The sequence below is a fragment of the Vicugna pacos genome, chromosome 2 (genome assembly GCF_048564905.1).
Source record: "Vicugna pacos chromosome 2, VicPac4, whole genome shotgun sequence".
Classification (NCBI taxonomy): Eukaryota; Metazoa; Chordata; class Mammalia; order Artiodactyla; family Camelidae; genus Vicugna; species Vicugna pacos.
This window is the reverse complement of record NC_132988.1, coordinates 86,396,582-86,880,108: the sequence shown is the minus strand read 5'-3', so window position 1 is coordinate 86,880,108 and position 483,527 is coordinate 86,396,582. Positions and strand designations below refer to the sequence as shown.

Below are 483,527 nucleotides of genomic sequence, written 5' to 3'. Positions count from 1 at the left end.
AAATCCAGATCCTCATATAACCCCTTAATAAAGTTTAAAATTAAGGGAAGAGAATGCCTTATATGGTCACTCAGTTCTCAAGAAAACGAGAGAGTACTGATCTGTAAGCAAAACATCTAGATCAACGTAACTCTTTATCAGTGATGATTGAGGTAGTTTCCACAGCGTTATACTGTTTCCTGAAGAAAGCATTTTTTACACTACCTATCAAGCAGTTTAAGTAGGTGGTTAACACCTGTATATCATCCCCAAAGCATTTGGAGAGAATTAACATTAGTTTTCAACAGAGTGTTGTTAGAAAGAGAGAGAATGTCAGAAAGAAAAGGAGACTGTCAGAGAGCTTCAGCTACACTGATGAAAGGTGTAAAACTGAACTCAGGATGTGGCAGGCTAAAAAAAAGTTTAATCTGTATTATTTCTTATGTGAAATGTACAATAGCTTTAATGGAAAACAGAATACACAATTTAGGCTTATGTAACTCAAACTTCAATGTTGGGCCTCTTCAAAAGAATGAATCTGGTGGTGGGCCTGGAAAGATTTCTCCCTCTTCCTCCAAGAAGATTTAAAGAATGTTATTACTCCCTTCATTTTACTAAAACTGAAGTACAGAAAAAAGGGCATTTATGACTTCTTTGAGACAGGAACTCCCTTCTTGCTAGATATCCACACAGCTTGTATAAGATATGTATGTTTAGGTGAGCAGTGTCAGGCTGACATAATTTTAGTTCCTTGAGAAAAGAAAATGTCTCTTTGTAACTTGCAAATAGATTCCACGTTGTGCAAAAGAAGACACACACAACGTGAAAAGTTTGTAAGTAAAGTGGTGTTTTGTATTTGGAGCATCTCCCATTCTTGTTTGTATATCTCTGGCTTCCTTTTGTAACACTCTTCCTACCCAGGGACCTGGCCCATTCTAAGTAAATAATAAATGTTCAATGAATGAATGATTGCAACAATGATGCTAATAAAGCAGACTTTATCAGTTTTGTACAGAAAGCCTATTCCTCTATGAAGATTGTTGTGGTGGTATGATATGTCTGCCTCTCCTTCTATCATGTACTGAAAGTAATTGCTTCTTCGGAGCTAAATAGAAAGAAGGAAAGAGTTTTAAATGTTGGACACAAAATCAGAAATTGTACTCCTGGGAACAGTTGTTAAATAAATCATTCAAAAGAAAGAGCATCGTATACAAAGTATGTGTACAGATCATCACTCATAATAATAAATCAAATGTCCAATAATAAGGAAATGTTTAAGCAAAATATATCAGTGGTATGGAATCACAGATTGTCATTAAAAATAGTATCTGTTAAAAAAATAGAAATGTGGAAGAAAATTTATGAATATTAAATGAAAAAAGTAGAGCACAGTGCTTTACATATCTTATGATTACAACTAAATAAAAATTATGTGGGAATAAAATTGATGGTTGAAAATAAGAATTATGACAGTTATTGAGGGGGTTCTTATGTGCCAGACTGTTTTAAGTACATTAGGTTAATTCATCTAATTCTCACAACAACTGCATAAGGTACAATAGCTTTGATAGAAAACTGCATGCAGTTCTTATTTTCATTTTACAGATGAGGGAACTGAGGCAGAGGTCTAAGTAATTTGCCCAGTGTCTCACAGCCAGGATGTGAATATAAAACCGTGTGACTCCAAAGTTTGCAATCTTAAGCATGCAGAGCTGCCAGAGAAAATAAAGTTTGAATCATGGATCATGGTTTAAAAAAAAAAACTTCCTTGTATAATGTTTTAATATTAATTTAAGACTAAGTAAAAATGTGTTAAATTACAGTTTAAAAAAAAGGCACAGAGATAAAATCAGATTATGCTCAGAAGAAGAGACAGATAAAAAAGTAAAATGAGGAGCATATTGAGTGAAGAAAAGAAACCATCTGGGTTTGACCAATTTATGTTTTGGATTAGGATCCAAATAGTGTTTCAAATGGGTTCAATATATCAACAAATTTATGGTTTATGAAGATTGAAATTAAATGAGCTATGTCACATAGAATGTTATATTCAGTATTACTAGTATGACTGAAAGTGTATTCTGGCCTGATGGCTTTTACTTGGGGCTATTTCTTCTACCGAATACTCTAGCCCAGAATTTTATGAAGCTGCCTCCTTCTCAACAGTGGCAATTGTGAAAACATGATTATCACTGCATTAGCAGGAAGCTGAGAAAATATTGGTAAACAATCCCAACAAGGGGGAGGGTACAGCTCAGAGGCAGAGCACACACTTACCATGCAGGAGGTCCTGGGTTCAGTCCCCAGTACCTCCATTAAATAAATAAATAAGCCTAATTACCTCCCCCTCCCCCAACAAAAATAGTCCCAGTAAGTCTCCCTCTTATGGTGGGACTTATGTTCTGGTGGGAATGTCAGTCATTTAAAAATGAATTTAGCTACAAATAATGATATGCCCTCATGGTAGGATGAATAAAGGCGCCTCAAAGATGTTCACATCTTAATCCCTGGAACTCTTAAATATTTTAATTTACATGGCAGATAGGACTTTGTAGATGTGATTAAGTGAAGAACCTTGAGATGAAGAGAGGATCCTGGACTATCCAGGTGAGCCCAGTATAATCATGAGCGTCTCATTAGGGAGGCAAAAGGATCAGAGTGAGAAAAAGAGATGTGAGAGAAGCAGATGACAGAGAGCAAGAGAGGGACTTGAAGATGCTACACTACTGGCTTTGTAGATGAAAGAAGGGATCACAAGCCAGAGAATACAGGCAGCTTCTAGAAGATGGCAAAGGTAAGGAAACATGATACCCCAAATGTCCTGGTTTCAATGGAAAATAACTCTCTATGCCAAGAAACAAGAAGATCTCAAACTGAGAAAAGATGATTAATAGATGCCAACACCAAGATGTCAGAGATGTTAGAATTATGTGAGAAAGATGTTAAAGTAGCCATCACAAAACTGAGTCAGTGAGCAATTACAAACATGCTTGAAACAAATTAAAAAGCAAAAGTCTTGAAAGAAATAGAAGATAGAAAAATGAACCAAATGGAAATATTTTAGAACTGAAAATGCAATAAGTAAAACTTTAAAACTCCATGGATAGGCTTCAAGCAGACAGGATAGGACAGATGAAAAAAATTTGTGAACTTGACAGCAATAGAAGTTACTCAGTCTGAACCACAAAAACAAAAGTAAAACAAAACACTATGAGCAGTCCTGTGGGACTATAACAAAAAATCTACCATTGTGTCATCAGCCTCAGGAGAGGAGAAAGAGGGCTGAGCTAAAAAAGTACTCCAAGAAATAATAGCAAAACATGCTCCACTGGCAAAATCTATAAACCTGCATATCAAAAACTTAAGCAAACTTCATAGAGGGTAAAGGCAAAGAAACCCACACTAAGACACATCATAGTCAAACTTCTTAAAACTAGAGACAAAGAAAAAATCTTTTAAAAATATGAGAAAACCATGATTCCTTACCTATTCAAATAACAGTGGGTTTATTATCAGGAACCATCCACAAGGAAGTGGCATGACAGTGCTGAAATAAATTGACTGTCAGCCAGCTCACAATCCTATACCCAGCAAAAATATCCTTCAAAAAATGAAGGGAAATCAAGATATTCTCAGATAAAGGAAAACTAAGATAATTTGTCATCAGCCATTCCAATCTAAAAGAATGGCTAGAGGAAGAACTCTAAACAGAAAAGAATCAGTAAAAGAAGAAATCGTGGTATGTCAAGAAAGAAGGTACACAGTAAGCGTGGTATATCAAGAAAGAAGAAAGTACACAGTAAGCAAGCAAGTAAATCCATTACTTTCCTTCTCCTAATGCTTTTTCAAATTATAATGGAGAGTTGATGCAAAAATTGTAACATTGTCCAAGTAGTTCTAAAAGTATGCAAAGAAAATATTTAGAACAATTATAAGTGGGGGGGGTAAAGATACGTAAAGGGAGGTAAAGTTTCTGTGCTTTCCTCAAACTGATAAAATGATGACACCAGTAGAAGTTATATTTATGTGATATAAAACCTAGAGCAACCACTAAAAAAGCTATGCAAAGAGTTATACACAAAAACACTGTCTTTAAACTGAAATAGAATTCTAAAAATATCCCTCAAGTGTTCATGGAACATACACCAAGATAATCATATCCTGGGCCCTAAAACAAACCATAACAAATTTAAAATAATTGAAATCATAGAGTGTGTTTTCAGAGCACTATGAAATCAAACCAAAAATCAGTAACAGAAAGATTTTCAGCAAAACTCCCAAATATTTGGAAAATAAACCACTTACTTGTAAATAAACCGTAGATCAAAGGGGAAGTCATAAGAGAACACAAAAAAATTCTGAATGGAATTTTTTAAAGGAACAGCATATCAAAATTTGTACACACAGCCAAATAGTGTTGAGAGAAAACTTTATGATGGTAAATGCATGTATTAGAAAAGAGGAAGTCTCAAATCAAAAATCTAAGCTCCCACTGCTCAGAACATAGAGGAGTAAAATAAATCCAAACAGATGGAAAGAAATAAAGATAAAAGCAGAAATCAATGTAATTCAAAACAGAAAAACAATACAGAAAATCAATAGAAGAGCTGGTTCTTTGAAAGATTAATAAAATTGTCAAACATTTAGCAAGATTATCAAAGATAAAAAAAAGACCCAAATTATCAGTGTCAGGAATAAACAGGGGAATATCATTAAAGACCATTTAGACATCAAAAAGGTAATAAAGGAATACTACAAACAACTCTGAACACATAAATTTGACAATTTAGATGAAACAGACCAATTCCTTAAAAAGAACTAATTATCACAATTCATCCAATATGAAATAAATAAATGAAAAAAGCCTTATTAGTATTAAGGAATTGAAAATGTAATTTTTTTTTAAAGTCTCCAAATAGAAATCTTCAGACCCAGATAGTTTCACTGGAGAATTCTAACAAATGTTTAAAGAATGAATCTTAATTCTTCACAATCTCCTATAGAAAATAAAAGAAGAAAGGACACTTTCCAATTCATTTTATGAAGCTAGTATTACCCTATGTTAAAGCCAGGAAAAGTACAAGAAAAACAAACTACAGACTAATATCCCTAGACACAAAGTTCTTAACAAAATATTAGCAAATAGAATTCAGTAATATAGAAAAAGAATTATACACTATGACTAAGTAAGATTTATTCCAGGAATGCATTAGTTCAATATCTGAAAAACAAAAACCAAGAATTTTTGCACTGTGGGAAATATTTTGCAGTTCCTCAAAAAGTTAAGCATAGAATTACCATATGATCCAGCAATTCCACTTCTGGGTATGTACCCAAAAGAACTAAGAACAAATACTCAAGCAAATACTTGTCCGCAAACGTTCATAGCACCTTTATTCAACCAGCTATAAAGTGGAAACCACCCAGATGTCCAACAGCTGGTGAATGGATAAACAAAATGTGTTACATCCATACAATGGAATATTATTATATCATTAAGGGAATGAATTACTGATATGTGCTACAACACAGGTAAACCTTGAAAACATTACACTAAGTGAAAGAAGCCAGACACAAGAGGCCACATGTTGTATTCATTTCATTTATATGAAATGTCCAGCATAGAAAAATCCATGGAAATGGAAAGTAAATTACTGGTTGCCAAGAACTGGCGATGGGGAGGAAATTTAGAACAAACTGCTAATATGTATGGGATTTCTTTTGGAAGAGATGGAAATGTTGTAGAATTAGATAGTAGTGATGGTTGTACAACATAGTGAATATAATTAAAAAAAACACTGAAGTATACACTTTACAATGAGGAATTTTATCTTCTGTAAATATATATATTTACATATATATAAAATATATATTAAAAGTTTTATTTTATGTATATATATATATATATATATATATATATATATATATATTCTTTTTGAAAGACCCTGTTATGAGGATGAAAAGACAAGCTACAGCCTGGAAATAAATATTTGCAAGCTGCATATCTGACAGAGACCAGCATTTAGACTGTATAAAGAGTTCTCACAACCAACAATAAACAAACAATCCAATTAGAAAATGAGCAAAAGACATGAAGAGACATTTTGCCAGAGTATGTACAAATAGAAAATAAGCACGTGAAAAGATCTTCAAGATGATTAATATTTAATAAATGCAGTTTAAGTCACAGTGAGGTATCACTATGCAACCATGAGAATGACTAAAAGAAGACAGTGACAGCATCAAATGCAGGTGAAGGTGTGGAGAAATTTGATCACTCTTACATTGCTGGTGGAAACATAAAATAGTACAGCTACTCAGGAAAATGGTTTGGCAGTTTCTTAAAAATTAAATCCCTAACTATCATATGACCCAGAAATTGCACTTAGGCATTTGTCCCAGAGAAATGAAAACAAGTTCACACAAAAACCTGTACCCAAAGTTTAGAGGAGCTTTCTTCATAATATTCAAAACCTGGAAAAACCCATTGTCCTTCAATGTGTGAGTAGTTAAACTGTAGCATATCATACCAAAGAATACTACTCAGCAATAAAAAATAAAAACTACTGGTACACTCAACAGCTGGACAAATCTCCAGAGAATTACACTGAGTGGGGAAAAAAAAGCCAATAAAAACGGTTACATACTATATGACTCCATTTATACAACATTCTTGAAACAAAATTATAGAATTGGAGAACCACCTCATGGTTACTAGGTATGAATAAGGAAGTGGGGCAGAACAAAGAGGGTATAGCTGTAAAAGGGCAACATGAGGGATCCTTATGGAGGTGGAAATGTTGCATGTCTTAACTGCTTCAGTATCAAGAGCCTGGCTGTGATATTGTACTATAGTTTGTTAGATGTTACCATTGGGGGAAACTAGGAAATATGAGATCTCTGTATTTTTTTCTTACAACTGCATTTGAATCTCTAATTATCTCAAAATTAAAAGTTTAATTAAAATTTTAATTAACAGCTGATAATGACAGTAGCCTACAATTTTTGAATACTTAATGCTAAGTATGGTTCTAAGCACATGATTCATTTAATCCCCCAACAATCCTGTGATACAGGTACAACCGTCATAGAATAGGTAAGTAACTTGCCCATGGTTACACAGTTAATAATTGGTGGAGCTGTGATTCAAATTCAGGAAACCTGCCTCCAGAGGCTGTGATTTTAACTACCATGCTGGTAACCAGGCAGTTTCACATACGCAGGCTTTTCAGCTTTCCTGAAAGTCTGTAGCAACCTTCCTATTCTGAGGCTCGTAGCTGCTGCCCCCTCTAGACAGAGCATTGTTGTACATTTGTCATAGTGTCCACCACTCTCTCTTCAATGATCTGTTTTATTGCTCCCAGTTCACTTCATCCATTGATGTTACCCACCAGGTCCTGTAGACATTAAAGTTTTTAGACCCTGGCATACAACATTACCTTGTGCCTGCGGAATGAAAACGTCATGGAGAGGAAAAAATATATATATTAAAACTACATTAATTTAAACTTGACAAAGAAGAACCATGAGAATTAATATAAAATTTGAATTGTGTGTTATTTTTAGAGTAACTACAATCAGGCAGATTCAGATAGGTACTGTTAATATCACAACATATTTATTGATTTTTTTAAAAAAAATAAAACTTCCTTTGGGCCAGTTCTGCTCATAGTATTAATTACTTAGTTCATCCCTCTTCCAAACTATGTGCTGTTACTCTCCTTTCCCCACCTCACCCCACTGTTGTAGCTATCAGTGTCCCACGTTAATCCCCCTGACATTTACCTCGTCATTAGATGCACAAGGCCATCCTCAGGGAATTTGTGCCTGAGAGCTTTCTCTTACAGGAAACAAGCAAAAAATGCCAGGAGAGTGAGGATCCCCAGGGAGCTGCCACCAGCCAATGATGGATGTGGGCTGGAGGATAAATACTCCAGATTCCTGCCCTTTAGTAAGACAACTCTGAGGCCTGTTCTAGTGCATTGAGGGCCTATTGCCTTCAGTGATAATCTGCTCACTAACACACCCTTCATTCACTTCTTTCCTTCATCTTTTTCCTAAGGAGTGCCTTTTGGAATCCCCTCCAAGCTAAACCATTTGCATTAAAATCCTTGTCTAGGTCTGATGAGCACCCAACCTAGCCTATCCCAGGAAAGAAAGACCAGCGTATTGTCTTTAAAAAACATAGCCTGGGGGTAGGGATATTGCTCAGTTGGTAGAACGCTTGCTGAGCATGCTTGAGGTACTTGGTTCAATTGCCTGTACCTCCACTTGAAGAAGAAAAAGGAAAAAAAAAAAAAAAACAGCCTCGGTAAAGGTTGGCTGTGTTTCTAACCTATTGAAAATTATTAACCTGGTTGGTTTTAGATGGAGAGATAAGGTCTAGTTTTGAATTGAGAAGGGAAAAAGTGAAAGCAGAAACATTTGAAATCCCAATTCATATTCCTTCCTTCTCACCTCTTAATTCGTCCAACTCTGAATTTCCAGTAACTTTCCACTAATGAATTTTCTCTCTACCCTGATGGTCCAGTTAACTCCTCCAAGGGCAACTGTTATGGACTGAATTGTAACACACACACACACACACACACACCCCTCATCTCTGCAAAATTCATAGTTTTAAGACCTAATCCCAATGTGATTGTATTTGAGTTAGGGCCTTTAAGGAAATAATGAAGATTAAATGAGGTCATAAGGGTGGGGCCCTAATCCAGTAGGACTAATGTCCATATAAAAAGAGTAAGAGACACCAGGAATACCTGTGCACAGAAAAAAGGCCAGGTGAGGACACAGCAAGAAGATGGCCTTGTGCAAGCCAACAAGAGAGAACTCGAGAGAAACCAGACCTGCCAACACCTTGATCTTAGACTTCCAGGCTCCAACACTCTGAGAAAATAAATTTCTGTTGTTTAAGCCTCCCAGTCTGTGAGATTTTTTATGAAAATCCAGGCAAACTAATGCAGCAACCCTGGACAAATGGTGGACAATATCTGATGTATATATTAATTTTTCCACCTCCAGTCTTTTGAGCAGACAATCCTGGAAAATGCTTACTATGCTGCTTAGAGGGTTTTGTCCAAATCAAAGCCCTGTTGCCCAAAGCGTAGACCTGCAAAACCCACCCTCATATTGGCTTTTCCTCCTCTGCTTTACTCTACCCATTGTCTGGGGTACCCCTGTTTCCGACAGTCACTCTCAATATACTGCTTACATAAAAATGCTGATCGCAGCTCTGTTTTGGTGGGAACCCAAGCTGAGACAGGGCCTGCCCCAGACTCAAATTAGATCTAGTTCTAGGAATGGCAGCTCTCAGGACCCCATTCGTGTGCTGCACTCAGGGTGGGCATTGGCAGCTCCTCCAAGAAAACTCAAGAGATGCATGAAGCAAAGATCTACTTTGTTCACCACTGTCTTGCCCACCAGAGTGCCAGCAATTAGCACCTACAGAAGAAACCACGGGAATGAAATCAACACCCATCCAAAGACCAAGTATGGGCCTCTTCCCAAAGCAGTTGGGACAGTGGAAGCCTGTGATTCTTGTATGATTCCATGGAGGGGAGAAAAAAAGATTGACTAGTAACTGAGATTTGATTTCCTGCCAGGCGAACAGATGAGGGCTCAATGCTGATAACATTTGGTTTAGAAAAATAAAGACTATGATGTATGTTACAACTTGGTGTTAGGGACTTATGAATAGCTGCAACTGGTTGTATAAGAAACTAAAATCAGGGGCCAAATAAAGATGGTGGGCTAGGAGGTCGTGGAGCTCACCTCCTCCCACAACTATATCAAAAATACATCAATGTGTAGAATAATTCTCACAGAATACCACATGAACACTGGCTGACGATCTCATAAAACCAAAATTGCATGAAAGATCACCATATAACCAGGTAGGACAAAAGAGAAAAAAAATAGGAATTGGGCAGTACCTGCACCCCTAGGAGGGAGCTGTGAAAATTGTGTGTCCCCTTACACTGGGAAGCCCTTCACTGGTGGGGAGCTCAGCCAGGACAGAAAGGGATCTTCAAAGGCTGAGAGGAGAGCGCAGCAGCCGGTTTGCCACAGGAAAGACAGTCACTTCATCAGGTGGTGTTGGGAAAGCTGGACAGCTGCATGTAAATCAATGAAATTAGAACACTCCCTCACGCCATACTCAAAAATAAACTCAATATGGCTTAAAGACTTAAATATAAGACATGACACCATAAAACTCCCAAAGAGAACCTAGGCAAAACATTCTCTGATATAAAGTTTAGCAATGTTCTCCTACAGCAGTCTAAGCAGGCAATAGAAATAAAAGCAAAAATAAACAAATGGGACCTAATTAAACTTACAAGCTTTTGCACAGCAAAGGAAACCATAAACAAAACAAAGAGACAACCTATGGAATGTGAGAAAATTTTTGTGAATGATGTGACCAATAAGGGCTTAATTTCCAAAATATATAAACTGTTCATACAACTCAATAACAAAATAACCCAAATAACTCAATCAAAAAATTGACAGAATAGTCTGGTCCTGATTCCCGTCTGGGTACCAGCTTCCTTCAACAGCGCAGACGGCGGGGCCCACGGCTAGGGGAAGGAGAAGGAATCAGTTTGCTGGAATTTTGCAGGTCTGCAGGTCTGTCGTTCATAGCAGTATGCAAGGCTAGAAAAGGCAAGGAAGAAAGTGACCGGATCAGTAAAGAAATAATTGTTTTCAAAGAGGAATAAGTGGAGACAAAGCAAGGAAGAGGGAAAGGAAGAAAGGAAGAGAGGCAGACAAGATGAAACCCTGTCAAAAAATGGAAGGAAAACCAGAAGATGAGAGTGAACCAAAGCTTGAGGAAGAGCCAAAGCCTGAGGAAAAGCCAGAGGAGGAGGGAAAAACAGAAGGAACTTTTAGAGAAAGGCTGATTCAGTCTCTACAGGAATTTAAAGAAGATATACACAACAGGCATTTAAGCAAGGAAGATAATGTTTAGAGAAGTGAATGAAATAGATGAGATAAGGAGAGTAAGAAACAAACTTATCGTGATGCGTTGGAAGGTTAATCGAAACCATCCTTACCCCTATTTAATGTAGTTTACTTTGATTTTTCTTTTTTCTGATGTTAACATTACTTTTGATTTGCATCCTCCTGATTTACCTTTGGCCATCTTTCTACTTTTAACTTGTTGCTATTAGTGGCTTTAGATGCGTCTCATTGTTTATTGTATTTCAAACCAATCCACAAATCTCTGCCTTTTCATAGTAGAAATCTACTCATTTGTACAAAAAGAGGTTCCTGAATAGATATAAAATGAAAAAAAGATTGCTAAGTAATATTTGAATATCATATTTTTGAAAGGGGAGAGTACATTTGTGTATTACATATATGCACAGAAGAACATGTGAAGGAGGAAAGACAAAAAGTACAATCAGTGGTAGGATTATGAGTGATTTTTTAATTCAGCTTATTTGTATTTTTCCTTATTCCTAGAATGTACACACGTTATTGTTAGAAATAATAAAAATTTTATAACAAAAAAAGAAAATTGACAGAAGATCTAAACAGGTATTACTCCAAAGAAGACATACAGGGGGGTGGAGGGTGGGAAGGGATAGACTGGGATTTCAAAATTGTAGAATAGATAAGCAAGATTACACTGCATAGCCCAGGGAAATATACACAAAATGTTATGATAACTCACAGAGAAAAAAATGTGACAATGAGTATGTATATGTCCATGAATGACTGAAAAATTGTGCTTTACACTGGAATTTGACACAACATTGTAAAATGATTATAAATCAATTAAAAAAGTTTAAAAAAATAAATAAATAAAGATGAACATAAAAAAAAAGAAGAAGAAGACATACAGATGGCCAATAGGCACATGAAAAGATGCTCAACATTGCTGATTATTAGAGAAATGCGAATCAAAACTACACGAAGGTACAAACTCACACTAGTTAGAGTGGCCATCATTTAAAAGTCTACAAATAACAAATGTGGAGAAAAGGGAACCCTCCTACGCTGTTGGTGGGAATGTATATTGGTGCAGCCACTATGGAAAACAGTATGGAGATTCCTTAAATAACTAAAACTAGACTTACCATATGATCCAGCAATCCCACTCTAGGGCATATATCCCAAAGAAAACTATAATCTGAAAAAAATACATGCACCCCAATGTTCATAGCAGCACTGTTACAATATCCGAGACATGAGAACAATCTAAATGTTCATCAACAGATGAACAGATAAAGAAGATTTGGTATATATACACAATGGAATACTACTGAGTTGTAAAAAAGAATGACATAATGCCATTTGCAGCAACATAGATGGATCTAGATATTATCGTACTAAGTAAGTCAGAAAGAGAAAAATAAATACCATATATCACTTATATATGAAATCTAAAATATGACACAAATGAACTAATTTACAGAACAGCAACAGATTCACAGACCAAGGGGAAAAAAGCTTATGGTTACCAAAGGGGAAAATGGGCTGGGGAGAGATAAATTAGGAGTTTGGGATTAAGAGATACAAACTGCTGTATATGAAACAGGTAAACAACAAGGCCCTACTGTATAGCCCAGGGAACTATATTCAATATCCTGTAATAAACCACAATGGAAAAGAATTAAACAAAAACAAAAACCCTGAGATCAAGGCATGTTCCACATCATCTCCCAGAGGTCACCACTCAGAGGTGCTCAGCCAAATTAGTCCCAAATTAAGGAGACTGTGTACTACATGTATTTGTAAAATGGAAGAAACACTTTTGCCTTTTCTGTTCCCTTTTCCCCCAGGAATAATTTAAATCAAAAGAAATAAAGATGTTATAAAGAACTCCCTTTTCCTGTGCTTGTTTTTCTAACATTGCATGTTATTTCATAACATTGAAAACACAATATGATGACCAAAAACAAGCTAGGCTTCTTTAATTCAACTTATTCTTGGCTTCTAAACAATGGTGGGAACAAGGCCCATTAGAAAATGTGACCTCCGGACACATTGTCATTAGGGAGTCTGCTAGGACTGATGGCAGTCCTTATGGTCTTTCAAGACGTAAAAATTAACATCTTTCTCTTTTTGAAAAGGAATTTCTTCCCCTTTTTCTAATGCTGAGTTTCTCCATTTTGAAGTTTTCAGATCTGTACTAGAAATTGCCCTCTGTGAGATTTCTTCTTAATTATCTGCAAGATTTCATGAAAATAGCACCTGCTATATACCTTCACCTTGCACCTAGCTGAGTGACTCATCAAATTGCCAAGTGGCTGTAAATAATAAATTTCTCTTTGTAGAAGAAGGTGGTTAATGAATTCAATTCTATTTGCAAAATTGCCTTCATTCTCAAGCTGTTTTTCTACTCGTTATAGTTTCCTGCATCGTTAACTTTAACAGGAAAAAAAAAGTGTAGAACTCTTGTATTCTATTTGAACAGAAAGTTCTCAAACATCCTTCTATAATAATGCAACTCTGGTCCTCAGGGGCTGATAGAAACTTTCAAAAGGACAGCTTAGTGTATTATATAAACTCTTTTTATGGGCACTTTGATTAAGTGTTGGTAGCAACGTAGAGACAGAGCACCTGCTGCAGGTGTAGATAGAGAAGGAATAGTGTGGGGCAGAAAAGTTAACTTCTATCCTTCCTTAAATGGCCTGAAGTTAGCTACCACCAGATGTGATGGAGAAAATGAACCCTGTGCTGTATTTACTATGAAACAGAAAAGTTGAGGATTCACAATAAAAGCCAGAAAATAATATTATAATATATACATACCAATGGTTTTATTCAAAGAATCTTAACTAAACAGTCACCTTGATGTATAACACAAACTTCAGTTGCCATATTTACATATCCACAGACCTATCTGTACTAATAGATTTTTAAATTTACTCACCACCACCCCCCACTTAAATAAATCTACTTAATAAGGAAACTTAAGGAAACCGAAAGTGCAAAGATCTGTTATTTCCTCCCTCTGCCTCATCCGCCCTCAGCCCCGGACTGAGCCCCAGCACCTAGCACGGAACTTCCAACACAGCCCCCTGCTGTTGGCCATCAGATAAATTCTCCTCACTCTCCTGAGGCAGAGCTCTCTCTAGTGGTCCCAGGTGTCACTCCCAGCATGCTCTGGGAGCGGAGTGTGGGGGATGGCAGGAGCTCTTTCAGGCAGTGTCTATCCAGGGCAGCACCCTCCAGTCAAAATATAATATGGTCCTCAAGTGCAGGCGACACATGTTGTCAAAAATGTTTTAATAGCCACGTTGAAAAAAGTAAAAAGAAACAGGCAAAATTAATGTCTTATTTTACCCGATTTATTCAAAATAGGACCTTTTCAACATGTGATCCATACAAAAAAATTATTAGTGAGACACTTTACAGTCTTCTTTTTTCCCTACTGTGCTTTGAAAATTGGATATGTGCTTTACACTTATAGCACATCTCAGTTTGGATTAGCCACCTTCAAGTATCTGATAGCTGTTTGTGCCCAGTGGCCCCATATTGTACAGCATGGATCCAGACATACTGTGGTAGTACATTCACAGAGGGGCAGGTAGGGAAAATGGCCCTGCTTTAAATGCCCCAGGTATCACACCTTGGGAAGCACTGCCAGTGGAGTTTCCACAGCCTGAGTTCATGATACTAAGAGATTCCTAGTTATCTTATACTGAATGCAATTCCTTAGTTAATGTCTCCTCAGAGATGTTTCAGGGACTTCTAGACTAGGGGTTGATCATCCCATCTTAAAATGACTCCTTCAGACTGAAACAGACCCATCAGGGTTCACTTTAGTCTGAACTGCTTCTCCTTTGGGCCATTGCTCAATCTATACAAATATTTTGGACCAGTGGCTAAGGAGCACCTGGTTAGATAGTAGGTTTTATTTTCCCCCTTTCTCTAGGCAATTTCTGTGCTTTTATAATTGAAGCTTTCAAAGCTGTTGTCAGTGAGCTGTCTCTGTAGTGCTTCTACTGCACTCGAATACTATTTTATTTCAGGCCATGGGCATAGTCAACATGGAGTGTGAAAAAGGCTGTATAAAGCACAGAGCCATTTTAAAAAATTATCCTCACTACATGTAAAAATAGCCTGCATTCTGTCATCTTGAGGGAGTGATGCTCTAGAGACTAGATAAGTGCTCTACTCTGTTTCCATTTGCAATACAGATCTGGCCTAAATATGCCAGTTCTATTTTTTTTTCTGGTGTTTTTTAAAATAATTGAAACAATATTTAAATATAAAAAATAACTAATTTTGAATTTTTGGCCACTGGCCAATGGATCATAAAGTTGTAGAATTACATACCTTTGTACAGGGTGAAAGGATTAGAGGCCCTCCAGGCAAAACCTCTCATATTGTAGATGAAGACGGTTTTTTTAAAAAATGTCTAAAAGTCTCGCTGGGTTTTAATCCAAAGACTTTCAAACATCAAGGTATTTTAAATCATTTATATTCTTAAGAAATAATCATAATTTTTTAAATAAAAATTTATGTAATAATCATATATTAGAATTTTCCCATATGCTAAGAAGTTTGGTAGATAAAAACAAATTATTGTATCTCGGCTTATATTTATCCTAGTATATTATGACACATTATGATAGAAGTTTCCTTAATTTGTAATGCTTTTAATGAACAACTAATAGTTTAGCTAACATATTATTGTTACTTATAATATATAAAGATACTTTTCCTCTGTGGTTAACCACAGTGATAACATTGGCTAAATAACAAACTAAAACTTTAGCCAGAGACATAAGAAATATTATAATAATATAGCAGAAGGTATTTAATGACAGAAGGAAGACTTCCTGAGCAAGAAAGTTATCGAAGCACTAGAATGGCTTACCGCAGGAGAGTGGGATCATTATATATAAATGTAGGTTATTTCTCCATTATTCAAGGTTTGTGGAAGGAAATGTACCTGCAAGCAATGAAAAACATTTCTCTTTGTTTTGGTAATTTCATTCTTTTTCTTATTTGTGAAAGTAATCACAAGCATTTTAGAAAACATGGAGATAAAATCTCACCCATGCAGAGAGGGATGTATTAGAAGGTGGGGATTAACATACACACATTACTATATATAAAATAGATAAGAAACAAGGACCTACTGTATAGCACAGGGAACTATATTCAGTTTCTTATAATAACATATAATGGAAAAGAATCTGAAAAGAAAAAATAAATATGTATGTATATGTATAACTGAATCACTTTGCTGTACCCCTGAAAGTAACATTGTAAATCAACTACACTTATATTAAAAGTTTTTTTTAAAGAACCTCACCCATAATCCCACTGCTCTAAATGTAACCCAGATTAGCAATTTAGTATTCCTCATCCCTGTGTTATTTTCTGTACAGACATTTTCATTTTACATAGCTTTAATCAGATATAAATATATTTTCCTATTACTTTAACTTATTATAACATAACCATTTTTCATATAAAACATAATATTCAAAAGACATGTGATGCGATAATTCTATGAGGTATTATTAGTCCATGTATTTTATTCCCTGAATTGATAACCATCTCTCCCCTTTGGGCTGCAAGACAAGAGGCCACCATCCGGTTAGGGTCAGGAAAGAGGTCAGTAATTGGTGTGGGAATAAAGACACTGACTTCTAGCCTTCTAAGTTCAAAAGGAATGTCCAGATATAAGGCCATTAAACGAAATTTTTTTAAAGCAAATGCATGCAGAGAAGCCATTTCCTTCCACATCACCAAAATCCAAGATAAAATACTCATCAAATCTGGGGAGGGTGGGGAAGAAGAAATGAAGGAGAACACATAGGGTTTAGAAGTTAGTCAGTGCTAATGGATCAGTATTCCACTGGATATTGATAAACATTATCAAGCTTGACATGTATTATCTATAGGGTAGGGCCAACAAATTAAAATCTTATCTGTAAGGAAGTTAAAAAAATTAAAATGCTTTTAAGCGTATAAATTATATAAACTTTATCAAGAGACATTTGCAGTAAATATCAAAGGCCCTAAAATTTTTTATACCATTTGATCCAGCAAGGACTATATGCCAAAGACATATTATGGACGTGTGTAAAAGTTAATGATTTTCATCAATGTTAAAATTCATAATATGAAGAATTAGGTTAGGTTAGGTTCATTTCTCTTTAAGTACACTATGACCCAACTTTGTGATAATATACATAAATATAAGTATATTTTAGCTATAATGATATTTTAGAAGACTATTTAGTACTATAGTAAAATGTTATGCCCAAAAAAATTCAGTGAAAAATAAACTTATAAAACAGATGGACTTTATGATTTCATCTTTGGTTAAAATGTATGGATATATGCCTAGAAAAATGACAAATTATATTCTAAAAAATAATTATTACTTCTGAGTTGTATACTTTTAGATTTTTATATTCTTTATTTTTCTATATTTTAAAATATTTTCTATGATTAGTATATATTCTATGATCAAGCTTTGAAGCTTATTATTTTTTTTAAAAAACTGTCCTTGTTAACAATTTTACTGAATTTAAAGTAATGATTTTTTTTGAAATCTATTTCCATATATAGTGGCCAACACTTTCAAATCTCCAACTCCCAAATTCATCCCTTCCCATCCCCTCTTCCCGGCAACCATGAGATTATTTACTATGTCTGTGAGTCTGTTTCTGTTTTGTAGATGAGCTCATAGTGTCCTTTTTTTTTTTTCAGATTCCACATATAAATGATATCATACGGTATTTTTGTTTCTCTTTCTGGCTTACTTAGAATGATGATCTCTGCAAATAGCATTATTTTATTCTTTTTTATGGCTGAGTAGTCTTCCATTGTATAAATATACCACATCTTCTTTATCTAGTCATCTGTCAATGGACACTTAGGTTGCTTCCATGTTTTGGCTATTGTATATAGTGCTGCTGTGAACATTGAGGTGCATGTATCTTTTCAAATTAGAGTTCCCTCCAGATATATACCCAGGAATGAGATTGCTGGATCATATCATAGGTCTATTTTTAGTTTTTTTAGGAATCTCCATACTGTTTTCCATAATGGCTGCATCAAACTACATTCCTACCAGCAGTATAGGAGGGTTCCCTTTTCTCCACACCCTCTCCAGCATTTATTGCAGACTTCTGAATGATGGCCATTCTGACTGATGTGAGGTGATACCTCATTGTAGTGTTGATTTGCGTTTCTCTGATAATTAGCGACATTAAGCATTTTCTTCATGTGCCTGTTGGCCATTTGTATGTCTTCACTGGAGAATTGCTTGTTTAACACTTCTGCCCATTTTTAGATTGGGTTGTTAGTAATGATTTTTAACAGAGATAAAGATTCAATAGCTTAAGGGAAAAAAAAAAACGGTCCTTAATACAGGCTTGAGAAATTGCCGTGAAAGATGAAGAAAGCCTTTTATGTAAACATAAAAGAAAGCATTAAAAGGAAGTGATCACTTGAAACAGTTTTCTCTCTGCCCCATCTCTCTGACAGATAAGCCCTCTATCTATGAGAATCCATGAAGTTGGGATGTAATTTTTAGTATTAGTAATGACTAATAAGTGGTTCTTTAATTTTGCTTTGGAAGAGTTTGCGCAATAAGGGAAATTCACCAAGGATTTTAAAGCTTGGATTGGTTCATCTAGTAGTCTTAGAGGGAAAGTAACTTTTCTAGTTCTCACAGTCATTAAAAAAAAGAAGCTGTGCTACCTTTTTTCTTCCTGGTGGAAGGACAGTAGGTATTATATCCACTTTGTGTGCATCCTAGTTTTCAGAGATTCAGCAAGGCAGAGTTGGGTGTGAGCTGTTTCATATGGGTGTGAAAAATAGCTACCCATCCAATCCTTCCTGGAAAGAAATATCTTAACAAATGGCACAGCATTAGGCATCAGGTGTTAAAAAACCCCAGCTATCATCCACAGAACCAGCAGGATGTTACGAGAAATATCCTGGCAGCTTCTATCCAGTAATGTGACTCAAGATTTAATATTTCTTTTCTACTTTTATTATATACCAGATTGTTAATATTTCCCATTAAGAATAATGTGGATGATGATAATTGCTAAGGAATTAGGCGATCTACCTGGTTTAGCCCCTGCCCTCCCCAAAACAAAACAAAACAAAAACTGGTATTCAAACTGTGAGCTGGTGAGAATCTCCGTCATAGCCCAAGGAACGCATTGCCTAAAGTGCAGCATCTTATGGGCAGTCTTAAGATTTCCAGCTATGTCCAAGCTCTAAGAATTTGTCTGTTTTGTCTGCTTCCATAGGCATAGTAGGGATATAGAACCAGGGAATGTTTAGCCCAGAGAACTAGGTCTCATCCAGGGATATAAATGCTAATGTACATTAATTCTAAGTAATGCTGATTCTCTGGTCTTCAAGACACCAAACAAATGAAACTATACTGTTAGTAAATTTTAGCTGCATTAGATCTAAAATGTGTATTCAGAGTACTATAAAGAAAGTGACCAAGTTACAGGTGGGAGAACAAGGAAGGATAGAACAAAGGATTGAAATACATAATAAATAAAGAACTCTTTCCAGTGAACAAGAAAATGATAAGCAATGAAATAAACATGGGCAAAAGATATAAACAGGCATATTACAGGGAAAGAAAACCCAACAGCAAAAACATGAAAATAATCTTTGCCTAATACTAATTAAGAAATTAAAATTTAAGCAATAAGAAGATAATAGTTCACATACTTCTAATTGGAAACGAAGTAGAAATGATACAGGAAAAAAATAGGGCATGAAGGATGGCCTTGTCCCAGGTCTCCGGTAAGTGCCTGGGACATGTCCTGCCGAGTGAGGGTCCTTGGCTTCACACAGGAAAGATTTCGAGAGTAAGCCATAGTACAGTAAAAGTAGACTTATTTGGAGACATGCACACTCCACTGAGAGAGTGTAGGCCATCTCAGAAGGCCAGAGAGGCCATGAGGCATGCGGATGGGTGTTTAAAGTAAAAGTAGACATACACTCCACAGATCAAGTGCGGTCTGTTTTACTCAGAAGGGAGCACAGTTATGAGGTATTGGGCATGTTAGTTTTTATGGGCCCAGAAACTTCATATGCTAACAACTGGGAGGATTATTCCAACTACTTTGGAGAAGAGGCTGGGATTTCCAGGAATTGGGCCACTGCCCACTTTTTGACCTTTTATGGTCCGCCTTGGGACTGCCACAGTGCCTGTGGGAGTGCCATTTACCATGCTAATATATTACACTGAGGGTATAATGAAGCTCAAGGTCTACTGGAAGTCTGTTGGGAGTTAACTTTTCATCTTGGTGCTAACTGCTGTGTCATTCCTTGAATGGCTGTGCCCTGCCCTCTTCCTTCCTGTCTCAGAAAGTCTGATGAAGCCAAATGCAAGAGAGGATGTGAGTTGTTGATAATAGTATAAATTGGTGCAATTTGGAAAACAGTTTGGCAATGCCTAGTAAAACTGAAGATGTGGTTACAACCATGACTCAGATTTTTTTTCTTACTCCAGAGAAACTTGACCACATAGAAAGGAAGAATATACAAGGATATTTATTACATCACTTTATTTGTTATTGTTAGTGGTGGTACTGGGGATTGAACCCAGGACTTTGTGCATGCTAAGCATGTGTTCTGCCACTGAGCATATTGTACCCCTACATCCCCCTTTGAGGCAGCAATAAAGTAATAACAGCCTAATTCTCTACCAGTTGAGAAATAAACAACATGTGATAATTCATACAGTGGATTTACATAAAGCAGTTAAAATGAGTAAATCATGTGTACATGTATCAAGGTGGATAATTTTTGAAATATTATATTAGGTAAAAATGGAAGTAAATGGTAATAAGATACATTCAAGATGGTACAATCTGTATCTAATATGATCTAATTTTATATGCACAATACTATATTACATAGATGTATAGAGAGACAAAGATAGGTAGATAGGTAGATGTATAACATAAACTCATGAATGGCAAAGGCACATTAATGATAGGAAATGGCTAATCCTGGGGAGGAAAAGGAAAGAGATGGAAGTTTGGTTTTAAGTGTATCCATAATTTTTTTTTTTTAGGTTTTTTTGGGGGGGGGTGTGGATAGGTAATTAGGTTTATTTATTTATTTCTAGAAGTGGTACTGGGGATTGAACCCAGGACCTTGTGCATGCTAAGTATGTACTCTACCACTTGAGCTATACCCTCCTCCCCCTAGGTGTATCCATAATATGTTATCTATATAGAGAAAATATAATCTGAAGCAAAGATAGCAAAATGTAAACATCATTTAAATTTAGATAGTAGGTAAATTACTGTAGTAGTATTTTCTGTATGTTTGAAATATTCAATAATTTAAATAATTTTTATTTTGTTTAAGTTATTTACTTTATTAATAAAAAAACACTTTTTTTGTATTTGGAGAAATACAAAGCAACACATAGAAATCTTAGAAGATTCAAGTTCATAAATAGAGTTAATTTCATCCCTAAGGTAAGTTCGTGATGTGATATTTCCAATTCATTCCACAAGAACATCTTTTTCAAGCTTATGTTGGATAGAGAATCCTTTTTATTTTTCCCCCAAGATATGTGTGAGAATTAAAACTTAAAGGGTTTCTCAAACTTTCTTTGAACTTACATTTATAGGTCAAAACATGATAACTATAGTTAACACTGTTTTTGGTATATTTGAAAGTTGCTAAGAAAGTAGATCTTAAAAGTTCTCATCACAAAGGAGAAAACATTTATTTTTCTTCTTCTTTTGTTTCTTTGGGGTTTTTGTATCTATATGACATGATGGATATTAGCTAAACTTACTAGGGTAACCATAATATGTAAGTCAAGCCATTTGCTGTACACCTTAAATGCATACAGTGTTGTACGTCAATTATATCTCAATAAAACTGGGGGGAAAAAAAGACAGGTTTAGGCAGTGAGAGACTTACTCATTTGTACTTTTAATCAGTGTTTGTTATTTATGCAAATTGTTTGACTTCTCCATCACACATCTTCTTTGGATTGCTGATTTAAGCTGTTTGATTTTCTCTGGCACTGTATACATTTTATGAACATGCTAACAAATATATTTTAAGGAAATCCAAACTAAAGAATATCTTTATGCCACCATTTGGTAACCATCACAATAATTATTGGCTCAGTTGAGAATCATCAATGGATGCTAAAACTGGTGGGTGAAAGTTTGATGAGAAACAGGATATGGTCTCAAATTATCTTGCCTGTAATTAAAAAATAAATTTGCTTTTTAATTATAAAGGGAAAAAATAGTGACTTTACAGTGTAGAAACCAAACAGGCCTCTCTTTAACACAAATAACCAAAGTACACATCATGGCCACTGGGACACATCAACACCGTGCAAACTGATGTATGTCAGACACAGTGCGCTGAGAATACAGCATCACTTCCATGTTAGTCCTGTACCAAATGCATAACTTGGGTCTAAACATGAGGGACCATCGGATGAACCCAAACTGACGGACATTCTGTAAGTAACTGGCCTGATGCTCCAAAAACATCAAAGTCATGAAAGATAAAGAAAGCCTGAAGAGTTATTCCAGATGAAAGAAGACTAAAGCAACATGGCAGCTAGATGCAGTATGTGATACTGGATTGGACTGGGTCCTGGACCAAAAAATTGTTTTTCTTTTACTATGGATGACACCACTGGATAATTGGTCATTTTGAATAATTTGTTCCAACTTGTTGCTTTTATTAAGAAGCCTCAGGATGCAAATTTAATATAAAATACTGTAAATGTTTGCACCTTTTAATGAGAAGAAAACCAAAAGACGTTGCAGTTTCATCTTCCTTCTCCATGTGAATGATCCAATTCAAAAAGATAGTTCGCCGTACTCTGCTCTCAAGAATTACGAACAATTCTGTCATAGTAAGACTGGCAGAGAATTTCTAATATACGTAGGCCTTGTCTACAGAGTCCATATCATAAATTTGGGAACTATTGGTGGAAGCCCATTAGCAGATCGACTATAAAGCTGAAAAAAGAAAAAAATGATTAATAAGGCTGTCAGAACCAAATGGCAGTAGGTTTCACAGCTCACTCCAGCTTCCAGGATTGTACTTAGACACAGCAACCGTTAGTTAGTCCAGTGCCTTGGTTTTGATGCAGTCCTTCAAATTTAAACCTAGTGGAATTTTTATGAAGATTAAGTATTACGCCTTCCAGTTTTTGGATAGCATTCTTCATAATTTTTATGTAGTGACTGCAGTGTTTTAGATTTAGGTTAAGCGAGCTTGTTTTTCATTAACCATGTGATTTGAAGTTAATTACTTGACTCTTTTGAGCCAAAGAGTTTTAATTTGTTAAATGATAAGATCAGACTTTCTTATCTTTGAGATTTTTTTCCAACTCTATCTAGATTGTTCTAGTTCTTTAATTAATAGTTAGATTATCAGTAAAAGTGATATATTTCTTCTGAGACCAAAATAGAAAACCTATCTTCTTTAAAAGCAATTCCTTGTTACCTTGTTTTATAAAATATTTTAGTTGCGTAAAAATGTATAGTTAAGAACCAAACAAACTTCTGTGTACCCATCATCCAGCTAAAATGTAGAAAGTACAGTTTTTCATCTATCATGTTGGCAAAAATCCTTCAGTTTGACAAAACATCTTATGGGCAAAGCTGCAGAGAAACAGGCATTTTCCTATATTGCCCGTGGGAATGCAGAAATGATATAAGGAGAATTTGCCAATTTCTAGCAAAATTACATATGCATTTAACCTTGGACACTATGACCACCTTTCTATAAAATGTATTCCAAAGATATTCAGACAGATGTACAAAATGATGTATGCACAAAGTTATTCATTGCTATTATTTGTAATAGCAAAAGATAAGGAACCATTCAAATGTCCATTAATAAGGGACTGCTTTAAGAAACAACAGTACATTCATGTGATGATTCCTATGCTGTGGTAAAAGATTCTCCATGAAATGCTATGGAATGTGCACAGTATGCTACTTTCTGTGTAAGAAAGGGGACTATAAATACAAGTGCATGTGTGTATTTTTTTCAAGTAACAATAGAAGGACAAACCAAAAACCAATAAAAAATGGTTACCTATAGTGGAAAGAAAAAACTAGAAGCAAGGAATGGCAAATAAGCGTATGAAAGGATGCTCAACCCAGTGTGTCATTAGGGAATTGCACATTAAAACAGCAATGAGATACCAATGCACACATATTATGATGGCTAAAATCTAAAACACTGACAACACCAAATGCTGGGGAGGATGTGGTGCAAACAGGAACTCATTTACTTCTAGTGGGAATGCAAAATGGTACAGCCACTTTGGAAAACAGTTTAGCATTTTTTTTTTTTTTACAAAACTAAGCATACTTTTACCATATGACCCAGCAATCACACCCTTTGGTGTTTACCTAAATGAGCTGAAAATGTATGTCCACATGAAAACCTGCACACAGGTATTTATAGCATTTTATTCATAAGCGCTAAAACTTAGAAACAACCAAGATGTCCCTCGGTAGGTGAGTGTATAAACAAACTGTGGTACATCCAGGCAGTGGAATATTATTCAGCAATAAAAAGAAATGAGCTATCAAGCCACAAAAAGACATGGAGGAAACTTAAATGCATTTTGTTAAATGCAAGAAGGAAAATATGAAAAGGCTACATACTGTATGATTCCAATTTTATGAAATTCTGGAAAAGGCAAAACTATGGAAACAGTGAAAAAAAAAAAAGATCAGTGATTACCAGAAGTTCTGGGGAAGGAGGAGGTAGGAATGAGTAAGTGACAAATAGAGAGTTATCTATGGTTGCTAAAACCGTTAGGTGAAAGGTTGGTGAGGGACCGTATAATTATGTGTATTGATAGGTCACGTTGACCACATTTGAACCTACTGATTGAAAACTAGCACTGTATTTTGATGTGATACAATAGAAAGTATACAGCATTGTGTATGAAATATCTTTGCGTTAAGTAAATAAACCTGAATCTAAACCATGCCTCTAAATTTAACCGCAAGTTTATAAAACCATTCCATACTTACCTAGATGATAAAACTTGAAAAGTCTGACTTTAGCTAGCTTGGAGAAGATGAGGAAGATGTGAAACTTTGCGAATGCTCACACTCTGCTGGTAGGCATGCAAATTGGCCCAAGCAGTTTGAGTCTGACAGTCCTTAATCTATGGGGAAAGTCACCTTCTTGCCACTAGATGGTGCCTGTTGGCTTTTGAGTAGTTTATTGTCTTCTATTACGTTGCTCCACTTCATTAATTTACTCCCCATCGTCATGGGAGGAACGGACTGAGAACAAGCACTGGAGTCTTACCGAGAACTTGTAATCCTGACCCAGGCAGCCGTATCTGCTTTCTGCCTGTCGCACCATGTTGGCACTGAGAGCACATTGCTGATGCTTTCTGTTTCCCCAAGCCACTTATTTTATTCAGTTGCTTAGCAATCTCTCTCTCTAATACTGTGTCAAGGGTATTTTTTCTGAAGAATATTTTTTCAATATTTAATAGCTTCATTCTCTATTCTAATTTGTTTTTAGTTTGAGATCAAAGTTATAGAAATGGTACAAAGAAATTCTATATACCTTTCACACCAGACCCAGATTTCCTGCTTATTAATATTTCACATTCTCTCTCCTTTTCACTCTCTCTTTCCCTCCCCTTCTCATTATCTCACATATGTAAATATATCAGATATAAATTATGCATAATTCTCTAAGCCGTTGAAGAGTAAGTAGCAGCCACATTGCCCCATTGGCCTTATAAACAAGGACACTATTCTACACAACTTCAGCATCCCTATCAAAATCAGGACGGTTTCTCAGGCTTTCCTTGTCTTTTGTAATCTTGGTATTTTTGAGGGCCAGGTACTTCGTATGGCCTTCAGTTTGATTAGATTCAAGTTGTGTTTGGATGACAGGAATATCACAAATGTGATGCTGTGTTCTCAGTGCATCATATCAGGAGACACACAACATCAGTGTGTCTTCTGGCTGCTAATACTAACCTTTCCCATTTTATTTCTCCACTCAGAGCGAATTAATACATATTTTGTGGTCATTAATTAACACATAATTTATAAGCAGTTTGTGGGGAGATACTTTAGGACTATATAAACCTCCTTTTTCTCATCAAACTTTCACCCACTATTTTACCTGAATCCATTATTTCTATGGTTATTACTAAATGTTGATCTGTTAATTCCATTATTCTTTCTGCATTAATTAGCTGGCATTCTACCATAAAGTGAAGCTTTCCATTTATTTATTCATTTCTTTTTTAAAAGTTTTTATTGTGTTTATTTATCGGATGGGGAGGTAAATAGGTTCCCCTATTTATTTATTTAATGGAAGCAGTAGGGGTTGAACCCAGGACCCTGTGCATGCCAGGCAAGCACTCTACCACTGAGCTATACCCTCCCCCCTTTATTTATTCATTTCTTTATACCAATATGGACTCATGTATCCCTTTTTTATTCAATGATTTATAATCCATTATTATTTATTTTGATGCTCCAATCGTGCTCTGTTTGTCCAGTGGGAGCCCTTTCAGGTTAAATCCTTTGTCCTCTAATATGTTTGTAATATACTTTGGGAGCTTCCTTATTTCCTGGAGCAAGAAGATGTTTCAGACTTATCTTTTCTTTCCTTGGCACAGCCCTAGAACTGGCAGCTTATCCAGTGAACTCTGGTTCCTTTTACTAAAGTATTTAGAGACCAAGATCTGGGTGTCATTGTTTGCAGGCCTCTTACCAAAAAGACCCAGGATTACTCCTTTATCTATACCTGTATCTATTCTAACATTCTCTCTCATTTGTATGTATAAACAACTCTGAGTTCACAGCAATACCTATAGTTCCAATCCAATACCCCAAAGCTTATTCTAGCCTTACCCCTTTCCATATTTGTACCCTCCTTCACTGACAAAATCATTGTCTCCCATCATCATTAATATATTTATTTTCTCTGTAAGTAACCAATATTCAAAGTAAGTGCTCCATCTCCTCCATCTCCTTGGCTGGCACTACCAAATCAAATCCACAGGTTATATCCTCAGCCCTGGCTCCCATACCTGCCAAGTATACCATTTTAGTCCCCTGGACCCCAAATGGTCCCCATTCATTTGTGATTCCTCCCTCCCCCTCACTGTGCACGTATGATAAACCACCAAGCTCTGACTATCCTGCCTCCTAAATACTTCTTGAATCTGTCTCCTCTATATTCTTTAAGTGTGATTGTCTGACTAGGAAAACTGTACCAAGTGCCTAGCAAATCATCATCAGTGTCATTGAGGGGGCGAGGATATTCTTTCTCCCTCTCCCTCTAATGTTTTTTGGATGATGACCAATTATTAAGGGTCTTAGTAACCATGGTTAAAGTGCAACATGTTCCCCAGGTCATGCTTGCTCTCATCTCAATAATTATTGAGAGCGCCCAAAAGTCGAATATGAGGAGTTAAGTCTTGGTCCTGGCCCACAAGGTGAAGTGATACTCATAGCAGAGATGTTTCGATGGATGGATGGAGGAAGTGGCAGAAAGTAAGAGGCAGACAGCTATCAGTTCAGCCTCACTGGTGGCTTGGTATCTTCTAGCTTCCTAATTCCATTCTGCAACCTGAGTTTCTGCAGGTAAGTGAGAACACCTCAGTCTGATGCAGTGCCCTCTTTTCTAGTAATTTGATCCAGAATTCCAGTTGACTGTACTTGTCTTTTAAATATTTTGCATTGTCAATGACCTTGCCTTATCACCTCAGAGTTGATCTAAGAGGTAGAGGTGCGGTAGGGTTGGGAAAAGCACCATTTCTTCTGATTATAAAAGAAATCATTGTGTTCTAGAACTTTTGGGAAAATGAAAGTAAAATGAAGAAAACAAAAATCACCCGTAATACCGCAATTCTCTGATAAAATTTCTTCCAATTTTTTTCTATGCTCTTATACAACAAACTTGATATTATAATAGGTATTTGCTTTTAGATCCTGTTTTTTTCTTAACATTACCATATAATCATTCTTCCATTTCATTTAAAAGTCTTTGAGAACATCATTAATGAAAACATAGATGTGTCCTAACATCCTAATTTTTACATTGAGATTGTTTCCTGTTTTTTTATAGTTGTAAGTAATTCTGGGATCAACATTTGTGTACATAAATCTCTGTGCTAATTGACAGTTATATTCCTAGGTTGAACTACCAGATGTAGGATATCTGGTCAAAGTCTATGAATACAATTAAGCTCCTGGAGCATATTGCCGAATTGCTTTCCAAGAAGCCTGCTGTGATTTACGCTTTTATCAGCCGTGTATAAGAGTGAGTGCCTTCCTCACTCTGACACTGCATCTTAAAGGAGAGGAAAAGAAGTAAGAACAGGATGATAGAAAAGGATAAAGGAGGTAAATGGAAAAGAGAGATCAAGTAGTCGCTTGAGGAAGAACATTCATTTCTAACTTCTGTCTTTTTACACTAGGATGTGATGGTGATATGTAGCCATTTTGATTTTCTTGGGAGCCTTTTGCCTTGTCCAATGTACACGTCTAGGGAAACAGAAGATCCTAAATTCTAAGATACATTGGTGATGTTGGACATTCAGTTTTATCACTTGGTTGGAAGGTGAAGGAAATTGAATTGGCCAGGCTGGACACTTTGGAGCATCCTCCCTGCCTCCTTTTCTCTAATCCTTTGCTTCTGACCAATCAACAAACCCAGCCATTCTGCCTTCTTCCTGTCTGTCACCGCCTCTTTGCTCCTATTGATACAGGAAAAAAAATAGGGCTTGGGAGGATGGCTGTGTCCCAGGCCCCCGACGAGTCCCCAGAACGCACCCCAGCAAGTGACAGTCCTTGGCTTTATGCAAGAAAGAATTCAAGAACGCGCCATAGTTGAGTAAAAGTAGATTTATTTAGAGAGATACATACTCCAGAGACAGCGTGCAGGGCGTCTCAGAAGGCAAGAGAAAGGCCTAGGAGATACACATTCCATAGGCAGAATGCAGGCCATCTTACTCGGAAGGGAAGAGCAGCAGACTCAGAGCATGGGGCTGCTTAGGAAAAAGGAGACCAGCCCGAGGTATGGGAGTTGTTAGTTTTTATAGGCTTGGTAACTTCATATGCTAACAAGTGGGAGGATTATTCCAACTTCTATAGGGATTTGCCTGGGATTCCCAGGAACTGGGCCAGTACCCACTTTTTGACCTTTTATGGTCGGCCTTGAAACTGTCATGGCACCCATGGGAGTACCATTTAGCATGCTGTTGTTCATTACAGTCGGTGTCTATTGAAGCTCCAGGTCTACTGGGAGTTGAATCTTCTACCATCTTGGTGCTAATTGCTGTGTCATTCTTTTAATGGCTGTGCCCTGCCCCCTTCCCTCCTGTCTCACTATTAGCTTCTCTAGTTCAGGCTGTCCTCCTTCACTTGAATAAGTGTAATAGTCTCCTAACAGATCTCTCTCAAATCATCCTTTACTTAGCTAGAATCGTCTGTCAAAAGCACAGATCTAGCCACGTCATATCCCTATTTAAGAACCCTCAAGGATGTCTCATTGCCTACAGAAAAAGGATCAAGCTCTTTATCCTGAAGACAATGGTCTGCTGACTTCTTTCCCACCTGTCACTCCTGCTTCATCTCTTACTTCTTCCTGCCCTGAGCCTTATACTCCATTAATAGCAAGCTATTTATAGCTACTGCCCCAGTACCAGTCTGTTTCTTGCCTCTAATATGCTCATTTCTACTACTTAGCATACCTTCCTCCCTCCCTAATAATGGCCTTAATTCTTTTCAAAAATAGTAATTGCCCCCTCCTTGGGGTAATATCATACTTCCCTGTCCCACAGCTATCAAACTTGGCCACATGATTTGTCTGGACTACGAATGAAACAGAGCAGGACCCTGTGGGGTCCTCCCTGGTACAAATCCTTTCTGTGTCCTCCATTTCTTATTAGTAGGACACAGGGTTCATTCAGCCTCCTTGACCTTCCCTTGAGTTCCAAAGGGCAGATTCAGACAGTTGCTAATCAGGGGAGGGAGGAGATGTAGAGTCTAGGGAGGAACACTCAAGAAGCAATAGTGCAGCCTTGGGGCAGGGTCCTGGTTCCTTCTCAAAGAATATACATAGCAATACCTTTGAGTTCTTCTGCAGAAACCAAGGCCCCCACCCAGGTGGGGGATGGCAGCTTCAGGCTCAACATGAGGTTCCTGGAACACTATTAACTCACTACCAACCAATCAGAAGAAGGCCACACAACCTGCAGCCCTCACCTCAAATTTTGTCTATAAGTACTTTCCCCAAAAAACCATCAGAGACTTGGGGGTTTTCAAGCGTGAGCCGCTGTCTTCTTTGCTTGGCCCAGCAATAAGCCTTTTTCTACTCCAAACTCTGATGTTTTATTTTGTGTGGCCTTACTGTGTATGAGGCACACAAACTTTTGTTCTGTAACAGTGGAGGCTGCTTCATCAGCCTGGATCCTGAAGTGAGGACAATGTGGACATTCTGCAATGGTTATGAATAAGAAATAGACCTTTGTTGCTGTAAGCCACTGGAGTTATTTGTTACTGCAGCATTAAGAATCCTGTCCTTGCTGATATACGGGCCATCTCCTAATCTTCCTTTCACCCAGGGTACTGCCTCCACCGTGGCTCTGTAGTAGATGTGTCCTAGACGTATGGCTGCCCAGTACTTGATGATACAAACTTCCTGTTTAAGGAGGCTGTCATTGCATGAGTTTTGGCAGGAGGCAATTTCTGCCTCCCACCAGGGGAGCCAGAAAGAGCTGATCCTTGTTCTCCCAGATTCCTCACAGGTGCAAAATAGGCATGCGACCTAAGGTCAGCCATTTGGAAGCTCTCCACAGGGGACTTTTGAGTCTTGATACAAGAAAGCAAGAACAGAATGTCATGGCACTATGTCTGTTGCTAGTGGCAGCAGCCAGTGTCCAGTGGAGTGTCAGCAGTGAGAGTGGAGTCAAGGGGTGTGGCCTTGAGCGCCCAGAAGTGACAAGATAAGCAGACTGTTCTGGTATGATCTGGCTGTCTTCCAGACTGCCAAGTCCCCTCGTTTCCTGCTCATTTTGTGAGCCTGCTTTTCTAGTTTTCCTAACGATTCTTTGAACCTAATATCCTCCAGTCAGTCTGTTTTCTTCTTAAATGACCCAGAGTTGTCTTCCATTGTCTGCAACCAAGAATCTTATTCCTACTAAATCCTGGGGCTCAAAATGACCTGATCTCCACATGGAGTCACATTTTTAAAGCCCAACCCTGCCTCCAAAAAACTTTAAAAGGAGTTCCCATCTTTAATTTCTCTGAAGAACATTAAAAGGGATCCCATTAATGAGCCATATTCCCCTACATTAATTCGTGCTCTTCCTCACCCACCTCCACCCGAAAAGGTTTCTCACTCAGAGCTTCTCTAGAGCATCACACTCACAACCTCCCTACCTCTCCACACCTGAACTGCTCAACTCTGGGAGCTCTTTCTCTCTTACCATCTCTCTCTCCTAATTCTTTGTTATCTGAGATCATCTTACCTTGTCTGTTAGATCCTTGTGTATTTTTATTTCACCAGACTTTGGTTCTCTCTACTCACTTTTTCAGTTCTGCATTATCAATTCTGCAAAAGGTCTGGGAATCAAGCCAGCCAAGGTAAAACTCTCCTTAAAATACAGATGGCAGAATGGCAGTGCACAAGCCACACTCAGCCCTCCCTCCAATTTAATTTAAATTGTAGTGTGTTGCTGTTGTCTTTACTGAGTTGGTTTCCAACATCTAACTGTGTGAGAATTGCACCTGAAAATCTGGATTTCCAGATCTTATGAAAAAATCAGAACACTAAGCACTGGCAACACTAAGACCCTTTTCCCTATGGGAAGAATGAACCAGAGCTTGGTAGCAGTGTGTCTTTTAATGGGGCATCACTTCAGTTCTCTATGACTCCTCCCCACTTTCCCTCACTTAAATTTCCTTTCTGGCTCCTGTAGGCATTTGAATTTGTCACCCCTGCTCTATGTCACACCAGGAAGGTTAGGAAGCATCTGTGAGATGAAAGGCCATGTCTTCTTAGAAGATGGGGCATCACATGAAAGCAAGGATATAAGAGGGGAACACTTAGATATTGCAAATCCTGTCCTGCCACAATAGGACAAAGGGGGAGAGACTGATGAAAGAAGAGCACAGAAGCAAGTAAGGCAGCTTCAGAGAGTGTGGTGGGTAGGGAAGCAAGACAAATAGATTAAGGTGCCTAGCTGGTGAGAAGAATTAAAGTGCAATGTTTATAGTCTTCCACGAACTTGTGTATTGGAGGCTCTCCCTCTCCTCCCACCCTCCAGTCTTGCTTGTCTTACTCCCTTCCTGTAACTGAAAAGCATCATCCTTGATGTCCCTCTGAAGCAGGAGACAAGGGGCAGGGCACAACTATTAAAAGAATGACACAGCAATTGAAGATAGGACAAAAACTGGTGAGAACCAAGATGGTGGGAAATTTAACTCTCATTAGACCTTGAGACACAAGATGGGGAAAGATTTGACTTCTGGTAGACCTTGAGCTTCATTATATGCTCATTGTAATATATTAGCATAATAAATGACACACTGACAAATGCCATGACTGTTCTGAAGCTAACCATAAAAGGTCAAAAAGCGGGTGGTGGCCCAGTTCCTGGGAATCTCAGCCCCTTTCCTAAAGTAGTTGAAATAATCCTCCCACTTGTTAGCATATGAAATTACTGAGCCCATAAAACCTAACCTAACGCCTCATGGCTGGATCTCACTTTCCTAGAGGATCCCATGCTTTGGGGCCACCCCCTCCCCTTTCGCCTCTCGCCTGTCTAGATGGCCTGCATTCTGCCTATGGAGTGTGCATCTCTCTGAAAAAAAATCTACCTTTACTCAACTATGGCTCACTCTTGCATTCTTTCCGACATGAAGCCCAGGACCCTCACTTGGAGGGGTGCATCCCAGGGACTCACCTGGGACCTGGGACATGACCATCGTCTTCTGCCCCATTTTCCTGTAACACCTCCAAGCAGCAGAGGAAGAGATATAGCCCTCATGATTTAGAAGCAAACTGCATGTAGTTCTACTTTAAATGTATGAGGGAGAAAGCTTTTGAAAGGAATCATAAACTATTTCAAAAAGAATACCTTCCAAAGTTGGCTTATATTTCTTTTAATCCCAATTTTTGTATGCCATGTTAGATATTTAAAGTTAGATGCATGTAAATTATCAAACAATTAGGCTAAAGTTTCTTGCACCAAACTTACTGTTTTCTTACAACTTTAAAGTTCTTCACTGAGAAAACTTACTTGAGGTCTATATCTCTATATTTTATATCTATAACTGTATGTGAAACAGAGTTTCAGCTCTTTAATACTCCACGATTGTGAGTGAAAATAAAATGGCAAGTTTCACACTGGTAGAGAAGAAACTTCTGGCAATAACTAAAGAAAAGAGGGAGTCAGTGAAACATTGGATTGTGAAGGCTCTCCACTTCAGCGAAATTCGCCCCTCTGGAAAGAGTTCAGAAATTTTCGTATTTATAGTATTATATCACCTTCAGGGAAGATCTAAGAGTTGACTATAGCTTAGAAGGAAAGGAGAAGGAGAGGAGAGTTGAGAGTGGAGAAATGCTATGTTTCACCTTTGTTGCATGCATTCAAAAGAGAGAATTGATAAATGGTAGATTTGGGTTACTTTATTATTCTGTTTAACTTCCATTTCCTGTGACCTTTCTTGGCATTTGACTCCCTTTTCTTGTAGTGCTTAGTTATTTTATATATTGTAACCATGGACAGCAAAATTTTTTACAAATTGATTTCTTGAAAGTAAAATGATATCACCATTGTGGAGATACTCAGTTAATTTGAAGATGTACATACCGTGTGACCCAGAAATTCCTCCTGTAGGCATAGATCCCATAGAAATTCTTGCATATGTGCACAGGAAGCCTGTACAAGAATGTACTTTCAGTATTGTTGGTCACAATCTCAATTAATAGTAGAATAGATAAATGAATCGTGGCCTATGCACACACAGAATACTGCACTGTAATGAAAAGGAATGAACTACGGCTTCATGTATCATTATGGGGGAATCTTGCAAATGTAATGTTGAGGGGAAAAGCAGATTGCAAAAGGAACAGTATTGGAGCATAACAGCATTTGAAACAGTGTGGCATCGTCATGCAGATAGTCTAGAGTCAGACTGCTGAATTCAAACCTACCTCTATTATTTATTAACCGACTTTGTGACATTGGCCATCACTTACCCTCTATGGGCCTCAATTTCCTTGTCTATAAAGTGGGGATAATAATTATTCCTACTTCACATGGTTGTTGTGAAAATAAAAATGAGTTAACACTAAAGTATTCAGAAGAATAAGTGGTACTATTATTTTTCATACAATGTACATTTCATACCTGCAAAAAACACTGTATATTTTGTAAGAATGATACATGTTAGTAAACATATATGGGAATGAAAATACAAATTCATGATACTGATTATCTCCTGGACAGAGGGATATTTCCTCAGCTGTGGTAGATGCATGATTTTTTTAAATTATAATTCTTATTATGCCTTTGTGTATGACTGAGCTATTTCAGAATAAATTTTTTTTTACCACTTTTTTTTCCCCTAATGGAGGTATTGGGGATTGAACACATGACCTCATTCATGCTAAGCATGTGCTCTCCCACTGAGCTATACTCTCCCCTCTCATGATAAATTTTAAATCAAATAAATAAAATTTACTTTTAAAACTGTACACACAGCATAACCAAATTTCCCTCAAAAAATGGAAAATAGAGAAAAATTCACTCCAAATTACATCTTTAACCCACAAGTTAAAAATTAAGTAATTCTCTCAACATCTGAGTGAGATTAGTGAGTAAGACTATTACTTTTGCAGCATTACTCATAATAGCCAAAATCAACCCAAATGACCATCAGCAAGCAAGTGGATAAACAAAATGTTGAATATCCATATAATGGAAGGAAATTCAGCAAGAAAAAAAGCAATGAAATGTTGATATATGCTACAACTTGGATGAAATTCAAAAACATTATGCTCAGTTAAAGGAGCCAGACACAAAAGACCACATGTTGTATGATTCCATTTATATGAAATGTCTACGAAAGGCCAAAAAATTGCCAAAAATAGATTAGTGGTTGCCTGGGGCCGTTGGGGAAGAAACAAAAAGTGGCTGCAAATTAGCAGAGAGGATTTTTAGGGGGTGTTGGAAATGTTCTAGGACTGCATGGTGATGATGGTTGCACAACTTTGTGTATTACTTTGTATATTACTAAAATTCATTGAATTGTATACCTAAAATGGGTATGTAATTTATATGTCCCCAAAAAACTGTTTTTAAAAACAGTCTTCAAAGAAGCAGCACTTATGCCCAGGGGAGGGGGAGGGAATTTTATTTTAGTTTACAAACTTGAACATGGTTGGATATAGATCTGAGAAAGGACCTCAAACTGTACCCCCATTAAACTATGTCAGTAGAAACTCTCCAGATAGGTTGAGGTGGAGGCTGAAAGCAAAGGCATCTTTCTGTCAGGGTCTCTGGGAGGAGGCCACCTGATAGGAAGCCCCCTACCAACCTTTTACAGACATAGTAGAAAAAAACAGTAATGGTGGCACCATCAGGAGAGAGCAATCTGGAGATGGTGCTCCTGGTTCTTTATGTTCTGTAGGTGGTTTGCAGGAAATTCAGAAGTTCTTGTATGCCTCAATTTGGGGAGGGCTGGCACCAAAGCCTGGGAAAGAGAATTAACTTAAAGAAGCCTGGAAATTGCAATCCTGGTATATCATACATCTGTTGATGACACTCAAGTTTATATCTAACTTAGATCTCACAGCTGCCTCTCGGTTCTGATCTTCAGTGGCCAACTTGATATCTTCTGTTGGCTATTTCACAGCAGTATCCAAATAAACATGGCCCCAAACCTCCCCAACCCCATCACTCTCCCAGGTTGCCACCCCTACCCACATTCACTGTCCCAGTCTCCTCAGTACATGGAATCCACTTTCTCTATCACCACTGCCATCGCTTATTCCTGGCCATCATGATTTCTCTCCTGGACAAAACAACAACCTCTTAACTGGTCTCTCTGCTTCCACTTTTGCTTTCCTCCAAACCACCTTCCACACAACAGCAAAACTTCTTTTCTTAAATGCAAATTGGGTCCTATCACTTAAGTGCTTAAGACTCTCCAGTAGCGCCCCATTGTAGGCAGAATAAATCCTAACTCCTTACTTTGGCGGATAAATCCCTGAATAATCAGGCTCCTGCCTAAATTCTCACCTGGCATTCTTCCTGTCTCTGCAATTGTTCACATTTGTTCTTCTCTCAGTTTTCACATTTCCTAAGCTCTTCCCATCTCAAGGTTTGGCGCTTACTATTTCTTCAATTTGTACCAACCTTCTGCCTTCTCATCTTTCACATTATAGCTTAAATATGCCTCTCCCAAAGTCACCTTATCCAGTCACATTGTGTAAGGCAGCCTCCATTAATGTTCTTTTCCTTCATCTCTTTGTTTTCTTCACAGCACTTCTCCCATTTTGCGAATGCTGTGTGTTGCTATATCTTTATTTTAGCCTGCTTCTCTTATGAGAATTGAAACTCTATGAACTGTGTGCTGTTTACTATTATAGTCCCAGCATCCAGCATAATACTTGAAATGGCTCAACAATTGAATGAAAGTGCTTAGAAAACCACTTGATTATTTTGACCTATTGTTGAATTTTCAGAAAGAAACAGATTTTCTTGGCCGTATCAGGACTATTTTGATTACATGTAGCGGAAGCCCATTTAAGCTTAAATAAAAGGGAGATTTATTATGTGGACACAGAGTTCTCTCAGGAAGCTAAAGGGCAAAGGTATAGATGTCTCTTAGGAAAGAATTTAGTGCAGGAACTGGAGTACTGTAGGGAACCCAGGGATTTTACCCTACTTCGAAGTTAACAAGTTCTGCCAAGGTTTCATTCTGGCAGAAGAAACGAGATTCCTGAGTCAGAGACCAAGAACAATGTATGATTCATACCTATAGTAGTAGGCAGAGTATCAGCATTTGCACTGATTCCGAGCTCCAGTTCCCACAGGGCAACGTGAAGAGAGCCAGGTGGTGCTTACTCACCCAATGGGTTGTGTTATAGGTAAGAAACCTCAAGTTTGGGGAACCCAAATCTTTTATAATGGGCAGTATGCATGCCTGGCCTTGGCCCTGGGGGGAAACTTTATCATATTGGATAGTAAACAAACCTTTGCTACACAGAGAGAGGCATTATCTTTATAGTCCAATGCTGTTTGCTGTATAAACATCCTTGAAAAGATAATCGAGACCAAGCATGTCCAGTGCCTCACTCATAACATATGGTGGGGGAAGGGGGAGGTGGGGGAATGGGAAGGGAGAGGGGAGAGGAGGTGGGGAGGTGGGGAGAGAATGAGCTAAGCAGAAAAAAACAACAGACATCCACCATATTTACTTCTCTGGAGCAAGGTAGCTTTTAGTATGGTTATGGGAATAAGTTATCACTTTTTACAAATGAATTCAGGAAACATTTAGAGATTTCTATCTTATAAAACCTTACCATTAGAACTTGTTTTTCTTTTTAAAAATGTTGACATCTCTTTCTAAAAGGTATAGAATATTTTGAAAACAATGCTAATGTGTGTTCACAACAGTTGGTATGGAGGAGAGCGATTTAAATTCCTGGCAATGATGTATTTGAAATAATTCTTTAAAAATAGTTTCTCTTAAAATTTTCTGTCTCTGTTTTTTTAACTGTAGACTGTGGCAGAGGGTCACATGGGGTATTGTTTTATGTTTTTCCTGCTTAAGGGAATCTGAACTATTTTGACTCCGTAGGGAAAAAACCAAAACTTGGAACATTTATAGCGGTCTTTAAAATAAATTCAAGGCAGTACTAAGGGACTTAAATGCCCTCACTTAATTTCCCCACAATCATTTCAGATTTTTAAAATTACATTTGTACATGAATTTGAAATTATGGTTACCCAGAATTCTGTGGATGAAGAAAGTCATATAGTCTTAGGAAATAAACCAGCAGTCAAGGCTTACCGCTACCAGAGTAACCTTATTCTATGATTTCTCTCCGATCAGTGATTATAGAATGACAGTTTGTAAACAAATCAATAATTTGTTTATTGTTTCTTTAGTTATACTTATTGATACATTTGCCTTAGATGATGAAATCATGAAATATTGGACTTTAATCAGCTTAGTTCACTTTATAGGGAACTTAGCATAACAATTAAGTGCTTAAATACTCGCTTAATTAAGAAAATGGTCCACAAATCAATTATAGAAGGAGGATTTTCAATCTTAGTGAAAGGTGGATATTTAGAAGCAACATTCCCTCTGACTCAGTGTTAGTAGTTTTTTGTTGTCTATCTCTTAAATTTAAGAAAAGAAATTTCCTTTTCCCCTTGTTTCTCTCAGTTTTAACCCAAGGAAAAGTAGAACCTACTTCAGCTATATTTAGCAGTAGAGTTATACTGTAATGGCAAATTTAAATTACACATTGTTTTTTGTGTAATTAAAAATGTTCTTAAGCTAGAGAAATATTTCAATCAACAAAGATTCATTGGAAACTACATGCAGGACACGAAGCTTATTTAATAAGAACGAGAAAAGTGAAAGCAACATCGAAGACACAATTCATATTCTTTAATGTGCTCACTCAGAACACGAAATGCCATTAATCTGCCATCATTATTGTAAAATTTAGCTACTACTTAAAGAAGTGATTTTTAGTACGGTGCTATTTAAAACATAGAACTTATTTGTAACTGGTGCATGGTGAGTACAGAAATTGAGATGAACCATTTAGAAACTTTTATGGCAGTTTGTGTAATTTTCTGCCATAAAAAATTTAAGCTTTTAAATTTGAGAACCACTGCTCTAATGTACCAGAAATGCTTATACACAATCAGAATTGTAATATAAAAATCAAAGCCCCTAATGAGAGATCAAAAAGTTTAGTTTTGTTGTAAAGCAGCCTGGAAGAAAGAGGAAATTGTATAGAGTGGATGTTGCACTTTCGTAAGTAAACGTTTGGGGAAAAAAATTTAGGCTTTACTTTTATATATCTTTTTAAATTTAATTTTTATAAGAATTCACTTTTACAAAAGTCTAATTCTCCTACAGATTGGAAATAAATAAAACTCATCCTTACCATAGTTAGTTTACTTTTTTATTTTTTGTGGGTGGGTATAGGTAATTAGGTTTATTTACTTTTTAGAGGAGGTACTGGGGGTTGAACCCAGGACCTTGTGCATGCTAAGCATGTGCTCTACCACTTGAGCTATACTCTCGCTGCCACAGTTAGTTTTAGAAGCTCTATTTTAGTATAAAGCATTATAAAGTCACCTCATTACTATTACTCTTAAGTGGTTACTGAACACTCTAGCAGTCTGATAGGATTATAGGTTGTTTACTGAATATGCTAGATTACTATTATGTATGTATTTAAAGCCCAAAATACTTGAGATACCTGATGAAGTTGATATGCTCACTGTTGCCTTCATGCCCATAATCTGGAAATATTACAGGACTGTGTTCATCTCTGTTCCCTCACCACTCTGCCCCCTCCCCCCCAGCCTCAGCCTGTTCTACCACAGTGGACTAATCTTAGTTAGCCTAATAACATGTGAGTCTAATATTATGTCACCCAAGAATCTGGAATTGAGACACTGAGAGACTGAGTGATTAGGTCACAGTAGCGCACAAACTGAAATGTCAACAGTTGTTACAACACCAAACAAAAGCCACATCTAAACTGATGTTATGAAGGGAACCCAGAAGCCGTGAGTAAGCAGAAATTTTGAGAGACAATAATGAGGAATGCAGCAACTGGCAAACGTGCAGGAAGCAGAGAAGAGAGGGCTCTTGTTAAAATGTAAATCAAGTCCCACCACCCTCCTGCTCAAAATCCTCCCTTTTCTTCTCATTTTACTTAGAGTAAAAGCCAAAGTCTTCACAAGCACCCAGTAGGCTCTACAGAATCTTTCCTGTATCCCTCTGACTTCTATCTCCCACGACTCTCCCCCCCACTCGCTCTAGTTTCGCCCCATAAACTTTGTTCCTCCGTGAAGCCAGGTACATTATTGCCTCAGGGCCTTTGCACTTGCTATTTTGTTGGTCTGCTCTTCCCAAGTTACCTGCATGTCTTGCTCTCTCAACTCCTTCAGACCTTTGCTCAAATGTCATCTTCTCTGTAATGCTTTCCTTAAGCACTGTATTTAAAATTGCAATCCCACCCCTACTCACACTCCTTATCCTCTTCTCTGATCCTCTTCCTTTACTTATATGATTATTGTCCGTCACCAATCACTAAAACGTAAGCTCCATGAAGTCAGGTCTTTTTCCTCCACTTGATTCTTTGCTATGTGCCCAATGCCTAGAACAATTCCTGGTGCATAATACATGCTCAATAAATATGTTAGATAAATAAATGAATGAATCATTTAAGGAAATGGAGGACATTGCTTTGGTTTCTTACTTTATAGTTCTATTCCTCAAGTGGCCTGGCCACACTGTATTAGCTATCATCAGGTTTTATAATATGACTTTTTAATAGCTCCCCTTTTTCACTTTTTGATTTTTGGTTTTTTTAAGCATGTCAATATTTACATGGTTCCAAAGTCAAAAACCATGTTACAAGAGAAACTCAAGATAAATTCTGTTTCATCAATGAAAAATTCATCAGTCAACCTAAGAAAGAAATGAAAATTTTTATTCAAGCCAAATTGAGGATTAGAACCTGGGGAATAGCCCCTTAGAAAGCTCTGAGAACTTTTCTACCCATTAGGAGTCAAAGCACAGTTACATAAATTTTTTGAGACCAAAGCACAGTTACATAAATTTTTTGAGACAGAGGGCTGTACGTTAGATGACATATTATTGACAGTTTACACAGTTCAGATCTGCAAGTACAAAGTGGTGGGTCACTGTGACCCCTTTACAAGGTCAAAAAGGAATGTTATCCTAAAGGAGTTGTCTTGTTGGTGCTAGGAGAATGTTATTCTTTATGGTTGAGCAGGTATTTCTGCTTCTAGGAAGGTTTGGTGGATGCATAATGCAGATATACAATGCACGGTAGAGGGGAGAGGAGGCCAAAGGACAGAGACAATTCTTTCATGTTTAAATTTTTCTTGTCTTACCATAAAATATGAATTTTATTTCACAATTGCAATGCCCTTCACTCTGTTTCTGCTCCCCATTAGGTAACCATTTTCTAATTGATTTTTGGTTTGACTTTTATTGATTCTTCCATTGTTTCTTCTTGCAAACATAAGCATGTATGTATATATTTTACATCCCTCCCCACTGTTAACACTGAGCTCCATTCTGAAACAGTTATCATGGAGACATACGGAGATCCTTTTCTTTTTTACTGAGGCATCGTCCTCCAATATGTGACTGCTTCATGGTTTTCTCAACTAGTCCCATGTTGATAACATTTGGGTTGCTCTCAGTCTTTTGCTGTTACAAATCATGGCATAATAAATAGTAAATTGCCTTGTGCATATTTCTGTTCATATTTTTTTCCAGCTTACTTTTGGTATAGATTCTCAGAAATGAGATGAGTAGATAACCTCCTTTTTAAATTGAGATAATTCAAGTGGTTTTCTGTTCATTACAATCAACAAGTCAAGATTAAGACAGCTACCTATCCCTGAAGGCCCATGTGAAATCACACTTCTTCTGAGAAAACTCTTATTATCTCAGGCAGAAGGAAATCTACTTCTATTCCTCTAATACTCTCTCAAAAAAAGAAAAAGAAAAAGAAAAAAATCAGAAAACAAGCATGAAAAAGTCCTTCTGTTCTCTCTTGTCCATATAGCTCACATGGCACTTTTCACGAGGTTCTTTGTATAGTTATCCTCGTTCATTTCATCTCCTTAATTGGACACTAAGCATCTGCAGAGCGAGGACCACAGTCCTTATGACCTTTATGGTCTCTGGCCCTTAACAGTGTACCTTGAATTAGTTAACAGTGATCGAATGCATATATAGAGAGAGTATATAATCCAGCATACAACAGTGCCCCATATAAAACTCCATTTAGAGTTATGCCACCAGAATAAATCCCATCTGAACTGAAGAGCTGAATGTAAAAATTCTAAGAAACTATAAGAAAACAAGAAATGATAGTTATCATTTGTTTGGAGGTCAGAAAAGGACTATCTGAACTTCGTGGCTTCAAGCTAGGCTCACCCAAGACAAATGAATCTGGAGTCCTTTAAGCACATCATTTGGATCTTCCAATAGCTTCTGCCCATTTTCTCTGCTCATGGTCCCAATCCTGGCTGGTTCACTGCTGGGCTGACCCTTCAAAGGACGACTGAATGTTCTGGCCAAATCTAAGGCTCCAGTGCCAAGCCCATTGCTACAGTCATGTGCAAGATCTGGCAACTGAATTATTGCAGTCAGGGAGCACATCAGCTTCTGTGGGAGGTGGTGGCCTTTATTAGCCTTTCGACTAACTGTAGGAGGAGTTGTTTTTTTCTGCTTGGACTCTAACAGGCTACACCTGCTCTTGGAGGGGAACTTGTGCAACATTATGATGTAGCTCTCAATGCGTCTGAGGCAGGGAGTAGAAAAACATCTCCTTTAACCTGTCTGTTCGAGAGGTTGGATAAATTCATTACCTTCTACGCAGCCTGCAATCTCATCTTTGAAAGCAGTACACACTCCCTTGCTATCCCACTGAATACATATCTTTTACCTGCCAGGATCATCACGGTCAACACCATGATCTGTCTAGCTGCCAGTGTACAACAGAATTTTGGTGATTTTCTCATAAGCTGTTTACAAAGATACCACATCATAATTTGGATCCAATGTTCAAGGACCCAGAGGTTGCTTAAACATAACTGCTAACTGACAGCTGTGCATGACTGAAGGTTGCCTAAATACCTAGCCACACCTTCTGATCAACTGATGGGGGCTGCAAAGCCAGGCAATAGCAAAAGCTCAAATAATATGGGAGAATGGTGATGATAGAAAAGAGAAAGCGAGTCTTCCAATAATGCTAGAGTAGACAGCAGAGCAGCTCGGTTTGAACTGAGAGCCACCTCTTCAAGTGCAGGTGCACTTTCTGATGTAAATCATGCCCAGTGACAACAGGAATCACCTGTGTCGTGCCCTACTGTTCATCTCTTCCCTGCCCAACACTCTACCCTCATTTCTCTAGACCAGAGTGCAGATGTGAGATGAGGGCTATCTGGTTTCCGGGATCTTTGGGGAGATGGAATCTGTTTACACATCAACACAACGGTGGACTCCTGTGCATCAGGGAGCTCTGCACAGTGGGCTTTAGTCCAGCGTATCTGGTTACTGATGTGTCCCAAGGCTAGAAACTCACAACCCAGCCAGGCAGCAGCATTACTGGCTGTTTGAATGCAACTGTTCCTTCCACACAACCTGCTACAAAGGCTGCAACCACTTAACTTTTAACATTTGCCAAGAATTACTCTCTCATCTACTGTTGAGACCACTGCTCCTTGTTCTTGTCTGTTTCCCTGGCTCTATGCTTTGTCTTTTGATATCTGCTTTTGTCTCTCTTATTTCAAGACCCATTCAAATTTTCTTTCTCTCATGTATGAGCCTAGGTCTCTTACTATTAAATTCTGGCTCTTACATCTTCAAGCTTTGTTGATTTTGGTGGTAGTGCTACTGCCGTAGAGACTCCCTCTGCTGACTTCTTCTCCATCAAACTACAGGCTGGACTAGTCTACCAGGCTTTCTGATAAGAAGCTCAGATGATGAAGCTTCATCTTAGCAAACTGCTGACTGAGGGCGGGAGGCGGGGTGTGTTTCAGGACTCCTCCACCCACCTCTCAAGTGTCTGGAATACTGTCTGAGTAAATAAATGGTCTACCAGGAAGCCTTCTGAGCAAGAGAGAGAGGAATTTTCTCTCTCCTTAAGGAATAGATTGTTTCAATGTATCAAGTCCCAGAGATGCTGAAACTTCAAAACTGGCAAACTTGCTCTTTAAACAAGAGGATTGAGTATTTGGGTGTCAGAAAAAGTAACCCTCCCTTCCAACCCCACCCCAGATGGCAGCTGACTGAGGTGTCAATATTCTTGTAAGGAAAACAATGGACAACTCGTCTTGGTCATGAACTATTGGAGATTATGAGTGCAGATTCTGAAGTCAGACCACCTGGGTTCAAAATGAACTTTATTACTTTCTGGTTAATTCTTTAACATTCCTGTCTCAGTATCCTCATTTGTAAAATGAAGATGGTGATACTAATAGCTGTTACCTCAAAGGACAATTGTGAGTTTCAAATGAATTATTACATATCATAAAAATAGTCAATAATTGTTAGCTACTCTTATTATTGGGCCAATTCAGAAAGACCTAGATATTTACAGAATTACACTTCCACAAAGATGAAGTCACTTTCTAGATGTGCTCGGGCAGTTTGAATAGTTTATGACGTCTTTCAGTCCGTGTAATATTCCAGACATACCCCAAAGACTCAGGAATGGAATTCTCTACAACTTCTTAGATAGAAGAGTAACTATATAAATATCTCAAGGACAGGTTAATTTATTTTAGCCTAATACAACCATCTATTCGTAGTCTATTATCTCTCTGGCATCTCTAGATCAATACTCAGAATAATAAATTTTAAATCCTAGATCAGGTTAGTGGGACTTGTCATATCAACTTGGAGATTTGGATAATTCTTAGTAAGTTTTCTTCTATTCTTGAATGATAGGTTCTCTTGAACATCATAGATATTCAGAAGTGGTTCATACTCTACATTTCCAACTTCACTGTCCTGCTGATATACTACTTAAAGAAAGGAGGAAATAATAAATGTTATATAACAATCATATCATCCCCTTTGCTACCACAAAAAGGGTGGTAGATAAGGCCTTGTTTCATCTGGGGCTAAGACAGCAGCCTGCTAAAAGTTTAAGAACCTGTTCACCTTTGCCCTGAAAGGGTCATGGACCTTCCCATCTTCACATCAATATGATACATGTCCCCAACAGTGTGATGGGGGCCGCCCTCTGGCCAGAGGACCTTAAGGAAGTGATGCCTGCCATTATGACAGCTTTTGAAGCAACCCATAATGGTAAGATCTGATCAATGCTGACTGGAGAAATTCTAGATCCAAACCCTGGCCCCTCTTCTTTTTGCCTCCAAGATTCTAATTCTGAATCTCTTATACACATAGCCTTGAAAGTTCCTGGGTTTCCTTCTTAAAGCTGCAAGTGCCAAGATAGTGGAGAAGAGGCCCCTTGATATCAAGACCAGAGGTGGGTAGATCTCGGTGGAGAACGCTGGTGAGGAATAGATGAGAGAAAACAAGCAGGAAATGACTAGCCCAGCATGTGCCTCTGAAGATAAATTGGTTTTACTGGATAGTAAAGGTTTCTTCAAAGAATTTGAAGGTTTTTTTGTTTGTTTGGTTGGTTTTTAACAAATGCAAATATTGCTGTAAGTGTCTTGCAATTTCTAAACCCCACTTGGGCACGTGCTCACACACACACACGTACATCTTGGTTTAGGATTTTAGGACTGCTAAATACCTTTAAGCCATTGAGTAATTGTTTTTCACTTAAATACTTTTAGTGGTTTGTAATATTTTCCACTTTGTCAGGAATATCGCCAAGAGCTAACATGCAAGTAGGAGCAAGTTATGGAAAGGGCCACACCTGCTTAGAACTCCTTCAGCTGGGAACAAAGCGTACTTATTATACAGGACAACACCTGAAAAGCTAGTTGGGCTAACTGTGATGCCTACTACAGACACCTCCCAGCTTTAGTCTTTGTATTTACATAAGAGTCACTTTTATAGTGACTTTTAAAAAACATGCTCTAATACTTCTGAGTCACCAGAGGAAACTGTATCGTAGTTAACCAGAAAGACAAGGATAGGTTTAGGATAGAATGGAAATATTTTTATCATCATAGTTCTCAGTAAGAACCTAAGACTTTCTCTCCTCAGTAATTGTTAGGCACTCAGGACGTGGAGAATGATCTCATTTTGAGGAGGACATATGTAGTGTGACATGTTGCTCTTTTGAAAGAGGAAAATATAAATAAGAAAAATCAACCAATCAACAGTATTAGGAATTTCCACTTTAATGATTTGAGACTTAACAAACACGTTTATCTGAAATTTTCTGTTAGGAGACTTCACTTGACCTAAATCCATCCATTCATTCAATATTTATTGAACACCTATCATCTAGTAGGCACTGTTCCTGGCATTGGAGATACAACAGTGAATCCTGTTTACACACAGTTCACATTCTACAGGGGAGAGACAGGCAGTAAGCAAAGGAAGAAATAGATGATGTGTCTGAGGAAAAATGAAACAGGTTAAGAGGATGGGGGATGACAGGGATGCTCTTTTATGAGGTCATCATAATGAGATTAGTGAACTTAGGTGGTGATATTTGAGCTGAGACCTGAATGAAGGGAGAGGGCTAGTCATGAGACAATGTGGAGGAAGAATAGATCCCAGAGGGAACAGCAAGTGTGAAGTTCCTAAAGGAGAAACATGCATGGCATGTTTGAAGAACATCCGAAAGGCCAGTGTGGCTGGAGCAGAGTGATGGAGGGGAATCATGGTATTTAATGGGATACCTGCAGAAGTTTCTCAGTATCCAGTCTTACAGGCCAAGGAAAGGACTTGGGATTTCAAGTATGTTGGGAAACAAGTGGAGGATTCCTAGCAAAGGAGCGACCTGATCTGAGTTATACAAAGATCATCTAGTTGCTGTGCACATCGCAGATTGTAAACAGCAAGTTGGAACAGCTCATTAAGAGATTACCATGGTAAGCTAGATAAGGAAAGATGGCAACTTGAACTAGAGTTGTACCAATGGAGGTGCTAGAACCATTCAGATATATTTTGAACAGAGCCAGCATATCTGTGTAAGGTTCAGAGATTAAGGTCCAGCACCGCATTTGTGGTATAGCTGGAATCTGCCATCCTGCCTTCTAATTCCCCATTCATTTCTCCACATTATATCAGCCTCTCCTTGCCCCATGAAATATTAGCATTTAACTTCATAATGTCATATGAACTACTTTTTCAAGGAATATATTTAAAGTAAATGTTCTTGTTACAGAACCTGGCTCGTTGGAATCTATTTCACAAAACATTAAATGCAAATGAAAAGTGCTATATGTGAAGCAGTCATGATGTTTAACCCTCTGGCGACTAGTTCAGATGTGTCAGAGACAGCAATGATATTTAGATGTAAATTATATAGATAATACTTATTACTTCACAATTATTGTCTGTTAACAGACATCTTTTGACTAGGAAAGGGAAAATACTTTATAGTTAGTCAGCAAACTTTGGAAATACTCAATGCTTTTTTTTTAGCCATGAACAAACATCTGGTCCTTGACTAATAAGAATTTACATTCTTCATAACTTTCAACAAACCAGATATTGAATGTCCACTGTGTCAGATACTATACTAGACATGCAAAACAAAAATGAATGGTCTCTTTTCATCAAGCATACAGACAAGAACAAACGAAAAAGACTTAGAAAAAGAAGCAGATTTTTTAGAAGTGCAAACACCTGTTGAAAATGATGGATCAGGTGATGCTAAACAGAAACAATTAGATCTTTGTGGAATTGTGGAAAAAGGTTTCCTGGATGGGTGAGCATGGGTTTTAAGAAAAGGAGTCGAATTTGGCAGGTAGAACATCTAGGCAGGGAAAATACAGCGCAGAAAGGCTCAAGGGTAGAAACAAACCACATTATATGAGTGCACACCCAGGTGTAATAGGACTGGATCATTATTAGCTAAGGGTGGAGGAGGCAATTAGAGGAAAACTGCAGATACAAGCCAAATAGTTCACAATTGACATCTGAAGAGCAATAAATGTGATCACAACAAAGAATTTAGGTGTTTTTGTTTTGTTTTGTTTTGCTGTCAATAGTACGAATTATAAACAGGTGCCACCGAAGGCAGGTTTTTTTTTACATTCATACATCTCCCAGCATTCATCAGTATTTGTCAAAGTTTATTAAAGTACTTTCAGTATACAACTTTTTAAAAATTCAACACACTATGAAAAGTTTTTCAGAAGAAAAACGAGCCAAAGAGCAGATTATGCATTAACAAAGATGAGAGAGGCATGGGTTTCTATCTCCCGCTTCCATGCCATTGTGCAGTAAACTTTAAGTCGGGAAAGTTTTTCTAATAAACGAGATGACGCCTTTAAAGTGCTTAGCACAGTGTCTGGTCCGTAGTAAGCACTCAACAATTTATGGTTATTATTTTGACCTTAGACCTCTCTTAACCATTTGGGATTCTGTTTTCTCATTTTCAGAGGAAGAAACGGGTCACAGATGGTCTGAGGCTCCTGCCAGCCCTGACAATCTCCTATTTCAAGGAGGCATCGAATAAATATTTGCTGAACAGACACAGTAAACGGGGCCCTGTTGAGCGCCTCATCCGAGAACCAGCCGGGAGTGTCGACAGGATCGGGGGGTGGGGGCACCCAGAAGCGAGTGTTTGGAGGTGGAGATAAAACTACAACGCCCCTCATCCAAGGCCAACAGGCCGGGTTGAGGAAAATCTCTGTTGGCGATCTTAGCCCCACCCGCCGCCAAGTCCACACTCCCCTCCGGCCCCGCCTGCGGCTGGAATCGCTCTTCCCAGACAGCGGGCAGCGCCCGCCCCTGCCGACGCCTTGGGCACGCCCCTTCCGGCTCAACTCCCGCCCACTCCGCCCCGCCCAGCGGCCTCGCCCAAGGCCCCGCCCCTCCACGAGACAGGCGCTTGGCCCTCTCAGCGCTAGCTCGCGGCCGCGTCCACCCCCGACGCTCTGAGGTCACCTACGGGGCCGGGCTGAGGGGGGCGGAGGGACGGAGGGAAGATGGCGGCCGAGGCCGGATATTGGCGCCGCCTCCCCCAATCCTGGAGCCGGCGCAGATGAGGCGCTCGGCTGGGGCCAGCGGCGCTTCGGAACCGGAGCAGGGGGGACCCTGGCGGTGGGGCTTGGCCCTGCTGTATGCCGGCGCCTCGGCTAGAGTGAGCGGCGGCGGCGCCCTTCCTCCGGCTCTTTCCCTGTGGCCGTGAGTTCGAGCGGGTGGTAGGCGGCAGAGGCGGCGGGGCCGGGATGGAGGACGTAAATTCCAATGTGAACGCGGACCAGGAGGTGCGGAAGCTGCAGGAGCTGGTGAAGAAGCTGGAGAAGCAGAACGAACAGCTGAGGAGCCGCTCCGGGGCCGTGCAGAGCGCTGGCTCCCTGGGGCCTGGCAGCCCTGTTCGGGTCGGCGGGTCCACTCCCTCTTCTGGCGCGGCGTCCCCTCGGGGCTTCCCCTTGGGCCTCAACGTCAAGTCGGGCAGCGGGGCCGGGTCGGGCCCAAGGCGGACGAGTAGCGAGGAGCTGCGGGACGCCACCTCCTTGCTGGCAGCGGGCGAGGGCGGCTTGCTGGACGAGGTGGAGCCGCTGCGGCCCGAGGAGCTGGAGCGCCTGTCAGGCTGGGAAGAGGAGGAGGAGAGCTGGTGAGCGCGGGGCCCTGGGCCGGGGCTGGGCGGGGACGGGCCTGGGGGCGGAGAGCGTCTTTCGAGGGTCCCCCGGTAAGACACCCGGCTTTGTGTAGCCGGATCCGCTCTCTGACGGGGACTCGTGGTTTTCTTGCTGTGCCTGCGGAAAGGTCAGCTAGAGTTGGCGGCTCGAGGCTAGCGAGAGGAACAGGGTTTGTAGCTAGTTCTTCTCTGGGCTGGGGGCCCTCTGGACTTTGGACCCCGTTGGGGTCTTTGGGCTGGTACAGCGTAGGAAGAGCTGCTCGCCGTGGGAGGAGTCGGAGATGGAAAACTGCTTTGTGTGAAATTCTGGCTTTCGGATGGTGGCCTGGGCATTTTGGATTTTGGGGAGGGGTCTGCTTGATGAGGTATCACCTGGTCGGGGAGCAGACCAGAGTGGTCTTAAGTCTGTGCAGTGGTCAGTGTTTTGGGCCAGTGGGAGATGGGTACGTTTCTGTCCGCAATGGGGAGACCATGTGAATCAGCACTCCCTCTCGGGTAGTGGGGTAAAGCTTGCTTTGTGTGAAGAGGGCAGAGGTTGGTGCTGCTTTGTGTACAGTCAAAGGTGGAACAAGAGCCCTGGCTCTCCTTTTTTAAACACGAATTGGGTCTGCCGTTTTTCGGAGCTGTGAAGTGACAGTTATCCTTTCAGTTCTGTATCCTAGGGGCAGAGAGCCCTATTTAAAAACCTAAACCGAACTGTATTGTCATAAGTCACTTCTTGATAAAGTTGTGATCCACACCATATCACTTCCATATATAGAAAGGACAAGGGAGGCAGTTTCCCTCATGGTTTATTATAACGGCAGAAAGATGTCAATGGGAAATTCTTAACTTATCCTTTTTTAAAAGTTTTAATTTTTAGCTGAGATACCTCTGCTCTTTGTTGACACTGAAACTTCTAACTTAGTGAAATTGAAATCCTTCATGGACTATGGTATTGCAGGGGTACAACTTTACAGAGGTGGTTAAGAGCTTTGCCTGGATTCAGTCCCTGGCTCTGCTGCTTACTAGCTGTACGACCTTGGGCAAGTTACTCTAAGCCTCGCCTTCTTCCTCTATTGGATGGAGAAAATAATAGTTCTTACCTCTTTAGAGTTGTGAACATTATGTGAGATAATCTGTATGCTTTTAAAAAATATTTTAATGAAGTGGTGTTGTTTATGCTTTTAGCATGAGTTTGACATATAAGCTCTCTGAGACTAGCTACAATTACTCTTAAGCCTGTTTGTTTAAATCTAGAAATATTGGGTGAGTGCTTTCAGGATCTTGTGGGAGATTCTTAAATGTTGATCCCTGCTCATTAAAGCAGTTATCGTAGTCAAGCTTTATGCAGGAATAAAATAAGAAATAGTCTAGGAAATACACAATGAATTGCTAAAAAGAGTGATAGGGACAAAAAGTACTGAGAGTGCTCAGAATTGGGAAGAAAATAATAGTCTAAAGTAGTTGGGGCAGACTTTGAGAGGTGGCTTTTATGCTCTGACAACTGCTAGAGGCAGAAATATTTGTAACTCCCAATTAGAAAGGTTTGAATTACGGCGATACTCTTGAATATATGATGTCAAGCCTTTATTTTATTGTCAAGTGATACTAAATATTATTAGAACTGATTATAGAAGTGACAGTTTTTCATATTAGTGTGAAATCATGTGCTCTCAAAGGAATCCTAGGTATGTAGACACTTTAAAAGAAACCAGAATCATCTAAATATCATCACATGCTTCTTACAAGTGATGATTATAATGATGCTCTTAATAATAACGAGGATTAGCTGCACTCATCAGCCCATTTTAGATTATGTATTCTTAGAACACGTTGACTCCACTTGGAGAAGCTGATTAAGTCTTTGCTGCTTTGGTTTCTGAACATAGGGTTTGTTCAGGTAAAACAAGTCTTCTTAAATACTATGACCAGATGGTACCTGCTTACTGCTTTGATCCTGGTTACTATATATCTTGATACTATAGATGTCCTGCACTTTTTCTGAAAAGATTTGTGTGAATTAAAAGTTTGATAAATCATATTTACAGTACTTTGGAGTATGTATTTGTAGTATAAGTTAAAAGGGGTGGTGGTAGGTGTTAGTGGTAGAGAAAGGAAGATTTAGAGAGTCAGTTTTTTTCTTAGCAAGCTAAAAATCTACTTTCTGTAACTTACACCATTTCTTTTTTCATCTAGAGGAATGTTTTCCCCCAAATGTAAACCACAAAATGCTAGTTCTGAAGATGGTTAGTAGATATTGTGGATCTGAGATCAAAATATATGGGAAAAACAGTTCAACAACAACAAAAATGTTTCTTTAATGCTGGATTTTTTTTGATACGATCGTATATATTTAGTATGGTAAATCTGTAAGTGGTATAGTTTGTTCACTAAATTTATTTGCACTCCCAAGGAACTAGTATCTGTAGAGCACACCTAGAAAATAGTGTTGTTCTTAGAGCAGTGGCTTTCACAGCTTCTTTTTCCTGAACCCAGCTTCATGATAAGAAATACATTTTATATCATAACCTTGTACACAAATATATATGAATAATTGAAACAAGAGTTTCACAAAACTGTACTTAGTACATGTGGTAAGCACTAATATTTTCTATTTTGTTCTGTTTCTTCAGGAAAAATAGCTGGTTACAACCTACTGAGCTGATTTGCTCACCCATTAATGGGTAATTCTCAGTTTGAAAAACGCTCTTCTAGTAACACCTCAGAAAAGTTTAGAGAAGAGAACTAACGTTATTGTGCATCACAATGTGTTAGGCTATGCCAGGCAACTTACAAACATTTTTACACTAAATTGCATTTAATTTTTATCCGTTTATGAAGTAAGTAGCATTTTCTAGGTGAGGAAACTTGACCTTTCTAAGCATCAAATAACATGGTAAATGATAGCCAGGATTTGAATCCAGCTGTTTATGACATCATAGCTTATGCTGTTCCCACTAAATTTTCTTTCTCCAAGTATAATTCCTTTTCCACGTGAACAGCCCCTTACAATATTTGAATACTGTTATTGTGACCCTGCTGACTCCTCTCTATCACACATTCTGAGCATTCTCATCTCTTCTTCAGAGTAAAACAGTCCCAATTTATTTAGTCATTCCTTAGCGAATGTAATTCTCTGATCCTTAATTGTGGTCATTTTTCTTTTAATGAATTTTAGTTGCTCTTCATCATTGACCATGATTCCCAGAATCATACTCAGCATTTTAGAATGCCATTTAGATGGTATTTGATCAGACAATGTATGGTTGGATATATCTTCTTGAGCTAAATGCTATTATTTTAAAACTAAATACTTCATTCACAATTTTAACTTCTGTTACTTATGCTTAGTATTAGCCAGTAGTGTCAGTCATACTCCATATCCTTCATACATAGATTAAATTAAGTCTTCCTAACCCTGGTTTTCTGTAACAAAATTTTTTTAGCCTAAATATTAGGCCTTTGTATTTCATTTTGTTAGTCTTGATTTAGGCATTTAATATTATCTATTCCTTCCAATTTTTTGGTAGGCATACCTACTGGGTCTTCATTCAAGTTGATAAAAATATTAAAATGACAGAATAAAGAGCTCTGAAGCATACAGCTTGATTAGACTCCCTCCAGATTAACATCGTTAATCAACACACTGGTTTCTCAGCAACTATTATTTCTATGTATTATTATCAAGCCCATATGCCGTTTTGCCTGGCTGGATATTATGAAAGATTTTACCAAATGGCTTGCTATAATTAAACTATATGATGCCTACAGAGTTCTTACCTGCAGTGAAGTTAACTTATCAAAATAGAAACTAGTTAATATGGCTTGACTTGTTCATGATGAATCTTCTGACTTTTTCCTTTTCTAACTTTACATTTTGTTTAAGCTAGTTTTGAATTTTGTAAGGAATCAGCCTGGTCTGGAATTTCTAGACATTGCTAATTTTTCTCTTTAGAAATTATCATATTTCCTCTTAACCAGGCTTTTGGCCCTGCCGTAAAACTTCAGATCAACAGATTTTGGGTCAGCAATAAGTTGGTGATTCATCATGTGGTGGTGAGGTAGGGGTCCAAAGTCATTCTTTTTGCATGTGGGTATCCAGTTGTCCCTATACCATTTATTGAGAAGACTTTTCTGTTCCCATTAAATTGTTTTAGCACCCTTGTCAAAAAAATCAGTTGCCCATAAATGTAAGGGTCTATTCACAGACTGTCAATTCTATTCCGTTGATCTATGACTACCCTTATACCGGTACTACACAGTTGTGATTACTGTAGCTTTTTGGTAAGTTTTGAAATTGAAAGATGTGAGTTCTCCAGTTCTGTTTTTGTTTGTTTCAAGATTGTTTTGGCTATTCAAGGACCCTTGTAATATGAATTTCAGAATCAGCTTGTAAATTTCAGCCAAAATTAAAAAAAAAAAGGCACCTGGAATTTTGATAGGGATTGTATTCACTCTGTAGATCAATGGGGGATCTTAACTATTGAGATCTTAAGAATATTGATTTTTTTCAGTCCATGAACACTGAATGTCTTTCCATTCACTTAGGTCTTCTTTAATTTCTTTCAGTTGTGTTTTGTAATTTTCAGTGTGTAAGTCTTACATTTCATTTGTTAATTTTATTTTTAGTCCTTTTGTTTTTTGATGGCACTATAAATAGAATTGTTATTCTTAATTTCATTTTTGGATTGTTCATTGCTGCTATATAAAAATACAGTTGATTTTTATATATTGATGTCATTGTCTCCTACAGTCTTACTTAAGTCATTTATCACCTGTAATAGTTTTTTTGGGGGGGGTGTGGATTCCTTAGGATTTTTTATAAATAAGATCAAGTCATCTGCTAACAGGGGATAATTTTACCTTTTTTTTTTTTTTCCGGTGGGGAGGTAAGTAGATTTATTTATTTACTTTTAGAGGAAGTACTGGGGATTGAACCCAGGACTTCCTGCATGCTGAGCATGTGCTCTACCACTTGAGCTATACCCTCCCCCAATTTTACTTTTTTTCCAATCTGGATGCCTTTTTTTATTTCATCTTCTTGCCTAATTACCCTGGCTAGAATATCCAGTATCATGTTGGGTATAAGTGGTGAAGATGGACATCCTTCAATGTGGATTTTATTGCTCTTTTATTTATTTAAAAAAATTTGGGGGGAGGAGGTAATTAGGTTTTTACATTTATTTGTTTGTTTGTTTGTTTGTTTATGTTGAGGTACTGAGGATTGAATCCAGGACCTCATGCATGCTAAGCTTACACTCTACCACTGAAATATACCCTCTCCCCCACTCTTTTATTTTTAATAATCACTAACAATTATTTATTGCATTAACATTTGACAGATACTATGCTAAACATCTTATACACAGTATTCCATCTTCTTAGTAACCCAATATAGTCAGACTATTGCCCTTATTTTAAAGATGAGGAAATTAAAGCTTAGGTTAAATAATTTGCTTATAGTCACACAAGTATATGGCCTAGCTAGGATTGGAACCCAGTTAGTCTGACTATATTGAAAGTTTTTCAACCCTTACCTAATTCTAATTAACTGTATTTTGTATATTATTCTTCATAGATTTACACTGTTATTCACCTTTGGCTATTAGATTCTGTCTTTTGATCATTTGTCTTTAACAGCTTGAGCCCTATGTGTATTTTTATTAATTTCTTTATCTGAGGGCCTTTTTTTGTACTCATTATTCATGTGCTCACTCGGCCTTTGGAGGCCCTGGAAGTCAGATTGTAGCTTAGAGCCATGACTCTGGAACTAGATAGCCTGAGTTGAAATCCCTGCTCTTACCCTTGTCAACTGTGCAACCTTGTCAACCACTTACTCTCTGTGCTTGAAACTCATTATCTGTAAAATAGCGTTAATTATTGTATCAACCATATAGAATTAAATGTAATATATTAAAGTGTTTTAGAACAGTTCCTGGTACAAATTGAATATATAAATGTTCATTTTCAACACTGTTATAGTCATCACCATTTTATTTTAGTTCTAGACTGGCCTATTTTTGCAGTGAACTTTAAAAAAGAAACTATTTGGAAAATTTCAAGCGTACAAAAGTAGAGTGAACAATAAAATGAACCTCCATTTATTACCCATGTTTAACACTTACCAACTCATGCCATTCTTGTTTCATCTATACCATTCATACCTCAACCCCCTGGGCTATTTTGAAGCAAATTCCATCTCAAGCATCATATCGTTTAATTACTAAATATTGTAGTAGAAGATAAGGACTCTTCAAATATAACTACAATACCAGTTTAGCCCTTTCTCATTAAAAATAATTCTTTAATATCATCAAATGTACTCTAAATGTTTTTAGATCAGATTTTCTTTTTTTAAACTTTTTTTTATTGAGTTATAGTCATTTTACAATGTTGTGTCAAATTCCAGTGTAGAGCAGAATTTTACAGTTATACATGAATGTACATACATTCATTGTTACATTCGCTTTTGCTGTGAGCCACCACAAGATCCTGTATATATTTCCCTGTGCTACACAGTACAATCTTGTTTATCTATTCTACATTTTGAAATCCCAGTCCCTTTCCACCCCCCAAAGAGTTTAAGTTTATGATCTTCTCATCATTTAATTAATTTTTTTTTTGGAGGGTGAGTAATTAGGTTTATCTTACTTATTTATTGTTAATGGCAGTACTGGGGATTGAACCCAGGACCTTGTGCGTGCTAGGCACACACTCTACCACTGAGCTATGCCCTCTCCCCCAGATTTTCTAGAAATTAGTTTGCACATCTATGTTTAGAATTTTCTTTTTATTTTGTTATAAACGCCAAGATGAAATGACCTCTTTCTTCTAGTATTTTGATTGTTTTGATATTCTCAGTTAATTTGTTGGTGATGGTTGGAACAGGTCCAGTTCCTATTTCTTTCCCAGCCTTTTGAGAAAATTAATTGTTGAGGCAAATCAGGAATTTCTTAGGTGTTCTGTATGCAGGGTGAGGTTTTGAGCAGATGTCGAAATACTTGAAGTGGTCCCATATCACTCTTTGTGCTAGAATTGAAATTTGTATTAGGTAAGTAACATCATTTATATCTTCCTTTGGCCTGTTGGACTGTAATCAGCTCAGTAATCAGTAATATCATCCTGATTTTTACATTTACAGTTACTTAACATTTTTAGTTTTAGTACTTGTACTTTCAGGCTCTCGTGTTTTTGTAAAAAAAAATTAAGTCTAATTTTCCGTAAGTCCACATTTTCTTCATTAAATTTACCTAAAACAAGTATACTTTTACTGAGGAAAGAAACAGTGTTGGGGTTGGGTCTCAAAGAAAGGACCCCTTTTTAATGGTTTTTATTAGACTTTCTCAAGAGCCTCATACAAAAGAATGAACAAGTGCATTTAATACATAAAAATCTTTATGTTACTATTTAAAATATTCATTGTTGAGGGGGAGGGGGAGGAACTGACTTAACCTTCTCCCTAAGTTTCCAGATTGTTTCCTTCATTCCTACTGTGAATTGTGCTAATTGAAAAGGAATTTACATGTGGGCAAAAGGGAGGCAAAAGTATGTGTGAAATACTTTCTAAATGAGTTTTAGACTGTTTATTCATCTACTGTGCTGCACTGTTGTAGATGAGAGTTTAGTATTGCATATATATGCATAAAGACTGTGTTATCTGATCAGTATTTGTTAGTGAAAATTGTTTGTCAGTATCCAGAAGTTTGTTGCTTTCTTATTTTTTCCCTTTTTCTTTGAGAGATTCATTATTGCTGACATAACCCCCGTATATCTGTAGAAGTGACAACAGATTGAGAATAAAGATGTTAAGAGAAAATAGGTATCAGCTGTTAGGCTCTCTGTGGGGCCCTTAGGAACTTTTGCAGAACTTAAAATCATAGCAAATAAAATTAGAAATGGTCTTTGAGATCATGTGATCATACCTTTTGTTTTTAAGCTGCTTAATATTCAAGCTGGCCAAGGCAAATGATTATTTCTTCTGTTTTTAAAATTTTTTGAGATTGGAAATCTGGTAAATTCCTCATATCCTGTTAAATCCATTCTACTTTAAATCAGTTTTCTTTCCAGTTTATGAAGACAGTTTAAACTCAGACTGACTTTTCATCTCTGAGTCAGATATAGGTATGTGGTTTTCACTTACTGTATTTTTTCATTCATAGCCCTCCATTTCTGAGAATGGACTTATTAGCTGACCTCTTTGTTTTATGCATGTTTTTTGTAGGGGGCCATTGGTACAATTTACCTGTAATTTAATATGATAAGCTTAGGTTAATAAAGCAATTTAATATGTATAATTATCACCACTTACAGTTTGGCAATCATTCACTGATTAACATCTCCTGAAGTTTTGTTTTCTAGGCTCTTCTGTACCAAGGAGATGTTACTTTAATGTGGTTTGTGTGTGTGTTTTAAATGAATCAGAAGTTGTACATATAGATGAGCGTTTTATTCCCTTCTTAGCAGTGGTTTTTCAGTGATTCTAACGTGGCTTTACATTTTTTTTCTTTAATAGAACAAATACTTAGAGCCCCTTTATGTGAGCAGTACAATGTTGTGAACATCTAGAGACATGATACTGCATTTTCTTGCTTTCTTAAAAAATGGAATTGAGCTAAAGAAGGCCACATGATTGATAAAATATATTAGTCATTCTCATTTGAGCATATTCTATATACCAAGTATTGCATAAGGCATTTTATGCATGTTAAATCATTTAATCTGCAGTTTTGAGTTGTAGTTATTGTTATCCCCATTTTTAAAAATTGGGGTAAAATATACAAAATAAAATTTACCATTGTAACCATTTTTAAATTTATGGTTCAGTGGCATATTAGGTACATTTATATTGTTGCTCAGTCATCACCACCATCCATCTCTAGAACCTTTTATCTTTACAAAGTGAAACGCTGTATAAACAGTAACTCCTCATTCCCCTCTTCTCTCTGCTCCCAGTGCCTGGTAACGACCATTTTACTTTCTGTGTCTGTGAATTTGACTCTTCTGGGTACCTCATATAAGTGGAATCATATAGTATTTGCCTTTAGTGTCTGGAGTATTTCATTTATTGTTGTGTCTTCAGAGTTCATCTGTGTTGTAGTAGGTGTCATGTTATCCCCATTTTACAGGTAAGGAAACTAAATGCAAAGTCACGTAGCTAATGTAATGCATTAAGATTCAGACCAAGCCTGATAAAAAAATTGATCTTGATTTATTTAACCTGTATATAGATTGATTTTTTTTTAGACTTACTCTGTATAACTCTGGAGATCATTACTAGGACAATAGGTATACACTGGAGGTAGGGAAATATTTAATATAAGGAAGAATTTTCCAATAGAGCTATTCCTAGATGGTATGGACTACCCCTTTAAAAAGTGTTGTAAGTAACCTTCAGCAGTAAAGACTACTGGATGGTCCTGTGGCAAGGGATGTTACAAAGACATAAAAAGTTGAATTGATTATTTCTATGTATTCTTTTAAACTCAGTGTTTTTCTGGTTAAAATATTATAATCTATTTGGGAACATAAGATACCTTCAAGACAAAGTGCCAAGCTTAAATGGGGGAGAGATCTTTAGCAATGTAAGCATCATGGATTTATTTTCACTAAATCTATGGCACATTTCTCTGAATATCCTCAGTAATGGCAGATTCGTTTCCTCTTGAGGGTTGGTTTGAGTTTTGAAAAACTGTTTAAAGTCATTATTATGCCTAGAGAGTAAAAATGGGTTAGCAGCAGTCCGACTCCAATTCACCTTTTTTTGTAGATTTACTTGCTATTGTCAGAATACTTCATGGACATTCATGCTTATTACTAACTTTTATTGTTCGTTCTGGATAGAGTACTTTTTTTCTCTCCATGAAATTCTTAATCTCCCACTGGGTTTAATTCCTCTTCAGTGTTACCTATCACTGTTTATGTATCTTTTTAGAGTATATGTAATACTACAAACCTTGCACTTTGGTCTGTCTAGTGTAGATTGTGAGCATTTTAAGCTGAGGGACAGTATCATATTCATCTTTATTGTCTGAACAGGCTTTCAGTATCTTGTGTGTAGTAGGAGTTAAGTTACATGAAATTAAATTGAATCAATCTGATTGTCAAAGATGTATGTTGAAATGAAGCTGTAAAATAATGAGACCAAATTTCTTGCATGACTTGTATGATCCATATACTAGTTATAAATGAGGAGTTTCACACATACTCTGCGTAATGGCAGTATTTAAACTATACTCTCCCATTAAAGAAGAAAATACTATCTGCAGTGTCTGATGTTAAAAATCAGTTTTAAAATTAAAATAGTGATATCTCTCTTTGATAGGTTAACAGTTGCACCTTTTTTTAAACTTTGTACTTTTTGTGATTTCTAAATTTTCTGTCATGAACACGTTGCTTTTGTAATTAAAAAAAAATCCTACTGATTTAAATCCGTTTTGTTACTCTGGTCGCATAGGGTAGGGGTCCTAATACAACATGATACGTTAAAAAGCATTGATGTTTTCCTTGTTACTTAGTAGTAGTAAGAATATGTATCACAGATGAAGAAATGTTGGTTCCAGTAAGTTTAGACATGTGTTTTTGGTAGAACCTGAGCCCAAGTCCGCTGATGTGCATGATCTTATCTATTATTCTTGTCTTTTAACTTTGCATCTTAAAAATGAAATTTCTCAAGTGTAAATATTAACAAGTTTGCCTAAACAAGTTTATCAGATTTACCTAAAATATGTAGTCTGTTTTTGTTAAGGGGAAGAAACCCAAGCTCTTTTGTTTTCTGGGAATATCAGATAAGGAACCCCAAAGCTTATATAGTTCACATTCCGTGAGCCTTCTGGGTCTCTGATGTTACTGCTCTCCTCAGTCCCATTTTTGGGATTACCCTGCATGCAAATCCCCACGCCAGACTTTCCTGGGTTCCTGGCTGGTGCTGATGCCTTGGTAAGCCAAAAGGGCTCCTTCCCTTCTTCACTTATACAGGTCGCTGCCTCCTTGCCCTTCTGCTAGGAACGTATCTATTACTATATCTGTAAATTAGTTTAATTTTGACATTATTTTTTAAAGAGACATTTTGAGTAGTAAATAGCACTAAGTAGTGTCTTAGTATAAATGGATTGAGTTACGATAATGTACCGTTCCTTTATAGTAATGACTTGCACTAGCCAAAGCACACTGCTTGTTGACTCCTGTTGAGATAGTTTAGTAGCAAAAATGAACATGTAAAGGTTTTAAGGCTTTCAGTAATGTACATTCTTATTTTGCATGTTCTGTTTACTCATAATCATGTCCTCTGGGATCTTTCTTTTGGGAATCTAAGTTATGGAGGAAATGGACACTTTTAGGAAAACACTAGCTTGTTTAAGAGGAAGACAAAAAATGCAAAACATACTGTTTGCTTTGATCTTGGAAAAGTTTCAAATTCTTCAATAAAATTGAAAGTTCTTAGATTGTTAAAGGACTATAGAGAGGAAAAGAAAAAGTGATTATATCTCCTTGAAATGTGAAAAATAATAGAAGCAAGATAATGTAATACCATAATATCCAATATGAAATTTATGAAAATATTTGGGAAGAAGAAGAGGGAGGTAGTGTTTAGTTAAAAATTAGAGGTTTAGAATTCATGAGGATGAATCAGACCATCTCCCACTTCTACAGTTTACTAGAAGGAAATACCTCCCACCCACAGCCCTCTACTACTCCACTCAAGAGCTTCTGCTCATCTGCCTGTGAGAGAGTCACAAAGTACCCAACCTTGTATGGCTGTTAAGGGTTGTTTTGTTTGAAAGTGTGAATAAGAAGCAGGGATGGGCCAGACTAAGTCTGCAAATGACCTGTGAGTCTGATAAACTTGAGGAATGGAATTTAATAGATGCTATCAATTTAGTGAGAAGGTTTTTAATTGTATGCATTTAGTGCCTAATTAGTAATGTATTTTATAATTATAGAGATTATGCTGTATGTCTATTAATAACTAGTAGATATAGAAAGAGTACTTTAATTTAGTAATTTTAGGATATTAGTATCTTTTGAGTAAGCTCTCTAATTTCCCCTCTAGGAGGGAGATAATGGGTTTTGTGTTGACTTGTCATAGTGAAACTCTTGTTTGCCATTGAGTTATTTTTAGCTAGGGCTGATCTGGAGAGGATTAAAAAACAAAATCCCAAAAACAGATGAGTCTAGAAACCTGAATCTAGAGGTTTGGAACTTGATGAGCAGGCAGTGTAGGTTTCAGTGATAGTACAGCCCGAGAGAACTGAGAGAGCTAACAACCAGCACTATGTAATGTATAATCATTTAGTTCTGTCTTAATTCGTCTTTGAATTCCTGTCTAGCACCATACCTGGCCAGTGATAGCTGCTACATAAATATTTGTTTAAATGACTGAATACAGCTTGATACTAAGCCTCCAGTGCTTTAGAGTTTAGCTTGGAGACAGAATGAACACAGAAATTGGTTCTCTCTGAAACCAGTAATGAGAGTTCATAGAAGAAAGATTTATATGGACTTGAATGTGAGAGCTGGGACTTAGGATTTAGGTACAGGTGGAAAGGTATTTCTTGCTGTTTTGTCACAATCAAAAAGTACAGGGAGAAGAATGAGTGCTTAATTTGACTAGGGTATAAAGAGGAGCCTGTGAAGATAAAAGTTTGTTGGGGAACAAGTGAGAAAGTTGAATCACTGGGTTCGAAGACTATACTGTGGGATGACTTATGAAATCTAGGAGGAGATTTTTGATTGCTGGAATATTCTTAACAAAATGGTGTTTTAGAAAGGTTGATGTGGCAGTAGTATGGAGGTGGGAACAGAAGGCATAGCTACCTTTGTGGCCTAGAAAACTGAGCCTCTGAGTTTTACCAGTCTCTTGTATCCAGAACACATAGCAAAACTGGAATTTGAACCCAAATTATTGAGTTCATAGTGATAGTCTTTCCATTTCATCCCAACCACTTTAATTGATTGCATGATAACCATCATATCTAGCCAAATGATTAAAAATCAGATTTGTTTAGTTCCTCTTATAAAACATCTACATTGTTTAAAAATATCCTTCTGATCTTATTAACTTTCTTATTTGAGGGTATTGACATTTTGGGCCAGATAATTCTTTGTTGTGGGGACTGTCCTGTGTATTGTAGGATGTCTAGCAACATCCCTGGCCAAATAAAAATGTCACATTGCCAGATGTTTCCTGGGGGACAAAATCACCCCAAGAATTGCCTTAAAGCATACTTACGGTATGGTGTCTACTTAACCAGAAATATTTAGTGCTGTATTTCAGGAATAAGTATCTTATTCTAGTAACATTGCTCCATTTGCATTTCTAAGTCATAAAATAGTAATATTTTGAAAATGAGAGAAAACTAAAGTGGTTGTATTTTTTTTTGTTTTTCTGTTTTTTGTTTTTTGTTTTATACAAACCCAGACACTGTTTGAGAGTCAAGGGAGTGCTGCAATGCCAAACAACAGGTTTAAATGAGAACTTCCCTGGGCAAACTGGGATGAACGGTCACCCTAGAAGTAATCATCAAATATTTATTGAATATCTGCTATGAGTAGAGCACTATGTTAAGATGATAAGGAGTAGCTGTAAGTACTGTGGCAATTGGAAAGCCTCATGAAAAAGGAAGGTCTTGAATTGGTCTTGAAGTATGGCTTGGGTTAGACAAGGAAAATGGAAAGGAAATTATTTTTCCCCCACGATAAAAAGAGCTATAATCAAAGGTGTCTGTAGTTTAACTGTCTATGCATGAAGTAAACATTTGTTTGGCTGGTTTGGCCCAACAAGAGGATTTTTGTTTTTACTGGAGTACTTGAGAGAGAAGATCAAAGGACGTGGTTTTGAATTGGATAACACAGGATCTTGAATATTAGGCTGGGAACTATATCCAGTGGGAAAGTTTTTGAGCTCTAAAACAATGTTTATTCTGACCTGTGTTTTAGAGAGTTTAAGTGGTAGAGGATAGAGGATAGACTGAAAGGTTGAAAATCAGGTAGGTATGGGGAAACCTGTTTAATGAATCAGTAGGTTGTGTTGATTGAATATATGAAGAGAGAAAACAGAGTTAGTATAAAATGTTTTCATTTGTTGACTGGAAAAAATAATGGTGCCATTTTAAGTTTGTTTGGGGATATTTGATTTTGAGAGGATGTCTATAGTAAGCACAGCTCCGTGACTGACACCCAAGAGAAAGACTAGGACTAAAACTATTAGAACATCTTGTATGTTCAAACAGTAATGGTTGGTTATGATGAAACAAAAAAAAAGACTTATTCAAATTTAAAAAATATGAATAAACTATGTAGTAGGAGCAAATACATAGTTGTATCTTGTGAGACAGCAGTTGATAAAATAGCAAAAATCATATGATATAGAAAGTATGTGAAGAGCTTATTTGTTCCACTTATAATGTGTATCTTCAGACCCTCATGTCATCACTTCTAGCTTTGGTAATGCAACTTTAGTAAGTGTTACGGAAAAAACTAATAGGAAAGAGAAGAAAGTTAAGGGACTGGAAAATAGATTAAATTAAGCCTCTTAAAGACACTTGATGATTTCATTACTGTCACTTGGGAGAGATCCTGGTTACTTGTCATGGGTATTTTGAAGAAACAAATAGAGTAGAAATGGATATGGATTAAAATAAGAAAAATTTAGTTCTTCTTGTCTTACAACTGGGGTAACCAAATGCTATAGTCAAGAATAACTTTAAAATTTCCGTGAGTATAATTTTTCAGGAAAAAGTACAGTGCTTTGTTGTGAATTCTTTATAGTTATTTTCTTCATTCATTCTGTGATATGGTGTTCCTTTTCTGTTATGTGCCAGGCAGTTTTCTTTGGGGGTGAGGATGGGGCATAAGACATGATATGAAATATTCTTGTTCCTGCCCCTGAGGTGCTTGGAGTTCTACATAAGAGAGAGTGAAATAATTACATATTAATTGTATACACACACAACAACTACAGATTCTAACAGTGGAGCCTAGATTGGTTTTCTCTCCAGGACAATACCGAATTGTCCAAATTATCTAAAAATACTTTCCCCCATGCCCCCAAATGTATTTTATACAGTCTAACTATCTCAGTATATAGTACACTTTAATAATAAGGAATTCACATACCTGTTCTTACGTTTCTTTCCATATAACTGAAAAGAAAAATAGAAGAGACTGTCTGGACTGGTCTTAATATTAACTTCAGTTCCATAAGCTGAGTATAGTGTATTATTCTCTCTTCCTACTCTGGCATGTAACACAAAGATAACACCAAATTTTCTTTAGCACTTCAATTACCTGATATTTTAGGTTAGCCTATTGTTGAGGTTAAATACCTGTATTGAGTATGGGTGTATTTAAATATAAGTGTTTAGATTTCTTCTGTTCTTACTGGGTTCATATTTTCACATAGTGGACAAAATATTTTAATTCTATAAAAATCCAGGAAACTAATTTCAGAACCTTTCAGAATACTGCAAATAGAAAATTCTCTGGGAGGACAGTTAATAATTAATTGATAAACCTTTGTTACCAGTGTTTAGTGGATTCTAACTTCATGCTTTCGCATCTTTTCTCAAGTATTTTTACAGAAATCTCAACACTAAGAAATATACATATTAATTTTAAAAACCTAAGCTTAGTTGAAAAAACATTAAGTCAGTATGCATTATTATTATTTGGGATTTGAAGGATATATTTGCTAAATGTTACGGCTTTTTTAGCCATAAGAACCATGGTTTCTATAGCTAAGATCCTTTTTAAGGCATTTCACAGATAAAGTTAGCCATTAACAAGCAAGATACTCTAAGAGAATTAGTATGGAATGCATACACATATTTCATATAATACATGTTTTTGTATGTGTATATACCTGTGTGTGTGTCTGAGATACAGATACAGAATGACGGATACAGAAATGAAAATGGGAAGCATAAAGTGAGATACACACACACGCACACACACACACACACACATATAAATCCATGTATTCTGTGGACTAAAAATTCTGCTATCAGTAGTATTTGCTATTGATGCAATTGTGGCTGGACAGATGAGTATTAGTATACATTAAGACTGTCTCCTGCTTTGTGGCTATTGCCACAATTTGCAGAGTCTGGTATAGTTTGAGTCTTCCAATTTTCCTGATGTCTTTTCTCAAAAAGAAACAACTGGTTTTCTGATTGATACGCTCCCAGTTGATCTCACTGTGACTATTGTTTTCCAGCAGTACATGGTTATGCCTCAACACTAGATGTTTGTCTTTTTAAAGAAGTCGTTTCCAGCCCCAGTTTTGTGGCGTCCAAGGAATATCAAAATTGTTTTGATTTTCTTAAAATTAAAAAATAATACATGCCTTATCAAAATGAGAATCAAAAGAGTTGTGAAATGAAAATGGAAGCATAAAGTGTCATTGTCTAAAAGTTTGGGATTTACTCCTGTTTTTTTAACTTTTTAATTGAGTTATAGTCAGTTTACAATGTTGTGTCAGTTTCTGGTGTACAGCAAAATTTTTCTATCATACTGGATTTACTACTTTAAAACTCTTCAGTCTATTCTGCTTTCTCTGTCCCGTTTTTTTTTTTTTTTTTTTTTTGGTTCACTATGTTGTGTTCTGCTGTTGTACCAGCAATTTATATCTGTATCCTATCCTGCAGCTAATGTCACTTCAGTGCTTGTAAACTGTTCTAAGACTTTATTAATGAATTTGCTTTGCTAAGGATTTACTACTATTATTTATTACTAAGATTTCAAAAAGACTTACTGTATATGAACTGAAGATATTTTTCTTCAATTGAGTTGTGATTTTTTGTTTGCAATAGTGGAATTGATTACAACTTTATATTTAATGGTTCATAGAGCTCGGGAGAGAGCAGGGAACAGCAGGAGGTCCTTAGAATGATTACTGTATTGAAGTCTTTAATTCCAGGATCTTTTGCATTCTTTTTAAACAATGGTATTAAGCAGCAAAGTATAGTAGTGAAGAGTTTAGGTTCTGGAGCAATCCTAATTTTGCCACTTAACAGCTGTGTCACCTTGGGCAAGTCATTTATCTCACTGTGCCTAAGTGACCTCATCTGTAAAACAGGGATTATGAAAGTACCTATGTATCTCATAAGATTATTGTGAAGATTGAAAGAGTTAGTATATTTAAAATACTGAAATCATGCTTGGCATGTAATAAGCACTTGATAAAATTGATAATATTATCATTTCACATTGACTAAGAAAGCTTGTTAAATCATTGTAAAGCAATGTATACTAATAGTTTAAAATTATTTAATTATATTTATACATGGATAAGACCGAAGATACTTCTATTAATGAAACTTTAAAAAATACAAAATTACAGGAATAAAATTACAATCTCAAAATGGCCACTTTGATCTTACTTTGTTATGTTTCCTTTATCTTTTTTCATATATATTTTTGAAAACATTGTAATCATGGTTGCTTTGTTCAGTGTTCATTCAGACACAAGTATTTAATAGTCTGTAAATGCCAATTACTGTGCCAGGGAATATATATTGAGGTTTGTGAAGACAAAGGCTCTATTCTTTTGCCTTGGATATGCCTTATTAAACAGAGAAAGGTGATTTTGAGATACTAAAATCTGATTTTCCTTGGCCTGTAAAAGATTTTAATAAATAAAGAAATTTATTTCAGTAACAATTTTAATATAACTTATTTTTACTTTAAATAAAGTTAAATCTTTACTGTTCTTAGCTTCCCTAGTTTACTTTTAGCTGACTGCAACATGAAAAGTGACTACTGTGGTTACCATAAATTCAGCAAATTATCTCCAGTCTCTCATCCTATCTCCATCTTTTAATGAATTGAACCAATTTTTAGAATTGGTAGGGGGAGGGAGGTTATTATCACTCCTTACATTTATACATTTCTATATTAATTACTAAAGTTACTTTTAAAGAATAGATTATATTTAGTTCTTTTTATTATTAGTCATAAGGTATGTGTGACCTATGGGACAAAATATGATTTGTTATGGTTCAGTTTCCTTTTAATATTCATACTCTTAATTACATCTTTACTAGTCCTCACAGTATTTAACAATATACATAAATTATATTTAATGTTTAATTCCTTTGTAATGACTGTTCTATGGGAAGAAGCAGTATCTTGAAAGGCCAATTATTTCTAATAGATTTTTTTTTTAAACAGCTTTATTGAGATAGAATTTACATTCATAAAATTCATCTGTTTTTAGTATTGAGTGATTTCTAGTATATCTGGACTAGTACAACCATGACCATAATCTTGGTTTAGAATATTATTTTCAGTATCCCCAAAAGAAACCTTGTGCCATCAACAGTCACTTCTCATTTCTCTTCTTCCCACCCCCTCTCCCATCCCTGGGCAACCACTAATCTACTTTCTGTCTCATATTTGCCTATTCTAGACATTCCATATGAATAGTATCATGCAGTATGTGGTCTTTTGTGGCTGATTTTTTTTTTTTACTTAGCTTCATGTTTTTGAGGTTCACCCATATTGTAGCATTTTTATTGCCCCTAATATATTTTTTAAATGTTTCTTTTCAACTTATAAATACCAACTTAAAAACTTCAAACAGGACAAAAAATGAATAAGGTGAGTTTCTTGTAATTAAAAGAGGGTTAGAGGTAGAATTTCCTTTTTGATGGGGCATATGTAAGTGGCTACAAGAATGCTTTATTAGAACACCTTGCTTTACCGTGTAGTACATAGTTGGGGCACCTAATATAGTCTTATGACAGGTACTTAAGAAAGGTTTCCCTAAAGAAGTGACATTGAAGCTGAGACTCAGTAGAAAGTAGAATGGGCTGGCTGAATTTGACAGGGGAGGCTAAGGTAAGCAAGAAGTGGAACTGAATTTGTTTAAGGCAAGGTGGGCAGCATGCACAAATGACCTAGAAGCAGAAGTGCTGGGTTTCCAGGAATAGAAATTAGTACCATATGGCTGTTATTTAGATTTGAGTGGTGAAGGAGGGTGAGAAATGTAGCTTAAAAAAAAAAGTACTGTAACAGTTAGATCATTGCTGTGTCTTAAGGGCCGTGGGGGCTGTGTTTTGGAAAAGACCATCCTAAGGGCAAAAGGCAACTGGCATATAATTTTTAGCAGAGGAATATTGTTAATAGATAACATATTTTAGAAAACAAATTGGCTGCAGTATATAGAATGGTTTGGAAGGGAGCAAGATCAGAGATTTTGAAATTTAAAAACAAAAGATTTTTTTTTCAAAATTGTTTTGGCAATTTTTTATCTTTACATTTTCATTTAACTTTTAGAATCAAATTGTCAGTTTCTATAAAAATGCCTTCTGAGATTTCTTAGGGATTGTATTAATTATGTTGATCAACTTGAAAGAATTGACATTTTAACAATATCAAGTCTTGAAATCTATGAGCAAGTTATCTCTCTCCATTTATTTAAATCTCCTTTAATTTCTCTCAGCGATGTTTCATCATTTTCAATATACAAATCTTGTATTTAATTTGTTATCTTGTACCTCATTTATTAAATTTATTCCTAAATTGATGCTATTGTGAATGGAATTGTTATATTTATTTCATATTTGAATTGTTCATTGATAATATATAGAAACACAGTTGGTTTTTTTTTTTTTTGGCATGTTGATTTTATATCCTGTGACCTTGCACTTAAGTCTAGTTGATTTTTGATAGATTCCTACAGAGGATTTCCTATGTACAGGGTCATTGTCTGTGAATAAAGACAATTTTACTTCTTTCTTTCTAATATGGATGCCTTTAATACATTTTTCTTGCCTTATTGTGCTGGCGTTGTACTGGCTGGACACTCCACTACTGCATGGCATAGAAGTGGTGAGAGTGTACATCCCTTAACGCTGTGCCCAGTCTTAGGAGAAGCATTCAGTCTTTCATCATTAGATCTATTTTTCTGAAGGAGTTTGTAAGATTGGCATTATTTTTCCTTAGTACTGATAAAATTAATAAGCAAAGGCATCTTCACCTGGGCTCTCCTTTGCAGGAAGATTTCTAATTACTAATTCAATTTTTTTTTAAATAAATCTCTTCAGAGGCTCTTTTCTTCTAGAGTCTCACTTGATAACTTGTATCTTTCTAGGAATTTGTCTATCCTATCTGTTGGGATAAAGTTGTTGATAATATTCCCTTACAATTCTTTTAATATTGGTAGTGTTTATAGCAACACTCACCCTTTCTTTCTGGTTTTGGTAATTCATGTGTTCTTTTTCTAGGTAAATCTGACTAAAGATTTACATTCTTTTTTTTTTTTTAATCTTTTCAAAGAACCAACTTTAGTTTCGTTTTTCTCTTTCTCTTTTTTAATTTCATTGATTTCTACCAATATTTTTCATTTCCTTCCTTCTGACTTCCTTGGGTTTAATTTGCTCTTCTTTTTTTTTTTTTTTAATTAATGCTTAGACTGTTGATTGAGATTTCTTTACTGATAGGAGGTTAAAATTATAAAATTTCCCCAAAGTTCTTCATTAGCTTCATCACATAGTTACCAGTACTATGCTATATTTTTGTTTTTCTCTAGTTCAGGATGTTTTCTTGTGATGTATTCTTTGACCTGTGGTTATTCATAAGTATGTTATTTAATTTCCAGATATTTGAGATTTACTTAATTCCTTTTTGTTGTTGATTTCTAATTTAACTCCACTGTGGTCAGAGAACAGACTTTGAAGATTTTCAATTTTTTTAAATTCAAAAAGATTTTTTAATGGTCTAGTTGATGGACTATCCTGGAGAATGTTCTATGTGCACTTAAGAATGTATTCTGTTGTTTTTGGGTGGATCATCCCATGAATGTCAGTTAACTAATGTTGATAATGTTGTTCAAGTCTTCTATATCCTTACTGATTTTCCCTGTAGTTCTTTTTTTAGTTATTCATGAGGAGCTGTTGAAAAAACTCCAAAATTTCTGTATTTTTTCCTTTGAATTCTATTACCGATACTAAATGTTTAATTGTTATATCTTCCTAATGATATGGTATATCTCTCTTCTGTAGTAGTAATATTTCATAAACTTTAGCTCTCTTACGGTTCCTATTTTCCCATTCTTTTACTTTCAACCTGTTTGTGACTTTGGATCTAAGTTGTTTCTTTTGTAGACGATATACATTTGGTCTTTTTTTTTTTTTTCCATTGAGTCTGACCATCTCTGTCTTTTGAGTTAGGGCCCTCAGTCTATTAACATTTAATGTAATTATTGGTATGGTTGGGTTTATGTCTGCCATTTTGCTGTTTGTTTTCAGTGTGACTCAATTGTTTCTGTTCTTTACCCCTCCTTTAACTGTATTCTTGGTATGATGATTTCCGTTCGTATCCTGGACATTATAGGTATTATGTTTGTGAGACTCATAAATCATTTCTTCTTTTTTCAGTTAATCACCTTGTTAAGGTGTAGTGCATGGACCTGAATAGGAGTGGATGTTCGGCTCCCTGCCAGGCCCTGCTGACACCACCTTGGCAAAAGTGGAGCACTGGCTCACACCGCTTCCTTTCAAATGGATGGGGTGCAAAAATCAGCTCCCTGTTGGGCCCTACTGACCCAGGGAGAGTGGGGAAAAGGGAGAGAAGGTGCTCCATTTCCCATTGCCTCCTTCTGTCGTGTTGGTGCTTGGTGTAGAGGTGGAGGTTCTGTTCCTCCAGTGGGCCTCTATGACTTAACTGGAAACATATTACCCTATTTCTGCTAAAATTTTCTTGACAAGTAAAAACTTGACAATCTCAACCTGTTTTTAAGTTACTAAACTGGCTGTTTCCATCAGAACTAAGTCTCTCTTGATTAAACCATAAATTATTTAAGAAATTCAAAAGTGTCAGTGAAAAACTGTGTAGGCAAATAGTTATTTTGAAGAAGTCTATGTGTTTGTAAGAGATGAGCAAAGGAGATAATATGCACGGTTATTGCAACTATTTTTGTTTGGGATTCTTTTGAGGGTTTTTTTTTTTTTTTTAATTCAGGGGCTGAAATCACCTTGGTTTTGCTAAAGGAGCATCTACTTACATGCTACAGTCCAGGTCATGTATTCTCTGGCAGATTTAGAAGTCTTGTAAAATGTCAACCAAAGAATCCCTGACTGATGAGTAGTTTGCTGCAAATATCATATGGGCCAGAGCCCTCCATTTTTAGTGATCATTTTTAGTGATCATTTTTAGTGATGGGGCACTGAAATAAGAGAATGGAGTAATAGAAGATAGTTGGCACATGCAAGGGTTATGAAATCAGTTTCCCCCTTTTCATCATTCTAGGAATGGACAGTTTGCTACTTTACCTTCTATCTGTTAATGGAAGGAAAGAACATTGTCTTTTGACAGTAAGGGAAGTAAATGTAGGATTTGTTGATCTACTTTTGCTTCGTATCCTTTTCATGTAGATGAATCATGCAATGTGTGTTTTTTTTGTGTGTCTGGGGAGGAACATAGTAGGTACATGTGAGTCGTATGGGCAAATTGTCTGAAACCAGTCAGTGTAGAGAAGAGTTACATATTGAAAGAGTGGTGATAATATCATAAAGTCATCTTATTGTTTGTTATTCATCTATAGAGGTTTTGTTTGCTAAATATTTACTAACAGAATATCAGTATATGATAGTTATCACAATTAAAGTGTGGGTGCTGAGGTAGAAATTTGTTATGGAACATTTGTGCTATTTAAGCTAGAAAGAGTATGAACTATGTTGGTTTCATTTTTATTTTGAATTGTTAATAAGATACTTCATTACTTTTTCCAAATGAATATAGATTGTGGACTAGAGAAATGATTGTTTACCTTATTAGTCTTTCTTGATTATATGATCAGAGCTAATCTATGTGAGTGACAGACCTAAGTTATAGATAGGGGAGATGAGAGAATGGATGGAAAATGTACATATTTCCACTAGAAAGTAGTTTTATCAATTCCAGTACTATAGAGATATATTTAAATATACACCGAAACATACTTCATTTTATTGCCCTAACTTGATTAACATAAAGTGTGAAGTAATTAACTCCTTGCCTTATTGAGACAATTAACTATGTAAATATATCAAAGCAAACTTTGGTCTGCTTCATAGAATTCCCTCAAAGTGTCTTAATTTGAAAACTACTCTGATTAGAATTCAAGTGACTTCACATTTTTCATGGGGAGTCACATTTGAAATAAGTTAATATCGATTGATATAATCTGAACTAATGTGAGGAAAAACAAATGAAGTAAGAAATTTAAGTATACCTCTCTCCTATCTTTTTACCTTTTTGTTTTTATGTACCTTCCCTAGGAGCTTATAAAATACTTTTCCTTTATTTTTTACTCAGACTGAAGTAATTTAGTAAATTGATTCATGTTGTTATTCAGGATTTTTTAAAGTACTGCTTTTCTCTGACATATTATTTGAAAAGGGCTGCAGAGTGAGTACTGATTAACTAAAAGGGATTAATTACTAATGGTATATTTTTGTGTGGTTTGTGGTAGGAAGGGAACTGGGGAGTTGGAAAGCAAGGTATTTATTGTCTGCATTCTGCTTCCTAGATGAGACTTGATATGGTTATATTGGGGAGTTAATCAAGATCTATTGAAAACAGAATAAACTATTTTAAAGACATGTTTTATCATAGTTTTTGGAAGAGAGTAAAAGAGAAAAATAAGACATTTTAGGACTGGACAGTTGGTCTCATTTGGGTTCATTTAATAGTTGAGATTTGGATTTATATTGATGATTATAGTATCATTTTCTTGTTGTGCAAAAAGTAAATGTGTGTGATTTTAAATATACTCCATCATTTTTACTCCCCACCTCCCAATTTGTATCTGTTCAACAGGATCCCTGTCTTATAACCTTGTGTTTGATAATTAATGCTACCTTTTTGTTTTTGTTTTCTTCTAGGCTGTATTCATCACCAAAGAAAAAACTTACACCAATGCAGAAATCAGTTAGTCCATTAGTTTGGTGCAGGCAAGTTTTGGATTACCCAAGTCCTGATGTTGAATGTGCTAAAAAGTCTCTTATCCACAAACTTGATCAAACTATGTCAGGTATGTCTATAATTTTACTTGTAAAATTTATCTTTTTACTTTCTTTAATCAAAAAAAAAACATAAATATTGAGTGTTATGTCTTTAGGAAGGCAGCTCTTTGCTTGGTAGTGTTTTTCAAATCATGTTGTGCGTGTCATCATCAGTTTTTGCCCTATAGACATAACCCTATTCTACTATTAATAGCTTTTTTCCCCCAGTTCTTTATTTTTATTTAGCTTCATCCTCAAAAATAATATCCATGAAATAATAGGTGTTTATGTGATAACTTTTTTGCTAATGCAAGCTAAAACAAATAACTATTAAAAAAAGTTTTCTATAGTATCATCTAAAATCATCTCACCAGCCCCAGGGAAATTTTGATGTGGTAGAAGGATACAGGTTGAGAAACAAAAAGACCTCATTCTCACTATATCACTTGGTTGCTGTGAGACACTCTGCAAATTATTTAACTCCTGTGAGCTTAGTTTTCTCATGCGAATGAGCACTGTAAGGTTATTTTAAGGATTAAACGATAATGTTTATGAAAGAGCCTAGCATGTTTTTCTGGCTCATGCAGTGCTTAGTAAATGTATTCATTTCCCCTTCTCGTTGTCTTTGTTGGTTTTTTTTTTTTTTAACTTGGCATTTTAGATTTAAATTGCTTTTGTGCTCTGTTTAATAGCATTCACAAACCTGACATAATGTATATGTCACTATTTATGGCATTGAATGTAGCATGCTAGTGTGTTAGAAATGTAGAAAAAATGTTGACTCTTTCTTGGAATTACTCTCAATGTTTTAAGAATATCAGTTTCCTAGAATAGTCATGTAGTAAAACATTAATGCATGATTTGTAATCCTAAATAGGTTTTTTGTTTTGTTTTATTTTTTGCTCTGTGTTTACTTGGCAGCTATATGCTTATAATTGTTTCTTTTGGCTTTATTATTGAAATACGTGCTCTCTTGTTAGAGAGTAAGCTGTAAATGGTCAGGAGAGTCAGGGGGAGCCTGCACAGTTAAACTGGCTGTAGTTTATAGTTAAAGTATAGTTCCTTTGGCTATAAGGAGAATGATTATTATAAGAATATAATACATGGGATGGGCATAGCTGAGAAAACCAAAGCTGTTGCACTTCAGAAATAGCAACTGGAGTGAGTAGCTTTTTGCTTTATTATAACAAAGGTATTGAAGATAGTAAGAGTGTGTTAAGAGAAGCTATTACTCTTGAACCAAAACTAGGTATAATTAAGTATTGGATCTGCTTAACAATGTTTTGATTTTACAGCTGTATGCACAGAGCGATAGTTATAATTGTAAATGTAATATATTTAAAGAAAAAAAATAATTTGGCTATTACAAGTTTGAACTTTGTAGTCCTAAATTTCCTTTTTCCCATATTGGAGGAGAGATTGTTGTTTTTTGCTTTGTTTTGTTTTTTAAATGGAGGTACTGGGGATTGAACCCAGGACCTTGTGCATGCTAAGCATGTGCTCTACCCAGCCCCAACACCATCCCCAGTTTGTTTTTCAAATGTATTTTATGATAAGGCAAAGCTTCCTAGGAACTTAGCTTTTGTATTCTAGCAGAACCATTCTGCTCCATCACATTCAGCTTCTCTGCAGTGTCCTGCCATGTGTTCCTAAGATGTTCTTCTCTTGTTTTATTATGATAGTGCATTATCTTTTTTACCCTGCCTTACTCTCACTGTGGTTTTCTTTTCACTCTTTCAAAGTTCTCCCTTCTCTGCCCTTTTTTTCTTTTTTTTTGGTGGTAGGATTTATATAACATAAAATTTCCCACTTTAACCATTTAAAAATATACAGTTTGGTGGCACATTAGATACATTTGCATTGGCATCCCCACTGTCTATCTCCAGAACTTGTTTGCCATTCCATGTACTAAAATTCTGTACTCATTAAACTTCCCATTCCTCCTGTCCCCCACCTAACCAGGTCTCTTTTGCCCTGTTTCTCTATGTTTTATTGATTTCATCCATTCATATGATGTCCATCTCTGTTCAAACGAATCTCCTTCATGCATTTATTCAGTTAATATTTAATAAGAGCCTGTTATGCTTCAAGAATTGGGGAAAGGGTCGCTGATACATGATGAAGAAAGACTGACATTGTACCTTCACTCATGGAGTTTATCATCTAGTAGGGAAAACATTAGTACAAATAATTTTTATAACTGGTGATATGTAATAAAAGAATGGTATACAGTGCTTTGAGCTTGGAGAAATAGGAATTTTGCCTCAGGGAGTAATGTTTGGGCTGAGTCATAAAGATTCAGGGAAATTTAAGTGGGCTAAAGGGCAAGGTGAAGGAGGGAATAGAGTATTTCAGGTGGAGAGAACAGCATGTGCAGAGGCTCTGTGGGAGCATGTGAGAAGGAGCCTGGCACACATGAGGAACTGGAACAAGCCAGGGTGGCTGGAGATTAGGGAAGGAGAGAGAGGAGATAAGGCCGAAAGGTATGTAGGAGCCGGACTCTGCAAGTCCTTAGAGACCATGTTAAAGGTCTTGGACTTTGTTCTAAAAGCATTGGGAAGATATTGAAGGGTTTTATTCTAGGGATAGTGTGTGGAGGCAGGAAGAAATGATAGGATTTGCATTTTGATAAGGTTTTATGCATAGCTGTAGATTGGAGAGGGCCAAAAGTGAATGCAGGATGCTTTCGAGAGGGATTGATGATGATAGTTAGGCTGTGTGTTGGGGGATAAGGGTCATAGTGGAGATGAGAAGATGTGAAAGGAAAAGGGAGTGAACCAAATATGAGGGAATGAGGGAGAAGAAAGAAGCAGCAGTGATTCCTAGATTTTGACTTGTGTGATAGGATGAATGTTGTTGTCATTCTGAGATGGAGACCCCAGAAAGAGAATTTGTTTTAGCAGGAAAATCATGAGTTTGGATTTGTTGGCTCTGGGTGCATTTGCCATACCCTCAGGGGAGACATTAAATGGGCAGCTTATATGGAACTGAAGCTCAGGAAAACTTAGACCTGTAGATAAAAGTAACAGGGATTTGGGGGAATATAGATAGTAGCTAATGTGGATATGAATGAGATTTCTCAGGAAAAAGAATATGGTTAGAGTGAGAAGATAAAAGGGTTGAGGACTTGAAGTGCTAATGATTAAATTAATAACCAAATAGAGACTATGCTTCAAAGGAGATCAGAGTAAAGAGATAGGAAGGACTGAACATCCCCGTTTCTGCTCAGGTTGATATATCTGAGATCATGCTACATACTGCATGGTATGTTTAATGGTGTCTTGTCTCATGGTGAATATGTATAAAACTATACATATTCCTGCACTATCTAGCTAAACAGAAAATCTGCCTTTCTCCTCCCCAAGCCAGCGCTCTGCCTGGAGGCAAACCAGAAACTTCAGAACCATCTTGTTTTTTTCCCCTTAGTAGTCCTTTCATTTTTAGTGTCTATCCTTTTCTTCTTCTTCTCCCTCTTCCTCCTCCTCCTCCTTTTCCCCCTCCCCCTCCCTCTCCTCCTTATTCTTTTTTGTTACTTTTTTTTGCCTAGTTCAGTTTGATCTATTTAACATCAGAATTTCCATCAGTCCCCGCCCCCCCCCCCCCCCCAGCTGACTGGATCATTATCACTCTTGCTCAAAAGTCCCTGGTGGTTGTATCATTACTACTGAACAAAGCTTAAGGCTCCTGAGCATGTAGTGTTCCAGTCTTCCTGTGACCTGGCCCCAGTTAGTTTTCCCTGATTCCCTCACCATGTGCTTTACCTTTCTTGATTACTCACTCTTATTTCCTGGACATACTATGTGTCTTCAAAATACTGCTTTTGTTTGTGTTATAAACACATATGAAAATACATACTTTTTCCACTTTCAGTGGGCTAACAAATTATTCCTCATCCTCTCAAGACTGCACCAGTGCCTCTCCTTCCAAAAAGCCTTACCTAGTTTCTCTCAGTTCTTATGAATTACTTCTGTCTCATCATTTCCACAACCCCTTTGCACCTTTATGATAGTATTCATTTTGTTTTGCCTTGAAATCGTCATTTTTTTGCCTATTCTACTTGGCTGTAAGCCTCTGGAGAAAAGGCACCATGTCACATTTGTGTATTTATTCTACATAGTATTTTGTTCATGGTCATAAATACTGAATAAGCTTTGAATTTTGGAATAGGGTGGAAGAAAAAAATATTTTTAAGTATCAAAATTTTCTGTATATAATTGCATTTGATATCTTGGCTTTACTTTTGTACTATTTTTATGATTTTATATGCATAGTGCAAATTTTTTTCCTTTTTTTGGCAAAAGTATTCTCCTTGGCCCAGAAAACTGGGGAGAAAAGGCTTTTTTTTTTTTTCTTAAAAAGAGAGTTCTCGTATGTTTGATCTTAACCTGGCCTAAATAGTCAATATTGCTTTATTTTTTTTCAAAAATCCAAACTTTGGAAAGGCTATTTTTAAAGCTTATTATTTCATAGTTTGTTGTTGTTGTTGTTAGCAATATGTATTTGTTATAAAAAATGAGAAAACATAAATATGCTTTTATATTTATTTTATTTTTAAAGGCTATTCAAGGTTGACACAATTGGAATAAACTTTCCAACAAGACACAAGTAACTTAATTTAGTGGCTAATAATTTATTGAGGAGATATTCTTCCTATGGTGTTATTTTTATCTGGTGTGGCTGCTGTTTTATTTGCATAACAAAATTTAAGATAATAGAAATATTTGGGATTATTGTGATATATTTTCCCCCACTACTATAGAAATGTTTCTGTATTTAAATTGAGACAGATAATGATTTAATGAACTTTCTAATAGGAAAAGTTTTTGAAATGTTAGGAAAAATTTTGAAACGTTAGTTTCTTAAATTTGATTTTCCCCCTTGTCATTAATGCAGCTCTCAAGAGGCAGAATTTATATAATAATCCTTTCAACTCCGTGAGTTACACAAGTCCTTACAGTCCAAATGCCAGTAGCCCATACAGCAGTGGTTTTAATTCTCCATCCTCAACCCCAGTGCGACCTCCTATAGTCAAACAGCTAATACTTCCTGGAAATTCAGGTAAGGAGACAATGAAATGGTGTACTTAAGAAATGCTTGTTTGGTACATGCACTCCAGTTTTCATAGCAACACTATACACAATAGCCAAGACATGGAAGCAACCTAATGTCCACCAACAGATGACTGGATAAAGAAATTCTGATATATTTATATAATGGAACACTGCTCAGCCATAAAAAAGAATAAAATAATGTCATTTGTAGCATCAGTGATGGACCTAGAGACCATCATTCTAAGTGAAGTAAGCCAGAAAGAGAAGGAAAAATACCGTATGGTATCACTTATATGTGGAATCTAAAAAAAGAAAAAAGAACTCTAATGAACTCATCTGCAAAACAGAAACAGACTCGGAGACATATTAAACAATCTTATGGTTACTGGGGGAAATGGGGTTAGAAGGAATAAATTTGGGAGTTTGAGATTTGCAAATGTTAGCCACTATATGTAAAAATAGATTTTAAAAAATTTCTTCTGTATAGTGCAGGAAACTATATTAAATGTCTTGTAAGAACCTTTAATGACAAAATATGAAAATGAATATATGTATGTATATGCATGACTGGGATGTTGTACTGTACACCAGAAATTGATACATTGTAACTGACTATAATTCAAAAAAATAAATAAATGCTTTTTAATTTACTGCCCTGCCTCAGAAAATAACTTACTCATCAGTAGTTTAAGTCTAATTTTGAAACCTCTAACTAGTTGGAGAAAGTACCATTGAGGAACTACTTAGCAAGCAGCAAGTAGTATTGTATTAAGCACCAGGGATACAGATAAGCCAGGTTACATCCGTAAAGTTTTCTTCAGCATGTATGTGAAAGTTTTTAAATCTGGCTTGATTAAATAGGTCACAAGCTTAATTCTCTTAACCAGTGAATGCTTATTGAGTAGCTTGCTTGGGTTATAAAAACTATAGGGCCAAAACTTTTTAAATAGAAATTTTAATAAGCTTTGATATTGCGCTTAAATGATAGTATATGGCTGTGTATGAATGTGCCAAGAGAGTGTTTCGAGCCCTGAATAATACAGGAGGGATAGAGTGCTCTAAATTGGGAGAATAGTGTTTCAACTTTTCACAGGTTTAGTTCTGTAACTAAGGTTATTACTCTGTAGTTCACTGTTCTTGAGAACTCACCCATCAGTTATTCTGATTGCTGCTATTGCTATGATTATTATAGCTTCCTTAAAAATTGTTAACTACATCAAACTTTAGACCTGTGTACTCCCTAGTCTAATCACTTTGTTGATCCTGCTGTTAGCTCTGTACATAGGTTGTTACTTACCACTTATTTCACCCATACAGTCATACTAAAAAGTTTGACCTGCCATGGTTGTTTAATATAAAGAATTTTAATCAGGCACTATTTGAGACTGACCTTGTAGTACTTATCCTATCATGTGCACTATCCTTTTCTTGATAATATAAATACTAACTGTTTTGTATTCTTCTTGCTCTTCTTACGTGCCTTTCATGTTGGAGCTGACTCTTATGGTGAAGAATTTTAGAAAAACAAGAGTTTCATATCTGTATTAGAAATATTAGTAGGGGAGGATATAGCTCAAGTGGTACAGTACATGCTTAGCATGCGTAGGGTCCTGGGTTCAATCCCCAGTACCTTCTCTAAAAATAAATAAATAAACCTAATTACTTCCTCTCACCAAAAATGAACGAATGAATGAATGAATAAATAAATATTCATGACAGCATTTGGATTTTCTTAATTCTTCACTAGAATGTGATCTAATGAAAACATTTCCTTAGAAACAAGTTAAACTCTTTTTGATATGTATATCCTCTGACCTGTCTTCTATCTCCTTTTGGTTTAGAGTGATAAAACGCATTTTTTTATCCAGTCATGTTCTTTATCCCATCTTTGTCCTTCACTACTAACCTTCAGGAACTACTTGGTTTTCCATTACCAATTTGGCAAAGGAATTTTGTAAACATGACATAATGTAGGAGAAGTAAGCTTAGTGTCCTTCTTTTGGTTTGTTTCTAAATCTCTAAGGAATCCTGGTTTTCCTCAAATTATAGTTTTCTTGTTTAGGAAAAGTAGATGCTTTTATTCAAGGGAAAAGATGATGGTGTTTCCTAATGAGTGAATTTGGGAGGAAAAAGCACATCATAAATTCATCTGTTTATAGAGCATTTTCATTGGCTACTTTTTAAAAAGTTGAAATCCTCTAGCATGTATTATTGAACATTAACTACTTGCCAGGTACTGTGTTGAAAACTTAATTGTTTTGTAAGGATATAGATAAGTTATAGCTATATGAAAATGTTTGTTTGTCATTGTATATGAAGGTGTCTCTATAGCCCTCTTTATTCTTAATCAGGTCAGTTTTTAATTTCAATGTTTGGAAATTTTATAAACAGAAAAGGCAATAACAATGAACTGAATCCAAAGACATAATATCAAGTTAATTGCAGCAGATGTTTATTCAATTTTTTTTTCACCAAAGTTTGAATCTTTTCTTTTTTTAAGGTAATTTGAAAAGTTCATCAGATAGAAATCCTCCACTCAGTCCTCAATCCTCTATAGACAGTGAGTTAAGTGCTTCAGAATTAGATGAAGATTCAATTGGATCCAATTATAAGCTAAATGATGTAACTGATGTGCAGATTCTAGCTCGGATGCAGGAAGAAAGTAAGTATTTTAATTGTTCAAAGTTGGGGTCTTTCATTACTGCATAATTTTTTGTGGTTATTAAATATGCCTTACAGTGTTGTGGATCAGTAAGGTAATAAGAGTAGAAATGTTCAAGTTTCAGAGGCTTATTCAACATATACGTGGTTTGTTCATTAACTTATTTTCAGAGTCCGTTTTATGTAGAGTAGTTTGCTGTGTGAGAAGCAAAGAAAAGCAGGCTGTGCTCTGCTTCTGTGACTGGTAATCACACCTTGCATGTTATTCTACACTGTAACTCACTAGTGTAGTTATTACTCTATTGCTCTGTGTTCTCTTAGTGTAGACCAGGATTTCTCAGCTGTTCTTTCATTATTACCCCTCTAAGGAGCCTATTTGGACACATTTTGTTTTCTTTTTACCCACCCCCACTCCCATTAAATGTTAATACTGCAGGTATACAATATATCTCTCTGAGTACTACAAAGGCCACAAACTACTATGATACCTAAGATTTTTCTACACCCTCAAAACTAATTTTTTATCCTTAGAGGCAAATATCATCTTTTTTAGAATGTATGGTGTAGTCTATAAAAAAGACCTTTATGAAAAAATCAGAATTGTGATATTAAATTACATGAAGTGTGTGATGTTGCTTTGCAGAGAGATCTCTGCAACTTTTTAGGTCACAGATGCCTTTGAGAATCTGATAAAAAAGGTTGTCCCTTGTCATTCGTAAAATATGCATATGTATAAAATTTTTCATAATATTTCAAGAACTCATCAATGCCTTGGCTCTCATCTGAATGTAAGATGATGGTGATAGTATTATTCTTGCCTGTGCATTTTATTGTAAAATGCCATTGGCTTAACTGTGAAGGAAACAGACTCTCTAAAGTAATCCCTTTAACCTTTACAATGAAAAGATCCTTGAAGCACAGATTTCAGAGTTTTGACAATTACCTGAAGTAATGGAGTCATGCTATAATTTAGTTGAAAAACTTCCTGTTTAGGCCCTTTCTTTTATGTAAATCTGTTGTAAGTTTTATCAAGCTGCAACATTTATTAAGAAACTGAAGAATGTTTCTTACTCTGCTAATTTATTTCCCATTTTCACACAGCTTTCCTTAGAAAGATAGAAGGGGTTGGTGCTTGTTTTATCTGTCTTTAGCCCTAGAAACTAATAACATACTACCCTTTCCTTCTATGACTTAATATATATATATCTCCTCTCTAGGAGTATGGTATTATCAGCTAGGGAGGGGCTAGTTATTGTCACGGATGTGAAAATAAAGAATGCTGCATAACTATAACTCAGAGTAATAAACTCACTCATTCCTTCTTTGAACCGTGACTTTTTAGACTACAGTATTTTGTTGGAAATTCAAACAGCTGTAGCTTTCATATTGTATGTTGGTAACAAATAGAAATTTTAGCTTTCCTTTAATAATCCTTTCTAAGCCATCCACGTGCACAAATATTTTTCTTGGTGAATTAAAAAAAAAAGGATGCTAAAAATGTTGTGTGATACCTCCTTAAACACTAGCTTTTTTTTTTAAGAATGATTTTCCTTTTTACAATATTTACCCAGTTTTTTGGTAGCAAAAATGTAGAGTAACAGATTTGGGTTGTTGCCTGTTTAAGCTCCCTCTTTTTTAAAGATGAGAAACCACTCACAGTAGTTGTGACTTCCTAAGATCCCTTCCTTGTTAGTGGAGAGGCTGCATCAGGATCTGGATTTTTCTTCTCTTAAACAGTGCTCTTCTCACTGGTTTATTATCTTTTGTTAGATGGCTGAGTGCCATGTTTTCTGTAACATGACACTAAGTAACTTTGTTGGTTATTGCAGTGGGCCCCAAACCTGACTGAAGATCTAGATGGGCTCCAGGAATCAGTAGGTTTACAGGTACCCTGGTGTGATTCTCATCTACTACTTTGGGGAACCATACTGATAGCACTTTCTGTGTATAGATATATAACCTTAAAGTTTGAATACTGCTGTAGAACAGATCTTCTAGACTAAACTGCCAGTAATTAACAGGACTTCCTCAAAATATTATCTAAATTTTATAATTTTTTTCAGTTGTAACTTTTTCCTTGTTAAATATGTATCAACATTTGTTTTTTAATCTACAAGTTTTTATACTATTTGAAGGGCTCCTCAGGTTGCTTGGGTGTTTCTGGAGGTATCAAGATAAATAAGGGACTCCTTTGAAAATTCTTACTTGATGGCTTAGAATTTAAACTTGTTTTATGGAAGTCTCTTAGGTTTTGAAGCAACTGACATTATATTTGTGTTCGAGTATAAAATTTCTAAGAGTGGGATAGAAGTTTTCTTCATCATCTTCATGAATAAGGTTAATCCAAGGGTTCGGTATTCAGGGAGTTTATTTACTCACTGATGTATTCTTTGCACTAGTTGGACAGTAATTGTTTTCCTTCAATATTCCTTTAGTGTTGATACCAAATTTGGATTACTGTTTTTTGGAGTAGAAATATTTTTAAGTTTATGGTTCTAGTTTTAATAATAGATTTCAGATTCAAGAAGAAATGTTGAAATTGGGTGAAGCTTTATAGAATTTCTTTCAAGTTAAAAATAGCCTTTTAGATGTGGTATTTGTATCCTTATATGTGGGGAGATCTAAGGTGATTAAGTGAAAAGAGAGCTTTCCTTTACACTTTATACCCTATTTGAATTTCTCAGTGGTAATCTTTTGCCTTTACACCTTGTTTGAATGTTTACAAATATAACTAAAGAAATAAAATAACACATTCGTTATTGTCAGGTCTCCGGCAAGAATATGCAGCCACCACATCTCGTCGCAGTTCTGGTTCATCTTGCAATTCTACAAGACGGGGTACTTTTAGTGATCAGGAACTTGATGCACAAAGTTTAGATGATGAAGATGACAATATGCATCATGCAGTATACCCCGCTGTTAACAGGTTTTCACCATCACCACGCAATTCTCCTCGACCATCTCCTAAGCAGTCACCCCGAAATTCACCTCGTTCTCGATCTCCTGCTCGGGGAATAGAATATAGTAGAGTGTCCCCACAGCCTATGATTAGCCGCTTACAGCAACCTCGCCTTTCACTTCAAGGCCATCCCACAGATTTACAAACAACCAATGTTAAAAATGAAGGTAACTATAATGTCTGGAAAAAATTTGCCCTTCATATTTCAGTTTGAAAGTAACATAGTTTTTTACCAAGGCTTTGTATTTCGGATAAGTAGATCAAGAATTTAGTCAGTTACTGTTTTATTAATACTGAGTCAGAACAAAAATAAAGGGAGGAAGTGAATTTAATTTTACTTGATTGCTTTGCTTTGTTATACTCATGAAGTGATCTGTGTACAGATCTTGATTTAAGTAATTTATGGTTCTTCTTAATATTTCTACCCATTTATAGAATCTGTATTGAGTGGTTTATTTTTATAAGATGTGTACTTTCTGTTAACTCTTCTGAAATATGTAGAATGCTTAAATAAAGAATTTGAGGGAGAGGGTATAGCTCAGTGGTGTGTGCTTACCATGCATGAGGTCCTGGGTTCAATTCCCAGTACCTCCATTAAATAATAAATAAATAAATAAACCTAACCCCCGCCCCCAGAGGTAAATAAGATAAATTGTACAAAAAATAAAATAAATATTCTTTTAAAAATTTAATTTTTGAATGTTAATATTTAATTCTTTCTCCATTTGAAAGAATGTTTTGATATTTTTGAAAATTGAAATTCTCTTGTCAGAAAAACTAAGGCGCAGTCTTCCAAACCTGTCCCGGACATCTAATACACAAGTTGACTCAGTGAAAAGCAGCAGAAGTGACTCAAATTTTCAAGTGCCAAATGGAGGAATACCTCGCATGCAACCTCAGGCTTCAGCCAGTAAGTATCTTTCATGTATCAGTTATTTAAAGAAAAATGAAAATTATGGATTTTAATTTTGTGCCAAATAGCTGTATTATTATAGTAAGCATGTAGTGATTATTAATTGCTATAAGGTAATCATAGCTATAATAAAATTGAAAATTTGTCCCTATGAAATACACAATTGTATCAATACTTCTATCTGTATAAAACTGTGTTCTGTCTAGAATTTTAAAATAAGCAAATTCTAGCTTTTTATATTAAATATATATACCTTGAAAACCTCATATTCTGCAGTACTGCACATTAAAAATGATAGGATTTTGAGGGGGAAAGTCCTGAAACAGTGCACTTAAGACCCAAGCAGCTTTCTTACTAGAACATTAATAAAAATGATAATGATCTTATAAAAATTCCAGCACAGTTAAAACATGTTAAAATACATACTTAAGCAAATGTAGAATTTCATTAAAAAGTTGAAGGTAACTTGATGGAAAGGAAGGGTTGAATTAAGGAGACATATGCAACATAAAACAGTGATCAAAGAGAATCATGCAGAAGGAGCTTCTAAGACAAAGTGGCCAGACTGAGCCGAAAAGTGATGTGGGAATAGATGGGCACTCGGACCTTACTGTACAAAGTGATTAAAAAAGAATTGAATGCTCCCCAAAAAGTATTGCTTATTAACTAGAATAGATAGGAGCATGCAGTCAAACCAATTTTAAACAAATTATCAGGGTTATTTATACAATTTTACAAATGCTTAATATGCATGCCTTCTGTCCCACAGTTCACATCAGCTTTGTAGTCTGATTAATTCAGTTCCTTCATAGCATGTTTACTGTCAGTGGTTGAAGTGGTCACTGTGATGTGTTCCTTTATTTCCTGAAAGCTGTGAAGAAGAAATGATACAAACATGAGGTTACTGACTGTCTATTCATTTATAACTTACTTATTGAGTAACACAACTTTGAAAGCATTCAATTAAAAAAAAATTCCTTTGCACTCTTCCTTGGCTCTGTTGTCTTTAGCTGACTTGTATCCTTTGTGTTAAGCTGCTGTTACTTGGTGGCTCAAAAATGAACAATCCAGGAAAAAACATATTTGAACCAAAATGCTTTTTTTGATAATATTGATAAATTTTCCTTATTTACCAATTGCATGTATTATTTATATTACAGAACTTGTATTGTACTGTACTATACATTCATAATCCTATTTTTTCCTCTGAACAATTCTGTGAAGTAAGTTCAGTTACTAGCACATTTTACAAATTATGAAGTGAAGCTTTCACAGTTTATATAACTTATCTGTGATAATACTGTACAGCTTATAAGTAGCAAGTTAGGATTCAAGCACTTGTTGATCCTGCTTGAAAGTGGAAATCCACCTAGAGAGATTTGTCACATCAGAGATTTAGTTCTAAGGCATAAAAATTATCGGGAAATATTTGTTTTTTCTAAGATAAACTAAAATTTTAGGCACTGTGAAAAATTATTACCCAGAGATTCGTGTACCTCATTTCTTTAGATGGATATATGCAAAAACATGTTTTTGCACCAAATTAAATTTTAAATTTAGTATTCCAGGTCTTGTGAACTGTGTGTTTAAGAACATCATTATGATACTCATATGGTGCTCATAAATGGTATAGAGAATAGGGATTCACAAAACTTTAAAAGTAAAGTAAAAATACAGTGTGAACTCTTGCGTTATCTCTGTAGTGGTGAGTGATAGGTTTTGTGCCTTTAAACTTGCAAATTAAGTTAATTTGATTTGAAAATATCCTGTTTCTGGGGATTTTCTTCACTTTGAGAAGAGCAGTCTAAATGTCACTACAAAAGGAAAGAGATCTTGTAAAATATGCACAAATAATCCAGAACACCATTTATACTTGACTTTCAGAGGTGCTTTAATTCTTAGTTTGAATTGTTAAATTCTGGGGGACTTTCTCAAAGCTTTACATGATATATCTCTAAATAGCATCCCAGCTCTTTGATGAAACCAGCCAAATCTATATCCTTTTTATCTCATTCCATTATTGTCAATACCAATTTACTTAGGGTTTTTCCTTCATGTCTTCATACATGCTCTTTATTTAAACTACTGTAGCATCTTAAAGCTGTATAGGAATGAAAAATAATTCTAACAAAAATAGAAGAAAAAAAGAAAAGGTTTGAGAACCTAGGATAAAAATGTTAGAAAAATATATTGACCACATCTTAAACTTTATGATAATTTCTCACCTCTAGTGGTAGAATTACCAATCTGTAATCACCTGCTGATCCCCTAGAATTTTTTTTTTCTGTAGGTGAATTATTTTTCCCTTTTCCCCAGAAGTTGATAATTAAGGTAAAAATATAAAGAAACATAATGAGATTCTAATCACTAATTTACTTTTAAGTGGAAAATATATGTAGTGGTATATTTCAATATTTGAATAGTGTATAGGCAGAAGAAAAAATCAATTACCATCCTTTTTTAAAAATTGCATATACATGTTTATTTTTATATTTGTAGCTTTAGTGAAGCTTACTTATGAAGAAAATGTCACAAACATTTATTTTAGTATAGAATCACACTATTCACAAAAATACGTTTGGAAAGTAGTAAATCCAGAATATTAGCAGGTTTATAATTTAATAAACTTTATCTTATAAAAATATCTTAAAACTTTAAAGTTAATACATTATGAAGCAAAATAAAATGTTAGCTGTTCTTAAAATTTTACATATATCTCTGATACATAATATATATGTGTTCTGTTAATTACTGTATATGTACTGTTTTCATAGTAGTCTTTATATTTTGATATATAATTATGTACAGATATTACTATGGCAAGTTTTATACATTTACACGTGAATTTGCATTTTTAGTATTTTACATAAACCAATTTATGTATTTGCTGCCTTTTGTTTTCTTTTAAGTATTTTTCCAGCTCTTAAGTGGTAAAGCTTTGGTTCTTACTTGCTGGTCTGCATGAACCTAACTTTGCAAGGTTGCTGTTATTTCCACCTAAGCGACCACTTCTTTTGCCTTGTTACTATGCCAGTCACTATTTTTATATGCTTACTTGCTACGGCTGCATTATTGTGGATGCTGACATTCAAATATGAATATTATATGAGTTCTAATGTATTTTCATTTTGATAGTTATTACCAGTTTTTGACTTTTATACTTGGAAAATGTGAATAACTTAAAAAGTTTAAGAAAACCAGAGCATTGCAGAGGTTATGGATACATATCATTTTCTCAGTTTCTCCAGTTAAAAGAAGGAATGTTTGCCAGGGACAGAGATTTTCAAAAGACTAGTACCTTGCTTTCTAAGACAACTAGAGCACAGGTTTAGTAGAAAGTTTAATTTTCAGGAAAATGTAGGAATTAGTGGTTCCGAAAAAAGGAAAGAGAAGGGAGAAAAACCCAAGATAGTATGCTGATTTAAAAACAGTAATAATCCTCAAACTTTCATTAGTATTTTTAAATGTTTACTTTCACAAGTATTATCTCATTTGAACCTCATAACATCCCATTTTTAATTTTTAAAGAAAGAGCAGAGACCCATATAGATTATAGGTACAATGTCATGTAACCAGAAAAGTGGCAAAAACCAAGCCAAATTACTCCCTCATCTCAACTCCTCCCTGAGTCTCCTGATTTCCTTCCAATCTCTGTTTGTATTACATCATGCTGACCTAACTGCAAATGAGTCAACATCTTGGAAAATATTCTTGGATGACTCTGTTGGAGCATGATTTGAGACTGAACTATAAATACTTTGTGAATTACCACAAAAGAGTAAAATAGGTCAGTGTAACATTTATCCATTTGCTAACATTTAACTAAATGGAAGTATATTTTTGCACAGTGTACAGAGTATACTCAGAGAAGAGATGTATAGAATCAGTGTTCTACTCTGGACCTCTCACTGAAGAGGGAGTATCCAGGATGGTTGTCAGTTTATGTGTAGCTAGACTGCACTTGGGCCCATGGGGAAGGAATTCTCATCCAGATTTCACTAGGAACCAAAACACCAGAAAGTTACACTCGAATTTCACATAATTCTGAAACGTGAATTGAAATAAGTCATGCTAAATCTGTGTAATATAGGCTAATATAAGAAGGAATGAAATACTTGTAGAACTTCTGTTTAAGGATAAGTAGTACAGTGATGTTGAGTCAATTATCACAAAGAGATTTTATAAATGTAGTTTTTCTGACTTTCTGGAAATTTTGATTGAATGTATGTGGGATGTGGACCCAGCATGTCTACTTTTAGAAGTGTGTCAGCTGACTCTGGGGCATGTTTAAGTTTGAGAACCACTGAATTAGACCTCACCTGTGGAGGATCTTGAATATTTAGTTTAAATCTCTGGACTTTATCCAGTAGTCAGTCACTTACATGTTTCTTAATTATTCAACAGATATTTATTGAGTGTATGTTATGTTCCAAGCACTGGGAATATAAATGTGAGTGAGACAGTAAATGTCCTTCAGTAGCAGGAACTGATAGACAGGAATTGATGTGGAAACAGGAGAGACATCAACCTTGGCAGTATGAGGAGGTTTTCAGGAAATTATTGGAAGATTTCTCTGTCAGCACAGGAGGAATTGTCACACGGGGAAAGGAAGTATAGGTTTTCCCAACAGTAGGATCAGTAATAAAATCTTAAGAATGGCACCCTGATTATAGTGGGGTTTTTTTGTTTGACTAAAGTGTAAGTCACAGTTACTGGTTAGTGGGTCCAGTGACCAAGGATGAGAGATGTAGACAGTATAGATTCCGATGGGAGTTTTTTAATATCATATTAAGGAGTTTAGATTTCATCCTGTAAGCACGAAGAGCCATCATAGGCTTCTAATCAGAGCTATTAAGAAATTCAGTCTTGTAGCAATGTGGAGAATGGGTCAAAGTTCTAGAAGGATTTGGAGACTTTCAGTTTAACAACTGCACTTTATCATTTAAAAATGATTTTATTGTTAGAAAAGCAATCAATTTAAGATTGATAATTCAGATAAAAATTTAGTTTTTGTTCTTATTTGGGTAACATTATTTGACTTTGTTGGTATCTTATGAAAATGATTCATTCTGTATCAAGCAAATTTTGAGTATACTGCCTGACCGTATTTGCAGTCTGATTCTTTGAATTAATGTTGGACAATTCTGTCTATAGATGCCATTTTTGTGACATCACCTATGAAACTTGAGGGATAAATAAGGTCCACTGGAGTCATTGTAGCTATTAATTTAAGATCTTTCCAGAACAATTGATTATAGATATTTTATATTAAACCCTTGTTTAAAAAATTTTTTAATGGTTAATAGATACTGTGGATTGACTATGTTTGTACCGTTGGTTAACATTTGCCCTCATTTACTCCACTCCAATCAAGGTGACCTACTTTCTGTTCTTCAGATATACCAGGCACACTCCTCCCTCAGGTCCTTACCACTGCTTTTCTTTCTGTCTAAAATGTGTCCCCCAGATAACTGTATGTCTCCTTCCTCTCTTCTTTTAGATCTTTGAGCAAATGTCATCTCTGGGAAATATTTCCTTATCACAATATTTATAATTGCAAATTAAATCCACTTCTTGCCCTCCTTTCCTACTTAATTTTCTCCTTAGCAGCTATCACCATCTGGCAGGCCATACATTTTACTCTCTATTTATTGTCTGTTTTCCCTTCCCTAGACTCTTAATTCCATGAAAGTAGGAATTTTGTTAATATAGTTGGCTACTGAATCCATTGTTCCTAAAACAGTACCTGGAATAAGGTGGATAATTAACTTTGAAATAATGAAAAAAAGCAGGAATGAATGAATGAGTGAATAAATGGAAATGTGAATGGCAGAAAGCATGTCTGAATAAATGTGTAAATGAAGAATACTCGACGATAACATCCTGTATTTCTGTGGGATAGATATGAGGTGTAATGCATTATAAAATTGATTTTTTTTAAAGTTTGGAGAATTTTTTTGCTAGTCTGGCAATATATTTAACTTAAATTGGCTTGTTATTTAGCTGCAGTAATGTGTTGAGTGCTGTAGAATTAGAAATTAGATACATTTGTTACTTTTAAAAAATGTTTACTATCAGACAGTGACAAAATTCTATCATCATTGATAGGGTTAAGCATCAGAGGGAAAGAGAAATTCTACTTAAACTCTGGCTAGATTTATGGTTGTGAGATCTCTTTTGGGAGATGGGGAACATGTAAATTCTAGAGGTATATGGAGTCCGACTTTCAAATCGGTAGAATGACATTTTAGAACCACTTAAGTAGGTGACTGCACTAGTAGGTGTGGGACTCATCAGTTCATTGGAGTCATAATGAGTTTTAACTCTCAATGGCTCTGAACTGCTCCTTAATTGCCAGTTTTGAGAGTTTCATTGCAGTTAATGGTGAAGAGTTTTGAAGAAAGCTTAGAAGTCCTCATTGATCACTGTAAAAAATACTCTGACTCATCCAAACCGCTCAACCCCACCAATACACCCTACCCACTCCATAGGCATATGTGCACAGCCCAAACATATTGCTACCCAAAGTCTGAAGTGCAATTAGTTGAATTCTACAGCAAGATAATGTTGAACATATTAAAGTCACTAGATTGTGACTCCCTTGCAGACCTGCCTAGTTCTGAGTTTTCTTCTCCTTTTTGAGTATGGGGATTGCTATTTCACGTTAGGGCAATTCATCTAACAATAACTGCTTTGCCAAAGCCTGCTTTTTTTGCACTGAACAAGTACTACATTTATTTTTTTCTGTACTGTGTGCTTGTGTTCATCACTTTTACTTACTAGCTTTGTATTCTTTGCATCCTGTAGCATGTTTGCTGGTGGTTTGTTTTTCTTTGATATTTTAATTGGTTTACATATTGTAGATTTTCTCATCTTTAAGAAGCGATTTCTGAAAGTATGCACTTTGCACTAAGATTTCCATTCCCTTTCTTTTCCAACTTAATGCACTAAGCATCACTTTAAGATTTCTCTGCTTCTAGGATTCTAACATATTTTCACCTTATCTGTTCCTTAATAAGTTTCCAAGTTTGTATTTAAATATTCAAGTGTACAGAAGCTATAGCCTTTATCTTGTCCTTGCAGGCAAATATTACAGTTCCTTATTTTTCAACAGCTTCGCAAAGGCTGAAAAATTTGCCTCGTACTTCTCTCAAAGCCAAACAGTTGCTTCAAACTTCATCTACAAAAAGAGGTAACTACAACCTCTTACTAAGTTTTAAGTTTCAGCAAATAGCTCAAATTAGTTAAATCCTTTACCTTTTGGCATACTGAGTCGGTGATGTCTATACATAGAGCACGTTTTAGTCTTTTTTTTTTTTTAATAATAAAATGTGGACTCATTCTCTGTTACTTGGATAAATCCAGAAGAAACTCATTTTCCACAGAGGTATGTATTGGGTTGCAATTCTGAAAGGAATAAGTGATATATAGCATTTAATGTTAAGAATTTATCATTTTTCTTACTAACCTAAAACTGAAGGTCATTGTTTTAACTTTGTTAGGTAAACTAATAAATGCTTTAAAATGAACCTAATGTCAGACATTCTGTATGTAATGTTTCTTCTTCTGACTTTGGTTTTGGATTACTTATCTGTAGGATGGAATGGGAATGTTTTCATACTAGAAATTGATTGATGTTAAATCAGAGTTGTGATTAACTTTATGGAGTGGCAGCTTTTGGAAGAAATCATAGCTGAATAAATACATGAAGGTTGACATCAAAGCTGTCATACTGGTTCCAAGAGATTGGATGTATGGACAGCTAGAAAGAAGTAGAATTGGGAGAAACAGTGGGGTTGAATAGACCGACAGTAATAAGGATGAATAGAAGCCTCCGAGGAAATGGGACAGTAAGGAAAAATATTTCCCTGATCCAGGACATGTAGATTTCCTGATAGCTTCAGAACTCAATAAATAACAAAGATATATAAGAAGGCTAAAGCACTAAAGGACATTATATGGAAAGAAGATGCTTGAGATTTGAGTTGTTGAAAAAAAAAGATTTGGTTAATATGGTTACAAAAGTACTGAAATAGATTTTTTAGCAAGTTTATTAATACACATGTTTTAGCAATGATTTGGTTAGTTAGGTATAATTTAAGGAAATAGTTTCAGATAATAGAATCCAAAGAAAAGAGAATAGTCAAATAGAAAAATAGAATGTGTGAGTGTTTGTGTTTTGGGTATCAGAAGTTGATTGTAGGCTTCCAATAGGGATGTCTTGGTGCCACTGTCAGAAATAATAGATTGGATAGATTATGCTCTTTTGATGGAGAAGATGACTTATTAAGGATTATTATAGAAAAGGGTTCTTAAATTATTTGAGGGCCTTAGGCCTCTTTTTTGAGACTTCCAGGTATTTTTGAGTACTTCTAGGAGTAAAAAGTAGGTGAAAACAGATGATCATAAAAGGATTATAGTATCTACAACAGGGCAAGAGATAATTTTTAAAAAGTCGAGAATTTTAAATTTATACTAGTTTTATTTTTTGTATGCCTCTGTAAGCTGCTTCATAATCCTTTTTTGGCAGTAGGTTGGCTTAAATAGCTATACTTTTTACTTAAAGATTTATGTTGCTATTTATTAGATTGAGAAAGTTATAACTGCTGGCTAATTTTTTTTTTTTAGAGGGAGGGTTGCAGCTGGGCATGAACCTGGGGAGGTTACATGTTTTGTGACTCTGAGCCACCTAACTGCCTACCTTCCATGATAAGATGACAGGAAAACCCCAGCCTATAATTCCTGGTACCTCTAGCTGTCCAGTTGACATGGTAAAGGGAGAGAAGTTTGTGCATGTGTGTGTTTGATTTTTGTTCTATTTTGTTTGTTTAATCTCTTACTTTTCTTAATCCAGACTCTCATATTTTCTGGTTGGTATTGTGGCTTGGTGATGATGATTTTACACTGTAAGCTCTGAACCAATTGAAAAATGGATAGTATATGATAGGATTTAAAATATTAGTTTAATTACTGGTCAAGCTGAATTGGAGAATTATCTCTTGGGTCCAAGGTCAAAATGGATTTTCTAATTTCCCCTCATAGCTAGAGAGAGAGGGATCTGGTCTGCATTGGACTGTAGGATTCTCTGCTCTTGTAGGGATGCAAAACAGGGTTCAGATGCCAGGTGTTCATAGGTACTTCTGCACATTAAACCTATCCAATAGAGAAACATGGACTAGATAGCAAATTGTTAGATAAATCTGTTGTTCCTCATCCTGGGGATAAGCCTGGAACATTTTCTAGAAAGCTGATGTATTTATTTTAAGGGCTCACAGGATCATGGGAAGAGAAAGAAGATGGATTCCTTAACTATTGGAAAAATGGTGCCTTTGATTTTAACTTAAGCATTTAGTAGTAGCTGATGTTTGAAGATGGGAAGGGAAGTAAAACTTGCCTCGCGCAAAGAAACACACCATAAACATTTGTTGAAAGAACACGAGGATGCCACTAACTGAAGAAAAGCCAGACACATCCATTTTTGCATTTTCTTCTTGCAGAGTTTTTGTGTTTCTTGAGCCCATTTTTCTCTTAGAGGAAAAGAATCCATTGTATGTTTTTAAGACTTCATAGAAGTGACTGATTAAACTGCTTTGATAGTTGAATTTTATTTATTCCCAGTTGTTGGGAACTCAGTGAAGAAGAGATAAAAAGGATAGAGAACTCGCCAAGTCAGGGGAAGAATATGAAGACTAATTAGAAAAGTGAATGCAGAGATCAGGATATATTTAAAGATGGAAACATTTTTATTTAGAAGGAAAGAAGCAACTAAGGAGGAGTTGTTGATGGTAGTTGTCTAATACTGCTTTAATTCATGGTATTTTGAGATATTTAAGGTGAGATAAGCAGTGTTAATAAGAGGCCTTATTGATAGGAACTGAAAATGCTATTTGATATCAGACTATCTGAAAATAGAGAGAATCCAGGGATTTTATCATTACCCCGGATCCAAAATTGAAAATTTCTTGTGTTCCCTCATCTATCAACTAACGAGTAGTTATTGAATCTGTATCATAAACAAGATTCATGCATTATATCCTTCTCTCTTTTTTTCCCCCTCTGTTCTAGCCCCTCTTTACTTTTTCTTCTATTACAGTTGTGATCAGAGGCGGCCTCTGCCATAAACTGTTAGATACAGTTAAAATGATGAGTTGCTCTCCCTCCCATGACTTTGCTATGTAAAATTGGAAAAATGGGAGAGAGGATGGAGGCTGTTCTTGGGGCTCCCTCCAAATACACAATTTCTGTTAGACCATTTCATGCTATTTTTGGAATGATAATTGAATAGATTTTATTTACATTTAGACTGGCTAAGGTGTTTATGATTTCTAAGATTCTTTTTCCCTCTTTAGTTAAATCTTAACTACATCTATCAGTTTCCTTTGCTGAGAAAATCCTAGATCAAAATTTTCTCCTCTCTGTAGTTTTTGCCTGTGTTAAGTATGAATTGCATAAAGACCTTAAACATTCTGTGGTCTTAAAAGATCACCTGATTTCATTTAACCTCATTTTTATTCCTCCGTAGCTTATAGATGAGGCAAATGCTGCTACCATTAGAGGAAACACTACAGCTTTTGCGCTTCTTCATGTGCTCTCTAGTTTTCCCTCAACATATATACATTAACTTTGTTAAATTATTTCTCTCCGTATCTTGAGATTGTAGAAGCTTTTGACTTGTCCTTTCATAAAGACTAGTGCATTTATCTAAGAACTTAAGGATTAGTAAATTTAAAAGGATTTCTAATTTATAAATCTGTTTTTAAATCTTTGTTATTTTAAAACATAACACAAATTCAGAATATCGTATTATACAGAGAGAGCTTAATGAATTCTTGTAAGACCACCCCCTTGTAACCACCATTCATATCAGGAAACTAGAATTACTACCTCAAGATGCTCCACACCTATCTGCTTCCAAACACAATTCTCCCTTGACCCCCCTCTCCCAACAGTAGTCATTCTTCTTAATTTTTGTGGTAATTACTTCCTTACTTCTCTTTATAATTTTATCATCCAAGTAATGGAACTGTAGTTTTGCCTCTTTAATATATGTCTTTTTAAGTTTCTCTTAATTTATAGTTTTCCTTCAGCTCTTTACTCCTTACTCCCCTTCGTTGTTTGAAGAAACCACCATGTCAGTTGTCCTGTAGATGTTCTCAACAGACTGAGCTTTCTGTGGTGTCATTTATCAAGTTCTTCTGTATTCTTTATAAATTGGTAGTTATCTTGATTCTTGATTAGATTCAGATTTGTTATTTTTGGCAAGACTGGTTCATAGGTGGTGCTACTTCCTCAGGCAAAGGTACGTAAAGTGGAGTTGAATCTTTCATGTGATGCTGGCAGGCAATGTCTATTTCCTTACTTTCTAGATACTGCAAGAATTGGGTTATTTCAATTCCTTTTCAATAATCTATCAAAATGCTTGCATAAAGAGAAACTTTCTCTTTGGTTACTCAGCAGTGAAATTTTATCTCAGTACTTGTATTTACCCTTTGTTTACCAGTTTTCAAAATAAAAAATTGACAATCCTCCACAGGTGACCAATAGTTTTCTTAGATATATATCATTATGAACTTTCAGATTTAAACATTTTTTAAGGTGTTATGATCTCTTCTGGGTATTTGCCCAACTTTGGTAGAACCTATTTTGAGTCTTTTTAACACAACCCTGGTAGTCTTTGATAATGTCTTGATAAGTGGTATGACAGGATAGGCTCATCTTGTACATTTCCTGCCACAGACCTGGATTTAATTATTTCTCAAAAAAAAATCCTGGTTTCTTTTGGTAGGAATTGGATTTTCAAAACCTAAGTCTGTATTTTTTCTGGATTTGTTGCCTACTTTTCAGTCCTTTCCATCTTTCTTCATTTCTTCTTGTTCTGTAAAAGTTTCTTCTCATTGTTTATGTCTCTTAAAGCATAATCTATTGTGTATGGTGACTTTTTTTTTAATGTCCAAACTCACCAAATTGTATACATTAAATATGTGTAGCTTTTTGTATATCAGTTATAACTCGATAAAGCTTTAAACAAAGCAAAAACATCTTGCATAGAACTTGAAACATAATAAGGATATAGTAACAATTTCCAGAAATGCCCAAGAAGCTGGTGAAAGAAAAACAGCATGATGACCTAAAATGAGGGCAAGTTTTGGAATAACATTATATACACTTCCAATTTAAACTGTTGTGCAGCATAGAAAAAGATCAGTTTCCCAGTTCATTTTAAGAAGCTTGCATAACCTTGCCTCTAAAACCTTCTAAGGCTGAATAAAAAGGAAACCAAAGGCCAATGTCATTTGTGTGTATTGTTGCCAGAATTAACAAAATGTTGGTATATTGAATACCAAAAAAAAAAGATTAAAAAATCATGCTCCAGTATGTGTTTTATTAAATTTGAACTTTTAAGGAAGATACATAAAATTTGAGAATTTCTCACTGAAATTTCTTGCTATTAAACTTTCAAAATATTTTTGCAGTTACTGTCAGAAATGAAACTCTCACTTTTGTTTTTATTCCTTCAATCCCCTTGTGTTTGGAGATTACTACAGAGAAATTTAAAATTACAATGAATCTTATTCCTTTGTCCTCTAAATAACACCTACATTTTGTATGCAAATATCTTCTTAACATGGTGAATTTTAAAACTTTTTTTTTACATTTTTTATTGAGTTATAATCATTTTACAGTGTTGTGTCAAATTCCAGTGTAGAGCACAATTTTTCAGTTATACATGAGCATATATATATTCATTGTCACATTTTTTCCTCTGTGAGCTACCATAAGATCTTGTATATATTTCCCTGTGCTATACAGTATAATCTTGTTTATCTATTCTACATTTTGAAATCCCAGTCTGTCCCTTCCCACCCTCCACTCTCTTGGCAACCACAAGTTTGTGTTCTATATCTATGAGTCTGTTTCTGTTTTGTTTTCGATTCCATATATGAGCGATCTCATATGGTATATTTCTTTCTCTTTCTGGCTTACTTCACTTAAAATGACATTCTCCATGAACATCCATGTTGCTGCAAATGGTGTTATGTTGTCGGTTTTTATGGCTGAATTATATTCCATTGTATAAATATACCACATCTTCTTTATCCAGTCATCTATTGATGGACATTTAGGCTGTTTCCATGTCTTGGCTATTGTAAATAGTGCTGCTATGAACTGTATGGTGACTCTTGTGTCCCTTCTATCTTAGACTTCATTTTGGAATGATTTATTTCATTTATTTAATTCTTGTCTGTGTTCCATCCCCTCACTTTTGAGTATTTTTCATTCTGCTTTATGTTCTTTCATATCTCATAATTTTCATCTTTTTTGATGTGTGTATAGTGGACATGATATTTGACAAGTTTTCACCATTGGTGGAAGTAGTATTCTATTCCTTACTCTCTCGTTTCTTATAGTAACTTTATGTGGAGTTTGTCCTCACTCTTTTTCTATTGCTCATTTTTCTGTGAAGTTGGTTTTTTATAAATATTTAGAAAGGGAGTTTTTAGATTTTCTAATTTATGGCCCTAGTGCTCCCTCTTCTGTTGTTTTAGGAAACTGCTCAAAAATATGGCTACTTATTTTCTGAGATTTCTTTCTTTTATTGCCCTCCTGTTTTAAAATTCATCCATTTAAAATGTACAAATCAGTGGGGTTTTTTTTTAGTACAATTGACCCTTGAACAACACAGGTTTGAACTGCATGAGTTCAATTACACATGAATTTTTTCACTAAATATATACTATAGTACTACTCAATCTGTAGTTGGTTGAATCCACAGATGCAGAACCATGCATATAGAGGACCAACTGCAAAGTTAAATGTGGATTTTTCCACTGTGCAGAGGGTCAGCACCTGTAACCCTTGCATTGCTCAAGGGTCAACTGTATATTCACAGAGCTGAGCAACTATTATCACTGTCTGATTTTAGAGTCTTTCATCACCTCATAAGAAACATCATACTTATTACCATTCCTCACTCCTTCCAGTCTCTGAGAACCACTAATCTTTCTGTCTCTGGATTTGCCTATGCTGGACATTTCATATAAACTGAATCATACAATATGTGATCATTGTCACTGACTTCTTTCACTTAGCATGATGTTACCAAAGTTCATCATATTGTAGCATTTATTAGTACTTTGTCCCTTTTTATTGTTAAATAATATTCCATTGTATGGACATAAGTGTATTTTGTTTATCCATTCATCAGTTGGTGGACGTTTGAGTTGTTTCCACTTTGTGCCTGTTGTGAATAATGCTGCAGATGTTTGCTGGTAACTTGTTTATTCTTATCTATCTTTTTGTATGTATTGAAGAAAAGCTAGTGAAGCGCAGTCCCAGGGGTTTCTTCTGCCTCTTATGTTTAACTTCTGCCTCTTACGTTTAACAAATCTTCTGTTGATAACATGCTTACAAAAATAATGGTAAGTAATGTACACTAGTGAAAGAAGAAATCAAAGGCTTCTATGCCTTGTTATTTTTCTTATGATTACTTACCAGCCAATACAAACTTAATATGTCTTGGTGTCATATTTATGAAACCTGCATAGGATAGTAGCCCCACAAATAAACTTTCTGAGTCTAGTTGAAAATTAAAATGGTAAAAATGACATTTTAATTTCTATTCCCGGAGGTGTTTCTCTTTTCGTTCTTGGTAAAGAACACCAATCTGGGAATCGGGAGACCTGGATTCAACCCCTGACTTTCCTGTTTACTCACTCAATTGCTCTCTGTGGTTGTGGCAATTTTCCTTCTCTGTAAACTGGAACGTTTGGAGTAGTTACTAGTAACTCCTTCAGGAAGGATTCTTTAACTCTGTAATGAGACTCATATTCACTTCATCTCTGTGGTCTTTAGTACCCAGAAATTATTTTTAAGTCTTATTATGTAGTACCCTATTACCATCATATATGGTACACAGACCACTGAACAACTGGGATGCTGTAACTATACAGTAACAGAGTGTTGACAAGGAAGTACTTTTGTCCTTAGTCTTTATTTGTTAAATAACTGAATGGCCTATATATTTTAATAAATATTTTGCTCTCCATTAGTCACGGTGGCCAGTGTTTGCAATGTGTGTATTTTTATTGCGAACTATATTTACACTTTTAAAAAATTACACAATTAATGTAACTTACAGTTTGGCTGACATATGACTGAAGACAAGCACTTGAAGTGTGTTTTTATATTGTAAGATGGTTTTTAATATTGGGATATATTATTTATAAGACATTTCATATTCAGTGAATATTTATCAAACTAAAAACAGTACACAGTTTACTCAGTCTCTTCAGTTTAGAGTTAATTGCCTGATGAATTATCTAAACCTTAATTTGAAAATAAATTTGTTGTTTTTATTAAATGCTTATTGAAAGACAAAAATGAATATTTTAAAATTATGAGTCTTCATATCACCCACCATTCCATTTGAGAGATGACTTAGACACCAAAGTTAACATTCTTAGTCACCTGTCGGTTTTATAAATAGAATTCTAATTCTTGCTTGGAGCAGGTGACATTCTTTCATTTTGTGCCTTGATTCAAGTGTAATTCTCAATAATCCAAAATGAGTAAAGAGAAATTATAGCATACTGTCATAATTAGTTTGGCAATAGAGCCTAATTTACTTAATCTCCCTATATTTTAGTTAATTTATAAAGACAGCTTAGGAGACTGCCTTGAGAGGCATGGTTGAATTTCTTTCCAGAGAAGTGAGCTGCAGCAGGCTGAAAGGCACCATATTCCTTAGATAAGGAAGGCATGAATATGATATGCCTTACAGTTCATATAATATTTTACATTTTACCAACAGTTTACCTACACATTACTCACTTGATGTTCACAGTTAACCTATGATATTTGCTGAGATTTGTTTTATTAGATTTACATCTACAAATTAATTTTTCTCTTTTTTGGGGGGCAGTAGTACAAACAGCAGTTGCATTTTTAAATCTTTATTTCCATGCATTTAATTGCTTGACATAGAGAAATACAATAGAGTTTTGTATGTTAATCTTCCATCTTGTGTCTTTCCTGAATTCACTTAATATTTCTAGAAGGTTTGTTTTGTATTGTTTTGTTTTGTTTTTTAAGATTCCTTGGGATTTTCTATGTTAACAATCATGGAGAGTTTCTTTCCAATCTCCATGCCTGTTATTTCCTTTTCTTGCTTAATGCACTGGCTGGAGCTTCTAGCACTATGAGAATGCTGAGAACATGTATCCTTGCCTTGTTCCCCATCTTAGAGGGGAAGCATTCAGTCTTTCATCATTGTGCTATCTACAGATTTTTTGTAGGTGCTCTTTATAAAGTTGAAGTTCTTATTTTATGTTTTCCTAAGAATTTTTATCATGAATATGTGTTGAATTTTGTCAGATGCTTTTTTGCATCAGTAGATACGCTGATGAGATTTTTTTTCTTCTTTAGCCTGTTATTGTGGTGGATTACATTGATTGATTTCCAAATATTGAGCCAACTTTGTGTCCTGGAATAAACCCCACTTGATCATGATAAGTAGTTTTTTTAAATATGTCACTGAGTTGTATTTGCTTACATTTGGTTAAGGAGTTTTACATCTGTATTCCTTGACGGTTATTGGTCTGCAGGGTTTTTTTTGACACTGTCTGTTTCTGATTTTGGTATCAGAGTGAGGCTGTCTTCATAAAATGAATTGTGATGTGTTCCTTCCTCTTCTGTTTTCTGGGAGAGAGTATATAGAATTGGTGTTAATTCTTTACACCTTTGGTAGAATTTCCCAGTGAAGCCATCTGGGCTTGGAGTTTCCTTTTTTGGAGGGTTTTTGAGTTATGAAATCAGTTTCCTTAATAACTATGTGGCCATTCAGTTTCTCTTTTAAATATGAGATGAGTCCTGGTAGTTTGTGCACTTTGAAGAATTGGTCCATTGCATCTAAATTGTTAAATTAATGTGTGTGAGAGTGTTCTTAGTATTTCCTTATGATCCTTTTGATGTCGTCAGGGTCTGCAGTGATGTCCCTCCCACTTTGTTACTCATGTTGGTAATTTGAGGTAGTGTTTTCTCCTTTTTATTTTGTCAGGCTTGTCAGTGTTACTTGTCCTTTTGAAAGAACTATTTCATTGATTTTTCTGTTTTCAATTTGATTGATTTCTGCTCTTTGTTATTTTCTTCTGCTTGCTTTGAGTTTATTTCACTCTACTTTTTCTAGATTTTTTTGAAGTAGGAACTTAGATGATTGGTTTAAGACTTTTCTTTTCAGTTATGGCCCACAAATTTTGATACCTTCTATTTTAAGTTTTATTTAGTTCTATGTATTTTAAAATTTCTATTAAGAAATATATTGTTGAGTTTCAGCTATCAAGTGATTTTTTTCATCTTTTTGTTGCCTTTTAGTTATTAACTTCTAGTTTGATTGTGTTATGATCAGAGAAATTTACTCTTTGTAATTTCAAATTTTTTTTAAACTGTTGAAGTTTGCTTTATGGACCAGGATAGTCTATCTCGGCTTATATTCTGTGGGCACTTGAATGTGCATTCTGCTCTTGTTGAGTGGACTGTTCTGTAAATGTCAGTTAGATCCTGTGGTTGGTGATGATACTGAGTTCTTATATCCCCTTGCTGATTTTCTGTCTAGTTCTGTCAGTTGTTGAGAGGGGGCTGGTGAAGTTCCAACTGTAATTGTGGATTTGTCTCTTTCTCCTTTCAGTTCTGTAAGTTTTTCCTTCACATTATTATAATTTTTTTGTTTAGTACATACACATTTAGGATTGTTAGGTTTTCTCGGTAGTTTGACCCTGTTTTCATTATGTATTATCCTTCTTTGTCCCTGGTAAGTTTCTTTTTAATTATCTGATACTAATATAGCCATCATGCTTTCTTTTTGTATTGTTAGCATATCTTTTCCATCCCTTAACTTCAACCTCCCTATATTTTTCTATTTGAAGTGAGTTTCTTATAGACAGCTCAAAGTTAGGTTATGTTTTAAATGCATTTCTACCAAATCTCTGTCTTATGATTGGTGTAGGTACACCATTTACATTCATGTAATTATTGATATGCTTAGGTTTGCCATTTTATTTGTTGTTTTCTGTTTGTTTTTTCTGTTTTTCATTTCTCTGTTTTCTTTTTCCTGCTGTCCTGTGGGTTACCTGCATATTCTTTAGAATTCCATTTTAATTTATATATAGTGTTTTTGAGTACATATATTTGCATAGTTATTATAGTGGTTGCTTTACATTATGTATACATAACATCATATGTGCTTATCACAGTCTGTTGGTGTTATCATTTTATCAGTTCAAGTCAAGTATGTAAACGTTACCTTTTTTCATGTTCCTTTACTTTGTTTCATTTATAATCGTTTTAAATGTTTCCTTTACATAATATATTTCTAGCTACAATAGTGTTAAAATTTTTTCTTCAACCTGCACATATAGCTTTGAAAACTCAGAAAGCCTATGTGTCTACCCGTATTTTTGCTTACCTGGTTCATGCTTCCTTTCTGATATTCCAAGGTTCCATCTTTTTATCATTTTCGTTTTGTTTAGAGAACTTGTTTAGCTGTTTTTTGTGGGGGTAGGTGTGCTGGCCACAAATTATCTTGGTTTTCTGTTGTCTGAGAATGTCTTGATTTTTCCCTTAATTCTTGTAGGATATTTTCTCTGGGTATAAGATGCTGGGTTGACATTTCTTTCAACTCTTGAAAAATACTGTGCCACTCCTTCTGGCCTCTATTGGTTTTGATGAGAAATCGGCTCTTGTTGGAATCCATTTCCCCCTATAGGTTAGGTGTTTTCTCTCTCTGATATCAAGGTTTTCTCTTCTGTTTAGTTTTTAGAAGTTTGACTATGATGTGTCCTGGCATGGATTGCTTTGGATTTATCTCGTTTGGTATTTTCTTAGTTTCTTGAATCTGTAGGTTTATGTCCTTTGCCAACTATGGGAAATGGAAATGTTCATATATGGAAGGTCATTATTTCTCACAGTACTTTTTGTCCTCTCTTTCTTCTTTCCTCCCTGTACTCCAGTGACATGCAAATATTAGGGCTTGTTAGGTCTTTTCAGGTCCCTGAAAGCTCTGTTCTTTTTTTTTTTTTCCAGTTTATTTCCTTTCTATTGTTTAGATTGGATAATTTCTTTTGTTCTATCAGTTCACTGATTTCTCCCCCCACTATCCTTTCCATTCTGCTATTGACCTCATTCACTGAGTTTTTTATTTTGGTTAGTGCAGTTTTCAGTTTTAAAATTTACATTTGATTCCCACTTCTGTGTATCTTCTGTTTATTTGCTGAGACTTTCTATTTCTGCTTCAAGTGTGTGGAATTACTCATTCAAGCAATTTTATGATAGCTACTTTAAAATCTTTGTTAGATAATTCTAGCGTCTCTGTCATCTTGTGTTGATATTTCTTGATTGTCTCTTTTATTTAGTTTAAATTCTTCCTGGTTCTTGGTATGATGATTGTTTCCCCCTCCCCCCCCCCAGTCAGTCCTCCCGACCTCAGGCAAATATCTGATTTGGTTTAGTTACCATAAGTTATATTTGCCTAATTTTTGAGAGTCATTCTTGTTTTATCAGCAATTTTCTCTTCTTTATTGCTGAATGGTATTCTGTAGTGTGGATATACAGTTTGTTTACCCGTTCACCTGCTGATGGACGTTGAATAGTGTCTGATTGAATGGAGTGTTCTGTAAATGTCAGCTCAACTTGATTGGTGGTGGTGTTCATGTCTTCTGTACCCTTTCTGTCTTTTCTGCCTATTTGTTTCATCTCTTACTGAAAAAGGAGTGTTGAAATACCTAATTAATTCTGTACTTTTTTTGTTCTTACTTTCAGTTATGTCAGTTTGTTCCATGTGTTTTGTGTATCTGTTTTGGAGTATATATAGTTAGGAGTCTTACGTCCTCTTGCTGAATTGACTCCTTTAACATTACGAACTCTGTCTCTGGTGGTAATTTTTTTCTGATACTGTGAACACCAGCTTTTTCATGATCAGTGTTCTGTGGGGTATCTTTTTTATCCTTTTGCTTTTAACCTATGTCTTTGTAACTGAAATGTGTTTCTTTTAGATAGCATGCTGTTCTTGCTTTTTGTCCATACTGGGAGTATTTACCCTTTACTTAGAGTAATTATTATTTACATTTAATACAGTTATCAGTATGGTTGGTTTAAAGTCTCTCTCACAACTTGTTTTCACCCCCTGAAAAAGCCAGGGTACCAATAGAGCTCATCACATTTATTTTCCTTTTTTCAGGGATTATAGTCCTGTATTGCCTGTTGTCCAATATTTGAAAACTGTTCCATGTATTTTATCCAGTTTTATAGGTATTTATTACAGGAGGGTAAGCCCCTCCCCATTTTTGTCAGCATGATTGGAAGCTCCTATGGTGGTTTTAAAATAAATATCTTGAGTTCCATTCCAGACTAGATTCCCTGGGGTTTATGCCTAGGCTTCCTTTCCCCACCTCACACCCCTTTTTCTTTTCTTTCTTTTTTTTAAAGTTCATTGAGATTCTGGCACACAGTCAAGTCTGAGAATCATAGCACTAGGGTTTTGGGATCAAGCAGAGATAATTTGAACACATCGAGTATTGGGTCTTAGTGTATCTTACGTGTGGAGGTGCTGACATTTTGGACTTTGATCAGACAAAATACAGAGAAGATCAGCTAGCAAGGAAGGAGGCTATGTACAAAAAACCTTATTGAAAGGAAGGTACAAAATACATTTTCGCTCTTTGGTAGTTTTGGAGCTAAGGTTTATCCTGTCTTCTTTCTCTTAGACACCAGATGAAAGATAGTTGCCAGGCTCATCCGTTCTTTGCTCTCCTGTCCGATACTGTGGTAGAACCTTACTGTTACTTAATCTTCAGACAGATTAGTAGATATGAGGAGAATGAAGCTGTGTGCGTAATAACCCATTTCTATGGTTTTAGGACCAAATCCCTTGCTCAAGCTTTCGCTCTACTCGTATTCTCAGCAAACTAATGGAAGTTGAGAGAGAATAGGGTGACTCTGATCCATTTCTTCCTCGCCCCCTACCCTGCCCTCTCCTGCCTTCTCTGCCCGACTCCATTCACTCTGAACTCCACCCCAGAGTTCTTTGTTAAGTAAAGGATGTTGAGGTAATATTTTTATTTACAGTGTATGTAGCATTTGGGTATTTGAAGAAACTAAAGCTGATATCCTTCTAGAAGTGATTTATCCAAATAGAATAAACAGAAAAGGATGAATATATCCCTCAGGAGATCTGAACTTGTAATGCTAAGGGACCACCAGAATAATAAAATTTATTTGAAGTCTTATTTTGGTTTAAAAATTAATGCAAACTGTACATTTAATTCTTTCATGTATCATTATTTGTTTTAATACAAGTGTTTTAACTAGCCACTTAGTAGAACTGACCTTCCAAAAGAATGTACCGTCTTTATCCTGTGACTTCATATGCCTTTTGATAAACCCCTAGATTTGTAACTTCCCTACTTGGTGAAGCACAACAATAGAAACAGGTTTAGTTTCTAAATACTAAGTTACACTGTGGATGATACAGGACTTGGAGGTACACCCACCAGATACTTGACACATGTTTACGTGAATGTTGCTTTGAGGAGAAGTGTGTTTCAAATTCTAGTGAACCATCTAGTAGTCAGCATTTTTTTTTCTCACCTGAAGAATGTGGCTCAGGTTGGTTGCCACAGGAAACAGAATGCTATGGTGCCTTTTCTGGACTTGTTGATTTCTAGCTGACCTAGTTAAAACACTGTTGTCAAGGATAGCTGGAGTCCTCTGAGTGAGGAGTTGGTTATTTAAGACCTACCAATGATCATCTAATCCCAGATATTTTCTTTATTCCTTGCATTCCTATAGGGTGAGTTGTCGTGAATACAGATGTACTGGTGCCCAGTCATCAAGTGTAATAGAAAGCAGTGGTTTCACTTATATTTGGGTTTCCACTGAAAACATTGATTTTTCTTTGCTATTCTACAGTACCTTCTCCAGGCAAATTCCGCTCCCCTGCAGCACCATCTCCTTTGGCTCTCCGGCAACCAGTAAAAGCATTTAGTAACCATGGCTCTGGTTCTCCTGGTAGCCAAGAAACAACACAACTTATGCAAACCACCTCCTCGCCTGGGCCTCCCATGGTTCAGAACACAGTCCCAGCAAATCCTCCCAGCAATATCAACAGCACTACTCTAACCAGACCTGCAGGGACAACCATGATGAGAAGTGGCTTGCCCAGACCTAGTGCCCCTTCTGCGGGGGGTATACCAGTGCCTCGCAGCAAACTTGCACAGCCTGTTCGCAGGTAAGTGGTAAATGCTCTGTTTCAACATCCTTGAGCATAGGAAAGTGGGTAGACTGGAATTACCCTCATCTCTGCATTTGAAAGAGTCCTAGTGGGTTTCCACTAGAGTCTTAATATAGTTTGAATAAAACATTGCTTTCTTGTTTTAAAAATATTCTGACTTGGGACATTAGGGTATATGTCACTTTGGTTCAGATTAAATTTGCCCACATGCCTAAAAATAACATGATTAAGCATCGTGGCAAAACCCTGAAAAAAAATTGTTGGAACCACTCCATTTGGTTGTGATATTTGTTCATTTTGAATATATATATTTAAATTTTTTAATTTGGGGGTAATTGGGTTTATTTGTTTGTTTTTTAATGGAGGTGCTGGGATTGAACCCAGGACCTTGTGCATACTAAGTACATGCTCTACCACTGAGTTAAACCCTCCCCCTCTTCATTTTTAATATAATAATATTCAATATATTAAATATATTGAGTAATATATAAATATATTAAAATATTTGTTTTATATATAATAAATAGTTATATTATATATGATATAAATGTATCAAACAAGTATATTACTATTATAAATATATTAAATAATATATAATAAATATATTAAATAATAAATAAATATGTTAAAAGCATATTAGAACCAATAAATATATTAAAAGCATATTAGAACCTAGAGTGAGATTTACATAAAACTTCTAGCTACCAAGCCTGAGTATATAATCCAAGAGGGTAGTTTTCAAGCTTTGCTACAATTCAGTATCTTCTATGGAATTTATGTAAATATAGAGGCCTAACTTTTATCCACAAAAAGCAGATCTGGTAGGAAACCCAAAATCTGTGGGTATGCTTTTTTATTTGTTTGTTTAATCTTCAGGTAATTCTGGGCCTAACCATGTTGGGAACCATGTATCTGTAATCTTCTGCCTTTTAGGAATGTGATTACCACCATCAGTAAACTTAGGTGTCAAATCTAACTAAACTTGAAGTATTTATTTGCATGGGGGGGAGAAAAAACTTTTGTGCCATAATTACCCATACTTCTTTTTTTCTAAGATGAACATACTGCATTGTAACATTAGTAGTAGAACACGACAGCTTTCTGCTGTGCACTGTGCTAGATAACATGCACCTCATTTTCACAATAGCACCAGATGTGTGGGTGCCGTTACAGTTCCCATGTTTAGAGGAGGATGTTAAAATTTAATGAGGTTAAGTAATTCGCCATGTACTTCAACTGTGTTCCAAGTGTGCCTTAATTCAGAGTCGTTTTAAGCACTGTCCCATGCTGCCTCTCTAGTGATGGTGACACTCCATCTCTAATATCACATTCCTCAACTACCCCTCAAATAAATAGGTAAGTAATAAGTTTGGTGATCTAGCTCATTTTTCCTCTTACTCTGGTAGCTATGTTCATAAAAAGAGGTGAATGAAGTCACCTGATGCCCAGTAAAACTTGAAAGTTGTGGAAATGCTGAGTGTGGGGTCTTTGTGCTAAAAGTGTTTGAGAGCTCTGATCCTAGTAGTCTCCTGGAACATTGGATCGTGGTGCCCTGCAAAGAAATTAATATATGGAAGATAGCATGGTAATGTTCCATAATGCCTTGCAAATCACTTTATAAAATTGCTTTATTTCAGATCCTTGCCAGCTCCTAAAACCTATGGTAGCATGAAAGATGACAGTTGGAAAGATGGCTGTTATTGACCAGCAAAGACAAGAATGCAGAGGTCCACAGCTTCATGGATACCCCTTCACCAGGCTAAAAGACAACTTTTATATGCAGACTGTTCAGATAAGACTCTCGGGATTTATAAAATCCCAGCTCTCTCTGTCTTAATTAGCACAAACTGACAGAGATGATCAAGCAGCACTTTAATGACATTTAACATCAGATGTGTTTGGTAATCATACAATCACTCCATGGAATCACTTTTAGTTTTGCTTAATAGAAACTAAGTTGATTTTTAAATATTTGACAAAGGCCAATATCTGGGCAAAAAACTAATGGATGCCAAAGAGAAATGCCCATTTGTAAATGAGAGAGTACCTTTGTGCACAAGAAAATGGTGAATTCAGGCTATCCAAAACTTCACATCCAACCTAATTTACTGTATAAATAGTATCAATAAATATTTGTGTTAATGAGAACTAATATTCTGACTAATTATCTAAAATGTTTCACTAGTGTTTCACTAGTCCTCCAAGAAACTAGATTGAGATGGAAGAGGGCAGGGTGGGGAGAAACCTGGGCTAGAGATTTAAAACATGCCTAAATTTGGGAGGATTCTATAAATTATTTTTGCAGATTCATTAGAAAAGTTGTCATTTTGTTTAATCTTAAGTTTTGGATGTAGCTCCCATATCACCACTGCCAGATAGTGTGACCGCGTGCATCCATCATGTTGCATTGACACATCAGACTTCTGTGTTTGTTTTGATTGCCAAAAGGGCTTAATATCAGTTGTACAATCTTTCTAAACTTTATAGCTCCTGGCTCAGGAAAGATAGCCTTTGCTGTTGAAGCCAACTTCTTCACATGCTGTTATCTGTTATAGAACTAAGAGATCTTGTTTTTATTAGCAGGTTTCCATGGTGGGAAAGAGCAGGTAGTATGTGTCTTTATTCTTGATACAAATAACACCACCTCAGTGCTTACTACAACCTGGAACAAAACCATGCAACAAGAAGCGGGTGGAATAAAATCTATGCACTTAATTTACAAAATCTCTGGTAATGACAGTTGTATTGTTACTGTTAACTGACACAACAGTCTGCCATGTGGTGGGAAATTATAGCCTGCTGAATCCTACTTAAGCTGATCCACTTTAGACTGAGTAACTGTGCAAAACATCCTTTGAAGATACTGTCCCTGCTGACATAGATTTTGTCTGACATCAATTTTTGCATTTTTGGTAACAAATGAAACCGCCTGCATACGAATCTAACTTGTTAAATACTTGCTCTGTGATGGCCCTTATGTATATCCTGGAAATCACTTATTTTGGTTTTATTCAACTATTAGCAGACTAAAACTTCCTTCTGCAGCAGGCTTCTTGTTTTTCATGGTAAGGTCTTTTTTTAAATATTTAATTTGAACAGCTCTGAAATATTGGCACTTGGGTCACTAAAGGATTTTAAGATTTGAATGTAAGTTCATTTCCTGTTGGTCAAAGACATATCTGTAAGTTGGCAAAAGAAATTGAGAAATGGGAAGCTTAATATTCAGGATAGCATTGAGGTTGATAGCTTGAGAGAATGGCAAAACTTTTAAAACCAAGTCCCCTGTTTTGCTGTGACTGACACCATGGTAGTCTTATTAGCTTGACCAGTAGGGAGTCATTCCTTTAGCACAAAGCAGCAGGAGATTTAAACTGCCAGTGCTAATGTATTTTGGTGTATACTACAAGGAAGAAATTATATCCTTGAATTTGAGGGTGATGGGGATGGATCAGGAAAGGATGGCGCCAGAATTCCACATGATGATGAACTAAAAGATGTTGCTTTTCAGAGGAAGGTAAAGCATCTGTTTCGGGTAGGGGGATATCTCATGTAAAAATCTAAGTGAGTCAAAGAACTAGCCACTGTCTCTTTTTAAAACCATGTATACGCAACAGAAAATAGGTCTGTTTTCAGTGCAACATTGCAAAAAAAAATGCTGCAATCTAATAATAAAAAGGAATTTTAACTCTTATTACGGAAGACTCATTACATTTTTAAGTTAGATTATCAGTTTTGAAAGGAATATTCAGGTTATTTCACTTTGTTTTTAAATGGCTGCATCAGAAAAAAAAAGTCTATTTTTTTTTTTATTAAAATATTTCATCACTTGTTAAAATGTGTTTGGACCTGAGTTGGGTAAAGTGTTATTTTCCCTGCTGTTGTACTACCACAGACTATTGGCTTTTGGTTTCCTAAAGAGAAAAATTGCCTTTTTACTAGAAAGCCTTTGTGTATTGCCAATTTTTCTGTTTGGGAAAATCTAAGGATTCACTGTGGTTAGTCTTGCAGATGAAACATGGGTTTGATAAACTAGTGCCTATGATTTTAACTTATGTTTGATATATAGTAGTAAGGGTTTTATGAATGTTGATTATTTTTTTGTGCCAACAGCCCAAAATTGTCACTTATATGTAAGCAGAAAGCTATGAGCTCTGCTTCCAAAGTTATTTAATTTTTTCAGTGTTTGAATGTTATTTTTTGTAAGTGTGTTAATAAAAGTGTAAAGAATTGGAAAAAATATAAATATTCTTAACTCAAGCATTTGCTGGATCATTTTTCTACAAAACTTGTTTGTATAATATAAAACACTCTCTGAAGGGTTGGCTTTTTTTTTTCTTTTTTCTTTTTTTTGATTTTCATACCCTGGAAATCACATTTTGTAATAGTGGGGACCATTCATAATTGCCAGATACTTTTTAAAATTATTATCTCAATACATCACTTTTATAAAAAAAAGTTTTTCTGAAAGGAAATTAGATACATGTGTCCCCAGATGTTTGTATAACTATAGAATGATCTCGACTGTGTATATTTAACTTTTATTGAATGTACAGGCGTCCATTTTTGACATTACGCATGGTCCTTTTAGATCACATGAAGTTTGATTTGCAAACATTTCTATAGCCGAACTTGTATGTGTGGTTGCCTCCTTAATAAACAACCTGACCATGATGTTTATTATTAAATTTATATTTGTTTTTTTCAAGTGTTTTTATTAATTTCTGGGTATGATAAGATCTGCCCCCCCCGCCAGTTGACTGTAATTGATTATAATAAATTCCCAGTTAATTTTTTTTTTAACACAAAGCCAAATCATATTGCCCTTTCAGACTTGATCTCCTTAAGGCTGGAATATATCATGTTGTACTCTCTCTGTCCTGATTATTTGGGATAAATTTATAGTTTACTCGGAATTGGCATGTTCTTGGGACTTTTTAACCTGTTGTGAATTAGTACCTAGTTAGAAAAAGCTAGCATATGTGAAACAAGCAAAAGCCTGTTCATAACTCATTATATGACTATCCAGGAGGAAAAATTAATACATTTTCAAACCAAATATTAATATTTATTTAGTTGATCGTGTGCATCTTTGATAAATCAAAAATCAAGAATTGCACACTGTTTAATTACTTCCCCACGTCCCTTTTGAAAGTGTTTTTGACTATCCTCCATGTTACAGTTAGTCTCACTAGCGAGTTACAGAGAAATGACCCTTTCATGCTTGAACTTTCTCCCAAGCCAACATAAAACCTTTTAAGAACCATTTAAAATTAAATGTCATTATATTTGTAAATTAATGAATGAAAAGTTTGCTTAAACTTGTCACATACCCATTGCAACAGGAAAACCTGTACGGTGGTTCTTGTGAATTATTTGCTATATCAAAGTTGAGCTTTGAGTTACTAAAGCAGAATAAATGATAGCGAAACTAACTTGGAGAGAGGTAGTGAACAGTGTCTTCACATGAGCATGAAGCCAGGGTTGCAACCACTAGCATATTTTGAATGGCCCAAATACAAGTCTGAGTAGACTAAAGGACCCTTTGGTTACTAGTATGAAAATGGAACAGATTTCCCTCATGGAGTTTACTTAAATACAACTTGGTTAAAACTGTTAACTGCATGCCAGTTTCAAACCAGTTCTTTACACTGGGTAACCGTAATGCCTTCTCTGTAAAAAGAAGAGGGGGAAAAGCTTGATTTCTTTTGATTTTGAAAATAATAGACTCATTACTTTTTTCAAAACTGAAAACAAGAAATATAAAAGGGAAAGTGATCCCACATTTCACCTTGGGATCTCACAATCCCACCATGTGGAAATATTTAAATGCTGACCTAAACATGGTTGTGAAATACAGGTATTTCCTGCATTTTGGAGGTTCACTGTATGCCACTTCACTTTTACGAAAGATCTATTAATACCTGTTTTTACTAACCAGAAGAAATCTGAGGAGGATTTTCGCTTTCATGAAAAAAGGCAAAGGCAGAAATTAGCATTCAGCGTTCGCTTTGCACAGAGCCGTTATAGAGGCAGTTCACACCTCCCTGTCGAGTCCGTCACTGGGAACTACTCAGCATCTTAGCATCTAGCCACCATAGCTTAGAACTATGTGAGCATCTGTGGTTTATCTTGGTTTTTTTTTTCTCTTTTACATCCAGCAAGGCGTGTCCTCAGATAATTGCTGCTTCACTTTATGCTATTTCAGCTTAGGAAGAGTTTCATAGGAATGCTCCTGCTTTCAGTAGTGAGGGAAGCCTGAATTATGTGGAAGGGTAAAAAGTCTTCTGTTTAAGATGAGAAAATACTTTTTCACTTATAATGCTGAAATGAGTTTGCTTTTGAACAGAGATGTACACTAACTGCTTATTGAAAGCTTGACACATTTCTCAATTCCTGATTGTAGATACTCCTTGATTTAAAACAGTACATTGTATCTTTATAATATCAGTTAGTTTTTATTATGAAAAATCACATTTATTATAGAAAACTAGAGAAATAGAGTAAATTATAAAGAAGTAAAAGCACTTAATTCCGTAGGTAATCAGCCACTTAAATTTGAGGATATTGTCTTTTTTTTTCCCCCTAATGAAATTGGGATCATATTCATGATTGATAGTGTAACTTTTTCTTAACTCTGAGGTCACTGAGGACTGCCATCATTTAGATGAAGTCTGCTGGGAGAAATAAAAAAGCTCCAGAAAGAGTATACAAATATCTAAAACTTTACCAAACCTATATTCTCACTGTTCTTTATATATTATCTTTTACTGACACTAGCACTCCCCCAAGTCTACCAAGCCATGAATGGACAGTACTGGTTGAATACAGTTTCAAAACAAAGTACCTCTGAAGAAACAGGCACAACCAATTAAAGAATCAAGATAGTCTAGATTGAGTTCTCAGACTAGAGAATCCCCTGACAGGCTGCTAAAACAAATTTCTGCACTCTACCCCAAGCATGTCTGTTTAAAAATAGAACTCTGGTCCCAAGAATGGAAATTCTGGGAATAGGGGTCCCAGCACAGGTCAGGTGCCTGTAACTAGGCTAACTGACTGTGGCAGGTGATTGGGGTTAAGTGAAAACCATGTACATGCTTTAAAAATCATGGATACAGTGAGGGAGGACCATTTTCCCTGAAAGTGGTGTTACACCCAGTAAGTGGACCTAGTCTTGGGCAAACAAAGCAGGTACACACCCCAAAAGACTGTGCATATTGTATAAAATGCTTGCTTCATGTCAGTAGCCATGTTTTCCTGGAGAAAACATTTGTACTGAGAGGGAAGATTCTGATAGTTTTGGAGCCTTAGGCTCAATTATTCATACAGCCCAGTATCATTCCTGTCCTTGAATTCCACAAAGCAAGTGTATCCTTGTAAGTTTCCTTTAATACATAGGTCAGTAAGGTCTGAGAGAAGCTCAGACTGTCCTGTGCCTCCAGAGGAAGGGTTAATTTTTCAAGTGTTTTTTTAGATTGATACATAAAATATGTAAAGTGTACAAAACATGTTCAGCTGAGCGAATTACAGTAAGTGAGGACATGTGTAACCACCATGCAGGCAAGAATTACTGTTCAGAGCACAGCAAAGAGCTTTCCTGATGCCACCTGCCAACCACACGCCCTTCCTCTTCAAAGATAACAGCTATCCTGACCGGCCTTCCAATATTATAATTTAGTTTTGCTTAAACTAAACACTAAACCAGACACTTTGTAATTTTTTCCTATCTTATTTTGATTAAAGCCTCGAAGTGGTGTTTCTCTCAGACTCAGGCACTAAATAAACAATAAAGATAATATGAGATACACCCATGTTGCTGATGTCACTGTAGTTTGTTCATTCTTGTTGCCATATTATATGCCACTGTATAAATATATCACAGTTTGTCCATTCTCATTTAATGTTGAAGGACAGTTGGGTTGTTTCCAGTTTAGGTCTCTTAAAAATAATGCAGATTTGGACTTGAGGGATAATCAAGATGGCTTAAGTCCTCAAAATCCTTTCTCTCCCACTTAGAACTAAAAATTTTGGACAAGATGCAAAAGGCAACTAACCTGAGGAGACTGAAAAATAAACAAAAGCAGGTGGGTTGGGAGGAGAGTCAAACGGAGAAGAGACCCATACGGGGTGAATTTTCCATTTTCCCCCTCTTTCATCCCTTGGCCCTGATCTCAGAGAGGGCACCCAGCAGAGCTGTCAGAGTGGCTTCTCTGATAGGTTAAACCAGAGGAAACTGAGGGAAAACCTACAAAAGGAAAACCCCAAAAATGAGGCCCCTCTTGATTACAAGACCTTTGTGCTTTGTCATGTTTGCACTTTTTCCCTGTTGCCAGAAATGCAGATCTATATATGATGCTTAATTGTAGTAATGGAATTTATTTATTTGTTTGTTTGTTTGTTTATTTATTTATTTATTTATTTTGAATTTATTTTTTATATCCTGACTTGGTCCAAAATAAATGTAAGGTTGTTTACATCAACATAGGAATTTTTTAACACTTTTATTAGATATGGTATGGTTCCTGTACAGTAAAGTACACATATATCAGATGTACAATTTGATGAATTTTGATAGATGTATACACCAGTGAAACCACCACCACAATCAAGACAGCTAACATTTACGTTACTCCCCAAGAGGTGCAATTTTCCAATTCCCAATTTATCCCTTCCCACCCACTTTACCTCCTAGTAACCATAAGTTTGTTCTCTGTGAGTCTGTTTATGTTTTGTAGATAAGTTCATTTGTGTCCTTTTTTTAAGATACCACATACTAGTGATACATGGCATTTTTCTTTTTCTAACTTCACTTAGAATGACAATCTCCAGGTCCATCCATGTAGCTACAAATGGCATTATTTTATTCTTTTTTATGGCTGAGTAGTATTCCATTTGTGTGTGTGTGTGTGTGTGTGTGTGTGTGTACACATATATACACCACAGCTTCTTTAGTCATCTGTCAATGGACATTTGGGTTGTTTCCATGTCTAGACTATTGTAAATAGTGCTGCTGTGAACATTGCGGTGCATGTGTCTTTTTGAATTGTATCTTTCTCCAGATATATATCCAGGAGTGGGATTGCTGGATCATACGGTAAGTCTATTTTTAGTTTGTTAAGGAACCTTCACACTGTCTTCTATAGTGGCTGCACCAAACTACATTGCCACCAACGGTGTACGAAAGTTCCTTTTTCTCCACACCCTCTACAGCATTTATCATTTGTAGACTTTTTAATGATAGCCATTCTGACTGCTGTGAAGTGATTGTAGTTTTAATTTGGTGTAGTTCCTTGTAGTTTTGATTTGCATTTCTCTAGTAATTAGTGATGTTGAGCATCTTTTCATGTGCTTGTTGGGCATCTGTATGTCATATTTGCAGAGATGTCTATTTAGGTCTTCTGCCCTTTTTTTTTTTTGATTGGGTTGCTTGTTTTTGTTGTTGTTATATATTAAGGTGTATGAGCTGTTTGTATATTTTGGAAATTAGTCCCTTGTCAGTCTCATCATTTGCAAATATCTTCTTTCATTCTGTAGGTTGTCTTTTTGTTTTATTGATGTATCATTAGCTGTGCAAAAACACAAGAAGTTTTTATTAGACTGGAAAACATTGTAAGGCTGAAGAAAATAGAAGAAATCTCGTGTGGCATATTTGCTTCCTCTTCCTTTCCGGAGCACTGATTGTATTTTTATTTTATAATATAACTGTTCTCTTAGAAAGAAGTAAGGTGAACATATGTGAAAAATCAGTATTTATATTTTTAACCTAAATATTAAAATTTTCCATCTATTCAGCGAGCCAGAAAGGCTTGTGTAGGTTTAACTTATTCTGCATAGCCCTAAGCTATGGACTGAGAAAAAAGTTATATTACCACTTCTAATATAATTTTATAAATAAGTTATATATATTGCCTTATAATAAAGACTAAGTATAAGCAGAATCTGTTAAAATTCCTTACAAGTAGTTTTGCTATAGGAAGTCTCTTTGTCTTGATTCCTTTTAACTAACATGAAAAAAGTTTTAATTAGAAAACTTGATTTTTCTGTGTGGACATCCTTTTAATACACATTTCACAAAGTTAGGGGGGAGGGGAAAGCTATTTTTGAGAATTGGTAACTTTGCCAGCAGCTACTTAGAGTATTTACACATCAAACATCTTCTAGATAAAAGGAGATACCTGTAGGTTATTTCCTTGTAGAGGCCACCAAGCCAGGCAGAGCAGAGTTCTTTTTTTTTTTTTTTTTTTTTTTGAGCTGGGTAAGTTTTTATGCCAACTTCTACCCTCTATAGAAGGACCAAGTGAAAATTGCCCTTGCCCTTCGCCAGGAAGTCCTTCTGTGGTGGAGGCTGTCCTGACTTCTGAGGTCTTTCCTTCAGTAAGAGGAAAATCCCCTGTTGAGGCCGCGGATTATCTGGCACCCTTGACTTCCAACCTCCTGCAAGGATATCACTGCATTGCGAGTGGCTCCTACCCGTGCATTCAAGTCCTCCCTGGGGATCTGATCTCTATCTGCTGATTAGTCCTCCCCAAACTTCACTGACCCATAAGTACCTCTCACTCCCCAAACTGAGGAAGAAGCCCATGCCCCAAGGGCAAAACCACCTGCTCAACAGCCTCTTGATTCCTAGCCTGTTCTTGCTTCTCGTAAGTCCCCTGCCCGTGGACTCCAGACTTCCCGTGGTCTTTTTCCAACCTGGTCCCTAACAGTAAAGGGAGAGAGAGAGAGACTAAACGGTTGCTCACTCCTCTGTTATTCAACTATATCCCCAGTTAGTGCATTTCATGCTCGGAAAGTTTTGTCTTGGAAGGCAGTAAGCTGTGGGCGTAGGGACAGTCTTTATGTCTTGTTATACCGAACAGCTGGCCTAGATTAAAAATTTTTTCCTCCAAATTCCTCTTTGCTTACTTTACATTCTAGCTGTTACATAATCCTCATTCTTACTCTCACTTGTCTGATAACACTCTGCTGCATTTATCTAGTGCTTACAGTTTATGAAATACCTTGTCACATAAAAAATATGTTTAAGCCTACAGAATAATCAGATCAGTCTATTGGATCGGACTGTTCCTTCTAGGAAGCTTTTTGGTGAAGGCCCAACCAGGGCAGAAGCCTTTAGAATTTACCTATGAAATCATGAACAGGCTAGCACAAGTCCAGCAACATGGAATAGTGGAAAGACCCCAACCAGGAGTCAGGTCTTTTACTTGGGAATCACTCTTACCCCGCCTCCTCACAGAGCTGTGGAAAGGTCCCAGTGAGATAACACACTGATGGTACTTGAAAATCTTACACCCAGTTAAAACAATCAGTATCTTAGCCCCAAGGGCTCAAGCCCTGTTCACAAGCAGATAAAACGGATTGGGCCAAGAACTGTAGGTGCCATCACTGACCCCTCGCTCACCAGAGCAGGGAGCTAAGGAACAGCTTAGATTACAGCTGCCTGGTCTAACCCCCACCTCTTGGCTATACCAGTCCTAATGAGACAGAAGACGTAGTGGGATCAAGAGTTCCACCAGCTGACAGGAGCCCATACAGCTTGGACTGCAAAAGCCCAAACAGGTCAGCCTGCCAGCTCTGAGAAGCTGATTCCCACCCCCCACCCCCATTCACCTTTCCCAAATTCTCCATCCCAGACTTGCTGCTTCCAGCACACTGCCACCAAAAGGCCCCTTCCTTCCCTCCCTGCCTCTGTTCTTTTCCCTCTCACCCATTTGAGTCCACCGGGATCCAGCTGCACCTTAAAAAAAAATGCAAGGATCTCGGATTGGGGGTAAGAGGGTGCAATGGGGGTGCTGTGTCATCACCAAGCTGCAACTTTGGTGCATGAATATGAGTAAGATGGGCAGTCAGTCCTGGCTCCAGGGAGACTCCAGGGCCCCAATACCTTTAGGAGGGCAAGATGAGGGAAGTGCATTCCTGGCCGAATTTAGGAACAGAGGATCATTGAGTTGAAGGCCCAGAGTAACCTCGCGGGCAGCTGGGCCTGTTGCCAAGCCACCCTCGTGCTGCTAAATCGTCCCGTCTCAAGCTCCCTCTCCACCTGGGTTTTGCAAGCTCCAGCCCTTGTTCTCACACCAGTTCCCACCCGGGCCGTCCCTTGCGGTGGGTCGTGGTAGGTTTGGAGGGCATGGGAACAGGAGCCACCTGGCGGTGTGTCCTAGGCAGCCGTTGCGGAGCCTCTGAGACTGAAATTCAAGCAGGAGCGAGTCCTGGCCTGGAAGAGCTCACCTTCCCCGCCCCCGCGTCCGGCTGGAGGGTGCGGACTGCGCCGAATCCCGCACGTGGCTGGTCTCCTGCTCCTCCCGCTCCTCTCCGCCGCAGGGGGACGACCATCTTCCTCGCCCGAGGCGCCAAAGCTCTAGGGCCCCTGCGCCCACTTTGGGGAGTCCCTGCTCCGGCAAGCCCCGAGGAAGGGGCGGAAGCACGGGTCCCAGTGCGAGCCGCAGATCCTGCACGCTTCTCCACCGCTCGGATCCGCCTCCCGGGCTCCAAAGCCGACCCCCACCGCACGTGGGCCCCGCGGTCCCGGAGGATGAGACTTCCGGGCGGCGGGCGAGCGCAGCAGACACTTTCCTCCAGGACGCCCCAAACTCCACTCAGCGCGGGAGGTCTTGTCCGGCACTCTGGGACCCATGGCCCTGACTCCCGTCTGCAGCAGAGAAGAGTGGCGGGAGAGACCCCAGACTCTTAGCAGTCGCATCGTCCCCTGCGTAGTGCGCGATGACCCGGTGCCCCGGTGCCGGCTAGACCACTTGGTGAAGTTGCAGACCTTGCGGTGGATGACGAGCCACTTGTCCGGGCGCAGCTTGTGCTCCTGAATCTCCTCCCAGCTGAAGGTAGGTAGGCATCGGCGCCGCGCGCTCTGTGGCCCGCTCGCCCTGGTTCGCCGCTTCCCCGTACTGCCTGCCGACCAGGTTGCCCCGTGCACTGCGGTGTGTGCGGCCGGAAGAGTTCTTTATTTTAACACTAACTTTCTCTTTGATTTATTTTTATTTTTATTTAGATATAATCGACATGTGACATTATATTCATTTCAGGTTTACGACATAATGGCTTGATATTTGTATATTTTGCAAAGTGATCATCACAATAAGTCTAGGTGACATCCAACACGTCTCATAGTTGCAAAGTCTTTTTCTTGTGAAGAAAACTTTTAAGATCTACTCTTTCAGCAACTTTCAAATATACAGTACAGCATTATTGACTATAGTCCCCATGTTGTACATTACGTCCCTATAACTTACTTACTTTATAGCTGGCAGTTTGTACTTTTTGACTCCAGTCACTCATTTCACTCACCTCCCACACCCTCACCCGCAACCCTCCCCACCTCCTGTAACTAGCAATCTCTGTGTCCATGATCTCCATTTGTTTGGTTGCTTGTTTGAGTTTGTTTTGTTTTGCTTTAGATTCCATGTATAAGTGCGATCATGCAGTATTTATCTTTCTCTGACTTGTTTCACTTGGCATAATGCTCTCAAGGTCCATCTAGCTATTGCAAAAGGCAAGATTTCCTTTCTTTTTATGTCCATTGTGTATATATAACACATTTTATTTTATATATATGTGTGTGTATTTTTACTGAAGTATAGTCAGTTTACTTTTATTTTTTTAATTTTTACATATATTTTAAAAATGTACCACATTTTCTTTATCTATTCATCCAGCAATGGACAGGTTGCTTCCATAGCTTGGCTATTGTAAATAATGCTACAGTCAACATGGGGGTGCAGATACCTTTTCAAGTTAATGTTTTTGTTTCATTCAGACAAATAACCGGAAGTGAAATTACTGGATCATACAGTAGTTCTGTTTTTCATTTTCCATAATGGCTGCATCAATTTACATTCCCATCAACAGTGTGCAAGGGTTCCCTTCTCTCCACATCCTTGTCAACACTTGTTATTTCTAGTCTGTTTGAGAATAGCCATTCTAACAGGTGGGAGGTGATACCATACTGTGGTTTTGATTTGCATTTCCCTATTTATTTTTGATTTTTAGTATCTTTTCATGTGCCTGTTGGCCATCTGTATGTCTTCTTTGGAAAAATGTCTATTTAGATCCTCTGCCCATTTTTAAATAGAATTGTTTGGTTTTTTTGCTATCGAGTTGTATGACTTCTTTATATTTTCGATATTAACTCAGTATCAGATACATAATTTGCAAAGATTTCCTCCCATTTGGTAGGTTGCCTATTCATTTTATTGGTGGCTTCTTTTGCTGTGCAGAAGCTTTTTAGTTTGATGAGGGTTGGATGTGTGTGTGTGTGTGTGTGTGTGTGTGTGAAATCCAAAAAAAATCATCACCAAGACTGATGTCAATGAGTTTGTGGTGTATGTTTTCTTATAGAGTGTTACGGTTTCAGGTCATGTTCAAATCTTTGATCTATTTTGAGTTAACTTTTGTATATGGTGTAAGATAGTGATCCAGTTTCACTCTTTTGCATGTGACTGTTCACTTTTCCCAACAGTATTTATTGAAGAGACTGTCTTTCCCCATTGTATACTTTTGGATACTTTGTTGTAATTTAATAGACCATATATGTGTGAGTTTTTTTCAGAGTTTTCTATTCTGTGCCATTGACCTATGTGTCTGTTTTTATGCCAATGCTATAGTGTTTTGACTACCATAGTTTTGTAATATTGTTTGAAACCAGGGAATATGATGACTCCAGCTTTGTTTTTCTTTCTCAAACTTGCTTTGGCTAGTCCGGGTCTTTTATGGTTCCATGCAAGTTTTAGGATTGTTCTATTTCTATGAAAAATGCCATTGGTATTTTGGTAGGGATTGCTTTGAATCTGTAGATTGCTTTGGTAGTGCGGGCATTTTAACAATATTAATTCTTCTAATCCATGAGCTCAGAATATCTTTCCATTTATTTGTATCTTGTTCAGTTTCTTTCATCAGTTCTTACAGTGTTCAATGTACAGGTTTTTCACCTCAGTTAAATTTGTTCCTAGGTATTTTATTCTTTTTGAAGCAATTATAAGTGGAATTGTTTTCCAAAATTTCTATGTCTGCTAGTTTGCTATTAATGTATAGAAACACTACAGATTCTTTGTACTGATTTTGTATCCTGCAACTTTACTGAATTCGTTTATTAGTTCTAACAGTTTTTTGATGTGGTTGTTAGGGTTTTCTATATATAATATCATATCATTTGCAAATAGTTTTACTTCTTCCTTTTTGATTTAGATGGCTTTTATTTCTTTTTTTCTTGCCTATTTCTCTGGCTAGGACTTCCAATAATATGTCAAATAAAAGTGCCAGAAGTGGGCACCCATGTCTTGCTCCTGAGCGTAGAGGAAAAGCTTTTAGCTCTCCACTCTTGAGTACGTTAGCGGTGGGCTTGTTCTTCGTGGCCTTGCTTGTGTTGAGGTACGTTCCTTCTATACCCACTTTGTTGAGGGTTTTTATCATAAATGGATTTTTTTAAATTTTATTAAGTTGTAATCAGTTCAATGTTGTATAAATGGATATTCTTACTTTTACTTTTAAATCCAAGATGTTTCCACTATAAACTGAAGCACAGCAACTAATTGTCATTGACTCATAGGTTTCTTTCTTATAAAACCGCAAAAGGCAATCTGTGAGTTTCCATGAGAAGACAAAAGTGGCTAATATTTGAGAAGGAGAGAATGTGATTTTGAAATTTTCTAAATCTCAGAGTCAGGAAAGAATTAGAAGAGAGATACATATTTGTTCAACAAATTATTATTCAGCACCTTCTATGTGCCAGGATCTGTGGTATGTGCAATTTTTGTAGAGTGAGGAACTCTTAATTAAGTTCACATCCTTGGTTATTTCAGTTTTTTTTCCAATCACACTCAAATGCTGCTATCTCACTAAAGGATTAACTGTAATTAAGCTACCACATTGTCTAGCAGCAAATCCCAGCTATGGTCTCCCTCCCCTGAGAGAAACAAGCCACTTTTCAGACATATTTTACATAAAGGGATTAATACAGGAAACATGGGGCGTGAGAGGATGGCCATGGCCCAGGTCCCAGGCAAGTCCCTGGGACATGTCCCATCAAGTGAAGGTCCTTGGCTTCTCGCAGGAAAGAATTCAAGAGTGAGTCATAGTTGAGCAAAGGTTTATTCAGAGAGATGCACTCTCCATAGACAGAATGTGAGCCTTCTCCAAAGGCATGGGAAAGGCCACAAGATGCGGGGTTGTAGTTTTTATGAGCTTGGTTATTTCATATGCTAACGTGGGAGGATTATTCCAACTACTTGGGGAAGGGGTTGGGATTCCCAGGAACTGGGCCACTGCCCATTTTTTTACCTTTTATGGCCAGCTTCAGAACTGCCATGGGACCTGGGAGAGTGCCATTTAGCAGCTACTGTATTACAGTGAGCCTACAATGAAGCTCAAGATCTACTGGGAGTTGAATCTTCCACCATCTTGGTGCTAATTACTATGTCATTCTTTTAATGGTTATGCTCTGCCTCCTTCCCTCCTGTCTCAGGGTCACTTCTTCAGGTAACAACACCAAAACTCAAACTATATCCTCAAGCCTTTACAATACAGCTTCTCTGAACTGACTTCTCGGAACAAGATGGCATTCTTGTTCATAGAAATGTGAAGTATCCTTTATCCTATTGTCAGTTTGATAGACTTTCTAATTAAATGTCAGAGTAAATGATCAGTAATCAATAAAATAAATAGAAAATCTCAAAGTTAAAAATAAGGCATTTTCACAGGGGACTATATTCAATGGCTTGTGGTAACCTGTAATGAAAAAACATATATATACACACACACATATACATATTCTTTGTATACATATATATGTAAATAACTGAATCACTATGCTGTATACCAGAAACTAATACAACATTATAAATCAAAAAAAGAAAGAAAGAAAGAAAAAGAAATCTCTACAAAGTACAAAAAAATATCATTTTCACAAATTTATTTTAAATGTTTAGAACACTCTCAGTTGTCTCAGGATAAGTCAAACAGATTTTCAAACCCATTATAATGGAGCAGTTGTTCTTACATATTACAGGACCAAAAGCCACCTGGTAATAGGGTAGACATGAGCAAGTTGTCAGAACTGGTAGGGATAGACAGACTGCCTGGTTTTGAATAGTTGTTTTTATTTGTTGAATCATTTCGCTTTGGCAGAATCTGGCTGTTTCATTTCATTGTCCAGAGGAGAGCAAAGCAAAGTCTTTAGAGAGCGTGAGGCATGTCTAGTTAGCACGGATAACACTCATGTAGTAGGGAGGAACAAATCTGACTCCATATTAGATCTGTTTCTTTTACTTTAACCTTTGTATTCTACTGTTTTTGCTACAAGTTAATCACGAAAGGGATGGTGCCTATAGCTGATAGTATACATCATGTCCCGTCTCCGGGAGCCCTGCATCCCAGGCCTGAGCTGAAAGCTGAAGTACCTTTGTTTAAGCCCATAGGAAACATCCTGACCAGGCTCACCTATGAATGGCTGCAGGAGGGAAGAAATGAACATATTCCCCCTTCCCCAGTCCAAACCCAGGATATATTTGCAACAACTTATCACCTTTTTTACTTTACCTCCTTACCTCCTTCCTCCTTTTGCTCTGTAAAAGAACCTAGTATCCAAACCTAGGCAAGATGATTCTTTGGGACACTAGTCCACCATCTTCTCGGTCTGCTGGCTTTCCAAATAAAGTCACTATTCCTTGCCACAACAACTCATCTCTCAGTTAATTGGCCTATTGTGCAGCGACCGGTACGAGCTTGGACTCGGTAACCCTAACAATAGCCACCACATGTTAAGTGGCTACTGTGTGTGTGCCGGGCATGTCTGTGGGTCATCTCATGTGATCTCAAAACCCTGTGAGATGGATACTATTATGTTTTCCTGCTTTTATTACCAAACGTTTTTGGCTTATAGAGGCTAAGCTTCTTGCCCTTCATAGCTGAAGGTCCCAGGCAGAGACTGATGAAATAAGATGATAGAGGTTGGCTTGGGGTGGGGGCAGCATGTTAAGGTAGAATTTAAAAAACAGAACAAAACAGAGAGTTGATTAGGCAGTTATCAACACAATTGTGAGACCTACATACATTGTGAAGTCACCCAGCGTTTCAACGTTAAAAATATTCATTAACATTTCATAGTAGTAATTACAAGTCTACCATCACTGAGCTATCGATGGCTGATATATACACTCACTAACTGGAGTATAAAAATTGTATGACAGCAAGATCCTCAGAATGAAAAATAATGAGCTGAGATGGGGAAATGGTAAAAGGAGCGATGAAAAGATTTTTTTACCCTAGGAATCAGTGGAAAAACACAAGAACTGTCAGACCAGCCTGGCCTTTAAAAATATGATGCTGTAATTCTCACTTTTTAGTGAAAGTTTGGGAAACTATGAGACAAAAAGACATAGAAAACTAGATTCTGAAGATAAATATGTGTACAAAAGTTATAAATGGTGGTCTTCAACTCTGCTCTGGGAATAATATTAAGTATATGGCAGTGTGGGTAAGAGCATCTGGGGTCAGACCTGTGTTGAATCCTTGTTCCACCACTTACAGCTGTTGACCCTCAGCAGGTCGCTTAACTTCATTAAGACTCAGAGTCTTCCTCCAGCCCTGATAAAGAGGGCTTGATTGTAAGATCTCTGTCATGAACTTGCTGTGCTGAGTACAAGAGACAAAGTGTATAAAGAGCTTCACAGAGTGCCTGGGCCTTAGTACTAACATTATAATAATTATTAATACTAAAAATGATATTTAGGAGTAATATTAATTGATCAATATGTAATATATTAGGCTTTAAGTAACAGAAAACTTGATTTTCAGGGGCATATAAAAGTATTCAAGGAGTCCAAATTAGGTTATCACAAAGAGCAGTGTTGGTTCAGTATTCATCAACAATTTCAGGGATCCAGAATCTTTCTAACCTTATGTTCCACCATCCTAACAGTTGAATTTTGCTTTCATTCTTGTTGTCTCATGGTTCCACATGATTGCTGCAGATCCAGCCATCACATCTGTACTCGAGGCAGGAGTATGGGGAAAAGAGGCAGAGCCAGGGATATCTGTTCCCTTTCATCAAGAAAACAAAAGCTTCCCAAAAAGGCCCAGCAGATTTCTGCTTGTATCTCATTGGCCAAAAACTGTGTCACAAAGCAACTCCTGGGTAAAGGAAGCTGGAAAAATGAGTATTTAGTTGAGGACATTGCCTTCCCAAATAAATGAATTGTTAGTGGAAGAAGAGGGGCAATGGATGTTGGATTAGCAACTAACAGGGTCTGCCACAAATAAATGAATTTTCTAAATAATAGATACTTAGCTAAGTTCCAAAGACCTTTTTAAACTTTAGTCATTTTTAATGAAAATCTTTTTCTGATGCTGTCATGAACAGAAGATGCTGCTTATGAATGTGAATGTGTTTCTTAATGATTTAAGCTCATCAGTAAAATCAATGACTGTATGCTGTGTTTGGGTAATTTGTTTCTTCTCTGTTTGGTTGGTGGGGGGAGTAATTAGGTTTACTTATTTAGTTAGTTATTTTAATGGAGATACTGGGGATTGAACCCAGGACCTCATGCATGCTAAGCTTGTACTCTGACCACCTGACTGTACCCTCCTTCCCTGATTTTTTTTCTTCTCTGGCAACCAGCTGTCAGTCCTACTGCCAGAGAGCCAGTGTTGAAGCCACTCTTACTAAGGATGCTGTGTTTTTTTCCCACAGATCCAAATCCGCTCATCCAAATGATTAGAATTACTTATAAGAATAGCCAGTAAGTTCTAAGTTCTTAACCACGTCTATTTCCACATGGATGACTAGTTTCTGTTTATCTGTCTTTGGGACAGTTATTTCACAGGTGTCCTTTGGCAGGCTTTCTGATTTTTCACTGTGTTCAAATGTTCGAATAGCCAGAAATCTGATGTCCAGTAATTGGGGATGGGAGTGGGGAAGGGAAAGGTGCTGCTAACTAGAGGGCTCATTCACTGGTGAAGTAGACAGCACAGGAAGTGAACGCCACACCTTTTACATTCAGCCATCCTGATTGGTGCCTATAAGGAATGTAAACCCCCAGGAAACTGCTCATTCAGTCCCTGGTTAACTATTCTGTAGGAGGGACTGTAGGGGATACCTGCTCGCCAACTCTGCCGGCTTTTACATGAACCCCTTACAGGAACGAAACTCCCTCTCTCTTCAAGGACATTTTGTTATTGAGGTTGTCATTTCTGTCAGTAATTGACTGTGTCTTCTCTTCCTACGGATGATGTTAAACTATGATGTTTATTATCATTTCAAAAAAAAAAAAACTTTTAGGAAGGTTTGTTCTGCATTAGCCTACGTTGGAAAGTCAAGATGCTATTCTCTATTCTAAACAGTAGGGGGAGATCTTGTCTTCTCTCTAAGTTTTAAATCCTAACTCCCTGTCAGCTAGCTCTGAATTCAACTTGTTTTCTTTTCGGTACAAGGGAATCAATGTGAGATTTTGATATTGTTCAAAATAAAATGAGAAAACATGACAGCTCAATGAAATGTGGTATCTTTGGTGAGATTCTGGAAAAGAAAAAGGACATAACTAAGGCAATCTGAATAAAGTATGATTTTGGACCAAAGTTTTGTTTCTGTTTTTCTGTCTGCCTCTGACGCTGGGACCCCAGGATCTGGGGCAGCCGCCCTCCAGTCTTAACTGCCTCGTCCTGCACTCGTGGGTCCAAGGGGCTCAGGCGCACAGGCCCCGTGCTGGCTGGCCCTCCCTCGGGGTCTGGGCCCTGAGTTCCCATGTCGGGTGGAACAAGGGTGTAAATATTTATAATTTTTTATACCTGTTGTAAGTCACAAGGGGAAGCACATGTGGTTTTTTATGGTGACAGATATATATTTTGGTAACAGTGGTTGCAGGCTCAGTGTTGTAAGGGGAGCAGGCAGAGTCCACTGCCCTCCTCGGGCTTGTAATGCAGAGAGAACTGAGTTAAAGCAATTTTATAACAACTCCTAAAAAAAATAAATAAAGTATGGGCTTTAGTTACTAATAATGTGTCAATATTGGTTCATTAATTGTGACAAATACACCATACTAATGGAAGATGTTAATAATCGAAGAAACTGGACATAATGTATGTGGGAACTCAATGTCTTTGTAACTGTTCTGTAAATCTAAACTAATCCAAAAGAAGCTTATTTTAAAAAATGAGACCAGGACTTAATTTCCATTCTTTTTTTCTTTTTGGAACCATGGAAAATACTTTAAAAAATATATTTGTAGGACAAAATCAATGTTGGTAAGAAATACTCTGTTAAATGAGCTGTGTGAAGATGCACTAAAATAGGGTTAGATACATTTAAAGAAACCTAACAAAAGTCTGTTAGGTTTTCTTGAGTAGCAATCAGACAGTGCCTCTCTCATGTGTGTTGTAACCACCGAACAAGAGTGCCTGTCAATCCTAGTCAGCCCTCTCGCGGGCTCTCGAGGTTTTTACTTCTCGCAGGAATTCTTTCATTTCTCACCTCTCTCAAACTCCAAACCCACATCCCTGGACTCACAGCTCCTGTCCCTTCTCTAGCCTTCTCCTTATTTCCTCCTTGAGGACCCGTCTGTCCTTCCCCTCCTCCCCTCAGTTGCTACTGCTTCACTTCTTGTCCAAAGTCCCGGATTCTTGCCCCATGGAGGGGAGAGCCTGGGGGTCGGTGGTCATCAGTGGGTGTTTGTCAACATTCTCATCCTTCTCCTCATCCCCGCCCGCTCCTGGCTTCAGCCAAGGAAACATGAGCAGAAATGACATGTCATTTCTGGACAGGAGCCTTTAAGAGCTGGTCTGTCCCTCCCCACTTTTCCTTCCCCTACCACAGAAAACACTGTCATCCCAGGTGATGGAGACTTCCTCAGCCTGCATGCTTAAGTGTGGAGCCCCAGCCAACCCATGGGACACACAGCATGAGAAAGAAAAATACCTTTGTGCTTATAAGATCCTGAGATCTGGGGTCATTAAGCAACACAGCCTAGCTCCTCCTGTCCATCCTTCCGCCATCCTTCCCAGCAAAACATACCATAATCTTCCCTTTTTTGCATATGAAGAAACGGCTGACGAGGAGATGAATATCACTCCACTACAAGGGAGTAAACTCTGGATTTAAACCCAGGAAGTATGGCTCCAGCGTCTGTGCCCTTAACCACCCCGCAGAGACTCTCAGAGGAAAGATCTGGGAGAACATCAGAGTCTCGCTTCCATTTCCTTCCCCCTCCCGGCTCCCATCCTGATGCTCCTGTCCACCCAGGCTGCTTCCTCTGCCGGCTGCGTAGCTTTGTCCTGAGACCAGCCTGTGAGTTCCTTTTCCTAGATCCATGGCTTTTCTTTCTCAGTTGACTCTCTTGTTTCGCTGAAGAGGCTCATAGGAAAGGATACCCGGGAGGTTAACTTTTGGAGGCCTTCAATTTTTGAAGACATTCTAATCTTTCGTCATTGTGATGGTTAATTTTATGTGTCAGCTTGGTTGGGCCATAGTGCCCAGGAATGTGTGCAACATTTTTCTGGATGTTTCCCCGAGAGTATATTTGGATGAGATTAATCCTGACGTAGGCGGATGTTCTGTCCGTCTCTTCCTGTGGATAGTGGTGCTATCGGCCAGGGGTGTCTGAGGCACTCGCCTGGTCCTCACTGCTTGTGGTGGGGCCCCCACTGACCATCCCCAGACTGCAGCCAGTGTTGTGGCTGGACTGGCCTTTGCAGTTCCTATCATGATCAGGAGACACACCTAACAAACACCATCAGGGAACTTGAAAGAACAAGATGTATTACTCATGGGTCCTGGAGGGTACACGGCATGACCAGTGGCCACACAGTGAGGCTGAAGGTAGACAGAGAGCGAGGGGGTGCAGACCTGGGGCTCTGCCTTATTGGCGTCTGAGAGTGAGATGACTAGGGTTCACTTTTTATTGGCAAATTTAACACATGAGTGGGAATTAGGGCACAGGAAGGGAAAAGTGGAATCATTCAAGTGGTCAGTCATCTAGGTTACCCAAGGCTTTCTGAAAGGGGAACTTTGTGCGTAGGGTGGCCTGGATTCTTATCTAGTTGTTTTACTAGTAGCTGTGTCATACAGCTGGGAACATGTTTATTTGGGATGGATGTCTTGGCAATCAAAAGCATAATGTCAGGCATTACATTACAATTTTTAAAAAGCTTGATATCACACTGCAGTGGACTTTGAGTAAAGCAGATTGTCCTCCAGAGTGTGGTGAGCCTCATCTAGTCAGTTGAAGGGCTAAATGAAACCAAGACTGATCTCCCCTGAGCAAGAGGGAATTCCATCAGCCGATGGCTTTCCAACTTGAACTGGCCCTTCCCTTGGTTGCCAGCCTGCTGGCCCACCCTACAGATTTTGGATTTGCAAGAATCCATAATCAGATGAGCCAGTTCCTTCAAATAAATCTTTAAATATATAAATCCATGTTTTATTGGCTCCGTTTCTCTGAAGAAGCTAATACACTCATACATAATTGTTAGTTTGAAAGACATAGTAATCTCCCTTGAAAATAACAATTCCTCAGAATGTTGCAGGCATTCTTCTATGGTTTTCGAATTTTACAGGTGGTGCTAAAAGTCTTAGTGTCACTCTATTTCTGTTCCTTTGTATATGAAAAAAAATTCTCTCTGAAAAAAATATTTTCTTTGTTTCAAGTCTTTTGGTATTTCCCAATTTTTTTTTTCTCGAATGATCTTAGAAGTGTGTTGTTCTCGGCCCTCCATGGGTTGTTTTAATTGGGAGATTCATGTTCTTCAGTTCTGTGAAGTCTTCTTCTTTACTTATGAATATACTTCACTGAACCAGAAGCTTTGTGAAGGTGGGGCCATATATATCTCTCATGACTCGTTTATGGTGCCTGGTGTAGCAGTAGAATAGTATTCAAATAACTAAATGAGTGAATGAAGGCATGAATGAATGAATGCAGGGAGGAACACGTACGCTTTGGGAAGAGCACACTGCGCTGAGTTTTAGACATGGAAAGCTTCAAGTATAAGTTGTATGTGAGTGCCTGCAGCCCAAGAATGATACCAGGGCTATAAATGTAACCTGGCGAGTTAACTGCATATATGTGTTCACCGAAGCCCTGGTCTTGAAATGACCTCCTGGAAAAGTGTATAGAGAAGGATGAGAAAAGAAGGCGAGTAGTACAAGACTGCAAAGTAAATGGTTCCTTTGAATAAAGAAATAACTTTGTTTCCCATGTCTTCAAAACAGAAGTAAAACTCGAAGACGTTCCCTATCCTATGGTTTTCTGTACCTCGCAGCAGAACTTTGCATATTCTTTGAGAAACATGGCACTAGGGCACACTAATTATTAGGGTCTACCATCAAATTCACCTCTATTTGTATCCACCGTTCAAGTAAGCCAAGAGAAGGAGACCTGCAGGGGCAGGAGACAGGAACGGCAGAGAGGAAAAGCTGCTGGCAGACAAGGTAAGTTGCAGGAGAGCAGTACAGGGGAACCTTTCCGGCACAGCAAGCCCTCTGAGCTGTCAGACCCTCATCCCCAGGCTCTCTGCTCCTGAAAACACGACTACTAAACACACCCCTCAGAAGGCCCCCAGTGCTCCACCCCTGCCAGGAGCAACTATTTCCTGCAGACCCAGCTCTGTTCTCGTAGCCACACCCACACCGTGCTTCCCGCCAAGTCTTATTCCTTCTCTAAGAACGCTCAAGTCTCTTGCTTGTTAAGCCTAGCTTGAACTGAAACCAATCTCCCCAGTTCTAGCTGAAGTTAGCTAACTTCCCTAATCACGAATATTTAGGGCCCCCTCTAATTGCTCTGTCACCAGCAGGATCACCTGCTAGGAACTGACTCGGTCCAGGTTCTAGCTGGGCCTTGCCCTCTGTATTTCTCTGTAAGCTCCCCATTGTCTCTGAACGAAGCTCTCAGGGAACCCCCGCCCTGCCTGGCATCTTCCTACCAGAACATGCTTTCAGATGAGCTCACAATTGAATTAGTTTATTTGAATGGCTGGTGGTTTGGGCACATAGGAGCCAATTTTAGGAAATGTATTGCCTATTGGATGAAGTGCTGATGAAGCCCAGAGCCAGCAGCTCTGAGAGCCTTCACGCCTGGCCTCGCTGACTGCAGTGTTAAAAGGAAGTCGAAAGACAGGTTGTGTGTTGTGACCTCCTATACACACAGGAAATCAGTTTGCATTCATGGTGGGCTATGTAATAAGGACCAGCCTTTTCCCTAAAGTGAAAAATGTTGGATAAAATCTATTTAAACTCACATTAAAAACAATAAAGAATTGAAAAGAGAGTGGGACCTTCCATGCTAACTTTTGGGGGAAAGCCTGAACCTAAAGGTCAAGAGAAAGTATCTGAGGATAAAAAAACCCTCAACTTCTGATCATTTATATTGCTAATAAGGGGACCTTGTGGGTAATCCAGTAAACTGCATCAAACAAAACAAAAGATGATAGGAAATCCCTGATGGGACTTGAAAACAACAACTATGCTTAGTATAGGCTGAGCCATATGAAATTGCTGATATTTGATCATTTATTACCTACAAAAAGAGTAATCCTCATGACACAACTTGTTTTAAAAAATCAGGGAAAAAAATTGCCCATGAAGATTTGTAAGGCATTGTAGGAAGTATGTAATATTTTGATTGAGGGGGAGAAGACCAGGAACCTCACATGAACAAGAGGGGAACTTTCCCTTGAAGAAAACCCTACGAACAGGATGGCATCTTACCTCCCTACAGCAACGTATTTTTAGTTAGGCAGTTCATACACAGTTCCCCTGGGCTTAGAGTTTATAAGTGACAGAGACAGGATAACAAAAAGCCAAAACAGAGTAATGCTCCTTTGTAAAGAATAGTTGTAAGGAGATGATTTCTAAAGTCAAGTGAAATTAATTTTGCTTTTCTTTCCTGTGACCAGGAGATGCTAGATACTCACCAGTCCCACTCATTCCTCACAGACACACAGCCAGATCCCCTTCCCAGGCCCCTTGCATCGAGCTGGTTGGGACCCTGTGCTGTGCTGGTAAATGTTAAACACCTGACTCTCCAGATGGGAAAAGGCCTCCCCTGTAGTACCTGCCTATTTCCATGTTGTAAAAATTCCACAAAGGCCTATTTCAAGACACAAACATGACGTCATTGAATGTGGAGTTGGCGGGGGGGGGGGGAAATGCACCTAAGCAACTTTCAGAAGCTGGGACCCGCTGCTTATAGCACACCATTGAGACTGTGACTAGCTCTTATCAATGGGATTAGAGCAGAAGTGACGTGTCACTTAACAGGCAAGGAATTTTGTGCAGATGGCCTTCTCCACTCTCACCCTTTCACTCTGGCAGAACTTGGTGGCCTCAGGAGGAAGATGGTTGAAGTGGCAAGACAGAAGGAGGCTAAAGTATTGAGTCTTTTCCTTGGGGGCTGTTTACTTCAGTGCTTAGAAACTTCTGCATTGGACTTTGCATGAGTAAGAAATAAAGGTCTACTATATTAAACCATTGATATTTGGGGGCTGTTTGTTATCGCAGTTAGCCTATCCTGACTAACATATGGCCTTTAGAAAAACTGCACCTGCTCTTCAGGATACCAGATTTTTATCAATTACATGTCCTTCAGCTCAAACTCTGACCACACAGCTAATCATTTAAATTATATACCTTATGTGATATTGTCATCTATAATAACAAATATAGATTTGGTCTTTGTCCCTGTTTCGGGAACTGAGCTTCTAAAGCCCTTGGATTTCTTAAGTGATGAGAGCCAGAAAGGTGCCTTTTGTTATGTTTATGAGGTGACTTTTGGACCCATCTAAGGTTGGGAGCTGGTTACCAGGGGAACTAACCGTGTGATGGAAGCATTGTAACTGTTAGTCCCACCCCTCTCCCTGGGAAGGGAGGAAGAGGAGCTGGAGGTTGACTCAATCACCAGTGGCCGATGATTTAAGCAATCATGCCTATACAATAAAGCTTCCACAAAAACCCAAAAAGAGAGGGTTTGGAGAACTTCCAGCTTGGTGAACGTGTGTAGGTTCCGGGAGAGTAGCTCACCCAGAGGGGCATGGAAGCTCTGCGCTCTTTCCCTCACCTTGACCTCTGCATCTCTGCCATCTTGCTGTTCCTGAGTTACATCTTTTCAAAATAAACCAGTAATCTGGTACGATGCTTCTCCAGGTTCCGTGAGCCGCTCTAGCAAAGTAATCAAACCAGAGGAGAGGGATCTCTGGAACCACCTACCTGTGGGTCTTCTGCCTGTGGGTCAGAAGCCCAGGTGACAACCAGTACTACTGATTGGCATCTGAAGTAGGGGGTATTCTTGTAGGACTGAGCCCATAACCTGTGGAATCTGGTGGTATCTCCAGGTAAACAGCGTTGGAATTGAATTAAATTGTAGGACACCCAGGCAGTGTTGAAGAATTGCTTGGTGGTGTAGGGGGGCAACGTCCTCTCCCCCGCCACCCCCCTGCCCCCGCCATTGGAATTGGTGATCAGAATCCTTACCTTACAATTTCTGATCCTGCTTTAAAAACAGTCTCACTTAAAAAAATCTTCATTTAAAAACAAAGCATTATCATCATCAGGCATTTATTAAACAGCAAAGTGAATATTTCATAATTTTAATGAAAGACTTCAAGGAAAACATTCATGAGACATTTTATTTTTAAATGTAAAAGTCTTTTAAAAAAAACCGATTATTTAAGCCATTTACAAGAGCTTTGTATTAATTAGCAAATCATGATTCAACTCGCTTATGTAATCACTTTAATCCTTGAAATATAGCTATAAACAGATGCACCTAGGACCTTATTTTTATTTTCTCTGCAAACTTCCAACCTGAAACATAACAGCAGTTAATAAATTGTGTGTCAGGGTCATGTGACTTCATTTAAGACTGCAGGAGAATTTCTTGGCAGAATTTCTTCTAATGGTGTGGGCCCGAAAATAAGAGGTATCTAGTGAAATTTATGCGGTAACTGACCCCGCCTGGCTGTGTAACACTGCTAAGTGCAGCCGGCCGTAAGGAGGGAATTGAGTGGCTGAGAAAATGTCAGCACAAATTGATGTCATGAATCTTATTTCCTGGAACTACTTGGATCATCAAGTTCTAACTCACCAATCAGACAAGAGGGGAAAATATCCTTTCAGCATATGTTTTCCCACAACTGATGAATATCCTGCATTTCTCAGTAAGCACCCCTGCTCCCCCACTGAGGTGGCCTTTCTTTTGGATGGTGGAAATTCCCAGGAGCAAAGCTCATGTTAGGCCTTCCCTCTTGCTAAGACTCTGGGCATTTAGCTCTCGGTGATGTCACCGAAGGAAGGACTCCCAGGGCACAGGGCAGCTGGCTGGGCCTTTCTCTGGTGATGTTTTCCTGCTGGATGACCCCTTGGCTTTTAATACTCCAGCTTCACAGACTGCAGCCTCTCAACACATTTTTTCAGCTTAAGTTGTAGAGAAAAAAATTCTATGTATGTTCCCCAATCCAATAGCTTAAACAAAATTATACATAGGTGAAGTCTGAAGTTACTTCCCCAAACAATTGGGAGATGGCAGAATGATGTGAGGATGTTTGAAAAGGGCGCCATATGTGCAGACTTGGACGTGGCTTGATCTCACAAGTCAAGTGTTGTGACAATCTCATAAATTATAAGTCCAAATAAGTGGTGTTTTAGCTATTATACATTCTAATATGAGGGTTTACTTACCTGTAGGTATGTTGGTGTTTTATTGTTTGATTTTAGGAAATTGAGTTCTGGGAACTTTTAGGAGAACAATGAGCTCTGGAAAATAGATGGCAGATCACAGTTAGAGCATCTGGCAGGGCAGCAGGGTGGAACATAAAGATTTTCATAAAAATAGTATTAATGGGAGTGGGGTGCCCTGTATTTCCTGCTTCTGACATCAGATGACCTGCGTCCAGCTCTCAGTAGGTCAAATCACCCAGGAATGAATGAGCATCTTAGTTGATCCAAGCAACAGATATGGAGGGGAGAACAGGAATTTTTGTACCAATGGTCAAAAAAAAGTTGAGTACATATAAGACTATGGCCAGACATTCTGTATTCAGGTTAAAAAAAAAAAAACAGAAAAAGGAGAATGATGGCAGGGATCTTAGTGATGGAGGCTATCAATGTGTCTGTTTCTTGAATTCTGTTGCTGCGATAGAGACAGGTTTCCTCTGTATCTGCTCCATGGCTGTCATCCTGGTACCTCCTTTCAACATCCTCCTGGAAGTCCCCTTTGCCTCTCTTGTACATTGGATCTCCTGTTTTTTGTTTCCCGTATCTTCTTGGTCTAGGGTTTGATTTTGATAGACCAAACCCTACAGTAACCTCATCAGAAAGAGTGCCCTGGAGGTAAGTGTTTTGAAATATTGCCTGTTGAAATTTTCTTTATCGTAGCCTGTTAATTTATGCATAGAGTAGCTAGGTCAAGAATTTTAGATCAGCCATCATTTTCCTTCTGAATCATGAAGGCATACCTTAAATTTTTTTTCATTTCTGAGTATTGTCTTTGGTTCTTTTTCAAAACCGCTATGTCATTCTCACAATCCCTTGTTTCCTGATGATATTTTTAAGTCTAGTTCTTTGAACTTGGAAAGCATAGGTTAAAGTTCACGACCAACCATTCCAACATTGGTTCTCACTTGGGTTCGCGTCTTGTTTTCTGGTGTGCTTCCGCAGCTTGATGAACATCACCTGAGAAAAATGATTTGCGGCGGTTCTCTGGGGCCTCGGCTGGATGTGCCTTCCTGCAGGGCTTTGCGTGTGTTTCTGCCAGGTGCCTACGGGCACTATCCGGAAGGACCACACCAGGTTGGAGAGGTTCCTGGCCCGCCCAGGTTATGCGTATCCTGAATACAATTGCACGGAGGACCAATCTGTGGGTACAACCTCCGTAGGATGCCTTCTCTTCCTCCCTGCATCCCCATCTTTCACTGCTACTCCCCCGACAGCACCACGGCTACTTGTCCCTACAAGTTTCCACAGCTCGGGGGAGGGAGAGCGAGTATAGCTCAGGTTTGCCGTTCTTGCTCTGTTGTTTTGCTGGCTTCTCTGCGTATGTGCTCCAGTCTGAAAAGTGACCTGAGAGTTCCCAGCTGTCTTTTCCTATCTTTACTTTTTTAAAGGTATCTTTATTTTCAAAAACAGACTATCCAGTTTTTCTCAGTTTTCAGCAGAAGGATTTGCTCAGTTACCTGGCGTGCTGTAACTGAAAACAGAAATGCTCTGTTGACTTCTTGCCTCTAGTATTATTGTTAAGGGATCCAAAGCCATGCTAATTCCTGATCCTTTATGTGTGATTAGTTATTTGTTATTGTTTTTACTTTCGCTATCTCTGTAAACTAATAAATTGATACTAGTAGCTATTTACAATAGCCAAGATGTGGAAACAACCTAAATGTCCACCAGCAGATAAATGGATAAAGAAATACAGTGGAATATTACTCAGCCACAAAAAAGAATGAAATAATGCCATTTGCAGCAACATGGATGGACTAGAGATTATCATATTAAGTAAATCAGACAAAGACAAATGTCATATGATATCACTTATGTGTAGAATCTGAAAAAATAGATACAAATATTATTTATAAACCAGAAATAGACTCATGGACATAGAAAACAAACTGTGGTTACCAGAGAGGAATGGTGTGGGGAAGGGATATATTAGGAGTTTGAGATTAATAGATACACATTACTATATATAAAATAAACAATAAGGACCCACTGTGTAGCACAGGGAACTATATTCAATTTCTTACAATGAGCTGTAATGGAAAAGAATCTAAAAAATGTATATGCATATATATATAACTGAATCACTTTGCTGTGCACCTGAAACTAACATTGTAAATCAACTACATTTCAATAAAAAATAAGAATTAAAAAATTGATGGTAGTGTTGTAAAACTTCATACTGTTGTTCTTTGATGTGGGTCTGCTTTAGTCACTGTGCTGGGCTGTCAGCGGGCTCTTTCAATCTGCAAGTCACATCCTTAAATTCTAAGAAATCTCCTTGAGTTACTTCACTATTCTTCTTCTGGGAATGCCTGTCAGATACTGTACCTCATGTACTGGCCCTCTGTTATGGACTGAATGTGTGTGTCCCCCAAAATTCATAGGTTGAAATCTAATCTAATGTGACAGGAGGTAGGGCCCTTAGAAGGTAATTAGGTCATGAGGTGGAGCCCTCATGAGTGGAATTAGTGCCCTTATGAGAAGGGACCAAAGAGGTAGCTCCCTTTCTGTCGTGTGAGGATATTGAAAGAAGTCTGCACCCCTAAAGAGGGCTCTCACCAGAACCTGACCATGTTGGTACCCTGATCTCTGACTTCTGGCCTCCAGAAATTGAGAGAGAAAATTCTGTCGTGGATTGTTCCATTTCTGCTTCCATGTTTTTAAATTTCAAGACCTCTTCTTTTTGTTCCTTCTAAACGTTCCTTTTTATAGCATCCCGTTCTTATTTTGTGAATGCAATATTCATGTCTGTAAGAATCTTTTTTAAATTTAAAAAGTTTTATTTCCTCTGCTGGTTTCTATTTTTGTATGTGGCTTGTTTGCTTGCTTGTATGGGCCTCCACCTTCCCCAGTGGAGGATTTTTAGGATGTCTAGTAATCTTTGGTTGTCCGCTCCTGCTTAAGAGAGAAAGACTAAAAAGCCTATTGGAAGCTCTGGGCAGAAGGGTGGGATTTGTCTTACCTTCAGGGTGATCTGGGCCATTTTATTAGGGAGACTCCAGGGTCATTATGTTTTGACCCTAGCTGCCAGGCTCTGGGAGCAAAGTGGGGGAAAGAAGGCTAAGGTAGTCACAGAGTCTTGTGTGCACATGTTCGCCTCTTGTTTCTGCTTATTGTATCTGTGCCATCAGCTACGTCTGACGTCTCCGCTGCGGGCAGCCTTTCGCCCTCTGTAGAGAGGAACCCTCTAGTCTAGGGGAGGTTGTCTAGAGACCTAAACTGTGGAGCATATCTGGACGTTTAACTCCCCCTCTTCCTTCTCCTCTTTCTCCTCATCCTACTTGTCCTCCTTTTCTTCTTCGTTGAAAAAAAATTTTATTGAGCTATAATTTACAGAGAAATGCACAGATTTTTAGGGTGGACCTAACTAACTGCTTCTTACATGATCCTAATTTTAGCCCATCTTTCACACCATCTTCGTGAAGTATGCGGTGCTGTCCATTCGTGAGCCTTTGGGGAATCTGGGGTGTAAATCGAGTGAGTGGTGTAATCAAACCCCGGTCTGAAGGAGAGAAGGGTGGCTCTAGTTACTCACTGTCTTAGGAGACATACCTTTCCCTTTGTTTTCCTTCCCAGCACCTGGACTGAGACGAACAACTTACGTCTCTAGGTGCTTTGCCTTTGTTAAGGGGCAGTTTTCCCTCCTACCTTTGTAAGGACAGTGCGGCCCTTCAAGGTCCCTGACATTATGTGGTGTCTCACCTCCAACTCCTGTCTCCTGGGTCCTGGCCCCCAGACCCCCTACCCAGCCTTTCCCCCAGGGCTCCGGGTTCCTACTTTCTGCAAATGCCTTCAGTAAAAGGTCAGCTTCAGCACTAGTTCACTATTCTTCAGTCCTGATTTTCAAAAGATAGTTATTGTATTTAATTCAACAGTTTGGGTCTTCTGTCACTAGAAGATTTTTCAGGATATTTAGTCCACAGTATTGCTGGAACAGTTCATCTTGTTAAATCCTATTCCTCTTTACAGGCTCAATTCAAAGGTCACCTCTTATGTAAAGGCTTCCCTCATTCTCCCGGAGGGGGAGACCTTCCTCTAAGCTTCCACGGTCCCTTGTGACACTCCTGCTCCAGCTGTAACTCACTTGGAAGGTTGCTTTGTCTGTGTGCTCACATATCTGTCTCCACCGCCCGTTATGAGCTCAAGGAATACACTTCCCAATGCACCTCTTACCAACTACCTCTTTCAGGGAGCCTGCCACCTAGGGGGTAATTCATACTCAAAGAATTAAAAGGAAAGTAATTAATAATGTGTTAATGCCATAGTTCAAATTCTAATAAGGCTCCCAATCACATTGGTTGGGAAGTATCAGATATCCATGTATTTAATGCAGACGCGTATCGGGTGCCTTCATTCGGTCTCTGAAACATGCCAAGCTTGTTCTCATCTCAAGGTCTTTGCATTACTGTCCTTCTGTTTGGAATGCTCTTCCCCTGGATGTTTACATGGTTACCACCTTCCCCTCATGTAGCTCTCACCTTGGATGCCACCTCCATAGAGAAGGCTCCGCTAAGGTCCGCATGCCCAGTCATAGCACCCTATTTTCTCTTCCTAGTAGCAAGCATTACAGCATATAGTTCTATAATCAACTAAAATTAACTTATTTATGTATTCAAAAATAAGCACATTAAATGCAATCTATGCAGTAGCATCCCCAGGACCTAGAAGGATGCTGGCCACACAATAGATACTCAGTGGATAATTCGTTGACCAATTGCCTAATATGTACAGGTGCAAGAGGTTTTGGAAAATGAGGAATTGGCCCTGACAGGGTCATTGAACAGTTTATTTAATCAAAAGTGGATCTTCTTTTGGACCACTTTTGAGGTTTCTTCGCACGTGTGTGGTGAACAACTAGTAATATCTGCCTTCTTCTAGGCTGAAGTTACCTGTTATGCTCTGTGATTCTGGGGACCTTGCTGGCCACTTAATTATGTATTTAATTTTGTTTTCTAAGTACAGTCCTGCTTTGTCTGTAGGTAGTACCAGCTCTGGTCCCTCTAGTCATGGAGTTAGGTCTGATCCTTCGAGGTGCGGCTTGGGTTCAGCCCACACATTTCTTCTGAAGAATGCCTGCCTCCCCACCTGTTTATCCCACGAAGTAGTCTGTGTGCTCAGTAGGAAGGAGGCATGAGGGTGCAGATGAGGGAGAACACACTGCAGTGGGGATCTAGAAAAATGAGGTGGCACATGGCATCAGAGGATGAGAAGAGAGGGTATGCCTGAGCAGTGGGATAAAGGGGAAAAAAAGCAAATCAGAAAGGCCTCTGAATTAACTTGGACCAACTTTGATACTCAGTCCAGGGGCAGTTTTGCCCAGAATTGGCCTGAAAAGATGCCGTTCCTCTTAACTTCTCTTGGTGAGAAACCTTGCATGAAAGTGGAGGAAGGAAGGAAGGGGGCTTGAGATGGTCTTTTTTGCTCTGGGACACGAGCTTCTTATCTGACAAGGAATATGGGGAAGCAGAGCATAGACTTCTCCTTTCATTCTACGAATGTTATCATTTCTGTGGCTCAGTGACCACTGCCTTTCACTTTTCTCCTGCTCCAAGAAGCCAGGTCATGGTATAAGCCAAGCTTTGACCCTGCAGGCTAAATAAATATTCCTTGGAAGGATCTGACCAAGTCCAGCCTCACATGCACAAAGCTCCTAGCCGTGATCCTTCAGCTCTGGTGTGTAAAGGGGTTTGTTAAAAGTGCCAATCAATCCTCCCTCAGATGTTATGATTCATTGGGTTGAAAGATGGGGAGCGGGGTCCAGGAATTCACAACTTCTTCCTTCCTTCCTTCCTTCCTTCCTTCCTTCCTTCCTTCCTTCCTTCCTTCCTTCCTTCCTCCCTCCCTCCCTTAAAATTTGTTTCCTCTGACAAGTTATAAGACAAACACCCAGTTTGCTTGAATTTTAAAAGGATCCTTCCTTCGCCCCACTTGAATGACCAAAGAAGACATAAGTCCAGTTGACCAAGTGAAGAGGGGATGCAGATATCTGCATCTTAACCTAGCACCACCAGTGATGCTGATACAGCGGATGGGTGGATCCACTCTTTTCTAAAATTGGCTTTTAGACAACAGTGACAGTAGTTACCCATTACTAAATGTTCGCCATGAGCTAGGCACTGGGCTAACACCTTACGTGTGTTCTCTTTCTTAATCCTCACAACAGCTCACCAGCTAGTGGAGTGCTATCATCAGATGAGGACACAGACTGAGCGGTCAGCTACAATTTGTAAGTGGTGAATCCTGGGCTTAAGTCCAAAGGTCTCTGATTTCAAAGCCCACACCCTTGCATTGGGCTGGGAATTCTCTGGAGGAGTCCCTGGACCCTTGCTACTCAAAGTGTGGTCCTTGGAAAACGTATCTCTGGGAACTTCTCAGAAATGGAGACTCTCAGGTCCCACCCCACACCCTGGGAATCAGGATCTGTATTTTAACAAGATCTCCAGGTGATGTCTGTACACATTAAATTTGAGAAGTGCTAGTCTTGTATATTTTATTATTCATTTGTGTGCCATCTCATGCCAAAATTAGTAGTATGGTTTCCTATTATATATATCATGGAAATACCTTATAGCTAGGCAATATAATTCATATTGGTTTATGAGGTTTGAGTCATCCACTCAACTTGATTTAGCTGAACCCAATTTTATTATTCTCACCCAGACTATTACAGTTATCTCCTATTTGACTTATCTGCCGTCAGTCTCTCCCATCTTCTATCCATCTGTGCAAATAAGTTTTGTTTTTTTTTAAAGCAGTGGAGCCTTTATTAAAACAAAATTTTGGTGAAAGACCTATAATAGTAAGATAAAAGTGCAGCTGCTGTGGTTGAAGTGTGTTTTGTGTGTGTGTGTGTTGGGGGGGCAGTTCTGGGCTCTGTCTCCTTACCTGTCCACCCCCCCCCCCAGTTCCCAGGACACCGTCCCTGAACCCCCAGGTGTCTGTGGAGCACAGATGGCCATCCTTGCTCTAGCAGTGCCCAGCCTCGGCATCCTAACTCTTTCATGATCAGATGTGTGGCACATTGTAAATCACTTAGTAATAGCTTAAGTGCCAAAGTCGGTGATAAATTTACTTTGTGAAAAATCACTTGCATTTCAGGATGCTTTCTTATAGATGAAGGCCCCCATATTAGTTACACACAGGGAACTAGGAAGATGTCATCGTGGCTGTCTTGGTGGAAGAGAGTTGAGAGTCATGGATTTGGGCTGGCCTCCATGCTGCTGACAGAGAGAGTTTCCTTAAAAATATTGCTTCTTTGCATTAAACTCAGCCCTCCACAGCCTACAGAATCAAGGCCTCATGCAAAGTGGATTCCTGACGTCCAGTGCCTGCCTCTAGTCCCTCCCGGGCCCAGCAGTTCTTCCTGCCTTTGAGCTCTTTGCTGGTCTTTGCAGCTCTTGGCTATTCTTTGCTACCCTTAGCTGGTGTCTCATCCTTTAACATTTGTCTGTGAATTACAGGGATCTTGTCTAACTCACCTTTGTACCCTCAGGGCCTGGAAAGCAGTGGGACGACAAGTTATTACTTCCTTCTTTTTTCTTTTTTTGATTGAAGTATATAGTTGATGTACAATGATTGTGTTAGTTTCAGGTGTACAACAAAGTGATTCAGTTATATATACACATATATGTATATATTCTTTTATAGATTCTTTTCCATTATAGGTTATTACAAGATATTAAATATAGTTCCCTGTGCTCTACAGTAGGTCCTAGTTGTTTATCTATCTTATATATAGTAGTGTGTATCTGTTAATCCCAAACTCCTAATTTATCGCTCCCCCTCCACACCTGTCCCCTTTGGTAACCGCAAGTTTGTTTTCTATGTCTGGGAGTCTATTTCTGTTTTGTAAATAAGTTCATCTGTATCATTTTTTAGATTCTACATGTAAGTGATATCATGTCTTTGTCTGACGTACTTAGTATGATCATCTTTAGGTCCCTCCATGTTGTTTGCAAATGGCATTGTTTCATTCTTTTTGATGGCTGAGTAATATCCTGTTGTGTATATATACACCACATCTTCTTTACCCAGTCATCTGTCTAATGGACATTTAGGTTACTTCCATGTCTCTGTGCTGTGAATACTGGGGTATTTCTTCCTTTCTAAATGAAGCAAACGAAAGAAATTTACCTTGTAGTTTAGATTCCATCTTCTTTCCTTTGTTCAAGGTGACACTTAGACATACTCCTCTGAGTAAAAATAAAATACAATATGCTCCTGAGGAATCTATCTTGACGTAAAGATTTTCCAAATTCTAGTTTTTCTGTATGAATAAGAATTACTTATGTTGATTCCCTAAAGCAGCAGCAGTACTTTATCATCCCAATCATTTTCCATTTGCATGAGAGATACACATCAGAAATTTCCTTTTTGGTGCTAAACCCAGCAGTGCACAGAGCCAGGGTTTTTAAAAAGTAAGTCATTAGTTTGGAAATAGGAAGTGACAAGAGGTAATTGATCTGTTTCAATTTGCTCTCACAGGGGATAGCTTTGATTTCTTTGTCCCATGGCCCCTTTTGATTTAGTAGATGTATTTTCTAGAAAATTCTTATTTTTTTTTCAATTCCATGGGGAGCAAATTGTAGACTGTTTTAAATCACAAATGTAAACCTCTCAGCCTCCATCTCTACTTTCCTCTTATAACTAAATATAGAAATTAGTCAATGCCAGAGTCTCCCGCTCTTGCCTTCCTCCATTTCAGCATTCTGCCCAACCTTCTTTATTCTCTGCTTTCCCCTCCCCCGCAGAGATTTTAATTTTGTTAAAACGTTTTTACTGCGGCTGTGACTCAAGCAGCTCAGCTGGCTGCAGAAACACAATGTCATTTAATATTCCAGCCACAGCCCAGACAGTTCTACGTCAGGTCACTGGGAGCAGAGCTGCTGCGACGGCTTTCTGACAATGATTGGCAACAACACCCTGCTGCGGAAAACAGCATGGAAACCAGCTAGTGTGCCCTGCGCGGTATTTCCGCTTTCAGACCAAACTGCAGATCGCAGCCAATGTAACGCAAGTGGGCGTGGTCACCAGATGATGCTATTACACTAAAGCCACACTCCTTTTTTTTTGGAGTATAGTCAGTTTACAATGTTGTGTCAGTTTCTCGGGTACAGCACACTGTTTCATACGTATACATACATATATTCATTTTCATATTGTTTTTTATTATAGGTTACTACAAGATATTGAATATAGTTCCTTGCCATACAGAAGAAACTTGTTGTTTATCTTATATACAGTAGCTAATATTTGCAAATCTCAAAATCTCAGTTTACCCCTTCCCATTCTGTTTCTCCCCGGTAACCATAAGTTTTTTTTCTATGTCTGAGTCTGTTTCTGTTTTGTAAATAAGTTCATTAATGTCTTCTTTTTTCTTTTTTTAGATTTGCCCGTATAAGTGATAACATGTTATTTTTCTTTCTCTTTTTGGCTTACTTCACTTAGAATAACGATCTTCAGATCCATCCATGTTGCTGCAAATGGCATTATTTTATTCTTTTTATGGCTGAGTAGTATTCCATCATATATTTATGTACCACATCTTCTTTATCCAGTCATCTGTCAATGGACATTTAGGTTGTTTCCACGTCTTGGCTATTGTAAATAGTGCTGCTATGAACATTGGGGTGCATGTGTCTTTTCAAATTAGAGTTCCCTCCCGATATATGCTCAGGAGTGGGATTGCTGGATCATATGTTAAGTTTATTTATTGCATTTTGAAATATGACTTCTTACACTCCCAACTCCAGCCTTCATTAAGCCCTTCTGGAATGCCTGTTAGATGTATTTGGAGGTTTTCCATTACTCTGTGGTGAACTTGTCTGTGCCTTTAAAAAGATGTTTGTTATCTTTTATGCAGCATGTCTGGGTATTTTTTGTAAAAGAAGGATTTTCAGCTTCCTGAATCAATCATATTATCAGAAAGTGGAGGTAGGTATAAAAATTGCCACAGTCTGATTGCTAATTTACATCTGTTCCCAATTCTCTGCCCTAGGCTACAGAATGGAAGTTCACTTGTGTATTAGACTCCACCCAGATGTTCCAAACATCCTATACCCAACATATCTAAAACCTGACTCTCAAACTTGCTACTATGTCTATGTTCTGTAGTTCAGCTAATATTATTACCATCCACCCAATCTTCCAAATAGAATCCAATTTTGCTTTGAGTCCTCTCTCTCCTTCACCACAACTGTATCTTTTCTCAGTGTCCTTGCTTATTCTCCAGGCCAGGCTGCCATTGTGTTCCATTGGCGTTATCCTTATAGCCTCCTGGCTTGACTCTCTCACTGTTCTTTATGCCTGCTCCTGTCCGTTTACCCTAAGCTTCTGAAATTGTCTTTCTGAGTCTTGAATCTGGATGTCATTTCCCTGCATAGAAAACCTATCTGACTTTCTGCTGTCCGCAAAATAAAGTTCAAGATCTTTGCTTGGTCATAAAGGTCCTACATAATTTATCTCTCCTACCCACCTTTCCACATCCAGTTTCCCGTTCTTGCCACTTTGTATAGCCTCTCTGTCCCTCTGTGGAAGTAGCATACTCCCAGGACTTTGTTGAAGCTCTTCTCTGGAATGTCCTTGCCTTCCTTCACACGTGGAAATCTAGGACTCGCTGGTTAGTGAGGCTTAGACTCCCAGCCAGACTTCATTACTGCCATCTCCATGTGAACCTGGATTATAGAGTTCATCATAATATGCCTTGTATTGCAGTTAGCCATGTACTGAGATGGAGCAACCAGGTCCTTGGGAACATAAGGCAGCTCATGTATTCACCTCTATCATCCTACTGTCTTGAAAAAGGTTGGGAGATGAATACACAGTTGTTGAACTGAGTTGTTATAATATAACATTATAAAAAGAACTCTGAGATGTTAGGAACCTATGTCTACTAATTATAGACAACTCTAAAGGGTCTAGAGTCATAGAAGAAAGCATATATGTGTATACACAATTTACATATAGAAATCATACACACATATATATACATATATTGTCATATATATTTCAAATATCAGATTTCTTGAAAACTCATTTATATTTGACAAAGTCAAAGTTAAGAGCGGATCTAAACAAGTATGATAAAAATATTAGTACCAATTTTTAATCCCCCTATCTCAGCCCCCATAAGTCCTCTCAGAATGATTTTGCAGAATTGGTTGTGGGGAAAGCAGTCACCTCACCCACTCTCCCCCAGTCAATATTCTAGACAAAGTAGGGTGAGGGGAAGCAATGACAGATAACTGGAAAGCAGCAGGCATGGGTGATAATTCTCAGATCTATTCGATGGGAAGACTAATTCAGTATTGAGAATAAGAAAAGAATGTATGAAATATAGAATTATTAACAAATCTCCATCTTTTCTGAGGATCGTATGAAACCAGCGTTCATTGTTATTCTGCCAGCACATATCATTACTTACCAAGGTTAAATGAGGGAGTGAGAGGATGTTTTGATGATTTGCTTCTTGCACAATGGGGAAGACACTTTAAATTATTCCAAGAGAAATCCAGCCTCAAAGAATGTTTCCAAATAACACTTCCTGAATTCAAAAATGTTCCTATTTTTTCTACTTTGTATGGAATGATGATTAAAAAAAATGTTTAAACCCAAATTCAAACTAATTAGTGGTATATAATTTTAATATGACTTTAAAAAAATCTCACTTTTGCTATTTATTGTGTTATCTGGTTACTGAACAAGAGGTAATCTTTCAGTTGGGAGCCTTGAAAAAATATCACTGGAGTTTTTTCATGTTTAGTTCAAATAAATTCTCAGTTTAATATCCTGCTAGAGCTTTCTGGATATTGATTATTTCTTTTCAGTTTATCAGATGACAAGGGCCTCCAGATACAAGCCTTTATGTCATACAAAGTTCTCCATGTGAAGTCCCCAGGAAAGCCTTCCATGCACCCAAAACACGTTGAAATATTAGGACTTCAGGAAAGCAACAGACTTCTCACCTTTCAAGTTAGTTGACAGTGATAAGAAAGTTAAAGAATAGGTGAAAACAGGGATGGGACTTGTTAAAGAACAGGAGATCAGCAGAGAAAAGAAGAAGAAAATAATCTTCCTGTGGGGGAGGGTATAGCTCAGTGGTAGAGCACACGCTTAGCAAACACGAGGTCCTGGGTTCAATCCCCAGCACTGCCATCAAAATAAATAAATAAACCTAATTACCTCCCCAACCCCAGAAAAAAAAAGACCCAAAGTGAAAAAAGAAAATAATCTTCTTATGTAAAACAAACCCTTATTGTTAAATCACTGAGTAGGTGAGCGGAATGCTGAAGGCTCCTCTGGTACAGACTTTGAGATCACACGAAGAGGACCTGGATTAAATCACATCTCAACTGATGCCTTTTGTAGGGACCAGGAAGTGCGCATTGAATCACGTGATTGGAGAGCAGATGAGATGGTATTTTTACAAAGATGACTGTTGAATGAGATCTGACGTGTTATCAGAGCCAGGGGTATAGGCTGGAAAAAGTCAGGCAAGGACACAAGGAATCAAAGCCTCGAATAATGGACACAAAGAATCAAAGCCTCAAATAATGTAGCAGAAGGTTTGGAAGCAACAGCTGCACACAAACCAAAATTGAGACACCAAGATCCTTTCAGCACAGGAGCTAGGTTAGCCATAAGCCACTCTAGCTGTTCAGTAACAGTGAGATCACTGCTAGGTATGGGAAGCTGGTTGTACCTTGATGATAGATTAATATTTATAACAACTGCTTATTTTGTGCACCTCCCCTTTTCCCAGCTGGATATTCCCTGCGATTTGGGGTTGCTTCCTAATGGCTCTTAGCCCCAGAGGCCCCCGCTCCATTTTAGTTTTCTAACCATCCTCTTTCTCCAGCTAAGGTTGCCTGATGAAATATTTGACGTCTTTATCCTAAAAACTTTACTGCTGTTTATTTGAAATTCAAATTTGACTGGGCATCCTGTATTTTTATTTGGTATATCTGGCAACTCTACCAGTAAGTCTTCCACAGACATGACCTCTGCCTGCTGGGTCCACCAGGCTACCCAGACATTCCTGAGCAAGTTTTAGTGTGCCTGGAGTGACAATCCAGGCAGGCCCTCCCAGGCTCAAAATATTCAGACTTTCATGCCAGTTATATAAATGTAATACAGGTATCCCCCATTTTTTGCAGAGTTCACTTTACACTACTTTGCTTTTACAGAAGACCTACATATTAGTCTTTCGCTAACTAAAAGAAGTTAGAAGGCGATATTCACTTTTACAAGAGATGAAAAGTGGAAAGAGTATTAGTTTTGCAGCAGCCCTTACAGAGGCAACATGCACCCCAAGCGGTGAGAGTGGCACCGCCAAACTCCTTCCCCTGGAACTACACTCAGCATCTCAGCATTAAGTCGCCATAGCTTTGAACTATGTCTGAGCATCTGTGCTTTATCTCAGCTGCTTCTGTGCATCCGTTAGCAAGATGTGAGCTAAGGCAATTGCTTCTTTGCTTTGTGCCATTTTGGTTTATCAAAGGTTTCATAGGAACCTCTGCTTTGGAAAGGTGGGGAAATATTTATTGCAGATCAGCATTTTAAGTGTGGCATGCTTTTTTGGACAGAAGATAGTCCCTGATTACATCTGTCATTAGTTACTGAAGTATAATTAATGCTGTTAGAAATTGACATTTATCCTGAAAAGTAGGCTTAATTATATAAATCAGGCATAATCATCGGGCCATGTTGCTTTTAGATACAAAGCAGCTGAGAAGAACATTCCAATCAACTCTCCTGTTTGATTCCATTAAAAGAAAATCTTCCTGATTCCTTTCAAAAAAAAGTGGCCAAACACTATTGTAATTCAAGTTGCTTCAATGAATTTAGAAAACTTACCTATTTTATTACTTAGAACACAGTAAATTACTATATACTCAATATACTTGTTTGGCAGTTTCAGTTTCTTTGAGGGGGTGGTGGTGTTGAGAGTGGAGATAAAGCAAATACAAGAATACAAAAATCACCCCTCATTCAATATATCTTGTATATATTGGTCTAATATTTTTGAATGAAAGTCTATAAATATTTTTTAAAGAAATTGGGGCCAAACTATGCATCCTGCTATAGAATTTATTTTCTTCACATCAGATTATTAAGCTTTTTAATTGTTGCATACTATTCCATTATATGAGTAAAGCATGATTTACTCAACTTGCATATTGCTGGATATTTAGGTTATTTCTAATTTTTTTCTGTTGCTACAGTCTTATTTTAGCTTCGTGCGTAAATTGTCTGCAATTCAGATGATTTCTCCAAGTCAGCAGAGTGAGTACCTTATTGTTTCTACCTGCCTGACATCCATTTTTCCTTCTTCTGTTAACAGCACCCACTGTAACTTTGCGGAATCCCTTGCCCAAATCTGAGTTTGTGGGTCTTGAATAGGGAAGACCATCAAGCTCGAGGGAGAGCATTCCATATTGTGGCTGAAGGATGGGCACAGTTCCCCTGCCTGGGTCAAATTCTTCCCAGGACTTTTATGAAGATTATTGGGAAGTAAGCATTCTCTTTCCATGGGTGGTTCTAAGCTGATGGATATTTCTGGACTTGTTTGGCCCCCCTTAGGGAGAAAGTGAACTTGAAAATGAAGATGACATAGAAGAAAGCAAAGCTGAGAAGTGGACAGAAACCCAGTCCTCATTTTAACCCAGGAGCCAGCCACACCAGGAGATTTTTCATTCTCATGAGTCACTAAACTCCCCTTTTGGCTTAAACCAATTTGAGTTAGGATTTCTGGCACTTTGATTGCAATAATCATAATTTTTTTAAAAAGTGTCCAGGAAGATTGTATTATCAAATTGCTTTCCTCAGAAGTTGTGTCAAGTACCCCACCACCACTGAAGGTGTCTGACTGCTTCTTTTATTGCATTTCCACCATTAAGTGTTGTCCCTTTGAGATTCTATTTGACTTTTTTGAAGTTTCATATTTTGTGTTTGACTATTAGTGAAGTAAAACTTTTCCTATTTAATAAATAGAATATAAGTTGTTTATTGTAAAGTGTGTCTTTTGTCTATTTTTTTCTATCAACCTATGGCTTATGGATTGATTAGATGATTTACTCTTTGATACTTGTGGAATGTATTTTGCCTCTGGATTTTATACTTACGAAAATAACATTTATATTTTTCTGATTATAAAATATATCTATGGCAGAAACTTGGAAAACACAGTAAAACACAAGGAAGGAAATAAAAATTACTTTTAGTACTACCTCTCAGATAATACACATTGAAGAAATTCCCTCTAAATTTACATGAATATATTTAATATATTTACTAGAATATAAGTATATGTGTATATGTGTTTATAGCTTTCTAAATTGTTTCATTACTTAAGATTGTGTCACAAGAATTTCTCCCTTGTCATTAAATATTCCTCTAAATGGGTCATGGATCTTCTTAGGAACTTGAAAAGAGTCATGTAGTCACATTTCAGGGGAAGAAATGTACATATACAGAAAAGATACATTATTTCAGGAGGTTCTCAGATTCATCCATGGACTCCACATCAGGAATTCTGATTGTGAACGTGTTAGCATCTGCCGAGCAGTCTCTTGTATTAGTACACTCGTATTTAGTTTAACTGTATCCCATCCAGTTTAGGAGGGCAGGTTTTGGGATCCAAAAGCTTGGGTTCAAAGCCGGGCTCTAAACCTACCTGGGGGTGACTTGGTGAATTTCTAAGCTCAATAAGCCTATTATAAAGGTGAAATGAGATGGTCCATGATTAAAAGCTTAGTAGATTGTCCTGTACATAAGCACTCAATGTAGCTCTCTCTCTCTCTCTTTTTAATTCCCTGATTGTTTCCTTAGGATAAACAGCTAGAAATAGAATTACTGGGTCAAAGGAGATGCACATTTTTAGGACTACTGTCATCTACTACCTGGTTTTCTTCTAGAAAGGCTACACCACGAGCAGGATGATGCCCAGTTGATAGTATCCTTGCCATCATAATGTACCATCATTTATTTCAGTCTTCTCCCACAGTGGAAAAATGACATCTAATTGCTTCAATTTAATTTCTTTGGTCATTCCTCTTTTGTGATCTGGTGTGTCTAGTCACATCTTTTGCCTTTTTTTCCATGTTCGTCCTTGTTAATTTGTAAAACTGTTTTATAAACTAACGATATTAGCTCTTGGTTTTATATATGTTGCAAATATTTTTTCTTATTTTGTAATTTGCTTTTAATTTTTAATGCTCTTTTTTACTGTTCCAAAGTTTAAAATGTTTATGTAGCCATATCTCCTGAGCTTCCCATTATGATTTTTTTTCTGTTACTTTTTTGCTTAGGAAGATTTTCCTGTCCAAAGATGAGATAAATACTAGCTAATATTTTCTCCAGTATTTTATTGTATTATTATTATTATTATTATTATTATTATTATTATTATTATTATCATCATCATCATCATCATCATCATCTCTTTAATCCACCTGGAATTAGTTTTGGTGTATGGTGTGCAAGAAGCCTCTAAATTTATTTTCCCAAAAATGGCATATTTTCCATCTGTGTTGTTGTCTTTCCCTTCTATGTATTTTCTCCCCTCTGGGTGGGCCAAATTGTCTTTGGTGGAAGCAAGAGTAAAGGCGAGGCAACGGCGGAAGCCTAGTGACCCACACCAGCTTGCCAACATCCCCACACCTGGAGAATGAGCTCTGTTTCCTAATCCTGGGGTTTTCCCCTAAATAGTCAAGGAGATCAGAAAGAAGAGGGGAGGCAAGAACATCTGATTTCTTTACATCAACAATAACCACACAAGCAGAAGAGACAACAGGTGTACAAGCCCCAAGAAGTCCTTGAGGCTACAGGTTAGCATATCCCTGCTGATTTACAGCCCAAGCCCATCTCTTTCGGCTTTTCACTCTTCACACACTGCACCAATCGTTGCCCATATCCTTTCCAAAGCCCCAAGAGGAGTGAGTCGGATGAGTCGGCCTGCCTCTAATTACTGCTTATTTAATTTGATTATGGATTTTAATATCATTAACATAGGAGGGGGCAAATCGGAGTGGTGCCTGCAGAGTTGGGCTTCAGCTCATCCTCTGCCATTTGTGTTCTTGGCTTATCTCATCCTGCGCTGAATGTAAAGGTTCCACAGTGCCTCCTCCTTATCTCATCTGTTTCTCCACATGACTTCCCTGGGTATACTCATTTAACCGAAGAATTTGAGTAGCCTGTTCCATTGTTTATCTGCTTATCTTGCTTTTGGTTCCATAAGCCTAAATGAAAATGTGGAATATTTTTGGTCACATCCCACTTCTTGCAAAGCTCTACAGATATTACTGCATTGTTTTCTTGGGTTTACTGTTTTGGAAAGTATGAGGATATATTATTTTCCTAAATGCTTGTAGAAGCACTGCCCTGATGGACTTTATGGTCTAGTGGAGAAGATATCAATTATTTGCGATTAAGAATGCAATGTGCTGTGAATTTAGTCCTATTCTTCATATTCTCAATCATTTTCATGAGATTTGGGGAGGAGAAAAGGTAAACACGCAAGCTCAGTTCACCATTGGGAAATGGAAGTCACTTAGTCTCCTCTAGTGTCACAAAAGGGGGTAGGGACAAGTTTCCAGGAGGAAGAATTCGCTCTAGGATCTTGTCTCCACATGGACTAACCCTGTGCTAAGACTTCAGCCTAGAAATTCCCACTGTTGGCTTTTACAGCTCAACTGGCTATGACTGTGGTCACTCCAGACGGCCAGATGCCTTCTCCAGTGGCTCTGTCTCCTTGGTAGGCAGAGAGGTCCCTTTCTTTTGTAGATGCATCTAGTGACTGATTTGAAGTTGTTGAGTCAACATTCCCAAAAACTGCATTTGATTTGTTGGGGGATAAGCCTGTCTTAAAGCAGGGACTCTCACCACCATATTTCTTTCAGTGCTTTAATCCTAACCCCAGTGCTATACTTAAAACACTTCATAAATCTGTGGCCACTGAAATATCCTCTCCCTGTCTGCCAATAACTTCCAAAATACACATTTTTCATGGAGACTTTTCTTAGTAGAGTGCTTTACACGCCTTAACACTGTATCACGTTCAGCCAAGTACTCGTGGGTTTGAAGCAGAGATTTCCCTGTGCCTCAGATTCCTCATATATAAAAATCGAGCTAACAGTCTCTGCCACGGCTCCGCTGTGAGAATCAGAGGAAAAATGCACAAGCCACAAGCAGTTGCTCTCAAGACCTGGCTCAAACCTCACCAGTAGTATTATTACTACTTTAAGTCCGAACATAAAAATGTTATTTAAAAATTCTCTGTAAATTAAGGCCGATATTGCGTCTTGCTGTTAGAGAGCCCCTCCAATTAAAACAGGCACCCCTCCCGATGCTCGGGGCTGCAGGCTGTTTGAACAGTGTGCGTGATGTTTGTGCGTGCGCAGATACGCTTTTCTCTCTCTTACGTGCCTGGGTCTCCAGATTTCATTATCAAGGAGGCAGAGCCCATCAGAGAACTTGATCAGCAGCCAAGCACGGGTTTTTCTATTTTCTTGTCCTTTGTCAGGTCTTTGTTCCGCCCCTGGCTGCACTCGAACAGAACCACTTACTGGTGATTAAAAGGAGGGGACTTGGAGGCGGGGGCGGGGCCTACTGGCGCGGGGGCCCGGCGATTGGGTTCACCCTCGGGGGCTGCGCTTTCTTAAGTGCCAGCCCGCGGGCGTCGGCTGACCCCAGCCGAGGACCAAGCAGCCGCCTCGGACGTCAGCGGCGCGCGGCGGAGGCTCGCAGCCCAGCCGAGTTCAGCGGCTGCGGACGGGCAGACAGACGGACGGCGGGGCGGGCGACCCAAAGCGGAGAGGCGCGCGCGGCAGGAGGGAAGAGAAATCCGCCGGGCGGGCAGGGGCCAGACTCGCAGCCGCCGGCCGATAGCGCCATGGACGGCACCGACAATGCCACCCTGCTCTTTGCCCTGTCCTCTCTGCAGCCGGACAACTACACCCTGTCGCCCAACGCCAGCAGCCTGAGCCCCGGCCCGGACGCCCCCCTCGCGCCGGCCTCCAGCGCCGGCCCCAGCCCCGGGCTCAGTGTCACGCCGGGCCCCGGCGTCAGTTTCAGCCCCGGCCCCACTCCGACCCCGGCGCCGACGGCCGGCAGCTTCGCGGGCGGCGGGGCCGGGCCAGGCTCTCCCACGTTCGCTTCGCCCGAGGCCGCCCACGAGCCCCCGTTCTGGGACACGCCGCTGAACCACGGGCTGAACGTGTTCGTGGGCGCCGCCCTGTGCATCACCATGCTGGGCCTGGGCTGCACGGTGGACGCGAACCACTTCGGGGCGCACGTCCGCCGGCCGGTGGGCGCGCTGCTGGCCGCGCTCTGCCAGTTCGGCTTCCTGCCGCTGCTGGCCTTCCTGCTGGCGCTCGTCTTCTCCCTGGACGGGGTGGCCGCCGTGGCCGTGCTCTTGTGCGGCTGCTGTCCGGGCGGGAATCTCTCCAACCTGATGTCCCTGCTGGTTGATGGCGACATGAACCTCAGGTACGCAGCTGGCCGCCCCCTAGACATCTCTCTTATCCCGGTCCACCGCGTTTACGACCGTGGATTCAAGATCAAGAAGGGAGGGCGAGGCGGTTAGACTGAGGCGCAGAAGAGGGGAGAACGTGGACGCGCGGGCTTTGCAAGTCCAGACAGACATGAAGAGGTGGTGTTGCAGGGAGATCTAGCCAGGGACAGAGGCGCGCTGAGGGTCTAGGGGTTTCAACCACAGCTCCCTCACCACCCTCCCTGTGTGCTGGGCTGTCAGGGCAGGTCTAACTGGGAATGGAAGACAAAGGGAGCTGGGAAGCCAAATAGGACTATTGGCTCCAGTAAAGAAAGGAATCTCATCTATAAGACAGTATGACTGAGGTCAATCCAACAAGTAGTATTCGGCAGCTTTACCGTGTCTAATAACAGGGTGCTTCGGAGGATTAAAAAAGAACAAAAGCGTTCCTTGCCCTCAAGATCATCAGACTGTAACCAGCTCAGTAGGCTTTATAAGGCAGAGGGGCAGCAGTCCTGAGGTTTTATTTTTTCTCCTTCCGGAAGTTCTTGTTTCAGTTGGGCTTAGACATGTTGCTCTCTTGGTGTCTCCCTGGGATGAAGCAGGTTCTCTCCTGACTTCAAGCCGGGGGTCTTGCAGTCTCTCCCTTTCTCCTCTACCCAGTATGCAAGCAAGGCTCTTTGGCTCAAAGCTCATTCTGACTTCTGTTCATTCCCTTTTCTGCAGCATCATCATGACCATCTCCTCCACGCTCCTGGCCCTGGTCTTGATGCCCCTGTGCTTGTGGATCTACAGCCGGGCTTGGATCAACACCCCCCTGGTGCAGCTGCTGCCCATAGGGACAGTGACCCTGACTCTCTGCAGCACCCTCATCCCTATCGGGTTGGGTGTCTTCATTCGCTATAAATACAACCGGGTGGCTGACTACATCGTGAAGGTAAGGCCATTCTTCCCCTTGTGTGCTATGTAGAGAGTCTCCTCGGTCTCTGACCTGTGGCTGAAATGGTAAGAAGTTTGGGGAAAAGGGGTAAGAAAGAAAAGGCCTGTATAGCCCTTACATGGATAAACTTAAAAAAAAAAGTTTATGTCACAAAGATTACTTTCATTCCATCTTTTGGAATTTCAAAAATAATAGCTTTGATTAAGTACACCAGGTTCATTAAAAACAGCGTAAGAGAACTCTCAGGACTCATAGGAGGAAACGTCACGAAGGGGAACAGGTGACAGTGCAATTAAATGGCACGTTTTTCCACTAACAAATCATGCATTACTGAAAATCAAAGCAGATGAAATGAAATCATTTTAAGAGGGTTTGTGTAGTGTTTTAGAAATGCATTACTCTATTTTTTAAAGGTGGAACTCTGAGAAACTCTATAGACGTTTCCTTTAAAATGTTTTTATTAATTTTCTAAAAATAAGTTTACACTAATAAAACCAAAAGTAATTTCAAAATTACACTGTGGATTATAATAGAATACACAAAACTTTGGCTTCAAAGCACAAAATAAAATTAGATCCTGCATAAATAATGCAGAATATATTGCCATTATTAAATTTGTGTCTTTTTTTCCCTATTGCAATATTTCATATGGTTTCTAAAGCTAGTGAAAGGATGAGGCTTTCTATTATTTTGTGCAATATTTATAATATTGTTTTTAAAAAAACAGATGCTTTTTGTAGCAGTAGAGATTTTGTAACAGTTGATTGGAGAAAAAAGTTAAATGTTTGTAAATCAGACTTTCTTTGAGAACTCAAAAATGGTAGTAAATAAGAGGAAACTATGAAGAGGATTCTCATTTTAGGGAGTTAATCAAATAAAATACACAACTGATTTCTGTAAAATGTACATGCAAATTCCTTTAGACATTGAAGAGAAGGGTTACTCTAGTGTTTTAATTATTTAGATTTAAGAAGACAAAATCTTTTATGTTTTACTTATATTATTTTCTAAAGTAATCTGATCATACAGAGAGCCTAACTTTTATTAATATGAAAAATGGAGCATTCTTTTCTGTACGTATATCCAGCGTTGAGTAAAAAAATTGTGCTCTATAATAAATATATATGTCTGAATGTAATAAATATATATGTACATGTAAATATACATATTTGTTATATGTTATACATAATATATCTATAGATCATCTTGAGATCATTAAGAACTTACTAAGCTTGTCATTAAGGTAATATTATTAATGTGATGGCATTTACTACAAAACCGTAGGAATTCTAAGAGAAGAGAGAATCAATCAAATAATCTATTTCCATACTAAAAACAGATAAACATATTTAAATAACAGATAATTCAATAAGACTGGCTAACTTTGAGTTTAAGCCGAACCTGTTCCTTAACCAGAACACTCATAAGATCTGCTTCACATTTCTGTACTTTTGCATACACTTTAAAATGAGCTTTCAGTGTCAGTTCTTACCCATATGATTTAAGATAGTTCAAAGGAAACATTGGAGACAATATTTTCACAACGAAGAATCCAATTTCTTGTCAAAGCTTTTGATGTCGACACACTTTGAAACTTAATATAAGAAAAGTTTTAGGGGGAGGATATGGTTCAAGTGATGGAGTACATGCTTAGCATGTGTAAGGTCCTGGGTTCAATCCCCAGCACCTCGTCCAAAAATAAATAAATAAGTAAATCTGATATCCTACCCCCCAAAAAAATTAAAAAAAAAAAAGGTTTGGTTTCTGCCAATTGTACATTTGTAGCATGAGTCCCTTAAATAATAATTATTTTAGCATCCTTTAGGGTAGACTTTTTGACCAGCCCAGATAAATTTTGATTAATTTTTTAGAGTATAAAGTGTATGCCAATCCCACAGACTTCAAAGGGGTTTCCCCCTAGATATCTAGGGAACCAGAAACAATTCTTAAACTCGTCTGGGTCTGTAGTCTCCTTCAAAAACACCCATCCAACCCCCTCTCCCATTAAAAAAAAAAAAAAAAAAAGCTAACTACTAATCTGAAGGAGAACAAGGAGAGGAATTTTTAGGTTTCCACCTTGCTATTTACAAGCCTGTCTTGCATGAGTGAAATGTACTGGTCAGACATCAAGATGACACAGTGCTTTATACAGTCAGTTGTTCTGTAGCTAAAATCCATCTATTATCTATAATAATTCCTAAGCATCATTAGAGACTTACAAGTGGGAGGATTCTCATGAACAGACGAAAAAGCAGGGAGTTGTGGAATTACAAAGAATTTCTCACATCTTATATTTACATTTTTTTCTTTTCTCTTACCAGATCTACGAGTTGGTAATTGTTTCTGTATTGTGAACAATTTTCGGAGATATAATAAAGTATTTTGCAGGTTAAAAATATGACACTCAGTTTCATAAATTTAATAACCTTTTATCTCATGTAAAACCAGAACTCATTAGAGGCACATTCAATTTGACACAACATTGTAAAGTGATTATAACTCAATAAAAATGTTTAAAAAATAAAATACATACATACATACATACATACATACATAATAAAGAGGCACACTCACAAACTAAACAGCCAGGATTCCAAAATGGAGTTATGGGATTGAGGATGAACACCTAGGACGGTCTGCCCCCGGAGAAGAGTAGCCTACCTTTCATAACTGTTTTCTAAATTTTTGGAGGCTGTTCTGCAGGAGGAGTAGTCTGTCTGGTCTGTGCTGCTCCCGAGGGCCTGTCCAAGACAGTGGCCAGCAGCTGTAGAAGGCAAATTGTCACTAGACATAAGGATAGGTCTTCAAACAATCAGAGCTGTCCGGCATGGTCTGGATGCCTCCTGAAGAGGTGATCTCCCCATCTTCAGACTCTGTCAAAGGCTTTTAATGGCGAAGATCTCCATTTTGTGTAGGAGGCCAGACTAGATGGCTCTTCTCATCCAAAAGCCCAGGATTCCCTTGCCTGAATTTCTCTTCAAATCTGATTTTTGATGGCTTGTTTACCCATTTTCTTTTACTAGGTTTCCCTGTGGTCTCTGCTAATGACGCTGGTGGTCCTTTTCATACTGACTGGCACTATGTTAGGACCTGAACTGCTGGCAAGTATTTCTGCAGCTGTTTACGTGGTAGCGATTATAATGCCTTTGGCAGGCTACGCCTCGGGCTACGGCTTAGCCACTCTCTTCCATCTTCCACCCAACTGCAAGAGGACTGTGTGCCTGGAAACAGGCAGCCAGAACGTGCAGCTCTGTACTGCCGTTCTAAAACTGGCCTTTCCACCACAATACATAGGAAGTATGTACATGTTTCCCTTGCTTTATGCCCTTTTCCAGTCTGCAGAAGCCGGGATTTTTGTTTTAATTTATAAAATATATGGAAGTGGAACATTGCACAAGCAAGATCTTCTAGATGAAGATGAAGATACAGATATTTCTTATAAGAAACTAAAAGAAGAGGAAATGGCAGACACTTCCTATGGCACAGTGAAAACAGATAATTTAATTATGATGGAAACCACTCAGACTTCACTCTAAATACGGAGATACACGGGAGATTCTGCCTTGTTGAAATATTACTTCATATTTATGGTCTGTGGTAGTGTCTATGGTTTACTTAAGGAACAACAATTGGTTCACATTATTATACAATGTAACAGTTTTGATCTGCCTACCAGTAAAGTTGCATTGGTATATAAATCCATTTTCATAAGTTACAAATCAGTCATAATATAACTTGCACCTGGGACTGCTGGAGTGATGCCTGAACAAGTTAAATGTGCTTTTTGGTTTTCACCATGTATTAACTCTTAGAAGACAGGGTCTTGGAAATGTAGAATTTTGACCCACTATCTCGTATGAGTAAAAACACGCTATATTTGTAAAGCATAGTTTAGTTTAATGTAATTGTTGTAAAAAAAAAAGTGCTCTCTCAGCTTATAAATACTTGACACTGTTAAAATTTGACCTGTATTCAGAAAAATCCTAAAACAGGTCAATTAAAACCATGCAATATAGTATTTTATTGTCAAACCTGTATCAAATCAAAAATTACATTAATGTATTTGATTACTTGATCTGATACCTATTTGTAATGAACAGCCAACATTTTTTCTAGTGGACAAAACATTTTCTTTTCAACTGGGGACTGATCTGGTCTTCTGCATTTATGTAAACACACTGTAAATCAGTTTATCTTTTGGAGGGATGATTTGTAGAACGACTATTCACCACAGAGAATTGCCATAGTCATTAGTCCCTCGTGGAACTCAGCAGCACCTCTTGCTCACTATTTGAGGTGGGGGTTGGGGGAGGAAGGACGTTCTCCAAGGGAAAAAACAATTAGCCTAGATACGGGTGCCCTGGAGGGCTTTCCCTCTGCACTTACTGAAAGGGTTGAATGCGTAGATTTTACAGAGCAGCTCTGAGATAATTAAATAAACTGTAATCTGAGATCCTAGGTATCAGACCCAAACCTTCGCATTTTTGCCCACGCCACAGGCTAGCTGAGCCTCTCCTCAGCTTCCCGGGGGGCGCAGATCCCGGGAATAATCGAGGGATGGGGGCCACCTGTCTCAGCTCATCCTGGGGGAATCCTCTTCACCTGGGGGCAAGTTCACTTACGGATCAATTCTTGCACCACAAGAAAGCCTTCTTTGCAGATCATCTAAGGGTATTTGTGCCGATTTCCCCAGAGGAGGTCGAGGAGGGGCTCCCTCGGTGGGGACGCGGGGACACGAGTGGTGGCGGGAAGGGTGCGGGGTCCGCGCTGCGAGGCTAGCGGGGGTGGAGCCCGCGCCCGGCTGCCCCCGGAAGGCCGCCTATTTAGGGCGCAGGGGCGGCGGACGGGAGCGGCAGGGGTGCGCCGATGGCTGCTCTGGGGGACGAGGTGCTGGACGGTTACGTGTACCCGGCGTGTGCCCTTTACTCGTACCCGTGCCCCTACCCGGCCGCCGCCAAGGGCAAGGGCGCGGTGGGCGGCGGAGGCTGGCGGCACCGGGACCGGGGCGACCCTCCGGTTTCCTCCTCCTCTGACGGCGCGTCTTCGTCGTCTTTCCCGGGCTACGGGCAGCTGGCGGCCGCCGAGTACTTCCACAGCTACCAGCCGGCGCAGCTCATGGCCCTCCTGTCGCAAGTGAGCCCGGGTCTCGCCCCACGGCCCGGCCGGGCTGGCGTTCAGGACGCGGCGGTGCAGGTGACCCAGCGCCGCGACGTCTCGGTGCAGTGCTCGCTGGGGCGGCGCACGCTGCTGCGCAGGGCCCGCGAGCCCGGCCCCGGCCCCGAGGGCGCTGCGGGCGCGGGCGGCAGCGGCCAGCCCTCCCCGCAGCCGGCCCTCCGGGGCCCGGAGCAGGGCAGCCCGCTGAGCGGCGCCCCGCGGCCCGTGCGCTTCCCGCGCACCATCGCCGTGTACTCGCCCGTGGCCTCCCGCCGCCTCGCCACCCTCCTGGAAGGGGCCGAGGCCGCGGCGGGTGAGCAGAGGCCTGGGGAGCCGGAGGCAGAGCGAGGGCCGCCACCTGCCAGGCCCCGAGGCTCGGAGGAGGGAGAGGGGTCAGCGAGGAAGAAGCCCCAAGGGCCGCGGTCCGAGGAGGAGGACGAGGCCCAGGCCGCAGTGTCGGTGAGCCAGGAGCAGCCCCCGCCGGTGCCCAGGGCCCCGGACGCCGCAGACGAGAGATCGTCGTCGCAGAGCCCCCAGCCGGGCAAGGAGCGCCTGCGTTTCCAGGTGAGTTCCGAGTCGGCCGGGGGACGGGCCTGGGGAGCCCTGGGGCTGTGCGTTCTCCAGGCTCCCGTCTCCCTCTCGCCCTGCGGCTGCTCGCGACTGGCGGAGGCGCCGCGCCCCCTTAGGCAGGCACCCGTCTATGTGCCTTTCCGCACCTGCCGGTATCTTTCTCCGTCGGAATTAAATCGAGTGTAGCTTGATTGTTGCTGCGATGGTAAGGCACCGGCCCCGCGTGGGTGGCCAAGGAGACGCCCTTTTGACGTTCTTACTGTGAGTGGAGTGTATTTACTCTACAAAGCCCTGGCCGCTGGCGAGTAGTCTTGTGTGGATCCGGCATGTGGATGATCTAGGATGCGGCTCAGAAGATTAGAAGGTGAATTTACTGGCAAGGAGAGTCGAGTCCCAAGGATTACATTCACATTTTCAAATTCAATGTGTTAAAAGCTGAAACAGCCTCCTGCTGGGGTCCTGGTCAGAATCCTTCCTTGCTCTTTAAGAAGCACCCCTGTTCAGAAATCTGAGTATGGCTGAAACATTTGCGCTACCTTGCGCTGCTTCCCAAGAGCGGCAGGCTTGGAGAGCCCCTGGCACTTGCCTGAACCCTAAAGGGCTGGAGCACACAGAGGGGGTTGTAACCGAGGGAAGTGGAAAGGCATGAGAGGTAGCAAGAGGTCTGGAGGAGTCCTTCCGGGTCTCTTCCAGGGACCCCAGGGCTGTTTAGTGGGGGTGGGGGAAGCAAAGGAAGAGTGAGTCAAGAAGTTTATACACTAGCTGTGCCTGCTGCAAACCATGTGCGATCTTAAGTCTTAACTTTGCTCACCTGTGAAACTGCACTGTCTTCTCCAAAGTTCCTAACAATTCTAAAGGCCTAACCCCTGCCCCCGCACCAAGACTTGATTATAACTTCTTACTGAGAGGGAAGAAAAACTTAAGGATAAGGCGATGCTACTTTTGTTCACAGTAAGTATGAATTATTGGCTTAGTTTCCTAACACCACTGTTTGGTGGAAACTTAATTAGCAGTGTAGAGAACTTTCTTCAAGGTGCTCACCCAAGATTATTTTAGGATGCTGAGTTTTATTCTCTTTCGTCTGTTTAACCACTGCATTCGTGTATGTCCTACAGAGGCAAGCCCTCCCTAAAGAATCCAAGGTTCAGGAGCCCTGGATGTTTGGCTTTCCTCCGCCTGTCTGAGCGAAAACACCCACTTAGTAAACTATTGATGTGCTTTGTGAACCAAGTTAATCTGGCTCATAGACTTTCGTGGGCCCATGCTCTTCTGCTTGATTAAGCCATTAGCTTCCCTAATTATTACATCGGGGAGGCTGACTTGAACTTGATTCTGCTTTCCTCTGATCTGGAGTGGAGCTGCCAGTTTTAACTATCAAAGAGGTCTCCCCAGGCTTCTGAAGTGAAGGGTAACTCAGACGTCATGTTGGTGAAACTGCTATCCTTTTGCTCAGTTCTTAGAGCAGAAATATGGCTACTATCACTGCAAGGACTGCAACATCCGATGGGAAAGTGCCTACGTGTGGTGTGTGCAGGGCACTAACAAGGTAAGAAACACCACACAACTGGTGTCGTCGGGACGGAAAGGTTCCGGGGCTTTGGCTTGAAGTTCTTCGTCTCTCCCGTCACAGGTTTACTACAAGCAGTTCTGCAGAACATGTCAGAAGTCTTATAACCCTTACCGAGTGGAGGATATCGTGTGTCAAGTAAATCAAGTGTTTTTGCATTTTGTGTCTGAACTGGATAGTGGTCGGAAGGTTTGGGGGGGTAGGGTAGTTTCTTACAATGTATTTCCTAAAAGAGCCTAGGTTCCCCGTGACCTGAGGGTTTGACTGCTTTCTGGTAGAAGCTGTAGAAATAATGCTCAACTGGGAAATAGGGCTTTGGTGTTAGCGTCCTCCTGCCCTTGCAGACCTTGGACATGTTAACATCTCTAGGGACTGTTACCTCACTTGCAATATGGAAAAACATTCGCTTTACCTGCAACTCAGTCTAGTGTAGGAGAAAGCAAACTGAAAAACAGAATACCTTTCTGCTAACATTTGATGGCAAAGGTTGACATTTTACCCAAATGCATTTTGTGAAGCACACACTCGAGTTAGAGTATTTAGTAAAATCACAGGTTTTTTAAAGTTTCCATTTCTGCCTGAGAGTTCAGAAAGGGCTTTGCTTTAAAGTAAACTTAAGTTGCCCAACTTGATGGGGTTAACTGGCAACATGTTGCTTGTTACTGTTAACTAAGCACTGCATTTGTGATAAAGGGCTTAGAGAATTGAAGGGGGAAGAAAGGATTGAACTGGCCGCACAGCTAGTGGAGCCTGACCTGCCAGATGAGACAGCCTAATTGATGCACTTAAGGTGGACGCTGGCTGCGTGACCACTGCAGGGAGTTGGGTGGAGAGAAACCAAGTATGGCAAACTTAGACTAAGCTAGACCTGGGGTAAGTTCAAAGTGAGATGCCCTGAGCACTCTGCTCTTGGCCCAGCAGGTGCTGCTCTGCCTTGTGCCTCAGCTTTGAGGTCCTTTGCAGCAGGTGGAGGCCCAAGATCAGCCACTGATGTCAGTTCTGGTAGTTCTAGCCTCGCACTTTAGTGTCAAACTCCTCTCTCTCCTGCTTGCTCGTTCTCCACCCTTCGAGTGTAGGAAAAGATTTCCTCTTAAACTGCTTCGAAAGAAACTTCACAGTTCAGAATTGAAGCCTAGGCAACGTGGGAGCAGAACTGCGTGGTTAAATGCTCTGTTCCTTCTGACCCTGTCGTTGCTGGGGAGAGATGTGGACAGAACAGGATGAGCACAGGACCTTGCTTGGAGTGCATTCAGTTAGTATTTGAATGCACTAGAAAGTGAACGTGTAAGTGCCAGGACATTGCCAAGGGTTTATCTTCTGTATGTACTTCTCACTTTGTTTTTTTTTTTTTCCTCCAGAATTGTAAACAGACTAGATGCTCCTGCCCGGTAAAACTGCGCCACGTGGACCCCAAAAGGCCCCATCGTCAAGACCTGTGTGGGAGATGCAAAGGCAAACGCCTATCCTGCGACAGCACTTTCAGTTTCAAATACATAATTTAAATGAATGTGAAAAAACCAAAACCCTGGTCCTGCTGAACGTGTGCTCGTGGAGCAGACAAGTGAGCTTTTTTCCATGCCCCTTCTCCTTCCTGCCTCTCCCGCCTCAAATTACTTCATGAAAGGCTGTATTTGACAAAGCTGTCAAATAAAAGCATTGCAAAGTAATTGATACATTGTGTAATATCCTTAAAATTTAGGAAAGCTTGTGTTAACAGTCTGGGCCTGTTGCTTTAATATTGTCCATTGCAGATGGAAGCGGCCAGGCTCTGAACTAGGTTGGTCACTTGAGAGTTTGAGGGGTTCACAGATGTGAGGTTTACTGCTTAGGGTCTGTAGTGCTGATACTTATAAGAAATTGACTAAAAAGCCATTAATTCAAATAAGCATTCTTCTGGGGGAGGAGGCGGTGGAGCCAGGCCTTGCGGGGAGAGGGTAACCCAGAGTCAGAACCTGGAGTGTCTGGGAGCATCGGTGCTTACAGGTGACCTCAGTTTAGTGGCAACAAACTACTGTGGGAGAAAAGCTGTGAGAGCTGGTAACTTGCTAATCACAATGTCACAGATGTGGAGCAGGTGCCAGTTGGAACAGGGTGGCTAAAGGCAGCTTGAAGATGTTAACTGACAAATGGCCAGCTGAAGTCCATTTGAAGTTAACTTAAAAAAATTCTCCTAAATGTATTTTAAGTTAGAGACAGCTTTAGTCTTACTTGTTATGGACTTGCAGCTCTGTAGGTGGAAATGGTATCTGGCGCCATCTAACAGGGGGATTCTCATCCTACTGCACCTTATAGCTTCCTACTGGATTACCAGGAAAACACTGCAGCCCTGCACCAGAGCGCTCCTGGTGTGTGGGGCTGGGGGAGTGACACGAAGGATTCTAATGAAATCAAGAGTTGAGGGCTGTTGGTTTCCTGGTTACAGAAACCACATAATTGGAACCAGGTGCTAATTATTCTGCCTTCCAATTTTCTAACCATCCCACTTAAGTTGACTCTTATTCCCTTAGGCCATATGTAGTAAGTCTGTTAACATCTTGGATGCTTGTATGTAGACAAATACACAGAATAAAAGAAACTAAAATGAGTTAAAAGTCTTCAGAACCCTTATAGCAAGGGGACGGGCCTGTGTAACCATATGGACCTAGAAAGATGTCTATAAAAATGCAGATCTTAGGCCCCTATCCCTACTGAATCACTATCTGGATGAGGTGAAGCATTTAATAAGCATCCAGGAGTTGCTTATGGAATTGAGTGTGAAAACCACAATTGAGTCAGCCTTGCACTTACCGCAGAGAAACATGGATTTGGCCTCTGCCAGGATAAAATTCCATGTAGTGGGAATGTAATTCTTGCATAAGAGTTCTGCCATGTGGTATGGAAGAGCTACTTAGTAACTGCCTGGTAGGGGAAAAAAAATCTGACTTGGGAGGTCAGGAAAGTCTTGCCTAAAAACTGACATCTCAGCTGAGCTGAAGTTCAAATGAGTTGAATTAGATGAAGAGGGGAGGGAGAAAGAACTTCCCCAGACTAAGCCAACATTTGCAAAGGCCCAGTGGTAGAAAACCCTGGAAGACAGGGATGGGCATGATGGCAGGCACAGCTGGTAGACCCCAGGTCGGGAGGACTTTAGGGCCTTGTTCTGGAGGACTGGTCTTCATGTATCACCAGTGAGGATCCACTGAAAGGTTTTAAAGCTGTGGTGGGGCATGGGGACAAACAGATTCACCTTGATAATCTATTGCTTTATTAAAAAAAATTTTAATGGAGGTAGTGGGGATTGAACCCAGGACCTGGTGCATGCTCAGCACATGCTCTACCATTGAGCTATATCCTCACCCCCAGATTCACCTTTAAGTAATCACTGAGTACAGCAGATGCCTGTAAACCAGTCAGGAGTCTGGCAAAGATCAGATAAGGTGGTGGTGGGGCCAAATGGAAATGAAGGACAATAACTCCAGGTGTGGGTGAAGGTGGTGGGTTTTGCTCTAACACTTAACTACTGACGTGGTTGAGGGTGTGTATGGGGTAGGAAACTGAGCAGACAACGTGGCATGCAAGTGGTACATAATATATGCACCCTGAGCATTTGCTGAACAAATGAGAGACAATATAAACATACCTGCAATGAGTCCTAAGACAAATTCAGTGGTTATTAACACAGCTGTTAAAATAGCTACTAATCACTCTTAAAACTTAATATTGTTTGCCATTGATTTTCCTAATAGAGCAGCTAACTCTGTTTTACAGTTGAGGAAAGCAAGGATCAAGGTGTGTTTTAGAGTTAATGACCATTCAGACATTGAACAAAGTGGTACAAAAACTCAAGGATTATGGTGAAGACAGTCTTTGCAATAAGGCACTGTCAAACTGCTTACTGGAAATTTATAAAAAGTGATTTTGAGCGAGAGAGGCTAGAAGGAAATACCCTGGAGTACTGACCTCTCTGCCTGTCAAGAGACGTGATTCTAGTTTTCTTCATGTTTCTTACACTTGCTTAACTGACAGTGGATTGATTACTTTGGAAATTTAAAAGTAAGAATATGCCATAAAGTACAATCATAATGACACTGGTTTTTATTTCCTTTCGTGCAGGTAATCTGGTGTCTGAGCAGCTCTCACAGACCTAAAGGCGGGAGGCTCACTCCGGCTTTGGTGAGTCTGTTCCAAGCGAACCTGTGACGGTTTCCTAAATTTAAGGTAGACTCGGGGAACAGGGCGGGGGGGGGGGGGTACCACATCCTCCATCTTACATCACTAAAAGTAGAAAGCGTGTTATAAATTGAGTAAAAATCTTTGGCTTTGTACTTCAGAAGCAGCATGGAGAAACTGCCAGATCTCTTGCTGTTATTTCGCAAACTTACTATTTAAAAATAATAAATTTAGTGGGGAAAAGAAAAAGGTTGTATGAGCAAAAACTGGGCTCTGCTTGAACTGAGGTGTTCCATAACTTAAGAATTTGATATATTTTGTTAATAAATGCAGAATCTGGGTCTAGAGGACGAGGAGCAAAATGGTGTACATTTTAAGAAAATCCGCTTGCAAAAGGACAATCCTAATGACTTTACATCTGCATCTTGCTTTCTGCCACTGTATTCATTTCTATTACATTATTAATAGGCTTAGTTACATATAAATAGGAAAAGGAAATTTCAACTGTTTGGAAGGTTTGTTTTGGGTAATTAGTCAATTGAACTTAATCTGTTCTCCCTTCTTGAAGGAAAATTATTTTTATGAATAATGAAAGCAATGTTTGAGGAGTTCCTTAATTATGCACACTACAGTCATTCATCCTTTCTTAAAATACAACACAAACCAACAGCTACAATGCTTTTTATTTTAACAAAAAGGATATGAGGAGGGTGAGAAAAATAGGGGATGGTCAGATAGGATGTAAAGTGTGGCGTGTCTCTGGACACCACCCCTCTCTTCCTGCCCCGCACCCAAAAGTTATTAAATAATTTAAAGGACACCATTTACAGTACCAGAACACCATCAAAATAATTGTGTGTGTGTGTGTGTGTGTTTTTTATCAGGGTCAAAAAAATACAGTGATTATGAATGTGCTGTGACCAGTTACAGAGTTTTACAGGTAACATAACTCTAGTCAGCAGTCCCACGGCGTGCCAGTGCCCTCAGGTAATGCACTTGAGCATAATTCCATTTCTGGCAGGGTCCACACCCCCAAGAAAAGGCAAAGCTAAGCATTTCACGTCTACATTCTAAACTCTGGAATCCCAAAGCCCAGTTTAAAAGAAGAGTCACAGTGGATCAGAGATGCATATAAAAAATACAAGTTGTTCCTTTCAAATCGGAGGAATTGTGGGACTACATTCATTTCTTTTACAAAATGCTATTTTAAAAAAGGACAGAGAATCCAGTTCATGTTATGCTACAGACCTGGACAGTGACTCAGGATATTGCATGTTTTGGCAGTCTGTCTTCAGGCTTCTTTTTGTCTTCCCCCAGAGCCCCAAGTTCCTTTAGGGTGAAACACGTGAGTCCTGAATAAACTTATAAAAATGCATTTGCATCTCTCTTCTTGAATTCTGCAGACTTCAGGGCCTGCAAGTCATATATTCTACCATCAGTGACCACAATGTTTTTTTTAGCTTTGTACCCCTATTCTTGTATAACAGTGCATTGCACAAATGTACAAGAAAATACTGGTTTTAATCTATACAGTTTCTATAATAATTATGGAGTAAAATAAGTTAACTTTTCTAATGAGAAGAGCTGGCGGGCAGCATACATCTTTATTTTACATTTTAAAGTCTCTGCAGGCATCTACTTTGGTTAGTTATCAACAATCGTAACATAAGCACTGATCAGAGAACTGAGCAGCATTCCAATAACGTTAACAGATATATTATTTCTTTTCGAAAGACTGGGAAAGCCCAGTTTTAAAATATTATTAAAATGTTCTAACATTTACACACTATGAAGAGTTAGATCTAATAAAATAAAATTTTTTCAAAAATAATCTTGCAGTGCTCTTTTAGGCATGCTCTGAGACGTTATCACCAAACATCCATACCTTGAAAATATGACTGTCACATATTCACACACCTCAGCTCACACACATACACACACACACACATACAAATTCCTTATACAGACCAAAAAACAAAACACCCATGCCCTTATCCCACATGTTGAAAAATCAATGGTTTTTGCAAAGAAGTCTTTCTGTGTCTATCTATCCGACTGGATGTTCTTCATGTAGATGATTTAAGCATCAACTGTGGATTATGCTTGTGACTGCCAGACATCCAAGCGGCTTTGCAGGTCTTCAGCTAAAATGAACCAGCCTCGATTTCAGCCTCATTTCACCTGCTTTCCAATGTCTCAGTATTAGAGGCCATTATTGCAAACATTCTTAGAATTCTTTTCTTTTTCCAGAAAGTAATGTATTTGTACGCATCACTTTTAGCCCTTTTCTTTTCACGTAGGTAAAATAATTAAAAAATTTTCTTCATACAGTTATTGTGGGAGGTATTGGCAGCTGTTAAACAATTAGTTTTTTTTCCCCCTTCAGATCTCTGTTTTTGACATTAGTTACACTGTGGTTGTGGATGCTGCCAAAAAAAGTCATCAGTGAATTGCAAGGGTCCATAAAAGGTGCTTGTTAGTATTCTTAATCTTTTTCAGTTTAGTCTCTCTCCTAAATGCCTGAAGTTTCTCAGAATCCAGTGCTCACCAAATTTCCAATTGGTTTGGCCTGTGCTAGGAGCTGGTATGATTGCACCATGCGTAGAGACTCTCTTATTTCCAGATTAAGTTCCATCAGTTTGTAGTTGGCTTCTGACATGTCCAGGTCAGAGCCGATGACTGCAAAGCTTCCCGTCTGGCCCAGCGTCTGGTGATGGAAATAGATGTGTAACAGCGTCTGGACAGGGTCATCTTCACAACTGCCAAAGATGTCATTGGGCCACAGAGATCTGAAAATACACAGTATTTTTAAGTCCTGAGACTCAAAGCAATTATTGGTTAAGATGAACTACTTTGAAGTTAATACCTATAAAAATAACAACAAAATTTCCTTATGAATCACTGAGGATCCGTTTTAATATTTGAGCAGATATTACTGAAAGTATCACAGAGAATGAACAAAATCTAAAACTGGCATCAAACTGTACAAAATAAAGTCAGGTTTTCCTTTCACGAAGATATAATATTGAAACATCAAATTGAAAACCAAACCCAAATCATCGTAAACTCCCAGCTGGGGATACAAGCATCTCCTCTAAATCCCTTCACATTTTACCTGAAAGCTTTGACTTGTGCTACAGCTGATATAAATTCCTTGTTTTTCAAAGTTTCAATTAAAGAATGAATGGCAGTTTCTATAGTAGTTTGCGCAGCTTTGGAAATGTCAATTTCTTCATTTTCTGAGGCAGACTCAGCTTCTTTGAGGATACTTTCCAGTTGGGCAAGTTCCTCTGACATGTTGAAGACCTAAAACAAATAAATATGCCTTAAAAGGATGAATGTGGACACTCTAACAAAAAGAGCATTTAATTGGCCATGAAGATACGTCTGATGGTATTTTCTCTTAAAGATTATCTTCAATTGTTAAGCTCAGTTGTTACAGGCAGTTAATATTTCAAGTTCTCTATTCAGTTGGGATAAAGAATTTTAGCCACCCGATAGCAGTCTTTAAATACTGTTGATAAAACAGGTTGTCTTAAATGTGATAAATGTTACATTGTAATATGTAAAACAAGTTTGCAACCAATGTTTATATTGGTTTTAACATGTGATATATATTTCACCTTGGATAGTAAAAATACATTATTTTTTTGTAACAGTAGGCTTGGAAATGTGGGAGCATGATGAAAAAAATTTTTGACAGTAATGAGGGTCTTTATATTTGAAAAGGTTATTTACCCAGGGTATTTGTATAAACCATTCTGTGTTTGTATTTTTTTTAAAATAAATTTAACCATTTTAGAAAGTGAAATGATTTCCTCAGTGATAATTTTGCTACCAGCAGTTGACAAGGGGGAGGAAGACTAAAGTCCCTATCTTCAAATCTATTCATTGCATGATTTCTACATTCACAGTGTTCTTATTTATTCTTGTGTGCATTACTAGAGCCAGAGAAATACTATGTGGACAAGATGTCATGGGGTTTCATGATACAATTTTGTCTTTATTGAATTGATATGTGCTTGATTTTTGATTACAGATGATCCACTGCTGCTACTTAACCCTTAAGGTCTTGAGCCTTTTACTGCTGAATATCTGCTGTCAGATTTACTAATAGGTCCTGAAATAGCACATCATTTAAAAAACTGATAATGCTTAGCTGGAAGAAAATAAAAAAGATTCACCAATAAGCCACTTTTAACTTAAGTGCTCCTATAAGGAATATATATGTATATATTACAAGTTTTTAGAATCAGTTACAGATACCTACTACAACTGGATATTTACCTCTGCTTCATTTTTTATTGTGTTTACTTGGTTGATAAGTTTACAGTAGGCTTGGAACAGAAGCAGCAACTGAAAATGCAATTTGTATAACCTTCGGCAGAGCTCCAGTTCCTGGAAATAAATAACACTGTGTTAAATGTAAGTACTATTTTCCATATTTGACTAGATAGCATATTTCTAATAAGAATTTATAAGTAAATGATTATGTTAAAATGGCCCTGGCATTTATTTTTCTGCAGTAAGCAAGTTAATATGGTGTGAAGTTGATGAAAGATACATGAAAGATGCTCTGAAGACTGGGATTAAAATAAAAATGTAAAGATTAGTTACATAATTCATTCTTAGTGTGAAGCACATTTTCAATTAGATAAATAGAATTTTTCATCAGGCAAGAAAGAGAATGCTTTAAAAAGGATTCACTAGAACTTAAAACTTTAAATTCATGATGAAAGGAATTTGCATATTCTCTTGCCACATTGAGATGTACATCTCATTGCATTTATCAACAAATACTGGATAAAGCAAAAAATAAAACTCTGGATAACCTCTCACCTAAAAAGTAAGAATCATTTTTCTTAAAAATGAATTCATTTTTCTAAAAAAAAAAAGCCACTTTGTAATCTCATTGAAATAAGACAATGAAATTAACAAATACAATTGAATTTTTTTTAAATTAAGAAGTTTAAAAGATATGTTAGAGATGTGCAAAAAGGCAACTGCTGGTTGTACATATTAATTATAAAACCTCATTTTCTTTGTAGGACTAAAACATTTCATGGATTAGGGCTACGTAGAACTGAAGCACACGCTACTCTTAAAGCAGTCCATGACAAAACATTGCTAGGTCACAAACGGCAAATGAAAACCAGTTTGTCTGACATGGATAAGTAGTCTATAAATTAAGACAGGTCACTTACTGCTAGAATTTCCATTTGCTAAGCAAGAAGGTGATCAGGTCACAAAAAATACAAAGGAAGAAAAAGACCAAGAATTAGTGTAAGAAGTCATTTTAACTAGGGTCACAGAAGTCCCAGGCAAACTGAAGAACATTTAATTACACCGCAAAGAAAAGTTTATGATGCTATTTCCAGAATAAAACTTTTTAGACATTTACTGTAACAATCCAGGGTGTTTTTTAAAGCTCTTTGCCAAATAATAGCTAAATTATATTTAGGCTACAGTTTATTTCTTGAGCAAAAGCTCCAAAGAATAAAATCAAACTAATGGGATGTTGGAAAAGTTGGCCATTGAAAGTGGTCTTCTATCTAGGTTTTTATAGCCTTTCTAAAAAAAAAAAAAAAAAAAAAGCCAAATGTAAGAAAATTTCCATTAGTAAAGTGGAAACCTCTAGTAAGAAAATAAGAAATGAATTACTTACTTCTCAGAAAAGAATTGGCTTATAATTTTATATAATAAGTACTTGCCCATGAGAAGATTATCTCTGGTGTGACTCATTCTAGGTTTCCCACCCTTTACTGATTAAATCCTAAGTTGCCATAATTAGTGCTGAATCAGAAGGTAAAATATTGAGAGCAGATGTGTGTTTTAAATTGCATTCCAAATGTAATTCAGTAAACCTCAGAAATTCAGGTTTGAATCAAGTGAGATAATGTAAAATACATGGTTTATGTACCATTTAAAAATTATTACATTAAAATTTCTACAGCAACTTAGACGTAGTCTCATTAATGGAGAAGAATGGTTTCTGATTAAAACCGCAATCACAGTAATGTAAATATAGTCTAAAAGTCCTTTTTGAAGCCTGCTTTCTAAATAGTTTTTGTCTGTAAAACTATTTATAAAACATTTATTCCTATCAATTTAGAAGGGATTTGCTAAGCAAAGGTGAACTTCAGCTCTGCACTGCTTACCATAAATTATGTAGATGGTCATTCTGTGGACGTTAGTTGAGCACAACCCAATGTCAACCATATTAGCATATCTAAATTTCTAGGGTTTTACTTCATACAGTTTTGTATGGACACTAACAACTATTTGACTTTTAAATACTTTCTTCCCATTTCTATTGATATAAAAACTGACTCCACATGTATATATCCATAGCTTCTACTTTGGGATGTAATGGAAAAGAAATTACTGTTAAAATTTATGATCACAATTGTAGGAAATAAAACAAACATAATTTCATAGCTCTGAGTTACCAGAAATCATGCTAAATATGCTAACACTGTACATTTAAAAATACTGCTTTTTAAGTGTACTTTAATTTGTATATAGTCTTTTCTTTTTTTTTTTTCATTTTTAGAAATATTTTTGTGGGGGCAGGGGAGTTATAGCATGTGCTTGCACAAAGTCCTGGGTTCCGTCCCCAATGCCTCCATTAAGGGGAAAAAAATTTATTGCTTACTAATGCAAACGACTACACTGGTATACAGGGACAGATAGTACATAATGTGTAAAAAGTGACCCCCACTCTCAAGGAGCTGAATATGAAAGGAGAGCTAAGATATAAATGAAAGTCTTAAATGTACAGAGTGTTTAGTTTTCACGTAGTAGAAACCCTCAAGCTGTGTTAATTGACCCAGACTTCTAGACGTGGAACTCATTTTCTTCAAGGTAGAAGGGATAGAAGAAATCACTTAGTCTAACCACTTAATTTACATATGAGAAGAGCAGTTTATGTCACTGGCTTAAGCCATAGTGGCAAAGACAGAATTAGAACCAAAGGATCTAATTCTAGTCTGGGGTTAATTCCTTATTTTGCCTTGTTTCTTTCTTTACACAGATGATATGATAATTTCTTTGTAACAGAGCAGGATTTGGAGTTAGCCTTCCTAGTTCTGACTTTTTCCCCCTCAGTTTGAATCTTAATTCTATTTACCTACTGATTTTAGATAAATTAGCTTCTCTGAGCCTCAGTTTAAATTTGCACTTACATTCTCTCCTCATTTATTTTAAAATATTTATTGGTTGTTTATTATTTATCCTCATCTGCATAATAGGGTAATTTTAGCGTCTAGTAGACAGAGTTGTAAGGACAGAGATAAAGTGAAATGCTCAGCACGATGCCTGGCAAATGTTAACATTTATTATTATTATTTTCTAAACATTTCAGTTGTTTAAAATTTCAAACTTATAATAGCACAATAACTCTTACAGTGACTAAAAATCTAACAATCTGATGTTGAAAAAGATTAGAATTCTGATGTCAAATGCAGAGGTGGTTAACTCAGTAATGCCTCTTCCCCAAGTGAAGTTGCACTTCTACTAGAATAATGTGTACGTCTTAATTTATCCTCACTTAATGTATGTGTCATATACATGCACTTTTCTCTAAGAAAATATATTACTGTTATTTTCACTGAATTTCATAGTAGCAAAAAACAATTTATCCAATGAGATTTTCACCTTTGGAAAGGCTAATATGAATGTATGTAACATTTCTCAGGGTTGCCTTCCTGTCCAGACAATTTATCTGTAGAATACTAATACAGAATGAAAAATTTTTTAAAGAGGCAGATGCAACTAAAAGCCAACTTGGACTGTCCAGATAGCCATCGAGCTTATCTATTGAATGTTATTAAGCTTCAGTCATAAGCTGGCTGTTCACTTTTATTAAAGTGAATTTTTCATTACTAAACCAATATTTCATGAAACCTAACTTTTACAAAGGTTGTTCTGATAACAAAAATGAAGTGTTACAAATAGTCTTTATTTCTAGAAGTATCAAATAAGGTCATTTGAGCACACACATTATTTTACCTGATACAGAAATACAGCAAAACAAAGACTAAGAAACTTACTTGTGCATCTGTGTTTATCCTATACACGTCTTCTTTGGCACCGAATGTCCTCTTACAGTTGTCTAACCACTAAAGAAACAAGTTAACAGTAAATTTTAATACAGCAATTGTACAATGCACAGTGAAACTGGTACTATTAACAGCCTGCAGATATAAAACAACAAACTTAAAAGTGAACTTGAATTTCTAGGACTGGCTGTAGACATAGACTTTCATCCCCATTTGAGCCGAATCATTTATACATAAAAAACAAAACAGGGAGACTGTCAGTGTGACTACATGCACACACTGGTGACAGTTTTCTAACAGAAACACAGTCAGTCAGCTGTCATCTCTTCCAGGGACCTGAGGTGCTCTACTTCAGTAAAGAATATTCTTCATTTTGTAGATTTTATTGGAAATCTTCACAGCCTATACCTGACCTTTGTCTAATGTAAGATGGGGAAATGAGATTGCGCTTCCTCTCTGTCGATTTAATAAAGGCAACTTAGAGAATCAGCCAGGTCTGTTTGCTTATCAGAAGTGTAATTCTCAGAAGACTAGTGTCAGTTTTAATTAATGAAACAAACTAAAATCCATTTTAAATCTTATTTTGTTACTTTTTTTCCTTTTTGGGCAGTAATGAATGATGAACATTTTATCTCCAAAGAATATTGAACACAAAAGCCAAATACGGTTTTTCCTTATCCAGGGGCTAGTCCTATAAGACAGATATTTATTTAAAGGACCTTTTTCTTGGTCAAATAAAAAGAAAATAATAGCATTGTGGTTTAATGGGGAAAAAACACTGGAGTCACAGAATTTCCAAGCTGAAGTAAAAGCCAGGGGTCTTCAAATTAAGCTCCTAGATTTTGATAGTTTGATATTATTAATACTATCAGTTATTGTGACTTCCTTAATTCTTTTCTTGTGTGATAGATGAAACGTAATACAATTAACATATGTCTATATATATAATAAATCATTAGGACATTTTTTCATTCAGACTTTGAGAAAAACTACCAGCTACATTGTTTACTCTTTGAAAATATTTCAATACTAGACATTTGAAATTCTCAATTGTAGCTTAACGTTCTACACGCAAAGAATGACAAGTAGACGTCTCAGTTATTTCAAAACAATCTCTTTGACCTTATGTCCCTTTCTTCCCAGTCCCTCAGCCTGCAAGGGCACTTAGGCTCTTTGCTTGACAGCATCTCGGAAGAAAAACATGTTAAGCTTTCCTAGTGAGATACAGCTGCCTGCAGCAATTGTCAAAAGCTATCCAGCAGATTTCTTTATATCAGCAAAATTCAGCTGACATCTATCATGGAATTTGTACACTGAGCTTTAGTTACACAAAATCTTAAAATGTTTATACACATTGGCCCAGTCTGTCCAAGTATACTGATAAATTTGAAAAAAAATTTAATTGATTTATTTAGTGGCTTATTCTTACTAAATATAATTTTTTGTACTGTATGCCTAGTGATACGGCATTTGGGGGGTTACTAGTCAACATAATTATTTCTGATTTTTATTCGGTTAAAAGACAAGCCCCCAACCCTACTGTCTTGTGGCTGCACACTGGCCTGAAAAGTACAGGTCCACACCTTCCCAGCCAGTGTGGACAAGATACAGTAGACAGTCTGTGTATTGAACAGGCTCCAGTTCACATGTAATCAGTCTTACTGTCATGATGGGGTTTTTTTCTTTTTCTTTTTTAACTCAAGGCTCAAATAAAGGTTAAACTTTAACTGGAGAAGTTCAACTTCTGGGTGTGATGGAGTAGCTGGTTTGAGGCCAGTCCTCCAAGGACAGCTATGGAAGCAGAATCCCATCTTCCAGGATTTAGGCAATTAGAGAGAAATACGGAAGGGCGCCCACGTGGATCCCTGCATTTACTCTAGGAGGTGTGCTTTCATGTCCACAGGCAAACCAGAAGAACAGAAGCTAGTGGCCGGCAGTTTCACTGCGTGGGGAAAACAAGGCGATCACAGACAGTGAGACACTGAGGGCCAAGATCCTGGAGCAGCGGGGACTGCAGAGAAGGGAGCTACCAGTCTGCAGTCTCCCCTCAGGGCACCTGTTCCTGTGTTTATCATGTGCATGGGGAGAGGCTAAGAAACCAGGTAGCAGCATCCGGGAAGCTGAAGAGGTAAGCAGAGATTTCTGGTCTTATGGTGCTGGGGAGACAAAAATTGTTCAAGTCCTGCCAAGAGAGCGGGGTCCTGATAAAAGCCCCAGTCTTTCACTTGTGATCCTTGGAAGACTCAGGAATAATAAAAGAATGTGTAACTAAAAAACTATTAAGAGGGGAAAAACTGAATAGTGAAAAGTACTTGGCTGATAGAAAAGAAGTTAAGAAAGGAGGGGAGAAGTAACAGATTAGACGGGACAAGAAATAGATGGTAGCTTAGGAAGGATCAAGTTCATTTTTCTCTCCCATGTGAATATTTAATTGATTCAGCACAATTTACTGAAAAGAATATTCTTTTCCCATTGCATTGCAATAGCTTGCCTTTGCTGTAAATTATGATTATATATGTGTGGGTCTGTTATGTTCCACTGGTCTGTTTGTCTGTTCTTATGCCAGCACTACACTCTTTTGAGATTTTTAGCAGGTCTTACTGGCTGTAGGTTCAGACCTTGTTGTTGCTCTTCTTGGACAAGATTTGGAAGACTTTCTGTCAACGGCAGACAGTAAATATTTTAGGTGTTGCAACTATTTAATTCTGTGTTGCAGTACAAAAATAGCCATAGCCAATATGTAAACAAATGGGATGACAAAGTTTCAAAAATTTTTTATTTACAAAAACAGGCAGGGGGCCAGATATGACCTGAGGGCTATAGTTTCCTGATCTGTATTCAAGATTGTAATCAGACTCAATTTCCATTTGTATACCACCTGAAATTCTGAATGAGATTGCACTAAATCTTCAGATCATTCTGGGGGAAAATGACTCTCTACACTGTTGAGTCTTCTGATTTATGAACATGGTATGGCCCTCCATTTATTTAGGTGGCCTTTACTTTCTCTTAGTAAGATCTGAAATTTTCTGTGTGGAGGTTTAGCACATCTTTGACTAGACTTATTTGTAGGTAACTGACGTTCTCCTCTTGTAAGTGGTATCTATTGCTGTATAACCAGCCACCCTAAAACGTAATGGCTTCTTAAAACAAGACAAATCTATGTGTTGGCTGGTAGATTCTTCTGGACTTGCCTAGGCTCTCTCATGAGTCTGCAGTCATCTGATGGCTTAACTGGGGAAGTTCCCAGGCTGAAAGCTGGCCTCATGTGTTTCCCGGTGAGCTAGTGGTCAGCTGGATGCCTCCATTCTCCTCCATATGGCCTCTCATCCTCCAGCAGACTAGATTTCCAGAGTGTGTCCCAGTTTATACTCTGACAGGCATGATGGCAAAAGTAGAAGCTGCAAAGGGCCTCTTAAGTGCTAGTCTCAGAAGTTGCACAGTATCACTTCCGAATTTGACTGGTCAGAACAAGTCACAAGGCCATCCTAGACTTAAGAGGTGGGAAAACAGACTCCATCTCTTGCTGGGAGGAACAGCGAAGTCATATTGCATAGAGATGTGGACACAGAGGAGCGTGATTCACGAGGGTTATTAACGGAGCAGTCCACCACAGCTTCTAGGATAGGCAAAGATTTCTGAAGACACAAAAGGTACTAACCATGATAGAAAAGACTGATAACTTGGACCTAATTAAATTAAAAACTTCCATTCACCAAAAAATGCCGTTAACATAGTGAAAATGCTAGCTGCAGAGAAGGGAAAAATTTGTAATACATATACCCAACAAAAGGCTTATGTTTAGAATGAAGAACTACAAATCAGTAAGAAAACCACAAATAACTCATTTACAAAAACGGGTAAAGTACTTAAGATACAGTTCACAAAATAGCTAAACAAAGATATCTCTATGAAAAGGTGCTCAGTCACCAGAGGAACGTAAAATAGTGTCACTGAAAAACCACCTCACACCCACCAGAAGGACCACAATGTTAAAAGCTGGCCACATCAAGCGGTGGCAATGGCACTAAGCAATGGTAGCTCCTGTGCACACTTCTGATGGGACTGTAAACTGATACAACCTCTTTTAGGAAACTGCTTGGCAGAATCTACCAAAGTTGAACATATGTGTACGCTCTGACCCAGGAATTCCACTCCTTGGATGGATACTCAAGAGGTCTGTGAACAGACATACATAAAACACATGTATAAGAAGGTACACAGCAATAGTATTTGTAAGATGACCAGCTGAAAACTCTTTCCTCTTCTCCAGTCTGTCCAGATACAAGATTTCCTCTTATAAGGGGAGAAAGCCTTAACAAGTGTTTTCTCATACCATATTCTGTCTCAGAGATAATCTCCCAATCTAAAATGACCATCTTTCAAGGACTAAGGTCGTATCTCTAGTCCATGAAGTTTTCCTATTAGCCAGAAGTGACCTCTCCCTGGAAATCATAGCGTTTGGTCTGTGTCCATTCTCTGTTAGGTCTGTGTGATTTCGAGAAGTGCCTTTCATCGCAAATAATTTTAATTATTGCTGTAATTGAAGTGACTCTAATTTTGTTACTAATTCCTCATGCACAGTATTTGCGCTTTATATTCCCATCTAGAATATTTAGAGAATAAGAACCAGATTTTTTTACACTTCATTTTTCGTAGGCCTTCACATGTGATAGATATTTAATACTTATTAGTAAAAGACCACCTCCTAGTCTAGGGGGAAAATGCCTGTACTGTATGCAGTTTGTGTGAAAAGGAGAAGTTTTTTTTTTTTTTTTCTTTAAGTTTTTCTGCCCCTGTCAATTGAAAACATGGTGGATTTACTCTCAGGGAACAGAACTACTGTGCTCTGCAGTGCCAGACTGGAGTTAAAGAAACACTTCTTTGCAGGTAACATCTGTAATCGACTACATGCTTGTTTCTCCCTTTGGAGACGTCTTAGCACTTGCACACGTACATGTACACATCACAGGAAAACGATCACAGCTTCGTCACAGGTTGCAGATTTTCTGGACCAGGACATCATTAAGTACTTCTCAGAGAAATACTGCTTTTATATCCCTGCTTGCAATGTTGACAATGTTGACATAGTCTCCACACAGAAGCTTTTTATAGAGCTAGTTTTCCGTTGGGCTCTTAGGCTCTTAGAGGGCCAATTTCTAAAAGCTAAAGATAGGAATTTACTGGACAGAGAGCTGCGAGGCCCCACCACTCTCAGTGTAACCCTGAGGCAAGTGCTAACAGGTCCTGTTCTCCATCTCAGCTCTTCTGCCGAGTTAACACTTCTAGTGCCACAAGCAAACTCCTTGTTTTACATGGTAAGAAGGGACTGACCTGCTCAGCTGCTTCTCTTTTGGCGTTGTATGTATCCAGGTGTTCTTGCAACTCCAAAACACTGAACTTGAGTGTTTCCAGCAAGTCACATGACATCAGCTGTCAAATCAGAAACAAAGGGATCCAGGTCATCATTTCTGATCACAATCATGAGACTGAAAACTTTGGGGTCATGGGTTAGTTGGTTTCCAGCCCAGCTTAAGCCAGCATCCCCTACTGCACGCTGCCCCCAACTCAGGGCTGACCTTTCACTGAAACATAAGAGTGCAGTGTGATTTCAGGGATGTCTGCCAGTCTAAGCATGCCTTCAAATGATTTCAAAAACTGGATCAGCCAAAAATGACACGTCAAACCAGTATATACCTTAAAGGTAACACCCTGGAGGCTTTTTAAACCTTAATTTTTAAAATATCTTAATACATAATCTACAAATACGCTTGGAAACACGTGGGGAAGACCAAGGAGTTCTGGGTTCTTTGTGGGGGGAGGTCTAGCCCTCTCCTACCCGCCTTTATTCAGGAGTCAGGGAAAAGTACACGTCTCTGGAGCACAATTCTTAGCTTCCCCAGCTAGGACTCTGTGGCAGGAGAGGGTAGCGAGAGGCCAGAATCAGAAACAGTTCCAAGTCACCACATATAATAAACTGGAATTGTATTTTGCTAGATAGTTACAATCAAATTGAAAATACGAACCTTTACACTTTAAAATTCTGAATTACCTTTAAAAAAATCATTTACTGAATGATGCCATTCAAATTTAGTTTTTATAATAAGCCCTCATGTAAAAACTTACCGTTTCAGCATCCACAAAGACTGTTGGGCATTCTGAACACATCATCATCACTTCCAGTGAGCTTTTAAATTTGGTACCAATGCGCTGCAGACTCTCACCAAGAAAGCTGACTGCCTCATTAGTTATGTCTCCAAACTTTCTTTGAATTGACTATGGAGAAAACATAAGAAAAATGTTAGTATTTCATATGCAGCCATTTTTCATCTTTAAGTGAAAAAGCATAACATATAATTAGAACAACCTTTTATTTTAAAACTATTATTTTAGTGATATATAGAATTCTAAAAACTGATCTGTAAAGCCTTGTTTTTAGGCACTTCTTTATTAGCAAACACGGTCATTTCTAAAAATGATCAAAGGTTTACAAAATAGTATTACTGAAAAAAGAAACTAATGGTACATGCCATTCATCTCCCTACTCCTGAGATTTCTTCCATTACAAAAGACACAAGGAATACATGCTGTACGTCCTTGGAAATATGGTCACCACATATCTGAAGAATTAGCTCTTCTAAAGCTAAGTTCTACCTGGAAGAAACTTTCAGTAAAAGCAGTTTACTCTCCTTGGCTATCAGCTGCCATCTGACTTTAATTAAAGTCAAAATGCATCACAGGTAATATCTTTTCAAAACTGAAGAATATTCATTCTCCTTAAACAACCAGACAGTACCTGACCCATAGAGAGCACTCAATGGATTAGACTACGTATTAATAGTACTATCACTATACACATACTTAATGTGTACCTACATGTATGTGTGTAGCACTGTTAGATGTCATTGTGATTAATTAAAAAAAAAAAAACCATAAGCCACAATCTCAGGCATCAAGAAATTTGTATCTCTGGAAAGAAAAGACTGTGAATAGGAAACCAAGTAGCAATGCAAAAACTACAGACTTAAGTAAATAGATGCTCCAGTTAACAAGCACTAACCTTCCAGAGGGGAGAGACTGGAGGTTGGAAGAAGCTGGGAAAACTGCGGTGAGTGTATGTACTTAGCTCGGTCTTCTAAGATGGACAAAATTTGCTTAGGGAGGAAAGCTGGCAGGTGGTTCAGAAAATAATACTTAAATGATGGCATTTCTCTCTGCCTTGGTTTCCCTGGCTACAGAATGCTAAAGCATATAGGTCTGTTGTAAGAATTACTTAATGTGAAGCATTTAGCATAGTGCCTGGCATGTAGACAGTACTGAATAAATGTAAGCTCATGTTATTTAGGGTTGAAGCAACCTTGGCTAAAATTGTTAAGGTCTCCACATAGTAATGAAAGTGCCAACGAATTTAACACTTTATGATAAACTGTCTTATGATACTGATGGTACATTCCTTGAAGGCAGGAACCAGGCTTTATATTTCATTGGTATCCCTGCTGGTGCCTAGCATCCTGCACCAGAATTTATCAGATGTTGTTCTGAAGTTTTATTCTAATTGCCTTAGGGGAGGTATCTGTACTAGTCATTGTATAACGTGCCAGCGGTACTACAATGTCAAAGTGTAAATTTAAATTTCACTATCTTGGAGCGGAGGGTATAGCTCAAGTGGCAGAGTGCATGCTTAGCATGCACAAGGTCCTGGATTCAACCCCCAGTACCCCTTCGAAAAATAAAGAAGTAAACCTAATTACCCCCACCTCAAAAACCCTAAATAAACAAATAAATCACAATTCAAAAAAAATATTTATAAAAACCCTTCCAGTCTGTTAAATAAATAAGTAAATAAATTTCACTATCTTTGGAAAAAAATTTGTTTAAAAGAAATCAATGGGCATATTAAAATCTGAGGTACTGATTTTAGACAAAACCCCTAACTTTATCAGGTAACTGTAATACGAATTCAGAACCCGGAAACCTCACTGACCTGAAACAGCCTGGAAAAAACGTGAAAAGTAAACACGGCGCAGGACCCGTCAGAGTCAGACAGCATCTGGTTGACGTGGCAGCGCCAGGCCTCTTCCTCGTCGTCATATGCTACCGGCTGGAACGCAGCAATGATGGCAGAGAGGAACGGTGACGGCAGAGGGGATGTCTGTGCGTCCGGAAAGCCATCTGGCTCCTCTTCATCTTGACTGTCAACACAAATACAGCCATCATAATACGACCTTAAAAGAGTACACTTGATTACTTACAACAGTGTAAGCCCTCTAACACAGATTATTTTTACTCATCTATACACACTGATTTAGAAAATGCACTTTGTGAGAAAGCACAGATAAGCAGATTTTCTTATTGATCCTTGATCTGTTTATCATCTTTGGAATTAGGACTCTCATTTCACACGACTGCCTTAAAACAACCCAAGTCCTACAATATGCCAGGGTAATGGAAATAATTTCAGTAACTTCTGTGAATAGTACAGATTAGAATGCTTTCATTTTAAATGGTCAATTTTGGAGGCTTTTTATCTGAACAGGCCCACACTGACAATGAGAATACTTTAAAAGTGTTTCTCATGTACTTCTGTGTCAAGGGCTATGTAGTAGGTGCTCTGTATGGATTGTCTTCATTCAGTCTTCACAGCAACTCGGTGACAGTTAAGTACTATTATTAGCCTGATTTTTTACCAATGAGGAAACAAAAAGTTCAATGATGTACCTCGGCTACTGAGTAGGAAATAACAGAGCCAGAATCTGAAGCCTGGACCATGGGTCCAAGCCCAGTGTTATAAAGCCATGACACACACTATGTGCCTCGCAGGATGGCAGTAACAGATTTGACTCAAAGAAACATAAGATCTGGCCGTTTTCTTTGAGGAATTTATAATCTCAACAGTCAGATAATCCATATAAAAATGAGACAGTGAAAAAAGATGGAGATAATTTGGGTTAGACATGCTATAAAGAAATGTGTGATTTGGGGACTTAAAGATGAAGTGTTTGGAGTCAGACTCCTTAAAGAAATGTGTGACTCAAGGTCTTAAAACTGTATGTTTCACAGTAAAGGGTAGCTCCACACGGTTTTACAGAAATTATGGAGCAATTCATATGGAAGAGAGATCGGAGAAGACTGGGGGAAAAGATCAAAATGAAGCAGACATTTGAAGTGAAAACTGAAATTCTGCCTCAGAAAGGTTAATTTTTAAAATGTCACTGTGGTGATTGACTTGAACAAAATGTATCCTTTAAGCTTGAGTAGATACACCCCTTTATTCAGTAGGGATGTTCTAGTCTATTTCAACTTCAGCAACTGGCCAAAGTCCAGACTTCAGCGGCAGCCTTTAAGAAAGCCAGACAGCAGAGTTATCTACCCCTGCAGCATTTCTCGCAAACCTGAACTTGGGTATGATCAATGAACGAGTGACTGCATAGGCTACGGTCATCTCCAAGTCAGTAACATGAACCAGGTGTGTCACCAAGATTTGTTGTTAACATCTGAACGTACACTTTCAAATATAGGTAAGCATTCTACATAGAGTGAAAAATCTCATGTGCTGTATATGTTACAATTCTGTTATCACTTGAAGTATAAATGAAAATCTTTTACTGTAGGAGCACAATGCTGCTATATTGCATTACTAAATATTAATTTTTATATGAAAATTATTATCAAGGCAGCTTCAAATTGTTGAATAGGGAAATAGATACACTGATGGAGAGGGCATTAAATTAGATGCCTTTATAAAGAACACTATTTTGAGCCACAAATATTTATAAAATTAACATAAAAAAGCAAAATAGTAGATATAGATTATATCATAATTCCAACCATTAAAGAGTTGTTTGGTATATAAGTTACCAAAATGTCCACAAAAATTTCCTTTAAGAACTATGTGTGGTAACTGATTATTCAATTTCGTCAGCCCATGAGTGAAAAAAAAAGTCCTATTTAAGAATTCTTCATACTTTGTGGCAATAAATTTTGAATGCAGGGTACGTAAATGTTTAAAAGCAGTATTCTAACATCTCACAGGATCAATAAATGATGAGTTCTGCCCATTATGTAAGTCAAACTTTAAAAATCTGACCATTGATAATGAAACTACAAAATAGTTTTTGGAATATATTTCAGACTTGTCCTGGTATCACAGTCATTCATTCCAGGATTTGATGCCTGGCTCAGGCTATGGCCCAGTATTGACTTTAACATTCGGCTATTCAGCATTCTGCCAAAACAGGTACCTGGTGTACTTCTAAATGTAGAAGGCCACTCGCTTTGCTCTGAGAATGGCCTACTTGTTTTTCTTTAAGTGAATGTCAATAAGAGAAAATAAACCTATTGCATTAACTCATTTTACCTTTCAAACATAGACAGAAATGAAGTCAGCATTCTGGCCCGGAGGGCTATAGCTGGGAGGGGCCGCAGTCTCACCTGGACAGCCCAGAGAAGTCCGCCTCCTCCTCTTCACATCGTTCATCCAGCTCCTTCAGAGCTAAGGTGACGTCTTCGTCACAGACTGACCCGGGGTAGCTCTCGGGAGCCGGGGGCTCTGGCACGTCAGATTCCTCTAAATCGAGAAGCCCCTGACACACTAGAGAGTCCTGCTGCTCCTGAATAATGTACGGCCCTTCATCTTCAAAGGCTGTAAGGACCTGTTCCTCCTTTAATACTGAACTTGTATCCTGTAAAACAATCATAGTTTTTACGGACTTTAACAACACTATAAAAGAATTTTATCAACACAGAATAAATGACCATTGTCACCAATATATATCTATTTTAGCAGGCAGTCTTCATTTGCACAGTTTAATAATGTTTGGAGTTTTTGGATGCTGATCATATAAACTGTTTTTTTTTTTTAAATAGTTCCAAGTTTAAAACATTTTGAAAGTAAAATGTATCACCTGATGCCACATAGAAACACCAAGGAGATCTTTTTCCTTTTAATAGGATTTAGGGGTTTACTTAGAAATACATCCTTTGGTGAAAGACCTTCTCTCATACATAATCTAATTCTACATAATTTGTTACTATTAACTCTCTCTTACTTGAAATGTCATTGATTTCATCATGCTAGAACCTTACATCCAGTGAATTACGGATAGAAGGAGGGGAGACAGTTCAGAATGGTTAACCCACTGGTCCTGTGGGGCTACCGTGAATCAAGAACAGGTCTTAACCCATCAGGAGGCTGCTGAATAGACACAAGGAGGGCAGCCTTACTGTGTAAGTGAGCTGAGTATTTGGGATGGAAGATCTCCTCTCAAATAATAAGGCCACAATAACTCATTCAGGTTTGAGTACTAAGGATGCTTCACAGAGTCCAGAAAGCACTGGGAAATTGTAGATTGTTGTACTTTTGAGAATTAAATGAACTACAAACTCACTTATCAAAAAGAATGCCTGCATCCTCCTAACTCTAAGCAAATGATAATGGAAGTGTGGGTTATAATGTGTACTCATATATTTCCTTCCTGTCCACCGTAACGCCACTGAAATGTTGTTGCTATGTGCCTGGCATGGTGCAAAAGTTCGACAGATATTGGCTGAATAAATGAACTACCCACTATTAAAAAAGAAAAATACTTCCAGGGTGTATATCATGACTTTATCAACACCAGTTTTAACTGGCATAAACATTAACTGATCAGTTTGAAAATAAGCACTGATGGCCTCACAGTTTTGGGAATAAAGATCAGCTTCTATCACTGCTTAGACCTACGGCTCCTACTTAGTTGCACAGTAGTTTCTCATCTTTTTTCCACGGGTGAAAAAAGAACTTTCCTCCCAAATTATGAAAAATAAGTGAAATCCAGAGACCCTGACCTTGGACCAGCCTGGGCTTTTGTTTGCTCATCTGTAAAATTTATGTATAAAACGAAGGATTTTGACCAGATTCTGGGCTGAGTGCTCTGGGGTAAATTAGTAAGTACAGTTAGAGGGCAAACTGGTAATGGGCTTAGGCTGATGTGCAAATGACAACAGTGTACAGCAGAGCATGGTAAGTGTAAGGTAAGTACCCTAAGTGATACCCAGAGGGCTACTGGTGCTCAAAGAAGGGAAGGATCAAGCTGCGTGAGGCACCAGAGACTGTCTCTTTGGCGAAAACAGACTATGATGGGCTTTGATTAAGATGGGGTAGCAATAGTGTTACGGACTGACTGTTTTTGTCCCCTCAGAATTCTCACCCCTAACCCCCAATGGGGGTGTGAGAGGTGTGTCCTTTAGAAGGTAGAACCCTTATGAATGGGATTAGTGCCCTTATAGGAAGAGGACAGAGAGCTAGCTTGTTCTTTTTCCACCACGTGAACAAGAAGAGCTACCAGGAAGAGGGCTCACCAGACAGTGCGGCTGACACCTTGCTCTGTGACTTCCTGGCCTCCAGAACAGTGAGAAATGCATTTCTATTGTTGATAAGCCACCCAGATGATCGTATTTTGTTATAGCAACCCAAGCTGCGTAAGACAGATAGTATCTCAAGGAAAAGGACTTAGAAGATATCAAAGGCACAGAAACATGGTAGGAAAACACAAGTGTACCGTGGCAACACTGGTCTGGAGTTAGTTATGCAGGGAAAGCAGCAAATTATTTGAGTCTTCACAGAGCAGTACTTTATAATTAATACAGTATATCACTCCTTAATCATTCCAATAACTTATATTTAGTACATTCTATTTAAGGTTTCCATCTGAATTTTTTTCTTAAAGATTTGGCCATTAAAAGGGCAGGCACTAGTCAGAGAGGTAGTTTAACTAGTAGTGCTAAAGATATTTCTACACCTAGAATTTTTATTGGTATTAAGTCTTCCTTCTACATCAATATATCATATATTGAAATAACCCACCAAACTTCTTAGTTTAATGTCTTCACTTCTCATTAGTGTACACCTGTATTTTGTTGTCATTTGTTCTGGAATAATAATTTGAAAATAGGCAATTTGGGTAATTTGTTTTACCTAAAGTTAGTATTATAGAGTACATGCTGAAATTTTTAATAACACCTAGATTTCATCAAGAGAGTGCTTTTCGGCTAATGGAATGCATTCCACTATTATATGCAGACTGTGAGAATCAAATTTTCCTGAATTTCATCTTATTACACAATGACAGTCTCTCACACACACAAATTCAAAGATTCATTTCCTATAAGGAATAGTTTCTGCCATACATGATTTGGTATCTAAACTATTATAAATGCTAGAAGAAATCCATCTGTGGAGGCCTCTCTGATAAACAAAGGTAAAGAATACCATCCCTTTTAGAACTCAAAGCATAATTTGTATATATTATAGAGAAGGGATGGACAAACTGAGCTCCAGAATTTCTTGAGGCGGATGCTTTGGCCTATTCTGTTTTATCTTCCTGATACTAACATAATGTAAGGGAAAAAAATTCAAATAAACATTTCTAGGACTTCTTCAGTTCATAAAATATTTCATCTGTTAAGATTAATTGTATTCCTCATCTCAAGAAATTGCTTTATAACAATATAGATACCATATATACCCATACATATCTATGTAATAGACTTAACGGTTTTATTTCAATATCTTAGTGCTTTCATACTTTTTTTAAAGGGGCAATTTTGGGTCCTTTGACACTGGCATATCAGGGAAAAACAAATTAGGACAACATATCCAACAGACACAAACTTGAATTATTCCCTTATGGACATCCATTCTTTTGGTGATAATTTTCATGACAATGGAACTATTTCTAATTCAAACAATATATTTCAAAAATATCTCCTTCAGTCTCATCTGCCAGTGTTATGAAGTTTATAGTGATAATGAAATATACTACTGTAAGAGGAAAAACCTAGAAAATTAAAGCGTTTTTCCTTTATTAGAAAAAAAGTATCCTTAGGAACTTTATGGTAGCTTGGAAGTAGGCCCCTTACGTATTGCTGGATGAATTAATGTCTCATCTGACATAACACAATTTCCAATGTATATTGAAATATAGATGAATTTCTAATTCATTTCCAATAAATATGAATTATTTCTAAGAGGTAGTTTACTCACGGTGATTACAGCTATTTTAATAATCAAAAATAAAAGATTTCCCCGTTAAGTAAAATTAAGATCACACAACCATTAACTATACTGCTTTTGTTAAAAAGGTATTTCTCATATCAGCCTGCCGTTTCCCATTGTTTCTAATGAGAAAGTCTGACCTGGAACAGGCTACAGCTACACCGGACAGTAGATTAACCGGTGGCTGATGCTCAGGTAACGAGTCTTCCAACACCGAGCAGAACATTGTTCACTTAAGGTGCAGCCCTAAACCCCGTCACACACGTCCCTGTCCGCACACTCTGGCTTTGTCCAGGACCCTCTCTCGGCCTCCTGTCCTCCCAGCACACCTCTGTCACTGAGACTTTCCTGAAACACCAGTCAGGCTGTAACCTTCCCTGATGACAGACTGTGAGCTCCACGTGGCCGGTGCAGATGCTGGAACTGACTTTCCTTTTTCCACCAAAAAAAGGCAAGATTCAAAAAAATAAACATAATCAGATCATATCCTTCTTCTGCTTAAAATCCTCCTGTGGCCTCCTGCTATGTGGCCTCTAAGACTGCCCTTGAGAGCACCTTGCCCTCCCCTGGCCGCGTCTGCCCCCATCCGCTTTCTGGGGTTCGCCGTGTCACCTCCCCCACTGCCAGCCGGCGGCGTGGCTGCTCCTCAAATGCACCCCGGCCTTTTCTGCTCCGGCCTCTCTCCCAGGCCTGGAATGGTCTCCCCGGCCTGGAACGTTCTTCCTCCACACCGTCAAGGGCTGGCTCCTCCTCCTCACTTAGCTTTCACCCCAAATGCCACCGCACTTTCTCCCTCACCAAGTCCACATGACTCTTAGATTTTCTTAGTGTCAACAGTAAGAAGACCACTCTCTGATACATTCTTTATGTTTTACCTGTTTCCATGTTCGTTCGGTCCCTCCTACTAGAATTAAGCGCCACAACCCAGGAGCCGTTGCCCGTTTCGCACGGTGCTGTACGCCCAGGGCCTGGGACAGCGCCCGGCACGCCGTGGGGGCTCAGTGAGCCCTGGTTAAATGCCTGGCTGCTCGTGTGCCCTGTGTTCCCACCCAGGTGTCTGGTACAGGGCCTGTCACACAACAGGCGTCTCTGGAAAGAATGCAAATTCACGACCTCCTGTCATCTCAAGATAAAGTCTGACTTTAGCACGGCGTGTGGGGCCCAGCACGCCTCAGACCCACCCGTCTCTCCTGCTGCTGCTGCTGCTCCTCCTCCTGCACTTTAGCCTCAAAGACCGAACATCCTGCTGCTATCTGAACACACCATGTAGCTTCACGTGACAGGTCTTCCTACGTGAAGTCCCTCTGCCTGGAATGTCTTAGTTACCATGAAGCCTGTTCTTTGCCACTGTACCCCAAATGCACAGCTCATCAGTCTCTCCTCTGAGTTTTTACAGAGCCATGAACATGTCTATTATTGAGTTTCCATACTGACATTTAGTTTTTTTAACCTTGTCTGTCTCCTTTAATAGATAATGGACACTCTGAGACCAGGGCCATGCCTTATTCATCTTTCTAGTACCTAGTGGAATGCCTAGCATCCAGTACATCTCAATAAATGTTTGTTGAATCTAATGATCTAAACTTCAGCCATACCAATATGAGCATTTAAAAAACTGTCCAAATGCCTTCATTTCAAAGTAGGTCTGCCTACTGTCAAGATGTATAATACACTGTCAGCACAGAAAGAACATGAGACTTCAACTTACTCAGATAATAAGATTACTAACTAGACTGGTCTAGATCTAATAAGTACATTAATTTGGTTAACACTGAAAAAATGTAGTATTTTCCTAACACCAAAGCATAATAGCACATACAATAGAGCTATAGCAATTACAGTTTTAAAAAAGTATATATAAAAATCTTTAAAAAATAACTAAGAAAACTAATACTTACTTATTTTTGATCAGTCATTAGCTTGGAATCTGGCTTACTTCTCACAGGCCTTTCCAAAAAACATAAAACTAGTAGTTCCAAAGTCTTTCTAAAAGGTTTCCTTTGACCAGCTGCTAACACAGCTAGCCTGAGGTTTTGATCCCAATTACAGCACCAATCACAAAAACCCAAACACAAAGCAACAAAGGAAGGAAAAACAAAAGCGGTCCTTCAGAGAAGGCACAGCGCCACAGAAGATGCTGCCCGTCCCCAGAGAAGCACCTTACATTAACCTAATCACATTCTGCAGCACAAAATGCTCATTAAAAACACTCAGGGTTATTTTTAACCTGTAGGTCATTTCCTTAATCCATCAATTTTTTTTTTTAACCATCGGATTTGACTGTTTCACTTAAAGCAACCCAACAGGTTAGAAATACTGGAAACAAATCAAATAATTAGCATATCAGATGACAACTCTTCCGAAAGAAAAGCAAGGGATGGAACGGATTGCTTTAAAAGGAGCCCAGATTGGCCACGCACCAGCCCCCACATCTCCCCACCTCAGGCAGCTGGCTGTTAGCATTATCTAGGGAAGCTTCCAAACTTGGGGTCTCATCTCTGATTTGCAGCACTTCTTCTGTTGAGATGCTGCCAGTGGAATCTTGAGACTGAAGAAGTAAGTCAGGATGGTCTGGCAAAGTTTCATCCACAGCAGTATCGTTGTTTAACTAAAAGGAGAGATCATAAAAGGAGGAATTCATCTCTGAGTCAGCAATGGTCACAAAGGCCACAGGAAACATTCTATGTCATAAGATATTCTGGGGCCATAGTTTTAAAGAGCGTCGTTGACTTCCTAAAATTATCTGTTCCCCTCATTTCAGTCTATCCCAGAATTGGTGCTGTTAATGCAAGCAGCTAGGCCATCAGCAGAAATGAAACAGCCATTAACATGGTTACGTTTTGCTAAAGAAGAACTACCAGAGTGGAAGAGCTCTATGTGACTATGCTCATCTTGAGCTAAAATGAATATTTTACAGTAATGTCTTATGTTTTCATGTGGTCATTTCATTTCATTTCATTTCAACTGGAGGGTAGGCACATAAGTCTGAACTGGACGTTCACTTAGTTCAGCAAGAATCAATATCATAAAACTTTGATAAGACAAAAAGAATTAGCACAATGAAGTTGCTGTCATGGCAGGCCAGCATTAGTGGGTTTACATTTTTTGAAAACTAATCGTAATTAGAAAAAAGAAAATATCACAATTTTTCCTCTGTTAAGCAGGGTTATACATTTTTCACAGTCAAAATTTAACATAAGAAAAACCAAGTTCATGATTCAGAGGAGGTAAAGGCAAAAACTATATATTTTTTTCCCCTATGAGGGGGAAGCAACTTCAAATTCTTTTTTAATCTCACTACCACTATGACTAGGGTTGGCCTCAAGAGGAGACAAGTCCGTTCTGCTCTGAGGCTCTCCTGAGAGCTAACCTTTGTTAAGCAATTACTATACTGTCCGCCCCATGAAATTCCCATGAGACAGGCACCCCCGGGGGTCCTGTTTTAAAGGAGAGAGTAGGTAACTTGACTGCAATTCCACAGCGGGTTGGTGGCAGGATGCCAGTCTCCAGTCTGGCTCCAGGGAGGGCCTGTGCCTCATTCAGTGGGTCACTCCTGCCATTAACTCCCATTTGTTTAAATGCACACAGTCCATGGAGGGGCAATCCATAGGTGGCCTGGATCTAGAGGCAGACCGCCTGGTTCAAACCCATTTATCAGCTCTGTGTCCCAGGACAAGTCACTGCATCTGCAGACGGGCAGTAACCACACTCCAACAATCACGTGGCTGCAGGGAGAGTCCTAGTGACTAATCCATGTGAACACCTTGACCTGGTGCCCCTCAAACACTCAGCCAGTGGTAACTACTGCTACTGTTATCAGCAACAGCTTATCACTTAATATGCAAAAGGGAGTTCGTTGACAGTCATATTGGGGAAATAGGAGATGCCAAAACAGGAGAGGTGACAGGAAGCCAAGCCCAAAACGACAACTGTGCACGTTGTCTGAAGCCAGTTCAGCCCCGCCATTCAGTGCACTGCCAGCACTTCACCAGCAGCCGATGCGACATTAAATTAGAGGCCTGCCAAGGGCACCCACGTAAGAGCTGTGTGACTGGCTGCTATATGGTCCTCTAGCTGGTTCGTCATCATATGAGCCGCATGGTTGCTCCACATGCCTTCTCTTTCCTCATTCTGCCATCTTCAAGTTCCAACTCAGCTACCACTGCAGGTTTAGCGTTCCCTTCACCCCTCATTCCTGAACAGACAGACCACTCCTTGCAGCCTTTATTTCCTATCTCTCTCTCTCTCTGAATCTTTGCTGTCTGGCCTTTGGAATACTATTCAGAGCCTCCACATAACTGACTTGATCTTGCAAAGAGAGCAAAGTTGTCCTCCATTAATGAAGAAAGAAAAGCAGATGGAGAATTAAGCAGGGCTGGTGTTCACACCAATACCAAACATGTATCATTCAAGGTGAGGGCCTCTCAGAATGCCCAGCACAACTCACCGTCACCAGGAGAGAAGCAATAGAAAATGTGTCTCAGCAGCTAAGGGGTGTGCAGCATCAAATGTCTAGTTCTGTCATGACTAATGGAACACTCCATCACTGCTACGATTCTGTATTTTCATTTCAGTGAGCATTTTACCCACACTGAAATGACAATCAGAATATCGAGAAACACTAATTACTAAGTTGGAAGTTAAGAGGAAGAAGAGGCCAATTGTCACTGGGCGAACAGGTTACTGTACCATCTGCGTGCGTGAGAGTATCTGGCTTGCTGTGAGTGCCGCTTCTTCTTCTGAGGACTCGTCCGTATCCTCCTGGTTTGTCAGGTTCAGGCTGGGGGTGCTGCTGGAACACTGGTACTCCTGGAGGGACGGCGTGTCTCCTTTGTCAATACTGTCCAGGGAGCGCCTGCGGACGCCCCAGTTGAAATTGTCCATACTTTCACCCTGGAAAAGCAAAACATCATTTCTGAGATCTCAAACACATGCTTACAAATTTAGGGAATGTCATACACCGGGAAAACATACACCAGGATGAAAAAAACTTAATGCATTGTCATAAGCAGAGTTTCAATCAGCCCTTCAATTTCTTGAAACTTTTAAAACATCATTCAATATTTATATTTAAAGAGATCAAAATATTTGTTTGATAACCTGTTTTAACTGAAGGATTTTCTTGGCTTTCCATCTTGTACTACTGGGGACCAACTAAATCTAATACCTAGGCCATTTCTATTCTAATACACAAACACAGATGGGACCACAAAGAAGACACATACATCACAGGTGACAACAGATGAACAATCCACAACACCAGGCTGCAACTTACCTGCAGCTCCTGGTTAGCAAAAAGGAAAACACACAGAATTAGAAAGAACGAAGACAAACATTTAAATATACGCTACACTTTTGGGGAAAACTCTTTGCTTTCTCAAACCCAAAGACTGATTCAAGCTCTGGATTAAGCTTTGTGCAGGAAGCCAACATGTGATTCAAATTACTTTTTTATGCAAAATACATTGTGAAAAAGTCAGAGACAGACATTTAAAACAACATTTCTGTGATACACTGTGGCAACACAAACTTATTAAGAAAAACCTACCAAATTTACATAGATTTAATACTGGATACAATGCAAAACTGACTTAAAATACCCACATTCAGTTGACAACATGTAGGGTCACAATTATTTTAGACTGTCAGGTGGTTCTGGCTAAATCCAATGGTTATTTTTTTGCTACAAACTAGTTTAACATCAAGATCATAGTTATCAAAACATAACTTTTGCCAACTTCAAAAGGTCAATAGGGAATCAGACAAATTTCAATTTTGTCCCACTTACAGATTTTTATAGTAAGTTATGTTTCTGTTATTCCAAGCTGATCCTCCTTTTGTAAGGGATGTAATCCTTACACTCTTTATTAAGCTCTGACATGACAAATCATAGTGAACTGGCTAGCAAAATATGATTTATGTGTATTCCTTTACCCAAGAGGAACTGTCCAGAATAGAGGTTTTTCAGATTTTTTTTTCTTTTAAAATAAAGCAGAGGAATACTAATCTCAAATGAAATTTACGGTGGAAGTCAACTGTGCAAAACTGATGAACAAAAGCAGAGCTGCTCTGGTTGAAAAAGGTGGCCAGGAGCTCTGCCCATCGGCCCTTGGACCTTTCCCTGTTTATCAGGTGTCCTAGAAGCTTGGAGGTCTGCAGGTCAGACTTTGAAAGCCACCTTCCTTGAACATATCATTTCACATATTAGGATGCAGCATAACACATAATAAGGTCAATGGCCCAAGATACATATGTTTGGTGAATGAATGAATACACACTGTGGGCTTTCAAGGTTGGGGGCTATTTCAGGAGTTTCATTAGCAGTTAAGTTTGTTTTGTAGCAAAGTATTTCCTGTGACCATGTTCAAAGCAAGACTATGATTTAGGTTTTAGAAAATCTCTATCATTTGATTTGGCCTAATTATGAGGTATAAATTAGCACTACTCTCCTGAAATTACTGTGACTTACATGAAAGACAGAACTACAATAAGTATCTTTAATTCATTCCACGGTTCTTTTCAAAAGCCATATTTATTACTACAAACATTTCAGAGTACTGGACTTGAAAGCATGTGCAGTGTTCTTTGGAAAAAGAAAAAGCAAACAAAAAGAAATAACCTGACCATTACAAAAATGTCAAGAGCCTGCCTTTAGAAATTCTAAATTCTGCTGTGAAAAAAGCAAGTATCTACAGAAGAATTTAGAAGTGGCTCATGCCTGTGAAGTAGGGCAGTGGGTCTCTTCAACCCACCACACTTCCTTGCCTGAATGTGCAAGTCTGTCCTATTTCCTGCAACGTGGTTTTCAAGTTGTAGGAGTGATATCAATTTTAGAGAGTGGTGACCTGCCCTTTTCAAAGAAAAAGACTGAAATGAAAGAAATAGAAAATACATAGAAAATGCATAGTATAGAGTAAGGATGCATATTCTTGAAACTTTTAAAGTGTGTCTGTACATATATACTTGGATGTGATATAAAATGTATTAGCAATGGCCACAGTTAAAAAAAATAGTTTATAAGCCTATAAGGTGCTGGACAATACTTGTTCTTGGGTTCCTATGAACCTGCCCAGTTTGGGAATATGTAAACGGTGAGCTATTACATAGAGCTTGTGCTGCTCATAAGCTAGTCTAGGGTATCTGCTGGACTCTGAGGCACTATGGTCACATCCTCATATCTGCAGGGGAGGCTGAAGCAGCCAGGAGGGCTTCCCTAACCCGGTTTCCTATCAACAGCTGTTGGTGTGACCTGGCAAAGGCCATTACCTTTCACTCCTTCACTTCGCCTATTTGAGCCCAAGGAAACACCCCTTAAGAGGGCTGATGAGTGCATGTGAGTTCTATGAGTGACTTTAACGTCCTAGGAGAGAGATATATCAATGGCATGTTATGGACACATTATAGGCATTTTGGGCTCTTGAATATAGATATTTACAACAATTTTAGAACGAACGTTTTTGTGATCTATTTGATGTGAACTTTTCAGGTTTAGGAAACTGTGGTTTAGGGGACTGGCATCACTGACAGGAATAGGTCTCAAGTAGCCCAACACAACCAGGGCAGTGAGCAATCCTATTATTGTTGCCACAATGATTGTTTTAGAAATTGGCAGATGCCCCAACTTGGGTCAGTGAGATGTGACAAGCAGTGTGCTAAAGGTGTTTGGGAGAGGTACTTCTTCACTTCCATGAGAGCATGTTCGGAAGTGACCCTCGCTTCCTCTGAACACTGATGTGTGGAGACACAACCAAGACCATCTGAGGTCAAGCTGACTTGTAGAGACGGGCACAGCCTAGCGAACTGCAGAGAAATAGCCAGAAACAGCATGGAGGCCCATCCACATAAGCTCTGGCTCTGGGCTTGCTCGGTTTTGTGAGCTGGTAAATCTACTTTCTGAGTTGGATTTTCCATTCAGGAAGCATCTAAGCTGACACAACTATCAATTTTCTCTAAACTGAATCAATGTGGAGGAGAAAGCCCTGATATTGAATGAAATGAGGCATGTCGGGGAGCTGGCACAATCCTAAAGAATAAAGCGGTGAGCAGTGTCAGGCAGGGGCTTGGCCCCAGCAGAGTGTTCTTGACAGCCGAAGCCCCTCAGCCGTCCAGTTAGCTTCAGGGCCACCCTCTTTAAAACTGTTTGATAAATTTAATGTAATTTTTTTACTGTTCTGCTGCACATTAATCAGTATCGCTCATGTAAACATTTAAGAGTAAGCACACTCTACATTAAAAAAATACTTTTGAAGAAATCCATTTTTACTTTATATTTTTAAAGATAAAGATAAAAAATTCATGTTCCTTTTATTTCAGACATCTTCCGCTATTGACTAATTGTACTAATCATATTTAGTCCCCAATTTAGATTGTTACCTTTTGACCTTACTCTGACCTTAATAAGCAAAGATCCCAGGGCTAAACCCTTAATTCGCATGCAGTTGTAACTAGCCTATAAATACTATCAAAGAAAGCCCACACCCTTACCTCTGCATCTTCCAACTCAACATCTAAAAAGTCAAAATCCTTAAAAACGCCAAACTGTTGTTCACTGCTGGTATCTTCCACAGCCACTTCCTCCTCTTGAATTATGTCCTCTGTTGCAGAAATTAGGCTAGTCTGTTGGTCACCGACTTCCAAATCCTCATTAGAAGAGAAAACAACCTGGCCCCCAGCCAAAAACAAAAGTGAAAAAGGCCACCCATCAGTGTCGCCATTCTGAATATGGGATCTCAGCACCCTAAGAGCCACCGCTGGCCTCGTCTGTCAGTGAGCGGAGTTTTATTTGGTCTAATACCTACTGGGCGAATACTTAATGAGCATGGCCACCAAGTGCCACAAAGACAAGTGACAGTTTTTTCTCTCTTAGTCAACACCATAAGTCAGGTCAGTTTAGAAAAGACAAGCAAGGAGACACAGTAACGTCCCTTACTTCATGGACTAACATGATTTTTCAAACGTTTACACATGCTTCCACGATAACTCACTGACGGATTCTTCGGAAGGCCAGATTCTGGACCACAGAGAGAAAGTACATTCATCAGCTTTTCTCTTGTTCTTCTCTGGAGAGAAAGAATATTCAAGCGTTAAGATTACTGATCCAGTAAGACAAATTCTCAAGTTCTCAGACGTACAATAAAATGGATGCTTCTGTTCAAGGAACTTTCACGTACCTGTGATAACTGTGGCCTTTTCCAGCTAACGGGCACCAAGGCGTTAGAATTGGAACCAGAAGAAGTTGAAGAAGTGCTTCTAGTCACAGCAATAACTTTTGGTTTTCCATTTCTCCCAGCTGCGCTGTGCTGATCACCATACTTATTCCCAATAATTGGTGTCTACACAGAAATAAAATGCCCATGTTTGACTCAACTATTTCAACATAAACAGGTCAATAGCGTATCTATACTGACATTTTTTACAAACAACCAAAAAACAGCATAAGAAGAAAGATTACTTGGCATAAGGTAAATGTTACAAAAATCAAATGTCTATTTTTTTTTAATCAAGAGATTTCACTTTATTGGAAACAAGTCTCTGAGGAGACTACTGGAAAGCTTATCTCTATTTTAAATACAGATCTGCTTTCTTTTAAAACCACCACTTCCCCCTTCCCCCTCATGATTTTAAAATATGCCCTCTTTGAAAGCTCAGAAAATATAAAAATGGTTTTTAAAAGTCACATGTCACAGAAAAGAACACAACGTAAATCAGCTATACTTCAATAAAAATTTTTAAAAAAATCACCTGTCATCTCACCACTCAGATTTAATTAATGTCTATTAATACATTAATGTTAATACATTTTAGTGTTTTTTTCAATGTATATTGTTAACTGTGCTTCAATAAAGTGCTTTTGCAAATATTCAGAATAAGTAACAACTTCAGAGATAAAGATCTATTTAGTGGTTACTGTAAATCTGGTGTACAATATTCCAAAATTTATTTCAGTACAATTCCATGATGACCCAAAACTGGGTGTATATTTATTTGGCTTTGTGAAGTGTTTTGAATTTGTATTTGAATATAAGATTCAAGTTCATTTGCATGTCATATAAGTCCCCTTATGACCTGGCTCCTGTTTATCTCCCCAACTTCAACTTCCACCACTCCCTCCTGAACTTCACACTACAAAAAAGTCGAACGCGTTCCCCAAGCATAGGTGCCTTTAAGGACCTATGTGTCAGCACGTGTCACCTCCTTTACATGGAATACGCACCAGCAAAGCCCTAATCACCCTGAACACTGCCTCAAGACTCCAAGGACGCCTTTTCTGATACCACCACCACCCCTGGTCAGTTATACTTGGACATTTACCATGTGATGGTGATTTGTCTCCCCCTGCTACACAAGAGTCCCTGGACCATGTGTGATTCATCTCTGTTCCTCTAGTATTATCTCCAGTGCTTACACAGAGCAGGTATGCAGGAATTTTTGATGAAACAAATTGAAATTAAGTATTTGGTATATATCAAATGTTCTGAGAATCCATAGCACTGCTTCAAACAAAATAATTGTTACCCCATCAATTTGTGACTTGGAAGAATAGCAAAGCTCAGTTTCTCTACCATATTCCCATGCTGTGTACTCCACACTAGAAACTCTCAGGTGATATTAACTAGAACATTAGCAATAAACATACTTTCCGTTTAAAAACAATAACCAGTAAGCTTTGGATAAATTCTAATACCAACACTAAACCCCCTCAATTTTTAAAATTTTATATAATTCTAATCAATTAAAATGTGAGTAGCTCTCCAATTGTTATCTTTCTCTACTCTCCCACAATACTGGATCAAAAACTTTCATCTTGAAAAATTACTGCTCTGGCTTGTGAAAGACCATTTCAATGGCACCAAAGCCACCAAGAGTGGGCTCAGGTGCTGGAGGAAAAAAAAAATTTGAGGTCCATCCCTAAAATGTTGGGCTTCTCAGATCTCAGCTTATTTCAGTCTTGTTTTCTCTTCCATGATTTCAACCGCCCACCTATTTAACAATAAAAATCCCTAATTTTTTTCCCCTTCTGCCCAAGTTTTCCTCTAAAACTTCAGATCTCTTCAGATAATAGGCACCTCCGTCAATGCTTCTTAGTCACTTCTGAGTCAATGTACCCAAGGGTGAGCTTATCGCGCCCTCCTTCCCCACTAAGATCTGTTCTCCCAGAATCTCTGTTCTCTTTGAATGGTACCAACATCCACCAAGATGTCAAAGCAACTGTCCTTGATGTCTCCTCCTCACTTAGCACCTTCTCTCCTTCCCATTAAATCTCCTCAATTACTTTCTCAGACTTTGAAAACCATCACTGCCTTCTGTTTCCTCTGCAATTGCCTAGGGACACAGTCCAACATTATCTTTTTCTCTAATTATTCTAACAGATTCCTTAATGATTCCCCATCACCACCCTGTCTGTCTCCTATCCTGTTGCCAGAGTGATATTCCTAAAATGCAAATCCTAGTATTTCCTATTCTAGCTAAAAATCCTTTAAGAGCTTTTACTGCTTCAAGATAAAGCCGCCTTGTTACTATGTCAGATAAGGTCCATATGACCCTGCTGTTCCCCATGCCTCCAGCCTCCTCTCTCATCACACTCTACCTCCAACCTCTGTACTCTGTGCACAAGGTATGCCATACTAACGGAAGTTTCCAGAGCACTGTGCACACTTACAAGCCTTCATTCACACATGCCTCTGCTTCTTGGGTTAATCTCCCCTCCCCAAACTTCCATACATGCCTGTCTAAGGTCACTTATTTTTCAACATTCAGCTCAGATCAGGTTAGAGGTACATGCTATATAGTCCTATAGTGCTTTCAACTTCCAGCCAAAGCACTTGTCACAGTGCTTATTTGCCTGTCTGCCTAAGAGGCTGTAGGTGCCCGACAGTAGGCTTTCTCCCCCACCCCGCCCCTGTTTTCATAGAACCTGTCACAGCATCCACTGCTGAGTATGAGCTCAGTCAACGCCTGCTGAATGACAGAATGAATAAATGAACAAATGAAAATTTCTAATAGACCACCCGTATCAACCTCTCAGGATCTTACCTCAGATATATCAAAATGAAAATCTAAGGTCTTCCCAGGCAACTCCTTAGAGACATTATTAAAAATTTTCGCGAAGGATATTTCAGGAGAACCTGTATCTCCTCCATAGGTCTTGGGGATGTCGTTGGGCACAACAAGACTTGCCGAGCGGGACACCACCAGCTTTAAGATGTTAAGGGCTTCCTTCCAGTAAGGACTCTGGTTTTAAAAAATAATAGATGCATGAACATTACAAATACATATTTCACTGAGAACAAAAATTTAGTGTATACTGTAGACAATGAAAATACTATTTCTATAAAAACTCTCATAAATTATTCATTTTTACTTTGAGATCCTTAACAGAGGGTCTGAGTTGCAAAAGGAAAGAAAGTAAGTTATTACTTGTACTGTTAGATTTGAGACATCATACACATAAGAATGCTGTCAACTCAGAATATTTTACATTTTCCCCAAAAAGTGATTTATAAGTAGTATTAATTTATAAAGTCTAATACAGCAATCTGGCAGCAGTGGTAAACAAAGGGGTTTACCTTTTTATGTGAACTCTAGATGAATGAAGTGTATGGCTTTAAGACTCTAAACTTTAAACGTTTTAAGTCTTGAAGATAAACATTTTTTAATGCATACTTCCTTTTAAAAAAAGGAAATATTAAAATAAAAATATTAAAGTACTAAAAAAATTTAGATTTTTCTTAATGACCCAAGGCCCAAGTAACAAGTCCAAGTGCCGTGCTAACAGACACTCTCCGTGATGCCTGAGTTGCACACGGTGAGCTCTTCCCTCTCACGTGCGGTGGCTCTGTTTTTGAGCTATTTTTCTGCTTCTTAGTTTTGTATATTTCTACCAATATATTTCAGGAATAGTTTATATGAAAGACGTGTATGTGAAGAGGAATTGATGTCTAATAAAGAATTTAGAATATTTTTCTTCTACCATCTACTGAAAAAAATCATACAAAAAATGACTTTTTTACTTACTATGGTACCAAAATCACATCTCAACCTTGTTTTATACATATCGTTTCACAGCTAACAGTTCTGAGCAGGAGGAAATACTACCAAAAAAAAGGAAGTAAAAAATGTTTGGCAGAACTGAGTTATCCAATTTAGTTAATAATACCTTGAGATGATGACACCCAAAGCACAAAATATTTAATAATAATAAAAATGTCCATATGATTTAAGTTAGGTATTAAGCACGTCATCGTAGAAAACAGTTTACTTTTAAAAAAGTTAGACTAAGTAGGAATTATCATCCTTTTTTTCTTACAGAAATAATTAGGACCTCTGGGCCTTGCAAAATGCTAACCTCTTCAGGGATGTATCCATAAATTATATTGGTAGTTGGGTTCTACATGTAAAAGAATGTCAAGAGTTCAAGTCTGTAGAATGTTTAATGTCTGAATAAAGCAGAAGTCACTAACTGGGATGGCCTATCAGCTAAATATGACCTTGGTTCACCCAACATTTAAAAATAAATTTGAATAGAAAGTTGAGACAACACATTTAAAATGAGGAGATTTTAGAGAAAAATCCAGATTTCTAGCTTCTCTACATAAATTAGAAAATAAAAATTAGAAGTTCTGGCCCTCCTGGGTCTGCACTCCAACATCGCAACCATTACAGGAAGCTCAGTTGTGCTGTTCCTTTCAGACAGGAAAGTGCAGTTCACTTCGTCATGAATCCATGCCCTCCTATGGTCATTTGCTTGTCCAGTAGGTACATAAAAAAGCCTGTGGTTCTGAACAAAAGCAATGTATCTATGTTTCACAAATTAGTAATTCAATATGCTATGTATTTCTGTGGGAGAGCTGGCAACTATTTGATGAGTTAAGTTCTTTAAGCCTTAAGAAAAAAAAGAGAAAAGTGGTTTAGAAAAAATACATAATTGTCACTTGGTGGAGTCTTACTCATTGAGAGATAAAATAGAGAAACTAAACAGGGTTACCAAAGAAGTTTATGTTTTTTGAATATTTGCAATCACTGATTTTCAAGGGAATCTAAAAAATAACCCAGATTACCCAACAAAATATCAAAAAACATTTTAATATAGTTTTGTGACTTATTGGAAATGGACTAGAACACAAACTCGTTGCTAGCTGAGTATTTCCATTTGTAAGATTTGCTTCAGTGAATGCAAAAATAACGAGTAGAAACAGAAGGTTTGCATTTGTTAAGGCTCCCAAATAGTTTGCTCTCTTTGATTAGCTGTAGGTACAATACTGATCTGCTCCTCATGACCTTTCTTCAAAAATCAAAAGTGAAACTCAGTACAGACCAGACTGACTTATCATTTATACTTAAACCAAGTCTGATTTTCTACCTTCTAAATATCTGGCACTTTTTACCAGACACAGAAAGCAACTATAAAATGCAGACTTATCGAAGAGCCTCTTTTTCTAAAAGTAGTATTTGTTCATTATGTAGAATTTGATTAAAAACAGAAAGGAACAGAGTCATAATCACACTGTCCAGAGAAGGTGACGGCTGCCCTCTGTGCACCTTCCTTCCAGGCACTGCTGAAATGAGTATTTGTAGATGCAGTCGTTAAAAATCAAAATCAGGAATCAGACTGATTCTGCTTTTTGTCACTAACACCGAGAACAAGTTTCCATGTCGTAAATCTTCCTGGAAACATGATTTATGCACTAACCACTCCCACCACTCTTAGACAACATTTAAGACGTTTCTGATTTTTTATGATTATGAGTTGTTTTGAGACGAATACTTCTACACAGAAGTCTTGTGGTCACTCACCTGTACGTATTTGCCGATAATCTTTATGATCTCCAGATTAAACTGCTTGACTGGGGCAGCAGATAGGTCAATGTGACTCAAAAGGCTATAGATGATCTGCAGTAATGACTGCTGCATACTGGACAATCCTTTTTCTAATAGCTAAAAGTCATATTAAAAAGTACACTTTAATCAGGTTAAAGAAAATTCAACAGTATTTACATTAGTGATGTTGAAAACCGTAACAGATTTAACCTGAGGTTATGGTTAGATTATTAGAAATACAGAGAATAATGAAGGTAAAGTAAAAGGTGATGTCTATTATTGTTACTTGTCTTTGCTTCAGAAAGGAGAATTAGATGGATTATTTTCCATCTTAATCTCACTGTTTTCTTTTATATCCTTAACTAATTTAGTTGAACATCATTTATTTTAGGTTAAGAGAAAAACCGCTATAACCATCATCATCAAAGAATGAATAACTACCCCCACGCCATTCACATCAGTCACTTAAACTACCCATGTGATTCAGCCAAGTTTCCTAACCAATCTGAGCCTGATTTTTAAGAATAAAATAGTGATACCACATACCTCATAGAGTTTGTAAGACAGTTAAGTTATATAGCGTAGCTTTAAATACATGTAACTAATATTAGTACTGTTGTTAGTAATAATTTGAGAATTATTAATAATACAACAAGGATAACTTACATTAATAAGAGTAACATTTGGGGCAAAGCATTCTCTTTACGGACTGGAAATACACTGCCCGTATGTGGTACCCAATAGGCTGCACTGTGCCAGTGGCAGGCTTTAGAATTCCGTGATTGGGTCGTCGGGGAAAATTAGCATTACTTTAGTGGTGAGCTGGTCTAAGCCTCTTAAATTCAAAGCTGATTAAAAACGTTAGACCTGGCTTTGTATTGGCTCTTGTCCTAAAGGTACAGGTGTAAGATAAACCTAGAGAGATTCATCCAGGTTAGGAAGCTACCAGGCAGAGTTTCGGTGTTGCCTGACTTAAGTGTAAAGTTGATGGGAGCAAACCTACCAAAACCAACATCTTAAAAATTCACACCAGTCCTGAAGCACTTTATGATGGTTGCCACCAGTGACTTAGCTAAGTTAAACAGTGCTATGAGCAATATTGAAAATGTTTATTGAGTCACGAGGTCAACTTTTTAAAAACGAGGGTATCACTTTAATCATAAGCTGACTAGGAATTTCTCCCTTTTGAGAGTCTCTTTGTGGCTCTCTACTGAGTAATTTACTTTCCTAGGCATGAAGCCACTTCTTCAATGAAAAAACACAGTCAACACTTGAACAACACAGGTTTGAACTGTGCAGGTGTGTTTATACTGAGGTTTTTTTTCAGCAGTGAATACCACTGCTCGCCATGATCCACCGCTGGCTGATCACCGATGTGGAGGGCTGAATGTGAGTTATATGTGGGTTTCCGACTGCATAGAGGGTTGGTGCCCCAATCCTGCATCGTTCAAGGGTCAACTGTATTAACTTTTTACGCTGTTCTAGGACAGATTTTAAAATTCCATTTGCCCCCCAAAATCATAGTTTAGATTAGGAAGCAAATATATCATAAAAATAAAGAGTTGCCCAGCAGAAATGACTCTGCATGCTGCATTTTTTAATTCTAGAAAGGATTTCAAAGACAAGAATTAATTTTGCTAAGAAACAAAAATGATAACCATTCTCTAGGATCAAGACCACGGGGAAATAAAAACCCATTTTCCATTTGAAATGAAGGCAAGGTTTATATTATTTTGAGTTTATATCAGTTAAGGACAGTGAATGAAGAAATAAACACTGAAAATGAACAACAACAACAAAAAACCCTTTATAAAAATTTCCTTTACACTTGAAAGATATTATCTATATTTTTTCTTTAAAAAAAGGGATTATCTATTTTACTCTCAAAGACAATTTGAACGTTAATTTGTATCAGCGCTGCTTCTAGAAGTAAATCTACCTGAAAATTTTGCCATGGAGCAGTTGAAAAATCTGTTTTTTGGGGGTAAATTTACCTCTGCAAGGTAAGTCACAAGACTAAATGTCGTATCTGAGAAGGAGTCATGTAGGTATCTACACACTACGTTGATCCAGTTAGAACAGTCCCTGGAATACGTGTGTGTGCTGTACAAACTCATCATGTGAGCCAGGTTGACAAGCGTTGGGCATTTTTCTTCTGCACAAACCTAAAAAACAAATACAATAATTTCATTCACTTTAAAGGCATTTAAGTTTAAACTTGATTTTATATTAACTGTACTTGTGTAATGAAGTAAGTTCAAGATGTATGTTGAAGCGTTAATGCATTTTATTTCACTACAGTAGAGAAGTTAAACAGAAGAGGAAAAAAGCTCAAGGCATTCTAAAGAGAATAACTTAGATAACACAGAAGGATGATTAATTATTCAAGCACTTCCATGGGTGTTAAAGAGTATGGCTTTTTTTTTTTTAATAGCCACATGCTCTGTAAAAGTGTCTTTGGTAAAAATCCAAACGTTTTTGTAAACCCTATGTATCATTTTGTAACTTTTGTAAAAAGAGTTCTGTTTTGTAAAATCAATGTATGGTTCTTTGCACAATAACTTAACAGGCAGACTCAACCTGGGAATCCTCGGCGGGGTTCAGAGCTGCTGTGCTGAAGAGATGCTTTATAGCATCAAGCTGTTCCAAGCGTCTCACTAGAGCAGTCAACTGCATGGAGCCTCAACAAGTGTGATGTATTCTAAGGACTTCACTGGAGCACCAAAAACTCTTGAGTCCTGTACCTCCAATGAATGGCGGTCGTCAGGGTGGACCCCCAAACTGCTCCTCAGGAAATCACCTAACGCTCTTAAGGTCCTTGGCCAACCATTTACAGGCTCCTACAAAGTATACTGACTTCCTAGAGTTTACTTGATACAGTACTACAGAATCTGAATCAACAAATGTTTGGGAGGATCTTACTGACCAAATGCACCTTCTTAGTATGTCTGTTCCCTGACTTACTGGTGAGGATGTCTCTTAACCTCTTCCAGCGGACACCTGAACAAGGCAGAACTGGAAAAGGGCCATGCGAGACAGACCCTCATCTATCATAAAAGACTAGCCTCGTTGAAATTTCTCTTAGTTTTCCTTTCTTCATTTTCCTCACTTATTTTTCCATCTTATTGATGTTTTATATTTTTTTCAAACTGCCTAGAGCATTTGATAGAGTATTACCTTTAAAAATATGTATTTTCAAATTTCAGATGAATATAACTGATTTTTTTTTTTTTAATTGAAGTACAGTCAGTTACAAAGTGCCAATTTCTGGTGTAGTTTTACTTTGATTTACCACGCAGACATCATCACTGGATGGGCCCAAGATATGAAGGCATGCAATGGTGTGCAGAGACTAACATAGCACCTTAGAAGTTACTTCATACAGTCATTAAAAGCAGCTGATTTCATGCATTAGCCTTTTATCCATAAAACAGACACCAGGAAGAAAAAAGAAAAAGTTGGTTTGTATTTCTTATTTGTATTTCAAAATATAATAATTTATCATACTATTTTAAAAGCTGCATAATTTTTCAATTTCACAATCTGTTATTCTTCAACAAAAAATTTTATAGTTCAAAGTAAATTCTTTATTCTTATTCTGAAGAATAAGACATTCTTATAGAATTCTTATATCCTTAAAGCATATTTTTATAAAGAATGATTTATAAAAAACTATTTCTAAAAAGGAGGAAAGTTCTTTGGAATATATGCTGTGCAATTTTTTAAATAAAGCAAATGGCTTAGATTTAATTTTGGAATTTTGGAATTACCAGGTTAAAATTCAAGCCAAATAGAGTATGTTTTATAACAAACCTGAGCATACTGTTTTTGCCATAATGAACAGCAAGAAAGGACAGTATTTGTCCTAAGTGTTCCCTCATTTTGAAATTCTGAGCTCTCCAAGGGCACAAACAGTAGAAACAGCAATATTTGCATAATGAGGAAGCACATAATGGCAGAAAATTACTCTCAGCAGTTTAAGTGAGAGAATAATTAAGGAATCAATTTAGTTCACATCCTGCAGGTTGCTGAAAGTGCACAGAGGGAACCTTTGTGTGCTGCTCACCAGGAAGAAACAGACTGAACAACAGTTTATGACTCACAGAAAGCCATATATTTGATTTCTTAAAAACAGAAAAGATAGTTGGGAGTTTCCTGTGCTTTGCCTCGGTCATGACAGCAGAGGCTTGGCGCTCAAGGGGCTTCCACAGCAGCCCTCTGGCCACGCTGTGCCCTCAGCCATCCCAGCGTCTAGCCAGCTCCTCCCCACACTTCAGCTGCCAGTCTTAAATGCTCCTACTTCCCTTATTAGGGGACTTCTTTTTATTTTCTTGAAATCCTCAAGTAAGTCAATATATTTTTTTCCCCTTATAGTTTCTTTCCTAGATTTCTGGTAGACAAAAATAAAATCCTTGTTTACATTTTTCTAATGGTGTGTCATTAGAATATTAAAATAAAAGTCACTTTAATAAATTATTTTAAAAATCACTTTTAGACCTCATTAATGCAAATACACGTTGTTTAGTTTTCAAAGGCAAACCATCATCAAAACTGAGATGCGTTTCCATTAACTGTAATAATGGCTCTTCTTTTTAAAGACATGCTTATAAAATGCTTAAGAATCTCTCCGTATCTATTTAGAAATTTAAATAGGGATGATTCAATAGCATATTTTATTAAATATTGTCTTGTTGTTTATTAAATATTATCTATCCAGATAATGAAAATGTCCTTACTCTTGTTACTGTGTATGTGATTAATTGGGTTGGCAGTATTTTTTCACTGCGTCGGCACCCAGAGATAAACTTGCACTTACCAGTGGTGAAGTTTGGGCCATGCAGAGGTGGGTGTTTTACCTGGCTTTCTACAAGTTTGCTCTTCCATTTAGTGCTGTGCTAATTGCTAACTGAATCTCAGGTTTGGGAAAAAAAAAAAAGCGTATATAAAAGGCTCTTTCAGAGACTTTTACTCGCTTGGTCCCTTCTGTTGCAAACTTCTCTGAAGTTTCTCCTGGTGCTTTAGCTGGGTTATCTCATTTACACTGCTGTTGAGTCCCTCCTCCAGTTCACCTAATTTCCTGTTGCACGTATATTACTCATAAATTTATATAACTCCTTCTTGCAACTGTCTATGATTTCAGCCTGAAAAGTCTTTCTTACAAGACTCAATCTGACAAAATAAATAAATACATAAAATGAAATTAATTAAGAATTAATTTTAAGTAGAAGGCAAGGTATTTGCTATTTCTTTATTGTTCTTAAAAGAGGAAATTACTAAAAATATAAAATGTCGAAGTCATATTCTTTTACAATTAAGATTAGGAGCTATAAACCTCTTAAACAAATGTTAACAGCTGATTTAAAAAGAGCTACAAACCTGTTTCAGAAATGTAGGATGGGAGAGAAAGAGCCAAATGAGGAAGAAAAAGAGTGAAGGGAGCAGACAGAGAAGTTGAAGAGAATGTTAAGAGGAAAAAGGCAAACATAAAGGGAGACAGAATTTTCAGAATCACAAAATATATTATGCCCTCTTCTTCCTCAGGGCCTTTGCACATGTGACTTCTCCTAGGCAATTTCCACCCTCGGCCCTGCTCTTGTTTCTCAGCCAGGGATCATACTTTTGGTTAGTCTTATTCAGCCTTTAAGTCAGCTTAGTCATGACTTCCTTCAGGCAGACTTTTGCTTTATGTGTCCCTAAAATATTCTGCCCTCCCACTGGAAAGTCACCAGACTCGATGGTGACTGTCTACTTATTTGACTGCACCCCCACTCTAAGGCCCACAGGGCTAAAAATTCTATCTCCTTTGCTTATCTTTGTATTTCCAGCACCTGATCCGGTGCTCAGTACATACTTGGTACTAAATAAATGAATGACTTGGAAACTGACAAACAGGTAGAAAGTAAAGTAGGGAAACGGAGCAGAAAAAGACTCAGACTCAGAGGAGTGTTACTCTAAACAAATAATTTTATTCACTGTGGCTTGAGCACTTGTAAGTTACATCATTACTATATTACTTCTTTATATGCATAAAAAAAATAAAAATTTAGATGCAAAATTCAAATAGGAAGTGACAGTAAAAGGATTTCTAAGAGAGTCCCCCCTTAAGATAAACTCCAGGGAAATTTCCCTCCAGTGTTATCTTTCAGCATAACATTTGCTTACCTTTGCTATTCGACTAGCTGTTTCTTTGCAAAACTGAGTTGGGCTGTCAAAATGCTGGATTAAGTGAGGCAATAAGCAAAGGATGTTAAGAGGAAAGCCTATCAAAAAAAAAAAGCAAACAATAACCAATTTTATTGCACATAATTTTAAAAATTAACTTTTTTTAATGGCTCACAGAAACCATTTTCTTTTTATTTCCTGGAGTACTTGATTTTCTAAAAATATTTTTTTGTTTTGCTTTTACCAAAGAATTTAAGTTACTTCACATATTGAGAAAATCATAACTGTTGGTGGAAAAGCAGAAATTAGTAGGTTTCAAAACAAATGATTAGTTTACATTTCACTACATTAAAAAGCGAAGAGTTGGTGCAATTCTATTGACATCACCTGACAACTGGGAAGGATCCACCAGCGTGTGTTTGGAGACAGCAATGAGTTTACTCAGGAGGTGCACGGTCATTTCTTGTGTGGATACTGAGGTAAAACCCTTAAGGAAGAGCTGTTGAAGGCCTGGGAAATTATTCCACTTCAGTTTGCTTTGTACGTTTTCAATCTTCTCTCGACTCTCTGATTTATCCAAAGGCAAGTGGATCAGCAGTTTGTTGAGAAGCCTGAGAGCCAGGAGGTATTCGTATTCGTAATCTGACTCTAATAAAGATGCTGCTATCCAAAAAATGGTGGCCATCAAGTTGGCAGGCTCAGTAGTGGACTGCACATCATACACTGCTTTCTCTCTCAGAGAGGAAAGGCTTCTAGTCCTCGCTAAACTACTGCTATGGTTTATCCGTCCATCCATTATATCCAGTGTGTTACTCCGCCGCCGGTCACCTCTTCGGTCACCAATTAAACTTAATCTCAAAGAGTTACTTCTTGTATTACTGTTATATCCCAAATAACTGCTACTATTAATGGGACTTGTGCTTAAATTGAGTTGTCCAGTGCTTTTCCTGTTAGCTGCGTACTTGTTTCCCATTATAGGATCATGGTATGAGGTTCTTTTTAAGAAAAAGAGAAAGAAAGAAAGAAAAAAGATGAATCCATGCAAATCATTTTTTAGCTACATTAATTGTACTCCTGAAAACGCTGAAAAGGGTAACTGTTACCAGGAAAAATCACTTCTAAGTATATTGGACTTTGCTTAATTAAATTTCAGTTCTTTCCTCCGTGTTGCAATGTACAACAGTATCTTTTCTACTGTGGCCAATTGTTTCCTTTGGGTTGGATGAGGTGATTTCAAGTGAAATTTCTGCTACAGTTATCACTGATAACTTTTAGCTTTGGGATTTAGTAAACATTATATCCCAAGCAGGCTTCCTTTGTCTTAAACCCAGAGCTGATGGTCCTGGGGTCCCTATTTCTGTCAATTCACACTCTTTCCAGAAGAACCAAGCTCAAAAATTTTATTTTTGATTTCTCTTTCTCCTTCTCCCTCACATCCATTTATCATTGGTTAAAAAATAATTACAGAATACTTTCTACATGTGCCAGCAGTATGTAAAATGCTAGGAATATTAGGTAAAGTCCATGTAAATGGACAAATTACAGCCTGTTAGTTGCTGTCATTAAAATATAAAGAAAACACTGTGACAATCCAAAGGATGGAGTAATTAGCTTTACCCCGGGGCAGGCAGAAATGTTTAGCTAGGAGGTGATACTGAGACGGGACTTAAAGGAGAAACCAATTCGGGATTTGCAAGGAAGATAAAGTTCGAAGAGAGGCTGGTCCAGGGAGAAGGAACAGTACGTGGAAGGTGTGAGCTTTGAGGTGCCTGGCCTGCTGGGGGCACAATGGGATGCTGAGTGTGGCAGGAACAGAGCCCGTCACTGAGGCTGAAGCCAAGCAGCACAGCAGAAAGCGCTCTGGACAGGATGTAAGAGGGGCAGCACTGCCACTTCCTAGCCCTGTGACTCGTCACGTGTCCTCACCGTCTGGGGCTCATTTCCCACTGGTAATCCATCTGAAGTTTGGGGTATTATTCTCACCACCAATATTAGCACAATACACTATTATACATATTTAGCTATTGAAGGTCTATATACAAATCTACTGGTTGCCTAGTTTTAAACTCTTACTGAGAAAGGGCAGAAAGAAGATCATAATGCTTCATGGTTTCAGCCAAAGTATCAATTGCAGATTCCAACGTGAGAAGAAGCTCAATCACAAATCCCTAGAAGAAAGGCAGATTTTAATTAATTATGCTCTGGAAAGAAGAAATTGCAACACACTTCCTGATGAGATTTTAAAATAGAACAAACTCCACATTAATATTACAAAGTAATTAAACTCTTGAGCAACACGATCTTGCTGATTGACCAAAATGCATCAAACTAATGGTAGAAATTGATTATAATGGCACCCAAAATTGCTTAGACCAGAAATCTAGGAGCCACCCTGTTGCTTTCCCTCACATCAACTGAAACCATCAAGAAGTCCTAAAAATATTACTTAAAAAATATATCCTAAACCCACCCAAAATTGCTTAGACCAGAAATCTAGGAGCCACCCTGTTGCTTTCCCTCACATCAACTGAAACCATCAAGAAGTCCTAAAAATATTACTTAAAAAATATATCCTAAACCCAACTTCTTTTCCCTACCTCCACAGCTTTCCTTTAATCCAAACTGACATCATTTCGGACTGGACTCCTACAAACAGCCTCTTAACTGACCTCTCTTGCTTTCCTGAGGACTCCACCTAGCCTCCAGAGTGAGTTTTTTAAAAAGCGAATTGTATCCATCACTCTCCTTTGAAAACCTATGGGTGGTTTGCCATCAATTCAGAGTAAAATCCCACCTCTCACCAGAACCTTCCAGGCCTCACAAGATCTAGACCTACCCTCCTCATCACATCCACCTGCCTGTGGATGTCCCTGTCTAAAACACTCTCACCACACTGGTTTGCTTGATGTTCCTTTAAAAAGCCTTTTGCTCCTCCCCCAGGGCCTTTGCACTTGCTAGTTCTATTTCCCTTTGCTCTCTTCCCCAGATTATCACAGGGCTCACTCCATTTAAATGTGTGTTCAAAACTCATCTTCTCAGATGATCACATATAAAACAACCCCTCCCCCTGTCATTCTTTATAACCTGTTACTCTGTCTTATTATTTTCACAGCATTCATCACTAAGTAAAATTGCATTACACATTATTGGTGGACTAAAGGCCTGTTTCCCCATGAAATGTGAGCTCCAGAATGCCTTGTTCACTATGGTATCCCTGGTGTCTAAAAACATTAATAAAACCATGAGTCTGTACAGATTATGTACATTCTCTATTACAATATTCCACTTTATCTTAAAAAATGAAATCCAGTGTTCTACTTTAACTTCCTCTTTCACCTTGTGGTCATCCAAGAATAATAGCCAGGTGTGTGCGTATAAGGCTTTTTCTGACAGGCACTAACAATTTAATTCAATTGGTATGTTACTAAGTATTACTTATACAACGTCTAAAATTCTGACATTAATAATTCTATGTGCCCTCTGTATTGCTCTACCTGCAGTGAGTCACATTTGGCAATAAGTACTTCACAACAAGGCGCTGCTCAACACCTGCTGAAAGGATTTAACGAACTACCTGTGCATCTTCTCCTGGATCCCCTACAGTTTCTACGAGTCTGGAGAGAACATCAGAAAGTGTGGTTGCAGAAAGAGGCTGCTTTAGGGCCCTGAAAATCTGAAAGGATCTCCCAGCATAGTGTCGAGAAGAACAAGAAAGTGCTGTCTGCAGAGCAACTTCACTAAGATGATGTTCCAAATGAATTCCCTCTGTGAAAACAAAGGAAACAAAGTTTAACTGCTTCTTGTTTTTCAGAATATAGATGGGGTTACGATTGGAGGCTAATAACCACTTTAAACCAGTGTCAGCACGGTGCCTGGCAAACTGGGTATGGACTAAACTTTTGTAAGTCAATGCCTTTTCTTTTCATTAAATTCCATCTGCTTTTTTATTTTTGTTAAGTGGAGGCACTTCGAATTGAACCCAGGGCTCCGTGCATGCTAAATGCGCACTCTACCACTGAGCTCTATCCTGCCCCTCTCATTTGCATTTTAGATGACTCTTCACTCTAATCTCAGGGAAGGACTCTCTGAGAACAGGGTTTCTCAGCCTCAGCACTACTGACACTCCGGCCAGATAACTCTTTGTTGTGAGGGCTGCCCGGTGCTGCGTACTTAAGTAGTGGCATCCCTAGCCTTTATCCAACCTGACACCAGTAGTGACCTCCTGCCACCTGCCCCTTAAAAATGTCCCGAGAAGCAAAATCGCCCCCAGCTGAGAATTACTGCTTTAGATACACACATTTTACTATAATTTTCAGAATGTGTTAAATTCAAAAATCACAGAAACCCATCTCAGTATAAAAAATTATGTTAAGGTTTGTCATCTCTACCTATGTTCCTTAAATATAATTGTTTCATAATAAACAACTGTATTGTAATTTTATTATGCCATCCTACACAAAACTAAGAACCCCAGGCTGTCAAAGGAGCATTCTTAATTTAAGTAGTAACTTAATTTCTTTTCAACCAAAACAAACCTGTTATCACTAGTAAGTTAAAAAGGAAAAACTGTCTAAAACTCAACTGTAAACACATCAATGGTCAACTTTTTGCTGAACAGTATCAGAAGTTTTGACATCACCTTAAAATATCTCCTTGAAAGTAAATATTATCTGAAATATTTATTAAAAGATACCTGAGCTTGACTGCTTAAAAACAGAAACCACATGTTTCAAAAATGTTGTTAACTGCTCGGCACTCTTTATGCTAGGATTCTTGGCAGAAACATCCTCATGGTTCCACAGGGGCCCTCTTTTTCTGAAAACAGAGAACAGATGTAACTCCCTTGGCTTTTACCTTAAGTTTTACTCATACTCACCTAAAACGCGCTTTTGCAATTAAAAAGGGTAGTAGTTGAATAAATCAAACAGCATGTCACACAGGCTACTACTACTATTTATGTTCCTGGACATGTAATGATTTAGAGCAGGTACAGGAAGATGCCAGTTCCATCATTACAGTCAGATTCTCCCGGAGGTAGGAGAAAAAGATGACAAACTTTTTGCCAAGTGGAAAGAGTACTGGTTATTGCTTATGTATTACAGATCAAAACATTATAATTTGTAGAGGCTAGACTGTATTTAGATTGTGATGCCGAGAAAATAATTTATAAGCTAAAACTACAGGGACAGGTTAGGGCAGAATAAAGTCCTGTGGGTTCTTTCTTTAAAATATCTGCATTCTCGAGCCCACCACCTTGTCGAATAAGGGTTAAGCCCCTTATTACCACAGGCCCAGAGTGCCCTGAAAAAAGATGTGGTCACACTGCTGTTGGTCCCTAACACCTCTAATTCATCATGTCCTTTGCTATGAGACCGATCATAGCATATTGATTTAATTGAGTCCCCTACCCTCCCCATTCAGCTCAAAGATTTTCAATAAAGTTTCCTTTCTTGAAAGATCTATAACCTGTGGGCTAGACTTCATGGTCCTTCAGTTTGAACTCTTCTAAGCTTTCTTGTCTAGAAAGTCTTTCCTCAGCATTACAGTCAGACCAGATTCTCACCATTTCCAAACATACTTCGTTTTCTCACATGCCTGTGACTTTGCTCTTGCTGTAGAATACCGGCCCCTTTCTCCCCGTCTATGTTTCTTCTTTACTTAGAGTGCTTTGCAGAGAGTAGACCATAAATAAATACTGGATACTGACTGGTCATGTAGCTGATGAAGGCAGAGTATGTACTCAGATAACACTGTGTCCTCTTCGGGTACTCAGCATTAGACACAATTAAGGCCTTCCTCAGCTACAATCATATGAGCCAAAGAAGAAAGTCATCAAATTTTCTAAATATTGCAAAATACAAACTTGTCTACTCCAAATCAAGGACACTTTGAAAAACAGAAATAGGGTCTGCTGTAACCGACAAATGAAATGACAACTTGGCGCGGCTACGTTGCTGGAACGGTAGGGGGTGCAGATGTTACCTTGAGGTAATGAATTCCATGAGGGTTTTGACTTTTCCATCCTGCTCTACTGAGATGTCGACCTCGTTGAGGACAGTGGTGTGCAGATGTGAAATGGCAGCGCTGTTATTTCCTAAGCTGATACTAGAGGAGGTAGAACTTGAGCTGAGCCCTGAGTCGGTCATGGGGGAGGGCTGGTAATCAGGTATAAAATCACTAACACCTGCTGAAAGAGAGCGCCGCGCATGAACACCCAGACGTAGAACCATCTCCCACAGTATTTAAAGAATTAGGTTCTGGTTCCTTATGGATTATATAAGTACATAAAGGATGATGCAGATCAGTGCTCCTCCCCCTGCAGCCTCCCAAGCACCAAATTACAGCAGGTGAGGTTTTGAGCAAACACAGCAAACTGAACTCTTTGGATTTACTATGCAGTCCTCTGCTGCCATCTGCTGAGCAAAGTTGAAACTGGCAGCTTCCTAATATTTTGGCATAACGTGGGTTAAGTCATTCACATTTCTATAGTGTAACTGATTTTTAATTTCCTATGGAAAGGATTCTATGCTTTCTGCTTCACTTTACTCAAAGGCCATTTTAGAGTCTATTTATAGACTTAAAAATATAATATTTACATTATGCCAATTATTAAATAATTCTAAAGGTTACTACTAATGCTCATACAAAATGGCAAATGAGGCCTTAAAAACAAGCAACAAATACAAACTATGGAATTTTGAATAGAAATGCTTTAACATTAAAAAAAGGGAGAAAACTTTTATTTCATTCATCTTTTAATCATAGTTTTAAAAGGTGAATAAGTTTACTAATCATTGTTTTCTCATTAACTACAAGGTTTTAAATAGACAACAAGGCTTTAACTAAGTAAATTTAAATTTTATTAACCCTGTATCTGGCATTAAATGATTGGCAAAAAAAAGTAATTTTATTTCAATTTTTAAAAACAATTATTTTCTAGATCATTTATTATAAATCAGATGATACTGATGAATAAAATAAATATTAGGTTATTAGGAAAAAGAAAATAAGAAGTAAAAAAAAATCACATCAGCAGTGAAATAAATTTTACATTAAAATCTCATTAATTTGGACCTCACTAGTACTTTAAAATATGCAATTTGGAATTTACTAGACTTCAAATGTATAACATTTTAAGTGAAATCAATATAACCGAGTGAAAAAAAATTTTTTACTGTCCTCTTTGGCCAATTTTTCAGATCTTGAGATCAGGAGGAAACTAATACAAGTTTACCACCTTTTTCATAACCAGTGCTCAATAAATTAAGCCACTCTTTCATTGTACCTTTAACTTACATGTTGAGAGCTTGAAATTTTTATGACAAAGATCATTAAAGGCAATACAGATCAAATATTCCAAGTCTAAGTCCTTCTTTATGGATTAATAAATAATACCAATGGTACTTAAAATAATAAAACTACATTTAAAAAAATATTGTCCAGTGTTTCAATTTTAGTTGACTTTCTCTAATGTAGGATTCCAAATGAATGAAGTGCAATTCCACTTGCAAACTGAACTTTTAAAGCAAATACCTGTGAAAGTATAATCTGAGTGTGCAATTTGTTTGACTGTAAGCACCCTGGGCTCATTAAACTCCTTGTTCCTGAGAAGGACAGAAGCAGCAGTTCGGATGTTGCTGTTGGATCCCATCACTATTAGTAAGTGCAGAAGCAGGCGTTTACAATGCTCATACACCTCAGGGTGGCAGTGGTCAAACCCTAAAGAGAACAATAAAAAAAAGTCACCATCAATAAAGACAGATAATGAGTATTCTTGCTGCCAAACCCATATTTTAAAAAGAAAAGCAGAAATTATATAAGATCATATTATGTCAATTTTTTTTATTAGCCTAGAATTTGTATACATTTTTATAATAGCCTATTGTCCTCCTGGACTAGGGAGAATCCAGGCAAGTTCCCAAAGCATACATCTAAAATTTAGTCATCTCTTAGACACTAATAATCTGTTACAAAACACTAGATGTAAATGAACTTTTATAGGCAAGGATTTTTTGTGTGCTTAGAACGCAATAAAGAGTCAGTAGCTGTTTGCTTACTGAAGGAATGAAGTAATACATGTATAATAAGTGCACATATCAGGAAATTTAGGAGAGGATGGCTGTTTTGACTTGCTTCAGGAAAGCAATCCTCCCAGCACGGGCAGTGTTGCTGATGCGATGGCTCCCACGTGTTTGTTAGGAGGGCATAATGGAGTTTCAGCTGTAATCAGACTGTCCACGATCTAATTCTGTGGGGAAACACTTAGTACCCATTTCAGTTTTCCATTTACTCTGAAAGCTTCCAATCACAGAGGTAAATTAACTTTACTTTTGCTTCAGTTACAGGATTTTTCCTGCTGGAGGGTATGTGTTTCTGTGTGCGGTGGGAGAGGCTGCAGGACAGGAATAGGAATGGGTAAGAGGCTAGAAATAACTCCCCTCTAGACCATGAGAATCACAGTAAAAAGTGTCATGGAAATAACCCACAAAAAGGAGGAACCAAAATATGTAGAAACTCTCTTAAAGCCATATTGCCTTTCCCACTGTGGAAAACAGTATGGAGATTCCTCAAAACACTAAAAATAGAACCACTGTACAATCCAGCAATTTCACCCATGGGTATATATCCAAAGAAAACAAAAACACTAATTCAAAAAGATGTACGTACCCCAATGTTCATAGCAGCACTATTTATAATAGCCAAGTCCTGAAGGCAACCTAAGTTTCCAACAACAGATGAATAAAGAAGACGTGGTGTGTGTGTGTGTGTGTGTGTGTGTGTGTGTGTGTGTGTGTGTGTGTGTGTGTATGCAGTGGAATACTACTCAGCCAGAAAAAGAATGAAATGCTGTCATTTGCAACAACACGGGTGGACCTGGAGGGTGTTAATGCTTAGTGAAAATAAGTCAGAGAGAAAAAGACAAATACTGTATGTTATCACTTAATATGTGAAATCTAAAAAAAAGTAAAACAAACTAGTGAATGTAGCAAAACAGAAGCAGACTCACAGATGTAGAGAACAAACAAGTGGCTACCAGTGGGGAGAGGGGAAGTGGATGAGGGGCACGATAGGGGTAAGGGTGTTAAGAGGTACAAACTACCATGTATAAAATAAATAAATTACAAGGATACATTATACAGCACAGAGAATATAGCCAATATTTTACAATAATTGTAAATGGAGTAGAACCTATAAAAATTCTGAATCACTATTTGTACACCTGAAACTGTTGTAAATCAACGATACCTTAATAAAAATTTAATTAAATAAAAATAAGTGTGACCTGAAAAAACCAAATATACTGCCTTTCAATTATCACAAAAATATGAAATGAAGACATGAGAACCAAATATTTATTACCTATAAAAATTGCATGAAGAAGAAGATGGAGGTAGCTTCCCCATTCCACCTTCACACTATGATCAATGATCAGATCAGTCAGAAGGATCACGGCTATGTTACACCTATGACAGACAAGAGTGTTGTTAACGCTTTACTAGAGTAAACCTAGAGAAAATCTTATGCAAATTACTCGCAGACTTTAATATTGTATTTTACGAAAAATACAATTTCCCAAGAAAAAAAGAAGAGAAGAAATACAGCTGGAGAAACCGTTAAGTGACAGTTTTAGAAAAAAAAGCATATCTGCTATGGGCTCCTTGAAGCCAAGGGCCATGCTTTCTTCATCTTCAACCCTAAGACCTAGCACACTGCTTGCCACATAGTAGGTGTTCAATACATGTTTGGTACATCAGTACATTTGGAAAGAACGCAGTAACTGTTCTATTTTGATTTTGCTAAGCAGACATCAGTTTAACTCAATTCAAAATAAGAGGGCCTATTACCATAAAGTAATATTTTTCAGATGTAGTAACTGGGTCCCAGAAAGGTCAAGTAACTATGCCAGACACCCAGAAAAGCAGCAGCAGCAGAATTAGATTTCACAATATCCACCAAAAACAGTTAACTCTGAGTTTTTAAATTTCTTAACATCTACACACACTGATCGAATTTGTTGCAGTATCAAAAGAGAGAAGGTTGCTTGTATCCTGTGTTGTCAGATAGCGTAAAGAAAGCTGAAAGTGTTAAGCAGCGACTTGGCTCGTATGAAATAGGAATGACGCTGTGGTCCACCTGTGAAGAGGTAATCCAGGTGATGACGTTTCAGGCAAGTAATCCACCAGTGGTGACCAGCAGCCTCCAGCTGGTGGGAAGGGTAGTGGCTCTCCTTGATTATGCTCCATCACTTTCAGGCGCCAATTAGAATAAAGTGGCATTGAATCACCTATCAAAATAAAATGATCTCATTGTCTACACCATCTACTTTCTGCTAAGATAAGCAAACTCTAGTAAGACACCAACTATTTATAGCATTGGAAAGTGAGCAAAAGAATTTCCCACCATTTTGACTTATGCTTGCTAGGAAGACCGGGCACAAATATCATCAGAGTAAGCAAATCAGAGAGAGAGAAGAGATCACAATTCAGGTTCCATCCTTTTATCAAAGCAAACTACACGAGCACTTCATCGTGATTCCGTAATTGATGTCCCAGCTATGAGACCACATGAAAGGAAAAGCTGCCTTGTAACAAGGGCCTCTGGTAAGTTACTCGGTTCTAAATTTCCTGAGATAGGGCCAATGCAAACCCATCCTCAAAGGAAATCTGCTCCACCACAGCAGGGCTGCAGGGTGCAGTAAAAAATGCCATCAGGAAATGTGAGTTCTGTGTGACGTGGGTAAGTCACTTAACCTCTCTGGACCTCAGTTCCATCATATGCAAAGTGAGAAGATGGGACCAGATCACACCCAAGGTCCCTTCCCAGTCTGAAGGCTTCTGTTTCTATTCCACTCTGCCTTAGTGTTACAGCGAGACTGGGGCAGATTATTTATTCTGCAATTGCAAGGGAGGACATTTTAGTAAAATGTGAATCCATGGAGAAAGAGCCAGCCTGTTCAAAAAAGCAGCCTGCTGCCAAGCGTCTCTTCTATGATGCTTCTTGAGAACCAACTCTTACGTTCCTTTTGATTTATCTACAGGGAACCTGCACTTTTAAAACATAATTCCCCCACTTACGTTGCTTATTTAAATTAAGACATTTCAGGTTATGTTGGAACACCACTAGTGGCAGTTAAATACTCTTCTTAAAAACAATCTACTGGAAGAATATATTAATTAACATTAATATAATTACAATACACCTTGCCATTGTTGTTATTGAAAAAAAACATTTGGAATGTATTACTTTTTTCTTCTTCATAAGATCCTCCAGAGCTGCTACTGTATCGGGACTCTAGTCTGTGATGTTGACGGTTTAAATGACTGTTTAGTCCACTGTAGATGTCTAGGTGCACATAGCTATGGGAATGATCATCGAAGTTAGTCACAGTTCATGGTAAAATAGTATCTGTACTTCATGTTTTACGTTTAAACATGTTTAAACATGTTTAAAAAAGAACACAGCACACAAAATACTAACTAAAGTTTACTATGATATATACTAATTTCCACCTTACAATTCAAAGGCTTAAGCTTTGAAGTCAATTATTTCTACGTGAAGACTTTTCTCAAACTGTTCTGATAACAATGTGCTGGTGAAAGCTATTTCATACGAAACAGGCGGAGTAAATATACATTTAGAAAAGTTAAAAAATGTAGCAACACAAAAAGTGACTGACCATGTTCCACCTATTCATCCATCAGTGCATATTAAAAAATCTAGCATGTCAGCATCTTTAACGTTAAAATGGTCAACGTGGAAATTTTTCAATACAGAAATACATATTTCTTCCCTAGAATTTTAACACAATGGAAATACACATTCCAGGGCAGGACTCATCAGTTACTCTGATGATAAATCAGTACATGTCAGACTGAAAGGCTAAGGAAGAACAGAGCAGTACTTACTTCTCTTCAATGCTCTCTTTTATGGGCTTATTATCGAGGTTGCCATCTGTGGGAGCTACCATCGTATTGCTACTAGAAGTAGTTCCTGTAATCAGAAATACAACAGTATCTGAATATAAGGCCTGGGGTGGCTCAATAAGAACAGAAGATTGCAAATTACAGGTGTCAAAAGTTCACTAAAATGAGAAGAAGGTGATTTTAAAAAAAGAACGTACTCTTAATGACCAACAGGGAAAGGAGACAACAGCAAGATTACGGATTCTGGAAAACAAATGGACAAGAAGTAATTAAGTGTTAGGAAGACTGGATCCGGAGCTGTCGGTGAAGGAAACCAAGGAGCCTCTGTATCTGTATTGCTGAACCTCCAAGAGGCGCAGGAGTTAGCGGCATCAAGTACCTCTGGAAGCAGGGGTTGAAGGAGGCGCTAACAATAGTAGGATTGTTTGAAAATCAACTTCAGAAGTAGCTGGTCCCCAAGATCTACCCCTCTGCCTCTTATAACTAACTGGGTAGCTGTCTTTCCTCACCTCTAGAAGTCTTTTTTGATGAGATTAAATCAGAAGAGTTCTGGACTAGGGCACACCATACAAGAGTGAAGGAGGAAGTACGTGACTGAGAATATAGGGACTAAGTGAAAATATACATACATACTTAAATTTGAGATTGGACCCCTCCTATAACCTTCTTATCCCAGAAGGCTTGAAGACTGTGTCTGTGTAGTGTGTGTATCTACAGATTATATCTGTACACACACACACACACACACACCCCTACACCCTCTACTCTAGGCAGATGACTAGAAGAGTTTTCTCTGGGGAATCTGATTAGTGCAAGAGAAAGACCTATAGACAGTTACATCAATAATATCATACGACAAAGGACAAAATCAACCAGTCCCATATATACCTACAGAGCAGCCAATCAACTTTTTAATATGCATACCATTGTTCCTGAAAAGACAGGTCTAGAACTGGTAAGCTTTTGAGGAAAGCTTTTACAAGACAAAAACAAACAGCAACATAAAGAAAATAGGGAGATAAATAACAAGATCCTGCTATATAACACAGAGAACTGCATTCAATATCAATATCCTATAATCAACCATAATAAAGAACAATATAAGGAAGAATATATATGTATAACTGAATCACTTTACTGTACACCAGAAACTAACACAACATTGCAAATCAACTATATTTCAATTTAAAAAAAAGATAAACACACACACACACACACACACGCAAAAGAAAATAGGGGCTTTAGCTGGGAGAAGAAAACTTTATCAAGTATAGAAAAAGACAGTCTAACCATGAAACATGAATAAGACACTTCTAAAAATGTTCTAATTAAAAAAATACTCTGGAATTAAAAACATTCCAGCAGATATGAAAAATTCAATAGAAGCATTATTAGAAATCTCCTAGAAAGTGTAACAAAAAAGTGAAAAGAGATGACAAAAATAGATTATAAAGATACAGTATAAAAGATTTCTAATTATACAGATAATGTTATTAACATGACAAAAACATTGAACATAAACTGAGTGACATACAATTTCACAGAAATTTAATCTAGGAACAGCCCAGATATTGCACTGATTTTCAGACGAAGTTACTCCCTCAGGGATGTAGTTTCTTCAACTCAGAATACCACAATAATTATATGTGTACACACAGAAGAATATACACTCACATGATTGGATACTATGTATAATACTAGCCCAAATAATTACAATATTACAGTCATTTCAATAAGTGAGCATTTTTAAATTTACATACTAATTATAGTCATTAAAAAAAGCATTTGTTGTCTAGGAATATGTAAATTATATTCTGGTTCTGAACAAGTACCTAAATATATTTCCCTCTATCATATTATGAATCCTTACACTGTTGAACTTCTTTGCTCACATGAAGATTTGAAAGGTTTTGCCAAGTTAATTGGGTACACGATCCCTGTTAGCTTTTCTTTATGATGATGTTTAAAGCAAACAAATGCTCGCTAAAATGAACAATTATGTAAAGCTTCTCTGTTGACACAAAGTCGTCAGCTGTGAACAACTTCTCACCTGAGGTGACAGAAGGGATTTTGTAGCTGGAAGTGATGCGGTAATACGGGGGGTTATCCATGTGAGTGACCCCAGAACTGACAGGATCGGTCAGCTGTAGCTCACTCACCAGTTCTTCGAGCAATTGCATTGTTTTGTCTCTACCTAAATAGACAATAACTTTCTTCACCTGTCACAAAAGAAATCATTCAGAAAAGAAAAAGCAAAATTTTTATCTCACAAACTTGTCTTGAGACACATTTTATCAGAGTAAGTTCAACTCTAAGTGGTAGGTGAATCAGCACAATCTAAATTTGAACAGACACTGATCAGCAATCAGACATTAATTAGTTTTATAAATACTGTTCTGTCCTCTCACCCTCAACATTACACCTAATTAGGGTGACCTGAATATGTTGTTCAGTGGTTTCCATGAAGTTATCTACCTTCCTTTTTTGCTTTTTCTTTTTGAAAGGCAAAGGATAATTTGCCTTCCTATAAATCAGTTTCTGTTTCAGTGGAAAAGCTTTCAACTGATACCATTCTAAGTTTTCCCTCATATTTTTATTCACTCATCTTTAAAACCCTGGATTTGTCTTTACTCTGCCTTCCGCAGTCTCTGTATTCAACCAGCGGCACAAAGCGGTGATTAAGAGCGAGGATCTAGAGCAAAACTAGATCTCCAGCGACACAGCCTGGACTGCAGTGTAGACAGAAGTCTTACTAGCCGTGTGACCTGGAAAGTCCCCCTCAATTTTCTCTTCTGCAACTGGGCACAAGAGCACCTGCTTCATACAGTTGTTGAGATTAAGTAAACCAAAATATACAGAACACTTTAAAGATGCCTAGCACATAGTATAGGTTAAATTTGTGAGAACACTTCAGTAGAATACTTTCTATGTACGTCTTAGTAATATTTAATAATAATTTAATAATATTGTTGGAATAGGCTGATTGGTTAGTAAGTGATCTCTTTTTTTCCTCCCTACTTTAATTCTTACTACTCAAAATGCAGTCCTCGAAGAACAGCCATCATCATCCGGAGCTTGCTAGAAATATGGGCTCTCAGGCGCCACCCCTACCTCCAGAATCAGAACCAGAACGAGATCCTCAGATGATCCACATGCACACAGATGTGGGAGCAGCTCTCCTTTAGATGACCCCTGGACAGATCTTAGAACATACTTTATAAAATCTGACAACGGTCATCTAATGATTCCTGAACCACACACAGCTCTTGATCGACCCGACCTGCTCCATGTGCTAATTTTCTGATCTGAGGTTCAGTCTCCTCTGACCACACCAGTGCATTTCTGCCTCTGTGCCTCTGCTCTGTGAGGATCTCTGAGTTGACACCCTTGACCCTCATCCCATCAAGTCTTCAAGCCCCACCCCCACTCCAGCTGCACTGCCTGCCCAAGAAGCTTCCAATGACTTTTCACTAACAGATCTGGGTTGGACTTTCAGCTCCGTTAAGCGACAGAGCTAATGGCTGTATGACTTTGAGGGAATCACTCTTTTCTCTGTCTTATTTTATTCATCTGTAAAACTGCCGTTATCTTACCAAACTTACAGATTTCTTCTGAAAATTAAATAATGTAGATGAAGCATTTGCACCATGCCTGGCCTGTAACAAGTGCTTAAGAAATGACAATTGAGAAATTATTATTGTCATTAAAAACAGCTCTTTCAAAATTTCTGGCAAAAGGCTCTTCCCTGAATTTCATCAGCTTCTTGGAATTATAACTTTGTGCCTGCTTCTAGTGCCAGCCCCAACTCACTTGTTCACCCATCCAGTTTAAGGGCACCTTCCATGTGTCAGGCTCTATTCCAGGCTCTGGCAAGGTGGGAATGAGCCAAACAGGCAAAAATTCCTGCTGTTAAGGAGCTCACACTTTATTGGATTTACTGAGGCAAAAGTAATGAGGCAAATAAGGAAAATACATAATCAGTTTGATGATAAGTGCTAGGAAAATCAACAAAATAGGGAGAGAAAAGAAGAGCTAAGGTGTAGGGGCGGGCGTTTGCAGCCTTAGACAAGACGACCAGCAAAGGTGTCAAGGAGAATTGACATTTGAGGAAAAGACCTGAAGGCGATGCTGGAGTGAGCAACTTGGCTGTCGGGTTGGGGAGCGAAAAGAAAGTAAGCGCCGGGTCCCCCGGGGGGGCTGCCTGGTGTGAGAGCAGGACAGTGATGGGGATGGTGTGGCTGGAGGGCAGGGGGCCTGAGGGAGAATATGAGGTCATGTGGTCAGAGAGGTCACGTGGCATCATGTTGCTCTGTACCATACACACACCTTTCTCTCAGTGCTTCTCAATGAAGAGTAATCCTGCGACATGCCTTCAGAACAACACTTTCTGTCATCAAGTTAACTCAGGAAATGCTGTGTAAAGCAAAGCTATTCAATGGTTCCTTTAAAGGAGGATCTGTAAGAACTTCCAGGGCAACTCTGCAGAGCTAGTCTTCTGGGAATACTACCATGGAGATGCCACTACGTCACTGATAATTACAGCTACAAATGCACATGTGTGTTTGCGTGCATGCGCGTATATTCAATTTAACCCTCATGGCTGATACTTTCATATTGTAACCTTAACTCGAGCAGATTTAAGTACTGTTTGCCCCTTGAAGGCCAAGGTTGTTATACACTTCTCTGTATATCCCTCACCATGCCTTCCCTTGCTTCCAGAAGCCTCAGGACGTGATTACCTCGGCACTGAGCTCTCACCTCCCATCCTGCTCTAATATCCCAATGCCAGCTCCTGATTAAAAAAGACTATCAACATCCTCAATTCTGTGGTATCTGCTCCCATCATCTCTAATCCCCCAGACACAGGTGCTTCCAAGGTTATTCACTCTCAGGATTCTGCAGTTTTCCTTCGTGGTCTTTACCATGACTGTACTTCATTAACCTACTAACTTATTCATTAAATAAATTAGACGCAGGTTCAAAGAATAAAATCTGAATCATCCATCAGATTATAATGCCCAGAACACAGAAGAGCACTTGGCCTATAGTAAAGCCAGATGATACTTGTTAAGTGAATCAACGAATAAATCCATGCTAGTTCCTGACTGTCTTCATCCTGGCCCTTGCTTTGCCTCTGCTGGTCTACTGCTGCCCAGACTCTGACATAAGATACTGGGTGTACGTATATATTTAGGAAAAAAAAGAGTAAGTGAACTTGAACACATACGTAAGGCAAGAGGCTTGGTTCACTATTCACTCCACAAATGCTGATCAAAAAGTGCAAAATGATTTTCAGGTTTTTTGGCCAGCCGTCTGCGAGTGTGGTCCACACGTTCTCCACCTCCGACCAGGCCAGCTCGTCACCATACTAGATGCAAGATACACAAGACACTCTTCAGTGACGACTGTATTCAGTACAAAACTCGTCACATCATGAAATATCAGAAAACAATGTTTTCACTGACAGCTTTAATCTTTTCCACACTTTAGAGGAATAATCAACAAATCTAAACACAAGTGTCATTAGTCACATGATTTGAGTACCTCCTTGCAAAAAATATATATCCCAATGAGAAGTTTTTTAAAGAAAGGGATTTATTTATAACATACACTCGTTTGGTTATTACAGCATTATCCAACCTCTTCCAGCTATTTCTAACCTGTTTACTCCTCCTCACTCAGTAATTCTGCGCAGCAACTGCAAATACAAAACCCATTTTACCTTTGCCGTCATGTACATCAGATTATTCAAAACCATGGCGGTGGCTTGTGGGGATCCCCAGCCTTCTCCTCGTAACCAGCGCCTGCTGGTCACCATAAGTTCTCGGTCTTTTAGGGAATCATCTTCATCTTCATCATGTCGCCTTGCTGTGGGCAAAGGTTTTAAATCTACCAGCTCGATGTTGTTCATCCACGGTAACAGATAGTGCAGCATTACTTGCCTCCCAGCAGGGTGAGCTGTCTGAATTCTCTGGCTTATCTCTGTAATTAAAAACAGGTCAAAGAGGGAACGACTGATATAATTCTGGATTCCTCTGATTTGTAATTAAATTAGCTTAAAAAATTAAAAATTTAATTGTTTAATTCTTAAGGAATGGCAAGCCAGGTTTTATTCATTACATTTAAGAATTATGAGCACTGTTTCTCCTTTTAATAAATTTGACCTTGAATGACATCATAAAGATAACAGCTAACACATATCAAATTCTTACTTTTTACATAAAATGTCTTTGGTGATTAAGAAAAATAAATGTTTGTACACTATCAGTGGGATTGTAAAATGGTGTGACTGCTGTGGAAAATATAATCGTTACTCAAAAAATTAAAAACAGAAATATATAAGCTAGCGATCCCACTTCTGAGTATATAACAAAAGAACTGAAAGCAAGGTCTTGAAGAGATATTTGCACAATCAAGCTCATAGCAGCACTATTCACAATGGCCAAAAGACAGAAGCAATTCAAAAGTCCATTGACAGATGAATGAATAAACATAGTATGGTATATACACATGATAGAATACAATGCAGCCTTAAAAAGGAAGGAAATCCTGTTACTTGTTACAACATGGATGAACTTTGAGGACATTATTCTAAGTGAAATAAGCCAGTCATAAAGCCACAAATACTGTATAATTTCACTTCCATGAGGTATCTAACACAGTCAAATCCAGGGCTGGAGGAAGTTTGGGAAAAGGGGAGCTATGGTTTAGTGGGTATAAAGTTTCAGTTTTATAGGATGAAAAATTTCTGGAAATCTGTTTCATATTTAACACTACTGAACTGTACAGTTAAAATGATTAATACAGTAAATTGTGCTTTTTACCACAATAAATACATGTAATAAATAAATGTAACATAAAAAGCAACCTTTATACATGGATTAATTTAAATGAAGTAGCCCACATATTTTGGTTCTGTCTAGGGGAAATGTCTATGATGTGCTTGTTACTTTAACATTCACCTCACTTAATGCTCATGACAAACCTATGAGGTGGACAGTCTGAACAACCCACCCAATGTCAGACAATGATCAAGTGGCAGAGGCTTAAAATGCAAGGTTGATTCCAAAGCCCACGAGTTTTTATATATATTGTTTACTTTCCATGAATCACTTTAAGTAAAAATCTTTTTTTCTCCTCAAGCCCCCTTTTGCCCACTAGGTCTTAAAACTATTTACTCATTAGAAGGACTGACTATGGAAGTGCAGTGATTTGGAACTTGGCTCTGGAATCACACACACCTGGGTTTGAATCCCAGCTCTATCACATACATACAGGTTGACCCAGGGTCTACCTGTCAACCTCTGATTCTCAACTTATTCTGTAAGAAAGTAACAAAAGTAGTTGTGTCATAGTTATTGTGCAAATTAAACACACTGCTCAGGCCAGTGCCTTGCACATATTTATGCTCAATTCTAACTTTTTACAAGAACCCCTTCTATTGAGTAGGTTGATATAATTGCCACAAGTATGAAATATTAGCCCAGGAACTCTGAAAGCAGTTGAATGAAGGGATCCTGGCCGGGGGAGAGTACATGCACACGGGAGTTGGGGCCAAGGCAGCACCCACTGCCATCCTGACCAATTCTATGACCTCTGAGATCCAGCTGGGCCCCTCTGATTTCTGTGCTGGAACCTCCAGAAGAAGCCTAGCAGCAGCAAAATAAGCATTCACAGCGGTCACTACTTTGTGTTGATGACCACCCACGTCCATCTTGAAAGGGTTGTCAAGACAGGGGCAGTTGGGGAGAGGAGGGGGCGCGACTGCTGCCATCTACTGGGGCAGACCAAACAGGTGCGCTGCTTTAAACACTGAATGTTAGTTGAATTGTTTTTTTCCCCAACTCAGTCAGTTAGGGATGGGAAACAAACTACCTCCACCTCTGAAATAAGCACTGTGGAAAGACGCATAAAGATGTCTCAAGCCCAGATGAAAAGGATCCACAGCGGAACCCTGTTATCCGCTGGAGGCCAGTTCGGGCGCACTTCTAGTACCCAGACTAAAACAAGATCTTGCTGAGGGTGAAGAGCAGAAGAACTAGCTGAGTGTCTTTTGTGTTATAATGAAAGCCTTTCAGTTAAAGGATAAAGCACTATGCGGGCATCTACAACAATGCTCCCTGGGCAGAAGGTTAAGCTGGATGAATCCCAAATTGTCCTAACTCTGAGCCCTGGGAGACCCAGGAAGATAGGACATTTTGCCTGACACACAGACCCTATGTTTTAGAAACTCCTGGCAGGAATGTTTTTTGGCCCCAAGGAAAGGAAACCGGACCAAAAGCAACATGGGATCCTAGCGACAGTTTTACTTAAGGCAGTGAAGAAACTTTCCCTATGATTAGAGGGAATCATTCTCATTTTTATTATTAAAGGCAGACCAGTACATAAGATAAGCCACATACTAGAAGATTCAGGAAGTCCTATGTCTATTACAGAAATATTTTAAAAAATTGCCTGTGAAGTCCCCTCCTACTCCCCCACCCTTCGCTGGGGTGGAGCCAAGGATGGAGATCGAAGTTAGAATCCCCGTGAGGATTTAACAGGAAATCTCAGTATCTTGGTAGAGCAGTGTTAAGAGTTCATATTAAAGGGGAAAAAGTCTCTTATATACACACGTTTTGTCTTAATTAAACCTCAAATTTCATATATTTAAAATTTCCTAAAAATAGATTTTTAGAAATGATTGTTAAAGAAAAATTACTAACCAGTTCAATGGTCATACCTGAGAACATGGCGAGAGTTAGCTCAGGATATGCCCGTGCTAATTCCTCGGACAACTGATAATATGAAACGGAATACAGATGTGGCAGAGGAGACAGCTGGCTGAGTACTCCATCTGTTCTCTGAACCTCCAATTTGTGAGCATAGCGAAACATCTTCGGTTCCAGGATCTGCAGGAATGCAATCCATCAATTTAAGATTTTTATGGGTTCTCTAAATTTCAGCTCTAATTAAAACAGTAAAATCTTCTCCCAAGAAATATTCCAGTTTAAAAGTTATATAGCTATATATGTTGCAAAGTTTTTCAGATGCTAATTTCTAATTCCAAGAAATGGTTATAAAAGATCTACAACTCTTTACAAGGCTTTACACTCCCTGTGTTGAATGCCAGTGATGTGGGTTAGTAGCCTAGTTTGAAAATAACTCCAGCAATTTAACATACAACTACTTGAAGAAGATTTACCACTTTTCCAGTTCAAAACTCTGACTATATAAAAACATGTATACATGAAAAAAGTTCTTCAAACCTGTCTTGGTTAATCACAGATTAAATATGGAATATAAGCTAAAGGTTCTTTTGACATTACACTACACACAGAGCTACACTACTCAACTTTCTTCTTAATTAAGACATTAGGCTATAATTCCTAAGATGGTCCCTACCAGCCCCAGTACTACTTCAAACTCCAGAAGAATCAGCATCTCCTTGAATCCCAGGCTTAACCCTTGGTTAAGAGGGTGAAGAACTACATCCTACTATCAGTGGATGATCTTATACCCATGCTTGGTAAGTTAACTCTCAAACACTTGACTCACATTATTCTTATCTGCTGAACAGAAGTAGTTAAATGCACGCATAGGCCCTCCCCACACAACTTTTGTAAGTACTCACATACACACACAGAGATGCAACACACAGGTGAGTGCAGGGGGTATTACACATGGCCCCTACAATACACTTCTCAGTAGTTTACATTATTTATAGACTTAAATCACTCATATGATCTTAGTTTTCTATTTCTAATGATAATTAGAAATAGACACCATACTCCACTATTAAAGGCAAAGCTGAACAGGGAGCTACGTTCAATTTCTTGTAATAACATATAGTGGAAAAGAAAACATATGTATGTATGTATAGGTATAACTGACTCACTTTGCTGTACACCTGAAACTAACATTGTAAATCAACTATACTTCCATAAAAAAGAAAAAAAAACAGCAAATAAAGCTGAATATCAGTGTACTTTCAAGGCAAGAATAGATTGCTGTGCTTCATTAAATCCTGAGGAAAAAATATTTTAATTACCATTTGTTTACACACCTGTAAAAGTTGCATAGCAACTTCATAGATACTTCGAGAAGAATCAGCGGCTTTAAACAGTATCAGATTGAGGAGCATCACTGTGTCACACTGATAATCCCTAGGGACAAATTTTACAAGTGAGGTAAACAATGCTTAGAGCTTTTCACACCAGTTCATAAATAGGATATAAAGGGCAAGGCTGCAGGCATGTAGCTGACTGGTTTTTTTTTTCCCTAAGGCAATAGGTACAACAGATGCACGGTGATCATTATCCTTATTTGGTTAAATTCTGTTAGAGCTTAAGGAAAGAAAATACTGGAGTCTTACTATTTCTGAGTTCAAAAGGGAAATGTTTTCTTTTAAAAAAAAAAAAAAGAAAGCTAGAGTACCTGTTCTGGAATACATTAGCTATGGCTTTAAAGCAGCCAGCTGCCACTCTCTTGGAACCCGTGTAACATCGATCCACTGCCCAGTACATCAGGTTGCTCTGATCCGGGTTCAGCTCCAGCAGTAATGTCACTGCTTCACAGCCCAACTGATGAACCTGAGTTGAGGTCACAAGATTGCCCAGGACAGAGAAAATGATACATTATTTAACTGTCCATATCTCCATATTTTTATTAAAATTATATAGTGCTTATATTCATTGCATTTAATCACAAAACTCAAGTCTTTCTTTTTGTTCAACTCTTTCTCATTTTATTCAGCCAGCAGAAAAAATGACATAGGAAAATTATACTTGGTCTCCTGCTTTTTATGTAAGACTCTGAGTGGCACAATTCTCTCCTCCAGTGGAGCCCCGGAGGTGGCTGATGAATATGAATAGTGATTAAGTGCTTTCAGAAAAGTGAGTTATTAACCTCTCCAGTTATTTTTATCAAGCCTTATTCTTGTTTTTGATAACCCAATAGAAAAATTATTTTGAGGGGGAAAAATGTGGGGGGAAAATGTAAGCCTTATTTTAAATTATATAGTGTATGTGTGCAGTATGAGGGTAAGGTGGGCAAGAAGTAGGGAGTGTAAGAAAGAACGATTAATTGGAGAGTGGCCACAAAAATTAAATTAAACATAGCAAATAACATATTTCTTCCATGGAGCTCATTGTATTCTACATCAATAATTTTTTATAGACATAGAACCCTATCTGTGGGAGATACACCCACTACTATATTAATCCCATAATATAAAAGAGAAATTAAAATTATTCAAATGAGTACTACATAAGAATTAGAAATTTATTAGACTATAGTAACCAATTTAATTTGATACATTTTGCATATAATTCTAACCTATCTTATTTTAAGAAGACATTTTCAGTGGGCCATATAATAACACCAAAAGATGCAGTGACGATTTATTATATAATTTTAAGGGAATTGCCATAATTACCTTTTTGTCCAGAGAGTCCAAAATGTTATTCAACCATTTGTACAAATAGCCATCTGATGAAAGTCCTACATTATCTGCAACAGGGCCACAACATAGTACAGCAGACATAGCCTTCAAACAATAATATTAGAATTACATTTAAAACATTTAAGAGGTTAAATGTTGGTTGCTTAATGAGAAGTAGCAGAATATTTCACTCATGATTATGTAGCCACAAAAATCTTTAATTTTTTTCTTTATAAAGAAAAGCATAATAGTAATTTTTGAAACTAAGAAATTTACTATGAGTAGTAAGTAAATATCATGATACCAAATCAGATATGGAGTTTGAACAGTACTGAAGAGAAGGGGGAGAAAAAGATCAAGAGAAAGTATTTAAGTAAGAAAGAAACAGGTATTTCTTTGAGGCAATCCTCAATTCTTTATGAGAATGGCTTCCAATTATGGTAGATTCTGAAACTTTTTTTGCATTGTATTTATGTACTTAAATGAACTTACAGTATAAGTGTTTGAATACAGCAGGCAAATATATATATTCTAATACTCTCAGGTAGTCTGAAGAAATCCTATCCTTTTTATAACACCAGGCACCGAGAGACAAAAAAAAATTTTACTCTTAACGTAAGAAAAAAGAAATAAGATTTCTAAGTAAATACCTTCAGTGCACAGTACTGGTGTCTGTTAATTTGCATATTTCTGTCACTGTATCTGTCCAAGGGCGTAAACATGATGCTAAAAGGACCCGCCCAGTGACTGAACAACATAAACAGACTGTGACGAAGGCTCTGCTGAGGAAAAATACTCCTCCTCTGGTGCACTGTAAACACAAAACAGGTGGAAAAAATTATTTCCATTTCTTTTTTAACATGCATGTCAACTCATTTTTGTTGAATGTGATATTGTAAAATAGGAAGCAGAAGTTTTCATTTTGACCTACGCCATAAACAGAAATTATTTACATATATGTAAATCACAGAAACAAAGTTGCAGTCTATGTCAAGTTGCAATCTACGTCATCATGTTGTACAGTATTACATGAGATGCAGCATTATGTGAAACACGGCATCTTGACAAGCAGATTTCATGGCAGTCACGTTGCCTGGAGGCTGGCACAGAGCGGGAGTCAGGACCCTGCTTCTCCCTGGGCTGTTGCTGACTACATGGCAACCTTGGCCAAAACATTATCACAAACACACCCTGGATTTTGGTGTGGTAAGGGAGAGCTTTGGACTATATAAATTGTTTTCAGCTATAAAAGGATTGTAACACGGAATCCTGATATACATAACTCACAACAGGGGAGTTGACCTATTTGCAGTGAAGTGTGAGGCCAGGGGTCCAAACCCATTTTGCTGCCTTTTGCTAGTGGTTTAGATGATTTCTAAGGATTCTTTCCACTTTAAAAAAATCTACTCTGCAAGTTCTCTGCATCAATCCTTTTTGAAGAAACTCAACAGTATCATAATGAGCCAAAGTAGAAACTGTAGACAATTATATCTTTACATCAGTAAGCTTCAGATCAGAAAATTTAGAGGAAAAAGCACTCTTTTCCACTACATAGCACCATTTATCCCTAAAGTTCAAAACAGGGTTCCTGCACTTGAAATTAAAGTGCCTAAGAGGTGCTTACAGGACCCTTCTATAAAATACAACCCATGCTCTTACCTTGAAAAGTCAACTATTTGCATATACTTTTTTTCACTGGCATATAATTTTTAAGGTAACAAAATAACGTTAATTCTTTCCCAGAAAGAAAAAGAAATATTTGTATTTACACTGTATATCAAAGGCTATAACCACATTTTTACACTTGTACCTCCTCCAAAAATAAATGAATAAATAAATAAGCCTAATTATCAAAAAAATTTTAAAAATGCAAATTGCAAATGTTAATCTTCTTACTGCCTAAACCAGTTCCTGGCATATAGTATGTGCACAATAATAGGCATATACCTGTTAGAGGAATCAATGAGTCACACTGTATCCTTATTACACTCTACATCTATGCCTACACCTTTCTCCTATTATTTAAAAATATCTTGTTAATTCTACTCTCAATTACAACTTGGAACATTATGTTCATTGTCCAGTCTGTCTGGAACAAATCTGTCCAAAACACTTATCCTACTGATTTCTTCAAATTTTTGTTAGTCTTGGTTATCACTGAAAATCTATATTGGGTTGCTTTTTAATTTTTGTCATCGACACTAACTCAAAGGTAAAACAAACTTGCCATCCATGTTATGCTGACATATTTTTGAGATGTTCACAAGGTGCTTGTCCACTTAGATTACAAAACCTCAGAAGGAGAAAAAAATACAATGGCCCCTTAATATTCATTAGCAATTTGAGGAACTGAAAATCATACCTGGAACATTCTGGATGATATTCGCCACTAAGGCACTAAAATGGCATCGTATATCCTTCAGTGTGTCAGAGTCTTTTTCATTTTCTGCTTCTAGGAGTTGTCTAGTTAAATCTACATATTCCAATAAAGTGTTGTTGAGGAAATGTGTTTCACTATCAAGGCCACCACTTGCACTAAAAGTATTGGAGAAAATAAACAGTAAAGAAAATTATAATTTATGTCCAAATAAATTCCTAATAATATAAATCAGGATACTATATATTAAACTTTGCAGAGTCATGGTAAGCAATTCAAAGCATTTTAGTAATTTGGTTAAGTTTTCCTTGTTATATTTGAAAAGGACCTCTAAAATGTATCATTTTAAAAGTAAAAAATTTTTAAACAGCTGTGAATAGTTTTTTAATAAATATACTAAAACATGAAAGTAAGAGGATTCACAATGGTACTGCAGTATATTAAAAATATCAGTCTACAACAATAAAAATATGTTGAATGAATTCATGATGAAATTTTTCCCTTCATTCCTTAAAAAAATGTTTTTAAACTCTCAGTATGACTTCTTAGTGGCTGGGAAACCAACTTGGTAGACTGTTACCTGGCCCAGAATAAAACGGTCATTCATGTAACAAAAGATTCACTGAGTATCTACTATGCATCAGGCCCCTAGGATTGACTGGGTGAACAAAAAAAGATCTCTGCTTTCTTGCCATTGAGAATTCAACTTTTTTTCCTTAATTAAGAAAATTAAAAGTCCATAATATTAATAATTTTACATTGATTTCTCTTTTAAAAAAAAAAGAAAGAAAGAAAAGAAATCCAAAAACAAAACATGCAACTGTGTTCAAAACCATTACTGCTCAAAAGTGAGTACAGCTTTTGTGGTTCAATTTTAAATATGCCAACATCTTGCAGTTCTCCAAAACAACACCATTCAAAGATTCCTCATTCACTCACATTACATTAAAAGCAATCAAAAAAAGAAAAAAAAATGAGATTCAGATGTGTATCAGCTTAATTTTTTTTTTGCATTAAGCTCAGCAAGTGTTAAAGTCACTTTGGCTATCTTTCACTGTTTTATTTTTGTGGAGGACAAAAAAAAAGCTATGTTTCTTTTTTCTTTATTTTCATTTGCTTTTCATTTACTGTAAAAGGAAAGTAAATCAATGGTTTAAATTCTGTTTGATTAACTTGTGTTTTGCAAGCACTTGTCAAAAGCATTTGATGTTAAATATGAAAGGTGTAAGGCACACTAAGAAATAAATGATTAGAACAAATGGTAAAGTAACAATACTACACCTGTTTTATTATTAATTTTTTTTCCCCTCAGGATCTCTTTTCTGTTACCTCTTTGGAAGTCCAATGCGCTATCCATTGCGCAATAGACCGTTACCTCTTTTGGAAATGGTCAGATTCTTTTTTTTTTTTTCCCTCTCTTTCTTCAATGGTCAGGCAACACCTTTACCCACCTAAGGAAATAGTTATTTCTCAACACAAATCTGATAGAATTTTCCCTGAGAGGCTGGTCTCAGTGTCAAGATGCCTTTACTTTACCAATAACTTCAGATTTTACATTTATATTTGTGAAGAGTGGAAACAGGAATTATGGCTTTGGATTTCATATTTTTTCCCAGCATGATAGATTAACAGTTTATTGAAATAAATTTATAAACTTTATGAAGTTTAGCCTTTAAACATATGATTTTTACAACTCCAGAAGAAATAGATCTTAAGAACAGAGTAAGAGACAGTCAAATCAGTAACCAAAAAAAAAAAAGCTACTATCTACTTGCTTAGATTACTAGATCCCAATAAATATCAAAATCATAGAAACATTATACCCCATTTTTGTTGAAGCAGTCTGTACCAGGGGCAGATCTTCAACACATTTTCAGCCATGGGTTAATGGACCAGAGCATCTTTGGGAAATGTTTACAGTGGTGCAGAGTTTTTTGTTGTTGTTGCAAAGGTGCTTTTCTGTTTTTATATATTTCAAAAGACAAAAAATATTATGTTCCCTAATCATTCTAAGGTTTTAAAAAGTCAAAATCCAATACTGACCTGTGACTAATGACGCCAGCATCTGCCAGCAGTTCAAATATTCGTACCAGCTGCACTCGTAAAATATCTCGACGCCTGCGCCGTTTCATGTTCTGTTCCAAAGACAGTAGAGATAGTAATTAAAAACCCTTCAGGGAAGTTGACAGAGAACTTGCTGTGTAACTTGGAAAGAATAATGTGAATATCTTAGACTTTGGGGCTCATTATTTCGCTTGCACAATGTAGATTTCGAGCAGTCTGGTGGCTACTGCATCAGAAGGTATGTGTAGAGAGTTTGAAAGTAACAAGCCAAATAAAATCACATGATATTTTACGCAGTGACAACCCTTATGAGGGGAGAAAATAAAATTCTACAGGTACTTTACAGGTACTTTTAGGTCAGATTTGCTAATCTGACAACCTTAGAGGAACTGAAGCAGTTAGTGAACTATTCCCTTCGGGTGATAAAGAATCCCTAAGATCCTCCCAGTAATATGTCAGGGAAAATACTGCAGATTTTGCTCATGCCATAGTTTCTCACCTAACAATTAATTCTGACACACAAAAATACAAATGAAAACAAATTTCTTTGATCATTATGGTATGAATAAATATTTCTGTCTTACTAGGGCCCAAGTATTAACACCTAGAATAATAGCTGTAACATTTCAACTCGATTCTGCTTCTAGCAGGAACTCATATACTGGTGAGGCACAAATCTACCACTTTCTTCTATGTCTCATTATTTCATTTATGACATAATTTTCACAGTAACAGAGCAATTAAAAATTAATCTCTCACTTCCATGTCCACAATCCAGTTTTCTGCCTTCCAAAAGCAGGCCAATTTGTGGACAACCAATTCATTAAATTCATGGCTTCTTTTAGCTCATGAAGTTTACTGCAATTCATATTGAATGAAATGGTTTCCTAACAGTCTTTCAGGACTTCTGCAAAGTTTTAGTAAACCTGTTTTCATTTTGTCTCCATAGAATTATTGTGAATCTAATGCTCTCAGAATATACTGTATGTATCTATTCACTTGCTATGATGACTTTTTTCCCTGAAATTCCTAAGTATAAATACTGCTACTTAATTTTATTTGCAACTCCACTTCACTCTAATAAATCATTTTGCACTGTAACTAACACGATCATTCTGAAATCTAATCAATTACAAAATGGAGATATTATTACTACCCCACAGGGCTGAATTAGAAAAAAGGAGTGAAGAATTAGAGAGGCTGTTTTAAGGTCTCTAAAAAGAGTAGCTGTTGTCATCTCCCCCTCCTGCTAAAATTCCTCAGCAGGTCTCCAACGTTCATAGCAGTGATTCTCATTCAATGCTTCCATCAGACTCATCTAAGGTGCTTAAAAAATAGATTTCTGGGCTCTGCTCCAGGGATTCTCACTCAATAGGCCCAGGAATCTGTGATTTTTATTTAACAAGCTCTCCAGGTAATTCTCAGATTCCACTGCCATACAGGGACCACTGGTCTGCTGGGTAATGCTGGAACCAGCTGCCTTTCATGATACAGTTCCTTTCCTGCTTTCCAGCCTAACATTCAATCAGTTTCCTCATAACATAATCACAAAGAAAAGTTTGCAATGTCCAAATTTTTAAATGAAGTTTGCAAATGCTGTTCCTCTGCCTGGAATGTCTTTCCCTTGTTTGTCCCCTGGGGAACGTGCTTCAAAAATTCACCCCACATGTCAGTGCTTCACCTATAAAGCCTCCTCTTACCCCACAGGCCGACTCAGAAACTTTCTTCTCCGTAGCTCACACAGTCCTTTACCTAGGACTTTATTTGAGTGCGTGATCCATTGTTATAATTCTGGACCTGTCTTTTCTGAAAGTTGCTCAGAACCTGATATGTAGATTTGGAGATCTAGATCTGAGGCTGGCAAAATACAGCCCTTAGGCCAGATCTGGCCCATGGCTCCCTGAAACTGTAAATAAGAGTTTTGTTGGAATGTAGCCACACCCCCTTGTTTAGCTGTCTATGCAGCAAAACTGAGTAGTTGCAACAGAGACAGGATGGTCTGCAATGCTGGAAATACTATCTGATTACTGACAGAGAAGGTTAGCTGACCCCATCTGGGCTCTGACCTTCCTCACTGCAGATATAGCAATTTAACATCTGTATTACAGAATGAGTTTCTGTGAGACCTCTTGTGGGGGGAAAAGAGGTCTACATATTTTAAAACTGCTGAAAACTGCACTAGACTTATTTACTATTTACCTCTGGATGTCTAACTTTTTGTTATACTATATAGAATATAAAAGCCAATTTTAAGTGTTTGCCAAATAAATATTTAATGATAGAAAACTACACAGCTTACCTCTGGCCTTCTTTCAAGTGCTTCTTTAATTATGGGATGTAATTCCTCTATTAGTTCCCTAGAAGAAACATTATATACACTCTTTTAATGAATAGCTAAACAGATATAATCTGACACATGGAAATATATAAATATTAACATGATGTAAACTGACAAGTGTTAACCTTAATCCTACTTTTTAAACACAATTTGTATCACTTTGTTTTGGTTGTGAAATGACACATGCACTCTGTAGAACATTTGAAAGCCAGAAAAAATGGTGTAGGCCACTTATTTTAATTTGTAGAGATAAATACTATCAAGATTTCTGATCGATCATTTTGCAGCCTACATACATTTTACATAGTTGAAACCCTAACATATATAAGATAGCATCCTTTTTTTTTTAACACTAGCATAATCACTTTCACATGCCATTAATTAATTCATAATACTCTAGTATTGGGCTGGACATGACAATTTTCCTAACAATTTTTAGTTATTATTGATTCATTAAATTTTAATTTTTTTATTATAAATACTACCCAGTGAATATCTTTGTACATTAATCTTTGACCTCATTTCTGACTATCCCTTTAGGATTAATTTTTATAAATGAAATTAATGGTCAAAGGATATGAACTTCATGAAAATAATCTTTTTTTTTTTTGCTTTTATTCTGATTTTAAATTCAAATGTACTCATTGTAGAAGATGGGAAAATACAAGAAAAAAGAAGAAAATAAAATCTATCCACAACTTCATCATTTATAGAGACTACTGCAGACAGTTAAAGTATCTACCTCAGAATTGTTTCCATTTATGGGGATTTGTTTTTTAAGAAATTGAGATCACTTTTATATCTCATTTTTTTCTCTCAGCACACTAGGGTATTTATTTGTCATAAAATAATCTTCCAAAACTTCCTTTATAATGAATGCTATTCCATACCTACACATATACTACAACTTAATAAGCTGTTCTCTGTTGTACACAGTATCTTGGAGACAAAACATCAAACATCATCTCGTATCAATAGAGGACAGCCTCAAAAGAATAAATTCAAGGTCCAGCAAACAGTAACAAAGCAGATTCTCAAGCAAAAGTGAAGAATTTGCTTTATGACTATCAAAAACATCAAGAATGATACAAAATATGTACATAAGTAATTCTTTTAAGAATAGGCATTCTCTTGAACAAGAAGGAGAAGAAAACTATAGTTTTAAGCAATAGATCAAGATAATAAATTAATAAAGTCACTATGTAAATAAATCAGGTAAGAAAATTAAAGCTTTACATGGCATTTCATATTTTCTAGAACATATTTATATATAATATATATTTGATTTTCATAATCATTATTTGAAGAAAATAAGGTAAATCTTATTTACTCAATCAAAATGAGAACATAAAGGCTCAAATAAATTAAACGACTTGTTAAATGTTACATGACTAGTTAACCAGTAAAAGTCAGGATTGACATGCAACTATCCTGATAATAAATACTCAATTACCCCTCCCTCAAAAAACAAACAAACAAAAACAAATAGTCTACCTCAGTTTCTCTCCAAGTAAACACATTTACTATTTTAGTGCCTAGAGAACACATGTAAAGGTAATTACCTAAAAGCTCCTGGGTTGGTCCTGCCAAGACCTAGAACAAGGGATTCTGTGATTTCCATGCTCTCAGAGCGCATCATTGGAACTATGTGCTTAAACAAGGATGAAGGGGATGGGATGCCAATAATCTGGAAAAAAAATACTGTATTTATAGCAGCCACTAATGATAGTACCTCCAACTAAATAATCTGACATTTCAACAATATTTGGTCAAGAATAATGGACAGATGACATTTTAGAATGAATGGAGCTTCAAAATTCACCCAATGGCTCACTGCAAGTTTGTTAACAGAAATGGGATCTGGGGGTCTCTTTATTTCTTACTGATACTCACCATCATATACTAGGCAGACTCTCTCCAACAGCCCATTTCTTTTGATCCCACAAAAATGAGTAAAAAAATTTGCTTCTAAAACAGTCATCAGTGTTAAAGTTAGACACGTAGGTGTTAAGCTTTGTCAGTTTCCTTCAACCACCTGATGACACTGGGTGTCGTGCCATGAAGAATATATGACTGATCTTATCAAGTTATTTGTACCACTACATAATTTAGGGAAATTCTAGAAGAAAAACTTCATATATTTTTGATTATAACTAAGAATCCCTAAAAATAGCAATGGGATTTCTTGAACTATTTTTAGTATTGGTCTGAGTAACTAATACACTTTTCAGTCAAACTACTTTATTGTCCTGAAGAAGAAATTTTAAACAGTACTTTCATGCTGCCCTTCAGATTCAGTGGCAGGTCTGGAAAACTTACTTTAGAATCGATGCTGTAGCCACTGTCGGGGGTGGACGCCAGCGTCTCGGGAGGAGAGCACCTCACAGAACCTGCAGATGTTGAGGATGCCGTGGATGTGGCTGCACTGCAGCAGAGAAGCAGGTAGTTCCTCCACAGGCCCACGTATGAGTCACTGCTTGTGGTGGTACTTACTTTCTTAGCATTGATGGGGCTACTAAACAAAGAAGAAGAAAACCAGGTAAACAATACAACATGTTTTGAAAAGTTTTTTTTTAACTAACGCTAAATTTCTATCAATTTAGAAGAGATGGCTAGCATAAAGTATTTATTACTACTGCTAAATCTTTGTGGAATAAGATATAACAAATAAAATATTACAGTGAAAATTGTAATATATTACAGGGTCATTTTAACATTATTACTTCTGGGACCACAGTTAATATTTTATCAGGCCATATTTTATAACATATTATAAACACTCAGTGTAGGAAAAAAAAGTGAAGACAAAATGAAAATCACCTTTCATCCTACACCAAAATAAGCACTGTATATTCTTCTACACATCTTCAATTGAAATACATGTATATAAAGGCATGAATATAGGTCTTTTAACTTACAAAAATAAAATATGGTTTATTTTGTACCTGCTTTTTATACTTAATATATATTTTAAACATCTTCCATGTAAATTACATACTCCATGACATCATTTTGATGACTGTATGCTATATCATAAAGATTATCATGATTTACACAGTCTAACTTTCACTGTTGGATATTTTAGTTAATTAAAAATTTCCCCTAGTACACACAACACTATACATTTGAATATGTGCTTAATTATAATAAAAGTTTGATTATTTTCTTGGGTAAATTTCTGAAAATGGAATTGCAGAGTCAAAAAAAATCTACAATTTTAAGGCTTCTGTCAAATTTCTGTCTTGAAAGATTAGACCAATAAAATATTTTGGAACAATTCCACAAATCTTTCCAAACACCAAAATTCTACTGGGATCAAGGAATGAGAGCAAAACAAAAATAGGAAGAAGACTAAATTACAGTCTTTGCCTTCAATAGATTTATAACATATTAGGATTAATAATATATCACTTCATTAATCCATCAACAGTTTCTTAGTATATTCAAAACTACTGTGACAGCAGTAAAAAACAAAAACAAAAAAACCTGTAAAAGAAAAAATCACTGCCATCCTATGTGCTGGGGGAGATATACAGTACAGAAATAAAACAATGTTAGATGGTACTAAGTTTGATGAAGAAAAATAGAGCACAGAAGGGATACATGGAATGATAGTAGGAGAGGGGCCTATAATTTTAAATATGGTAATTAAGGGAGACTAAATAAGTTCATAAACGTTATGCAAGGTGGCAAGTGTCAATCATCACTTAAATAAATAGCATCCGATACACAAAACCTGAGATTCCACGTAGCTTTATAATTAACATATATATAAACAGCAAAAACAAAAATAAATTATATATATATATTCAAATCCAAAAGAAGGAATTCTGGGTTGGAGATATAAAAGAAGGCTTTAAAAATAAGGTGGAATTTGTGATGTGTCAGATATGGGAATGCAGAGGACAGAGAAAACAAAAGGTATTCTAGGTTCATGTGAACAAAATCTCATGGAAGGGACACTGCAGACCACATTTAGTGAACTTTGAGATATGCATTTTGGTCCCAACCCAGAGTACACGGATAGCATTGATAGAAAGTAAGGGAAAAAGTACAGACTGGAGGAGCCAGGTTTGTGGAGCCTCTAATGAGAGCCCAAGGTGTTATGTTTATCCAGGTGTTGGGTTTATACGGGCAAGTTAGATGTTAAGAGGGCTCATTCCATGTAATCTGATCAGTGGCATGTTGGATAAGGTGAAATCAGCAACTCAAACCCAGGTTCACAAACTCTCTTCTAAAATTAAGAGCCAGACAAAACTGTAGTTTATAAAGCCTTGGTCAACTCTCCATCACATCATCAGTGACTCTACCTCTTTACCTTTATCCTCAGAACCACAGTTCAATGCCATTATCACTCATCCCGATCAGCAGATGGCCTTCCTTTCAACATTGTCAGGCAAAGTAAGGTCAGTGAGCTTGGTTACCCTTTACTTCTCACCCTTTATCTACAAACTAATCTATGTCCACATCAGTGTTTATTATCAGACCCTTTCCTCATTAATTCTTTCATTCAATACAGATTCATCAGACACAAACCACATACTGAGCAGTGCGTTATTAAGTAAATTAACAATTACAATTTGGTGAGACCACATTATACAAAAAGAATGAAAGGATTATAAGTCTATATCCTTTACAACTTTCGCCCCCCTCCTTAACACACCAGTACCATATGGCTTGTTATTTCTGGGATTTCCAATTTGCAGGACTTTTCAAATGCATATATTATGAAGGCTGACAGTCTATACATTTTAAGATGTACACTAGGAAAATAACTTACTTTATATCAACTTGTGGGGATAGCAACTGAAGTCTTGTGTATGCAAACATCCAAGCATAGCTCACAGCAGTAGGGCAGTGTTTTGGAAGGTTTTCTTGCTTTAGAAAACTGGAGAGACTTATAATCCATGGGTCTTGGCCTTGTGTCACATGTGCAAATATCCATATGTGTGATGGACTGATCACATCAAACTGGTGGCTAATGGGAGAAGAGTTCCATTCTGCTAATGTCTGTAAGTCTATCGAGCTAGGGCAATACAGCAAAGTAGTCTATGCAGGGGAAAAAAAAAAAGAAAAACTGATTATTGCACATTTCAACAACTTTCAAAGTTTTGCCACATGAATTGCTTTAAACTATGAGTGGCCTACTGGTAGTTTCCAGGGGGTGACATGAGGTCCAGGGTGCATTTAAGGGAGGAGAGAATTCTGGAAATTGCATATCAGGTTTTCTGGGCACATGTGTACACGCAATTTTTGGCAGAGAGAGTCTATGGTTTTTATCAGTCTCAAAAAGATCTATAAGCCAAAAAGGTTAAGAACAACTCCTTATGTAATTCATACACGACTGTGCAACTTTCAGGGGTGCACTAAAGCTGCTAGAGATTTCAAAAGCGAACCGTTAACTTTCGTGCTGACGTGCCCTCTACATGGGCAAGTGGAACAGACTGGAGAATGGGCTCCTCTCCAGAGGTACCTATTCTCAGGTATTTGCTCAATCATATTCCAGGCTCCTATACTGAAGAGACAAAGACTTACCTTCAGAGCAAATTATTTATGCTTCAAACAACAACAACAACAAAACAACAACAAAAAATGGAGTCAAACTGAACAGAGGCCCAGTTCACTCGCTCATTCCACAGATATTTATAAAACACCCATGATGAGCCAGGCACTGCTTTAGACACCAGAAGAGAGTCGTCCATTTCTCTCTTATTGGCTAATTCATGGTTAATAATCAAACAGAATTTTTTAAATTGCACAGATTTATAACCACCTCTTAGATTTATAAGATTTTATTACTCTCTCTCTTGGGTACACATAACTTGTGAGTTGTAAGAGCCAAGTGTCACATGGAAAGCACAGAAATCTCTTCTCCAGCTATTCCAAAATAGGAAGACAGCAATTTCAAGTAGTAAAATTTGATAGTTATTCTTCGTCAGTTGTGAAATCTTCGTATATGACCTTTCTTCCCCCAAACCAAACTAAGAAAGTTTGCGTAAACTTTCCTAGTAATATATGTGCTGACAAAGTGTTCTTCTTCATTTTAATGACTCAGGCATAAACAAAGCGAATACATACACTTATTGAAGATGCAAGTGCAATGTTTTGCTTTGAATTTCAAGGAAAGCATTTTTTCCATGTTTTCCTTTTTACCAGCGTATGTAGGTCAAAAATATTACATGCCATAATAAATAGCAAACAGTGGTCAATGGCAATACCAGATTTAAGAGAAACTTCTTCAATTGGAAAGATCAGAATTTTAGAGAGAATATATTTTTATTTCTGTGGGGAAGAGTACTAACCATAGCATAGAATGGTTATGTATGCCACTTTTTAAAATGTATTTTTTTATTTTTAAAGCACTTTACCATTTTCAAAAATACTTTCTACTGCACGATATTTGTAAAAGAAATTCATGTATGTCTTAAGTTTTAAAACGAGACGGAATAGAATGAAATCATTACAGTTACCTGATCGGCCCCTGTGAGGTGGATGAAGCTCTCAAGAATGGATGGGCTCAGCCTGTCCATCACATCTATGGCTAATTCATCATCACCCTATGAATAAAGACATGACAATAGATAAACAACAAGATCCTACTGTATAGCACAGAGAACTATATTCAGTAACTTGTAATAATCTATAGTGAAAAAGAATTTGAAAAAGAATATGTGAATATATATATGTGTATGACTGAATCACTATGATGTACACCAGAAACTAAACACAACATTGTAAATCAACTATACTTCAATTAAAAAAAAAAAAAAGACATAACACATCAATAAAAACTAGGAATGTTTAAGAAAACCAGCCAAGTCTAAGTAAGCATTAAAAACTCACTTTAGCACTATTTATTGCAAACGAAATCAAGGGTAAGCTTAGACCCTGTCAAAAAGATCCTGTGATAAAGTGAGTTACACCTGCATGGTGAAGACAGAGATGGAATAAGGATGGTCAGAAGGACGGTTGTTAAATACTTTCATTAGACAGCTGAATGAAATACCTAAATCTTACCTTAGGTATTTCCAAAAGTGCAAATAAAGCCCGTATTTCTCTAAGTACACTGACGGCCAATCTCCTTGTGGCAGGTCGGCTGCTGCAGAGCGTGACAAGTGCAAACCCTTCGACCACATGGAATACACTGGAATACGGGCTCCTTTCCAGAGGAGGGGGATGAGAAGCTCCATTAACCACACCATGCTTGAAAAGTAAACAGACGTTTAAAAAATATATGTGTGTACAGACATTCCAGTAAAACAATTAATCAAGTGTAAGCAAATCATAAACATTATGGCTACACGTCTGCCTCAGCTCAAGCAATTTAAGTAACGTTTAATTTATAAAAATGTAGTTACATAGTGAAAAATGCACTTAATTGGCAGTCTAAACATGAATTCTGTACCTAAGTTCTATCATTGTCTGGCTACTTTGTAAAAGCCTTAGAGCTGACACTTAATCACTACTGGTCTAACATTTCTATGTGGAAAATGAGGGGACTGGATTGTATCCTTTGTACACAAGGTGTGGTCCAGCAGCACGGCATCACCCAGCAGCTTGTTAAAAAGAGAGATTCTCAGGTCCTCTGGGGATTTGTAGGCTCATTAAAGGTTGAGAAGCTGGGTTGGCTTAGATAATGCAGCTCTAATATTCCAAGGCTCTATGACTTATATATTATTATACATTAATCATTTGAGCACCTTTTATTGTTAAGAAGCCCACATACTGTTCCTGTGAAACAGGGACCGGTCCCTTTAATAAAACAATCAAATAACTCTATGGAAATCTACCAAAAAAGAATTTTTTTTTATTTTATCAGCTTTAAATATATTGGAAACAACTTAAATGTTAGCTAGAATTGCCTCTATTTTCTGTGGTCATTCAAAACTACTATCAAAAGAAGAAGGTTGAAAAGGTTAGACACACTAATGTTACATCTTTAGCATATAGACTATAGGAAAAGTTCAGTCTGAGGGATTATGAACACTTTGAAAAGGAGTAAAACTAATAAAACTTTAAGCTCTTGAGAAAGTCAATACGTCTTGACATCATTATTGGTCACTTACCACTGACCACCTACAGAGGGACACTACAAGAGCATTCGGTACCTGCGAGTCCTGGTTTTTGTTGTGCATTTGAGTTGCTTGTTTCCACTGATTTATTAACTGTACCAACATCTTTACAGCATTATCAAGCAGGGTGGGATGGACATCAGTCACTTCGCGAACAATGAAATAAACAAATCCTGAAAGAACATCCTCCCGCCAATCTGGAAAATCAAGCATTAGTGCCTGCAGAGTGTTGAAAGCCAGAGCACGCAGTTCTTCATCCATATGAACTGTGAGCCTACCAAGAACAAAATTCCATTAGCAAACCTCAAAACCTGCCGAATGGTTTTATCATCTAGAACTTAAACCCCAGAACTTCAAAAATACTTCCTCTCAATTGGTTTGTAGGAAATATGAAGACAGGAACCAAGGTTCACTTTTTGTGCTATATTCATCCTTATGCCGGTCTATGTTCGCTTGTTTAAATTCACATATCAATCTATTAACATCAGTTGGTATTTTTACTACAATTCAGAATAAATTTGATCATAATTCAAATGCTGTACTTAAGAAAACATAGATTGACATCAGAATTACATTTAAAAAAATTCTTTAATTTTTAAAATGCCATGTGTTATCCTATAATCAATCAAAACCTATGTCCAATCACGTAACACCTTAGCACTATCTCATATTTATTTAGTCCTTTACTATCATGGGAAAGGACATGATTTAGCTCTATCATTCCTTTCATGCTGCTGAGGTTACAGTTACACATAAGACGACTGTGAAGAAAGAAACACAACGAATCAAGATGGAATCAGTTTAACAGAAATAATTCTTGAAAGCGAGAATTAGATTAAATTTAGGAATAACTTCATAAATGAGGTGTGTCTAGAAAAAAATGTGTCAAACTAACACATAAGGCCTTAAAAGAGAGTTTAAGTCCAAATAAATCATAGGAGAGGCTGTATATAATTACCGTTTAAAGATATCAAAACTATATGAGGACGTGAATGTAGTATTAGTTAAAGAATTTTGACAGAACTTAAAGAAATGAATGCTAAATAAGGAAATCATAAAAGATGGCTGCAGTAGTGAAGGTACAAAGTTCTATTAATAAGAGTTTTTGTTTGGGGCTGAACAGGATTATTTCTGTGATTGACCATCAAGATGTGTGTGTCAGAGTTAGAAACAGCCTGAATGAATAAAGATAAGTAGGTAATATTAAAAATATGCCATAAATACATGCTTGGGCAGCTGGTAAGATGGAGTTGTCCTCAGTGACAGAGGAGGAAAGCTGTGTGATTTGGGTGAAAGGAGATATCACAGTCTTTACCCTGCTGAACTCAGTTCTGGTCATCACTAAGCCAACCTTCAACTGACAGTGAGACTGAGAAGAAAATGTATTTACTGATCGACAGACTTGGGAGTAAGCCATGAAGCAGCAGCAGCTGCAACAGCACATCGGAAACACCCACGGGGTCAGATCAGGGGTCTCTAGTCCAGTATTCTGTCCCTGATGGTGGCACCAAAGGAGACACTGTGCAGAAGAAGCTTGACTGACTCCATGCTGCTGACGTTAAAGGTTATTTCAACATCCCTTAAACCCATGGATTTACATCTATCTGTGTGACTTGGGGGATACGTGCACGAAGAGAATGACGTGGCCTTGCTAATTTAAGGCAGGGGAACCAATTAACCTTCCTCAGAGACAGCAGACAGGTCTGCAGATTTACAGTGTCTCTTTGCTTTGTTTGCTTGCTTTATTTCTAAGTAAATAAGACGTAGACATTACAATTCCAAATGCTAGGAGTAGGGGACAAAATCAGCAGACTTTAGAATCTTTCTTTCTGCTGAAATAAATTAATTAGTAAGTGAACATTACAGGGGAAAGAAGCAAAGGTAAATAGCAAAGCAAATTGTCAACACTGTTCAGATGTTTGCTCCTTTACTAGGCTCCCCTATCCCTGCCCCTTGTAGATGCAACTTCATTTGGATAGTGGGTATGGGCCGCCATCCACAGAGATGTAGGTGAATTAAACTGAGGTGGGAGGACACAGAGCAGAACTGAATGAGAGAGTTTTTATGGCTTTCCCAAGGAACAGCTTTATAAAAATTTAAGTTTCTTTTTTCTGCCTAGTGCTGACGGAACTTTGTAACTGTGCAATCTAATTCACAGCAAGAGACAGACTGGGAAGGGATGACTTTATCTCATGGTGCAAAGTTTCAAAATAACCGTCTTCTTCTCATAATCCTAAAAGAGACCAGTACCATTCAGTCTTTCACTGCAACCTGCAACAGTTGAGGCTTGGTAGTGTGAGGGTGTGTGAGACGCTAGCGGTTTTCAAGGAGGTAGAAAGGGTTGTTAGAATGATCTATTAACTGTTTACTTATCATGAATTTAACGTAGGACTGAGTGATGAGTGACCAGCAACCAGTAAACATCTTTCAATATGGTCAAGTATTACTGCTCTGTGATGGTCTCTGTACTTGGTTTTCCATTTAGGGCAGGGGGCCAGCAAACTAGGGCTCAAGGGGAGCTCCCAGCCGGGAGCCTATGGGAACAGTCATTCCCACTTCTTCATCCGTTGCCTTGGCTGCTTGTGCCCTACAATGGCAGAGATGAGTAGTTGTGACAGAGACCACATGGCTCACAAATCTGAAAATATTTACTAGCTGGTCCTTTAAAAAAAAAGTTTGCCGACCCCCTCTCTAAAGAGAATCGCCAACCATATCAAAAAAGCAGTTTTTCAAAAGGCCACTGTCTCAACTTAGAATTACCTTTGGGAGCTAGTACTTAAGTTTAGAGCCTAACAGAGGAAAAAGAGAAAAATCTGAACATTACGGGCTCTGCAATAAGAGAAAAAAGTGAAAATGGGACCTGATCACCACTTTAGGTGCGAAAGAAATGACTGTAGGAGTTAACACAATGATTAACTGCCTAGTGGGTGTCATCACACACTAATATTGCCATAGTTTAAGGGATAATGTGTTATATTAAGTCCAAGAAATATTACTAGATGGAAAGGCAAGGAATTTAAAAATAGGATTTGTAGGGGAATCCAGAAGAACTTTAAAAGTTAAAACATGAGTGGGGAGAACGTGTTTAACAAAACATAAAAGACAAAATGGGAGTTCAGACAGTAATCAAATAAAGGATTAAAATGTCTTTATTACTACTTTTTTAGTGATAGTGGTAACAAGGGTGGATTAGAAATTTAAAGAGACTGAAAGAGATAAAAATTAATGTAGCAAACAGTAATTCTCATTTACCTTGCTAACAGTTCAATGAGGTCAGTTCTGCTCATACCATCAGGAATCAACCTTGGAATAGCAGCAATACAAGTTCTGAACAAATCAATTTTGGGTTTTCTTTCCCCTCTGAAAAACAGATCACAAGAGGACTTAATAAGAGGTATATTACATACATCAGATGATAAAAGCAAACCTGGAAAAATTATTACATAAAATAGGACTCCATCACCCAAAGTTAACATATTTAATATAAAAAGAGCACATACAAATCCAGTAAATAATTATCAGTTTATAAATGGAGAAAAGAATATGCAGATGATTCAGGAAAAAAACACAGCTAGCAAGCAGTAAAGGTTCTCCATAGTTAGAAAACAAGCATAACAACCACTTAACTAATAAACATTATTTAAGTAAATTATTTATAATTGTTTCAAATAAAATGAAATATACATAATTTAAAATATTTAACCATTGATAATATTTAATTATTAAAAATAATCAATAATATGACATTATTAAATAACCAAGTATTAGTTATTTGGGGAGACCTATAAAATTAACAAAAAATTTTCTTTCATTTAATATCATATACTAACAAGGGTCTTAGAAAACAGACATTTCCATATACCACAGTTGGTTTTGTTTGTTCCCAGCTTTTTATGCTACTTCAGCATGCACATACACACACAGATAAACGTTTAAAATTTTTATATAATAAAATGTGTGAAGTTTCGAAAATCCTGGTTCCTCCAAAGGCTTGATACAATTTAATTCTACTGTATTTTCCCCTAGTTATTCAATGATTTTATTTATTTATTTAAAATATCTAACCTTTTATACACTGGTATTTCGGTCTGTATTTCAAAGTGAAGCTGTTAGTTAATTTATTTTACCCAAATTGTTCTTCAGTTGGTCCAACAAAATAATTCTTAGATAGAAAAGAATTTGGATGTTTTAAGAGTTTGGGGGGGTAGTCAGTATTCATTATAGTAGCAATGGGTCTATTACTTACTTTTAGAGATTTTATATACAGTCAGTCTTCTCGTTGCTTGGTTCCAATATGCATGAATTTCAGTTACCACAATTTAGTTAAGTAATACCAGTCCCCAACAATGTGGTTCAGTTTTCAGTTACCACATATTAACTGTAAGTAATTGTCCAGCCAAGCTTCCCTGTTAGCTCTTCAGTCTACAAATCATGATGTAAATAGCAGATGTGTATCATAACCAGTGATTCAATCACATCACTTTTTTCAAAGTCTGTTGTGATTGGTCACTGCACATCCGTTATTTAGTTCACACGTACATGGCAAAGTGTGTGGCTGTGTTGCTTCCTTGTCTCCAGGGATAAACTCAGGTGACATTTTACAAAAATGGATAATCAAAAGAGAAGACTGGCCAACACAGGTGAAAGGACAACAAAGAAAGAAAAAGTGAATACTGGACGTGAAATTGGAATCAAACATGAATGGAGTTACAGGAGAAACAGCAGACCCGGGAATGGTGACACTGCTGTCCCTGAAGAATCCAAACATGCAGCCAGAGGAACTCAGGGAGGGCAAACTTATGGGCATAAATGAGGAAAGTGTTTGTGATAAAAAGGATGAAGACCTCCCAGAGGAAGTAATGCCGGAAAAAAAAAAAAGCTCTCAGAGATATTAGCATATATTTGTATACAGTAACTATATATTAATTGAGAGACAGAATATCCAATTTGGTCATCGAAGACCTATAATGCAGATACTAACATCTAAAAAAAAGTCCTCTTATAAAGAACATGTAGATACTTCCTTGCAAATGAAAGAAGGTTGCCATAAAATACATCATTCTCTTGGAAGGAAGTCCCCAATAATTAGGGGAAAAATGTGGGTTACAAGCAGTGCTGGGGGTGGCGTGGGGGTGAGACGAGGGACCGTTTCAGAAAAGCTATGCATACATTATTCCCCTCCATGCCCTCGGTTCCAAGAGATTTGCAGGTTTTCTTTTTTGTTGAACAAGACTCTGGAAAAAAGAGCATTTGCCTAACTTCATAAACCAATCACATCCACACACATCTGGGGTAACTAGGATTTATCTATCACTCGTAGAATAAGCATAAGGCCTCATCACTGACAACAAACCAGATGGATCCAGGATGACCTTTGTTATCTCTACTGGTTTGGCAGCACGTTAAAGGGTAATACTGAGCATGTGGAAGGAATCGTTGCACTAAGAACTACAGGACATGGTAACGGGCGAACTCCAGAAGAGAAAGTAAGGAAACGAGCAAGAATCAACCCTCTATATTTATGAAAACTGAAATAGCAATGAAGAGAAATAACTGACTACGTACGTAATCATATCTTCCGGCTCCTTGTTAGACATCTGCACACTAGTCATGCACATTGGTCTCCCAACTTCTTTGTCCAAATGTCTGAGAATGCTGTCTAACGCTTTTCTCACTTGAGGATAGTAAACTGACATTCCTAGGGGAAAAAAACCTCACAGTTATAAAATGGCAAAAATTAGATGAAGAATAGTTACAGTTACCTTCTGTATAAAAATAAAAGCCCATCAACCTTTAAATGACACTAATGTATTGTTGTTGCAAAAGAAGGAGCTCTGACTTCAACAAACTCTTCTCCCTGGTGCTTAGCTTCAGCATATTGGAGAAAATGTGTAAAAATTATGTGCACAACTGAAACCAATTTGAAGGGAGGACAAATGCAGTGAATAGTATCATGTAAGAAAATATTTAACCCAGAAGACTTTTAACCTGAAAACATACAGATATTGTGGGAAAAAAAAAGGTATTCATTTTTGCATCACTCTGTGCACTGGAATAACCAGGCAAATATATACATTCATAGGTAAATATGTGCATTTATATATTTATATAGGGAAATATATACCTTTTAGATTTGATCGTAAACTTTCATAAATGAATATCAAACTGTATCACAAAACGATTTATTTATTCCAGTTAACACTAACCTATGACTTTTGCTTCTTCATCTGTCAAGGTTTTATTGAGGAAAATTTTCTTTACACGCAGAGTGTTTCCTGAGGGAAGGATAACTCCTGTTGTTGGCATTGGCGGCTCCCCATCTTTCTGCTGCAAACTGTCCGCTATCACAAGGAAGACTCTGAGGCCTATGTTCATTCTCTTCAGAGAAAAAAGTTTCAAAATAAAGAAGTCAGAGTGTCAGAAAATTGCCTTTTTTCATGCGAAAAAAACACCTCATGAAGTAACACTGGAGCACGGGAGGAAGGAAGACAGAAGAAAATCTTTCTGTCTGACATTTTTAAAACTAGTCCAGGCATTGGAGCTCGCTTTAATACCAAATTTCCAAGTGCCACCCGTTCACTTCTGAGATCAACTGGCTATCCTATTTTCTATAAAGCTTATTTCAAACCCCTTCCGTCCCGTCCTCAACTCTCCTACCCTGATACCATGTACCCCTCTCTAGGCAGATGATTTGTCTCCCACTTCACGTCAACTTTCCTGAATCTCTCACTGCAAAACCCACTGATCTATCTATATCTGCACCTCTTCTTCCTCTCCTTTGCACTTGTGACAGCTGAGGGGGTGCTGGTGTTCTAGCTGTTAGAAGCCTGTCTGCTCTTGCGTTATCGGGAAAGAACACTATCAATTATCCCTTCTCTTTCTTGCATCTGCAACATTTCCCTTTTAACTGAATATCTGATTCCCATTAACTATACTCAGATATCTTAGTGGAATAAGCCCTCCCCATAATACTTCCCTCTCACTCATCAGTGACCACAATGCTCAGAACAGTGGGCATTTTTCTTGCATCCTATTTTGACTTTTCAGCAGCATGGGACACTGTCAGATATTCCTTCTTCCCCGAAACACTCCCTTTCTTGGATACATCTGTGCCACTGTTGGCTGTGTCATCTCTGCCCGCATTTCAGATTTACTCTCCTTTACCTGCATATTAAATGTTAGACTGCTTCAGGACAAATTCCTAGCCTGCCTTTTCTTATCATTATGTATTTTCTCCCAAAGTAATTTCATGTATTCACATGGCTTCAGTTACCACTGATACCACATCATCCACTAATATGAAGCTTCACTTCTCTGAACTTAGACCCTCAGTCTAAGTTTGCCACTTCTCCTTGGATGTTAAAAAGATGCCTCAGATTTGCCATGTTCAAACCAAATACACTTTCCCCTCAAACTTGATATGTTTAGTGTTTCTTTTCTCAGCAAATGATCTTCTCTCCATCTGTATCACACCATCTCAGCCCAAGCTGTCATTATTTACACCAGTGGTCCCTAAAATGAGTAAATGCATCCCCATGGGTGTGTAAGATTGTTCACTGAAATACAGGGAAAAAATAAACCTTTAATTTATACTTTGGTTATGTAAATAAGATTAAAGTTTTAAGCTTTACTCCTTTTTATATATGACATAATGCTGGCACCCTCCCTTAGTCTAAGTATCAGGTGGCCACTTCACATCGTCATAGAAGACATCTTGATGGGAGTGGGAAAGTTCTACAATGTACTGGGGTTCACAGAGGTGTCCCCAAATATTCAGTCTTTCAGTAGATTGCAATTTGTATGATTTCATTAAGTGGATTAATGGATGACTTTATCTAGCTTTAACTAAACTAGCTTTCAAAGTTAAAAAGATTCCTGAAAATAAATACAGATTGAAGATAATTCTAATAAAGTAAGCCTGTAAAAGATGACAACAACAAAATAGCATCACTGACATTTTTTCTACTTTCAGTATGAGAGTTCCAGTGAGGAAAAAACTTAATTTCAGAAATGAACTTGTTCAATGGAGAGAATACTTTTAAAAATGGTATTTAAGAAAATGTCTTTCATTACGGGATTTTTGTTGCTGAAAACCATGCTAAGTACATCATCTATAAAAACACTCATCTCTGCTCACTTTAAAAATCTGGAAATAATTATTAACCTATCTTAGAAATTCTACAAATGAAAAACTTCAATAACTTTCCAACTCATTTGTTAACTACATATATATATCTCTAATGGTTTGATTATGTCAAGGACTAGTATAGTAATTTAAAAGAAATGAAAGGAAATATAACACCTATTTCACCTTTTTATATCCTCCAGTGTCATTAGTCTGATGGGTAATTCATCTGCAAAATATTTTTTAAAAATCTGAAAATTTAATGTCTAAAGGGTGAGTAGGAATTTACTAGTGAATAACAGGGTCAAAGAAGTAGGAAACAACATTTATTTTAATTTGTCTTTAACTAGGAATATGAGCCTAGGAATTCTGACTTCAGAAATTGTGCCCTAAAACAATTTTTTAGAAATTATACATGATAGTATATTACTACATTACAAATTTTTTTACCTCTGGATTAATGGTGAAAGTTTTAGCAGATTTTCCAACACTGAGAAGATCAAATATTATTTCTTTCATTGCAAAATCCAAACGTTCCTAGAAAAAAAAATCAATTAAATCCTTATAACTTTCTACTACTATGGGCACACCTTAGAGACATTGCGGGTTTGGTTCCAGACCACAATAAAGCAAACCACACAAATTTTCTGGTTTCCTAGTGCATATAAAAGTTATGTTCACACTATATTGCAGTCTATTAACTGTCTAACAGCATTATGCCTAAGAAAACAATGTACAACCTTAACTAAAAAAAAGTACTTTATGCTTAAAAAATGCTAACCATCATCTGACAACACAGGGTCGCCACCTTGTTTTCAATTTGCAAAAAAAATGCAGTATCTGAGAAGCACAATAAAGCCACGTGCAATAACATGAGGTCTGCCTGTACATGTTAGGTATCATGTTAAGAATTATACAAATGGGGGGAGAGGAGTGGGAAGGGATAAATTGGGAATTCGAGATTTGCGGATACTAACGACTATGTATAAAATAGACAAACAACAAGTTTCTACTGTAAAGCACAGGAAACTATATTCAATATCTTGTGGTAATCAATAATGAAAAAAATCTGAAGAGGAATATATGTATGTATATGTATGACTAAAGCATTATGCTGTACACTAGAAATTATAACATTGTAAACTGATTCTAATTCAATAAAAAAATTTTTTTTAAAATACAAATATAAAAGGAATTATACAAATAATGGCAGCACAGGTCTATGCCCACAAGAAGGTGTTGAATCTAGTTGGACGAAAGACAAATACATATGAATTAATGTTAAAAAATATGATTATAGATATGTTAACTTTCAAATGATCTGTTTAATACTCAAACCAGCAGGATAGAAGTTTAAACACTCATTTGCCAAAAACAGATTCAAGATTTAAGTGAAGGAAGTCTCAAAACAATGATGAAAGGAAGCCTGATGATGACAGCTGGCCATGCGGCAGGCCTGGAGAGCAGGGAGTTTGTACTGGGACTGAGAGAACAGGGCTCCAGGAAGGTGCTCTCCAAGAAACGCAGTTAACTAGTAACAGCAACGATCTTTGCGAGGAGCTTTATCACTCTGGTGGAGTGTTGCTATGCGCTGACTAATGCAAGGGGGTGGGTACGATCCCAGGGGAAGTGATGCAACCAAATGGCGAAGGTTTTCTGAACAACAGCTCGAAAGCATAATCTGCTTTCATTCATCTTACTGACACCTTTGTACTTGTCTAATTATCATCAGTCCTGTGCTCCTTCCTGCAAATAGAAATATATTCATTTAATTTAAATAATCCTTATTTCTTCACTGTCAGAAACAATTATGGGTCATTGATATCGCCATAGTTTTAGTTCAGAGAGAGCTCTATGAATATTCTGGAACCAAAGTGTTTTTTCCTAAACTGAGAAGGTAACTCTACCTATGCTTATCCAGGGCTGATGACCCAAAAGAGAATGTGACCAAAACCATGGATTTGCTTCCTCAGGCCACAGCTGATCCCCTTCAAATAAACCTTCCATTACTGCAAAGGCTAGAAAGCTAAAAGTATTTCTTAGGATGCCTGTGAACTTCAGGATGGGGCTTAGACCCAGCCACGTGATATACTCATGTGAGTCTCTGGGAACCGGGGTATGAGGGGGTGGGGAGGAGCACAGGCAGGAAGGGATGTATTTCACTGGGCGGGATGGCGGGAGCAGCATGCTTCTAGCTTGTCTAGTTCAGTTAGGCTTCCTAATTTGGCAGCTTTTCGACTGCGGTAGAGGCAGCAGCTTCCTTGGTGGCCCAATGCTATAGTTTCCTCTGGTTTTCTATGTATTCCAGAACCAGTTTCTTCAGTCCTATTAGTCATTCTGTGAACTCTCCAGATTCCTTAAAAGATCTCTTTGGGCTCAATCAGCCAGAATGGATTCTAGTGTCTGTACCTGAGAACCTACATTAATGCAGATTATGAGAACTATGTTCCAAAATCTTTCAAGATACGCAAGAACTAATTAGTAAATGGACTAACAGGACTATGAGACACTTTTTCAACCTTTCCTAAATTAAGTGCTTCCACTCGTGGGTGTCCTTTTCTTCTCCAAGTGTGTAGCTCAGTGATTTAAACTTTATTTTGCATACACACAAAAACCATTAGCATCATTTAGTTTTTACTTTTTTAAGCATATTTTTATTTTTCACTATTCAATATTAATAAATGTTTTGTTGTCATGCTTTGAGGTATGTAACAAATTTTATGACTCGGGGTTATTCTTACAACTTACACAGATACACATACTATGAAGTGAGGTACTCACCTGAGCAATGAACTGAATGATCTTCACAAATATATTGAGAGGTGTATCACGGGGAACCACGCTACGTGAACCTTTTGGAAAAAGTGCTGACACTATGCTCATAAGACGACTAGAGGGAAAAAAGGTTTAGTCATAATAAGATGATGAAATTAACAAAACAGTAGCAAAACATCCTTCTAATTCTTTATAACATGTCAAGAGGCTTCATATTCCTTCTCAAGGTATTTATAATGTTAACTAAAATTCCATAGTGTGATTTTTTACCAAGATGTTATTTTAAATACACTTCAAAACAAAGGCACTCACCTTTGAGTTACAGTGTTGCTTTCACATTTTATTCTAATTACATAGACCCACAACAATCTATACAAAGATTCCAGTGCAACTCGAGACATTTTAGGATCTTTATTCTGTTTAGAAACAAAAGAGAATAAAAATAAGCTTATTTATTACTCACAATAATTTAAGATCAATTATATTCTTTGTCAACAGCTAAAAGCCCTCTCCCTTCCCTTTCTCATTCACTCTAAAACAGGTTTAATTTGTAAGTATATTTATTTTCATATGGTAAGTATATATTTGGTATATGGTAAGTACAGATAACTCAAAAGCAACCATAAATAAGGCAACTCTGAGTCATTCTTTATATTCTCAAAACAAAATAGTAAAATACTAGAATTATATTACTATTTCTAAGAATTTGAAAATTATACACACTTCAACTTACCTGATGGTAAATAGGTCACAAAACAATACTGACATAATGGTGAAAGGATTACTCATCTTCACCATAATTCACTGCAGCCCATTTACAGTTAAAATTTAGGACACCAAATGTTGTTACAGATATTTGCACTTATGAAATAATGCAAAATATTATTGAGTGATTATCCTTAAAAGAAGGACTACAGAATGGTGGGTTAAGAGCATGTACTCTGAAATCAGGAATGACTGGCCAAACCCCATCCGTGGACACTGTAATACTGCTTGGTGACACAATTTTCGCATCTCTAACATGGAGATAACATGGTACCTATCTCACAGACTAAGGAAGTATGAAAAGCAGTGAGAACACTGGCCTGGTATATGTTAAATGCTCACTAAGTGCCAGGTGTTTACTTTTCATTTTTAATTTAGAATTAGAACATAATTATTTAAAATTAGAAAAGTATTCCACTTCAATCACAATTTGATCAGCAACCCTTTTCTTCATACTAGCTATGATAAAAAGTGAAGTTCTCAAATGACAAGAGTTACAGAATGAGATTTAATTATAAATTTTGAAAATGTAGCTAATAATCACCTTTATTAGGAAAAACTATGCATTTATTAGTTCTAGGATACATTTAGTGGTATAAATGAGCATTTATTTAATTTGGTTTGAGGGATTTCTTGTTGTTAAACAATTATTTTATATATAGCAATGGACAAAAGGGAGTTTTAAAATTCTAAGTATTTTAGCTACTTCTATTTTATGTTTTCTCAAATTATAGAATAATAGACATCTACTACGTATGACGAAAAGCAGTGCAAAAAAGATTACCAATGCAGATTTTTAAAAAAAAAAAGATAACCACTAGAAAATATAATTTTGCACATCTATGTGTATGGAGATTTGATATTTAAATTCTGAAGAGGATATCAACTACTCAGCCTGTCAGAGTCTCAACATGGAATCCCTCCCTCCACTGACAAATCGGTGATTCCGACTTTCAAATACATTCCCCAAGTAGCTTTCTATTAACTTGATACTAATACTACAAAGTATGTTACTAATATTAAAAACCAAGCTTTTTGCAGTACTTTCTTTTCTATCATGTAACTTTCATTTCCATCACTTAAATGCAAGATCTCAGAGTTCAATTAGTTTTATGCGCATTCCAAATAATGCTTTCATGTTGTTAAATTATATTTTCAAAATATGAGTACTAAAAATAATACAAATTATATATTAAAAATATAAAAGTCCAATTTCACATAAAATTCTTCTCATATAAATTGTTAACAAAGTATTTGGGTCATCTTATGTGCTGAGGTAGTTGGCAAGAAATAAAATTTGATTTTCAAACTTTTCAAGATGGACTGCTGTGTTTTACAAAGCAGACTTGTTTTATAATGAACAGTGCCAAAATAAAAAGTGACAAAAATTGATAACTGATTGTTTATTTGGTCACTACAAAGCTACTATACATATCTGAATAATAAAAACATCCTTAGTTACAATTTTGGTCTAATTTGAATAATCAGATTACATTAATAAAATCCAGTAGTATTAACATATAATAATGTTTTGATGTCAGTCAAATATGCTCTTTGGCAGCAATCATTTTAATGTTTCCTCCCTTTTTTCCTACTGAACAACAAAAAAAGATTTGTTTAAAACTCAAAACAGTAAGATTAAAGTTTTTTAAAGTATTGGATCAAAATCATATTCAAAATCTGGGCTACTGTCTCCTTAATTTCATGGGAAAATGTTTTTTAAAGTATCATTTATAACAGCTAATATAAATTCAACAGAATATTTTAAAATTGAAGATCAGGTTAAAAATCAATGTTTGGTATCACTGCTACCTCTTAAAATTTATCTTCCCGGGGCCACATTAATATTAAACCTTTGGGAGAATGCTCCTGCTGTGCGCTACTCTTCTTCTGCAATATGAGAAGCAGGTTTGAATAAATACGTGGGACATGCAATGCAGCAATGGGTAAATGCGGGGGGAAAAGCCACACTTAAAGGAGATAAAGCAATATTTTACTTTGTAACATCAACACGACTCACCTGGAGTGTTTCTATTTGTTTTCTGATACTGTTGTTAGATGGCATCTAAATAAAGCAATGTGAGACAGCAAACATAAACATGAGATGCAGCACATGCATGTTAGATGAAAATAAGCACAAAACAAGACAGCTCTCCACCAAGGTCTCTATTTAGAAGAAATTTGAAATTTCCAAGACAGTGGCTAGAAACACTGAGGGAAAAATTTTTTTCTGTAATTTGGGCATCACGGGATACATCTACAACACTTAAACAGAGAGAAAAATACGTAAATTTTTAACTATCTAATTTTTCCTCTAAAAACACTGCATTCGTTATCAGACAAGTTTCAATTTTCAAAAGGAAATAAGCATATATTGTAGAAAAAATCTTCAAATCATTTTTATATGGCATCTACTCTTACTTCTCTCTCTCCCTCTCTCTCAATTATTCTTCAGAAACTTTAAAATCATTTTTCACCTAATGACCTCAACTGACATAAAGATAGGCGAAGAGGAAACTACCAAATTACGTATGGGGCGAAAATCATAGATTCAACACTTTCAGTGAAAATAAACTGATAATCTCTTATGGTATTTTTGGACCTACAGACTAATGCTCATTTTTCGCGGTCACCAACTTCAAAAGTTGGCAGGGTAATTTTTTAAACATGGTGTAATATCTTAAAGTGTCTTGAAAATGTGTCATATTTATTCTTATGACTACAGGGAATACTGCTTTTTTAATACCCCAGAACTATAGCCCAAATATTTTAAAAAATATTCAGTACAGCAACATTCTTTATAGTACATTAGTACATTGAAAGGTAACGTGGTAGGCCAGAAAGATCAAAAGTTATGGCACTGGATGGATTTAAATGCAAATTCTATCTCTATCACGTTTTGGCTCCCTAACTTTGGGTTACTTATTTATCTTCTTTCAGCCACAGTTACAGTTAACAATTAAATGAGAAATTATACTTAGAGACTCTAGCCTGTAGTAAATATTAATAAAAATTCATTTTTATTTTAAGAAGTAGTTGACCTAGGAAATGGAAAAGTGTCATAGATTTTTTTTATATCAAGAGATTACTTGAATAATAGCTATCATCTTTGAAAAGCATGAGGTAGAGCCATATGTAATGGCAAGGAATAGAGGTAATGACAAAATATTTTTAAATAGTATATAGAACAGCATATGTGGTCTATATTTCGGTTAAGTATCTACATATCCTTGTATTTACTTGTACGTTCCATAGATAACACATTATCAACAGCTCTCCTTGGGGTTAAGAATTATGTGGGAGATTGTCACTTTTTGCTTCATATGCTTATATAGTGTTTGAATATTTAATAAAAAGGTCACACAACTTCTAAAAAAAAAGAGAGATTACTTGAATCTCAAAACAAAATCAATTTAGGTTAAGACCTTTATCTTGGACCGTTTTTTCCTATACACAAAACAAGTAAGTTACACCTGCTACAACAGATCACTAGCATAGCTTTCCCCTGAATGCTCAACTCCTTACCTCAACTACGCAGCATAGCCACAGTATCTAAAACTTAACAAACAGGAACCAATTCATGAAATTTCTGCTGAATAGAGCCTTAATGTAAGTTAAGGGTTAATGGCCAAGACAACTATGTTCCAAATATTCATGCTAAGTGGCTCTTATCTTCTTTGGCCTGGCAGATTAACACAGCCATTAATGCAAATGGACAATACGCCAGAAATATTTAATAGAAGGTAAGGGTTCAAAGAAAATAGAGCATTTTAAATGAAAGCCTTAAGACAAAAAAAACAGTTAAGGTACTGCGAAAGAATTGCAAATATGTTAGGTGGAAACGTATATATATATATGTATATATATATAAAAACATTCCAACAAGCAACAGAAAAGTGTGAATTGTCATGAAACAAAGCAACCTTCCAGAAACACTTAAATGCTTGTCTTAAAATATTTTATTAGAAGTTTGAAGAATCATACTACCCAGCAAATGATCAATTAATTTACTTTCAGTATCTAAGTCTATACAAATTATCAAAATCAGGACAGAAAACAATATGATGTACTTAATTAGATAAAACTTATTTTCGCATTGCATGACATTAAGAATTTAACCAGCTTGATTGTTTTTCAAAGACTTCTACTTTCTGTATACCTTACTAGGAAATCAAGGTATTTTTCAAAATGATAAACAAAATCATAGAAAAAAATCTAGGATAATGTTGTCCAGTGGATCATTTCTGAAGTGAGAAAGAAGAGGCAGCCCTATTTCTCACAATATCATGATGAACTGTAGGGCCAGAGACAAGTCATTTAGTCTCTCTATGCCTCAATTTCATTGTCTTCAAAGTATAAGGTTTCCAGTCGTAACCCTAACTTAGAAGAATAACAGGAAATAAAATACCATGTCTGCCATGTTTCTATAACACATAAGCAAAATGCAAATATATTCACATATGCATCAAAAAAGTATTCAAATCAAGCATTCATATGACATGCAGATGAGGAATATCCCCAAGTTGTGTGTCAGATATTAACTGTACTGTCCACAGAAGAAAAGAAGATCCTATTTAGATCCTGCGAGCAGAGTATCCAGGGAAGATAATGATCCTTATATCTCATTGTTTTGTTTTCCATAAGAGACTGGACCTGGACCAAATAGTGTCAAATAGTGTCAGGAACAATTATCCCTTGATTCAAGTCAGAATCATTTCAGGAGATTTCACATCCATGTGGATTCAGCGTCTTTCTTTTAGATCTGGCTGGGCATACTTACATTAAATGTGCTTTTAGTGATATTTTATTATCAAGGCTTTTTTCATATTATTCAGGTTCGAGCCAACATTACTGAATTTTCTCGAAAGAAAACACAAAATAAGGATCTAGGGAGTTCTGTAAGATTAATTCTCTGAAATTCTAAAGGAGTTTATTTATTAACAAATATTGCTAGATCTAAGATAATAAAAAAACAATTACTAAAAATACATAATTTTGCATTCATTCAGACCAACTAAATTTTTAATAAGAAGTTTATTCATGTCTATGCACGATTCCCGGTAGAAAAAATGAAGTATGTATAAGCAAAAGAATGTGGTACAGTATTACTATTCAAATGAACTATAGTATTAAAAATTTTATTATATACTGTTCAGTGTATATGCAGAAGTGAATATACTGTAGTCAGTATTTACAGGTCAGAAATGAGATTGTCTTACCTTTAAATGTGACAAACAGTTCTGTAGGAAAATATGCCAATTATTTAAAAAAAACTGCTTCTGACTGACACACAAAAGGCAGGTAATTAATGGATATAGAGCCTACAGGAGAAAGAAGAGAATGAACATTTTTTCATGAAAAAGCACTGGATATGTAAATTATATTTCAATCACTTTCATAAACAAAGAAATTCTATAGCAGTTTTCCCATTTGTAATAAGAAATACAATCCCTGTTTATACCAGTTATAAAATTCTGGTTTTTGAAGTGAAAAAAAAAAAGTGAATGAAGGACCGTAAATGGCAAAATATCCTTCTTTTTTATGGGTAAGTTGTATTCCATTACATATATATGCTGCATCTTCTTTATCCATTCATCTATTGATATGCATTTAGGATGCTTCCATATTTTGGCAATTATAAATAATGTTGCCATTAATAGCAAGATGTATGTATCTTTTTGAATTAATTCTTATTTTGTGGTTGGCTTTATACCTTTGATAACTATGTAAGTTTAAAAAGCTAAAGCTCTAAATGTTCTTAGAAACAATGAACAGTACATATATATAAATTTTAAAAATATATGAGATGTATATATATATTTACATGTACTATATTGTATATGGGCAGTCTAATTATAACAATTCTACCTAATAAAACTGAAAAATGAAAAAATTGAAATAAAAAAAAAGAAAGAAATATGATCTTGTGGAGTAATCTAACTAAGAATGACAAAGGGCAAATTTTCTATAAGAACAATTTCTTGATCTATCACATCTCCCCAGGTTAGAAATATGCTATTATTTCTCCCTAGACCCACTGTTCCCTCAACCAGTACAGTCACCCTGGGATCAGAGGACAGATGGGCATTAATGTTTCAGCTTTCTATTTGTAAGGTGTGTGACTTCAGGGAGGATACGCCAAAATGCTTGAAGCCTCACTTTCCTAACATGTAAAGTTGAGAATCATATCCTATAGAGTTGTGAGGTTTAAAATAAGATAAAGAATGCAAAGCACTTAGCTCAATGCCTGGCACAATGTTTATTATTATTATACCTCTATCTTAAGTGGCCAAGTATTTGTCCAATTCTCCAAGCTTTCTCCAAGCTGCATAAAAATTCACAAAATAACCCCTCAAAGTTACTGGATAGTTAAATGGGGGATAAAATGCCTTAAATCTCTGAATAGAAAAGATGTAATTAGACAGACAACAGCTCCTAAATAGTCATATGCTTCAGAATACAATTCATCACTAATGTAAAATAAATGAGTTTATGGTTTAATGTACACCCAACTTTTCCTGTATTACAATATATAATTTAAAGCATGTGTCAACACAGGTAAATACCTAGAATGAAGTCTGAATGACCTATCAAACACAGAGCTAGTAAAATCAAGAACAGAAAGTTGTTTAAAAAAAAAAAAAAGGAGGAAATAGATATAAAAAAATTTGCCCTTCTGTTGCACTTTGGATCTTTTCCAATTTCAATTTTTACAATTCTCTGAAAACTCTACTAAATTCATAAATCAATTACTAAAACTCCTAATTAAGTATGTAAAGGTTTGAAATGTTTCTCAATACCAATGAATGCTTCTTTCTGGAACTCAGCTCAAAAGTAGTCTGATAAAGCATCTCCACAAAATTTTTCAAGCAGGGAACATTCACTTCGTTTTTAACAGCCTAGGTAAGAAGATAATACAAAAACAAAGAGAATGGTTACACACGTTAGACTAAACTATACCAGGATTACGAGACGTTTCTGTAAGGTATGAAATTACAGTTAATAATTCACTGAGTATCTGATGCAAGTACCATAATGTGCCAAACGACCAAATGTTAAGTACATAAGATTAAACCTGGTCCCTGCCCTGAGAGAACAAGCAGAGAAAGAGGCATCAGTGAACAGGCAATGAGGATGCAGTCTAACAGGAGCTGTAAGAGGAAATTAGTGCTCTCAGAGCACCCAGAAGGGGCCCCTGTGGAAAAACTGCACAACGAAGTAACATCTAAGCTGAATCCAGGATTTCTTTACCTAAAATACTGAAATAGCCTCCCACTTAAGCTCTCTGGCCTTATTCCCACTGCTCTGGCCCCTTGCACTGGGATCCAGCCACACTAGCTTCCTTGCTGTTCCAAGAACACGTCAAATACGCTCTTGTCTCAGGATGTCTGCACTGGTTCCTTCTGCCTAAGAAGCTCTTACTCTCAATACAGCAATGCCTTACTCCCTCATTCCTTTAGTTTCTGCTCAATTGTCACTATCTCTTTCAAGGTGGTGGTCCTTCCTAATCACTCTATTTGAAGTTTTAACTCCCTTACCCACCCTCTTCGGCCATTTTTAGGTCCCCACCATGTGTTTCATGCTCCCCATTTTCACATCCATCATACTGCATATTTTACATACTCACTTGAGTTTTCTGCACTAGACTTAAACTCTGTAAGAGCAGAGAGTCTTTTCTATCTTGCTCATTGTTGTACTCCCTGTGTATAAAAGATGTCCTGTCACATAGAAAGCCCTCAAAATAGTGAATAAATTAAGTAGAGTCCAACAAGAAAAGGAAGCTGGGGGTTATCAGAGAGGCAAGAATGTTTCAGACAGAAGGAGCTCTTTGAGCAGAGGCTGGTGATATAGGCTGAACTGTCCCAAAGTTCAGAGATTAAAGACCTAACCCCACATACTTCATAATGTGACCTTATATGAAAATAGGTCATTGCAGATATAATTAGTTAGGATGAGGTTATACTGGATTGGGGGTGGGAGCTACTCCAGCATGACTGGTATCCTTAAAAGGGGGGAGAAATTTTGGACAAAGACATGCACATGAAGAGAACACTATATGAAGATGAAGGCAGAGATCAGGGTGATACTTCCATGAGGCAAGGAATGTCAGAGATTTTCACTAAACTTCCAGAAGCTACGCAAGAGGCCCAGAACAGATCTTCCTCACAGCACTCAGAAAATCAACCTGCCAACACCTTGGTCTCAGACATCTAGCTTCCATAACTGTGAGACAATAAATTTTTGTTGTTTAAGCCACCTGCTTTGTGGTACTTTGTTAGGGCAACCCTAATGAACAAAGAGATCATAAAAGCAAATATGGCATAAAAGAAGAATTAGGCAACATATAAGAATGGAGCACAGTCAAAGGTCTTCCTACAATCTGCTCCTTTTGATGAATTATCTTAAAAACATAATCTCAGATAGCTGGCAAGAACAGATTTTCAGACAAGGAGGAAGCACAAACAATCTGGGATGGATAAGCAGTAATTCAAATCATTTCTAGGAAAAGAAATTGAAGTACATGGTAATAGACTAAGCTGACATGGTTTTATAAATGATCATTTTCTTTTCGGTAAAGTGAACCTATTCACATGGTTAAAAACTGAGGTAGGAGTGGGGATGGGGAGCTATCTGACTCAGACTACTTACAAACTTATAATTAATGACTTCTGTTTATATTCATTTAAAAAACCCATCAAATATTTAATTATAAGCAAATATTCAAACCAGGTAAAAAAAAATCATGCCAACTAATATGATAGCTATCATCAATATTTTAACTTCTTAATTTTTCTTACAATTCTCTGTTCATCTTTTCTAAACATGGTCTAAAGATAGAACCTGAATACCACAGACCAATCCATATGAATACATAAATTATAAATAATTAATTCGATGTTTAAAAATGAAAGCAAAACAGTTAAATTTGACTCTCAATATGAAAATAAATTTCATTATTAAATTTTTAAAATAGAATAAAACCTGGATAAAGTGAATGTTACCAACTTGCATTTCTAGCCAGGATGGTGAAAAGGGGGGGCTAGTTAACCCTACGATCTGAAACAACCAAAAAATGAACGAAATATATGAAGTGACATGCAAAACATTATATACATCAGTCAACAAAAGAAAGTAACCCCTGAGGAATGGAAATTAAATAAGGGAAGCCCTTTAAAGGTCACCAGCTTACTGCTGTGTGAGAGTTTTCAGGGAGCAAACAGAAGTATACCATTGTGCAAAGTTTTTACAAATAAGTGGTATTATTTACTCAATAATATTACTTGAGGTAGACAACAATAAGTTAAAGATGTAGACCATGAACAATATAATGATAAAACAATGAGATAAGCCAAAAAGGAGATGAAAGAGTCACAAAATTATTCAATTAATTCGCCCCCCAAAAAAGCAGAAGAAAAAGGGAACAAAGAACAGATGCGGAAATAAAAAATATAATCAGAAGATGACAGATTTAAAATAACATTATCGAAAATCATATTAAGTGTATGTGGTCCCCAGTTAAAAGGCAGAGACTGTCAGACTGGATAAAAAAGCAAGACCCTGCCTACAAAAAAATAGTACTTTAAATATAAAAACGCAAGTAGATTAAAAGTTAAAAAATGGAAAAAGATATACTATCCTTACACGATCAAAAGAAAGGAGGAGTGGCTAAATTAGTATCAGACAAAGTAGATTTCAGAGGAAAGAATATTAGCAGGGATAAGGAAGGTTATTTCAAGATGATAATGGTGTCAAATCGAGAGGATATAACAATCCTAAACAAATATGTGCCTCATGCTAGAGCTTAAACTTACACAAAGGAAAAACTGACAGAACTATAAAGACAAACAGACAAATCTTCAGTTAGTCAGAGATTTCAACACTCCTCTCTCAAAAATTGATAGAACAAGTAGATAGAAAATCAGCAAGGTTATCACAAAGTTGAAGAACACTATCAACCCATTTGCCCTAATTGATATTTATAGAACACTCTCTCCAACAGCAGTATACACAGTCTTTTAAGTGTACATGCAACAGTCATCAAAATAAATAATATTCTAGCTCCCAAACCAAATGTCAATGCATCTAATCAGATTCAAGCAAATAAGTATGTTCTCTAACCACAAATTAAAAATGAATAATCTGAAGATCTTTGGAGAAAAAGAAAACCCACGGATTTCAAAAAGGAGAGTAGAAAGTATTTTGAGCTTTATGAAAATGAAAACACAACATGTCAGAATTTGTAAGCTGTCACTGCAGAATTAGTTAGAGGAAAATATAAAGCATAAATGCTTATATTAGAAAAGAGGAAAGGTCTCAATGACCTCAGCTCCCACCTTAAGAAACTAGGTGGAAAAAAGAGCAAATTAAAACCAAAGTAAGTAGAAGAAAGAATAGTTAAAAATCCAAGCAGAAATCAATGAAATAGAAAATTGAAAAACAGAGAACATCAATAAAGTAAAATCTAGTTCTTCAAGAAGATCAACAGAATCAATAAACTTCTAGCCAGAAAGATCAGGAAAAAAGGAGAAAAGTCACAAACTACTAATATTTGGAATGAAGGAGGTCACCACAGATGCTACAGGTATTTGAAGAAAATAAGGGAATATTATGAACATCTTTACACCAGTAAGTTGGAAAATTCACACAAAATGGACAAACTCCTTAGAAAGACATGAAAGCTTACTCAAGAAGAAATAGCTGAGCAGCCCTATGTCTTTTGAAGAAAATCATCTGCAGTTAAAAAGCTTCCCACAAGGAAAATCCCAGGCCATAAGGCTTTACCGGTGAATTCTAGACAAAGCCAATCTTGCACAAACATTTCTGACATTGCCTTGTCACTAAAACCAAACAAAGGCATTACAGGAAAAGAAAACTACAGACCAATGGCCCCGTGAACATAGACAGATGCAAAAATCTGCAAAACAAAAAATCTTAGAAATAATATCTTAAAAAATCTTATCATGCTCAAGAGTTTAACCCCAGGAATGGAAGATTGACCCAATATTTGAAAAAGCAATGAATGTAATTCACCATATTAACAAAAAGCAAAAACGGTATGATTATTTCAGTAGATGGGGAAGAAAAAAGCATTTCACAAGATCCAAAATTCATTACTAAAAAAAAAACTCTTAACGAACTAGGAACAGAAATAAATTTCCTCATTACGATAAAAGGCCTCTATGAAAAACATACAGGTCACATCACACTTCTTGGTAAAAGACTGACAACTTCAGTCCTAAAATGTGAAAGGAGGCAAGTAAGTCTGCTCCCATCATTTCTATTTATCATTGTACTGAGAGTCCTAGCCAGTGCAATAAGGCAAAAATAAAATAAAACACACATAATGAAAAATATTTTGGAACACCTGGAAAATGAAACTTAAAAAAATGCCATTAATAAAATCCCAATCAAATCCCACCAGATTTTTAACTGGCTAGGTGATTCAAGAATTTACAGGGAAATGCAACAGACCTAGAAGAGTCGAAATTTTTTTGAAAAAAACATAAAGTGAGAAGATGTATACTAACTGCCTTTTAACTTACTACAGTTATTAAGACAGTGTACCAATGTTGTGGGAATATACACATGGATTATTGGAATAGAACAGAGTCAGGAATAGACCTACACAAATAGAGTTCATTGATTTTTAGACAAAGGAACCAATGTGCTTGGAAAGAGTTGTCTTGACGACAAATGGTCAAATGGTATACAGGAACAACTGGATGTCATACGCAAAAACAAAACTTCAATCCATACCTCATACCGTATTATGAAATTAACTCAAAATGGATCACTTATCTAGAAGTAAACCCTAAAACTGAAATACAGAAAACCTTTGTTACCTTGGACTAGGCAAAGACTTCACAGATATGATACTAAAAGCACAATTTATAAAAGAACAAATTGATAAATCAGACTTCATCAAAATTAAAAACATCTCTATTCCAAAGACATAATTAAGAAAATGAAAAGACAAATCATGGACTAGGAGAAAATATTCATAAAGTATATATCTGACAAAAAACTTGGACCCAGAATATACAGAAATAAAAAATAAAAGTATATCTTTCAAAACTCAATCATAAAATGAATAATCCAATTTAAAAATGGGAAAAACAATTTTAACAGACATTTTGCCAAAGAAAATATACAGACAGCAAATAAGGACAGGAAAAGATGCTCAAAATCATTAGTCATAAGGGAAATGAAAATTAAAAGAGATACATGACACACCTGTCAGACTGGCTGAAAGTAAAAAGACCATCCAAAGCCAGAGTTGGTGAGGATGTGGCAGGAGGTACTGCTGGTGGGAATGCAAAACGGTACAACCACTTTGGAACACTCGCAATTACTTTAAGAGTTAAAACATATACCTACCATTTGGTCCAGCTATTCCACTCCTAGACATTCACCCAAAGGAAATAAAAGCACATATCCATACACAGACCTGTGCGTGAATGTTCATAGCAGCTTTATTTGTAACAGTCAAAAACCAGAGACAACCCAAATGTCTAAAACCAGGTAAACATATAACCAAACTGTGATATATTCGTACAATGAAATACTAGTCAATAATTACTACATTACTGATGTGTTCTGTAACATAGTTGGAACTCAAAATAATCATACAGACTGCAAGAAACTAGAAAACAGAGTCTTTACTTCAAGATTCCACTTGTAGAAAATTCTAGGAAACACAAAACTAACATAGAGGACTAGAAAGAAGATTAATGATTATCTGAGAACAACGTGGGATGAGTGGAAGGGGATTAAAAAGAAGCACGAGAAAACTTTTGGAGTGTGATAGTTATGTATGTTACCTTCATTGTGGTGAAGGTTTCACAGGCACATACATATGTCTAACTGTATACTTCAAGTATGTGTAGTTTATTTTATGTCAATTTTACCTCCATGAGTCTGTTTTAAAGTGAAAGAATATATATAATATATATAATATATAAAAAATATATAATATATATAAAGAATATCATTATACAGCACAGTAGAATACTGAAAGTGAGTAGCATATGATATACCATAGGCAAAACTGAGTAGGGGGTGGTGGGGGAGACTCAGGCAATAAAAAAATCTAGCATGTCTAAGTATCCTAAAATCCCTGAATGTTATTTGTAGCCCTCTATGTTACTAGTAACTGCAAAATTATTTTTTGAATAACACAATGAATTTACATCAAGAAAAGCTTCTATGAATCTGCCTCCCTAGAAGTTACTGCAATCATTATTTACAGCAACGAAATTTTCTAAACAATTTAGAATACATATTCTGACAGGTATGATGTACATCACAGCAACTACAGAGAAATGAACATTTAAAATCAAGACAGTCCTGTAAACTCCAGGATATGCGTCACAGTACTTTTGAAATCTTCAGAGGCATTAAAGTGGCTGCCATTTTGCAAGCAGCAAACGCCATGAGTAAATGCAGGGTGTTAGACTGAGCTACTTGAGATAACCATTACTTTCAGGTTACAAATCCTCTCTGCCTTCCTAACAGCCTCTACATCTTAAGGGCCTGGGCTTGTTCTTTTAATTAAAAGACTGATCCATGCTATTCTGCTATTTGCCTAATAACCATTTCCCCACACCTACATGACATTCAGAGTTCCACTTAACTGTCTATGACATGACCAGAAAGTAAGACTATTTCGTGTGTCAACTTCTTCAACAAAAAGTTACTTTTAAAGCATGACATAAAAATTAAAATATACTTACAGCAGCTACAGGGATAAGAATCTCCACAAATAAACCAGCAAGTGCGTGTTTTATATCTTTATCTTTGACTTCTAAGAAATACTGAGCACATTCCTTGAGAGGGGAAAAAAAGTATGTTAGATTAACAAAAGAGGAAGATTAAAGTAACTTTACTATCCCAATAATTTTGTAAACACTCTGCAATTTTTCCAGAAAGCTAGGTTCAAATCATGCCCAAATTTGAAAAGAAAGTTAATTCACACTTGTGACAATTTAAAACTTGGGATAAGGAATTAATAACCATGTCATTCATTTATATTTACTTTGTGTCTTTAAAAAGTCATGAAATGCAGAAACAATCACTGTTAGGCTAAGTCTAGAGACTGCAACTGAGAAGACAGGTCACCTGCATGAACTGAAATGATGCCTCAAAATCTTCTACGGGATACATTTTCACGCGGAAAAACTTCATCCCCATTATTAAGCTGATGACGCTTTGAACTACATGTGGACTCTGTTCCTTTTGTCGCAGCTCTTTTAACTCTGTCACAAACTTCTTCCTCACAGCCTGAAACCTTTAATGTACAGGGATACACAATTTGATGTGAATTAAAAACACTCATTTCTCACATGATACTTAAGGTTGAAACCAAAAAGTATTTTATCTAAACATCACCTCCTTTCCCTGCCCTCATCAAAGTTACCAGAAAAATGTACAGAAGAAAACAGAATTATTTGTTATTCTAAATGTGCTGTTACATGTATTTGTCAAACCAGAAATTCCCTAAGGAGAAATAACAGAGTTTCTTCTTCCTATAATACCGTCAACACAGCACCATTACCATTTCATAGTTAATCATCATCATAAACATAAGATCTAATAGTCCACCCATAAAACATCCACATGTAAATCAGAGTATCTCTAATTCTTAAGGCTCCTTTTGATAAAGTTTGCAATTTGAGTTACATGGAGAGCAGACTGGAGACTGCACATTTGTTCAAAGAGATAAACCAATCAATTGTAGACTACTAATGATCACTTGAAATTAATATCTCCTTGTACTTAGAAAAACTGAAGACGAGTGAAAGGATGCTAGTCTCACAATATGAATAAGCTTAAGACAAACTGCTTTTGAAATGTGAGCACCATCCTGGATTCAAATGACCACAACTGTTAAGGCTACTAAGTTTTTCTTTGCTTACATTGGAAGAAGATATCTGATAGTTTAATAATTTAATATCTTATGGTTTAATAATACTTCATTTTTTCTCCTCTATGCTTTATAAAACAACTAATGATTTTACTGCTAACGTTACTTGGGGAAACCAACTCTTGAAAGTTAAAATGACAAAATGAAACATACTTCCCAATGGTCACTGAGGACAGATTAATGTTAATTACATATGGATATGTAATTAGATATAAATGAAATATGGGTACACGATAGGAAGTACGACTTATTTCCATTCCAGTCTTGGAGAATATAACACTATTTTCCACGAAAGAACTGTTTTGCATTTTATAAAGAAAATATAAAGCGGGTAAAAATCTTCCCATTGTAATAACATTAGAATCTAAGGGGTTTTTCTTTTATTAAATTTCTCATAATAATTACTAGTTACTGTAATCAAAGCAAATGCCTAGACAAGGTTCTAATACGCTCCCAGCCTTTCTCTTTCTCCCCTTCCCACCTCACCACTTGCCCTCTCTAAAGTCGGTGCCATCAGCCTAATCTAGTGTGGGTCCATCCACATTCTTCCCATGCTCATTGTACATCTGGGTGGAAAGGACCTCAGTATTGCTTGAGTGGCATTTCTCCTACAACTAGGCCAGTGAGGCTGAGCATCACTTCACAGATTTACTGGCCACTTAGACTTACTGCCTTTACCATCCTAGATTTATCTTGGCTGTGATGGAGTGTTCTTCTGGATCCAACTTGCTAATGTATTATTTAGAATTTCTCACCTACATTCCTGACATAAAATCATTTTCAATAAAAATTAAAGTATCATGAACTATATGTCATAAAAAGAAATATATCATTGCTCATGTTTTTGTATCTATATTCCTGAGACAGGGATTCATTGTTGATTAAATATAAATGCAATATTGAAATATTATTGTCCAAGTCATTTCAAATACTGCAACTATGTTCTAAGTTCCATCACACTGGGTATACAAGGGTCCCCGGTGTATTACAAGAGATAAAAAAATAAATAATACTAAATTAAAAAAATACTAAATAAAATACATTACTTAACATTAAAATCCAAAGTACTAAACATTAACAATAATTGTATTTGCTTTCTTAGAATTTAAAACAGTTGTTATATGACAATTTCAAGACCAAAGACTCTTTATATAGCTCCCAAGAAAATCTGAATTGATACATTTTTTCCTTATAAATTTCCCAGTAGCAATAAAGGAAATTCAAAATCTCCCATAGTCTTTAGAGCAATCACAAGATACTAAAGACAAACATCTTTTTTACTGTTTACTGTAATGACTGTTCAACACAATTCAATGAGTGTAACTCCTAAGGAATACCCTTTTTATGGAGTAATCTAGTATCATTTATCTTTCCTTTTGGTATGTCTTCTACCTATTCAAAACTCGGTTTGGTATTAAAACAAATAAGATGGTTAGAAGGAAGACTCTGCATTGCTATCTCAGAAATAAAAGTACTAACTAGAAAGTATTAAAAGTAATTATTAGCTATGGAAAGAGTTTCAAAAGAAAGATTTTTAAAAAGACTTCTCACAGAACTGTGAAAAATAGGGAATAAGGTAATGTCCTGACTTTTCTTGGCAATTTCTGACTTACTCAATTCAGGTTTTACGGAAAAGCCCGAATAAATGAAAATAAGTTGAGAAATTGAGGTATGAGTGTCACTTAAAAATTCTCTAAGGAAAAGATCTATGAAATAAAAAAAGATGGAGCAAAACAACAAGTTCATACTGTATAGCACAGGGAACTATATTCAATATCTTGTAGTAACTTATCGTTAAAAAGAATATGAAAACGAATATATGTATGTTCATGTATGACTGAAGCATTGTGCTATACACCAGAAATTGACATAACATTGTAAACTGACTATAGTTCAATAAAAATATATTAAAAAAAGAAGAAAAAGATGGAGCGGACTTTACAGTAACTCTATGGAAAAAAAAAGTAGATCTAAAACTGTCAGTCTATTCTATTCATTAGTAATGAAGCATTCTGAAACGCAAAGCAAATCACAATCAGTGATTCAGAAAACTTACTTTGATTGGGCAAGAACGCCTATCACTTCTGCATATAAATCTGCAATAATATGCACATTCCCAGTGTTGGTTCCTGAATATCTAAAATAACAAAAGAACAAATGTATTATTTCATTAAATTTTCCTACAAACTCTCTTTCTTAATAAATCTGAAAAATTCCTTATCAGTGTTGTATAAATTTTCTCTGAAGATTCATTTGTAGGATGCTGAAAAACCATTATGAATTTTCTTCTATCTCTGGATTTTTATTTGCCAGGAAATTAAACATGATTCTTATAAATCCAATCAATGGTTTTAAGAATTATTTTGACAAAATCTTTCCCACAAGTATCTTATGTGGATTTAAAAAAAAAAAAAGAGGAAGATAATTGCTTTGTACTCCAAAAACAAATAATCCATGAGAGTCCAAATTAACAAACTAAACCTGGACCACAGAGAAAAGCAACAATCCCATAAGTACTTTACTTACCCTTCCTTATGTTTAAAGTGCTTAAAAGCTAAGTTTAGAACTTCGTGAACTAAGGGATCGGGCACAGGATGAACAGGAATCTACGGGAAAAAAAAATCAAGTGTGTGCTAAACAGGTTATAAGCCTTCTCAGGATTTCAACAAACCAATCAATAATCAATTTTAATTTTCATGATAGGATCTACTACAAATCTGTCAATCTGCTTTTCTAAGAAAGCTACTATTTTTCTCTAAGAAGTTGGTTGAACATCTAACTTAACAAGCTCTAAATTAAAAAATACTCGCTTCATAATCACAAATCACTGAACTATGGACTATGCAGATGAAAAAAATTGTCATTGTTGTTGTTATTACAGTTGTTACTGTCAGAAAGTTAAAAACAAACTCATGTAGCTCTGCAGCACCTAGAGGAAAGCAGCTTTTGACTAAGCCAGCTCCACGTTCCAGACAGTCTTGACTGTCTCTCGTAACAGTATCCAAAAGGGACACCAACTTTTCCAACAATTTAAAATTGTCTGGCTTTATTAGTATTAGAAATTAGTCATTTAAATGTTTGTTTTATTTCTTTAAAAATTATACGCTAGTTCCTAATATGTAAAACACACCAAAACATTTAAACCAGAAAGTAAAATCCCTCCTCTTCCCCATATATATATATAAATATATATAAATTTTATATATATATAAAATTACCATTGACAACTTGGTATGTATCTACTTCCAGGCTTTTTCCTACATACACTCACACACACACCTTATTTTCACTTAACAGAATGATGCTTCTTTCCATGTCAGTACTTAGAGCTCCTCCTTAGACTATTTGACAGCTATGTGATACTCATTATAATTTATTATAATTTATGATTTATTTAATGAGCTCCCTATTAATGAACATTTCATCCCAGATTTCAATATTCAAAATTTATAATGTTATACAATAAACATTTTGTGCATTTAACATTATTTACTTGTAGAGTTCCATGGGAAAGAGTCCAAAAGGAGAAAGTCTGATGGGTGAAAGATTATACAAATCACCATTGATATAGATTCTAATTCTATATATGTGTGGGTCTGTTTTTGAGCTATTTCATCAATTTATATACATCTACACTAAAATCATGCTGCCTTAATTATTAGAGATTACTAATAAGTTCTGGTGTCTGGTATTGCAAGAACTCCCTGATTTTTCTTCAGAGATAACTTGGCTCTTCTTGGGCCATTGTTCTTCTATATTCAATTCAGAGTCATCGTTTCAAGTTCCATAAAAACTGTTAGGATTTTTATTGGAGTTATAATAAATCTATAGATCAATTTGGGAGTAACTGTATTTTTACATATTCACATGAAATATCTTCCCACTTCTTTAAATGCTTTCGGACAAGTTTTATAATTTTCTAGTTCTGTCCTTTGTTACGCTTATTCCTAAGACAATAAACATATGGAGAGATGCTTGATTTCATCAGTAATAAGGAGAATGAAAATATACAGGATGTTATTTTATACGTATTTGATGGGAAAAAAATTAAATCTGACAATACCAAATAGTGGAGACAATATAAATGAATGAGGCTTCATACACATTGCTGGTAGAAGTTTAAATCATTTTTTTATATCACCCGCAACCTAGTGAAGGTCAGAGTATGCCACCACCAAGCATGGCACTTTGGTGTAAGAATTATTTTGAGCTGACAGCCACTGAGAAACAGGAGATGCAGGAAAAGCTCTCTACCCTCCTTTCTGCCTAACAGCAGCCTCCCTTCCCCTTTCCCTTATCAAGAAGAGAACAACCATTATCACTAGAAACAGGGAGTTGGCACTGAGATGGATCTGCACAAAGAAACCTCACTAAATTGCCCTTCTCTTCCATTAGTTTCCCCATATATTTACCTTCCCACCATTTACCACCTCTGGGAGCCCAAACCCTCTTCCTTTGTCACTTCTCCATAAAGTACTGCTCTTTGTTAAAACAGGTCCTCAGGTCTAACCTTCCTTTGGGTCTTCACTACTTTTCTGTGAAGGCCTCCAATGTGTATGTAATCAACTTTTTCTTCTGTTAATCTGCTGTCAGTTTCTTTTGCAGGGCCCCAGCCACTAAACCTAAGAGAGCAGGGGCCACTAGATTGGCAATAACACACCTAAGAAAATAATGATGAACAGCTACATGTTTCATAGGTTAATCTTAGTAACACATTGTTGAGTGAAAAAATAAGTCCCAGAGGACAATAAACAGTATGATCCAATTTTTTAAAAAGCTCAAAAACATTTTTTTCAAGTTAAGGGTTAAAAATCAGTGTAATAGTAAAGAAGTAGCCAGGGAGTAAACTAGAAGAGCTTTACATAATTAGGCTTAAATTTTCAGAGTCTCAGGTGGTAGGCTCATAGGTAACTGTAATAACTGTAAATTAACAAATACACAGGCAGTGAAACAGGGATCCATCAGTGGCAAAAGTGTCTTGGACAAGGATCATGATTTTATCCAATTCTGTGTGCCTGGGGTCCAATTAAAACAAAGCACACAGGAATTTTATGTCTGCTTAAAATTGTTAACAATGTATTTTATAGAATACCACATCAATAGGATGAAATTGTAATAAAAAAATTAAATATAACCAAGAAAGCCACAAACTAGAGTAGGGAAAAAATAGAGAATTATAACTACTCAGAGAAGGTCAGAATGCTTCTTGAGAATTTGATGAAGGAGAGATTTTTATTTAAAATGAAGATACATGTTTCTTACAAAGATTAATCAGGAGCTTTTCAGAAGCGGGCTGAATTTAGACCTTAATAATGATCAGGAACTAGTTCAAAACTAGTGAATGTGAAAGAGATATTAGATAAGAGGAATGGTAATTAAATTGCAATGAGGGGCAAGAAACCCAATAAGGAACTATTCGTTTTCCTTTATTCATCTCAGTGAGAGGGTGACTGCACTCACACAACACCAAAGAGAGTACCGGCATCACCTTCATGGCACTGTCTCAAGCAGAGGGAGGCACAGCTTTAAAAGGCTGATGGCAAAGCTTTACTCCAGGATTGACGGCTGTAGCCTCATCTTGGCTAAATGGCTCAGAATTTATTGTTGATCAGAGGAAATCAGAAAGAACATTCATCTCAGATTTCCTAAAAATTGAGACTATCCTAAAGGCGTGTATCTGAAATTCAATTAAGAAGAAAACACATATGTTCACGTGTAACTGAAAAATTGTGCTCTATACTGGAATTTGACACAACATTGTAAAATGATTATAAATCAATAAAAATGTTTAAAAATGTTTAAAAATTGAAAAATAACCCAAATATTAAAAAAAAAACTAAAAAAGAAGAAGAAGAAGAAAATGCACTATGAAGGAGATTCCTATACTACCCTCTCAAAAATCAAACAGGGATTAAGTGGGGAAGCAGCTGTAATCCAAACTCTCTCTTCCTACATCTCAGATCACCTTTCAAAAATCATCTGATGATACAGGAAAGAAATGAAGTTTATGCATCTGTTTGCAGAAGCTGAGATTTTTAAATCCCATGTTAATAACAGGGCAGAACCTGAATTTACTCTATATGGTAAAGTTTGAGAATTCAGAGACTCCAGATAGTCTTAACCTTTGTTCCCCCATTGGTAAACTGAAATTTTAAACCTAGAATTTCTCTAGCAATTAGGGATACTTTAACTAGGAATTTTATAATTGATTGCATAATTACAAGAAGCTTTTCAATCTTTTATAGGCAAACATATCCCATCATTATAAAACTATAACGACCATATCTTATTGATACAGGAATTTCAGAATATTGGCTGATATATTAACTATGCTCATACCATGGCAATCTTTTATGGGGTACCCTGCACATCTCTTCCTGGGATCACGCTATTCCTCTCATACTAAGAAGAAACTAAAACCAGTACCTGCAAAAGGCTCCCTTAAATTCACACCAAGCTGTTCAACTTACTATAGGTAAACTATAAGTAAACCATTATACAATAAATAAAAAACACCATAGGGTCTTTCTATACTTTAATCATTGTAATGAAGAAAAGCCATGCTTAGCTTCTCTTTTCACTGGTTACATAACCTGCAGGAAGTTTCCACTTCCTCACCTGTAAATTGCAGATAATGGATTAGAACCCCCTGCAGAACTGGGTTTATCATAATTTGGGATTGATTCTTGTCCTCTCACTTTTTCCACCCTTCTCTAAAAGGGGCCAGGACAAAATTCTTACCTCCTAGGAATGTAGCGCAGATGAAGGATCTAGAACATGGGATGGAGATACTGAGGACAAGGTGTGGTTGGGGGGAAAGGCAGTAAACCAGAGCCCGTGAGAGACGCAGCAGGGCAGATGCACTCTCCTCGCCTGACTTTCCCCAGTTGGGCCAAACAAACAAACAAAACAGGCCCCAAGATAACAACAAGGTTACTGAAGTCACGGGTGTTGTCCTATACATCCTGCGATTATCCATTGATAGTTAAAACAAAGTACATCTCTACCACTAGGTGATGCCAAATGTTAGTCAGGAGTGGGCTATGGCTGACTCCCAGAACTCAGGAGTCATAGCACTAATCACACAGGCTGACCCCCGACATTTCAGTGACCTTGCAATAATGCAACACCGCATTTTGCATGATTTAATTTTTCTGCGCCACTTACTGTGTGCTGTGTTGTGGTTTTACTATCCTGAGTTCCTTACAGAGATGCTTAGTGTGCTCGAGGCCAGAGATAGGAAACACAGCTTAAACCTGTGATTTCTCCTAAGTAGTCACCAGAAGTCAATGACAGCTAGGGACATCATTTAGCCATGCTGTATGCTCTTTATTACGACCTTAATATTGCTACCACCAACACTTTTCACTTGTCTTTGTGCAAGATATTACTTAGGCATTTTACATGCATTATTTATAACACTTTAAACAGCCTTACATTGTAGGATTTACCCCCATTTTTACAGATGAGGGAACTGAAGTTTAGAAGTTGATGCATACTTCTCTAGAATATACTGTGTGCCCAGTTTCTGATATATGAAAATGCATTTAATAAACGAAACAAATGAGGAAAGAAAACTTTCAGTTTTATCATAGTACAACTAGAAAAGACAGGAGCAGAAGTGAGAAGAAATATATCTCATCTTTAATTTCTGGAAGAAAAAAAAGTACAACCTCTAAAAATTTTATTTTAAAAATGAACATTATCAGAATGCTCATCGCTACTTCTCCCCTTATTTTCAATAATAAAAAAATACTCTGAAACTGAATCTCCAAAAAAGGGGGAGAGGGAGAACCCCACTTCAGTTAATAGAAAAAAAAGTCTTACTTTTATGGAATAATGTTCCCATCTATAATATCAAGAATTTTCAGATCTTATCCTTTGTGTGATTTTAGTAACAGGTCTAATTCTACTTGAACATTCAATAAGGATATATCTAGAAGACTCTAAAGAATACCCAAGCTTTATTCCAAGGCTACTCCTACCACCACGTCCCAAAAGCTAATGCTTTTAGCACATCATGAAAGTGGAAAATAACAAAACCAAGTTCAGATATGGGCACTGGGGAGTCAGCAAGGTTCATTCATTATGTAAATGACCAGCCAGCCCACAGTGCAAAGAAGAGTGAACAAATTCCTGCCTCAGCAAAATCACAAATAACTAACCCCATAACCTTCATGGCTGTTCACCAACACCTAAAATGCCAACGTTAGATCTGAAAATACTAAGAATCTACTCCACCTGCTGATACTTCACAATAAGCACCGATAAAACTAAGCCAAGAGCTAGAAGTAGCTCATAAGCCTGGTTTCCCAATCTTACTTATTTCACTGAATAAATGTATGGTTAAAGTTCAATATAAAAAGAAAATTGCTTCAAACATTCTAAATGCTATAGTGCTTTTTAAACATGCTTTTATCATGGATTCTAAAGCCTCTGGTACTAATACACTAATATCTGTAGTTGGCCATGACCCCAAAATTATTCTTCTGACTTTCTTGGAAAAATAAAATTAGTCCTTTTATCATCTTGAATTAATTTTGTTCCCATGGTGAATCATAGTAATTTCATCACATTTATGTAAACTCAATTCTCTGTCTAACTTGTTATGATTTAAACTTTAATTTTACAAGATGTTGGCCATTTCACCTAATTTTGTATCAACTGATTTTACCAGTAAGAATAATTTTACTAAAAAAAGAGCACTAGCTTTATAATTTGCAGCAAGTCACTGTAACTAAGAACATTTGTTTAATCTATGAGATAAAAACAACAGACAGCAGTAACTGGACACTTTCCATGTCCCAGGCATTACCATATTTAATTTTCATGATTCTATAAAAATGATACTATTATCATTCCTCTTTTACAGGGGAGGAAAGAATTCGTGGGTAATAACTTGCCCAAGTTACACAGCAAGTAAATGACACAGCTGGGATAAAAACACTTGCTATGCCTGTCTCCCAAAACTTATTATACAACAGATCTAGAGTTCTTTATGTATTTTGAAGAGTTCTAAATATGAGTGATTATCACTTATTATTATTATTATTTATGATAAGGACATGATAAGTTATTCAAGAAACAAATAATTTATAATATATGAGGTAAAGGACTAACCCACAAAGAGTATTTACTCCTCTTTAATGCTGAACCAACCATTTATCGGTATTTCAATACTCCTGGGACTCCACATCTCACCAAAATAAAACTGAATCACATTTTAATATATGTATATTACATGGGACAAAAGTAAAAGCCCTATTAAATTCAAGATATATTACATTGGTTAATCTCTGGATCTATTAAACCCTACATCATTTTGACACGGATGAAAATTGGGTTAGTTTGTCATGGTATTTCAGAAAGTTCCATTGATTTTTACTTCATTTTCTGTAGTTTTATTAGTCTTGAAGAGGATAAAAAGGCTTGCCTTTTACTAGGAAAGAGAAAAAAACCCATATAGGATTTTAAATAACATGTATCTATGTTCTTGGTGATATATTTTATTCTTTGATGGCTGCATTTGAATGAAAGTATGAAGGGAACAGTAAAAGAGAGAAAGGGTAAGTGGAAAGGGAACTGTATGTTCCCTTTGTGGTAGTAGATGTGGTAGTAGAACTGAAAACAAAGGTGAACTATCCGAACCACTGTATGGCCTTTTCTTTAACGCTTTGAGTCCATGTGAACCATGGATCTGAAAGGATTTTGTGCAGGGGATTCGAAAAATGAGCCTGCTGAAAGGATGTTCTTAGGTTTATAGATTCCGATTTTTTTTTTTCTACTAGAAGAGATAGCTGGACTATTATTTTTTTAAAAGGAAGACAAGGAGAAGGAGAAGGAGAATGAAGACAATGACAATGGGGAGGGGGAAAGGAGAGGAGAGGAGGAAGGGGAAGAGGAGAAAGAAAAACCTCCAAGGGGTTGTCTGTGCCTTAAGTTCTGAAGCCAGTGCAATTACGGGGGAATTTTAGATGAGAAAAGAGACTGATTGTTGAGTGGAAGAATGTCATGGGAAACAAAGGCAAAATGGCACAACAGAGCCAGATTGGGAAGGGCCCTGATGTCAGTGCAGGGAGTCTGTACTTTCTTTTGCTGGAAGAAGAAATCCACCTACGAATTAACTGAGTAAAGAAGCGCAAATGCTGATCACCAAACCACTTGCAAGACCTACATTTTGCTCAGAGGAGATGCTAGGGACCAACCACAATGAGCCCAAGTCCAAGCTCATTCATGGTATGGTGTTTCTGGTCCTCAGCTCTTTCTCCATCCCTACTTACTTCAGCCTGAGGGTCTCAGGATCCCAGCTGAACTGAGAGATCACAGAAAGCACATCTGGCTTTTAGAAAACACAACTTTCAGAGGAAATTTGTTTTCCACATCTACTAAATAAACCATTATGAGAGGTACAAATTAAAGTGACTTTACCTTTGATTAACGCATTTATCTATTTCACATTCAAAATTATTTTTAAAACAAAAGAAAAACAAAAAATAAAAATAAAACTATTTTTATTTGAAGACCTCAGATATTCAGACTTCAGTGTCTTCTCATGTACATTGTAAAAACAAAAGTAAAGAATAAAGATTATATAATTCAAATATTTTTATATTGCCTATGTCAAAAAAGACTATCAATTAACTTTCATTTCTTACACTTGCTGTTTCCTGTTGTATCATATATTCTATTCCATTTCATGCAACAAAAGCAAAACTCCCTGTCCAAACATGTCATATGCAAAATATAATTTTTTTCTTTTAGGTGGACTGACTTTTTCCCTAAACATTACGGTGTGTATGGCTGGAAATATATGGATCATCTTTAAATGTTATGTAACTTTTTAAAGACTAAAAGTCACACACACACAAAAAAAACCCTTTCAAATCAGTACAGGTGTTTATATATACACTTGTACTCATCTTGAGTAGTAAAAAATACATGTGATGATTCTTACACTATGCTACATATTTATGTCTTTACTATCTATGTCATTCAGATGCTGAGCTCATGAGTGCAGTGCCTAGAACAATGCCAACGAACAACAGGTATTCAAATACTCACTGAATGAATAAACATAAATAATTTATTATCCTGAGATGTCCTCGCTAGTCTGCAAATCACTTGCACTTGACAATTCAGTCTTATCCAAGTCAAATCACCTCCATTCCTCAACTATCACTGCACAATTATTACACGTTGAAATGCAGGCTTGAGGGCTTTGGAAGAGAATTTCTTTGAAAGTGGAGGTAAAACGAGATTGAAGTAGGTGAATGACAAGCAGACTATATTTCCAGCTAAAAGCCTATATTTAACACAGTTTCTGTTCAGCTCCATTTTGCTAACATGATTTCATGTCTTGGATGGCAAACGAAGGTAAAAAGAATGGAGAGGGAGAGGTGCAGGACATGAGAGCCTGAGGCAACAGAAAGAAGTAAAATTAAATGACAGGAATTTTGTTTCTGTGGGCCATAATTTTAGATATAACATCCTAAATAAAGTAACTGAAACATGAAGGCAAAATAAGCAAAAAATAATACAGACTTTGCAGAAATAAAAGAGCTTACCTGCTTTAGAACTTCAACTAAAACTAAACAAAAAATGAAATCTACTGCTAAGTCTCTCCTTTCAAGAAGATAATCTCTTTCACGTTGCTGTTCATCCCTGAAACAAGAACCCCAGATTAGGATTGCATTAAGACTGTCAATTTGAAAATAGCTCTTGGTTAGTAGTTCATGTTATTTACTGAGTGCCTAGTACGAATGGTGTCCCACAGCAATTGTTAGTACAAGTTTTTGTAATAACCCCATGTATGTATTATATATATTCACAATCTTTCTCTTTTTGTACATTAGGAGCTTGTACATACCTCTCACTGTTACATCTGTCAGGAATTAAACCTAACCTAAAGAACTAGTAAGAGGAAGAAAAATATGAAAATACAGTGCCAGATAACTTTCTCATAAATCTAAGTTGAAAAATCACAGATGGCGTCTACTGAAATCCAATTCTAAACTAAAGACCATCACCTGAACACAAATAGATGTTTTATTTAAAACCACAATCTCCCTGGGAAACTGGAAAGAGAAGAAGACAAGTTGTAGGATTTGAACACCAAGAAGAGTCTCACGGTAAAAGAATACAGGGTTTTGGCCATAGTTGGGGGTGGATATAGCTCAGTGGTAAAGCGCATGCTTAGCATGCATGAGGTCTTGGGTTCAATCACTAGTATCTCCATTAAAAGAAAAACAAAAAGAATATAGAATTTTGGCAGTTTTCCTGCATCACAACAATTGCTTTCCATCACAAACCACCTGAATAAGTCTTTCTTTGAATATTTTCTTAACTTCCTGTATGACTGTTAAAGCTCCTCACTGAACTACTGAAAAGGCACTCCTGAATTCAGTTTTGCGTGACTAGTTCCAGTGATGACTCCTGCAGGGCTGCACCTACTTTAACTGATACCTTCCTTTGATTTACAGTTTAAGCGTGGACTATCTTTTCCCCTTGTTACCACTTCATAACAAAAGTAATTGATGTTTTTGCTTAGAAACCAAACAATAACAACCTTCAGTTGGTAACACTAGTACCCCCTTCATTGGGAGTGTTTCGATCCCAGGTAGAACAGTAGAAAATGTGCCACTTACCCCTTAGATTTTGTGCTAGATCGAGGCCTATATTCGTAAGATTCATCTTCAGTTCCATTCTGGCGTCTGTACCAGTCAAACAAGGTGCGAAGTAAGGAAGGGAGACAGTGCTCTGCTACTGAGCTCATAGAGCTTATCAACTGAAAACACAAGATATTACCAGAAGGTAACATACAACATCTAAGTACCACATTTCTAGTTCCACTAGCAATCACTTAGAAATGAGTAACATTTCTAGAATAAAGACAGAATAAACACAGTAACTCAAAAACAATACATGGGTTTTAAAATAAAAATAAGGACTAAGGGTTTAGCCAAGTAATACAGTAAAGTGAGCTAAGTTTCACTAACTACTAAATTTTAACCAGAACCATTCAGGTTAGCTCAGTGGCTCTCCACCTTTTTCCTGACTCCATTTGCTACTCACATGTATAAAAACACGACCACCAGTAACATCCCTGATTATATACCATACCTCTGGGTGAGCTGCTAAGCATACCATCAAACAACCACACCTACTTCCTACCCCTGGCTAGTTCCTCTCTGCTGATATGAATGAAATGTTCTAAAATGTTGCCACTGGAAAAGATGAAGAGATGTAGAAACAAAGAAGACTGCACTGTGTTAGAACTGTGGGGAAAGCTCCAGTTTACTCTGTACTGCTATTGACACAGAACAGAGAATTATAATAACATAATCAATCTGTGATAATCACAAATAAACTTAATAGAAATGTGCTGTAATATATGCTTTTAAAGCTTAGGATATATAAATGGACAGCACAAAGGTAAATGGAGTGGGATGAACAAATGCTACTCAATTTGAAGCGTCCCTGAAGTTGCCTGAATTGTAGGTGAATTATCAGATTCATTTCACGAATGAATCCAACATGCCGGTAGTGGCGGTAAGAGGTACACCGGCTACCATTAGCAGTCCCAAAGGTCTCTTCATCTCAAGAATCCAGAGAGAAAGAACTCCCTCTTCATAAAAAATTCTGTACCTGATCCAACCCATTGCTCGCAAAATTAGTATTTTTAAATTAGCATATAGTAAAACATGCTTCATTTTGTTTTTCTTAACTAAAAAACTATGGGTTGCAGGAATATTTACGGTCTTGTTCAGTTCCATGCTATAGAAAGTATCAGTTCATGAAGATAAATTGATACCTCTAGGAATTAAACATTTAACTTTCCTAATATTTTATAACTTCCAAACGTATTTTATCCAGGAAAATAGAAAATAATGAAATAGTTTGTTTGATTGTATATGCTATTCTTCCTTTTTTCATTAAATCTGTCTTCCTTTAATAATACATTTATTTATAAATTATCATAATGTAACAGGCAAATAAGGTTCTAATTTTATTCAACTATTTTTGAAAATTTATATTAATAGTGAACAGTATCACTCAAAGGAAATCCCTTTAAATATCTAGGGAAGAAACAACAAAATGCCATCTACTGCTATAAATATATATTAAAGCAGTTTACCCCAACATAGCTTTTTATTGTGAAAAAGAAATCAAGTTATGAAGCATGATCATTTATTGTTTAATTAATCATTTATGTAAGAAAAGAAATGGAAATTTTCCTCAAAATGTTGTTTAATAAGATTTCAAATTCTGATTATTCATTCATTAGTAAAGTGGATGCAAGATGCGAATAATCTAGATATCATTACAGTAATATATTAATACATTAATAATTAATTAATAGCTAGTAGTCACTAGTACTTTGAAAGATTTGAAAAGGGTTACATAAGGTAATCTTATCACCGTAACAGAAGGCTAGCCTTCTCAATTATGGTTTCTTCCTAGACCACTGGCTATTTACTAAGTGCATGAATCGGAATCACCTAGGGAGCTGCTGTTCAATACAGGTGCCAGAGCACCACCCTTGGTGACTGAGTCAGCAGAACTGGACTGGGATCCAGAAACACAGTCTTTTTTGGTAAGCCTCCAGCAAGTAATTCTGACTGGTCATCTCTCTGTAATCAAGTAGACTAATATGAACATTAATTTCCATTTCCTAGAAAGATTAATTATGAGAAAAGTAGCTCAGGAATACTGAGGGCTATACAAAGCTAATCTGGGTTATGGGGTTTTGCAAACAATCAACATGGAATAAAATAATTCTTGAGCAAACATAACTATGATAAAAATAACACTTTATCAAACATTCAATCTCAGCAAGAGGAATTAATATTAGAGGACCACTGCTAAATTTTAGATATTAGTATTCTATATAAAGGGTTTGGGGTTTGGTTTGGTTTTGGTGGGTTCTTTTTTTTTGGCCATTGTGTATCTTCTTTTCGAGTTTCTCTAGCTTTCTAACATAGACAGTCCACTTCGCCTTTGCACAAGCACAGCTGGAAGGACAGGCGTGAGCATGGGATGTAGTTAATGCCTCTTAGGGCAACCCTCAACTACTGGGGATAGGGGCTGCAGATAAATGCTCCAGCCCCTCACCCCCATTCTTCAGGCAGACCATGACAGGTGACACTCTGTATAATTCTCAGAATGGAATGAACCCGCCAGTGCCCAGAGCAGTGCTCTCTACGATGCACATTTCTATCAGTCTTTCCTCCTCCCAGCTTCACTCTCAAGTCTGCTCCCTGGGATCTCATTCCAGGACCCAGTTCTTGTCTCTGGCTGTGCTTTTAGGATGGGGTGGAGAGGGGAGAGCTGGGCTGGGAGCTTTTAATATAAAGGTTCTGACAGCCCCAGCAGGAAAAAAATAAATGTTAAAAGGTGAAATACTGTCATGTAAAAACTGTAAACAAGGAAAGACTGAGGGACATAATTAGAAACACTCTGAGAAATTTTCAAAGGGCACAGTATAAAACGAGTGCCAATGAAAAGTAAAAAGTTTTAAAATGCTTATTAATGTACCGAAATCAATAAAGTTCACAGCTCATTCTATGAACTATAAAGTTCAAAGTTAGCTCATTCTACTTGTCTTGTTAAAAAACAACCATTTCCATGAAGAAAAAAAAAAAAAGCGATATCTTACATCAGCCTTCTAAAAAAAAAAAAAAAAAAAAAAAAAAAACAACCATTTCCAGACTGAATCTAGTGTATAAAGACATACAGGACCACTAAACAAAATAAAGGGGTTTCTTAATACTGGATATATTCGGACCAGACTGTTAGGATAAATATTTTCCTTTCAGGGATAAGTATTTCCCCACATTGGCATACCTGGTCAAACTGAAGATCTTCACCCCTCTGAAGAGATCTAGACAATGGCTTCTCCTACAATTAAAAAAAAAAAAAGAATATATACAAAATATTAGAAATCTTACATACGATAAACAATTGAGATTTGTGAGCTGGGTTCATTTTTGTTTTCATTTGTAATTAGAATCTTTTTTTTTAAAAGGTTCTAATCTGCTAATTCAAAAACATTTAATATAATTAGTTTAACTTAGAATAGCATACGTAGTGTGACCCTTTTGTGAGTCTACACACTTGCCTTGCTGGCTACCCCACATATAATCATCTCTTATGAATGAATGTAAGAGATGTTTCAGATTATGTTCAAATATATGGTGACTGATTCTTTTGTTGAGATTTTTTAGGATTATTTTCTAAACTTTCCACATTATGGTTTTATATTGAATTTTTATCTGAAATATGTATCACAGAAAAAACAAATGCCATTCTTCTATGAGAAAAACTAGAATTCAAAAATATATATATTTTAAAGTTTGTCTATCCAATAGAGTCCCAATTTCCTTCTCTCATTTATGACTAATCTCCATGAAAATATGCTCACAAATGTACTTGCCTCTGAACTGTAAAATTCCTTATCCAACTATCAGAGAATTGTGTTTCAAACTAATTTAACTGGGGTCAGTAAAATACCTGAATTTCATGGCACTTGACTTTCTTGATAAGGACAGGTTTTTGGCACGTCCTTGGCACTTGAGCCCTCCTAGGCTAAGCACACTTTGGCAACGATCTCATAGACAGGTCTTCTACCTCTAAAAGCAACTATTATACACTATCGACACCCAACACAGTAATGATCCTGTCCATAACATGTACGCCCAAGAAACTAGCTCCAAAATTTAAGTAGAATGGGACATCTCATCGTAAGTCCAACAGAACATTGTTTCTCAGAGTACCTAAAAGTTTGAAAAATACTGAGCTATCCTAATGTGAATTGTGTATTTAAAACCTGGGCGGGGGGTAGTGCTAGGGGAGATGATAAGCAGTTTCTTCCCAACTTATCTGACTTACTTGATCCCCTCCTCTTGATGCCCCCTTTCCACTGTAATATTAAATTTACAGGTCTTCAGTCATGCTTTGAGGAAGGTTGTTCTAAGTAGTTTATTATTCACATACCGTGTTTATACAGTAAAGTAATGGCCAAGAAGAACAGAAGAGAGCAGTAACCTTCTCAGAAACACTTATGCTGTTTTCCTATATTTAACACTTGTCATTTCTCAACAAACTCATGCTTCCTCAAAGGTTTCTGAAGATTTGACATCTTCACGGAGCTTTCCCTAAACCAAACAGTGGGGGTGAGCTATTTTTTCCATAATAAAAACTCAGAAATGATTTTTGAATGCAGAAGAACACTCACATTACCATAAGTACAAAGACGTGAAATAAGAGTACTGCACTAAATAAAAGTACCTCATCAAGGACTTTAAATTAACCTACGGTTGAGGATGACCCAATCATTGTCAAACAGATGTACTTTCAATGTGAGATTTTGAAAAGATAAACCACTTAAAAATATGTTTATAGTAAATGCAACCCACAATCATAACAACTGAAAAGAATACAGATTATTGTCTATATTCACATAAAGATGAATGCAAAGATGTAGGTACAAGAATATTTACTGTAGCATTTTTTTCATAGCAGCCCCAAACTGGTGTAAGTCCCAGATTGTCTATCCACAGAAACAGGTTAAAAAAAAAAGTTTATAGTTCTTTCTTTTATTGAAATAATATTCAACTCTTTGAAAGGATGAAACAAATTTATATGGGCTGATAATAGAACATTCTCTGATTTACATTGTTAAAATAAAAATAGTTACAGAAAAAAAATCCATATAAAACCTCTCATTTGTGTTCCCCTCCCAAAAAAGGTGGACGCTGCTACAGAGATTGATGAATAGTAGACATGAAAAATGGCAGATGAAAAAGTATGGACCGTGATTTGATCCAGAATGGAAGCAAGGGTCATTGTTTTTATTATATAACCTTTAAAACTATTTCTACTTTTTATAATGCCATTAGATTAATAATGATTCTAAAGCTAATAATCCTTTATATTCTAATTTGATTTTTTAACTAGTATCTATGTATGGAGGCACCAATAGCAGCATGGAGCTTCCAGCAAAAGCAAGGGAGTTTATTGAAGATTCTGATGGCATAACAATGATGCTGAAATATTTCAATAATTTGCAACTGCAGATGGCATTCTCTCCTAAACAATCCTTGTCCTCACAGAGCTAAAAGTCTAATGACAGAGCAAAGAAAATACATACTACACCTTACACTGACTTTAGGATAGGAAGTTGCAACAGAGCAGCCTCAAGATTTTATATTGACCACGGGGAAGATGACATTTGAGTCACAATCAGAGGGAAATGAATAAGCTTGCTACGCAGACTGAAGGAAAGATAATCCAGTCAGTACCTTGGAACTCCCAAAGGGCTGAGGAATCAGAGAACTTCAGTGCTACGAAAGTGTGGGTGAAGGTGAAGTTAAAAGTAAGAGGGCTGGCTGAATGATTGTTCAGGAAAAGTGTAGACCTTCCTTTTCATTCCCTTCACCCTACTTACAAAGGAACTGCCCTTCCTGGGAATGGGCAAAACCCAGACATGCAGACTGGGGGGGTACTACAGTTGAAGATGAGGTATCATACTGAAGGTATCATGTCTTCAACAGGGAGCTTAGGTGAAAATGTACATACCAGATACCAAAAACCCCAGTTACCTCCTGCCTCTAGATCCCAGGATGCTAGCAGCCAAGCTCAGACCCTTCCGTGTGGGCTGCTGAAGGAACCCCCTCAGGAGACTGACCAGCCCCCAACAAAACTGGGATTTCAAAATTGTAGAATAGATAAACAAGATTACACTGTATAGCACAGGGAAATATACACAAAATGTTATGATAAATCACAGAGAAAAAAATGTGACAATGAGTGTGTATATGTCCATGAATGACTGAAAAATTGTGCTGAACACTGGAATTTGACACAACACTGTAAAATGATTATGAATCAATAAAAAATGTAAAAAAAAAAAAGATCTGACATTGATGGTTCAGATGATTACATATTAAAGACCACTGTCAAAAAAGCATGTATACTGGGCTTCCAATCAGCTGTCTAGTGCCTCAATCATAATAAATAATATACAACAAGTTATAATAAACATGTGAGGAGAAGGAAAATGCAATTTGGAGGAAATAAGAGATCAGAAACTCTTTTAAAACTACATACATATTTAATATTTAATATGAAAAAGTAGTGGACAGTGCAGAGTTGTAAAAATGCTGGGCCTAACCAAATACATAAAGTCTAGGCCGGTAGATGATTGGTTAAAGTCTTTTTTCCTATCTTCTCTTCTGGTCACTGGCAATCTAAAGATAAGATTAACAGGTAAGCTTGGATGTGCCTGTATCATTATCCAGGACTGATCAGCCTCCTTTTAGGAAGAAAGAAACCTAAGGTATTGGATTGCATAGTTTGCAAGGTGCAATTTTAATCAATGGTTGCCCTTCCTTCTTGAAACTTCCTTCTAAGATGAAAATGAAACTGAGGCTAAAGTCAAGCTCAGCTGATCTTCAAATCTTTTGGCTTCCTTAATCTCCTTTAATTATGGCTTCTAATATGAGAATGAAAAGGCCAGTTCCCTCATTTTTGTGGTAGATTAAATTCTTTTAGCAAAAGCCATTCACATTTGTGCTTCTAGGTTTTTATGTAACCTACTGTCCACCTGACCATGAAACCTGCATGCTAGCAATCTATTATGTAATTCACAGACCCTGATGAAGAAAATAACATTTTATAGATTAACTACATTTTCAATTAAACCTTATAGTCATTAATTCATATCTACAAGCTCTTGTAATCCTGAATTCTAAAGCACACCTTTATCTTATATGCATGCTATAGAATATACATACACTGGTATAAAAACAAACATTAGGGGGAGGCGTATAGCTCAGGGGTACAGTGTGTGCTTAGCATGCACAAGGTCCTGGGTTCAATCCCCAGTGCCACCATTAAAAAGTAAACAAACAAACCTAATTACCTCCCCACCGCAAAATGTAATAAGGGAAAAAAAGTTTTTTTTTTTAAAAAAACCCCATTAGTTTGATATGCAGAAAGCAATCGTGAAATAATTTAAATTGAATATCGTTAAGATGTACAGTTTTGAAATACACATTTTGGCTAGTGATTGTTTACCTGTTACTATTTATTAAACCTCAGATACATTATTTCATAGATGCTTTCCTCAGAGCAGTTTCCTCTATTTAATGATCAGAAAGAAACTCACAGGCATGCACATACCCACTTACACACCATCACATTAGCAATGTTAAATTCTACGCTGCTAAGAAAATTAAGAACACATAATAATACTTCCTTTGACTTCCCTCCTTTCTTAGGTCATCATTATTCTCTCCTCTGTTCCTTTCCTCCCTTCTTTCTGAGGAAGGACAGCAGGCTGAGTGAGCCTAATGCTCCATTTCTGTCACTTCTTGGCTTTGGGCTTCAGACAAGTAACAAACCCTTTGAGGCTCAAAATGGCAGGGAACACCTGTCTCTAATCTAGTTGTGTTAAGGAATAAATAAGCTTCAGCTGTTACATCCTCGACTTCCACCTTCACTATTATCATCCCACTTCTAACCTACAATGTGATCTTGGTAAATCACATATCCATTCCCTTCAAATCCAAAGAGTTACTCCCTGAAGTTATATCATCCTGCTAAAACTGCTCTCAGGCTGATTAATCTCCTTTCCTCAGTTCACTGTACTCTGCCTCTCTATTACAGGACAATCATAATACTATTCTCTTTCCCTTGATATCATTGTCTGCTCTTTTGACTTTAATTATCGCCCTCATGTACATGATGTAAAAATCTCTATTTCTGTTTACCATCTCTTGTGAGTTCCCAAAAAGAATCCCCAGCTACCAATCAAATAGTTCCACAGGGTTTAGATCAGTAGTAGCTCCAGCTTAACATACACAAAAGAAAAATTATCTTACTCACCTTTACTATCCCAATAGTATCGCTGTGTTCTTTACCTAAATAAACACACTACCATCTTTTCTAATGGTAAATCTTTAATCCTTCACTTTCACTCAAAACACCTGCTCCTATTTAACTCTGTGTCAACTTCTACTTATTTTGTTTCTGTTATTTCTCATTTTTTCTGCAGTCACTTGCACCGTTAATGCCCTAGTTTGAGACTCTTTCCATTCCAGCCTGAATTACATACAATAGCTAAAGTCTCTGCCTTTAATCTGTTCTCCCTCTTACTGTCCAACCACTGTATAATCTATCCTAATAGCCTTCACAATTCTAACCCGATCATTTGTTCTAACCCAATCTAACCCAAACATTTGTTTTCAGTATTCCTCTTCCTTCTTCCTCATCATAAGCTCAAATCACATAGAGCACCCATATTCCTTAAGTATCGCCATGTACTACAAGAACAAAGCTGTTTACTTGTTTATTATAAATTTGGCCACTGTCATACCATCTACTCACAGAATATTCTAGATTTTTCTTTATATTCTATTATGTTTTACCTGTCTCAACAATTCCCATTGGTGAAATCCATTTTTGTTCTTTGGTGACCTGCAGTAACTTATCAAATTCCAGAGTCATTACAGCTTTTTTAGATCACAACTTTACTACTGGTCTAGCCCTTACTTTTTTTAAGATTATTTTTTAGAACAGTTTTAGGTTCATGGCAAAAGTGGGCAGTAGGCAGACTTGCCATATACCCCTGTGCCCACACATGCACAGTGTTCCCCATTATTAACATTCTGCACCAGAGGGGTGCATTTGTTGTAACTGCTGAACCTATGCTGACACATCCTAATCACCTAGTCTACAGACTGCACTGTGATTCACAACTGGCCTTGTATATTCCATGGATTTGGACAGATGTATAATGACATGTATCCATCACTGTAGTATCACAAAGGATATTTCCACTGCCTTAAAAATCTTCTGTGTCTGCCTATTCACCCCACCTCTACTCCCACCCAACCCCTAGCAACCACTGATCTTTCACTGTCTCCATAGTTTTGCCTTTTCCAGAATGTCATATAGTTGGAATTATATAGTATGTAGCCTTTTCAGATTGGCTTCCTTTAATATTTTTTTCAAGTATATTATTTCCTTTGGAAAACTTGTATTATATTGGTTAACACAAGTCAAGAAAATATTTCAGATTTATAGGTCAGCTCTACTCACCAAGGGTTCGGCCATTACAACTTCAATTTTCTTTTCAGCTTGAACAGCAAATTCTGCAAAGAGGCTCTTGATGACATATTCACCAGGCTTGACATCTGGGTCAATCGTAATGCTTGACATGATGATATTCTTTTTCCCCAAAGTGGAATGAAAGTTGGAAGAAGCACAGTACTTATTCACTTTGCTGACTGGTGCTGAAGCTAAAAGTAAAAGAAACAAAAGAGGTCTACTTTAATAATCAGCTCAGTTAAAGCCAACCATAACCACCCTATTTAATGTGCATCTTGCCCCTAAACCCCATCCAGATTTCCCAATCTGTATTACCATACTCTTTTTTTTTCTACTACACTTACTGCCTTCTAACACACTGCCCAACATAACTATTATTTAGTTACATACTATGTTTATTACGTGCTGTTTTTCTCTTTACCCTACTATTGTGAATTCTATAAGAATAGAGATTCTCTCTTGTCTATTTTGTTCACTGATGAATCCCAAGTGCCTAGAACAATGCCTGGCATATACTAGGCATACAAAAAACAGATACTGAATGGATGAATTCTAAACAAAGTTCTGTGCAAGGAAGGAAATAAAACGTGAATAAATGAAACACAAATGGAGTAAAGAGGTTGAAATACACTACTTTGGAGAGGCTCAGGAAAGGCTTCCTCTGAAGAAACTACATTTGACCTCAGATTTAAATGATGAAGAAAGAGGAAACAAGGCAAAGCACCGGCACAGAAAGTGCAAAGTTGAGTGTGAACGAGAAACAAAAGGAGGACCCATGCAGCCGGAGCTCAAGAGAGGGAGCAGGGGTGAGAGCAATGTGACATGAGGTCAGAACTCTTAGTGAGGATCACAGTTTCAGAAGTTTGTAAGGAAATCAGATTCTATTCTCAATGTAATTAAAATTCATGATAAGTATTAACTTGGAGAGGGACAGGATGTGGCTTCTCTTTAAAAGACCTCTGGCTGCTCTGGAGAATGGACTGGAAGGGGCCAAATGCGGAATTGGGGAAGCATGAGGGAACCCAGGGGAGATGGTCCCAGCTTGGGCTAAGAGAATGGCAGCTGCACAGCAGAGGAGGAGAAGGACTCGAGATTTGTCAGATGTTAGTGGACCTGACATCGAGGTGAGGGGAAGGAATTTACGATGACTCATATGGCTTTTCTTGGAATCACTCAAAGCAGAGACAGGGATGACTCTGCGCCTGGCAAACAGTACATCGCACCAAGTATGGCCCAAAAAGAACTCACATCAGTGCTTGCTGTTTATCTTCACCTGCTCTGTTCTCTTGACTGCCTGGGTTTTATCTATAGTTTAATCCAGTCGCCCGATCCTCCAGGTTGTTGTATAATACAGAACTTCCCATTCTTTAACTTCAACTTTCAACATCCCCTTTGGCCTAGAATATTCACAGAGAACCCTCCAGAATGTACTTCTCTTCCTCAACATCAACTCCAGACACTGTCCTTTCAATACGCTGTCCTATCAACAACGCCCTCCTTGAAACAGGAAGCAAAACACAATTTTTCAAACACTGAAATTTCTGTCCATGTGCATGTGTGTATGTAACCATAGGACAAGAAATTTATTCTAAATAAACACATTCTCAACACATTCTCACATAAAAGGAATTGTTCTGTCAACAACCACAGTAATAAGAAAGCCTACATACCAAACATAGTATATGTCAAGATATCTAAAGGTGACTGTGGTAACTCCAAAAGAAAATTCTAGAAAGTAATACCAAGTCACGTTATAGCAGCCACTTCAGAAAAATAATCTACAAATTAAAAAAAATAAATATCTTTGAAAGACAGAACTTCCAAATACCAAAGAATGGCTTCCTTTCATGTCCTACTCATTATCTTCATTTATTTACTTATTTTTGCACAGAATATTTTCCTCCAAGGTTAAGATTAAAAATTAGTCCCATGTGATGCTTATATATTTAAAGCAATAATAAAGAAAATTATAAACTGTTAATATTGCATCTAAAATAAATCTTTGTATCCCATAAAATTAAAATACAGTATGTGTTGTATTCTAGAATGAAAATTATATAAGAACAATTCAAAACAAAAATTCACAGTCCTTTGAACACAGTACACACTATTTATTTTAAACAATGACTTGTTTGTTTACTCTGTTTCATGATCCAACATTGTGTATTATAAAGGAGAGAATGTGTTAACAAATGTCATTGTGGGAAAAGGAGATCTTAAATTTAAAAAATTTATTTTGGATCATTAAGAATACTCTATATTTTATATCCACATCATATTGGATAACCCTAAGGAATCATAAAATAGTGGGAAAAAAAAAAAGGCTACTCAGATAGTTTCCAGAATTTTAATTTACATTTTAGAGACAAAAATGAAGATGAAACATTTTTAAGATTTTGATTTGTCATGGTAGACACAAAACATATCTTTTCCTTTAATTAAGTTTCATAAGATCATAAGAGAGTTACAAAGTTTCTTTGGCTTTAACTTTACAATAAATGTTTTAAACAAGAAGCCTATATTAGACCTTGGTACTTGAATTATAGACTTTGATGAGGTATAAACTTAATGACATTTTAGCCTTTAAAGTCTCCTCAAAGAAATAAAGAAAGAAAAGGAAGAAATTTTAGTTCAAATGATCTCTCAAATAACTCACCCTTACTGTCTTCTACTTCCTAAAAAGCATAAACATAAATTAAGCATAAACAAATAGTCCTAGGTATCAAAATTGTGTATTTTAAGAAATTTGCCAATAAAGCCCAAAGTTTTAGGGAAATCTGTACTCATCTTCCAAATGAAGATTTATCTTCCAAATATCTATATTGTCTTCCAAAATAAAAATACTTCAAGTTTAAAAACATCAAATTTTTATGAAAGTTACTTTTTCAGAGTTAATCTCTTTTACCTCCATCCACAAAGCTCTAATAAAATCCATTAGAAAAAGACCCACACCCCCAAACTGAAAACTGGACAAAGGACATGAAGAAACAAGCTACAAAAGATAAAACAGAAGAAGCCAATAACTATGAAAATAATATTTAACCTTACTAACATTTTAAAAATAAATAAAAATTAGATAACATTTTCATTTATCAAAGTAGTTTCCTCCAATTATATATTTCACTATAATGTTCACCTTTGGTAAAGATATGTGAATTTTTCTCATATTCTGCTAATAGTTAAGAAAAAGGGATGGTTACTCTAAGCAAGGTGAGAAGGCTAGTTTCCACATAACTAGATTAACTTGATGTCACTTGACTGCTTGAGTTAAATATTTTATCAGGTTAAGTATTACTATTTCTCTACACGCTATTAAAATTTTTTGAAAATTTTATGTAAGCCCATGACAGAAAAAGACATAATTGTTGAGTGTAACTCTTAAGAACACAATTCAGGCACTGAATTACAACTTGTAGAAAAACTAATGTCATAGTAAACATCCTTGGAATATAAATTTATTAAACTCTAACTGATAATAAAAAGAGTAAATCAAGACCTGAACAAACAACATATAAAATTAAAATAAAATTAAAAAATTAAAAGTGAGCATGTCTACTCTTTCTCTTCGATAAGATGCAAATGAAAAATAAATAAGGTATTTTTAGACGGCTGACTCTCTCTATAGTACTATACTTAGCATATTTCATAAAACAATGATCTTTTTCATGCTTGTAAGACTCTTATACCCTTACAGGATAAATTTAAATTCAATCAAAGGGAACAGACAAGTGAGAAGAGACACAGAACCCCTAAACTGATGCATGTTTGGTTTCACTACTTTAGAGCAACATGTCTCAGCTTTTTCTGCCTCTACTATATTCTTACACACCACACTCTAAACATAACATCCCTCAAAATACACAGTGACTCTCAATGACCGAGGTGTTTCAGATGATGGATGGGAAGGATAAGGGTGGGTGGATGTAGTCTAAAAAGACCCCAGTGGAGTCTGTGAAAGCTGCCTGCAGCACCCTCACCCCCAAGGACAGGTCTTTAGGGATAGAAGTTACTACACTGTAGTCACAACTTTATATATGGACATGCGTATTACACACACACATTTATGTAGAGATTTATATAATAAAGGTAACAAAATACCACACAATTGCTTCCTATTATAATAACTATTACTTATATTGGCTAATAATAAACATGTTGATGATGACCTAGGAAAGAAAAGGTATAAGGTAAATGGTCTTTGAATAAGAAAAAAAGTCAAAAATATCTCTGAATTTTAAAAGCAAAAGCAAAATTCTTAGTTTAAAAAGCAAGCCTATCCTAGCAAGTTACTTGTGGCTATCAACAAACTGCTTCTGAAGTTTATGTGAAGAGGCAAATGACCTGGAATAGCCAACACAACATTGAAGGAGAACAAAGTTGGAGGACTTACACTACCCAACTTCGAGACTTACTTTAAAGCTACAGTAATCAAGACAGTGTGGTACTGGTTAAAGAATCCATAAATAGATCAGTGGAACAGAACAGAGAACCCAGGAATAGACCCGCACAAATGCAGTCAACTGAAAATGATCTGTGACGGGGTAGCAAAGGCAATTCATAGAAAAAGGAGACCTTTCAACAAATGGTGCTGGAATGACTGAAAAAAAATGATTGCAAAAAAAAAAAATCTAGACACAACCTATGCCTTTTACAAAAAACTAATTCAAAATAAATCATAAACTAACTCAAAAATAAATAAGAATCTAGGCACAGAGCTTACATCTTTTATAAAAACTAACTCAAAATAAATCAATAGATCTAAATGTAAAATGCAAAACTACAAATTTCCACACTATAAGAAGGAGAAAATCAAAGAGTTCTTGGGCTTGGCAAGGACTTTATAGATCCAACATCAAAATCAAAATCCATGAAAGAAAAATTGATAAACTGAGCTTTATTAAAATTAATAACTTCAGATTTGTACATGTTAGCCACTATATATTAAAATATATTTGAAAAAACAAATTTCTTCTGCATAGCACAGGGAACTATATTCAGTATCTTATAATAACCTTTAATGAAAAAGAATATGAAAATGAATACATATGTATGTATATGCATGACTGGGACATTGCACAGTACACCAGAAATTTACACATTGTAACTGACTATACATCAATAAAAAAATAAATAAATAAAATAAAAACAAAAAAATTTAATAACTTCAGCTCTGCAAAAGACAGTTAAGAGAATGAAAAGATGGACTGGGAGAAAATCTTTGCAAAACACATATATGATAAAGAACTGTTATCCAATATATATAAATAATTCTTAAAACTCAATAAGCAAATAAACAATCTAATTTTAAAATGGGCAAAATATTTGACTACACTCTTCACCAAAGAAGGCATATTGGTGACAAATACGCATATGAAAAGATGCTCCACATCATATGTCTACAGAAAAATGCAAATTAAGACAACAATAAGATACCATTACAGCTATTAGAACAACCAAAACTCGTAACACTGACAGCAATAAGTGCTGGTGAGAATGTGAACAACAGGAATTCTTAGTCATCACTGGTGGGTATGTAAAAGGGAAGACAGTTTGAAGGCTTCTTACAAAACGAAATATATTCTTACCACACAAGACAGCAACTGTGCTCTTTGGTATTTATCCAAAGGAAATGAAAACATCCACACAAAAACCTGCACACAGATGTTTACAGCAGCTTTATTCATAATTGCCAAAACTTGGAAGCAACTAACATGTCCTTCAGTAGGTGAATGGATAAACAAACTGTGGTACATCCAGACACTGAAATATTATTCAGTGCTAAAATGAAATGAATTATCTAGCCATGAAAAGACTTGAAGGGAACCTAACTGCATATTACTAAGTGAAAGAAGCCAGTCTGAAAAAGTCATATACTGTATGATTCTAACTGTCTGACATTCTAGAAAAGGCAAAACTATGGAGACAATAAAAAGATGAGTGTATAGGGGTGTAGGTGTAGCTCTGTGGTAGAGTGTGTGCTTAGCGTCGACCAGGTCCTGAGTTCAGTCCACAGTACCTCCATTTAAAAAAAAAAGAAAGATCAGTGATTGCCAGGGTTTGAAGGAAAGGAAGGAGAAATAGGTGGAGCAAAGAGGATTTTTAGGGGCATGATGGTACTCAGAATGATATTGTAATGATGGATATATGTTATTTTATATTTGCTAAAACCCACAGAATGCACATCAAAAGCGACCATGTTGTAAACTATGGATTGGGGTGATTACGTTGTATTTATGTACATTCATCAATTGTAACCAATGTACGACAGTAACGTAAAATGTCAACAGTAGGGGAGCAGGAGCTGGGGTGGGAGTTGGGGGGTTCAAGGGAGGACAGGAGAAGGGAGTACATGGGAAGTCTCTGCACTTCCTTCTCAAACTTCTGTAAACTTGACACTGCTCTTTACAAAAGTCTATTAATTTTTTTTAAAAAGAAAGAAAAGTCTATTCTATTCTTATCAGCCAGAACCAAAAGGAAGAGTCACAATAAACAACAGCTCAAGCTAAAGCTTAAAACAATAATGTACTTGGCTCAACCTCAGAGAAAGAAAATGTCAAAAACACAAATCAGGTTATACAGTAGACAAATTAAAAGTAAAAATAAAGATAGCAAAATCAGTATTTGGGAATAATAGAAAACTTCAACTTCTGGGGAGGCCAGTTGGACGGGTGTACCTTTCAACTATCAAAAGGAAAACTGTGCATCTGAAAGCAACTATTTCTTAAGAGGAATAAAGAAAATGTAAGTAATGTGTGTGTTGTACATGTTGAGAGGTACAATATGAAAGCATCATTTGATGGCCTCAGTGCACAAACACAATTTGCTGTATAAGGCAAGGTATACCTCAAAATCCTTCAAAAATGAAGGAATCTCTTACCAGATACTGTTTACTTCTGATGGAATCAAAGCATTACTTAATACTTATTAAGGAATTTTGCATATTTTTATACTAACAAATCCAATCTTATTGCAACTGACAAGCTGGTAAATGGTTCTCTTTAAAAAAAAAAAGAAATTAAAAAGTTTCCTTGATTTGCACCACTTGCTAATTTCCATTGTGGAAATGTCCCATCATGGCTGATTTCAAGTCACCAATAATTTAACAACCAGCTGGTAAAATTCCTGGCAGGAACTAGATCCAAAACACTACTTCAAGTTATTGTTCATTTATGATAAGGAAATTGACTTCTAATTAAAGTCAGTTGTCACATTTGAATGGAATGTGAACTCTGGTCCTCAGTTTAAGAACTTTCAGATCAGTGACTCTGTTTCCTCCAGAACTGCCAGATATTATTCTTTTATGCCAGACATATCCTTTTGTTTTTTTCCTTCTTAAAACTCTATATTATTAAACATACTCTTTGCTGAGAATAACTTTTTCCCAAATAGAATATTTTGGTTGCATCTTCAAATTCATTTACATAAAATGGGCTAAAAAGAAAAGGCTTCCCCATTTTGATCATGTATATATTTACTTATATTTTCTTATAACTCTTATAAAAGTTAGTTTTATTTATTTCACTTAAATCTGTCCAACTAGGATTTATTGTGGGTATTACACAATAAAGACTTCATTATTTTTCCCCACTATTTAATCAATTCTTCTGGGTACCTTTAGTTTAATTTTGTCACTGATTTTATTCACTATCATAAACTAAATGCATACTCAAATATCCTTTCTATCCTGCTCATTAACAATCAGTTTCTGTATCAGCACCATTCTTTAAATTATTGTAGCTTTGTAATACGCTTTATTATCTGCTGGCACAAATACTCCTGGTTTACTCATTATCTTCAATAATTTCTCATCTATTGTCATTCACTTATACTTCCAAGCTTATGCATACCTTCACAAAATAATTAGAAGAAAACTGACATCTTAATTAAGACTTCTCATCTAGAACCTGGCATTCCCTCACCAATTTGTCTTCTTTCACGTACCCAAAGAAAAACATACAATTTCTTTCTAGAAGAATTTACCTAATTCTTATTAATTCTATTCCTAAATACTTTAAGTGTCTATTCTGTGTGAATGAAATCACCTTCCTCACTACTCAGTCCAACTTTTTGCTTCTGGACGAATTTCAATGGACAGAAAACTTAAGACTTGCTTGTTCTTTGTACAGCTGCTCTTAAAATGTTTATTTATCCTAGTCTAAATTATTCCCATTGAAAAGAGTTTCTAAACATAGAAGTCCTATGACCTGTTTGGCATATTTCCAATGTCTTTTACTTAAAATCTGCTACAGAAATATCACTGATTATAAAGCTGAAGAAAAATGACCCATCATTTAAATAATCCATTATTCACTCAGCCAGAGTCTCCCTGAGATTATTATTTTCCTGTACTCTTTTGAACCTTCAGAAGTTCAGCTGAGAAACTGTTCTAAAAATTTCAGAATAATGTGGTATTTTTAAAATACGCATGGACCTAGGGGTCAGAAGATAAGAGGCCTTGACTTCACTTGGCTACTTGGTATCATTATAATCTTAGTTAAATTATATAACCTCTCTAAACTTTTGCTTCCTCTCCAGAAAATAAACAAGTTGAGTTATATCTCAACCATGCGTATGGTATCAGAAGCAATAAAAAAGTTGTATTCATTTTCGTTCCCCACTCTTCTGCCCATAAAAAATCCACTGCCAATGAAAAATCTATTGTGGCAAACTTCTCCTCTGGCCAGACTTGAGCCAGGGTATCAGCACAGGGTAGCCCTAAAGTGAACACATGAACACTAGAATCCTCCAGCAAACATATACAGTTGTTTCATCCATCAAACATACCTAGACCCAGCATCTGGCGGAGGTAACAGGTGCATATGGTTATGTGGTCATTTTCCTTTGGCTTCTAAGAAGGCGAGCAGAGTCTAAAAATAGGTGGGCTGAGTCCCCCACACTTCTGAGGCTGAGACAATATGAGAAGACCAAGAACAAAGGGGTTTCCTCTTAATTTCTTAACTGGTCGCTAATTAAGAGAGGCTTACAGCGACTCAGACTGCTTTCTCTTCCATCACACGTGGGATTACATCTTGAAGTAGTATTGTATGGCTCACAGTTAGTCAACAAAGAAATGTAACTGCACATCTACTGGTATCCAGCAGCCAGAGACAAAGGAAACAAGTAAAATACTTACCAAACACCAGCAGCAAAAATTATTATAGGTTTCAAAAAATCAAACCTATTTCAATTAAAACAGAAACTAAACGAAGATGCTGATTCTTGCTTATCATTCCACACCGTCAAGGTTATGGGGTAATATAAGTAAATACAATAATACAAGAAAATGAGATCATTGTTACAAATATTGAAAAAGATGACATGAAATTTCTATGCTAACTAGGATTTACCACATAGAAATGAAAATGGATAAAAATCTATTCCCAAATATAAAATTGGTTGAGATAAGTTTAATTAAAAAGCATAGGACTTATATAGAAGAAACTACAAGAACTTTTTAAAGAACACAAAAAAAGATCAGAACAAAGAGAACACATTTGTAGAAAAGAGGCACTTGTTGTAAGTGTCAGTTTTCACAAAATTAATATATTAGTATAATTCTAATCAAGACTTCAATACTATTTTTTTAGGTTGCATTGGATAAAATTATCTTAGAGTATACTTGGAGGAATAAATATACAAGAACAGCTCAAAGAATTATTTAAAAAGAATACAAATAATATTTTCTAAATCAGAAGAGAATTATAATCAAAACAGATTATAATTATAATCAAAACATTACATAAAAACGTAATATAAAATGCTCAACATTGCTAATCATCAGGGAAATGCAAATCAAAACCACAATGAGGTATCACTTCAAACCTGTTGGAATGATTATCATCAAACAAAAATAACTTATGTTGGGGAGGATGTGGAAAAAAGGAAACTCTTGTAAACTCTTGGTGGGATGTAAACTGGTATAGCTACTGTGAAAAACAGTACGGAGTTTTCTCAAAAAAACTAAAAATAGAACTACCATATGACCCAGCAATTCCAACCCTGGGTATATATCCAAAACAAAAACAAAAACACTAATTTGAAAAGACACATGCACCCCAATGTTCATAGCAGCATTATTTACAATTGCCAAGATATGGAAGCAACCTAAGTGTCAATCAACAGATGAGTGGATAAAGAAGATATGGTATACATATATAATGGACTACTACTCAGCCATTAAAAATGAAATTTTGCCATTTGCAACAACATGGACAGACTTGGAGGGTATTAGGCTAAAAATAAGTCAGGCAGAGAAAGATAAATATTATATGATATCACTTATATGTGTAATCTAAAAAATAAAAGAAACCAGTGAATATAATAAAAAAGACTCACAGATATATAGAGAACAAAGCAGTGGTAACCAGTGGGAAGAAAGAAGAGGAAAGGACAATATAGGGGTAGGAAATTAAGAGGTGCAAACTATTATGTATAAAATAAGCTACAAGGATATATTGTACAATACAGGGAATATATCCAATAGTTTATAATAACTATAAATGGAGCATAACCTTTAAAAATTGTGAATCACTATATTGTATACCTGTAACTTATATAATATTGTACATCAACTATACATCAATTTAAAAAAACTCTTAGTAAAATGGGTTAAAATATATATATAAAATATAAAATGACTATATCAGAACATAATGCAAAAGTAATCAACTCATGAATGTAAGATTAATGTAAAAAATTAGAGAACCCCCCAAAATTCAAGAATAAGAATTCAACATAGGAAAGGGATGATTTATTTAGTAATAATGCTGAAATATGTCACTAATCACCTAGAGGAAAATAAATATAATATATCAAAAAACAAATTCCAGATGGATATGAAGTTAAAATGTTTTTAAAGTTTTAGAAAAAAATTCAAAGTCAACATGTATAATCCAGGAGAGGAGACCTTTAGCTAAGACAGAAAGCCCAAAGTTATAAAAAAAGGCAAATGCATTCAACCATGTAAAAATTTTAAATATTTATAAGGCAAATGATACCATAAATAAGAAAGGACAAAGTCGGGGGGAAAGAATAAAATGTAGACAACAAAAATATAAAATATTCAAAGAGCTCTTATAAGTTAATGAAAAAAGACAACAGAGAAAAATTGGCAAAAGATATAATTAGGCAATTCACACAAGAACCAATCTAAAAAGACAAGAAACATGTGAAAGTTTGTAATGCCCAGAAAATACAAATTAAACTAGCAGTGAACTTTCATTCTATACACAAATATTAAATTGTGGCAAATATTAAAAAGAATAATTGGATCTATTGCTGGCAAGGTATAGGGAAACTGACACTTAACACATTGCTGATGGAAATGTAATGTCCATGTATGTAAAGTTCAGTAGGGTGGGCAAAAGGATGAATGTTCTAGCCCCTATAGCAGAGCATCACAAATATAAAATTTTTTGATCTCCATACAACTTCCTGATTACAATTTAGCTTTGTATGACCTACCCCACAAGGAGAGCAAAGAATGGTCTGCCAGCTCCAGCATTAACGTTCATTCACTTGGCGTAATTTCTCACCGTAAAGTAGTAAATTGGCAAACATAAAAACTTGTCTCTGTCAGACTGTTTATGATTCCATCCCCTGAAAAAGATTTCATATCCACTCTCAGTATTCTGGCAAAGTCAAGTTTTCTGACCTGATGTTGGTCTTTGCTGGCCTTCTCTGGCAATTTCTTAAATCAGAATCAAAATCTTTGGAGGGAGGCCCGAGCATCTGTATGTCTTTGAAAACTCCCCAACGTGACTCTGTTGTGCAGCTAGGGTGGAGCACTGCTGCCTTCCACTATTCTTCTAAAGCAGAACAGTTGGTTCTACACAATGATTTTACTTAAACCTAATTTCGATGATTAAAAAGTTTCAAAAACACCATAAACAAGAAAACCTATTTATTTAATACCACAAGTAATATCCATCAAGCAATTCAGAGAGAGTTACATGATTGTCAGGTACAAAGCTCTAGGAAGCAGAGTGAAGGATCAATAAGATAATTCAAAAGCCTAATTTTTAAAAAGTCATATATAGTTCTCCCAATTCATATTAGATATCTTGATGAGATATTTCTCTTAGGGTTTCAGCCACTTCACTTTACTCACTGTCCATGACCCAAACCACATATCTTGGTGCACTATCAATTCTCTGCCTTTCATCATCAGTGATTTCAAAGGGTGAAATTTCAATGATCTAAACTTTAGAGCTATCGATTCCTTCCTCTGCTCTATATTCCATATCTAGTCTAGCCATCAAAACCCATCACTACTAGAAGTTACCCTCACTTCCTTTTTCTGCATAGCTAAATTTTAAGTTCAGGTCCTAAAAACAGTCTATGTAGACTTCTAAAAAATCTTCCTTCCAGTTATCCCTGCCTCTTAGCAGATGAAATACCGACTTCACAAGCAGCCAATGGGATACTTTATCCATGAACCATTCGAGGACATATATATCAAACCATGGCAATCCACTGCCTCTGTAATCTGCATAAAAAAGCACCACTATACTTATCTTCAAGAATATTACACTAAGGCCATTTTATTGGAACCATCATTTTCTTTTCTTCCACAGTCTCCCTGCAATAAGAATGACTCATTCATATACTGCTCCAAAATTTTATGTGAAATTTTTTCATCTTTTTTTGCAAAACACTTTAAGAGCAATTTTAGGCTCACAGCCAAATTGAGAGGAAGGTACCCAGATTTCCCAAATACCTCCTGCTCCCACACATACATAGCCTCTTCCATTATTAACATCCCCTAGTATATCTGTTACAATTCATCAATCCACAGCAACACATCTTTATCACCCAATGTCCGCAGTTTACATTAGGGTTCACTCTTTGTGTTGTAAATTCTATAGGTCTGAACAAATGTATTCATTATTATAGTATTATACAGGGTAGTTTCCCTGCCCTAAAAATCCTCTGTGCTCCAGCTATTCATCCCTCCTCCTCCCCAACCCCCAGCAATCAATCATCTTTTTACTGTCTCCATAGTTTTCCCTTTCCAGAAAGTCATATGATTGGAATCATACAGCATGTAACCTTTTCAGACTGGCTTGTTTCACTTAGTAATAGGCAATTAAGTTTCTTCCATGTCTTTTCATGATCTGATAGCTCATTTCATTTTAGGACTGGATAATATTCCATTGTCTGGATGTATCACAGTTTATTTGTCCATTTACCTCCTGAAGGACATCTTGGTTGCTTCCAAGTTTTGGCAATTATGACTAAAGCTCTATAAACACCAGTGAAACTTATTTTAAACAAAAAAGATCCATTTAATGCATCTAATGTAATCTGTATTTGATTATGTTACATTGCTACTATACTGCATGTAAATGGATATTAATTCATTCTTCATTTTTAATGAATGCATTTGCTAACTACTTTCTGTATCACATGGTTCAATAAATATAACTAGAAAAACAGCTCTTAAAACAATTCAGATGATATTCTGCTGTGAACTACCATCATATTTAAAATTCATTATCTTCTAGTAGAAATGGGTCTGAGAATTTGGAATTTGGTTTCTATAGCCTTCTCCATCGAAAGGGGGTTCTCTTTTTGTAAAAACCCTTAAAACTTTACTCATTTTAGCAAACTTTTTGAAAATTGGGAAATAGCATGCTTAATAAAAACCAGCTAGTAGACACAAAATAAAATTGTCAGAAATTCCACTGAACAGGCAGTGTCCTGTGACATCCTGCATTAACAAATTAGGAGGAGGAATAATCAAGAGAACACAGCCCATTCCATCCTGCAAAAGGTTATCAAACTGTGTCTTTTCAATGTGGTAATAGGAGTGAAAACATGGTTACCTCCAGAAAAGAAGTCTAAGACATTCGCCAGTAGTGGAACAGCCCAGAACCGAATGATCTGGGATCTAAACACTGTAACAGGCCAGATACTTATGAGATGTCATATTTAAAATATTTAGCAATCAGTTCAGAGGGACAGTCAGGACACCTTCTAGCTGTAAATACCAGTACAGCCATAAGGATGCATGATAGCTATGTATCAGCACTGGGGCAGAATGTGGTATCTCAAGTTTGATAACAGGTGAAATGCACCAGGGAGGTCCAAGAAAGAACATCTGATATGGTAGCAAACAGGTGGATAATGCAAAGTCTAAGAACAAGAAATATGTGGCCATGCACCTGGAGAGGTGGGTTTAATCATTAAAAGGTTCTATTAGCAGAACTTGATTCTTGTTAAGTTGTTTTTATTTTTGGATGAGAACTTCATTGTCTTGGAGGGCAAAGCAGGGTCCCGTATTTGGAGAGAATGGAATACCAAAGAGTTTGACAAGGCAAGGCTCAGGAAGGAAGAAACACCAATTATTAAACGTGGAGGCTTTGATACAAGGATGGGTAGCAGCCCAGACACTGGAACTGATGGAAAAAAAATCAGGCCCACACTTACTTAGTGAGATTAGACTGACACTGAGTTGTAAAGACTAGTGAGCTAGGGTTCTTCCAAACTAACTCCCGACTGTAGCATAGGATTGGAGCCAGGACCTTACATAAGATAGAGTCTACATGTGACTACAACAGAAGATACAAAGGAAGAAAGGTTGTGACATCAAGGTTTATGGAATAGTGGGCCTGAAACTTACCATAGACAATACACTGACCTTTACAAATCCTCTCACATACCTATGAATACTGTGACCATCTGTGTTAGAGTTTCTTGATTTCAAATTTTCTATGTAATTATTAGACTATGTATCTTTTATTCTAATATTTACCAATGAAAAGATTCAAAACAAATTATGAAACCAAATACTTAATGAGTTAGATAATCAGGTGCACTTCTCACAACACAAAAAGTTTAGTCTTGAAGATAAAAATTCTCCTTTGCCAAATGAAGTAAACCTAGCTTAAAGAGTTAGAATATTTAAAATAAAATTGAAGAAAGCAGGCTTATGATTCCTAAATTCAATGATATCTGTAGCTAGGAACTCCAAATTCAGGGACCATCACAGAGTTCACACTGTTCCCTTAACAGCAAATGAGTTGGATTCCTTTTCTAGGCTTCATTTTTAAAAGCAGACAGATTTCTGGGAGGGATGAGAAGTATTTGGGCAATAAGCAATAGGTGATTCTTCTCCACTAGCACCAACATTAACTCTCAATGGATACATCACTGAAGTTAATGTCAATGAGAACATAAATTACCCTACCGAATTCATTTTATAAAAGCTTAGTTAAAAGTCTCCTTTACCTTCCATATCTAACCCAAGACATATTGTTCCTACCTTTTAAGTAGTTCCCACATCCATGATTAAATGAGTTAATATCTTGTAAAGCACTTAGAAGAGTACCCACCCACCCATGTGTTAGGCACTATATACACGTTTGCTAAATAAAGAAACAACGTTTGTTCATTTGTTCAACCTTCATCTCACATCTGGTCTACTGCATCCTAACGTGTCTCCCTACACATGCTGCACCCCTCTCTCCACCCAATTTTCTGTCCCCATCTGATGAAAAATGGAAGTCTAATAAAATCACCCTAACACTGTCACAAAGTCCATCAATGGCAACCCTCTTGTTTTAGGTTTAAGACCAAAATCTATAATAAGGTCCTCAAGATTCCATGTGGTCTAGTCCCCGCCTACCTTTCCAGTTAATTCCCATCACTGCCCTGAGACCTCTCTGCTCCAGCCAAACTGGCCATATTTTCTCCCATTTCTAGCAAATTCTACCCCTTCTGCCTACCCACTCTTCCCCCAAACTGTTAACTATTTCTTCCTCCACATTTTGCTAAAGTCTCACGAGATCAGGGAAATCTTTAAATTGAAATATGAAGGATTAAAACAAGTTAGATAAGTTTGGGTATGTGTATGGGTATGTGGGGTTTTTTGGGGGGGTGCTCTTAGTGCACTTTAACTTATCTGAGCCCCAATTTACTTTTCTATAAAAACGGCAATTTATCAACTGATGAATGGATAAACCAAATGTGGTATATCCATACAATGGAGTATCATTCAGCCACACAAAGTAATGAAGTACCAACACATGCTACAAAAGGATGAACCCTGGAAATACGGTAAGTGAAAGAAGACAGTCACAAAAGAACACCTGTAGTATGATTCCATTTATATGAAATGTCCAGAAGAGGCAAATCCATAGAAAAAGAAGTTAGATTATGGGTATAAAGTTTCCTTCTAAGGTGATGAAAATGTTTGACAATTAGAAAGTAGTGATGATTGTACAACTCTGTGAATGCACTAAAAACTACTGAATGATACACTTTAAAAGAACTAATTTTATGGTGTGTGAATTATGTCACATTAAAACTGTTTTTTTTTTAAACAGCAATAGTAACAGTTCTTTTCAGATTATCAGTATTATATGAGATTTAATAAAACTATGTACATATGTGATTGTACACATATATACATATATATATACATTTACAATACGTACTTAACACAATACCACACCCATAAGTACTTCATTAAATGGTAAGTATTATTTTAAGCAAATAATACAGATTTTAACTGAAATTTAGATGAATGCATAATTGTGCTTTTGGGGTTTGGCTTTTACTATTTTTGCAATCCAGGAAAAACATCTGAGCATTAAAAACTCTCTTTATGAATTTTTTTTCACTGTGCAAAAATCCAAGTAAATTATGCAAATTTAGTTTCTTAACACATCATATCTGATTCACATTTTATTTTATAAAACTGTAGTTAAAATAAGTCAATTTATTTCTTCTATGTCTATGATAAAAACTGAATTCTTTGAAATACTAGCTGTCATAAAATAACGTATGCAAAATAAATTCTGAAATTAATATATTTACAAGAGGTAGTATATTGATCATAAATGCATCTGTGACCTTACGTGGCAGATATGTAACTAGGCAGATCTTGGTACTGAATCTTATTACCTTGTCTTACCAATTTTAGGGAACTAAACCAATCTTTAAAATGATAACATCCTCACTACACAGCTGATTTAACAGAATGTTCCTGATTCAGTTTTTAAAAGAAATAATGCCTAAAACTGTTGGCACAAAGACAAAATCCTGAATTTAGGCCATATGAATGTCACTTCATTGTTGTTACTGAAAGAAATAAGCTCAACTATAATCAAACTTCAGCAGCATGGCATCAGCATTCTGCCAGCTAAGCAGGCCTCGAAATCAGAGGGCCTCTAACAATATAAAATGTAGTATTTAACATTAAAACAAATCATGGCAAATGCATCTTATAAACAGGAAACTATTATACTTAATGATAAAGAATTATATACTGCTATTAAGTTATGCTCAATGACAAAAATCAGATTTTTCTTTTTCCTTTTTTCTTTGGGAGGATGGGGCAATATTTGAAATATATAATTTATTTAATGGAAAAATTATTTTCCATTTTTTTTTCTTTCTAAAGGCTATTAATAGTTTTTCTCATTTTCCCCAAGAAATTCACTAAATAGAATATATTAAAATGTTAATTTTTTTTTAATCACTACGGTACTGTATTATGCATTCCTACTTCAGGAATTGTTCCCCTGAGAGACATCACTAGTAGAATAATGATTACAGAAGAGAGTTTGTATATTTATCCTCCTACCTTCTTTCCTATTAATTATCCAGTCCAACCAAAATTACTTTCTAAGATTTCTCTTTAGTTGCCTACACATTTACCAGAAGTTAACTAAGCATTCAGTGTAAAAAGAAGAACAAAACCACAATCAATCTATGTCCTCCAGGAGCTTACATTCAAGTAGCAGTGAAAGACATGAACAGCGTGGTAAGTGTAATGACAGAACAGATGAAGCATTTACTATCTGGCTGACTTAAGAAAGGATCAGTCTTCAAACATGAATAAGAACTTGCAGACCAAGTGGTAAGGTGCTGGAGTGCATTCTAGGCAAAGGTGGCTGCAAATATGAAGGCACAGCGTGCTCCAGGAAGTGGGTAAATACAGCCAGACAGGAGACCAATGAAATGAGCAGGGCTAGAAGACAGAAGGCTTTGTGACATGGGTTGGGTGGGAAGACTGTGGAGGAAGGAGGGGAGAGACTCTAGGAGCAGACATTTAAAAGGAACCCTTGGCAGCAACATGGAGGATGCAGAGAGAACAAAAAGGAAGCTGGGGCAATAATCCAGGTGATAAAGAAGACAGAGGCCTGAACTAAGGCAGGTTAAGTGGCTATAGCAACAGAAGGCAGGAGAGACTGAGGACCTTTTAGAAGGCAGAATGACAGGTCTTGGTGAATAACTGAAAGGAGTGAGGGAGGGGTGTTGACTCACCCCTGGTTTATGGCTCAGGGAGACCGTGGATGGCTGTACTGCCTACCACTGTGCAGAACATCCTATCATTCAAAACTAAACTCCAGTAAACTCCCTTTCTGCTAAGTCTTCTCCGTCCCCTGTGGGTCGGTATGATTCCTCCAACCCTGCACTCCTTGTTCCTGTCGTGCATAACAGATATTTGGTAAGTCATAATACATATGCAACATCTTCATTTAACTTCCTTTCTGTGAACTTTTCATGTATATGTACTCTCTCTGATTAAACAAGAAGTTCCTTATGATCAAACATCACATCTATTTGTTACAGAGCAGTATATGCTCAATAAACACTGACTGATTCAAGTGTTGGTATTATGAAAACATCCCTAGGAAGAGTCAGATAACTACTGTCCTTCTCCAGCATCTTAAAAATCTTCTAGTCCTCTCTCTCTTTTTAAATACAATAGGGCTAAGGGAGGACCAAAAAAAGACATCCACAGATGCTGATGAAATAACATTCTCCCACTTTCCAGAGCTAGGGCAGACATGTTTAGGGTCTTATTGAATAGTTAAGACTTGTCATTTCTTTTCCATATTACCTTACTGCTTTACAACTGTAAAAACACCTTCAAGAGATTTGTACTATGAATGCCCAAGGGCAATGGGATGCCGACAAACTGAATCACTATATTACTAACAGCTAACAACAAAGGCTTTACAAACATCTGTTTTTGGTTCCCTCTTGGATTCATGGAATATGACTGCATGAGATTTGGCTGTGGCTGGTTACAGGGTTCAGGCAATGACATGTAGAACTGCTGAAATGGTCACAAAACAAAATCACCAGCTAGTTCCCAAGTATCTAAGCAAACTAGGTTTTTACAGGCCAAACTGCTGTGATATAATCGAATACACTGTTCCTCTATAAGAACCCATTTATAGCTTCATTCTCACTATAAAACTGTCTTACTATTTTTAAAAAAGTACATGGTGAGGATAGGGAAGAAGGGAGAGGGAAAGAGAGAGGGGAAAAAATAATTAGAAACCAGAGTCTAGTTTATTTTAGTAAAAATGTATTCTATAGTACCCTTTTAAGTAGTAAAAGTATTTAATTTAAATTAGTCAGTAATTATAATTCTCTCAATATTTTAACTGTGTATATTCACTCAGAAACTTTCCTCATACTAAGATAATTTTCTGCCATCTGGCACAACAATATCTCCATATGGAAGCATTACTTACAGATCAAAAATAAAAGAAATACAGAGATTGTAAATGCAGTATACTTGGCACAATACAAATCTCCTCAAATTATATCCTGTAAGGTTTTATCTTAAGAGGTCCCCCCATATCAACACTTGCTCTTTTATGTTATTTGATTACAAAACAAGACTACACTAAATATTTTGGTTAGAGAGTTAACTGGAAAAAAAATAAATTTAGTCTCATATTTTATTCATTAGTTCACTCAGACACCGGCAGCACAGTTGGGAGTAAGAACTACTGGGTTCTAATTCCAGTTCTTTACCACCATATGACCTTGGAAAAGTCATAGTTTTTCTACACTTCAGTTTTCTTGGGGCAAAACACACTTCGTAGCAGAATCTTTGCTTGCTTACTTCATTAGTTTGGTATCATTTTATTAACATAATTTTTAGCAAAAAAAAAAAAAAGAAGAAGAAGAAAGAAAGAAAGAAAAGAAAAACAGACTTTAGTGATAAATAATTTCCAGAAGTGCTTTGAGATCTTCAGAGAAAAGTGTCATTGGAAATTACTGGAAAGACTGAACAAAATCACTATGAGAAAAGGAGTTAAAATAAGAGCTCAGTGGCATTAGTTGTATTGACTTACCTGAACTTTGAAATACAAATATACCTCCCTGAATGTTTTTTATCAGAAATTTTACTACATATAAAAATTACTCAATGTAACTTCAATTACAGGACTAAGGGAAAGGTACGATCATTGTATTATGTCTGATGCCTTAAGATAGCTGATGTTGCTTCAAACAAATATTTTGTGCTAACAGAACCATGGAATAGTACTGGTATCCGATAACCCTGCAGACAGAGAGCAGAGTCGATTTGTCATCTTGTTCCCCCATTTTTGACCAGTGGAGAGAAACTTTGCCAGAATAACACAAATTAACAAGAAAAACCAAAGCTGCTCAAAGAACATTTAACTACCAATATTACAACTGCCCAGAGTGTGCATGTTTAGATTTTCCATCTATCTTGCTGATCACCGTTTGAGAAAATATTCTTTATGTTATTTTCAACAGCTTTAATTCTATTTGGATTGGTCTAAGGAATTATTAGCATGCAAGGAATGGCAATGATCATACCTCAGCATTTCTCCTGTTAAGGCAAATATACTTACAGCTGCTGCTCCAGGACTTTAACAAAGACTTTATGCTAATTTCGAAAAACACAGAATCCTGTAGACTCAACATTGTGCCCCAACTGGCTGCAGCAGCAGCAGCTGTAGCAGCAGCAGCAGCGGCAGCGGCAGCGGCAGCGGCAACGGATGTGTTGATCTCTCTCTCTCCAAGCCGCTGTCCCTTCTCCTCTCACAGGCAGCGGAGTTTTGGCCCACAGTGCCTCGGCTTCATTACCATGCAGTCTCGCAGTGACGCACAACTATAGTGGAAACGCTGCTGAATGCAGATGAACTATCCAGTCGAATGAAAGCTTACAAGTTCATCGCGAGTGCCCTGAAGGACACCCTCACCTTTCTTTCTGTGGATATACACGTGGCCGCAATGCTCCTCTCTGTTTATGCCCCTGTTATCAGTTTGGATGAGCTGTGTCCCCAGCTGCTTTCAGGGTAGTCACTACTGCTGGTAAACAGGCAAGGGTAGAGCTCTGCCCTTGGATGCCAACTTTTCTCACTAGCTGAGAGCCTTAGAGATAAAAAATGAATTCAGATCTAACATAAGATCTTTAAGTCTCTTCCTGTAATAGCTGACCTTCCTCCTTGCCCCCCAAAATCGGTGGTTATTTATCTTACTCCAATATCAGTTTTCATTAAGTGATTTGAGTAGTAAATTCTCTCCACTCCCCTACACATACGCAGGCAGCAAGCAGTGACTTTCTCAGCATGCTTTGATGATGCAGAGTCCACTGCCTCACTTAACCCACCGGAGAGAACGCCGGCTATCGGCATGAAAGGATGATGTAATGAACACCGTGCCTGAGCTGCGATCATCCCTCTAAAACTGCTCAGCTCAGGACAAAGTTTCCTCTTCTGCAGGCAACTTATTCAAAATAGAGAACTCCATTGTAATAATGGGATTATTTTAAAACATAGGGTCTACCATTCTTAATATAGTACATAATCCCCCTGAAAATCTTATAGTTAGAATATCAATGAATAGAGGGAAATCCTCTGGTCAAATAAAATGCACATTTTAAAAACTTTATTTTCTACAGAAGCTATTTTAAAATGGAAAACTGACACTATTAGAAGGCTGACTGCTCTTCAAAAGAGTAGAAAAATTCCACAATCAAACCTGACAAACAATACTTTGTTAATACTAGAAGAAAAATGTCTTGACCTCACAATTAGTTTACTGTGACTCTGAAGGTCAGTGGTGGGGGCGGGGGGGGGCATGTGTTTTTCCATAGGTGGCAATACATTTGTAGTGATTCATCTGTATTATTGTATCCTTTAAATACCACAAAGAATAAGTAAAATCAGTGATCAAAGCCATAATGGAATAGATTTATTCATAGCTAAATGGCTAGGCATTGTATTAAAAGCTAGGAGAATACCCTTCTATGCACAAGTATCATAGACTAAGGGAAAAAATAATCATATTCATTAAGACATATTCAGTGGCAACAGTATTTAATGAGAGTATTTAAATGAGAGTGTCATTTAAAGCTTGTATTTCTTCAGAGTAGTCCAAGAAATTTAGAATAAGATTGGGGCCATTCCCACTCCTGAACAGGTCCAAAATCTAAATTCAAACCACAGCTACAAAGGCTAACCACACAGAACTTCAGTACCACAATACTATTGTTTGGGCACACCTTCTTGATCAGTGACATCTCAGGATCAGACAAGAGCAAGTTTTCCCCTGCTCCAATGGCATAAAACTGCCTCAAGGGGTAGCCTGAATAAAGGATATTCCATGGTCCAAAAACAACATCTACTATACCCATTCTTGTACATTAACAATTTCTGTCAACAAACAAAAGGCTCTTGGTTATACACAAACTGGTTTAATTTTTGTTTTTAATTAAAGTATTCCCCAAAGTGATTTGACAATACCATCCTCTTTTCATCAAACAGCTGCTAACAGATTCATGGACTATGCTGATCTAGACCCAAACTACATCAGTAAACGCCAAGACTCAGAACCGAACCATGTCAGAAAGCAGACAAGTTAGGAGACATACACACAGATATCTTACCTTATTTTTGCTAAGCCTATTAGTCTCACACAAATCTTAAAAGCTACTTAATACTATTTGACTATACTATCCCACCAAAGTAATCAGGGTTCATTCTTAGTAAAACTGTATAAACAAGCAAAACTGTCATACAGAATGTCAGAGCAGGATAACTTTTTTAGGGGGTGGGGGTTAAATAGTAGGTGATTTTTTTCACAATCTTTAAAAAAAGGATTTTCTTCTGCTTAAGTTTTGTGTACATGGATCTAAAACAATAAATCAGAACTTGAAGTTATTTTATATATATATTATATTATATATTATATCTAGTCAATCTGTTACTATGTATATACAGCCAAAGCAAATCAACAGTTTCTCTGAAACACAGATGCATAAAAATTAATTTCAGGGCTTATTTTGGAAGTTCCACTTTACACTAGGACTTCCTTGTAGACAGAGGGTGAGTGAAAATGTGCACTTTACATTCACAGGGAGAATAATTCAACAGGCGCATGTGGGCAGACCCTGGGTTCTAACCTTTATTCTGAAGTGTGAAAAATAAGTAAGTAGTGTTAATTATTCCAACTGTTAATCACAACTTCAACAACATTAATGGAATAAGTATTTCCTTCCTAATCCTTCCCAAACATTCATTACCCAAATCGCTAAAGTATTAACCAGGAGAAATATGTATACGCTCAACAATCCTTTTAGAAGACTAGGGTAGAGTCCCAATGTATTCCAAATGCTTTCTCAATTCCTCAAGTACTAATCAAATTTTTAAATTACACAATAAGTAATACTCCTATCATTCTTCAACTGAGTTTTCTATCCTCAACCTATCAATCACGGAAACACACACACAGCCAAGAGCTTATTGCAAGCTTGACAAAAGACCAGTCAAAATGTCAGTCCTCTATTTTATTCTTCCTATAAATTCAGGATTTTCCAAGGTGTATCATACATACATATTTTTTTGTCTCATCACCATAAAAAGATAGCCTCAGAAATCATTTCTTGATGGCATATCCTTGGCAAAGCAGAAAAATCTATTTTGGATAATTTCCTTCAACAACTCCTCTCTGCCTTTTAGATTATGATATTAAAGAATGCTTTGTAAATGATAAGCTTTAGAACATTTAAAAGATACTCACAATTTCAATATTATCAGCCTTTGCTGAGGTCCCCTTGGCATGGGCCGGATACTGTAAAGCACTGGGTACAAAAGATGACCGTGCCAGTTCTTTTGTTCCCAAGGAAATTAGAAAGTAGGTGTCTTTCTTTTTTTTAATCAACCATTTGATGCTAAGCCCTTTTCACTGGCATTTTAATGATTCATGGAATTGGTTACTTGCTTCACATTTCTAAGCAGAAGGTAGATAAAGGTACATCCTAATAAACCAAAAGAACGTGTACTACGAAAAATTCTCAGTAAATCCTACAAAAATATTCCCATTTGGATTTAGAATCCAAACAAAATGTTCCTCAATAAATAATGAAATTTGGATTTAACTGAAAATATCATACATTTCCACAGAATTTAATGTTCCACCTACCCAAAAGGAAATAGACATCTTCAATTACCAACATTCTTAGGAAAAGTGCAAACATATGGATTATTTCTTATATTAACACCTTTTAAAATATCTCAGAGATAATTAAACTGGTATACAAAACAACCATAGTATGGAAAGAATAGAAACTTGGCAAGTTATTCTATGTAAAATGTCAAATATCCTATGGCTCCTAGAGCCTTCTAGAGCCCCCACAGATTTCAACCTCATTGAAAAGAGAAAAGACAGCTTTAGCTATGGAAGGAAAGATACTCTAAGGTCTAAATAATTAACATCACACAGGAAATGTAAAAAAGAAAAAACAAAAAAGGCTGTAAAAATCACTTCATATTTTGTTTTGAAACCTCATCAAACAATACAACAAAACATTAACAGTAAATACCTATAATTATATCAGTAGTTAATATTTACTTTTTAGTGCATTTGCTTCTACTTTCTTCTCTCTGTATTTCCCAAATTTTCCACAATGAATCTGTTTAAAAATTTTAAAACTTCATTAACAAAAAGAAAGCAGAGCTCCTTGGGAGAAATGGCTAATTCTAGGGCTAGAGCCTGGAACATCTTGTAAGGCCAGAAAATAGGAAAGGGCTCAAAACAAAATAATGTGGGTATGTCAAAGGGATATGGGAGCCAACTGAAAGAGCTGCCAAGAGACAAAGCTAACACTTTCAGCAACAAAATAAACAACATAGTTGGAATATACCCCAAAGTATAAAGTAAATATCCAAGAGTCTATACTTACATAAATAAAAGATGAAATAAATAAAGGAGAAAAGACAAATCTCACATTGTACAGAAGAGTTAACCTAACAGGCTTGACTGATATTCTCTGAAAGGCCTGCTTACAAAATTGGCCCTTGGCTAGCATCTAAGAACTTAAATTTTAAGACGGGCCCACCATTCCCAGAACTGATAAGACTGGCTCATTATGCCTAAATTATTGATACAAACAATATAGTTTATGCTGAACAACTGCTTCCTTCAGGGAGTCTAAAATTGGGTATGTGCCATGTAATCAGCCCCAATAAAAGTCCTGGGCACTGAGCTTTCCTGATTGGGAAGTCCACCTGTGGTGTTGCAGCTCAATTCTACGGAATCAGTTGCCAATTCTATGATGCTACTGGGAGATTCTCTAGAAGCCTGTGCCTGGGTCCCCTGGATTTTAGCCCATGCACCTTTTCATTTTGCTGACTTTGCTTAGTATCCTTTTGGTATAATAAATCATAGCTGTGAGTACAACTATATTCTGTGTTCTGTGAGTCCTTCCAGCAGGTCATTAAATCTGAGATGGTCTTGGGGACCTCTAACGCATGTTCATAAATTCCAAATAATTTATATAGATATGTCACCCTCAAGGAGGAGAATTACTCCCCAACCCTTAAAAGTGTGGGCTATACTTAGTGACTTCCTTCCAAAGGGTACAATCATCAGTGATAAAGTCAAGAGTACACATTCTTGATATGATATGATGGAGATGGCACTTTACCTCATGTTCTTCCCCCCCAAAACCCATAATCCTAGTCTAACCATGAAAAAACATCAAATAAACCTGAATTGAACAGTCTACAAAACACCTAACTAATACTCTTCAACATTATCAATGTCATCAAAAACAAAGAAAAGCTGAGAAACCCAGGCATTCTGTAGATACTCCAGAAGGGTCATGGCCTTACTAATGGGGCTAAAGGCTACTTTAAACCCTCCTTAACATAGCTTCAACAGATCCAAAACAAGCCTAAAAGTATTGAGCTATCTGCAAGTAACTGCCTTCCAGACAAAGAACAATACTCTTTAAAAGAATGTCACAAAATCCAGCTCTAAACAATGTCACATTTACAATGTCCAAATTATCTGTCAAGAAGTAGAAAATTATGTGTCAAGAGATAAAAAAATGAGGCCCATAAAATCAGTCAATAGAGATGATAAAGTTTGCATATGGACTTTTTAAAAAGCCATAACAAACAGCTTAAAGACTTAAAGGAAAAATAAACACAATGAGAAAATAGAAGATCTAAAAGTAGACTCAAAGAGAACTTTGAGAGATAAAATGTGCAATATCTAAAACAATAAATTGAATGGGTGAGACCAAGAGAAAGTTAGATTCTATGTAAGAAAAGATCAGTAAACTTGGAGAAATGGAAATAACTCTCCAAGGTGAAGCCCAGATAACAAAATAAGAGAAAAAAAAAAAAAAAGAACAAAGCCTCAGTGACTTTTGGAACAACATCAAATAGTCTAACATATGTGTAGTTGGAATTTCAGAGGAGTAAAGAGGAAACACTATTGAAGAAATCATGATAAAACACTTTCTAAAATTGATGAAGACTATAAACTTACAAAACCAAAACTCTCATCAAATTTCAAGCAAGAATAAATACACATACCAAAAACACATGCCAAGGTACACGATAAGCAAACTGCTGAAAACCAATGAAAAAGAAAATCTTTAAAGCAGTTAAAGAAACTGATAAATTACATACAGAGGAACAAAGATAAAAATGAACACAAATGTTTAATCTGAAAGTATACAAAGCAGAAGTTGGAATGGCATCACTGAAAAGCTGAAAGCATAAAACTAATGACCTACAATTCTATATTCAGTGAAAATATCTTGCAAAGATCAAGCAAAAACTTTTCTAAGACAGACAAGAACTGAAAGAATTTGTCACCAACAGATCTGCAAACAAAAAAATGTTGAAGTTCTTTAGGCAGAAATAAAATTATACAGGATGAAACCTGCATCCAACAATATTGTTGAAAACAAATGATGAAAAGTGTTAAAAATGGTACATTTGCAGATAAGGAGATAACTTTTTATTTCTCCTTTAAAAAATTTTTTTAATTAATGTTTTTAAATGGAGGTACTGAGGATTGAACCCAGAACCTTGTACATGCTAAGCATGTGCTCCACCACTGAGCTATTCTCTTCTCCCCTTAAATTTCTTTATGTTAATTGACTGCTTAAAGCAAATGTGGTTAACAACATACTATCAGGTTTATAATATATATAGAAATAAAATATTTGACTACAACAGCCCAAAGGATGGAGGGGAGAAAAAGAAGTCTAAGTTTCAAGTCTTACATTCTACATAAGATGTTATACTATTATTTGAAAGTAGACTGTACATTGAAATTCCTTTTGTAAGCCTCACAGCAACTAATTTTTTTAAAAAAGAGAGATAATAAGCCAAAAGTAGAATAAATTAGAATACTAAAAAATATACAGTTAATCCAGAAGAAGGCAAGGGAGGAGAGGAAAAAAGAAAACATAACAGATGGGACAAATAGGAAACAAAAGCAAAACAGATTTAAACCCAACCCTGTCACTAATTACATTAAATATAAATGATCTAAACACTGTGTGGAAGCATCATGCCAGGTGCTAAAAGGATAATTTAGTAAATAAAATAAATTTTTGTGCCCTTGGGAAGATTAGGATCCAATGGTGGAGACAGTGTGTGCTATGTGTGGGTATGTGTCCCCACATACACAGATCCAAATATAAAATAAATAGTTGTGATAAAGTTGCTATGAAGGCAATAAAGGGAAAACAGAGGAGGCCCTGCTGGGATAGCATGATCAGAGATGGCCACTCTGAGGGAAAGTATCAAATCTTAAATCTGTTCAGCAGTGGTACTTCTTCTGAAGAATGAATATGCTTAACTCCCAAAAGGAAAACAGATTAAAATTAAACTCTGGCTGACCCAGGTTAGAGCACCAGAGTCCTACCCACTTGCCTGAGGAGACTCTCACAGAATCCCTGAAATACCCATAGAGCTCCAAGAAATATTGAGGTCAATAATCGGATACTACAGATAAGTTCTGAGCAGGAACAAAGTCAGACAGACCAACCTGACAAGTTGGTTGGAGAAAGGGCTTGAGGGGAACACAGTGAAAGTCAGTGGGCTATCTAAATTGTGGAGGTGAGAGATAAGGACTAAAACGATAAATAGTATACATACTGAGAATAATTCAGAAAAGAGCAATAAAGATGGGAAGAAAAAGACAGATTCCATGTTTTCCCGGAATAGATACTTCTTGATATATTTGGTGACTGATAGTATTTTTTTAAAAAAAAGTAAAGCTGAAATACTCAAAAGTGACACCTAGGCTTAGGTGAATGGGTAGACAGCGGTACTAAATAGAGTAGCCAGGTGTAGGTCACATCAAGAAGGGTTTTGGCAACATAAGTCTAAAGGACAAAAGGGATGTCAGGAGAACACAGAGACGGAAGAGGAAAACAGTCTTCTCCATTTATGGAAGAGGGGTGGGTACTGAATTCATTATTTTCAAGTACATGCTAGCCAACAATAACTGCAAATTAATGAATTCAGCTGAAATGAAAAATAAAAGCAAACAAACAAAAAAGAACAATGATTCAAGTACAGCACTGTGAAAGAGCAAATGGAATAATCAAGTAAGTAATGAGGGGAATTTTGTTCCTGACACACAAGGACCAGAATTCCATCTAGATTTCTGGAGAGAAAGGTTTTGGGTCATGTCCAAATTAACTGCTTATTTTAAAAGTATAAATCAAGTTTCTAAATTAATGGTCATAGCTATAAAAGAGTCTCTAACAAAAATAAGTTTTATACAAATGTCATAGATTGGATTAATGCATCAGTATATTCACAAATTAGCAACATAAAACCAATGAAGAAACATGTTAACTGAGCTCAGTAATCTGGGGAGTGGTTACCTACGCAGCAATTATATTACTTGGGTATCCCATAAGATACCATTACTGTTACCTTCCTGACACAGGATAATTTATTAATAGCCAACTTATTCCTAGCTTTTGATTTAAGTTTTTTATATATTTCACACATAAAACAAAAAAATTGCTTCCTCTGCTTAAAATGAAGCAGTCTAGACCCTGTAATCATACTTCTTTCTCTGCCCTCACAAACCATACCAATTTGCTATCATTTGGCCCAGGGCTAAGATATTATTATTTCTTGAATGAAAAAAATCTATTTCTGAATATACTTAAAATTGATCCTTGAAATCTTAAGAACTCTAGACATCAGAAATTATTTTTAATTGCCTGTAATAATTTTTGAAGATACTGGTAATAAAAAACCAGATATAAATTTTCTATTCAAAAGGCTAGTTACTGGGGGGGAGGGTATAGCTCAAGTGGTAGAGTGCATGCTTAGTGTGCAAGAGGTTTTGGGTTCAATCCCCAGTAGCTCCAAATAAATAAATAAATAAATTTTAAAAACTGAATTACCTCCCCACCCTCTAAAAGGAAAAAAACAACTTAAAAAAATAGCAAATGATTTTTTTAAAATGGCTAGTTACTGGATATCTATTTTTACAACACACACAGTGTATACTCACTGCCCCAAAAGAAACTAGAAGTATGAATACTAAGATACTTTCATTGTCAATATATGGTATACAGATGTATTGAGAAGAAAAGAGTATATGTGTTACAATTGGTCCCTCCTACTGGGAAAGAATAGGTAAAATTCTATGAACCATGAATAAGGCTGAACATAAAATGTATTGTCCAAAGCAGAACTTTTCTGAGTATGAAAATAGGCACTAATTATTAACAACATGCCAGAATAGAGATGTCAACAATTAACTGTCCAAGGTCAATGGAGATCAATGGTCACCTTACCCATGAAGCACTATTGCAAAGTAAAGGCTCACTACTTCCTGCCAACACTTGTCTTTCTGAATTTTTCCTACATTGTCAGTAGCATAATAAGTTTTCAATCAATTAGAGGGTTTTATTGTTAGGGCCACCTTTTATATCACTCTTAGTTTTGAAACAAAGGGGTGAGTTGGCAAAGCTGTAATAAGGTATAAGAAGAAGAGTCAGAATGAGGAAAGGAAAAGAAGTGTCAAACTGCAGAGTCAACCACATATGAAGAAAATAATTACACTTAGGAAGGGGAGTAGCAGCAGTATGAGGAAGAAAGGATGAAGAGATTGTCCAGTGCAATTAAATGGGCAAGCTCAAAACACAGGAAAAGGTTTATGCGTGGTCAAGCTTATTCATTATGCACTATATTAACACTGATTTGGAAGAGCCTACCTGTATAAGCTTAGCATTCTTTAAAATATCTAAACCTGGTAAATCAGAACCTACTTCTTTATAAGATCCCCTAGGTCATTCTTAAGCACATTAAAGCTTAAGAAGAGCTACTTTAAATTATACTAATATAAAAACATCATTATCTTGCTTATGTCATTTTTAGCACACATCTATACTTGTTTAAAAATAGAGACTGGGAAAATTCAAATCCTAAGAACTAATAAAGATAATTTTTCTGCATTCCTTATGAAAAACTTTTCAGAGTTTTTTTTTTTAAAAGTTTCCACATCATGCAAACTAGAAATATATACCAGCTTATACAAAGTGTGTACTCTATCCATGTATATGGCAGTATGGGGTGACAGAAGTGGGTGGAAGGTACAGGTATAGCCAAGTGGACAATGAGTTCCATTGTGGAAAGGACCATAAAACAAAATGACTAATAAAAAGCAACGATTTCAGAACTCCACATCAGGATACTAAGGCCATAAAGGAAATGTGTTAAGCCAACAATTGTTATCTTTAAAGAATAAACCACCTGGCCTTTTTCAAACAGTCAGAGAATCACAGATTTTTTTTAACTGGAGAGCCTTAAAGATCACGTAGCATAATCCCTTAAACTTCAGATGAGACAATGGAAGCCCAGGGAGGACAAGTGATATAGTTGGATCCCAAATCAAATTAGTAAGTATTTACTGAACACCTACTACAGATAAAACACTACTCCAAGGAAATAAGTATAATAGTGGATCCCTTCTTCAAAGGTTCCATTCTCTATTTCCCAGGTAAATTATCTGCATGTAGCTCTCTGATGGTAGCAATAGCCTTTCCATATCCTAGCTTAGGGGCTGGAACACTTTGCCTCACAGGCCAAATCTGGTTCATCACCTGTTTTTGTAAATAGAGGTATACTGGGACATAGCCACACATATTCATTCACATTTCATCTGACTCTTTTTGCTCTATGAAGTCAGAGCTGAGTACTTGTGACAGAGATATATGGCCTGTAAATCCTAAAATATTTACTGTCTGGCCCTTTACAGAAAAAGTTTGCCAACCTCTCTTCTAGATTATCTTTCGCTTGCTTTGAAGGGTGTTTTTTTCCTCTCTCTCTCTTTTTTCATTTTCGAACTAATGGAAGGCAGGTTTTGCCTTAGGAACTACTGCCCACTGAGCAATGTGCTAGATGGTTTTGAAGGAAAAAGTCAGTGGGCTAAATATGGCAACTGACAGCAGCTCTCGGTAACAAGTAAAAACTTGCTCTAGAACATAAAGGACAAGAACCAAAAGACAGAAGACTAACACTCAACAAACATTTAATAACCGCTTACCGAGTTGCCTGCCACTGGGCTAAGCTCTGGGGTACCCACATTAATAAGACCAACTCAGTTCTCAAAGAACTCACTATCTGGTGAAAGAAAGAATCCTTGTGTATTAAATGTAATAATAGAGGCTGACAATGACAGAGAATAAGTAACTGAGGTTGGGGGTGAGGGAAACTATTCAACCCCAAGGACAGTCACACAGAGCCTTCTATCCCCCCTGCAGAGTTCCAGTTTCAGGAAGTAACCAGGATTGGAAGCTTATAACTATGTATAGTTGCCTCAACCCAAAGGCCACTATTTGTAGGTGGATGGAGTTAACCTTTGGACTGTACAGTTGCTTCCTGACTTCCTTTTATAGCACACTTTATTTTTGTTTAACCTTTCTGGTATAGTCTTTTAGTTACATTTTAAATTCACATTGAGCCTTAGTCATCTTAACCTATTTTACTGTGCATTTTTTAACCTCTGTTATTTTTTTAGAATCTTCTGATATTGATACTGGTTTTTTTTTTTAACATTTTTATGCATCTTTGTACACATTATTTCAATATTTTTGCCTAATATTTATTTATATTTTTCTTATCCCCCTTTTGTTTCAATTGCTTTATCTTAGACATAATACCTCCTTCCTTTTGCTTCTCTAAGTGAGAATAAAGAGGGATGATCATCAAAACAGTCAGCCACTAGGTAAGTATGGTAAGTGATAGTTTACAAACCCAGCCTCAGAGTAGAGGTGTGGCCTGAGGGCCCTGGTGTGCCTAGGACTTACCCTTTAGTTGATGAAACCTGGAGCGGTCAAAGAGGGTCCTGGGGTAGGGCAGGATGGCTAAAGCAGCCCAAGCACTTGGGGAAGGGATGTAGCAGGAGCTACAGATCAACAGATATGAGAAACCGAAATATTTTACCAGTATCACCAAACCAGTACAGACTGGATAAATAGCAGTTCTGTGATGAGGAAACAGCAGAGTGAGTGGGATAGAGAGGAAGCTATTCCAGGCCTCTTAAAAAGGGAGACAGATGCAACTTTATTTCAGTTAAGTTTCTTGCAAGTCCACTCTAAAAGCCATGCAAGAAGACCCTGACCCTAATTCTAGCCATACTTAACTGCCCCAGTTATTTAAAATATACAACCATGTAACTTAGGAGACAGTCTAAAATGACCCTTCTTAAGAAGTGTTAGGCTAACTTTAAGAACAGCCTAGAGAAACTATTAGAGAAGCAATACTGTTGCACTCACTTCTAAAAGCCTTTGTATCTGAATCACACAATCATTTGGCAATAGGTATTTGGAAAAGCACATACTGGGAAAAAGAAGGAAAGCCGGGGAGAAAGTGTTGCAACTCAAGCTCCCATGAACTGTCATGTAGCTATAAATCACATGCTAAAATGCTTTGGAATTAGACACAATGAAAGACCTAGGCCCAAATTCCTAGAATGTTTTCTATGATAGAACGCTCCAAAGACAAATTCTAAGTTAAATTCTACCTCCAAGTCAAAAATCCAAAAGTTTTTGAAAATAATAATAATCACCATGTATTGAACCATGTATGAATTTTATTGCCATTTTTGGTAGTCTTGAAAACAATGGTACAAAAAAGGTATCATTCAAATTGATAAGTGAGGTCAACTGGCCTAGAGAGGTTAAGTAACCTCTTCAAGGACACACAGCCAGCCACCAGTGGAGCTCAGGTCAGTTTGGAGAAAGGCCTCACTCCACTCCGTTCTCAATACTTCATTGCCTCTCACTCATCGTGCCTGTAGGTCTTCCCAATATTTTTCCTCTATCATGAAAATTCTTACAGACTCAGACAAGGCATGAATATAACAATCACCCATAAGGCTTCTCCTATATCCTCCCATGAGTTCAGCTTGAAAAGTACTCCAAAGGTTCTCTTAAGTAAGAGATCTTACTTGATTTCAGACACTATGAAAGCAAAGCCCAACACTTCCAAATCCCATTTGTATGAGCAAGAATTCCTGAACTCCTTCACATACTTACACAATGAGAACAAGGTCAAGCCACAAATTCCATAGCAGACGGATTATTATTTGGAGCTCAATTTCTTCCATGACATTGCCCTACCCAGCAAACTTTTAATTCCAAATGATTATTTTATCTCCTTTAGTCTGTAATCAGTATAAGCATCCGAAGTGACAGAAGAAAGCCTCATCTCAATTTTCTCCCAAGACCTTCTCTAAACTCCCTATTAATAGTCCAGTCTCTAAATACTTAAGTCATTCTTTACTCGATGCTCAACATCGCTAATTATTAGAGAAATGCAAATCAAAACTACAATGAGGTACCACCTCACACCAGTTAGAATGGTCATCATCAAAAAGTCTACAAATAACAAATGTTGGAGAGGGTGTAGAGATAAGGGAACCATCCTGCACTGTTGGTGGAAATGTAAATTGGTGCCGCCACTCTGGAAAACACTATGGAGATTCCTTAAAAAACTAAAAACAGAGTTGCCATATGATCCAGCAATCCCACTCCTGGGCATTTATCTGGAGAAAACTCTAATTCAAAAAAATACATGCACCCTAATGTTCACAGCAGCACTATTTACAACAACCAAGACATGGAAGCAACCTAAATGCCCATCAACAGATGACTGGATAAAGAAGATGTGATGTGTGTATGTGTGTATGTGTAAATATATATACAGTGAAATACCACTCAGCTATAGAAAGAATAAAATAATGTCATTTGCAGCAACATGGATGGACCTTAAGATTATCATATTAAGCGAAGTGAGTCAGAGAAGGACAAATATCACATATCACTTACATGTGGAATCTAAAAAAATGAGGCAAATGAACTTATTTGCAAAACAGAAACAGACTTACAGACATAGAAAATAAACTTATGGTTACCAAAGGGGAAAGGGGCTTGGGGAGGGATAAATTAGGGGTTTGGGATTAGCAGATACAAACTACTATATATGAAATAGATAATGACAAGGTCCTACCCTATAGCACAGGGAACTATACTCAATATCCCGTAATAAACTAATGGAAAAGCATATGATAAAGAACACATAATATATGTGTGTGTGTGTGTGTGTGTGTGTATCTCACTTTGTTGTACACCAGAAACTAATATAACATTGTAAATCAATTATACTTCAATTTAAAAAATAAATAACATGGACACACATACAAAATCATTCTCTACTCATCTCATTCCTTTCTAAAAAGCAACTAGCCTGCCCTGTTATTTCTCTACCCAATACGGGATGTATGTATCAAACAAAAATGAGCTGTTTTGGAGATACAAAATCCAACCACTGAGAGCAATGGTTCTGCAAAAATTAAACTGAAAAGATCATGTATTAAGGAAATCCAGTTAGTAATAGTTAGCATCCCCCACTTCCTCGCTAGTCAAATACAGATAGCAGCCTTTAAAACTCAATTAAAAGGCATTTGGAATTTTACATAACAAATGCTATGTTTTAGTTTGTCCCTAGTAGTGAATTGTGCTGAATATCTCAAGAGAGGTATACTAGTATACTATTTAAATGTTTATGTCCCATGGAGTCATTAACACTGGGTAATACAATGAAAACAGTATCTTAATGTGAGTCTTAATTGTTTTTGTAAAAATCATGTGAAACAGCAATTCACTTAATCAGCTCATCTAGCCAGTGTTATAAAAATAACTATATTCTTTTAACTAAAGAATTTTTGTTAAAGAAACCATAAGCATCTATAAATATTTCTGGAGCTAAAAGTAGCAGGAAAATTTATATATATTGCAAACTAACTTATTCTCAATTGATCCTCTCACAAAGTGTAATTATCAATCCATATCACAATCTTGTCTAACATCTCTTAGAAATAACTTTTAAATTTTTGAATTAATAATGAAAGAAGTTGGTAACAAGTATAAAGCTATGAGATTATATACCAGTTTTTCTCTAAAAGAATACTTCCTTCTTTTCATTATTGATATGAAATCTCTTCATACTCTTGATTTCTCATTAAATGAGCAAAACTATAATACCCCTTAGGAGAGCTGTGCCAGTTCTTTGTATGATTTCTGGATAAACTACTACATTATAACTATTCCAGAACCACCAGTAAACAGGAAGTAAAATTCATTCATGCTCAGTCGCAAGTAACCTATGTACAGACTGTTGAAAACCATGTGGGTTTTTTTCTTATGTAGACTACAAATTTAGTATCAAATCTTGAGATTCAAGAAAAGGGCCTCATCAGCAGATTGAAATTTAAGAAAACAAATCTCTCTACAGATATTCCCAAAGAAGTCCTTTAAGTTAATTTTAATAGTCATCCCCTAAAGTTAAATTTTATTTTTGAAGAGAAAAACTGAAGAGAGCTATTCCAGAGGACATAGCTGCTGAAATTTCAAACAACAGGTTCTTCAGTATTCTATGATTTTTCTTTATTTTGACTGTGATTGGTAAAAAGATATACAGTGTAGAAAATCCTTAATCATTAAACTGAGTGCTTATTTGCAAATTAATATAAGTTACAAAATCTTATTACACCTTATAACATATATGCTGTGTTAAAATGTGTAAGATAGTCAAAAAAAAAGAGTCATATTAAACTAATGGGCATAGCATATTATATTTAAACACCAGATCTGCTTATATATGCTGTGGTATAGTGAAGAAAACAATCAAATGATTCAAGACTGAAAGTTAAAGAAAGTAAATTTTTAGTAACAAATAACTGCATGTATTAATATATTCATATTTTTCACTTATGAATATATACACTGTTAAACACAAAATGAAACACTAAATGATTTAGAGATTTTTAACTGAAATTAAGAAGCACTAATCCATCAATGGCCTCATCTCCCTTCATCCATCCAAATAAGAGTATAAAAAATGACTTCTAATACTAGTATATTCTAGATATCAATATATATTTCTTTTTAAAACTTAAAAGTGCCTTCTCCTCTCTTTTACATAATTTTTTAAAACAGAAAGTATGGTTTCTCCTAAATATAACCCTATTCTTTAAACAGACAAGAAATCGTATTAGGGAGAATACAAAGAAACAGAGGTACTCACACGTAGCCCTGGGGAGCTTAAATTGAGAAGTTTTTGAAAGGTAACTTAACATTGTCTATCAAAATTTTAAGTGAACATAGAAATTTATACTAAGAAGCAATCACACAAAGGTATAAACTAATATATAAATGACTATATATTACATAATTATTTTAATAACTAAAGATTAAAGTCACTCTAAATATTCATCGAGAAGGGAGTGATTGAATAAATTATTACATCCAGACAATGGAATGCATTTTAAATAAGACAGAAAGATGTTTATGATGTGCTAAATGAAAAAGTATCAGATAGTAAGTCTCACTTTAAAATTCTATAAATAAAAATGTTTATGAACATATTAAGATATTCACAGAAATATATATCAGATTCAGAGGGTTTACAGAAAATCTCTTCTTTCTATTAAATATTAGATTAATTTATGTGAGCAGTTATATATTCCCCAAAATAAAAAAAATTCATTACAGAACATTTTAAAGTGCTTTAGTCAAAATTTTTAAACTTAGGCATTCTTCCATCTTCTTCCTAAAGGATTTTCTTTTCTTTTAACATTTGCTAGTTACTATATGCAAACCTAATTTTCCTCTGAACACATAATGAATATCACCTTTTCAAACTTTAAAAGACATTATATTCAACTTTGCAGGATTATATGAGATAAAGGTACTAGTACACAAAAATAATCATCATTACATTAAAAAATGTGACTTTCTTATATTTCACCCCATATATCCACTATCTTTAGAACAAAAGAATGGGACTTTTTTTAGTTTAAGTGATTTCTATGGTGATAGATAAAACTCACTATCTTATTTTTCACTTACATACCCTATAGGTTGCAGCAGTAACATTTTTTCCAATAAATATAACCCTTCATCATAAAAATATTTTCACCAAGATCACCAAACTGTTAACTTTTATTAATGTCTTTATCTTGATTTATAGCAATCCATATTTCTCCATCCAAACTCATAGCAAAAATTTTGATACTAAAACAATTTAGGCCAATTATATTTTTACTGTATTAAATATTTAAATATTTAAACTTGATTTTCAAAATAAAGATCTATGCTCACTAGAATTCATATTTGTAAAAATAATTTTAATTTCCTAAAATACTTTTTAAAGGATTGAAAATACATTTTACTTTACCTAGTTGTTGATGTTGGTGTTTGTCATAATGACTGTGATAGAAATTGATTCCACCTTCCTGGTCTACAGTCTTCTCTGATGAGAGCAAACTAAGACGTTTCATCTTCAGTAATCTTGGAAACCTTTCCTGAAAGCTGTCTCTAGTGTCCAAGACCACATCCCCCGAAAGAACGGGAGGAACAACTCTCTTCAAAAAATCCATTTTAAGGTTCTTCTACATTATTAGACCCATGAGCGCACAGGAAGGTGCTTGTACCAACTTCTTTGGTGGGAAGGTAAGGTACAACTATTCGTGTCAAACAGCAAAGAAACGTCATGTAGATTTAGGTGGTGCTAATCATGGGTCGACTGCCAGCTGTTTTGAAGCTGATTTTTAAGACATTTGCTGTTCATACTGATAACGAGCCAAACAGCTACAGACGGTGAAACTGTACTTCACGTATTCATACACATGTACATGTACAGTGGGTGTTAACAGCAATATGGAGACTATAAAATGTATCCATCTAGTTTCACATTTAGACTTTGAAAACCTACACTGTGATAATGCTAAAACAAATTTACTTTGGTCGGAGGTGTGTCTTACTTTTAAATACACTTAACAGCTTAAGTATGAAATAGTAACTTGTATTCAAAAGATAATTCCTATCATCTGAAAACTCAGTAACAGACCTCAGAAAGATCGAGTTTTATAAGACATGAAATGGAATAATTTAAAATATTCTGTATTATGAACAGCTCAATGTACTTTTAGATACACACACACACACAAAAACTCATTACAATCAATCATAAGTATTAACAGTAGCAATAGAAACCTTGGCATGAATTACCCCCTAAAACTGGTAATTTAAAATAAATTAATCTAAAAAAAAGTTGAAGAATTTAAAGTGTAAATATTTAATTCAGAAAACCCAGTAATTAGCCTTACATAGTTTATTTCCAAATAACTGAATATTCTACTAAATATTTTAAAGTAGCAAAAGTAGCTGATCCTACTGCCTTAATATAACCCAGAAGCATGACAAAATAGGCCAGTCAAAGATGCCCACATACCACTTTATGAGCTGAAATTAGTATCTTCTCTCCTTTCCTTTGCCTGCCCTCTGGTGGGGGTACAAAGTGACCAAGACAGAAATGGAAAAAACAAAATAAAGGAATGGATAAGGCATCAATTTTCCTAAGTAATCAAACTGATAACTTTGACAGATACACATTTTAATAATTTAAAAAATCTGATTCACTTAGTGAAACACAAACATAATCTCATTCTTCCAATACAAAAAGAAAGTGATTTACATATTTTAAAAGATGACGCACCTAATTGTCTATACAGACATCAGGGGAAACTGTTGTAATGTAAAAACAAGTAAATTCTGGTCTGAATTGCTGAGTTTTTAATCCTTATTCTTCTGCCACATTAATAAAGAAGTCAATTATTCTTTATTTCACTCATTTAAAAGAGGTTAACATGATGGTCCTCTACATGGAAAGCATTAATATGGTATGAAGATTCAGAGAAAATTTAGAGGATTTATTAATGCAAATTCTGTCTCAGGGAGTCCTACAGTAAAAAGGGGAAAAAACAAGAAAGTCAGGTAAAGGACTTACATTTTTTGCCCTAAAGCAGGTCTGCACCAATTAGGGAAAAACAAACAAACAAACAAAACATTGACTTTTAAAAAATCCTTCTCAGAAGCTAGATTCTCTCTTAACCCTGGAGCATAAAAGGATAAAAATTCATATCTGATCAACCAATTCTCTACACACAGAAAAAACAACAGGCTAGAACCATAATCTATATCCTTTAATAGCCTAGAAGTTATCACTGTGTCTTCCAGGGTTTCTGGTTTCTGTTTTTTCCATCTTAACTTCATTCATTCATTTTTTAAAAATCGAAGTATAACTGACTTACAACATTATATTAGTTTCAGGTGTACAACATAGTGAGTCAATGTTTTTATACATTATGAAAAGATCACCATGATGAGTCTAGTTACCACCTGTCACCATACAAAGTTGTTACAATATTATTGAGTATATTCTCTATGCTGTACATCACAACCTCATAACTTATTTATTTCATAACTGAAAGTCTGTACCTCTTAATCTCCCTCACCTATCTTACCCACACCCCATTCCCCGCCCTGACAAGCACCCGTTTGTTCCCTGTATCTATGAGTCTGTTCCTGTATGTGTGTTTCTTTGTTTTGTTTTTTAAATTCCACATATAAGTGAAATCATATGGTATTTGTCTTTCTCTGACTTACTTTACTTAGTATACTACCCTCTAGGTCTATGTTGTTTTATCCCTTTGTTTCCTATTTATGGATAAGATCTCGTGTTCTTTAAAACTTACGTGTGTGGCCTTCCTCAGGTCCCCCTGCAGGTCTTCCTTATCTGTGGAGCCCAGGAGCACAGTCCTACCACCTGCGTCACTGCTAATCTCACTGTTCTAAACTGCACTTTCAACTGGGGAAAGGAAGGGCGGGGATTAGGTGCTGTGGGAGAGACCACAAGATTTTTCTCAGATTTCCTTCATTCAACAAATACTCACTGAGCAGCTTCTTTCATGGCCTGTGCATGATACAAAAGCAGTAAAGATATACATCTACTCTCAAGAAACTTACTATTTATGAAGGGGAAAAAATCTCAACCACAAGACCCCCGTCTTGGTTGGCCAAGGCATTGCTGACCCTACATTACACTTCATTTCCTCTAATAACCCTCTTTTTATGGGTGTTGATCCCTAATAAACATCCTGGAAACCAAACTCCTTTACAGCATCTACTTGTGGAGGACTCACCCCGCAACATACAGCAAAGGGGAAAGCATGACATTCCAGTGACAAAGCTATCCATTACTAGCTGAATCTATGATGGGGAAATGCCATAAAGCCTTGTTTGCATGCTGATTCTAAGATCTTTGGTTGATTATTACAACCGTGAACTCCTGGTATAAATAGGATTAAGAAATTGTAACAGAGGCTGGTCACTCAAAGACAGCATTTAAAAATCTTTTTTAGTCCTCATGGTCACTATTTAGCCATTAGAATATTTATTTTAATCTTACCGTAGAATTTCAAGAGAATGATTTCTTGGTGGTAAGTTGTTTCATCTAATCCTGGCTATGGGACTCTTGAGTAGTTTTGAGAATTAAGCATTTAGGTGTTAATCATCCGAGATTCAAATAAATGACTTCAGCTCTGAAGAAAAACAAAATATGAGATTGACACATTAGATATGTTTTTAATAAGCACATCTGTGTGTGACTCATATCCACCTTTACTTCTGAATATATTATATTGCAGTGTCACGTGGTGCTACAGTTATCCTTTTTCAATTAATGTTGCATTACATTTTTCCTAAGTTTTTATTATGAACAATTTCAAACTAATGCAGAATTATTGAGACTAGTATAATGAATTCACCATTATTAACTCACAACAAATCATGTTGCATTCATATCTCCACCCACCCCCAGCCCCTATCCCACCACTCTGGCTTATTCTGAGGCAAATTCCAGGCATTAAGCCACTTCACCTACAGATAATTCTGCATGTATCTAAGACAAAAATTTCTTTTTTAAACATAAGGCAATATAATTATAATATCTACAATAAATTCATAATAATTTCTTCATAACATCAACTACCAATCAGTGCTCCAATTTCCCCAACTGTTTCTTAAGTGTTTTTTTTTAAATCAGTTTGTTCTAATCCAGATCTAAACAAAATCCATACAGGCAATTGTTGTTTGTCTCCTAAATCCCTTTTAATCTATAGCTTTTTCCCTTTCTCTCTTCTCTCCGCAGTGACAAGCAACGCTTTTACTAGCCAATGATTGAATGAATACATCAATACCTTAACTGTTCAATAATATATTGAATCCATTTGTATTTTATTCACTAAAATAATCAGATCTGCAAAGCAGTTCATGTATCCACTAGGCCTAACATTTATCCCATCTATGGACAATGTTTAGGATGCATATTTTTCAAAAACCTATGATAACGCCTTTGAGGCGTTATTGAGGTCATGGACTGTGAAGTACTATACCTTATATGTAATAATTGGATGGCTACTAAGAATGAAACAAATGACCATAGGGTCATTATCCTTTCTTTTTCCATATATAAGGCCTCACAGGTAATCAGGCACATTCGTGTTTTTATTACTACGAAAGGTCTGCACATTTTTCAACAGTTAAATAGTCACATTTTTAATTTGTGATTGAAATTCTAATCAACCACATTGTAAATTATAACTAGTTTCTTACTATTTTTTCTGTTTAATGAATTTAATCCCCAATCCAACAGAAAGAACTACTATCTGAAATATTAATTTTGTACTTAAACTTCTTAATTTGAAATTCCTTTAGCCAAGTCAGAAAAACACAATATTTCATTTATTCATAGGCATAATCAGCAAAATCATGACTGAAATCAAATCTTAAAGCCCCAAAACTGGTAAACATTAACAAAATGCGAATGAAGAAGCACCTGTTCATAATCAATATTATTCAAACTTAACGGAATTTTTGACTGCCCCACTAAATATTTCTGAATCTATTAACAACATGATATCTACAATTCTGCCACAATTTTTGATACTTTATCTCAGGTTCGTGGAATCATTTCTCCCTCAACGAGTCTAAGGCTTATGTGACAAATGACCTACCATTTCTTGTAGATAGTGGGCAGGACACAGTCATTTACTGGTCTATATTTAATGAAACTTAAACTATTTTTCACTTTGTCTTCTAGGACAGATCACAAACCAAGTACTCCTGGAGGACAAAACAGTTTTAGAAATACTGCAAAAATTTCATCTAGGATTGATTTGTACCACCATGTCTAGGTCTTTTGTTTTAGTTCATTTTTAAATATTTTTTCTGTTCAGACACAGCAAGAGCCAATGCCATGCTTTTCGTATGCGTTTTCTCTTCCTGTGACCATGCTGTCAGAGCACTGTGGCATTTTAAGACTTCCCAATGTTTGTCCAGAATTTTCAGTACCTCTCCAGTAGAGATACAACTTCTGTATTTTCCACTTTCTCTTTTGATAAAATAAACAAACATAAGTCTTTAGTTACCCTGGAAAATATTTGGTATATACTTCTCTGGCTTTCTTTACAGGTTGTAATCAGGGATGAGTTTTTTTGCTTTTTGTTTTGTTTCGTTTAGACGTGGTTTGGGGTTTTTTTCCTGCACATCCACTACATTTTCGTCTTGTCTCCGTACAAATTATCTAACGTGGAACTCATTTTTATTTTCATTTCACTTGATTAACTTGAGAATATTTTCTCTCCAAGAAGAGTAATCTTTATTACTACTTTTATACTACTGCTTTTGAGATGGTCATGGTCAGAGAGGTTAGGTAACTGTGGTCATGGTATACAGATGACCATGGCTGTTGTTTCTTACTTTAAAAGAAAAAGGTCATAAAAACCAGTGACTTGAGGAGGTCAGTTGGCATTTGACAACACTGAAGAGAAGACTGTAAGTAGTCAAATAGCACAAGCTGTAAAGGGCCGAGGCTTTAAACCTGCAGCAAGACTAATGATGTGGAAGCTTCTATGTGTAATAAACAAAGAGAACAGTGGCCCTGCTATAGTACTTGAGAGGATTCTCAGATCAAATGAGGTCCTTCAGGGACAATCTTGCTTCATTTCAGTTTAGAAAGTAAAAGAGAAAGTTGAATGGTTGCTCAGATAACATATTAACCTCATTTCCTTTCTGAATAGAATTACTCGAATAATAAAGAACAGAAATGCCACAAATTTAATGTATCTTAATTATAGTAAGATACCTGACATATAAGTCTCTGATATACACTGATTCAGAAAATGATAATCTTGAGCAAATAGGGCAAACATTAAGAATAAATGAATCTCAGTGATGATCACTGTAAGTATTCTCAATACCTCTAGGCTTGGAATACTTCATAATTCGAAAAAGAGGACAAGGAAGTTAGGGTGCCTAGCACAAGGCAGATTTGAATTCAACATAATTAAAAAAGAATAACTTAGTTATTATGTAATTAATTTAAAAGGTGCTTCATAAAGAAATGGAGTTCCTGCTCACCGAGTTTATAGGCAAAGATTGTTAGAAATGCTATAGGAAGGGTTACCCCACTAGGTAAAGGATTAGGCTGAATTACTTTCAAAGATTCCAACTTGCAACTCTGAATTTCACTTCAAAATGTATTTTGTACTTATACTGGAATGTGCTGTGACCTAAGATTCAATCATACTTTAAAGAAACCACATTGTAAGATATGAAATCTGTAAGGAAAAATTTCTGCCCTTATATTACAATCATTCTGGGAATATTGCAAGGCCTCTTAAAATGATTCAAAAGACAAAAATGATGCAAATGTTCTGACAGCCTTTTAGAGTAAGGATGCAATGGCTTTCAAATAAATTAGAATAACAATAGCTCCTATCTGTAGTGGCAAAATAAGTATGGAAAATATACAATGCAGTAACTTGTTAATCTACCAAAGATTATGTAAAATGAGAAAAATCTACTTGGCAGCAAATAATTATTCAAATATCTTTTCTGTCTGGCTGGCAAAAAAACATTAAAATGAAGAATTTACAGTTATCCCTTTAAGAAAGAAAAAATATATAAAATAAACACTGGTTCTATCACAGTTCAATTTTTAGAAATTCACTTTTTCTCTTATTTTAGAAATGAAATGTTTACAATTTTTAAAACCGACCTGCATTTTAATTTTCTGTCATTCTTTTTAACCTTCTACCAAATTTTAACTTTAAGGAGTATGGAAACTTATGCTGACTAACGTAATCACAGATTACACTATTTCACCTGCTAAAAATGCTGTGTAATGGTACTGAGCTAGAATAACTGGACTTCATTGCAAAAACCTAAACCTCTTGCTGATAATGCAATGTTCTCTGCAGGTAAATTTATGAACATTTTGTTGATTTTACATTTTTAGCCACAACAGCAGTTGCTGCCATACTATTTGGTCTAATGAAAACAATTAGCAAAATTTTCCATTCACAAATTTCAGGAAAGTTTTCTATAACACTTTCATTCATTGAATCAAATGAAAATAGCACCAAAGCACAACATTTTCTAATAGACTGATGAATGAATATGCATTGTTTAGAATCATTTTCCTATTACATTTCTACAGCATTTCTAACCCATTCTACAGCATTTCTACTGGCACCGAAGAAAAAAAAAAAGAATTCAACCCCAAAATTATCATAGAAATGCTCTATGTATTCATCTAGACTTAACAACAGAAAAATTTTGGTCAAATGTAGAAACAGCTCAGTAAGACAACAATCTCACGAAATCTGGAATGTACTCCCATCCCTAACTTCTAAAAATCTAGTACTGCTAACTAAGCCATACATAAATTTACAAAAACCATACTTTCAACAAATATTTACTGAGCAGAACTATGTACCAAGAGCCAGGGACAGAGGAGTGACGAGAAAAGACAAAAAAATCCCTACCCTCATGGAGCTTACATTCTATTCTAGTAGGAGCTGGAGTTTTTTGGAGCCATTCCTTCGAGAATCTGAAAAAAGTGTTGGAGGGCTCTCCTTCCAACATGCACATATACCTAATTTTACAGGGTTATGAACCTTCACAACCCAATCATTAACTACAGATTAAGAACCCCTGATAAAAATCCTCCTTGTGCCTATTTTCTATTACTACAGTTGATAGTTGACAGTTTCATAATCTTACTATTCATGGTAAAAGGATGCAGTATAGTCATCTCTCAGTAACTAGGGGGTCTTGGTTCTAGGACCCCTTGTGGAAAACAAAATCATCTGGTGCTCAAGACCCTCATACAAAATTGCACAGGATTCACAAATCTTCCCACACACTTTAAATCTTCTCTAGATTACTTATAATACCTAATACAATGCAAATGTTACATAATAGTTGTAAATACAACGTTAATGCTACGGTGAGCAGCAAATTCAAGTTTTGCTTTTGGAACTTTCTGGAATTTTTTTCATTAATATTTTCGAGCCGAGGTTGGTTGACTCTATGGATGAAGAAGCCTCAGATACAAAGGGCTGACTGTAATTTTTTTTTCATTAAAATACTTAGAGCCTTCAAATTTCAACAGAATGTTTTCTATTTATTCTATCTGTACCTCTCACAAATTTCTAGACTATCAGATTACCCTTTATTAATCTTGGTCTTTCCAGAAAAAAATTGATCCTAACCTCTTTGGTAGCTTCCTAGGGAAACTCCCTAACCTTAACAGAAATATCAATTGTCCCCAAATTTTTGTTCTTGCTTTTCACAAAACAAGTGTAAGTGACCCCTTATTAAAAGCTTTTTTATTTAAAAATACAACTTCTAAAATACTTTTAGGGTTATTACTGTCTCTAATTAATGTCTTAAGTCTTTTATACCTATAATTTAAAAAAATTATACATTGGAAATTGCTCCACCTAATTATGATCCTAAGGTCTTATACGATCAAACATCAAAGAAAAGTCATGAAAATTTGATATGCATATTTTATATGTTTCTATAAAACAGTCTATGATAAAAAGGTTTTGGGTTAATCCAAATTTTAAGTTAATCAGAAAAATGAAGAAGTAGCTGTGCAAGGTCACAAAGCAAGTAAATGGCCACAATTTAACCTCCAAAGTTTCTCTTTTCTCTTTTCCTTTGCGTTTATCGTCTCCAGCAAGCTTAGAAAAGCCACACTTTTCTAAGAGCAACTATGAAAGCACAAATTCCCACTGACGTTTAGATGACCTATTTCTCTCAAATTTATAGCACCAAAACAATTTCTCTAAGTTTCAGGAAGAATGATCATTTGTTACCTGCAGTCTCATAAGCTGAATCAAAAGCCTTTCAAATGTTTATGCTCTTTGAACCAATAATTCCCCTTCTAAGAGCTTCTTCTAAGAAAATCATCAGAAACACACATACAGATTTATTTACAAAGATATCATTATACCATTATTCCTATGAGCAGAATACTGCAGGGAGACACGGAACAAAAACAAAGGACCAGTTGAAAAATAATCATGGTATATTCATTAGATGAAATGTTACCTATCAATTAAAAAATCGTATTTTTTGTTAATATGCCATAATATTCACCATATTTTTAAGTAAAAGTAGAAAAACAAAGCAATATTTATAGTATCTTCCCAATTATTGAGATAAAACTACATTTAGAAGCAAAGAATAAACTTAGAAGGATAGACTCAAATTGTTAAGGTATTCAATCTCTCTATGCCCATTTCCTCGTCTGTAAAATAAGGATAATAGAACCTCTCAAGGCTACTATGAGAATTAAGTGTAAAAGATGAAAAGTGCTTGAACAGTGCTTGACACATAGTACGTACTCAAATGTTTATTGTTATTTATTAACTCATATCATATATGCTGATAGACAAAATTTGCAACACTTTCAAAAAATAAGAAATGAAGAAATAAAAATCACTCATGATTCTAATAACTAAAGATAACCATTATTAATTAATGTTTTAATATGCATTCAACATTTTATACAATTGGTATCATGTTTTACCATTTCTACCAGTTACAAAACATTGCAATATTTTAGAAATATATCATGCAGATTTCATCATCACTATTATTGAACATTAGACTCAGTTCTTGACTCTAAATAATATTGCAGTGAATATGTTGATTGGAGGTCTCTGTACACATCTTTGATTTTCCCCCCAAGAAAACGTCTAGAAACAGAATTTCTATCTCAAATGGTATGAAATGCACTTGGCCTGACTCCCCTACTGACCTGTACAGACTGTAGACACATACTCAGTTGTCCATAATGCCAATTCCTCCCCTTTCTCCATGGGTACTTATGAGCTATTAAGTGGCTTTTTCATTGGAACTTTTCTCTTGTTTTTTGGTGCAACTGCTTATCAGGTATTTCTCTTTTTCCATTTATTCTATTTAAAGGAGCTCACTTTCCCCTTTTACCATTCTAAAATCCCAAACACAATCTGACCGTTCGTAACTTCTCTACATCCCTCAAAAAGATTCTTAAGATTCTATTTTGTATATCTAAAAATAGAAGTCCTTCTCTTTCAGAAATACATCCTGAAATATTTATAGATGATGTGTTATGACAGAGGAACTGTATCAAAATAAGTGGGAACTGGAGAATGGAATGGGCAGAGATAACAAAGAGTTGATCAATGTTGAAGCTGAGGAATGAGTACATGAACATTCATTCTACTATTCTGTTTAAATATTTATTGTTAAATATTTAAGTACTGAATTTAAATACTTAATATTTATATAAATGTATAATATAAATGTAATCTATAAATATGTTCATATGAATGTATTTCTCTATAAATATTTAAATATTAAATATAAATGTTAAATTCTTTAGTGGGGGAAACATTCTTAAAATAAATCTTTAAAAGATACAATTATTAAAATCCACAAAATAATTATTAAACTTCTACCATAATAATTCAATGATTATAAAAAAAAAAAGACCAAAACTATTTAAGCCAAATTCAAAACAACTACAGTATTTATAATCTCTCAGTTACACTTGCCAGTAATTCCCACAGATAAAAACATACTACAATGCCTTTTTCCAAACCATGGCTTCAGCATACCATGCTGATTCTCCAAAACAATATTAGTATTTATATTGTGCATTACAAGAAGACAATTATGCCTCTGTATGTGCCCACGTGAATATTTGATAAGTAGTTTTATTATGCACTAGTATTAAATAATCCAAATTTTCTTGGTGCTTAAATCACATCTTGGTACCAAGTTAGGCACATCATAAACAATACTTCCAGATTAACAGTTAGCTCCACCAAAGTGTTTATTTGTACCCAGAGGCATGCAAGCAAGAACAGTGTAACGGAAATTCTACCTCGCTGCACATCTTTATGTACTGTGAGAAAATATCACCCATGTATATTTCTAACTGTAGAAAACACTTTACCTTGGAGTCAGGTCATGATGACAAGAGAGCATAACAAAAAGAATAAGTAATATATCTAGCGATAAAGGGATTAATGGCTGTTCCCCAGGTTTAAAGCAAGGGGGAAATGGAAAGATTGGAGACATGTTTTCTAAACTCTGGTCACTGCACTAAAAAAATGCATTTTATAGAAATGAACTTATAATACAACTTATGTAACAACCTGGTATATCCACACCCACATGATACATTTGAAATAATCTGCAGTACACTTTGATAGTTTCCAACCTATTTTTAAAAAGTGTTATATTCTAGTCACTACCCACGAACATGATTTCTTGACTTCATAGTTTTAAACACCTGAACTAAGAAATTGGTCTGGGGGAAAAAAATGGCCTCGATTCCCTCCTGCTTACAAAACAAATGAGATGAATTCCTCTCTCCTCTGCATAGAAAATGACATTATGACATGTCTGGGAGGATGGGGAGCAGGGGACAGGAGACACTGAAGTGGGTAGGAATCAAAGCACTGCTGCTTAAACACACACACATACCCCCTAACAGAGGAGGATCTCTTCAGTCTCTTCCTGTTCTAAAATTCTGTGGATCCAAGAGTTAGTTCTAAGATTATGAGTCCCTAGGAAGCAAGAAATTTATTGTTACATCTCCTACAGTGTCTAGCAAGCTGGCTTTCACAACAATAATAAGACACTAAATAAAGATTAAATTCAACTAATAATATGCAAAATAAGCACAGTGTAAAGGTTTCTGTCCTTTAAATGTATGTTTTTCACACTCTATTAAATGTAAAATCAATGCTATTGTATATTATTTGAAAATTCATATGCATAAAAATGTTAAAATATATGTATCTTGTATGTATATACCTGTATATATATTAATATGTCACAAAACAAGTACTTTTCATGTTAGTTTTGTGCACAAAAAGCATAAAAACAATTCACTTAAAATTAAAGCTCATAAATTAAATTACTTTGTCTCAATAATACCTTTTTTTCCTATCTGCTTAATGACAGTATTACTGAGCAAAGAAATGAGCAAAATATGGGTCCAGTATAAAAGAAAAATAACAATAACAATGTAAAACTTCCATAACTCAACCATGATTTTCAGTACTCTAAAGCCTATTAGTTCTTGGCTCAGTCTTCTTTGCTTTTGCCTTAGAAGGAATAGTTTTCTCCAAAAAAAAAAAAAAAATTCAATGATATTGAAGATTTTTCCTATATACATTAGTTTTCAATAAACGATTACAGTTTAACTGAAGTGGGAGGAAGATGAAAAAAGAGTATGTAAAAAAACCCAATTTTCAACCACAATAAAACCTTTTATAAACAAGAACAGTAAGGTCAATCCTTCTACCTTTTATATAATGTTATACGATGCCATATGATACAATAAAATACATCATTCTCATGACACCCTGAAAATTATAACACAACTCTCTCTTTCCATAAGCTTTACCCCAAATTCCTATTTCTCTGAGGTTTTGAATTAAATTTGGAAAAAAATCTAAAATTTTACCCAAATTAACATAACTTCTGATTTTCAAGAGAAAAATGTTTACAAATAAGTTTTTGTTAAAGAATAATGTATTTTAACAAGCCAATTCCAAATTTCCAGTTTTAGTTAACATTTCTCGCTTTTTCTTGGATTTCTGAATTTTAACTACTAACTAAAATTAAACATGACTTTAAAAAGCTTCATGGAAAAGGACTTGAATTGTTCCTTGAAAGAAATAAAGGAAATTAAGAATTTGCATTGGCAGAGGAGAAAGAAGTAAGACCAGGAATACAGAATTCAAGGTAGAATTAGCCTCCCTACAGGTTTTCCAGGAAAAGAATTAGCGATGACGTCGGAACAATACAACTGGGCCAGCTAATGTTGAGGAGCCTTCACAAGCCACAGGGAGACACGCACTTAACACGGACTGAGAATCAACCCTGAACTCCCGGAATCCGCACAAAGCGGCATTACCACCACCAACCAGGAGCTTATAGACCAGCTGGAAGAAAGACACATGGGACAACCCTTTTCTAGATACTTTGAGGGAAGTTACCTTAATACGTTCAAGCTACAACTGAGTGAGTACAAGGGAGGAAGGGATAAGAAAGACCTCTCCAAAGAAGCTGTGCTCTTAGCCTCCATTGCCAGGGACTAACTGGCTCTATAACCCACAACTACATGAATGGCTTTTGCCTTTCTTTGAGGAGCCGGCTAGCTGTTGATAAAAGACCCATTTAAGTAACATATTAAGGCTCAGAAAATATGACGGTTTCACTGCAGACCTCTGGGCCATGACTCCTCATTGTGACAGGCTCCAAAGTTGGGCGCTATCACAGACCCTCTTAGTTGCACAGCAGCGCCTGGCTTTAGCCCCCAAGTGGTTATCCTGTGATCGCCTCCTCCCCATGTTTATGAAAGAACGTATTGTGTGGGATAAGGTTTACACTGATTGACAGTTCCTCTCACTCTAGATATTTATCAAGAATCAGCAATTTATTCAGATCAACATTCTCTGTAAAGAAAATAACACATTTCAAAGTTAGTAACAAAACAACATTCCAAATCAGTTTGGTCACAATGGATGACCATATAGAACATGCCACAAAGCTTAATCCTTCACATTCCAGTACATCCAGTAATTCTAAAAGGACTTGCACACAAAAGTCAAAAAGCCCCACCCCACCAACAGGCTTTATTCTTCACAATGGCTAAGTCAGTCTAAACAAAGTACAAATATGGGAGGGTAGAATTCAGAACTGATTCACTGCACCCTACGAAATGGGGCCCTAGAAATCCAAATTAAGTGCCCAATAAGAATAAAAACAACCACTACTAAGTACTGAGGGCCTACTATGTGTGAAAAACTAGGTTAGGTGCTTTACACACGTGACTTCATTTTAACTCAAACCAACCATAATTTCTGTAAGTGTTCAACTTTGCAGCTGTGGAAACAGACAAGGCTAGTAAATAAACTGAGAAATACTACACATCTGGATTTTTATATTTTAAAAGAGTAAGCTGTTATACGGAGTTACGAGATAAAGTTCTCAAATTAAAATGCAATTATGATTTTAATGTTTTTATATTGATTTTGAACCTCAGAACAAAAGCAAGAGACCTCTCAAAAAAGGGTAACTAAGCATAATTAACGCACAACTTAAGTATTTCGTGAAGAATAAATTTGCCTTATCAAAAGTGAAAAATAGGAGGGAAAAAAGAAAAATCATATTATGGCTAACAAATCATAAAAATACTTATTTTAGACTAATTCAATCCTCTTCTGTTAATGTCTCACTGTTAAAAGTCCAAGAACAATTTTATAAAGTGATATTCCCCCATTTCAGCTAGAATTCTTAATCTTTCACCTAAAATATGTTTCCCAAAGATGCATTCTCTCAGTTTAAACAGTGATAATTCAATCAGCTGCAAAATTCTGTGCCTGCAGTTTTTACAATATGGGGAAAATCTGACCAAGTATGCAAGTATCAGTTGCCATATCCGTGGTTTAATTGAAACTTTCCTCCATTCCACGTAAATCATTCCTTTTCTCCTGGATCTCTGCATGCCTCTTTTCCTTTATTCTTGCTTTATGTTGAGAAAATTTTTGATCCCTGGCTCAGTTTAGTGGACTCAGGGTCATTGGAATTGTGCCTTTTGAAAGTGAACTCTAGACCAACTTCCCAATTCAGGTTATGTTCTTATTATTAAGAATTTTAATATATGTTAAAACCATATTAAGGCTAGATGTAAATACTAACTAGAAGATGTATCAGAGTAAAGCAAACAGGCAAAAAAGAAAAAAAAATTTTACCTTTCTAGAAACCTAACACCAGATACAGTATAATATATGAAAACAGACGTAATTCTACCACCTTCACTGAGCCCAACTGTATATCAAACTAGGTAGTGAAGGACACAAACACTGAATAAGACATAAACCTTATGGAATCTGTAGTGTGATATGACTCATCCAGCACTTGGGCCATCCCTAAACTGTCACAGGGGACGGTTTTCTAGAAAGTTCCAATATGTACAAATGGATCTATCGCAAAACAATCTTATCTTTTAATATATCAGAATTTTGAATTAATGATGTGATTATATTTAAAGCTGTAATATTCGTGTAGGATTTAAAATGAGAGGAAATAAGATGTGGAGAATGCAAAGTAAGGAACTGAGTCATTTCTCCCACCTCATCAGGTTTTTCATCCTCACTTACTAGTTACATAAATCCTACGTGGAATGCAATATTTCACTTATGACAATTTTGTCTTTCAAGCTTTTCATAAACCTGTCAAACTATGAGCTACATGAAACATTTTTTGTTTTATAGGTACTCAGTTTTAAAAATAAGAGCTTTTATCACATAGAACTAAATGCATTATGATTGAAGATCACAGTACCAAAATGATCATTTGATTCTTATCTATAAGCACCTGTCCTAGTTAATAGTTCAAAGTGATTTCAAAAAAATCATATTCCAGAAACTAAGGCTTAATGTCCTAATTTAATCTTAAGCAAGCTCATTTAAAATTTCCATTAAGATACTTTTACCTTAAAATAATACAACCAAAATACTTCTCATTAGTTAATATTGCTGAAACACCAAAAATTTGAAATGTGACTTTAGGAAATTTAATTTAAAAATAGGTTTAAAAGATTTAGTTTCTACTGCATTTCCAATGACAAAATTGAATCCCATTTAGTATGGAACTAAAATTAGTATAATCTTCCAACCTTTTTATTGCCTCAATATGTATTAGAAGACAAAAAAGAGTCATTTGATTCAAGAGTTGATCCAAAGAGACTTAACAGTTAGATTAATATCCAAAAAGTCACATGTAAGACAAATCTGTATAAACCCCATTTCCATGATAATTTCAGAGAAATGACCTGATCTAAGAAGGCAGCACAATGTACTCAGTACAGGTACACAATACTAAGCTATATTAACTTAGTCAAAGTGACTTAACTTCATTTATAGAAGAAAGGGAGCAAGGGAAGGAGGGAGAAAATTAGAGAAGAGAGAAGATGGAGTACATAAAAATCATTTTGCAAGTGTATAGGCAGTAATGATAGTATCCTTCTCTTCACAAAAGAAACATGCTGGCTGGCCCGATACACAAAGAGAATCACATATGAGGATCAAGTATATTAAACTTAGTCAACATGCAGACCACTACCTTTAACCTAGCCAGATATCCGGTCAGAAGTTGGCCAAGTGGACAATTAGTCCGCAAGATAACACAGGTAAAAGCAGAGGTACATTTAGATATGCTACATAGTCATGATTTTATTGGCCACTCTCTACCACCATGGAAATTGAATATTAATGCTCCAAATATGCCACTATCCCCAGTAAGTCCTAAGAACTCTCTTGATATTGTCATATAAGCATATTTTTGTCAAACTAGTGTAGAGAGCTTAAGTATCGTCTGATGTTCACTGAACTGTAAAATAAAGACTGTTTCAAAAGGCAAGTCAGATTTTACTGTCTGTGAATGAGGTCTCTCCCTGAAGGTTCAACACAAGATTATTAATAAACTTGTACTTGAGACCTGTCTCCTTTACAAAAGATTTCAGTGAGGGATCTAGCATATGGAATGCTCCTTAATCTCATACAATTCAATTCAATAAACATCTATTGAGTTCTTGTCAGTTACAAAAATGAAATATACACAATTCTTTGCACTCCAAATAAATACAAGAATATTTCTAATACAACGCAGACTATGATGAATCTCAGAACTGACAGATCGACAAAGGTTAGGTGGTGGGGAGGGTACGGCTCAGTGGTAGAATACATGCTAAGCATTCAGTTTCAATCACCAGTACCTCCATTTAAAAAAAAAAAAACAGAAGCAAAGATTAAAAGTCAATCTGACTGACGGTATTTAAGAAGATTAGGAGAATAGTTAGGATTTGAATGGAGAATTTAGGGAAAAGGAAAAAAAAAGAGGGAGAAAGTGTTCAAGACGCAGAGATGTCATGACAGAAGATGAAGATGAGTTAAAGAAAAGAGGTGGAGAAGTATCAGTTTTGGCTGCCGAAAGAAAAACAGTGTCACAGGAGCAGAACTTGAAGCTTAAAGAAAATGATAAAGGCTTCAATTTCAGGTGGGTTTTCATTTTTCTGCAATGAGGGAGCGTGTGAGGGTTCAACAACTACAGAGAAACAAAATCAATTAGATAAAAATAGATATATAAGATTTACTATGGGAATTGGTTCACACAGTTACAGAGGCTGAGAAGTCCCACGACATGCCATCTGCAAGCTGGAGAACCAGGAAAACCAGTGATAAAATTCGGTATGTGGCTAAAGGCCTGACAGCCGGGGGAGCTGATGGTATAACTCTTAGTCTGAGGCCAAAAGGGGATGGGGTTGGCAGGGAGGGTGGTGTGCTACTGGTGTAAGTCTCCAGTTGAGCCTTAGGATGTATATGGCCCCAGCTAATACTTGACTGCAGCTTTAGGAGGGACCTTGAGCTAGAGACACCCAGTTAAGCTGCCTCCCATAGACAGTGACAATAAATGAGATAATAATATTTGTTATTTAAGCCACTGAGTTTTGGGGTGATTTATAACACAGCAATATATAACTCATACATACAGAACTTTGAATAAACATTCCTAGGGAAATGTGCCCTAAGTCCAAAAAAGAATTGCCAATTCCATCTTTGGGTAGACAGCCAAGAGAAAAAAAAGTGCATATGCTGACCAAAAGACATTTAAAAGAGTGTTCCTAGCAACTTGATTCCCAACAGCCCCAAACTAGAAGCAACTCAAATATCCATCAACTGGAGAAAAATAAATAAACTGTGGTATTTCACACAATGGAATACTTACTACACAGCAATGGGGGGCAGCGGGGACTACTGTTTCATACAACAACATGGACAAATCTCAGAGACATAATGTGAGGCAAAAGAAGGCAGAAATGAAACTTTAACGCTAGTATTGCTCTTCTGAGACTGTCGTATATAACGGGGGTACTATAAATGAGTATGCGTGAAATATTCTCATTGTATTATTCTTAGTATCACTGAGCACCAGGACTCTCAGCTGAGCCAAAGATACAGATAGATGTAAGATAAAAAAGATAAAGCAAAAATCTTATAGTATTTAAACTGAGTTGGAAGTATCAATAAGAATTCATGAGGTGCTCTCTCTAAAAAAAATTTTTTTTCCAAGTTCTGACTACTGAAAAGGCCTAGAAACAATGGTCAGTCCACCAGCAATGAGAGCCCCTAGGGCCCAAACCGTGGTCTTGAAATTTCATTCCCCTATAAAGGAATAAGGGCTCCTTGGAGAATCCGCTGGCATGAGGTGTGGGGAGGCAAAGCATATGATGAGCCTGGAACTCCTGTCACACTAGATAATCAAGACGCTATCAAAAAGTGCCAGAGTCTTGTCAAAATAACTCAGGAAGCAACTTATAAGTCTCCCACTGGCCAAAGATTACATAATTTAAGCATCAATGAGGATAATTACCATAATGATTTTTTTTTAATCCAATGTGTTAAAATCTAAGAGTCTATAATGAATCTGGAGGAGAAGGCAAGACCCTAATTAGCACTGTCGGAGAAAGCTAATATAATCAAGTCATTATTTTGAAACTGGTAAGCCAAGGAAAACGATCAAGCTTTTGTCCAACCTTCCCTATAACTGTACTGCGACATAACAAACAGTGCACGAGGACAGCTTCTCTTCATAGAGCATTCCACCTAATAAATGAACAGTGAAGCTATAATATTAAAGTATCACCATTTTGCAAACCATAACAATTTAACAGACCTCAAATAGGGTGTCCATCACCAACTTTTGTAAATAAAGTTTTACTGGAACACAGACATAGCCATTAATCTACATTTTGTCTATGGCAGCTTTCCCATGAGAACAGCAGTGTTTAGCAGTTGCAGCAGACGCTATCAGAAGGCCCACAAGGCCTAAAACATACAACACCAGACTCCTTACAGGAAAAATTTCACCAACCCCTGATCTAAAGCATTAAGCACAAACAGCAACTAATCAGCAGATAGACAACTAGGCATCATGTGCACCAGACAGACACTTGCCAAAAGACAAAGACTTGCCAAGAGAATTTGAACCTGAATCTGAACAAGTCTCTGGATCCAACTACCAATGAACAGGAAATACAACGGTCAAAAGAGTATGTTTAATCACTTCACAGGGATGTAATTAGGAACATCTGCATCTACAAGACAAAGACCCAATTTGTTCAACAAATAAATTTCAAGGACAAAAAGGGAGGGGAGGTCGAAATCTTAAGAGAGGGAAAAAAAAAATCAGCCTATTGCAACGAGGGTAGGGCTTATTTAGATCCTGATCTAATGAAATCAGCTGTTTTTAAAACGCATGAGAGAATTAGAATTAACACTGACAGGAGAGTTGATTATACTGGAATTGTTTTCTTGAGGCAAATAATGGTATTGTGATTTTATTTTTTAAAGGGTTTTATACGTAAGGGTACATATTGAAATACAAATAAATTATATGATGTCTAGGATTTTCTTTAAAATAATACTGGACTGGGAAGGAGGTCAGTGAGAGATAAACAATTTGGCCATGACATGATAAATACTGAACCTGAGTGATGAACAGAAGGATTCATTACACTAGTCTGTTTACTTTTGTATATGTCTTAAATTTTCCACCATAAAAATTTTAAAATAAGGTACAACATTTCTTCTTTAGACACAGAAAAAATCTGAAGTAAGAATAATAGGTAAGGGAGTATGTTAGGGAATCCTCAAAAAGGCAAGTTGACTGTCACAGTCTTCCAAAGGAAGGGTAAGAAGCCAACTTTGAAAAGAACCAGTTTAGGGGGGTGGGTAGTAACTCAGTGGCAGACTGCATGCTTTTTTCTTTTCTTTTTTAACTGAAGTAGAGTGCATGCTTAAATTAACATGCATGAGGTCCTAGGTTCAACCCCTAGTACTTCCATTTAAAGAGAGAGAGAGAGAGAGAGAGAGAGAGACAATGAAATGTTCATTTAAAAAAAATGAATGAGTAAGATTTAGGTAAGTGAAAGAAAAAAATTCTAGAGCAAAGGCCTAGAAATGAGAGAATATGGCAATTTTATTAAAAAAAAAAAAGGGGGGAAGAACCAGTTTAGAGATCCAGTAAATGACTACTTAGTGGATCCAATCTTAGTTACATGACCTTTTCCAACTGCACCAAGCAGCTAGAACTAGGAAGTATATATATACATGGCAAATTAACTTAGGCTTGAGATTTGGGCAGGTTCCTCAGAATGTTAAAAAGGCAACAGAACATAAGATACTGCTGCAAATATGATCATGGGGTTTGGGTGAGTAGAAAGCCAATGAAGCTAGGAAAAAGCTAACTTAATTATAAAAACAAGAAAATGCCAAGAAACTACAAGTCATAATAAAGACAAAGAACAGATTCAAAAAGTGTGACATGTACAATCATGAGAAGAGACTTTCCAAGTCCTCAGAAATGTAACTGTTCCAAGTGATGATGAGGTATAAGGCAAGACATGATGGGGTGTGAAACTTGGAGGCTCCAGTCCTGGAGAACTAATAATGCTGGTTGACTAGTTGGTTTCAGCTACCTGCCAAACAAGCACGCCTTTCTCCCAAGTTCATTTTAGAATCTGTATTTTCAAAAAAGTGTCCCAGTGATTAGAATCACTGGTCTAAGATATAGTGACCCTGGAATATTACTACAATGGATGCTAGACAGGTCAAGGAAACATGATGAGAGACACTAATAAGATATTAAAGACAAAAAGGGAACATCTGAGTCAAATGAAGGGCAATCCTAGGGTCAAGAGAAGGGTAAGAATAAATGAAGGGAAATGAATAAAAGAAAGATATTACCTTCAAAAGAAAAATGATTAACTGAAAAATATTCTGATAGTGAGGACCTTAGTCTAACGCCACAATTCAAAGAAAGTAGTCTAGAAATATCTCTATCAGATAGGTTAGGGGGAAAAAAAGTATCCTCAAAAAAACAAGAATCTATCAATTTATTCACTATGGTCATAAAGTGTTAGCTGTATGAAAGCACCAAAAAACCCTATAAATCATTTAGTCAATTCACTCATTTCATAGATGAGAAAACCAAGGTCTACTAAGACTAATTAACTTGTGCTTAAGAACACTATGCAATTAAGGATTAGAGCTAAAACGTATTCCATGGTCACTTGGCCTCCCTGTCTTGTATCCTCATCTAACGCCATGGTTTCCATTTGGTGACTTACTTCTTTATGATGCTAAATGTCCTTATATATTCTCATTCATAAATAGCAGGCATTTGGTAACTATTTGTTGACTGACACTCAAAATGAGTCTTCAATATTTTATTTCAATAGTTTTATTGTAAAGGTTTCCCATTTCAGCAACTTGTTCTGCTCAACATTACTCCTCTGCACCCTTCCAAAAAAATGTGTTCTGAGTAAACCTCAGAGATGTTCAAAAAATGTGTTGGCTAACTAGCACCTATGCTTCCAAAAAAATGTTAGAATATGAAAAGTGCTGTGCTATCAAAAAGAAGAGCTGGCATTACACACCTCTCTTATCAACTCCCTAAGTGTGCACATAATTTACACTTGCTAGGAAGAAGATGCTCTTGACGCAATGGACTCAAAATACCTAAACAGGTAGGAAAAGCCAGTATCAGAATAAACTGTCTCAGCCTCACAATAAGGGATTCTAGACTACAGACTAACGTTGGAAACCGTGCCTCTGGCAAGATGAAAACAGACCCAATAACAAATCATAAAATACTAACATTTACAACTCAGTTACCATGCAAGGTTTATTTAGCAGTGAAATTACTCTTCTATATTTATTTTCATAGCTCTATCATTTCTTAAATCCAAAATTTTTTTAAATCCAAAATTTTATCATTCCACAAAACAGTTTTCTTCTCAAGTCAAACCACTTTCAGTAAGCCCAATTTTATAAGTTCACTTACTGTAATAACCATCAAAGTGGTAATCACCTATAGCAGTAGATAAATACACATATTTAAATTATTATTAGAAAATTTAGAGTAAAAAAAATCTCTAATTATGAAATAAATATGAACTATAATCTTGTGACATCAATAAAGGCCACCTGTATCTCATTCAAAATGAAAATGAAGTTATTTGTAAAGTATGAATATAGAATACAGAGCACATAAAGTACACACACATAAAGGTGTTTACACATTTTTATATTTATTCTTTATAAATATTACATATTATGCTATACCCAGAATATAATATGGAAAAATGTTTTGAAGCCTCCAAAAACATGATGTTACTGCTATTCTTGGATGTATTTTTTTAAATTACCACCAAAAAAAAAAAAGAGTAGGTATTACTTACTTGTAAAAAGAGAAGGCAGTACAAAAAAAAGGGGGAAGGCAATCCAAATACAAATTGTCTTCCAAATTTCTATCACTCTTTTTAAAAAGTACATATCACTTACCACTTAGAAAGGGTTGTTGAGGCACAGAGTTTGTAGAAAAAACACCAAATTTGGAAAGGATCCATCTAGAAGCTCTTTCAATCTGGAGCTTGTACTTTATAGGCACGCAAGTGGGCACACTGGGGCAAAGCAGTAGTGACTCACACCACGTACAAAGCAGAATATGGAGTGTTAAAGGCTGGAAGACAAAAAAAGACAGAGAAAAGAAACATGGTTGGTTATTAGTAACAGCCACCTTTGAAACAAAAGTTGTAACATTTTAGCAGTTTTCATGTAACATATCATCAATGAAATTAGTTTTTATAATTGAGAATTTGGCCAAGAAGAACTTACTTATAAAGAAATCTCAACTGGGGGAGGGTATAGCTCAGTGGCAGAGCACGTGCTTAGCATGCAAGAGTTCATGGGTTCAATCTCCAGTATCTCCACTAAAAATAAATAAATAAACCTTAAAAAGAAAGGAAGGAAGAAAGAAATCTCAGCTATATAGGGAAAGACTATCTGGAGAGAAAAAAACAAGAAAATGACAATTTGTCTTTTAAAGGTTCTAATTTAAATTTTTTTCACCACCCATACCATCTTTCTCAAGTATATTATGAATTTCCTCACCATCTAAACATAATTATCTGTTTCTTGGCGACACAAGGTACATCATTGTAAGAGTTTTTCCATAGTACTAGAGAATACATACACTATGGGACTTGGGGTAATGACCTTAGAACTACCTTTTTCCAAAAGGTACCCCCAGGCATCCCAAGAAATGAGTACTCTCTACTGCTGGTGGTAGTGTCAATATCTACAAAATTAAGAATGCATTTATTCAACAACCCTCCTCCTGGGGCATTCTCCTACAGGTATAACTGCACACTCACAAAATAAAGGATACAGAAGACTATTGTGGGATTTTCTGTAAAACTGAAACACACTGAAAACCTAAGAGAACTGGTAAAATCACTTATGACACATCCATAAGAAGGAATATAATGCAGCTGTAGAAATGAATAAAGAAGCACTCTGTGCAGTTCTATGCAAACATCACCAGAATAAGTTAAATAAACAAGGCACAGAAAAGCAAGGTATGGTATATATATGTTGTTATATTCTGCTTTCCAAAAGGGGAGGGAAAGCGAGAAGTAAGATCATCTATTCTTATTTGTTCATATTTATTATGACGTACTGTAAGATACGTAAGAAATTGGCAAAAACGGGTTAGTTATAAAGGACAGTAAGAAAACAGGGGTGGGAGTGAAGACTTCTCAGTGTGTCACTTTGACTTCCAAAACATGTAAATGTTCCAAGAAAATTAAATTTAAAACAAGTTGCCCAAATAAGCTTAATTTTTTATTCTTTCATCCCTTTTTCATAAAAACATGAGCTGTTATATGATCAGTATAATATGGTTACTTTCCTGGAAAATCAGATGGCAAATTATTTTCTTGTCCTTCAGAAAAACCCTTCTCTTTCTACTGATAGCAATTCAACATATACTCAGTGCCTCCTATCTGTTAGCACTACACATATCCATGAACAAAATCAGAAAATCCCTGCTCGAGTGACCTTAAACTCAGTTGTTACCCTTTTACTCATTGCTGGTGAAGGCAGAGTAAGAAAGGCATAAAGGCACCCACCGTGGCCTCCGGTCAGCTGCTGGCAGGAAGAGGGTGCCTGGTGGACAGCAAAGGCCCTGACAAACACATGAAGGAAGTGGGAGTGGGAATGCTCTGCAAAAAGTGGTGCAATGGCTAAATCAGATGGTATCACCACTTCTGGCACCAAAAATCTCACCAGAAAAACTGAGAGCACTTCGAAAACATAGTTCTCCTGTAACCTGAGAGAGAAGTCTGAAGAGACTACAGCCGATGGCAGAACACCTCAGACTGCCTGCAACTTTACACACAGCACATGGGTTCAACCTCAGGAACAGTATGGGAAGGAAAGCACAACAACAAGAAGATTGCAAGATGGGAAATCAGTAGTGGAATGAGCCCTGAGCAATGTCACTAGTATACGGGTCTATGAAAAAGCAGAGGGAAAATGCCATCATCGCTCTGGACAGGAATTAGCTGCGAGGATGAACGAGCTCAGTCCAATGAGCAAAGCTCCATACTGCTTTGCGGTGTTCAATTATCTTTATCACAAACATTTTACTTCAACTACTTCACAGTGTTGGTTTAATTAGGATTATCCCTTTCGTTAGTAAATAAATCTGTTTGTGCTATTAAAAAAAAAAAAGAAAAGCATAAATATACTTTGCTAGATGAAATGTAAATTTGACAACCATTCTGAAAAGCACTGTGTCAATATGTAATGAGAAGCTTTAATACGTTCTTAGCTATTGACCTAGCAACTGTCACATTCCTGAGAACTCAAAATGCAGACAGAATTTCATATATAAATTTTTTACATTATGTATGAAGAAAATTGTAAAAAATATAAATGTCCAAAGTAGGGAAACAGTTGATTAACTCAGCAGATTGGAATATTTGCTGAGCACACAGAATTTACTCAGCAGATGGAATATTATGCTGCAGTTAATCTGGAAGTAATTTCTAGTTAAATATGGTATATTAACCACAAATATTTTTTCCCACTCCATCCCTGGGGTCCTCTGAAATAACTGTACAATTTGAAAAATTAAATAAAAAATAAGAACACAAAAGCCAGAGAGAACAGAAGAGGCATTCTTTCTTGATAGGATAAAATTAAAATACAATTTCAAAAAACATGGGGAAATGCGTTAAATTAAAAGGCAGGACTCAAAAATTGTACATAATTTCAGCCATACTTTTAAAATTACATTAAAACACAGGGCAAAAAATCCACTCAATATTATCCCTAAACAGTGATTTAAAATAAGTGACTTTTTTCTTTTATGCTTTTCTATATTTTCCAAAATATCTACAAAGAGCATTTATTACTGTTATAGTCAGAAAAATAAAATCACTTTAAAAACATACATATACCCACTAGGATGGTTATAATCAAAAAGACAGATAATAACAAGTGTTGACAAGTATGGTTGGAATCCTCACACACTGCTGGTAGGAATATAAAATGGTGCAGCCACTTTGGAAAACAGTCTGGCAGTTTCTCAAAAGTTAAACATGACCCAACCATTCCTCTCCCTTGGTATAGGTATATACCAAGAGAAATGAAAAAAATACATTCAGGTAAAAATATGTGTACAAATGTTCTATATATACACACACACACACACACACACATATATATGTATACATATATTATACATATATAGCCAAAGGGCAGAAAAAATACAAATGTCATCAACTGATAATGGATAAATAAACTGTGGAACATCCACCGAAAGAATTCTGCCATAAAAAATATTCATACATCCTACAACACAGATGAATCTGAAGCTTGTTATGCTAAGTGAAAGAAGCCAGTCACAAAAGGCTACATATCACATGATTCCATTAATATGAATAGACAAATCTACAGAGAGAGAAAATAGATTAGCAGCTGACTTGTGCCGGAGGGAGGAGACAGGGGGCTAAATGGATATGGGGTTTCTTTTGGGGATGATGAAAATATTCTAAAATCGATTGTGGTGATGGTTGCATATCTCTGTCAATAGGCAAAAACCTCAAATTGTACACTTTTCTTTATTGGTGATTTGCATGGTATGTGAATTATATCTCAATAAAGCTATGACATTAAAGAATACATATATATATATAAGATTTCTTCACCACTAACCAATATTTCGCATAATATTTCTCATCATTGGATTCAAGATAAAATCAGGCTGTTGCCAATCCTGAAACCACTGACAAACCACAATCTGCAAGTTTCAGTTTCCTTTTGTGGGAGTGGGGAGTCCTCTCTGGTACCCATTCTCATTTTTCTCCCAACAATTGAGTTGCAGACCTACCAAGAATTGTTCCAAAATCTGTTTATACCAGTTGTATTTACTATAATTATATATTTAGTTAAATGTTGTATCAAAAATACGAGTACAGAAAGAAAATGCTTTGTCTCTGAAAACTAAGCTGTATGATTTGAAAAAGGCAAGTCACTTAAAATATCCTAAAAAGAAGGCCTCAGCTATATACATCAAAAGATTGATGATGTACAAGCATTTATATCCTTAACCAATTATAAAATATTTAAGGCATGTAACTTACTTATGATTCTTCATTTTAAACAAAGTTTCTGTTTAACCATCCCAACTACTGGTTGACTATACAATCAATATTGTATAAGAGATTCTACTCTATGTAAGTTATTTGTATAAAACACTAACAGAAGTACACTATTACTATTACTCTATCTCATGGTCTAAAGAGTGATGGTTGACCCTGCTGAGTTGCCTCTTAAAGAGACTGAAATCTTTCTACCCTTCAAGTTCCTAGGCCCACCACAGTCCCGTAATCTCTTCAGAAACCCTCATCTCAAACTGAAAAACGATGCCCCATGTAAACTCTTCAAGTCCAGTTCAAGACTGCTACAGTCAGTCTTCCTGTGCTCTTGGGATCTTCAAAACCTCTCTTTTCAAAGCCAAATCTACATGTGACCTGTATATTCAGACGACCATTATGCTAAATATATATACATATATCTTACACTCACACATCACAAACTCCTTTTTTATTTCCTCTTACCATACATTTGGGCCTCTACTTTCTCATCTCTTATCATTTGCACTCTGACCCCAACCACTGCAATACTAAAATACTCTTCCATCAAAAGAATTCTCAGTGGTCTCTCACCTCTCCTCTCACTACTCTGATGCACCTCAGATAATGCTGCCTAATGCACAACTCTGATCACAAAACTCCCTGCCTTGGTAATTCAGTGCTACTCCCAATGTCTACAGAATAAAGTCCAAGAATTCCTTAAACTTGGAGTCAAGGAACTAATGGAAGAGAATAAACTGGTAGCCCATCTCTCTAATGTTCTCTAGACTAGTCAGGCTGAACCCTGCTCTGTGCAAACACGTCCCATTCATTCCTACACCCAGATCTTTCTTCCATCTGTAATGCCCTCCCTTTGTTTCTATGCATTAAATTCCTTTTTTTCCTGTTTTTTTGGGGTGGGGCTGGGGGGGGAAGGAAGTGATTAGGTTTTTTAAATTTTTTTTTTAATAGAGGTACGGGGGTTTGAACCCAGGACCTTGTGCATGCTAAGCATTCACTCTACCACTGATCAATAACTTCCCCTAGAAAATCACTTTTTCTTTCAAAGCTTTGGGTTTCTCAACTATAGGACCTTCAAGGGCTTTTTATAATGATCATAAAATGTTACAAGTATTATAAGTATTATTAAGTGTAAACTTAGAACAATAGCCAGCAGCTATTACTCAACAAATGCTGTTACTGTTGTTCATTCAACACAGTGAGGGCTCAATATTTTTTAAACTGACAGGCAAGACAAAACAAAACAAAAAATTCTTTTCCAGCCATACTATACTCTTTGCTCTAAAAGCAACAGTTTAAGGTCTGACATCTCTGAGAGTTAAGATGATGAAAATTTCTGATAAGCAATAGTTTTCAGTTTATAGGACTCTCACACAGATTTATGACATAAGAACAGCAACCCTCCATTTCATGATTTAGTCAAGAATAACAATTTATAATCACTTCACAATATACATAAGTCAAGTCATCATGTTGTACACCTTCAACTTTTGCAGTGCTGCAGGTCAATTATATCTCAGTAAAACGGAAAGAAAAATAAAAACCTTAATTCATTAATATCTACCAAAAATGGGCAGGGAGGGCAAGATTTACCAAAACAGTTTTATCATTTACTTTTTTTTAAACTGTGGTAAAATACACACAATATTTAATTCGTCATCTTAACCATTTTTAAGTGTACAGTTTAGTGGCGCAACTACATTCACGTTGTACAAACATCATCACCATCCATCTCCAGAACTCTTTTCATCTTGCAAAACTGAAACTCTGTCCTCGCTAAACAATAACTCCCCAGTCCCCCATCCCTCCTCCTCCCTGTCCCTGGCAACAAGCATTCTATTCTCTGTTTCTATGAGTTTGACTACTCTAGGTACCTTATTTAAGTGGAATCATACAGCATCTGTCCATTTGTGACTGGCTTATTTCATTAAACATGATGCCCCTCAAGGGTCCTTTGTGTTACCATTGACTTTTTCAACAAGAACTTCAAAACCACACCAAGGACATGGTTGAAAAGTACTCTAGTTTAAACTTATGATTTTAACACAGTCTATATTATATGGCACTAGGTTGCAGATTTGGAGGACTCAAATTACAGAAAGAAAGGGAAAGTAGAATCACATGTACTCAGTAATCTGGCATGATACCAGGTATCACACTAGGTGCATTTCACATACAATTAAGTCCACACAGCTCTAAAGAGGTAGGTTATTATTATTCCCAGCCGGTAAATGAGAAAAAGGAAGTTCAGAGGACCTCCCATGTCACTACTCTATTTCCATTTTGTTTTCATCATAGAATTTATCACTGCCGGACATACATATAATTATATACATTTATTTCTGCATGTGCAAATCATATGTAGACCAAAAAAATGTTTGAGAATCACACTTATTCAACAAAGCTGTATCTATAACACAACATAGCTTAGAATCTGAACATTTTATAGTCTCTAGCTTTTATGTTCATCCATGGATGCATTTCTTAGATACTCAGAAATTAGGAGACTTTATTACTGCCAAAGATATCTTTAGAGGTTTTTGTTTTTGTTTCTATTTTGAAGCAAGGATGGGAGGCAGGGGGCACTGGAGTGCAGGGGTAGGGGGTAAAATTCCAACTGAAAAGTACAAAGGTTCAAGAACACTGGTCTCCAGTAAGCCCAAATCTACTATTATAACATCCTTATCTTCTATGCATTTTGTTGTTTTAAATCAAACTGCACCTGAGGACTTCTCTGCTAAGCATGAATTTACACCAGGAAGGAAGATAATTAGGTTTGTGTTAGATGGTTTACTTACTCCTTGAATATGTTCTTACTATAATATTAGCTATATTTACAGTACAATGGATTTCCTTCTGCTTCAGAGTGACAATATTCCCACTACCCTGTATTGTAACATCTTCTCCCTTAAAATCAGTTAAAACTTTGTATTACATTTCAAGAAATTAAGAACTATATACCCAACTTCTAAATTGCTTAAGCTCTATTTTTTTCATAATTTAAACAACAAATACGTCCACAATTAGAATTTTAAATGTTCTGAAGAAAAATAAAAAAGGGCTTCCCCTAAATAAATCCCCACTTGTAACAAGTCTACATTTCCCATTAGCTTGTTTTCATAAAATAATTTCTTTTGATCTCAGTATGAAAAATGTTACTCACAAAACGAGTACTATATTCATAAAATAATTTTATCTTCGCTGATGTAACAACAAGTCAGTGGTTTCCTTTTTGTGGTAAACAATGGGCCTTGGGAAACATTCCCTGTTAAATGTCTTTCACATTATTTTTTTTTACGCACAATTGGTTTGACTTCCTAATAATCAGCATTTACCAGAAACAAGAAAGATAAAAATCTATATCAAGATACACAGTAAGGCTAAGCAAGCCAAAAGGAGAAAAACAGAAGAAAATTACAAAGGCTCCCTTTAAAAGGGTGGGGTCGAGAAAACTTTCAACCCAACACCAACCATTCCCGTACGACTTTTTAAAGCTGAGAATATCAATTTCAAGGTGACAAAAATATCACGTCTTTTTTCCTCCATTCCTAAGGGATCATGCCTCATCAGGATACAAACATACCATAATGATCACTCACCTTAAAGAGAAAAAAGTGGGGAGACCCCCAACCACAAAACCCCAGTCACAACTGCCCTGTTTCTCTGCTCCCCTTTATAACAAAAGTCCTCCACACGATTGTCTCTATTCAGTATTTCACTAGCTTCCCTTCTTCGCCTCATTCTCTCCTCTCTCTCTGTCTACTCAGGGGCTCTCCACCTCCACTGCTGCCCAGTTCCACGGGTCGGGGTCATGGATGACCTCCACACCTTGTGAAATTCAGCTCAATCATCAGCCGTCATCTCAGTGATTCCAGAGCTGCATCCTCTCCCTCCTTTTTGAAACACTTTTGTCACAAGGATGGCAAGATGCCATCCTCTTCCTCCTCCTCAAGAACTGCTCCTCCTCTTCCTCAAGAACTGCTTTTCCTCTGCCTCTTTCCCTACTCAAGACATTGTTGGAGAGCCCAGGGTCAGTCCTTGGCCCTCTTCTCCACCGACACTCACCTCTGGGCCTAAAGGCCTCACATTCAAATCTGGAATTTGTCAGCACATGGATGGTGTCTCTAGCCCAGAACTCTCTCTACTGGCACTAACCTTGCAAATTCAAACACCTGTCTGCACATCTAAAGGGATGTCAAACACAACTCTTACTACAGCCCCCTAAACTTCGCCTACTCCCAGCACTGCACTTCAGTAAATAGTACCACCTTTCTTCCAGTCGCTCAGTAACTTTTACTCCTTTCTTTACTTCACACCTTCACATCTAATCCATTAACAAGTTCTGCCAGCTCTACTTGCAAAATACTATATATCCTAAATCTGACCACGTCTCCCATCCACTGCTACCACCTAGTCAGAGCCGTCATCATCTCTGCCCCCAATTTCAAGCAGCCCCTTAATTGATATTTCTGCATCACCCCCTAATTCTCCCCTAATTCACCTCCTAATTCCCCACACAGTCACCAGAGTGATCTTTTTAGAACAAGAATTTATTCACTCTACTTTTGCTCAAAAATCCTTCACTGGTTTCCCATCAAATGCAGAAAAATACCCATGGTCTGCCTCACATTTCCTTTCCTCTATTTTAGCTACACCAGCTTTCCTGCCAGTCCTGAAGTTCAAGAAGCTTATTTCCACATCAGGGCCTATGCACTAGCTAATCCCCCTGCCTGGAAAGTTCTTTCCTGTGAGTATGACTTCCCCCTCCCTTCCTCCAGATGGCTGCAAATGCTACCTCCCCCAAAGAGGCCTTCCCCACCACCTTATCTGAAATAACTGATACCCATCAAACTCTAGCCAAATAATTTTTCATCACAGAGTTTATCACCTAATATTTGTTTACTATTTGCCTGCCCAACCAAAAACCAAGCTCCAGGAGGGCAGAGACTGCCTTGTTTGCATTTATAATCCTCAGCACCATCTTTCAACTCACAGGTACGGAATAAACATCTGTGGATTAAATAAAGGATGTGAAAGATAACACATGATATGCACCACACACACAAAAAAAACCCAAAAAACAATACATAGACTTTCAAACAATTTAATGAACACAGTCAGTTTCCATTTTACAGCCTTTAAGAGGAGATGAGTAGCACAGAATGACAGAGGAAGAGGTGACCTTCTTGTTTTCAACACACAAATCCAATGTATTTGCACACCCTATCTTACATGCATTTTGAGATGTAACGTAATGCTTCCAGAAAATAGCAGGTTTTGAGCTGTTTTCCTTTCTTCTTGTTAAACAGCTAAACCAACCTATATGCAAACAGTTAGCTTAAAAGGAGGAACAATACTCAGGTGATAACCCAGGATACATATTCTCCTTGTTCCAATATTCCCTGAGATAACCTAATCAACATACAAAGGGGGGAGCTCAAGCAATGTTAGAAATTTGAAAGGGGTACCACCCCAACCCTGAAATGTTGCTATTTTAAGGTAAAAACAATGGGGAAGGAGAAGCAACCTGCCCTTATAGTAGCCATTAGCGCTCTGACAGCTGGCTTACAAGTCTACTCCACTGGGGTGCACCTCAGGAGAAAATGTGCGATATCGCCCTCCATCAAACTCACTGGGCTAAATACTAACTGCAGCCTTCAAAACACTGACTATCCTTTAAGAGAAGGAGAAGCGAGAATGAAATCTCATGCCAGGCTGTGACTATTCAACACGGAATAGTGTGTGTATGAAAAACATCGCAGGTCTACAGAAGAGAACTGGCAGAGACAGAACTGATCAAAATTTTCTGAATTCTGAGGATAATGATCCTGGCAGAATTCTAAACGAATGGGTGGGAGGCAAAACTACTGGCTTTTCTCAGATACTCACTCTTCGGTGGGGATGGAGTGATTGTCAGGCTTACCAAGAGATTGTCTATAATCAGGATTAGGGACTTGAGGAAACGCCTTCCCTCAAAAAACAAATCAATCAGTAAAATATAATAATAATAATAATAATAATAATAATAATAATAATAATAATAATAATATAATAAAGGATATTAACAACATTATCCACTTTCCCTCTCCTAGGCTTAAAGGAGGATTGTACTTTCCTTCCCCTTCTGAAGTCAGGCATAGTCATGTGACTTGTGTTGGCCAATGAAATGTGAGTAGAATTGAGACGTAAACTTCCAATGGAAGCATTTAACTGTTGGCACTGGGCTTTGTACTTCTCCTCCCACTGTCTCTGTAATCACGGTGGCAGGTGTTAATATGGAAGTGCAATGCCAAACTTGTAGAGAGAAGCCAGCTTGTCTAGAAGGCACAGACTTAGGATGAATGAGAAATAAATTTTTGTGTTTTAAGCACTGGTAATTTGAGGATTGTTTTTATTAGAGGATAAGCTAACCTAATTTGATTATTTTAAAATTCCAATAAAATTAATTAAAGTTTGCCAAATCCAGAAAATTAGACAAGGGGAAAGACATTACAGAGGTAGACAGAAAACCATACAAATGATCTCATAATGAGGAATGATTTGTAACCACAGAAATAGAGGATTAATGTAATATCCCTTCAAAAATCAGTAATTTCATCTTAATTAAATTTTTTTAAAGAATAGTAGGCTATCTCTGAAAGGATGCATAAGAAACTACTAATACTGGTTGCCTCCAAGAAAGGAAACTGTATAGTAATAGAAAAAGTGAGGAGAGACTTCCAATTTTCAGTCTGTCATTAAAGACACCACTAGGTCTTAAAAAAAAAAAAAGTAAAAAGACAAGCAAACTGAAAAAGCAACAACTTCTTAGACCCATAAAAGAAGTGAGGTCACAGGGCAAACCACTACTCCCAAAATTGGAGACAGGCAGATGCAGAGAATCAAAACTTTCGGGAACAGAAACCATGAGCAAACACTTCCGTGGGAACCAGTGCCAGGATAAGAAAACCTGCACTTTAACTGACAAATTGCTAGAGGCTTAGTGTGGACAACTCTGAGAATTAAAAACTCCAAGGGGGCCAGTAATAGAGGAAACCCCATACTTTTATAATTTTATCTCCAAGAGTTCCACCCAGTGCTCACAGTCAAGATCAAAGAAAAATCCCCTCAGGATTGTGGCAGGGAGAGGACAAAAACATTTTGAAATACTCCAAAGCATTCTTAACAAAGTCTGCCCTCAAGACAAACTAAGACACTATTTAACCTGAGCCTAACTGACCTAAGAAAAGGGAAATACCCAACTCCAGTGCTCTCTGGTTATCCTGTTCCACCTGAGATGGGGGAAAAACTGAGAAGCACTTGTGAAATTCAGCCTGGAGGCACAGGCTGACTAATAAAAGACTGCAATCTAATCATGGGGTTATAGAATGCCTGCTCTCCCCCCACACCTCTCCCCCGACCCTCACCACATTCCTGAAGGCCTACTTAAATCAAGCTCTTTTACTTGGTACTGTAGTCCATGTTCAACTACCAAGAAAATATTACAAGGCATACTAAAAGGCAAAAAACAAAACAAAACAAAAACGGAAGCAGTTGAAGAGACAGCACAAGCATGAGAGCCAAACTGAGATATGGCAGGATGCTGGAGTTACCAGACTGGGAATCCAAAGCAACCAGGAGTAATAAGCTAAGAGTTCTACTGGATAAAGTAGAAAGCATGCAAGAAAAGATGGGCAATGTCAGCAGACAGACGGAAACTCTAAGAATCAAAAAGAAACAATAGTGATCAAAAAAACACTGTAACTGAATTGAAGAGAGCCACTGATGGTCTAAGGAAAGAATATCTGAGCTTGAGGATATATCAATGGAAACTTGAAAAGAAATAAAATAGAATACTGAAAGCAAAGAGAAAAAAAGACCAAGAAAACAAACAAACAAAAAACAGACTATCTAAGAACTGTGGGGCAACTACAAATGATCTAACATACATGTAATGAGAATAGGAGAAGAGAAAAAGAAACAGAAGAAGTACAAGTATTATTTGAAACAAAAATGACTCAGAATTTCCCCAAATTAATATCAGATACCAAAACCACAGGCCCAGGAAGGTCAGAAAACACCAAGTGGCATAAATGCAAAATATATATATACACACACATACCCAGGATATCATATTCAAAATCAAAGGGAAATAAAAAATCCTGAACAAAGCCAGAGGGGAGGAAAAAAAAAACCTTACCTATAGAGGAACAAAGGTAAGAATTTCAGCCACCTTCTTCTGAGAAACCATGCAGGCAAGAAGAGAGTGGAATGAAATATTTCAAATGTTGACAGGAAAAAAAAAAAAACAAACCTAGAATTTTGTACCCAGTGAAATTGTCTTTCAAAAGTGAAACAGAATAAAGACCACTTCAAACAAAAGTTGAGAGAATTTGTTGTCAGTAGACCTGCCTTGCAAGAAATGTTAAAAGATCTTTAGAGAAAAGAAAAATAATATAGATCAGAAATTCAGATCTACATAAAGGAAGACCATTGAAGAAAGAATAAAAGAAGGTAAAATATAAACTTTTACTGTTCTTATTCTTAATTGATCTAACAGAAAACAATTTGTTCAAAATAACAGTGACAATGTATTCAGTTATGTATGCTTGTAAGTGAAATGAAGGACAGCACTGATATAAAGAGGAAAGAAGAAAGAATTAGAATTATTTTATTATTAGGTACTCACTCTACTCACGAAGCAGGATAGTATTATTTGAAAGTAGACTTGGATTAGTTGTAAATGTATATTGGAAACTATAGGGAAATGATTAAAAACAGTTTAAAAAGAAGTGTAATTGATATGCTAAAAAAAGAAAAAACAATTAGATAAAATACTCAAAACCATAAAAAGCAGGGAAAAAAGGAAACAAAAACAAGGGAAACAAATAGAAAACAAATATGATAGAAATTAATTCAACTGTATCAATAATCACTTTGAACATCAATGGTCTAAATGAATAAATTAAAAAAAACAGAGATTGTCAAAGTGGATTGAAAACCAAGACCAACTATATATTCCAGAAACCCACTTTAAATATAAAGATACATAGATTAAAAGTAATGGATGAAGAAAGATATGCCATCCTAACACTAATAAAAGGAAAGACAGAGTATTTATTCTAATTTCATACGGAGCAGATTTAAACGCAAAGAAAGTTATGAGGGATAAAGAAAGGCATCACAGAATGATAAAGGGGTCAGTTCTCCAAGAAGGCATAACAATCTTCAATGTATATCTACCTAACATGACAGCATCAAAGTACATGAAGCAAAAATTGATAAAACTACAAGAAGAAACAGATGAATCCACTATTACAGTTGGAGAACTCAACACCCCTCCTTCAGAAATGGACAGGTACAGCAATCAGAAAATCAGTAAGGACATAGCTGAACTCAACAATACCATCAGTCAACTGGATATAATTGACATCTATAGACCAGTTCATTCCACAGCAGCAGAATACACATTCTAAGAGCTCACATAGCTTAGTCACCAAATTTAAAAGAACAGAAATTATACAACAAACTACAATGAAATTAAACTAGAAATCAATGGCAAAAAGATAATTAGAAAATCCTAAAACACATGGAGATTAAACAACATACTTCTAAATAACACATGGCTCAAAGAAGAAATCTCAAGAGAAGTTTTAAAATATTTTGCCTACAGAAAATGAAAACATAATTAGTAAAATTTGTGGGACACAGCAAAAGTAATCCTTAGAAGGGAAGTTTTATTTTAGAAGAGATCTAAAATCAATAAGCTAAGTTTCACTTTAAAAAATACTAATAAGAGTAATAAATGCAAAGTAAGGAGAAGAAAAGAAATAATAATAATTAGGGCAGAAATTAATGAAGTTGAAAACATGAAATTAATGGAGAAAATCAACTAAACCAAAAGCTGGTTCTTTGAAAACACAAAAATCGGTAAAATCAATAAACCACTAGCCAGGCTAACTAAGGAAAAAAGAGAAAAGACACAAATCACTAATACCAGAAATGAAAAAGGGACATCACTACAGATTCCGCGAATATTTAAAAGGACGAAGGAATACTGTGAACAACCCTATATTCACGAATTTGATAACCTAGTGGAAATGGATTAATACTTTGAAAGCCACAATCTGCAAGAACTCACACAGGAAGAAATAGACAATCTGACTAGGCTTATACCTATTAAAGAAATTGAAACAATATCAACATTCCAAAGCAGAAAGCACCAGGCCCTTCACAAAAATTAACTTAAAATGTATCATAGACCTAAATGTGAAATGAAAAACTATAAAACTCTTAATAGATAAAACAGTAGAAAACCTAGATGACCTTGGGAATGGCAATGATGTTTTGAATATAGCACCAAAAGCACAATCCATGAAAGAAATAGGTAAGGATATTGATAAGCTGGACATCAGTAAAATTAAAAACTTCTGCTCTGCAAAAGACAGTATCAAGAGAATAAGAAGACAAGCTACAGACTGGGAGGAAATATTTGCAAAATACACATCTAATAAAGGGTTGTTCTAAAAAAAAAAAAATACAAAGAACTCTTAAAACTCAACAAAGAGAAAACAAACAACCCAATCAAAAAATGGGCCAAAGACCTTAACAGACATCTCACCAAAACAGATATTCAGATAGCAAATAAGCACAGAAAAAATGTTCCACCGCATATGTCATCAGATAAATGCAAATTTAAACAACAATGAGATACTACTGCACATCTATTAGAATGGCCGATTTCAGAACAATGATGATACCAAATCCTGGACAGGATGTAAAGAAACAGGAACTCTCATATGTTGCTGGTGAAAATGCAAAGTGGCACAGCCACTTTGGAAAACAGTTTGGCAGTTTCTTACAAAACTAAACATGCTTTTACTGTACAACTCAGCAATTGTGTTCTTTGGTATTCACCCAAGTTGAAAACATGTCTATGCAAAAATCTGCACATGGATGTTTGTTTTTAGCAGCTTTATTCATAACTGCCAACCAAGATGTTCTTCAGCAGGTGAATGGATAAACTGTGGTACAACCAAACAATGGAAAATTACTCAACACTAAAATGAAATGAGCTATCAAGCCAAGAGAAAACATGGAGGAATCTTAAATGCATAATGCTAAGGAAAGCCAATCTGAAAAAGTTACATACTGTATGATCCCAACTATATGACATTCAGGAAAAGACAAAACTATGGTGACAGTAAAAAGATTAGTGGTTGCCAGCAAGGGGTGGGGGTGGGGGTGGGATGAACACGCAGAGCACAGAGGACTTTCAGGGCAGGGAAAACATTCTGTGTGATATTATAATGGCGGATATATGTCATTACACATCTGACTAAATACAATGTACAACACCAAGAGTGAGTCACAATGTAAACTAGGGACTCTGGGTGATTAATGATGTCAATAATACAGGTTCATCAACTGTAATGAATACACCGCCCTAATGGGGGATGTTGGAGAATCTATGCATGAATGGGAGAAGGAGTGTATGGGAAATCACAGCCTAATTCCTCTCAATTTGGCTCTGAAACTAAAACTGCTCTCTTAAAAAAATAAAAAATAAAGTCTATTAGGTTTTTTTAAATAAAAAAAAGAAAACCTTGCCTTCTGTGATCCGGCTCTAATTCCAATTATTTCTACTTTTCTTAAAAGTCAGATTTTCAGCTTTGGTTGCCACTAAAATAAAAATTATTTGGAAAGTTTTAAATGACATATATTGCTGTACCAAAGACAATACCACAATTTTGACTTATTATAGACCAGTCTTCCCATTAAAATTAATTTTTGAAAATTAATTTTTGAAAATTAATTTTTGAAAATAATTTTAAAGTTCATTTTGTTTTAGCAAATATTTGGATTTTATTCCTGGGTGCAGCAAATAATTTTACATGAAAATGAAACTTACAGAAATCTTTGCAGAGACTGCTTTTATGTGGTCTGTGATGAAAACCAATTTACAATATGACAAGTTGTGTAGAAATTTTTAAGGATGTGTGTATAGGCATTTTTCAAGTGAGAAATCCATGGTTTTCATTAGATTCTCAAAAGGGGCCATCACTCAGATAAGATTGAGAATGGCAAGTTTTTAGGTCTCAGTTAAATCAAGACATTCACCCACTATTCAACACTGAGGCTTCCACTATGATTAATCATGAAACCCTATCTGACCTCCATCCTGTATCTGTTCTCCTTTCCAAAGACATAAAAAGAAAATAATTTATTGTCATCCAAGTACTTAGGGAAGTACTAGAGAATACCATAAGAATCCATTATTAGATGAAAGACGACAATAGGAAGTCAATTAAATCACCCCAGTAATCTTTTTCTTTTTTTTTAAAAGGATACATTCACATATGGTTGATGGAATCCTGGAAAATAATTCAGGCTCCATGTGTCAGGACATTAAAATGTCCACAGCTTTTAACTCAATAAAGGGACATTTACCAAAAAGAAATACTCCAAAAGCAGGTCTAAAATACATATATATGCAGAAGGATGCTTCACTGCACAGTTAGGAACACAGGCCCCAGAGCCAGCCTGCTAGAATTGACTCATGAGCTGTGCAACGTGAGGCAAGTCACTCAACCTGTTTCCACACTTATTTTTAAAAGGGATAATAAAAGTGCCTATTTCAAGAGTGTTTCATAAAGATTAAATATGTTAAAACACTCAGCACACAAGCAGCCCTCTGTAAGCTCACTTAAACACACTAAGCATTAATTATGTGTCAGGCACTGCCCTAGGCAGTTAGGTTACATCAACGAACAAAAGAGAAGAAGATTCCTGCCCTTCTCATAGCTTATATGCTAACAAGGAACAGTAGATAAAATAGGTAAATTATGGGGCATGAAAAGGTGAGAGAAGCTACGGAAGAAAAAGTAGAGAAGAATCGCAGAGCGAAGGCAAGTGCCGGGGGTGGCAGAGGTTGCAATTTTTGAACAGTGAGAACACTTCTTGTTAAAAGGGTGACATGTTAACAAAGATCTGCAGACTCAGCCAGGTAGGTATCAGGAATAAGCACGTTCCAGCCATAGGAAGAGTCATCACAAAGGCCCTGAAGTGGGAACATGCCTGGCACATTAGAGCAAGAACAAGGATGATTAGAGCAAATGGGTGAGGGAAAGAGTCCCAAGGAAAAAAAAAGATTAGGTTAACGAGGGACCAGCTCAGGTAGGGCTGCAGGCAACTGTGCTCTGGGGAGCCACAGCAGGGTTTGCAGAAGAGGAACACAATTGTCATACACTTAAAAGGATCATTCTGGCTACTGTGCTGAGAACAGAGCACAGGGGAGAAGCACTGACGCAGGGGAACTCTCAGTAGGAGGCTATTTGTGACTGAAGTGTTAGCAAAACTCCTGTCTTTCAGCAGAAGTTGCTCCTGGATTTCAGTTCACCTTCTAGCTCTGTTCCCCTGGAAACCATACAGGCAGAATGTCAGCTGTGTTACTAGGCAACATTGATGACCATTGGTAAATTGCTTGCGATGGAAGAACTATAAATACCAGGTGAGCGGCTGTAACTTTGGACTTCTCTTAGTGCAATGGCTCCTGTAATTGGGCACATACCTTGTAGGGACCCTGGAAGTGATGCTTACAGGTTGTTACAAAAGATAATGGCTCTTAGGGAACATGGGGCTCCTAAGCAAAGTTAGTTACATACCTAAGCTTCACGTGGAAGAGGGGAGAGGCACAGAGAATGGTTCTGGCTGTTCTGTGGATTGCTACAAGGACTCCTTCCAAAGAGAATATCTGACGCTTCACTGCTGGTAAGCTGTGTTTCCTGTTCCATATCCTATTAAGTGAATCTGTTGTCCAATGTGGCCTATGGCAATCCATACATCTGCCTGAGTCTAAGACAATTCCCTGGACAGGCATTGCTCTGTTGCAGTAACCCAGGCAAGAAAGGCAGTGACTTGGACCACGATGGTAGTGGAGTAATTAGGAAAAAGTAGTAAGATTGGATATATAACTTGAAGGGAGAGCTTATAGGATCTTCTAATGAATAAAATGAGGGATGTGTGAGAAAGAATAAAGTTAGGGATAATGGCAAGCAACTAGAAAGATGGAGTGAAAAATCTGGGGGAGGGAGGACTGGAGAACAGGAGTTCAATTTTAGACAAGTTAATTTTGAGTTGAGGGTCATTCATCATCTCACTTTCTTCTCAATGACCCCAAATGGCTGCAGCAGCTCCACATATCATGAGCTCACATAACCACATCCAGAAGAAGGGGTGTGCCTTCATAAACTAAAGGAAACCTGACTCCCAGAGGCCTTCCATTATATGTCACCATGCCTAAGCCAATCAGTGGCTGGGAGAAGGGAACTAACACGATTGACTTTAGGCTGAGCAACATCTACAAACTGCCCCTCTGGGTTGGAGGGGAGCCCATGAAGCAAATGAGTAAAGCTGGGCTTCTTTCAGCAAGGAAAGAGAAGAATGAATAATAGGTGCGGTGTCTGTCAAAGATATCATCCAGGGTTTTGAATGAACCATCCACGTTGATGTTAAGATCACCCAGAATAAAAGAAGATCAGTAATAAAGTATAGATACAGAGTAAAACAGGGAGCAAGGTGATGAATGAATAAAAGAAGTGACCTACCCTCTGGTCCATAAGAAAGACATCCAGACAAATCTGGAGAAATTTCATAACCAAAAAATTATTCTAAATGATTTGAGGGAAAACCAAGAATTAAGAATCCGACTAAAATCAAACTCTCAACTGTAGAAGACGGAGCAATGTCTGGAAAACTTCCAGAGTGAAATAATTTTGACCTAGACTTTTACGTCCAAATGATCAAGTGACAGGGCAGAATAAAGACATTTTCAGACAGGTAAGGACATTACTTGAGGGTATTCTGTAGCAAACAAGAAAGATAACCAATAAAGTAGACATGAGAACACAAGAAACAGTGGAAATGATCCAAAAGTGAAATGAAAAAGAAATCCCAGAACGGCAGCTGTGCAGCACAACTAGACAATAATTCATCCTATTAAGACAGAAAATTAGTGAACTCCATGAAAGGGAAAGAGGAACGGATTCTGTTCAAAAGACAGAATAACTAAGAAGCTGGCTTAATGACAGGAATGTGTTTCTTTTCTCAACAGAAAAAAAAAATATATAAGCAACAGAAAATTCCAAGCTGTCTACCCACAGCTTTTCCTCCCTCATTCCTTGCTAAAGGAACATAATTTTGTCTTTTTTTTTTTTTTTTAAGACAGCAGGTGAGAAGCACAGGATTAGGAAAGGTAGCCCTGCTCCCAGACCCATGGGATGAATCACTTCAGGTCTAAACTAGCCCTGGAAATCCCATTCTCCTCTGCCAGCAATTGGCCAGAGCAATTGAGGTGAACAAATAACTCAGTTTAGGCCAATGAGACTTACAGGAAAGTCACCTGGGGAGCTTCTCAGAAAGGCTTTCCTCCAAGATAAAGAGAGATCTGATAGGGGGAGGGGAGGATATTTGCTATGAAGAGCATTATTGAGCAACTGGTGAATTTGAATATGGACTGTATATTCGATAATAGTAGTATATCATGATAGACATGGAAAAGTACCATTCACATCCAAACGACTCACTACCAGGTGTGAGAAGTGTGGTTAAGCTGTTAGCTTTATCAGAGTGGGCTTCAGCCTTCAAGAAGGTCTCGCTGTTCTCCAGATAGTTCTCAGCCCATAACTGAGCAAGGCAAGGTACAGGACAAGCAATCTCTGCCCAACAGGGAACTCATCTAGTGGACAGTCTTGACCCCAGATCTGCTCCTTGTGCTGCCAGACAGGGTGTCATCACACCTGACAGCCCAATCCCAGTCCTGTGTTTACTTCTGTGCAGTACTAATTCTGGCTCAGCATCTGCTTCCCAGAGACCTCAACCCGTGACAATTAAATTTCCTGAATTCAATCATTGTTACGTGATCGTACCTCTCCTTAGGCAATATGCGGTGAAGCATTTTGGGGTAAAGAATCATGATCTCTGCAAGCTTCTCTCAAAAGATTCACCAAAATAAAGACAACTGGATCTAGATCTATAGAGACAAAGACAAAGATAAAGGCAAATATAGGTAAATGTTTATAACTGATGAATCCAGGTGAAAGTTAGACGGTTCATATTACTAGTCTCCCAACTGTTTTGTCTTAAAATTTTTCAAAAATACATTTTAAAAGGGGAGAAGATCCAAAAGAAGCACCCATCCTATCCCCTTCCTCCTGCCTTTTAGTAAGTGAAAAAAAGATACACAGCAGCCACTGGCAGTGAGAGAAGGGGCGGGACCATCAGATACGCCACCTGTGGTCGGACACTCTGTCAAATGCTGCCAAAAACAACCAAAATGACTCACCAGGAAAAACAAAAAAGCTATTCAAGGAAGTAATGATTCAAGTGTAAAAACATACATATGACACGATTTTGAGGAACTGATAGATTACAGGAAAAGAGAACGCATTTGTCTTTGACTCTAGGAACATCAATCTTCCATTGGCATGGGGTCACGACACTGGCCTGGAGAAAAAGAAATGTAACCATGACTCCCTCTTTGCTCTGCAATTAATATTTGCATTATAATTAAAAGCGGTAGGACCAACATAAAAACAAAGCACCAAAGATCTCATTAACGTTACAGCACAGAATATAAATATTTCCAACCTTGTCAGTATAAAAGGTACAGCTGATGGAAGTGGGGCGATGGAGTTGGGGAGGGCAGAAGAAGCAATAAAAAAGCACAATTTCAATTTTGAATCCCGTAAGACTAGAAATCTCTAAACATATTCCACTTGACTCATTTTTTCCAGCTTTTTATTGAGATAGTTCACATACCATAAAATTCACCAATTTATTCACTTTTGATTAGAATCTTTGTCTTATTACTGAGTTGTAAGAGTTTTTTATACAACCTTGATACAAGTCCCTTATTAGATACGACTTGCAAATATTTTCTCCCATTTTGTAGGTTGTCTCTTCACTTTCTTGATGGTATCCTTTGAGGAACAAAAGTTTTTAATTTTGGGGGGAGGCTATAGCTCAAGGGGTAGACTGCATGCTTAGCATGCAGGAGGTCCTGGGTTCAATCCCCAGTACCTCCTCTAAATATAAATAAATGAATAAACCTAATTACCTCTCCCCTCAAGAAAAAAAGGTCTTAATTTTGATGAAGTCCAACTTTCTTACTTTATCTTTTGTTGATTGTGCTTTTAGTGTTACACGTAAGAAGGTTTTGCCAGACTTAAGATCACTAAGATTAATTCATATTTTCTTCTAAGAATGCTGTAATTTTAGCCGTTACATTTAGGTCTATAATACATTTTTAGTTAATTTTTGTGTATGGTGTGAGGAAGAGGTTTAAATTACTTCTTTTGCATGTGGAGCTCCAGATGCCTCAGCACCATTTGCTGAAAAGGCTATTCATTACCTGTTGAATTGTCTTGGTACCTTTATCAAATAAAAAGTATTAGCTGATCATAGAGTTTATTTCTGAACTCTCAATACTATTCAGTTGATTTATAAGTACTGACATTTTTTTAAATTAAGGTAAAAGCTACATAATACAAAATTAGCCATTTAAAGTGGACACTTCAATGGCATTTAATACATTCACAATGTTTTGCAAGCAACAACACCTCTATCTAGTTCTGAAATATTTTCACCACCCCAAGAGGAAACCCATACCCATTAGGCAGTCACTCCACATTCCCCATGCCCCTGGTAACCACGAAACTGATTTATGTCTCTATGGACTTACTTGTCCTGGAGAGTTCATATCAATGGAATCATAAAATATGTGATCTTTTGTGTCCAACTTCATTCACTAAGCATAATGTTTGAGGTTCCTGCACTTTGAAGCACTTATCAGTACTTCATTTTATGGCTGAATAATATTCCACCATATACATATACCAAACTTTGGTTATCCATTCATCAATTGATTATATTTGGTTGCTTCTACCTTTTAGCTAATGTAAACTGCTATGTAAGTACTACTATGAGCATTCATGTACAAGTATTTCTTTGAATACCTGTTTTCAATTTTGGGAGGTATATACACAGGAATGGAATATCTTGGTCATAAATTTAGGTTTAATTGTTTGCGTCAACCTGTTTTCCACAGTAGCTGTACCATTCCAAACTCCTACCAACAATGAACAAGTGTTCCAATTTCTCTACATCCTTGTCAAAACTTAATTCTTTTCTGTTTTCTGACTCATTTTCTAATGTCACATCCAGAACTCAGCACAATACGCCACACGTAGTCCGGACAGTACAGAATGAAGTAAGACTAACACCTTTCCTCTTCTGACTCTCCTCCCCCAGCAGTCCTGATGATGATTCTTTGAAGCCTTTCTTGTAGTCAGATTACATTTTATATCCATATCAAGTTCATTAATAGTAATTAAAATATCTAAGTTGTTTGTATTCAACCACAACTCCTTCATGCCTACAATTACGCAGCTGTTTTCTGAGCACATATCCAGGGCTTTACATCAAGCTCCATTAAGATATCATGCCAAATGCGGCCCACTGTTTCACTCAGAAATACAATTTTCAAAAGTTAACCCTAAAAATTTCATTTCATCCAAAACCTTTGTAGGCATGGTATCAATGTTTTCACTCACACCATTATAAAAACATGGGCAGTGACCTGCAGCATGTCACCAGAAATTTTTCTCCAGGTGTCATCAATTCATTTATTAATTTTTAGAGGTGCTACACAATCACATTTCCACCTAATTTTATGGTCACCAGCCCAGTCTCCCCATGTCAACAGAGAGAAATGTTATAAAATGGCTTGCTAAAATCCAATTATACTGTATTCTCTCAACCCACAGTCTAATAATCCTATCTAAAAAGAAGTAAGCTTAGTCTAACATAATTGTCCTTAGCAAGCCCATGTAATACCTTCCTTTAAAAATATGATCATGGTCAGTGTGTTTAGTACTTATAACACAATGAACTCAGATTAGATCATACTAGGTTTCCATTCATATTTTGAGATTTAATACATTAAAATATAATACAATGAAAAAGCAATATGTATCACTTAAGGCAATCCAGGGAATAAAGACATCTCATGTGTTATACTTCACATTATCAAGACAAATATGTTGTCAACTTACTGTAATTTATATTTATGTCTTTAAAATTCTACAAGAGTTTCTCCTCAACCATAAAAAGGTCAAGAGGGAAAAAAAAATTTTTTTCCAACATGCTCACAAAAAATAATAAGTAATAAGATAATAAACTAGTAAACTTTAAATTTTGTGTTTCTAATAACATATTTTATTGAAACCAATTTCCCCAGTTCTTTTAAGAGCACATTCCTAGCTTAAAAATCTTTTACAAAGCCTTCAGAGATCGTTAAAGTCTAAAACAGCCTCTCTCTGCCCTTTCATGATACCTACCACTATCTCTACCACTCACTTCACCACTCAGTCATCTGATGCTTGGTAGTTATTGTTAACTGATAAATATTATCTATAAGAGGATCCTGACACATTCTTTTCTAACGTCATCACAACTGACATAGAAAAGGTAAGCACTCAAATTCTTTTCATTTATACTGCATATTATAAACCTATAAAGAATTAAAGTGAAATTGTCTGATAAATCTGAAGACATCTTGGAATCCTCTGTTTCTTCCCTTTCTAAAAAGGGAAAACTAGGCCCAGAGAAAGAGATGTTGAAAATGACAAGAGTAAAATTCAGTAGGTTGTGTTAAGAGAGAAGGAATATTTATTTAACTCCTAATATGTATTAAGTAAGCACTGTACCAGTTTCCTATTGTGGTGGTAACAGACGTATCCAAAATAGGTCTCATGGGGCTAAAATCAAAGTGTCAGCAAGCTGCATTCCTAACCAGAAGCTCTCAGGAGAATCCAACTTCTTGCCTTTATCGGTTTCTAGAAGCTGCCCCAACTCCCAGCCCCTTTCTATCTTCAAAGCCAGCAATGGCTGTTCAGTTCCCTTTCACGATGCCATCTCTCTGGTTCTGACTCTTCCGCCTCCTGCTTCTGCTCTTAAAGACCCTTGTGATTACATTAGGCCTACCTGGTAACCTAGGATACTCTCCCTATTTTAAAATTAGCTGATTAGCAAACTTAATTCATCTGAAACGTAAATTCCCTTCTGCCCCATAACACGACATTCACAGGTTCCACGGATTACGATGTGGACATCTTTGGGGAGGCCATTATTTCTGCCCACCACGAGCACTATGCTGTGTGCTTAATTTTTATCTTTTTACTTAATCCCTACTACAACTCTATGAGGGAAATCCTCTTCTATTCATTTTATACATGAGGAATCTGAAGTTACCCATGGCACTTTAAGAGATTTTAAATAACTTAACCCAAACTGCCAGGCGTACTGGAGATACTTCTAGAAATGTTTGTGGAACTGAACCAGGAGAATCAGGATTCAGATAGCACGGCCTACACTGGCCTGTTTCTAAAGCTCTAACTCTCTTTCTGTGTGTGCGTGTGTGCATGTGTGTCTCTGTGTGTGTTTGGGAGTGAAGAGGAATGTACAAAAAGTAAGGTTTTTCTTGCCCCCTACTTTTACCAAAACCATCTCTCATCACTTTATATTTGAGATCTCTGTGTATGATTTTGTTTAAAAAAAAAAAAAAGAAAAGGTTTTTAAATCTCTTTACACCATGCTACATTCCATTTAGGCCTTGGTATATGACATCAAAAGTTAACAAGGCTAAAATTATGTGAAAAGGTGACATGTCAGATGTGAAAATCCAACACATTTATGTATACCTGAATCACCTCTTACCTATTTTAAATTAATATCATAGTTTAAATTTGTCGATTCCTTCCAAAATTGTACAATTCTAAGGTCCAGATTTCTTTTAATTTGGGGTGGGGGGGCTCTTGGGGTGGGGGAGGGGATTAGGTTTATTTATTTACTTTTAGAGGAAGTACTGGAATTTGAATCCAGGGCCTTGTGCATGCTAAGCATGCACTCTACGACTTGAGCTATACCCACCCCCTCTTTAGGGTCTTGATTTGAACATATAAATTATTTTTGTAACTATTTCAAGCATTCAGATAAATCTCCCAAGGTGTAATATATTGGATTACATATTATCAACAGTTTAATGTCTTGACACAAATAACCCATTATTTTTCAGGGTACCATCAGCCATATGGGAACATATCTTGATAATTGACTTCCAGGTGTCCCTTCTCATCTAATAATGAACTCTTATGACATTCCTTGGCCCTTCCCTAAACACTTGGGTAACAATAATTTTCTTTTTATATCCTGAAAATAATCTGCAAATACAGGATGGAGATCAGGGAAGGGATCTGTGACTGATGGCAGAAGCCTCAGTGTCGAATGGTTGTCAAAGGTCTTGACTGAACTTTTACCTCTAACGCACCCATTTTTAATCTTTCCTGGGTCATGGCCTCTGTTTTGAGAATCTGCGGACCTCTCACTAGAAAAATGCACATGAACACATACTCAAAATTTTTCATACAACTTATTTTATTGCATTTTAAATTGATTGCCATTAGAGACCATATGAAACCAGTCTATGCAAAGATAATTGTATGTTTCATTTTCAGTTTTGTGCCAAGTTTTGTTACACCCAGGAACAAAATCCAAAGTATGCAATAAAACAAACCAAATTTTAATTATTTTCAACAAACAGATACCAAAGCGCTGCTGGCTGCTGGCTGTGGTGCCTCTGATGCCAAAGCACGACTTCAGGAGAAAACCTACCCCTTTTACAGTGTCCTCCCGAGAGAGCCGGGGAAACACAGGTGTGAGAGAGAGATCTCAGGTCCCGACAGTCAAGGAAGAATAACGTTGACTGAATTTAATGAGTGTTTCCCAAAGCAGTAACATTTTCTACTTGTATATACTTATAAAAAAGGAAGGATGTGGTATCAGAAATTAGAAGATACTAAGATAAATTTAAATATTTAGGGAAAAACCACCAGGCCTGGGATGTTCCTACTACTTAGACATGCAAAATGTATTAAGTTCAAAGTGGAGTACATGCACTCCTTGAAGGAAAGGAGATCAAGCCAATAAAGGAAGAAGAAAATACCAGAAGATTATATATATGTGTTATCTCACATCTGAATTTCAGCTTTACTAATATTCACTGTGTGAGACTGACACCAGCACCCTCTCTTGGTCTTGGTCAGACTGCTTTGGTCTTGTGGCATTTATGTGGAGTCTGCTGCGTACATTGCTCAGCTCACTTGACTTTCGTCTACCCACAGACAATTAGAAAGGCGCCTTTTAAGTCAGGGGGGTGAGCACAGCTGTGGAAATACGAGATTTCTCCACAGCGTCATTCCAGCATCCATCCCCCAGCTTCCTGGGTGACCAGAAGCAGCAGCAGCAGAGGCGTCTTGATCTGACTTCCTAATCCTGGATGGCAGCTAGGAGGCTGTCCTGCAGTTTCCAGAGTGTCTGGAGGTGAATGCAGCAGCAACAGGGGTGGCACAAGGTCCAGACTCCAGCTTAGGTCCTGGAGTGCCCTGTGAGGTGCCCTGGTGGGTTGCCTCTGAACTACTGCCCTAAAACCCGCTGTTAGGCCCTTGTAACATTTCTGTAAGCACCTAATCCATTGTATTAAACCTCTTCTAGCTTAAAATAATCAGAAGGGTTTCTGTTTGTGACTCTGACTCCCCACACAGTATCGCAGAGGGTAAAAAAATCTCTGAAGGGAAAGGTAGCTGTTTCCCACCCTAGAGGGGTTGTTTGTGATGTCCTCACCTGTTCACTTTCAGCAGATCACAACATGCTGTGGCCCGCATGGACCCAAGTGCAGATCTCATGAGAAGTATGATATCACTCGCGAGTGGATTTTTAAGATTTTTGCAAAGAAAGGCCGATTAAGCATAATGTTAATACAACAAGATACAAGCAAGCAATAAGAAAATGGTCGAGCTAACAACTGCCTGTTACCAATACCAGTGCTTTATCAAAACCTGTTAAGATAAAGATGTGCTTATCTTGTAAAACATACACTATAAAACCTTTAGAAGAAAACACAGGAAAAAAAATCTTTGACACCTAGGGCCTGGTGAAGAGTCCAGAGACATGACACCAAAAGTACAATCAGAAAAGAAAAAAACAACGATTAAATACACTACCTGAAAATTTAAAACTTTTTTGCTCTGTAAAAGACCCTGTTAAGAGGATGAAGACAAGTTATTGATGGGAAGAAAAACTGTGCCAACCACTTATCTAGTGAAAGACTTACACTGACAATACATAAATAACCCTCAAAACTCAACAATGAAAAAAAAATTCAATTTGCTTATTAGGGAAACAGTTAATTTGCCCACTAGGGAAAGGCAAATTAAAACCACAATGAGATATCACTACACAACTATTAAAATGACTGATTTTTTTTAAATAGTGAAAATAATCAAATTCTGGCAAGCATATGGAGAAGCTAGAGCTTTCATACATTGCTGTTGGGAAAAAACAGCCACCCTGAAAAACAGTCTGGCAGTTTCTTGTAAAACTAAACATCACTTATAATACAACCCAGCTATTACACTCTTGGACATTTACATTTACACCAGAGAAATGAAAACTTATGTTCACACAAAAAACCTATACACAAAGGTGCACAGCAGCTTTATTTGTAACAGCCAAAACCTGGAAACAACTCATCCGCCCTTCAACAGGTGAATGGTTAAACAAACTGTGCACTGTGATATATCCATACACTGAACGCAACTCAGCAATAAAAAGAAATGAACCACTGTACTGATACATACGACAACATGGATGGTTCTCCATGGAGATGAATGAAAAGAAGTTGATCTCAAAAGGTTACATGCAGCATGATTCCATTTAAGTTACATTCTCGAAATGATGCAATTATAGAGATGGAGAACAAATTACTGGTTGCCAGTAAATAGAGATGGGGTGGGTGAGGAAGGAGGAAACCTTGAGCTGCATGAAGGTGTTTCTTGGCAGGGATGGAATAGTACTGTATCTTGATTGTGGAGCTGGTTAAATGAATCTAGGCACGAAATGTTATCAAATTGCATAGGAACTATACACACACATACACATGAATGAGTGCATTAAAAACCATGAAATCTGACTATGGCTACTTAACAGTACTGCACTAATGTCAGTTTCCTGGTTTAATGTTGTTATAAATACATGTGTTATGTAAGATACTACAACCAGGGAACACAATGAAGGTTACATCGGACTCCCTGTACTATTTTTGCAATATCTCATGAGTTTATAATTATTTCAAAAAAAAAGTTTAAGTGATGGCATTCAACCATGCTTATCTTATTTTTTAAATTGATATTTTAAGTAGAATCAAAAACATAAAAATAATTTTAAACTGTTCTAAAATATTTTTCATCTTTAGCTCCTTATTTTTGTTAATGTCTTATTATGTACATCATATAGTATATAGTTTACAACAAACATACACATATTGTGGGTGCAGATACATTTTTTTATACTGCTGGAGTGTGACATAAAATTTCTGCAGACCTGTTACAGAGGCCACAATAATCTAAGATGTTATCTTTTAAATTTTTTACTTGGGGAAGCATATGCTGGAAGAGGGAAAACACTAGATTATCAAAAAGAACTCAATTCTATCCATAGGTTAAAGAAGTCACAATCTCATTCTTGTCTACAAAATGAAGGAGTTCTATTGGATCATTCCCAAGGAAAGTCCAGCTCTGAAAACATTATGACTCTATATGAGTTTTACAACAGGAAAAAGTGAAACAACCATAAAGAAATGTATGACTAAACCCTAACCAGTATTTACCGAAAGTATACTATGGGTTCAATATTGCCAGGAATAGTAACTACAAGACACAGGCTAAGTTATCATCAGCACAAAACCAGAAAAGGGCATCTACTAAGATAATTTTAGCTCCAAGAAAATAATTATCAGAAGATCCGGTTTAAATATAAATATCTAGATAACAGGCAGGTGTGGCTATTTTACATACAGCCTCACAGTTCTGTAAAGCCTCTAATTTCTGGTCATAGAATTAGGTTGCTGAATTTGCAGCAAACAAAATACCAATGTATACAAGTATCCTGGGGTACAAGCTTGGGCATTGGGTTCTCACAAAAAGTAGACTATCAAGACATCCAAAAAAGAATTATTTCCATCCACTTAATTAATTATTCTCCATCCACCTGAGTTAGACTTAATAAGACAGAATTTTAAGAGATCCATTATTCAGGGGAAGTTAAACATCTACAAGGTAATTATACCACCCCACTACACCAGCTGCTGCTATCCAGAAACATCACCTACCTGAAACGGCCCAAAACTAGGAAAGAAGCAAGAGTCCTCTAAGCAGTAAAAACCAACGTAACAAGGTCCTAGCAGTAACGCTCCATGCACAGGAAGTTCTTTGGTCTCTCACCCAGAACTTACTATCATTTTTATCCACCATTCAACAAGCATGGTTATGGGTTCGATTCTCTTATCACATGGAAAATAACAAATCTGACAGGTGAGGAAACCACTACAGGCGGGTGTAATGACAGCAACAAAGATACAGCTAACAGTAAACTAATGAGCAAATCGACCCCCCAAACCAGACATGATTTAGAAGGGAATGGTTCCACCAACAAAAGAACAAAATATGGTGCTCCGTGTATTGCTTACTGAAGAGACTAATGGCTGGACGCTTTGCAAATACATTGTTATGAGTTCACTGACATCCAAGACACATGAATAGAACCACCAAGTACTATTTTTTTAACTAGTATTATAGACAGTATTATCCATCTTAAATTGTTTAATGGAGGAAAAAAACTGAAAGCTGCATTTAAATTATCTTTCCAGTATTCCTTAGTACTGAATTAAATTGCATCACATCTGAATGTTACCATGAAATATAGACAAACCAAAATACAAAAGAGAACAAAACAGAACAAGAAATCCTGAGAAGCTGAAATCAATTCAGGCAACAAGGCATACATATGAATATTTTACAACCTAAAAAATAAGGCTGCACTGAGGTAAGTGAACAAACTAATGACCCCTTCTTCAATTCCCAGATGTCCTTAAAAAAAAAAAAATCAACAACACTTTAACCTCTCTGAAGTATGGCTGTTCTAGAAGAGAGATGTAGGTTACAACTGCTGTCATCCAACAGCAGGATTTAGTTGGTAAAAACTTTATGTTGACATTTCCTGGAAAGATCAAGAATGCAACAACGCTAGCATCAAAATGTCTTAGGTTTGATCAAAAATGGTCACTCAAAACAATCTTAAAAACAAAAACAAAGAAATGATCAGAAGCCTGTAAAACTGTAATCAATGGAGATAGTTACAGAAAATTCTCCAAACACACACAAAAAAATGCATCCTTTTATTTTAAAAGATCTTGTCATTTTAAAAGTAAAGTACTTATCACATTACTTAGTAAGCATTCAATAAACTTAGTTACAATTATTATTAGAAGATGGAAAATGAAGACCAGTAGAGCTGATGAAAATATTTAGGATTATAGTGGTCAGGCAACCAATAAACACTTAAGTGCCTGCAAGCTCTCGAACACTATGCAGGGCAATACGAGTTCATCACAATCAATCTATGCATGCAGCACTATTTCTTATCAAATAAATGACAAGTTGCACAATACAAGCTCACCATTTTTAACCAATAAGGTAAACATGACTATACACTCAGCAATGATTAGAACTTACCAAGTACTTTCAACTTCTTTCAAAGTACTGGCCTTTATTTAAGCCCAGTATGCAGAATTTGAGACATAAATTATTTACTTGTACAGTCATCAAATGATTAAATTAATATTAAAAAGTGTCACCAAAATGAGTCTTATGATTTATAGGGAGGGAAAAAAAAAATCCCTTTTCCCATTTCTCTCCAGGCTTAAGTAGAACACGGATTTAGATAAATTCCCTCTTAAGGAAAATCTTTCTAAACTTGGAGCTACACACATCACAAAAAGACCCTCTCTGTACTCCTAGGATTTACGCACATTAGAGGGATGGATTTATACAGGAGAGCACTTTTATTAAAATGCTATGCTCCATTTACATGAAATATCCAGAGTAGGCAAATGTATAGAGATGGAGTGCAGGGCTGAGGAGGAAGGTAGGGAAGGTGATGAGGAGATGAAAAAGTTCTAACACTGGCTATGATGAGGCGTACAACACTATAATATACTAAGAACATTGAACTGTACACTTTAAAAAAGTAAACTGTATGGTATGGAAATTGTATTTCTCCAAAACTGTTATTTTAAATTTTTAACTCTTCACAAAACTTGATAAATCACAATTGCTAGATTATGGTCAAACCCCATAGGCTGTATCCTTGGTCAGATATTCTTCCTGGCCTGGTCGACTCCATCACTGACAATCCTACAAGGCCTCTTTCTTAACAAGCTGATTCTTGCCCCACAATACAAAGATGGAGCAACAGGCTTGGGAGGGCTGGGGCGGGGATGGTGGTGGTGGTGGTGGTTCATTTTGTAAAACTTAGAAATACTTTACACTGTATTTTAATACAAATGATTTTTCAAAGCAATTATTTTTATAACATAAAAAATCCTGATAAAGGTCTCTATTAATTATAGCATTGAGTTTAAAAGAATGCATTACTATTCCATCAGCAAAATATGAATTTCCTACTAGGACACAAATGTAGTGTAATAACGGTGGTCTTTGAAATGGACAATCCCATTATGATATAAGGAAAGACACATCAACATTTGCAGAATTTCAGAAAAATTCTGCCCATAGGAATAGCAGTGTTTGAAATTTAGAGGGAAAAAAAATTCTAGCACTCACAGATTTCCTTTAACAGGCACCATGGACTCCAACCCACCTCCTATGGAAGCCAGTTTGTTTGCTAGGATGCCTCAAATGAAGCTGCAAAGAATAATAAACAAGAGTGAATAATAAGTCACTCAAGAGTGCACTTTGTGTACACTATCTTTAATCCATATGGACCACTCTGTCTCTTCAAGTAAAGACCCTACTCAAAGGAGCTCATAGTTTGTGGTACAGACAGGCTTCACCATCTTATCCTCAGTGCCTACATGGTACGCAATTTAGGTGCAGTTCTCAATAAAAACTTGCTGAAAAAATGGAGATTTCAGCCTCATTAGGCCTACTGGCTACTTGCAGCTGGGTTTTCTACTTAGAAACCTGTGAGAAACCTTTTCCCCCCTCTGGGCTGGCTTAAAGATGCACCTAGAACAACAGAATCTTTTCACCTATTTCATCAGCCTAAATTGTAGCTCCCTTTTTATAACGAGCAGCAGATGGGTGGAGGGAAACCTCTACATGTGAACTGATCAGGAACAGACATCTTCCTACATTCCTCTTGGGGCAACTATTATGAACAGTGCCTGTTGGCAGTCTCAAAGCAATTTTTAATGCTCTCTAGAGATGAGAAGAATCAAGAAATGAGAAGGGATTAAGCTTACAGTATATACTCCAAAACCATTTTAGGATAAAGATACCTAAAATGTTCAGGGACACTGGTTTTGACCAATTTTTAAAATGATTATGATTCTAATGATTATAGACTACATCTTGAATGCAAAAATACTGGTGGGAGCCTTGCATCTCAAGAAAAGGTGAAAGAGCCATAATTACTCAGAAATTACTGGAGAAATTAATAATAAATAATTTAGTATATTCCACAGTAGCCAACAGATGGAAACAACCCAACTGTTCACTGAAGGAGAAATGGATATGGAAAATGTATATACATGCAAAGGAATATTATCCAGCCATAAAAAAAGGAAATCCTGCCATTTGCAACAACATGGATGTACCTGGAGAACATTATGCTAAGTGAAATAAGCTACTCACAGAAGAATAAATACTGCATAATTCCACTCATATATGAGGCATTTAAAACAGTCAAATTCTTGATTGCCAGGGGCTCATGGGAAGTGGAAATGGGGGAGTTGCTGTTCAATGGGCATAGAGCTTCAGTCATGCAAGGTGGAAGAGCTCTAGAGATCTGCTGTACAATATTGTGCTTACAGTTAATAATATATTTGTTAAAAGAGTAAAAAACAAACAAATAAATATATAAAAATAAATTACCTCTCTCCATTCACAGTAAACACAACTTACTAATTAAAATTTTCAAATATGATAGCTTAAGGCAGTAGTATCTGAAGGCAATTAAAAAAAAAGGGCAGGGAGGGGGGAACTGGAAGAAAAAGTCAAACAACTACCAATAGTTATGATAAAGGCAGTGTAATGAGGGACTTTTAATTTCTAAATTATACACTTCTTTCATATCAGTATTTTACAATGAGCATGTAAAACCGTTGATAAGGGAAAAAAATGATTTTTCCTGTAAAAACACATACACATCGTCCCCAAATAAAACAATTTGAACTTTATAGTTGATGGTTTTACAGAATACTAGCAGGCTAATAAGACTGTTCAAGTACTTTACGCAGCAGTAAAAAAGAAGTGGGGGACACAACTTCTGTTAATGATTTTTTACCAAAATCCACAATCTAATGAAGAAATACACACATAACTATAGTGTAAGTCAGAGCATGGCTTGTGTTGTATAAAGACTTTACTGGAGCAACAGAAAAGAGCCATGATTTAGGATCAGGAGAGCTTGCAGACAAGGTGACATTTGAGCTGGGTTAGATGGTGATCCCTCTGGTGAGGTAACAACAGTTGAAATTTAGAGTACATGCTCTGCACCCACCCCCCACCCCCCACATTTTATAGATTAAAATAGTTCAAGTGGAGAACATACACCCCAAACATACTTTATTTTTTAATTTTTAAAAAAATACAACAGTTGCTATATAAAGGAGAACTTTCCCACATCACCTAAGTTTCTGCTAGCATTCCATTATTCCTTTACCATTTTGGCATGAATCCTGTGTCACTGTTACCTTGCACCTGTTACTGCACTGAGGTCCACGTTCTTTTCTCTATGAATGATGATTTTGCATCTTCCCATTACACTCCATAACTTTCTGACAGCAATGATTGTCATCCTTTTCTACTGTATATTCCCATAATATTCTTTAAGTAAAGATGATGCTGACAGATTAAACCTAGTTCTAATAACTGGGACAACAAGCAATCACTACCACAAAAGATGTCTGTGGAAAAGATATTATAATTAGATCACATTTTTGTACACAGAACAAAAAGCATGTAGATTAGTATGTCTTTCTCCAGATGCTGAACCAACTGCTCTTCTTTGGTGTAACTTGTTCAGAAAGGGTTTATTTTAAAAATAAATAAATAAGCCTCTCAAGTGGCCTCTATAGAACATTGTCTTTTTCTGTCACAAAGACCTAAGTCAACACATTTATTGGGCACTAGAAATGTACTAGGTGATGCAGTGAATTTGCCCCAAAATAGAGGGCAGTCCTAGTTCCCAGAGATCTCAAGGGACAGTTCACAATTCAAGAAATGCCTGGGCAATGTGTATATTTAAGACAATGTGTTTAAAACAATTGAAAAGCACCCATGAAAAAAAATGTTTTCCAGGAAACAAAGCCTAGATATTTCAAAAATAATTCTTTCTGAATGTTTTCTTTATATATGATTTTTTAAATGTTCAGGAATTCTCTGCTCTATTGTTTAAATAAGTGGTAAGTGAAAGAAAGAAAGAAAGAAAGAAAGAAAGAAAGAAAGAAAGAAAGAAAGAAAGAAAGGGAGAAAGAAAAAAAGAAAGAAAGAAAGAAAGAAAGAAAGAAAGAAAGAAAGAAAGAAAGAAAGAAAGAAAGGGAATTTGGAAACTTGTTTTAATCTTCTACTTTCTATTATGAGATGGAGAGGAAGTTATGCCTACAAGCTTGCCTGACATCCTTATCAAAGGTCAGGATCAAAGAAAGGAGGAGGAAGGGCAGTATTAGGTGCAACAACACCAGATACCATCAAGATTACAAAAGATCATGTTTTTGTGTGTCTACACTTCCTAAACTCTGTGGGAAAAGTTAAGTGTCTCCCAAACATTATTATGTGAAATTGACTTTTCGTCTCCCAAGTATAATTCCTCCTCTGTTATTGCTGAGTCTGTAAACTTGTTATAATGCTCCACATAACTCATAAAGTTACTAAACAGTTAATCAATGAACATTTTGGGAAGTTGTTAGTACTGCTTTACTGAAAACAAAACAAAAACCACTGGGCAAGAGGTTCCAACAAAATTCACTATCCTAGAGAAATAATTTTACAAAATAACTCAGAATGGAAGAAAAGACCGGGTGGAATGCTCTCTTTGATAATGAGTAGCCAAAAAAAAAAAAAAAAGACTACAGAATAACACACCCACTGCTACTTTGTTTATAGGGTTGTAACTTGCACACGCAAGTACTCTACAAAGTATTGCACAAGAAGAAACTGTCAAAAATGAATGCTCATGAAAACATTCCTTTCCTAAATAAGGTCTCTAACAAGGCTGTGCTGTTTCTAAATATAATTTCTTTAGCAAGTATTGACAAGTATAGCATAGCTATAATGTTCAAGATGAAAAAAACCATTTGTTTTATCAATAGTAAAAGTTGCTGTTACTAATTATAATACCTATGGGTTAGGTAGCAGAAATTAACTTTACGGAATCGGCTGGGAAGAACAATTAAAACACTAAATTAATTTCTATCAAAAATCTTTTTTCCCCCCTAATCCTATAGAACTTAGCAACCTGGGGCTTTTTGTTTTGTTTTGAAATTGTTTTTCCTTCCAAAAGAAGCTCTGCCAGTCAACTCGAAGTAATACTTTCCACAGTTCAAAGGTTAAGGCAAATTCGGTTCTACGTAGAGCTCTTGCTCATCAGTACCCCTCCCTTTTTTCATTTTTAAAGTATCTTGACCTAAGAGAGGTTAATGCTCCCCTACAATCGCAAATCCATGAGCGAAGCGACTTTAGGCGCCGAGGAAAACTGGGATGGGAGGAAAAGACCGATAGCGATCAAGAACCATTCCGCCCTAGAAATCACTCTCTCCAGAACTCAGGAAACGAGGTTATGCCCAAAGAACCTGCCGCCCGGAAGCCACAACTTCCATCAATCGGCAAAGAAAAGTTGCAAGGAAGAGCTCAGCACACAGGCAGCCTGCGCCGGTGCGGAGACTGAGAGCAGCAAAGGCATTCACAGGCCCCGACGGCCCGCGGGCGGTGGCTACCGCGTCCGTGGGGCCGGCTCCGGCACGCTTGGGGTCTGGGGGTGCGCAGCCGGCCCGGAGCGGTGCGGGCACCGCGCCCGCGTCCACACCCCTCCCCACGACCGCGAGCAGTGGGCGGAGAGACGAGAGTAAAGGAAAAGACGGACAATGCTGGGCCAGGCTGGTGACTCCGCCCGCTCTGCGGGTCCCCAGCGTCCCTTCCCACCCTGGGGCCGCCAGCTGCGGCGCTAAGTTTGCTCTTCAGCCCTCCCTTCACGACGCGGGCGGCGAAGCAGTGGCCGCGGACCTCCCTCCGCCCCGCCGCCGCCACCTTCCTACCCGCGGGGCGGCTCCCGCGGGTCCGCGAGGACGCGGCGTGCGCGAGCAGAATGGGGCGCGCGAGAGGAAGGGGGCGCGCAAGGAAGCAGCGCGCGCGCGGAGAGCCGGGCGCGCGGGGGAGCGGGGCGCGCGGCGCTCCCCGAGGACCCACTGCCGCTCCAGCGGGTTTTCGGTTGAGGCGGGGGCTGCGCCACGGTTTGGTGTCCGTTATGAGTCTTGGCCCGGGCGGCGCAGCTTGCCAGCCATTCTAGCCCGCCTCCCCCTCGGCTCCCATCAGGAAGGGCAGCCGGGCGAGGGCCGGCGACCTCTTCTCCCGCCAGGGCTGCGGCCGCCGGTCGGCGGGCATCCCGGCGCCTGCCTCTAGGGCTGGAAGAAAAAGTGAAATGAAGCGCCTTTCCCCAGGCAACACCTACCCGTCCCCAGTCCAAGTGCAGCTGCCTCGCTCCTCAGGCGCCGCCGGTCCCCGCCCTCGGGCCCCAAGCTCCGTTCTCCTGACAATGGCGCGTTCCCTTTAAGGAATAATCCGATCGGAACCGATCTGTGGTTAAACCTCCCTCCGACACTGATTTTAACCGGATTTCTCTCTCTCCCCGAGAGCCCGACAGGCGCCCGGCGGTGCTGCGAGCTCTTCCCACCTCTTCCCCGCCCCGCCCACTCCCTGGCGGTCCTGATTGGCGAGAAACACTACAACAGGAACAGCAATCCTCGCACCCCACTGGTCGACATAGCCGCCATTCAGAGTTACCCCCGCCCTCACCCCGCCCCTCTCCCCGGGTTGGCCCTATCTCTAATCACTCTCTGTCTTCTACTCCAGCGTTGCTTTGGAGAACTGGCAGTCAAGGCTCACCCTCCCGCCTCCGGAAAGCGAACTTTATTTTTATTGGTAAAAGGACATCTTCCTGTGCACCTGATTGGGCAAGGAAAGAGTTAGTCTGCACGCCCCTTACCCATTATCGCGCTCTCTTTACGGGTTTGAGAAATACAGCCGCAAAGTCCTCCGTACTTTGCCTTGTTCCAAGCGCCTTTCCCTTTAAATACTGGTAGGGGTCGTTGACAAACTCACAGCCTGTACTGGGGAAAGACGGAAAGGGAGAAGAGAAAAATTCAAAATCTTCTCCAAATCAGTAATACTTACGGAGCTGGAGATGGGATCCTGCGGAATCTCATCCTTCGCTCTACTGAATGGAGTGGTTAGAATGAGTTAGAATACCCGAAATTCTGGTACTAACTCCTCCTGAGTTTTACTCAACAAGTTTTCACTTACTGTCCACCCTACTCCCACGGTCGATCCCACAGGCATTTCGCTACCCCAAAGAACTTTAATAAAGGGATCTGCAAATCTAGAGGTGTCCTGCTCTGTCCCGTAATCGTTCATTTAAAAAAGCATTTAAATCAATTCCATTAAAAGTTCCATTTAATTCATGTCTTCTCTGTTATCTCGGGGTTTGTCACTAGAGCTAAGTTACTCTTCTGAAAAGACTGACTAGATGCCCAACCCCCACCATGCCAGCCTCCAAAGTTGTAGACGTCCGTCCGCCTTGCTAGAACAGTGTCCTGGGGAGACCAGACTGAGCCCAAGCAGGTACCAGAAGTCTATTTCTTGACAGAAAGGGGGAGTCTGGCACCGGAAGCTTAACCCTACCCCAAAACCTCATGTATGGAAAGAGTAGGAACTCTGCGGCAGCCTGCTGGGGTCTGCCTTATGATTTTCCCAGTTTCCCATGGGAGCTGTAAGAAATGAAAGGGTTGCAACTGCTGAAATTGGGTACTCAAGTGCTTTGGTACCCATTTGAGTATTAGGGGGAAACGGTTAAATTTTCTGCCCCTCTTTGCCAATGAACTTTGAGAGACTTTGGACCTCAGGATGTTTAGTGCACTTGCAATGAGACCTCAGAAGAAACGAGTGCTGCCAAGAAAGTGGCAGCGCCCGGCAGTTCCCTAGAAAAGCTTTAGTACCAGAAAGGGGTAGGGTGTGGGGAGGGAAAACGTTGGTAGTTGATAGGACTTTTCTGTGAGTTCAGGTGAAAAATCTCCTGGGGATACTCATAAATATGGAAGACTTAGAAAAGGGAAAGGTTGTAGGTGGTTTACGGGTTTCTAGTAGAGGTAAGAGACAAGGAAATATCTGGATTATATTTATATGGCCTTCACAGATGTTTAGAAAAAAAAAAAACTTCAGGTTCAAGATCTAGGTGATGTTTTCAAACTCTTTGTAAAACACTTGCTTTATGATGCCCAGATTATTTTGTTACACTAGCACATTGGGCCATAATTCCAGAAAGCGGTCTAACCTCTAGATTCTCTTCCTTACACCTAACCAACCATGTTGAGATAATCACCTTACAAATATAATTTATAACTATTTCTATTTCACACTTACCCACAATAGGATTATTTATCACCTTTTAGCCCACACACTCAGCCTCCTGGCACTAATACTTCTCTCAGTATTTCACACTGAGGAAGAATTTAGGAAATCTACAAACCCGGATATGCAGGTCATTCTTAAGAATGCTCAGTGTTATTGAACACAGTCCCAATTCTAACCCTGGAGAAATGTACAATATGTACTTTTCCCTTCAGAGGGAATTTATCTCCTACCTAGATCCCCATTCTTTAAAAAGAAATATTCTCTCAATGTGCCAATATGACAAACTTTCCAACATCCTTGTATATAGATCTTTGTTAACTCTTTTAAAGGTGAAACGCACTATGATCAATTATTCTCTGTTTATGAACAAAGGGAAACCATATCAAAGAACTACCAGTCAAGCCAGCAATTCTTTTTCCTCAGAAAAATTTTGTTACCAATTATACTGCAAATTGTTTTCAGTTCAGCATACATTTATATAGTAACTACTATGTGTTGAGTAGATAAGGGGAAAAATTGATGAATATATCTCCATTCTCCAGAGAGTACAATCAATCTCCAAATTCTACCCATAAGTAGCACAGTGTTACCCCTCATTCAGCATGTAGGTGGATACCATCTATTAATCAAATTCTACCCATAAGTAGCACAGTGTTACCCCTCATTCAGCATGTAGGTGGATACCATCAAATTAAGAAAAAATCCGATAAAAGCTGTCAACCAAAATCTCTTTCCCTAGGCCTTTATTAGTCTGAATGAGAAGGAGACAAATGAAAAAAGAAATAGTAATTTGTTTTTATAAAGAAACTTCAAAAAATATTTCCTGGGTCTCTATAGAGGAAGAAGTCCTTCATGTTCTGTAACTCAATGTGTTTCTTTGTTAAAAAAAAAAAAAAACTGACATTCACTGAGAATTCTATCTAGTAGAATATTCTATCACTGAATATTCTACTTACTGAGGCAGGAAAAAAAAGATACTAATATATTTTTTAAAAGATTTCCAACTCTCTTCTGCTTAAAACCCTTTAAAGATTCTCAAGGCATGTATTAAATATAGTCCAAGCATCTCAGCAAAATATACAAGTCCCTTTATAATCTGACTCTAGGCTGCCTCTCAGATTTCTTCTCTGGCCACTGCTTCATTCGATATTTCAAATGGCTGCTCTTTGGATATCAATGATCCTGCTCTTTCAAGTTTCAGTGCTTTGGGGCATGTGGTTCCCTTTGTCTAGAATAGCCCTCCCCTCCATGTTTACCTGGAGGACTCTACAATCTGCCCATTAAAACCCAAAGAAGATTTATCTTTTTTGCAAAGCCTTCTCTGATTGGACCTCCTTCCCTGATTTAGCATTTTTCTACCACATATACATGTTTTCCTGATTACAAGTATCATGCTAAAGACAGAAATTAAGTGATTCTTTTTCTGTCTCTTGCACTAATCTGGTTTGTTTTCAAAGAGCAAGGGCCATGCTTATGCATCTTTGCATCAGCATCACTTAGGATGATGCCTGACATACTGAAAGCTTTCAATAAATGCATGTCAAATTAAATGAGCAAAGCTGAAACAAAACAGTTAATCTACAGTGTGAAAATCTAATTAACCAGAATACTATTCTAGGAATATTCTGATTACTTAAGATTTTATTGTAAATCTATCTTATCAACTAGTCTAAATCACTGGTTCCCAGACTTCTTAATTTCATGGACTGGTAAAATTTGCAAGGAATTTTTGGGAACTGACATAGGCTTAACAACTTTTTATTTTGCCAAGTAAAGGTATGTAAATAAATACAAATAAATCCTCTATCTAGTTTCCCCATTATTTCATTAAATAAGATTTTTAAAACCCAAAACTGGGATGGTTATTTCATAAAATAAGAATATTTTAAAACCAAAAATTGGGAGGGTTATAATTTCAGAATGACAGTTCTTCAAATTAATTTCACATTATAAAGAACTTGCCCAAACCTCCATTGAGTCTAAGATACTCATTGTGCTTCACATTACTTGATCTGATGCTTTCTTTCATCTATTTTTAAAAGATATTTAGAAATGAAAATATTCCTAGGGTATTTTCCCCTCTACAATGTTTATGATGGGAAGAGAAACTATTCGGCTTTTTGTTAATTTTCACTCTACCCATGAGTAAATGTTAGTCATCACTAATTGACTTGCTAGCTTCCTGCCAGAATATTTGTGGAGAAATTCTTATTTCTCCACAAATGGAGGCCCTTAGAAAATGCTTCCCGAATTCCTTTTTGCATCTATCATATCTTACAGAGTTTCTCTCTTTCTTTTGGGAAGCTTACCACTCTTTAAAAACCATTGTTTCGTCCTTAGAAAGTTCCCCTTTGTCAATGAGTCAAACAATAAAAATTCATGTGCTCTTTAAAAAGTTTCTTTATCTATATAACACATATGTTTCTGAGCTTCCAAAAATTTAGGTTAAGTGCCTGATAACCATCAATGGATATCATAGTATCTATCCTGTGTCACAGTTATCATAAGGATAATATGAGCCTTATAAAAGCATGTGGAGAAATGTTGGTGTTATGTTAATGCAAATATTATATGTATATTATTTATATATAGCTACTTTTTTAAATCATGCAAACATAATCAGATATAAATCCTTTATGATGGGATAGCTCATAATGGCTAAGCATCCCATAGAAGAATTCTGATTCCATGGTAAAGGTCTAGAAATACTATGCTCTAAACTGGGTCAAATAATTGATTTCTTGTTTCATGGAACACACAATTAATGTATATGAGATCATCTTCCATTAATAAAATACTATATTTGTTTTGCCTTACTTCAAATTCTATACCTATTTTAGATCACTTAGGAGCTTTATGTTTTAATACTACTTTTATTAATTGGGATACCTTTATCAGTAAGATCTTAACTTTATCCAAAATATCCTACTGGTGCTATGTTAGTATTCTGCCTTTTTTCTTTCCTTCTATCATTACAATGGGACTTCCATTCTAAACAGATTCACTGTGTGAAAATGTGAATTTAAAGAAGAGATAAATCAAGGATTAAGTACTGACTTTATAAGTAAATTACTCTGAGAGAAGTTCTAGGCTATTATTCAACTTAAATCTATTTCCACTCACAAACAACTCAGAACTAAAGGCATAACATCTATGTTCAGTACAATCCCCTTTGTCTACTCTATCACTAAAAATGTCTTTAAATTAAGCAACCAAGAGCATATACAGAGGTTACTTTTCAGATTAAATTTTTTTTTAATTTTTTGAGGGGGGAGGTAATTAGGTTTATTTATTTATTTACTTAATGGAGACACTGGGGATTGAACCCAGGACCTCATGCATGCTAAGCATGTGCTCTACCAATTGAGCTACACCCTCCCCCCTAAATTTTTAAATTGTTTAATGGACTGAACAGTTCATCTGTCCCTACTGGGATGGTTATCCAGTACTATGGTGAAATCACTTTGAAACTACCTTAAAACCTTGTTGGATTCTAATGTGTATTTTAAAGTGTTGCTTGTGTAAGTAAGAACTTTTAAACTTTTAAAGTCCCTTTAAAAGAAAACATAAAACAGTTTTAATCCATCCCCAGTTTATGAGTTGGAGGAAAGTTGGTGGGAAAAAAAATGTGGGCACTGTATTTAAAGTCATTGCTACCACCTATCAACTCGTTATCTCATTTGGGAAAGGAATTCATGAATTATCTATATGACTTGGAAATGTGATTGGGGGTAAAAAGAGTTACATGATCATACTACTGGCAAAAGAATTTACCATATGACTGACTGCCTTCGGAGACTTCTGTCTGTTGATAGAAAAGCAGAAAAACAAAGGACAAAGGAGAGTCTCTTTAATTAATCCTTCCAACTAAGCAAAACAAATAGATCACTTGTTTCAGCAACAGAAGCAAACTGTTAACAATTGAGAAAAGCCACCTGCAGGTGCTTCTGAACACAAAGTGCCCCAGAGCCTAGAATTACTATTGCTTAAAAGGGTCGGCAAACTTTTTCCATTAAGGGCCAGATAGTAAATATTTTTGGCTTTACGGGCAGTATGGGCTCTGTCACAACTACTCAACTGTGTTGCAGCAGCACAAAAGTGGCCACAGAGAATACATACATGAATATGAAGGGCTATGTTTCAATAAAACTTTATTTATGGACGCTGAAATGGAATTTATTTATCTTTATGTGTCAAGATATATCACTCTTTTTATTTTTTCCCAACCATTTCAAAATATAAAAAACATTCTTGGCTTGCAGGCCATGCAAAAAGAGACAGTGGGATAGATCTGCCTGTGGGCAGTAGTGCTGACGCCTGATCTAACATAAACCTAATTCATTAAAAATATTGTAAAGTACCTGGTATGTGTCAGGTACTATGTTAGGCCTGGGGATTATCATGGCTAACAAGATAGACATGGTCCCTGTCCTCATGGAGCTTATGATATAATAATCACACAAATATATAATCAGAAACTGTAATTAGTGGTCATGAAGGAAAAGTCCAGGGTGCTTCAAGCTATGACTTGTAATCTGGACTAGGAGGTCAGAGAAGGCTTTACTTTTGACAAGGACTGAAAATGAGTATGACTTGACATGGTGTAGTTGGGGGGTAGGGAAAAAGAAAATATTTCAGGCAGAAGGCACAGCATGTAGGGCACCTTGATGGCACTGAAAAATCTGTGTGCCTGGAAAATACAAAGTAAAAGGAAGAGAGACAAAGAGTTAAATTGGAGAAATAGGTAAAAGCATGCAGGGCATAGGAGGTCTTTATTCAGACCTAGAAAACCTTGAAGGCTTTAAGTCAAAGCTATGGCATGGTCAGATTTGCACTTTTAAAAGACCACTAGCTATACTGTGGAGATTACATTAGGGGAGGGGAAATCGTGGTGACTGTGATGGTCAAAGGCTTCCAGGCCCTAGACTCAAGGCCCTAGAACGAGACATGAATATTTTACCTATGCCAGTATGTTCTCAAAACCTTACATGAATTAATAAACCGAATTTCATAACAACCCCATAAGTGGACATTATTACCTTTTCTTTATGACTTAACTACAGGCTGCCTATCAATTGTCCCCTTGCTGCTGCCCCGGTTGCCTCTGGTTTACAGAATCATGGGAAGGAATTGCAGGAGAAAGGTAAGAATGAGGAGGAAAGAAGGGGCAGATAGAAATAAAGGTGTGTTTTATGGGATCATAACCTTGGCTTAGACTCTAGTCTCTTCCCTAAGAGATTGCATTGCTTACTGGGAATGAGACCCAAATTCAACGAGGTGACTGCCTTGGGTATCCGTGGAAGCCCCTGTGAGAATACTCATTGCTACAAAAATATATGCAGTGCAATGTCTGGTACATACCTTAACTAAAACAAACAAACAAAACTTCTTTATCTAAAATTCAAATCCATCTAGGCATCCGGTATTTTATCTCTCAAGCCTATACTAAAGAAACAAACACATTCCCTCCCATTTAACCAATATGTCATTTGGAGACACCTGGCCTTTTAAGATTTAGAAATCAGCCTGAACACCTTTAACTCATCCAAAAGCCTTCCCAAGGGCTTTATGAATTACCAGGGCAGAGGTGTGAGATGGAGGATTACGTTATCACCTTTGCCTCCATGCTCATTCTTTCGCCTTGAAGACTCACTTCCAATCTCTTCCAATACCAAGAAAACCAACACCATTCGGAAACACTGTGACAGTGATAGATTTCACTGGAGAGCTGGGAGTGAGCAGTCCCATCAGACACCGACTCGAAAATATTTCAAAGTAGTATTTTATTATACTCTCTTCTGTAGCGTCCTTTCAGCCACCTACCACCAGTGGCTGAAATGATCTTCCCTCTGCCATGATCCTTGGGTCATGATAACCCTCTTAAAATGCCCTTTTCCCTCCTCTCAGTAGCCAAGAATTTCTCTCCTCCTAGCCAGCAAATTCCCAAAGCAGTTTTGACTCCTCTCTAAAGCTTTGTCACCAGCTGAATGAAACCCAAGACCTCAGGATCTCAATCACTTCTTGAGGTGTTTTTCCAAAAGAAAGTTTGAAATTCTCTCTAAGAATTCTGATGCCAGCATTTGAGACAATAATCACTTTTTCTTAAGTTGCTATATCACTTTTTGCCAGCATTTGGGAAAAAGAAAGATATCTCTTCTGGTTGAATTCAGTGGGACCCATTTTTTCCAGTTACATCATCATTTTCTTAGTGAAGTTCAACTACTTTTTGCCCTGTAACTAGGCACATCAAAAGTTCAGGAAAAACCATGTGGGTAGGATTTTAGATTCCATTATAAATTCCCACCATACCCTCCTCCATTCTGCCTTTAAATCTGATTAAAAACTAAAGCTGATTACTTTTTCCAAGGTAAAGGAAGAAGATTTTGGTAAACATACCACAATTTGCCATTGTGACAATAGCAAAATGCTGGAAGCATTACCTGATTTATTTAAAAAAAAAAAGAATGCAAGGTACTATTAGGTAAACTCTCAGGTAAGCGTGAGGAGAAAAGAGGAGGCAGAAAGATATGAAAAAAGTAGGCTCTGTGGAACCACGGCCCTATAGGCTCAGGCCTACTCCATTATATTTTCCAAGGCTTATCTTCTCCCATCTAACTACTAACCAGGCCCGACCCTGCTTAGCTTCTGAAATCTGACAAGATTGGGCTCGTTCAGGGTGGCATGGCCATAGACTCAAGGTTTATCTCCTCAATTTAGCTTTACTTGCCTATTTTCCAGGTGGTTCTTAGATACTGCATAAAACACATAAAGATATATAGACATAGTAATCCTGCTAGCCAATAGTAAAACACAAAGATATATGAATACATATTCCTGTGAGGTCATCTATAGCAAAATGAAACAGGGAATTTGGTCAATCGCACTGATACATTTAAAAATACGTTTGCCACAATTGTGTCTTTTTTTTTGAAAAAGTACCTGAATAAAAGCATTAATGTTTTATTGTTTTTCTGCAAGTATAAATTTAGCCTGAATGTTAGTGTATTGATAACTGGCATAGATTAGACTAATTATTAATTATGTAAAGGACAAGCAGGTTAGTAATGTAGTAGTCACCCTGGTAATGTGATAATAGAGAAGCAGAGGCTCAAATTCAAGTAGCAAAACAATATGCAATTGATTTGTCATTGTTTTCAGGATGTTTACCACCCCAGAAAATGTTCATCTTCTACATATAATAAAAGTACCAACACAGTGAATAGTTTTACAAAACAACTGAAAAAAATAAAATCTTATTTTGGTAAACTACTCTTTTAACACAGAAAGAAGTCCATAATAACTGAACAAATTGTCCTTCAAAGAGACATCTTACCTTTAGGGAATTATGTTTCCTTTTACTCAATCAATGAAGCAATGTACAACTTCATCTGTGTGGGTTTTATTCCCTTCAGGAAAATCCTCCACTTTTCATATGTCAGTACTTTGGTAGGTCATATTCTCCATAAGACAAGCTTAACAAACCATCTGATGGCTGTTATGAAATCCCACTCAACACAATTTAGTATTTTGGATCTATTTATAGAAGTCCTGTTATGTGAACATTTTCAGTCTGTACGATGCCAGCCTGGTAATTTTCATGTAAGAAAACAATTTGTTCTGGTCTCCAAAATGGCACTGATATCAAAAGTGTCCTTCACTTTGGAGAACTTGTAACTGAAGAACCCTCAGCAAAAGCAGTAAAAATGGTGGCGATAGCATCTGAAGTGGCAGTGCTCATGGGAGAGGTCTTCCTGGCTAGCATAATGGAGTCAGCAGTCATTGTTGAGTGATGGTGAGAGACAGCATCTGGCCTACAAGTTCGTTTCTTTCCTGACACCGAGACCCCGCCAGCCTCAAGGAATCCAAGTGGTTGTTTTTAACAGCAATTCCATTACAGTTCCCAACCTATTTTTCTATTTTTCTAGCACCATCTCCCACTAATTCTTAATCTTTGGATCAAATTGATCTATATTGCTATTTCCCCAGATTCCTTCCTTGCCCTTGCCTACATCACAGAGAAAGCTTTCAGAAGAGCAGGGTCCAAGAAGGTTAACCGAGGAATCAGGAGAGGAGTATTTAATCATGACGGCATTGACAACAGCTGAGCTAGAGAAGCCAGACTGCAGCCCCTCTGAATTGCCCTAGGAAACCTACAGATGAATCTGAAGAGGGTGAAAATAAGACAGACAACAGAGTGGTTAAGACCTCTTAGCTTATTCAAAACCCACGAACTGACAAGTCAAGTGGGCCACAAAACTATTGTCAGTGTTTGGAGACTACACTGAAGTGTCCTTAAGGAATCTGGAAATGAGAGGAGTCTAAAGGTCATCTTGGAGTTCATTGGAAAACCAACACACAATGATTCAGAGAGAAGAATTCCAAAGTCATCATAGAGAGAATGGCTCCCAACCCTACAATACTTGTCTGAAGAGGATAAATGCCCCATTATATCTAAAAAGGGTCCATCAGAATGGGGGTGGTTATCCAAAGAAATGGTTGTAGACTTTTGAGGAAAAAAACCAAAGCAAAGCCTTGCGTTGATAAACTACCTCTTCTGCACGTTTAAGTTTTGAGTCAAAAGCATCTTACCCGTAAGTATAAATGTCATATACATCATTATGACAATAATATTGCTGTGGGATAATAAGCCATTTATAAATGTTGTATACAACTTTAGGGTTTGCATTTAATCCTAAAGCATTCACCTCCTTTCACATCTATTTACACTACATTCCTATTTACTAAATGGGGAGGGGGTTTCTTTATACAGCGCTTTGCCATGAATAATACTTGTTGTTTCTGGGACATTCTTTTTGTGCACTAAAAATAATTCAAAAATAAAAAAAAATTAGGAGAATCACAGTAAACTGGGCAGCCTTCACCCAAACCCTTATGAAGGGAGAATGCCACGATTGAAGGAGTCAATCTGTCAATCCCAGTGGCAGGAACACTATTATTACATGTGCTCTACATGTCAACTTACTGACTTCTTAAAAATACTGTGGAGTGCTGTACTGGTCAAGGTTTTTTGCTGCAAATGGCAGAAACCCACCCTAACTAACTTGAGCAAGAAGAGGCACTTTATGCGAGAACACAGAGCTGTCTCCAGAAACGGTAAAGCCACTGAGCTTCTGAAGGACCTGGAAAAGGGAGCTGGCAGGCACTGCCCCCGGGCTCTCCCTCTGGTGCCCACGGTCCCAGTTCCTTCTTCTCTAGGCAAGTCTGCTTCATTCCCCTCTCCCTTTCTCTGCAGGACAGCCTCAACTAGCTCTGATAGCACAGGACGGGCATTATTACTCTGCAGCAGGGCCTCCTGCCCATGTTTACATCACTTCCTTCAAGAAAATAGACCAATCTGGATAGGATCTCTGGGTCTAAACTGCAAGTTCCTGAGAGAAACAATCTGATTAGCCACACCTAAATAAGAAGCCCATCCCTTGTTCATTTCCTACTGGGCAGTGGCATAGGACCACACTATAAAACATGGATACGAGAGGCCCACAGTCATGGAAGGAGGGAGGGAGGGAAGGAAAATGGCTATTCTCATAGGGAGTAAACCAGTGTGACCTGTGAAGACATCCCGAAAGACATCTTCTACAGGTAGGAACCATTATTATCCCCATTTTACAGATGAGGAAATTAAGGTGTTCAGAGCTTAAGTAACTTGCCCAAGGTCACAGAGCTAGTCAATGGCAGACTCAGGATCTGAAGTCAAGTCTGTCTGAGTCTTAATCACTATGTTGCAATGCGTCTCCAACCCCTGTTCACCAAGTAACCTTATTTGGTACAGCTTCTTATGAGGGTCTGTCTGCAGGCATGTACTGATTATACAGACTTCATATATTCCAATTCTTATGATGATTATAGTTCTCATCATAAACTAATAAACTGACATTCTGGTTCTTCCATCATTATTATGAGCTTGGGTAATGTTAGTTCAGGTCTAAGAAATGGATTTACTCCTAGCATGTTGACAACTTTGGTTTTTAGAGCCTATAAGGCTAAGGCTGAGCCCCTCAACTATGATGGCTACAATGATTGTAAATCTCACCATTCACGTAATTCATGCTCTTAGGAAACTTCTTAAGGGACCATTGCTGGCCTTTCTGTCATGACAACCCTTTTCTTACCACATGAAACATTATGAATTCCACAAAGATCAGGGCTTTTCCTCTATTAGACTCTAACAACAACAACAACAACAAAATGCTAGGTTTCTGTCTGCAAACTGAGCAATTACTATTTTCCATTCGTCCATGCATTCCAAAATTATTAACACCAATTATGTGCCAAGCAATGTGCTAGCAAATAACATGGGTGCTGTCTTTGCCCTCAGGCTCCTTGGAGTGTAGACTAGCTTAGACTCTGAGGCAAGTAAAATTTCTAACAGATTTTGAGAGGAGAATGAGAATGAAGGGAAAAGAGAAGAAAGTGGAAAAGAGATGTGTAGGCCTTTTCCCACAGAAGAAATGAAGGAAGAGGAAGTAGAAAAGAAGATTCTTATTCAAAAATAACCCAGAGGTAGATTTCAAGAGGGCTTATTGATATATTAATCATGAAAGCAATGCCTTCCATCTCACATCCCACTGGATAAAAAGAAGTACACTGTGACATAAATAACTCGAATCAAGGCAGTCTTGGCTGAAGAGCAGCTAGCCTCTGCAATAGCCAAAGTAGCAAATGATTATAAACTTTCTGACATGTCCATGGGGTTCACTGCCTCATCAACTATCAATCCACAAACATATATAAGATTGTAAATGCAATTGGATTCAACTGATAGATCCATCTGAGCCCTAACACATTTAATTAACCACAACACTGCTAAATTTTTGTCTATCCTAGAAGCAAGATTCTCTATAAGCTGTACTTTTCCCCATGGCAGGAACAAGCTTGGCACGTTCAAAGAAAAGGAAGAAGTCCAAGCTGCTAAATCGGAGTGAAGGAGAGGGAGAAACACAGGTGAGGTCAGAGAGGTGGGCCAGGTCATTAGGGCCTTGTAAACATGGGTAAAGACTGGGTTTGTATTCTAAACACAATGGGAAACCATTGTAGGGCTTTACTCTGATGAGTGACATTATCTGATTTTTCTGGATTCTATGTAAAGAATGAGTTTTGTGAGGGCAAGAATTGAACCAGAGAGACTTGTTAGAGGAATACCGCAAAAGACTGGAAAAGAGACTATGTTAACTTAGACTTGAGTGGTCACAATGCAGGTGGTGAGATTTCAGTGAATCCTGGATGTATTATGATGATAGAGCTGACAGTATATGCTGATGAACTGAATATAAGGGAATTTAGAAAGGAGTCTAGGATGATCCTCAGATCAGTGGGGTGATAGTTGAGTGCCAAATATTGAGAAGGGGAACACATGGAAAGGAGCAGGTCTGGGGAAGGAAACCAAGAGTTGAAGTTGGAGATAATGAGTCACCATGAAAGTCATGCAAGGGAAATTATCAAGGAGGAGCTGAGATATGAGTCTGGAGCTCAGGGTTAGGACTGGAGAGATAAACTGGGAGGCTTCAGTGTATAGAGAGTACTTAAGGCCATGGGACTAAAGCATCTAGGAAATGGGTATAAATAAGCATAAATAAAGAAAAGGCCAATGACTGAGCCTTGATAAACTCCAATATTTACCAGTCTTAGAGGCAGTGGTCAGTGAAGCAGGAGAGGCAGGAAGAAGATGTGATCTGAAAGCCAAGTGAAGAAATGTTTAAAGAGGGGATGATCAACAATTCAAATGCTATTAAGAGGCCAAGCAAGATAAGAACTGAGACATGACCCCTGGATTTGGCAAGTTAGAGGTTATCATCTGATCTTGACAAGTGTAAATGCTGGAAACGAGTGAGCTGAGTTGAAAATACGAGGTGACAAAGTGGAGACATTAATAATAGACAATTTGGAATGGACTACTGCAGTAGAAAGGAGTAGGAAAATGTGATATTAGCTGAGAGGGGCAAGGACACTAGAGAGAATTTATATCCTGCTTGCATGGTGATGGAAATGATCAAGGCGAGAAGGAAAAATCATGGATGCAAGACAGAGAGAAGCCATTGCTAGAATGAAAGTGTTGATGGGTCAGAAGCACAGGATTAGGTGTGCATGTGGAAATGTTGGCTTCAGATGGTTATGCAGGATAACAGAAAGGAAGGCAAGGTACATAGGTGCAGATGCTGGCAGACATAGATCTAATGAAGGGAAAAATGAGGTGGCTGTCTTCCCATTCCTTCTATTTTCTCAGTCAAATTAGAAGAGTGCTCATTATTTAAGAATAAGAAGTGGGTGTTTGAAGATAGAGGGGAAGCTATGAAGTAATTTTTGAGGAAAGTGGAAATGACCAGGGAAACGTAGCAAGACTACTGAAGAGGGTAAGGCTGACTTGAAATTTATGGGTAAAGATTTTTTGTAGTAAGAGCAGTCAATATGGTTGCATACTGCTCTCTAGCCATGTTCAACTGCTCAGCGCTGATGTGAAGCAGATAAAGAACTCGGTATAAGACAGGGCTGGGTTTTTCTAGTGAGTAAGATGGAAAGTGGGAGGGGCAAGGCAGTTGCAGGTGTATGCAATGGAGTGACTGGTTACATAAGCCACAAAAACAAAAAAGACAATAACACAAGAGGAAGAATAGACAGTAAAGAAGTGGTAGGTCACTAGATTGGCTACTCCAGAAGGGTTGATTAGGGATGGTAGTGGCAGTAGACAGAAAGTTTAGAGATGATTGATCAGACGAGCATGGAATGCTGGAAATCAAGATTTTGAGAGGTGATATAGTGATGTGGTAAGAAGTTCTCTAAGGCATATAACCATGATAGTATTTCCCTTGGATAATTTCTTCCTTCAGTGTCCAAAGGCATATGCTTTGGCTCCCAGGCATATCAATCAATGACCTAATCAGTTCTACTACAGCCTGCCTATCTTATGAATCCTCCAGGATTGAGATGAAAAAGCATCTGTCTAGGAATGACATTGGCCTATCCTAGAGCATACCAATGAAAGCTGATGTGATGGAATGGCTCTCTCCCAAAGGACTTAAATCAAGGCACTAAGGGAAAAAGGCTCATAACTGATGTTCGTCAAACTCCTTAAATTCCACAATAAGAAATTAAGCATATATGAAAATAATAACTGTTTAATGTATATTATTTTCTCTTTGACAGTTGTGACCTTACTTCCCAGCAGACTTCAACCACATATTAACATTTACCATTTGTCTGGATATAGTTTAAAAATACAAAGCAGCTTAGTGCTACATAAATTAGGAACAGTTTTGGGAAAAAAACCCAACAACAACAACAAGAGAAAACTTCAGGTGTTTATCCAACAATGAACTGTTTTGGATAAATGAAAGGAGGACTAGAGTTCAAAGAAATGAAACTCATGTCTCAACAAGCCAAAAGCTATTAAAAGAGCCTGAGTAACAAGCTTTCACCCCTACCCCAACACCTCAATGGAAATTAATGACACAGAGTGATGTTTGAAATAATGGGCGTTTTGTTTTAAAAATCAAGTCCAAGGTGTTAATGCTTACTATTGGAGTTTGGAATGCCCAGATGGTTGGGCTTCACAACCGATTCAACATGCCTGAGTCTTGTTGGGACACAACACAAGGTTAATGCAGGTGGTCAGAGCAGACAGTCAAAATTTAAAATACACTGTCGTTATAATGATTTTGAGTAGGTCTTAATGAAAGCTAAACCTAAAAGTATAGTAGAGAGACTGATGAAAAACAAGATTTGATTAAAAGGACTTGAACTAAAAAGGTTCCATAAAAGTTTAAAACAGTGTGCTTGAACATTCCCATTTTTACAGCTTCACCTATGTATGTTGTATAGTCGTCGCTCCCCTTGAGAAATGCCTCTTCTCCAGATTTTTTTCCTCCCCAAGTCTTTACCCAAAGCTGCTGCCAAAATCAACTTCCTCTGTTGCCATTCTGACAATGTCACTCCCTTCCTAAAACTCCCTTTAATGGCCTTTGCTGGTCTTTGTGTGAGTGGCAGACTTCTTGCCCTGCCTTTAGGATAAACACACTATTTCTGCCCAGATTTATTCAAGGCTCCTACCTATTTTTACAAATCCACATGTCATCTTCCTCTCCATATAGACTGATTATCTTTCAGTTTCTCAACTTCTTTATGTTTAGACTGTAAACATTTTAGTTAGTTTTGGTCAATAAGTGTTCCTCATTTTACCTCAACCTTCCCCTTCACTCGCCCCCCAACACAAATAGACTTCCACTAAAAATCTCTAGAGCTATGTACCTTATTCAAATTTTTTCTGAAATTAGATTATTTTTGTTAAGAACTACACAAGTAGTCATCTAAAAATTTTTGTCCACTAAAAACCAGACAACAGCAAAAATAAAATACTCTTAAAAGATGAAAATAAGGCTGTGGAATTTCCCTAAGAGGCAAAAAGATTTTTCAGAATGAATCACAGGAAAAAATATTTAATATTTTTATCACAGGCAACTTCTAGGAAAAGGTTCTCCAGATTCTGAAATAGCACCAATGCTATGTTCTTTTTTCTTCGTCATCTTTTTTTTTTTTTTTTAACATAAAAGGCCTGAATTCAAGTCCCAGGTTGGTTATTTGCAAATTCTGTTATTTTTGTCATTCAATCTTTTTGAGCCTCAACTTCTTGTTTGTAAAGTGGAAATAACAATACCTATTTGAGCTTTTCTGAAGATTCAATAGTATTTGTAAAAATGCTTTGTAAAAAGTGCTACACAAATACAAGATATTATTATTACTTCCTTCAAATGTTCCCTTTTGACTGAGAACTTTCCCAGGATTTCCCCTTTCCCATGTATTTTTACTTGGAGACAAATCTGGTAGTGGAGTTATAAACTTACCTTCTAAATGGAAAACTGTTCTAAATCTTCCAGAGATATTGAATATTGTTGCCAGTAATTTCTTCTGTCATTATTGGACTTTATAGGTAAACAGAGAAACTAATCTCATTTTATTATTATAATTTTTAAAATATAGAAAGTATATACAAGAAAATAAAATTTATCAGCAGTCTCACCACCCAAAAACACAACTATTAGAATTTTGGTGGTTTTTTAAAAATATCTTTTCCTAATGCATATGTATAACCTTTATGGAGTGTTTGTCCATGACAGAGGCTTTCTATGAATTATCTAATTTATTCTTCACAACAACCTTGTGAGGCAGGTACTATGAGTCTCTTCTACCTTTCAGAGGAACAATCAGTTCAGAGAGATTAACTTGCTGAAAGTTACACGAGTTAGGTGGCTGCCTGATGCTGACATCCCTCTGTGAAAATCTCCATCATTCCAAGTAGGATACTATGGTCCTACTGTGCATGCCACATTCTTCACTTGTAAAATAATGGCTATTTTACTGTGCTATTCTTTATTAACTAGAAACATGATTTTTAATAATCTTTGTGGTTTGGATGAGTCATAATTTAATTCATTAGCCCCCTGTTGTGGGATACTTATGTTATTTCCAATTTTTCACTGAACAGAATTCTGGTTTTCAGTAATAATTAAATATATGCTCAATATCCAAAACTTTTTTTTTAACATAAGGAAATTGATCATAACATAAAAATCCTCTGTGTACCCTTCTCCAACGAGAAATTCCACCACTACCTCTTTTTTTTTTTTGAGATAACTACTCCTAACAGCTTCATACACATTTTCCCAGAATTTTTTTTCTTCTTTTAATGTCATTTAATTTTTTGTTAAAAAAAAAAAAAGAAAAAAGAAATCATCCGGTACGTGTTTTGCAACCTACTTTTTTGTCTTTGCAGGATTTCATGGACATCTTTCCATGTCAGTCCATGTGTTTATCAGGACCCTTTCTGTGGCAAGAAATAGACACCAATTCAAATCAAACTAGATTAAAAAGGGATTTCTTTTTTGGCTCATGTAGTTGCAAAGTCCAGAGGCAGATCTATACCTCATGTGCAGCTGGGTCCAAGTGGCCTAAAGATAGCATCAGGAAACCCTCTCCCGCTCCCACTCTGGTCTCTGCCTTTCTCTGCATCGGCTTCCTGCCTGGGCAAGCAACAGCAGGTTAGCAAGCCCTGTGGAAGGAGTGTGACTCTCTCCCAATACTTTCAGCCAAAATCCCAGAATGGACAATCATGAGCCCCACTTGCATCATGGGTCCATAGCTAGAACTGAGGGGCAGAATCAACTTCAGCCTCACCACACGAACTAAAAATGAGCAACACTTAGTTTCACAAAGGAACATCAGGGTACTGCTGCCAAAAGAAGGAAGGAGACTGGGCAGGTGCAACAATAAATGCTTGCTAAGGTACATATAGATCTGTCTCATGATGTGTGATTGATAGTTTATTTTTTAACTTGGCGATTGGATCATAATTTGTTCCATAACCAACCGACTAATGAGCAGCTCAGCTATTCTCACCAAATAGTCTAAACCAATATATTTTATACTTACATTGTTGATTTTTTTAAAAAAGTTTTAAGCAACCTTAGCACTCAACTAATTTCATATTTCCTACATAATACATCACAGCCTTCTTATTCATTTGGCAGTACTTCACATAGAAATAAATACACCATGCATTATGGATTGATTTGTGTACCCTTCAAAATATATGGAAGTCCTAACCCCCAGTACTTCAGAATGTGACCTTATTTGGAAATAGGGTCTTCACAGAGGTAATCAAGTTAACATGAGGTCATAAGGATTGACCCCAACCTAGTGTAACTGATGTCCTTACAGGAAGGGGTCATTTGGACAGAAAGACAGACACACAGAGGGGGAGACCATGTCGAGACACAGGGAGAAGCCAGCCATGTGACTAGAGCCATATGACTTGGCATCTACAAGCCAAGGAACACCAAGGATCGCTGGCAAACACCAGAAGTTTCAAGAGACAAGAAAGGATTCTTTTCTGGAGCCATCAGAGGGAGCATGACCCTGCTGACACTCAATTTCAGACTTCTAGACTCTAGAACTGTCAAACAGTAATTTTTTTATTTTAAACCACCCAAATTTTGGTACTGTTATGGTATTCTTATGAAACTAATACATGGCACTCACTTTTCCTGAAGGACCCTAAAATGTCAGTGAAATGCAAATGAAAACGAGATCATTACTTCATGTCTAAAAGATTGGCAAAAATTAGAAGGCTGGGCAAAGCCAAGAGTTGATGGGGCTGTGGGAGTATGGGCATTAGAAGTCTCATGAATCTAGGTGGAAGCACAGTGGGGGCAGCCATGCTGGAGAGCAATCTAGCAGTGCTTAGTCCAACACAGAACATGCATAGTCATTCTCCTCCTGGGTAGCTAAGTTCTAAAGAATTCTCAGGTCCATGAGGGAATGTGTTCAAGGAGGTTTGTTGTATCACTACTTGTGATGGTGAGAAGCTTGAAGCAGCCTGTATGGCCGTGCCTGGGCAGTGAGTGTGTGCAGAGGCAAAACTGGTGAAATACACACCGTGGACTACTGTGCAGTCACCAGAAGCAGCAGATTACATATGCACAAAGCAGCATGGGTGCATTTTAGAAATACGGTCCTGAATTTGAAAACAACAGCAACAAAACAGAATTTATGTAAACGTGAAATACAAGCATATATGTGTAGCCAGGGTTGAGAAGCCACTGTATGAATATCCTGAACAGAAAGTCAGGAAGGAGTATTGTATCAGAAGCCAAAAGAAAGACAACTTCATGTGAGGGGGGTGATTAAAAATATCAAATGCTGCACAAACATAAAAATAAGATATGAAAGGAATCCAAGTAATTTAGTAACTAGGAGACCATTATTTACCTTCGGAGAAGAGGTTCAGAGGAGAATTGAGGGGTAAAAGACAGTAGTTTGAGGAATGACTAGGAAACGAGACCCTGGAGATACGGAAGGTAGATGACTTTTTCCAGAAAAACATAATAGTCCACTTGACCGACAGCCCTGATATCAAGCTATAGTTTTACATGACACACTGTGGTGGATTTAAAATATGTTCATAAAACCTGTGATCCTCCTCTTTCAAGAAGTGGAGTTCAATTTCCCCTCCCCTTGGGTGTGGGTCAGACTTCGTGCTTCTTTACTGGATTTATTTGCTTCTAACAAATAAATATGGATGAAGCAGTGGTGATGGCTTCAGATACTAGGTCATAAAAGGCACTGCATCCTCCTCCTCTTTCTCCCTTGGAGTACTGGCTCTCGGTACCAGCTGCCTGGTCATGAGGACACTGACGCAGCCATATGGAGAGGAACTGAGGCCCTCACCAGCAACCAGGTGAGTAAGCTGCCTTGGAAATGGGGCCTCCAGCACCAAGTGAAGCCTTCAGACGCTTGTAACCTCAGCCTACATCCCAACCAAAGCCTTAGGGGACACCCTGAGCCAGAAACACACAGCGAACCCATTCCCAAATTCCTGACCCATAAAAATTGAGACGATAAATGTTTATTGTTTTAAGCTGCTAAGCTTGTGAGTAATTTCTATGCAATAATGGATAGCTAATACATGCAATACACGGATAGTAAACAACTTGAGTCCTTATATGGCTAATACTCTGAGTTATTTCAGATAGATCTGAGAAAAAGACATATTACATAAGATTTATCAGAAATTTCCCTCGTCCTTCTTACTCAAATTTGTCTTTACATCCGTGCATGTTTAGTTTGCAGTTATATTTAGAAGAAAATTCTGTCATTTAAATTTAAATGGTGAGCAATGTAATTTTTTTATTACACGGATATGTGGATATAGACATTTTATGCTGGTTTTATAAATTAATGATCTCTAGAAAAGACAATGTCTCCATCTTCTAAAATTAGAACAAAGAACATTTTATTCATTCAGTTTCATGTCCGGCTTTAGTATTTGTCATTTAAATTCTGGAAAATGTCTGAAAGAAAGTAATCAATTTTTACTACTTCATTAGAACATTTTCTTTGTCAGCTTTGGGAATGGACTTTATACTTTGTTGGTTTTCAACCTTTCCCTAAATTGCCTGTATAATTTTCTTTCTTCATCTTTTCTCTACTCAGAAAGACTTTTTCTTCAGATTTAGAGTACGTTTTAAAAAAATCATTTCAAATTGTGGCTTTTTTGTTTAAAGACCACAGATATACAGAATTAGACTGATTTGACTAATCATACTCTTTAATAGATGGCCCATCTATCACTGTCTCCCTCCTCCCATTTAAAAAATTAATTTCAGTCACTGTTAATTCTCTACCCCTAGTTTCTTCCCTACCCAGATCCCACACCCAAAGGTTCTGCTTGAATTAGTTTGGGAGGCGGCGGGGGGGGGGGTGTCCTGGGCCTCATTACTTTCAAAAATCTGACCAGGTGATTCTAATATGTAGCCAAGTTGCGATCCAGCGGCGTGGAGGACCCTTGCTACTCAAAGGTGATCCTAAGACCGGCAGCATTGACCTCACCTGAGAACTTGTTACACATACAGAATCTCAGTTCACACGTCAGACATTCAATAGGAATCTGCTTTTAAAATAAATTCCCAGGTGATTCGTAAGCACTTTAAAATTTGGGAAGCACTGACTTGGAGCATAGGCTAGATTCAAATCCTGCCTGTATCACTCACTAGCTATGTGAACTTGAATAACTTACTCTACTTCCCTGTGCCTCAAATCCCTCATTTGTAGAGTAAGGATAATAACAGCACCCACTACCTAAAGAGTTGTTCTGAGGATTTCATACGGCATTGCTCCACAATGTTTAGAACAGTGCCTGGCTCATAGTCAGTACACAAAAATATGAGGTAGTTTCAGTACTACTTGCCTCTTCTTTCAAGTAATACTTCTTGGACTTTTTTATTCATCATTTAAATCACTGGCTCCCAGTTGCTTCTTTGGCATGCTGCAGGCTAACCCCAGCAGAATCAACTGGGAGCTTTAAAAAACCTATAGATCCCTCAGTCTCATCTCCTGAAGATTCTGAATTGGTAAGATTGGGGAGGGGCTCCAGAGAATTTGTATTGTTAAATCCTCCTGAGGTGATCTGATGCTCGAAGTCCTCAGACTGGGAATCACTGCTTTACATACTGGTGTCGCCCAGCATTCATCCCACTCATCCACTACTGTACCATCAACTCCGTTGATCACTCCAGCCCAGACCTTCTTCTGAGCTCCAGACTGATGCATCTAACTGTCCACTACAACCCTCCATCTGGGTATCCTGTAGACACTGTAAAATCAGCATGTCCGAAATTCAGCCCTCCACCAAAATTTGCCCCTCCAGTATTCTGTCAGTGGTTCCACCATCCAACACTGTGCCCAAAGCCAGAAATCTGGGGGTCATTCTTGTCCTCTTCTGCTTTAACTGCCCTACTGGTATTATTCCTGAAATCTGTTCTCCTGTCTTTATTACCATTTCAAACATATTAGTTCAGGCTTTCATCTTTTCTATTCTGGACTAAAACAGCTTTAATTAATGTAGCCACTCTCCCTGACTTTAATTTAACCTGTGACCTACACAGCTGACAGTGATTTTTCTGAAATTCAAATCTGATCCTATCTCCATTCCCTTTTTTAAAATCCATCTATGTCTTCCCTACTGCCTTCAAGATAAAATGTAAAATCCTCACCATGACAATACGAGGCCCTTCATGGTATGGTCTCTATCACCCTTATCACTCTCTCTCTACTACTTCTTCTCCAGCTGTAACTAATATCATTATTTTCTTTGATGCCCAAGGCACCCCACTCTCTCACTTCTTGGTGTGTATACTGCACTTTCCTCCTTGAGCACCCATCCCCTTGTTAGATTCTGTTATCTCTAATTGTGTTTTGAGAATTACATGATATGACACATGTAAAATTCTTAGAACAGCGCCTGGCACAAAGTAAATGCTTGACAAATATCAGCTATTATTATTATCTCTGCTGGTGAACTTAGCTTTTTAGCAGCAGAGGCAGTGTTTGTGTTTGATTTTGGTTTTTTTTTTTAACCTCTGCAGTCTTTATCAATTCCCTGGCTTATGGTATATACTCATTAATAACTATAAACCTTTTACTTATTCTGTCTTTTAACAAATATTAGTTGAGGACTTATGTGCCAGGCACTGTTCTAGACACTAGGGATACATCAGTGAAAAAATTAAAATCCTGCCCACATAGTGCCTACCAAGAGACAGAAGAGGACTAAGTAAAATATAGGTCAGGTGGCAGCAAGCACCATGGAAGTGCAAAAAAGGGCAGGCAGTAGAAGCGGGGATAGGAAATGCTAGGGAGGAGCAGGGGTTGAGGATGGGGAGAAAGAAGAGATGGGTTGCAATTTTTAAACAAGATGATCAAGAAAGACCCAGTGAGAACATGACAGTCCAGAAAAGATCTGATGCAGATGAGAGACTGACTTATGCAGATATCCTAGAGCGCTCAGATACCCAGAGGAGGAAACAATTACAGAGACCCCGAGACCATCTGCTTGGCTTGTCTGAGAAAACACAAGAGCAGTGTTGCTGGAGTGTAGTCAGCAAGGGGAAAAATAGTAGAATATGAGGTCCAAAGGGAGGTAGAAAAAGATGCAGGGTCTTGGAGACACTGTAAGGACTTTGTCATTTACTGGAGAAAGCTGGGAAGCCACTGGAGGGTTCTGATTAGAGGAGTGAAAAACTGACTTGGATTTTAACAAGATCAGTGTGGCTGCTATGTTATGAGTAAACTGAAGTAAGGCAGAGAGAGCAGTGGGGGGACTTGAGCAATAATTTAGGCAAAGATGATGGTGATGTGGACCAGTGTGGGAGCAGTAGGTCTAGTGAGAAAGGATCAGATTGTGGGGATATGACTTGAAGATTAGGTCAGTAGGATTTACCAAGTGAGTGTAAGCAGGGTTTGAGACCAAAAAATTGTCCAGGATAGGATACTTCCAAGGATTTTAGCCCAATAAATTAGAAAGAGGAATTGCCTTCACGTTAGATGGAGAAGATTGAGAATAAGAGGGTAATTTTTTTTCTGTTGTGGAGTTGGAGATCAGAAATCTGATTTGGGATACGTAAAGTTTGAGATGTCTATTAAATAGATAGATAGATGGATAGATAGATAGACAGACAGACAGACAGACAGACAGATAGACAGACAGATGAGTCTGGAGTTCCAGAGAGGTTTGTACTGGAAAACTAAATTTGGGAGTTATCAGAGCATAGATGTTATTTAAACCTCGAAGTTGTATGAGATTCCCAAGAAAGTGACTACAGAGATGTCCAAAGTCTGAATCCAAGAGCACCCCAAAATTGAGAAGTCAGAAAGAGTAGGAACTAGCAAAAGATACTGAGAAAGAGAGGCTAGTAAGATTAAAAAAAAGTACAAAAGTGGGATATTTTGGAATCAAGTGAAGAAAATGTTTAAGGAGTGACCAATTGTGTCAAACGCTTTTCTTAGAATAGGTCAAGTAATACAAGGATTGAGAACTGAAAAATCAGTTTAGTAACATGGAGGCCATGGGAACTTTCACAAGGGCATTTGCAGTGGAAGAGTAAGGGAAAACACATGCTTGAAGTAGGTCCAAGAGAGACGGGGAGAAGAGGAACTAGAGATAGGAAGTACAGAAAATCCTTTCAAGGAGTTTTACCATAAAAGATCAAATTAATATGGTGTGGCATCAAGAGAAATTTTGGGGATTTTGTTGTTGTTAAAGGTGTGAGAATTACAGCTTTTTATAAGCCGATGGTAATTTCCAACAGTGAAGGCAAATCAGCGATGTGGGAGAGAATGAGCAGAACTGCTGAAGGGATGTCCTTGAGTAGATGAGAGAGAATGGGATCTACCTCACAAGTGTAGGGATGGTCTTGGACTGGAGCACAGGCAGAAGACTCACAGGAACAGGGGGAAAGACAGATAATAGGGGCACAGGTGCAGACGGGCCTGCAGATGTTGTGATAAGAGCCTGTGGCTTCTGATTGCATCTCTTAAAGGCCTTCTCAAGAAATATCAGAATACATATTCTATTACATACATAAATGACTTTTCATTTAGCGAAATTTTTAAAAGACCCCAGCATGCATGATACTGTTGATACGAACACGAGGGGCAAAGTCTCTTTTCTTATAAGAATTAGTATTGTGGGTGAAAACAGGTAAACAAATAATGTGGTGTTGAAAGTGTTACCAAAAAGGCATTTGAAAATGCTGCAGGAGCTAAGACTGAGAAAAAACACTGAACAGAATGCTCAGCATATACAAGGATGCAGCCAGGACTAATTTCATATGGTTTAATGTTCTGGATCAGTAAACTTTCAAAATTCTATGTTATAACATCTTAAGAATGTGAAGTTCGCATTTCCTGCACAGATGAACAAGTATTTATTTTTTGGTCAATTTGAGGCTAATATCGGAAAACTGGCCTGAAGCTGTTAATACTTCCAGATTTCCAGCTTGCAAACTTCTAGCCCCTCAATAGCAGACCTCAAACTTGCTTCCATATCAGAAGGTACTTGGCTCTTGAGTCAAAGTTCTCAAAGCATTTTTTTTCATGCAATACTTTTTCTTAAAAGGAACTCATGAATAATTATATAAATATTTACAGTTAGCTCGAATGTTAAACATTTGGTGGGAGTTCTTAAAATATGTATATTTTAGACTTTAAAAGAAGTTTAAGGCCCACTCTCTCAGGAGTTATTATTACAAAATGAATTATTCACTTTGTGGTTCTAATCTTATAAGATATAACTTTAAAACTGAGATTGACATGTAGGACCCAGCTGCAAAAATTCAAAATCAGCTATGTGCAGCTGCACTCTGGTTCCCCTAATTCATCTAACAGCTTTCGGGGGGTTCTATAAGTGACACAGCAGATGTGCAAGATGGCTTCTGAAACCTAAAGTGGGACAGATGGTTCTCTGGTTGATTGACAGCATGAGGAGCACTGCAGCAAGGGTCACTTCCTGTGGAGGACTACTCCCCCCACCCACACCCCTGCTTCTGCCCGCAAATGAAAGGGTCATACAAGGAAGAAAAGCAGGGATGGCTACTGCGAAAGTCTGTTTTCAAATATTCATTGTAGTAAGAAGATTTTCAGCAAAATACAGAATCCCCTATATGTGGAAAAAATTCTCCTTTTCTAATCTCTGACAAAGGGTTGACTCTTTGTATCGTTACCACAAAGTAGATTCATGCTTGAACACAATACTCACGATACTGGAGGTAGATCTGAGATTAACAGAAGAAAGAAGAAGTAATACAATTGGGATTTATACGCCACTGAATAGCATTGATTAGTACTGGACTAGTTCATCTTTGGAAGCCCCATATTGCCCTTAAAAATAAACTTCTTATTTTAAATTTTAATTAGAAATCTGCATAACTATTTGTAATTGTTAACCAGGAATTAGTAGTCTAGACTACACCTGTATGCTTACCCCTGTCTCTCCTTTCTTTTTTTTTTTTTTCCAAATTCCTTTTTAGTGCTTCAAATCTTCAAGAAAAGTAAAAAGAAACTCACATTCATTGCTTGTAAACTAAATGCTGGGCCCTGTACTAGGGGCTTTCTTATAACTTTATGTGATTGAGGGTCTCAGAGATATTAACTGACTCTCTCTTCTTAGGGTCATATTAATACAGAAACATGGGTCCCTGATTTTATTGATGCTTCTCTTCATTTCTTCCGGTGTAAAAGGGAAACCAAACACAAAATACACCCCAGGAAAATATGTCCAAGCCTAAGTTCAGAAGCATGCTAGGATTCCAAGATTTCTGCCTTCAACCCAGCTCTCAGAAGAAATTTACACAGTGGCATATGCAAGATTTCTCCATAGAAGAGACTCAGAAATAGCAAAGTGTTTGCAAGGAGGAACTGGGGCTGAACTGTCTTGAAACTTCATTTGCCTATTTGGAGCAAGCTACCAAATAGACCACTGAATTCACATTCTCCTGGGAAGCCTGTTTTTTGAAGGGTCTTCAATAAGTGCTGCACTTTGATAAAAGTCTGAAAAACAATAGTGGACCCTGTATCTGAAAAAATTTAGACTTTACTCCTGAGGCTTATGAACTTAACTGAGTTCTGACCATATGGATAGCAACCTTTCAGTTATCTCTTTCCATTCTCAAGCCAATCTAGAAGCAATAAATAGCTGAATAAATGATACAGAAAAATGACTAAGTGATCTGGAAGACAGAATAATGGAAATCACCTAATCAGAACAGCAGACAGAATGACAAGTTAAAGAAAATGAAAGCAACATAAGAGATCTGTAGCATAATACAAAGTATGCCAACCCACACATAGTAGGGGTTGCAGAAACAGAAGAGAGAGAAAAGGGGATAAAAAATGTATTTGAAGAAATTACGGCTGAAAAATTTCCAAACCTAAGGAAGGTAACAGATATCCAGGTACAGGAAACACAAAGGATCCCAAACAAAATGAAACCAAACAGATCCACACCAAGACTTATCATAATTAAAATGTCAAAAGTTAAAGACAAAGAGAGGACTCCAAAGGTAGCAAGAGAAAAACAAAAAGTCAGTTACAAGGGAACCCCTACAAGGCTATTAGCTGATTTCTCTATAGAAACTTCACAGGTCAGAAGGGAGTGACATGACATATTCAAAGTCCTGAAAGGGAAAAATCTGTAACCTAGGATACTTTACTCAGCAAGATTATCATTTAGAATAAAAGGAGAAAGAATTTATTAGACAAGCAAAACCAAAAGAATTCATCAATAATAACCATATCCTAAAAGAAATATTGAAGGCTCTTCCCTAAATAGAAAACAAGCAAGAACCTGTTGGAAAGGGAAAATCAAAATAGGAAAGGCAAATATATAAAAGGATTGAAAATCACTTAAATAAGCCAGTACATAGATTAAAAAACAATCACACACTTTTTTTGTAAAGGTGATTATAACTATAATTAACAGCAAAAGAATATAAAGATATAGGACAGAAAAATCACAGAATGTGGGGAAGGGGAGCATAAAAATGTAGATCTTGTAGAATGTGTTTGAACTTGTATGACTATCAGTTTAAAGCAAGTAGATATAGTTACGGGTCAACATACTTTAACTCCACGGTAATCACAAATCAAAAACATACAACAGATTCACAAAAACCAAAAAGAAAGGAACTCAAGGATATTACAAAAGAGAATTATCAAACCACAAAAGAAAACAACAAAAAGAATAAATGAACAAAGAACTACAAAAACAACTGTAAAACAAGGTTAAAAATGGCAATAAGTACATACCTATCAATAATTATTTTAATGTCAATGGACTAAATGCTCTGATCAAAAAACAGTGACGGGGGAGGGTATAGCTCAAGTGGTAGAGCACATGTGTAGTATGCACAAGGTCCTGGGTTCAATTCCTAGTACCTCCTTTAAAAATAACTAACTAAATAAACCTAATTACCTCCTCTACTCCCCTCCCCTCCCAAAAAGAGAGAAAAGAAAAAAAAAATAGAGTGGCAGATTGGATTAATAAAACAAGAACCTACACTATGCTGTCTATAGGAGACTCATTACAGGGTGAAAGACACAGATTGAAAGTGAGGGGATGGAAAAAGATATTTCATGTAAATGGAAATGACAAGAAAGTTGGGGTAACTATACCCATATCAGACAAAGCAGACTTTAAAACAAAGACCATAAGGAAAGACAAAGAAGGACACTATATACTGGTAAAAGGGCAATACAAGAAGAGCATATTACACTTACTAACATATATGCACCCAAGATAAGAGCACCTAAATATATAAAACAAATACTAACTGTATTTGTTGGTAGGAATGTAAATTGGTCTAGCTACTAGAGAAAACAGTAGGAAGGTTCCTTAAAAAACTAAAAATAGAGCTACCATATGATCCCACTCCTGAGTACAAAGATTTATAAGCCAAGGTCTTTGTCTGAAAGGAGCTCTGTAACCAAGAAAGACAAGCAAAAAGATCACAAAAGAGAGGCAGAAAGACATTGTAGTGACAGAAGTATGTACAAAGTAAAGAAGTGCTAAGAAGGAGGAGTAATTAATTCTCTGGGGTGTGTTTCAGTGAAGGCTTCGCAAGGGGTAATATGAAAAGCAGGATTTTGAAATACCAACAGAGTTGACAAGGCAGGGAGGAGGGTCGTGCCAGGGGGAACAGTATAGGGGAACTGTGAGTGCAAAGAGCTGCAGGCTGTGTTTCTTATTATGATGAATGCTACAATAGAAGAGAGTGAAGTTCAAGAGAACAGAGGCCAAGCCAAGCCATGAAAGGGCCTTATATTCTTTGCATGATAGGAGATTCCAAAACAACCTAAGGAAGGAACCACAGGACTGGATTTGTGTTTTAGATGGCTCGCCATCAGCTGCCTCTCCGAAATATGTCTGTGAGAGAATAAATTTGAGGCAGTGAGATGAAATGAGGACTGTGGCAATGGAGCTCAGAAAAAGAAAACAGAGGTTTTAGGAGTTAAACAAGCGGGTAGGGCTGATTGTTCACTGTTAACTTTCAGTACCAGGCTCGCAGCAGGCACTTAACAAGTATTTGTAGAATGAATAAATGACTAAATGGTGGCCGAGTGTAACAGCATGACGTCTGATGAACAGAAGCCATGAACCCCACATTCAAATATAAACTTCCATTAATAGAACACTGAGCGGTTAAACCTCCTTTTACGTGTGCTGTTTTAATTGTAACAACACTATAAGGTAGGTCTTATTTCTATTTTTCAGATGAGAAAAACCTGAGGCTCAGCGAGAGCAAGAATTTACCATGCCTGAGGTTCCAGAACTAGTCAGAAGCTAGGCTCAGAAGTCAGCCAGGCAGCCAACTGCGCATGCCTAATAATTATCAGCTACTACTTAGCCTAAAGCTTCAAAGAAACAAATGAACTACGTAAAGCCTAAAAACAGAGAAAGCCAAGAAAAGTAAGTAACACTCAACAAGGGTATAAAAGGGGGCTCCAGAACGTTCCTGCTTGCGGGTCACTGAAGATCAACGCAGCGCGTCACAGCAGCTCAAAGCCAAGCCTCCGGCGCGGCGCAGGGAGGGGGTGAGCGGGGCGCGGGTCCGTAGGCTGGCGCAGCCGCAGTGCGGCCTGTGCGCGCCGCGGCCTTGTCGGGGAAGGGAGGAGGGACGAGCAGAGGAGGACGGCGCAGACAGACGCAGGCGCAGACGTCTATTCCGAGGCTGCTCGCCCTTAGACTCCACAGGGAGGTCTTAACGTCATTTCCTACTTAGGTCGCCAGTGCTTCCGGGTCGCGGTCATTTTGATCCCGTTTCTGGGTGACTTCTTGGTGGCCGCATCCTTGACCGCTCCCCACCCCCAACTCCTCTGCAATCCCGCGCCTCTCCCGCCCTCCCCTCCCCCCCGGCCCCTCTCGGATCCCCTCCTGGCTTTCGCCCCTGGTCGCCCGCACTTGCCGCGCTGTTGCCCGCCGCTGTCGTCGGGAGGTGGGTGAAGTGACGCAGAAAGCCCCATTCCGGCGCCCATCTACCCACTCACCACTTCCCCGCGGCCAGGCGCTCCCCTGCACCTTCCGCCATTTTCCCGCCTGCGAGGGTGGGCCGATCGCGCTTTGGGTCTCGGGCTCCTGGGTGCCGGTGACCGGGTTGGTGAGGGAGCGTGTCTGGGGGGTGTGGGTGGGAGGAATTATTGGTGACGGATGTGTGTAGGTGTTGCAGGTGGGAGACGCAGTGGATGGGGGGATGGAGTGCGGGAATCGACTGTCATAGGACGAGGGGGGTGTAATTCAGTTTTTATTCTTTGGTATTAAGAGATTAAAATGATGTTGTCTAAAGGGGCTTTGTCAACCTTGGCAGTCTTTCTAGGTAGGATGCTGTTGTGGGAAATAAGGGATTTTTCTTTTACAGTTGTTTTGGTATGTAAGTAGCTTACTCAGCAGTCTCCATCCACCCATCCATGAATTTACTCTTTTTGTTTTTTTTCTTTAGCCAAGGAATTGGTGCGTAGTGAGTCTTCAGTGATGATTTATTAAATAAGTGAATTGTGAAAGGGCCTCAGTTGCTATCCTCATCGCGTATGACATTTCCCGTTTTATTTAAATTTCTTTAAAATGGGAACAGTCACGATCCTATGTGAACAGCCGTAAAATACATAAATATCTAATCTGTTGGGCTCTTAAATCTGGAGGCATGGATTAAAAATAATAAGAGTATATGTTCTTTTTACATGTCGTATATTTTTCGAGGCCTCTCTTTGAGGAGGGAGGAAAGTTTAGAGGATACAGAATGTACTGTTAGCTTCACGCCACAGGGAGAACGATATGACGTCTTTGTTATTTCATTTGTTTTGAAGTCCTGCTTTGTGGGAGAGGTTGTATGTTTCCTGATGATTATTTCAATTTTTTAAAATGGAAGCGCAGAAATTACTTGGGATTTCTCCTCTTTTGGAGTATTATCCTAGTAATTGGACATATATTTCTGAAAGAATCCAAACATAGGATAATGTGAAATAAACCAGCTTCAAGAGGAAAAATAATGTTTTTTAAAAAAATTTAATAACCTTTCGTATCTTAATTTGATAAAATCAGTTGGTAACTACTTAGCAAAGCATCTGTTTTTCAATTAAGGGATCTAAATTATAGATCTGTGACTTTTTTGTTTAGGTAAATTTTTATGTTGAGTACTTCAGATGTCGTAGCGTTTAGTAAATATTTATTGATTGGCTGCCATGTAGACTAGTAATTTTACTATACTATATCTTGATTTATTTTGACCAATCTCAATCGTTTCTAATACCTAACATAAATGTTTTTGATGCAGGAAAGATGAATGGGAGGGCTGATTATCGAGAACCGAATGCAGAAGTTCCAAGACCAATTCCCCGTAACTATCAATTAAGTATTTATAACTAGAAGCACTTTTTATGAAAAGAAATTTTCACTGCCTTGAGTAACAGTAGCCACTGGACTGGCTTCATGGGTCTGTGACCTGTACAGTCACACACAGATCCACATTTGGTTTAATGATGTACTCTTGCCATTTTTAATTCTTCATTTGAACAAAAGGTTTCAAATTTTAATTTTCCTCTGGACCCAGCCCATTCTGTAGCCAGTCCTGACTACATAGCCAGTGAATGGTAACACAGACTTGCATGTTTGAAGTAAAGGTTTGCTTAAAGTATACAAGCCACTTGTTCCATTACTTAATTAAAAAAAAAAAAGTGTGTTTTGTTAATGTTTAGACTGAGGTAATTTTTTACACTTAGTTTTTCCATGGATGTTTTAATGTTTGCCAATTTTCCTTGATAAAAAGACATAGGGGCTGATTACATTCCAACAGAGGAAGAAAGAAGAGTCTTTGCAGAATGCAATGATGAAAGCTTCTGGTTCAGATGTAAGTTAAATTTTCTAATCAACAAAATCTGACCATAGGACCTGAAATTACAATGATTTCATACACTAATGCAGACTTTTGGCATTAGTGTAATTATTGCTAAAAGAAGTTGACTAAGGAAATAGAATTATATACATTTATTTAAATTTTTTATTGAAATAATAGTTGACATATGATAATATGTTAGTTTCAAGCATACTACATAGTAGTTTGACATTTGCATACATCATGAAATGATCAGAATTGTATGCATTTTAAAATAGTGATTTCTGGAACTTTTGTCAAGACCATGAAGTATTTTTGTTGGTTATAATAATAGCATTTAACTGATTATACATGGATTATGTAAAAACAACCCAATAAGGTTGATAACTGTTACCCTCACTTTAAAGATGAAGAAATTGAGGTTTGGAGATGTTAAAGAGTTATCCAGTGTTACACAGCTGGTAAGCAGTGGTGTCTAGACTTGAAGCCAGCTCATGATTTTAACTCTTAAACTTTCAATCATTACATGATAAAAACTGGTTAGTTTCTGTTTTATCATTGTGAGATGTTACTACATTACTAGCTGTTGATTTCTTACTAGAGACCTTATACATGAAGATTTTATTTTTAAAACCAGAATGCTGAAAGCAACACAAAACATAATCTTCCTTTTGAATAGAACCCTGTTGTTGATTGACTTGATCACTGCAATCCTTTCAGATAAGGTAATTCTAAAAAAAAAAAAGCAAGATGGCATTTGTAAAGGGAGGAGGTAACTTATTAAAGAGGATGTACGTTTTCATCAGTCTGCCTGGTATTTATGTAGTGTGTAAGTTACTATGCTTGGAAGATGTTTTATGAGACATAGTCTTTGTCCTGAAGTAGTTTTATGATGTAGTTGAAACAGAGCTAACTCATGAAGCACTTTGATAAAGATTAAGTGCATAACAGTGATAGAAATGTTAAAAAGAGATAAATAAATTGAAATTGATTTAGCTAAAAAGACATTGTTAAACAAGTGAGACTTAACTAATTGGACTTCAGGTGAATGAATGGTGGAGAAGCATTTAGATGAAAGGAATAGTGAGCAAAGGCAGAATCTGCAATAACTTGATCTCAACTAGAGCTTTGAGGCTGAACTGATTGGAGCAGAGGTCTTTTATTGGGGGTAGAAAATAAACATAATACTCAGGAGTTAAAGATTTGATTTATTATATATTGTAGGTTCTTGGGCCAAGGGGATGATACGTAAGATTTTTAAGGAAACATTAGTTAGCAGTGTACAGGATGGGTTAGAAGGATGAGAAGGTGTACAACTCGTTGTCTCTTTGCACAAATACACAGGTAATGAAAGAATCTACATAAAAGGGTTAGTTTAATGTGTATTATATTTTACAGTAGGTCTCAACCTCTGAAATTGCTGAAAGGGTGTATGAATTCATATTTGTCTCATTCATCTTTTATAGGGTTTTGTGAATAATATTTCATACATGTGTACTTCTGGTTTTCAAATGAGACAGTATAGTGATTTATAAGAGCATTGACTGAGGCCTGACTGTATGGATTCAAATTACAGCTCTATCACATATTAGCTTTGAGATTTGGGAGAAGTTCCTGATGTTTGTATGCTTCAGTTTCCCTATCTGTTACTTGGAGGTAATATTGACCAATCTCATTGAAATGTTCTAGGAGTTAATTCAATTTAATTTGTTATAAATGTTAAGGTATTTTATTAAATGGCTGTTAATGCTATTGTGATTAATAAAATAAAAGTTTCTGTTGAAAACAATGAATTTAGAGAAGCACTTTGCTAGTATAGGAGAAGAAGAGTTAAAGGAATTTTAGGAGTCCTTGTGTTGGATATGATTGGGACCATGGCCATAATACAGAATAGTGTTTGGTCAGCAGTGCTACTGAATGGCCTTAAGAAACATTATTTAATAGACTCTGTCTGCAGTAGGAATCATGTAGTGCAGTAGAAAAGGCCACTGACCTGGGAGTCAGGAGACTTGGGTTTTGATCTCAGCTCCACCAAAAACTAACCATTTGTGTTGCTTTGATCAAATGACTTGTTCTTTCTGGTATCAGTACTCTGATTAGGATGAAGACTAGATAATCTCTGAAGTCTTTTTGAATTTTACCATTCTCTTTGACAATACATGAATTGGATAGATACCTTAGTTCTAATCTGTTACGTTTGATAGCATGAAAAGAAGTTAAGAGATTTATGCAAAGACCATGGTGAGTGGCAGAACTAGTGCTGGAATCTCCTTAACCAGATGATTACTCTTTGCGTCATACCATCTTGGCCTAGGAAGAAAGCAAAATGGGGAAAATATTGTCCATTGTAGAGATGGTCAACTAACTCATTGCCTTTTATTCTTATATGATTCTTCAGTGCTTCATGTTGCAATCCTTGAATTAAACTGAAGGAAAAAAATGATTGCAACTTGTCCTGATGCTATAATTAAAAGGACTTATCCTTTGAAAAACCTTGAATAATAATGCATGAAGACATTCTAACCAGCCACCATTAGATCATTTTTCCAGCAAATGTAAAATCTGTTTGTAAGGAGTAGAGCAAAGATTCAGACCTTAGGGTTTCTGCAAATTGTGTCTGATGGCAGTATTCCAGAGTTACGGATTTTAATCATGAAATCTCTGTAATAATTCAGATGTCTTAATGACTTTGCTTCTTAAATTGCCCAGACTAGACCAGGGTTGAGCAAGCTACAGTTCAAGGACCAAATCTGTTTTTGTATGGCTATAAGCTAAGAATGTGTTTTACATTTCTTAATAGCTGAAAAAAAAAGTCAAAAGAAGAATATTTCATTACATGTGAAAATTACATGAAATTCATATTTTTGCATCCATAAAAAGTTTTACTGGAACACAGTTGTGTTCATTTGCTTATGTATTGTCTCAGTGCTTTTGCTTTAAAATGGCAGTTAAGTAGTTAGAACAAAGACTGGCCCACAAAACCTAAAATATTTACCACATAGCTCTTTACAGAACATTTCCCAGCCCCTAGTCTGGAACCGCACTGTTCAGTGTAGCAGCCACATGTAGCTATTTCAATTTAAAATAACTTACAGCAGAAAAGATACAAAGGAAAATCAGCAAAGAGAAAGGAGTGTGGGTGAAATCCAGAGGAGACCAGGCACAAGCTTCTAAGTGTCCCCTCCCAGTGGGGTCACACAAAGAATGTGCTAAATTTCTCTATTCGCATGTTGTAGTAACACATATGAAGTATTATCTACCAAAGAGTCCCGTTAGAGACTCAACACCCAGGGTTTTTATCAGGTGCTGGTCACGTAGGCACCCTCAGCCTGGCAGATAACAAAATTCCAGACTCCCAGAAGGAAAGGAGGTGTTTAGTGTGAACTGTATTTGTACAAATGATTTGGCATAATGAGCCACTTACCATTTGGGTAAAGTTTTCTACCAGTTTACCAGTCAAGCTCCCAGATACAAGCTGAGGACCAACTTTGCAAGCAGGCCTTTGTAAGGAAAGCAGTCTCAGGGCTGCTGTGTTAACTTTTTCCTGCATACTACCTAGCTGGAAAACAGATACAGACTGCTCTCGTCATTGAAGAAAATTCTTTTGGACAGTGTGGGTGTAGAAGACTGATTTCTTAAATTATGAGCCCCTTTGAAATTATGATGAGAGCTTTGGATTTTTCAGTTTGGGTTAATGTGCATATATACATCATATTTTCATTTAGTTTTTTTGGAATTCACTAATTTAGGAGAAAGAGCATTAGTATTTAAAATATATGCTTTTTAATTCTTGCCCTGATCACCATAATGATTTTGGGTAAATATATCTTGTATATTGGTTCACTCAGTATAATATTGAACTTAAAAACTTGAGATCTGGTATCAGATAGAATTCACTGGAATCCAGAACCTGCCATTCAAGTGGCTGTGTGACCTTCAACAAATTACTTAGCATCTCTAAACATCAGTTTCCTTGTCTTTAAAAGGATAGTAATAATAATAATAATACCTACCTCATAGAGATGTGGTAAAAAGTAAATGAGATAATGTACGTTAGGCACTTAGCAGTTACTCAGTAGTGGCTCTTGTTATTTATAATATGCTTCTTGCCTCCCTCAACATTAATTTTTTCCACCTTTAACTCCAGAAGTAACTTGGTCAGTATTTACTATGTTGTTTTAATTGATGATGTTAGTGAATGGCTTTTAGAGCCTAAATCTGGGTGGTTCTTAAATGATATTGTTTAATATTTTCTTAAATTTAAAATGCTTTTTATATTTCTCTGAATATATACAATACAGCTTTTAAAAGTGGAAAAATGTCTTAAAGATGTTAATTGTGCGACTTACTTCCTAATTGGTTTTACGGATACATGTTTGTTCTAATGAACTGAGACAAAATCTTTCCCTTTTGTTGGTGTTGACAAGTTCTTTTTCCCCCTATAGCTGTACCTTTGGCTGCAACAAGTATGTTGATTACTCAAGGATTGATTAGTAAAGGTAAATATTTTAAACTTTGAATTTGTTTAGCACTTTGGATATCATAATATTTTATTTTCCTCATCTTTAGCTAACTCACATGTGGGAATGTGTCATATTAAACATCACTGATAAATTTCTGCAACATCAGAAGAGTTATGTCTCCATGGATCCAATGATTCAAATATTAAATTTGAGAATTTGATGTCCTCCTACACGATAGTAACTTTAACACTATAAGAGCAAAAAAGTAACTAAAAGCCAGTGGTAGTTTACAGGAAGATAGACAAACCTGGTGTAGGTATGCCATCCACATCACTATCACCTAGGAGCTTGTTAGAAATGCAAATTCACGGCCCCATCCCAGACCTACTGAATCGGAATGTTTGAGTTATGGTTCCAGGTGATTCTTATGTACTGGCTTAAAGGTCAGGAGTTCCCCAGCTCCCTAAACCAGATTTGTCTTAAAATAATGGAGTGGGGATCCTTCCTTGTCCCAAGTTCTATTGCCTTAGATCATGGAGTTGAGTTTAGATTAAGTATTAAATGTGTCAGTCTCTACATCTTTAAATTTGGTGGTATTAACAATAGAAATAAATGCTCATTACATTTGTTTTGTGAACTGTCTTCTTGGAATTAGAAGGTGTTCAGAAAAGGATGGTTACCTTAGGATGCCGCTATATATCCTACAAATCTATTCTTTAAATTAACTAGCTCCTCCTAAAATGTGACTATGATAGGAAGTTTTAGCCTTTTCACGTTAGCAGAATGAAGTACTTTACTTAGACAGCATAGCAACACAACTAGTTGAGAAGAGTAGTTTTGGAGGGAAGTGGGAAGACTTTTTACGTAAAATTTTGTTTTTATTTCAAGAATTCCCAAAGAACCTCATTAGAGTGTGTTACTGTGACAGGAATTTTTAAAATGCAAACAAGTCAAGACATACATCCTCTTAGACGTCTTTTAGGACTAAGTTGTTTTATAGACTAGGATTGTTTCTGTAGTGTGAAATAGACATTTTAATCACATTACTTTTAAGGAAAAACTGGCACAGGGAGCTATGAATGGAGAGGTTATAGAGTCTTACTGTACTGCCCATTTTATTTCTCTTAGTTCTGTGAGTCATTTAACTAATGATTGGAGCTAGGCATTTGGGGGAGTAAGTGGAATTATACAGATGAAATTTAAGAGCTGCTCGTAGTTCATGTGAGGAAACAATGTGAACACAATGTTGAAGCAAATAGAGAATACAATTAAACATTTAATAAGCTTCTAAGTTGTATAGTAGAGACTAAAATAGCTGTAGGTTTTCCAGAAGAAAGATCTCTGCTGGGCTACTGTAATGAAGGAAAAATTCTGAAAAGAAGGGAATTTAGGAAATGAGCAGAAATTAGATTAAAAGAGAAGAATATCTCAGGAAGGAAGGATTTGGTTATCAGAATAATAAGCATGACTGTTGGGAGGGACAGTAGGAGACTGACATGGCTGGAGTGGCAGAATTGCTCGAATGGAAACTCCATTGAATAGGTGAGGTAGAAGCAGGAGAAATGGTCATTTTGAGTAGGTTTCAAAGAAGGCAAAATTTTGGAGCTTTTGGGCTTAAGAAGAGTAGGAGACTGGACAGCTTGAATTAAGGCAGAAGCAGCAAAAATTCAGAGGATCAAATTGCATCTACTCACTTAGACATTTTATCTTCAGCAATGAAATCACACCACTGTTGGATTATTTTTTTGCCTAGCTTGGGAATGCCTCGCTCCTACATGTAACTAATTATACACATAACTGAACCAGACAGAGAAATTCCCTTTTTCTGGTTGCACGTACACCCTGATAGGACTGTTCTGATGTAATTAGAGTGAATCCTACTGAAAATATTAGGGCCTAGTACTGAGGAGACAGATTATTCTTGTAGCAAAAATCCTCTTGGATTCCTCGTCACCATTTGGTGATTAATTATTTGACTTGTCATTAATGATGATTTATGCTTCTGTGATCTCATTAGCAAAAGTCATGCCATGAGCAGCAACAGTGTTCAACGTCTTTCTCTGTAACTGTTCATAATGACTGAGCCTGGAGCCTTTCAGTGGAATTTAGTAATCCATTTTTCAGAAAGGATAAACTGTTGAAAATGACTTAACCTAATTTGTGGAATAACATTTTCTGTTGAGTATGTCATCTTTACACCTTGGTCAGAGTTGTTTTATTGCTGAGGCTTTGATGCTTTGAGTGAAAAATACAGAAAAGAACATTGAGTGATATGTCACTCATTTAACTATTAACCAGAATTAAGGGCTTTTGTTATTACTGAAATTGTATTGGGGTCTTATTTTTTGGGGTGAGGTATTCTAATTAGAAAGTCAATCTCAAAATAAAAAATGGGAGAGACTTTAGAAAAGGAATTCAGAATCCATCAAGACATTCTGCATTTAATCCAAATGCCTAACATCTTGTACATGCTTTCGTCTACAGTGTGTCATACTCTTCCTAGTCTTAGCTGCTCCCTGTATCCTCATTCCTTTTCGATCAAAACATTTAAACATGCTCAGGTCTGTTCTAACTTGAGAACATAAAAAAGAAAAATCTTCTTTTATATCCCTTTACAGCTGCTCCCAGCTGTCTTGCGTTTGAAACCAGACTTCATAAATGAGCACTGAACTTTTTATTTCTTTTAACCCACTGCAGTCTGTGTCATAGATTATGCATGTATTCTAACATGTACTAAAACTTTTACCAACACAGCCTCTTTGTTGCTTAAATTCAATGGACAGTTTTTGTTTTTGACCATTTTACAACTTTAACCAGTCCTTAAAATTTTACTCTTCCCTTGGTTTCCATTACAGCACATTCTTCTGGTTTTTCTCCTATCTCAGTCAACTTCTCCATTTTTTCATAAGTTTTTTGAGTGTCTGATATGCACTATACACTGTTTTTGGTATTCAGCACTAAAAGACAAAAAATCTGTGAACTCTTGGTGCTTACATTCTAGTGTGAGCGCTCTTACTCCACTTGCGGTGTTCTTCACAGTTTGACTTTGAGTTTCAGTCTATATACTATCCAGCAATAATACGGGCTTTCGTGACATTTATTGCTCTAAATCACATGATTTTCTCTAGCTAAGATATCTGCTCCAGAATCATAATCTGCATATCTCCACGTGGATGGCCCTCCTACAAGCTCCTCGAACATTGTAAACTGAGCTCATTTCTCCACAAATCAGTTCCTTTGTATTCCCCATATCTGAAAGACATCACTCTCCATCCAAGAAACTGAGGCATTTTCCTTCCATTCTATGCCTTACCTGCTTTGTTCAACAAATGTTCATTCTCTAGTCCAGCTCTTAAATATCTCTGTAGACTGTCTACCTCCATCTACACTCCCATTGCAGTTAATGCAGCCGTCTGTTGCCAAGAGTATTACATTAGCTTCAACAAGTGTATTTGCCTCCCTTGCTACTTTCCTTTAGAAAATGGACTCTGGCACCTGACAAAGGACATGGTGCATGTAGTAGACACCCAAGTACAGGTATACCTCATTTTATTGAGCTTCACAAATATTGTGGGTTTGTTTGTTTTAACAGATTGAAGGTTTGTGACAACCCTGCACTGAGCAAGTCTTTATTGGTACCATTTTTCCAACAGGATTTGTTCACTTTATTGTCTCTGTATCACATTTTGGTAATACTTGCAATATTTCAAGCTTTTTCATTATATTTGTCATGGTGATTTGTGATTAGTGATCCTTGTTATTATTGCAAAAAGATTACAGCTCACTGAAGGCTCAGATGATGGTTACCATTTTTAAGTAAGAAAGTATTTTTTAATTAAGGTATGTACTTTGTTTTTTAGACATCGTAGTATTGCACATTTAATACACTACAGTATAGTGTAGACATAAATTTTATCTGCACAGGGAAACCAGAAAATTTGTGTGATTTGCTTTATTGCTTTATTTCCGTGATCTAGAACCGAACCTGCAATATCTCTGAGTTATGCCTGGTTTTCAGTGGGAGAATAGCAACCATCACACTGTGTTCTGTTTGTCTTCATTCACCCTCTAGAGTATAAACTCTGCGAGGGTGACGAGTGTCTTGTTTACTGTTACATTCCTCCTTCCTAGCATGTAGTGCCTGTGTGTTATAAGTGGTCTGTAGGTATTTGGTGACAGAATAAAGGAACAACTTTTTTGTATAAATATAGATATTATTATCATCCTCCCTTTTCTCCTCATCACCTCAGCTGTCTAAGTGAAGGAACTGAGGCTAGCAGCGTAAATCAGTTCTGACTGTTTTTATACTTTATATAAAATTAAATCATGCACTTATGTGTACATGATACGATCTTTTGTGTACCTTCTTTCAACACTGAGATTCATCTAGTGGTATGCTGGAACTGGCTTGTACCAGCTCCAGAGAGCTGACTGTTAAAATTTCAGGAACTTGGCAAGCCAAGTTTTAAACCCTTGGTAGCTCAAAATTGGTCATAGTGCAGGTGTTTACACCACAGAAATCGACTGACATTACAAATCAGGGCTTTCTGTTTGAAGAGCTGGTTTACCAGCCCATCACAGGATTCATCCACATTTTTGCATGTGGTGGTAAATGATATATTCTCATTGCATATAGTTTTCCAGTATGTGACTGTGTCATAGCAGTTTATCCATCCTATTGTACATTGATGATTATATAGTTTTCATTTTTGATATTACATTTTTGATGTTCTGCCATGAATATGATATCTCTTGGTAGACTTTTTGCTGGGTCATAGATTATGTCTATGTATAGCTTTGCTGAATTTTCCAAACTGTTTAGATCTATTTACACTCCCACTATCAGTTTATTAGTAGAGTTCTATTTATGTCACATTATCACCAACACTTGCTATTTTTGTGTCTTTTAAATTTTAGCCATTGTGGTAAGTGGACAGTGATGTTGATTGCATTGTGGTTTTAATTTACATCTCCCTGATGGCTAATGAAGTTGAAGACATTTTTTGTTTATACCCCATTTGAAATATATCCTCTTTTGTGAAGTGTCTGTTCAAGCCCGTTGTCCCTATTTCCATTGGATTGCCTTTTCCTAATAGTTTTGTTAGAGTTCTCTACGTTCTGGAAGTGAGTCTTTTGTCAGGTATATGTATTGCAGGTATTTTTTCCCGCTCTGATTAGTTGTAGATCCTAATAGAGTCCAGTTTATCAAATCTTTCCTTAAGATGAGGGCTTTTCTTGGTCCCCTTAAGATCTTTGTTTATTATAAGGACGTGAAGAATTTCTTAAGCTTTCTTCCATAAGTTTTATTGTGTTTTTCATACTTAAATTTTCAAGTCATCTGGAATCATTTTTGAACATTGTATGAGGTAGCATCAAGGTACATTTTTCTTCGTACAGATACGTGGTTGACCCAGCACTATATTTTGAAGACTGTTCTTTGTTCACTGCAGTGCAGTGTTGTCATAAATCAAGTGACCGTATATGTGGGTCTGTTTCTGGACTCTTTCCTAGTTTCGGTCAGTTTGTCTATTCTTGTACCTTAAAATATACCATCTTAATGACTACTGCTTTATTGTTTATCTTCGTATCTGGTGGTAGTCATTTCTTCAGTTACATTGTTCTTCGATGTTGCCTTGGTTTTTCTTCATCCTTTGTTTCCACATGATTTTTAAAATAAGCTTTTCAATTTAGGGGAATACTTCCTTTGCTGTTAATTGGGATTGCATTGAATTTATAGATGAATTTATGGAGAATTACCATCTTTACAATATTTAATCTTTGAATTCATGAACATGGTATATTTCTCCTTTTATTTAGCTTTCATTTCTCTCAGTAAATTGTAGCTTTCAAGATCTTTCATACTTTTCATTAAATTTATTACTGGGTCTTTGATGTTTTTTGGTGCTATAATAAATTGTATCTTTTTAAAAATGTTGAGTTTTTTGTTTGTTCCTGGTATGTAGAAATAATGTGGGTTTTTTTCTGTTTTTGTTTTATTTATTGACCTCGTATCAAGTAGCCTTGCTAAATTCACCTATCCTAATAGATTAGAGTTTTCTTCATATTTCTCCTGATGTTGAATTCTCTTTTAAAGAGCTTTAGACTTCTTTGGTGTTATGGAAAGAGCCAGTGTTGTCAGATAGCATTTAGATAGTCTGTACTGATATTTTCTTGTATCTTTGGGCTGCTCAGAGTTGCTGAGAAATAGATTTATCTTAATTTATACTGCATTGCTAAACTTATTACTACTTATTACTCTCCTGTTAGAAAAGACCAAATAATGACTAGCAGAGGTAGTTTCTTTGCATTTTTTACCATAATTTCTGTGCCGTTTTCATATGTACTCTTAGCATAAACTTGGCATAAACCTATTCTTTTATCTTAATAAAAGATAAAACATCTTACTTATGTAAATATAACAATGTTACTCAGAAATGTTGACTATTTTATCTTTAGGAATTCTTTCAAGTCATCCGAAATATGGTTCCATCCCTAAACTTATATGTAAGTATGAACAACACTAGTTTTCTTAGCTTTTTTACCTAAGTAAAATAGCTAGCTTTCGTCAAGTGTTTTGTCTTATCTTACTAACAACAGTTATTTGGTTATTTGCTTTGACAAATCACTTTGTTTAGGCTTTTCATAAATGGACAACTTGGGCACTTTTTTATTAGAATTAAAAATCATGAGTTACTTGAAAGAGACTTTTTTTCTCTTTTTGTAATGTAATAGAACTATTAAAATAATAAATTATTTTGTAAAGATACAGTATTTGAAATTAAGTTCCCTTGATCTCTGAGGAAGGAAAGTTGTCCAGCTATTCTGATTAATCATAATAAAGTGTATTTTAAAATTAAACCTAATTTTTAAAAAAACTCTTTAATTTGCATTTAGTAAATAAGCATAATTTACTTACATTTATAAGCATAGCTTCCTTACATTTTATAAAATTGTTAAAGATAATAAATTGCCCTAAAAAAGAGTACCTGAGGCCTTTTATGAATCTTTACAGGGTAGTGTCTCTTTTGTATTGGAAACAGACATAAGATGCAACATTAGCCACATTTAGGTAGCACTTTGGAATTCATTACTTTAAGGGATTTGTTGCACCTGATTTAGAAAATAGTCTTATGACATTAGCTAGGCAAATAGTATGATTCCTATTTTACCAGAAATGAAATGACCTAAATCCCTGTGACTAGGCTAGAATTGCGTAGTTTTGATTCCTCACTCTATTATACTGTTGCCACATGTTTCCTATCTATATTAATATATTAATTAGTAAAGTGGAATTTATTTATCTGATAGCAGCTTTATTTTAGCTTATTTTGTGAAAGTGAATTATATCCACGGAATCATTCTGTGAACTTTAAATCTGATTTAACGTGGTACTTTTACCATTATTTCAGGAAATCTCAGTTCTTCCACACCAAAGACATATTTAGAGCCACATTTTTTTAAATGTTCTTTCAGAAGAGATATTTAGCTAAAGAGGCGCACTGAGTTACACTTTCTGTTTATTTTTACAAATAAGTTGCTTGCATCATGGGATACTTTGCTGGAAAACTTTCTTACGTGAAAACTTGCCAAGAAAAGTTCAAGAATCTTGAGAATTCCCCTCTTGGAGAAGCTTTACGATCAGGACAGGCACGACGATCTTCACCCACTGGGTAGGCCGGATTCAGATTTTTATTAAAGGTTTTTTCATTTTAGCCAAAAATTGTAACTAGCTAGTACTATCCGTTGCCATAATTTGGGGCATAAAACATTGCCTAAATGAAGGATCATTGGAAACTTGCCATTTTGCTGCAAGCTCAAGGTACTTTGCTTTTAAAAGTAGAACAGGATTGGTTTACTTTTGTTTCAAATATAGAGTTGCATCCTATTGGGAGTGCATGTCCCAGAATGAGAGATTTTAATTTGGCAAACATGTTTGGTTACTATACTTTGGACATTTTTTTTTTTTTAATTTCCAAACTTCAGTCCCATCTCTTAACAGGTTTCAACTTTTTAGTCCTGATTGTTTAAAATTGTAGGGAAATTGTATAAACATAGATAAATGAATCTGTATGTCTGGATAGGTAGATAAATAATTAAGTGGATTTGGTAGATAAATTGTCCTGTCATAAATGCAGGCAGCATAAACCCCGTGAGAGCTAGTATTACTTATGTCTGCTTTAGCAAAATAGTGTTTATTTGGACTGCTACCTGTGGCAGCAGCTTCTCTGTTAATGTGGGAAATTGACACATTTTCTAATCTGAAGTACTTTTTCTTTCCAAGAACTTTAAACACAAAGTGATCTCTGAAGCATAGTAATTAGAAAATAGGATATACATTTTTCTCTTGTATTAGGAGTGATAATTTTTAAGTTGTAAAAGTAGGTCAGAGCATATTTTTAATGTTTTTGTGGCAGAAAGAAACAGACTTCATCTTACTGGTTTAAATAACTATGTTAAAAGCATATGATTCCTTTAGAAAATAAGATAACTAGTTTCATACCTTAACACACTTCTTTAAATAAGGTGTAGACAGTAACCCCTGTTTCTTATACAATATGATTTTCTTTTATAGGCACTATTCTCAAAAGTCAAAATATGACTCAAATGTGAGTGGTCATTCATCTTTTGTGACATCCCCAGCTTCGGACAACGTAGAAAGAGAGACGCTTCCTCATTATGAGCCAATTCCATTCAGTGCTTCTATGAATGAATCTACTCCCACTGGTATTACTGATCATATTGCCCAAGGTAGAAACTTCTCTTGAAATGAATTTCAGCATTTTATGGTCCAACGTATGTATAAACTTTATTTGATGACCTTTTCTGCTGGATATCACATGTGTGTTCCATCATCAGCCTAAACTCAGTGTGTTATTTGTTCATTTGAATTCATGCTTCATTCATTCAACATTTTGGAGAGTTCAATAGGTATCAGGCACTCTGTTAGGTATGGAAGTAAAGATGAATAAGACCTGGTTCTTGTCCCTGGGAAGCACTCTCAGTCTGCTAGAAGATACAGAAATATAAGGATAAATTATTCAAATGTCCTGTTAATTGAAAATATTAACCAAGTTTACTGAAATAGCAAAGAAGAAATGACAATTTGTGCCTCAGGGAGTCTTTAAAAAGGTTACATGTGTTAGGGTAGCCTTGAAGGCCACTTCACCTTAGCTTCTTTGAGAAAAATAATTACCTGCCTTACAGAACTGTTGTCAAGTGAGAAAATCCATGTGAAAGTGCTTTGTGAAGTTTGTGTAAATACTAGCTTTGAAGATCGCATAATGTAAGTGAAACAGTATCACCTTTGAATTAAGGCCTGGATTTGAATCCTGATTGACATTTGCTAGCAATATGACTTTAGGCAAGTAACTGTAATTTCTGATGCCTTTGGTTTCTTGATTTCTTGAATGGAGATGATAATCCATCTCTTAAAGAACTTTTGGAATGAGATGAAATAATCAGAGGTAATGCCTGGAAAGAATAGGCTCTCAACAAATGTTAGCTAGCTTGCTTGCTTGCTTCCTTCTTTTTTCCTTCAGTCTAATTTGCAGGGAAAAGTGAGTTAGAAACAGAAAGTACAAGTCTGCAATTCCTTGTCTAAAATCCTAAAATCCAAAACACTTTTTAAAAAACAGTTTTTTAAATAAATCAGTGATAAAGTCAGATCTGAACTCATTTTAAACCCTGACCTAAAAACTGATATAACTCTGTTGTCTTTATCTTAATATGTTTTTTCTAGATTTTGTTGTAGAAATATTAATGTGTATGCCATTCATTGCTACTTCCTTCAATGTACATTAAGTAATAAGGTATATATACTGTAATAATTTTCTAAAATCTGAGAAACTGAATTTTTGAAACATTTCTGACTCCAAGGGTTTGAATAAGAGATTGTGGACTTTATGGAGTATTATTTGAAAACGCTTGCTTTGAAATAAGTAGAATATGCCACTAACAATGAGGAACAGACAAGGTTAAAGGAAAATTTGGGTCTTCATTTTGTTTAAGATGGGAGAGATTTGAATCTGTATGTAGGTTAAAGGGAGGGAGGGAATATAGTGGAGAGAGAGGTGTCAGTTATAGGTCAAGTAAGGTTCCCTATGATGCAGAATGGGTTCTAGGTAGGTCAGGGTATAAAGTAGCCACTAGCTATATCTGGCTGTTTAAATTAATTAAAATTAAATCACATTGAAAATTCAGTTCCTCAGTTGCTTTGGCAGCATTTCAATTGCTCAGTAGCCGTATGTGCTAATAGCTATTGTGTTGGACTGTGCAGATACAGAACAGTCTCACCATTATAGAAAGACAGCACTGCTTTAGAGCAAAAGTTGGGATGAGGGAGGGATGAGTAGAAGACCTTTGCAGAAGCAGCAGGAGAGAATGGAAGTTAAGGTAATTAAAGAGATTAAGTTGTTGAGAATCTCTTAATCCTCAACTTTTTTTTTTCCTGAATGGTTGGAAACAAAGACATCTGATTAGTCAGAAAGGAAAGGAGGTAGGAAGATTAGGAGAGAAGGTTAAACTCATTATTTTATCTCCAAAGTCTGCTGTCCTTGTTCCTTACTGCATCTCCCATTTTCCATCTCCCAAGTTCAGATCCATTCTACTTCTGTTCTAGTCATGCACCAACTCTTCCCTTTTAATGTCTTGCATTCTTCTTTGCATTTGCATTAGAAAATTTCATTCCATGTTATATAATTTCTTTGCCAAATAAAAACAAAAAAGCCTTTTGGTATCTGCCCACAGACTATGGCACAGCCCTTCACTGCAGCCATCCATCATTCATGCTCTGCTCTTCTGACTCCTCTAAGTCAAATTGCCACTTTTTGTCCCCCGACATGGGCCCACAGTGGCCTCCTTTGCTTTGCACCACCTGCAGTCCTCCCTTATCAGGACATCGTTTCCTTTTAAGTCCTGTTTGTCCTCTGCATTGTCTTACCAGGAATTGAAAGAGTTATTAATTTTTCAAAGTAGAAAGCACTCTTTCATAGTTGTTATGAGATTTATCATAGATAGCTTATTACAGTTAGATTTAAATCAATGCTTTTTTACATTTTCTTGTTCCTTCCAGGTCTTTATAGTCAATCATGCTCCATATACAATGGAAGATACTTTCATTTGGCTTTTATAAATCGGAAAAAATCTCTCTAATTTTCTGTCTGATTTATGTTTTCATTATTTGTCACAGAATTTCAGAATAATGAAATAGTTTTCTCTTTAGTAAGAAAAAATTTTAAACCTAGAAGGAACTTTATTGATAGATCAGCTAGTTCAAACTTCCATTTTTCACAATTGATAAACTCAAGATTCAAAGAAGCTTAGTGATTTGCCCAAGGACATTGTTGGCAGAGTGGGAATGAGAATCCAGAGTCCCTAACCACTAATCTAGCACACATGGTCTTCAGAATTTACAATACATCATTTGTGGTGAAGGGACATGAGTTCAGTAGTTACGTATTACTAATGAAATGCAAAGTGCTTTTAAACCCAGCATTAGATTATAATACTTTTTTTGTATTTTTCTTAGCAAGAAAAATTTGGTTTTCAACCATGGTATATAATAGTATTAGAACTAGTTGGAAATTTAAATGCTCTGTGCTTTGTATCAGTGCAAGTATACTTTGTAGCAAAATGAAAGATTGTAGTTGAAAACATTCACTGTATAGTTATGTTGCTTTGAAAATTATGATTATTTACTGGGACCTTACCATTGAGTTCTCAAATAGTACCACTTACAAAGGTTTTAAAAAATACTTTAATTCATATGGCTATGTTATTAAAATGATATGCCCAATTTCTGTGTCTCCTTAAAAACCTCTGAAAAATAATACTTTTGGAGTAGAGTGTAAGACTTTGCTAGTTAAGTAGTTCACTGAATGTTATGTTACCATTAGTTAATTTCTTTAAAAATGTTTATATGGCCTTTCTTGCCGACTGTATGTTTTATAAACTGTGTTCAATATTTGGTCCTCTCAACCAGTATTAAGATTAACCATTTCCTTATTTTATAGTGTTTGACTCTTTGATAATACATATTCATACTTTGACTTTCTATGGGAGAGAGAAAGAATAAATGCTGGTTCCCCAGGCAAAAGTTGCTACTTTTTCTGCCTCAGTATTGCATCCATTAGACTGGAGTGAAAGTGATGCATGCTGTGATTAAAGGCTATGTTTTGTACTTTTCAATAGCTATTTTCAAGTATTTTTGTTTAAATATAAAGAGGGTAAAATAAATTTTTTAATACCTGGAGTTGTTTGCATTATTTAGATTCTGTTTTATAGGAACATTTAATTATGGAAGTATTACTAAGTAATATTACAGTATGTCAGGTTTTGTTCAGTTGTTACTAGTAGGGTATATTTCTCTTTAATTATATAAACTATATGAATACGTTCCTAGTTTAAAACACTAGCATTTTAATGAGTGAATTGTTTGTGCTGATATATGTTATATCCATTCTTCTTCTGGCCATGGTTAGTTTTAAGTTTTTTTAATGTTGATTTTAAATTTTAGAAATTAAAGCTTGGAAGTGTAAGAGGAAGTAGAGTTTAGTTTTATAAGTACCTTGGAGAAAATACAGAACCTTTGGAATGCTGGTAATAATTTGATCCTTCATTTTACTTTATTTATTTATTTATTTTTGTAGGTAAGAAGCATTTATAAAATTTAGTTGCTTTTGGATTTATTCAAATCCTTTTATCACCATTTATTAACTGTTTGTTGTTTTAGGACCTGATCCCAACATTGAAGAAAGTCCTAAAAGAAAAAATATTACATATGAGGAATTAAGGAATAAGAACAGAGAGTCATATGAAGTTACTTTAACACATAAGACTGACCCCTCAGTCAGGCCTATGCAGGAAAGAATGCCAAAAAAAGAAGGTATGATAGTCTAGTCTGAATCACTTTGCTCTTTAGGATTGGAAACTGTAGCATTAGTTAAAATCTTTAATTATACTAACATGTGATTTAATGCCTTAGGCAATTAACCAAAATAACATTTAAGAGAATAGCTACTTAACAGTTATCAATTCTTCCTTTTTTAAAGGGTTTCAAAGGCCATTTTGTGTTAGAAAAACATAATGAAGTCCAAATAGTAGTATGAATTAAGACAGACAAATTTTGTAATACAGTGTAGAAATTATGCAAGCATTTGACTGTTATTTCCTTTTAAGAAGCCACCTTGGGAATTAATATCATTTTTTAAATGATGCATCTGTTGCATAAAACCAGGTCTGGTGACCTAGGGTTGATAATTGGGCTGTAATGCCACTTTTGGCAGAACCACAGAATCATGACTAAGTAATAAAATGATTTTCTTATATGTCTGTGGAATTGAGATAGAGTTATATGCCTTACAAATCAGCTTTATGGCATTTCCAAAAAAGGAGTTTGACTTTTTTTTTTAACAGTACTTTCCCTCTATAATTAATTATAGGTTTTAAAAGTACAGTTTCTTTTAGGTCCTTTTGGAACAGCTTTGCATTACCCAAAGTAAATTTTCTGACACAGCAGTTTACCTCTAATGAAAGAGGGCATTTTGAATAGGGGTTTGTAGCTATTTCAGTATAGAATTTTTATGTGTTTTTGAGGAATTTTTGAAGATGTGTCATTGTTTCAAGGTTTTCTATTTACTACTTTAAAAATTTGAGGAAGGAATAGGTCCTTGGTACCTTCTTGAGAGTTATTATGCCACAGAGAATGCAAAAATACACAAAAATCCTTAGTATTTTTTATTATGATTATTCTTGTAGAGCCAATTTTATTTCTGATTGTTAATGGTTGTTTCATGTAGAATTCTGTTTTATAACACTCATCCATCTCTGTCATATTATTGATGTAAAAAATCTAGCTTTAAAATAAATTTGTGATCAGTACTTGTTAATGTTTGTCATAAGAAATTTAATGTAAACCTTATGTATTCAGTGGCCATGACTCTGTAACATGTAAAAACTTACCAGTACTCTGTTCTGCTAATCAATTTGAGGATTTAGACTGTAAGCTCCATGAGGGCAGGCAGTAGTAGCTTTCTCATTTTGTAATCTTTTCAATTATATATCTGCATAGCATAGTACCATGATTTAATATGTCAGAAATGGCATGTTTTGGTTGGGCCTCCTATAGTAATAAAGGTTAAGAAAAGGGAATATGATAGATGTGTGGTATTTGCTGGATTTGGACATTTGTGGTTTTGGCTGTGAACAGGCTTCAAGTTCTGTTATGTGACACGGTAATCCAAAAGAATTTTTTTCTTTGTGAAAAGCTGATTTTTTGTGTTTGTGTGCCTATAAAGAAAAAGCCAGTTATGAAACAGTTTCAGTGATTTTGTAGAATGTTCTGTTCTAGAATCTAGACAGAAATTTGACAGTACAATGTAGATTTACTGGGTCAGAAAGTGTCAACGTTTCCAGCTTTAGTTTATGTGGATTATATTTGTTTTTTATCTAATTAGAAAGTGTGGGAGGAATTGTAAACACCTGAGCACATTTTCAGTTAGCTGTCAGAGCAGTGATGTCACCACACATCATGTAGCTTCATGAAAACTGCCTTCTACTCATAAGGGAAGGAAAAGCAAGGGGAAAAGGCAAGGTATGAGGGGAAAGGGTATGTAATGTCTCACTGTAACAATGGGGTAGTTTTGACTTCAGAGACTCACTGAAAGAGTCTTGGGGAAGGGGTCCCCCAGTCATACTTTGAGAACTGCTGCTTTACGTTGTTACCTTCTGAAGAGCTGTGATTCGCAAGGCTATGTGGAAGAGAGGCTAAAAAGTAAAATAGAGAAGACAGAAGAGCATGTTTCAAAATACAATTTTATGTAGAATGCAAGAATATTGGAAAATGTTTCCTCCTTGTACTAGTATTAACAGCTCATGGGAGAGAAGGTTTATCAGAATCTGAAGACTTGGAGGGGAAGATACCGCTCAGCGGTAGAGGGTGTGCCTAGCACGCATAAGGCCCTGGGTTCAATTCTCAGTACCTCCATTTAAAAATAAATAAACCTATACCTTTCCCGACAACAAAAATATCTTGAAAAACCCGAATCTGAAGACTTGACCATTACTAATGCAATTTTTTTGTGTGTGTGAAAAACAACATTTGAATGTTTATTATTGTTACTTTTCATTTGCTGCTAACTTTTTTGTATGTGCGATAAATATATACCACGCTTACTTAGTTGGTATGATAAAGTTGTAAAGGCACCCAGGCTTTGGACCTAAACAGACCTTTGTTCAGACTTCAGTTCTACCTGTTCCATTAGGCTTGTACCTTTGGCAAGTTACTAATCTGTTTTCCTTAGAATGGGGGTCATTTGACTCTCATGTGCACTTATCAAATGAGAGAGAAACATAACTTTAAACCATAATAGTAGCAAACAAAATAGGGCCTTTTACTTATTACTATGTGGAATCATCAACTATTTGTGCTTTTTTCCTAGTCAAAGTAAACAAATATGGAGATACTTGGGATGAGTGAAAAATGGCATCATTGGACCTACTGAAGGAGTTTCACTGTCCAGCTTCATCTAGGTGGTCGTGAACATCTGCATGCTTTGAGCTCAGCAGCAGTCTTCATAAACACATTTAAACTAGAACCTGGGTTTTTGTGGTTTGGCTTATTAAAATGATGTTTTGAAAACATTTCAATGTTAACATTGTGTGAATATTCATTTTGGGGAACTCTTTGAATGATGGTATTAGGCCATGATTGTACACAGTTGGGTTTCAGGGCAAGGATACTCTATTAAAGTATCAAGAGAGTGTAATGCTCTAGAATCACCATATATGGGAATAAATGATACCTGCATGTTCACTTGGGGTGGGTGGGGGGAGCGAGCATAATTTTAAGTGTGAAACTTTACATCAAAAATAATTAAAAAGGCTTTCTCCAGTGTTTGCTGTATTCTCTTAAATGTTTATGGTAAATAAAATTTAAAGGAACATGCATCTTCGTTGATTTCGTCATTTTATTGTTTGCAATATTTAAGTACAATTACAAGTAAGTGGTGTTTTGTAGGGATTAGGAAAGGCACACGTCTCTGAATATTTAATAATTATATGAATGTGGCTTGGTAAATAAATCCACATACAATAAATAGCTCAATCCCTTAAAAAAGCAGTGCTGAAAAGTTTGCAAATTCCAGGGGAATAAAAATTTGGTATACTTTATTCATTATTGACCTAATGTATGTTTCTGATTCAGGTGAATGGAAAATGAAATTGTGTTCTCATCTAAACTATACTTACTCATATTACATTTCTACCAGAAGTTAGCTCAGTTGTTTCAGTTAGCTACTGCTGCAGAAGATCATCCACAAACTTTGTGGCCTAAAACAACAATCATTTATTATCTCGGTGTTTTTATGCATCAGGAATTAAGGAAGGATTCAGCTGAGTGATTTGGCTCTAGGTCTCTTGGGTTTGAAGTCAGATGCTGGGTGGAGCTAAGACAGCAGGGAGCTAGGCTGGGGCCTGGCCAGGGCCTCTCCACTTAGTGTTAGGAACTTGCCATGTCTCCTACGGTTAGTGGTGTGCCCAGAGCCATCAGACTGTTTACAAGACCACTTAGGGCTCTAGCATGAGTCCAGCAAGCATGTCAAAAGCTGTATTGCCTTTATAGCCTCGCCTCAGAAGTTACGTAGCATCATTTCTTCATAAGCCTACCTATCAAAGGGTGGGAGTGTAGACGCCCCACCGAGTCACATTTTTAAAAGAACACATGGGATAGAAGACACTGAGCTATCTTTTCAGTCTGCCATTTGACCATAGTGATTGGCACCATTCCCATGTGCAAAATAAACTCATACTTTTCCCAGGGCCTCCAGTTTGTAATCCATTATAAGAGCTCTAAGTCTAGGAGTAAATCATCTAACCAGGTCCAGGTGTGGATGAGATGCTTGGGTGAAGGTCCTTTAGAACCATTCCTCTCAGCCTGAAGACCTATGAATTTAGAAGTAATCATCCCTGTTCATCTCAAATTATAATTAGGCAAAACATCACTTCTTTAGACTTTCACATTCAAAAGTGGGGGTGGGGAAAATGAGAGGCATGCAACAGTCACCTGCCCATAGCAATTCTGAAGTCCAGCCAGCCTCATTCTCTTTGACTAGGAGTGAGGCATAACTCCCCAGGGGTTATTCTCCAGGGCTCTTGGGCCTGCCCTCTGAGTCTTCTTCTCCCATAAAGGTAGCTCGTGTTTGGCACTCAGTAGTGTTCTCAGCCTGCTTCCTGCCCATAGGAATTAGGGATCCCAAGGCCTCTTCTTAATACAGTCCATCTCTAAACTGATAGAATTTTCTAAACCCGTGGAATTTTGTTTGTTTTTTTAAGAACCTGTGGAGTTTTAATGTATCAACTTACAGTCCATTATGCAAAAGCCTCCCATAAATCTACTAGAAATAGTCTCTTTTCTAAGTTGGGCGTCCTGTAAGGCTGATAAACAACATCCCTAAGATTCTGGGAAGCCTTGGGTAGGGTCCACAAAGTTTTGCCTTTAAGACATGTAGAAGGCCATTTGTGTCTGAAGCGTCCTGAGGCACTCGGGCTTCTGAAGTCCAGAACAAAAAATTCTAGTGCCCAGCTCTGGATTCGATCTTTGCCTGGAAGCCACTTCTGAATCTGAGAACTTCTTTCCTGGCTTAAAAAGACTCTCCTGAGCTTTTATATTTTCTCCAAACCACTTTTGAAAATGGAATAATTTGTTCTTTATAGTACGTTTCTTCTCTCTCATTTTACTTTAGACAGCTAGAAAATGTCAGATGGCACCTTCAACACTGCCCAGAAATCTTAACTAGATCAAGTTTATGAGGTACATCTTCCATTTTTCCATTTTACCACAGGTAACAGTTTCACTAAACTTTACTGCCCAATCAGGGAGTTCCTCCAGCTTTCAGTAACATTTTCCTCTCTCTCGTTATCCCTCCTTGACTGCCTCCTTGGAAGCTCTTTAGGCTTCTGAAAATGCTCTCATCCAGGCCCTTTAGGTTTTCCCTGACAACCTCCTCAAGGTCCTGCCAACATCCACCTGCCACTTGTTCCCAAAACCAATGCTACACGCTTTAGGTTTTTGTTACGGCAGCCCCCCACTTCAGCTACCCGGTGTCTGTATTGAGAGTTTGATGGAAAAATAGAATCGCTCTGAATAACACAGAGTAAGGGATTTATTATAGGGATTCAATTTGAGGCAGTTGTGGAACTGATGGCTCAGTGTACAGGTACTGAAGGTACTGAAGAAATGAAGCCAGGTCACCTGTGAGTGGTAGAGCCTGGATCTCAGCACAGGGCCTGATACGGAGCCACTCTTGTTATCAGTTCAAGTGCCTGAATGAAGAAGCAGGTTAATCCTGTTGTCCTCTGAACTGGTCGTCATCATATATAGGTAGGGAGAGAGAGACATCAGAAATTCTGGAAATTCTGATCTATTCTGGTAAACAAATCAGACATAAAAGGATTTTTCTACTATTTTTAAAATTGTGAAATGTGTACTTCATGCAGAATACAGCTTAACTCTAGCAATAACTTTTGAATCCCAGGATCATACAGAAGAAAAATTTAGAAACAAATGGTCACCTTAGCTAATAGTGGGTGGAACACTTGAGTAGTGTCTCAAAATTTAAAATAGCTTGATAGAATCCTTTCTTGTCATCTATTTGTATGTAACTTACAACAGGAACACACTTCCAAACATCACTGGAGTGCCACAGAATGCATGGGATTAAAAGAAATCATTTTGATGTTTTCTGGTTGGATAAAGATCATCCTTATTCTCATTAATGCCATTCTCCACTGTTAAGAGCATGTTTACAACGTTGTTTAGAGAAGGTACAAATGTGTGTGTGACAAGGCTTGTTGATTTCAGATATCAAGTTTGTCTCTTCTTACAGGTACATCCAGCGATAAAGTAGGTAAATGATACATTTTAAATTCCATTAACCAAATGTGAAATAATAGAATCTTTTCCATTTTCTTCATTCTTGAACATCAGTCCATGGTGTGTGTGTGTGTGTGTGTGTGTGTGTGTGTGTGTGTGTGTGTGTGTGTGTGTGTGTAATTTTTTTGTTTAATGGAAATACTGGGAATTGAACCCAGAACGTTAGACATGCTAAGCGTGTGCTCCACCACTGAGCTATTTCCCACCCCACCCCACCGAGGTTTTTTTTCTTTTTAAATATATCATTAAAGTACTGCTTTTATAAACTTCTGACCACCTTGGGGATGAATGCTGGTAACCGCTAAATGCTAACAAATTCGGCTCCTTTAACACATCTTCCTGCAAAAACAGACATTCTCCCTCAGATACTTGCTTCCTAATATGTACAACAGATAATGCAGAAAAATATTCAAGATTTCTTGGATGATCTTCCAATTTTTTTTTCTTTATTGATTTCCTTTAACAGTAAGATCACTGTGATAAACTGCTTCAATGAAAAGCTAATCCACTTAGGAAAATCAAGAGCCCAAACTGTAAGCCCAACTGGAATTTAAAGGACTATGAAGATGTCAGCAGCAAAAGCAATGTTCCTTTTCAACAATAATGGATTCATCTTTTCCCACTGCCCTGAGGCTGATTTTAACATTGACCTGCTGTGCTTAGCAATGTGAAAATGTTCTCATCCCTGGGAAATCATTTTCTGGGACGCAGGAAATAAATGTGCCCAATTCTGAATTTTCACCAATAGCTGAGATAACAGAGTCACCAATTGCTAGTTGTCAGAGCCAGGAGTTAAAGTGCATCCAAGAAGCTAAGATATTGGCTCTGTGTTCTGATTTACAGAAATAGAACGTTATCAATGGAAAAACCGGATTGTGTAATATAAAAAAAGACCTTGTCAAAGTCACCCCATTTTATACACTTAATGTTCATGTAAAAATAAAAACTTCCAAATATTTTTGATGTAGAACATAAAATTTTATCTATCAAGCATTAACCTATGATGAGATTCCCTTTTTTACCTCCATGGTACAGGTTTCAAGATGTATTAAGTAAAATGCAACTGTGAACCCACACCACACACACATACACACACACACTATATATATATATAAATGGTGATACATATGCATATTTTCCTGAGAAAATGCAAAGATATGAGAAGTTTTCATGGAAGGCTCAGACAACCTGCTGTAAAACAAAAGGTCCCCAGGGGAAGAGTTTGTTTTCATGCAAAAAAACCTGGCAGGAGAATAGGAATTCAATGCTTGAAGTTGGGTTGGCTAGCCTCTGAGCTCCCTCAAAGCCCTGAAGTTTATCATTCCATGAATTAATTCTGGTGATTCCTCTCAGAAATATGTAAACTGTTTCTCGGGAGAAGGAGGGACATTTTGGGAAGTTGTGTTTATTCTTTCAGGCCACTAGCAGTATAAAAAAGAACACAGTTATGGGTTTTAATTGGGGGGGGCAGTAATTAGGTTTATTTATTTAATATTTTTTAACGGAGATACTGGGGATTGAACCCAGGACCTCATGCATGCTAGACATACACTCTACCACTGAACTATACTCTCCTCACTAAGGACCCAGCTCTTGAGTGCTGACCATCAGTACTACACATTAGCTAAGTAAGTAACCCAAAGACAACAGACTTTTCCAAAACCTTACCATACCGATGAGACATAAAGTCACTTAGGTCACCAAAAGGACAGCTGATTCATATTGTGACTCTACCAAATGAAATGTTTTTCATTAAGTTAAAAAATCTTGGCCCCCTATATTTTAAAAAGGACTTCCCATAGACACAATCTTTCTTGCCCTGTATTTCTATCTGTACAAACTGGTTTTCTCTGGGGCAGGACTTTTCAAATTTCTCAACTCATTCCTGTCCTCTGTTAGAGATCTTAAAAGCCTGAACAAAAGCAGAGTCAGAGAATGGATGCGGTCGAATCAGAGACATCTCTAAATTCTTTTAATTAGCTGTAAGCAAGTGAGAATGTGACATTCTTTCTTTTAGAGTGCTACGTTCTTTCTTTTGGTGTATGAATGCTCCCAACATGATCTTAAGCAGCAGAAAAACATGTAGTTCTCAAGTCAATTGAGAATTAACACTGAAAGCATTTCAACAGAGTGAGAAAAATCACAATGTATCTATTCCACTATAAGTATGTTATTTTAAAGCACACTTGAAAATTTAAATGTGTACAAATTCAGAGGTTTTTAGAAACTTCAAAAGCCACAGTCACAGAGTTTAGGAAGCCGAAGGTTGTGAACGTCCCTCCTCACTTAACCCATGCTTTATTTTGCATTCCTCACAGGTAAGAAGGCAGTGCCTAGAACAGAAGCAAAAATGGTGGTTTGCACTTTGACATTGGAAGCTCTAGTCTGAACACAATATTATTTAGAGGTATTTTCTTTCTTCTCCTTCTTCTTCTTCTTGTTTTTTTTTTTTTTTTTTTTTGTCACGAGAGGTGCTGGGGATTGAATCCACGACCTCTTGCACGATAAGCATGTGCTTTACCACTGAGCTACACCCTCCACCCCCTCGGGATATTTTCTAACCTAAAGTTCTCAAGCCTAATTTTTTTCAGGAATAATAGGAGTTGTTTCTTGGTTTCAGACTTCTTGAATTTCATCCACAGAAAGGCTAATAGTGCTCTTTCTGTCCCATGTTGTTTTCACCATGTCGTACTGACTCTCAAACATAGTCCACTGTGACAAGTGAGGGATCTTTACAGAAATGTGTCCCCAGCACTAGTTCTGTAATACCACGGTAGAAATAGCTATTATTTACTGAGCACTGACTGTCATAAACAATCATTTCTATTCCTTATAATATCCCATGAAAACAATTCTGATCACCATTTTACACAGATGGGAAAACTGAAGATTTGAGAGTTTAAGAAACTTGTCCATGGTCACACAAGTGCTAGAACTGCTTTTGAACCCAGGGACTCTAACAGCAGAGGTAATGCTGCTAATTCCAGAGTCTTACTGCTTGCACCCCTAATGAGAATCACAATTTACATTAATGTAGTAAAGGCTCTGAGAAGTCCTGCAGTAAAGAACCCTGTTTAAATTTATATAATCCCGTGATGGTAGAAGCTGTGTCTGCTGACTAAGGCATTCTATAGACTTGCACAATGCCTTGAACATAGTAGGTACTCACTAAATGTTAACTAAGCAAATGAAATAAGTAATTCAGTTAAATCATAAATAATTATTATTGAGGTTCAACAGCAACAACTCAAACTTTGAGTCTTTTTTCAACATATGAATATTACAAACTGTTTAATATTATAAATAGTAAATGATCTTTCATTTGCTTTTCAATAATTATCTTTAACAATCCCTCAAACAGAGTACCAACCTGTTATGCCCTGGACCAAAACCAGCCCCACGCAGCTGATCTTCAAAGACATGGAATTTACTCTGGCATACTCTTATGTATGATGCCTTTCCAAGGCCAAATCCCAAGATACCAGCAACTGTAAAAGCAGGTCAGGAAAGATAAATAATTTAAAGGTTTGGGAAAAAAATGTGACAATGAATATATGTATGTTTATGTATAACTGAAAAATTGTGCTCTACACTGGAATTTGACACAACACTGTAAAATGACTGTAACTCAATAAAAAGATGTTAAAAATAATTTAAAGGTTTGGAATTGCCTCCATTAATTACCTCCTGGAACTTTCTTTATTAAAAGTGGTAATTTTTATATCAGAAGTACCTTGATAAATCAATGAACAAAAACTATGGGAAAGAAGCTATTAAGGAGCAAGCTTGGGAATTGCATACTTTTTGCTGTCCTGAGTTTTGAACTGGAGGTAGGAGGGCCAGGACAGAGCAAGTAAAGGTGATGTCCCAGAGACGGGCAGCCAGAGGGAGGCCCACTGGCCAACAAATCTCTGAGGCCACCATGGGAGGGAGAGGTGGGACGTGGGTTGTGGCTATAGGCAGCCTCCAAACCACTGGGTGGGAGAGCCTCTTAATTCTCTGGATTGGCGTATGGGGAGCTGCAGTCCCTCTTGCCTGTAGGGGACAGAGGTCTCAAGGCAGAGGGAACCACCTACAGGAGAAATCTCTAGCCTGCTCTTCCTGCTGGGAATGAAGTTTCAGATTATAAACGGGAAAGCATCCTCTGTGTACATGCGAGGTCTGTTATAATCAGTGGAAGAAGATGAAACTTTCAAGTTTATGGTAAATGTTTAATAGAAAGCCCTCATTAAAAAAAATCATTCATTTGTTATGTCCATTACAGAAAATAATTCAAAAAGACTGACCAAAAGAAGAAAATGAAAACCTCTGCTGGAGCTGTCATTCCAAGGCTCTGCTGCTGAGGTCCTCTCGTATATCCTGCCAGGCCCTCCTAGTCCATGCTTTAAAGAGGACTAGGGTGACGTCCCTACTGCTCAGCTTTCTATCAGAAAGTGCTGAATGTACTAAAAATTGCAAAGTGGCAAAAAATGGAAACCGATTTTTCAGAGAGTCAACACATGCAATTTGGTTAACCTGGACATTCCCTCTCCAGTTGCCACACAAATCTTTTTAAAAAAAGTGAATCTTTTTTTTTTTTTAACTTCTATGACTTACGTGCGACTTTAGGCAATGATCCAAATCTTGGATTAGCTGCTAAATAACCTAAGAAATAATAAATAAGTACATTATTATTTCATTTTATAACTTAATGAAATTTATAAAGAAACTTATTTAAAGGTATCAGGTCCAAGGTGAAGATAATAACTTAGCTCCAAACAATTAGTTATTGCCCCCTTCCCCTTTTAAAGTAACAACACAGAATCTCAATTTAGAGAGTCACAGTATATATAATCACAATTCTAAAATGAAAACATTAACACCTCTAGTGGGCAGAATAATGGCCTCCTAAACATGCCTCCATCCCAACCCTTGGAAACTGAGTATGTCACGTCACACAACAAAAGAGAATTAGGGTAGAAAATGGAACTAAGGCTGCTAACCAGATGACTAACTACTATATATAAAAATAGATAAAAAACAAATTCCTTCTGTATGACACAGGGAACTGTATTCAGTATCTTGTAATAACCTTTAATGAAAAAGAATATGAAAACAAACATGTATATGCATGTATGACTGGGACATTCTGCTGTACACCAGAAATTGACACATTGTAACTGACTATACTGTAATAAAAATAGTAATAAAATAAAATAGCGAGATTATCCTGGATTATTTGGGTGGGGCCAATGTAACCACAATGACCCTTGAATGTAAAAGGATTTGGAGACAGAACCAGACAAATGGCAGTATAACTTGGCTCAAGTTGCTGGCTTTGCAGACAGAGGAAGGGGCCATGGGCCAAGGAAGGGAAAGGAAGCCCTCGAGCCCCCAGAGAGGAATGCAGCCCTGCGGACACTTTGATTTCAGCTCAGCGAAACCCCTTCTGGACTTCTGACCTCTAGGACAGTAAGCTAATAAATTTATATTGTTTTAAGCTACTACGTTTGTAGAAATCTGTAGAAGACTAATACACAACCTGGAAAAATGTATTCGTACAGATGCAAGAGATGGTAGATTTTGAGTAATTTAATATTTGTAAAATATAACCCCTTTAGGTTATAGATAGCATATTTTTTCTGTGTCAAGTACATTCTGACAAAGGCTTATTACTGACTGACAAATAAATTTCCACAAAAAGACTATCTTCAAGTTATCGAAATGAAATCACATTTAATAAATCAACTTTAAGGACAAGAATAATTTGACTGAAATGAGATTCTAGCTATATAACATACGTGGGCTTTGAGATCCAAAAAAGAACTAAATATCTTCATGTTTGCTTGGTACAAATACTCTTTAAAATTCTAATAATCAGTGGAGGAGGGTATAGCTCAGTGGTAGAGTGTGCGCTTAGCATGCATGAGGTCCCAGGTTCAATCCTCAGAACCTCCATTAAAATAAATAAGTAAAACCTAATTATCTTCCCCTCAAAAAGCCAAACATAAATAAATAAAAAACAAAAATTAAAAAAAACCCGAGATCATTTCCATTTAAAGAATAAATAAACCTCATTACCTCCTCTCCACACACACATATACACAAAAATGTAGTTTAAAAATAGTCCTAGTAATCAGCAGTGTTCAATGTAACAGCCTTCAACAGGATCAGGTGCCTTGTCGAGAGACTTAGCAGTGCCTGTGCACTCTCTGGTTAGGTGCAGTCTGGTTAGACGGAGTCAGAGAGAAAGAAGAGAGCAAGGAAGGAAGAACAGAGGGGAGCATTGGAAAACGCTGAGGCAGGGAGAGGTCATGTGGGAGATGCAGGGAGGCGGCCAGTCCCCATGATCTATTGCACACGTTAGACAGGGCGCCCTTCCTGATGCAGCCTCTCGTCAGGACAAGCGGCTTGAAGGACAGAGCTTGGGGGGATTCAGCCCCGCTCACCTCCTCCCAGGAGCACCCTTGTGCAGGGAACAATCTAACCATAACAGGGACTCTGGTACAGAGAGTCTTGTACTCCTTTCCTGTGGCTGTTCTAACAAATTACCACAATGGTTTACAACAACACAAATCCAACACATTACATTACAGTTCTGGAGGCCAGAAGCTCAAAATGGGTCTCACAGGGTGCTCTAGTCCATTCGAGCTGCTGTAACATGTGGGGCCTCTTCTATAAGAGCACTAACCCCATTCATGTGGGCTCCACCCTCAAGCCCTGGTCACCTCCAAAGGCCCCACCTCCTAATACCATCACCCGGGGCTTTGGAATTCCAATATGTGAATCTGGGGGGACACAAACATTCAGACCATAGCACAGGGCTAAATCAAAGTGTCGAAAGATCTGCCTGGAGGCTCTAGGGTTTCTTGCCTTTCCAGCTTCTAGAAGCCACTCATTCCTTGACTTATGACCCCTTTCTCCATCTTCAGAGTCAGTAAGGTTGGGCTGAGTCTTTCTCATTCTGCCATCTCTCTGGTTCTGTCTTCTGATCCACTCTCATTGTTAAGGACCCTTTTGATTATATTGAGACCATCTGTATAATCCAGAATAATCTCCCTATTTTAAGGTCAGCTGATTAGCAACCTTAATTCCATTTGCAAATTTAATTTCCCTTTGCTACATAACCTAACATAATCGCCCATTCTGCAGAACAGGAGGAGGGGAAGAGGGGGACTTAGGCTAGAAGGCGGCAAAAGCCTGCATGAATAAATCCTTCACCAAAAAAATAAACGCCGAGAACCAAAGATTGCCGGAAGGGCCAGTGAAAACTAGATTCTCTTAAGTTAAATTATGTAACAAATACTGAATTTTACCTTGGTGGACCAGTCCTTGGGTGACAAGCATGCTTACGAGAGAAAAAGGCAGAGCTGTAAAACAAAAACGCCCTTCAATATTGCTGTTTTAAAACTTGGCACCTCACCTAGAAGTCAGGGCTAATGACTCTGAGTGTTTTCTCAGCCTACCTTGGCAGTGGGAGTTTAGTCATTTGTTACTATTCAACAAATATTTGTTGAGCACAGCATGGAGAATTTTCCTGGGGTCTGCCCCAGGCACTCAGCCTGACACAGCAGTAATGTGACCAAACCTAAACCCTGCGCAACTCCATCTCCAACACCCACCACGCATCTGGTCCTGATCACTGCATACAACGTGGGCCTCTTTATGTGTGTGGACTTTGCTGTTGAATTTGGGAGTTGCTGCTAGCTATATACTTTGAAATTTTCAGTCCTACATAAAAGTTTTATTAAAAAGTACAATAAATTGCATACCCTATCTAGGATAATTCTCTGCTTTTGTCTTTTATGACGTTTTGTGACACAATTTGGGTAAGTCTATTTTCTGAAGATTACTACATTCACACGGGCAATGTTTAGCAATGACTTTTAAAAACAGGCAAGTTCCTCTGACAAAGGCACTTTCTAGTTCTGTCAAAATGCATCAAACGACTTCTTCCCAAAGCAAAGAGCAGTGATAAACATCTAGCTCCTCTTGGCAACCATGACAAATCAAATAGAATCAATTCCTCCTCTCAGATCTACCTGATGAGAGAGGCAAGTGGGTCACACTGAAATGTTAAACTACTAGGGCTTAATTAAATTACTCACCCAGGGGGAGGGGATAGCTCAAGTGATAGAGTGCATGCTTAGCATGCATGAGGTCCTGGGTTCAATCCCCAGTACCTCCATTAAAAAAGTAATTAAACAAATAAATCTAATGACCTCCCCCCATCAAAAAAAAAAACTAAATTACTTACTCATAGGTTGTCAAAAAAGACTTCCCAGCAGCACGATCTATAACCACTAGTACATAGTGTATATCAACTTCTAAAAAGTGTTACTTCCAAAAACAATTGATACTGGATTTGAATGATTTACAAAATCAAAACGAGTACTTCAAAGTATAAATTATGTCTATGCCAGCACTATTGCAAAGTACTGGAACTGTATCTACAAGCCCTATTATGACATTTTCAAATGCCAAATCATGAATTTTTTTAATTGGAAGAGACCTTAATGCAATGCCTGAATTCACACCCTTCTCTTATACAAAGCAGGCCCCGAAAGAGGAAAAGATTCAGCAGAAAAGATTATTTTAAGACACTGTAAGAGAAATATTAATAGAATGCTGCCACTTTTCATTCATTCCACAAATATTTGATAAGGTCTTTTTATATGTAAAGCACTGTGCTTGGCTCTGAGAGGGAGCGATGAACTTGACATCATTTCTAAACTTGATGAAGGTTAGAGCCTAGTGGAATTCAGGAAGCTCTACTTTTAAGAAATTTTAAATAACACTCGTGGTACACATTCTTGGTCACACGAAGGAAAGTGTCACATGTGCATCACTTTTTGGTAAGGGATGTAAACTGCTCCTAAATCAGATATTCTCCCTGCCCTTAAAAGGGTCTCAGCATGGATTCAAATTCCAAACAGCCTCAGATATGAATCCTCTTCAAGGAATTATGCAAAGTCCCTGTACAAAAATAAATTATTTCCATAATTCTAATATGATACGTAGGCAGTTTATTGCAGCAAATAGTGTTAACAAACATTAAGAGGGGTACAATTACCTCTCTTCCAGAAACTTTCTTCTTGACATTCCCGGATAATCTTTGAAATCTCTGCTCTGTGGATGTGCAGTTTTGATTTTGGACAAAACAACAGACTCTGCAACGAAAGTTACGTGGTTAAGTTGACAGAAATCATGAGAAATGCATCCGCTCTGTTTTCTCTGGAGGGTGAGGAGGTCTCCACTCTGGTCACACAGCATGCATTCTGTCCCGGCTGCCAGCCCAGAGCGATGGCCAGCTTCAGCCGGTGCATTCCAGCTGCGAATGCTGGATGGACTTAAGCAAGAAAAGAACCTCAGCTGGAGAGGCAAAGAGTGATTCACTGACCAGTGAGCATGGAGCAGGTATCTGGTTGGAATGCATTACTGCTGGGGCCATATTTTCTCTCTTACCTCCAGCCTTTCTTTCTTACCCTGCGATACCACTCACTCCTTTTGCCTCCTGGTCTCCGTAAGACCCAGTTCAAGGTTACTTCCTGGGTGAAGAGACTTCCCCTACAGCGTAATATTTACACACCTGGGAATCACACTCAGAGCAGTGTATTACAAGTTATCTATATCTGAATTCCAATTTACCTAGTTACACTTCACGTGCATTTTTGGACTATGTGCAACCATAGTCTAAAAAGCAGCAACAGACTGCTTTTTATTTTTCTACACAGCTTACTTTCTATCTTAACAGTATTTTTTTACACATTTATAAATGGTCTGCACATAATTTCTGGTGGAACTATTGACATGGTTGACATGATTATTTTCACTAGTTCTAGAGTATTTTTTTTTTATCAAGTTGATATGCTACAATCTGGACTCTCATCTTTTATGATCCCTCCCTGTTGGTAGGTATGTGTGTACTATTCACTTACTCTTGCCCACCTTCTCCATTCTCATCCTCTGCCCATCACTGCTATTCTGGGTGTTTAATGTAGCTCTTTTGCTTGTATGTGTGCTTGCAAAATGTTCATTGTTTTGGGTGCATGCATTTCTTACTGCAAATGGCATTGTTTTATGTATTTAGTTTTATTTTTAAAGATGTTTCCAACTCAGCTCTATGCTTTTAAGATCCATCCTCATTATGATATCTATCGAGTCCACTGTTTCTAACTGCTGCATGATTCTCCAGGATGCTTCCAAGTCCCCACTGCCAAATGCCCCCCTTACAGACCCACATGAGAACATCTTTCAGATATATTTTGAGAAGTAAAATATAGGGATGCATATTCCCAATGTGACAAAGTCTTGCTAGAGTGCGCTCCCCAAGGGCCGCACCAGTATCCAGTCCCAGCGGCAGGGTGCTAACGTCCCTCTCTACGCCTACAGACCCTGCATGGGAGCTAGCTAAGCTGGATTCCAAGCAGTTTAGAGTAAAAGAACAGTTTTATCACTCTTGGCATTGTCCGGTTTTCTAAAATTTAACAGTCTAATAGGTAGAAAGTAGTATCTTATTATCTGACAACTAATGTGTTTGAGCATCTCTGCATATTCTCCAGCCAGACTGTCCTTCTCCAGTGTTAAGGCAATCCCTGTAACTGAGTCTGGGGTATAACAATTTGTTATTCAGTAGTTCATTAATTTTGTAATGTGGTAAAATACACTTATTTACCATTTTAAAGTATACCACTCACGGCATTAAGCACATCCACCATGTTGTGTAGCCATCACCCCCATCTAGGTCCAGAACTTTTTCATCACCCCAAAAGGAAATTCCATACCCATTAAGGAGTCTCCCCATTCCCCCCTCCCTCCAACTCCCTGGAAACTACCAATCTGTTTTCTGTCTGTATGGATTTGCCTCTTCTGGATATTTTATATAAACAATATCCACAATGTGTAAACTTTTGTGGCTGGCTTCTCTTCCTTTGCATAATGTTTCCAAGGTTCATCCACGTTGTAGCACGTATCCATATTTTTATGGCTCAATAATATATAAATATAACTCATTTTGTTTATCCATTCATCCATTGATGGACATCTGGGTTGTTTCCACCTTTTGGCTATTGTGAATAATGCTGCTATAAACATTCTTGTACAGGTTTTTGTTTGAACACTTGCAATGAGTTCTGCTGGGCCATATGGTAACTCTGTGTTTAACTTACTGAGGAATTACCAAACTTTTTCCATAGTAGCTGCACCATTTTACAATACCATCAACAATGTATGAGGTTTCCAATTTTTCCATATCCTTGTCAATGTTTATTTTCTGTTTTGCTTATTTTTTTTCATATTAGCACATTAATTTTTTTTAATGAGGTACTGGGGATTGAATCCAGGATCTCATGCATGCTAAGCATGCACTCTGCCACTGAGCTATACCCTCCCTCCAGCACATTAAAATTTTTAATATAAATTATTTAATTTAAACTAAATTAACTACATTGTTTCTGTTTTTCACTATGGCCATGCTAGTGGGTATGAAATGGTGTATTTCACTGTGGTTTTGCTTTGCATTTCCCTACTGATTAATAACATTCAGCATCTTTTCATTTGCTTATTGACCATTTATACATCTTCTTTGGAGAAATTGCTGTTAAGCCCTTTGCCCATTTTTAAATTGCATTGTCATTTTGCTGTTGAGATCTAAGAGCTCTTTATATATTCTGGATACTAGACCCTTATCAGATACATGATTTGTAAATAATTTTTCCCATTCTGTGGATGATTCACTTAAAATTTTTTTTTGTTATTTAATTTTTCCTTACTCTGAAAGTCACACTTGTATTTCCTTGTCTGTGAATTTCTTATGCAGGTCCTCTCCCATTTACCTCTGGGAGTCTTCGTGTTTTTTCTGTTGAGGTGCAACTCTTTGGCTTTCGAAATTCACCTTGAAGATTTTGCTAATGTTGTTTTTGGACTCCTTGTTTGCAGGGGATGTCAGTGGATAGTGGTCACCATTTCTTGAGCACCTTCCTGTGGGCCAGGCACAGTGCCAAGCACTTTACACGTGTGATGACAAGGTGGAAGGACTCTGTGGTGCCTGTGCCTTCAGAGCTCCCCAAATGACCCAAGCAGGCAGCCTCCCTCTTCTTTCTGTACAGCTCCCCACAGCACAATATATGGAAGTGGTGGAAAGGGTGAGTCACAGCGACCAGAGAAGGAGCTATTCTTACGCTCCAGTTACGTTAATTCCTCAGCAAGCACTCCTCCTTATCCCAGTGTAAATATCTCTTCTTGGTTCTGCTTGGGGCTGCAGCAGAAATAAGGAACACCTCCCTCCCTCCCCTCCAGCAAACACACACACACATACACATCCCAGGTCAGGGACCCCGACCATTACAATTGCTATGAGTCTTGCAGTCAAGACTAAAGCTCCCACCAGAGTGTTCCCGGGGAGATCTGGCGAGCCTTTTCTGTAGAGCCATACATGTTTTATGGCTCTCCGTTTCTCAGAGGCAACTCAGGTGTCTAGACTCTTTTCCTTGTAATTTGATATCATTTGTCTGTTTGCCTAAACTTTGCTCCTTAAATATCATCTCCTCCATAACCCAGTTTTAGCTTGAAAAGTCGACCCCAGAGAACACAAACTGTATTTACCCAGCACAATACTTTCCCTCTTCTTCAATTATGTGTCCCTGAAACACATAACATTCACTCTTAACAAGTTAAAAAAGTGTGCCCCTGTTAACACTTGGGTTTTCAATCTGATGGCTAATTTAGTAGTTAAGGTCTCTGCTATCCTGAACAGGAACACCTGTCAGCAGCACACAGTATGATTAGCCTTGGTAACAAAAATGTAAAAAAACATGCATCGTGTTTCATTCTGTTAGATTCAAGCAAGAGTTTTGCTCTGCTAAAGGAAACCTCTTCAGTCACTGACAGCCTGTATAAGAGTTAGTTAAGCTGGATTCTAAACAGGGAAGAGTAAAGAAAGGATATTGTAAATAAAAATGTAAAACGCTCCTTTGCAAGCTGGCCAAAAACACACTTTCCTTCCCTTTTCCCTGAACCCATCTAACAACGTGCTAGACTGGAAAAAGTTAAGATGACTGGTCAAGGATGAGGCTTAAGGAAAGTCTTGTATGATGGCAGACTTTCAAATTAATAATATACCTGCTTGCTTGGTGGTGGCAAATGGGGACCTTTGTCTTCGTTTCCATGAGTAGACACTGAAGCCATGATGACTTTGCTTCTTTTCTAGTTGAGTGGACTCAGCTTCCTTGTTGACCCGATGTCTAAGGGAAGTGAAAGAGAGGTCACCATGCCATGACTGAGTGTTTATGTCAAACATAAAAACACCTTTAGGATCAACTCACCTATTTGGAAAACTTATTTTCATTTTGTCCTTAGTCTTATCTCCAACCACCTGCAAATCCACTTTCTAATGCTCCTCCCCCACAAACACACACACACACATTAACTCCATTAACTCACTAATGGTGACACATCATATGTAGAGTGGGGTGAAATACCGCACTAGGCACAGTGAAATGTTTTACGACCTATAAATTGTGTCCTAAAAAAAGTTTCAATTCATTACGAGGTCATTAACTACACAAATATTTACTGAGTGTCTATTATGTGCCAGGCCAAGGGATACAACGAAGTTAAAGACAGAATCAGTGCCAAAGGAACTTGCAATCTAAAGGGGAAGACAGACAAGTCAGCGGTTACCCAGCATGCAGAGGGCTTCCCTGGAGGCACGAACAGGGCACTGAGAAAGAAAGGCTTGTTTCTCTCTGGTCCCATCTGAAGACTGAGACTCTGAGTTTTCAAGAGGGTCTGTGGAGGCGGATGGACCCCAGGGGCAGGAAGGCCAGTTCGGAAGGTGCTGTAATAGTTCAGGCAAGGAAGTGAAGAGTCCTGGACCAAGACACTTGTGGGAAGGCCAGAGATGATAAATTTGAGTCTGGAAATGCTGTATTTGGGTGCCTGTGGAGGTGTACATTGGAAATAGCCAAGAGGGATTAGAATATTTGAGGATTTGAGTCTGGAGTTACAGATTAGGAGTAGGCTGGAAAGATGAATTTGGGAGATGCTTCCATTGAGATGATAGGTAAAGTAGGAAACATGAATAAAATGTCCAAAAAGAGTACCGGAGAATGTGAACACTGAGGCTAAGGGAATATCAACAAGAGAAGAGAAAAATAACAAGTGAAGGAAATCACTGAGGAGGAATAGCTGATCCAACGGGGAGGCAGTTTCTGAAGGAGGGAATGAACCATCGGTGTCACACGGTTCAGAAAAGACATTTGGCAATGATGGATATAGTCCAGGTGGACCATGAACCCTACAACCCCTACCCTACTGGGCAATGGCCACTGCACTCTGCAGCCCTGGACTCCATGACAACCACAGATTTCCCTGCAAAATGAGTATCTTATACACAACTCTGTATCCTACTAAGCTGCCAGGAATATGAGCCAAGAGAACATGTATTTGTAACAAGTTTCACTCTGTGTGCCTAATGTTATTGTAGGGGCAGCAAGATGCCCTACGGTGGAATGTCCTGAATCAGAAAGACCTGAGTTCAGATCCAGATCCTGACTCTACTCCTTGCTAGCGCTGTGCTTTGGGGCAAGTGACTTAAAGTGTCTGTGCCTCAGCTTTCTCACCTGCTAAGTGTGGATAATGGGCCTTGAGGGGCTGTTGCAAGGATGAGGGATGAGGGTTGGGGATGAGGGTTAGAGATGAGGGTAAGTCAACTGCTGCCGCTCAGCACCCAGCACAGTGTGTGAGCAGTAAAGAGCAGCTGTCAGAGCCCTAGGTGCCCTATTTCTTGAGGACCTCCAGAAAGTCTTTGCTGGCCTAAGGCCAAATTAGATTATCTTGGCTTAGTTAGGCCATTGCCTCAAGTCAGGAAGTACAGATATCAAAACTCAGCTTTGGTGGTCAAGTCCCCTCACACGCAATTAGTCACGGGTCCACATCTAAGCAAGCCTCCTGAGGGTCTTGCCTTCCCGGAGCAGCTCCCACCACCAAGCCTGGGTCTGGTTTGGGGTCCCTCTGCTTCTTCAGTTGTTGGGGGTAGGGTGGCAGGAGCGCTGACAAGTGGGCAGTGGGAAGGAGGCGAGCAGCAGGATTGGTGGGGGGTGCGTGTGACAGACCGACAGCCACAGGAGTCACTGCACTTTCTCTTTCTAGTTGGGGTGAGGGGAAAGCCGGAATCCGCTTGCAGGAATCCGCCACCACCCTCCCCGGGCCCCGCTCCCCCCGGCCGCCTCATGACCCTTGCCCGAGGCTCAGCCTCAGCCCGGGCCAGCGCGGAGGGGTTGGAATTGGCGATTCTAGGCCAACTACTTCTGTTCCCGAGGACTCGGGAAGTAACGCGGACAAAGAGGCCCCCCTGTCTTGCCATCCTTCCCGCTGTCACCCCCTCTCCCACGGGGGGGGTGCTCCCCTGCGGGGCTGAGGATCGCCTCGTAGGCCGCAACGCCGGCGCCCACCGAGCGCAACTCGCCTCCCCGCCCCCCCGCCCCCGCCCCCGCCCGCGCCCCTCGCGCCCCTCGGAGGCCGTGGTCCCCCTACCGCGCTCGCTCGCTTCCCGCGCCCTCACCTCTCTTTCGCGAGCTTTCTTCTGCCTCTTTCCTCCTCTGGCTCCGCCCCCGCAGCGCTCGGCTCCTCGCTTACTCGGGTGAGTCACTCAACAAGTGCACCCCATCCCCCACCGTGCAGCCCCCTTCTCTGTTGGTGGCACCGCACCCATACTCAACTGCCCAGGCTGAAACCCGCTCTTGCTAGAATCTCCCACCCCGCTCCCAAGTCTTGTCCTGATACCTGGTGGATTCTACCTCCTCCGTGCCTTTCAAATAACTACTTTCCTCACAGTAAAAACAACCACCATTTATTGAACACCCTCCTAGGGCCAGGAGGCTACATCCACTTACCTGTAGTCTTTTCTTTTTCTTTTTTTTTTTTTTGAGGTTATAATTGATACATTAACATTACATTACTTTTAGGTGTACAACATAATGATTGGATATTTGTATACCTTGTGAAATGATCACCAGTATGTCTAATTAATAGCCAGTCACAATAGTTACCAAAAAAATTTTCCCCCCTGGGATGAGAACTTTTAAAAAATTTTATTTTTATTTTATTTTTAAAAATTAAAGTATAGTTGATTTCCGATGTTGTGTTAATTTCTGGTGTAAAGCATGATGATTCAGTTATACGTACATATATATTCTCTTTCATTGTAAGTTATTACAAGATACTAAGGTGGGGAGGGTATAGCTTAAGTGGTAGAGTGAATGCTTAGCATGCAGGAGAGCCTGGATTCAATCTTCAGTACTCCAGTACCTCCACTGAAAAACTAAATAAATAAACCTAATTACCTCCCCCCCTGCAAAAAAAATATATATATATTGAATATAGCTCCTTGTGCTGTACAATAGGACCTTGTTGTTCATCTATTTTATATACAGTAGTTTGTATCTGCAAATCCAAAACTCCTCATTCATCCCTCCCCATCTTTCCCTTTTGGTAACCATAAGTTTATTTTCTATGTCTGTGAGTCTGTTTCTGTTTTGTAAATAAGTTCATTTGTATCACTTTTTAGGTTCCACATATAAGTGGATATTTATCTTTTTCTGTTTGACTTACTTCACTTAGTATGATAATCTCCAGGTTCATCTATGTTGCTGCAAATGGCATTATTTTGTTCTTTTTATGGCTGAATAGTATTCCATTATGTATATACCATATCTTCTTTATCCAGTCATCTGCCAATAGATATACAGGTTGCCATGCCTTGGCTATTGTAAATAGAGCTGCTATGAACATTGGAGTGCATGTATATTTTTGAATTAGAATTTCCTCAGGGTAGGTGCCCAGGAGTGGGTTTGCTGATTCATATGGTAACTCTATTTTTAGTTTTAGTTTAGTTTTGGTTTTTTTTATTTTATTTTATGGAACCTCCATATTGTTCTCCATAATGACTGCACTAAACTGCATTCCCATCAGCAGTGTAGGAGGGGTCCCTTTTCTCCACACCCAGATGAGAACTTTAAGAACCACTCTCTTGGCAACCTTCAAATATGAAATATATTATTGTTAACTCTAGTCATTATGCTGTACATTATATTCCCATGACTTACTCATTTTATAACTGGAATTTTGCAACTTTGACCCCCTTTACCCATTTCACCCACCCACATGCAATCGTATCTACTCCCCTTTAGGGTGAGTACTGTGAACTAGGCAATTGAGTTGTGCAAGGCATACTGGGAGCTGGAGTCAAAGTCAGGGCCGCATGGCCCCCAAGCCTTCTCTTTACATTGTTCTTTGTCCATGTTCTTCCCTCTCTGCCACTCCCAACCTCTGTCAGTAGGGGGAGCTGCTGGGTGCCTTTACTACCTATATGACCTGTCCCAACCTAAGCTGTGATTCCTCCCTGGGACATGTCACTGGGACTCATGGAGTATGTTGAGTTGGAAGAGAGGTTGGGGATCACATGGAAGACCCACATCATTTCTCGTCTTTTCTTGTTGTCCTAATTGGTCTCTATGTCTCTGGCCTCATCCCCCTCGCCAGCCCCTCTGCCATCCACCTGGCCTCCTTTCTGTTCCTCCTGTTCACCCAGCTCTTCTCACCTGAGACCTGGGTGAGCTTCCTTCTGCTGGACTCCTCTCCCCATCAGTCTTGTCTTGGCATTTTCCTACTCAGCCTTCTCTGACTCTTCCTTGGTAAGACCTGCCTCAACCCCCACCCAGCCTAAAGTGGGTCTCCCTTCTCTTTGACAGCACGTATCATGAGTTATTATATACTTACTGGTGTGTTTATTCCTTTCAAGCCTGTGTCCCCTGCCCCACTGTCATCTTCATGTGGTACAGAACAGGACGGTGTGTGTTTTGCCCACCATTGGATACTTGGCATGTCATATTTGGAAGGACCCAGTAAAGAAGTAATGAGTATATGCTGAATGAGTAAATGAATCAATGAGCCTGGGTTCAAAGGCTGCCTGTGAAGATGCTGTTGTTTTAGAGAATCCGTGTTCGCCCAGAGATCTCCCAGATCTCTGTCCCCCAGTTCCTCCATGTGATTCACTGCTTTCTTTTCACCCCTCCCCCGCCAAATGAAAGGGGATGCAGTTCTATTGCTAATTTTACTTTGTGTTATCAGAAGTCAGAACTAACCCCCTGCCATCTCGTGGTCTGAAAGGAATAGGTTTCTAATTGGTTCTGTGACAAAAATGAACAGCCCTTTGTTACACCGAAGTTTAACTTCCAACAAATATGCTAAGGATATTTGTCCTGTTAACATCTTGCTACAATAAAGTCTTTGTCCCCACCCTCATTTCTACTTTTTACCAGAATGTTCCTGTTAATTGTCTTAAATAACTAGAAATTACCAATATGCCATGCACACGGATTATATGAATTCATCACTTGGTACTGGTTGGACAAATCTGAGGTGCCCATGAATGGTTCTGGGTACTTTCAGAGATAAAAAAAGATAAGACATGAGTCCCTCCCACAAAGGATTTATCACTTCTCAAAAGAATTAGGATACAGTGAAATATGGTTGGCCCTAGAAGTAGACGTCACTGAAAAGAGCCTTTCTTAGGCGGTGCATCAGCAGTCCCCAGGGCCTCAGGCTCATGATCACAAAGTTGATTATTGCTGGCTAATGTTATGAAAAATGTGGCTGATTTAGAAAGCGCCAAAACGCTCATAGCAGGCTCCAGCTTGAACAATTTCCTTAGCCCTGCACTGTCCTCAGGCACAATCCCAGTTCATTAGCAGGGCCCTGCATGATTCAGCTCCTGCTTGTCTCTCCAGCACATCCATCTCAGGCCCTCCTGGGCCCTGCGAGAGACTGGTGTTCTTCCTCTCATGCTCTTGCGTGTGCTGGAGTTTCAGCTTCCTCTTCTCCACCCCTCTCTCACTCATTCTTTTCTTTAAAATGGAAATACAGTTGATGTACAATATTATATAAGTAATAGACATGCAGTATAGTGATTCACGATCTTTAAAAGCTATACTCCATTTATAGTTATTATAAAATGTTGGCTACATTCCCTTTGTTGAACAATATATCCTTGTAGCTGATTTCATACATAATAGTTTGTATCTTTTTCTCCCCATCTCCTGTATTGCCCCTTCTCCCTTCCTTCTCCCCGCTGGTAACCGCTAGTTTGTTCTCTGTATCTGTGAGTCTATTTCTCTTTTGATGTATTCACTAGTTTGTTGTGTTTTTTAGATTCTGCATATACGTGATATCATACAGTATTTTCTTCTCTGTTTGATTTATTTCATTTGGTGTAATACCCTCCAAGTCCATCCATGTTGTTGCAAATGGCAGAATTTCATTCTTTTTATGGCCGAGTAGTATTCCATTATGTAATTATATATACACCGCATCTTCTTTATCCATTCATCTGTTGATGGACACAGGTTGCTTCCTTATCTTGGCAATTGTAAATAATGCTGCTATGAACATTGGGGTGCACGTATCTTTTCAAATTAGTGTTTTTATTTTTTATTTTTTGGATATAGACCCAGGAGTGGAATTGCTGGGTCATACGGTAGTTCTATTTTTAGTATTTTGAGGAAACTGTCATACTGTTTTCCATAGTAGCTGCAGCAATTTTCATTTTGACCAACAGTGTACAAAGTTTCCCTTTTCTCCATATCCTCATCAACATTTATTTGTGCTCTTTTTGATGACAACCATTCTGACAGGTGTGAGGTGATACCTCATCATGGTTTTGATTTGCATTTCCCTGATGGTTAACAATGCTGGGCATTCTTCATGTGCCTGTTGGTCATCTGCATGTGCATGTGCTCTTTGGAACAATGTCTGTTCAGGTCTTCTGACCATTTTTTAATCGGGCTATTGGTTTTTTTGATGTTGAGTTGTACGAGCTGTTTGTATGTTTTAGATATTAACCCCTTATCAGTCATATCATTTACAAATACCTCCTCCCATTCAGTAGGTTGTCTTTTTGTTTTGTCAATGGTCTCACTCATTCTTAAAGCCTGGGCCTCAGAGTCACTTCCTCTTGGCAGCCTGGCCAGACTCAAGTTTGCTTTTCCACCTTCTGGGCTCCCATTGCACTTTGCAGTGGAAACCCAGTTTACATCTTTGTGTGCGTTCATATGTATCTGTTATGCATGTATATTTCATCCCCACATTGGTCCCATGACGGAGGTGCTAGTAACTCATGCAGTCGCATAGTTAGGAAGTGACGGGACCAGAATTTGAACCCAGGCTCTAGAGCCGTGCATTTCCCTGTCTGTCATCATGCTGTGTTACCACCGCTCATGTCATTCCTTGTCACCCCTAATAGCTGTGAGCCCCCTGAGGGCAGGGACCAACCTTGCTCAGTAACTGGAACATTATATGAGCTCCAGAATGAATAAATGAATTTAATGAGGCACAGAATGAAAAATGAATAGTATCTAGTCCTTTATTTTAAGTGGCTCACAGTCTCTTTTTCTCCTTTTTTCCTTCCTTCCTTCCCAAAGTGGTTACAGGGCCTTTTATACAACCTGGCAAATAGGTATTATTATTATTAGTCCAACTTTATATGTGAGAAAAATGAGGCCCAGAGAAGTGAAGTAACGTGGCCAAAGTCAAAGCCAGGACTAGGCACAGCTGGGATCCAAACCTTAGTTGCTCATGGTCTTAACCGCTACAGTATGTGTGTCTCGAGTAGCCTCACTGTGCACGTAAATGGATGCAAAACAAGAGACAGCTACAGAAGCCTAGGCAGCAGCGAGGGAGAAGGACCAGACAAACAGCTTGGAGGAGTGTGGCTGGCTGAGGAACTGGCCCTGATGGGAAGGGCGGGTGGAGGGGAGGAGGAGATGAATTAAAAACAAAACGCTGGCGGGAATCTAGATCAGCGCCCCAGGGAGCTCTGGGCTCACTCACAACCACCTCTTCCCTGCTGGGTAAGAGCGGCTCTGACCGGTTTTCTGGTGGGGAAGTTTCCTGGTGTGTGTGCAGGGATGGAGGGCAGGCATCTTGGATGCCCCAGAGTGGCCAGAGCAGCTCTCGGCCTCCGGCCATCCTTCTCCTCGTCCCAGCTCCCCACTTGCCGTCTGTCTGGTTCTGTGAGAGGCTCTGTGAGTCACCACATCTCGTGAGTCACTCATTTCCTCTCTGAGGAATAAACAATGCCGAGTCTCCCAGAGCCGAGCAGGTGGGTTTACAGGAGGCGTCGCACAAGGATTGAGCGCAGGCCCTGCTTTCCTTGATGAACTGGCACCACCGTCAGGGAAGGCGTGTTGCCAGGCGCTCAGCTGGAGCTTTTGGGCCATTGACTGAGAGCTTCATCTGGATTTGATGCTCAGATTGCCAGACTCAGCAAGAAGCAAAGCTGGCCCCAAGGATCATAATTTTGGCCCGGACAGGGGAAAGCTGAAATCTGAAGATGAGTCCATCAACTTGGTTGTGTCTCCAGTCTTCCTGAGACACGCCTAGCCTTTATTTCACCCATGAATGCCCGTGACGGACATCCTGAAAGTTAATTTAGTACTTTAATATTCCAGAGCTGCTCCCCATAGCCTGTGACATGCAAAGCCCTCTGAGTGCAAAATCCAGAATATTCTGGTGTGGCAGGGAGGCTGTGTGGTCAAGCAGAGGCCAGTAATATCTCATGGTAGATATTCTGACCTTATTCCAAGGGTGCGTTGTCATCTTTGTGTCCTAGTGTCTGAGCCAAGCCTCTTTCTAGAACAGCCTCCCCACCTGGCTAGAGCTAGGGCAGGAGAAAAGCAATTTGAATTTATGGTGAAAATACTCACAACAGGATACAAATACAAGAACAGATTTAGCTCCTTGTGGGGCATAATTCTATTTTAGAAGAGAGGCTTATTAATCAAAATCTAATTCACAGAAGGTTGGATAAGACTTACTTTTTTTCTTTTTTAAATAGACTTCTTGTTTAGAGCAGATTTATGTTCATAGCAAAATAGAGAGGGAGGTACAGAGAGTTCCCACATCCCCCGTGCCCTCCTAATGCAGAGCCTCTCCCATTAGCAACATCCCCTACAGAGTGATGCATTTGTCACAATTGATGAACCTGCCTTGACACATCAGTGTCACCCAGAGTTCATAGTTCACATCACAGTTCACTCGGTGTTGTACACTCTATGGGTTTGGACAAATGTATAATGAATGACTTGTATTCACCATAATAGTATCATACAGAATATTTCCCCGCTCTAAAAATCCTCCGGCTCTGCCTGTTTGTCACTGTCCATCCCCCAGACCCGACCCCTGACAACCACCAATCTTTTTACTGTCTCCATAGTTTTCCCTTTTCTAGAATGTCATATCGCTGAAACTGTACAGTAAGAAGCCTTTTCAGACAGGTTTCTTTCACTTAGTAAAATGCATTCAGTTTCCCCCATGTCTTTTCATTTCTTTTTAGAACTGAATAATATCCCACTGTCTGGATGTACCATGGTTTATATTTGCATTCACCTCCTGAAGGACATCTCAGTTTCTCCCAAGTTTTGGCGATCATGAGTAAAGCCGTTAGAAACATTTGTGCTCAGATGTTTGTGCGGACCTAAGTATGTATTTTCAGCTTCTCTGGGTAAGTACCAGGGAGTGTGACTCTTGTTGAGTCGTGTGTTGAGAGCAGGTTTAGTTTTGTAAGAAACTGCCAGAGTGACTGTACCATTTTGCATCCCCACCAGCAGTGAGTGACGGTTCCTGTTGCTCTACGCCTTGCCAGCATCTGGTGTTGTCAGTGAGGATTTACTCTGGAGAGAAATTTTCGAGAATTCCTTCATTTCTCTAGTCTGCCCTCCTCACCTGATTCACTTTCCTCAGCATCAGGGAAACAGGTGTTAGCGTCCTGAAGAGTTGCTGGAGCCTCCTTAGCTCTGCCTGTTTCAGGTAGTTAACTCCAGCTTCCCTCTCCACAGCCCCTCCCAGGCACCTTCGCTCCATGTCTGCCCTACCCGCTCCCTCAGACATGTGAGCTCTGCAGGGGCACCTCGTGCTTCCTCTTCCAGACTCATTGGAGACATCCATAGCGCCTAGGAATGTAGGGCATGCACTCTGGAGCCAGATTGCCTGGGTTCCAGTTATAGCCCTGCTGTGCATCTATAGTTATGTGAATAATTGCTTGGGTCAGCACCTGGCACGTAGGTAGGGGGTGCTGTTCTTGAGTGTTCATAACAACTTCTGCCAGAGAAACCCTTCCTAGCCTCTGGTGCAGGGATCCTTCCTGTGTGCTGTATTTTAATGACCTCTTTATTTGCCTCTATTTTAAGACACAAGATCCCTGGAGGCAGGGACAATCTTTCTCACCTTCACATCTGTGGCTGGGAAATCACCTCGAGATACTAATTTCTGTTTTGTACTCATTCGGCAGCCTGAACAAATGGAAAGCGTTCCCCGTTGCAACAAATTTGTCGAGGGTGGCTTTACCTCCAGGACTGTTGATGTCTTTTGCGTCAGAGGTGTAAAAGGAAGGTTCACAGATAAGGCTTGAAATAGGCATCCACAATGCCACTCTTAAGGAGAATTTTGTTGTAGGAAAAAAGCCCCAGCTGAGAGAAGAAGAAATGGACTGATCCTAGAGGGAAGATTTTGAGCTTTTTGAGAGACTAGGGAGGGAGCACAGGTGTGCAGGTCCTGGAACAGTGAAGACCGCCACTTCACTCCGTCCTGTAGCTCTGGTCTGTGGAAGGACCTCAGGGCAGAAGATCTCCACGGTGCCCTGCGAGAGGGGGTTCAAGTAACATTTAGTTCCCCACCTTCAAAAGATCTGGGACTGGGCTGAGGCCACTGCTTTCTAGGGACTATGTGGATTTTGACATTGACTATTGCCAGAGCCCCAGATCCCCTCTCCTGACCCTAGGAGAAGGGTGACCTCCCCACCCTGCCCCCACCAGATTCACAAGATGGAATTTCCTGAGTGGATGGGGGCTCTGAACAAATGTAACTTTATTTAGAGACATAAGAACATGGCTTTTTTTTAAACTCTAGTAAAGTGAGCTAAAATTCACATCTGCAATGTGTCCATGATCCTGGCCAAAGGAGGCCTGAGAATATTTGGTGAGTAAATGAATGCGGGAAGCATCTTGAAATGTATCCAGTCTATTTTAATAATACCATAGAAACAGTAGTTTTTGTTTAGCTACCTTGTATAAAGGTTTTCCTGGGCGATCCTGAGCATTTAAAGCACATTCAAATGAGTTGTCTTTGAACAAAGATTCAAAAGACTTTCATGGACTGCAAGTTAGCAACAATTTGAGTTTATAACTCACCCGTCTTACATGGTTGGTTGCCTAGGCAACTAAGCCCGGCTGCTTTACACTTTGACTCTGGAAAGATTGGAGTGTCCAATCAGAACGTGAATTACAAAGCCCCACCTAATCTGATAAAGCCTGTTAGGGCAAAACCCCCAAATCCTACTTTGCATATTGGCATCCATTGCACAAAGATGCCTTGTGCCTGCAAGTCTAGTCTTTACTCAGAATGAAAGTTGTTTAGGCTGTTTTTTCCCCCTTACTCTTGATTACTTGCAGTCATTCATCTAGGAATTAGTCAAATGAATTAAATCTAGGGATAATCCATAAAAGAGTTCCTTCAGTCATTAGTTTCTGCATATTCCCCTCTTCAGTCTCCAGAGGCTTCCTTCTAGGCTGCTCTAACAGCCTGCAGACGTGACTTACTTTCCTGTCCTTCCAGGTATCAGGAGAGTGTCTGAAAGACGGATGATAGAGGGGAAAAGTAGGAACAAGCTAAGCTCTGTGACAAGGCATTCAGGCAAATCTTGAAGGTGAGACACTCCAGGGGACCACTGTCCTGGACTCTGCAAATCAGCACCATAAAAACAGAGGCGATTATCAAGGAAAAGAAATGTAAGGGACGCAACCACTAGTGCAACATGTGATCCTAGATTAGAACGGTTTTGGACAGCTACAGAATCTATTTGGGGAACAATTATGGAAATTAGAATATGACTTGAGTCATAAATAATATTAAAACTCATTGAGATGACTCATATTGTGACTTATTGGGCATGGTAAATATTTTGGTTATGTAGGAAGTCCTTATATTTGTGAGTTGCATACTGAAGTATTTAAAGGTGGAATATTATGTCCAGCATAAAAAAAAAATGTGACTTTTGAAGAATAAAATCTAGAAGAACTGAATTATATCTCAGAGTAGATCCTTAGGACTTGACCCAGTTAACTTGAAAGTCTGCTTATCTACAGTCCATGGGTAGGGAGATGGTACACTTTCCCCTGGGGCAGGGTGGGGGAAGTGCCCAGAAGCTAGAGCATGTTTGACCATTTAGTAACTGTGATCTTGGGCAAGGTACTTCTCCAGACATCTGTATCTCTCCAGAGAAATAGAACCCATTGGAGAGAGATAAATCTGATTAATATACAATATAAATATGTATTTATAATACATTTATAAATGTGTCCCTTTAAGCAGGTCTGACACATTATGATTTAGGACTACAGTTAACCTTTGTCATTAACAAAGTAGAAAGACAATAAATATGATGTTGTAACTATGTTTTCAGTACAGTACTATTGAACTAAATACGATACTTCAATTAATATTTCAAATGGCTTTATTTTTCAGTGTTTTGTATCAATTTGGGTCTTTAGTACAGTAATAATTTTTTTCCCTAAACATTTCTTTCTCCTAATATAAGCACAAAGAGCTTTTGAGCTTTAGAACCTTAAGCACCTTCCGACATGCTACAACAGGACATGTATCTTAGATTCTGGAGGAAGCTGAAATCTTCAAGATTAAATGGGTGTGTATCAGAGAAAATCCTAAATGGTTAAGCTAAAGTTTACAGTCATGAGAAACTATGAACATCGTTCCTCTTGTAAGGTCTATCCTATCAAACTGACAGTCTCAGAAACAAGAACATTATTATAATGTTACCATATCATAATTTCATAAAAGCAAAACTTTCTTTAAAATATACATATAAGTAATTTTAAATCCCCTGACATTGAATGACAAGCGCTACGCTGCTTCACACGCTGTGTCTGGTAACTGCTCACATCACTCGGGTCTTCCGTGCCTCTTTTCCCCTTGAGGAAACTGATAGGCAGACAGGTGAAACACTGGCCCAGAATCCCACTGGCAGCTGTGATAAAGGCGGGATTGAAATTTAGAATCAGTGATTTATGCTTCATCCAACCAGCATTTATGAAGTGCTTCCTAGGTGTCAGGCCCGGTTCCAGGTTCTGGGGATACTGAGGTGAAAGATCAAAATCCCTGCTGTGAGAATCTGGAACACAGTTGAGTTTAGCAGTTAGAACTGGTAACTGCTTCTTCCATGACTGGGCAGCAGTCTACCTGGCTTTTTATATGTTTAGCCCTGTAAGATGATTTGTTTTTCCTGATGGAAAAAGGTCCCCTAAATCATCTTAAGCTTCTGAAGAGTGGAAGTCTGGACTAAAGCTAGGCTCTTCCAGAAAAATAAACAGAATCTAAAAACACTCTTTGAAGTAGCTACTTCCTTAAAAAAATAAACAAACAGCCAACACACACACACACACACACAAACACGCAAGTTCCTGTATATCTTTTCGAATCATCCATTCTAGACAGACCTGATGAACGTGGAGTCATGTTCAGGTTTGCCTGGCCAGTGGACTATTTTTCTCTGTTACAGATATCTAGTTGCAACAGTTTCATACAGTCCAACAAAAAAGGATACCACAGTGCATTTCCATAATGCAGTGACCTGAATTTGCTGGGAGAGACCGCAGTTCGTCAGGTAAGGCTTTTCTTCCCTTAGCAACCACATTGTTCTCGTGCTGCAAAGTATAACGATCTCCTCAGTGGCCTGACCTACTTGCGGAACCCAAAGGGTACACAGAAGCACCTGCGTCTCTGAGCACCGCGGCCGTGGGCACATCTAACCCATAATTCATGGCGCAAAGTTGCTGCTTGCTCTGTTACACAGGCAAGTCGTCTCCACAAGAAGTTTGAAAACAGTCGACGTGTCCCCAAGACAGTTTCTGTACCTATCTAAACTTTCCATCATTTAAAATACAGCACTAGCTTTTCATATTGAAGAGCATTGGGATAAGCAAATAAATTGGATACCTTCAGCAGTAGTCATGAATATATAAAATTTAAAACATCATTATTACTATATTATATTTATAATGATGGATACAGTCTTTATTTCTATTTTCAAACACGACGATTTATGACCTTTATATTTGGGTCCTATTTCACAGCCTTAATACATACATATTGTATTAAAGGAAGGGAAAGGATCTTGAAATAAGATTTCCCTCTCCTCAGGGTTTCTGAAGTTAGCACTCATTTCTTTTACCATTTGTTGTGAAGAAGCTCATATGATTCATAGTAATGTAGGATTTTTAGAAAACAATGCCTAGGAGATTTGCATTCTGCATAAATAATTTAAAACAGACATCATTAGGATACTGGAGTTTATGTTCATATATAAAAAAACCACCTAGTTCTCTTGAATTTTATGAAAGTAAAGAGCTAAGTCTCCTGGAACAGAGTCTTAGCTGACTACTGCGCCGTGGACTGGGACAGATGGGAAATTTCAGTGCAAGGTGTCATGTCGTGAAGGGCTGGTGAGAGTGGATGAGACCCTCATTATACATGATTTAGTGAAATGATTGCTGTCTTCTCTTTGAACACCTCATCTTTTACCACCGCCTCATAATCTTAGCTGTGAAATAGACATGCATGTTACGTTTTTGTTTCTTACTGTTGGTGGAAGATTTCTCTTTCCTCTCTTTCTTGGCACTGGGGACGATTTGATGAAAAACGGAAAACGGAAAAACGGAAAAACAGACTTGGCTAGATAAAGCCTTCGAACTGAGAAGAAAGAACAGGAGGTCCCAGCTCTGGCTCTGGTCCACTGGCCTACATTTTATAGGACAAAGTATCCCACCCATCTGGGCCTCAGTTTCATTATCTATAAAGAGGAGAGCAGTAGACCAGATTATCTTTGAAGTTTCACTTTTGGCTGCACAATTCTGTGATTTAAATCTAGTCTCAGCTATGGTAACTAAGAAGAAGAATGATAGCTGTAAGTGCCTAGCGATTATGTATTACATATACACCAAATTCATAAAGCAAAAATGTAATTGGAGTTCTTTCAAGAGTCATCCAATTGCCCATGGGGCAGTGTTGGTTGCAAGTATAATATTATCTCCCACTCTTACTATTTCCTTTTGTCGAAGAGATATCCATCATGTAACACTCCTGGCACCATCACCGCACCATCACTCACTCTTTTCTTGGGGAGATGCAGTAGCTTGTCTAACAGTTGAATTTAGAAGGAGAATCAAAATAGAGCAGCTAGCCCTTCCCTCTGGAGTCTTCTTGGGAGCTGGTGGACCTGCAGAGAATATGTTGTCCTGCTCTGTTCCTTCGTGCTATTGGTTTATAGGGGCAAGGCCCTGCCTGGGGGACTCTGGAGTCATCTGTGAGTAAGTTTGTCTGGTTCTGGGGTTTAGTGTTAGGAAAACATTTGGCTCTTAAATCCAAGCCACATTCTGCAGTATCAGCTTTCTTAGTGACAAACATATTTTGATTTCTTTGTGCCTAATTTTTGGGGGGGTCTATTTCTCAAGTAGTTCAGAACTTGGATGCTGTGCTATTTTGGGGGTTCCCAGAAGTCCCAATGAGCAGTACTAGACTGTAGTAACAAATGACTGTGGCCGTGCACTTTCCACTTAGATTCATACAGGTCTTCTCCCAGCCTTGATTGTCTCTGGTAAGGCCTTCACAACATCATTGCAAATCCTGGCATTTGGGATGCCAGAGATCACTACCTCAGCCAACGATTGCACAGCTGCGTGGCACTCATGGTTCTAAAATGGAAACCAAATATTGAAACAATCACTATGTGCCTTAAATATTGCATCCAGCTTATTACAGAGCTGAATCAAGATGGGAAGGAAGAAGCATTTATGACATGGTATGGATGTTGGCTGAAATTTGAATAACCAATCTACTCTTATTACAGTTTGTTTTCCTCTTGCATCCAGAAGGAAGAAGAGCTTATATCTTTGCTGTTGTTGTTGATGTTGTTTTTGGAGGGGTGGGGGATTAGATTTATTTATTTATCTTTTAATGAAGGTATTGGGGTCTGAACCCAGGACCTCATGCATGCTAAGCATACGTTCTGCCACGGAGCTGTACCCTCCCCGCCGAAGAATAGCTTGAAGTCACAGAAACTATGTAACTTAATAAATATTTGAGGGCCTAGTATGGTACCTGGACTTCTCTAGGTACTAGGAGATACAGTAGTGGACTAACAGACAAAAATCTGTATCCCTAAGGAGCTTATATTTAATGGGAGGAGACACATAATAACTAAAGTAAATAAGGAAATAAATAATAATGTAAATAAATCAGTCTGTTGTTGCAGTGCAGTGGCACAGTGTATGGAGTCAAACATCACTTGCAAGCTATATGACCTTTGAGAAAGTTCTTAAGCTCTGTGTCTCAATTTCCTCATCTGTAAAATGGGCTTAATAAAACTTTTGTAGGTTTACCATGAACCAATGCCCAGCGTTCTAGGAACTGCAAGAGGGTCGTGTGGCTGAAGAGGAGAATGCAACAGAGAGGGGTCGTGGATTGGGACTTCTTAGAAGAAGAGCCTAAGACAGGAGCTCAGGTGCCTATGATTTACTGAGGATGTGCTCTCAGAGAAAAGGAAGAGAGGAGAGCAGGAGAGAGCAAGTGAAGGAGCTAAGAAAGGATGAGGCCTTAGCTGGGGCAGCCTGGCCCATGGGGCGCTCTGGAGCATGAGTTGCATGACAAAGTCCTCCCTTGGGACGAGTGGGCTGGCCTTTTGGACCCTGATATCAGTGAGTCATTGGCAGCAGGCTGCCAGCGGAGATGATTTCTTAGTTCCTTTGGGCTGTGATTCCAAAAACCACAGGCTGTGTAGCTTATACACAACAGAAATTTAGTTGTCACAGTTGCGAAACCTAGAAGTCTGAGATCAAAATGCCGGCATGACAGGGTGAGGGTTGTCTTCCGGGTTGCAGACTTCTTGTGTTGTCATGTGGTGGGAGGGGCTAGGGAGCCCTGTGGGGTTTCTTTCATAAGGGCACTAATCCCATTCACATGGGCTCCCCACTCCTGATCTGATCACCTCCTGGAGGACCCCCCTGCCTTGTGGGTTAGGATCTCAACATATGAAGCTTGTGGGGACACAAACATTCAGACCATAGCACATGGCTAAAATCAAGGTGTCAGCAGAGCTGCATTCCTTTCCGGAGGCTCGAGGCAAGGGCTGTGAGGAGGTGCTGCAGGGGGCACCCTGCTGCCTCACCCCACGTCCTCCACGATTCAGGGCTGGCTCCAAGCCGGCATATTCCACACGCACATTCCAAACAGCCTTGCGTGGAGACAGCCCCACATCCTCCGAGGCAGCATAGCCACCATGGGTTGTACCTGAGCCAGACCACTTGGCGGTCTTACACTCTGTCCCAAGCAGCTTATCAAACTATTGCTTCCAGCCACACAGGACTTGTCCCTGAGACCAGTTGTGGTGGCTTCAGACAATGTCAACTTATCTAAATTGGAACCACACTTTCCAGATACCCAGGTGCAAGAGTAACCTGTGTAGTTCAGAGTCGCAGTGGCCACAGGAGAAATCTGCTTGATATTTAAGAGGCAGAAAGGAAGTAACAGCCTTTTGAAGTTTGGTAGAGGCAGTTAGGGGCAGTCACCGAGGTGCTGGTGGGTTCCACTTTGCTCTTGGTATTCCTCCACTCCAGATCCAGCTCTTGTTCCCAAATGCTGGCCCTACTGACCAGCTGTGACCCCAAACCCACCAGGGAATTGTTTTGCTTTGAGCTCACAGAGGTGGAAGCCGCAAAGAGCCGACGGCCTTCCAGAGACCTCTCCACCAGCCTCTCTTGCCACTGTTTCAGCTAGCATCCAACTTGTCCCCCTGAACTAGGTACTTTTCTCTGGTACTTTTGGGACCTTCTGTTCCTCAGCTCCTCCCAAATTTGCAGAAGATCTAACTTCAGAATAAATAATCTATCCTGTGATACTTAGTGTGGTCATGCTTTTCTGATTGAACTTTACTGTCCGAGAGGGAAAAATAATAAACTTCATCTTCTTGTTTTCATTTTTCAGTTTTATTAGGTAGAATTGTTACAGTTTGACTGCACATATACAATGCATTGCATGTAAATACATATATACAACATACTGCACATATTTTTTAAATTTACATATATATACTGTTCATTGTTTCTAAGAACGTTTAGAGCTTTTGCTTTTTAAACTTACATAGTTATGAAAGGAATAAAGCCAACCACAAAATAAGAATTAATTCAAAAAAATACATACATCCGCTATTAATAGCAACATTATTTATAATTGCCAAGATACGGAAGCATTTTAAGTGCACATCAATAGATGAATGGATAAAGAAGAAGCAGCATATATATATGTAATGGAATACAACTCACCCATAAGAAAGAAGAATATTCTGCCGTTTGCAGCCCTCCATTCACTTTTTTTTCCACTTAAAAAACCAGAATTTTATAACTGGCATAAACATTTCCATTGCATCAAAAACAACAGAATACCTAGAAATAAACTTAACCAAGGAGGTTACCCATACTCTGAAAACTGTAAAACATTGATGAAGGAAATTGAAGATGATACAAAGAAATGGAAAAATATCTTGTGCTCTTGGATTGGAAGAATCAACATTATCAAAATGGCCGTAATACCCAATCAATCTACAGATCCAAAGCAACCCCTGTGTCAAAGTACTCACAACATTTTTCAAAGAACTAGAACAAACAATTCCAAAATTTATATGGAATCATAAAAGTCCCTGAACTGCCAAAGCAATCTTTCTCTCTCTCTCTTCTTTTTGTTCTCTTTTCTTGTGGTTTGATGGCTAGAGAAGTTCCTTTAACATTTGTTGTAAAGCCGGTTCAGTGGTGAATTCTTTTAGCTTTTGTTTATCTGTGAAGCTTTTGATCTCTCCATCAAATCTGAATGAGAGCCTTGCTGGATAGAGTATTCTTGGTTGTTGGTTTTTCCCTTTCATTACTTTAAATATATCGTGCCACTCCCTTCTGGCCTGTAGATTTTCTGCTGAAAAATCAGCTGTAAGTTTATGGGAGTTCCCTTGTATGTTGTTTGTTGCTTTTCTCTTGCTAATTTTAATTTTTCCTCCTTATCCTTAATTTTTGTCAATTTGATTACTATGTGCCTTGGTGTGTTCCTCTGGGTTGATCTTGTGTGGAACTCTGCACTTCCTGGACTGTTTCCTTTCCCAAGTTGGGTAAGTTTTCATTTATTAATTAATGTCATCTTATTACATTTCTGGGACATTTCATCATTCCTTATAAATTGTCGCACCAGACACCTTTCTGGCTGGCTGCCCTTGAATCTAATCAATATATATCAATATAATCAATGTGATATTGAATATAGTGTCCTCGAATATCTGGTAGGGGAGGCACAAAAGAAGTCTTTTCAGGAGAACTTTAATCAATATAAAAATCCTTGTCAGTAGACGAACAGAAACTGGTGGCCAGAGATACAGTGGAAAGGTAAGTTATCCCCCTTTGTATCTTGCAGAGAACTAAAAATCCCCTCCCATCTCCAGGGGCGTCACCTCCTGGTTTGTCCTCCTTGTTCTTGGCTTAAGTCTCTCCCCTCCACCCCCCACCACACAGCGCCATGATGAAAGGAAGCCAGAAGGACTTAATTCAGTCACAAAACTGCTAAATTTACTCATTCATAGTCTCATGGTGTAATGAGAAGCGTGTTGGCCTGAGGCTCAGAGGATCTGGTTTCTGGTCCCAGTTGCCAAGAACTCTCTGTGGGATGAGGGGAAAGTCATCCAGCCTCTCTGGACTTCAGTTTCTTTGGAACGTGTTTTATAAT

General features: G+C 37.3%; 7 protein-coding genes, 1 long non-coding RNA gene, 1 other non-coding gene and 1 pseudogene across 24 annotated transcripts; 7 read left to right on the top strand and 3 right to left on the bottom strand.

Moving 5' to 3' along the window:
• The first annotated feature begins 10,750 nt into the window (after positions 1-10,750).
• On the top strand, positions 10,751-11,048 carry LOC102544019 (transcription elongation factor A protein-like 9). The gene is given in 2 exon segments (XM_015249741.3): positions 10,751-10,939; positions 10,941-11,048. Coding segments are annotated over 2 exon segments (297 nt in total).
• A 37,659-nt stretch (positions 11,049-48,707) lies between these two features.
• SLAIN2 (SLAIN motif family member 2) lies at positions 48,708-109,484 on the top strand. Of its 2 annotated transcripts, XM_015250071.3 has the most exons (9): positions 48,833-49,476; positions 73,347-73,495; positions 78,360-78,524; positions 81,018-81,179; positions 83,945-84,304; positions 84,910-85,047; positions 92,165-92,242; positions 107,011-107,329; positions 108,970-109,484. In XM_015250071.3, exons 1-9 carry the CDS (start codon positions 49,088-49,090, stop codon positions 109,034-109,036), a joined length of 1,827 nt encoding a protein of 608 aa, XP_015105557.1. In that variant the 5' UTR covers positions 48,833-49,087; the 3' UTR covers positions 109,037-109,484. The 2 variants fall into 2 exon arrangements, with proteins under 2 accessions (XP_006198173.1, XP_015105557.1); XM_006198111.4 differs by lacking the exon at positions 92,165-92,242 and having other exon boundaries at positions 48,708-49,476.
• Positions 109,485-141,883: 32,399 nt separating this feature from the next.
• LOC116276767 (small nucleolar RNA SNORA27) lies at positions 141,884-142,010 on the bottom strand. The gene has a single exon (XR_004186269.1). It is a non-coding gene; the product is annotated as a small nucleolar RNA SNORA27 (small nucleolar RNA).
• A 12,765-nt stretch (positions 142,011-154,775) lies between these two features.
• Positions 154,776-160,258, top strand: SLC10A4 (solute carrier family 10 member 4). The gene is made up of 3 exons (XM_072944337.1): positions 154,776-155,516; positions 156,247-156,457; positions 159,484-160,258. The coding sequence occupies exons 1-3, from the start codon at positions 154,921-154,923 to the stop codon at positions 159,994-159,996; spliced, it is 1,320 nt and encodes a 439-aa protein (XP_072800438.1). The 5' UTR covers positions 154,776-154,920; the 3' UTR covers positions 159,997-160,258.
• Positions 160,259-161,212: 954 nt separating this feature from the next.
• On the top strand, positions 161,213-165,414 carry ZAR1 (zygote arrest 1). Its single transcript, XM_072973632.1, has 4 exons — positions 161,213-162,178; positions 163,638-163,730; positions 163,815-163,889; positions 165,110-165,414. Exons 1-4 carry the CDS (start codon positions 161,327-161,329, stop codon positions 165,251-165,253), a joined length of 1,164 nt encoding a protein of 387 aa, XP_072829733.1. The 5' UTR covers positions 161,213-161,326; the 3' UTR covers positions 165,254-165,414.
• A 3,152-nt stretch (positions 165,415-168,566) lies between these two features.
• FRYL (FRY like transcription coactivator) lies at positions 168,567-395,312 on the bottom strand. Of its 8 annotated transcripts, none has more exons than XM_072944315.1 (66): positions 395,096-395,312; positions 390,031-390,111; positions 358,098-358,275; positions 338,741-338,873; positions 336,725-336,774; positions 297,861-298,060; positions 291,603-291,656; positions 288,404-288,543; positions 287,324-287,420; positions 278,286-278,365; positions 277,816-277,896; positions 274,955-275,123; positions 274,570-274,662; positions 267,637-267,735; positions 266,056-266,157; positions 262,857-262,901; positions 260,384-260,487; positions 260,078-260,186; positions 257,747-257,833; positions 255,378-255,549; positions 254,737-254,869; positions 252,424-252,531; positions 249,208-249,445; positions 248,117-248,302; positions 247,570-247,656; positions 245,880-246,148; positions 243,419-243,614; positions 242,662-242,786; positions 241,061-241,118; positions 238,741-238,832; positions 236,683-236,855; positions 234,971-235,131; positions 234,315-234,425; positions 233,315-233,469; positions 232,944-233,043; positions 231,621-231,789; positions 228,621-228,880; positions 228,126-228,266; positions 224,949-225,117; positions 222,881-222,965; positions 222,219-222,331; positions 221,109-221,259; positions 220,335-220,438; positions 218,508-218,693; positions 216,957-217,161; positions 215,668-215,789; positions 214,549-214,739; positions 213,048-213,142; positions 211,362-211,969; positions 210,975-211,072; positions 206,807-206,977; positions 204,789-204,929; positions 202,029-202,226; positions 199,166-199,327; positions 198,980-199,054; positions 198,480-198,656; positions 194,685-194,888; positions 192,436-192,603; positions 186,392-186,642; positions 183,945-184,152; positions 182,087-182,236; positions 181,295-181,393; positions 175,952-176,020; positions 172,188-172,298; positions 171,016-171,206; positions 168,567-170,689 (listed from the first exon to the last, which is right to left on the bottom strand). In XM_072944315.1, exons 6-66 carry the CDS (start codon positions 297,978-297,980, stop codon positions 170,431-170,433), a joined length of 9,075 nt encoding a protein of 3,024 aa, XP_072800416.1. In that variant the 5' UTR covers positions 297,981-298,060; positions 336,725-336,774; positions 338,741-338,873; positions 358,098-358,275; positions 390,031-390,111; positions 395,096-395,312; the 3' UTR covers positions 168,567-170,430. The 8 variants fall into 8 exon arrangements, with proteins under 8 accessions (XP_072800416.1, XP_072800392.1, XP_072800406.1 ...); XM_072944291.1 differs by lacking the exon at positions 336,725-336,774 and adding an exon at positions 309,333-309,467; XM_072944305.1 differs by lacking the exon at positions 336,725-336,774 and adding an exon at positions 309,333-309,467 and having other exon boundaries at positions 216,957-217,158.
• On the top strand, positions 315,851-340,734 carry LOC140687443 (uncharacterized). Its single transcript, XR_012061778.1, has 4 exons — positions 315,851-316,326; positions 321,012-321,082; positions 330,082-330,155; positions 340,433-340,734. It is a non-coding gene; the product is annotated as an uncharacterized lncRNA (long non-coding RNA).
• On the top strand, positions 352,622-360,276 carry LOC102535541 (fatty acid-binding protein 5 pseudogene; annotated as a pseudogene).
• A 29,530-nt stretch (positions 395,313-424,842) lies between the features above and the next one.
• On the top strand, positions 424,843-447,683 carry OCIAD1 (OCIA domain containing 1). 5 transcript variants are annotated; one of them, XM_072944280.1, is made up of 9 exons: positions 424,843-424,861; positions 426,720-426,782; positions 427,212-427,292; positions 431,723-431,776; positions 438,197-438,244; positions 439,275-439,410; positions 440,313-440,488; positions 444,471-444,623; positions 447,178-447,683. In XM_072944280.1, exons 2-9 carry the CDS (start codon positions 426,725-426,727, stop codon positions 447,213-447,215), a joined length of 744 nt encoding a protein of 247 aa, XP_072800381.1. In that variant the 5' UTR covers positions 424,843-424,861; positions 426,720-426,724; the 3' UTR covers positions 447,216-447,683. The 5 variants fall into 5 exon arrangements, with proteins under 5 accessions (XP_072800381.1, XP_015105618.1, XP_015105628.1 ...); XM_015250132.3 differs by lacking the exon at positions 424,843-424,861 and adding an exon at positions 425,206-425,387; XM_015250142.3 differs by lacking the exon at positions 424,843-424,861 and adding an exon at positions 425,311-425,496.
• Positions 447,684-452,608: 4,925 nt separating this feature from the next.
• On the bottom strand, positions 452,609-466,321 carry OCIAD2 (OCIA domain containing 2). Of its 4 annotated transcripts, none has more exons than XM_006198120.4 (7): positions 466,210-466,321; positions 463,767-463,888; positions 459,721-459,817; positions 457,964-458,017; positions 455,265-455,312; positions 454,039-454,156; positions 452,609-453,001 (listed from the first exon to the last, which is right to left on the bottom strand). In XM_006198120.4, the coding sequence occupies exons 2-7, from the start codon at positions 463,830-463,832 to the stop codon at positions 452,920-452,922; spliced, it is 465 nt and encodes a 154-aa protein (XP_006198182.1). In that variant the 5' UTR covers positions 463,833-463,888; positions 466,210-466,321; the 3' UTR covers positions 452,609-452,919. The 4 variants fall into 4 exon arrangements, with proteins under 4 accessions (XP_006198182.1, XP_072800355.1, XP_072800360.1 ...); XM_072944254.1 differs by having other exon boundaries at positions 466,182-466,215; XM_072944259.1 differs by lacking the exon at positions 466,210-466,321 and adding an exon at positions 466,100-466,120.
• Positions 466,322-483,527: the final 17,206 nt, after the last annotated feature.

What these genes read in the sequence shown, in the direction of transcription:
- FRYL (XM_072944291.1), bottom strand. Translation starts at nt 309,372, where the DNA reads ATGCTGGAGCTGGCAGACCATTCTTTGCTCTCCTTGTGGG. An exon ending in CAGCTAGTCGAATAGCAAAG is followed by an intron (nt 206,978 to 210,974) that starts GTAAGCAAATGT and finishes TTTGTTTTTTAG; the next exon opens with GTTTGTGCAGAAGAAAAATG. An exon ending in TTGTGACTTACCTTGCAGAG is followed by an intron (nt 204,930 to 206,806) that starts GTAAATTTACCC and finishes TATGACTTTTAG; the next exon opens with CTATTAGAAAAAGGATTGTC.
- OCIAD2 (XM_006198120.4), bottom strand. Translation starts at nt 463,832, where the DNA reads ATGGCTTCAGTGTCTACTCATGGAAACGAAGACAAAGGTCCCCATTTG. An exon ending in TGCCACCACCAAGCAAGCAG is followed by an intron (nt 459,818 to 463,766) that starts GTATATTATTAA and finishes CTTTCGTTGCAG; the next exon opens with AGTCTGTTGTTTTGTCCAAA. An exon ending in CCAAGGACTGGTCCACCAAG is followed by an intron (nt 455,313 to 457,963) that starts GTAAAATTCAGT and finishes ATTATTTCTTAG; the next exon opens with GTTATTTAGCAGCTAATCCA.
- ZAR1 (XM_072973632.1), top strand. Translation starts at nt 161,327, where the DNA reads ATGGCTGCTCTGGGGGACGAGGTGCTGGACGGTTACGTGTACCCGGCG. An exon ending in AGGAGCGCCTGCGTTTCCAG is followed by an intron (nt 162,179 to 163,637) that starts GTGAGTTCCGAG and finishes CCTTTTGCTCAG; the next exon opens with TTCTTAGAGCAGAAATATGG. An exon ending in TGGAGGATATCGTGTGTCAA is followed by an intron (nt 163,890 to 165,109) that starts GTAAATCAAGTG and finishes TTTTTCCTCCAG; the next exon opens with AATTGTAAACAGACTAGATG.
- OCIAD1 (XM_072944280.1), top strand. Translation starts at nt 426,725, where the DNA reads ATGAATGGGAGGGCTGATTATCGAGAACCGAATGCAGAAGTTCCAAGA. An exon ending in AGTTCCAAGACCAATTCCCC is followed by an intron (nt 426,783 to 427,211) that starts GTAACTATCAAT and finishes CTTGATAAAAAG; the next exon opens with ACATAGGGGCTGATTACATT. An exon ending in TCAAGGATTGATTAGTAAAG is followed by an intron (nt 431,777 to 438,196) that starts GTAAATATTTTA and finishes TTTTATCTTTAG; the next exon opens with GAATTCTTTCAAGTCATCCG.
- SLAIN2 (XM_015250071.3), top strand. Translation starts at nt 49,088, where the DNA reads ATGGAGGACGTAAATTCCAATGTGAACGCGGACCAGGAGGTGCGGAAG. An exon ending in AACCAATGTTAAAAATGAAG is followed by an intron (nt 84,305 to 84,909) that starts GTAACTATAATG and finishes TTCTCTTGTCAG; the next exon opens with AAAAACTAAGGCGCAGTCTT. An exon ending in CTTGCACAGCCTGTTCGCAG is followed by an intron (nt 107,330 to 108,969) that starts GTAAGTGGTAAA and finishes GCTTTATTTCAG; the next exon opens with ATCCTTGCCAGCTCCTAAAA.
- SLC10A4 (XM_072944337.1), top strand. Translation starts at nt 154,921, where the DNA reads ATGGACGGCACCGACAATGCCACCCTGCTCTTTGCCCTGTCCTCTCTG. An exon ending in GATGGCGACATGAACCTCAG is followed by an intron (nt 155,517 to 156,246) that starts GTACGCAGCTGG and finishes CCTTTTCTGCAG; the next exon opens with CATCATCATGACCATCTCCT. An exon ending in TGGCTGACTACATCGTGAAG is followed by an intron (nt 156,458 to 159,483) that starts GTAAGGCCATTC and finishes TTCTTTTACTAG; the next exon opens with GTTTCCCTGTGGTCTCTGCT.